Source organism: Camelus dromedarius, chromosome 36 (genome assembly GCF_036321535.1).
Source record: "Camelus dromedarius isolate mCamDro1 chromosome 36, mCamDro1.pat, whole genome shotgun sequence".
Lineage (NCBI taxonomy): Eukaryota > Metazoa > Chordata > Mammalia > Artiodactyla > Camelidae > Camelus > Camelus dromedarius.
In genome coordinates this window covers 12654738-13228320 of record NC_087471.1, presented here as the reverse complement: position 1 = coordinate 13228320, position 573583 = coordinate 12654738, and the positions used below count along the sequence as shown (strand labels likewise).

The 573583-nt window shown below is 50.2% G+C and overlaps 5 protein-coding genes, 3 long non-coding RNA genes, 1 other non-coding gene and 1 pseudogene across 17 annotated transcripts; 3 read left to right on the top strand and 7 right to left on the bottom strand.

Annotated features, from left to right (window-relative positions):
- Nucleotides 1–24702: 24702 nt before the first annotated feature.
- Nucleotides 24703–56492, top strand: ANXA10 (annexin A10). The gene is made up of 11 exons (XM_031442067.2): nt 24703–24778; nt 30102–30196; nt 40289–40402; nt 41778–41868; nt 43000–43079; nt 49185–49238; nt 49325–49418; nt 50075–50170; nt 52021–52079; nt 54359–54481; nt 56424–56492. The coding sequence occupies exons 1-11, from the start codon at nt 24739–24741 to the stop codon at nt 56490–56492; spliced, it is 915 nt and encodes a 304-aa protein (XP_031297927.2). The 5' UTR covers nt 24703–24738.
- Nucleotides 56493–58853: 2361 nt separating this feature from the next.
- Nucleotides 58854–81721, bottom strand: DDX60 (DExD/H-box helicase 60). The gene is given in 14 exon segments (XM_064482546.1): nt 58854–58966; nt 59492–59602; nt 59699–59841; nt 60677–60791; nt 63734–63830; nt 64890–65009; nt 65357–65379; nt 67895–67942; nt 67945–68009; nt 68464–68569; nt 72007–72162; nt 73151–73292; nt 77309–77467; nt 81707–81721. Coding segments are annotated over 14 exon segments (1386 nt in total). The 3' UTR covers nt 58854–58880.
- Nucleotides 81722–100180: 18459 nt separating this feature from the next.
- Nucleotides 100181–384037, top strand: PALLD (palladin, cytoskeletal associated protein). Of its 3 annotated transcripts, none has more exons than XM_064482515.1 (22): nt 100181–100402; nt 104398–105366; nt 219890–220068; nt 224534–224600; nt 225856–225961; nt 228300–228374; nt 230982–231123; nt 231616–231639; nt 241777–241896; nt 243629–243965; nt 352703–353254; nt 357474–357609; nt 360439–360537; nt 361269–361319; nt 362388–362609; nt 365686–365835; nt 373176–373270; nt 375855–375987; nt 378474–378681; nt 380239–380404; nt 380887–381020; nt 381175–382069. In XM_064482515.1, the coding sequence occupies exons 2-22, from the start codon at nt 104456–104458 to the stop codon at nt 381186–381188; spliced, it is 3921 nt and encodes a 1306-aa protein (XP_064338585.1). In that variant the 5' UTR covers nt 100181–100402; nt 104398–104455; the 3' UTR covers nt 381189–382069. The 3 variants fall into 3 exon arrangements, with proteins under 3 accessions (XP_064338585.1, XP_064338583.1, XP_064338584.1); XM_064482513.1 differs by lacking the exon at nt 381175–382069 and adding an exon at nt 382076–384037 and having other exon boundaries at nt 100182–100402; XM_064482514.1 differs by lacking the exons at nt 361269–361319; nt 381175–382069 and adding an exon at nt 382076–384037 and having other exon boundaries at nt 100183–100402.
- Nucleotides 337858–337930, bottom strand: TRNAC-ACA (transfer RNA cysteine (anticodon ACA)). Its single transcript has one exon. It is a non-coding gene; the product is annotated as a tRNA-Cys (tRNA).
- Nucleotides 366564–401128, bottom strand: LOC116149872 (uncharacterized). 3 transcript variants are annotated; one of them, XR_010379217.1, is made up of 3 exons: nt 400800–401128; nt 369445–369652; nt 366564–367444 (listed from the first exon to the last, which is right to left on the bottom strand). It is a non-coding gene; the product is annotated as an uncharacterized LOC116149872 (long non-coding RNA). The 3 variants fall into 3 exon arrangements; XR_004133446.2 differs by lacking the exon at nt 400800–401128 and adding an exon at nt 400610–400763 and having other exon boundaries at nt 366565–367444; XR_004133447.2 differs by lacking the exon at nt 400800–401128 and adding an exon at nt 372179–373181 and having other exon boundaries at nt 366565–367444.
- LOC105101620 (heterogeneous nuclear ribonucleoprotein A3-like) lies at nt 395634–396894 on the top strand (annotated as a pseudogene).
- Nucleotides 401129–403101: 1973 nt separating the features above from the next.
- On the bottom strand, nt 403102–420038 carry CBR4 (carbonyl reductase 4). The gene is made up of 5 exons (XM_010994815.3): nt 419769–420038; nt 417649–417769; nt 416240–416376; nt 413891–414025; nt 403102–405017 (listed from the first exon to the last, which is right to left on the bottom strand). Exons 1-5 carry the CDS (start codon nt 419908–419910, stop codon nt 404839–404841), a joined length of 714 nt encoding a protein of 237 aa, XP_010993117.2. The 5' UTR covers nt 419911–420038; the 3' UTR covers nt 403102–404838.
- Nucleotides 420039–433515: 13477 nt separating this feature from the next.
- LOC105101614 (uncharacterized) lies at nt 433516–453544 on the bottom strand. Of its 3 annotated transcripts, XR_010379216.1 has the most exons (4): nt 453473–453544; nt 442693–442884; nt 435709–436169; nt 433516–434981 (listed from the first exon to the last, which is right to left on the bottom strand). It is a non-coding gene; the product is annotated as an uncharacterized LOC105101614 (long non-coding RNA). The 3 variants fall into 3 exon arrangements; XR_010379215.1 differs by lacking the exon at nt 453473–453544 and adding an exon at nt 443539–443595 and having other exon boundaries at nt 433516–436169; XR_010379214.1 differs by lacking the exon at nt 453473–453544 and adding an exon at nt 443290–443453 and having other exon boundaries at nt 433516–436169.
- Nucleotides 453545–455932: 2388 nt separating this feature from the next.
- Nucleotides 455933–462299, bottom strand: LOC135320060 (uncharacterized). Of its 2 annotated transcripts, XR_010379213.1 has the most exons (3): nt 460327–462292; nt 459142–460227; nt 455933–458341 (listed from the first exon to the last, which is right to left on the bottom strand). It is a non-coding gene; the product is annotated as an uncharacterized LOC135320060 (long non-coding RNA). The 2 variants fall into 2 exon arrangements; XR_010379212.1 differs by lacking the exon at nt 455933–458341 and having other exon boundaries at nt 459092–460227; nt 460327–462299.
- A 1174-nt stretch (nt 462300–463473) lies between these two features.
- On the bottom strand, nt 463474–570604 carry SH3RF1 (SH3 domain containing ring finger 1). 2 transcript variants are annotated; one of them, XM_031442072.2, is made up of 12 exons: nt 570490–570604; nt 568466–568953; nt 504609–504884; nt 503729–503824; nt 493081–493368; nt 489537–489647; nt 482177–482313; nt 480768–480938; nt 477716–477972; nt 476430–476671; nt 471311–471597; nt 463474–465490 (listed from the first exon to the last, which is right to left on the bottom strand). In XM_031442072.2, exons 2-12 carry the CDS (start codon nt 568856–568858, stop codon nt 465322–465324), a joined length of 2427 nt encoding a protein of 808 aa, XP_031297932.2. In that variant the 5' UTR covers nt 568859–568953; nt 570490–570604; the 3' UTR covers nt 463474–465321. The 2 variants fall into 2 exon arrangements, with proteins under 2 accessions (XP_031297932.2, XP_031297933.2); XM_031442073.2 differs by having other exon boundaries at nt 568466–568948; nt 570490–570597.
- Nucleotides 570605–573583: the final 2979 nt, after the last annotated feature.

Sequence of the window (573583 nt, the reverse complement as noted above, 5' to 3'; positions counted from 1 at the left end):
CTATTGCTACAAAATGGAAGTGGCCAGTGCAAATTTCCAATTAGAGTGAGCCTTAAATGGACTTTAGAATATCAGTCTATGCCCAAAGGGCAGAGATAAAGATACCTTTTAAAATCACATTTTGTTCCTTTATTCATGACATGGATAACTATTGAGTATTCTATGTGGATTTACTTGAAAAATTGCTTTAGATTTCAATATCCATTCTCTCTGTCAATCTGTAAAATTGACAATGGCATTTTGAGTCGGACAAGTGTGGCATATGCAATAAAAATCTACTCTTATAACACGATTCAGGGAAGGTAATTTTTCATATTTTGTTTCAGAAAGAATCTTGAGGTATACAGAGTGAGGTTACAGAGATTGCTGGCTAGAATAACCAATAGTAACATTTTTAAAGTTCTAGAAAAAGAAAAAAATTTTTTAAAGTGCACAGATTCAGATGACAGAACTTTTAGTCTTTAAACTAACAAATAATCTGTGTGTGTGTTCCAGGGTAAAAGGACTAGAAAGGAAGGGCAGTGAAGGGTGAGGCCTAGATTTTTGGCTATCTGCTCAGGGGACTGTGGTGGCTCTGACTGACAAGGAAGGGCAGCTGTGTGGTGGTGTGAGGAAAATGTACATTCTTTTGGATCCATTTTCAGGCATCAAATGAAGGTGTCGAATCAACATTTGGGGCTCAGGGACAAGACAGAAAATGGAGACCCGTAAGTACATGGATGGTTTTAAAGCTCCGGGATTTAAATTTGATAATTCAGGGCAAATGTTGACACAGAAACAGAAAAGGACCAAAGACTAATCCCTGGAACATTTCCAAATGTGGGAAGAGGAGGGGATCACAGCACAGCAGACTGAGAGAGTGAAACCAGCACGGTCAGAGGGAAGCCAAGAGGACGGTCCTTCAGAGCCAGGATAAGGGAGAAGTGGCCACTAGATTTGCAAAATGACAGTTTGTTCATGACAAGAGCAGAGTTGGGGGGAGGCGGTGACTGAAAGGATAGGAGGTGAGTGGTCATGTGGAGGGTAGATGACTGGGCAAAGGAGCTGTCTCTCCACCAGGGAAAGGAAAGCGGGGGTGCAGCTGGTGGAGAGCATGGAGCCAAGGGAACCTGTCTTCTGGTTGGTAGTTGCTTTTTATTTTTTTTAACTGAAGTACAGTCAGTTACAGTGTATCAATTTCTGGTGCACAGCACAGTGTCCCAGTCATATATATATATATATATATATATATATATATATATTCATTCATGAATATATATATATATTCATTTTCATACTCTTTCATTAAAGGTCATTATAAGATATTGAATATAGTCCCCTCTGCTGTTGCTTTTTAAAATGAGAGTTGCTATAACGTGTTCTGGGGCTAATGGAAATATTAAAAGAGTAAGATGATGATTAGAAATGGGATAATTTCAAGATTAAGACCTCGTGTGAGTGAGAGAGAACGCAGAAGTCAAGGGCTTGGGCACAGGTGTGGAAAGGGCCTGCGTCAGGCGCAGGGGCCGTGGGTCTGGGGTGTGGATGAAAACACGATTATCTGTTTGCATTCATGGGTGTTTCCTCAACAGCAGAAGTCCTAGCAAGCAACAGTAAGAAGAGTGGAGAGGGCGGGGGTGTGAGGGTCCGTGAAGTGAAGATGTGGAATTGGCTTTCAAGAGAGGGGAAGGCTGAATGGATCTTCCGAGCAGATGGCCACACACCTGGTGTTCGCCGTCACACATTTAAACCACACCCCGTCAATCTGTGCTTCTAGCGGGCGCACGTTTCCCTTGTTCACTGTGACTCTGCGCAGGTGAGTTTCAACCACACACTTGTTAGGTTTAGGTCAACATAACAGCAACACAGGAGCCTTAAGTAAACGATCCACTTGCAGGACTTATTAGTGTGATGTGTAAGCCCTGCTTTTTCTAATGGCCCAACAGCTACTCACTTCTTCATTGTCAACGTCTGCAAAGTACACAAACCTGTATTTTAAGAACATCAACTTATGTACAGAGACCAAAGTGTCGTTCCCTGCAGTCTGGGACCTCATGCCCAGGACTTTGCAAAATTGGGAGTTCCAGACTTATAGATACTGACTGGTATATATAAAATAGATAAACAAGTTTATACTGTACAGCACAGGGAACTATATTCGATATCTTGTAGTCACTTACAGAAAAAAAAGAATACGAAAATGAATGTATGTATGTCCATGTATGACAGAAGTATTGTGCTGTACGCCAGAAATTAACACAACATTGTAAACTGACTATATTTCAATAAAAAAGGGAAAAAACCCCAGCTTCATTGAATTAAGATGAATTACTTCCCCTCAGTTGTTTATTGCTGTTTTAATTCAGTGAAAGTCAAAATTACAAACTTCATTATTTCCAAATATGATATTTAATTACTACTACATCTATATGTTTCTGCAGTGTCTGACTTTTGTCCCCTGGTCAGGTCTTTTCAAGGCACTTAGAGATAACCAAGAAAATGAAACACTGGTATAAATGTATAGGTCACTGATATCAGGTGACAGAAATCCTATTTATAGAGCTCCCTTCCCCCAGTAGTGTTTAATTTTAACTCTGACAACAAGATGTATGTAAGAAAATAATTAGAGCAAAATTAATAGTCATGAGAGAGGTCTTCTTTTTTGTGCATTTACTAGACATTGAGATGAATGATTATAATGATTGAACAGCAAGTCCTTCTAAACCAAATTTATTTGTCAACTAGTAAAGTGATAAACATGTTGATGATACATAACAATGTTCATATCACTCAGAGCTTCACAGAACTGAGTTATAGTCTTATAAAAAGTTTTTTCCTATTCCTACCAAAATACTTATCTGAATATGCTTCTCAAAGCTTACACCTATAAAAAAAAGTAAAACCAGAATGTAGGCTGTCACTCCCTCATTCTAGCCACCAGTAACATTCGTCCATGGGGAACTGAGAAAACAATTCATCTATCTCATTATATTACAATACATTTGAAAGATAGTTATGTTTTTGGCAAATTGTGCACTATTACTCTAAGGAAATCTTAATAAAAAAGAAACAATATTGAAAGGATCATGTTCACAGGATTTTTAATAATTAAATTTCAGCGAATAAAGGGAGAACTTCCAGTAATGGTGTCCAAGTAAAATGGTTGTATAGACTCAACCATTTGAGAGAAATAAAAATTATGATAGATAGCAGTTATTGAACTGGATAAAATAAAATGTCAATTATGTAAAGGCAGCAGAAATTACTCAGAATCAGACAGAGGCTATAGGCAATTTTGCTCTCAAGAAATAGCTCTTAAAAGAGTCAGAGATGTGAGTTGGGGCTTTCAGGCGTGAATTTGCAGCTTTGGGTTATGGGTCTTCTCAACCCCACAGCTACAGTGATGCAAACCAGCAGAGTGAACCATAGTGTTACATGGGCAAAGTATCAGAAATGAGAGCTTAGAATTGTAAGGGATGCTGGAAATTTAAAACAAAAATTAATAGCCATTCTAAGAAACAGCAAAGTGTTCTGCAAATCCAGGACAAGAGTCAACAGAAACCATTCTGAGTGGGCCCACACGTGAATTTAGGAGAAACAACTTCAAATCCCCTATTATAAATATTTGAACATAAGACAAAATAGAAGTTTGAATATCCATTAACATTAAATCCATAAAAAAAGACTTTACCAGGAACTCCAGACAGTTTCGGCTTCACTGATGAAATCAATCAAATATTAAAGAAAGAAATAATGCTAATACCACCCAAATGGTATTAGTATTACTCAAATTCTGTTCAAAACAGATAAAAAGAAATCCTCGACTCATTTTATGAGGCCAGTATTACTCTGATAACAATGCCAGGCAAAACATTATGAAAGAGAAAATACAAGTATCATAGTCTTCATGAATATTAGATGCAATTTTTTAAACAAAATACTAGCAAATTATATTCAGCAATATATTAGAAATACCATGTATAATGGCCAAGCAGAATTTTTTTCCAGGAATATATGTTAATTTAATATTCAAAATAAATGAATATAACTCACTATATTAATAAAATAAAGAAGACAATTCATTTGATTATCTTAATAATTTCAGAGAAAGAAATTTTAAAAATCCACTGATCATTCATGATTAAATAAAGAACCTATCAGTAATCTATGACTAGAAGGGGACTTTCCCAAAGTGAAAAGACATCTATTAAAGACCAACAGCTAATAGTACACTTACTAAGAAAACCTGAGTGCCTCCCTCCAGGACTCATGAGCGGCTAGGACACCAGCTCCTACATTTATTCTACACTGTACTAAGTTCCTAGCCAGTGAAATAAGGTAAGAAAAATAAATTTTAAAAAATTTATAAAAGCTATAAAAACTAACAAGTCAGCTTAGTAAGGTCACAGAATTAAATGTAAAAATACACAAATCCACAGAATACCTGTTTATTATTACTAAATAACTGCAAAATAAATAACAACTACAATATGATTTTCATGGAAAATGTGAGTTATTTCATATAAAATTAAAATAAATGCACTGAAAACAACAAACATTCATGAAGCAAAGTAAAGAAGACTTTTAAACAATTGAGAAATAAATCAAAAGATTATACATTTTTAGAGAACTCATGTTTCCTCCAAAGGAAAGTATAAATTCAATGCAATTTCAATCCAGCTGCTAGAAGCCTTTTTTGAAGAAATTGATGAGCTGTTTTAAAACTCATAAAAATAATGGAAATAACTTACCGGGCCAAAGCAATTAAAGGAGGAGGAAAGAGGAGTCGGTGGGGGGGGGGGGAGCTGGGGGAGGGTGAGGCCACAAGTAGAGTTGGAGGTATTTTTAAAATTCATTTCCTTAAACTGTATTAAAGTTAGATATTAAAATAAAATAGATGTGTGAAAGTGTGAAAATAACAGTGAATATGATTCCTCCAAAGACTTCCTCCTGGGGAATCAACTCCACTCTAAACATGTTATCTTAACATAAGACCAGATACACGATAGTGACAATACTCAGAGAACGGCAGAAGCGCACACAGAGCCCAGCCACCTGCAGTAGGAAGCCAGGGGCTCGAGCACCTCGCAGCGTCTGGCTGGCAGAAATGATAAAGCAGAAAAGAAATCATTACCCTTGTGGCTATCAGCCTACTTTCCAGGAGTCACCAGCTGTCGCAAAAGATTATACATCTTTCATAGGTCTGCTAATTTATCTTTCTTGAATCAACATGGGACCAGGCTAAGACTACGGGTTCTATTTGTTTTGCGCAATAATTCCACCTACTCACTAGGACTGATAGCCCCGTATAAATACTGTATCTCGAGACTTGCTGTATCCAGAACTGACCCTGTGTTTTCTTGCCTGAGAGACTGAGGTGAACGAGATATATTTAAATCTCAACAGTGAACTTCAATTCTTTCCACCTACATAGTGAAACAAGTCTGTCCAACTGATCACTTACTAAGGCCCCTCTGCTCTGAAGTTAACAACTACCATCAGAATGTTTTGTGGAGACTATGTAAGTATAATGGCTATTTCTGTAAAACTTTCTAGTTTTTTGAGATTTGAACCTTGTTTTTAACATTTCATTTATGGTACATGACATTTTCAACAGGATATATTGGTGTTTTAATTTATCTTCCTTAAAGTTTGAATTAGTACGTGTTCACTGTAACTATTAAACAAAGATATTATGATTAAATGTCAAATTGGTGCTAATTCTGAAATAATGTATTATTCTATAGAAGCAATTTAGTGACCCCAACTTTCATAAGTAACCTGACTCAGAATTCTAACTGAAGTCATAACAAGATTTTTTTATCTCCAAATTTATTTCTCCCTATAAGCAACTAAAAATAGTTTACTGTTCATTTCTGTTTTAAATCTGTGATCTTTTTGGAAAATACAGTTAATTTTTGAGTAATTATCTGTTGAATTTAATGGAAAACTCAATTTAGTCATTTTACCTTTTTCCTTGTCTGAGTCATTTTGATTCAACCGCTCTAATAGTCCACAATGTTTTGAAAAGCCAACATAGACTCTGAGTTACCTAAACAAACATTGTTTGAAACCATTTCACACAGTCTTGGAAATTATATATAAATGTGTTGTGTGTTGATGATTAGAAAAATCTGTATTATAAAAAATGCAAAAAACAACATAATTATTTGGTTAAATGTTGGCACAAAAATAACATTATTTACTTACTTACAAAGTATTAATTCCTAGAAAATTTTATTTACTTATATTGTTTTTCAAATTAAATACTGAATGAGGACCTAAAATGTGGTTACTTTCCATCACCGTCGGTTTAAGACTTTTAATTTAATCGTAATGATTTCAGGATCTCATTTACAGTTGAAATATTACTATTGTTTTATTAATTGTGTGGGAGTTACATTTCACTACAGAAAAAAAAGTTATTAGGTAATTTAAGCCAATTTTTCAAAACATGCCAATTTATCAAAAGAAACATTTATAGAACATTTAAATTACATTTCAGGGATTATTAAAACTTACCAATGATAAGGAGCTTTTTAAGAAATGAGATGATTTGCTATGTTTCTGGAGCAGATAAAATCAGAGATTAAAGAGTTGGATTTGAGCATGCCTAAAAATTCATTTTAAGTGTTTTGATCAGCTATTGCAGAGATAAATGTTCAGTTTTGTATTACCTCAGCAAGTTTTGATGATAAAATGTTTTCACATAATCGATGTTCCTGTATTTTAAAGTAGTTATTTATATTCTTAAGATACATGGCCCAATTGGTAAGAATTTGGTATAAAAGAGGCCAATATTTGAGGTCAAGTTCACTTGTTTAATCTCCATTTGGGTCTGGTGTCCTTTAGCAAAAGACAAGTTCTCCTGTAGGCCAGAAAGCGGAAGTTCATCACACCACAGTGCAGATGATCACGACTGGGTGCTTGTTGAAAACAGACCCCAGGCCCTCTACCCAGGTTCTGATTCAGTATATACGACACCTGAATCCACCTGCTTGGGGTAATTGTGTGACTGTTTTCAAGAGCCACCAACGTAATTCATTAGCGTCAGTTACAAAATAGAGAAAATTTAAGTATAAAGCAAGCAAGAGGTAAGAATCATAGAAAAGTGGTTACATTCCTGTAAGAAATAAGCTTACAATAGCCCTTAAAATGACTTTCTAGGATTATGGAGCTGGATGACTATCAATGACTACGCTAATTTAAGTGGACTAGTTACATTAGGAAGGTAATTGACCTTTGATGCACATAAAACATTTTACTTACGTGCTTGACTGTAAAACTGTCCATTGAAAGTAAAATTTAACTAAATGATTTTGGCAAGCCTGGACTGGTTTTGATTTATTAACTAGTTAGATAGGAAGATGTTATTAAAATATACCTCTTGGAATGGAGGAAATTTCACTGCAGTGTCTATAAAAAATACTTGCCAAGCCAGGTATCCATATATTATTACAATACAAGCTCTCATCCACTGAAATCTGCTGCCTCTTCTGAGTACGGTGCCCTGATTCTTCTACTGGAATTGTTGGCTGCTTTTGTCCTGCTTTGTCATCAGCTGATCCCTCTTTTTTGTATAGTAATGTTTTATTCACTGCAATTTCCTTTATTTCTTTACACTTCCTTTTTGCATCGAAGGAAACTTTAGTCATATTTCTCTTACTTTCCGTTTGACAACTGTCCTTTTTCTACCATATTTATTGACAAACAGCAAAGTGTGACTCATCAGAGTATCAGAAGCCATGTAACTTAATGAAGGCATGTTCCATGCCTGAACTAACGTTGTATGCTTCACACAGAGAAACAATTATTACTGAAATTACTAAGCACCAGGAGCTTTGCACACTTTGTCCAGTTTAACAGTCACAGCAAACCTTTTTACAAGAACACCACTTAGTGTGCAAAGCTTTTGACAGTCTTCTTGGGAGACACTCCAGATAATCTGCTCAGGAGTTCTGCAGACATTATTTTGGGTCTTCACGAGCTTCAAGGAAAGTACTATTGGCCCCATTTTTCATATGAATATAATGAGGCTTAGAGAAGTTAAATACTTTTTCCAGGAGTGAAAAGCCAAGTGCCGCTCTAGGATCTAACTCCAAAAACATTTCTACCATGAAAAAAAGAGACTAAACATGCCTCAGTAGGATTACCTACATAATTACTTATGTGATGAAGCAAAGAGCAAGTCCCTCGTGAGCCCAACGAAGAGACAGGAAATTAGCAGCAGCATCTTCACAAAGATGCTCTTCGCCTTAAACCTGCCCCACAAAGGGTCAAGAGCAGCAAAGCCCCACACAGCAAGGCAGGCACCGCCCACTGTGGGCACCAGGCGCCCTGCGTTCCAGCCCAGCGCCCGGGGGTGCAGCACCGCGGCCCAGCGGTGCAGGTAGCGAAGGTGCTCCGTGGATCAGAAGCAAGTTCCTGGCATTCAGCGCAGGACTGACTGCAGGCTGAGAAGTCCTCCCTGGGTGGGGGTGGTGGCAGGAGAAGCTGTTTATAAGGCAAGACTATTTGTAAAGCAGGTATTCCTACAGAAAGGGGTTCCTGGGAGAGAAATTCCAGCCAAGGAATTTGATTGTGTTTATCTGCAGCATGACTTACTGAGCAAATACTAACAAAAGGTTACTCATACCTTAGCTTGCTTTCCACTATCACAAAATGACGTCTAAACTTTACACACTGATTTCATGGAAGTTATGAATCATGCTGGCTATGGTCTCTGGTTTTACTGAAGCCTCTGTTGAACTAATACGTATTTGATTGGAAAATCAAACACCGTTTAACTTTTTCCTTGAAGAGATAGATAAGCATGTTGTTGAATTTTTTAAACTCCCTTTTGACAGCTCTAGATTGCTGTTAGCACCAGGGCTGGGCAAACAGAACTGTAGGACAGCAGTTTAACAAACCCTCAGGGTCAGCTTTACCCTCTGGGACTGAGGACAGTTCACTTAACATTTCTGCATCTCAGTTTTCCTACCCGGAAAATGGGTGTTACAATAGCTCCTGTGCTACAGGAGTCTGCGGAGAATTACGTGTCAGGTAGAGCACTAGAAAGGCCTGGAGCATAAACAGCACCTGGAAAGCTGAGCTAGCATTGACAGTTTTATTAAGTAGCAGTGCCAGACTTGAACCCAACTAATGCAAAGCCCTGGCTTTCCACAGCGCGAAGCAGGGTTTCTGGAGATGAGGTGGAGGGTGTATCTGCTACTAAAGGTGTTTGAACATATATGCAAACAAAAAAAGTTGTGTGATTATTCATAACATTTATGAATACATTGAGTAACATCCCAGGTTTCATGGGTGGAAACACAAATGTATTCTCTTAAAACTCAGCATAGTCTTTATCTGTAAACAGCTTCTACCATGCTAAAACATTTCACATTCCCACCTGCCTCACCAGTCATTGCCAAATTCTCTTTTTTATGGCAAAAGTCCCCAATCGGGTGGCTCACACCCTTCCCCTTAAATCTGGGTCCTGTAATGAGTGTATGGTACTCACTACACTCCCAAGTCTCTCTGGGTCCATCCTAACTGGGCTTTCGCCCAAACCCACCCCACCCAAAGTGCCCTTTGGAGGTGAGCAGCAGCCACCAGCGGTCCAGATTCCATGTCCAATTCTCATGCCTCACCTTGCTAGCTATATGAGCATGGTCTGACACAGTCTCCTTTGCCAGGAAAGCCCCAGGGCTAAATCCTCAAAACTTTGACACAACATTGTGAACTGACTATAGTTCAATTTAAAATACACATATACAAGCCAAAAGAAAAAAATTCTCAAAACTTTTCTCTCTCCTACTTATGGCCCCTCCTTTGGTCATTGCATCCAATATGATGGTTTTAATTTCAATGTATACACAGAATCTGAGTTTGTATCTTAACCCAGCATCTATGCCTGAACCCCAGAATCATATAACCAGATGCCTAGTCAGTGACTGAGAACTCCACCCTCTTTTTAGGTCAGAGGGGAAAAAAACTTAAAAATCAGAGTTACCCCTGACTCCACTTTGCCTCCTACTTACAAACAACCCATTAACAACACTTCTGGACCTTCCATTCACAATCTACTCATTACACCACCACCTCTGAGCACCCCACTACAGCTACCTAGTCCCCACCACCACCGTCATCATCACCACCACCGTCGTCATCACCACCACCACCACCACCACCATCACCACCATCACCACCACCATCATCACCACCACCACCACCATTTGCCAACTTCACACAACAGCCTCCTACCTGGGACCCTGCTTTTATCTTGCTCTAGTTTCTAGATCCTGGGGACACGACAGTGAGATGATTGTCAGAAAGATGCCTTCCATTGGTGTACTGATGCAGGTACAGGAACAATCACCATTGCAGAGACAGATAAAGTTATGGAATAGGAGGTAAAAACATTCAAGAGGAGATTGTGAGCAAGCTTTTGGTCTTGGTTTACAAGTCCTCAGAGTGTTCACTGCGATAGCAAGGACAAAATTAAGGCTAAAATTTGTAGAATAAATTCCATTTTCCAAAGTGCTCACAGGATACAGATCCCAGGGTCTGCAGAAGACAAGACACCTTTCTAACACACTTCTTGGATACAATGACTTGTTTTGAATGCTAGAGGTTTCCAGATGATCATAAAACTATCTGGAAAGATATTTTGACGTTATACTTCTATTAACATTAATACATTGTGCTTGCTTAAATAAGCCTTAGGTTAAACCCAGAACCCACTTCGAATTTAAACAGCACTGGGAATTGTAAAACCCTGGAAACAGGAAAAGTATGGTTAATAGTATTTTTATTTTATTTTTTGATTAATCCACCCACTTAACAAACAGTACAAGAGGAAAGTATATCATCAGAGCATCACCAATCACTTTCAAAAACTACACTTCTGTCAAGTCACAAGATTAGACATCAGAAATCATGTTTGAGCAGTGAGACTCACAGTTACTTTAATGAGTCATGTGTCCCTGGGGTTGGGTGGCATGGAGGCAGCAGAGAGACAGCACCCAAAGGGCATTACTTACTGAATGCCCATGGCTGGAGCACCACCTCCAGACCAACACCCAGCCCTCTTTCTGCCACAGATTTCTGCTATCGGCAGAAATTCCTTGTAATCAGAAGTACTCAGCATGATTCACCAAAAGGAAGGGATTATGGGAATTTTTTTAAAGTATTTCAGGCTTCATGCTGTCCATCTTCATGCCTCAGCCTCTTTGGAATTGTCTCCAAGAATTCATAAAACTCCACGTGTAGCTAGAGGACATGCTTTCTCATCCAAGAAGCAGAAAAGACTGCTTCTTAAGACACATCTTTTTGTTAGCATCCCATCCCACCACAGCCCCTGGTCATGAAAACATCTTTTCTCAATGACACTTTTGTGAATGTCCTTCAGACACTGGGAACTGTGCTAGAAGGATGCAGGGAAATAAAATGCTAATGGACCATGACATGTATCATATACAAAATATAAAAGTAATTCCAGGCTATTTGTACAGAAGATAATGTGTTTATATAGCCCTATTATGGGTACAGAGGGAATCAACTACACTTGCAGGCTACTGTGGATTGCCTTTTCATCTTATTTTGTGGCAATCTGTAACAAAGCACCAGGATATCGATATATTTTATCATCCTATCTCTCAATTACAACACTCATGCTATTTTATTTTTAAATCAGCAGAAATCGAAAGCATTGTAGAATGTTTTTCCATGTTATTAAAAGAAGCACTTTAACCCCAGCAACATGTTATTCTAAGTCATGTGTATTAGTAATGGTTTAAAAACAGAGGAATCAGACTGTATTTTATAGTTGGATGACTTGTGTTGTTACCACTACAGCAGCGATCATCCTGAATTATTGTTAAGTTGTTTAGAGATACTGAATATATGTACACATTCTTTGAAGCAACCCTTCACTTGCCAGCCTCAAAATGTCATTGTTCTAAAGGGTAAATAAAAAAGCAGACAAGGGCGCTGGAAGACAGAAGCACTGGCGCCTGGGGCCATGCACCTTCTGTGTACCGTCCCTCACCTGTTGTACTGATTCTGTGTTTAATTAAGCTGGTAGCTCGTATTTTAAAAAGCAAATATTCATAGTGAGTATGGGAGTCTTTTCAAAGCAAAAAGGGTCAGATTTGTGAACCCTCAGTGACACGTGCATTACTGGTTTTGAAGTGGGAATTTTTTGGTGCAACCAAGGTCATGACTGAACGTAATGCAACTTAATGGCTGACAGAAGCTCTGGGGGTGTCACTCCCCACAGTTCTTGTTTGTGTTATTCTGGACACTGTGCACGGTAGGATGACTGTGGATGGACATACCATGCCCTCCTTCAGGATACTCAATAACTTCTGATTTCCTGACACAGTGGACTTGGTCTTTTTCTTAGGTATAATGCTGGTTTGGAGTCAACTGACTGCTTCAGAGATGGAAATAGTTTTAGAAAATGTGACTTCAGGCATTTAGCAGATGGAAGTAAATGTTAAATAACAGACCTGTCAGGGAGGAAGAAATTTTCCTCGACCCTTCTAGGTTCTTCTGGCTGGTCTAAGAATTAAATTGACATGAGACAGACACACGGGAAAAAATCACACAAAAGTTTAATAACGTGTACACATGGAGGGACCCAGGAAACCAAGCCACTCGCCAAAATGGCCCAAACCCTTACCTTAAGTACCTTCTTCAGCTAAAGACAAAGGAGGATGGTGAGGTAGTGGTTTGGGACTTCAATGGGGTGGAAGGAAATTCACATGGAGATGGGAAAAACAAAATGTTTGCTGGGCCAGTTGAGACAGTGAGACATAGAGAGGAATTTTAACAAAAAGACTGCAAGGTTTCTTCCTATCTGCACACCTGGTTCATGTTATAGTGATCTGTGGGGATGGTTCTCTCTCTGAGTCTCCCTGTATCTGTCTCTCTCTGTCTCTCTGTCCCAATCTCTCTGTCTCTCTCTGCCTCTGTCTTTCTGTCTCTCCATCTCTGTCTATCTCTGTCTCTCTGTCTGTCTCTCTCTTATCATCTGTCTTCACATTGATACCTCCAATCTAATCCAGCCTCTGCTGGATTTTATCTTAGCCTTCCCCATTATGTAAAACTTCTTTTTTCACACAGTAAAGACCATGACTACCCACATCTAAAATACTCCTGTTGGGAACAGAACATCATGATTTTTTCCACATGATTTTTCTAGCATTTGAAAAGGAAGTAAAATGGTAGGTCAAAGAAACCATTCTTTTTGTCATTAACAACTGGAGAACATGCAGCTCACTAGATAACATTATCACTGATTTCTGTTAGTGAAAGCTCAAGAATTTTCAATCACCAGGAAGCTGGTTTTATTTGTGAAATAGATCACTGTGCTTTGAGAATGTGGTTATTACCCTCTCTAAAAATATCAAATTAGAGGAGAGTTGCTGAAATCACCATTCATCTAAGCACTGCAACATCATATTGTAGAAATTGTTCTGGTAAATCCATGAAGTGCAATTTTTCACACATTAAATGTCAATATAATCTCTATCTTAAGGGAGAAATTCAGGACTGCACGTGTTCCTTGAGTTTGAGCAAGAGACCCTATGTTGAATTTGCTTCTTCCTTAACCTTGAACAATTTCAAGTTATTGTATGTTTTATTTCCTCTAGATTATCTTATGTGCATTAAGATTTTTTCACCATTTTATGAGACATAAATGTGAAAGTAGCATTAATTTGTTGAAATATAAGAATACTAATCAACAAAGAGTTAAAAAAAAAAAAAAGAAGAAGAAGAAGAAGAGACTGAGAGGTAAGACATATGGGAGAAGCACTGAGTTTAAAGCTGGAGCACTGTTACTCTGGTCTGCCAGTGATTCAGCCAAGGGCGCTACATGGATATGGAGCGTCATTTTTATATGTGATGTAGAAATGGGAACACTCTCCTTGCCAGATGTAGCCCTGTTGATAACATCAAATTAAACAAAGAACATAAAGGCGCTGTTTAAGTTGCAAAGTAGCAGCTATGCAGAGAGTAAGAAGTATTGTGTCTCCTTCACCTCCAGAATACCATGGTTTGTAAAATCCATTTACACATTATTTTATTTGGGGCATGGGTATGTTTATTAAATTTAAATATGATTCCAGGTCTCCTTAAATAATACATTATGGATGAAAATTAATAGAGTGTTAGAAGATCTTGTTATCAACTAGACTATTTATAAGTAAGGTTGAGTAATATTTTTAGATCTGCCGCAGTGATATTTTTATCTTCAAAGATAAGAAAAGAGCAGAGACTTTAAGATAACTGCTGTCGAGCAGTACTCTATGAGAAGACAGATTACCAAATATGTAATATATGACTCTATTTGGAAAAACACCATTCATGTAAAGATATGAAAAGCACAAGAAGAGGGCTTGGCAGGTATTCCCTTTTGTCAGAGCAATTAAGTATTTAACAATAATTTGTAGACAGGAGATCACAAACGGTGTCTTAACGTTTTTGTCAGAGATGTCTTTATCTGCCAACTTGATGATACTGAGCGTACGCTCATCACCTAATGCTAAGAAATTCCTGCCCGAATCTCTTCCATATATGGAAGGGAGCCTTGCCAAGCAGGTAGGAACTCAGGCATTGGAATCAGACAAGTGCTGGGTCTGAATCTGGGCACCATCCCTCACTCACTATGTGACCTACGAACAGACACTGACCTCTCGAAACCTGTTTCTTCCTCTGGGCAACAGGACCAAGCTGGCTTGTTTGTATTTTGGCTGTTTGTTTACTTCCTGGGAGCTCAATCAGGTAGTGTAAATTCCATAACTCTCAGGACTTACTGGAAACTCAGAGGGGGTAGACCGCTCTTTTTGGATGGAGGTATTAACAGCATTGAACCACTTCTCTTCTTCACTTGACTTCCCTGCATTGATTCACTTTCATTGGGTTGGCATCATCCTGGTTATGCTCTGGAAAGGGTACGTGGATGGTATTTTTTTTCTTTTTCCCACCCTTGCTCTTAAGTTATAGTTTGGCTGGGTTTAAACCTTTGGAATTCTAGACTGTTTCCTCTTTTCCTCTGAATTCTGGAAAGCTTGATCAAATGTCTTCTAACATTGAATTTTGTGGAAGAGAATTCTAACTCCATTCTGATTACTTCCCTTGTAAGCAACCTGAATATGTATAAATGTTGTGTCTTAAGTGTTGATTTTGAGTTTTTCATTAATATTCCCTGATATGTGATGGTCCCTTATCATTTAACGATGAGATTCTTCCGTTGCCTGAATTTTTTCTGTTTTTCCTTCATTACTGTTTCTCTTCCATTGCTCCACTCTCTCCCAGATGCATGTACATTAAACATAATGTCCTAAGTTATGTCTCCATGTTTTATTGTTTCTTCCATCATTCAGAATCTCATCACTATGTCTTTTTGTGTTTATTCTGAAAGACTCTGGATAGAATTGAGTAGTAATAATCTCCTTACAAGCCTCATTACCCAGCATCGGTCACCTGAAATTCTTCTATGATCTTTTATACTATTAAACCGATTCCTTCTGGTAACTTCAGACTATAAAAGCCCTAAATCACTGCCCTGTATTTATCAAGACAGAATGTTACTTCAAATTTCCTCATTCCATTCCTGCTGGCTTCTGAAAATAACACCGAAACACTGATGATGAAGCCGACCTGAGCGGAGTCCTGCCTTGACAGTCGTAACAGCATCTCAGAGCAGAGAGGGAAGGCAGGCTATTTATGAGGTTTTGGGGGGTTTGGTTTAAGGTGGATCTTTTGATGAGGGGATGAGGGGCTTGACTGGGATTGAGCAAGTTTGTGACATAGTGTTTAGGACTGGAGGACATGTGGAGACAAGGGTTTCAAGGTGACTGTATTAATTTTCTCTCGCTACTGTAACTAATTACCACAGCATTAGTGGCTTAAAATAATGCAGATTATTCTCTCACACTTCTGGAGGTCAGGAATTGGGCAAAAGTGAAGGTGTCAGTCAGGCTGGTTCCTTTTGGAGGCTCCAGGGAAGAATGGTTCCTTCACCTCTTCTGGCTTCTAGAAGTCAGTCACCCACATCCCTTGGGCCCTGTGCCTTCCCTTCATCTTCACAGCCAGAAAGACAGCCTCATAGTCTCCTCATCATGTCTCCTTCTTCTGTAGTCATCTGCCCCTCTGTCTCCTACATAAGGTTGTGTGGGGTTGTGTTTATGACCCACCCAGATAACCCAGGATAATCTCTCCACTCAAAAGCCTTAACTTAGTCACCCTTGCAAAGTCCCTTTTGCCAGGTAATGTAACATTCACAGTCCCAGGGATTCGGAGGTGGGTATCGGGAGCCTTCATTTGATGCTGTCAGTTTTACTCTAGGTTGAGTGTTGTAGTCTTCCACGACGTGTTATTAAGATAAAGTTTACAGTATCTGTTATTAAGATAAAGTCATTTTCAATCACATCTTCCTACAAAGTTGTTTCTTAAAAACATAAAGTCCTGTTAGTGAAGACACTCTGGATCCTAATCATAAGAGTCCGTGTGGGTGAATCCAGGCCTCCTCTATCCTTTTCTTCATAGACATCCACCTACTATGCTGTAGACGTCACTGCAGCTAATTTAGTAGTTGGTTCATATTTATACACACTTCGGCACCAATCTGAAAATACAGCTAAGCCTGTCTTAATATCAGCAGCTGTGGTAGTCATCAGATCATCAGACTTGTTTTGATTTTATAGCAAATACATCTTCCCTCTACAAACATAACCCAGATGTCAGCCGAAGTCACAGTGTCCTTAAAGACGCAGATTAAAGTTCTTATCCCAGTGACTATTTCTCCCTGAAGATTCTTGTCTGAGGCTAGAGGAACACAGGGAATAAAACCCATGGTCTCTCACTCACTTCTAGCTGTGTTTCCATTTCTTTCACTTTGTTTGGGAAACATCCTGCCAGCCTCCATATGCTATCCCTTCTCAGTGGTTGGTGACCCTGTCCTGGGAACAACCCTGATTCCCTCCTTCCTTCAAAGTATCATCAACAAAAAGCCATCCCCACCAACACTGTGCCTGGCCCCGGCCCGTCCAGCCCCAGGTGTCCCCCATGGTCAGCACTGAGCTGGTGGAACTTGGGGATTTCACGCTGTGTTCCCAACACCCCCACCATGTATTGAGGATGGGGACCCAGTAGTGGACACTCAGAGGGACTGATCACACATACAAACTGGCCAGCCAGCCTCTAGCCCATTCAAGGACATGGTCTGGGTAGACCAGATGTCAGGCTGGGGCTGGATGTGCCAGTGGCCCTGCCAAGTGTAGAGCTGGGGTGTCTGCTGTGCCTGGTCCTGTCCCCCTCCACTGCTGTCCCCAGTAAGGGCATGGAAGACCCGCAATATGGGGGTTCATGGTAACAGAGGGGCTCACAGGGAGGTTCTGCCAAACCCTGAAATTAAACGTTAGACACTGTTCTTAAATGCATTTTGGTGATCCAGCCAATGGGAGTCTCTTTTTGGCTGTCTTTCTCAAATTTTCTCAGTCCCTGCTTCACACACACACAGCGCTTTCTTTGTTCTCTTAGAACTGGCTTAGGAGTAAGAGTTTAATGCTTTTAGAGTTTGGGTTTACCCATAAGATCCTTTGCAAATAGAATTGTGTTTGGTTTTTTTTTTTTGCAAGGATAAAAGCAAGGCCCCAGCAGTGCATGCTATTTTATTTTACATCAATTACAGCTGTAATGGAAAGGGCACCAGCCATGACGTTAAATTTGGATTGAGTGTCGACCTCATGACACATGACCTGCATGGCTTTCAGCAACTTCCTCAGCCTCAGCACCTCCTCATCTGTGAAACCAGCTTAACGTCAGCAGTCTCACAAGACTGCTGCGGTGATTACCCAGGAGATAATGGCCAGAGCACAGCCTGCCTGTTGAATAATGACTTTCTTAAACTGCCGGATAAATGGAGAGATCTCTGTGGTCCATATATTTTTATATTTAGTATCTTATAAACATTCTTAGAGCCCACAGTATATCTAAGGTGCTGCCCTAAATGCTTTAAAGAGCAAGAAAAAAATGTACCTGCCCTCCAGGAATTTAAAATTTAGAGGAAAAGGCAAATGCGAAAAAACGCAAGGCCACGTTTGACAGAGACGCACAGTAAGCAGAAAGTGATACTGGACAAAACCCGTCAAGTCTCCACAAGACGGGGAATTCGAGCCGGGTCCAGAGTCTGGGTCGGGGGTGAGAGCAGCTCTGCCTCACTGTCCACTCTGGTTACTTGTCGTCTCTCTTCCCAGACTGCCTCCTGGAATCCAAGTATTCTTCCTTTTTAATTTTTAATTTTTTTTACCCTTTTTAATTGAATAATAGTCATTTTACAATGTTGTGTCAAATTCTGGTGTAGAGCACACTTTTTCAGTTATATGTGAACATATATATATTCATTGTCACATTTTTTTTTTTGCTGTGAGCTTCCACAAGATCTTGTATATATTTCCCTGTGCTATACAGTATAATCTTGTTTATCTATTCTGCATTTTAAAATCCCAGTCAATCCCTTCCCATCCCCCGCCCCCTTGGCAACCACAAGTTTGTATTCTATGTCTGTGAGTCTGTTTCTGTTTTGTATTTATGCTTTTTTTTTTTTTTAAGATTCCACATATGAGTGATCTGATATGGTATTTTTCTTTCCCTTTCTGGCTGACTTCACTTAGAGTGACCCAAGTATTCTTCCTTGATTCATGAGAACAGGTCAGTCTCCAAAGCTGCACAACCACTCACATTAAGGTTCAATCCCGTCAAATCAAAGGAAGTCTAGTTGCTAAGACTCATCACTCTCAGAAACCAGGCAGAATGAGGACCGAGTATTCTCTGCTGTGCGGCTGGTGCTCTAGCAGGAGGTCCTACAGCTCTGGCCCAGGACACATCAGAGGCACCAGGGAGAGAGCGGACAGTTCCAGGAGAGGCATCGGGAAGGACTGCCTGCACGAGACAGCCCTGGGGCTGAAGGTCACAGTGCAACCTTGAATAGACGTTCACCAGAGTCCAGGTGGAGTCAGGAGATGGCGGTGTGAGTGGAGGTGGGGACAGGGAGGAGGTTCCAAAGAGACAGAACAGATGGGACAAGGCCTCAGAGGTCCCTCTTGGCTGGAGGACAGGGCTGTGTGCTGTCGTGTGGGAGTAGAGAGGTTCAGGAGAGAGAAAGTTAAGACACGAGCCACACAGACATCAAAGGACAGTCACGGAGAGCACTGTTCACACCGCGAAAATATCTGGACTGAATCCCAGGTCCTCCGTTCTCAGTCACAGGAGTGAGTGGCAGTGTGCACTGAAAATGTCCCCGTCAAGACTGACGAGCCAAGGCCTGAATGTCTCTCTACTCCCTGCTTTGCCCTGAATATGAGATTCCCACGCAGGTGTGTTTCAGTGTGTTCTGCTGCGTGGACAGCAGTGGGATGTCCTCAAGGCTGGCCCACCGGGGTGTGTTCATAACCTCGGTGGTCCCACGGCTGTCTCTTCCATGTGAAGACCATCCACCCCGGGAGCCAGAGAAGGAAACACACTGAGAAGCACTGCTCTGGGCATGGAGGGTTTTAGGCATAGAAAGACATGTGCCATGTCTCACCTTTGGAAGGGTCACCCTGGCTGTGAGAACAGGGAGGTGGGAAAGGCGTGTGTGAGGTAGTAGTGGCAGAGGCCGAAACAAGGGGACCACATGGAAGGCGCTGTGGGGAGAGGATGGGCAGGCCTAGATGGAAGGGCAGGAGAGAGGATGGGTTAACACGTCTGGCAACCATCCCTTAGAGCTGGCTGTGCTTAAGGCCCTGAAACCTGTTCAGAACAGCTGTTGTCAGACAGGAGTAGAGTTGGCTGGGGTGACTGAAGTCCTTCAGGAGGGTCGAGGGCACTAGGACCTGAGCCAAAGGAGAACCACAAACCGGTGCCCCAAGGTAAGAGCATGCCCCACAGAGAGGGAGGCCAAGACTTCAGCAGGGCTTCCTCTGAGGGCTCCCCAAATCCTACATTCACTAGAGATCGAACCATCTCAATCACACTGAGTTACCCGTTGAAACCTACATGCTTGCAGGCGCCAAACTGTCCGCTCGCGAGGCTGTTACTTCAAAGTCTACAGTCTTGAGCCTCTCAGGTTGTCCCTGAGTGTGACTCAAACACCAAAAGATGGGGAAAGGACTAAAATGCTGCATTAGAGTTGAATTTGGAGGAACAGGGGTATATGGACCCCAGCCCCAGATTGGCCACGAATAAGTGAAATGTGAGGCCTTTACTGATGTTCCTACTGGTATGAGACACTGAGGATAATTTTATTAACTTCATGAGCAACATGTATGTGATTTTTCTGTCTCTTTTCAGTTCCAGATAATAACTTTGAAATTTTTCTATTAGTTAAAGAAATCCATTCATTATTTACTCAAGGGGCAAATTCTAGAACCAATTTTAAATCTACGAAATACTTGTGATCTTCTGCACAGTGAGTTTATGAGACAGTTTATTCTGTCGTTCAAAAAGGGAGTATTTTTTATTCTTCTGTCAAAATCTAAATTCACAAATGACTAGAAACAAAGACTATACTTTGAGTCCTTGTGGTAAGAATTCAAGTTGAAACGACCGGCACTGGAACTGACTTTGCCTCAGACAAGTGATACTGCTTCTGAATCTGTCCATTTTCAAGGTAAAAAGAATCATTTTACCATATATACATGATTTTTCAAAATTTCCAGTTTGTGCTAAGACATGAAACAATTAGGAACGTGTACGTAAAAAAGGACTTGCTTTAAAGGGTGTGCCTGCTGAGAGACTCCTGACACAGCACCTCTCGCTCTCTGAAAAGGCTGAACGGCTGGACTAGGTTAACTGAGAACAGACCTCAAACACCAGTGAGTTAATTACATTCCACTGAAAGCAACCGGTATTCACTGAGAACACGCCACTTGCCGCAGTTCAGTTCTGCCTTTATCTGCGAGGGGCTCCTGAGAAGTCACCCCTCCAGCCTGTGACACCCTTTTTGTTTCTTCCTTTACATGGTGGAGACTGGCACTCAGGTCAGACGGTATCACTCTCCTGCTTAGAAACATGGTATGTCCCTTGGCCACCAGCTCACTCCTCACCTCCACCTCTGTGCCTCAGCTGAGTCGCTTCATGCGGGGCCCTCACCTGCTTACACGCGGGGTGGGAAGCTGTGCCAACAACTCAGGACCCCGTCTCCACCCCTACACCCTCCACTCCAGGCAAACCCCATTTGTCTGCGCTGTCTCTCTTCAGTTTTCCTAATACAAACAATAAGTATGACCCAAGTAGTGATTTCAGGAATCTGCTTAATTCATACATGTCCTATATTTGTTTAAAAACAAGTTTCATCATATTAATTATATGTAAAGCAGGGTCATTCAGCCAAAAATTTCATGAATGAATTTTTTAAAGAAATCATTTAATTTAAGTGACATCACCAGTAAATGAGAACATTGTAAAAAGAAGTCTCACTACACAGAAAATCACGTCTGGTTTTGATGTTCCTTCTGCAGACAAGGGATGTAAAATATAATTAGAAGGATACGAACTGCGGCCACAGAATAACTACTTGGTTCAGCAGCATATTACAAAACAGTAATATACTGACAGAGTCAAATTCCCCAGAACATAAGGTACTAGTGATAAATTAAAATGCAGTATGTGCCAGGGAGTTTGAGAAAGTTCTTAGCATAGACTGATGTCATCAGAGAGACTGGTGTCCAGTGGAAGGAACTCTTAGAATGTGGCTGAGCACAAATATTTGAAAAAAAACTAAACTGGAAAGGTCAGATTACCTTAAAATAGATTAATATAAATCTACAAGGATATCATGAGCACTTGAAGAAAGTTTTATAGCCCAAAGCAATTAATCAAACAATTTTTTTCAAACAATTGTTTAATTCAGGGGACAAAGTTAAAACTATTAGTTGAACTGTTTTGATAGCTTAGCTATCAGATCAGTCAAAACTGGTGGCAGACTGGTGGTTGTCAGGGGCTGGTGGGAGGTTGGGGTGGAATCCGGGGATGTCAATGAAGGGTACAAACTCCCAGTTGTGAGGTGAATGGTCCTGGGGTGTGACGTTCAGCACGGTGACTGCAGCCAACAATGCTGTGTTGTACACATGAAAGTCACTCAGAGTAGGTCTCAGATGTCCTCACAAAAACAAAAAAGGGAACTGTGTGAGGCGATGGGTGTGAACTAACCTTACCGTGGAGATCATTTCACAATATATACTATGTGTATCACATTATCACGTTGTGCACCATAAACTTACACAATGGTACACGTCAATTATATCCCAGGAAAACTGGAAAAATAAGATCATTAAAAGACAAAGGCAGCACTCCAACGAGAAAGTAAACAAAAGGAACACTAAGTATGTGCCTCATGTGGAATAATGTTGCTGACATGAACTTAACTGAAGCATAATAATTGACATAAAGTGAATATAATGATTTAATTAGCTATATAAATCGGCTTGAATGACAAACATTTACTAGAAAGTTGTGTTTTTTGGATTACTAAAAATTCCCAATTTTTTTTTTTTTTTACTTTTAGTGTTGAATTTCTTTCCAAAACATTTTTAATGTATGATTTTAAGGCCAGTTAATAAAGAGATCATTTTAGATGGCAAAGGAGATTAAGAGCTGTCAACGAGAAAAAAGAAAATATTTTTGCATATCATAAAAATACATTGCACTCATTGTATGAGGATTATGAAAAAACTGCAGACTTTTAAATTCCACCTACAGATTGTGTCTGATAAATCACTGTAGGCATTTCTAGCTTTCCTTATATATAACTTGCAGAGCTTTTTTTTTCTTCCTTTTTCTTTTTTTTTTTTTCACAAGACAGTTGCATTTTATAGCACTTACTCCAGTAGAAAATTCTGGGGGATCCTAGTCTGGGCAGTAATGAAATGTTTTGTTTTGTGGGGACACTTGTGCACTCAGTGCTGAAAATGGCCTAGATAATTACACATACTTAACACTATGTCCCAATTTTTTCAAACACATTTTCTTTTCTGTTTCAAAGCAGCCCTTTGGCTGAGAGCACTCAGCCAGATTAAGGTCACAAGGCAATAAATGGTACTGTCCCCACAAGACTTGTCCAAACAAGTCAAGTCTTCCAACTCCTGAAACAGGGGAAAGAAAGTATCTCTTCCCCATGCCTCAGAAAACCTTTAATTTTCCCGATGAAAAAACTGAGAACAAACTACACAGACAAAAAGGATTTGGTAAAAGGCAGCGAGAAATAGCAGAAAAGAAAAAAATAAGTTCACATTTAAAGGTACAGCACTTCTTTCTAAAGTTTAAATTTTAAATTCCTCCAGGATTAGAGTCAAAAGAAAATGACTGAGGTGAAGAGAACTCAGTCTGGGGATGTGCTTTAGAATCTGCTCTCTGCACTTAATTCAGAAAATAAAAGAAGAACCAAAGTCTGTTTTCCTCTGAGAGCCTCACCCAGGGGAGCTGGTGCGTGAATGAGAGAGAAAACTCACGTGTGTCCCCACCAGTAGCTTCGAGAGCTGAGGGTGGGCTCAAGGGAACGTGGGGCCTAGATCATTGCCAACAAGCTGGAGGTATCAGAAGCAAACTGGACATTCGTTTGCAAACGCAGGCACTGGCATAGTAAGATGTAGACAACTTCGTGTTTCTCATCAATCAAGTGGAATCCAAACTGAGTTCAATTCTTAGTTTTAACTCAAGTGAACAGTGTTTTAATCTCCCCAAAATCTTTTCATAACAATTTTGGTTTTGGCATATGCCTATTTCTTGGACTAGAAATTATGGTCCAGTCTTTTTCTCACTAATTAATGCATCAATGAGACAAGTGGAATTTTCCACTGTTACCAAATGGGCTCCAGGAAACTTCCTCTTCAGCCGAGATGTTACTGCTGCAGAACAGCTTGGAGAACTTCTGCGTTCTCAAGGCCCGGGAGACCCGTCTGCTATGGGAAGGCATTTTCCCGGTATTTCTGGGCACTGACAACAAACTGGAGAGCTCCTCATCTTTATAAACCTTGACTGGCAGCTCCCGGCTAAGTGCCACCCTACAGAGCCCAGTGCTGGTTGGTTCTGCTGGAATGAGAGACCGTGTGGACTCAAAGCCTAACTCACATGTTCTGCCTTTTTATTATTGGCAAGAAGGAGAATTCAAATGAGTGTCAGTCAGGGTTTTGTTTTCCTATGTAGCCTCAAGCTTCCGCAAAAAAATCTTCACCCTGTCTAAACCACCCGGATTTCTACAAACCCCATAACCCAAATTCAAATATTTCAATTTTATCTAATATGATTTTCGGGCCCCTAATACGTTTAAAAAAAAAAAAAGCCATGATGGGAAGTGCATCTTCTAATTCATGTCAGCAGCAGGAATCCCCACAGCACACTTCTTTTCAGTCCCTATAAATGGTCTAATTCCTGAGAAAATGCTCACTGTTTATTAAGAAGATGGGTATTTATTTGACTTTTACACTTTTCCATTGTTAGTCCTAGTTTCTCAGTTTCCTAGATGCATAAGAGATGCCAACATAGGAGAGGCCAATGGACTAAAAGGAATTCAACCAAGTCTGTTCTCTGCAATGAACATGCAATTAACACATCTGTTTAACGGAATTGTGTGTGTATCTTAGAGTCATTTAAAAACATAGAATATACTTTTGTTTTTATTTATCTGGAAAAAATTGTTGAACTCTGGTGTGAATTACTGCAGCCCCTCTCTCTGACTCCCCCTACCAGGTGCAGGGGACCATCTTCCCCGCCCCCAATTTCAATCCTGTGATGGACGCCCAGGTGCTGGAGGGAGCGCTCCAGGGATTTGGTAAGCCGGGAGGTTTCCAGTGCCTCTCACTGTCACCATCCCACTCTGCCTGTTCTAAGACTGTAACGTGGGAGTAAAGAGCTGATGTCTAACAGAGGCCAACACAGCTTAACATGAAAAGCTGGGCAAAGAAGCAGAATGAGAAAAATAACAGAAAAGGACGACAGTGGTGACGAGATTTCCCTATCGCAATTGCAAATCCGATCCCAACACGCTTTTGCCTTAAATTCTTAAACATCTCATCACTACTGAATGAAATCCCAATCCAAAACACTTGATCTGGGATAAACAGCCTTTTGGCTCTGGTTGTTTTCTAGCCTGTTTCCTTTGCTACTTCCTCGTGCAGCCAAATCAAAGTTCCTGCCGCTCCCCCAGGGAATCTGCTTCTCCACATCCCTGCAAACTGGCCCGGGGTCCCCCACCTGGAAGGCTGTTTTCTAATTCCACCTACTTGGCATCCAAGTTTTCCTCCTTCAAGAATCCATTCAAGTGAGCCTTCCTGCTAGAACCCTCCTTTGCCCTCCAAGCTCACAGCGCAAGCCCGGCACTCTGCTTCCAGACTCTCCCGGCCTTGACCCCACTGCCACTGGGCTCATCCTTCGTGCCTCTTACCACCTGGTCGGTGGACTCCCCCTGGGTGCAGGTGATTATGAGTGGATGAGATCAGAGTTTAGGAAGGAATACAGAGAGAAGGGGGACCTGCTGTGTTCTTCTAAAAACGATTTCATCCTTAAGGTGTGATGCGGAGTGTTAAAGATCCATTTATTTTTCTTAGTACAATCTGTTTTAAGAAAACTTCTGGTGAGTACGAAGATAAACACTGAAAACAGAAAGGAAACGTTTGCATAAAATATGTGAAGACTTTAGTTAAGAAAGCAAAGCTCCTCACTTTGAAGACAAGGTTGCCCTTACGACAGCTCTGCTCTGCTTGTGTGTGTGTGTGTCCACCAGGAGAACCCCAGAGAGAAAACAATAAATGACTTTGAACATGATCTGAAGTCGACTTAGGAGTCCACAATGATTCCACGCCTTTTAAAACATCAGTCATCACTAGAAATACAGAGACAACATAACGAAAAGTTAGATTAATTTTTTTCTTTAAGAGAGTAATTTTTGCTTTAAAACTATAGATGAGAGAAATCTATTCACTGAAAAAAATTTTTTCTTCACTTTAGTTTCAATTTTCTTGTCATTGAAATTTTGGCGTCATAATATTGACTCATTTTGACCCTGGGAATTTTCTGCTTGTCAGGGTCTGAGCTGAAGAATTTCAGGAGGTTTTCTGGTGTTGACGGCAGAATGTCAATTCCTGCATGCCAGGGCAAAATACAGCTCGAAATGCCTTAAAAGCCTGCCCACCCCCAGCAGAGTACAATTAAAGGAGAGAATTGCTAATGTTTCCCTTGGCCATTGTGGGTTTTCCCCAGCTTTGTGGAGACATAATTGAAAAATAACATTGTGTGAGTTTATGGTGCACAATGTGATGATTTGATACACACATGTTCTGCTGAATGATGAACACAGTAAGGTTAGTTCACAGGTCCTTCTTCGCACACAATGAACACTTCTGTTATTATGGTGAGACGTTCACCATGGACTCTCAGCAACCTTCAAGTGCTGTTTACTGCAGAACCTGCGCTGCCCCTCATACCCCAGGACGTATTCCTCTCATACCTGGAAGCTTGGACCCTTTGACTGTCAGGTCCCCATTTCCTCCACCCTTCCAGCCCCTCGCTATTTCTGTGAATTCAGCTTTTTGGGATTCCACGTATAAGTGAGATCACACAACATCTGTATTTCTCTGCCTTATTTCACTTAGCATAATACCTTCCAGATTCAACCATGTTGTCACAAACAGCAAGCTTTCCTCCTTTTATGGCTGAATGACATTCCCTTGTGTGTCTAGCACATTTCCTTTATTCACTGCTTTGTGGATGGACACCTAAGTGGTCTCCCGGTCTCAGCTATTGTGAACGGTGCTGTAAGGAACATGAGGGTGGAGATGGTGCTTCAAGATAGCGACTTCATTTCTTTGGATGAACACTCAAAACTGGAACTGCTGAATCCTATGGGGGCTCTATTTTAAGTTTTTTGAGGAACCTCCATAATGTGTTCCATAGAGGGTGCACCAATTTACATTCCCACCAGCAGGGCACATGGGTTCCCTCTTCTGCACATCCTCACCAGCACTGGTTCTCTCTTATCTTCTGGGTAATGGCCATTCTGACACGTGTGAGGTGGCACCTCCCTGTGGTTCTGAGTTGCATTTCCCTCATGATTAGTGATGCTGAACATCTTATCACGTACTTCTCGGCTATTTGTATTTATGCTTGGGAAAAATGTCTATTCAGGCCCTTTGCCCATTTTTCAATCAGACTGTTTCATGCTATTGAGTTGTTTGAGTTCCTGATATCAACTCCGTATCAGATTTCTCCCGTCTGCAGCCTGCTTCTTCACTCCTGCTGTGCCAAAGCTCTTGAGTGGGACGTCGCCCCACTTGTTGATTTCTGACTTGGCTACTGTGACTTACTTACAGAAATCAGAAAGCAGAAATATACTCACTCTGAAGCAAATAAAAATGAGAGGTTTTGACAAAACTCCTCTTAAGTTGTACAATTCACCAATGAGACGGGAAAGCATTGCCTCTCCGACGACCCCTCTGAGGGTACGGCCCCCTTTCCAGCTCCCACTGCGTACACTCAGGGGACAGCTGTGCTCATTTTGCCTCAGGTGACGTATATAATTTCCAGATCATCCCTGTGAGATTCTGGATAATGGAAACTGTTTTTAACCTACATGCCTAAATCAGGGCCAAACTGCATACAAGTCAAAACCAATCTTTCTGAAACTCGCAGTGCTATTTAGACTAGATTCCCTCACCTTGTTCCTGACCTTTCGCGCAAGTATGATTTTAGCCGTGGGGTGCGTGTAGATGTTCTTGATAAAAGTGGGGGGAAGTTCCCTTTTGTTTCCAGTTGCTGAGTTTTCCTTTATTTCCCCTAGAAGCCATAGTTCAGCATTTACTAACCCACATTTACGGTGACTTTGCAGACGCCCATTGTGAGTAATAAGAACCAGCTGCACATCATAAACACCTACAAAAGTGCCATGTTTCACTGCACCAGGCTTTCCTGTTAAATCATAAAATAAGAATTATCTAGAAACCTCATTGTCCTAATGCAACAGGACAAGAAAGAGAAAAAGATTCCATTATCCTAAAGAAGAAATAAAAATTATTGTATTTGTGGGGACATGATTATATACCTTAAAATCCAAGGTAGTCAAGTAAAAAATTATTAAAAGTCAAGAGAGTGCAATAATTTTTCTGGATACAAGATCAACATAAAATTCAGTATCATTTATTTTATGAAGCAATTATGTGTTAAGAAACAAAATAAAAATAACTAGAAATATCAATAAAAGTGCAAATATGAAGAATTTTAACAAAATAAAGTTTCTTGTCCTTTGCAAAAAGCTCTACAAATCTTGACTCTTTTAGAAAAGAAAAACACCTAAATAACTCAACAGATACGTCACGTTAGGGACAGAAAGACAATCTGTCTAAATTGACCCCTAAGTTTATGGTTATTTTAATTAAAATTTTTGAGCTCCACATGAAATTATTCTGAAATATCTCTAGAAGGATAAGTGAGCAAGAATTGCTATGAACTTTGAAAACTGAATTGTGATTCAGAAAGGCAGGTTGTGGATAATCTCAACAGAACAACAACAAACACCAGAAGACCCTATTAATTACGTAAGTGTGATGATGGCAGAAACGACAGTGGATATAACTAAAAACCTTCTATTTATTACTAAAAAGACGTTCATTTGGGGCAGCCCCTCCTGCAGGTAACAGACCCATCTAGAACCACTCAGGTCCTCTGGGTCCAGGGCTGACCTGGAGCCCAGGGCGCGGTGCCGTCTGTGCTCTCCACAGCGGCTGCCTTGCTTCTCACAAACTGTAAACCTCAGCCTTCGAAGCTGACTCTACGCCTCCCTCCCTCCCTCCGTTCTGCAGCTTCCAGACGGTTTCCCTCGGCTGCGTAAACACCTGCCTGCTGGTTCTCACAGGCACGGTCATCTGTGTAGTTCCAAGTCCCCTGCTCTCTCTCTCGCTGGGCATTTCAGCACCTGAGTCTTAGCTTTCCTGTGACCCTAACACACGTGTCCAGGATGCCTTCAGTTTCCAAAAAAGATAGTCTGCTTACCATCCTAGCCCTTCAACTCTGTCTCCTCATCTACACAAAACAGCTCCTTTTGTCAAAGAAAAACTGCGCCGCACAGAATTAAACAGGCAGGGAATGACTTAAAGACTTTGAGAGACTGAGCTCAACTCAGAAAAAGGAACAGTGTGAGCAGTGGGTGAGCAAGGGGGAAAGTTCTGGAGGACACTGGGGGTGTCGCCGGTCAAGGTGACGTGGACGTCCGTGCTTGCTAACAGGTACTTAGGGGAGGGAGGGTCTGGCCCTGCACAGAGCCCTGAGACAGGGGGTCTATCTTTATCGGTGATTATATTTCAAAGTAATTGACCCCAAGTCCTCAAGAAAGGCATTTCTGGGCTGTAAAACTGGCAGGTGGTTGAGAGAAGGTTTACATCTCAAAGGAGTAAAGAGAATTCACACTGCAAGGTTTCCAAAGTAAATGCTCCCTGAAAAAAAAAAAAAAAAAAAGAAAAACAAAAAACAAACAAAACCCAAGAGCCTGTCACCAGGAAAGCCTGTCTGCATGGTGGCCGGGCCACAGGAAGCGCTGAGGACTTCCTGGTCAGTCGGCCACGACCACAGTTACAGCTAGGTTCACCTGGATCACTTGTGCACTCAGCGGGAGCCTCTGTTCTGAGAGAGGCACCCCCACCCTCAGGAGGGGCACACCCCCATCCTTTCACAGCCCCCCTCCCTACTCTTCCTCCTCCTGGAGGGTGACCCACAGCAGGGATTTTTGTCTGAAAGTCCGCTCACTGAGTTGCATCCCTCTTGCTGTGAAGTGAGAAGGATGCTATGGCCACTGAGACACAAATCAGCTTGAAGCCCAGGGAAGCCTTAGTTGGTGGGGTGGGAAAGGTGGCTGCAGACAGGCTACATTCTTTCCCACCCTGTGTTTCTATTGGATCTTTTTAAAGGGGAAGTCTGTAGACACAAGGAGAGGTGGGAGGAAGCTTAGTCCAGCAGGGGCTGCCCTGCAATTTACCTTTTAGTTGGAACAGCTCCCTGCTTTACAGCATCACCGGGACCGCCCCCATGCTGGTTCTGATCCACAGAGGACGGGCTTTCCTGGCTACGGAGCAGCACCCCTACAACTTTCCTATTACGCTGTTTTCCAGACTGTGACAAGGACCTGCTGCTGGACATTCTGACGCAGCGCAGCGGCGCGCAGAGGCAGGTGATCGCCGAGGCCTACCAGGGCATGTGCGGCCGGGTAAGTGCCATGCCCCGCCCGCTTCCAGGCCAACTCCTGGGAGCAGGTGGCGCCACCCTCTCAGCCTCAGATCGCAAAGATGTCCATGGCACCATGTGTCAGAAACAGCTCCTGTGCCCCTAGCCTGTTAGGGAAGGTGGGAAAGTAGTGCACCCAAGTGTCTGCGTGTGACGCGTGGTCCACACTCAGAGATGCCACAGCCCTTTCTCAGAAGCCGTCCCGCTTCATAAAGTGACAGCTTGCACCCCCCAGCCGTCCAATTAGGCTAAAAAGGAGGATCTTTTCCTGCAGTTTCCCTCAGGTCCTCACCTCAACCACCGCGACCTCTCTACCAGCTTTCCTTCTCCCACACACAGTTCAAATAATCAGGGTGAAAACAGTTCCCGGCAATAAAACAATCCTGAGTGCTTTAAAGTCCTTTAAACAATCCTGAGTTTACACCCCAATTTCAAACCATCCAAGATTTCTCTCTTTTGACATGCGCTTAAACCACAGATTCAGAACAAAGACTCTCTGGGCCAAAATGACTGGAAACAGCAATCAATTTGTCAACCGAGCATTAGGACAAAACACTGTCAGAAAACATTCTCTACAGCATTGGTCTCACTGACACTTACACCATCTCTAAACCTCTGAGCAACCACAACACCCGAAATAAATGCAGCCCTCTGCTCCAGAGTGAACTGCTAACCACAGGCCCCACTACTGGAGAGACAAGCTGACCTCAGCCAGAGAAGGAAGCTGAGGCGCTTTTTCCTCCACGTAACGTAACATTGCTATGTCTTCTCACATTCCTAGGGCACCAGCGCTGGTTTTCTTTCGAAAGAGAACGTAAAACTATCAATGTAGCAACACTAGCTGTCTAATTCTGTTTTACTGTGCATACTGCTCTGAGAGGTCATTTTCAGTACTCTTTTTAACCCAAAGGATTACATACACCTGGGCTTTTTATAAATTAGGTTAACTCAGGTTAAAGCTTTACTTTATCAGTCTCCATAAAATTACCCTAAAACAGACGGAGACAATTTCAACACTAGGGAATCTGACGTCCAGGACACAATGGACCCTCCAGGGAAGCGGCCTTCATCACATGCTAGGGTCTGGGAGGTGGTCATTCCCCCCTTGAGGGTGACCCAGGCCTGGGAGAAGCCTGGGGAGGTCGGTGTTACCAAGTAGGGGTCCCTGTCCTCTGAAACATCCCTCCTCCCCAACTCAGTCCACGTGGCGCCCAGATTGACACAGAAACTCCCATCCCAGGATGCAGCCCCAGTCCCTGCCTTTCGGGTACCCTGACCCCCGCACAGAAGCCAGATGAGTCCGAATCTGAAGGCCCATGTCCCCACTTGAATCCCCAAGTGTTAATCTTGATTCCCCTCACAGACACCCATCTGTGCACGAATGAAACCCACATGCCCCGTGTGCCCCCAGTCCCCGGTCCATCTCCTCGGTGCACCTCCAGCACGCACCACTTCCCGCCCCATCCGCTGCCTCCCAGGGGAAGGGGTGCCTGGTAGTTCTGCCAACTCACCGCTGACACCCAGAGTCTGCCCGGTGCTCTGTGGTCTTCAGGGCCGGACCTGTGCACGCAGGCCACCCCAATGCACGCCCCCTGCACCATGGCCCCCGATGCTCACCTGTTACTCCGCATCCTCTCCCGCTGCCCCCTCTTCTCCCGCTGCCTCCTCCTCTCCTGACTCCCTGTGGACCCGTCACCCCCCAACCGCCGCCCTGGGCAGGTCCACTCAGGGGCACCCGCCCTGTAACCATGCTGACCTCCCTCCCTGCCAGGTGTGCAGGTTTGTCTTACCTCCTGCTCCTAGACCAGCACCTCCTGGAAGCAGGACCAGGTTACCCACTGCAATCTGTCCAGAGTCCAGCCCTGGTCTGACACGGAGAAGCACTGCATTTATAGAATTCTACTCTACCTTAAAAAAAAAAAAAGGAAAAAAATCCCTTTATTATCCACTTCATAGTTAAAATGAATATTCACAAATAGCCCAAATTTCCCTTTTCCCTCACTCCTTGCCCAGGCCGCTCCCAGGTCATCCTGCCTGACTCCTGAGGGCTCCTTGACCGCCCCACTGCTCATGTTCAGTTATTCCTTCCACCTGGGCAAGGTGTAGCTTCTGCTGCCCTTCCCTGTGTGTGGGAGCCTGCAGATTCCCTGCAGGTTGGTCACTGAGATCTTTCTCTCTTATGAACACGAACAGTCAAGATGAGACGGCATTATTTTCTATACTGCTGAGTAAGGGACAATTCCCAGCACGCGCCACAAATACGTTATTTAATAGTTTACGTGAGTGAAAAGTTGCTGAATCCCACCAGCAGCCTCCCTGAACTGAAGCTGGAATTGTCCCTAGACTCAGGGGAAAGCCCTCGGACCACCTGGGGCCGACACACTGACCAGGGGAAGGAACAAGGTGGTGCAGACCTCCCAGCCCAGCAGGACGGGCTGCAGAGGGGCTGTCGTACCCCTGCGCGGGGGATCAGGCTGACTCCTGGTCAGTGCCGGTGAGGCACAGACTCACACTGAAGCAACCCGTCTTCTCAGCTCCCATCTGGGCAGGCACGACCAGCTCAGAGCCACCCCAGCAGCTGCCGCTCATCAAGCCCTGGGTGCTGGCTACGTGATGGAGTGTCGAGGCCCACGCGCCCCAAATCCCACAGCACGAGGCCATCTGACCCTGAATCACGTCTTCCCAGCATCCCCTCAGTGTGGGCCGCTGTACAGTGAGCAACCCCAGGCTGACCCGGGCAGTGCCCGCTCTGCTGACCCCTCGTGACCGGCCAGGCTTGGTTCCGGGTCAGCTCTGGGGGGCTGGATCCAACTGCCCTGTTCAAGATGTCACCTGCCCAGGGCTCCTTCCAGGACCCGCTCCCCTTGCTTCTCTCCCTGACACCACTGCCGTCTCACAGCTCACATGATTCACTCACAGGTGATAACCATGATTCAATCCCACACCTCCTCCAGAACTCAGACCCCATAGGGGAGGGGTCTGTTCACTCACAGTCCCAGCACTCACAACTGGGGTGGGCACAGGGCTGGGTGTGGCAGGCTGAACTGTCCCCCAGAATGTACATGTTACCACCCTAACACCCAGTGGGACTGTGTTTGGAGGTGGGCCTTGATGGAAGTGATTAAAGTTCAGTGAGATCACAAGAGGGGGCCCTGATCCAGTAGGACCAGGGTCCTGCTAAGAACAGGATGAGAGCTCAGGGTGGGGAGGGGGGTATTTACAGAGGAGATCACGTGAGGACACAGGTAGGGGGCAGCCTCTTTACCCGGAAGAGATACCTCACTAGGAATCACCTGCCAGTAACTGATCTCGGGCTCCTGGTTCCAGGCTATGAGAAACCACGTTTCTGTTGTTCAGATCCCAGTCAGTCTGGGTGCTCTGGTTGGCGGTGCTCTGTGGTTGGTGGTATTTCCTAATCCGTGGTGCTCTGAGGTCCGTGGTGTTCTGCAGTCAGTGGTGCTCTGTGGTTGGCAGTGCTCTCTGATCGATGGTGCTCTGTGGTCGGTGGTGCTCTGTGGTTGGTGGTATTTTCTGATCCGTGGTGCTCTGAGGTCTGTGGTGTTCTGCAGTCGGTGGTGCTCTGCAGTCGGTGGTGCTCTGTGGTTGGTGGTGCTCTGTGGTTGGCAGTGCTCTCTGGTCGATGGTGCTCTGTGGTCGGTGGTGCTCTGTGGTTGGTGGTATTTTCTGATCCGTGGTGCTCTGAGGTCTGTGGTGTTCTGCAGTCAGTGGTGCTCTGTGGTTGGCAGTGCTCTGTGGTCCATGGTGCTCTGTGGTTGGCAGTGCTCTGTGGTCAGTGGTGCTCTCTGGTCAGTGTTCTGTGCTCAGTGGTGCTCTGTGGTCGACGGTTCTCTGTGGTCCGTGGTGCTCTGTGGTCAGTGGTGCTTTCTGGTCGGTGGTGCTGTCTGGTTGGTGTTCTGTGGTCAGCAGTGCTCTGTGGTTGGCGGAGCTCTGTGACAGGGGCCCAGCAGACCGACTCGGCCGGTACTCTGTAAAGAGATGTGAACATTGAGAAGTTCAAGCTCACTCTTCATACATTTTGTTCTCATAACACTTTTTTTTCCTATTACCTATCAGCTTCATGGTTAAAATTCGTGACCTTGAAACACGAGCACATCTAGGAGAGGCAGGCTAGGAACCGCCTTACCTAGTGAGACATGAAACTGCCATGTCGCTAGCACCAGGAAAAGACTTTTTCTCTTCTCTTCAGTCCTCACTTGTTTTGAAGTGAGGGGGTGGATGGTGTGTTCATGTCAACAGCTGAAATTAACTATAGTTTATCACAGGTCGATTTTATAAGCATGGATTAAATAATGTAAAATGGTACAACCACCTACCTTACCTTTCAAATGTAAAATGACTTAAATATACTCCTTTGGGTGAAACTGGGAACTTAACCACCAGGAAAAATAATTTATAATTTCAAAAAGATTTTCTATTGAATCACGCAAAGTTTTATAACTTCAGAAAGCCCCTGTGTCTGTTACAGCTTCAACAATTATTTCTCCTTGAAATAACATACAATCTATACCGGGGACAGAGGTAAGGAGGAGAAAGGAAATCAATTACTGCTGAAGCCAGGGCTCACCAGGCTTCAAACCCCTCTCTAAACCACTCCCATCTGCAATAACTAATGGTTCCCATTTCCCTTAAATCCTTATAATGCTTCTTAGGTTTTGACTAATCTTATGAAAGTCAATGAAATCTCCTTGTGGTACTTCTGAGCACGTCAGTCCTGAAGTACTAACACGCCTAGGAAGTGGCTGATTAGAGAATTACTTTATTCATTTGCTTGTAAAATTATCATGTCTCCAGCACCAGTAACAGATGAATGATAGTAACAATGTAATACATAGCATCTTTTCGTAATTGTTTTACATTTCATTTTCTTCTTCTTTGAAAATAACCCTTTATATTCTTTGTGTACTTTGCTTTCAGTACCTTGTCATTCACTTATTGATTTGTAGGGTTCTTTTTTAATATAATTTAGACATTAACCATTTCTTGCGTATAGAGTGAAAATGTTTTCTCCACATATATGGGTTCATTTCATACTACGCTGTACCATCAGCGTCAGGAGCCGTGAAGGATGTGAGACTTTGATACACTTACAAGACAGCTACGATGACAGTGGTTCTTGTGGAAAGCAGGAGACTCCGGGGCAAAGACAAGACAGTCTACCACTCAGTGACAGGGGCAGCCAGAGAGTCAGAGCTTTTGCACCTGTTTTCCAAGCCTCAACTCCACAGGTGGATGCAGAGATGACTGGATGACCTGCACGTGCAGTGGGTGGCTCTGCAGCAGAGAATCACAAGGTGGAAAACGTGACACAGACCATGGGCAGAGGGCAGTGCCCATGTGGAGGACCAGCCCTGCCTCTGACACTAGTCACTGGACAGATGTCCTGGGAAACATGCTGTTGGCGCCTCGCTCTGCATCACCTTCAGAAACGTGAGACCCACACAGAGTGTCTCCCAACATCACCCCTCATCCTGTGCCCCCTTCACTCCTGACAATCTTTCTTCTATGACTGCACCAATCCCTAAGCCCCTCCAAGTATTCCGACCCACAAAAGTTGAGGCCAAATCCATCAAATTGGCTCACACAGCACTGAATAGTTGAAGGACTCCAACAGTGACAGGGAAGTCAGCTTGCAGTACTCACTCCCCCAGGCCCCGCCCAGTGAGATGAGCAAATACCAAACCATCAGGGCTTGTCCTAGAAAGCTGGTGGATCTTCTCTCCTAAGACTAAAATGAGGAATTACATTGATTTTTCAAGTGTAAACTGCTTGCATTCCTGCAATAAATCCTCCTTGGTCATTATGTGCCATTCTTTTTAACAAATTTTAAGTATTGATGGATTTGATTTACAGATATTTGAAAATATATATACATATATATATATGTATAGGCATATAGGCATCTGTGTTCACAAGGGACATCCACATGCAATTTTCTTTGCTTGTGAAGTTTTTTTTTCTTTTTTTTTTTGGTGTCAGGACAATGCTAGCCACATAAAAAAAATGGAGGTCTTTCATCTGCTATCTTCTACAAGATTGTGTGTAACACTGACTTTACTTCTGCTTTAAATGTTTCATAGATTTTATCAAGTGATTCCATCTGGGTCTAGAGGTTAAAGAGGGTAGGTTAATTATGAATTCAATTTTTAAAATTAATATAAAGAAATTGAGGTTGAGTTTGAAATTCTGCTTGAGTTTACTTCTCGGTTGCTAATTTGCATCTGTCACGGAATCGAGCCATTCCAGCTGGAGTTTCAGACGCAGCAGCACACGTGCTCCCTTTGAGGTCTGCAGGAGCTGTGTGTGTCATGTTCGTGTCCAGTATTGCTATTTTGTGCTTTCTCTCTTTTTTCTCATCAGTCTGATTAGAATTTTGTTAACATTACTCATCTTCTCAGAAAATCAGGTTTTGATCAATTTTCTATTTCACTGATATCTGATCATACCACCCTCATTTCCTTCTTATACTGGGATTTAATTTACTCTTCTTATTCTAGTTTTTTGAGGTGGAAGATCATACCATTGATTTTTATGTTTCTCTTCTAATATACACATTTAAACTAAAATGTATCTTCAAGCAATGTTGTAGCTGCATCTCACAACAAATTTTGAGACTTGTATTTTCACCCTCATTAAATTAAAAGTATTTTTTAAATCCCTCGTGATTTATTCTTTGAGATTTGAATCATATAGAAGTGCATTTTTAAATTTCCAAATATTTGGGATTCATCCGATGTATTTTTATTATTAGTTTGAAGTTAGTTTTGTTGTAGCAAAAGGATAAATTCACAGAGAGGTGCATGACATGCCTTAATGAAGAAAACGTCTCAGTCACGTGCTGTTCCAACTCTGCAAGGTCCTCACTGTTGGCAAGAATGTCAATGCGTGCCTAGCCAGAGAGAGAGATTTTGAGGAATTAATCACAGAGTTTGGAGACTGACAAGCCCAAATCCACAAGTAGGCCACAGTTTGGAGACTCATAGAGGTTCCAAGGGCCATCTGCTGGCAGAATTGTGGAGGGAAAGTTTTTGCCTAATAAAGTCTTCAGCTGTTTGGATGAGGCCCACCTATATTGGGGAGGGTAGTTTGCTTTACTCAGGGTTAATCATCCAAAAAAAATACCTTCACAGAAATATTTAGAAGAATGTTTGACCAAGTGTCTGGGTACTTGACCCAGCCATTGACACAGAAATTAACCATCATGAATAGCTTCTGAATGCCCATCACAAGACTGTATGTCCTTCCTTGTCCGACCACGTCCCAAGTACCTAATCCTCTATGTCCATTCTGGTCTCTTATCTGAATCCTTCTAACCCTCTTGAACTACTGCTTTAAGATATTACACTGCAAAAAATGGCATTCAAATCCTTAGAAAGCACTGGCTCATGTTTTCACTGAGGTTACGTCCAGGTCTATGAGATGGGAATCCTGAAAACATAGATCTTGTGTTGTTTTCCTCCAGCACTCACCACCAGGTCTGGGAAACAGCAGAATACCTGTTGAATCATTGCCACCTTGCGTCCAAAAAGAGGTACTGACTCACCTGTGCAGGAGAACGCAGCTCAAGGGTCTGTGTCTGCTTTATTGGTGCAATTGCCCCAAGCCCGGAAGAGCCTCTGTCTTGTCATAGCAGCTCCAGGACTCTGCGGTAAAGGAAACAGGAATGGTCAGTGGTGAATGAGGAGGGAAGCAACTGGAACACGAGCTCCAGGAAGAGAAGACCATGTGCTTCCTGTACACACTGGATGCATCTGCACGACTCTGGACATCTATTAACCACTCATTAAATGAACTGCCTTGACCTGGCAAAAATTCCAGATTCTCTGTGTCACCAGCTGCCACTTCATGGATGAATGCTTGCATCTGCTAAAAAAGAAAACCCACAGTCTAGGAAAGGAGCTGTCAGATGATACTAAATGAAATGAAAATTGGGACTATTTTGTTTTTACTGGCATCTTTCACTTGAATTACATTACAGAACCACTTCAGAAATAAAACATTGCATATTTTTAAGCAAAACTGAGTGTACTCCAGTCTCTTCAGCAAATGGTGTTGGGAAAACTGGACAGCAGCATGTAAAACAATGAAGCTAGAACACCCCCTTACACCATACACAAAAATAAACTCAAAATGGATCAAAGACTTAAACATAAGACAAGATGCAATAAACCTCCTAGAGGAAAATATTGGCAAAATATTATCTGACATACATCTCAAAAATGTTCTCCTAGAACAGTCTACTCAAGCAACAGAAATAAAAGCAAGAATAAACAAATGAGACCTAATGAAACTTACAAGCTTCTGCACAGCAAAGGAAACCATAAGTAAAACAAAAAGACAACCTATGGAATGGGAGAAATTTTTGCAAATGAAACCAACAAAGGCTTAATCTCCAGAATATATAAGCAGCTCATACAACTTAACAAGAAAAAATAAACAACCCAATCCAAAAATGGGCAGAAGACCTAAACAAGCAATTCTCCAAGGAAGACATACAAATGATCAATAGGCACACGAAAAAATGCTCAATATCACTAATTATCAGAGAAATGCAAATCAGAACTACAATGAGATATCACCTCACACCAGTCAGAATGGCCATCATTCAAAAATCTACAAATGACAAATGCTGGAGAGGTTGTCGAGAAAAGGGAACCCTCTTACACTGCTGGTGGGAATGCAGTTTGGTGCAGCCACTGTGGAAAACAGTATGGAGATTCCTCAAAAGACTAGGAATAGACTTACCGTATGACCCAGGAATCCCGCTCCTGGGCATATATCCAGAAGGAACCCTACTTCAGGATGACACCTGCACCCCAATATTCATAGCAGCATTATTTACAATAACCAAGACATGGAAACAGCCTAAATGTCCATCAACAGATGACTGGATAAACAAGAGGTGGTATATTTATACAATGGAATACTAATCAGCCATAAAAACCAACAACATAACGCCATTTGCAGCAACATGGATGCTCCTGGAGAATGTCATTCTAAGTGAAGTAAGCCAGAAAGAGAAAGAAAAATACCGTATGAGATCACTCATATGTGGAATCGAAAAAAAAAAAAAGCATAAATACAAAACAGAAATAGACTCACAGACATAGAATACAAACTTGTGGTTGCCAAGGGGGCGGGGGGTGGGAAGAGATAGACTGGGATTTCAAAATTGTAGAATAGATAAACAAGATTATACTGTGTAACACAGGGAAATATATACAAGATCTTATGGTAGCTCACAGAGAAAAAAATGTGACAATGAATATATATATATATGTTCATGTAAAACTGAAAAATTGTGCTGAACACTGGAATTTGACACAACATTGTAAACTGATTATAAATCAATAAAAAATGTTAAAAAAAAAGTGTACTCTATACATTTGACGAGAAATGGTAAATTTTAAACATCTTTCAGATACCTCTGTAACCCTACAAAAACTAAATTTAGCATGTTTAGCCTGCTTTTACATGTGTATTTCAAGGACTAAAATCCAGCATGCTTCTTTTTCTTTTTAGGTGTTTAACTTTCAATATTTTCACTAAATGCATTAATGTGACTCTTTGAAGAAAGTTCTAAGATGACTTACTTCACTTATAGAAGCTTTTTGGCAGCAGTGTAGCCAGGAAGTCTTTGCTAAAAGCACTGCCACAATGATAAAATAAAATAAGATGCATACTTTCTTTGAGGACTAATGCTTCATTAATTCCACACAAGGAAACTAAGAATTCCCAACTCAAATGCTTTCAGGGTTTAACTTTTATTTATTTTCACAATGAGAGCAGAAGAGGGCCTGGGCTGGGATTGTGGGAATTAGTTCTATGTCTGTATGACTAGAGTCCATACAGATGACGTCTCATGCAGAGATGTGAGCAAATCTCACGTCCATCCTCTTGTGTGATCCACGTGTACATGTGTGAACAAAACCAGACTTGCTACTGTGCAAAATGACACAGAAAAGGAAATCTTACCAGAAAACTTTGTGCAATTAGCCCATTTCTCTTGCAAAATTGGTAAGTGATGTAATGAAAGTATTCGTTTTTCTCTCCACAGGATCTGCTTGGTGACCTGAAGGAGAAGCTTTCAGGTCACTTCAAGGACGTCATGGTCGGCCTCATGTACCCCCCACCGTCCTATGATGCCCACGAGCTCTGGCACGCCATGAAGGTAGAGGTCAGATGCAAAAATACACCTGCAACAGGTGCAGGCTGATGTCTCAGTAGAGCGGGACCTGCCCTGTGATGGTGCTACCTTTGATCACGGAGGGGAGGGGAGATCTGAGCAAAGAAGAAATGAAGAAAATGCTGGGGGTGGGGGTGGTTGTCAGGAAAGGGGCCTCCAGGGTCCAGGGTGGGAACTGCTGGTTCTCCTGCTGCACAAACTCAGACCCACTCTGGGCTCCCAGAAGGAAAGAGCAGGTAAGCTTCCTTATTTATTATTATTTATGCAGATCTGTCTCTCCAGGAGGGCTTCAAACACAAGGGGAGAAATGTTGTCAGTCATGTGAATCTCTTCACATCATTGCACACACACTGGGCTCATTAAGGACTGAGTTGGTAATACTGAGTCAGAGACAAAGTACAGGTGACATCTCTGTTTATCTCTGCCACCCTAAGATGGCACCCTTTACAAAAACTACTGCTCAAATGTAACACAATTTTACTTCTGAAGGATTAGAATAATTCTTTCTTACCAGAAATTCATTTCCATGAAATAAATGGACTGCAGATTTGTTAGAGATTTGTTGGCGAGGGCCGAGGGACAAGAGGCTTTTTCCATCTTTCCAAATGCTGACATTAAACACCTGCAGAGCTATTGAAATCGTTCCACTGCGTTGTCTGCCAATGACCAGATTACCAGTCTGTGAACAATGTGTGACAAGAAAAGGGAAAGGCAAAAAATTTAGGGAACCTGGATTCTGGCCATCACAGTTGTGGATCAGAGTTGGCATTGTATACAAGTCAAATGAATGTCAACTAATCATTTTTTTAAGTTGCATACGTCAATCCCTACATCTTGCAAAATTATGTGACTAAAAACTAGAAGAAGAAAGTCATGTTACTGTTTAGATGAGACTTTAATTTTACCAGTGTCTCATCGAACGGTAAGGATTTCTGAAGCTTTCTGAAAAAGCTCTATTGTTTTTAAAATCACTATCGGAGAAGAGTATGTGCCTATGGCAGGAAGAACCATAGAAAGTTCCCGGTCCAAATATGTAGGCAAATGGTATGAAATTCCACAGCTGGGGAGAGGCGGGGAGAGGTCTCTGAACCATGCCTGGGAAATCAGGAGACCCAAAATCAAATTCCAGCTTTTCCAAGAACTGATATTCTGGCAGGAAAAAAATCAGTAAGTCAGTGTCATGAGCATTGTTTAAACATCTTTTCCCACATTATTCAGAAATATTTATAGATAAATATTTGTGTTAATACCTTTTCCTCCACCTTCTCTCAGAACACCAGGGGTGCGGTACCCCTTCACTGCTGGGGGCACCGTCACCCCCAGCCCAGATGCCATGACACTCCTCTTGCTGTCTTCCTAGGGCGCAGGCACAGAGGAGAACTGCCTCATTGATATACTGGCTTCAAGAACAAACGGAGAAATCTTCCAGATGCGAGAAGCCTACTATATGCGTAAGGAAATACACGTGTTCATGTTTTATCCACAGATAAACTTTGTATTTTTCAAATAACACACAAAATATCCCAGTTTATGTATTTTAAAGAACTTTCTAAGACATGTGTGTGTGAAATATCACTCACTCCAGACCAGCTAGGTCACTAAGTAAAGCGGATGATTAGGGGACTCAAGTGAAACCACTGCCTAGACAGGCAAGTTAAGGGAACTTTCCAGGAAAGGTTTCTAGGCGGTGAGTGTTTCACTAGGACAGCAAGTGCCCAGCACAACGGCTGAGGGACAGCTTATCTCTTACCCCAGAGGGACCAGGTCTACAGACAGAATGAAGCCAAGTGTGGTGCTGGCTCAGCAAATTCCACAAAGATGGGCAGCAACTTCCCTTCAGGTAAACCTTACAGTGACTGTGCCCTGCCTCAAAATCAGACGTTTAACAGCTGGGAAGTAGAAAGGTTAACTATTTCCATTTTCAAAAAAGGTTTAATCCCTTAAGTTCCACTGCATCGTACGTGACCACTGAATATCAAGAAAACATTCCAGACAATCAGCTCGACTGAACTCAAACAAAAACAAGACTTTCCCAAGGAGAGTAAAGGACCCTTCACGGAATCTGTTAAGATGACACTAAGACTTGGGAAAGTGCAGGGCTGAGCAGCAGTCCAAGGAAAAGAATGCGTAATTCTGAATTTTAACAATTACAGAATGTCAAATGATTCTCAAGGTTTTTCCATTTTGGAATAAAGATAGAATTTTTTTAAAGAAAAGAGACCAGGGCCTGTGTTACCCTTTAGGTGTCAGATTTCTTGGGTGGACTGTTTTTTGTTTTCATTTCCTTGTCTCTCATTACAGTTTTTGGGTTTTTGTGTGTGTGGTGGGGGTAATTAGGTTTATTTATGTATTTACTGGGGATTGAACCCAGGACCTCACTCATGTTAAGCATGTGCTCCACCACTTGAGCTATACCGTCCCCTCAGGAACCACTGACAGTAAAAGACAAGGAAATGTCAGCAGATTGGCTGTATCTCCTCACTGTGCTCGCACAATGGGGACGCAGCACTGACTTTTTCCGGCGCGCTGGGATGTGGGTCTGCAATAAATCATCCCTTCAACATGGTCGTTTTCTTCCCCAGAATACAGCAGTGACCTTCAAGAGGACATTTACTCAGAGACCTCAGGACACTTCAGAGACACGCTCGTGAACTTGGTCCAGGTAGGGAATTCCAGAATTTACACCAATTTTGCACCATTTAAAAATAGATATACTTCTTTTTCACAACACAGGGCAGAAAACTCCACTTTACTCCAGTTCAACAGTAAATTCCATACACTAACAATTACTGAACGCCAGCTACATTCAAGGCACTATGACAGAAACGAGGGCTGAATACAGACAAGCAAATATAAGACACCATCTCTGCTCTCAAAACAATCTGCTATCAGTAAAATGATTCCAATTCGAGACAAGCACATAAATCACTATACAGCAAGAGGGAGTTAAGACTTAAAACATTACAGCTGCAGTTGGCAGAGTGAGAAAAGCATCTCTAAGGCCCCAGGACCCCAAATCCCAAACCCCAGGACCCTGGGATTCCGGGACCCCAGGACCCCAGACCCCAGACCCCAGGACCCCGGATCCCAGGACCCCAGACCCCAGGACCCTAGACCCCCAGACCGCAGCTAAGCGGTCAGAGTTACAGATGAAAGTATGAGACACGGGAAGCCAGGAGCCTCCCTTATGGCTTTACATTAAGAGAATCTAATTTATTAAAGATAAAACTAGCTTTCCCTTCTTATGATATCTTTATTGCTACCATTCCGTTCTTCTCCTTGAATTTGCATTGATCAGGTCAACTTGACGCACCTTCAGTATCTTCGGAAGTGATGGAGGAAATAGGGAGAGCACTTGGCAGGAGGAGGGGCCTGAGTTTTGGTGAGGAAAGCTGCAACAGCCCTCTGTCGTCACTCTGACGGTCTGACTGGCCGTCTTCCCGCAGGGAGAGCAGTGGATGGAATTCTTGATGCACCAGCTAAAGTTATAGAACAAAAGAAAACAAGGGAACATTCAGGTCAGGAAAAAATACAGAAAACTTCAGAGGAAAGCCAACAGCCCCATTACAAATCCATGTGCTGCATCTTAATATCAAACAAGTATTTATTTCCTTCGTATCTAAACAGTAACTTATTTCAATTGATTGAAGAAAATGTAAGTTTTCTAATAGGACAAAAAGCATATTTTGCGAGGACTAGTTTGCATTTCACTGGGACGACATCACAGTCCAGCCTCCCCTTCTACCGAATTCGGCTTCGTTTCTCCCCCCACCTAGGTGCAATATGCCTGCTGTTCTCCATCTCAGAGTCAGCCTCCCCAGGGAGCCCAGGGCTGCCCCTCCCTGCGCAGCTCAGGCAGGCTGCATGGCTCCCAACATCCCAGGTCTGCTGGAGGAGAGGCTATGGTGAAATCAGCCTGGTACAGTCACCTCCAGCCCCACTGGGTTCCACTCCCTTCTCCTTCCATTTGGTAAAAAGCCAATGATCAGCACTCAAAGAGCCTCTCAGAATCCCTGCACCTCTTTAACGCTGAGCTACAAACCACCTAAAACTAACTGACACCTAGAATCAGGATCACAGTGCATTTTTACACAGCATTCTTATATTTTAGGGAAAAGCATAGCTCTGAAAATTAAACATGGGAAAAAATAAATCACAAGGAGAAAAAAATCCATGAACAATATCTTCCCCTGATGTAATAGAGCAATCAGTCTTACAACTGCAGTTCCTTTTTCCTGAAATTAGACCATAATGCTTTACTTTTGATAGATTGTTTATGGGAGGGTGTGTATTTGTATAGATAATGTCATCTGTATAGACATACATTATTTTAAAATAATACACAACAACTTGTTTTATCACTGGATTTTACCTAATTTTGATCATGACTTTACAGGATAAAGTGTTACTTCTTAAGTTCAATTTCTGGAGTTGTGTGTTAAGTATGTGCATGTTTGTGCATGTGTGTGTTTAACCTGAAATAGCTTTTCAGTGCCGTGAAGCTGCCCTTTCAACACAGAACACCAGAAATGAGGGTGGACAGAGATCTAGACTTTATAAGGAGCCGAGGAAATTAACAAAGTTTACTTAAAGATCATGTATTTATAAAGATCATGTATTTATAAGATTTCACAGCATATTTCCCTTAAAATATAAAACACACTTTCTGAGTATAAAATAGTACATATTTCATAGAAATTATTTAACCCGTAAAAGAAAATGGAAGTAAACTTATAAGAACATATCTTAGTATAATCTCCTTTGATAATAATCTTTTTTGAAGATCAGAAGTTCCATATAATGCTTGGTACAATGTATAATTTCTCATAGATATTAAATATTTTGAAGATTTCCCACTGACTTCTGACTTCTGCATTAATGGCTCTTCATTTTAGAACTGCTGGTTTAGGATCTGGATCAGTGAATTTAGAAGACTGGAAAAAGATGTAAAGTGAATTAGGGAACTGAAGAGGTCCATCACTTCTCCAGACTACTACCTGTGGTGTGCACCATTTCAGAGAATCTGTCCAGAAATCTCAAAAAAAGGAAGTGGAATTCCTTACTACAGGGTTGTGAAACTTTAGAGTTGATGGTTCCAATCAGATAACTGAGGGCACTGTGCTGCCGGGCACCCAAGTCTACCCTCTCTTTGAGATCCTTCTTCTCTCTGCCCTAGTCCCTCCCTATAGATAGATGACGGCTCGGTGATAGGTAACAGATGATACATGACAGATAGAAAGAAGACAGACAGATAGACAGACAGACAGACAGACAGAAGGTAGGTAGGTAGGTAGATAGATACATAGATAGATGTAGACAGATACTCTGTAAAACAAACAGGTATATGTCCTTAAATCTTTTCCTCTTGGCTCTGTCATATGTCACTTGTATGTCCTTGGGGTTATCATTCAGCTTTCTCGAGATTCCAGAGATTTACTCTGTAAATTCAGGGATGCGGACCATTTCTCTGTCAGTTCCCCCCCAGTACATAGTTATACTCACATCCTCCTCCTCCCCCCTCTGCATATTCTTTCAGAATCAAAGGAAAGACTGTCCCCAGCTTTCTTCTTTTTGTCATCATGAACGTTCAGACACACCTCTTTTTGTGAATTCACAGAGGCTGAGGGGATTGGAAGCTTTAGGGTATTTATGAAATGTGAAGTGTTTAAATTAGTCTTATTTTCCAGGAAAGAGGAGGTTTTACTTAATCTATAAAGTGTTTTCCAACAGAGCTATTTCTAATGAGAAAATGAGTGAACTGGAATGCATTCTTGAAAACTAAGGCCCGCAGTCAAACCACACTTCCTGTGGGCTTTTATTCAACCAGATTCACAGGAGATCACATTGTCTGTCCATTAAGGAGAAGTCTGTCACTTAGAGATTAATTAATCCGTGTGTGCAGACCACACTGGGGATGACAAGTGTTCTCATAGAAACGACAGAGACTGTCCCCGCCTGGCTGTCAGGAGTCTCCCTCTGACCGTCCTAGATTTAGGCAGTGAGGCCTCCGAGTGTCACAGCCTTCTGTCTGTCCACCCGCAGGGGTCATCCGTAGTCACTTTATCTGCTCCACATGGTTTCAGATGCATCTTAATTCCATTAATTATTCCATTCACATTTTCATTTTGCCCCAGACACAAACTCTCATCTGTGCCATTTCTCCAGAATTCACATCAGTTACACAGACCATGCCGCTGTCTTAGGGTTTTCACATGACGGGATCAGCCTGACCCTGCCTTGGTGGAGAAAACAAAATCACAAGTTAACCGATTCACATTTTTTTTACAATTTACTGGTCTGCTCCAAGTGCTTTTGGCAATTAACAGCACAAAAAAGTAGAGATGGGCAGTATTTCACGTTAAACATCCAAAAAGCCTATCTTTCCCCAAAATTTCCGATACACAGAACTGCAGAAAATTCTTAAATATCTCACAAACTCTGCAGGGGTACATGTTGACTGAGCTATATAGCTTGACTGGAAATCACTAAAAATTCAATGATCCAGAAAATCTTCCTGTTTCTACTAACTCATCTTTAAAGTTACGACCTAAAACTTACATCTAAACTTACCATCTGAAAATTCCTTCTTTAACTTTCCTTCATTTAGTTTTGATTCAGTGGGCGTTTATCCAAAGGTGACAACATGCCAAGGGCAGTTCTGGATGACTGGGAGTCATCAGAAGAGACAACGGCCCCAGTCTTAAGAAGCCTGCATTCTAGCGGGGGGACATGAACAACTGAGGAGGAATCTAATAAAGGTGCATGGCAGAGAATGCTACAAGGTGACGGAGGGTACGGCAGGGCAGGCGCGGGGTCAGGAGGTCTTGGTCTGGGCCTCATGGGTCAGTTACAACGGCATACAGGCTGCTCAGGACAAATCCCACTGAGAAGAGACTTAAGCAGAGATGTGATTAAGCAGTGAGTCAGCAAATGAGCAGGTGTGGCAGGGCCTTCCAGCCAAGGGATGAGCTAGAGAAAAAGTGCAAGGCGAGGGGCCAGCGGCTGGGCCTGTGGGGGCCCATGCTCAGTACAGGTAGACGAGGGTGGGAGAGTAGCTGGTGGTGCAATTAGGTGGAATCTGCAGCCATCATGAGGACCTGGCTATCACGCTGTGTGAGCTGGGGAGCGAGGTCATCACTGGGCTTTGCGGAAAGGTGTGACGTGAGCTGATGCTTTAAAATATTCACAGGAGATGCCGCAATGAGGAAAAACTAGAGAGGGGGGTGGCTGCAGCAGGCCGTGTGGGGGCTGAATCAGCAGGAAAGCCGCTAGAATGTCCACTGGCCCCAAAGGCCAGCCCTGGTGGTGACAGGAAGCGTCTCCAGGTCGTGGGCAGCAGGGGTAAAAAAAACCCCTTAATAGTTAATCCAATACAGAAAATTGAACCAATACAATCACTGGAACAGTCAGCGTGAGAACATGTCCGATCTCATTTATGTGCCTGCTGAGCTGAATTGTCAACAGTGAGACTTCTGACTCTCCCCTCTCCTCCTCTCTAGGGGGATCCTTGGGGGACAGGGTGTGTGTGTGTGTGTGTGTGTCTCTGTGTGTGTGTGTGTGTCTCTGTGTGTGTGTGTCTGTGTGTGTGTGTCTCTGTGTGTGTGTGTGTCAGTGTCCTCAGAGCATCAAGATACTTTCTACACCCTTGCTCATCCTGGCCATGGAATGACAACCGTGTTGGCTGCCAAATGTGCAGCTGGTTAATTCGTAGTCCTTTATCCGCCTCCTTTTGGTCAGAACCAAGTAACCTCGTGGTCTGGCCTCACCTGTGGACTCACTGGAGCTGAAGAAGCCCCCTAACATCTAGCTGTGTCTCCCACACAATTCTAGCCAACGTGGTCCATCACATAGCCCTCAGCTGCTGGACCAGTCTGCCCACTGTGGTCAGGAACAACTCCGTCTGTCAAGCTCCCCACCAGCTGCTCAGCCAGCAGCCTCGTTACCCCAACAGTCTGGGCCGTGCGTGCTGCTTCTGGCTGAGATGACTCAGGAGGGCAGCATTCAGCGCTCCCTCGGCCGGTCTTGCTGTGTCACAGCTCATTTCCAGAGTCTAAAAAGACAACAGGAGGAGGGCCCACTGTGCTCTCAGGGTTCTTTCAACAAATTTGTTTTTAAAAAGCATTTCCTCCAGCTCTTGACCCAAAAGGAAGGCTAAATGAACTGTCTAATCATGTCTCTCTCACCTCTTTCTCCCAGCTTTGTCCTCATGCCTCAGGGGCCTGAGGGTCCTGCATGAGCGAGCCCTCCTTCTCTCCTCTTTGAAATGACATCTCTTAAGTCAACTTGGCCATGTTGGTCCTTCATATGATAAAGAAGCAGGAATGAAATAAATGTAAAAAACACTCTCACCCCCTAAAATCTGGATTTTATGATTATTTCACTGTTGCATGTATCTGATGTTACAAGTCAGAGGGGGAATATTAACCCACACTTTCTCCCTACACTCTCTCTCTAACCACGTTAAACCCCGTCTCTCCCACCTGGCCAGGCAGTGGACAGTACAGCATAGGGAGCTGGAAAAGTGAAAAACCTGTCACTGCCTTTAAAAGATGACCTGGGCTGCAAAGAAAAAATAAAACCCAAAGTACCCTCACTTTTTAAAGACCTGTATTTCATGAAGTATTCAAGAAACACAGGCTAACCTGACTGCTGATGGAACCTTCTTAGGAACTTTCAGGGTGTTTGCTTCAAAGGATTCTGCCCCGACAGTCCCACGTGGTTGTCAACTAGAGACTCTCATAGAGGGAACCCTGTGCTTGTTTCACAGGGAACCAGGGAGGAAGGATATGCCGACCCCGCCGTGGCTGCCCAGGACGCCGTGGTAAACAGAACCCGCTCTGCGAGTGACTGCCAGACCTCGTCCAGAGGGGCGGCGGGACGCCACCTCACGCTGTGCGCCCCTTCCAGGTGCTGTGGGAGGCCTGTCAGCAGAGGACCGGGGAGCACAAGACGCTGCTGCAAGTGATTCTGTGCACCAAGAGCTACCAACAGCTGTGGCTGGGTAACTGCGTCGGTCCCTTTCAACTGCCCCCTGAGTATAGCATAACAAGCGAGTAGGTAATGGGGAAAAAAGGAGGTTCTATGTATAAACAGAGGAAAGCCAGTCATCTCAGAGGTGCTTGCTTTGAGTTGTGTTTATACACACATGCCTCATCTAATAGCACTGCTAAGGAATGAAGTTTCCCTGTAATTGTATTTTTCCAATAATTGATTTATACGACCTTTAAACACTAAACCGTCTAAAGCCATCTCTGTTTTTGATGGAGAGCGACTCCCCTGTGTCAGCTATTTCCCCACTGGCTGTGCTGTACGTTGTCTTAGGAAGAACACGGCAAACACAGTGCAACCAGCCCTAAAAGCCAAGTCATGATCGCTGAGGTCGCGATTTACACGAAGCTGCCTTATTGGTCTTATAAGTGCTTTGTCTGACTTTCCCCAAACTGCTGTACCTTTCTGCTTCCCTTATTTTTAAAAATACTTTGTTTTCCTCTACTCTATATCACACACAAAAGTCTGTAGAAATTTTTAAAAGATGACCTACTCCAACCCAACCCCCCCATACCTTATCTGCCTTACCGTGTATGAACAATCTAATCAATGTTTGTATTTTAAATTCATATTACTTATAAAATCTCCTTTGATATCAATTTGTTGAAGTTTTCCAGGAATTTCAAAATATTTCTGGGCAAGACATAGTAGATGCTATAAATGAATGTTATGACGGCTACTTTCAAGAGCTGCTGGTGGCAATTGGTAAGTAGTAATTTATTTGGCAGAACACACATTGATTAGCGCTGACTGAATTAGAGATGCAAGCATAAGCTCTTGAGTCACTCAAAACTCCCCTGAATTTAATTATTTAGAAGGGATGTTAACTCTGTAGAGGAACAAATACATCAACTACACTCAACTGGGAGGCTGATAAATTTCCTGAACTAATGCCCTTTAACAGCTGGTCCAACTTTCATACTAGGAAACCTAGAATTCTCAGGTCGTTGGGATCTCACACCTTTAAATTCATTTATATCTACCAGCTTCCATTCCCCTGTCAAAGAGCAGATACATGCTAACAATACGGCTTCCTTTTCTCCAAGACAAAAAGTTTTTGGTCACCGTCTTCAATAAACTTGCCTGCAGGGGTGAGTCCTACCGTAAAAAACTTACTGCGTTGTTACTTAGCAGTGATTTCAGCAGGCTATTGTGAGAAAGGCAAACCTCCCATCCTTCCTAAGTGGGAAGATGGACCCTCCAAAGCAGGGAAGGCAGGGGCTGCGGTCCACAAATCCAGTGCCAAGCTCCGCCTCATGCTGGGGCTGACCGCACGCCTTGCGGGGGCTGTAGACTCAGGCTCTTTGTGCTGTCTCCCCAGAGTAGCCTTCACTTCGCCCGGATTAAGAACACTCATGTATTTTTTGCGTACATGAATATTGCGGCTTTCCATCCTTTAAACAGCATGGACAGATGTGGGCAGGCGGCAAGATGAGAGTACCTGTCCTTTAGCTCCTGAAGGAGTTCTAACCCAGGGTTCCATAAAGAGGGTTTGGTGGTCTCTGTGAACTCCCTAAAATAATGTACAAAACTAGTTGGCAGCCAAGATACGAGGAGAACCCACACCGTCTGACTCTCGAGACAGCCCCTTCTGTGCAGACCAGGGCCACGGACAGGGCAGTGGGCAAGAGAGAGGAGAGCTGGACGTCAGAAATACCAGAGCACTTCCATCCGCTTGCTCACTTGTTCATTCAGGAAACGTTTCCCACGGACCTGCTGTTTGGGTCACTGAAATGGAACAGGGGAAACAACAACAAACACGGGGGCCAGTCCATGTCCTCAGGGGGCCTCGAGGTGCCTTTGGGGCTCACGCCACCTACAGATCCCACCACACAGACATGGTCCCACCTCCTCCGGCATCCTCTGCACTGCAGGGACATCACTGTCGTGATGATTGTGTTCTGCCTGGAAGTTCCAGCCTCGCAAACATTACTTACTAACTCACGTACTTACTCGATAAACACTGGATGTCCCCAGTCACCAACTAACCCCATCAACCCTCGACCGGGCTCGAGCCGTCCTAACGCCGTGGTGGTTGGATTAGATGACTTCTGACATGGGCCAGACCGCTTATGGTCCATGCAGTTTCTCCTTGGGAGACCTCAGGTCTACTCACAAGTCCACAAGGGACTAAAAACACTGTCTGGGAAGACACACATTTGCCCGGGACTAAGACACATTGAAGTCCAAGATAATCTATGATAGTGGTGGTAACCTGGTCTCTTTGAAGCTCCTTTTAGTTTTCAGAGGAAGAGGACACCTTCACTGGGCTGCAGAAAGGAGCTGAGAGTTCCGAGAGGCAGAGCTGGACTGTGAAAACCTGACCGAATCCTTACAATGTGGTTGCTTTGTATTTTGATACGAGTTATGCTCTTACCACTGTTCTAAGTGTGGACATTTTGATTCAACGTACAGTAAGGGCTCCCACGAACAACTCACAGAATACCCCTCCTCCAGGATTGTAACCGGAAAAAAAAAGTGTCCTGTTTCTCAGATTTTGAAGAAAACAGGTACTGGCACTCTCCAACTTTCTTCTTCTCTCTGATTTTTCTTAGTTCTCTGTGTCCGAGACAAACCAGCCTATTTTGCATACAGACTATACAGTGCAATCCACGTAAGTACGACCCACGTATTTTAAACAGTTCTCCAGAAGTCGTGTCTACTTTCTCAAAGTACTAGTTTTACTTTAGTCATTTAAATGGGGACTCCCGTGTTTGAACTTGGATGCAAATATATTAATTCTAAAGAAAATACACTCAAGTGAAAAAATGACACCCATCAAATAAAAATAATGGTCTGCTTTCTGTACCCAACAGAGGTACCACAGAAGTGTGCTTCCTCAGGGCCTGTCTCCCCCACCTGCTTCAGTGTTTCTTAGCATCTGAAGGCACTCAAAACCAAACACTTCTATAGCTCTCCAAAGACCCCACCTCATACTCAGGCAATTTCGAAACACATGGTCTCCAGCAGAAACTGTCAAAATGTTACAGATTCTCAGTAAGAAGTAGCTACCTTCCTCAAGTTGAAAAACACAAAATATGAGCAGTTATTTTTAAAGTGTTATTTTAAAAAAATACTTAAAAAGCGACAGCTAGACAGCAGTAAACTCTAAGCTATTCTTGTAATTAAGTGAGACCGTTTCTAGTTTTGGGTGATAGTCAATCACACATCCTTTGGTGCCTGAGACCAGCATGCATCTCCCATAATGTGCAGCCAACATACTTCGAGAAAGAGAAGGTCTGATGAAAATCATCAAACATGTCACAGCCCTGAAAACTCAGTGAGAATCATTAAAAACAATTCAGGAGGACCGTCATTATATTAGAGTGCTTTATGCTCGAAGTAATTTTTAAAACCAACTTCTCAGAGAGCCACCAGGCTTGGATAACAAGCTAATTGTCAAGAATATTTTATATATATATATATTTTTTTTTTAAATTGATGTACAAGTAGTTTTTAAAATTTATGTACAAGTATTTTTGATTTATGGGCAAGAACCTGTCCTCAGAACAGAGGAAGAAGATCAGTGCTCACAGTCCTCTGCTTCTTCTTATTCTGTTTCCAAGGGAAAAGCTGATTTGATTAAATGCATTATTTAAAAGTGTACTGGGCAAGGTGGTTGGAGGACTTCAACCGTTTCCTTGTCCAGCAACAGAGTAAAGCTTCACTCGTGAAGGACCTTTGGAAAATAATCACATAACCAATTATGCCCACAGTTAGGGCCACTTACCCTGGTAATAGATAAAAACTGTCCTCCTGCTGCGCATCAATGCAGAAAGGCAGGTCTGTGTTCTCCCAAGTGGTCTGAAGGTACAGAGGCCTGTGTGCCCCAGGAATCAAAATGTCCACGTACCAGGACCAAGTATCAGTCGAGAGCTCTTTGCCAGCCCTGACCAAATACAATCTCTGTTTTCCTCTAGTGCACTCTTAGCAAATGATACACAACTTAAATACGGACACTTGGTGAGATCATTCATTTTAGTCACTTCCAATTATGGAAAGTTTGTTAGGTCTACACCCAAACATTCAGACATCAAAACTTAGCTTATGACAAATGAACCCATTTACAAAACAGAAACAGACTCAGAGACATAGAGAACAAACTTATGGTTATTGGGGGAAAGGGGTGGGAAGGGGTAAATTAGGAGTTTGGGATCAGCAGACACTAACTACTATATATAAAACAGACAAACAACAAGGTCCTACTATTTAGCACAAGGAGCTATATTCAATACCTTGTAACAACCTACAATGAAAAATAATATGAAAAGGAATATATGTATGTATATGTATGACTGAAACATTATGCTGTACACCAGAAATAGATGCAACACTGTAAACTGACTAGACCTCAATTAAAAAAAGAAAATTGTAAAAAAAAAAAAACAGCTTCCGGTTCCTACCGGGTGTCACCTTCACTCCCTATGAACAGTTTGCACTTGTTTGTGAAGCCGTGTTCTTTCCAGAGCTGGTACATAGACACTGATTTTTCAGTGTTTGTGGTTAAATCAGCAAACATTTCAAGTACCCAGAATTCTTATTTGTACAATTTTCAACACTAAGCCGACTACAAAATCAATATGCAACAACTGCTGTCTCACTTACACATCAGTGTCCCTGTGACAGAGCTGGGACCCATCCCCAAAGTCACAGGAAGAATCTGCACCTAGAAGGAACACACATCAGATTCGCGTGTTGTAAGGCAGAGGTGAGGAGACCCTGGGAAGGCTGACAAGGCTGTGAGGGGGAGGTCCCTGCAGATGAGGCCAGCACCACAGCTGTGGCCCTGGACAAGGACAGGAGCAAAGGCCACAGGAAAGGGGATGGGCCAATTTTAGACAGATTACAGTATGGTTTCCTCACTGTCTTTCTTGCCTTTGCTGCGTCTCTTAGGACTTTGGTTTCCATAATAAAACCGTGATCAGGATTATAATCGCCAGAAGTGAAATAGACCTGATGACCATAAGGAAACGGTACAAAGAGAGATACGGGAAGTCCCTCTTTCATGATATCAAAGTAAGTCTCCTGCACGTGGTTTATTTTCACCTATGTCTGACCCTTTCTGAAACTGAAATAAGAGCTTTAACTTAAATACCGTCGTGTTGGACTCTATCAAGTATTCTGGTGGGGACTGCCTACGTTAGTGCATGACCAGGTGAGGAAATCCCTTCGCCCCAGTGACCAAACTTTGTCCTCTTCGACGTGTTTTAAGCAAAAGTCACCGATGCGGTCATGTGAATACTCACCTCCAATCTTGTAATGCTGCTTTACGAGCTAAATTCCAAGTGTGATCATCATCAGGCTGGACGGGCTCTGCAGCAGGACCACACTCACTGTGAAGGGGCTTCTGAGAGCAGCCCTCCTTCTTGCTGTCGCAGACACAGGGCAGCCACTCAGATCCCCCATATCAGTGGTTTATAGCAATTCTGCACACACCTTGAAGGGCAAAGAAGCAACAACTCAGAAGAAAACAGCCCAGTTTCCTCATTCTGGCACATCTAAACTTTGCCCTGGATTTTGACAAATTTAGCAAAAAATGATCAGAAATATGGGGACCATCTATGTAATTCTGGGCACTCAACGGAAAACAAAAATGTTTGACCCCCTGTTCAAAAAAGTATGGAGACCTTCAAGACAGTCCCCATAGCACATGAAACCAGGCACGGGCCCTGGGACTGGACCTAAACTCACATTCTGCACGGAGCCAAGTCCGGTGACCCTGTCCACATTGTTTCCGTTAATTTTCACTTGCATAAAATGGCTTTTTAGTTTATTGAGAGAACCAGAAGAAACTCAGTAACCCAAGGACCAAGAGAACACAAAACCCAGAACCCCCTGCAGGCCCTCAGGCAGCTGAAGTAGTTCCCAAGAGGAAGAAATGATGGAGCAGGGAAGAGAAGCGTAACTCCTTTGTCTCTGAGAAAACTCTCCTTACATCCACTTCAGACCCTTAACTTTCAGGGATGATAAACACTTCTCATTGAGAAATCCATGTCAGAACTCATTTTCTAAATGAATAAACTAGGTCTAATACATATACAGTGATTAACCACAGCCACCTCAAAATCTACTAATATTTACATGTAACTAATGCAACTTTACTATGTGCATTTAAAGCAGGGAATTGTAATTACACGGCTTTGTGTAAGAGAACATTAATATGATAGTTGAATTCTAACAAAGATAGGTTTTATAATTCCTTTTATGTATTACTATTATTTTTGGAAAAACTTACAGATTATAGAAAATCATAAAAAGACTAAAATTTCCCTAATTCTCCACCACAGATAACCTGTAATAAAATTTTGTTGTAGGTGTTTTCTGTCCTTTTAAAATATATGTAAACGTTAATATGTTTTACTACTTAAGAAATATTTGTATTAAATCATGGTATCCCACTGTGTAAGTTGTAAAGTACATAAACTACCCCCATATGTTACATATTTTTACTTTTTCACTACTATATATAATATTATGGTGTATGTTTTAAAGCATAAATCTCGTGCTTATAAGTAACTGATAACTACTTCCTTAGGCTAGATTCCTTGAAGTGGAATTACCACATTAAAGAGTATAAACATTTTTAAGCCATTTGAGGCATACTGTCCAATCTGCCCTCCAGACACCACACAGACTATAACAATAGTATCAGGACACCTCTTTCCAAAGTTGAGGAGAAAATTTAATTCTGCTGTTAAGTTATTCTTCTTACAAATACACATCAGAGTTTAATCAACTTTATATAAACCCATTCCACTGACCGCAACTCTCATTGTTTTCCAATAACCTCCACTGGAACTAGTTCTCAGGACACATTAAATCATTAGGTGAAAAAACACACAGTTTCTGAAACACTGACAGCCTGTGGTCTCTCACACTGCAGCCTGGAGGAATGATGTTTCTTTTTAAAGACACTATGACACCATATTTCAAATGCATCATATTTTCTTCTTTTCAGAATTTCGCTTCTGGGCATTACGAGAAAGCTCTCCTAGCCCTCTGTGCTGGGGATGCCGAGGACTACTGAGCACAGGGAGGAGGATCCGGAGGACCACACTCCCACAGACACCAAAACGCAGACTGTGTGCCTGATCTGCACTGTTGGCAGCATTACAACAACACTATGGAATCATGTTTTCTTATCTTTAAAATTATTCTAAGCCAAAGAAAACCTATTGATAAAAATACATGAGACTGGATTTGCACATACTATCTAATCGTTAAACTGTATGTAATGGGATAATAAAAGGAATTATTGCATTGAAAAATGTTTTATTTAAATGGGAACCTTCAGTTTCCTATAACGACTGAGTCTTCTTACGGCGGTCCCAGCGTGCTGTGGGAGACCAAGGGGAACGCAGACACTTCAAGACTCAGCACAAATGCAGTAAAGCTAAGTGAACATCTAAAGCTCCTTTAAAGGAAAATAAAGACACAGAACAGAAAAGTACAGCCAGACATGTGCTCCTCAAGGTCAGGTGTGTAAGGGACTTAGATGTAAATCTAGGCGTGTGTGCACTTGTGGTGTGTGTGTGTGTCTGACAACCACTCTGGTAAAGGCAGCTTAACCTCCAGTTACTTCTTTTTTTGCGTTAGTGCCTAACCAGCCGCTGACCCCGGCCGTGTCAGAAAAGCCCTTGCACCTCGTTTTTCTCTTCATTCCTCAAGGTCAGCATCAAAGTCTCTTGGAAGTAGTATGTGCTTGTGCCATGGGCAGAGGTTGGCCCCTCCTGTGTCCTGTTGGTAAGTTAGGAGCAGCCAAGAAGAAACACTGGCCGAGGTCAGATCTGAGTGAGAACCCAGTTTAATGACACCATTTAGCTAGGAGTAAGAGCTAGGACAGAGACGGGAGAGCCCACAGCAGAGGACTCCCGGGACAAGCAGGGAAACACAGACGAGACCACAGGACGCAGCAGTTAAGGAAGTCAAGGGACATGAGGACACACAGGCGAGCGATCCAGACAGACCAGTGATGCTGGTGGGTGCGCCCTACTCAACATGGAGCACTTTCAATGGCTTGTAGCCCAGTCCCTGTAGACCCGTTTCTACTGGTCTCAGGAAGGAAAACGTGCCCAGGACCGGGTCTGGCTGGGGGAAGGTCGTGGGACACTGAGAGACATTTCAGAATAACCAGACTTCTGAAATTACCTTTGAGAGTTCAGCTCACTGCTACAGTGGATGATGTCACAGAATTGTAACTTGGGTTTCATTTCTGTCTAAAAAGATCATAGCATTTCAAGTTAAAAGGAGTCATCATTTGAGACGTTTATCATGGCTATCATACATGCTAAAGTTGTTGGATGAAAAATATCAGAATTCCGAATGAGAACTTAGATAATCAACTAAAACCTTTCCGCCAGGGGACATCTTTCTGTAAGTTGTTCGATACATGGTGAAATCTATCCTTTAGCTAAGTAGTACATTTTATTTCCTTGGTGCAGCATGAAAATCAAATCAGAAACAAATCCAGACTTAGGTAAGGAGAGACTTTACTCGAAAAGACCTCGCACTGAGTGGAGTTGTCTAGTGAAAGAGGGAAAACACACTGACTACGAGATCTGCAGGGTCGCCAAGGTGAGCCAGGAAAAGACCCTTGTTTTATGGGGATTAGTACAAAAGGCTGGAATCAATCCAGTGTGGTGAGGGTGGGGGTGTGAGGTGTGACTGCACAGTTAACCTCCTAGTCACAGTGACCTGGGATTGGGCACCATCGGGGACAGGTGACCTGGAAAAGCCTCCAGGCAGCTTTCAGGAAGGGTCTAGGGTGGATTACAGTTCAGGGACCTGTGGGACAGACAGGAGAAGGCTGATTAAAGTCTGGTCAAGCGAGCAGGATCTTGCCCAGCTGGTCAGCAGGGGAAATCAGTTCAGCTAGTCTTTTATGAGACAGAGAACGGGAACTTGGAGGGTGTGTTGAGGGTGGTGACAGGTAACAAGGGGTCATTTGCAAATCTTATCTTAGTCCTACAGGAAAGGGTAGTCCTCTGCAGTGACCCATGTCCTAGGACATGAAGGGTGGGGTTCTGGCCACCTCTGCTTCCTAGGTGCATGGTGTGCAGTTAAGTGGGACATTGTCGGGGCCTTCCTTCTTTCCCAAGTTTTCTGTTTAATGCTTCACTTAGTTGCTTAAAGGCCAACACAACGCTGTCACCTTCATTGTTGCATAATTCACTGAGTGAAATCCTGGCCAAGACCAAGGGTTTGAATCACTACTGATACTTGTATTTAATGCAACACAGCTGGTTCTAAGAACTTCTAGCGCAGGAATGTTTACCTTAGAGGCTGAGTGACAAGTGCAAAATCTTGGATTAGATTAAATGTGTCTCCTGTATTTAACCTAGAGAAAAAAGACAGGTAACACTTGAAGGAATAAATGTGTTTGGACGTGCTCTCAATCTACAGTTAATAGACACGATTAATGACCACAGAACTGCTGGCCTTCCCAGAGACTAAATAAAACCAGAGACAGAGAGATTTCAGGACACACCCCCACCCTTTGCATCCAGCACCTAAGCTCCACGTAGCCCTAAATCGACTGAACTAGTAAAGAGGCTCATCGTTTGGCAGAAAAAGTCCGATTTTTAGTCTCATATATAATAGCACATTATTATTACTCAGGTTATTCTCCATGTGTTAAAACTGTGCCAAACATGAGTGACGTCACTGAAAACAGCAGAGAAGGCAGGTCCAGGGGCCCATCCTTCCCCAGAAACATGAAAAAATCCACTAAAAATTGTCAGAACCAACTTTGTCAGAGGGAAACAGTCCAAGGCTTAACTCAGGGGAACAGGTCAGAAAGGCCGGGAAGTGCTGGGACACCAGTACTCTCCGGCTTCCCATCCTCCAGCCAGACCCCTGTGAGCCACCAGTGCAGCTATGAAGTTGTTCCTGTTACTTTTCAAACTAAGGTGACATAACTCGTACTGTGTCTATTCTGTAATTCTGCCAAGTGTCAACCAGGCAGCTTTTCAACAGGACACAAATAATTTACACCTTTCAGAACAAGCTTGGCGGGAGCCTCACTCTCGTGGTCCGTGGTCAGCACAGCACACAGGTGAAAATGGTCGAAATGAATCCCACCATCCCTAACTGAACATACGTGCTTCTCCAAATCATTGTACCTCTCCCTGTAGAGCACTGGGAAGGAGAGCAAGGGTTCCAGTAGGTGGACGTACAGGGGCTGGGAGAACGTCAAGGGAAAAGGTAAAACTCCTATGAATGTGCCAAACCTACCAAGTCTCACTTTGTAAGACTGCTTCGGTAGTGCGTAGTCTCTGTGCACACCGGTGCGGGGACCAGCGGGTCTCTGAGAGGCAGCATTCTTTGCCATCGTACTGTCTGCTTGTCTCCAGCACCGTTTTACTGACTGTGGCCACCTCAGAATTAAGACTGCATATTATTTAGGCAGAACATGGAACTATTTCCTGTGACATCAAATATTTTAAACAGAGAAAATCACATGTTTCTTAAAGTTTGTACTGAAGGGAACAAGCCCCAGAGCTAGGCTGCCTCAGATCAAATCCCGGCCTCCTTACACGGCTGGGTCTCTTGGATGAATCACATAATCTCTCTGTGCCTCATTTTCCACATTTTAAAATGCAAATAATAATAATAGCATTAGAAACCCTATCTAAGAGCAGTAATGAGAATTGCCAATCGTAAGTGCTGTTGGCCATTTAAAATAAATTGATGTACATGAAGCACTTAGAACAGTGCCTAGTAAAGAGGAGTCTTCCCTGTAACTGTGACTGCTAGTGGGCAAAAATCCAGCCCAATTTAAAAATGATGTGGGGCTTCCAGCTAATTAGGCTTTACTGTCTTTCTGAACATCTCCAACGTGGGACAGTGTAAGAAGCGTCAAGGTCCACGGCAGAGTGTGGCATTTTACACCATTTTAATTTTATTTCTCAGTAGAGGACAAAGAAAAAGACACAAATCAATCAGTTCTGGCCAACAGTTTTCGAGAAATGGGGGAAATTCCTGCTCAACTGTAGACCTGGCTGGGGGCGTCCTTGGTTTCCCTTCAAGAGTGTGTCCCTGTTCAGCACCAGCAAGGCGGCCCAGAGACTCTGATCCTGATCCCTGAATCCAGAGATAAGCTAGTAAATCCACCAGGAAGTTATGAAACTCTCCAGAACCCATACAGAGAGTGTGACTTCCCAACATTCAAACTAGAACAGCCTTCTCTCCAGACTGGAAGCCAATGCCTACTCGGTGAGATGCTGGGGGTTGCTTATGGAGGCCGACAGAGCCAGGAAGGGACAGCGGATCATGACCAGAAGATGCTCCCAGACTTCCGCTCTGATCTCTCCAGCAAGACAGTGGAGAGACAGTGGAAAGACAAAGATCCCCATTAAAAATGGACAGAAGGTCTGAACAGACCTTTTTTCCAAAGGAGACACACAGATGGTCAACAGGCACATGGAAAGATGCTCACTATCACTCACTGTTGAGAAATGCACATCAGGACCACAGTGAGGTACCACTCACACTTGTCAGAACGGCCATCATAAAGAAGACCACAAGTAACAAATGGTGGCGAGGATGTGGAAAGAAGGGAACCCACAATCCCTGTTGGTGGGAATATAAATCAGTGCAGCCACAGTGGAAAACAGTATGGAGGGTCCTCAAACAATTAAAATGAGAACTATCATATAATCCAGCAGTCCCACTCCTGGATGTTTATCCACAGAACACGAAAAAATACATGCACCCCCATGCTTCCTGCCACATTATGTACAACAGCCAAGAAATGAAGCAACCTAAGTGTCCACTGATGGGTGAGGGGGTAAAGACATGGTGGTGTGTATATACAGAATGCAATGTTATTCCACAAAAAAGCCACAGAAAAGAATGAAACCTTCCCATTTGTGATAACACGGATGGACCTCGAGGGTACTATGCTACATGGGATAAATCAGAGAGAGACAACGATCTCACTTACACGTGAATCTAAAAGCTTGACCTGTGAAAGAAAAGAGCTGAAAGATACAGAGAACACATAAGTAGTTGCAAAGGTGGAGGTGAGGTGGGAGAAACTGGTGAACTGTTTTTGTTGGTTTGTTTTAGTTTAAATTTTAAGTTAATTTAAAAATACCAAATGACAATAAGACACAGAAGCCTGGAAGGTCACACATAGTTTCCTATTACCTCTAATCCATCAGTCCAAGTTTACATAAATACTGGCAAATTCAGGAAATAAAAAATCTTGACACAAATTTTCTTTAACTTCCATCAATAATTCCTCTTGGTCTTTCTCTCAAAAGTGTCTTTCAAATCTCTACAGTTCCTCCAAGTCTGCTCCCCACCACACCGGCATCACACTGCAGCTGCAACACCTCAGTACTCTCCCCACTCCCTGCCGCCCCTGCGTCCTTCACCTCACCACCAAGAGACGAGTCTCAAGGATGAACTAGATCAGGCCACGTTCCCAGTCAAATGTCTCCACCATCCTCCCACTGCACGTGGGACAAAATATAGACCCCTGAACCAGGCGATGCTGTCAGGGCAGCTCCCAGCCCCGCCTGCCTCACCACTCCCTCCACACACCAGACTTGGCTGTGCTCTTAGAGCACAACTTTCTACCCAGAAGGCCCATGTCTATTGCTCCCTAGGATTAAAATGCTCTTGCCCCCTTTCCTTTTCCACTTGTGGAGCCGGGCTCAATGTCACTGCCCTAGAAGACGTCTCTGACTCCTGCAGAGCGATCCTCTTGCTGCCCTGCCATTGTCACCACCAAGACCAGCTGCCCCTTCTCTCCAGGATGCACCCACGAGGGCTGCAGAGTCCCGTGTATGCTTAATGGTCCAACTCTGACTCTGACTCACCTCTGGGCCCCCCAGCACCCACTGTGCCTGGCACTGCGGACATACTCCTTAAATGCTGGCTAACAAATAAATGTCCTCTGACCAAATAAAGCAAATTGAACCAGGTTTAGGGAAAATTCTCAGATGATCTTTTCACAGATCAAGTTATGACACCTGGCAACAAACTGGGAAAGACTTCCCATCAGAGCCAGATCATTTTAAAAAAACATCCCGCTGCCCATCTGGCTTTGCCCAAGTCAGACAACATGCCCCTCTGCTGAGCAGTGACCTTTTGCTTCACACAGGTGACACTTTTCCCCGACTGCCAGAACAGACATGAGCCTTCAAAGCCCGTCAGCTCTGCCCTGACCTAAAACTGGGGAACCAGGTCCCCAGCGTCACACCATTTCAGAGTTCAGAGATAAGAGCAGAACTCAAGGGATTAGATCGCAAAGACAACGTTGTTGGGGTTTTTTTTTTTTTTTTTGAACATGAACATTCGAGGCTTCAAGATGCAGTTTATACAAACCAAGCAAAAATAAACACAATAAATCAGACTCAAACCAAAGAAAAGCATCACCGTGTTTGGTCACTCCAAGTTTACAACACGAGAAAAGTTAAGTTAGACACAGGCTTATCACCATTTTCCACTTTAAATTGAAAATTCCTTGGAGCAAATGGGTCATTTTAAGTCCCTGGAAAAATATTCTTAAGGCTGCTATAAAAGTTTTCTAAAGACTAATTTGCCCTATTCTATATCCATTATTTTCCATTCCGCCCTTTCTGCCCAGGGAAACTTGACACACAGCGGCTCCTGCAAAGGGCTGCTCCGCCCTCTGGTTCCATCGGATCTGGCCAAAGGCGACTTTGGCAGGAGACCGGAAGAGAGGATGGGTCTTTCGGCCATGCTGTCCTCCTAACAGGCTACCATGAGCCCGGCAGGACCCAGGGCTCAGACCACTGCCTTCCCCAAGCAGCCAGTGCAGCCCCAGTCTCCCTGTGGGGCTCCGTGGTCGCCCCCCTGCTTGTCCTTCTAAGCCCCAGGCGGAGCTGCTCTCTCTGGATGACAGCATCCCCTGCACACCTGGGGAAAAGGCTGTTCTCAAGTTGTTCTATTTTGAGTGTCATTTGTTTTCTGTCGGGACCAGGACTGATGAAGTAACTTACATAACTGACATCACTGTCGGAGCCCCGTATCTTTGCTGCAAGGGTCCAAGATTGGAGTTTGAAATCTCTGTCCAGGAAAATCTATGCCCTGGTGGTTAACTCTGCTCCAAGTCACCAAAGACAAGGGTCTGCAGACCCGGCGCCCTTCCCTGAGTCCAAACAGGAAAACGGAGCCAAAAGGCTGAGCGTGACTCACCCGGGAAGCCGGGGACCTCCAACCCCAACTCCCACCAATGATAAACGCCCTCAGGTGGCCAAATGAGGAACTCAACCTGGAGAAATCATACCCCACCCACCTCATCAAATATCACGTATCTGATCCTCTTCACCCACGCCTGGCGATGAGGAGCCAGCAGCAGGATTTCAAAGCAGGCAGGCACGGTGACAAGTACCTGAAATAAACCACGTGCAGACAGACGTGGTGAGCCCTCGGGGCTGGCAGACCCCATTCCAAGAACACAAAAGAGCTGTAGCTCCTGAAGGCACCTGCTGCTTCTGAGAATGCTGCAGGAAAGCTGTGACAGATTACTTTAAGCCCTGTGAAATTGCCGTTTTTATAGGTCAAATGGGTTACGCAGCTTGAATTCTTATTTACGAGCATTCAAAGTGATAACAACAGAGTTCATTGTTGCAGGTTTATTTCCTCAAAATCTGATTCTGAGGTACAGTTTAAATTGAAAAATGTTCATTGAAGACTAGCAGCTTTGGCAGCTGGGAGGGGGCCGGGCAGAGGGAGGAGCTGAGCTGCAGGACACACCTGGTGATGCTCTGGCCCCCAGCTCAGATCCTGGCACGAACGGTGGTTGCTGGGGACACTCCACGTTCAGCCAAGACAGCTGGTGTTTACTCCCTGCCCTGCTCAGCTCCAGGTGCAGGCTGTGGAGGTAGGACTGGGGGGACTGACACTGGTACCACGCTCCCTGCCCTCGGCAGCACAGCCCGGTCTCCCACGCAGCATTCTGTGGTCACGGTTTCCCTTTGTGTTTGGTCTTAACTGCCTGTCTATGAGTTCAATGAGGAGGACCACTACCTGTGACCTATTTCACGCCCTGCAGTCTATCCATGACACAGCATTTTTGAAATTACCGTAAGTATCCTACGTGTCGAGGCAGGTCAAGAAAAAGCTACTGTGCTTGGAAAGCAGTGTTTGTTAATTTGTATAACACTGGGTTTTTCAGACCATTCTAAATCTACTTTATAAGCCAAGATGATGCCAATGAACTACAACTGAAATCTACAGTCAAAATATAAGTGTCCCTGAGAAAGGTGAGCTGTTTCTCACTCTCTGGAATGAAACAATGTTAAATTTTCTCTAAAGCCATGACATCTTCTGTAAATTCAAGAAAATTATTTCTACAGGCCTTGCCAACATAGTGAATCTCTAGTGAGAGAGACTTCTAAGTACCATCACATAATTCAGTAACAGACGCACTAATTAATACGCATCCTACCTGAGAGTTGAGGGCGTCGTGTCGATAGTCCCTTGTGAACACCCCACACAGAGCTTCTCCACTGGGCAGATTTTTGTTAAAACGGTTCTGAACCGTGGCTGCCACTTGGTTCACAAGGGCCTGATTGATAAGGAAAGCCTTCCATTAATCACATAATAAAGTCCAGGTGAAACCTCAGAGAACCACAGGGATTGTCTACAAACAAGCACTGTGGGGAGCGCAGGGAGGTCCACACCCCTCACAGCCTCTGCTCTGCGTCCACTAACCCATGTGCCACCTTCCTGCTGCTTGACTCACCTCACAGGAGTCTCAACCCAAATAAAATGGGAAAAAATGGTTTCATCAGAGGGAGAAATGGGAAACGCAGCCCACACATCAGACAAAGACAGCATAGAGAGAAGAGGTGAGTCTACTGGAGTGGGACGGCTGAGGGAGGGGTGGCCAGTGTGGCCTGGGGGTCCTTGTACCTTGGGGTCATCTCCCTGGACATCTATATTGCAAGGAGCAGAACACTGACCAGGCAGGTGGCCTCACCAGTGGAATCAGAGAGTGTGCACAGCCACACACAGCTATTCCACAATTCATACCAAAAAAAAAAAAATTTCACCGTGACTAAAGTGTAAACTTTAAGACATAAGCATGAAGATACTAGAAAGTGAAGACTTTCATCTATTTGAGCACACATGGAAATGCTAAAGACACTGGTAGATCTGACTGTACAAAGACATCAATATATTATCATTAATATGACCACAATATAGCAAAAAGACAAAATGACAAAAGCATATCTGTTACAATTTATAGAGAAGAAGTAATACATTTACCACGCAAAATTCTGACAAATCAACAAAAAGACAAAAAGGAAAACAGGCAGATACACCTACAAGTGAACTGGTGAATAAAGAAATCCCACTGCCCAGAAAGCACATGTAAAGAGCCCCAAACCACCAGGGATCCAGAAACACACGCTTCAGTATGAGACAGTAGTTTTCATTTATCAGAATGGAAAAACTTTTTAAAAGATCATAGGAACGCTGGGAAAAATAAGAGACAGTACATGTCCGCGTGCTGTCAGTGGGAACAACAATGGATGTGACTTTTAGAAGATTAACTTGGCAACATGCGTGAAGCTGACTTCATCAATTCCACTTCCAGGAAGCTCAGTTTCTCTTCACATATTTTACTAATTTCCCTGCTTTCACAACTATGAAAATGAAAAAGCTGCAAACAAAAATAAAGTACTATTTTCAACTAATTATGTTGTTCAATCGGGTTCAGACCCTGAGCACACGTCCCACAAGGCCACCTTTTCCTAGAAACTAAAACAGAGACTGAATTCATTTTAATCTGTAGAATTAGAGTTATCCCAACCAAATCTGCCTTTCTTAAGAGTAATCACATTAAAAACAAAGGGTCATAAATGAGGATATCTATACTTTTTGTAAACAAAACTTTCTTCTAAATGACAAAGATCAGACTTTTTGCTGTTTAAGTCCAACAGTAGGTGGTACCGGCCATAAAAAAAAAAAATGGCAAAACAATGTGGCCTGAGAAACAAGCCAGACACCAGTGCCCAAGAGCAGAGTGGACACAACCTGCCCGCCAGGGACAGAGGCGACCCTGAGTTCTTAGCCACACAACACTGCCCAGCAAAGAATGGTGCTTCCCTCCATACAAGCAAGATAATGAGGATCTCTAGATTTTTCTGAAAAAGACAAGACTTGAAATGCAACACAACTACATTTTTTTGACAGCATTCTCACTGATGCTTCTCACACACCCCCACCCCACACACACATGCACTTCTCCTTTTAGTTTGGAGCGGTAATTTAGGCTGATTACTTCCATTAAAGATGGAATCTTCAGTCAAGCTCTCTCTTGTCTGTAGCCTCATTCCTTACTCTCCTTAAAGGATGGAAGGGACAGAACACTCTTTCATCATCTACCTCGCAAAGCAAACATCAAGACGCCACAGAGAACGACAGCTTCTGGGTAGTGCTTCTGTCATGCGCTCTGTGAAGGAGGTTAATGAGGGGAAGGTGGAGGCAGAATCAGGAAGACACCCATCTAGGCCTTCTTGCGACACTTGATAGAAAAACCCTTACTCCAGACCACAGCCACAGAGCCAAGATCTTGTCAGCTCAGAAAACCTGTCACTGTGGAAAAATCCATTGACATAGGAAACCCCAACAACAAAGGTATGACTTGTTCCCAGCCCCAAAGAAAACTACAGTCCTCACTTAAAGAGGATAATTCAGTGGGTTGATTTTTCTACCCATATCTGCCAATATCAAATCAAACCACTTGGAAGGATGTTAGGATTAGTCTAAAAAGTCCCTCATATTTTTTTGGATCTTGGTCGCTGTTTTCATCAGAGGGCTGGTGAGTGCTGTGTATGAGCGAGCTTACCAAGTGCACTTCTAGATTTTTCTGACGGTAAGTTTTGTCCACGTGAAGGAAAGGCTGAGCGGGGGATAGACCAGGATGAGAGGAAGACACGGGATGAGCCAGGGAGAAGGGTCCCTAACTCAGTCTCACTGACATACTGGCTGCAGCAGTGTCACCAGCCTCCTGTGACAGCCCCTCCAACCTGAGCACCATGGCGGTGAACCACTATGCTTGTGACGAGCAGTCAACTGAGTGATGTGAAAGCTACTGAAACTGCTCAGAAGCCTTTGGCTTCAATATTTCTGAGGTCAAGGAACACACAGGTGTCAAACTGCAAGCTGTCTTTGCTTAAAAAAGCTTCTAACTTCTGTGGGGACAAATGCCATTATCCATGCACTTCCTCCTGAGAGAGCCGCGTGCCATGGACACGTGACCGTCAGCAACCAAGGGGGGCTCGTCCTTCACCTGCCTCACTGACATACCTTTAAACATCTAGTACACTGTTATTAATCAAGAAGTATAACTCTTGGCTCATAACACGACAACTTTTCATTATAAAATAACAGGAAGAGAGTGACACTGATCTTAATTTATTTCACCAGAGTTGCAGCACTGACCATTGAACTGACACTTTGTCCTGTCGTAGTCGTCACTGAGGGGTCTGCAGGATGCCAGTGCACAAGTTCATCAAATTCCTTCTGTCTGACCAGCAAAGCTACAGCAGGGTCATCACTATGAGATGAAAGGAATTACACGCTTATTTTAAACCACATGCCTCCAAACACAGCACAGATTTCATCTTTTTAACAATTTATTTTTAAAAATCACAGCCACCTTTCCTTTTGGTCATAGAATGTGGGTGGTAGGCTCCAAAGAGCAGTTCATTAGGGATTTAAGAACCCAGACTCCACTGTGTGTCTCTAACAGTGAGGTCAACATCAACAAATATTCATCGATTAATTCATTAATTAAAAACACACAGGTGGAATGATTTTACTCTAAGATTAAAACCATGTTGATTTTAACCTAGTTATGATCAAAAAAGCTTTGATATTAAACTCATGTGTTACAAACACATTACATCTAACATACCCTATTTATAAATAATGTCACATTTCATAGAGTCTTTAATGAGTAATTCATTCATTCCACCCAGGTATTTACTGAGGCTCTTTGAGCCCCATACCTCACCAGGAAAGGCAAATCTTTCAAAATGTCTCCAACAAACTTATCAACCACCTGGCATGACACTGGAATAAAACCCAAATTAGGCATCTTATCCTTGAAGGTATCTATACACAAGTAAAAAATTAAGACAAGGTCAAATGTGAAACTTTCATGCAGACATATTATACATCATTTTTTAAAATTTCACATTAAAGAAACATTTTTCATTGATCCTATTTACACTGATCAATTCCTGCCCATCCCATAAAGCTACTTCCCACATTAAAACACTCTGGAACACCGCAGTGGATGAGAAGGGCAGCACTCAGGCAGGTAGGTAGGTAGGTGGATGGACAGATAGAAAAACACCTGTTTCCTATTTTCAAATGTTTATTTCTTTTCTTATTTCCTATTATGGGACAAGGAATTTGAACATGGAAGTCTCACTCAGAAATCTCTTACATTGTACTTTCACGAACATAAAATGAAAAGGCAGTAGGGGAAGATACAGATGTCAGTGAAGTTACTGGGTTTCACTGGCGTCTTCCCTTACATCCTTCTGAATATTACAAACACGGATAAACACACACACACTAGTGTTCACACATGTCACATGCACACTGTATATATGACAGCTAGCTAATGAATGTCTTTTTATCCAGTATCTAGCTCCTAATTCCAGGTAGGCTGCCCATTACTCCCCTGATGCTCACTGTTCCGGTGTCTGCCTGATACCTTCCTATGAGCCCTACAACTCCACCTGGGCATCTTCCTCTTACAGCCGTGGATGCTGCCAGCGTCCTAAGGATTTCATGCCCCAAAGACTGGATGGAAGTTGCAGGGTAAATACCCTGGCTATCTTGCTCTTTGGGTGAGATATCTCCCAAGTGGTTTGCACACCATTCGAAAATTCCTAGTATAACTTACCTGCAGTTGCCCACATGGAAACCTACTCGTTAACACCCTGCATGGACTGTGTTTTCTCCCTGATGTTACCTAACACTCCGGTATTTGACTTTCCCGGGTCAACCACCTCCTCGAACTCAAGAGTCTTTGTCTGGGGGACTCATCCTGACATAAGGGCAGAGGATATATACTCCTCCCCTGTCCTCAGAAAACCATACTTGTAACTACATCCTGAATTCCCCTTAGCTTTCCTTCACATTCCTTCTGGGGTCATTTTATTCTCCCTGAAATTCATGATGCATAAATTACCTTCAGCCGTGACAGGATGATAGATAAATCTGTGTTTGTACTTTTGAAAATGTCCACATTACTCCTTCATTCTTAAATTACACGTTAAGAATTACATATAATTTCATTAAGTTCTGATTTCTATCACTATTACTGGGAAAGTCTATTATCAGACTAATTTTTTCCTTTGTAAGTAACTCTGATTCTTTTAAGATACTTACATTTACATTCTATGATTCTGTTGCATTGTGTCTAGCATGGGTATTTTTCTGAATGTGCATATGCAGGTATTAACTGACCCACTTGGGACCCACCGTACGCCCTCGATGTGCACATTCTTGTCTTTCATCATCCAGGCAAGTGCCCTGCCATCATCTCTTCAAATACTGCCTGTTCCACCTTGGCTCATTTTCTGCTTCTGAATCTCCAAATGAATAAAAGGTTACATATCTTCATGCTATCTTCCATGTCTTTTATTTCTTGTTTTATCTTTTTTATTTGAAATTACAGCTTCATTGAGGTTAAACTGACAAATATCACATATCTAAAGTGTACAATTTGATGTTTTGACATATGCATATATTTATGAAACCTTTGCCACAATCAAGAAAACAAATACAAACATTATCCTCAAAGGGTTTCTTGTGTGTCTTTGTAATCTCTCTCTTCCCTCCTTTCCTGACATCTAGACCCTGTCCAGAAATAAACCACTGATATGATTTCTGTAACTACAGATTAATTTGCATTTTCAAGAACTTTATATAAATGGAATAATCTATTCTCTGGCTTCTTCCACTCAGCATTATTATTTAGAAATTCACTCATGTAGTTATTAGGTCTGTATTCACTCCTTTTCATTGTTGTTATATTCCATTGCATGGTTATAGAAACATGATTCCAAGCTGATAATGTCTATCACAAAGAAAGCCACCATAAACAGTCATGCACAAGTCTTTGGACAAAATGTTTCCATTTCTATTAGGTAAAAGCCTAGTACTGTGTTATTCTGCATTCCACTAGTAGTGCTGCTTCACAGCTTGCCAACACTTGCTATGGTCAATCTTTTAGCTTAAGTGATTCTACTTTTAATATTTTCTCCTTTTGTCAATTTGATTACTACGTGCCTTGGTGTGCTCCTCTTTGGGCTGATCCTGTGTGGAACTCTCTGCACTTCCTGGACTTGGGTGACTGTTTCCTTTCCCAAGTTGGGGACGTTTTCAGTTGTTATCTCTTCAAAAATTTTCTCAGGTCCTTCCTCCCTCTCTTCTCTTTCCGGGACCCCTGTCATGCGAATATCAGTGTGCTTCATTCCATGAAGACATGGAAGACATACATGTATTTTATAATTTTTAATCTCTATTTCCTTTGTTTGTTTTGGTTATTTTCAAATGTTTTCCAGCTTTATTGGGCTATAACTGACATATAACATTGTGTAAATTTAAGGCATACACTGTGTCATCTCTACTTGTACGTGTAATTCTTGTGACCTATCCCTAGTTCACAAACTCTCTCTTTGGCAAAATCCCGTCAGCTTCAAACCTATCCACTGACGGTATTTTCATTTCCACAACTTCGGCTACTTTACGAAGTGAATGAAATGTTTTGTATCATGTTGTTATTTTCTTACGTTTCAAATTTCCTATTTTATTTCTTTAGACATCTTTAAACACACATATAGTACATTCTACTTTGGATGATTACAAATCCTGAAGGACTTGAAGAGTTCCATTTCTGTAACTTCCTGTTTCTCTTGGGACTTATTTCTTCTGCTGTTTTATAAATTTTTGTTTACACTCATATCTGACAGAGAATCCTGTAAAACCAGGGTTTATCATGTTGCTCTATGGAGAATGTGCCAGGTCCCTTTGATCACTTTAAGGTTATTTTCTGGCTTAGCGTCCTCCTGACCCTGATAAGAGAGTAAACCGAAACCCAGATTCCTGGGAGAGCAGACCTATAATTAGAAATTCTCAGAGTGACCTGCAGATCTGTCTCTTCCCTCATTTGTTGGCTCCTGAGATTTCCCTCCTATTGTTTTGAGCTCAGTTATGATTTTATAAAAAGATGTTTGGTGTCTTTTATCCAGCATTTCACTTACTAACACTTCCATACTGACAGAAATGGAAATCACATGTATTTCGCTTTTTTAAAAATTGACAACAACATTAGTTACAAGCAAAACATAAAACTTCAAAATTACAAAGTATTATTGCCCCAAGGATAAGACAATGTACGTAATTTATTGTGAAAATGCACAGCACCAGGAAAATACTTACACCTGCAACATTTAGTTAGCAACGTTCAAATGTTTCAAAACATTTTCAGAGGGATGAGGCTTTTCTTTCAAATTAAGTTAGAGATTTCTTACCTTTGATCAGTGATGGAGCCTTTCTAAGAAAAGGAAGTTTTGTTGTTCTCAGAGGAAATGGCTTTCCAACATCAAACTTTCAGACCAACTTTGATACGGTATCCCGGAGATGTTCATAATCCTTCATAATGACATTTCCCAAATTCAAACGGAGGCCTATGTAAGAGTCAAAGTGGTAAGAACTAAAAGTCATTCACACATACACAGACACACTTATTCTGACCAAAGTCACAGAGCTCTGAAATACTTGTCAAACAGTGACATTTTCAGTGAGTGCCACACTGAACCTAAAGGAAAATGATCCCTAGTGTTGCCTGTGAGACTGCAGACCTTAAAATTTATCTTGTTTCCCTATTTGATAACTAAGTATTTAAAATTATAACTATCTTAACTAACAATAACAGATGGTGAACACCTAACTATCTTCAAGGTAGTAAGAAATGTTATGTCACACATAGCTTTACAATCAATAAAACAGAACAAAAACTATGATTTTTCAGACATTAGAATGTTTGTGGAGAATTGCTAAATGTATCTGAAGCTAACTCATTCCAATGTTTGCACTATGTAGGAACCAAAACTTGGTGGTCAAAGAAGCTTCAATAATGCCCAATTATATTTCTCTTAAAATGTGTCATTTTTCTTCCACTATTAATAAACAGAAAATTTATTCTCATAAAATGATTCAAAGAAAGGAAAATTAATTACCTATAACAAACACACACACACACACACACACACATATATATATGTATATATATCAGCTTTATCTTTGGAAAAAATTTAAAATTCCCTAAATATCTGATAGTAGTAGGATGATTACATTAAATGTTATGAAAAAATGTTATGCATGTATTTAAATGGAAAATTCAACTGTTAATATTACCTAGAAATGCCAATTTCCCAAACGTATTTTTGTAACAATACTTGTAGAGTAATATTAAGTTAAAAATGTTTTAAAATACAACATTCACTCTGATTGCAACTAAGTAAAACTTATATACATATATAAACAAACAGTGGAAAGACAATGACTGCTATGTTATATGTTGAAAGTATACAAAAATGATTTTGAAGTTTTAAATCCTTTATAAGGTCTACCTCTGGATAAAAGTATAATTATTATAATATACTAAGGTGATACCTTGAACATTTTCTTCTTCATAGTAAAATGCTGTATTTTTCAACAAAAGCTCATCACTTAAGTTGGAAAGGTGAGTTAAATTCAGATTTCAAAATTCAAAAACATTTATATTACTTAGAATGAAACAGTCACACCAATTTTTCTGAAAATTGGAAATAAAACCAAATTATTGACAATTTCTACGTTAGCAATAAACTCTAACATGATCTCAAACACGCCAATTATCCAACTGAAAGGTAAGGTAAACAGGCTCCTCCCTTTTTTACTGATGTGAGCCCTTCTGAGCTGGTTAATGATGAGTGTTTATACCTTGCAAGATTAAAGCTAAAATAAAATCAAACTGAACAAAAAATGAATTCATAGTTCTGTATTCTGAATCACAGAAATCTGTATTTCATGCTTAATACATTTTTTTCTCCTACTGTAACCCACAGATCCAAGACTACCGAAATACTGCTTTCAAATGTGCATCTGTTCTTTACTTAGGCTTTAATGTTTTCCATTTTATTTCCAGGTCAAAAGAGCATTAAAGAAAAAGAAGCATTTGCTCATTCGGGGATCTAGAAGATGCTGAAACCTTCAAACTCAAAGATTCTCATTAGCTTACATCATTGTGCAGCCACCAAGTTAACAAAAGTGCATCTATGTCCCCGCCAGTCACAGGCAGGATGTCTCCCTGAGCATGCTTAGCACACAGCAAGGCAGACACGAGTTCAGTAACTTCAGTGAGTGAGTGGAGCCATCCTTTCATCAGTGTTAGAGTCTGGAGAGTTAGGTTCAGAGGGGGAAAAAGCAGGCTCTCTGCCCCACACTCCCTCACTGATAAAACACTCAGGCTCTCCTGTCATCTGGATCGATGTGGAACTGAATCCAGAGTAACCCAACAGAAGTGTAACACAGGCAAGCTGCAAATGTTAGTATAAATCTTCTGGATGTCACATTAAAAAAGAAACAAGCTGAAATTCATTTTATTTCATTCAACCCAACACATCCAAAATATTATCATTTCAATGCGTAATCAATATAAAAATATTAACAGAACAGCTTACATGTTTCTCACACTAAGTTTTTGAAATATGGTGTCTTTTAGACTTATCCACGTCTCAAGTGCCCACTGTCCACTTGGGGCTGCTGGCTACTGCGCTGGGCAGCTCAGCTCCAACCAGGTAACTCAAGATGGCTGCCCATGGTTCCTGATTAAACCATACATATCAAAGAAGCAGGGACCTCTCACCTTGACTGTAGTTTTTTCTACAAATAAAACACTGAGATTTCCTTAAAGCCATAGAGCAGTGATTCTCAAACTGCAGCATAAGCCTTGCCTGGAAAGGTTATTAAATACGACAGATTGCTGGGCACCATCCACAGAGATTGATCCCGTGGGTCTAGGTGGACCCAGGAATCTGCATTTCTATCAAGGTCCCAGGTGATGCTGATACCATTTGCCAGGGGACCTCACTTTGGGAACCACGCACATGAGGTCTGTCTCCACCCCCAGGCCACAGATCCTTCCCCATCACACCACTGAGTCAACAGTAATGTGTGAGAACAGGACACCAGAAGTCCCCCACGTTACTCACTCCATCCGACAGGCACCGCAGGTGGTCTCTAACTGTGAAGACTGGAGCAAACACGAAACACCCCCTGCAGTTTGCTGAGTTGCTCAGTTTCTCCAGAGGCCTCAGAATGTACCATTTACTGCCAAAATGTCTTAGGCTCCCTGAAGTTACGCTTCCAGGTGCCGGTGCTACCCACGTGAAGCTCAGAGAAGGGGGAGACCAGAGGAGGGCTGAGGGGTCATCAGCCACTCCCAACATGGGAGAGCAGAGGGCGGGGGGTGGCACAGGCTTGAGATGAAGCTGGACCTCAACATGGTCATTTGTTTGCTGCACTAAGGGGCCACTTGGCGTTCCTGAGCCCAGGTTTTCATTCATAAAATGAGGACATATGAGGAGTGTTGTCTGAATGAGGTAACAGAGGTCAAGGACACACTTAACACAGGCACGGAATAAACAGTGCTCTTCCCACACATCTGGCCATCCACGCCACCCTAGCTAAAGAACGATGTTTTCTACCAGCCAAGACCACTGAGCATGTCCTGCAGGGTTACCCAAGAACATCCCATCATTTAGAAAGACTCTGTACTATTCTTTTCATTTAATGCACACTGTGCATTAAAAAATTGTTTATGAAACTCGGATATGTGAAAATTGCACATACAGAGCACTCCTTTGCATCTGTAAATCAATATCACAAATAATATATACATACCATTCAGTAGTAGTACATGTAATTAAACCTACACAAAGTTGGCAAAAATTAAGTATTTCTCGAAAGTAAATTTACAACAAAACTCAAAGCACAACACTGTTGACGCTATATCGTATTATTTCAGTATCTGACGTACAGTATCCCTAGGCTCAGTGTATTGCCCTGGCATGACTTACACTAAGATACCTAAAGTAAATTAAATAGGAGCTAAAGACAGAATCTCCATCCCTTTAGTGAACCACAGTTTGCCTCTTCCTGATGGAATACCAAAAATGCTGAGGGAAGAGTTCTCCAGTGGGCTCTGGGACACAGGAATGTACTTTCACTGGACACCAGCAGAAGCACATGATCCTGTGTCCCCTGGGAGCGCTCACGGCTGCAGATCCAGGCCCACCCCTCTGCACCTGGACTGGAAGTGCTGCCCGCACATGCCAAAAGCTGCCACAGCAGACATCCCAGAGGCACCACCAGTGAAACCAGCCCAAACCGACAGACTCGGGTTTCCTGACTTCTTTATTTCTTAGGAGAAGCCATCCTTCTCAGACTGAGTGGAGTCTTCTCATTATCAGGTAATAAAGCATCCTGCAGTTCCTCCTTAACAATAATTTAAAAAATTCAGTATCTGTCTCTCCTGCAAAACATGGCTCTATGACAGCGCTGCGGGTGGGGGGACTAGGTTCTCAGTTTCCTCCCTGGGACTCACACAATGAGTGTGCGGTGGGTCAACACCTGTGGACTGGCTTCCTAACTGACTGGTTTTAAAGTATTCTCCCTGAGCACTTGGACTCTAAGTGTCAAGATCCGTAAAAAAGGTCTGCTAATCCCATTTCTGGGCATGGAGTCCCCAGATCAAAGGAAACACTCACACACGAAGAACCCGGGAGTAGCAGCACCTATAACACAACAAACGCCCTCTTCACTCCCAGACCGCGCTGTGCCCATCGAAAACAGCCAATAGCCATCACAGAACAAGCTAACCCAGAGTGAGGGAGAAACTGGGGAAACACGTGGAAAGAAAAAGGAATAGACCATACATTATATATATCTTCACCTATAACTATGTGTAGTCCCAACGTTAGAAGCAATTACACATAACAGAGAAAAAGCATTTACACCAAAAAGAATAAACCGAAATATCAACAGTGATCAGCACTGATTTGTGTGGGCTTCTGGGTAAGGCTTTCGTTTGCTGTTTTTTTAAGTCAACGTGTTTTTCCCTAAATATCCTCAATAATGGACGAAAATAATAAGCAATCAGACTGCTTTCCTCAATGGCTCTCAAGAACAGAACACGACGGTCACTGTTCTCTCCCGGTTGACATCACAAAACACTGGTTTTTGTTTTTTCTTTTTTTCTTTCTTTCTTTCTTTTTTTTTTTTTTTTTTTTTTTTTTGAGTGAAAGAAGATTTATTCCGAGACGCACACTCCAGGGACATAAAATGAGGGAAAGGTCACGGGTGGGGGTTCAGGCTGAAGCAGCAGCAGCAGACGCCCCCGCAGACAGGCGGGCTGCGCAGCGCAGAGGAGACAGCGCCACGAGCCCTGACCCTGGCCCCGGCCCTGGGCCTGGCCTGACCTGACCCCACCCCCCGACCCCGGCCCCAGCTCTGACCCTGGGCCTGACCCCAACCCTGACTCCGATCCCGATCCCGGCCCTGACCCCCGCCCCAGCCCTGACCCTGGGCCTGACCCGACCCCGGCCCTGACGCAGGCGGAGCAGAAGAGACGGTCCCCTCAGACTGGAGACGTCGCGCGGCCGGTCCTACCGCAAACACAGCTGCTGGAGTTCGGAAGGGACTGACCAGGCCACTGACCCTTTCAGGCGCCCGTGCTGATGTGGCTCCCACACACCAGAGACAAGGCCCCCTGGCCGAGCGTCCACTCACCATCTGTGAGGCGGTCTGAATGCCCTCGGTCCAGCGGGAAGCCACGACTCTGGCGTGGGCTCTCTGGGGAAGAGGCGCGCGGAGCAGGAGAACCGCAGCGAGACAGCGCAGCCTACACATGTCCTCCGCCTGCCCCAGGGCCTGGCCGCGGCGCTCCCCCTGCACGAGCCCCAGAGCACGTCAGGGACTGGCGGCCGCACGTCGCCTCGCAACTCTGCGTGGGGCTGCGTGGGGCTGCGTGACCCTGCGTGAGCCTGCGTGAGGCTGAAGGACGCTGCGTGAGGCTGCGTGACCCTGTGTGACGCTGCGCGACGCCCGGGCAGCCCACTAGCTGCTCCCCGCGTGCGGGCGGCCGTCACGCACTGACACCTCGGTTCTGAGCAGGCCGGTCTCCCCACGTCCCGGGGGCGGGCTGTCCTGGTGACGCGCCGCTGCCGAGCGGCGCGGGCTCAGGAGTCAGGACCCCTGACCCTCCCTGGAGGCTGTCCGCTCCCCCGGCCTCGTGTGTACAGCTGGCGCTGAACGCGGCGCGGCTGGGAAGGCGTCCCCGGCCGGGAGCAGGAAAGGAGGGGGCGGATGTAACCTGGCCACCTCCCGTGCCCGCGGGTGTCGCGGCCCCAGACGCAGAGGGTGCAGCGCCTCCCCGGAGCCAAACGGGCCTAAGGATGAGCCGCTCCAGAGAGACACTGGGTGTAGGTCACTTGGGTGGTCACCTGAGATGACCCGCTTAGCCCCGTGGGGATGCGCTACCAGGACACGACTCACACAAAGGACGCAAGAGAGGCACGGTGAGCCCCGCTCATTTCTGAAACTGCGGAAGAAAGAGACAAAACTTCGTTTTTTCTTAGAATTTTCCACGGCAGCAGGGGGACCCGTGTGTGAGCGCGTGTGCGCAGCGCAGGGACGGCTGCTCAGCGGGACAGCGAAGCCGCGCGGCCCCCGTCAGCCGGGGAAGGCTCGGCCCTTCCGTGTCTCCCCGGCGAGGATGGGAGGCAGGACTGCCCCTTCCAGGGCCGTGTGGGCCAGCGGAACCGGGACGAGACAGCCCTGGGTTCACGCCACACGGCATTTAACACTTCGTTTGAGGACTGCTCCCCGGACCCTCTGAACCTCAGCGTGCCCATCCGTGAAATAAGAATGACAGCGCCCCCTAAAATGCTACTGTGAGGATTTAAGGGCAGAAGGGGTGTGAGGAGCCCCGAACCTCGGAAGGCAGCCCGCTCTCACCAGTGCCAGCTCCTTTCTTCCTGGGAGGACTGGACAGATTTGACTAGACGTGGACTAAGGGAAACGTGCAGAGTAAAACACCAAATCGTGTCACAGCACAATCGATGAGTCTTAGAAACAAATTCTATCGCCTCCCCCACCCCTTGTTTGGAAGTTCATATAAATTAGAGAAATAAAGTCAATCAAATGAATTGGGGAAATGACAATCAATAAAATTTCAAACACAGAGAGCCATGGTGTTGTATTTCACAGTAAAATAATGATCGCACCTGTTGGGTGTTAGTTTTCTGAGCAGCGGGAGTCTGCGACCTGTTCTCTAAGACGTTGTGTACAAACTCAAAAACAACGAGCGTGAAGTGACACAAAGAACTCGTCAAATGTCACACTCTTCCGGCCATAGCTGCTTAAGCAGAGAAATCGTTTCACATGCCTGTCACAGAAAGAAATTGTAAAATGTCGTGATGTTTAGAAAAACATTTTCAATCATAAGTGATCTCACTGGAAGAAATACAGAGAACACATTTGATGACACAAAACTATAACTATTCCTATCTAAAACAATAAAATTTACAATGAGAAAATAGTAACTATTTCAGTGAAATTGTTAAAAGCTTCAATATGTAAGAAGTTCCTATAAATCAATAAGAAAACATCTAAGCCTTTAATATGAGCAGGTAATTCACCAAAGAAATACAAGTAATAATAAAAATGTTAACCTCTTAAGTAACAAAAAGAACAATTAGCATATTTTTACTTCCAAAGTTGCAAAGTATATCTTAATGATAATAGCACTGGAATCATATGACATATCATTTCTCTTATACTTTATTAATAAGAATATAAATAGGAACAGAGTTACTGCAAAGCTATTTAGCAAAACATAAGATTATCATTAAATATGTTGATACTTTTGATTGACTACTCAAGTTCTAGGTACCTAGGTTAGGTAAATACCACAAAATGTGTACCAAGATTTATGCATCAAAATGTTTGTCACAGAGTTCTTTTTTTTTTTATTGAAGTACAGTCAGTTACAATGTGTCAATTTCTGGTGTACAGTACAATGTCCCAGTTACGCACATACATACATATATTTGTAATAGTGGAGTTCTTTGTTAAAGCAAATTTTCAAACAATTTAAATGTTGGGCATTAGAGAAATATTATGCACCCAGTAAAAATAAAATTTATGAGGAATTTTTTGATAATCAGAAAAAGTGATCTATTAAAGTCTGTTGCTAATATGTTTCTCAATTTTGTCTTTAAAAAGGACAGTGCAAAAGTAAGTGAAATTCAGATAATGTCTGAGCTTAGTTACTACTGTTACCCTGACACTAACTTCCTGGCTGGACAGGTGCACCTGGTTACACCAGGTGCTAACATGAAGGGAGGCTGGGGGAGGGGTGCGTGGGGGCTCTGTACAACTTTTGCATCTTTTTTATAATTAAACAGTTCAAGTCAAGAGTTTTTTAAAAAGTTTCAGTGCCTCATCCATCATATTTTCCCATTTAAAATTTCCAAAAAGATGTCCCAATGCTGAAACTCTACATTCTTCCTATTTCTTAATCAGGGTTTTATAAGCATTCTCAATGTTTTTCTTACTGTGTAAAAGATAGGCAAGTCACATAAACTCCTAAATAAAATACCGCGTTACTTTCCAACTATAGATAATCATCTATTAAAGATATAGTTCTTACAATATATTTTTAAGTAAAAAAAAGTACATTAACGTAAATATACATCATCAACAGTGCTTTTCAAGTCTTCCAGACAGCACTATTCTGTCTTTGCCGAATTAATTTTTGTCTGGGAATTTGGTCCATTTTATTTTTTTAACAGCTTTATGAGGGTATAATTAACATGACAAAAAATTTGCTCACTTTAAGGGTACAAATCAATGGCTTTTGGTAAATTTACAGAGTTGCACAATCATCACCACAATGTAATTTTAGAACATTTTCAACATCTCAAAAAGAAACACTGTACTCGTGTAATGCACTGTATCTTATTGGGAATAATTTCAAACATACACACAGAGAAAAGCGTAACACTCCGCCCTCCCCTGTAACTACCATTATCAACACACACGGAGTCTTCCATCTGCATTTCACATGGTCCTGAGAATGAAACTGAAGGATCCCCTCCAGGGTGAGAGTTCAGTAAATTAGGAAATAAATCTCTCCATTTAAAAAAAAGTTTTTCTGAAGGATAGATGGGAAGGAAGTTTGTAGGGACATTTCAAACTCAGATTCAGAAATCGCTCTCACAGAATAAAGAGGGGTGAGTGGATTACAGGACCTCCTCTCAATACAGAAACAAGTCCCAGGGCTGTTTCTGCTCACAGGGGGCAACTCGAGTTGGAAATGGTTTAATGATTGGAGTTCTAATGAAAGCAAAATAAACTATCTTACACTTCGTGACAACCATCCGGATGTCCCCAATACCATGAGGGGTGTGACCCTAAACTTGAAAAGTGAAAAGTGTTAACTGAGTCAAAAATCATTCTGATGAAATAGAGTCATCCTCACATTCTAAATTCATTGTAAGCAGTGAAAATTAAACAGAAACTGGATTTATTTATAAAACTGGTGAGCATTTTTGACTCCCAAAAGTTCAGTACAGTAATCAGCAATTACACCGATACAGCAAAACAGTAAGATCACGGAATTAAAATTCTCAATAATTGAAAACTCTATTAATGATTTAATATTAAGAAATAAACATACTTTGTTTCTTTTCCTTCCTCCTCAACTCTCTCCATGGTTTTCTCATGAAAAGCTGCCGGGTTAACCATCATTTCACTCATCTGTGGCTGCAGAACCCCACACTGTGGGGGAGCGTATGTGGGCAGGGGGGTCAGAGGCCTCTCCTCAGACCCACTGTGTGTTGACAGAGAGCAGACTACTCACCTGTGACCCTGACCCTCCCTCACGGGGCTGCTGCAAACGGTAAATAAAATGATTCTGGAAGGACCACGCTAACTCCTGTCATGGCCACACGTGCCTCAAAAAGGGCTGCATTTGTACAGTTATAATCAGCATTATTGTTACTTTTCTATACCTCTCTGTATGACTGATGATAATTCCCAGAGAAGAGACAGAAATAGGACTGAGTTAAGTAATTTGGAAAATTCTGTGACATTCTAGAAGCCTGTCTCTGAGATGCAAATTACCTTCTGGAAAAACATCGGTAACACGGACCTTGGGATTTGAACATAAAAATAGAAGGAAATGAGGCGGAGAAATCCGGGACGTCTAAACAAGGTAAGATCAAGAAGAGGCAGAATTAGAAACATGACATGTAGGATCTGTGGAACTTGAATTTCTACCCTGAGGTGCAGGGTCTCCACTCCACCTTCATGCAAAAAGAAAAACGAAAACAGTTAAGAACAGACGAACGTGGCATTTCTGCAGTGAGCAGCTGATGACTGTCCTGTGTCAACTGTGTTTGGAACTTTCATGGGCCAAGAAATATCTTTTTTTTTTTTTTCCAAATTGAAAGTGCAACATTTTCACTTTTATTTCTGACTTTAGTTGATGTTATTTTCAGTTAATTTCTGCCTGTTGATGTGTGCAGTTTGGATTTCAACACGAGCCTCAGTAAATGCAGAATATGTTGTCTCCAGAACCCAAAGAGAACTAAAAGCTGTCAGACTTGCATCAATAGTTTGGACGCTGTGGGAACAACAGCTAGGTCTTGACGTTGTCAGCAGTGGAGCGGTCCTCAGTTCACCCAACAATCCTTGGGGATTTCACCCGCGTCGGGGTTAGGGACCACACTGTCTGTGGGGCAACGGCCTCCTCTGGACCAGGCACATTGCCAGCATCCATGTGTCCAGAACAAGCACTTACGTGAACACATGGAGCTGCTCAGAAGACGATGTTACCTGTGCAGTGTCACCCCTGGGCTCTGGAGGAAGGTGGGGGGATGGGGGTTGAGACCTCCCCTGCAGAGTGTGTGTCCCCTGGGGATCCTGGCAGAGGCACGTGGAGTCCCTCCAGAGACAAAGGCACACCTAGGCCACACAGAACAGATGTGCCATTTCTGTAACAATGACTTCCGAACGCGCTGGTGGTGGAGCGCTGGGTACCACGGTGTGGAGGGGCTGGAATCCACCGTGGGGGCTGTTCACTCTCCTCCAGTTGAGAACACACCAAAGTGGGTTGGTACCTAGAGAAGAAGTGAGGATAACCAGACCTTCGTTCATTAGGCCTTATGGTTAAATTCCTGAAAGTTATTTGTCAAGAGTGTAATAATTTAGGGGGAGGCTATAGCTCAGTGGTAGTGTGTGCTTAGCATGAAAGAGGTTGGGGTTCCATCCCCAGTACCTCTGTTAAAAAAAAAAAAAGAGAGTGTAACAATTTAATTTGATACTTTCATGTTTTGTTACTTTTCCTCTGATTAGGATGTGATGGTTGGTTCAGGAGCTCACCTAACATGTGGCATTGTAAGGAATTTCAAGACTTCTTACTTTTTTCAGATATAATAGATTTTTTAAAAAGCCAAGACAGCTGCATGCTTTCTTAAAATTACAATGCCATCACCTTTTATTATAGAGTTCTCTACTAAATTTGTTTTTGTTTCAATTATGTAATCGTAACCTCAATATTAAATTTACAAATCACAGATAAACGTGGGATTAATAAATTCATATGTGTACCTATGGAAAATGTGCTTACCTCTTTATCATGCAGAAACAAATAAAACATTCAAGCAAAAATCACAGACTCAGATATAAAATTAAGATGAGCACCCGGCTCTGTGATATTTCTGCCACAGGCTGTTCCAGCACCTGCTGTTCAGTCAATCAGAGGAAACCTCAGGGCTGAAGATAAGCCAGTTCTGTACGAATTCCTTCCCAAAATAGTGCTGAGCAAATAGCAAGGCTGGCACAGGGCAGACCTCAGGGTTCCTGCGGCAGAGCAACTGTCTCCCACGGTGGCCTTTTTTCAGCGTCTAAATCCCTCTTTGCTCCGACAGCCGGTTTCCCCCTGCGTCACACTCCTCCCTCCTCTCTGCTCTCCCAGGAGTGTTCCCGCATTGCCCTGGGGGGGGGCTCTGGGGCTGGGGGGCTGCTGTCCCTGCTTGTCCTGGAGCAGACCCTCCACATGCATGTGCACGTGTGATGTCCCCTCACCGAATGTCTCCGGGAGGTGGAGAAAACACAGACTTTAAGAGAAACAGAGGCTGTCGGTTTTGACTTAGGTCAGACAAGTCACCTCAGGTGAGGCATGGTGAGGCCAGAAGCAGTTCAAGAGCAGAGACAGGAAGGAGTCTGACAGCTTTGTGAGCCCAGCCCCCAGGGGAGAGGAGGCCCAGGGTCGGTCAACGCACCGCAAGAGAGGAACAGCGGTGGACACACCTTTACTGCGGTTTCTGTCAAAGGAAGCAGGGTGGCAGGGTAGGCAGGCCTGGGAACGGCTGATCTGATTCAGTTTGATAGGCTCTGGGGCACAGGGCAGCTCCTGGTTGTCCAGGACCTGGCCCCGGGCAGTTAGGGCAGGTGTACAGTGGCCTGGAGTGCGAGAGCCCCACATGGGAGGTGGTTGGGTTGTGGGCTTAAGGGAATGCACTAGAAAGGGAAACGAGCAGCTTCTAGATGGTGCCTCAAAACTGGGTCAAAGCCACCTGTTAAAAACGATCCCATGCTCACCAGAGCCAGCAGCTGCCGCAGCTGGTCCAGGGCCAGCCCTGCCCACCACACAGCCCCGCATAGCTGCGCCCCAGAGCGCCTGGTGCTGGTCTTCAGGTGGGGCTGTGCTTGTGAACCCACAGGGAATCTCCCCCAAAAGGCCTCTCCTTCAAGATGGGGAGGGATAGCTGGTCTACGTAGTATGTAGAAACAGACAGAGAATCAGGCAAAATGAGAAGACCCGGGAATACGTTCCAATCAAGAGAACAAGACAAAAACCTCAGAAGAACTGAATGAAATGGAGATAAGCACCCTAACTCATAAAGGGCTCAAAGTAACAGTCATGCAGGTGCTCGGAGAGCTCAGGGGAAGGGTGGATGAACACAGGGGGAGCGTCAACAAAGAGACAGAAAACATAAGAGAACACCAAACAATGGTTACGTGCTGAACTGAAAAATGCCTCTTAGAGGTTCAACAGCAGACTGAATGAGGGAGAAGGACAGACCAGTGAGCTGGAAGACAAAGCAATGGAGCTCACCCAGACAGAGGAGCAAAAAGAAATGAAAAAGAAATTGTAAAAAGTGAAGAGAACTTCAGGGGCCTCTGAGACAACATTGAGCAGGATGGTATCTGCATTACGGGGGTTCCAGCAGCAGAAGAGATTTTTTTTTAAAGGGCCGGGAAAAATTATTAGAGGAATTAGTGAATGACAGCTTCCCTAATCCAGGGAAGGAAACAGACATCCAGGTCCAGGAAGCCCAGAGAGTTCCGAAAAAGATGAATCCAGAGAGACCATGTCAAGACACATGGTAATTAAGATGGTAAAAGTTAACGATAAAGAGAGAATCCTAAATGCAGCAAGGGAAGAACAACTTGTTCAGACCAGGGAACCCCTGTAAGACTATCAGCGAAGCTTTCATTAGAACACTTCCAGGCCAGAAGAGAGTGTATAACACATTCAAAACGCAGAGAGAAGAAACCCTCCAGCGAAGAAGCCTCTGCCAGCAGGTTGTCCCTCAGCACTGAAGGGGAGACCCAGCAAGAGCTGAAGGAATTCACCACCACTAACCCGGCCCTAAGAGAAATATTGCGTGGACCCCATTAAGCTGAAAAGAAATGACACTAATGAATAATAAATGTTTTTCTCAGAGAACAAGGCACAGATGTTCCGCTTAGCACTTAACCTGCTTAACCCTGCGACCAGCAGAGGAAGGGAGGGAGCCACAGAAAGGGGAGGAACGTGCGGGGACCACTGGTCCCCGTGCTCCGGGCTCTTCCTGTGCCGCTGGCTCTTTCCTCTGTAGCAGGTTCTCAGGGGGTGTTGCCACCTCCTCTGTCCCTTCGGTTGTGGAGACCCTGAGACGGTGGTAACGTAACTGGAGTCACTCGGATTCTGCTGGGAGGGCTGCCTGAACACTGGTGACGGCTCCACTGTATCAAACTGCCTTTTTAACAGAGCATGGCTGGGGGCTAGCAGGTACACATCACGGTGTTTAAAACAGATAAACAACAAGGATCTACTGCACAGCACAGGGAACTATAGTCCCCTTCTTGTCATAACCTATAATGGAAAAGAATCCAAAAAGAAAATATCTATGTATATGTAACTGAATTGCTTTGCTGTACATCTGAAATTAGCATTGTAAATCGACTAGACTTCAATAAAAAATTTAACAAAAGAAAGAAAGAAAACATTCCTGTCATGTTTTCCTGTCATCCAGGCTGGAGGAATCCTGAATTTTAAAAATTATTTTTGACTCATAGGACCCTTTAAGAATCCATTGATGAACATGGATTTTCTCTTTAATAAAATAAGCATCCATACTTGAATGTGCACACACACACCCCAACACATGTGCACACACGCGCACACACATACTCAGGGTAGAACTTGTATGCAGTCTCTGCCTGGATATGGGCTAAAAAAATAAAAATTCAGTTAAAAAAAAAAGTGACTGCAGTGGGTTCAAGGAGTTAGTATTCGTGGGGGAGGGGTGTCAACTTTTCAGTCTATCGGCGTGTTTTCACTGGGCATTTGCTTTGCTCTTGGTGATGTGTTTCACCGTGTGGGGATGGAGGAGAAATGGACACACTGTCTACCCAGCCAATCACGCAGACCTTGGGAGGCAGTGTTAATGTCTCTGAAGTTACTAGAACTCCGGACATGTATCCGATTGCCGACCAGCATTTCCACTTGGGTGCATAGCAGACATCTCAAATTTAAGACGCCTCAAACTTGGTGCTTCCCCACCTTCCCCAGTGGGGAGATAAAAGGCAGCACCATCCTTCTAAGGAAGCAAACAACACGGAGGCTCAAGGTACCGCGGACAGGAGAGGAGAAACACAGTGAGTTTTTGTGCTTCTTGCTTCTCAGTGCTGTCCTGTGTTTAGACTCAGCTGAGTTGCACTTTCGCTGTTGATTGAAAATTCACAGTTACTCATTGAATCAGCTGGTACGTATGGAGTGTCTAATGTGTGCTAACTGCCTGCTTTCGGCACACAGAGCTGGGACATTATGAAGAAACAGCTAATAACGGATCACATTTATCAAAGTCTTACTCTATGCTGAGTGCAGTCCAGCTCCATTGCAGCTGTGATCGCGTTTACTTTTCACAAAAACCCTCTGAGAAAGCAAACGGTTACGACCACATAAGAGAACTGACTCTTCAAATGTCTTGGCTGGAGCCAGAGTCACAAAGGGAAAATCTAGATTTGCAGCCAACCCTGGAGCCCAGGTTCTGAATTACTGTGCCATAGGCTTTTTAAACTAAGAGACAGGGCATCCCAGTATTTCTAATTAGTGTGTAATAGATTAAATCTTAGCTGTGTAGATTCCTCTAAAATTGTGGCTTTGAATAATTTGGTTTTCCAACTACCAAAAAAAAATGAGATGTTTAAATTCTATATGTGTTACAAAGTACACTAAGTAAAACCACTTCTGTGTGTCTGTGGGACAATGCTGTTTAAGCTCTGACAAAGATGCATATTTTCTCTTTGCCAAATTAATTTTTAAGAATATAATGGGTTGTTTTGGATTATTAAGTTTTCAAAAATACAGAAAATAGTATGACCTCCGCCCGTATACTCAGCCCCCAGCCTCAATGATTATCAACACATAATGCCATTTAATGTTCATTCATAGACCAACAGTCCAAAGGGTGATGACTAAGATAACTTCTTCCAGGGAAGTGGCTATAGTCAATGTGTCAGGAAGTAATTTTACAGAAAATAAAGCCCTCAACTTAAAAAAGGGTAATTCTTAAGGAGACACCAAGCAGGGTATTAATGCTGCCTTTTTAAGAGGCTGAGTCTAGTATTTCTCAGACAAAATAAAGATTTACAAAGAGCAGTACCTTCTCCCAACATGAGCATAAACTCTAAAGTTCTTTAAAAACCTGAGAAAATTTTTAGTAAGAGATAAAACTAAAGCAAGTAACTAATCTAAAACCATGACAACCATATGCATGGCTCCAGCTGTCATGAAGGCTGTACCTCAAAATACAGTGAGTTTTAATTGATTTTTATTGCTATACTGTGCATTTGGAAGGTGGTTTTCAAACTCAGACAAAAAAAAAAAAATGCGGGGTTAATTCCAAAAGGGCAAAGATTTGTTGCAACTAAGTAAAAAATATGAATTACATTAAAAGATAACCTTGTTTACATTGTGTTTGTTTTGTTGCAGTCTAGTCAGTTCACAGTGTCGAGTCAATTTCTGGTGGACAGCACAATGACTCCATCATACATGTACACATCTGTTCCTTTCCATATTCTTTTTCATTATAGGTTGCTACAAGATATTGAATATAGTCCCCTGTGCTGTACAGTAGAAACTTGTTGTTTACGTATTTTATATATAGTAGTTAGTATCTGCAAATCTCAAATTCCCAATTTATCCCTTCCCACCTCCTTTCCCCTCTGGTAACCATAGGTTTGTTCTTTATGTCTGTGAGTCTGTTTCTGTTTTGTAAGTAACTTCACGTGTGTCTTTTTTCTTTTTAGGTGCCACGTTTAAGCAATATCATATGGTATTTGTCTTTCTCTAATTTAATTCGCTTAGAATGATAATCTCCAGGTCCATCCATGTTGCTGCAAATGGCATTATTTTATTCTTTTTATGGCTGAGTAGTATTCCATTGTATAAATACACCACATCTTTATACAGTCATAAAAGATAACTTTTGATGAAATATTGAATGTCTTCCACCTCAGAATTTATTTTAAAATCTGAAATTTAAAAGAAAACAAGATTTACTCATAGATCATTAGTGCATTTTTTCAGTTATAAGTCCCTTGCCTTTCATTACTGTTGTTGTTGGACAGTGGGCTCCCCTTTCACATGTAATCAAAGCCAAGTGGCCTCACCTGCGCCCTCTGCTCTCAACTGACCTGGGAGCAGTCCTGTGTTCAGGGTCCCCACTCCTCTTCCAGTTTTCTGACTCCTTATTCTATTTAAAAAGAGAAAATAAAAACAAAACGAAAAGATAAGTGACTCTTAATATGATGGGAGTAGGTCATGTTTTCTTTTAATTTATGTTGGAATTTTTTCTCATTAAATTAGAGAAGGTAATGAAACTTTTTGGTCTGTGTTTTGGGAAGGTTTTTTTGAAGTACAATTGACTTACAATATGACATTAGTTTTGTGTGTACAACACAGTAATTCAATATTTTTATACATTACAAAATGATGCCCATAATAAGTCCAGTTACCATCTGTCACCAAATATTTCATTACTTTTATGGCTGAGTAATATTCCATTATTCATACATAATGCACATTACTCAGCCATGAGATGTACACATACATACACACACACACACATATATATACACCATATATTCTTTGTCCGTTTATTTGTCAACCCTTATGTTGCTTCCGTATCTTGGCTACTGAAAATAATACTGCAGTGAACATAGGCATGCATATATCTTTTCAAATTTTTGTTTTCTTTAAATAAATACCCAGAAGTGCAAATGCTGGATCTTATACTAGTTCTGTTTTTCCTATTTTTAATTTTTTTAAGGATACCCATACTGTTTTCCACAGTGGCTGTATCAATTTACTAACAGTGCATGAGGGGTCCCTTTTATCCACAGCCTGGCCCACACTTGTCATCACTGGGCTTTTTGATGATGGCCATCCTCACAGGTGGGAGGTGATAACTCACTGTTGTTTTGGTTTGCATTTTCCTAATGATCAGTGATGTTGAGCATCTTTTCATGTGCCTGTTGGCCATCTGTATGTCTTCTTTGGGAAAATGTCTATTTAGTTACTCTGCCCATATTTTAAATTGGATTGTTTGGGGGAGGGGTTGGTATTGAGTTGTGTGAGTTCTTCATATACTTTGGATATTAATCCCTTATCAGATACATTATTTGCAGAAATCTTCTCCCATTCAGTAGATTGTCTTTTTGTTTTCCTGATAGTTTCCTTTGATGTGCAAAAGCCTTTTAGTTTGAGGTGGTCCCACTCGTTTATTTTTGCTTTTGTTTTCTTTGCCTGAGGAGACATCTCCAAAAACACATTGCTAAAATCCACATCAAAGAACACACTGTCTTTGTTTGCTTCTGGGAGTTTTATGGTTTCGTGTCTTACATTTAAGTCTTTAATCCATGTTGAGTACTCATTTCACACCAGGCAGTCTGCTGTGACTTTCACACAAAATCTCATTTTGGCATCACAACTGTCCTTCCTAAGAAGCTAGTGCATTTACTATTTTACAAGGAAAGCTGGGCTCGGAGAGGCAAAGCAGCACATCCCGTGCTAAATGGCAGAGCCAGGATTCGAACTTGAGAATACCTGATTCTCAGGCTATTATTCTGGATACAAACATATGTAATAAATACATCTCCATGCTTCAGAAATCTGATTGGTTTAGGAAACAATCTCGTCAGTGACACCTGTTGACAACTATAGAGAAAATATTTTTCCCACAGTCATCAAGTTGCTCCAGATAAGTGTGCTGAGTGACCATTTACATGGATGTCACTTCATAGATGTGGGGACACACAGCAGAAAATTTCACAGCTCTTTATCTTTTATTTCAAAAGTACTTATCTAGCTTTTGGCATTTCACTCAAAATTAACTTGGCCATTTTCCTGAAAAATACTGCATGATCCTCTAATCCTAAAAAAAGATTTATTTTGAACCACCAATACTTTTTTTAATAAACACGTAATTTAGTTATCATTAGGGAAAGGAGAGATGGCAATCCAATTATTTTTAATACTGTTGAATCTGAGTATATTACTAGACTGTGGTTCATAAACTATAAATGTCAAAGATTAAAAACTCCCCATTGTTGCTACTACTTGGGCCTTAGAATAGAAGAGACAATTATTAAATATGGCTAATATCTTTTATTTTGGCACCTCTAAGATGACTATACTTGATGTAAATGACATCCTTGGAATAAAAGAAGAAAAATAAGAAATGCATTTATTCCTATGACAAAGAGAATGAACAAAAATACCTATGGTCACAAACTTCATGGGCCAAGCAATCTAGTGGACAAGACAGACCTTAATCAAATAATTATACAAAAAAATTCAAATCATAAGTAGGACAAATGGTACAGAGATCAAGAGGGCTTCCCTAAAGATGTAACGCTTGGGCTGATGTCTGTGCTTGTGAAGAGATTAGCCATGTGGCCCCTGGATCCCTTCAGCCTTCTCAGTAAAAGTCAGGGTGTAAATGGGATTTTCCAGGAGAGACGTGCTCAATGGCGTGAATCCCTGTGACGGTACAGGAGGTCCACAAGTGACCTAAGGATGTTATGTCAGCAGAAACACCGCCAGCTTGGACTGAAAGGGGCAAAGAGAACTGAAAGAAGCTGTAGGACTCCCAAAACCCTGCAGGCAGAAGACAGTCTGCAGGAAACTACTCAGCTCAAGCTTGTGCCATGTTTCATGAAAAAGGAAGGGTGTCTCCAAGGGCAGAGCTGAGCCGAGCCGAGCCACAGAGGGTTGCTCTGAGCCTTGAATCTAATGGGGTTTGCCTTACTGGATTTTGAAATGTGTTGAGGCCAACCAGTGATGGATTTTTTTCCTTCCATTTTCTTCCTTTTTGAACAGGGATGTTTATAACTGGTACCCTACCCCTGTCCCACTGTTGTATTTCAGGAGCAGATAACTTGCTTTCTCTCTTCCAAGGCACACTGATGGAGAGAAATTCTGTCTCAGGATGGTTCATATGCAGTCTCACCAGACCTGCCGTAAATAATTTAGGTGATGGGATTTGGATCTTTTGAGCTGATAAGATTCAGATGAAATTTTGGACTTGAGGTGACCCAGTAGCAGGCTGAGGCTTTGGGACTCTTTGGAATGGGGTGACTACATTTTGCATATGAATTAGATGTGAGTCTCTGGGGGCAGAGAGTGGACTCTGGCAGACAAGGGAACACCCCCAAAGATGTCCACGTCCTAATCGCCAGAACCTGTAAATATCACCTTATATAGCCAAAAGAAATTTGCATAAATGATTGAGGATTTTGAGATGGGAGATTATTCTGGGTTACCCAGGCAGCCCCATGTAATCACAAGAATTCTTATAAAGGAGAGGCAGTGGGTCAGAGGGGAGAGAAGACACTGTGTGTTTGGCTTATAGATGGAGGCGCGACCTCAAGACAGGTGAAGCAGGCACTTCTACAAGCTGGAAAAGACGGGGAAACCGAGCTTCCCCAGTGAAGCCGCCAGATGTAACACAGCCCCGCCAGCGCCTTGATTTTAGACGTTTGACTTCCAGAATTCTAAAAGAACAAATTTGTGTGGTTTAAGCCAATGTGTTTGTGGTAATTTGTTACAGCAGAGCCAAGAATCCAGTACACCTGACATTCACCATCGATGCCATCAAAATAATCAAGTCACTTCCGTCTTTAGAACGAAGGTGAGAATGAGCCCCTGCCCTATTCATGTCTTTTCTTTCAGAACGGAATCCTGCAGGGCCACACACATCACCTCCATCTCCTCCCCCGGAAACTCCTAGAGATGCCCAAGCAGGTCCGCCTCTAGACCAGAGTCTGCGCTGCAGCCCGTCTGCCAGACGTCACCAGTGACGCTCTGCTGGCCGCCAAGGGCAAACAGTGGGTCCGCAGTGTTTGGCTCTTGACTGATCCACCTCTTGGCAATATTTGACATTTATGCCGTCTCTTCTTTGGGAAGGGCCTCTCCTTCCTGGATTTCAGCTACACTCTTCTCCTCCGAGTCTGCTTTTCTTCTTACATTCCTAGTTGGGGTTCACGGCGCCGACATGTACCTCCAGCTGCTCGTGTCAGGAACCTGGCAGCCACTGTTGGGGCCTGGGTCCCTCCGCCCCAGTGGGTGCCAGCTCGTGCACAGCCGATGCTGCACTCCGTCCTGGTCGCCTCGTCCCCTGCCGGGAATGGGCTTCCCGTGCTGTCGTCTGGTTTGTGGCCTGTTCTCTCCCCGCCTTCGTCCACTCTGCCGCCAGAGTGATTCCCTGCCGTATCAGCCTGCTTAGGTCACTCCCCGGTTTAAGCTCCATTAACATTTCTTCATTCCTCTCCTGTTAGGTCTGCCTGTTCAGATTTCATCTCCTTTTAGATCTCCCAAACGCCATAGCTCCACGGTGACACGCGAGTATTTTGATTCAGATGACCTCTCTCATACGAATTCCACCACAGATTAGCTCCAAGATAGTGGGTACGTTAGTGAACTAGCCTCAGCACTTCATCTGCGAAATCGGGACAATGGCCTATCTCACGGAGCTGTCCGAGCAGTAAACAGACTGGTTTTTGTAAAGAGGCCAAGTACAAAGCAGCAGGGTGCAGGGATGACGATGAGCATGAGGATGAAGATGAGGACGATACTGATGGGGGGGGAGAAAGGGAGGAGGGGGAAGAGACTGAGGAGGGGGAGGGGAAGGGGATGAGGAAGATGAGGGGAAGGGGAGGAGGGGGAGGAGGAGGGGGAAGGAACATGACAGGAAGGCACAGCACATTGAACATTTTGCCTTAATTTTCTTATTTTGATTGAAAATCTGAGTCATTCATATACACATTTTTTTTCATTTTGGATAATTTTTTTTTAAACCAAAGAGTGAAATTCAGTATCAAAATGGGGTAACAAACGCCCTCCTCTAGTGTTTGACCACCTAACTCTCTACAGGTGCCTGTTCCCTCGAACACCAACACGGCCAGGACTCTGATGGCTTTTGACAATTTGCTGGTGAGAAGAAATCAGGGGAAGATAGCATAATACCTTTTAGGGCAGTGATGTCAGCAACCTTTCTTTGAAAAGGTCATTCTGGATCAGACTCTTTTAGGTTTCGATTGTGTGATCATGCGTAAAAGATTCAATTTATAGATTGTAAGTAAACGTGGTGTTGACACAGGCATATGCTTTATGGATGGACAGTGATTACCCATCTGTGCTGTGAGGAGTCTGTCTGCTTAGCTTTTCTCAAGTCTGCTTGATAAGAAACCGCACGTCCAGCGAAGCTCCGGTCCGGGTTACAGGGGTCGGATCAGCACCCGGCTCTGTGATATTTCTGCCACAGGCTGTTCCAGCACCTGCTGATCAGAGGAAACCTCAGGGCTGAAAATCTGCCAGCTCGGTAGAAATTCCTTCCCAAAATAGCAATACTGCTGAGCAAATAGCAAGGCTGGCGTGGGGCAGACCTCAGGGTTCCTGCGGCAGAGCCACAGTCTCCCACGGGGGCCTTTTTTCAGCGTCTAAATCCCTCTTTGATCCGACAGCCGGTTTCCCCATTCATCACACTCCTCCCTCCTCTCTGCTCTCCTGGGAGTGTCCCTGCATCCGTCCTGGTGGGGGGGGGGGGGGTCCTCTGGGGCCGTGGGGCTGCTGTCCCCACTTGTCCCGGAGCAAACCCTCCACGTGCAAGTGCAGGGGTGATGTCACCTCGCCAAGTGTCTCCAGGAGGAGGAGAAAATGAAGCCTTTAAGAGAAACAGAGGCTGTCAGTTTTAATTTAGGCCACATACGTCTCAAAGCCATTTCTAAATATCGAATTACCTTGGTGGACTGGCCTCTCCCTTCTAATGGAGGAAAAAAAACCAAATGGCCTCATACAGTTTAGTGAAGTCTTTGCATTTCAAAAAAATATCCAGCCAATTCAATTGAAACCATCATGCAGAGATTCCTAAGTTTCATTTCAGTCACAGTCAAGCTGTAAAGCTGGTGGCTGCCTGCCTGTTTCCCTTTTCTCGGTGCTGATAGAAACACCAATAAAGCAGCTTCTAGGGCCACTTCTGAATCCCACGAGTTTACTAAGCCAGTCCGTAAGCCATTTTTCAGTCACTTTGGTTTTCTGCTATGATAATCGGTGTGGAACTGAACGTGTTCTTACGTAACGCTCTTCCTGTAACTGAGAGGATGTCCTCGGAGCTGACCTGGGATTGAGTGGGTCAGAGGATGTGCCATTTCGAAGTCAGCCAGGAGAGGACGGTTTATAAATGCAGAACCCGGCCCACTTTTGTGAACGAATCGGATGACAGCAAATAGTGGGCCAGGGCTGCCCCGCAGGAGAGGGCCTCTTGTTTCAGGTGTGTAAATCACTGAGGCTTATTTTTAATTCTCTGAATTGAAACCTACTGAATTCAGAATTTCCTGAATTAATTTTTTCACTATCTTTTATCCAAACAACCTCTCTAACAGATTCATCAGGTCAAGAGAGGATTTTAAAAAGCTAAAATGGCTTTTGGTACATTGCGGGGTTAACTTTTTTGGGGGGCGGGGTGTTTGTATATTTACTTACTTATTTATTTATTGTTTTTAATGGAGGCACCGGGGATTAAGCCCAGGACCTCGTGCATGCTGATCACCTGCTCTGCCACTGAGCTGTGCCCTCCCCGCTGTGGTTAACTTGTCTTCATTTTTTCTGATGGTCGGTATCATGCCAGCACATACAAATTCCAACTATAAAAAGGAAAACAAGGAATTGAGAGTGTCCTTTAATCTGACCTTCCGGGTAGAGTCACTAGGCCACAATGTGCTTGTTTCACTTAGTGGTATATTTGGAGTATCTCTTCTATTTCACTCCTTGGTGTATTAGGAGATACATTTTTAAAACTTATTAATGCGGTGAAGCCTGGGTAGTAAGAACAGTCATACCCACAATAATCTCTGATGTCATTTGTAAAAGTAACGGCACGTTTAAAAGTGGCCACGTTGGAGTCAGGTCTCACCCAATCCTGCTCGCACCCGTTCAGAGGGGGACCCCTGTCTCCCTCCAGGAGAACTTAAAGACGTTCTGTTCGTGTACAGAAGAGAGAGAGAAGTGACAGGCAGCGGTGTAGACGCTGAGGTGCCCTCACCCGTGTGATGCTGCCTGCACCGTTTTATCCTCATCCTGTCCCCGATGTGGCCTTCCTCACTCACTCCGCATCCTTTATTTGTCCAATCTGTGTGAACGTCATGATCTTTCCTTTTGCTGCAGGAGGTGATGTGGGAACCCAGCTCTTCACAAGTGATGAGGACCGGGTCCCTGACTGACCAGGGCCCCGGAGCCGATATCGTTACTGAAGGAGTAAGGTTCTCCCCACTCAGGAACGCGACCTGCCACGCCCTTCACTCCCTCACCCGTCCCTACCTTCATCCTTGCCGCGCAGGCAGGCACTCCCGCTGCCCGGAAGGGCTGCTCTGCCCCCAGCACTGTCCCTTTTCTCCCAGTCTTCCCGGACATTTCACCGTGCTAATTCCTCTAGACAAACCCATCAGTTCTTCTAGTGCCACTTAAAAAAAATTAAACCCTGTTTAATTGAGGTTATGTAAAATTTGCAGAACATTTTTATGGAGTGTTGTTTATATTACAAAGTCAGTTCCTCCCCCAGCTTCCCACGGGTCCCCTTGCTCCATTCCCTCCTTTCCTTCCGAGGAGGTTAAGACGTGCGTTTTACTGTCAGATCTCCTTGCGGCTTTACCTTGTCGCCCTCTGTGCTGCTACAGTGCGCACACTTCAATAGGCTTCATGTACCATGTTACGCAGAGCCCTTCTCTTCCTATCCCACTGAGGTCTATTTTAACTGAGAGTGGATGTTAAATTTTGTCCAAAGACTGATTAATAATCTGTAGAGACGGCCACACAGCTTTTTTCTTTTGACTTATCAATATGGAGAATTAAATATTAGATCTTTGGGTGTTAAGTAAACCAACCTTTCTGACTTGGATAAAACACTATTGTCCATGGTGTAGTCCTCTTTTAATATACAATATTCTTCTTTTAAATATTGACTTCTATTTACTAATAACTTTTCTGGATTTCATATTATTCCAAACACCAATTTGTACTTTTCTTTCTTTAGTCAGCTTGATACCCATGTTATTCTTTGTAAAGAAATGTCAAACTTATTTTGCTTAAATTCTATAAAACCTACTTTTGAAATGACTGGAACAACGCTGTTGGGTTATCTGCAGGGAGACGGGGCTGGTGCTCCTGGGGAAGATGCGGGTCCAGCCCAGGAGAGAGCAGGGTGCTCAGAGCCTGGAAGGGCAGAGGGGTGGGGCGCTGTGATGGACCAGGATGCTTGTGCAGAGTGGAACAGGGGCGCATCGGAGCAGGCTATAGACGCCTGGACGCTGAGCATGAAGCATCGCGGGCCGGGGAACTGAGGGAGAGGGGTGGAGCCATGGGGCAAATCTCACCACGAGTCTGGGTGTGAGCACACTAGTCTGTGGAGTAGAGGGGAGCCTCACCCACAGTCCCTGGAGCACCTGGTTCCTGAATCCAGGTGTAACACCGAGGAAGGGATGAAGCTGTAAGAAGAAAAAAAGATGGCTTGTGGTCCTGAGACGCCTCAAAGGTAGATACAATTTTATTCGAAAAGGCAAAGAAATGTGACTTTCCTTGAATAATATGAGCACCCAGCACACCATGTTGTTTAACAAATATTATAAGAATCTGAGAAACAAATTTCTTTCCTTAAAAGAGATTCAGTATTGTTCCAATCAGACCTGCCAATCACTGTCCCTGTGAGAGTTCTTACACCTGCAGCTTTTGACTTTATTTCTATAAAAAGGTGTGACTTTTCTCCGGTGACAAAGTAACATTAAACATATTACAACTTGGCTGTACTCCCTGGAAAGAGAGGAAATGTATTTTCATTTGTCTGGGAATGTCCCCACTACCTCAAGAAAGCGTGAGTCTAATTCATCAACAATGCGTTATGACGGCTGTTACTCTGTGCAGTGGACACCTGCCAGATTGCAGCCCCATCTCTCCTCTTCCCAGAAGCTGCAGGAATGTGGGTCTTCCTGGTAATGTCTCAGTAAGAGAAAAATATTAGCATTCGTGTGCATGTCATCAGCACACACTCCAGGTGGGGTTGGAAGATGGAGCCGGGGTGCATGAAAGCTATTGCCTGGGTGCAGTCTGGTGCAGAGGGGAAAGTACCTGGTGGTTCCTGCACAATCTACTATTAATACAGTAAAATCTTTTAAAACATTGAGATGAGGCTTGGGTCATATGGTTGGCATCTAGGAGGGGAAAGAGGGGAGGGGGAGGGGAGGGGAAAGGGGGGAGGGGAGAGAGAGTAAGGGGGAGGGGAGGGAAAAGAGGGGGAGGGGAGTAAAGAGGGGGAGGGGAGGGAAAAGGGGGAAAGAGGGGGAGGGGAGGGAAAAGGGGGAGGGGAGTAAAAAGGAGGAGGGGAGGGAAAAGGGAGAGGGTAAGGGGGAGGGGAAGGGGAGGGGAAAGAAGGGGAGGGGAGGGAAAAGGGGGAGGGAGGGGGAAGGGGGAGGGGAAGGGGAGGGGAAAGAGGGGGAGGGGAGGGGAAAGAGGGGGAGGGGAGGGGAAGGGGGAGAGGGGAGGGCACTGTTCCCACCTTCATCGCATGAGTGGCTCTGATGACCACTTGCCCACTTGATCTCAGCAGCTCTTTCTTTCACTGAGGTGACATCACAGAGAGGTTACACATTTTGGCTCCTATAATGTCCTCCACAATCATTTTGCCTAAGGACACAACAGAGGTCTTTGTTTCGTTTTTGATTATGATGTTCTTAAACACCAGAATTACAGCTATTAGTGTAACAGACACTCACAACAATACCAAGATGTATCAAGCATTCCTATTTTCTAGAACTGTCTCCAGACACAGTGGAAGCCTCTCTTCCCTTCTCCGGTCCCACTCCCAGAAGATTCTTTCCGGGCCTCGTCCTTTCCTCTTCTACGTCCATGCCCCTGGTGCTGGAGGCTGCTTCATACACTCCCCAGAGCAGACCTCCCACGCTCCCCAGGGCTGGCGGGTGGTCTGGACGTGGGCAGGGCCAGCTGGTCTAACCGCGGGTCGGGAGCTCCCGTCTCGGCGCCTGCTGTGCTCCCAGCAGCACCCGGAGCTGCCAATTACAGTCAGTTTCAGGCAGGGCCAGTGCCTCCAGTCCCAGCCTCTCCGTGACCCTAGGGGGTCACTGCTCCTCGTGCCCCCCCCGCCAGGGATTCACCTTTTCTAGTTTAATTAGACCACTCAGCTTTCTATTAACCATGTTCCAGCCATTTTGTCCAGTTCTAGAATCATCTACCATCTTCTTTCCCAATTTGTATCTTTTTGGGTTTTTACTATTGTCTTACAGGTTTTAGTGAGAAGACATGAATGTTACGGAAGGCGAGTTTGTGTGCCCACTGCACCGTGAGGACAAGCAAACCGAAACATTGGAGTTTGGATCAGAGAAAGTTTTATTGCAGGCCGAGCAAGGAGGCTGGGGTGGCTCATGCCCAAGAAAACCCCGAACTCCCAGAAGAGTTTCAGCAAAGCTTATTTAAAGGCCAGGTGAGGGAGGGGGTCGCAGGTGCATGGTTTGCTGGTGCACAGTTCTCCGATGTCCAGGTAACAGGGCGTCAACACTATCAACACTATCAACCCCCAGGCACCAGAAGGGCTGGGAGCCACGTGCTCTCGACCATCAAATAGTTCATTTCTTCGGTGGCTTTAGCATCTGAAAAACTCAGGAAATACACATGAGAGACTATGATCTGGGTTTTTCAGGAGGAGCTGCCGCAGAAGACATGGGGGAGGGGTCTGCTCCCAGAAGGTCTACGGGAACCTGCCTGGTTACAGAAACACCTGTGTTTTATTATCCAGAGGGGGTTTTCCCCGTTAGCCTTGGAACAGCCCACAAGTGTACCTTCAAGTGTGTTTTCAAGAAGGCCCAGTGTTGCCTGTAAGGAAAGGATGAGGTCAGACCTTCCTGTGTTCCGCCATCAAGAAAAAACTGCTTCAGACAAGAAGCTGGATTGATAACGGTATTATCAGTGTTGTCCGTGCGAAGGAGAACTAGGTACTTCACATCCAGATTAACTGAGCCAGGAGGTTTCGTGTGACTATTTTTTGCCCCTTATGTGCGGCTCTGCTCTCTGACCTTGGAACAGAAGAGCTGTTTCTTGTTATTTGGAAGTTCAAAATATTAGGGTATGTGACACCAAGGTGCTACAGAATAAGTAATGAAACGGTCGTGAGATGATTGTTACAACTTGAGAAGGTTCATACTCATCCTGAACAGGATTCGTTCAACATTTATTTCACCCACAGACATTTGCTGGGCACTGGGGGTGAGCTGGGCTTTGGGCTAAGATCTCAGTGTCACTGTGTGTGTGAGACTCAGTCCCTGGGTGTTTGTCTGTTTAACCCCATGGTGGACCATGTCCTCAATGCACACAAAGTCATATCATAATGTTTAATTAACAAATTGAAGTAAGATCAGTGGGACTCTCCACTCGATTTGACAGGTGGCTGAATTTTTAAATAGTTACTGGATACTTTGGGCTAATGCACCGCGTGACTGAGTCACGTGCATGGACAGAAGACTACAGTGAGAAGGGCATTCCTTGTGAGTCTCACTTTTTCTACTTGGCGTCACATGCCGCACTTTTACCTGACTGAGAGTATGTTTAAAAGACAGGTGGTGACCTCCAGGCACAAGGCAGGAGAGCAGAGGAGCACGCGTGAACCCCATGTCTATGCGACCCGTAGATACAGTTCCCTCTGCACTACGCGCCTTGAGTTTCTAAGAACCCAGCCCTCAGGCCGGGGCCGCTGGCATCCCTGGTCGTGGCCGGCTGCGGAAACATGAGCTCACTTTCCAAATATAGTTGAGCGGAGCAAGAGGACAGATGGGAGCCCGAGGCCACAGTCGCCTCAAAGTGACCACGGACTGAGCAGTGTTTCATGAATAGACAAGGAAGGCCAACCTCCACTCCCCCAGAAAAGAACAAACGCTCACCGCAAGTCCATCTCCTTTCTGGAGTCTTCCGACTAACCAAGGATTGGAAAGGTCTGTACAATGCGTCTTTAATATACTAGCTGGCAGGGCAACATTTTTAAAACTCTTCATAAAAAAAAACTAAAAATGTACTAGTAGTTTTCCAGAAGATGTAGCACTATTTAGAGGTCTTGATATTTCTCTTATTTGGAGAGGAAAGTAATGGGAGCTCTGTGGTCTGTCCAAAACCAGAACACAGAGGTTTTATCCGCAGGCTTTACTTCTACCTCTGCGGTCAGAGCTGCATTATCTATTATAACCTTAAACTAAGCTGGTGCTATTAATTCCAAAAGGATTAAGTGTACTGACAGAGCCAACATTTGTCGTGATTGTGTACGTGTTTTGTTTTATAGAAAATAAGAAGCAGTTAATCTGAACCCTGCCTGTACTTAAGCTAAACACTGATGGCTTAAAATGATACACTTCAGGTCTTAGTAACATTTTCAATTGTTAATTACACTTTCAAAGAACTTTTTGAATCAGTTGAGATAGTAACAGGAGACATTTTAAATCACATCTATGCATAAAATTTGCATATTTTTTAAAAGCTAAGCTTATTAAGGGAAACTACAGCCCAGTCAAACTGAAACACTACAGTATCATTTTGTATCATGACGTTGTAAGTTACACATGAAATTGTCTTGAGTCCAATAGATGAGGCTGATACAGAATGATGTCAGGCTCATGTTACACTTTTAACATTTGCTAAAAATACTGATTGCCTTCTAGTATGAATAATGTGGCCCCATCCGGAGCCCGCCGCCTGACGATTCAACACTAACCAAGTCCCACTGCGTCGTGAATGTGCAGAAATTAAATCCTCATCACAGGATAAACAGATAAGCCAATCTACTGTTTCCTCAAAGAAAGAATTTTTGAAATTTAGCAATCCAGATGTTTAAAATCAGAGTCTATTTGGCAAATTATTGTTAAGAGTAGACAAGTCCTAAGAGATTTATCAAGCCCACAAGTGCTCCAGGAGTAAATGTGTCCTCATGCCTCAAGTACAAGTCAGTCTCCGCGTCCTGGCGTCCGGGATGGGTGAGGGTCTCATGCGAGGGGCCCACGTCAGTTCTCTGGGCTTCTGTTTGTTGTTGAAAGTGAAATCTGAGATCACAGCAGATTCTCCCATAGAGCGGGGACCTGGGCACACTGGACAGTTACACTCACTCTGATTTACTGTAGAGTGGGGACCTGGGGCACACTGGACACTTACACTCACTCTGATTTACCGTAGAGCGGGGACCTGGGGCACACTGGACACTTACACTCACTCTGATTTACCGTAGAGCGGGGACCTGGGGCACACTGGACACTTACACTCACTCTGATTTACCGTAGAGCGGGGACCTGGGGCACACTGGACACTTACACTCACTCTGATTTACCGTAGAGCGGGGACCTGGGCACACTGGACACTTACACTCACTCTGATTTACCGTAGAGCGGGGACCTGGGGCACACTGGACACTTACACTCACTCTGATTTACCGTAGAGCGGGGACCTGGGGCACACTGGAGACTTACACTCACTCTGATTTACCGTAGAGCGGGGACCTGGGGCACACTGGACACTTACACTCACTCTGATTTACCGTAGAGCGGGGACCTGGGCACACTGGACACTTACACTCACTCTGATTTACCGTAGAGCGGGGACCTGGGGCACACTGGACACTTACACTCACTCTGATTTACCGTAGAGCGGGGACCTGGGGCACACTGGAGACTTACACTCACTCTGATTTACCGTAGAGCGGGGACCTGGGGCACACTGGACACTTACACTCACTCTGATTTACCGTAGAGCGGGGACCTGGGCACACTGGACAATTACACTCACTCTGATTTCCTTATCTCATTTTCAGAAAAGAAATTGTAGAGGGTGACGTTAGTCAGGTTTCAAAGTAAAGCTGACACGTTCTTAAAGAGAAGCCACCTGCAGTCTCCAGGCCCCGACAAGAGCCTGCACTTGGTCACTCAGGCATCCGGAGGCAACGGCTGTGCCCCGGGTAAATTCCAGCACAGGAAGCAGAGGCTGAGCAGAGCAGCTCTGATGCTAAGCTTTGTCTGTTAAAGTATTTGAGGGAATACAGACACATCTGGTGACTAGGCTTTGAATTTCGGCGAGTGATGTGATCGCCTGAGGAAGGAGAAGGGCAGAGGACACGGGTGATTCAATACGGCAGATCAGGAAGCGCCAGGAAGAGGGCGCCAGCGAGGACCCCAGACCCTCTCTCTATGGGCGCTCTCATGGCCGCTGTGGACAGTAGAGGAGCTAGCAGTTATGCCTCTGAGGTTGAGATAAAATACACTGTCTGGGAGTATTTACTTATTTATTTATTTATTTTTAATAATAATATTAAATTATATTTAATATTAAATAATAACAGTCGGCTTACAATGCTGTGTTACTTCTGGTGTACAGCATAGTGATTCAGTTGTACACAAACACATATAGATATATTTCTTTTCATATATAGGTTACTATAAAGTTTTGAATATAGTTCCCTGTGCTGCACAGAGCACCTTGTTGTTTATTTATATATAGTAGCTCGGGGAGTATTTAAAACTGTAGAATAAATATTCTGTGCCTTCCTGTAATGATGATTTAAAGATTTGGAAAGAAAGGAATACACATCTCTACTGAGACATAGATTATAAACTGGTTGTGCGTTTTTTGCCTCTAACAGGGTTTAATGAATTTATCTTATTGGACTTTTGTCATATAGGGCCCTTGATGAAGATAACACTACAAAAAAGAGAGAAAAGGGGAAAGAAGGAAGAAAAAAGAAAAGGAGGGAGGCAGGGAGGGATGAAGGATTAAAAAGTGATGATTAAAGAAGACAGTTTAGGTGATACAAACACAAGATATTCAACCCTATATGAAGTGTACAGTCTCTTTTCAAAGAACTACATATGAGGTGGAAGGCAGGAAGCTTTTACAGGATAAAGGACAAGGAAGAGAAAAGTAGGAACTATGATTGGCGGGGGCCACAGAGTCAATACTTGGAGTAAGCAGGGAGGCCGGTGGGCACTGGCGCTGCACCACTCAGTGGATGTATGTGTTTCTGGTCCAGGATGCCACTTACAGGGACACAAAATCATCTACGGTTTGGTTTGCTGACTTAGAAAGTTATTTCAACAGAAGGAAGAAATTAGGCCAGGAGTGCGTGTGATTCCAGAAGAAGGAAAAAAATGTTTGAAAGCTTTTTCAAGTTGAATTTTCATAGCTTAGGTTTATTTTAAAGTATTTTTAGTACCTGAATCTTTGTACCAACAGCTTTTATAACTTAAATTTTTTAAATTTATTTTTTAATTTTTTGTACAATTTTTAAAGGTTGTGCTCCATTTACCGTTATTACAAAGCATTAGCTCCATCCCGTGTTATACCGTTCATCCTTGAGCCGGTCTTACTCCCAGTGCTTTGTACATCCCACTGCCCCCCACTGGTAACCTCTGCTTTGTTCTCCGTGTCTGTGAGTCTGCTTCTTTTTTGTTATATTCAGTTTGTTGTGTTTTTTAGATTCCACATGTGAGTGATATCATACAGTATTTGCCTTCCTCTGTCTGATTTATTTCACTCAGTGTAGTGCCCTCCAAGTCCAGCCATGTGGCTGCAAATGGCAGAATTTCATTCTTTTTATGGCTGAGTAATATTCCATTTTGTGTATACACCAAGTCTTTTTCATCAGTCGTCTGTTGATGGGCATTTAGGTTGCATCCATGTCTTGACTATTGTAAATAGTGCTGCTGTGAACATTGGGGCGCATCTATCCTTATGAATTAAGAGTTTTCTCCAGATATATGCCCAGGATACTGGGCATATGTGCCAGGGATTGCTGGATTGCTCTAGTTTTAGTTTTTTGAGGACCCTCCATACTGCCCTCCATGTGGCTGCACTAATCACACTCCCACCCACAGTGGGGCAGCTCCTCCCCACACTCGTCCACGTTTACTGTGTGCTGGTTGTGGTCCTAAAGTAGCCATGCCTTTGTCATCTCCAGAGCTGGTTCCAGCCCCGGCCCCTGTGGGAAGCAGGAGAGTGCATGCACCTCCACAAGCATGTCGGAGACGTCCTCCCCGGACTCCTTCTATGACTCCCTGTCGGACGTGCAGGAGGACGACCGGGACGCAGCCTTCTTCCCCGGGCTGTCCGCCTTCCTCAGCCAGGAGGAGATCCACAGGAGCCTTGACCTGGCCCGGAGAGCTATCGCCAACTCGGAGGCTGAAGACTGCGCCTCGGAAACGGAGACCCCACAGGTTGTCAGCCGCTCCCCGGGAAGCCTGTGCGGGAGGCCGTCCCATCAGGAGGGCGGAGGATCCGGGGAGCCCACTGCCCCAGGAAGACCTCTGGACCCTAGGCCCACCCGGGGCCAGCCCCCACCAGCAGAGCGGGCCGGGCACGTCGCCTCCCCTGGGCCCCGCAGGAGGGCGGCCGCCTCACCCCTGCTGGCCAGCCCCAGCTACATCCGCAGCCTCCGGAGGGCCAGCAAGCACCGGGCCCAGCCCCCGGACCCCAGTGCCACGCCCAGGGCCCCGCACCCCGGCCGGGCCGGGCCCCAGAGCCAGCTGTGCGACAAGGCAGCTAGCTTCATCCAGGAGCTGACGTCCATTTTCAGAGAAGCCGCAAGGCCGAGGAACAGCAGCCCCAACGGGGAGTCATCCCCAGACAGCGGGTACCTGTCTCCTAAAAACCAGCCCTTGGCCCTGGAGAGCACCTCGGCCAGCCGGAGCCCCAACGGAGACGGGCAGGAGGAGGAAGCGGCCAGGCTCCCGGAGCCCAGGATGCGGACCAGCCCTCCCGCCCGGGATGCGGTCCAGCCCTGCGGCCGCTCGCCCCCGCCACCCCCCAGCGCTCGCAGCCTCCCCACAGCTCCGAGGTTCACCCAGAAGCTGCGGAGCCAGGAGGTGGCCGAAGGCAGTAGAGTCTACTTGGAGTGCAGGGTTGCAGGACACCCACCTCCCCGAGTCAGGTAAGAACCTTTCACTCTCAAGATCAGATGATTGGCGTCGACTTTTGGTTGGACTTGAATGTCACAGCAGAGGTGTCCATTAGGGAGCAAGGGCCCCTGTCCAGAGTGTGCAGCAGCCAGCACCACGGCACCAGCTTTGAGAAAGGAAAGAGCTTGCTTGCGGGGTCAAACATCAGGGAGACTGGAGGCATGGCTCCAACCCGTCTCCCGACCCAGGGTTCAGGGCGGAATTTACAGTATTAGCAGAACGTCCAGTCCGGAAGCTGACTTGCTGACCAGTCCATATGAGCTCCTGGGGCCGCTGGAAGCCAGGGTTTCCTTGTTGAAGGACTTCTTGCTTCTTAAAGGGCTCCAGTGGCAATGTTTCTGTTCTCGGAGTCCCGCAGCCGCAGAGGCTGGGCTCAGGGTCATCCCTGCATATGCACAGGGCTGTCGCTGTAAAATAACTCCAGGTTTTGCTCAATCCACCTGTTTGAGGAGGAAAACGAGCTTGAGCTGGTCAGAGTTCCACCTGCTTTTTCTCTGTGCGTTCCTCAGTCCTGAGGAAGCTGGGCACCCACAGCTGGCTGCTTCCTGCTGATCAGGAGCGAGGATTTTTACAAGAGGAATGAAATCATTTTGCCCATATTTGTAGATACTCGTGAGTCCCACCTTGAACTCTGAAGTCTCGGGCAGTCATCATGTGAGTGGAGGAGGCCTTTTTAAATACGCAGGCTAGACATTAAGTACCAAATGTGATGGGTGAAAGGGTTACCCCAAGATGCACAGCATGGTGCCTCCTTATTTTAACAGCCCTTCAAAAACAGACCTTATTCCTTTGGGGATCCATGAAATCATGCCATTTTTAACCTTTCAGTGATTGAATTTGGATTTATGTGGGTCTGGTCTGGACTCCTGGGTGGAAGCAGGCTCTCGAGATGTCCCCGCCCTCTCGTCCTGGCCAGGTGGAGTGTTAGCTGTCCTGTTCCCTTTTGAAGTGGCTTAAGGTCTCTGGGAGTGCTGTCGCCTCTTCTAGCTTTACTGCAGAGTGTGTAACAGAGGAATTCATAGGGTCCGTTCCACGTGGGGTGCAGGGTCCTCGGGGTGTTGGTTTTTCCACATTTGAGGAGGACCTTTGTTCCCGAGGGGCCTCCTCCCGGAAAAGCTTCGCTCCGTCCTACGAAGGTGACCACGAGCACCAGCCATCGTCTGCAGAGTCCCACAGCTCTGGGCCCACAGTCACGTCTGTTTACCCACCGTCCCCTGGCTCTGTCCCTCGGGTCTGCACCCCTTTTGTGGCTGGAGGTGGGCCGGCCTTAGGGTTGTCTCTGGCTCAGATCAGGCAACTTTGTCTTCCCTTCCTGGTGGTCCCATGCCTTTGTGAACTGGCAGCAAAAGTGTGTAACAGGTGGCAGGCTGCATCCCCCCAAAACAGGCCCCTCAGTGGAGGTAAGTGACAGCTCCTCCCAGCCCATGCTCCCCGACCCTCCGCCGTCCAGCCTCGTGGCCGCTGGGCGCTGATCATTCCCCGAGTCTTGAGCGTCAGCGTGAACCCCCACCTGTCTGCTCTCTCGAGATCCATGTCCAAATCCGAGGCAGATACAGGGACGGCAGGTCCATACTCGGAATGAGTGTTAGGGTCTTCTGTTCTGGCCGCCCTTTTTGCCACCTGATGGCCAAGTATGTCCTTTACTTACATAACTCAGTCTGGGCGGCTCGGCAACGTGCTAGGGTCCTTCTCCCACATCATGACTGCCTGATAAGCCGGCATCTTCTCTGACTGCTTAATTCTTTCCACCCTGACGTCAGTAGACCTCTCTCTCTCCACGTGGCCCCGTGTGCACCTGTGACAGACAAGGGAAACTTGGAATCAGTGTCGGTGGTTCCTTTCCCTCAGCTTCAAGGCGCAGGGCTCTGGGAGGGCTGCGAGCCCCGCCCTCTGGGCAGGCGCACCTGGAGGAAGGCGTCTGCTTCTCGGACCCCTGCTCAGTTTGAGGGAATGCCTCCGCCTTCAGCGTTGAATCCGGATTGTCAACTAGTAAGGCCTGGGATTTGCCCAGCACCACCCCCACCCTCATCAGCCAATATCTGCCCTTTCGTTCCAGGAAAGGTTGCACACGAACTGGGGTGAGCACCGTGTAGGCGGCCTAGGGTCAATTTTTCAGCCTCTTCTAAAAGGTCACAGGTTGTGGCCACAGCCCTGAGCAAACTGACCATCCTTGAGTTATATGTCCAGTTGTTTGGAAAAGTAACCTACCGGTCTTCTGGAGGAACCTAAATTCCGAGTTAGCCTCCAAGACTCACGCCCTGTCTTTTATGCACAAAATGTCTGGGAGACCAAGTGCTGGGCTGTTGTAAGTTCCTCCCTGATGGTGTGGAAGGCCTTACAGCATCCTGGAGTCCCGCTTGGTGGCTCACTGGTTTTCCCTTAGAGAGCCTCATTTAGGGGTTTGGCTATGAGTCCAAAGTCAGGACTCCCAATGGGACAAAACCCAGTTGTTCCTAAGAATCCTCTTCATTCCCTCTGGCGGGGGGTGCAGCCACCCTCACTAGTGCTTCCCTTTGGTCCTGCAGGAAGTGTCTTTGCCCTTTGATAACTCGAATCTTAAATTCCTGCAGCTGGTTGAGGAATTCGTGCTTTCCCCTCGGAGACTTGCTGTGATTGTAGTTTGGTCTCGAGCTTCCTCAGTCCTGCTCTCAGTGTGTGTCACCCACAGCCTGGAGGAAGTGAGACGCCCTCATCTAAATGGAGATGCCCTCAGTCCTTGCCTAAGGCTTCTCCGAAGGTGGTGGGTGCGTACTTAAATCCTCTGGGGGTCCCAGCCAGCAATATGGTTGTTTCACATCAGTCTCAGGGCCGTCCCTTCCAAAGGCAACCTAGGGGCTCAGGACTTAGAGGCAAGCAGTAAAAGGCATCTTTTAAGCCCACAACTTTAAACCAGCCCTAGTCTCCAGACAAAGCTGTAAGCAAAGTAGGATTTGGCACCACCGGGTGTATATCCTCTACAACTTGGTTAACAGCCCTCAGACCCTGTATAGAACAGTCGTCTCTGGTCTTGGGTTTTTGTGCTGATGGAATGGAGTGTTACATGGGGGCTGACAAGGTTGGGGTAACTGGCATTCAAGAAGGTGGCAGTGGGCTTTATACCTGCCTTCCAATGCCTCGTTAGTGGCTGCTGCTCTAAATTGGAGCCCAGGACCCTGGACAGTTTCACTGCCATTGGGCCAGCCATCGGGCTCTCCCAGGCCTCCTGTCAGCCCAAATGTCCGCCCTCATTTTGCAGAATGTCTTCAGGGACTTCTGGGTGGGGCCGGCGGCCCCCGTGGGCATGCTGCAGCTTGGAGGGTGGAAGCTTGGCCTGGGAGGGCATTTCATTCTGTCAGAGGGTCTTGCCCTCACGCGGGGCTGGAGCATTTAGGCATGTCCCCCCGGGCATTCGGAGCAGTGTTGGGGTGCCGCCTGTAAGCCTCAGGAACCCTCCCCAGGAGGGTGGATGAGTTCCCCCGGGCCGTCTTATTCAGGCTTTTTGGTTTGGGGCCCCCTTTTGAAGCCTTTCAGCCCAGCTCCACCCCAGGTCACCAGGCCCCCTCAAGGCTCAGCTTCAGGGAGGCCCTAGTTCTGATGGGATGATTTGATCTCAGCTTCCTAGTGGCCTTCTCTGATGCCATCCTGCATTCCTCCCAACGGGGGCATTCATGGGGTCCAAATGTCAGCCCAGTCAGGATGAGAGGGAAAATGCATATAAAGAGAGTCTCCATTTTCTTAGATTATCTCTGCAATAACACAGACCCATGGCTGACCCAGGGGGATGTAGGCCACATCCCCTGTCTGGCCTTGGTCATCTGAGCTGCTGGACCTGCCTTTACAGAAATGCCCCACTGTGGGCAGTGTCCCTGGGCCACATTGAGTGCCTGGTGGTGCAGGGAGGGGAGAGCATTGCTCTGGGACCATTTGGTGAGGGGGCGACGGAGCTGGGCCAGCGGCCAAGGAAGGCTGCTGGGACCCTGGGCACTGCCTACAGGAAGGCGCCCCATACATGCTCCAGTGATGACATTTCTACCCTCGGAGTCCTGCAAGGCTGCAGAGGCTGGGCTCAGGGTCGCCCCGTCCTGTACGTGTGCAGGGCTGTCACTGTAAGATAACTCCAGGTTTGCTCAATCCACCTGTTTAAGGAGGAGAAGTGGTTTAAGCCGGTCAGCGGTTGACATGCTGTTTCCTTTCCTGTACAATTAGCTCTCGGGAGCCTGAGCTGGTGTCTCCAAGGACCTGCGGGCAAAAGCCTCCCAGGATCACAGGTCCCAGCTGGGCCTGCTGTCCCCCGCAGTGAATCTGCTGTCCTGACCCAGGGCTGCTGACTGTGGGGGGATGCAGGACCAGGTGGGCATACGGGGGCACTAGCCTGGTGCTATATACAGGGGACCCCAGGCTGGAACAGACAGGGAAACTCAGGGTGCACACCCAGTGGACTCAAGTCCTATGAAGGCTGTGTGCATACTTTGAAGACGGGGTGCTGAAGGTGGTGGTAAGTGTGGCTAAAACCCAAAGGCGTCTGACAGCACAGAGACAAGAGGCAGGGCTGGGTGTGCGGGGCCCCTGGACGAGCCCGACGGGTGTCTGTCTGAGGCGCAGGCTCACTCAAGGTGAGCGCACCACCCCCCTCATGCACTGGAACTTTCTCCCCAAGACAGAAAGACCAAGCTGAGTGTGGACAGGCCTGTGGTTCCCGGGCCAGCAGAGCCGGGAGTGTGCAGTTAGAGGGGGTCACTACGCGCTGACGCCACTACGGCCATGGTCAGGCCTATGCGTTGCTCCCCCGTCACCACGGGGCTTGTGCCTGCTGTGCAGAGAGGTTAAGAGGGGAGATGGGGTCAGGATGCAGGGTTTCCCATCACAGCTCCATCTGTCACCAAACATGGCGCGAGATGGTGACTCAGTTTCTTCGTCTGTGAAATGGGGATTATAGCAGCACTATACCTACCCCACTCCAGTTCACGTCTAAGTAAAATCGCATGTGGAAGCGAGAAAACAGTGCCTTGCCCCTGGTGACCGCTGCTCTGTTACCTCCGACTGTTATTATTCCTCATTTCTTCACGTCATACGGCAAAACGAACATAACACCTCGAGTCGGGATTACACTGCGAAAAATAAGCCATTCACTCATTTTTTTGGAAGGCTGTGCTTCTATTAATGAAGAGTGTCTTACCTAAAATATGGAAATACAAAAAAGTCAATTCAAAATTATGAAAGTCGGCAAAAAGGTGAAATAAACAGCCCGGGCAACATGTTGCCAGTACTTTCTTGTGACTGTGGCGTCTCAGATCACACACGGTGACCCCCACCCTCCAGCCACAGACACACGCTTTGCTGGAGTTGCTTCCTGGGGCTGACAAACCACGGCTCACAAACATGAAGTGAGCGTCTGCATCACTGGCTGGAAGGTAGTGGAATTAGAGGCAGAAAATTATTTTTCAAACCAGTCTTTCAACTAACTCAAGTCAGTTGTTACAGTAAATTGACCATGTTTCTTTTAGAACCTGACAGCAGGGGGCAGTGAAAAACTTCCTAATGAGTTCATTTAATTAAACACATCATCTGAAATCCTGCGTTTTCGGATCTTTTCCATAAAGGATTTTCCTCATCATTTTGCCTGGGATAGAAGTGAAATCGAGCATTTCTTTTGGATTCTATTTAGATTTTTTTTTTGACCCACTAGCCCTGGGGACAAATAGTTCTTCATTTGAAATAGATCCACATGTCACTCAAAAGAGTTTCGCTGGTTCTCAACTGCAGCGGCTCCCTCATGTTTATTGCAAATGTGGTCTGCACACACACCCCCTCAAAACTACAAAAAGCGGCCCATCTCACGTCAAAGTGTTAATTCAGGTGAGCGGACCGTAACGGCTGTGTTGGAGTTCGTGTAACCATTTTCTAATTTGGGGGCAGTCAAGTTCATGTTCTGCCTCTTTTCTTTTTACTGGGGGAGGGGTCACCACTTTAGTTAGTAGCTACAGAATTACTAACTAGTATTCTCTTGTCATCCGCGTTCCACCAAAGCCCTGAGCAGTGTACCCTTGTCACAGCAAATCGTGCCCTTCTGGGATAATTCCATTTCTGATGAGAATGCACCATTGTTTAAAGTTAGCTGTCTATGTTTGCAAACTCTGAGGGTTTTCTTAGGGGAAGAGTGTAATGTACGTTGAGTTTTCTTGATCTCGGTCCCTGTGCCCCGCATTTGTAAATGCACCGAATGCCTAAGAACTCCGTGCTCCGCTCCCACAGTTACATAGAAGAACCAAAAGAGGAAGCCTCTTCGGGGAGCTTTGTACAAGGGAGAAACCCTTTAATGAAGAGTTCCCTGCACCAGGCATTCCAGAGCCTGGCTGCCCCAAATCAGTCTGCGGGGCTCAGAACCAGGAGCTGGGGCAGGACTGGGGATGAGGGGCACCTCCTTGGGCCCCAGGAGCAGGTGGCAGAACTGGTGGAGAGCAGGGGTGGGGGGAGCCTGGGACAAGCACCAGCAGAGGGGACACGCCGTGCTGGGAAGCGAGCAGCTGGGTGGGGCAGGAGGTGAGGAGGTGCGGGGACAGCCAGGCGCACGTAAAGGACTGCACCCCAGGAGAGCAGGAGGCAGGTACCAGAGTCCAGACGCAGGGACGGTGCCCGGGGAGCACGTCTACCTTCCTGATGTGAGCTACAGAAAAAGAGACCCAGATGGGACTAAGTGAGGCGCACACTTGGAATGGACGCAAGTGGGGTCCAGACAGGGACACGAGTGACCAGACTGAGACGTGGGCTTGGAGCTTCACATACGGCCCAGGTAGGACCGTGTGGCTGGGAACCAGGGCAGGGGGACTCACGGAGGCAGACAAAGGGAGAGCTGATGGAGACAGTGCAAGGCGTTTCTGCTCCGCACAGCCTCACCTCACCCCGCGAGTGTAACAGGCACAGATGCCATGTACAGCCACCAGCAGGACTGAACAAATCCTGTTTTCCCTCTCGCGTGCTTCCAACAAAACCCCAGCCAAAGAGAGGCAAGTGGGCAGAACCGAAGCCTCTGGACAATAATTGAAGTTATGTACAATTTAGATACAACGCAAATCACATGCATGTTATTTGTTAATAACTTGAATTATTACATCAAATCAAATCAAATCAAATCAAATCAAATCTGATGTTCCCTGCTTCCCCTGCTCTACTTGACAACAGGATTAAGACGTGTTTCCTCCCCTGCTCACCTTCTCTCTTCCCTCGACTCTCCATTTTCGTGAGTTAGCAAAAAATGCATGCGGAATTTTAGTTCAGAAGTATCTCTAGTATTATCAAAATGAGGCCTTAAATTTTCACTTTCTGCTTTAAAAATCTCTCATTATGGCAAAAGCAGATTTTTGAACAATTTAAATATAAGGAAACTAAGAGAACTAGGAAATTATTTCATCGTAACAGAAAAGTAATTCATTAGTCGTAGAGGCGGGAGCAGAGCTCAGGTTCCTGGTTCCGGGCACACACCACGAGGGCTCGTGGGACAGTCTGGCCTCTGTCCCTGCTGTTTGCTTGTTGTGTGGGGGTTTCTCACAGTTCCAGACAAGGGGAACCAGCGCCTCGAGAGTCCTCTGCTTTGGAATTCATACTCCAAGTATCCTTAAAGGAAATGGTGTCCTGATAATTTCCACAATATTTTTCAACGTTAAAAAACATCGCCGTTCCTGGGTTTTTTGTTTGTTTGTTTGTTTGTTTTTTTGCAGTAAGTTAATGCTGCCAGTTAAGTCAACCAGCATAAATCAGGAAATCTTTAAAGATGGGGGAGGTGGAGATTCTCTGTCAAATAACCACAAACAAAGCCAATTATTCCCAGTTTGTGAGCAGCAGTCCAAACCATCCTCATGTTCAAGTTACATTGTGAGGCAATTGTGTGCATTCTCCAGAGGGAAAAAAAAAAAAAACACTTGTAAACACCCGCTTACTGCAGTGAAAGTGGAATCCAGCAATAGTCCAGGCAGATTTAATCTTCTGGTACCATTACTCATACCTGGTCATAATCGTAAGAGGCCTATGGGTCATGACTGTTAGCCCAGTAAAGTTTCAATTAATATCTGTAATTAAAAGTACTTAAATTCTTTCATTTTATAATCAAAACCCAGCATCTACAATGCCTCCAATTAGTTTACAGTAATGAGACTTTGATCATCATCAAAAGCCAAAGCAAGAGGACCAGCCACACCAAGCCCACGCAGCACCATCTGTGGACACGTCTGTCTCCTTGAAAGGAGCCGCCATCTCGCTTTTCTCACAAAGTGGATCAGAGTGTGATGCGTTCCATTTATTGGCAGCTTTGGTTCAGGACAATGTGGTGAGTAGGCCTAGCCCAGGGGTACTGCTTCTGTGGAAGACCGTTGCCTGCAGGGAGACACCAGGCTGTACCCTGGGATGAACACAAGTGATGTGGCTGCACCACGCAGTGTGGCCGGGAGCCAGCAACCCGGGGACAGTGCTGTGACCACAGTGAGTGAAGGCTGTGCATCCCCTGACTTGGTGGAATCCCTAGCTGTCTCCTGGCGTCTCTGTGTGGACACCTAGCCTCTGTATTCGATGTGATGTGTCCACAGCTGAAGTCCTGCCTCTCCTGTCCTCCAGGCCTCTCTCCCTAACTCTCCCCTCACCAACAAGTGACGGTCCCCCTCCTTCCCCCTGTCCAAGAACAGAACCTTCCCCACACTCTTGTCACCCAGTCCACTCAGTGAAGCCAGTGGGCACTGCCTTCCACACCAAGTCCAACCACCTCCACTGGGGATGCTCTGCTCCAAGCCGCCACCATCTTCCTCCTGCGTGTCTGCACCCTCTTCCTCGCTGTCCCCTGTGTCCACCTTTGCCCATCACAGTCTACCTGGTACCTGGGGCGATTCTTTTTACTGAAGTCATGTTCACCCCACAGCACAGAGCTGCCCAGTGCCTCGTGGTCTCACTCAGTGAAACCTCAGCCCTTATAAACAGTGATAAGACCCCTTCCCACTGATGCCACCCCTGCTCCTCAGCCCTGCCTCATCCACTTCAGCCTCAGTGCAGCCCCTGCAGGACCCCGGGTGCCCAGGGCCCCTGCACCTGCCTCTCCCCCCACTGGGATGCTGTTCCTCCAGACACAGCAGGGCCAGACCCTCCACCTCTCTCCTGAACGTCCCCTGCAAAGTCGGCCTTCAGTAACTACCCGGAGAACAGCAGACCACCCCTCTCCTCCACGTCTGATTCGCTCTCCATTTTACTTGTTTCATTGTCTCCCTCAGTTACAAGGAAGCCCCTCGAGCACAGGGACATCCATATGATTCTTGCACTTGTGTCCGCTGAGAGTGATGCCTGCTGGCACGTAACAGGTGCTCAGGGGCATGCACGGAATAAACGAGTGAGCGAGCCCTGCTCCCAGGGGTGTGTGTCCCTGGAGGAGGGGCGTGGGGACAGGCGTGCGTGGATAAGCGTGTTCATTGCAGTGTTGATTCAGAAGGCTAGGAAGGACCCAAAACAGTCGTCTCTGTGAGAAGGTGATTCCATTTCTTTCGGGGGAACTTTCAGGGGTGGGGTTGCTGGAGCTTATGGTGGTTCTATTTTTCATTTCTCCACAGTTTTTCACGTCCCAAAGAATATGAGCGGGAAGGAGGGCCCCGAGGGCCTCAGCTGTGCTGGCAGCTTCACATTGTAGGGCGGGGAGCAGACATACGGGTGGAAATTATCTTTGCTTACTGAGCAATGCGGACTTTCTGTTTCACTCTGCAGCCCCAGTTCTGTCTTTGGTACTTTGAGCAGCAGTGTTTCTAATGAATGGCGTGACTCACCCATAAACACCATCCAGAAATCCTCCTGGTGCTAAGCAGTGAGAATTAGAGGTTGGCGCTTATCCATTTGCCTTCATGAGTTAGAAGTTGATTAATCTTCTGGGTTGTTTTAATTATGTTTCAGAACTTTTAAAAATGTTCTTATTTTGAATTCCTGGTGTTCTTCATAGAATACTGTATGCATTTGGTCTTGGGCCAAATATCTTTTGTGGCATAATCTACCAGGTTTAGTAGCTGTACAGGGTACACCAACGTGTATATGAGCCTCTCATTCGTAAGAAAAAAAGTCTATATTTAGACACAAACGCAAATACACACACATACACGGTACCAACCTAATTTTTCATTGAAGTACAGTCAGTTACAATGTGTTAATTTCTGGTACACAGCACAATGTCCCAGTCATGCATATACATACATATATTCATTTTCATATTCTTTTTCATTAAAGGTTATTACAAGAAATTGAATATAATTCCCTGTACTATACAGAAGAAACTTTTTTGTTTTTAATCTATTTTTATATATAGTGGCCAACATTTGCAAATCTTAAACTCCCAAATTTATCCCTTCCCACCCACTTCCCCGGTAACCATAAGATTGTTTACTATGTCTGCGAGTCTGTTTCTGTTTTGTAGATGAGTTCATAGTGTCCTGTTTTTCTGTGTGTGTGTGTGTTTTTAGGTTCCATATATAAGTGATCTCATATGGTATTTTTCTTTCTCTTTCTGGCTTACTTCACTTAGAACGACAATCTCCAGGTCCATCCATGTTGCTGCAAATGGCATTATTTTATTCTTTTTTAATGGCTGAGCGGGTACCTATGTAGACTTAGCCAAAACTCTGAAGATCAATGAGAGTCACACATCACCATCTCACCAAGCCAAATGCCTCCCCTCACGTCATCATATTTGGGTGAAAGGAGCAAGGAAAGGGGGGCAGAATCCAAGAGAAATGGCACCACTTAATTTTAGAGTTTCCTATTTTTTCATTCTTTTATCATTTTCTTTAATTCATTTAAATTTTCTTCTTTCTCCGTACATATGTCCTGAATTGGAAAACTAAGTCTTTCATATTTGACAGAGGACAGTAAATGTCCCCTTAGACATTAAATTTCCATTGAGCCAGAAACCAGAAGAGATGGAGCTACAGGGTGTCACCTTCACTTCCACTGAAATGAAGGTACAGCCGTGTGTCCGATTCTGCCTCAAGGATGCTTTCTGCGAGTTAACGAGTTAACGGGATGTGGCCTCTCCAGCTGTCTGTCCTCCCTCCTACCCCTCACATTCTTTCTCAACCCCCATTTCCCTTGGTATCTGCCCCCTTGTAATTCTCACTTGAAAAATTAGGCACATCTGTACAACACTTCCCAAGACCATCAGTAATGATGCTTCCACAGCCGAGTGCGTGCAGTGGGACCAGTATCAACCCAGAAAACACTGCCCCTGTTGCATGGTTTGAATGTGACAGAGTGACAGGAACTGCCTGTCACCTCTTCACGGTCAACAGGTGACCCACGATGCTGCAACGGACCCACTCCACTGCCCTGATGACCCTGCACACACAGACACCTCAAAGAACCAAGAAGCACACTTGATATTCAAGGCAAGTGCGGGCGTTGCTGTAGTCAGAAATGTGACGTGCCTCTAAGTCATGGGGACCTGGCTGTGAAGCAGCAGCAGCCGAACTGGACGGTAGCATCTGTCCTAAAAGTTCGATGCCGTCATGTCAGTGCCCAACTCAATGGGCAAGGAGATCAACCAGGAAACAGTCACCAACATAAATTCCCTGTGAAATAAACGTAGTCACAGAGCATCGGTTTAGAATTAAAAGGCTGCTGATGCATTTTACGTATGCAGGCATGTCGCTCGTGGGACGGATGACGGAAGTGCTCGGCGGCTGACGCAGATTCTGGAGCAGGAGCGTGGGTCTGGGGTCCCCTTGGCAAGTCGCTTCTCCTTCCTGCGCCTCAGTCTCCTTGTGGGTAAATGGGACTATTTTATGAGTGTTAAGTCACTCTGGGGTTATTATGAGCTTTGAGTCGATGAACACAGGGGGAAGAGTTTAGAAGTGTGCCAGACACATGGTAGCATCTCGGTAGATACCACAGCATTATTATGAAGTTATTTTTTATTATTATTATGAAGCCTTCACTGGTTTGTTTATTGTCATTGATTTGGTGCCAACTCCCCCTATGCTACCTTCTCAAAAATCGTTCAGTCCTTTTCATTCCTTTAAAATCTTCCTCCTAGAGGTCTCTTTCCTGCCAAGTAGTCACAGTGGTACAGGGCTTGTGGAAAGGTGGAATTCCAACCTTACAGGCTGAACAGACAGTTGTGGGGGACACGACATGTCTGGGAGGTGCTCCTGAGCCTGTGTGGACAGTGAGTCCCAAGCAGTGTCTGGAGCGCGGAACCCCCACCCACCCAGGCCTCCGGGACGGTGAAATCCTTTCCCCTGGTCTCTGCTGCCACTTTCCAGCGCTTCCTCCTCAGGTGACTGTTCCTTCACTGCTGCGGGACAGGACCCTGGCCAAGGAGGGTGCTTCCTTCCAACTTCCACCCTCCCTCCTGCAGTGATTGACTCCCCATCCTCTCTTCCTGAACGCCAGCCTTCTTGTGCGTCACAGTCCGCGTGGAACACCTTCCAAAAATCCCATCTCTTTGACTACTGTTTTCTTGCTGCTTTTAAAGCTGTTTAACAATTTTCCTGAGTTTACTTTGTGGGTCCTCGTTAAATATTTGCTAAAGCCGATTGAAAGTGGTTCCCCAACAATCGAGCCGCACCCTGTCCTTGGACTTCGATCATTTCAGCAGGAAGAAAACACTGAACACAATTGGAGTCACACGTGCAGGGTTGTGCCCCAGCTAGATACGCTGGCTTCATTTCTGAACTTTCTTCTGGCTAAGTGTTCTACCAGACAGCAAATCTCTCAAAAGGGAAGGAATGTGCTTCTGGGAAGTTTAATTTACTCTTATGCAAACTACTGAGAAACCATTGTGAAAGCATTTGACTCTGAACTTTCAGATGGTTTCACGGTCAGGAGTCTCAAATCCCTTCTGCAGAGCCGCTCAAAGCACCTCTGCGCAGTTTCTCCCTTTGCCTGGGGCAGATCTCCCGAGTCTGTTTAGCTGTGATTACAGCAGTTCACGAACTCTGCTCTGAGCCTGCATTCTTTGATGATTAGAACGCATCACTTTATAAACACAACTGCAGCAAATACAATGGTAAGTCTGAAACTAGACCCAGCTCACTGTGCTGGCCAGGATGCAAAACGCTGTACCAGCTGGTGTGTTCAGAGGACGTGTAGCAATAGAAATGATTCTTTCCTGTTTAATTTTAGTTTCTTGGAGCCAAGAAAGAGTGTCATATTTACCATCTACTGGAAAAGGAGTAAGCTGCCAGTCACTTGAGCATCGAGAGGGTAACACAATCAAAGGCGTCTCCTGGCAGAAGAATGCATGCTTGCAAGTGGAAAGTTGGTCATGAGTTCCAGCAGTGAGTCTGGGTCTGTGTACCAGCATGTGGTGAAGCAGGACGCAGAAACAAGTGTCCCATCACGGGTTATATAAGCCACATGTGGGCCAGAAGCCCTCTGCCCTCGGGAATGAGGTTCCCCCCAAGGTGACAGCTTTTAGCCTTGATCGCTGGAATTGGAGAAGTGTTTTCTAACGAGAAAATTGAAAATAAGGGTTTCCGAGTGCTGGAAGAGCATCTCTGAAGAAGGAGGAGGAGGAGAGAGGTGAGGGGGCGGAGACATTCACATTTGAAGATAATTGGTTCTTGTTTTAAAAGCCAGAAGGATCTTTAAGGTCATTTTTACCATCACAGAAGTTACCGAGGCCCAGTTGCCTGATCAGGGAATGTTGGCTTGTGCTCCTGCGTAGAGAGGGCAGTGGAGACATCGGCCGTGAAGTTGGGGCGGCGAGGTGGCAGATGCTTCTGCTTCAGTTTTGGATTTTGAATCACCATCGACAGAGATTAAGAATTCGCCACAGGATTACATGAATTTGGTCCTGATGAAGGAACCAACACGGACCCGCGGGCTTTCTGCAATGACAGCATTGAGAAGGGGTTCTTCACAGACACCGGGACTGGGTCAAGGGTCAGGCGTCTCTCACCCTGAGCAGGAGGCCCTGAAAGTTAACCCTGAGACCGACGGTGGTGAGGGACCAGCGCCTCGTGCGCCTGTGCGGAACTCCCCGCCTCCCAGGAGCAGGAAGCTGGTGCTGTGAGGCCACCTGCATTCTTCTCGGCCCTTTGCCTTTCCTTCTAAAGTCATTAGTTAAAGTAATTCCTCTTTCTTGTCCTCACAGAGCTCCCGAGGTTGAAGCCTCATGAGAGTCGTGTCGTTCTCCTAGTGATAATAATAAACAGAATAATATTAGCAGCCAGCCTTTCCTGAGTACTTAGCGTGTGCCAGGCACTTCCAAGAGCTTTTCACTTGGAAACTCGCTTGCTCCTATGAGGTGGATCCTACCGTATTTCTTGGAGTCTAAGACACATATTTTGTCGTGATCACACGTCCCTGTAATCAGAACGTATCTTGCAGCAAAGGGCACTGTATAACCACTGTCATGAGCGCTGCCCGTGCACACACATGAGGTCAGAGCTGTTTGTCTTGTCGTCGTAGTTGAGTTGTTTGCATCTCGTGGCTCCTCGGGGCTGTTTTTGTCTTCCTCACGGCTGATGAAATAATGGTGCTTTACAGAGTGACCTGCTAGAGTCAGTGAACTGTAATATTATTATCTTCATTTTCAGAACAAAGAACTGGGACATGAATAGTTCAGGGAAAGAGCCCAACTGTCCGCTACACTGTTCTGCCAGACAAAGCAGAGCGGGGCGCACGGCCCGACCTTCAGAATGGTGCCCAGCAGAGAGAGGTGCGCCCCAGTTTCCATCACAAACGCCCAGCGCAGGAGGCGCCGTTTCTCTAAAAGCAAAATGCCCGTGGCTGGCTTCTGCTGTCGCCGCAGACAAGGCGAGGACACCGGGAGAGGGAGTCTTGCACGGTGCCCTCTCCCAGCCCAACGTGGTGTGGACAGGAGGGGCCGCATCTTCCCGCCGATGCAGCTTGGGAGGGAGGGCCATGACCCGCCCGCAAATCCACTCAGACCCGTCCCTCCGGCCCACAGAGCAGGGGTCCCAGCAGGACACACAGCGATGCCTTGTCATCCATGTGGTCCTATTTAATTCTTCTGTCTAGTGGCCAGCATTTTAGTTAAGAATGTGTTGGCACACATTGGCCAGAATCCCCTCGGCTCCGAGAGCAGGGACCCTCACTGCCCGGGATAAGGGGCAGCACACCCCAGGAACAGTAGCCTGTGAGCTTGATTTCGGACCGACCTTTTCTTAAATTTATTATTATTATTATTATTATTATTATTATTATTATTATTATTATTATTATTATTATTATTATGGTTTTTGTTTGTTTGGGGGGGAGGAGGCAATTAGGTGTATTTATTACTTACTTACTTAATGGAGGTACTGGGGGTTGAACCCAGGACCTCGTGCCTGCTAAACACACTCTCTACCCCTGTGAGCTGCACCCTCCCCTCAGATAGACCTTTTCTAAAAAAGGCAAAGTAAGGTAACTTTTTACAGAATAAATCATTTTAAGTTTGAACAGCAGCTATTAAGAGGGAAATATCCTCACTGAGGAGATGAAATTGACTTCTGGGCAGTCAGCCTGCGGGACGAGGGTGCTGACAGCACTGACGTCCACGTGAACAACCAGACTGAGGCGGGTAAGCCCCAGCCCAGCACAGAGTCCCCCAGGGGCCACGTGGTGCGGGGACCCAGGGGGCAGGTGTTACCCGTGCAGCCGGACACTCTGGGAAAATGCACCTTACCTCAGGTTTGGGTCACTTCCGTTTACGGGAAGTGTGTGCTGCCCTGTTGCACACACTCCTTTCGCAGACGTCTGGACCAACACCCTTCTCTCCCAGGTCCTAGTATTTGAGAAAAAGTGTAGCTGGAGGAGACTGGAGCATCTGTTCTAAGGACCCCATTGGTTCTGCTGTCTGTTAAGGGAAGCCGGCAACATGCTGCCTCAGATCAGAGACGGCGTCATCTCAGTTTAAACAGCGGCTGTGCCCCAGAAAACAGCCCGCAGAACCGCTCTCATCCGAGAATTATGGTGTCTGGATCGTGTTTCTTTCCAGTTCCTAACAGGCCAATGCAGGTAGAAGGGTGAGTCCACCAACAAGGTGTGTCTCTCCTGCCCGGAATCAAAGTGACTTCACTGCCAGCGGATAATAGACACTGTGTGCCTGTAACACAGCTGCTGCCAATTGAAGAGTCACATCCTTCCCCAGCCCCTTTCATCTGTAACCTTCAAATCTTAACATGCATCCATCCAGAGTGCTTGGCACATGGCTGTAGCTCTCTGGAATTTAAAGGTGTGGCTTCTAACGAGGCCTGTCTCAGCTCAGAGTCCAGCTCCCTCCTCGCCGCCCCCTTACCCTGGGCTCTCCAGACCCGCTTTTCTCAAAGACAGACCCACTTTTGGCCACTGCCTTCCCGGTGCCCTGGGGTCTCAGTGGTCCCTGACCCCACCGGGTCCTCCTCCAGGGCCCAGCTGTCACACAGGTGTTTCTCTTCCCCTTCAGATGGTTTCCTGGCTTTCGGATTTTGACAAGTTAGAAAGAGATCAAACCCAGGCAAGACCTGTCTTTCATTACAGTTTGTTTGAAATGTTCCATTTTCTGGCAGCCATGGAATTAGAGTAAATTATGGCCCAAACTGAAGCAGGACTCGGGTCCACCTTCTCTTGCACCCATGTTGCAGATCAGCGTAGTCTTTCGTCCACTTGGCTGTGTGTGTCTGGGAGGCTGGCCGGCCCCTCGGGTGAATTTACAGAAACAGGACCTCATTTGCCTCCCAGCATTCAGACAGCGCCACACCTGCATTCAGCACCTCTACTCAACGCGCAGTGGTGGGTGACGGGTCTTAGAGACCAGCCGGGGCTCCGGCGTGGACGGTGGTCCTCGGACCCTCACCCGCACGGCTGCGGAGTCCACCGGACACAGGACCCGAGGCATGTAAGCAAGCTGGAAGTCAGGGTAAAACCTCACAGAGGCCGCTGAGGCACCGGCAGCTGCCCCAGGAGGAAAGGAGAGGAGGCAGAGCTGGGGAGAGGAGCGCGGGGACCGTCAGGGCAGCCCGACCCCTGGTGTGTCCAGGTCAGACCTGCAGGGACGTCACCTCCTCGCCGGCCAGGTGTGGCTTTGGTGGCTGCTCTGTCCCCACGACACTGACCACAGTCCTTCCCGAGGGACCGAGCAGTGCCCACAATTGGTCCTTGTGACCCGGAGCTGAGGGACACGGGGCCATGGAGACACACCCCCTGGGGTCCCTGCACCATTACAGAGTCTCTTCATGGTTCAGAGAAGAACCTGCCAGTATCCCTCTGGTGCAGGCTGCCGTGAGGTTGCACGGAGGCTGTGAAAATGCGAGTATTTAATCGTGAGGCTCCGTGAGCCTGCCCTGGCACCTTGGCCCCGTATCGCTGACTGGTTATCTCTCATGGGCCCCTGGGGACCCTCCTTCCCCACCCCACCCACTCTCCTGCCCCAGGATGTGAGCTGCGTGGACCACAACAGCCTCCTCCAGGCCCTGGCGGGGGCAGCCCCCGGGGGCCCTGGCAGAGGAAAGAGGAGGGGAGCCAAGGCCTCCCCCTCGTGGTTTGCCCCGGCTGCCTCCACCCAGGGAAGGTCTGGGTCAGCCTGACGGCCGGGCCCAGGAGCCGCCCTCCCTGCAGGCTGAGGGCCAGAGACCATCTGACGGGTCACCCCAGGGGTTTCCCGAGACCCCTCGCGTCTCCTCCCTCCTGTGTAACCCGGGATGTGGTGCATCCTGTCTCCTGAGCCAGGACCACACCGGTGTGTCCTCCTTTGTTAGAAGATGGCCCACGGTCCTTGTGACCCTGAGATGGCAGCGTGACCGGCTCCTGAAGCCCTCCACCCTGAAGTTGCTAAGGTGGAGTCTGGGTTCCTCGCGGGCAAGTCTCCCAGCTCTTTGCCCCTTTCACTTCTCACCGTTCTGGGCTTGTAAACGGCAGCTCCAGTTCTGATATTTGGCAAAAGAATCACGTTGACGTGAAGGCGCAGGACACATTCTCTGTCATTCGTGGAATTTCCTTATTCGTACGTTCTCGGTCAGTGAGGAAGATAATGAGTAACACCTGAGCATCACACACGTCCTGTCTCTGAGGACGTGACATCCGTCTGCCATCCGGTCCTCACAAGGGCTCCACGCGGAGGGCGCCGCGGTTACAGCATTGCCACTTCCTCGGGAGGAAACAGAGGCTCCCAGAGGTGAGGCGTCACCCCAGGACACGCGCCTGGTTAGCGGTGCTCTGGGATCACCGATGCCACTAGGTGGCTCTTTGGCAGCCTGGCTGATAGGTGGTGGCTTGTGTGTCTGAAGTGGTGTTTTGCGTACTTAGTGGTGTAGAGCAGACCACTCCACAACTTAGGTGCATAAAACGTTTACTATTTCCTTGCACTTACTAGTCCACTTGAAGAGCAGTCACCACAGGTGTGCTCTTAGCCATGATTTCTGTGTCTGTTATCCTGGACGAAGCGGATACCAGTGAGAGGGCAGGACATGGATACCACGGGGTGGTGGGGTGATGAGCGTGGGACGAAGAGGGTTTAGGTGAATGAATGGTGAGGAGCAGGTGCGGGGAACAAGGACCAGGCTCACCTTGGAGAACTGCGCCCTGCCCTTCTGACCTTGGCCCCTTCCTCCATCTGTGACCTGCAGCACAGCCCGAGTGCAGCCGTGGGGCCAGGAGGGCAGGACACCCCACAGCTACAAGGGGCCGGCCCCTCAGACTCTGGGGACCGGCGTCGCCGGGACGTGGATGGAAAGGCAGGGCTCGTTCTGCCTCCAGAAAATTAACCTGATAAGTTGCTGCAGTCAACTTGTGTCTGATTTACTAAAACCAGAGAACTATCATTTAATACGGAAAAAAGAAATTGAGACACTTCATGTTCAAAAACTACCTACGACGTCGCTGGTGGGAGGTCTCGGGGGACAGTCGAAGACAGTCACAAAACCAAAGGAAGCAGGTGCAACTTTAAGTCAACTAAGTGCAGGCTACACCACTGAGTGTTGGCACTTTTGGTTTTCAAAATAAAAGCCAGATTAAATAAATGAAAATAAATGCTTAAAGAAGTCCAAGCAAAACATATACCTTCTTCACCTAAAATATTGGCCCAAATCTTTACTTTTGTTTTAATAAAACCTGGCCTCCGTACAGTATGTGTGCTTTTCAAACTAGGTTCATGTTCCTCAACTGCTCTGGAAGGGACATTTAAAAAATACTTTATTTCACCAACCTGCTGTGGTCCTGGTTCTGTGTAAGAATAATTACACATTGAAAGAATTGGATGAAATCCCTGATCACAGTTTACTCTGCAGAGTTGTAGATGAATGTAATTTGACAGAGATTGGACGACAATAGCTAATTCATCCCCTGCAGTCGGCAACGGAGGAAGATCGCTCACTGAGATGTCAGAGACTGGCGGCCCCGAGTGTCACCGACAGTCTCCAGCTCTCCCTAAGTAAGCACTTCGTTGCAGGTCGGGCCCTGCCTTCCACTCTCCTGTGACTGCTGGTGTCTCCTGCAGGGTGGGCTGGAATGTGCTGTTCAGGTGACGGACATTTACAAACACGCCCCGAGGGTAAATTCTGTCCTGTGTCAGAGGTGCAAGGACTTGGTCCGTCACTCCAGGAAACCTAGACTTGCAGGAAGGAGGCAGACAATGTAGCTGTTTGTAATTGGGAGTCCTTGCCTCTCGAGATACAGACAGAATTGTCTCCTGCTGTTGCCAGTTGTACGGTTTGTGAAAGTTCAGAAGATGCCCTGGGACTTCCTCCATTTCTCTCCTCACCCCTGGGCTCCTGCTTCTGCCCCTGCTGCTTCTCTCTAAGTTGCACCAACTGATAGTTCAGCACCTCTGTAAGTTCCATTTTAAAACATTTTCATTCATGAGCCTGAATCTTCACAAAGAGTGACGTGAAGGGAAACAGACGAGAGAGGAGAGATCACAGGAACACCATAGTATCTGCAAACTCAGGGGGCAGAGAATCTGGGGACGGAACGTCACCCAGAGACATTCGTGTCCACCAGTAACCCCCCACGCTCACCATGCCGTCATGGGCTCCTAGCATACCTGCCTCGTCCTGGCGTCTCCCCACCCAGCCTCCATGTACCAACCTTCCCTTCTCTCCTGGGTAGTAATGGAAGCTCCAAATTATTTTTCCTCCAATAGATGGGGCAACATGCCCCTCCTTGGAAGAAAAAGAGATGATAAATGTGGAGAAAGGACAGAGACTGGAGGGAGAGTAAGAAAGCCAGGGTCCATCCAGGAGGATTCTGTAAGGAGAAAGCAGAGTTGAGTTGGGGAAAAAAATCACTGAGAGAAGTAATAGAAGAAAATCAGTCTTGGCTGAAGAAATGTAGGCGCCTTCAGACAGAATTTGGGCAGAATAAATCTTGAAAGACTTGCAGAGCTCTTGAGGGAGTTTCAAGATGAAGAGAAAATTCTGAAAGCATCTGAAGAATCAAAGCAAGTTACCCAAAGGACGAAGCAGGCTACACCTGATGTCTCAGCAGAAGCACTGACCCCTGAGGGCAGCGGTATTTCTGCACATGTTTAGAGCAAGGTTGGAGGGACTGTAATAAAGACTCACTTTTTCCTCCTGCCCTGCTGTTGTTTTAATTTTTACAGTCATCTCATTACTTTTATTATTAAATGATTTTAAAAGAAAACACTAACTGGCAGCAGTGAATAGAAATCATTGCTGGGGAAAGAGACTAAAAGCTGATAAATCAATTAGAAGTTTACTTCACGAGTTGCCGGCAAGAAACTGAGGGAGGAAAAAGCCAGAGAAACAGAGGAGAGGCCAGGTCCAAGGAGCATCTAGGTGACATTTTTGATGACTTGGTGATTTATTGGAATTAAGAATAAAACAGAAAGCTGCAATAAAGATAATTGTAGAATTCCTGGTCCAAACAGCAGAGTGACTGGTCACGCCATTTGGATAGGAAGGACCACAGGAGGGGCAGACTCACCGTGGCTGTAGGGGGAAAGGCAGTAACATGTTTACTTTGACTTGGAGCTGCTGGTAGAGTGTTGGCACGAGAGGTCCTGCCTGCTCTGACATGGAGGCTGGAGCTTGGAGGGTGTCAGGTGCAGAGACAGCTGGGCCTGGGGAGAGGGGACGGAGGCTGGTGTCGGGGCCCTGGGGGCAGCCATGCTCAGGGCAGAGGGGCCAGTGCCAGGGGTGGCCGGGGTCATCAATCCTGTGAGCTCGATGTCACATCTACAGGGGGGCGTGTTCAACAGGGTTGCCACATCAGGAGGAGTAGAGATGTGAGTTTTGGCCCCTGATGATGAGAAATTTGGGGTTGGTCATACTTGAATGGTCAGATGATCTTGTGTTATACACTGAGTGGTTGATCAGGCTGCTGGAGTACGGGCATCTCCTCATCACTGAGGCTCCTTCAACGTATAAAGAAAGACAAGGGTAGAAAGCTCCTTCCGGCTCGCACGTCCACCAGAATTCCAGGGGAGACCTGAAGTTGAAGCAAACCCTTCAGGGAGGGTTTCCGGGGCTTCCAGCTGAGGTCACTGCACATCCAAGGTGCTCAGGGCGAGGGGAGGATGGCATGGTGCCGGGGCCCGGGGACCAGAGCCTGCAGGAGAGGACGCGGAGTCTGAGCGTCCGAGGACGTGATGCTTCTTCCTACACTGACAGGCGAGTGAGTGTCCCTCATGGGGTTTCCCGCAGAGGAAAGCCTTAATCACTCCCACTCCCCAGACCTGTGACCTGTGAAAATTCACACGTGGAAGACTGAGACTTCCCTGATGCGTGTGTTGATGAAAGAGGACGGTGCATCTCAAACAGTGCGCAGTGGAGGTGGGTCCTTCACAGTTTTTAGCTTGTCGCATCTCCGCTGAACACATGTTCTCTCCTGAACTTCTCTGGTACGTGTGGCCAGCAGCACATCTGGTTCTGATCATTTACCGTCTTTGTGTTGCCTGCTTCTGACCACACACATTTACCTTGCCCTCCCGAGTGTGGGACACACAGTCGGTGCCTCAGCCTCCTTTTAACTCCCTGCCAGCCCTGGGAGGGGCCTAACACACAGCAGGGCCTTTCCTGCCGCCTGACCGTCGGTCATCACGTTACTCAGAGAGACTGCTGGGAATAGCTGTCATCGTACTTCCCTGTCTACGTGTTCAGGCCTGTGTTAAAAGCATGTTAATGTACATAAGAGCCTGTGGATTTCACAAGAATTTCTTAATTAGGAGAGAAAGTTTACTGCCATTTAACGGATGGGTAAACTGACGTTCGAGGCGTTCAGTGATTTTCTTTTCCTAAAGATTTGGTACTAAACTTAAATTCAGATTTCTTGAATCTTTTTTTAAATTGAACTATAGTCAGTTTATGGTGTTGTGTCAATTTCTGGTGCACAGCATCACGGATCACTCACACATACACATACATAGGTTCCTTTTCATATTCATTTTCATTACAGGTTACTATAATATATTGAATATAGTTCCCTGTGCTGTACAGTAGAACCTTGTTGTTTATCTATTTTATATATAGTAGTGTGTATCTGCAAATCTTGAACTACCAATTTATCTCTTCCCATCCCCTTTCCTCCTTGGAAACCATAAGTTTGTTTTCTATGTCTGTGTGTCTGTCTCTGTTTTGTAGATAAGTTCATTTGTGTCTTTTTTTTTTTTTAGACTCCACATATGAGTGCTATCATATGATATTTTTCTTTCTCTTTCTGACTTACTTCACTTAGTATAATGATCTCTAGGTCCATCCATGTTGCTACAAATAGCATGGTTTTATTCTTTTTTATGGCTGAGTAGTATTCCATCATATATATATTCTTCTTTATCCAGTATCTGTCATTGGACATTTTGGTTGTTTCCATGTCTTAGCTATTGTAAATAGTGCTGCTGTGAACTTTGGGGTGCATGTGTCTTTTCAAATTAGAGTTTTCTCAGGATATATGCCCAGGAGTGGGATTACTGGATCATAGGGTAAGTCTGTCTTCAGTTTTTTGAGGAATCTCCATGCTGTTTTCCATAGTGGCTGCACTGAACTACGTTCCCACCAGCAGTGCTGGGGCTCCCTGTTCTCCACATCAGATTTCTTGAGTCTTAATTGGGTTCTCCTTCTACTCTTCGAGCTGCTGTTTATTCTCTGTAATCATTGAGACTCAGGGAACTAAACCTGCATCTTGCTGTTGGTGGTTCCCAGGTGGTGGCGGTGTGGGAGTGTGTGTGTGGGGCCCTGCCAGGAGAGGGTGGAGATGGGCGTGGTCATCACAGGGACAGAAGATGTCTGTGGCATGTTTGCTAGTGTGTGTGAAGCACCTTGCAGTTCTGGATGCTGCACAGTGAGAACCACCATCTCGGTGCTGATTGTCCCAGTTTGAGGAGCACAACAAGGTCAGGCAAGCAAAGAGTGTTAAGTCACCCCTCAAATGTCTGCTACATAATCTCCCCTGATTTTATCTGTGCCAATAATCTATATGAATCGTCCAACCCCGTTAGCCATTCTTCTTAAAAAGATGGTAAATGTACGAAAGTCAGGGGTCCAGAGAGCAGAACTGCAGGACGTCAGTGAGTTGCAGGAGGTGACTGAGCGGAAGCAGGGACTCAGCACATCAGGCTCGTGTTCGTTCTGCAGAGACACACAGCCATTGCATCACCCCGTGAATAATCCCATGCTCGGCACGGTGTGTAATTTACGGGACTGAAAGGGCTCTAAGCGCCTCGGGCCCAGTGAGAGTCCTCACTTAAGCACCATCACTTGTCCATCCCTCCTGACTTGTCTCAAATAAAGGGAGAATTAGGTAGAGCTGCCCTGAACCTTTTCTGAAAGTTGGAAGCTTTCTGCTCCTCTTTCTTTGAGTATTAAGTTTAATCATAGAATTTCCCCAACGTAATGCCTCTCTCCTACTTCTGGGGATTTTCACAAAACACCCCTGCAAGTCCTCGGTTGCAGCAAACTCTGTGGCGAGTTGTCCCCGTTCAGACAAGGCCTCTTGGCGTTGAAGGCGTGAAACCACCCACCTTATTCCCTCTCCCATTTTCACCCCCCTGTGTCAGATTCTCAAATACTTAGCGTTGAAAGAGATTTCCTAGACTTTAGTGTCTACAAATTGTCCCGACGGCAGACACTTCTTAGCATGAGATGCCTTTGGGATGTTCGTGGGTGGAGAATGCAAAACTGAAGGAACATTTAAGGCACAAAAAAGCAGCCCTCGCCTACAGCCCTCAGTGTTAGCTGTGACAGCAGTAAATGTTTGGCTCAATCAATCCATGCAAATCTTTCCAGACACTGGAGCAGTTATTCCACATAATTGTCACTTAGCCCTGAGAATGTGCTCGTTCCTGTCTGCGCACCCTGTACATGGAGCAAATTGTTTAGCTCAGATGCTTCATAAACCAACACGTATTACTTGGTATTTCCAGTTAAGTTTCCGTGAAGAAACAGGGTAATTCTATCAACCAGCCATGAACAGAAGTACCTCCTGCTGAACCAGATTAATACTCAGGGCTCAGATCTCTGTTCACCCCAGACAGGCGTCCAGAAATTGTGATGACTGTCCAAACTCTCCAAACATCTTGAGTCTGCAGAACGTGGCTGGCAGTCTTGTGGGAACGAGCTTTCTTGCAAGAGCCCAGTATGTCTGCTTCAAGTCCTGGCTCAAAGTCAGACTGCGACGGCAGATGAAAATGACAGAGAACGTTGTCATCTCAGTATTTCCAAGCTTCGAAGTGGGCAAAGGTTCATGAGAAGGAAAAGCTTGTTTTCTTTAAAACCAGTGCAGCAGCATTTATACTTATTGCCACATTCACGTGTAACCTGTTACTACGGCCATCGGGGTCCCTCCCCCTGAAGGTAGGAATACCGTTCAAGACACTTTCCGTGAGAGATGCCTGGCTCCCTTCCACGTCTGAACACACAGGAGTGGCAAGACCAAGAGTAGCGGCGTTTGGTTTGAATTGTTCTAACGTGTAGACACATAAGTAAGCATGTAGTGAAGTATTTACTTAGACAAGTACGGTATTAAGTAAAATCAAGAATAAACGTGAGTTGAAATGAAACAGGGATGACTGCGGATAACGGACACAATTCTAGGACGTGCCTCCTGGTCGGAAGGACAGAGCCAGCTACCCCGAGTCCCCGCCCTCCTGTCCCCCTGGAATTCAGGGAAATGTGTTCCGGGGGTGAACACATCCCCCCGTAAAATGGGGAGGCGAGCATCAGACAGGCTCTGAAGATTCAACAGGGGGAGAAGTCGCTGAACAGATCACATCCCAAGTTCGGGTCAGATTTATTTTAAACTCCAATAAAAATACGAAGTCGAGTTGATGTCAGCTCTAGACGCTGGTTTCCAGTCGGCCCATGTTTCCGTCCTACCTGCCTGGTTCGGCTGTGGCCCGGCCTCACTCCGTATAACAGAGGCCGTCACACGAAGCTGAACGAAAATAAGCCTTGGTTTCCTTTGAATTTCAAATTACACTAGGAATGCTTTTGGAATAATTCCAGTCCTTTGGGGAAAAAAGCTTCCTGCCTCGAACGTCTCCCCACCGCCTCTGCAGCAGCTCCTGGGCTTCGGGGGCCACGATTTCATCTCCCGCTTCCAGGAAGGAGCCTCCCCTCCAGCCCCAGAAAGGGCTCCTCTCACAGGCTGTGAAAAACAGACATTTCCCACAGATCAGGGTGTATGTAGAGTGCACAATAAAGCTAGCTTCCAGAATTGCAATTTGGGATTCTTTTTGGGGGGGTTCATTTTTTAAATGTTCTGAGGCCCTTCTGCATGGGGAGTGGATTTTACTGGCATAATTTCTTTCATTTATTCCTCACCGCTGCTACGTGCTCCCATTTTGCAAATGAGGAAAACCCAGGCTCAGAGAAATAAGGAATTCCCCCCAACTTCTGTCAGCTAGAAAGTGATCAGATCTGTCGTCTCACTGCTCCAGTTCAAATTAGGCTTTGCTGGGAGACCTGGAGTTGCTCCTGAGCCTCTCACGCCCTCCGGTCCCCGCTGCTGGCGGGTCATGGTCACTCAGGCTGGAGACCAGCTGTGTCCTTCTGACTCCCCGTCGGGTCTCCTGAACTGAAGCGCAGCTGCACATACTCCGAGTCGTCAGACTCTTTATGAAGGAAACCACGTTGCACTCCAGGAGCCTCGGAGCCCACTGAAGCTAAAACAGCAATCGCTCGTGACGCTGCTGTGACCAGGCCCGTCCAGTCTGCGGGCTGGACCTCGAGCCCTCGTGAGGTCCCTTCCGCAGCTGGTCCAGCAGTTCCACGAAGTCAGGACGCCCCAGGCTGCTCCTCCCCAGCTCCTCCCATCGCTACACGTTCCCAGGCGGAGGCGCCCAAGATAGATGAGGGCGAGCTGAGAAGGCCAGAGGCTCCCTGTTCTCGGAGCGGGTGGTGAAGTTTGATCTGTGTCTGTGTGGTGATTTGCCTTTCTCCAGGCTCCCCTCTCTGCTCCGTGAACACAGACCTGCAGACGGCGTTCCTCCTGGGCTTAGAGTGGCGCCGATGGTGTCTCCGTCCTGGGTGGGCTTGCGGACGGAAGGGCCTTTCAGGGGGTGACAGTTCTGAGTTCTGGCTGAAGACACAGAATTATTTAAAGTGAGTCTCAGTCCTCCCCTAGTCTGTGCCTTTTAGGAGAAGAGTGTTGTATTTTCTGTCTTCTTGTCTCTCCTTGTACCTACACATGAGGGTGGAAAGGTGGCAAACCCTCCCTGGCTGAGACGCCCCATGGGAGCGGCAGGCCCTGCCATGTCCCTGCTGGGAGGATGGAGGCCGCTGCACCAGAGTAACGTCGAATCCACGGCCAGGAGCTGGAGTTCATGTTTGACTTTGCCCCCTGCCCACCCAGCCTGCCTCCTCCAGTGCACTTCTGTGAAAGGGCTGCAAGCGTCCTGGAATTTGCTGGTTTATCTGATCCTTCTTGGGGACCCCAGGTGTGTCAGGACCCCCTGGGGGCAGAGCAGGTCGCACAGTCTCCCCCCCGACGAGCGCAGTGCATGTCAGTGCAGTTTCTGCTTAGTGGGCCCTGAGGAACGCACACACCGCAGGGTGCGTGCAGACGCTGCCTCACTGCCATCGGGGGCGCAGAGCCGCGGCCCCTAGTCCAGCAGCTGAGGCCGGGACGCCTCCGTCCTTAGTCAGCGCGTCTGTCGTTTGGGGGTTTTTTCCCCCCTATTTTTGCTTTTCTCTCATCTGTGAACTGTTCAAACAACAACATTTCCGACAACAAAATCCCAAGTTCTGTCCTAGAAAAATGTTCTCTCTTCATCGTTTTACTAGTTGTGGTACAGATTTTGCTGTAAATGAGAAGCACCCAGGAACCGGGTTTTGTTTTGCTCTGTCCCACGTTTCCCCGGAGAGACAGTCTTTCAGGAAATACCAGCAGTTGGATTACCTGATGCATTTGCTGCAAAAATGTTGAAAAGTGCGCCTTCCTGAGGCAGACGCGTGTGGAGCAACCGCTGGTGTGACGTGCGTCAGGGAGGCTGGAATACAGCCCTGAAGAGAATGGCCAGAGTCTCGGCCTCGGGGCTGCCGGCTCCGCTGCGGGGGGACGGGGAGGGCGGTGGACGAGACACCCACCCCAGCGTCCCTCCCACCGCTCGGAGAATCGTCGCGCCCGCCCCTGAGCTCTTGCCTCCACCATCTCCCTGTGACACAGTGACAACGCTGTCCTCGGTCACACGGAGACACTGTGGCACGTCACCTCAGTCGTCTTCAGTCCCCGGGAACCAGCACCGCCTCGTCTGCTGTTCAAGGACAGTGAAGTGCGCAGGGCACCGAGAGCTCGGCCCAGCCCCGCACGCCCCCTGTGTGGCACCCGGAAAGTGGCCGAGCGCAGTCTGTGCTGGTCTCCCTGTGTCACGTGGAGGCGCCAGCATTGTCGAGAGAGTAAGTGGGTCCTGATTCACAGCAGGAGCTGTGTGGTCACATTTCTTCTCCGTCTTCATGCCCTCCTGTGTCCCTTGTCCAGGGCCCGGGCTTGAGTGTGACCAGACTGAAGGGGCAAGGTGTGCTCCTGGTGGGACATGACGTTTCATGGAGAAAACACGGTTTCTGCAAGGTTTCCTCCCGCCTCTGCGGCTGTCACAGGAGCAGGCCCTTCCAGCACCAGGAGGGGCACGAGGTGGGCCCACGTGGTGCCTTGCTCACCACCGACATGGCACCTCTGGCCCCCGTCTCGGGAACAGGAGCCCCGGCCTGAAGGGCGTCTCCCCATCCGGCAGAGCTGGGGACAGGCTGCCGGCCGCGCACACTCTGCTGGTCCCCGGGGTCCTCCAACCTTGCGGGCCGTGCAGACAAATCCTGAATCTGCAGGTGGGGCTTCACGGCTGACGCCCCCTCAAGACTTGTGCTCTCATGGGCCCATCAGGACCTCCGGGCCTCCCCCTCTCCCCCAGGGGGCCGCGGGCGGGGAGGAGCGAGTTCGTGTCTTCGGGCCCTGCGGGCACGGACACTGCTGTGTCCTGTGAACAGCCGCCGCTCGGCCGGCAGCGCCCACTGTTCCCCCACTGTTCCCGGGAACACCAGTCTCAGCTCTCAGCCACAGCAGATTCGGCTGTTTGCCTCGGACTCTGAAAGCGACGCGAACGGTGGTTTCCAGAAACAACCCGCAGCTCCGACTGGAACTGTTCCTCCCAGAGGCTGTTTCTGCTTCCCACCCTCTCTGGCTCCCAGATCTCGGGTTCCTGCCTGAGCGCCTCCCCACGGCCCGAGCCCGGCTGGAGGTGACGACTGCCCCTCCTTCCTGTGGACTGAACTCGGGATTGTCCGTTTCTCCGTCTCTCCTGCCTCCTTCCATGAATGTGGAGCAAACTGTGCACAAGCGAACTGCGCCGTCCTCTCCATTTAGTCTCAGCCTTTCGTGACTCCCGTCCCCAAATGTGCCCCAGACCCGTTCCATATGGACAGCGTCACACTGCTCTTTCCCGACCTCAAAGCCTGTGTTGTGACCAGCAGAATTCACTTACAATGACAAAACAACTGTGTTTACACAAAATGCATTTTCTATGGTCAAAATGTGGAAGTTTCTATTTATCGTACATGAGGACGATGGAGAAGGTGCGGGTTCCCTCACATAGCAATTTTAAATGAGCTGATTGCTTTAAATGAGTTAAAATAGGTGCTAGGAAGCTGCCGTTTTCAAACCCTTCGTTTTCCATATAACAGGAATAAAATGCTACTGAAATGCACGAGTCCGTTCTAGAAAAAGTGGCTTCTGTCGAGGATGAGCCCCTGGGGTGGCACGTTTGTGTGGCTGAGCACCAGACAGCTCTGTGTGTGCACAGGTGGGCGGGAACTGCTCTGGAGAGCGGGGTGCTGGCCTGACCGCGGAGAGACAACGACCACGACGACACGCGGGGTCCCCGCAGGAAGTCGGGAGGAAGGGGGGGAGGGTGGAGAGCAGCCCCGGGGACCGGGTGCTGGGAGTGCACCAGCAGACAGAAGAAATCCCCAGAGGCGGGACGGCAGAGGAAGGAGTTTCAGGAAGGGGGACGCCTGCTTTTCAGTTTGAATTTTTTATTGTCCCCACTCCCTAAACCTTCCTCGTCTCCCCAGATTATCAGTCAAGTCTCTTAGTCCCAAACACGTGGTGCACGTGGGACTCTGGAAATCGGAACAGGAGGCCGGGCTGGCTGGGTCCATGGAGAGGACACTAGAAACAGGCCCTCAGGATGCTGGGATTCGACTGGAGAGGAGCTTAGAGCCAGAAGTTACCAAGAGAATTCAAGCCCCTGCACACTCACAGAGGTTCCGTGGACGCGGGGATGGGAGGGCTGGTCCAGTGGGACCTAGCTCTGAGGCTGCCAGCTGCTCTGTGGTGGCCGTGGTCACCCCGCTCCACACAAACACCAGTTTGTCGCTGTCCTGCTCAAATGCAGTGGCTAAAATGGAGGGCAGATTCCCGGCGGTTCACCGCCAGCACCGAGAGGCATCCTTCTCACTTCCTGAAACGAACTCTGCTCCCATCGATGCTGTAGAAGCGTCGTCCGTTTGCACTGAGTGTTTCCGTCCATCATAGGCTCACCCCACGGTCCTACATTCTTCCACGTGAACAAGTGAGGGCCCCTCCTGCCCTCCCACATCTGCACTTAAGAATTTTTTTGGTTGTTTGTTTTTGTTTTGGGGGGTTTTTTAAATTCTTATGTCCTATCGAAGTGTAGTCGATTTAGTTAGTTAGTTTCAGGTGGACAGCAAAGCGATTCAGTTATACATACACATACATACATTTATTTTTTCAGTTTCTTTTCCATTTTGACTCATTACAAGATATTGAATATAGTTCCCTGTGCTGTACAGTATAAAGTTGTTGTTTATCTATTTTATACATAGTAGTTAGTATCTGCTAATCCCAAACTCCTCATTTATCCCTCCCCTGCCTTTTCCCCTCTGGTAACTATAGTTTATCAGATTTTTTTTTGAATAATCTAAACTTAAGACCTTGTATTTTTCCCCATTAAATTTCATCTTTTGGGTTTTCTTGGCTAGTATTCCAACCTGTTGAAATACTTCAGAGTTCTGATTCTGCCATCCCTCAGCCAGCCTCACCCGGCAAGGGGTTGTCAGGTGTCGGACGGGAGAGGAACAGGGCCCTCAAGCCCGGATCGTGGACCCACATTCACCACAAGCTGATGTCCACACTCTGGGACACTCACTGAACCCTCTGAGCCTCAGTTTCCCCATTCATGAAATAGAAAAACCAATCTCCAGTAAACTGACGTCAGATTATTATGAAACTCAAGTGGGATGTGTGTGTGTACGCACACTTGCAGAATCAGCTTCTTACGCTAAAATAACTCTCATGTAAATATAAGTGTTGCTGGCAAGCCCGGAAGCCCTGCATTCTGGGAGAACAAGGTCACACTGTGATGAGGCCGTGGTGGGGGGCCCAGAAATGTCTCCTTTGGACCAGCCCTCTGCACACAGTCACCCGGCACCCATTCCACCAGACCATCTGCTGTAGGCGCTCGACGTACAAAGACCAGCGAGACTCAAGGATCATACCTCAAGCGTGGATGGGAAGTTCTAAAAGATGAAAATGGAAGGGGGCGTTCAGGCACCAAGAGTCGGCGTTTCCTACTGTTGCTCTGATTCACGGAGGGAAAGGGCTATGTCTCAGCTCTTAATCAGGTTAAAAAAAAAAAAAAACAGAAGCGGGAGTTGGGGGGAGGGATCATTTCCCTCTGACTCAAGAAAAAAACAAAAAAACAGGGAAAAACTAATGCTCTCAGCCGATCCTGTTCCAGTCTGTCCTCTACTTGGCTTCCGGTGCTTCCAGAGAAAAGAGGCGATCTCTGAGGTGATTTTTGGAGACTGAGGTCTTCCCAGTGGAGTGTGGGATCGAAAGAGATTCACTGAGCTGAGTCTTAGGGCAGGCGGCTGTGTGGTTCCCGATGGAAACGGTCTGGGTGGGAGCTCGCATCACGGGGGGGACCCAGGGTGTGGTCCCAGGTGGGAGTCGCTGTAGGAGAGAGGAAACGCGCCAGAAGCCTAGGGTGGAAACTCCGTGGAGGAGAGGCCTACAAGGTAACACAGGACGACATCGCGAACTAAGGTCGTCACAGAACACTCTCTTCCACAACGGTTCCTTTTAAAGTTTCTTAAAAATCATTAACTTAAATACTTTTATTCTTAACGTTAACTATTTGAGTATAGTTTGTGGAAGGTGGTAAATAATGTGAAAGTTATTATTAAAGCTTGAGGAAAAAAAACTGTCTCAGAAAAAACCACCCACCGATGATTTAAACCACGTGATTGTCACCCGCTGTTTAATTAAACCGCCTCATACTGCGCTTTTCAAGTGACTTTTTTCTTTTACAAAGGTATTCCTGTAATAAATGGTAAGTTACTGCGAAGTCACACCATTTTTTAAAAAGTCGTGGTGGCAGCACCTGAGCCAGGCCGGCCTGTGGGGACCAGACGTGCCCCGGGGGGTGTGCGCACCGATTTTCAGCCGGCATCTCCACACACGTGTCCGTGCGCTCTTGGAATGCAGACTCGAGCTCACAGCTGAGGCACCTAAATGCTTGCCTGCTGATATGACGTCAAGTAGGTAAACAACGTCTTGTTGAAATCAACTGCTTGGTGAAACCGGTCTTTTCTCCCCTTCTCCTGTGGGTTTTTCCCAAACACCTGGGACCTCTGCATCTTGACACTTTTAATCCAGTCCAATCCCTCCCTCTTCAGACTTCACCCAACGATTTCCAAAAAAGGGGAGATGTCCTATTTCTAGGGAAAGTATGGCCCACAATTCATTTCCACATTCTGGTGAGAGAAGCAGAGCCAAACGTATCCATCAAATGGCTATTCAACTTCAGAGACAGTAACTCTTAGACATTTGTGGCCATTTGTTCAAGGGGAAAAAATGAGAGCTAGAATTCAAAAATACAACTCTCCAAGCCTCAGAAAACCAAGAGATTTTTAAAGATCTTATTTTATAGCCGCATTTGGCAAAAGACAAAGAAATCGTATCCCCAAAATGAAGAAGGTGGCAGAGACGCTGATTGTAGTTCGTGTTTGGAGAACTATGTTACCTAAGAACATTTCACACGTGTATTCCTCCCGACAACCTTGTGTAATCACTTCATAGTTAGAGAAAACAAATGTGAATAATGAAATAACTTACCTGTTACCCACAGAGGACACAGAACACAGGAGGGATTAAAACTCAGATTCGTTTCCCTGACACTGGCTCAGTTCCCTGGTACAAGACACCTGGTTCAACGCCCAGGACAGACGCAGGGCCAGGACCCCAGAGGGGCTGGGGAGGGGCGCAGGTCATAAAGGGAAGCAGGAGGCCAAGGCAGATCCTAACCTAAAAGGGGTGACTCTCCCTTGTCTGAGTCGGTGTCAAACCACAAAATTGTCATCAAAATAGAAAAGGAAGAAAAGGCGAAGGGCTAAGCACTCTGGTCACACGCTGGGCTCCCAAAGTCAAATCCTTGCTGTGCAAATTATTCTCACTTACAGGAGGCGGTCACTATTTAGTTCTGGCTGCTTGGAGGCTCACGTCAGGAATTCTTTGATTATTCATTTAGCCATTTTCCAGTTTGATATCCTGTCCCAAATTCATGTTCTTTCATTGAACTCTAATGTATCACTTATACGCCACCGTTACTTTGTTTCTAACCATGTGTCTTGTTACTAGTGCTGAAGTGCACATTTTTTTAAAATTGAAGTCTTGTTGATTTACAGTGTTGTGCTAGTTTCAGGTGTACAGCACAGTGATTCAGTTATACATATGTATTCTTTTTCATATTCTTTTTTATTATAGGTTATTACAAGCTATCAAATACAGTTCCCTGTGCTGCACAGTAGGGCCTTTTTGTTTATCTGTTTTGTATATAGTAGTTTGTATCTGCTAATCCCAGACTCCTAATTTACCCCTCCCCCTGCCCCCAGTAAATTGCACATTTTGAATTACTGGAGAACTTGCCAACACTGGTGTGCAGCTGCCACAAAGTCTTCAGGTGCTTCAGAAAGTTTTACATTTTATAAACTTAGTGACTGAAGTTTAGAGTTATCGCTGCACTGCAACTTGTGGCTTTATGACACAGTGCACATTTTTATGCCTCTCTTCTGTGGGCTGTTCACTCGGGGCCTGTGTCAGTAATTTAAAGAAACTCAAGGCTGAAATTAGGGAGCTGTTAGCTACCTTTTATTAACTTGCGTAAGAACTGGCACCAGGACCTCACTCCTAAGGACTCCATGGTTATTTCAAACTGTAAACTCAGGAGTCACAGATTTTTGTGTGTAAGTCATAGAATTCTCCAGTGCTTTGCACACTCGTTACTAAGAGAAATACCGCAGTGAAATCTCAGAAACAGTACCTGACTGAAGGACGACACGCTCTTCGAGGGAGGAGACACCCACAGCTGAAGACAAACATACCAAGCCTCTCAGGAGCCCGGACAGCAGTTCAGAATAACAATGGTGTTGCTCCATCTGGCACAGCTTTGTTTCCTTGTCTGTTAATTGGACCAGGAAGTCGCCATCCGTGTTTCGTAACTTGCTGAAAAGCGGCCAGTATGAATCATGGGCTGAGAGTAGCCCTTCCACGGAGAGCGGGCTGGTTTGGAGCAGGCAGCCAAGGACAGAGCTCTTTTAAACGAAGGAGAGTGAAACAGCAGTGTCCCCTTACGACCAGCGCTGGGAAGGGGCGATTTTAACGCGGTAGGGACGCTTCGAAGAGGAAGTGCACGGTGACATGTCCAACACGCAAATAACATTAAGCCGCTGGGAGTTTAATGTTAATCTCTTCACATTAAGAGATGGGAAACTGGGTTGGTTTGGTTTTTCAGGTTGGCAGGCAAGAGGCAGACGGATTTAAATGCGGATGAGTGTGAGCTTAGAGGTTGGAGGAAGTGTAATCCTGCAAGGGGCTGAGTCCCCAGACCCCAGCAGCTGTCTGAGCTCTCACTGTCCCTGGCCCTCACCCCTCAGAGTCTGCAGGTGCTCTGAGCACTCCCCGGCCAGCGAAGGTCAGTCCAGGTCAGCAGCTAAGTTTTCCTGTTTGGAACCCAATGACCAGCGTTTTCCTAACTGGTACAAAATCACAACACACTCTAGTAAGAAAGCTGTGGACATCTTAAGGGACGTTTGGAAAGCGAATGGTCGCTGTGATATTTAATATGCATTAGGCATCGTGCTAAAACGTTGCAAATTGTGTGGAATTTATTAAAGCTAGCATCCTTGGTCCGTTTTAAAGGTGTGAGAGCAGCCTCGGAGGTGTTCTGTTAGGTCAGTCAGCCAAGCTGGCCCCGTCTGACCGAGAGCCTGCCCTTTCCTGCCCCCAGATACGACCGAAGGAGGGGCCTGGAGGGCTGTGAGGAAGGTGGGTGGGGCTGGGTAAAGTCAAGGCCAGTAAAGTTACCGACTCCAACAGATGTTGCTCCCTGGATGGGGGTCCTCACTGCCAGGGACTCACAACCTAAAATACTGAAAATGCAGGTGTTCGGGGGACTGATAAGGAGTGTATCTGCAGTCAGTGCTTGGAGGAGAACCAGATGACCTGGGAGAACATTCTGGGCCTGGGTCGATGCTAGGAGCCAGGAGGGTGTCCGCCTGCAGCAGGACCCTGCTGTAACCATCAGGAGAAAAGGACCCGGTGAGTCAGGCTGATTTCCGGGGGACGAACCTTCAGCTCTGCTGTTAAAACTTTTCACTGGGTATGTTTATTCAACTGTTTCCACTTGGCCTGGCTTTGTGTTTGTTTTTTGTTTTCTGAATTGATGTGTAGTGGCTTCACAGTGTGTCCACTTCTGGGCACAGCCTCGTGTACCTGGTGTGGGTTTGGGTTTCCTCGTGTCTGTCGTAGACTCCGTGTGCAGGAAGGCCCTCCCGGGCGGGGGCTGGGAGGTGCGTTTCCCTCTGCCTGGATGTTCCCCTCTCCCTGCCCAGCGCCCAGCCGTGGAAAGGCCGCTGGGAAGAAGGGCACCCTCTACCTTTATTTGCTAAGCCAGGCGACCCTGAATCCTGGGAAGAATCTGTTGTGTGTATTTCTCCTTCTGGCACTTATGACGACGGTGATTTTTAAAACCGTTGATGTAACGTGTCTCCCGTGACTGCAGAGTCCGCGGGGCCCGGCCCGGCCCGCACACAGAGCACTGCCCCCAGGTCCCTGTTCAAAGCGAGAAACCCTCCAGATTGCAGATGAGGCCAACTGGCTCTGCTTTAGGGGACGGGACACAGCTGGTCACCGTCCGCTATGAAATACCTGGCGTGTGAACCAGAGATTGGGTCGCCCCTGGCACCTCGTCCCCGTTTGCTGCCTTCCTCCTCTCTACCAGCGAGGGTTGCTTCTGGAGCTGGTTCTCATCCCTCTCTCTCCAGGGCCTCCCTCTTACTGTTCACGTCACTGTCAGCGGGGACACCGTCCACCAGGCAGTGAGGGCAGTCCCCCCAGCTCAGCGTGGGGATGCTGTCCAGGTGCGGAACCGCAGCAGGAGACTCAGAGGCTCTGTGTCCCCCACCCTGCTGTCCCCGCAGACACGCAGGGCCCTTTGTCATGAGTGTGACCTGTATCTAGAATTTTTTAAAATAAAAATAACCATTATTATTTAGCAAGCCGTAACACAGACTTGAGGATCTGTTATTACAATTCTGCCCACACCCTCTTCTCCATGTTTGGGGTGGGGGTACAATAGACTGACATCTTCAAGGCTAAGCCCTTAGCTACTTTTTAAAGATTTGCATCAGGAGGCAACCTGAGAGCCCTCAGTATTCTACACGTAAAGAAAACGTGTTCATATTTTGCACTTATATTTTTCTGATGATTATCCTGATTTCATAAAGTACCAGAATTTCATCCTGGAGCTGCTCAAAATAAATCATCAGCTTGCAAGTTCTCTCAAGAGCACAGTGACAAGGACACGCCTGTCACAGGGGTTACCTGTTTATGCAGTAGGATGTCCATCAAGTAGAATGGAAGCAGCAGACTGGGAGGAAGTGCGTCCAGACGCACGGTTTGTGCCTCTAGGTAGCAGGACGTTGAGTGATTTTTCTGCATATGTTTCAGAATTTTTAAATGACAGGCGATGAGATACATTCATCGTGTGGGAAAACATAAACAATAGAAATGTTGAGTTTATTTGAAGGGAGCCTCGTCCTCTCCTAACGAGGTGTGAAGGATGAGGGTGTGCGCCTGAGTCTGCATGGTTAGGGGCCGCCCCGTTTTTCCTCAGTGAGCTGAGCTTGTTAGTAAGACCGGAATGACTTAGGCCGGTGGATGTAAGTCAGTGCAGGTCAGGAACACAGAGGAGAGAGTAAACCCCAAACTGCCCCAGGGCGTTGAGTCACAGGCTGCTGCCCTTCCCACCTTGGGGAGATGCCGGGTCGCACCCGGTGGGCAGTGGGCGGTGGGCAGGCTGGTCTGTGGGGCTGGAGCGCGAGCTGCCTGCTGTTGACCGCCTGCGGGGGTCACTTGCTTCTCCCTGGGTTTGCTCTGGACCCGCCCAGGCTCCGTCCTCGTGGTTCTGATGCTGGATCTGAGTGTTAGAAGGAGCAACCAATGTTCCATCAATCGTCCCTTTCTCTGCTTTCTGTTACACAGCAGAGCAGGGCGAGGCCCGTCACCCCAGAGCAAGCCGGCCAGCTGCTCCGTTTCTCAGCAGACCTGCCAAGAATAACACACAGGGGAACAAAACCCGACTCATCCTGAGGCAGCTGATTTCATCCCTCGTTATCCATCTGTGCTCAGCATCACGGCCTGTCTTGACGCCTTATTAGTCATTTATTCCAAAGCTTAGCTTTGCTCAGCATGGCCGTTAAGAGGTAGAGATCCAGCCAAGAAGACAGGACACACTCCAGGTGAAAACTGGTCAAGTGACGTAGGGCACTATCTAACCTCTTAAACCTTCATTTTCTCCTTGGTAAGATGTAGATGGAACACCCTTGAGATCAGGAACATAGTGAGAGAAAGCACTTCCACCTCTTGGCACACTCGCCCACGCTGATGTTGTCCTCATCAATAGTAGCTCATATTATAAGTGCCTCTTTTTTAGTAATTTTTTTGAAATACAGTCAGTTACAATGTGTCAGTTTCTAGTTACAGCATCATGTCCCAGTCATGCATACACATACATATATTCGTTTTCACATTCTTTTTCATTATAGGTTACTGCAAGATATTGAATATAGTTCCCTGTGCTGTCCAGAAGAAATTTGTTTTTTTGATCTATTTTTGTATATAGTGGTTAACCTTTGCAAATCTCAAACTCCCAGATTTATCCCTTCCCACCCCCTTTCCCTGGTAATCATAAGATTCTTTACTATGTCTGCGAGTGTCTTTTGTAGATGAGTTCACTGGTGTCCTCTTTTTTCTTTCTTTTTTGATTGCACACATGAGTGATCTCATGTGGTATTTTTCTTTCTCTTTCTGGCTTACTTCACTTAGAATAACGATCTCCAGGTCCATCCATGTTGCTGCAAATAGCATTATTTTATTCTTTTTTTTTTTTTTTAACTATTTTATTCTTTTTTATGGCTGAGTAGTATCCCATTGTGAAAATACACCACATCTTCATCCAGTCATCTGTGTATGGACATTTAGGTTGTTTATATTCTTGGCTACTGTATGTAGTGCTGCTATGAACACTGTCTTAAAGGAGGGAACTTCTCACTTAAAGAGAGGGACTTTCCTCTTCCAATATATCTTCCATTTCTGAAAAGTGGGCTTTCTGGAGGGAGGGTTCCCAGAGGGCAGTGGGCGGAGCACTGCAGGCTGCTTTCAGTGTGCACGGAGGAGCCCCTGGGTAGCCTGAGCTGGAAAAGCCAAGAATGCCCATCCTGAGCCCAGGCGTACGCGGTGTCCTGTGCGCCCTACGGGTCCTTTCTGACAGGAGCAGTGTTAGGGACACCAGTCTTCACGTCATCATGTCCTAATTCAGAGAAGTTCAACAGCAAGGACTCTGAGAAAACAGGAAATACGGAAATCAGTGCTGGAGAGAGAGTGGTGAGGGGCTGCCCTCATGCTCTCTCGCCCCTAAAGGACAGGGCGCCCCGCCCTCTCCCATGACCGCGGGGACAGCCTAGAGAAAGGGGCCACTTTGCTGGTGGGTCACAGCCTGGCTTTGGATGTGGGGGCAGCAGAACTGGTCCCCACTGCTGTGTGCTCAGTCTGTGCTGCCCGGAGAGCTGTGTCACCTGGAATGTTCCAGCAGACCCAAGTCCCTTCCGAAACACAGTCTCTCTGAAACTCGGGATTTGGGTTCTCCCTGTGGGTGCTGACTGAGAGCCCAGCCATTGAGTCACGTCGCCCGGTTCATCCTGAAACCGTCCAGCTCCGCGAGCACACGCAGCAGCCTGTCCTTCCCTCCTCCACCCCTTTGAGCCCGCCCCTTGGTGGGCATCCAGGCTCTGTCCTCTCTGCCTCCCTGGACAGACAGACATGGTTTCACCGGCAATGAGAAGCCCAGTCCCGTGAGGTCCTCACACTCAGCTCTGCTATGAAGTCAGCGCCTCCCCGGGCACTTCCGGCCTGAGTGGGCAGTGGGGCTGGCCACCTGCTCCACCATCTCCGCTGGTCCTCCTGCGGGGCGGGGCGGGGCAGGCGGGCGGGGCCTGGCTGACTCTGGCCCCTGACTGCTCTTTTTCTCACTGGGACTCGGGTGAGCTTTCCCGGCCCTTCTGCGGAGGCCCCTCCTCCAGCTCCAGACACCTGGCTGGTGTGTTCCCCTCCCACGGCTGCCTGCCCGGCCCCTGCAGCCTGCAGTTCAGACATGCATCACCAGCCCTGATGGACCAGGTCCCCTCTGACCCTCCCAGCTGCCCTGCTGAGCCCCGCAGCTCCCAGCTTCACGTCCCGCCTGCACACGCCTGGCTTCCCTGCCCCGCAGCTGGGAGTGAGGATGTATCCATGCTTCCCCAGCCCCCTCATCCACAGGACTTAGACCATAAAATGTTCCAGGACAGAAAGACCCCAGTCCACGTACACCTCCAGGCACAGGTCAGGCTCTGAGTCAAGGTGCACCTTGCAAAACCCTGGAGGCGACTCTGTCCCCATCACCAGAGGAGCTGAGCTGGGGCAGCTCCGCTCACCCCTTTCACGAAGGGGGACACACGCGGCCACAGTCCTGTTCCACTCAGCCTCCTGCCTGGGCTTTCCTATCTCCAGACTCTGATCACCACCCGGAGGGCCCGAGAGGCCTGAAGCTGGATTTTGCTTTTTGATTGACTGACTGAAGTGGGGTTGATTTTCAGTGTCATGTTAGTTTCAGGGCTACAGCAGAGTGATTCCACTGTGCATGTATGTTCCTCTTCAGATTCCAACAGCAGGTCCTACTGTGCAGCACAGTGAACTATGTTCAATGTCTTGTAATAACCTGTAATGGAAGGGAATCTGAAAAGGAAATTGAAGCTGGCTCTTCATGCTTTTCTTTGAAAACCCACATGTGTGGATCCATGTCACACGCACACGGGGACCTGTTGTCCGCCGCACTTGTGTTTCACTTGATGCCGAGGCCGGAAGCCCCCATCTTGCATCCTGTTACGTAAGTGAAGATGGAATTTCTCTGGAATGGTATTTACTATCGTGGTGCCAGGAGCTCATCAAAATCAGTGCCACGGAGGAAACACTGGAGGCAGCAGTGCTGGTCGGCGTGTGTGGGAAACCGCCCTGGGTGTGTCCTCGTTCTGTGTCTGTGAAACTGCAAGGTTCACATGTCCTGGGACCTTCCACACGGCCATTGAATCAGAGACGGAGAGGCTGCCCCCGGGTGGAGGGGCTTCCTGTGGGCTTTGATTTACTCTAAAATCGCTCCTCTGGTCCAGCACGTGCTAGAAAGCCCCCCTTTGACTCACCCTGAACCACAAATGCCAGTGACAGCAAAAGCAGACATGCTTTCTCCAGAAGGACACAGTAAAGTGCGAGAGAAACCCCGGATTTTTAGCCATAACGAGTTTTTCACACGCTTTGTAGTTTCCCACAAGGTACCTGCCTTCATGCTTTTTCATGCTTGACTCTTTAATCTCTAAAAACTCAAATTAATTTGACAAGTGAGCCCCACCAATGCCACAGCAAGATGACAAGAAAGCGGAGATGTTCGGGACAGTTTCCCTGAAAACAGAGGTCAGACGGGTTCAGAGCTTGGGGTGGTGACCCAACTATTCTGACAAAAGAGGCAAAAATGATGTGCTTTTGAACTGGGTCAACTATGGCCCCACCTTGACCCCGGATTTTGATCACTAGAAGATAGTATTATATCAAAATTCAAACAGAGCTGAAACGTTTTAAGAGAACGTGGTTAAACATGCACATTTCTAATGAAGGAGCTTTACTGTGGTGATACCTTGCAGGGAATTTTGAGTCGCTCAAAGGAAACAATATATGAACATTTTATCTGGTCCTTATTTTAAAAATAGTAGAGTCCATATGAATTTTAAATGGCACCTTTTACAAGTTTTAGCACACGTTTTGTGGACGTTCATACCTGATACCCCACACTAGAACATCAGGTGGGGTTTGGAGGAGCGTGGCTGTCCCTGCAGGGACGTCCAGACAGGCGTGCGCCGACATAGACCAGACGGCACTCTTTGTGGAGACCAGTACTAAGACGTGCAGCTGGCTTTGAAACAGGGTGGTTCAGGGACCCTAAATGACCTCTGAAAGGTCTCCTCTCATCCTCTGACGCCGTTCACTCACTCTCCGCCGTGACACTCGTCACCCAACACAATCCGGCGAGATGAGGTCCTTCCCAGCCAGTCTCCCTGCGGCTGGAAGACCGCGGAAGGTGCCAGATCTGCACCCCGTGTGCGTGCTGTGACCTGAAGCCACCAGCAGCGTCCAGGACCAGGCTCACAAATAATCCGAAACAGACACGTTTCTTCTGAAACTTTCTCTGAGAGGTTCTACTTACAGTGGAAGACACAGAGTACACTCATCAGCACAGAAAGTGCTCTCAGTGATCACCATAAATTACAAACACTAAGGCGATGTGAGTCGTAGCACCTTGCAGGTCGTAAGTGTTCTCATGACCCCGGTTTCTGTGGTCCAGCCATCGGGGGTGAGGGAAGAATCTCATTAAGCCATTCAGATGTCCATCCAGTCACCACTTACTGAGCATCTGCTAAGTCCAGGCAGGTCCTGAGCACCAGGTGCATCCGCATTGTGGGAGGGAGGCCCCGTCCCATCCTCAGGAAATTTACCCTTAGATACACTTTCACACAATTTGCCACTGGGATAGCCGTGCTCAAAAAGGAACAAGACTTTATTCTGCTGAAAAATGCATGCACACACACAGATATTCTCATCGTGGCTAGTTTTTGCGTCGGCTTGGCTGGGCTAAGGGAGGCCCAGAGAGGGGCAGAGCATCGTTTCTGGGTGTGGCCCCTGAAGGTGCTTCCAGGAGAGATGAGCGTTCAAGTCAGTGGGCTCGGTAGAGGACCCGCCTTCCCCAGTGTGGGCGGCAGCATCCAGTCTTGAGGCCCGCCCATACAGGACAGAAAGGCCGAGGAAGGATTCCCAAACCTCTCTCCTTCACTGGCAAGACACCCGTCTGTCCATCTACGCAGACCAGTCCATCTGAATTGGGATCCGCTTTGAGATTCAACACACGTACACTGAATGGTTTCAAGAGAAAAGTCGGTGGAAAGGGTCTGACCCCCCAGCCCCACCCTGACCCCGTCAGGGTCAACAGATGGCCCCACGTAAACCACAGTAATCACAGTATTTCACCGCCCAGCACTTCGACATCGCAGACCTTCTGTCCTCATAACAGCCGGGGTCTTGTTTTGTAGACGAAGGAACGGAGCCTGGGAGGGCTGAAGAGTGGCTCCTGGGCAGCGGAGACAAGAACAACAGGACCTCAGACCCCATACCTCCCACTCTGGGTCCCCCTCCCTGTGCCCGGGCCCCCGGGGCGTGCTGAGGACGGGGCATCTTCCCACAGCCACACACGTCTCTTCAGGGTCCTTTATGTATCTGGCACCGCGCAGGGCGATTTGACAGGTCACTTCTGAACTGACAGCATTCACATTAAATGCACAGATATGTGAGCAGTTCCACGTGGTGCCCACGCCGAGGGGGCGACAGGGCAGGGCTCCTTCCGAGGGCGGCAGCCCAGCAGAGGGGAAGGGGCGAGGAGGGCCCTAGACGGGGCTGCGCAGGGTGGGGCCGGGCCCACGTGGACCTACACTGCAGGGAGGGGTCGGCTCTTATTTTAGTTTCGCCAGGAAGCCCCTGGACGGCCCTAAGGGAGAAAGGTGAGCTGAGCTCTGCTCTCAGCAGAGGCCTGTGGCCCCGTCCTCGTGGAGGCAGAGCTGGGAGAGCTTCCTGACGGACTGGCTGTGGGGTCTGGCGGAGGCAGGGTCGCAGGGTCACAGGAAGGGCAGGGCCCTCAGCGCAGCGGCCGGCTGGAGGGCCTGGGGGCGGGAATGGGCCCACGGCAGGTGACAGGTTTCACAGGTTGGTGACCCAGGAGGGGCTGGGATCGGGGATCGGGGCTTCTGTTCAGATGGGATGTGGGAGCGTCCTGTCAGTCACCTGAGCAGAGACCTCGGGACAGTGGACGGAAGACCCTGCAGCTCAGGGTGAAGGTCGGAGCCAGAGGGGAGGCGGGAGGTGGGATGAGGGCATCTGAAGCTGTGGGACCACAGGCATCCACCTCCTAGGAGCTGAAACCCAGCAGCCCCAGAGGCCTCTGTCCTCGCAGGACGCACGGATCTCATGCCCAGATGTCGTGACACGCTGGACACCTTCCACCCCGTCCCCACCAGGCACACTGAGAAAGCCCAAACACTACATCTAAACCACTTGTTTGTTTTCTCCTCTTTATCACAGTGACTTTAATAAATGTGTCTGTTAAATGAGCATAGATTTTGAGCTGAGGTTTTAGCAAGTCCATTCTTCCTCAGTTAAAATGCTTGTGAGAAAGTGGTGGGTCCCCCGTGGACAGATTAATACGTGATGAATGTTTTGCCTCGTGTGACTGGATTTACAAACTAAGACCTCCCAGGAACCAGGCTGCTCCCCGGTTACCACATCTCTTTCCCAAGATGCTGATTTTCCACCCATGTCCTGGGGCAGCCAACGAATTGGGAGGCAGTTCTAAACGTGCCTTGAGAGGAGGCTGGGGTGGGCTTCACCAGGACCAGAGGGTAAAGCTGTGCTTCCCAGGATGGTGTCTGAGCCCACGCCCTTCAAAGGTGACTAGCAGGGTTCACTGTGGCCGAGACACCCGCGCCAGCATTCCTGGGCCTCTGGTCCAAATGTCAGTGCAGCCGTGGTTCTCCCTGCAGTGAGATTAGATAAGGCCTCACAGGTCGCAGCACAGCTGGTGTCCCGAGTGAGGTGGCCCGGCCCACCTCCGCCTGCTCTGCGTCTTAACTGTCTCCTCATAACTCTTCCTGTAGAAATTTCCTTGCTTGTTCGTCATTCGTTTGTCTTTTTGCTTTGCCGGGACCTGGGGAGTCTCCGTACATCACACTGTGTTGGACACAGATGGAAATACAATGAAATACACTGGTGGTCAAGAGCTCCTGAGAAAAGAAGGAATCTCAGTCCACACAGCGTGGCCAGATCTCAAACGCATCCCTCTACGTAAAAAAGCCGGATTCAAAAGGTTACAGACAAAACGATTCTGTTTTCCTGACTTTCTGGAACAGTCAGACATACGGGCAGAAGACTGGTCCCCGGTTTCCAGGGACTGTGAGGAGGAAGCTTTGGGGTGATGGGACTCTTCCGTCCTTCATTCTGGTAGTGGTTTTAGGACTGTACATGTTTGTCCAAATTCGAAGCACTGTCCACAGAAAAAGTGCATTTTACCACATGGAAATTGTTCCTCAAAAGTAAACATCTCAAACTTAAAGAAAAAAGATGAAATCTGAGATTGTGGACAGACCCAACAAGACGTTGTCTGCATGTGGCCCAAGAGGAATAGACAACGCCTACAACATCCGTGCTGAGGCTCATGACAGAGTCACAGAGGAGCTTGAAGTCTGGGGGGAACCTGAGGAATGGACGCGAATGGAAACACCAGGCTGGAGAGCCTTATCTAGTCCAGGCCCAGACCCGGCTCTCCGAGAGTCCCCGGGGATTAGGGAAGTGTTAACCCGGGGTCTGCACCTTCGGGTTTTTAGAGAAAATCACTCCCGATTAGAATCAGGTCTCCAGGTTGATCAGAAGCAGATCCAGTTTTGTTATCTGTGCTCCCCAAAGAAGCCACGTGTTTTCCTGAGGTCAGCCGTCTGTCTCCCAGGAGAAAGTTCCAGTCCTTCACTTTTTTCCAACCAGTGCCACCAACGTAACATCTATTCCTGTTCAAACTCACGTTCCTCGAACAAGTGTCTGCAGAGTGCTTCCTATACGCCAGTTGGACGTTGTCACGGGCTCTGAGGACGTGGGGGGACACTCAGAGCCCATGTCTGCTCTTTCCAAGCAAGTAACTGCCCACATGACATGCGCTACGAAGAGGAAAACCTGAGGGACAGGAGACCGCACACCCAGCTGAGACTGGAGGCCTCGCGGTGAGTCAGGGAGAGAAGCTGGAAGGCAGATGTTCAGGCCGAGAGGGTCACGTGTGTGACAGCAAGCGTGAGAAGGAACGCTGAGCGTTCATTCCACCAAACCAGTCCGCCTGCCCGAGGCAGGCCAGCTCCAGAGAGGGACAGGGTGAGACCGGAGAGGGTGGCGGCCTGTCCCAAGGTCACGGAAGGGCAAGGAGGCCCTGGGCCTCCAGCAGGAAAGTGCTTGGTCAGACGTGCGCTCTGAAAAGACTGCTCCTGGACGCGGGCTTCTCCTGTTTCAGAGCCTCTCGGGCTGTCACCTAACAGTGGATTTCACTTAGTCACTGTCACCCCGCTCCAGGGAAAAGCAGAAAAGCTCCTAGAAGAGACTCTGTCTTGAACTGAAAGGAGAAGCTGTCATAATCGAAAAGCTGACTCCTTGTCATATTTTCATGTGCTCCACGAAAGCTGGTAACTTTGAGGAAGTTCCGTCTTCTCAGTGGCGCCAGATCAGGCCGGTGTCTGCTGCAGGATCATGGTGACTGACGTTGCCGAGTGCTTTTTTCTCTCTTCCATGAAACACCTGTAGAACTTTTGGCCCGTCCTGTGACCAAATTCTGGGCACAGATCAGGTGTTGTGATGACAATAGTGTGAAACAGACCAGAGACGGTGTGAGAGCTCATCTCCTTGGCCGTCCGTCATCCAGCAGAAGATTTTCTCCGGGAGTGACTGAGGGTCGGGTACTAAGAAGTCGTAGATTTTTAGAGACACTGACCTCAGTTCACAGACTTTTCTAGGTTTAGACCTTGTTATAAAGAATAAAGTTCTTCCCGTTTTTATCAGGAGACACTTACCTAGAGTGACCAGTTCTACGTGCCTGTATTTTGGAAGTCATACTGATCCACGAGGCCATGGAAATATATATATAGAAGCTAACATTTGCTAATCTCAAACTCCCAAATTTGTCCCTTCCCACCCTCTTTCCCCCCAGTAACCATAAATTTATTTACTATGTCTGTGAGTCTGTTTCTGTTTTGTAGATGAGTTCATTTGTGTCTCTTTTTTTTTAGACTCTATATTTAAGTGATATCATATGGTATTTTTCTTTCTCTTTCTGGCTTACTTCACTTAGAATGACAATTTCTAGGTCCATCCATGTCACTGAAAGTGGCATTATTTTACTTTTTTTTTATGGCTGAGTAGTATTCCGTTGTATAAATATACCACATCTTCTTTATCCAGTCATCTGTCGATGGACATTTGGGTTGTATCCATGTCTTGGCTGTTGTAAATAGTGCTGCTATGAACATTGGGGTGCAGGTGTCTTTTCAAATTAGAGTTCTTTCCAGATATATGCCCAGGAGTGGGATTGCTGGATCATAGGAGAAGTGTGTTAGTTTTCTGAGGAATCTCCATACCATTTTCCATAATGGCTGCACCCAACTGCATTCCCACCAGCAGTGTAGGAGGGCTCCCTTTTATCCACACTCTCTCCAGCATTTATCGTTTGTGGACTTTTGAATGACGGCCATTCTGACTGGTGTGAGGTGATGCCTCATTGTAGTTTTGATTTGCATTTCTCAGATAATTAGGGATATTGAGCATTTTTTCATGCACCTATTGGCCATTTGTATGTCTTCATGGGAGAATTGCTTGTTTAGGTCTTCAGCTCATTATTGGATTGGGTTGTTTGGTTTTTTTTGTTATTAAGCTGTATGAGCTGTTTATATATTCTGGAAATTAAGCCCTTGAGAGTTGCATCGTTTGCAAATATTTTCTCCCATTCCGTAGGTTGTCTTTTTGTTTTACTTATGGTTTCCTTTACCGTGCAAAAGCTTTTAAGTTTAACCAGGTCTCATTTGTTAATTTTTGTTTTTATTTCCATTGCCTGGGTAGACTGCCCTAGGTGAACATTGGTAAAATTTATGTCAGAGAATGTTTTCAGCCCATGGAAATATAAACGTGTTCTGAGTGCTTGGCACAGCTCTTCCCTGGGGCACGGGGATGGCCGACCTCATTCTTTTCTTCTCACTTCAGTCTTAACCAGGTTGCAGGGGATGCTGATCAGAGGAGTCGTCCATAGATGCAAAGCTTGGGATGGTTCACGGGTGTGTTTGCCTTGGGCACAGGAGGAAGGGTCTCACAGACACCCAGTGCCCAACCGTCCCTTGAAAACATCTTATCGTAACTGGGAAAACGACTGCACAGCCCCCTCTCCAGCTGAGCTCGTTAGTGACTTCTGGCCCCGTCTGTTGTCCCTGCAGCTCTGATTTAGAAATAGGCACGTCTCAGTAGCACACCTGTGTCCTCATCTGTTTGAGCTCAAGACCTTATTTTTTTTAATGCCAGAAACTTCACCTGTCAGGTTGTCCACTGAGGTTCTTTTTAATGGTCTGAAAACATTTTCCTTTTAATTTTGAAAGATACTCAGAATGACAGTTGACATGCCTCAGTATTCCGGTGCAGAGCTTAAACTTCCACAATCCTTTCTGCTTCGGTGAGAAGTTTTATTGATTAATGGTTAGGAACCTATTACTTTATTCGTTTTTATTTCCATTAATAGTCACTAAGCAAACATACAGCAAAAAAATCATTGTGCTTTACTTACCTAGTGATGAACAAATTAGAGGTACATGACAGCTACGTCGCAGTGAGTCACCTTGGGGAATTCTACAGCAGAACACTGAAAAAGCTTCCTGCTTGTTACGATAAATAATCAATTCCTTTTTTCTCTTAGTATCTGCCACACTAAGATCATTACTAAAAATGATCTGTTAAAAGCATAACTAACCTGTTTCCACGTGACTCTGGTCTTGAATTCAGGGTCTAAACAGTCTTCCCACAGTCCCACAAAAACCCACTCACACTTAGTGTCAGCTAAAAATAAAGTAGGGTGTTTCTCAAAATACAAGAAAACCATCTGCCTTTGAATTTTTCTGTAATTCCTGCCTCACCTGGTATGTGCTTTGGTCTGCATCGTGTGTTTCAGCCTTGCACAGGTGCGTGCACTGTGCGTTTTCACACAGGTGGGTGATGGGGTGTGTGTGTATGTACCTGTCAAGTCCAAACTACTTCATTTGAAAACCTGGGAAAATTTTCCCGATGTAAATCTCCACTAAAAATAATAATAGTAAATAAAACGTGCATATTTTATACATACACAAAGGCACCATGGAATGCTTTCATCATGTTCTAATGGGTTCCCCGAGGTGGGGTGGGTAAATCATCCTTCTGTATTTCAGGCGCAATGTCCTTCTTAAGAAAGAATTTAGGTGTGATCTTTTTAGATGTGCATTCATGAAAGGGAGAAATCTAATTAAAAAAAGAAGAGGAAGAAGTCATCTCTTGGTTTACTTTTTGCCACAGCTGTTAGGATTCAGAGAGTGGCAAAGAAATGTCCAAAGTAGTTCCAGGGTTTGTCACCAAAGAAAAATCCCTTTTACCTTCATTGGCAAGCGTCTTATCAGCAAACACATCCAGCTGAACAATAAATGCTCTTATCTGCAGAGGCCAGGTTCAGGCTTATTGGAGAAGAGAGTTGGCAGCCGCCCTGTCCACATAGCAACCGGGCAAATATTGTTGCAGCCGCGGAGGGACCAGTGAGTGGCTGGCGGGGCTGGCGGGGCCGGCGGGTCTGTTCCGTACAAAGGGTGTTGGTGTGAACACCTCCCGCTCTCCTCGGCCTCTTGTCTGATCTTCACCACTTTAAGATATGATCTCATCTGCGGACTGTAAATTCCTGGGGACTTTTATGAAGGGAAACTATTACACGCTGCTGCAGCATGCTTCAAGAACAAGCCGGGCAGGCATGCAGTTTAATCACTGGCAGCGTGTACCTGTGTGGTGTCGTATGTTCTTCGTGGGTGTTTGTGAAAGTCAGGATGTCGCTCAGGGGCAGCTTTCATTACTCAGGAAAGATCGAGAACCGGTGACATGAAGCGGACCACCTGCTCCTGGTCCCTGATGGACAGACTGGCACCTTGCTCGTGTCCCAGGCGGTGGTGGTGGGGGGGCCCGCTGGAACTGGAGCCGGGTGTGCGGAGACCGCACCCCTCGCTGCCTCTGCTGCAGCCAAGCCTCTGGGTCGCAGAAGAGGAAAACTCATAAAGTGGTAAAGTGAGAGGGACTCGGAGAGGAGCCCCGGGGCTGGCTTCTCCCTGCGACTCCCAAGGAAATGCCCCGATTTGATCCCCGCCCTGCAACGTCAGCCCTGTTTCCTGTGTCTGTCCCCTGCTTGGGCTTTGCACCTTGTTTTGAATGCTGGCAAGCGCACGCCTCTCCCTCCTGCCTAAATGTGTGTCCTGCTGCTCGACAGGGAGTCGGGGCTTCAGGGCTTCATGTTACCTCCTTGTTACCTCCTGAGGCTGCACGAACTCGGTCATTTCCTGAGTGCAGAGTAAACACCTTACTCAGCATGGGAGCTTTAACGCGCGCTGGTCGCGGGGGGTTGCTAACAGGGAAAACCTTCCGTAAGTGCCTCTCTGTTTAGTAGATGGGTTTTAATTTCAAACCAAGCTGACGCGGTCTTTGCGAAGGCTGGGAGGCTGGGTTTCTGTGTGGAGCCAGGAGAAAAGCCCACAGTTGCAAACCTGTTCCGGCCACCCCAGAATTCTGTCGTAGAAGCACTCTGAAACGTGGCCATGCAGTGCTCCTCGGCTGGCAGAGGAATGCCTTTCAGGCGGGGTTGGGGGCTCTGCTCGGACTAAGTGAGCCAGTTAACAGGAGCGCCAGCGCTCCTTCAGGACAAAGCCCGGGGTGCTCTGTGGCCCTGAAGCTGGTCTTTAGCATTAGATGAAATTGCCAATTGACTTTTTCCATGTTTATCTTCTGAGATAGGAATAAAATTCAAGTGTGTTACCGTAGCAGCATCTGCAACATTTTATGAGACAAAAGATCCTTTTTTCCACACGAAGATCCAAGCCAGAAGCGTTATCCAAAGAAAAGCAAATCAGACTGGAGGGACATACTTTTTGCAGTCATGTTATGGAAATACTAAAGAGCCGATGTCCTGAGGTCAGACTGCAGGGCACAGCTGTTCACAGTCGCGTCTGTGCTGGGCTGACACTCTCCTTAATTCTGGAATATAGATCAGCACTTTCCCAACCACGTACCTAAAAATGGAAGAGTCTCCCCTATCACATTTTAGGGACAACAAGGAGGTGACTGTGATGTAGGCCTTCTGGAGCAGCCTTGAGCCTCTATGCCTGGGTCTGTGTTGTCATCCTGATTTTCATTCTCTGGAGCTGATTTTTTGTTCTTTTAAAATAATGGGGTTCTTGTTGGAAGGTGAAGCACAGACCATCCCCGTAGCCCCTGCCCCCTCTCCATCTTCCCTGCTCCTCCCGCATCACCACCACGTGTCCTCCCTTCCCTCGTTTGTTCTGTAGCACAGGCCCCGCATGTCCCAGCCGGGCCGCCCGCCAGGTGACGTCCTGCCAACTCCAAGTGGGAGGTTCTTCCCGGATCCACTCTGTGACTCAGAGCCGGTCTCCCTTCTCTCAGTCTATGCACAGTCTCCAAGTCATCCACCAAATTCATCCACTTGAATAGTTGGTTTGCTGCCCTAAGCATAAGCTTCATAATATCTATATAATTTCTCAACCGATCAATTCGTAGCATAAGGTCCATCTAAGGGGAAACTTTTACGGACAATCCTTGACTTCACTTACATTCCAGTTGTCCTTTAAGATGAAAGATGCTTGTCACAGACCCAGAATTTTGAAAACTACACGTGCCGCTCTGTTCTCTGTACTTTCCTTATCCGTGGACAAGTCAGCGTTTCCAGCAGCGCAGTGTTGCGGGGCAGACCGCGAGGACACACGCCGCGGACACGTCAGCCTTCAGAGCCTGCTTGCCAAGTGGACCGAAGGGGCTTCAGGTTTCCTCCGTGGGTTTTAAGCCTGGAGAGAAGCTGGTGTTCTCAACGAGTCTCCTGCCTCTCGAGAGACCTGCCAACACAGACAGGGGTGGAGACTCCCGTGGATCAGCGCTGTCGGGGCTGTGTGAGTACGTGGTTGGGAAATGATTGCTGAGGGAGAGCGTGAGTAAATGAGTTAATGGGCAGCGAGATTTGCAGTGTTTCATAAAACCTCCAGCACAGCACAGCCACTTTCAGGCCAGCATGACTCGCGGTCACCGCAAGGCAGAAGCCGCCCACGCGTCCACTGATGGATGAAGGGGTAGCTTCCCCGCTACCCGCTGCTCGGCCCCGGCCGCCTTCTCACCCTCCCGGAAGGACGTCCCCCACCTCCGTGTCTTCCCTGTGCCAGCAGAGCGGGCTTTGACACGTAAATCTGACCTTGACGCTGCCTGCTGTCACCCGTCTGAGGCCTTCACTGCCTTGGCAGGAAACCCGCGCTCCTTACGATGGGCTGCAGGGAAAGCCAGCTACAGCCCCCCTCTCCAGCCCCTCCAGCCCCGTTCCTCACCTCTCGCCCAGTGGTGGCTGGGCTCCGAGTGAAGTGACCTTCCCTCCCTTCTCAAGATTTCCAGGCACAGGGGGCTGGTGCAGCTCCTCCGCCTGAAATGCCCTCAGAAGCCTGCCACTCCTCACGCTCAGGGGTCTCAGCCCGACAGTCACCGTGTCAGGAGGCTTGCTCGGAACGCTCTAGCTGGAGCCCCCGCGCCACCCCCTTCCTTCTTGTCTCACTGCCTCCCTCTGCTAACTGCGTGTCACTCATCGCTCTCAGAAACGATTTGTTTTTTTCCCCGCGTATGAGTTTATCCGTCTCCGCCATCTAGTCCTTGAGCTCCTGTGTTCCTGGGGGTTTGTGTGTCTCTTCCAGTGCTGTACCCCAGTGCCTGCAGCGGCGCCTGAAATCCATGTGATGAGTGAATGGCTGGGAAGACTGGGGTCACGAGAGTGACTGTAACCCAAACACCCTGCTGACCTTCGTCAGTGGGAAAGACACCAGGTCAGTAACTGGTGTTTAGAAGGCTGGGTGCTGTGATGGACGGGTACAGAGAGGTCTCAGAGGACGTGGGACGTCGGTGGGGAACCACTGGAGAAAGTCCTGCTCACAGGAGGCCCTCCGCCTAAGGTCTGTTACTTTGTAGTCAGACAGAGACAAACACCACACGGTATCGCTTATGTGTGGAATCTAAGGGGAAAAATCCCAACCTCACAGGTACAGAGAACAGGTTGGTGGTTGTCGGAGGTGGGGGTTGGGGGAAGGAAGGAGAAATGGGTGGAAGGGATCAAAGGCACAGGCTTCCAGTTATAAGATACATTCTGGGATGTAAAGTGCACCATGTGCCCGTGGCTGTCGGGACTTTGCTGTAAATTTTAAAGTTGCTAAGACAGATCTTTAAATTTCTCATCAGAAGGGAAAAAAATTGTACTCAGGTGAGGTGATGGATGGCAACTGGACTTAATGCTGTGATCATGTCACAATATGCACAAACACCGAGTCATGGTGTTGGGTGCCTGAAACTAGTATAAAGGTGCTTGTCAATTACACCTCAGTTTAAAAGGTCACAAAGAAATCTTGAGGTTCCTTTAGCAGTTTCATTGCTGGTAGTGACGCAAGCACTGTGATTTTGAAACTGTTACTGTTACATCGTAGGAAAAGCAAATAATTGTGCCCTTTAAACCAAGATTTTCTGTGTAAGAGAAAATGTACACAGTCAGAGTTGTGTGAAAACTCCATACACTGAAGTTCCAACTAGAAAAAAAAAACCTCATCATATTCTTTCTCTTGTAAAATTGCCGTATTTCCTAGTTCTGCCCACTTCAAAGCCCTGGAAGCAACAGCAGCCCAGAAGCAGTAGGCACCCCGGGTATGTCAGGGTAAGGTTTCTAGACACCAGTTGCCAAAGGAGGAGTCCAGCCCTTTGGAGAAATGACTGCTTTTAGTTCTGGGGCAAGAACCGTGCAGGTCAGGCTTAGGACATCTTACTGCCAGAAAGGAGGGAAGCCGTCGAAGACCAAAGGCGTCCTCTGGAAAGGCCCCACTGCGCTAAGGTGGGACAACATGGGCGTAAAACACAACGACAACGACCCCATGGCTGAAACATATCAAATACGTACGAACGCACAGTCCTTGATGGAAAAGGGAGAGAGAGAGGAGGTGTGAGAACGCTCTTCTTAAAACGTGTGAAGTGGCGTCGGTCGTGGTGGTGGACTGTAAGCCCTGATGCGTGTCTCTGAACAAACGCTGGACCCCCGGTCACTATGCGCATTTGTCCTTGGACCAGAACCTCTTGCTCTTGGATATTTTAGTAGAAGGGAAAACTGTTTCTGGGAAACATTGCTCTTGTGTAAGGTTTATCCTTCGCTTGCCAAGAGAGCTGCATTTTTGGATGCTCTGTGCCCTGTCGACCTCCCCGACTCTGATTGGAACTGTCATGGCGCTTAATTAAGCATAATGCTGGCGTAAACGGCGCAGTCACGGAATGCGGGAGATAATAAATAGGGCATGTTGGGAGGCATCAGACGTTCACTGGCTAGTTTAAAATATGATTTTTCCCAAAGTCAGGCATTTTTTAAAAATTACTTTGAATCACCCGAGGCACCTCTTACCCCGGGACAGAGCAGTGGATAAATGGCTGGTTGTAAATAATTGTGTTTGGAAAGATGCTGGTGAAGTCCCATCTGCGTTTTGTCAGCCTCCTGCCGTAAACTCTTACAGTAGCTTTTTGCTGCTCTTCCTCCTTGCTGCTTTCAGCCTCCTCAAATCCGTCTTCAGACGGCTGTCTGGCCAGTGGTTGTACTAAGTGACCACTTCCTGCCTCCAGGGTACAAGGCATCGTATTGTCGTGAGATCGTTTATTGGCTACGTTGGTGTCCCCAGTGGACTATGTGGTCCTGGAGGGACAGAGCTGCCCTTTCATCCTGGACTCTCAGTTCCCGGGAGCACCTGACTCTTACGTGGGTCCTGAATTGCGGCCCCGTGATGGTCATTCCCCACCCTTCACACTAGCAATGCTCCCCTTCCTCTAAATGAGGAAGACGTGTTCAGTGCCGAACTGGAGTTGGAGGCTGGCAGCATTTGAAAGGAGGACTTACAGATTCAACAGAGAGCTCATAATACAATGGCTTTGTCAACAGATGCTCTGAAGAGTCAGGAAAGAAAAATGCTAAAATAAAAGATTAAAGCCAGGAAGATCCCTCAGGCCTAGGGGGTGTTTATCCCTCTCGACTCACTTAAAACTGAGAGATGAACGCTCGCTGTATGTGATTAACTGCCTTTTCCCAATTGTTTTACCTGCTATCATTTTAACATCTGGGATTAAAGGCTTACTCCGCCCTTGAGACACTGGTTAACGCCTCTTCATCAGGAGGACCGTAAGGCTGGTCTCTGCCCCTGGCTGGGTCTCTGCCGTGAGTTACCTGATGAGGACCTGTCATCAGGTGTGTTCAAGAAAAGGGTAGGTCACAGCAGGGCTCCCCCACTTTTTGTGCATGAGAATCACCATTAAGCTCGTTTAAACACGGGTGACGTGGGCTCCATCCCACCCATCCCCCACGTTTCTGGGTGACGAGATCTGGGATGAGGCTTAAGAATCTGCATTTCTAACAAGTTCCTGGCGATGCTTCTGCTGGTCCAGAGACCACACTCTGGACCCCGGGGCTCGATGCGCCCCTAACTGCTGCACCTGCGAGTCACCTGGGCACCCAGTAAACATTAGATTTGCTGCAGTGGGTCCATGCTGGGGGTTGAGGTTCTGTGTTTGTAAGAAGCACCCGAGGGCTGTCACTGCTGTCGGTCTGGGACGACTTTTACGTTCTCCTGTCCGACTGATTATTAGAATCATCTGAAAAGGGTTAGAAAATGATGCCGCCCGGATCCTGCCACAAGCTTCTGCTGTAATAGACCTGCACTGGGGCCCATAAATCTGCATTTTTAGTGAGAAACCCCAGAGGGCTCTATTAAGGTCCATCTTTGAAGGAAAACTGATCTAGAAAGAACAGAATCATTTTAATATTTTACATAATTGAAAGAAATATAAACATATTTTTATATATTTTATTTAAATATAACTGTCTTTTTACTTTTTATAAATATAATGATCTAAAATATACAGGCTACTTATAGAATATATAAGAAAATACTGTTATATTTCATTTTCCAAGATGCGCTTTTTTCATATTTTGAGATCTCTAGGATCAGAAGACCTCCAGCAACCAGCGGTGTTTACAGCAATAACTGGCAGCATTTTATTTCTCTCCAGTATGTAAAATGGTTAGTAGACAAATTATGGAGGTTCTTACTTTCTATGAAATTCAGTATATTAATCTGAGATGATTTGAAGAAAAACAAAAGGCCTCTTTCACGACACGTCAGTACTTTTTGGTACCGTTTAACTCAGACTTGCATTATGTGAAGTTTGGAAACGTGTCAGAAGCATTTGCGATTTCCCTTCTCTTTCCACGGAAGAGGGTGTTTGTTGAGGGAGGGACAGGAGTGGACGGGGGTGGGCAACGTGGGAAAAGAAAGAGGCAAAGTTGATGTTTACAGAAGGAGACACCCTCGGACGGCCTGGACCGAGACAGAGGAAGCGAGGGCTGGAAGCCGTGTGGAGCCTGGGGAGGGGCTTGAGCTGGGGGCGGAGCCGTGGGTGGAGGCCCGGTACTTCCTGGAGAAGCGTCTCCGAAGATCGCGACGCCGCTTTCCAAGCTCTTTGAACGTAACGTGTGCCTCCTTGGGGGCAGCACGGGCGGAGACACGGTGGCTGGAATAGTCGCCAACAACCTGTTAATTTGAAAACTAAAACTAATAATCCCCACGTGGTTTGGCATCATCTGAAACCACTGCGTGGAGACAACGTGTGAAATCCAGCCCTGGACCTCAACCCGGTAAATTGGACCCTCAAGGTTCTTTGGGTTCAACTTCAAGAGCCGTGAATAGGAGTAGGTTCTGACCCACCCCTGTGAGCATCCCCGCTGCCCCACCCACCGTGACGTTACGGGCCTGGCGACGCGCAAGGCCCCCACGCGGCTCTAACGCGGTCATGACGGCGGTCTCCTTACCGCGTCTTGGGTTCGACACACACGGTTATAGAGAAACGTGCGTGTGAATCCTCTTTCTTGGATCTCAACCAAAACTAATTATTTTGGTTTTTGTCATCTTTTCATTTAGGTTTCAACTGAATCCTTCATTAAAATATGTGTTCACACTCTTCATTTGCTTAATGAAAAGTGGGAAATACGAAAGTCACTTTTAAAGCATCTAAAGGGTGGTTTTGTCTTAAGCATGTCAGAGATGTGGTTTAAACGTCTTCTACTTTAATCTGGTTTGTTTCTGCGGTCCAAAAATGAGTCCACCTTAGGGCCATCCCTCCGTATCTCTGGATACAGGCACCCAAATGTGGACCATGTGTGATGGAAACGTCTCTGATGGCTGAGAACGCGGATAGACTTGAGAGGGATTGTTCGATGGAAAGTTGTATATTTTCATGCATTTATTTAACAACCGATTATTCTGAACCAGGTCCTGGGAGTACTTGGTATCCTAGTGAGCAAAATATCCCCTCTGCAAAGCGCCATGCACACCCACCGTGTGCACATGTGTGTGCACACAGAGAGTGCATTTATTTGGAATCTACTGGAGTCTTTTTTCCCTCTTTATCAGCCATTTTATATCAATTCTGATAAAACTACTAAGTTTTTATGATGAAAATTCTAATTAGCTCATAGGATAGAAATCCTAACTGACAAGAAGATAGACATATTTGTTTTTTTAAAAAATGTCTATTTGATCACAGAGGTAACAGCATCGCCAGTGTGTGGAGAAGCCCCTTGAAGATGTAAGGACCCCAGGACATACTGTCCATGATGCAGAGTGAATGTAACGTGCCACACTAGAAATTGACACGTTGTAACTGACTATACTTCAGTTTTAAAAAAATCTAAAAAATAAAATAGGAAAATAATGAGTTCACAACGCCATGAACACAATGCCACACTGCAGTTCTCCGGGTGGGTCCATGACCCGTTTGTGGTTCATTTCTCCCCACGCCCTGTGATGGGTGTGTGACTCTGCCAGCCCATGTGGCAGTGAGGACGGCAGGCGTGTGGCAACACTTGTAGGGGTGGGCCCCAGAGAGGGGACTGGAACCACCTGGGCTCCCTCCCTCCCTCCCTTCTCTCCTCCAACCCAGCACCTCCACCAGCTGCCAGGAAGCAGGGCCTGGAGCCATCCCGCGGTCGCCTGTGTGGTGGTGGCTGCCGGGAACCCCGCTTCGGTAGGAGGCCCAGCACAGGCGCCGTGCGTGCCCCAGGCATCTTAACCCTGAGGACTCGGGGCCAGTCTGAGGGCAACTTGTCATTTTCGGGTCGTCAGCCGAGGGGTACGTGGAGGTAGCTAATGAGAGCTCCCCTGCCCAGAGCACCTGGTGACAAGGACAAGTGCAGCCTCCTGGCCAGTGTCTGGGGAACACGGTGCTTCTCAACAGTTGGGGGGTTTTGCCCCAGAAAACGCTTGTCAGTGTCTGGAGAGACTGGTCGTCGGAACTGGGAGGTCAGAGGTACCGCTAAGCAACCCGTAATGCCCTGGGAAGCCCCCCACCAAAAAACAGAAGGATCCGCCCCCAGCGCCAGCAGTGTCCAGAACCTGGGGTGGAGAGATAAACAGCCTTCAAGTGACAGCAGCTGGAAAGGTCTTCGAGACCCTGGGAGTTTGGAAATTCCTGGAGTCACAAAAGTGCATCACAAAAGGAGAAAAGTCTTTGGAAGGTAGCGTCTGGTCAGATGAAACAATCTCTGCCTCTTATTTGCCTTGCTAGAACACACCCACTTTCCATGAGGAAAGGAACCAGCTCCCATGGTCCAGTAGCATCTCTGCTGGGCTGAAGGGGCAGATTTCCGGGGAAGGACTGTCCAGGAACGCTCAAGAGCACCAAGCAGTGGTACTGGGGTCGTCTCCGGACGGTTCTGCCGGGAACTCCCCTCTTTTCTGCTTGTTCCTCAAACCTCAGATTGCCTTGTGCATGGCTGAGGTTAACCCTCCCCTTCCCTCTGTACATCTCCCCTGGCGGGCCAGCTCTCCACCAGCCTGCGCAGGGCCAAGGGGACCACTGCCTCCCCACGTGCCCCACACGGGAGTCTGCTGTCCTGAGTCAGGCAACTCCACTGCCGTTCAGCAGCACAGAGTCCCCTCTGCCCCCAGGTGACTCATTAAAGGGGGTGGAGAGCAGGTAAAGGTGTGGGGAGAGTCAAAGAGGGTGGTGAGCCTGCAGGTGGGAGAGGAGGGGGGAAGGACCAGAGAGCACCATCTCAGGGAGTCCTGGACCTCTGTCTTTCTCCAGAACCACACTCATTTAGCCAGAAACTTGGCTGAGTCGTTCATAAGGTGAGCCTGGTCAGTCCTGGGGGTGGTCTGATGGCTCTGTGGCGGGTCCGTTCCCGTCGCGGGGACACCGTGAGTCTGTGCAGCTCTGAGTCGCTAGTTGTCTTTTTTCTCCCTGATCCCATTCCCGGTCTCCTGTCAGGCTTGCTGAGAGCCCTGGGGGTGGATTTGTGAGACCTCTCAAGCTGTGAAACTGGCTAGTTATTCCGAGACTCCTCAAAGGTGGAAGAGATACAGGACAAGAAAGCTGTGAGCTCACCTCGCCTCCCGGATGGCCGTTGCAGATATTTGTGGAGAAGAGGAACTAGTTTCAGATACTTTTCCAGCTGACTTTGGTTCATAATTCTTCTCCAGTTACTTCACTAAATTAGACAAATTTTAATGCAGAAAGAGCAAGATATTTTGATGAGTAGCCTTGTTCAGTCTCCATCAGAAGCCCCTCCAAGCAAAGCCCTTTTCCTTCAGCTGATTTCACCTTTCAAGGATCCCTTTCAACCTGAGATGAAGTTAATTTCTCAGTTGGGGAATCCTTCCTCTGTTCACTGACAGTGAGTTTTCATGCTTGGATCAAAACTTGAACTTCAGCAAGGGCTCCTGTGAAGCCCTAAATAAATAACAGGACCTTTCCAGAGTGAAGCCAGCCCTGGTCAAACACCCTGACTAGTTCTCCCCACCTCAGGGCGCGCACCCTTGTTACGGTGCTCTCCTGGGCCGCTGGGGTCACTCACAATGGGAGTATGTGGTAAGTTACACTCCGAGAAAACTGGTCATCCGGTCTGATCTGACGGGAACAGCCGAGTCCCGCAGTGGGCAGGGTTCTCACCAGCTCACGCCCTCAGGGCCCGTCAGATGTGCCCTACGGCCCTACGCCCCCATCTAGGTGAGACCCCAGGGAGGGCCCAGGTGCTTTCGGAAGCTCCAGGGTGAGATCACAGGTTGGCCCAGGTTGCTCTGAGTTAGAACTCTGTGTCACAGTTTTAAAGGCGATTGCTTGCTCACTTCCTCCTGGGAGCATGGGTTCTGTGGCCGCGCCATCTTCCCGGGGCTTGCCCAGTTCGCTGTCCCTGCCCCACCACTAGGACGGTGCTGAGACAGTCTCTTCTGAAGCCAGAAAGCTCAAGAGTGATGGTGACGGGTCGGAGTTGCTATTCAGGATTGACGCTGCGTGTGCAATGCAGGACGGAGCTGCTCTGGGAGCGAGCAAAGAGGAGAGGCCTGCTGGCCAGCTGCCCTGCAGCCCAGGTGTTAGCTGAGCCTCCCCTTGGCTCAGAGCGCCCACCTCCGGTGCCCGGCCTGGGTGACATAGCCCCTTGACGGTCTCCTGGAATCCCGACTGCTTTTTCTCCCAGCGTTTCTCCTAGGATTCTCTCCTTGGCTGCTGTTCCGCATACACGCCCACCGCCTTTCTTTGGCCCCACGTCAACCTGTGTGTAAACCCCAACCTTTCACTAGTTTACAAGGAAGTCCGTTCGCACCAGGTGCCACCTGAGGATAGAACTTCCTTAGTCCTCTGGGGCTGGCACACTTGGCTCCACGGTCTTCCCCAGGTGGACCAGAAGTCTTAACAACCTCCACACAGTCTTCACGTCAGCTGGTCTCTGGTGTATAGTTCAAGTTTTTCCAACAGATAACACTCCTCAGAGAAATTCCGAGGCCAAGGATGGCAGTAGTGACGTAACGCTAACCCATGTCATCTACTTAACAACCAAATATTAGTGCCTTCCAAGCATCAGGGCGAATGGCTTTGAATTATTTTCCCAGGAGGAGGGAGGAAGGACCCCCAGTGACCACCCCAGACCACCAGCACAGGACGTGCAGGGGACCGGCTGGGCTTACGGGACATATTTGTAACACATCGTAGTGTTAGTGACAATCGATCTGTCTAGGGACTAAGCACACCCAGCTTGAGTGAAGAAGGACAGCACGTCATGGAAACAGGAGTGGGGCGAGGTGGGTGGTCGAGAGCACGGTCTTTTCACCCAGAAGGGGGTCTGGAAAGTGAGCTCCTTCTATCACATCGTGGTCTGCACCCCTCCACACAACAGCCCTGGGGAGATTTCAGCAGTGCTCTGAGTTTGCGTCAGGGTGCAAAGAACACAGGGCCGTTTGCAGCAACGTGGATGGACCTGGAGGTCGTCATTCTAAGTGAAGTGAGCCAGAAAGAGAAAGAAAAATTTCATATGATATCACTTATATGTGGAATCTTGAAAAAAAAAAAAAAAAGACAAACAAACTTATTTGCAAAACAGAAACAGACTCACAGACACAGAGAACAAACTTGTGGTTACTAGAGGGGAAAGGGGGTGGGAAGGGATAAATTGGGAGCTCGAGATTTGCAGATACTATATATAAAATAGACGAACAACAAGGTCCTGCTTTAGAGCACAGGGAACTATATTCAATATCTTATAGTAACCTAAAATGAAAAAGAATAAAAAAGAATATGAAAATGAGTATATATGTATGTATGAAACGTTATACCATACATCAGAAATTGACACAACACTGCAACTTATTGTACATCAATAAAAATAAATAAAACAAAAAAATTTTTAATAAAATAAAATTTTAGAACACAGGGCTTCGGAGTCAGGTGATGAGTTCAAATCCCAGTGAGCCAGATACTCAGTATTTAATTCTAAGTGGGTCCTTATCCACTCTCAGCCTGGACTTCCCAGTTTGCAAAGAGGGAGATCATACTATCTCCCTACAAAGTCAGACTGAGAATTAGCAATACAGGTATGCAAGTGCAGCTTGGGGACACTTCGTTAGAGGGGGACAGTCCGTGGGAGGGAGTCACAATTTTTACAGGTCTAGATTCTTTCGCATCACCAGTACAAACAGCCTTTCACAAAAACTGACCTCCAACCCTGAGTATATACAACCTGGGAAATGCACTCCATCATGTCAGCTCTACACTTACGTACGATTATTTCCATTTCTGTATCATACTGATGTATCTTTTTAAACAGCATTTTAAGAAAATCCAAAGTATGGTATGATTTTTGGTGTAAAATTCCCGGCCTGAAATGGTATTACATCTTCACTCCTAAAAGAATATAATTAAAGCTTTCTTATGTTAATGACTGAACACGCCATTCTTAATTTAGCCCTAAAGCAGTGTTGAATGTTTCCTTCAGGGAATGAGAAGGGGAAAAGAGACAAATTTTAAAGTAATACAAATATCCTCCAAAAAAGTCATCTGTTGATTGGAGAAGTGATTTCCAAAATACAAATGAATGAAATAAGCCATGGAAATAACACTGTCTGTAATACTACCGTGGATGGTTATAGACCTGAAGAGGCTGTGAGGAGACGTTCCCAAACACCAAGGGAAATGAGTGTAGGAGAACTCAGATTTCAGGGAAATGCCGGCACCGTTCTAAACACAAGAGAAAATGCTCAGAACCTCAGTATCTGGAAGTGTTTTTATTTGGAGACCTCAAAACTGCTGAGTCATGCTGAGATGTGCATCAAAAACCAAGTGTTGGAAAAGAAGTACCCAGTTTAACAAACTGATCTGTTCCAAAATCCAGGGACTCCACTGCATGGAGATGGCCAGGTTGCAGCAAAAAAAAAAAAAAAAAAAAAAACCCAAAAAAAACAAGTTAAAATATCTTACTTGATTTTGCCATTGTTTTAGTGTTTTATCTTGGCTTACTCCTTAGACATCAACTCACGGTTGTAGAGGTAGCAGTTTGAGGTCATTTTTTGAAGTTCTTTTTTATCCAAATCAGAATGTGTCTTTTCTAACTTGGTCCAATCTGTCTCGAAGCCAATGGATAAAGTGTCTTGCTGGTGTAGTGCCCAACAGGACCAAACCTGAACAGGAATCTAGGTCATTGTCCTGACAGAGCTGAGCTTTAAAATTCAGAAGACACCCCATGTCTAGACCCAGCCAAACAGCCACGTGAATTAAGGCTTTACTGCTGAGGCTCACCGTGAAATGCAGTATCGCTGACCTTCCTTTGAAAGGAAGTCGACTAATGCGCACCTCACTGAGAGACTCGCTGAAGTGCAGCACACAGTGAAATGCCTGACTCCAAGCATCTTCTCTATGAAGTTTACTTTGTAGGCTCTGCTGGGTTTTAACAATCATGATGTACTTTTTTTTAATGTTTATGGTTAGTTTAATCCAATACCTTCATAAGGTTTTCCCTCTGCACTCTGATGAAGTCTCATCTCTTTTAACTAAGCTTTTTTCCAGCTACAGTTAAAGGTTCCTGGACTATTTCAAACCCAGTGGGCTCCTCCCTCCAGCTCCTCACTGGGTCTGTTCTGAGAAAACGGAGGCAGGGAGTTGGCTCAGGATATGCCCACTCAGCCAAGAAAAGGACACTGTTTAAGGGAGGCACTATCAGTCACCAGGCAAGAGAGAAAAAGAACATGATGCAGAGAAGCCCAGGGGTAATCAAAAGTTTAGGGGAAAATTTTTGGAAAAAAGGACACTAATGAGCTCATTTACAAAACAGAAACAGACTCGCAGACACCGTAAACAATCTTATGGTCACCGGGGAAAGAGGGTGAGAAGGGGTAACTTTGGGATTTTGAGGTTTGCAGATGTTAGCCACTGTATATAAAAATAGATAAAGAAAAAACCAACAAATTTCTCCTGTGTAGCACAGGAAACTCTATGCAATATCTTGTAATAACCTTTAGTGAAAAACAATATGAAAATGAGTATCTGTATGTATGTGCATGAAAGAAACATAAATTGGAATTTAAATGCACCATATATTACTTATCAGATTGGCAAGTACAGAAAGGTTAATACCGCCTGGTGCTGGTAAGAGTGTGGGAAAATGGGAGCTCTCATAAGCTCAGGGGCAGACCCAACATTTATGCCTGAAACTCACATAACCTTTAAGAAAAATAATACACCATTAAGTGCAACCTTGAATTTTTATTTAGAATGAGAAAAATTCCAATGAACTGTAAATTTTGTTAAGATGACCAATGCTACACACGTTGCAAAATCCAGAAACAACATTGGTTGAGCTTACCTCCTGGGGTACGACCGCCACCCGCTTTTGCCCACATTTTTATTGTGTGCTTTCTGATTGTCACTTCACGTGACAATTTTATAATAGTCTCTAGAGAGAGAATAGAAACGCAAGTGACAGTTGATCGTGATTTTTTTTCCACTTTTGACAGTTCAGGAGGGTTTCTTTCAGACCCACAATGTTTTGGAAATGCCATGTACGTTTTTATGATAGCTGTCAAATGTGGAAAGCTTTAAAAAGCTTCTTTCATGTATGTTATATTTCAAGGAACTCCAGATGTTGTCAGATACTGACTGCTCGTCAGGCTTAAAGCCCGAGTGGATGGCGCTTCTTTGATAGCCGATGTCCTTGTGGTGTCCCCATCGTGGTGTATCTGCATCCTGTGAGATCAACGACAAGCTGAGTCATTTTTAACGTAGTTATGTGATTTACTCCTCTTCATAAATTTGATTATCAAAGAAGCCAAGAGCCTATTTACTACTTTGACTTGAAATTTACTGTCTGTTTTCTTTCAATTGAAATATAGTCAGTGTACAATACTGTGTCAGTTTCTGGTGTCCAGCATAATGTTTCATTCATACGTATACATACATACACTCCTTTTTATATTCTTTTTCATTATAGGTTACTGCAAGATATTGAATAGAGGTCCCCGTGCTAAACTTGTTGTTTATCTATCTTATGTATAGTAGTTAGTATCTGCAAATCCCCAACTCCCAATTTACCCCTTCCCACCCCCTTCCCCCTGTAACCATAAGTTTGTTTTCTATGTTTGCGTGTCTGTTTCTGTTTTGCAAATAAGTTCATTTGTCTTTTTTTTAGAGTCCACATATGAGTGATATCATATGGTGTTTTTCTTTCTCTTTCTGGCTTACTTCACTTAGAACGACAATCTCCAGATCCATCCATGTTGCTGCAAATGGCATTATTTTATTCTTTTTTATGTCTGAGTTTACTGCGTCCTTTTAATGAATTACTGCTTTGGGATTAATTTGAACTTTGCTTCCACAATTCATTTCTTTATTCTGAAATAAATTCTGTTGATTTCAGCATGCAACTTTATTGCTTGGGTTTCCTATTCCACTACTTTTTAATCTGAATTTAACTTTATTTCTTTAATTAATAACTTTAAAGATGACCAAAAAAAGATTCAGCATATACTTCTATATTAGAAATCTGTATTTCTTACTTACTGATTGAAACTTTCTCCAAAGTCTTTACCAATTTCCAGTAAAATGGCATATTCCCACCTCAGTGTCCTCTCAGCCTGACCCCCCAGATGCCCAGCGGTCGCGCTAACTCCACCTGGCAGGTGAGGGTTGTGACAGCAGGAGTCGGAACACAGAGGCCGTCCTCACGACTGGTTACAGCTAAAATACTTACTTTGCCAATTTTACAAAAATATTAGAAACAGCTACATGTTTCAAGCTTCCAGGTCTTGAAAGAAGCCTGTGGAAGTGAGGGGGTCTGGAGCTGAAGATTAATGAGCTCACTGTAGATACAGTCACACTCTCAGAGGGCAGTTTGGCGGCATCTGCCAAAATTTAGAACCACATCTTCTTGGGGCCACATTTCCACTTCCAGTAGTTCACTCTGCAGATGAGCAGAACGTTATGGTACAAGAATGGAACAGAGGGAAAGTGGACACGCTCCGGCTACCGACAGAGGACCAGTAAAATCAGTTATGGGTACCTATACCATGATAAGACGAAATTGTATATACATACATGTATACGGACATATCAGTATAGACAGACAGATACACAGATGGATGGATGGATAAGTAAAAGAGAGATGGAGGGATGACAGATGGATGGATGGATAGAGAGATGGATGATGGGTGGATGGATATGTAAGAGAGAGAGAGATGGATGGATGGATGGATAGATAGACAGATAGACAGATAAGGTAGACACCCAAAAAAGTAAATTGTAACAGTGTATGTAGTTCAGCCTCAATGGAGTTTACATACAATCACATTTATGCAGAAAATTGCTGTGTGAGCACGAATCGCACTGTTCGTTGTGGCTTCTCCTGGGGGTTGGACTAAGAGGACAGAGGACGTCTACTTATAAGTATTTGTATATTTTTATACTATGTCCTCCCTTTTTAAAACAGAACATTTATTTTTATAATACAAATATTTAGAGTCGCTGTTCAATGCCTACGTCTGTGACTTCTCCTGCATAAATTACTACTTCCCCCCTTTAGATGCATCTTTTAAAAACATTAAATAAAAAGGCACCACCGAGGGGCCCCCTGCCTCGCCAACAGCCGACCCCACTTCTAACTGATCTCTCTTATTCGGGGTTTTGTTTCTGATGGGTCTGCATTCTTCTCAATGTTGCGACCAAACTGCAGGACAAAGGTAAACCCAGGATTCGCCAGGGTTTCTGGAATAATGCCTTAGTAGGACAAAATGCCATGATCAGAACTACCTAAAGTACTTTGTTCTGAAACTGGAATGGTTATTACATTGAGGGGTGGGCATTGTGGTCGAGCAGGGGATACAAGGAAGTCCCCACCTGTACGTGGGGACCCACGGGGAACAGGAGGCTGGAAGACTTCAAGTCCTCTCAGAGAGAGGAATGGGTGTATTCTGGAATATTTGCAAGAATGTCTTCCTTAACAAGAGAAAGGAACTCCAGAAAAAGGGTGTGACACCCGGGATGCAATGGCAGCTTTGCCTGGGGGTGGGCCGGCAGGCTTGCAGCAAGCGTCCTTCGCAGACTGTTCGCAATGACGCAAGGATATTGAGAAATCAACAATTTATCGCTCTTACCTTCTGTCCCATTGTTTTCCCTTCTGCAAGTCTGGATTTGCTTGGACCTTTTTTTTTTTTTTTTAATATTCTTAGCTCATTACAACAGAAATCCAGAAATTCAGCTTTTTGACAAATTAATTATTTAAAAAGAAAAAAGATCCAACACATAATATGTCTACAGCCTGACAGAATGAAGGGGACTGAATGGCTGGTCTCAGCGCAGAACTGTTTGGGCACAAGTGCCCCCAGGTCAGTGAGGCTGGTTGTTGGTCACTTTGGCTCAGAACGTCCCCAGGGCACTAGCTCAGGCCAGGCACTGTACAGAGCAGTGACCCTTTGCTTTTTTCTCTTTTTTTAATTGGAGTAGAGTTGATTTACAATGCTGTGTTAATTCCAGGTGCACAGCAAAGTGATTCAGTTATACACATAGACATTCTTTTTCAAATTCTTTTCCATTATAGTTTATTATTTCATTATAGCTCATTATTACTATGTTATGAATATAGCTCCCTGTGCTGTACAGTAGGTCCTTGTTGTTTATCTATTTTATATGTAGTGGTTTGTATCTACTAATCCCAGACTCCTAATTTATTCCTCCCCCCCTTTCCCCCTCTGGTAATCAGAAGTTTGTTTTCTATGTCTGTGATTCTGTTTCTGTTTTATAAATGAGTTCATTTGTGTCAGTTTTTAGATTCCATATATAAGTGATATCATATGGCATTTTTCTTTCTCTTTCTGGCTTACTTCACTTAGAATGATGATCTCCAAGTCTATCCAGGTTGCTGCAAATGGCAATACTTTATTCTTTTTTATGGCTGAGTAGTATTCCATTGTGTAAATATACCACATCTTCTTTATCCAGGCATCTGTGGATGGACACTTAGGTTGCTTCCCTGTCTTGGCTGTTGTGAATAGTGCTGCTATGAACATTGGGGTGCAAGTGTCTTTTCTTAGTATTTTCATTTTCTTCAGATAAATACCCAGGAGTGGGACTGCTAGATTCTACCATAAATCTACTTTTAGTTTTCTGAGGAGCCTCCATACTGTCCTCACAGTGGCTGCTCCAAACTGCATTCCCATCAGCAGTGCAGGAGGCTCTCTTTTCCCCACGCCCTCAACCACACTTGTTATTTCTTGTCTTTTTGTTGACGGCCATTCTGACAGGTGTGAGGTGATGTCTCACTGGGGTTTTGATTTGCATTTCCCTGATGTTGAGTGATGATGAGCATCTTTTCATGTGCCTGTAGGCATCTGCATTTCCTCTCTGGAAGAGTCTACTCAGGGCCTCTGCCCATGTTTTAATGGGGTTGTTTGGGGTTTTGTACTGTTGAGCATCTTGAGTTCTTTGTGTATGTTTGATATTAACCCCTTATCAGATGTGTCGTTTGTAAATATTTCCCCCCATTCTGTAGGAGGCCTGTTCATTTTGTTGATAGTTTCTTTTGCTCTGCGAACGCTTTTTGGCTTGATTTGGTCCCACTTGTCTGTTTTTGCTTTTGTTTCCCATGCCTGAGGAGACAGATCCAAATAGACGTTGCCAAGCCTGATGTCAAAGAGCATCCTGCCTGCTTCCTTCTAGGAGTTTCATGGTTTCAGGTCTTACATTTAAGTCTCAAATCCATTTCAAGTTTATTTTTTGCAGGATGTGAGACAGCGGTCTAGTCTGATTCCTTTATAGGCAGCCGTCCAGTGTCCCAGCACCACTTACTGAAGAGACAGTCTTTCCCCCATTGTATTTTCTTGCCTCTGTCATAGATTAATTGACCGTATGTGCATGAGTTTATTTCAAGGCTCTCTGTTCTGTTCCACTGACCTCTATGTGTACGTTTATGCCAGCACCACACTGTTCTGATTACTTTGTAGTGCGTCTGACATCAGGGAGCGTGATGCCTCCAGCTTTGATCTTCTTTCTTAAGATTGTTTGGCTATTCAGAGCCTTTCCACATTCCATACAAATTTTAGGATTATTTGTTCCGTTCTTTGAAAATTGCCGTGGGTATTTTGATGGGGGTTGCACTGAGTCTGTAGATTACCTTGAGTAGTGTGGTCGTTCTAACAATATAATTCTTCCACCCCATGACCATGGCTTACTTTCTGTCTCTTCGTGTCAGCTTCAGTGTCTTAAGTTCTGAGTACAAATCTTTTACCTCCTTTGTTAAGTTTATTCCCAGGTGTTGTATTCTTTTTGATGCAATTATAAATGGGATTGTATTCTGAATTTCTCTTTCTGATAGTTCATTATTAGTGTATAGAAATGCAACAATGTGGAATCTGAAAAAAAAAAAAAAGGAACACTATGAACTTATCCACAAAACAGAAACAGACTCGCAGGCAGAGTAAACAATCTCATGGTTACCGCAGGAAGGGGGTGGGAAGGAATAAACTCGGGAGTTTGCAAATGTTAGCCACTATATATAAAAATAGATTTTAGGAAATTTCTTCTGTGAAGCACAGGGAACTATATTCAATATCTTATAATAACCTTCAATGAAAAAGAATGTGAAAACAAATACATGTTTGTATATGCATGGCTGGGACATTCATGGTTACCTGGTTACCGAAAACAAATACATGTTTGTATATGCATGGCTGGGACATTGTGCTGCACACACTGACACATTGTGACTGTTCTTCAATTTAAAAAAAAAGAAAGAAAATTAAAAAAAAAGAAAAGCAGCAGATTGCTGCATGTTAAGTGCGTACCCTTCACCTGTACTCAATTCGTTTGTTCGTTGTCAGTTCTAATGGCTTTGGGTGGAGTCTTCAGGGCTTCCGTGTACAGCAGAGCAACATCTGTGAACAGTGACCGCTTACGCCTTCCCATCCAACTTGGGTGACTTTTACTGTGTTTGCTTTTCTTGTGTGATTGCTGACTTGGAGCAAGTGAGTTTGTGTGCACCCCTTTAAGAGCGGAGCCCTCTGGCTCTCCTGGTCATAAGCCCCACTGGTTTTCAAACCCAGTTAAAGGGGCCCTTCCTGTCCAGGGCTGGGTGCCCAACATGGAGCTCGACTCCCTTGCTCCTTAGGGAGGACTCCACGTTTGGGATGTCCCCCCTGCTTGTGGGTCGTGTTCCCGGGGTGTGGGTCCTGAGTGGCCCACATCTCCACCCCTCTGACCCATCTCCATGCGGTCTTCCCTTTTCATGCTTCATCGTGGAAGAGCCGCTGTCCTCGTCCACAGGTCGTTCCCAGAGTTGTTCTGTGTGCAGCTGTGGTTCTGCTGTGTCCGAGGACAGGAGGAGGGGAGCTCCGGGTCCTCCTCTGCCACCATCTTGATCCCACTTCTCTATTTCTGAGGGATTTAAGAGGACCCTTTTGGTTATAAGAAACACAAAATCAACTTAAGCTAACACAATAAAAGATAATTATTAGAGTCAGAGAGCCCAGGGACAGGGATGTAAGGGACCTAGAGGCAAAAGCTGCACCCCCAGGACTCTGCTCCTCTTTCTGCCTCCCCCACTTGCTGATGTCTCCGACCATCTCCTGGTCCACGGGGTGAGAACGCAGCCACCCGCGGCTCCCAGGTGTGCATGTGGTCAGTAAGAGGCAGTGCCTTCTCCGCAGGTCTCCCCCACAATTCCAGGGAGACTCTGGCTGGCCCACCTGGCCAGGTGCCCAACCAGAGCAGGATGGCATCCGAGCAGCACCTGTCAGCATGTGGTCTGGACGGAGAGACCCTCCAGGGGGTCTGCGTGCTGTGCAACAAAAGTGACCTGAAACCTCACGGAGACGCAAGTCGGAAGCACGCCCGCGGCCCTCACCTGACTAGTCTCCATCTCAGGCTGGCTTAGTCTCCTCTCAAACACTGTACCTAGCGTTCCTCGAACTGTTACAGTGTTCGCCTTCGTGAGACCGAGACGTCGTGACCTGTGCCGGTCGGCAGGATCCTGCCTCCCGCAGAAGCACAGACACCGAGACTTCTGGCGCACAGCGCCCGGGCTCGCTGAGGCTTCCTGAAGCCGCTCGGGGAGGGTGACGTCACCCAGCGCACGTCAGCGCTTCTTACAAACCCTCCCCCGGTGTCCCGCCCGCCCCCCGGCCCCTGCTCTCGCAGTCCTTCTCCCTCACCCAGGGCTGGCTCTGCGGTTTCCTGGAGTTTGCTTTATTCAGACTTACTCCTGTGCCCCAGCGTGTATGACTCACTCCGACACTTCTTGGTTTCTTTCATTTTTCCCGTGCCGCTACTCTGACCCATGTCACAGACACTAGAAGATGAGGGAAGGGAAAGCCTTACCGAGCGTCGTCTTTCCTGAGTCGTTGCAGTTCTGCACGAAGCAGGGGCCGTCCCCACAGGGCCCTGAGTTCCTCGGTCCTGTCCTGACGCCCACCCCACGTCCTTCCTGTCTTCTGCGGAGGCGAGTCCAGTTCCTTCCAAGGCACCGGGGAGCCGTGTCTCTGCACGAGCTGGGGGTCTAGCATGACCCCGAGGTTGAACACTCGGCAGCAGGAGGAGCTGTATCTCGTGGTGAGATGCGAATTAGCCAGAATCTTGTTCCCCCGTGAACAACAGAAAACCCAGTCGGCCGTGGCTTTAGTGACAGGGGGTGAGTCTCAATGCACAGTGGAGGTGGGTCCATCACAGTTTTTAGAGCTTTTGATTTTCATAAGAATTTCTTAATTAGGAGAGAAAGTTTACTACCATTTAATGGATGGATAAATTGACATTCGAGGCATTCAGTGATTTTTTTTTCCCTAAAGATTTGGTATTAAACTTAAATTCAGATTTCTTGGGTCTTTTTTTTAAGTTGAACTATAGTCAGTTTACAGTGTTGTGTCAATTTCTGGTGCACAGCATTACGGATCACTCACTCATACACATACAGATGTTCCTTTTCATATTCATTTTCATTACAGGTTACTGTAAGATATTGAATATAGTTCCCTGTGCAGTACAGTAGGACCTTGTTCTTTATCTGTTTTATATATAGTAGTTAGTAACTGCAAATCTTGAACTCCCAACTTATCTCTTCCCACCTCCTTTCCACCCTGGCAACCATAAATTTGCTTTCTATGTCTGTGAGTCTGTCTCTGTTTTGTAAATAAGTTCATTTGTGTCTTTTTTTTTTAGATTCCACATATGAGTGCTATCATATGGTATTTTTCTTTCTCTTTCTGACTTACTTCACTTAGTATGATAGTCTCTAGGTCCATCCATGTTGCGGCAAATGGCATTTTTTATTCCTTTTTATGGATGAAGCTCTCTGCGCTGTCTGCTCAGAACCACAGGCTCACTCCTTGGGGAAGTCCGTCTTGCTAGCTTAATGGCTGAAGTTTCCACTTCTCCAATGCCTGGTCCCTGCCAGCGTCCTTCAGTAACAAGTGACGAGTAATGCAAGTGCTCTGGAGAAGGCACAAGAGAAAAGCTGGTTTCTAGTGTCACTCTTTGAAGTGCATGGCATGCCTTTACATCTCTCGAATGCCTGTGTCTGTGGTCCTTGTGGGGTGACCTAGTCCTCTGACTGGGACTGGGGGCTTTCCTGGAACATGGGAGATTCAATGCCAAAACCAAGAAAGTCCTGGGCAAGCCCAGCCAAGGTGGTGGCCCTAGTTTACACCCAAGATGAACAGAGATGTTGCAGCATCACTGAGATCAAGGTCTTGAATGAGGCGGCAGGTGTTTTTGACGGCTGGGATGCTCAGGGAGCATCCACCGCAATTCTTTCCGAGCCCGCAGCCCGGCATCCTGCCCAGCCTCCTCTTCGCCTGTCCACAGGGCCTCTTCCTCCTCTTTGGATGTGTGTCCACCCTCTCCAGCCTTGACTGTGCTGCATCCTGAATCCCAGGCAACAGTGCCAGGAATGGAGGCAGGTTTTCGGTCTGGGTTGCCAGGGTCTGGTTGTGACACATACGTATTTGTGTTCGGGAGGAAAGTGATGGAGAGGACCCGTCCCTCCCTTGGCGGGTTTGAGGCGTGAGCGCAGCGCTGCATGTGTAGATGTGAAGTGATAAGAAATAACGAGCATCTGTTGTGACCCCGAGTCTCCCAGGAGAAGCCGAAGTGTCCCCGCTCCTGCTGGCTCCGGAGACTAGAATTCATTGTGGATAAAGGCGGGAGACTTGAACGAATCTGTCGGCAAAGGGCCAATAATTATTTTAAACCACGGGAGCAGCCCCACCTTAATACCAGGTGGATCCCACGGATCCCACTAAGTCGTGCCAGCCTTGTGCAGAAAAGCTGAGCCGTGCAGCGCAGAGCCAGCTGCACTGAAGACCCCACAGCGTGAGTCTTCTGGTTTGTAGCCGGGAATTCATTCAAAGATGGTGCCCGGCGTGGGCTAGCAGACTCTCCAGTCTCGTGAAGAAAATGAAAAGTGTCTATCTCTTGGTTTGGTTTTTGCCTCTTGTGGTCTGTCTGTTTTGTTTGTTTGTTTGTTTGTTTTGCCATCACATGGCCACCACATTGGTCTTCATTGTTTCTTTCTTAAAAGTCCTGGACTTTACTATTATTGCAAAAGACACTGTGGACTCTGTCACTCGTGTTTAAAAAGTAATACTAGCAGTAAGTTAGTGGGAAGCCCAGGGCAGGGATGGTGGTGCTGGAGGGGCACTGGGGAGGCAGGGCAGCTGCCCTGGGCTGGAGGGGGTTTCTGCCAGAGGTCTATTCTTCTCTGGAAACTGCTCATGTGTGTATCATACATGTTTGAAATAACTTTCTCCAATTTGGAAAACCATGAAGCCTCAATAAACAAATGGAACGTTGGCAAAGAGCAGCTTTACAGGCCCCACGCACGCCTTTACAAGCGCTTATTAAAGGGGCTCATGTTGCCTGTGTTTTTGGGGACAGAACCCTCGCGCTAAACCACCCTTCCAGATGTGGCCGGGCCCCTCCAGTCACTGGCTGGGGGAAATCGCTCACGTGTCATTATTTTTTCTGAGAGTTCGTAAGAAAAGGGCCTCATGCTGGGAAAGGAGCTGGGAGCACCACGAGATGAAGTCTATCCCCGTAACCATGCCCGCGTCTTCCACAAGCCCGTCCTCTCCTGCCCTGCAGTGACAGCCTTGAGGGCAGGGCCTTTCCCGGGAGCTGTCTGAATCCTCTGGAGCTGAACCCAGGAGGGGAAGGCTGCAGCAGCCATAGCAACAGGCTGCAAATGCGTAAGACCTGCGACGGGAAGAGGCTGAGGGACTGGGGTCACGTGATTAAAGGAGATGCTGAGAGAGAGAGAGAACTCGGGGCGGGGGTCAGACTTCTTGCAAGGCATCTTTTTATTTATTTTTTCTTAATTGAAGTGGAGTCGGTTTACAGCGTCGTGTTGGTTTCTGGTGCACAGCACAGTGACACAGTTATACATGTATATTCTTTTTCATAGTCTTTTTCGTTACAAGCTGTTACAAGGTATTGAACAGTTCCCTGTGCTGTGCAGTAGGGCCTTGTGTTTATCTGCTTTATATATGGTAGTGTGTATCTGCTCATCCCAAACTCCCAATTCTTTTGGGTGCTTTTGCCCTAATTCCTAGAGAGGATGCTAAATTCACACATACACACACACACACACACACACACGTACACACACAAACACACTTTTATAAAACATTACTTTTTTAACTTCATATAAAAATATGGAGAATAGATACATTCATGCTTCAGTTCTGCACACTTTCTGTCCAAACAACATGAAAATAGACACATGATTTTGATTCTCTTAAAGCCAAGCTGCGGCCTGTACCCCGAGGGCTGGGGCACCAGGCAAAAAGAACACGCTTCGTCTCCATTAAAATCTAGCCACACACAGTCTGGGGTCACGAAAACAGTCTCCTCACAGATTCAAAGGGAAGCAGCAGACGTGGGCTCCGAGGCCGGTGTCCGGCCCGTGCCCTTGGGTGGCAGCAGGAATTCCTGACGCTGCCTTTCAGCAGGGCACGGAGGCAGGGTCTGCGTCCTCCCCGGGTGAGGTCGTGCTTATGTTCAGTCTCCAGGGGATCAGGACCACACGTCGCTGGCCCCACCGGGTGGGGGGCCTGGACCTCGTCCCCAGGGAGACCCTCAGGGCCCCACCAGGTGGAGGGCCTGGACCTTGTGCCCAGGGAGGTCCTCAGGGCTCCACCGGGTGGGGGGCCTAGACCTCGTCCCCAGGGAGGTCCTCACGGCTGACGGCGGCGGCATCTCAAGGCCGGGGGCTTGTGACTCCTCTCGCTGTATCTGCGATGTGTCAGTCACCCAAGCCGTGAGCGTCAGACGTTCTGAACCCAGCAGGGACACGCGCTGAGGAGCCTACCAGCAGGAGACCCATTTGTGAATAATCCCTGCCTTGTGGTCAGACGGGGACAACTGCCTCAGCCAATTTACGAGGTCTCTGCCTTCAGACTGTGGACAAAAAGGCCTTGTTGCCGGCTGGGGAAAGCTATTTATGATGTGATTGTTAAAGAAGGAATGATAGTGTTACCATTTTTCACTCTTTTTTTTTTAAAACAGTCCTTGGTTTTCGAGGACCGCTACAGTATTTTTTGCCTATTCTTCGCATCCTCTTTTTGGCTGTGAATTTGAACTGGGCTGTATTTCAAGGTGTCAACCTGAATTTTGTGACCAAAAGTCTGTAACCATAGACACCCTGCCTCATGTGGTACGCTCCCCACTCTGTCTTCTTTCCAACTTATTTTATTTAAACTCATGGGGAGAAGGAATTCTGAGGCTGTGTAATTCTTTTGAGGTGGTTAAACCTTTTCTCATTTCAGACATTAACTGTAAAAAAAATGTACATTAGCTATTTTTTAAAGAATGAATCCTAGATTTAAAAAATATCCAAAAATTAATTCACAAAATTTAAAGAATATTTTGTTGATCTCGTTGTCTCTTCTTTTTTTTTTATTGAAGTGTAGTTGATTTACAATGTTAGCCTCAGGTGTACAAAAGTGATTCAGCTATACATATACATACATATATATTTTCTTTTCAGATTCTTTTCCATTATATGTTATTACAAGAGATTGAATATAGTTCCCTGTGCTCTATGGTAGGTCCTTGTTGTTTACCTATTTTATATACAGTGATGTGTGTCTGTAAATCCTCAACCCCTAATTTATTCCTCCCTGCCCTTTCCCCTTTGGTAACCATAGTTTGCTTTCTATGTCCATGAGTCTATTTTCAGTTTATAAATAAGATTTTTATCACTTTTTTCCCACATGTAAATGATACCATATGATATCTGTCTTTCTCTGTCTGTCTTTCTTCACTTAATATGATCATCTCCAGGTTCATCCATGTTACTACAAATGGCGTTATTTCATTCTTTTTTTATGGCTGAGTAGTATTCCATTGTATAAATATACCACAGCTTCTTTTCCAGTCACCTGTTGATGGACATTTAGGTTGCTTCCATGTCTTGGCTATTGTAAATAGTGCTGCTCTGAACATTGGGGTGCAGGTGCCTTTTCAAGTTAGAGTTTTCTCTGGACACATGCACCCTCTCTTCTTACCAAGAGAAAGGACTTGCTTTTCTTTCATTCCACAGACCCCACTGCAGCCACCAGAGCAGCGGGTTTGATACATATATCGTTTCATGAGAGGAGGAACAGATGGGGTTCATTTTAAGTGAGTTCCTAGGTTTCATCAGACCCTCTACTCTCTCCACCTGGTTTCTGTTTGGAGCCCATCAGGTATTTCCCACGAGGCAGGTGGGTCCCTATCCATTTGCACCAAAGTCACCTGAATGAGGAGGAGGTGGCTGGAAAGATTTGACAATTCCTGGGTCCCATCCCAAATCTACCAAATCAGAATCTCTGACAGTGGCTCCAAGAATCTGAATTTTTACCAAGCTTCCCGGGAGATTCTTAAGATGCTAAATCTGGAGAATGACTGCCTGGGATTCCCTAGTGAATCTGGAAGGGAGGCTGACAGCCTTGCAGGCGGCTTACCCCAAAACCACGACTCCCCCATCCTCAAGGGACAGAAACCCCGTCTCTTCTGTGTTCTCAGCTCTCTGACCATGGGCTGCAGCTGTCTGACTGAGTCCAGGCCTCCGCGGAGCTGTGGGCAGAAGTGAAAGACAGCAGACACATGCCTGCTGCCTCTCCCTTCTTCCTGGAGTAGGAACCGACACTCAAACGTCCACCTTAGAAATGAGGCCACGACAGTCATGATGCCAACATAGCATCCTAACTTTACGTCTCTCTTACGTGATAGAGGAATGAATATGTCTGTCTGGTTCCATCATAAGTCACCCACGTTTGTGTTTGGTGTTGTCTTCAGGTGGGAGGTGCTACGTGCAGGTGACCCTAATCCTAAATGATCTAGACCCCAAGAAACGCAGGCTCCTTCCCCTCCACAGCCCCAGAACCTGCCTGTTACCAATAAGCTGGTTTCTTAAAGCCAAGTGGTCCTCGTGAGGAATGAGGTTTGGAGAAAATTTCTCAGTCTGGACCTGCAGCCTTGGGGTCAGCAGAGCGGGGACGGGGCTCATCAGGGTGTGGGGGCCCGGCAGCCTCGTGTGATGGTCAGCACTCGAGAAAGAGGCAGCAGGGTGATTGCCGTGGAGCCAGACCGCCGTCTGAGTTCTGGCCCTGCCCCCATACCTCAGCAGGTGACCCAGTGCCTTTGGACCTCAGTGTCCTGCACACGTCAAACCACCCTTGCAAGGTCATACAAGGTCACTATGAGAACGAAGTGCTGCATATAAAGCCCGCCATGGCAATAATAATTTATCTCAATAGACGGTAACGCATGTGAGTGTTGGTTTTGGAAACGGCAGGAAGAAGGGAAGGCAGTCACTAGGGAGGGCAGCCATGGAGCCCCTCCACCACCCACCGCGAGCGACCTTCTTCCAGCCTGGGAGGTAAATGCTGTCAGGGGCTGGGGTTTGGAGGGAGAGAGAGATGTTTCAATAGGTTGTGTATTTTTCTTTTAGTTCTTTCTGGGTTATTTTTTTCAGTGGAGTGCTGGGGATGGAACCCAGGACCTTGTGCATGCTAAGCACGTGCTCTACCCCGGAGCTGCACCCTCCTCCCCAAAGTCAGCTTCTTAACAGATGTAAGGTTGTGTTACCTGTTTCATCTCGAATGAACGAGTTAAGTGGTTGAATTTATTAGCATAAGTTTGTATTGTTCATAATACACAGGACCTTCTCATTATTCACTTACTGTCTGTAGGATCAGTGGTGATGTCACTTTTTTTTGGTTGCATTTTTGTTGTTGGTTTTTTCGGGGGGGGCAGCTTATTAGGTTTACTTATTTACTTATTTTAATGGAGGCACCGAGGGCTGAACCCAGGACCTCGTGGGGGCTAGGCGTGCGCTCTGTCCCTGAGCTTCAGCCTCCCCTCGGAAGGGTTCTGAAGCCCCAGGACTGCAATGCGGAGTCATGGAAAGTCCTACATTGTTTCATTGTTTCGTTGTTCTTCAGGAAGGAAAGAGATTCTAAGGAGTGCAGGGGGCTTGCGGGGCGTGGGGATGGTGAGAGGCAGCGGCAGAAAGGAGGGAGCCCCCTAGCCAGTTTGATGAGGTCGTAGCATCTGCCTCACAGGATGTTGGTTCGGAGCAGTGAGTGAGATCATTGCGTCCCGAGCTGCGTGAGTCGAAAAGAGCCGCTCCGTGCATGGTTTTGTTGCACATCCAGACCCCAGGCGACACTCCTGGGGTAGCAGGAAGTCCCTAGTATGTCCACTGGTGCCGGTGACCCTCCCCCCCCCCCCAGCAGGACGGGAAAGGGAGACTTAGGGCACCCTCCTTTCCAAGGCTGCACCAGCCACGTCCTTACAGGACGTCCAGCAAATAACGTCAGTGCATCTCAAACATTTCGTCTCACGCCAGCGATGTCGCTTTTTAGCTCCTTTCATTGTGCAAAAAGAAAATTGACAGGCGGCCACATTTGAATATTGGGGGAGAGGCGGAAATGTCTTCTGAATACAGCGGGGGGTGGGCAGGGGCTGTCCTCCCCACACCGTGGTTGAGTCTCCAGGTAACATTAGGGGCGACGGATGCTACCTGCAGCCTCGGCCCAGCCCCGAGAGAGCTCTTCCCTGCGAGGAACACACGGGGAGATATGAACACGTGTTCACTCACAGGCTTCACTCCTGCTTACGCCTCAGTGGCACCACCTGCTAGGTCTTTGTAAATCGTTTTGTAAAATGTCCTTTACACGCTGGACACCCTCCTGCACTCAGCTTCTGGAAGGAATGCTGATGTTGATCACACCCTTAATTCAACACCCAACCTACCCGGATGGCCGGTGCCCTGAATGCGGTCCTCAGGGAAGTGGGAGCCCGGACGTGGCCAAGCCCTGACTGCCCTTCCCCTGGGAGCATGGGCTGGGGCCAGGGCCACGCTGGGTGGGAGCCTCGGGGGGAGCGTGGTCCTCACCCGGACACTACAGGCATCTTTGCCCCGTGGTGGGAAAGCAGGGTCCGGTTTCTAAGCAGACAGGTGACTGAAGGGCTAGGGAGAAGGGGTGCAGAGGCCAGGATGGGAAGGGGCCGAGAGGGACCAGGCTGGGATGAGGAAGGAGATGGGGCGGGGAGAAGCCCGCGTGGCCTGCCCGCCCTGGAGCACTGAAAGGGCTTTGCTATCAGCCCAGTCGCGATGACGGCCGGCCGCTTCCTTGTCATCACCGATTATGACCCAACCCCACCTAGGAGGCAGGATGGTGACCCCGGCTGTGTGGGCAGAGACAGACAGGAGGTCGTCTGGCTGGAGAGACTGGGGGCAGAGAGGATGGGTGGAGACTTTAGGGGCCTGATACCTCTCACCCTGCCTCAGGCACCTTCCGATAAGACATATCGGATCACTGGGGCCTGAACTGTCGGGACGGGAGTGACTAAGGAGTCTGTCTTCATAATTTATGACTAGCTCCAGGGTTACCTTATGCAAACCATGTTCTAGAGCTCTAATCAGGGTCAAACAGACATTTCTGAAACTCCTCTCTGCTAGTGGATTCCTTAGAAGAACAGAATCCAGAGTCTGGTCCCACCCCGGCCTCTCCTGCACGGCGCTCTCAACTGTAACCAAACTCAGTTGTAAACAAGACCAAGGGGTTTTGCAATGAAGAGGATTGTTGGGGTCCTAACCAAGGATGAACAGAGGTGACGAAGTCCTGCAGACCCGTCCACACACATCCCTGACTCCCAGTGAGAACATTCAGGGGGACAGGGGGAAACACACAGCTGCCCCGAAACAGGACAGAATCAGTGGAATCCAAGCCACAAACCACCCCAGCTAACCATGCAGTCAGCACACATGATTAATTATACTTCTGTTCTTTTTTGCGTTAATGGAGATTACAAAACAATTGTCCTCCAACCGGCAAAAAAAAAAAAAAAAAAATCAGGGAACCTAACCAGAAAGATGTCTAAATTACACTGCTCCAGGAAAAGAGTAAGCCTCAGAGTCATGGAGAGGCATTGTGTTATGCTGAGGTCAGATCTGTGTCTGCTGGGCAACTCTGGGGCCAAGTGGAGGTTGGCTTGGGGGAGGCAGCCTGGACAGCCTTGCCCCCCAGCAGTGCTACCTCCCCGCTCACCCAGCCTGGCTCCCACCCCAGGAAGAGAACATACGTGTCAGGAGAAAAGTCCAGACTTCACGTGCAGACCCCGCCTAGCTTCCCAGCTGCACTGTGGACACCTGCCTCCAAATCTCGGTCAGAATTAAATGATACACGTGTGAAGAGACCACAGGTAGTCAGGACTCCACCAGTGTTATTTCCCTCCCACCTCTTTTTTTTTATCAACTAATACAACGCTCCAGACCAGTGATTCTCAGACTAGAGGGTTTTTTATTCTTTAAAAACAAAAACAGAAACAGAAAGACTCACAGACATAGAAAACAAACTTGTGGCTACTGGGTGGGGGAAGGGGGTGGAGAGGGATAAACTGGGAGTTCAGGATTTGCAGATACCAACTACTATATATAAAATAGATAAACAGGTCCTACTCTACAGCACAGGGAACTATATTCAATTTCTTGTAATAACATATAATGGAAAAGAATCTGAAAAAAAATATGTTATGTATGTGTATAACTGAATCACTTTGCTGTACATCTGAAACTAACACTGTAAATCAACTACACTTCAATAAAATAAAAAAAAAATTTTTTTAAAAGGGAAAAAAAACCCAACCACCAGACACTGCCCCCACCCATACACAGGCCCTCGGTCAACAGACACGCAGCCCCACCCCCAGGTGGCTGACACCTGGCCTTCATCCCTCGCCCATCCCCAGGCCCTTCCTCCCCACACCCCAGCTCTGCATTCCTTTGCTGTAGACCCTGTGGGTATAAAAGGCGCAGACTCCACCCCGGATCACGAGGGGGCTTTCCTTTGCATGACCACAGCATAAGCATTTGTCCATCCCTGTGGGATTTTTATGAGGCTTCTCAGAATGTTCAGAATTCCAGTCTTGCTCAAGCAGGGTCTCCCTCGTCAGCATGGTTCAGATATGCAATCCTGGGACAACTCGGGAATTTCCGGTTAGAAGAAAACATAATCCTGAAGTACCTCGATGTGAAAGATTGCCATGTGTTTCCTCCGCTCCCCAGAAAAAGCCTGTGGACATGCCTATGTTTCCTTTAATGTGAGGCTGTGTTAAGCTGACTGTGACCTCCCTGTCCCCAGCCCCAGAAGGGAAGGGGCATCACTGGGCTGAACTGGGTCCTGACTTCAGGATCTTGTTAGCATCTTGTTACATGACCACTGTATGCTTCTTTCTTTACTTTAAATTGAAGTATAATCAGTTACAACGTGTCAGTGTCTGGAGTACAGCATAATGTCCCAGTCACACATATATGTACATATAGTTGTTGAGGACTGAATAAATAAGCCATAGAAAATAATAAAATAATGCCATTTGCAGCAATGTGGATGGACCACCATATGCTTTTAAATCTGAAAATAATTGACCGGACTCTCCTGACAGAGCATGCCTCCAGGGCCTAAGTTTGAAAATGACTCACAGGGACCCTGTGATGTTCTATCTGAGCTTTTGGAGGGAGGGGCCCTGGGGTAGGACCACACTCAAACTGTCCTCAAGAGATGAGGGCCTCTTTTATTTCAAAGTTTCCCCTGAAAAGTGGATTCCAATAAGAAGACCCTCCAGTGTTCAACAGTGTTAGTATTGAGAGCAAAACCTCTGATCACTTTACTTCTTATGATCTGAAGCTCTGCCTTCAAGGCCCTGGAACACAGCTCTGCTCACGTCAGGGCCTTTCTGTAGTTTACCTGAAAGCTGAATTGTCTGAGTACTTGTGTAAGAAATGATGAGGACATAAAATTTGGAGACGCTCACCCCATCTATGTGACGGGGAGCCCTGCTCTCCTAAACTCGGCATGACCAGGAGCGTCAAAGGGGATTCTGTGTCAGGCTGTCCAAGTGAGATGTCATTCGCACCACCAACACAATGGCCATTCTAAGCTGAATCTGAAAGCAGTTGTTTGAATTTACTCCATTGTAGAAATATTGGGGAACCCTGAAAATAAAAACACTGTAAATACAAGCCTAAAGGAAAAATACAAACATGTTTTGCTCATGAAACAGCGCATAGGTACTCAGGTAGGCAAAGCCTCAGGTAGAACACAATTCTGTCCCTGAAGATGAGGGATCAGCTGAAGAGCAGTTGCAGAAGCTACAGCCACTGTTTGGGGACAGGAGGTGCAGGACAGGGAGCAGGGTGCAGGCAGCACACGGCATCGCAGACTGAAATCCTGTCCATGAGAGACACACACGGATCAGAGTGGCTCAGGAGCCAGCGTGGAGGAGGAAGCAGAGACACGCCAGGCTGAGGGAACTGCAGACAGAGCAAGGCTGGGCCCTTACTGCCAGATAAGGCAGGATGCAAGCCAACATGTAAATACACCAAGGAGAAGGGCACTTTGTGATGCCGAGCTGACAAAACTCAAAATGAGGCTGTAACAACTACGAACACATACTCACCAAGTAACACAGCATGCACCTTATAAAGCAGACTTTGCAGAAGATGTGAAGAGAGATATATCTGAGAGAAAACTCTCTCAGTCTATTACAGATCAAGTCAAAATACCTGCAGTTCAGAGAAGACATAAATAACATCATTAATAAGATGTACATTATTCAAGTTTATCCTGAACATACAGGCAACCCTGTTCTCCCAGGTGACCAAGGAACAGACATAAAAATTGTCCATAAATCAGGCCACAAAGAACGTCAATCAATCCCTAAAGACAGAAATATTACAGATAATATTCTTTGATCACAATGCCATGACACAAAAAAGGTCAAAATCTCAATTATGAATGCCAATGAAAAAATTGTAAATAAAACATTAGCAAGTAACACCTATCAGAACATTAAATAATAATGACCATGACTCAGTGGAGTTTATTACAGGAATGCAAGAATAGTTCATTACTAGGAAATTCATTCTATTCCATCAAATTAATAGAGCTAAGGAGAAAAATCATATGATCATTTCTAAAGATACTAAAAATAAAAAAGCATTTGGACAAAAGCCATTTCAGACCCCTCCACCGTCCACAAGGTGAGCAGATTTGCTGAAGAGGGCTGCCTGGGTGTCTGAGAGCTGAGATCACGGTGACTACATCCTGAGCGATGCCACCCCCTCGTCCCCAACTATTCTCCCGCCTTTGCCTGGGCGTTGTCATCAGTGAAGTATTCCTCCTGATTCACAGAGGAAAGGTTGTTCTAAGCCCTTCCTGGAGAAGAGGAGGTGGTGAGGACCTGAAATGTGTGTTAGAGAGACTCCCCGCTTCCAGCATCACTGTGATGACTTCCGGGGGAACCCAAGCCCCTGACTGTTATTCAGTGACTCCAGTTATAAGGGTAGAGAAAAAAGAAAAGGACATATCCCCTACCAGAATATTTGAAAAGCAAACTCAACTCATCCTTTATTAACTTTACATTGGTTCCCAAAGAGAGAGAGAAATTACCTAAGGGAGAAAAAAATGGAATATTTCATGACCCATCACTTCCTCAGGATAATAAAATAAAGATGGGCACTAAGCTCAACGTTTTACTTTCATTCCAAAAAAAATTTTTTTTTGCACCATCCCTGTTTTGGACCTTTCAAGATGAATTTATTTCTGGAAGACACTTTCTGATACGGCTTCTAATTGACTTCAAGAGTCTGTCGTGCCACTAACTTTTTATATGCTACACCAAAGTTAATAGCTTCGTGGCCCCTTATGAATTTCTTCGTTAAATTTCCAAATGCAGTCCTGGTTTTCCGTTTCTCAGACTGACCAACAACCAGCAGTTCTGTGACTCAAAGATGGGGAACACTGCAAGTTGTGAAATAACCTTTTAAAATGTTTAAAACTGCGCCCCGTCTGCCAGTCAGGTCTAGCTGGCGAGTAAGCAGGTCTTTATTGAACAGTTGGTCCTGTCTCTCCTGTTTCCCCAGAATATCTGTGTTGTGGCTGAGTCACTCTGACACAATGCACAGAAAGACAGTAGGGCGACCAGACACACATCTCACAGTGAGTCCCAGCCTTGGGTCTGTTCCCTACATGTGGGTGGAGAGGCTTGATTAATGACAGACTTGTTCAACATACAAAAGAACAAAGCTCAGATTTATTCTTGGCATTCCTCTTCCTAGGGGCTTGGTGGGTGATGTGGTAATTAATTTATAGCTTTGCAGTGAGGCAACATCAGAGAAGCCATTTAATTCATGAGAAGGAAGGCAGATGGAGAGTGTCACTGAGGATACCCCCCGTGGGAGGGTAGGGAGGGAGATCAGGATGGAAGCTGATCTCTGTTAAAACCAATACAAACCCACTGCTAGCTACTACCCGGATTTCCTCCCAAGCTGTCTTGAGAGACGCGAGGTTGACTGAACCGGGTCTTAGGGAAAGGCTTCAGGAACCGAGGGGGCAACTTGCTTATTACCTGCTCCCGGGCGGCTGCTCCGTCGGCCTGCGGAAGAGCGCTGCTCTGTGTGCGCAGGGCCTGCAGTGACGGGGACGGAGCGCCTTCCCTTCCTCTCAGCCTCATTTCTGAAAGTTAGTGGCTCTGCTCTCTGGGACACCCCCTCCCCGTCTCCTGCAGCCGCCTGGACACACCCTCTCCCCCTCCCCTGGTCCCAGGACACATCCCCGCCTCCTCCCAAGCAGCCTCAGGACTTACCCCCTCCCCTTCCCTGACCCCCAGGACACACCCCCACCCCCTCCCCGGCCCCAGGACACGTCCTCACCCCCTCCCCAACAGCCCAGGGACACACCCCCTCCCTCCCCGGCCCCAGGACACACCCTCTCCCCCTCCCCGGCCCCAGGACACACCCCCTCCCCTCCCCAGCAGTCCGGGGACACACCCTCTCCTTCCGCGGCCGTAGGACATGTCCCCACCCCCTCCCCGGCCCCAGGACGCGTCCCCACCCCCTCCCCAGCAGCCCAGGGACACACCCCCTCTCCTCCCCAAAAGCTCTGGGACACATCCCCGCCCCCTCCACCGGCCCCAGGACACACCCCTCCCCTCCCCGGCCCCCCTCTGACACGCAGGCCCCCCTCCGCCGGAGAGGCCGCGGGGCCGGCGACGCCGAGACGTCTTCCCGCCGCCTGCGCGCCGGGCTGCTGGCGGCTGCGCTGCGCGCCCGCTTTCTCCGCGGCGTCCCGCCTCCTCCAGCGGATCCAGAGCCCGGCGTGGCGAGCGGGGAAGAGCTGAGCTCCCTCCGAAAGACCCCGGGAGGAGACGGCTTCGGGCCAGAGGGTGTTCGCCGCTCGGCTGGTGAGTGACGGCGTCCGAGCTGCGCGGGGCGCGGGGGCCACACTGCGCCGCGGTCCCCGCAGGGACGCAGGTGCCCGGGGCCAGGCGCGCTCTCGGCGGCGGCCCGAGGTGGTCCCCAGCTCTCCCCGCGCCGCTCTGGGGGGCGTGGGGGCTCCTGCTCCCGCAGCTTCTCGGCGGTTACGGCTGGGGGAGGGGAGGGGAGAGGAGAGAGGCACGAGGCTGAATTTCTCCTTTTTCTCCATTAAAAAGTGACACTTGGAGAGAAGCTTCCCTTGCAGGCGTCTCTGCGCCTGGAGCGGTTTGCACCGGGTGTGTCTGTAGTCCAGGTCCTTTGTCATCTGCCCCATCCCTGGCCGAAGTGGAAGGAGGCTTTCCCAGGGCGGCGGCCTCTGACAGCCTGGCTGCGCCCGCCGCTGAATGGAGCGGGGCTGCAAACACTCTAAGGGAGGGTTTCATGGTGTTTCCCGTGAGAAATCTGGGCGTTTCTACTCTTGTTGCTCTTCGGCTGCCTGAAAGTTGTTTGCTGGCACGTTTGTTTTCTTGGGTTTCCCTCGAGTGCAGTCCTTTGTCTGACGAGGTCAGAAGGGGCACTCCCGCTCGCCGGTCCTCCTGGAAGCCCTCTGGAGGGGCGGCCTTCAGCTGGCTGTGTTCTCGGGGAAGCAGGCGGCTGGCAGAATGCATTCCTGACGACTCGTCTGCCCTGGAAAGACCAAGCCGGAAAGCTGACATCCCCCGTTAGTTTCCATGGAAAGCGCTGCCGGCACAGTTCTGTAAATACTTCGTGTTGGTGAATTCTTGGAATTAGCTAGTCCAGAAGTAACCTGCATAGCTTTTAAAGAGGGGTTTCCCCCAATCCACCTGCACCGTGAGCATCAGGACCCTGACACCTGGGCTTCCCAGGGGTGTGGACGTCACCTCTCGCTTGGCAGGCAGGTAGGCAGTTGATGAAATGGGTGACGAGGCATGTGACAAGGGCCAGGAAGGAGGACCACCTGAGAAGGGGGCTGGAGTTGGTTTTCAACTTTGGATGAAGACGAGGATGATCCAGGCCCTGGGATGCAGCTTAGCATCCTGGTGGGTTATGTTGAGTCCTGTCCACGTGGTGGGAAGGACTTTGCATAGTCCTGCTCACACTTCCAGGTGGAGCTCAGTGGGACGCTTGTTTACTTCTGTGTGGATAGATCCCCGGGAAAGCTCTGCTGAACCCAGCGATTTCAAAACGTAGGTCCTAGCTCGTAATTGCCCACATAGTGGCAGTAGGTTGTTTCCAGTAATCCGAGAGCCTTCCATTTTCTCCAGCCATTGTTTTAGAGCTTCCGTGAAATATTATGAGCGTGCATTTGGGCTCTCCCCTCACCCCCACCTGAAACGGGCAGGAGTCCTTGGGCATCTGGTGAAGAGTGCTGCCAGACATGGTACCAGGCTGTAAAGTAGCACGTTCCTGAAAAGTCTGTGACCACTAGACTTGTGTGCCGCTCGCCAACTGTGTGATGTTTTCGCTGTTCCTCGGGGGACAAGACCTGCTTTCCCTACCACGGTGTTTTCATTTGTCGTTTGTGTGTTCGTTGTGTGGATTTGCTGGCCCTTGTTTTCTTCGCTTTCTGCTAGTGAAAACTCCACTGAGATAAAATCACAGACCACAGTTAGCAGCAACCATCCTCCCTGGAGTCAGAGTTAGACAAGTCAGCGGGCGTTTTCAGGCACATCTGTCTTGTCTCATAGAAGAGTCTGCCGTCTCTTTTCAAATTCCCACTTCAGCGGCTGCTGTAAGACGATGCCTACGTGCCCTTCGGAGTAGTGGTTTTACTCGGACCGCGTTTCCCCTTGAGCTTTTATCATCCTTTACCAACGCCTGTTGAACCTGTTTTCTCTGAGGTGCCTACAGGCCCACCCAGTACATCTACTGTCCAAAGTCTATAGACTCACTCTTTGAACAGCCCCTTTTGAAAAAACAGACACACAGACGCTCCAGTGGCACTTTCAAAACACAGCTCCGGGTCCTCTGATGTGCTGACAGGTGGCGGTCGCCCCAGCTCCGTCTGTGCCCAGGACAAGCTCGGTGTCTCCTAAATTAATCATGGAGTGAATAATTGATGTCTCACCCCTGGGCTGCTCTGCACCTCCAGCTATCAACTTAAAGGTGGGTCCCGATCAAGGTCGAGTTCACTTGGAACCACCTTCAAAGCCGATCATACGGTTTCACAGCTGGGACAGCTCCAGTTGGAGCACAGGCTGTGAGATGCGGGACAAGCCTGGAGCTTTCCTGGCGTCTGCAGGACGGGCTCCAGTGACCTTCCCATGTGCTGGTCAGCTCCCAGGACGGTGGGGCTGAGGATGCAGTGGGTTTCTGTGAATGTAATTAAACGCGTCTCTGCCAGCTGCCCGTGGTATTGGGCGAGTGTTTTCACAAGCAAGGCTGTTCCTCGCTTTATCTGCCCTCTGTGGTTTGCGGCGGTGTGTGCTGCTCCGCGGCCCTGCAGTTCTTTCCCGAATGGCTGAGCTATGATGTCATGTGCGAGCTCAGCCCGGCGGGCGGGTTTGCGGGGCTCTGGGCGCTGGGTAGCCGCCCCGTCGACTCCAGCACATTCCACCGCCCCAGACCAGAGCCACCAAGTGATTTGCGGTCAGGGTGATTTGGGGCTGCCTGGAGATGATTTACGGGGAGGGTTACGGGCACATGAAGTGTAGGGTAAAGAAAATATATTTTACTGCTTTATTGAGACCACATGGCTCCAACTTGAACTTTTTTTCCTGCATGGAAATTGTTGGCTGGACTGGCTCATAGGATTTTCCTTCTTCTTCTCTTTTTTATTGCTTAGAGCAAAGAGCTATACTCTCCTTTTGTTGTAGGCTTGACCTCACCATTCCTTCTGAAATTGAAAACATTTTTTATGCTTAAGAAAACAGGGAAAATGGGACTTCTCTGTTGTGTTCTTCAAGGGCCAAAGACCATTGTTGGGGGAGAGCCGCGGGGCTCTCCGCAGCGCGACAGGAGGCATGGGCAGCCGTCAGCTATGAAAGAGGCAAGAGCCAGTCGGCCCCAGGGGACAGGGTACCAGAGGCGGGACCATCAGCCTGGCCAGGATTTTGGCATCTCTGGGTGGGTGGAGACTGGTGGTGGTCCACCTGTGAGGCCTCAGTGTGCCCTGGGATTAACACTGGGGCAGGTGAAATGCAGTCAGCCCTTTCAGTGCACCAGTGGTGGTGGCCGGGCTCAGAGTCCAGCGAGGTTCAAATGCCAAGTCCCGCCTCTCCCCTGTGGACCACAGACTGGCAGGTGAAGCACCTCTTGCGGCTGAAGGAGTTCCCAGAGGTCTGTCCATTGTGAACTTGGAGTGTCTGTTATCACCTGAGTATTCCGGTCTCGGAGGTACAAGCTATAGCCGAACAGGCCACTAAAAGCCATTAAGTAGCATCTCCAAGGTCCACTTTGGTGCCCTGACACTGGCTGGAGAAGCTGCGGGGAAACTCGCCTGGGCACGCCCCCAGTCCCTGGGAAGCTGTTAGTCCGGGTCTGAGGGCCGTGACTGTGACATCCTGGAAGGCTGCTGGGGGGACCCCAACAAGTCCATGTGAGCCAGTCAGGAGTCCCACAGTTTGAGGCTGTGAACTAGGGCTTTCAAGGGAAGCACACCGCGATCAAATGGGCGTGGTTTACAAGAAAACCTTACAGCCGTGGAACTGACGAAGCGTCAAGAAGGCAGCATCCTCTGACGGAAACCGAACTGCCCTGGACTTGCGGCAGTGACCTCGAACGGGCTGGTCCACCGTGCGGCATGCTGACAAAGCCGCTGTTAACTCCAGGAATGTGACGTCGCACGGTCCTCAGAACAGCACACAGAGGGAAGAGGTGGCTTCCCTTCCACTGCACTTGCTCCAGGTCACACAGCCTGTGGCTCGTTGATTCCAGCCTCAGACACAGAGCTTCTCACTTCAGATCCCACATTCCCCCCATGGTCGCAGGCGGCCTGCACAGCTCTCAACCCCCACAGACCTCGCTTTCCTTATATGCAAAACTGAGACATTTGGCCCAGAAGAGAACAGTCCATTCCAGCTTAAAATTCTGTGTCTGATGAATCACTGCCTGGAAGGGACGTTAAGAAATCATTTAGTCATACTCCTCGGTTCCAGCAGGACTCTATCTAAACTATTTTGAGAAGAAAATGTCACCCTTTTTTACAGTCAGGGGCAGGGGGCGTGCAAGTGCATTCTGGGGTGAGAAAAGGCGAGGGAGGGGCCGCAGTCCACCCTCGAGGCTCAGGAGCTGCCTCACCGGACGTGGGTGTCCAGTCCCGGGATCCCTGGAGCAGGAGGGAAGGGTCCCAGGCACGCTTTGTGCTTGGGAGGGAGTTCTGGAAGGAGTGGTCCGAGGTGGTTAGTCTGCTGAGAGGGAAGAGCATGGAGTGACTCAGGACTGACCCTGAAGTGCAGGACAGGCTCCTGGAGGGAGAGATGTGGCGGCTGGTGGGTGGGGGGACACAGCAGAAGAATCTTCTTCACCCACTAAGTGCGACAGACAGAGAGCTCTGCTGTGCTAGCCCTGCGCTTGCCTGTGCGGCTGGGTGGGCGGCAGACGGGGATGCAGCACAGGCTCGTCCTGGGTTGGCGCCGGGGCCACAGGGTGAGAGCCCACCCCAGTGCCCCTCCCTTGGCTGCGGGACCACAGGGTGAGAGCCTGCCCCAGTGCCCCTCCCTGGGCTGCGGCCGAGTGGGCTCTGGTCGCCTCCCAAGGATGAGGGGCTTTCCGGCCTCAGACCGGATTAGAAGTTCAGTCTCACCCTCTCAAGTCCTTCTGCTAATGTGGTTGTTACTGTAACACCCTGATCCGTCTCCCATGCTCCGCACCGTCTCTCCCCCATGGAGTGCGTGTCAGGACAAAAGGAACAACTGTGAAGCTGGAAGGCTTGAGTAGTGATCGCATCTCAACGGCTTACGCGCTGAGCCTGGGTAAGGCATTTGCTACTCTGAGCCTCGATTTCTCATCTCTGAAATGGAGTAGTAAAAATAGCTCCCTCAAAGTTCAGGATCCCTGAGGGTCCGAGGGAGGAACGTGGGTGACCTGCTAGGAGGCCAGTCCAGTTTCAGGTCCTTCCTATAAACCCTGAGCCACTGAGGTTCTTTTTGTTCCACCCTCATTCTGTTCCCAGGCCCGGAGCAGAATTACAGTGGTTTTTCCATCCTTGCCATGTGTCAGGCATGTAATCATGTCCAATCCTCACAAAAATATTGGGTAGATCTGTGACCCCCGTTTCATCACCTGGCAATCACGTTCTAACGAGGATGAGTGTCTTGCCCAAGATCTCGAGGCTCAGAGGTAGCGGAGACAAGAGGGAAGCCCGGCCCACCTCCCCAGATCCTGAAGATCCAGGCCTTCCCTGCCGTGTTCGGCCCCGGCCCCCTGCGTGGCCGCAGGAGCGGCCGAGTCCACCCCGGGTCCAGGCTTACAGGGCCTCCTCTTTGCCGGGCACTGGACCACAGCCGTCCTGCCCACTCTCCTGGCTCCCAGCTGGCCTGTCGGCCTCCCGTGGGAACCCCACCTTCTCTCCACCTTCTGCTCAGAAGCAGATGCTGCCGGTAGGCAGGAGCCTGTCCTCCGCAGCTGGCCTGTCCCCCACAGCTGGCCTGTCCCCCACTGCGTGGCACCAGCCCTCCAGGCCCAGATCCGTGCCCACCACCCCACTGATCCTTTCCTGTTTTCACAACCTCGGAAGGCGAACTTGAACATGTAACAGGCACCCACCCTGTGACTCCGGAACCCGGCAGCATGTGGCTATTCGGGGCGTCTAGACCACGACCTTTATTTCACTGGTGCATAGACTGAGGTCAGGAGGAGATACCTGCTTGTCCTGGGTCACAGCTCTGGAGCAGAGCCGGGCCGATTCCAGACCCACGCACGTTGCCTTTCCGTCCAGTTGTCAAAACACTCTGAATCGGCATTTTATCACACCCACCTCCCCAGGCTGGTGTGGCCCCGGGCCAGGGTTCAGAGAGGAGTCTGTCCTTTGTCACAGGAGCCCACTGGGACCCTGAACAGCCACCACAAGCCCTGCTTCCCTTCCCTTAGCCCTCCTGCCGGGCTGCCTCCTCCGCAGGGTGGGGGCCTGGTCCCTGGCACCTCCGACCCCCGGGCCAGGAGAGCCCCCCCCCCCCCCGCTGTCCACGCAGGCCTGCTCCCCAGCAGCTTCATCGTCCTTGTTTCTGTCTGTTGAGCCATGTCCAGGGGCTCTGCCCCTCCAGCCGTGAAGCCCTGAGCTGGGAAGGGTGCGGTGAGGCAGTGCTCTCAGCCTCCCGGGTCCCGCTCCTGGCCGCGTGGCTGGCGTCCACACTCCTCTCTGAGCCCCAGCCGGATCGCGGTGGGCGTTCTGACCTTACCATCCCCTCCTGGCTGGACGTCGTGTAGCCGTGTTTGTGATAATGACCGTTTCCTCCGTGTATCATCCAGAACATCTCCTGTTGAACAATTTTCTCCTTTGTTCCCAAGCCCCTCCAGCCCGTCACCTCCACGGGTCCTCCGTCCAGCTCCTCCACCTCTTCCCCCTTAATTAACCCCAGGACTGTCTCCGGGACCCCCAGGGGCTTGGCCCTTTAAATGCACCTGGCTTCACCCAGGCAGGAGCAGACCCCTCAGATGGCTGGCCCCTCACGGCTCCTCTCCCTCTGACTCCAGGATTTGCAGAGCATCACGTCCACCTGGCCACTTGGGGCTCTCATACCGACCACTGGGCAGAGTGATGAAGTGAGAGCGGGCTGGCCAGCCTTCCAGGAGTTGTCCAGCTAAGGGCTGTCCCGCTGGTCAGTTCTTGCTAATCACAGACCTTTGTGTTTATGGATGACACTGACCTCCAGCTGCGTGCACAGCCCTGGTGAAGACAGTGTGTTGTCCCCTTGTACACACCAAGGGACGAAGGCTCAGTGAGGTCCAGTGACTCCCAAGGCCACATACCCACAGTTAGAACTCGAGTTTCCTGTCTTTAAATTCTTTACACTTTACCATCTTTCAGTGGGTTTAAAAGCTTAGAATTTCTAAAAATCCCAAGATTGAAGCATGGCGGGGAGGTCTTTCGTCAAAAATACAGATTCCGAGGCCCTGGCTCCAAGTCATGTTGATTTGTGAAGCCTGAGTGTAGCCTTGGAATCTGCATTTTTACAAGCATCCCCGAGGCTTCTGCAGCGTCAGGAGACCAGACTTGAAGAAACCCTCCCTTAAACTGCCCTTTCTGGAGCAGACTGTCTGAATGTAGGTGATCTGCTCTGCCCTATGACAAAGCTGGCGTGGAAACACCAGCCGCAGACCTCTCCTCGCCCAGACTGTGGCCTCGGAGGGATCCCTGCCCACCCGGGACGCCCACCCGGCCCTGGTTCCATCGTGTGTTTGGTCCCTCACTTTGCCTGTCTGATTTCTCTCTTTTGAGAACCCTGCCCAGCCCCCCACTCAGCCCTGGGGTGAGCTTTGGCCCCGGATTTTATCAGGGTTCACGGCTCCGGATCAGAAAGCCTGTCTCTCCGAAGCCTTTCAGGTGCAGTCGCACGATGGACCTGAACCCTGGTCACGAGAGGGCATCTGATCGCTCTCCCGCCAGCAGGCTCGTCTGGGGACCCGTCCAGCCCTGCGCCCCCGCCGGGCATCACTCAGACCACGCTGAGGACAGCTCCCCGCCAACTCCCTCAGGAAGAGACTTCTTGGTTCTGCCGTCCTGCGCTCAGCAAAGCTCACGCCACCTTGATCTTTGAAACCCTGGGGACCCCAGGGCAGGGGCAGCATGGTCAGCGTGAACCGGGGCCTCCCAGCAGACCAGGCATCGCACTGGCTCCTTCCCTGCCTTGTGTCCTGTGATGCTTCACTGACCAGAAGCACGTCCGGGTGGCCCCACGTGGTGCCCAGGCCCCCGTCTCCAGGCACTGAGCCCGTGCTCTCTGCTCACAGCACGGGCCCTTCTACATCCGCGTCCCTGGAGTCCGGCGGGCTCCACGTGTCTGTCAGAGGTCCCGCCGAGACTGCTCCATGCATCTGTCACTGACGGGGCAGTGCCGTCCTGGAGAGCCGTCTCTGGGGTCAAAGCCTTCCAACAGAGTGGCTGCAAGTTGACCGGGACCCCAGTGGCCTCCCAGGCTCGGGGGCGTGTTCCACTCGCCGCCCCTTCCGTAGTCCCTCTCCGAGTGCTGGTGTCCTCGGCACGACGGGCGCCCCCTCCTCGCGCTCCTGAAGAAACACGTCCAGGTTGTGACAGTGGCTGGAAACAGAAACACGCTTTGACAACACAGGGCGCGGTGTGGAGGCCCTGTTCTCCCCCACCGCGGTGGCGGTTGTATTGTGACATCTGGGAGAAAGATTTCCAAACAGAAGCCTCCAGAGTGACAGTCAGGTGTGTGCCTGGCCTTGTCCTGAGCAGGTGGGAGGGCTCGTTGAGGGGACAGCGGAGAACTTGGGGCTGCAGGAGGAGGGGTGCTTGGAACCCCGCCTGAGAGCCTTAGAATATTATCTGAAAGCTGCAGTTTTGCTGAAGTAAGCAGTCACCTTTTATGTTGTAACTTGGTAGTCAGGGAAGAGTGCTCATTGGAGGGTCTTGGAGCTTGGTGGCCAAGTCCTCCGCCGTCTCCTTAATCAGGTCAAGTTAAACTGAAAGGGGAAGGCCGTCTGGTTTGCTAACCACAGTGGAAGGATTGCTTCTGGGGGGAATTCATCCCCAGATTGTCTGACTTGAGGATAATACACAGGAAACAATTTGGTTTCTTTTTTTTTTCCCTTTTGGTTTTGATATTTAAGCTGCTAGGAGCTTGCAGCCCAGAAAGTGGCACTTGCGGTGTTAGCAGTGGTCGTGGTGCACTGGCTGCCGGTCCCTGCTCTAGATCTTGCTGTTCATCTGTGGGGGTGCACGGTGGGCCCCCAATCTCCAGGGCACGAGGCTGCTTGTTACCACCGACCTGAGTGTGTCCGGAGAACCCACCAGTGCAGTCTGAAACTCCGTCTGCTGAGAAAGCAGTTTCCCTCTGCACGAGTGCTCTGAGGAGGGCAGCCCACTGAGGGGTGTGCAAAGCAGCAGTGTGACGGCACGAGGCCACGCGCTCACACGTGTGGGCCCGGGTGACCTCACAGGCTGGGGCCGTGTGGCCAAGGCCTGCATCTGGGCTTCTCCTGAAGATCTGCACTCTAAGGGCAGCAGTGTCCCCTGAGGTCTGGTGGGCACCTCCCTCCCTCCTTCCACTTTCTCCTTTCATCTGCTGCTCCCGTGACAGAGGCACCATTTTATCCCCGTCGTCTGGGTCAGAGATGATGCTCCGAGCTTGCCCGAGTCTGTGGATGGCAGGACTGAGCCAGCGTGCTCCCCTGGGGGTGACACAGAGCCGTGCTTTCTGGAAGCCACTCTTCTTTCAGAGCCCTGCGGTGTCCCCAGAGGGTGCCCGGTTACATCAGGACAGCCCTTTGCTCTGGGAGACAGGCAGGGGTTCCCCAATGTGGGTGGAGCCCTGGTGGAGCCCCAAGTCTGCCCCGGGTTTAGCAGGTGGTGTCCTCAAATCCTCTCCACGAGCAAACAAGGGGGCTTCCAGGCTCCCTGTCTCCCTGGACCAGCCTGTTCTCTCCCATCACGCAGCAGGGCCTCTGGGCCACGGGGTGACTTGTCTTCTGTCTGATGGCCATGCAGGGCAAGGGCTACCGGACCCGGCCCTTGGTGGCAGGGACAGAGGGCACAGAGGGAACTTGGAAGGGGGCCTGGGGCGGGGACCTTGCTGCACGTGGTAACTCTTCCCCACCTCCAAATCTCTGTTGCTCTTTCTCAGAGGCAGTGTTTCCTTCATCTGAAGTAGGAGCCTCCCCTGCAGTGTGATAGGAGTGGCACCTGCATCAGGGGCAGACCTGTTTGTAACTGGGGCTCTTCCGCTGAATGGCAGTGACCCCAGCACTGAGCACCCGGCCTGTGGAGCGAAGTCCCCGTGGGGGTGAGGAGAGGACGCCTGCGGTGCGGGCGGCCCCCAGCCTGACCGGCATTCTCCGCACTGCCCTTGAACGCTACCCGTGTCCCTGTGCTTGGCCCCGCCCAGCTCCATGTTAGTAAGCTGTGCTCAGTGTGCAGACACAGAGACCTGTGTCCTCGGTTGCACCATCTGCAACCTTGCTCGTGAGGGAGGGCGGGGCAGAATCCTGGGTAAGAGTTTGATCCCTTTAAGCAAATGAGGGAGTTGGAATCCCTGCTGGGCCACCTCCTGTGTGACGGGCCCATCGCCTCACCTCCCACCACCTCTGTGTCCTCTTCTTTAAAATGGGTCTAACAGCTGCCTTCTCTCCTGGGGTCTTTGGGGAGCTGAATTAGTGACATGTGATGAACACGCAGAAAACACCTGCAGAGTCAACGCTCCTTAGATGTTAGGGCCATTATTGTTACTGTTTTTACTTTTGTAAAATTTTTTTGCATTTCTTGCTGAAATAGAGTTGATTTACAATGATTTAGGTGTACAGCAAAGTGATTCAGTTCTACATATGTACATACGTTCTTTTTCAGATTATTTTCCATTATAGGTTATTACAAGATTTTGAATACAGTTCTCTGTGCTCTACAGTAGGACCTTGTTGTTTATCTATCTATAGTGGTGTGTGTCTGTTAATCCCCAACTCCTAATTTATCCTTCCCCCCTCTTCCCCCTCAGTAACCATAAGTTTGTTTTCTACGTCTGTGAGTCTATTTCTCTTTTGTAAATAAGTTCATTTGTGTCAATTTTTTGTTTAGATTCCACATGTAAGTGATATCATGTGGCATTTTTCTTTCTCTTTCTGGCTTACTTCACTTAGAATGACAATCTCAAGGTCCATCCAGTTGCTGCAAATGGCATTATTTTACTCTTTTTCATGGCTGAGTAGTATTCCATTGTATAAATACAACACAGCTTCTTTATCCAGTCATCTGTCAATGGACATTTAGGTTGCTTATTACTATTACTATTACTATTACTATTACTATTACTATTACTATTACTATTATCTATTATCTTTGTGGCCTCTTGGAAGCGTTTTAAAATAACTGGCTCTGGCGAGCTGCACAGAGAGAGGGAGCCTTTCCCGGTGTGAGCAGGGCTGTCATGGGGCTGACCTTGACCCGTGAGCATGGCCCTCCAGCCAGCCCTGGCACGGGGCTGTGATGAGGATTATTGGAGTAACGTATGGCAAACTCTTACATTTAGCTCTTGGAAGAGGAAAAAGGCCCTGAACAGACACAAAGAGGTATTAAAAACTAGGAAGTGACTTCATGAGGACGCTGAGCCTTAAGTATTACCTGCTGCTCTGAGAAGGTTGGGGGCAACTTCATCACCAGGTGACAGAGGGGCTCAAGGGACAGGAAGGACTATGTGGCTTCACCTCAGCAGACCTGGGCCCGACTTGCCTGCACAGCATTCGGAGGAGGGCAGGCCAGGGCCCAGGGCAGGCGCCCGCTGTGACGCTGAGAGGCTCCCTTGTGGAGAGCTGGGGGGTCTGAGTCAGAGCCCCTCCCTCTGGTCCCAGCGCAGACCACATCAGAGCCACCGCGGTGGTCTCCATGCAGGACTCCGGCCCCGGGCTTTGTCCCAGACTTTGAGCAGCGTGTGCAGTGCTCGGGGCTCTGCATCTGAGACAGCAGCCTGTCCGTTCCTGCAGCTTCACCACCCACCCTGAAACACTCCTCTCCCGAAACAGTCCTAACACCAACCCGACATCCAACTAAAGTGGCCTCCAGGCCTCGATGGTGACTTGGTGTCCCCGAGCCTTCCAAGCATGAATCAAGACCTGGCCTGTGGCCACCACTTGGCTTAAACCTCTGCTTAAACCTCTGCTTTCCCCTCGAATCAGTGGCATAAGATTAATTTCCGTAGCTCTGAGCAATGACCATAGAAACAGCCACAGAATAAATGGCATCTTAGCCCCGATGCTTCCATTACGGAGTCTCAGAGGGTAGGGACACTGTGTAAGCCTCATCACTCAGGAATATAGCACCGCGTCCCGCGTAACAATACAATTTAAAAGCACAGCTAACGTCCCCACGTAATGGTGTAAATACGGTAGGATCTCAGTCCTCAAAACTACTAAAAAATGAAGATATTTAGGTTAATAGCACATAAAAGGGTACTTGTGCAGAAAGTATTGTGGAAACGTAGTCTGAGTCTCAATTTTCATAGCGAAAATCGTTTGGGAAAGAAAAAGCAACGCTGGCAGTCCCCCGCTCAAGGGCACGTGGTGTCACTCCTGTCTTGCTGACCCTCCTTTCCTCAGCCAGCTTCAGAGAGGCTCCCCTGTCAACATCGCAGGAGCCTTTACACCAAGAAGAAGGCCTGGGAGAGGGTGAAGGTTAGAATGAAAATACCCCCGCAGACACGGGGTAAATTCTTCACGAAGGCTTGGCTGACCGCGGACTGCAGTGCAAATGAGGTTCTCTGGCTTTCTTTTTACAGTGGAATGTGTTTATTCGCTTATTATTTTCAGAGTGCAGGATTGATCATTAAAATTTTACAGAAAAGGATGTTTCTAAGGCTGCTAACAAGACAAACCCCAACAGCAGACCCCAGTAATAATAAGCCTGCATGAGAGAGATCTTGCTGAACAGACAGGGGGGTGGGAGGGGGACATGCACCCAAAAGTATTTGCAGAAAAGCCCCACGGGTCTGCAGCGAGAGCCCCCAACATAACCGCCCAGTACCGTGCCCCTCCAGGGTGGAGAGCCCCCGCCCGCGCACTGAACGTTTGTCTTTGCGGCAGAATCGCCCATTTTCCTGGTTTATCCGAAGTGCACGCTTAGAACATGGCTGGGCCCTTCCTGTTTCTTCCCCCCCGCCCCGTCAGTCCGCTCAGGCCATTCTCTGGGGTTGCTCACGGCTTCTGAGGGTGACTTGACATGAAGTCTCTGCTGTTTGCTGGTTTGTCTGCTTTCTCTGGAGACCTAGTAACCTCCAGAGAGGTCCAGACACAGCTCTTGCCCAGCAGTCCCATAAGCGGCTTTTCCTCCCTTACCCACCAGAGCCCCCGGTGTTCCAGACAGAGAACCACACCCCACGGTTTGCAGCGGCCGCTGGGAAAATGCTCCCAGTTGGTAACAGCAGCTTCGACATTGAGACCTGTCTGTGTTCATTGGAAACAGCTATTTTGCCTCTTGAGGGACAAAAACTAGGACTCTGGCAGAATGGAGGGAGACAACGGGCCATTTCACACAGATGGACTCAAATTCTCCAGAGTCCTGAGCGAAAGCTTCTTTGGTCCTTCTGGGTATGAATTAACAGGAGAGGATGCCCTCAAGAAAGAGCGTGTAAATCATGCTTGCCCGGAAGGTGGGAGACTTGCCAGGTGGGTCCTAATACATCCAAGGAGGGGAGGAGCCCCTGGGAGAATCACTGCGGAACCCCTCGGGGTGAACCCTGCGCCAGGCAGCTGCTCCTGGGCCCCTCGTCCGTGTTCCCTTCGTGCTGGCGCCTGTCATTCTTCTCACACAGACTGGGGATAAACATGGTTGTGGCAGGGAGTGACCCTACTCGCCCACATCCACCCTCCTCTCGGACCTATCTGGAAATACCGTATGAGTGTGCGCGCTCGCGGCCCCCGCCTGCCCGCCCGCTGCCCTGGGAGCGAATCCGGTGTGAGTGGGTGCGTCACGCTCTCACGCCCGTGTCTGCACCTGCTCCGTCACCAGCCACCCCTTCTCCCGGCTGGATCTTCAAGATCCTCGCCAGGGCGTGGTCCTCTGGCCTCTGCGAGCATCGCTCCACAGTCAAAAGCGTCCTGTTCCTGGGACGCTGACTCAGCAGAGCCAAGCACTGTCCCGTAAACCGTTGCTTGGTCGTTAAGGAAACACAACAGAACTCAGCCCGAACGTGCCACATTCCACACACTCGTTTCTTCCGCCCCGCGATGCCCGCGCCCACTGGCTGAGCCCAGACGAGAGAGTCCCCGGGCTGCTGTGAACCTCCGTCACATCTCTTTGCCTCAGTGGGTCCAGTTCCAGGTGTGTCCCCTTAAGCGTAGGGGACCGCACGCTCACAGCAGTTTTCTCCAATCCAGCCCCTTCCGTTCTTGCTGGGACCACGTCTTCAGGAAGCGTGCGCCGGCCCTCCCTGCAGCGGGAAGCTCCCCGGGCCCACGAGAGTAAAGGCAGCTATTTCAAGCACATCAGCGTGCGAGGCAGGTGGAGGGGGGTGCTCTCCAAGGGAGCAGAGGTTTTGTCCACCTGGAGTCTGAGACTCTTCTTAATGTGCCTCCTGCCCCCACAGCGAACTGTTCCCTTAGCTTCTTAAGAGGCTGTAACAGCCCGCTAACTTTTTCTAGTCAAAGGCACCAGCCTCAACAAAGGGTGGACGTGCGCCGCCTTGTCGAATCATTCTAACAGCTGTACGGGGTAGAGACAAATAAAATATGGGTTAAAGGCCGTAGGAGTTAAATGGTGAAACGATAATGCAGGCCTCTTTCATAGGACAATTGCCCTAAAAAGTCTGTAGAATTCAGCTTTTTAAAATGCCGCATAGGTTGGGTATTCTAATAATATCATGGTTTTTTTTTTTTCTTGAGGTTGCCCTTTTTGTTCACTTTTAAAAAAAATCTTGTTCACTTTTAATAAGTTTAACCTGTGCAAAGAATATTGCTTAGAATATTTCTTGAAAGAAAAGAAATCACACAGGAAGCTCCAAAATGAAGAGTGAAAGTTCCCCATCTTCCCTGCGCCTCAGCCCCTCTGCTCAGTGTAACTGAAAAACTGGAAATTTCTTGTCTGATCCCCCAGAAGCCTGCTGTTCATTCCCTGCTGCTGTGGCTTTGCTGGACAGTGTGTTTTTGACAGCTGCTTCTAACAGTACTTTTAAAATCTGCGTTGTGTGGGCACTGTAACTGAGGTGCCCTTTCCTGTCTCAAGGACATTTAGGACAAGATAAATGTATTTCCCTGTTACTGGAGAAGAAACACTAAAATGAACATCTGTGTACATGTAGGTTTCATGTGTCCTGTGCCCTTGTGTGAGCCGAAATTTCCAGGCGTGAAACCACTGGGTCAGATGCCTACGTGTCTAAATGTTAGTGTTGCCAAATTCTCTTCTTAAAAGGTTACACCCACTCCTATTCTCACGTTAGTTCTGCTACAGTTTTTCAATAGAGGTGCTGGGGATTGGGGCCAGGGCCTCGCGCATGCTGAGCACAGGCTCTGCACTGAGCCATGCCACCCCCACCCCCGTTCCCATGGTAGTAACAGTAATTTTCAGTGTATGGGAGTGTTAGCTTATGTTTTAAATGTATGCGTTTGCTTTCAGATACTCAGCTCTCAATTGGAAAACCTCTGCCCCCAGCCTCTGCCACCCCCTCCACTTAGAAACCTGCCCCCCTGCACATATCGCAGGCATATAACGTTATGAGGAGCAACACCTCTTCCTTCACGTAAAGGGTGTACGTTCTGACGACGATCTTTGCTAAATAAAGATAACAGCGTCCCTACAAACAGCTTTCCAAAGATGAAGTGATGCAGTCCAGACTTGAAAACCAGATTCTGTCCCCTGGGGGGCGATGGGAGGCGGGGAATGCCATCCCGGGGTCACGATCTAATTAGCTAATTGCAGTTCAGAGATGGATGCAAGAAGGCATAGGGTTCAAGAGCGGAGGTAATTTTTCCTGAAGTTAGGAATAAATCTATAAATCCCGGTTCTATGAACTGCTGAAGAATTACTGTGCAGGGGTCGATAAATCACTCCTAAAGCTGTGTTAGAACCGTTCCGTCTCCTCGGTGTACTAGTTACAATTACGTTATTAGGCTCCAGAGTGTTGGGCAGACTCTTTTAGCTTTTAACGTTGCCATAAAGAACCTGGCAGCAGATTTAACATTTTCTTTGTAATGTCTAAGGTTAACTCTTTAGTCACTGGCCAGAAAACATCTTTCTCTTCCTACCAGAATTTTAGAGCTAGGAAATACCTAATCATAATGATGGAAGTCACAGTGATGCTTTACAGGAAGAAGAGATGAGGGGGAGGAGGAAGGTCTACCCCTCTCCTCAGTGACACGAGGGTAAGTTCAAAAGATGAGAGGTCCTGATTAAGAATGTCCGTATATTGTGTATATTGAGCAAAAAACACGCCTTTTGCCTCTTTTTCAGGAGAGGTGCTTTTGGACTGAAGTGCACAGTTTAAAATAGTTGTTCTGCATGACCACCCCAAGGCCTGGTTTTCTGTTAGTTTGGCTGTTTTCCCTCTGAGAACGGACAACACCTGATGGGACCCTCTGCATAGACACTGGAAGGTGGGGGGTGTGGCGGTGTTGAGGAGGGATAGCTTGTGAGGACCCACACAGCGGGCGGGACCCCGGCACTGAGACGCTTCTGCAGAGAATGCAGACATGCCTGCCGGTGTTCCAATCCCAAGCAGAAGTCAGGATTTGTCTTCATTTTTTGGGTGGTAGGATTCTTCTCCAAGGAGAGCATTGGAAAATAAGAATGATGTAAAAAATTGGGGGCAAGGGCAGGATATTCCAAAAAGTATCAATCCATTTGCAAAATAAAGTTTATGACAATCACCCTTTAGTTAAATGACAGAATTTTAAATAATCTCTTCCAAACCCTCAAAGGAGCTTTTGCAAAATTAAATCACACCTCATTGGATTTGAATTTGAGCATGTGATTTCCTGACGAATATTTTTAAAATGAGAGGCTCTACTTCAATGAAGTGAGGCTAACGTGAACTTCAGCAAAGAAAAAAAGGAAACTTTAGTACAAGTCAAATTAATAATGAATGTGACTACTGACTCTGCTTTAAGAAAAAGTGGAGGGGAAAAAAAGAAAAGAATGTGGCTAAATTTAGGAAGCATTTCTTTTAGAGGAAATGCCCTAGTGTCACCGTTGACCTGGGTTTTTGTACAAAGTGTGAAACAGTTCTTTAAAGTGTATCATGTGATGCAAACTGATCATAAACACGGAAACGTTGTAGCATTTTGTGTGCAGAAGGGAAGTTCCGTTGAACAGCCAGTGCACCCCAGATAGACCATCCTAGTTGAAAATCCCCTGGAAATCTTGTTATCTTGTTTAAATTAGGCTGATCTCGTAAATGCGCCATGATTAAGAGGATTGTGCTGTTCTTCAGTGTCCAGCGACCAGGCTTAGATCTTCTGTTCCATTTTCATTCATCAGCTGTCAATCGTTTCCTAAAAGAAAGGCTGTCACAGCCCCCGTCCTCATACTCTCCCAGCCAATCACCCATCTCGCCCTCGGATTCTGTCTACAAGATCCTGCCCACTGTTCTCCATCTTCAGCAGATCTCGTGACAAGGAACTCACTAACTCACTTCTATCCATTTTATCTTTGGGCACATGGAATAATTTTAGCCATAAGAAACCTCAGGGTTGTTTTTTTTTTTTTAAAGTTCTCTCAAAATTGACCAAACCTAGTACATGAGCAAGTGTTTTTAAGCCCAGCTTCAAATAACATGGAAAAACTGGACCAATGGAACATTAAGGTGAAGGGGAGACTGTGAGATCAGGCCAGAGAGAGCTGACGGTCACTCTCCCTTGTCACAGGCAATTCTTAGGAGCCCCAGTGAGGGGCGGCCAGGGCGGAGGTCGTGTGTTCTGGACACCCCACTACACACGTTGGACTCTGGGAGTTAGACCCCTCCCAAGGCAAATCGTGAGCAGCCTCTTCCTCCCCGCACAGCACAAACACGGAGCCGTTATCAGCAGTGACATTTTTTAGATACAAAAACACATGCTTTTATTTGCTGTGCAAGCAAAGGGCCTGTTAGCATTTCCTGTCACTAGTAAATACCGTATGCTAAAGCCTCCCCCCCCCACACACACTGCATAATGGTTTTAAAAGTTTTTTGTTTTGTTTTGTCTTCTGCCAAGTCTTTAACGGACTCTGAAGCCAGTTTCCACAAGCCCTGTGTTGTGCGACCCCGGGAGCTTGGGAGCCTGCGGGATGTAAGCGCTAAATGGTGGTGCGTGGCAGGTGGGGGCGCTGGCATCAGAAAGGCTGCTTTTTCATCATCAAAGTCCGTACTTTTCAAAGAAAAGGATTTAAGTGTGTGTCCGATCATAACATTAATTTTAACACTTAAAAAAAAGGCAGCCTGTTGGAATGAAATGCCAGCGGCAGGTAACTTGCTCTGAAAACCTGAGTCGCTGGAAAGCGCCACTGTGCACCTTGTTCAGTGGCCAAATGGCACGAGGTGTGACTCGCCCGGCTTCCTGCTCCCACGCCCGCCGCCCCGCCCGGCCCCAGGCAGCTCCAGGACCGGGCAGGGGACACAGCTTTCCTGGAAAATGGCTCGCTTTTCTGCAGATTCAAACGTATGTATTTGCTCCGGATTGTTGGGAGGAGGGGCAGACGCTGTTTTGAGAATAACTTGCGGGACTGGCATCGGAAAGGTCATCACAAAGCAGCATCTCCGGGTGTTTGAGACCGAGACTGTTCGCTGTCCCCGGAAATTGACTCCAGCGTGTCAAGACGGTTAATCCAGGTGTGTGTGTGTGTGAGAGTCTGGGGTGCGGTGCGGTTGTGTGTGTGGTTTTGTGTGTACATATGGTGTGTGTGTGTGGTTTTGTGTGTGTGTGTGTGTGGTTGTGTGCACACAGCGTGAGGAAAGGGCTGCTGTTTCACTGACAGGGTGGCAGGTGCAGGCCCCTGAGCGCTGCCCGCCGGCAGTAAACTTCCTTCTACACCTAACGTCTCAAGATGGAATGCTGTCTCCTTGGGAGGCCGCCCTCTGAACTGGCCGCTGGGAGGAAGACAAAATAAGAAAAGGGACGAGTAGGGGTTGGGGGCGGCTCTGATGTGGTGTCTGGGACCCTGTACCTTGCAAACCTGCGTCTGACAGGCTCGGGGCCGGACTGGTGTGCACGTGAACTTCGCACACGCTCGCTCTGCCCCTGAGTGTCGGTGGTCCCTGGGGACCGCAGCCGCCGCGTGGCGCTCGGGACTGGGCCAGCCAGGTGCACGTGGAGGAGGCCCCGAGTCCCCCAGCCTCTGCCTGATGCTGCTGCAGCTCCTCGGGGAGGGCAGGGGAGGACGTGGGAGCCCGAGAGGGAAGCCCTTTCCCCCTCAAGGTTCAGCTTTTCCCTGAAGGGGCCCCTCAGCAGCATCCAGGCAAGAAACCAAACTGAGGGGCTGGCGGATAAACCGGGAAAGTGGGAGATGGCCTTTGGAACTTGACTTTGGGAGGATGGGTTCCTGGAGTCCCCGCCCAGGCTCCCAAGGGCAGGTTTCATCCCATGGAGTCGAGGAGGCAGGGGACCTGCCACCCGTCCCCGCCGTGGCTTTGGTCCTTGTGTGTTTCCCAACCCTGATGTCGTCGCTGTGCTGAGTGGGCAGCTTCCAAAAGTGTCGAAAACCACAGGCTCTGACGGACCGCTCCCGCTTCTCCCCTCGGAATGTAGCCCGGTCACCAGCGTAGCCCATAATTACCTGCCGTCGCCTGGCAACCAAACCGCCGAAGGCGCGCCCTCACCGTTTCCAGCCCCGCCTCCTGCCCAGGCCCTTCCCCGGCGCCTTGAAGGCTTGCAGACGCTCAGCACACTCTTCCCGGGCAGGCAGCTCTGGAGTGACTGAGAGGCTGTGCGGGAGGACTTGTGTCCTTGCACGGACGGCGTGAGGGTTTGTGCCTGCGTAACAGGAGGGCTCTTCTCCTTCACGGGCTGGGAAATTCACTCTCGTCCACTCTCAGGGATGAAGCCCACTAAAGCCACACGTCCAGGTTGCTTTCGCGGGGATGTCTGCACATCCTGGTTTCCTGGCGCAGTCCCTGCATGTTACCGTCATTGTTAATGGAGCCTCACTCTCAGAAATGCCCCAGTGTGGAGTTCTGTGGTCACCTTGAGCGTTTTCCAAAGGGGGTGGGGAACCCAGTAACTTACTGTGTCATGGCCAAAAAAAAAAAAAAAAAAAAAAGGAAAGAAAAGAAAAATCTTAAGAGTTCACAGTCAAGGAGAGTTGAGAGGTTAGCGATCAGCATTTCACGTTGACTCCTAAGCAAACAGTGTTTAAACGTAGCCTGCTAAATCCAGCACGACTAGCATGTCTCAGCTCAGGTGCCGAGTGGGACTCCGACACCAGGTCTGGGGCCGCCGGGAGGGGAGGCATCTTTCCGACGTCCCGGCAGCACTAGAAGAGGCACTTGTGAAAAGTTAGCAGCCACTGCTTCAGTAAGTGTCTCTTCAGGTTAGCTAGGATCTCGGCACTCGTCCAGCCCGGGGGATGCTCCACACCACGCTCATCCTTCAGCAGGGTTCTCGGGACATGTGTTCTACGGTCAAGCAAGACTGAGAGCAATGCCCACCGCCAGCCCGTCTCGGAAATGCAGTGCACGCTGGTGCAGCCCAAGTTCCAGAGAGTTCTGCAGTGCAGGTGGGTGCTTGGCTTTGTTCAACCCGGCGCTTTGTAAACCCCTTTGGCCCTGGAACCCTTTTCAGTGGGATCTGCCCACTGGCTGTGAACAGTTTTCCGGGAAACGTTTGAGAAGATGCCGATCTGGTTTATCCCTCGCAAACGGGGAGGCTCAACCCCAGAGAGAGGACTGGTCTCCGGACCAGGCAGCACCGGGACCCGACTGCAGACGCCACGTCCTCATGCTCATCCTCCCTGCTGCACCCCAGATGTGGGAGCGGTTAGATGCACCCTAAGTGTTAACAGCTCCCGCAGCGCGCGGGCGTGGTGTAGGTTCCCCTGAGTGTTTTATCGTCATTTCTTAGGGACAGTGATTAAAGATCTGCGTGCTCCTCGCGTCCGGACGGGGGCTGCCTCCCTGGGCTGGAGCAGGACAAGGTCAGATGGTTTTGGAAGTTGGGTTGCGTCTGGGCTACTTTGCTCCCCACCATGTTCTGTCCCTGTCTTGGGAGATAAAGTGATGATTAGGGGTCAGACTGCTGGATGCGAGTCTGGTTTCGTTTCAGAATCTATTTGATCATTTCCTGGGCTTTGAATTTCAAAAAGCCAGTCTATTTATTGGTCTCTTCTGGGCCATAAGGTTACAGTACATCTGTTGTCCACACAAATTGAGCTATTGGCCCTCGAGCTAGGCGGTCATGAAATTATAGCCATAGTGAATTTAGCCAAGGACTAATTTCACTTTGGTCTGCCTATAAATCCACTCGACAGGATAAACATAGTGTGTCTTGCGGTTCATGTGAACACATGTAAAGAATTAAGAAATCTTTGGTGACAAGACAAAAAATTCTCTGTAAAACTTAATTGGTGTTTAATTGAGGATGTATGAAATGCGATATTTGCAGACGGCCTGACGGGAGCTTAGACATAAACAGGACTCATCTCGGGTGGAGGTTGCCAATTTCGTGTCGGGGGTTCTGCGGCTCCCAGCACAGCGCGGCCCTTCCTCCAGGAGGAGGGAGCACCTGGAAAATGTCACCACTGCTGAACCACTGATGTCCCAGGGACTTGTCCTTACCCTTTATTTCCGTTATAAAAGCACTGAAGAAACCAGTTCCTTTGTATTCTCCGAGCACCCACGTCGAGAAGCCTCAGGACTGCTTGCACTTGGGAAGGGGCGGCTGCAGGTTGCACTTGGGGAAAGGGGCGGCTGCGGGCTGGATTTGACATTGTGCCGTCCCTTTAGGATGACTTCCTCTGGGAAGTATGAATCGGTGGACTCAAGAACCGAAAGGGAAATCTTTGAACGTAACTCGGTTCCCCATGAGCCTAAGGAAACCGCCTCATGGGAGGATGAGAAAACTCAGCTGTGGCTAAAGTTTCAGTAAGACCTCACTGCTTCAGTTAACTGACTTCCGAGAGCTACCATTTTCCTTAGCACAGTTGGAGACTAGAAGCTAAGATTCACCAATGGATTCAGCTTTGTAAGTCAGGTCTGTGCGTTTTAAAAGCCACACATTTAAAGTACAGGGCACAGAAAATGTCCACGACACATGGTTGTGGTTCAAAGAAAGAAAGATACCAAAAGAAACTGTGAGTCCTAAAATATGCACTTCCTTTCAAGTGACAGTGTTGGAAGGGAGGTCACTCGTCGGCTGGCAACCTGAGTGGCGCTGTGTGTGTGTGTGTGTGTGTGTGTGTGTTTTGACATATAGTCAGTTTACAGTCTGTGCTAATTTCTGGTGCACGGCAAAGTGATGCAATCATATGTGCACATACATACTTTTCCATATTGTCTCTCATTGTAGGTTATTACGAGATATTGAACATAGTCCCCTGAGCTGTGCAGCCGTTAGTACCTGGGTTTTTAGCGTAAACTGCCCGTGTCCTGTGCTGGGAAGTAGATGCTCTACTTATCCGGTGGATTTACCAGTTTCCCTCATTTAGCAGTTGAATTTATTCTCATACAAGTTAACAGCATTCCCGGGACCTGGAGAACCAGAGCGTTCTCAGCTCTCCGGGACGCAGATCCCAGCTCCGGGACGCAGTGTTGAGCCCGGCTGCCAGGTGCCAGGGTCACAGGGGCAGGAGACCAGGAAGGCCGCATCCGGGAGCTACACTCTAGAACTGTCTCACGCTGCCCTGAATGGAAACCGTCGTGGCTTTCCCAGACGGCCACTTGCTCAGAAGCAGCTGTGCCCCCCGATGGCAGTTGTCTCCTGACCCCCGTGACCCCCAGGCAGCAGCCCCCAGCCCTGCAGCCGGCTGCGGCCGCCTTGCCCCCAGCATTCGGACCCAGACCAGGTCAGCAGTTGCACATAACCTCACCTCGAAAGGTAGAAAGTGAACAGTTAAATACTGCACTTTTCTGTGTGAAACACCTTCTTCAGTTTCAGTCCTGCCACATCCTGCTGGTGCCCAAATACGAACTCGAATTTCTGGCACTGCTTCATTTTTAGGCTGGAATGTTGAAAAATCCTGAGGGGAAGAAAAAGAGACCTTATGCAACCAAAAGAAATATATCTATAGTAAAACAATGTTGATTTCACAGTCCCAGCAGAGGGTAATATAAAGAAATGTGCTGTCCTGCAGAGCTTTAAATGCCACGGACTTTCCCCCTGTGTGTTATAATCCTCTATGAATAAAAAGGAAAAGTCTGACTCATGAAGTCCATCAACACTTTCCCCTCTCTCACAAATTTGTCTCCACCTAAGTATTCTGTTCAGAGTGAGCTGAATCTCTGCGTGTGAAGCTATAACCAGTCTTTAAAGATTTTTGAAGCAGTAGGTGCTTCCCTGTAGTGGAAGAACCTAATTTCATTAGATGAAGCGAAGTCAGCATTTCCTTATGGCTATCATTGGATTTTCTTCTCTGTTTCCTCCTCCTACGAGTCTCGTGAGATGGGAAACCCCGCGTCGCCGGCGTCTGCACCCCGGGCAGTCCGCAGTTGGGGTTTAAGTGCAGTGAGCCTGTCAGTGAATGAGTGGATGAATGTGACCACCTCTCCCAGCTCCTTTACGTTGTGTTCCTAACTAGTACAAGGCTGTCTTCACGGCCTGTTTATGGCCTCGAACTCTGACAACCAGTCTCTTACTCCTACGTAAGAAGCTCTTGATTCTTTTGATGGGGGTTTACCCCGCACCCCGGATTTTCCAGTTTGCTTCTCAACTGCCGCCCCGTGTCAGGCACACAGGTGCTTGGCGGCTCCACCAGATATGAAAGGAAGAACCAGTAAACTGTGTCACAGCTTGTTTATGTCCCCGGTGACAAGTCTGATGAAAGACGAGACTGAAAGTGTTGAGGGAGGTGAAAGTCTGACGTTGTCTGGGTTTAATTGTCTGGGTTCTTTTTCATTTCTGTCCATACGTGGCCATGCCTGAATTTTAGGTACAGTGACGCTGCTGCACAAGGTTGTCAGAAGAGAGGACGACTCCATATTTGCAAGGCAAATAGCGTGTAAGAGGCGTTCTGTAAACATTAATCCTCTGTCCCTTAATTTGAATTAAATAGGTCCTTAAGAACTCTGGCTGTTCCCAAATGCGTCTCATCTCTGCATTCCAGCTGTGAGAGTGTGATCATGTGTTCTAAGCATTTTATGGCAGCAAATTAGAACTGGGACGGAAGCTGAGATTCGTCAGAGGTGCACAGCGGGTATTTTGATTTTCCGGCCTAGTGTCCTGCCCACTGAGTAAACGGCTGCGGGGTATTTGAAACGGAATAAACAAAGGTGTCCAGGTGTCCTGAGGCGGAGTCCTACCTGAGTAGACTGTCCTCTGCGTGATGTGCTTTCACCGCCGTCTCAGCCAAGCCCTCCCTCTCCTCTTACCGCGGAACAGACAGACACAGCCTTCGGGAGCCGCAGCGGAGTGGAGTGTACTGTCTAGAAAGAGACTGGGTGGAGGATGGGCCTGCGTTTACTGGCAGACTCCCGCACGGGGTGCTTTGCAAAGCCTGCCGCTCCGAGGCCCTCGGTTTCCCCGGCGACGTTCTGACCAGTCGGTGACGTCCGCCCAGGACGAGGAGGGGATGGCGTGTCGCACGTGCCGGGCCCCCCCCGCACCTGTGCTGTGTCTGTTCCGTGGGCTTACGCTGCGGCTTGTCTTCAGCTGCTCTAGCAGCGAGAACTGAATGGAGGAAAAATTTCAGATCCATGTTGAGTCAACAGACCTGACTTTTATGTCTTCTTTAAAGAACACTAGATGTTTTGAGTCCCTTGCCCAGAAGCAGATGGAATTATGGCCTTTAAGAAATTTAAGGAAACAAAGTGACTTGAGCTCCTCCCAGCCACCTACCTCATGGCGTCAGAATGCCAGACCGCCGGAATTTCTCAGGTCAGGTGACAAGGTGATGTGTCTTTGCCCTGCTGCACAAAGGGTGGGCAGGGCTGGTTTCCCCGTCCGAGGTGTGCACCGAGAAGGTGACTCTGAGTTTCATGGGATGCCTTTTAAATGCGCTCAGTTTGAGTAGCTGAGAGTGGGTAAGTGTCCACCGACGTACATCCTAAAGCAGAAACTGCTCAGGGCATTGAACTGTCTGCCTGTTCCGTCCTCTCTTCATTGTAAGCTTATTCTTCTTTATTAGTTCAGTGCGTCAACGTTACTCAGGTGCAGTGAGGCCAACAGATCAGGAGGTGACCGCTACGGAAAAGACACTGTTCCTCACAGGTCCCAGGAGCAGGGAGCTTGCTGCACGTGGGGCGAGGGGATGCAGGGAAGCCCGGGTGGGTCTGGAGGCAGAGGGAGGAGGGAGATGTGGGCGGGGCCCTCACTGTGTGAGGCAGTGAGCACACCTGGACCCGCGGCCCTGACGTCAGCGGCCCTGGGACTCAGGGTGGTCCCAGTGGTCACTGCCTGGCCCTGAGAGATTAGGACAGGTGGGCCGTGGCCCCAAGTGTGAGGGCCTGTTGCAGGGCGCAAGGACTGGCTCTGGACCAATTAGTTTCACGGGAAAGGAGTGTGACAGGGTCACTTACTGTTTCTGGGAACCTACCTGCCCGGGGCGGGGGTGTCAGTGTCCCCAGGGTCAGCCAGGCCCAGACGTGACAGCGTCAGGAACCCAGGCGTGCTGAGTAGTTCCCTGTGCAGACTTGGGGCTGGAGCTCACAGCCCCGCTTCACTGCGTGTATCTGGTCACAGGGCCAGTCCTCCACCTGCAAAACTATCCTCATGGGGGAGAAACGCATGTGCAGAGCCAGTTTCCACAGAATGTGATGAGTTAAGGACACGGTGGGGATGGAGACCCGGTGCTAAATCCACCGACGGCTCAGGGCCCAGCGCAGATGTGTAACTGCACAAACGCCCGGCACCTAGTGTGTTTCAAAGAAGCAAAGCTTTTCATCGCTTGTGCCTTTCATCAAATAATTTTCTACAGGACTTCTTGAAATATTTTTAATGCAGTAACGAAATATGCCTTCTCATTTCTCCAAGAACCTCAGAATTATGAAACTGTATAGCGAGAAGGCCTCCTCTCCTCAGATGAAGAGCCTGGGCCAGGAAGACTGAGTGACTCTCCCGCGGTCACAGCTGAGCATCCTGCTGGGCCGCTGCTGGCTCCCGTGTGCAAAGTGGCTGCAGGCGCGGCTCCAGCACACGTCTGTCTGCGCTGCGCCGGGAACCACGCGGCCCTTTCTGCTGCCTCAGGGAGCTCCCCTCTAAGTGCCTGCAGTCTCTCCCCGCCTCCCCGGTCACCCCCTTTCCTACCCTTCTTGACAACAGAGACCTGGCCACCGTAACCACGGACTTGCCCCGACAGCGTCCAAGCAGTGCAACGACTCACGTTACGTGTTGCTCGAGCTGCCTGATTTGGACTGACTTAGCCTTGTCTCTGCGCTGTTCCTCCCACGTGCTACAGTCTGCGATGCTTCTACAATTTGATTCATGGAAAAGCATAAGTGTTTAAAAAGCAAAGAGCAGGTCATCCCTGGGGGCTGGCAGCACCGTGCGGCCCACCTTCACCCTTGTGGGGATCGTGAGGCGCCGTCTCGAGGACCAGATGCGCGTTTGGACTTCATCGGGAAACGCGTTTGCTGCTGGAGTCTCATATTAAATGTGGTTCCAGGGTTTTCTTAGGCTTCCTAGGATTGTCCCCAGGCTGGCACTTAGCATCATTGCTCAGATTATAGTTGGCCTTAATTCATTTTTTAAAAACTGCAGGATAAATATGCCAAAAAAGCATCATGGGATGTCGGCGGATGTCAATTGAGAAAGAATTGCAGGGTCAGAGAAGATGAATGAATGCTAGGTCAGACAAGTTAGAGAAAAAAACATTTTATTTTTTTCTGCAGGACTTCTCAGGGCCTTTAATTAAAAAAAAAGTGAATTGCATCAAGGAGTGATATATGTCCTAGGTAGCATCTTCCAAGTCTATTTGGATCCTTCACCATCTGGTTTTTCATGGGAAGCATATTCTAAAGTAGTGAGTGGCAGATAGTAAGTATCTGTAAGGCACCAACTAAGGGCAGTTCACTCTGGGCCAATTAAAGACCGTCTGTGTCCTGGATGGGGAAATAAGGCTTAGAGGCATCAGGCCTCAAATAATGGTATAAAGAAATGGCACAGGAGATAGGAAGTGCTCTGTCATGAGTTTCAGGTGAATGAAGCTAATGTTTTTGAGCACAGAGGAGAGAGGAACAAACAGAACACAGTTCCACGGGCACTTGTGTGCAAAGGGACAGAGACACAAAACTCATAAACTCCAGTTTCTGCGTTCGGGAAGCACATCCCCTCGATGGAGAGCCGGGGCCCTGGGGTCCACACGCGACAGACCAGAGCTCCCTCACCCGTGCGTGCACGTGACTCCCCGGGGATCGGAGCCGACGCGGTGGGTTTGGGATGAGGGTGGAGAGCCTGCATTTCTAACAAGCTCCTGTGAGGCTGAGGCTGCTGGTCCCAGGGTCACATCTTTCCTGCGAAGTCCAGGATGTGACTGCTGCAGGTTGGGGACCGGGCGGTCTGTCTCTGCGGCAGAGGCGGCCACAGACACTGTAAGTGGAAGGGTGTGCTTGTGCCCCCAAAACCTTCATTTATAGGCCCTGAAATCTGACCTCTGTATAATTTTCATGTGTTACAGAATATTACTCTTCTAATTTTTTCCTGTAACCTTTAAAAACATTAAAAAATATTGTCAGCTCAGGCCCACAGGGAAGCAGGTGGGCCTGCCGGCTGTGTGTGCAACTGGGAGCCGGAGTTCGCGGTGTCCCCGCCCTGGGAGGGCTGGCAGAGGTCCCCGAAGAGGGCGAGTCGCTGTCCTCTCCCTTACACCTTCCCCGCACTCTCCCCTGCTGCATGTTCCCTCGATAGTGGGTTCGTATCTTTTTAATGGAAGATTGTAACACTCTAAGTGGCAGTGCAGACAGACAGACCCCTCTGCTGGCCCTAGAGTTGTGCAGGTGTTGTTCTTTCCATGGCCTCCAGTTTGCAAGGCGATGCCCTCCGCTCAGAGGACGCCCGGCAGGTGTGTGTGTGCGGTTGAATTTAATCTGGTGAAGGAGCCCTGGCTTGGCTGTGGGAAGAGAGCAGGCAGGATGGGTCAGTGCAGGCGGCATTCTCTCCTCGGGGAGAATTCCTGGGATGGGGGGCAGGCAGGCAGAACGTGAGGGCCGTCGATGCAGCAGTAAACCCCCACAAGTGTTTGTACAGGAACACGATAGAGCATAAATCAGGGCCACGTTGTAGGAACCAGACCACACAGCCCTGATGCGTAGGGACTGGTTCCCATAGGGAGCCTTTCAGGAGCTTTGACCTGGACCAGAGTCCGGAGAGAATCCGGGTTGCTGGAGAGGAACTGATCCATTCAAAAATTTGGGAGCAAGTAAAACTTAAGCCACAGTCAGCTCTTGGGGGGAGGCTCTGGACCATGCAGAGGGATGAGCGGAGAAGGGACTGAAAGACAGCCTTGGCCAGAATGTTCTCCAAGACTTTGTGAAAACAAGGGAAACCACAGAATGTGCAGAATCAGGAAATACTGCCCTTCATTGTCTCAGAAGTGACGCACATTACACTGAGTAGATGCTCAGGTGGCTGGTGTTTCAAAAGTTTTTTAATTCCCAAAGTCATATCTGCTCTTTTCCAAGTGTCCCAAACTTATTCTTTAATACAGTTTCTGGATTACCACACTGAGTATTAGCAGACTGGTTTGTTTTATTAACCTTATTTTCAGACTAAATATAGACACATCCCTGTATCATGCTGCCTAAATGCAGACAAGGTTAGTCTTCGGTGCTGCATTTTCAAAAAAGGTTGCCAAGTCCAAAGAATTTTGTGGTGGATCAGACTCAGAGAAAACCTCTGAGTGCAGATTAAGGGCTAAATGGGCGGTTCTGTCCCAGAGGCGTCAGTCCTTTCAGGTGTCAGTGGCGCGTTCCTTTATACCGCTTTAAGATGAAATCACACCCAGGCAGGAGGGTGAGGGGTGCTGGGCCAGCTTCATATTTTTTTTGTAAAAATCCTGTTGAGAGTTTGAGGTGCTCGGGGCAGAAGGAAAGCGTGTGAGAAGGAACCTTGGGGTGGAGAGTCTGGCTGCCCGCCACCTCCCCTGCGAGGTATGATCCTCTGGGAAGGAGCGGGCTGACCAGCAGTGAGTTACAGCTGCCTCTCCGCGTCGGGGAGGCCGGGTGCACTGCTGGGGGAGTCTCTGAATATCAGAGACGTTGGAGGCCGTCAGTCTGCTCCCGCCCGGCTGACCCGATCAGCAAGCACACTGCCGCCGGCGGTCTCCACCCTGACGCTCCGTCTCCCTCAAGACATCAGGTGTTTTGAGCGTGATTCTTCTGTTACATTTATATTTCCATTTAGGTGAGAATAATAGATAAAACTGTAACAGATGCAGGAGGCAGTTATAATAAAACATTGATTTTATTTTATCTGTTTATTTTAATTTATTGAAGTATAGTCAGTTTACAAGTGGTGTCTGTCGATTTCTGGTGCACGGCAGCATGTCTCAGTCATACATATACATGTGTTCTTTTTCATATTTTTTCATTATAGGTTATTACAAGATATTGAATATAGTTCCCTCTGCTGTACAGTAGAAACTTATTGTTTATCTATTTTGCATATAGTGATTAGTATTTGCAAATATCGAACTCCTAAATATCCCTTCCCACCCTCTCCCCTCCAGTAACCGTAAGATTGTTTACTACGTCTGAGAGTCTGTTTCTTTTTTGAAAATGAGTTCATTACTGTCTCCTTGTTTTCTTTGTTTAGATTCCACATATGAGTGATCTCATATGGTATTTTTCTTTCTTTTTCTGGCTTACTTCACTTAGAATGGTGGTCTTTAGTTCCATCCATGTGGCTGCAAATGGCATTATTTCATTCTTTTTTATGGCTGAGTAGTATTCCATTGAATAAATATACTACAGCTTCTTTATCCAGTCATATGATAAAACATTTTTGTAGGACACTTTGGATTTCTGTCCCTTTCATTTTGTAACTGTCATGGTCTTTCCAAGTTTGGTGATGTCTGTTATCTCCAGGTTGATAAAATGTCCAAGATGCTTTAGGAAGCCTGTGGGAATTGTCTAGCCATTAATTTCAGGGTCTAAAAATGTGGGGGTTCCGTCAATAACACTGACACAGATCGTTTTTATCATAGAAGCCTCTTACTCCCCAGTGTCTCATCTTTCACTCCTGCTTTGTTATCTTACACGTCTCCCTTTCCTTCCTCTCTCCTGTGCTGCGACCCCCGGCGGCAGATGGTTCTGTGAGGGGAGAGAGCTTCACGACAGTCCCGACATCCAGATCCGCTGTGCAGGCGGCGACCTCCACACGCTGGTCATAGCCGAGGCCTTCGAGGACGACACCGGCCGCTACACCTGCCTGGCCACGAACCCCAGCGGCTCCGACACTACCTCCGCCGAGGTGTTCATTGAAGGTGCGTGGAGGTGCAGGGGGAGCGGGGGGCCGGCCCATCGCTCGGGAACCCGGGGCTCCCAGGGACCCGCTTCCCAGCCCAGATGGCATCTCCCTCATGAGCCAGACCTCATTTGTCCGGGAAGCTTTGTAAGTAAACTGACCAAGTCTGACACGTCCACATGCATCAAGAATGTCTAATATCAACATTTGTTCCTTTTAATTTAAAACATTTCAGCCACGTTAATTTAAACTGATTTATGATACTGTATTAAGTATCCAGCTTGCTTTGGGTTTCTCTGGTGGATGAAGAATGGGCAGATGTTGAAATACTACATCCATCAACCAAAGTTACACACTCAGTGATTTAGGAAACCATTCATGGAAATGTTAGATGATTGAATATATCTTATAGTCTCATTTTTTTTGCAATTCTAGCATTTTTCCTCTTTTGTTGTGACTCTGTGATTCCTGCTACATGGACCATGAACTTGCAATCACTAGGGGAAAAACCTTCTGGAATCAATGTTGCAAATCTTGAACTTCCAATTTATCCCTCCCCCCCTTCCCCCAAGGAACCACAAGAGGGTAGACTCAGAGCAGAATATTCCTGTTGTTCTAACACTTCGTTTTTTGACATGACTCAGCCCCCAGGGAACTGGAAAACTTGATACCAGAGTCTACTGCTTACATTATCACTGCATTTCCATCAGTACCGATAATTAAGTTACCAGTGTCTTAAGTACCACAGTGTTCCTTTGTCCCTAAAGCTAAAAATTGATGAGGACCCTATTAATCGCTTGCATTTCAAAGTAATAGTTAGAATGTAGAAAGAAAATGAAAATGCTTGAAGTCCCCATCCCCATCCCCTTCATCTTTTTACTGATTTTTTTTACCGTTTAATAGCACTGAATTTCTTTATGATTTAAAGTAGAAAAAGCAAGATGTGAAGCATTATTCATAGCCTTTGCAAGAACTGACAAGGAGAATTTAGTTTTAGTAGAACTGTTTACTGCGGACTAAAAGTACGTGCCTTTACTGTCAGTGAAATGGTCCCTGTGTTGTCTGTGAAAGCCTCTGTGAGCTCGTCGTGTTAATAAGAGTGAGCAAACCTTCCGTGTGACAGCTGGTTCTGGGGGCACTTAGAGTGCACACGTGTGCATGTGTGTCGTCCGAGCCCCGCTGGAAGCCTGCGACATGTTATCAGGGTCCCTTTTACCTACGGGGACACTGAGCCCCGAATGGTGGCAGGGACTCGTTCCAAGTCAGTCCAGGCTTTGAGCCAGACGGGCAGGCTCCCGGGCCTCTATTCTGCTGTGCACACGTGTTTCAAAGTGCTAAACAGGAAGAGTGCGGCAAAGCGAGTTTTAACATTTAACTCATATGTGAGCAGCAAGCATTAGTCACGTGCGGGCTGTGGGGCAAACTTCTTGAAGGAGTTTAGAATACAGTGCAGGAAAGTTATACTTACATTAAAAAAAAACCCCAAAACCTGTTTGCTAATGATGATCAGATTTGACTCCCAAAATCAAGTTCAGATAGAGCCACTTAAAGTTAAATGCTTTTATTTGCCTTCAGGGTTGCTAGAAACTCGGCAAACTTTCGTGTGGACCATTTCTGTACTGCAGATCTTACATCATGTCAGGGTTAAGTGATAGTCTGTCAGCTCGATTCAGCCAACATTGATCGAGGCCTTACTATGTGCCCGATGGTGTGGGTGCCATGTGGGTGCAGACGTGAGGAAGACAGTCCCTGCTGTCCAGGGAAGCCCCGGGGAGGGGAGGGTGTAGCTAGCTCAGTGGTAGAGCGTGTGCCTAGCGTTCACGAGGTCCTGGGTTCCATCCCCAGGACCTCTATCAAAAAAATAAATAAATAAACCTAATTACCTACCCCCCAAAAAAACCCAAATAAATAAAAACAAAAATATATTTTTAAAAAATTAATAAATAACTAAATGCTGTCAAGAGCCTCGCAGACTGCTGGGCACACCATTGGGCGGCTCCCTTCCTGGCCCCACCTTAATCCTTGGGGTGTGCTGTCGTGATGACTGAGCAGTGGCAGCTCCAGGAGGACAGTGCGGAGCAGGCCCGGGCGGGCGGTCACAGACAGAGACCAAGAGAGGATGGGGCAGGAGCGTCCCGGGAGACTGGATGATTACTGAAGGTTCAAACACGGGAAAGGCGGGGAGGGGGCTCACAGTCCCTTTGGATCTGTGTCCACAGCCCCCTTGGAGCCTCCCAGCACCCTGTGCCCCCACCCCGCCCAGAGCCCACCCCACTTTGTGCTGTCCCGTGTCACTCACCGTATGTCGTGTTTGTCTCCACCTGTGTCTCCCAGGAGCCGTGGCTCCCCAGGGGCAGGGAGGGGTGTGCATTCTCTGTGGGTCCCCCCCACCCCGTGGGATGTGCACCAGCAGCTTGTTCAACACTCTGGGCTGCGGCTGCAGGACACACTGTGGGTACAGCAGAAAATCGGGTTGGAAATCACGAAAGCCAGGAAATTGCAGACTTTTAATTTACTCAGAGGTCATCTAAGTGGGGTTTTTTGTTTGTTCTTTAAACGGGAAAGTTGTATTATAGGAAAATTAACCCGACATAGATGCAGACAAAGATGAGAGGAAGTTGGAGAGACTCGACAGGCCTGTTATGTTGTGATGGTCCGGACGAGGTGGTGGTTGCAGAAATGCACAGGAAGGACTGCAGACATCCCACACAGGACCGTCTCAACATCAGCAAAAGCTGGAACTCCACGGCAGCGTGTCGTTACAGACACTAGGCAGCCAGCCAAGGGAATTAAGTAGGTGTGTGTGAATTCTCAATGTATCAATAGGAACGAATTGCAAAGAAAGCATGTAGTGTGGGCCCGTTTGTACAAACATGGGCATAAATATACAGTCACACCCTCAGCCCCAGCCATCCGAGGTCAACTGCCGTCCGAAAATACTAAATAGAAAATCCCAGAAATAAACAATACATAAAGTTTAAAGTTGGCGCCGTCCTGAGCAGCGTGATGCAATCTGTCACCCGTGGCTCTGACCCGCCCGGGACGTGAACCAGCCCTCTGTCCCGCGTGCCCCGCCTGGTTGTCACCGGGCGGCATCTCGGGGGTCAGGCTGGCTGTCAGGTGCCCTGTGTTTCACTGAAAATGGCCCTGAAGCCCCAGAGGAGGGAGGCTGGCGGTTCGGATGCGCCTACGAGAAGCAGTGAGAGGCTTCCTCTCGGGGGAGGGGGGACGTTAGTGAGGAAAGTGAAGAACCAGGCGCTGCGGCGGCTCAGGTCACTGTGAGAACAGACCTTCTCTCCATGAAGTTGGGAAGAAGGAAAAAGAAATTTGTGATCGTTCTGGTGTCTCACCTCAAACTCTGCAAAAAATTACCACCGCAGGGCGTGGTGCGTGCTTAGTTAGGGCAGGAAAGGCGTTGAATTCATAAGTGAGGTATTTTGAGCGGGAGAGATCATGGTCACATGACTTTGTTAATTACGTTGTGTTTGTTCTTATTATTAGTTGTTGTTAAACTCTTACTGTGCCTAATTTATAAATTAAACTTTATCTTAAATACGTATGTATAAGAAAAGTACTATTCGTGGGGTTTGGTACTATCCAGGGTGTCAGGCATCCACCTGGGGTCAAACGGGAACCACTGTATGTTTGTTAATACATTCAGTTTATCTGAAAAGCGCGGCCAGACTGTTAGCATGTGCAGAGCAGCATCAGGGAAGGTCCTGCTGTCTTCAGCATCGTGTTCACAATTCTGTGCTCTTTGGGGTTTCTCTTCTGTACAAGCATTTGCTATTTTATACTAAAATATTTTTAAAGATAATTTAAATAACTCAAGCTAAATATGTCTCATAAAAGAAGAATCAAGAACATGCTTCTGACCTCACAGCTACTTCCAGTGTCGCCTAAAATCTCTTATGACAAAATACACGAGTGTTAAAGTGTACGTACAGTTTGCATTTGGACTAGAAATCCAATAAGGTGACCCCTAACTTAAAAACAGTAATGTAGCAAATGAATTAGGGAAGGTAGAATCCACAGTGAGAGACCATCTGATCCAGGAATGAAGCCACCGTCAGGTTCCGACTTGTCAAAGAGCCAGTGTATCCTGATCAGTGGATGATGGAGATACTGATAATCCACACCATGCAATTTCCTGGGAAGGAGTTGAAGCGTTGAGCCGTGGATTTTTACACACAGACACGCACACTTTTTTTTTTAATAGTTTATATGTCATTTAAATGTGTGGTGATGGCCAAAGTGATGAAAATGAAATTAATAATAAATCTGACGCTAAACACTTTGAAGAAAGCTTTTCTTGGTAGTTCTTTTTTAAAAATGATTGTCTGGAAACACAGTCCAAGTGAAAACGGTCTGAACCGTTATCTATCTCAAAATAAGACTTGGGACGTTTGTGTTTAAAAGTAAAGATCGTTGCCCTTTGAAGCAACTACAGATATTTCACATCTTTATTATTATTTTTAACTCAGGTGCCAGTTCAACAGACTCTGACAGTGAAAGTTCGGCTTTCAGAGCAAGACCTGGAGCCATGCCACAGTAAGTGCCTCCGACTGCGCCGGTGAGCAGCAGAGCGTGTCAGCAGAACCGCGGTGCATGACGCACTCGGGTTGTGTGCGGAAGGAAGAGGGCAGCTGATGTCAGTCAAAGGTCAAACACTTGACCTTGGAACACAGCTTTTAAGTTGGGGCTTTGAGCTTGGAAGTCTGCATGTCGTCATCAGTGTGACGCTGTCTGACCATGTGCCATGTTAGCTCCAAGGACAACTGACCGGTCATAAATGAGTGAGAAGAACAGTCACACTGAGAGCAAATTAATTAAACCATTACTAACATCGTGACAAGCCATTTATGCATACCAACCAGAAAATGCCCAGTCAGGCCAAAAATGGGTTTCCATCTAGGTAAAAAATTCTGTTTCCACTTAGATCGTGTCATGAAAGTCTCACAATTTAGTTCTTGCTACAGAGACATATGGATTGGTAGTGAAATGTTAGTATCTTAATTATTTTGCAGAAATAAAATAAAACCTAACAGATTTTTGTAGAAAATTCCATGAATATCGAGATTGTGCTAATAAATTTCTTTGATTGGCTGGTATACACATGACAGTCACCTCCACCTAGCATCGAATAATCACTGAACATGCATGTTGAAGGGACCCCAATGAGATGGTAAACCTCTCCGCCTCTGCTCTCAGATGAGGGTCTCCCGTTTAGTGCAGTTACGTGACTCACGTGAAATGACCTGGCCCTCAACTAAGCAAAGCCAGGCCTGGAAACCAACTTTCTTTAGCCTTTCTCCACACCTCACTGACTTTTGTGCACTAAGAAAAGATAAAAGATCCAAGACACTCTCAACTTTACCCAGTGAGGACCCAGAGCAGAGCACAGAGGTGGACTTACAACAGACAAGCAAAACTGTGAATTAAATATAGGCCCCAACCCTGAACAACTCGAGTATCTGCTGAGTCCCAGGGGCTGGACTTCTTCCAGGTGTTTCCTCGTCTGGGGCTTTAAGTTCAATACCTGAGGGTCTCTGATGGCAGCTGAGGTGCCGCGTTGCTCCCTGTGCGTTTTTCTCTTATCCGTGTGTGTGCGTGGTTAGCATCCGCGGTCTGTGCACACGCCCGCCACCGCTCTCCTAACCGCAGGCTGCGGGTTCCCGTCTCGGAGGCACGCACAGTCAGAGTGGATTGGGTTACCCCAGGAAACCGGGCTGTTCCGTGGAAATGTCTCGAGGAAAAATCCCGGCTTTGAAACTTCTGACTGTACACTTGGCTCCTTGTTTTCCAGAGCTCAGAAGAAAACCACGTCCGTTTCCTTGACTATCGGGTCCTCGTCCCCAAAGACGGGCGTGACCACAGCCGTGATTCAGCCGCTGTCTGTCCCGGTTCAGCAGGTACGTGTGCCCTGGACCACAGCCCGGGGTGGGGAGCTCATGAGCAGACTTCCCGGCTTAATGACAGAGCTTTGATTCTAGCGACTTCTCCCTTGAAATATTTTCTAAGTGGGAACACAACTGGGAGAAAAGAAAATGGTGGGTAAGTTTCTTCCTTTTAATCTGCTGAAAGTAATCTTGACTCAAAGACGCACCGAATGAATCAGCGCCTGCGTTTCCTCTGGGAACTTGTCTTTCTAGCAGCCAGTAATCTGATCAAGCGGCATCTGTTTGAGCCATTACGATTTGATCATCTCCACATATGTGCCCTCCTCTATTAGCCAAATTCATTAGCTCACGTACGGACAAAAAGTGTACACGTCCCCGAAGAGCAGAACGGCTAAGACGGGAAAAAATTCACACTCCTTCACTTCTCTATGCACTTTTATCTAGCTTTTATTTCATTGTCAGGCTGCCTTATCCAAGACAGGACAGCAGTACCAACTACTGGAAGGCAATTGTAGTTAAGTTTACTTTGCAAACACAAAACAACGTGAATTTTTTTTAAGTAAAAAATTAACGTCTAAATGCCTTGAAATCAAGTATGTTACTTTGCACTTGTGCTGTGATGCGTGTCTTCAAACACAACAGTCGCCTACGGCTCCCCCAGCACAATCGAAACGCAGACTCCGTCCTGACTCCTGCACTTGTCTGGGGAACATCAGTGTGCCATCTGGGTCCCGAGTCCCCGTCGTGTGGGACTTTTGCTCCATGACATGCAGAGGGCACAAACAGGAGACCATGAACTGAAAAGAATTACACAGAAATTGTATCTGAGACCATCAACTTGAAAAGAAGCAGCCAGTATAAACCACTCAGAGGTGACATGTGTGGTGGGTGTGGCCTTGAAACCCTTCAACCAGAGCAGAATTTACAGAAAGAGTGACCAGACTGGTGGACTGGTGCTGATGGGTAAGCACTGGGGAGTATTTAGCCACCACTCTGGCCTGTGCTGGGCACTGCCTGGCTCGTTCCCCCAGCGCAGACACTGAGCGTGGGAAACAGAAACGCCACACAGCACTTCCTGAGCTGACAGTGCAGGGAGGTGACACAGCAGCCCAGGGCGGAGGCCCACGTGCCTCTCAGGAGGTAGACACCCCAGGAATGTGAACGTCCCTGTGAAACTGGCTCGAGCTCGTCAGGAACAGTGAAGGGGAGGCCAGGGATCCCATTTGTCGGGACAGTGAAGCGCTCAGGGAGACCACTGGCTCCAGTGCTCCAGGCAGCGTGACAGCTGGTGGTGGCCCTGGGCCAGCTGCCCATGTGAGTTCCGGCTTCACCGCGGACTCCCTCAGGGCCTGGAGCAGGTGACACACTCTATCTGGGCCCAGTTTCTCCATCTGTGAAGCGGAGAGAACACCACCACGTGCCACACGGGGCGGTCACAAGGACCAGCGCGCTACCCTCCATGTGACACCCAGCACCTCGCCTGACGTGGAGTCTGTGTGATATGGGCTCGTCCATCCTTCAGACCTAAAAGACAGCGGGACCAGGCCCCCGACCCACAGGCCAGTGTGGAGTGTTACAGGCAGGGTGAGGAGGGCCCGGGGCCACCCTGCGTCCCCGCGGCGCCCTGCCGTCCACAGCCTCCCGCACCCGCGGGTTTGGTCCCCATGGGGCACTGGTCCCAGGACCCCCGCAGAAACCAAGGGACGACTGTATTCACACACACGCTGTAAGGTCACCATCATTTGGGTTAAGACGCTAACAGTTCTTACCTTGAAGCGAATAAATCCAGACTGCTTGAAAGCGAATGATCGTACACAGTGAAACACTCTCCGTGCGCTGCTCTGAAGTCCTGTTTCCCCAGCGAGGGGCCAGTGTCCCAGCACCTTAGTCTTCTGCATATCAAGAGAGAAAACTGTATTTCTTTTTCCCTCGTTTTCTGTAATCCATACATCAAAAAAGTCTTCAAGTTAAAAAACAATGAGAGGTCGATGTTTGATAATTCTCCTTACGCTCGATTACCAGTAAACATGTGCTTTTTAGTCGGTGAACCCAGACTGGTTAAAAACAAAACAGAATGGCTGTAGAGTTTTTACACAGACCCCTGTGGGACGTCCCCCACACAGAAACGCATTTAATAGCATTTAAAACTCATGGGTCCCTGCGGACCTGGGGGCTTTCTCCTTGGAGCAGATGTGAGGGAAGGGGAGGACAGAGCCGGTGCTGGGGAGGAGGCGCCGTGGTCCCACCCGCCAGTGTCCCTGGTGCCATCCCAGTACCGCAGGGTCGCTTGAGCCCCGATGTTCAGCCTTCTGTCTGTTTGGAGTTCCACCCCTGTGCCTCTGTCTTCCAGGCTCCCAGCCCCGCCTCGTGCCTCTGCCGGCCAGACGGACCCCCAGCCGCCAGCTTCCCTCCGGTTTTCACGAAGGTCTGACGTCCGCGAGCCTCATGCTCTGGGTTTGGTCTGGTCCTTATGTTGTACTCACAGGTGGTGTCTGTAGGTGTCTTTAACAATTAGAACAAGTGGACAGCAGGCTCATGGCCATGGTCACCTGGAGGCTAAATGGCCGTTCACTGAGCAGCTGCTGTGTGACTGGGATCTTGTGATGGGTCTGAGAAATGAAGGTGTGGTCACACTGGACCTGTTAGAGCGCCAAACAGAGTGGGAAAGCCAAGGCAGCTAGAGAGAAAAACAACACAAAATGCTGTATAGGACACTGGGGGAGCCAGCAGGCTTTACAGAAATGTTTCTAAAAACCAAGCTTCAGTTTGTCTGAGTTGGTGCTCTGCGCTGCCAAGCTGATAACCAGCGTTTTGTGCTTTTCACGAGCCTCCGGGTGGTCTTCTCCCTCCTCACACACGCCGGCACCTCTCCCCTGCTCTGCACGGTCCTTCCAGGGCTCTGCTTCTGGAGGAGAGGGTGGTGACAGCAGGTGGCCCAGGCTTTGCCCGTCCACAGGGCGCCTCCGTCTGTGTCACCCCATGACTCTGGGCAAGTCCCAGGTTTCATGCCACCAGAGGCAGAGCCTAGCACTGAGCGGGGGCTGCAGAGCTGGTGGGGACAGTGGGACGTGGGTCAGAGGGACACACGTGGGGCTGCAGGAGCTGCCTGCCCTGTGTGGTGTTTCTCCCCAAATAGACCCCCAAGGAATCACGGCACCAGGTGACCTGCCAGCATGAGATGCCCTTCAGACCCTGAAACATCCAGGGGCCCCAAGCTCTCCCAAGTGGACAACCCAGCCCGCAGAGGTGGCTCCCAGCCGCCCTCGGGCTCCACACTGGGTCCTGTGCCATGGCTTCCACCAGAGAACCACAGTTACGGTGGCTTCTGCTGAAATAAGAAGTCCACTCTGGGAGAAGCCAGATGGCGGTCCTGAGGTGACCATGGTGTTTAGTCTGCGTAAAGTCCTGGGCAGCAGCCCACTTCCTGCCTCCCTGGTTTCCCAGTGTTTGAACAAAATGCATAACCCTAGGAATAAGCAGAGTGCCCTTGGTGTCAGGAAGCTGTAACAGGGAGAACAGTGGTGCACCGTTTGTAATGGCCGGTTGTGGGGGGGGGGCTACTTCCTGCACCAGCCTGGAGGGTCAGAGAATCCAGCCATTCAAGCAGCACTGTCCTGCTGGCCCACTAAGCTAGCTCTTTCTGGACCAATCAGAAAGTAAAAGTCCGTTTAAAACCAGAGATGTTTTTACATTTAAAATTAAGGGTGGAGGTGGAGAGGGTACAGCTCAGTGGTAGAGCGTATGCTTAGCATGCACAAGGTCCTGGGTTCAGTCCCCAGCACCTCCTCTAAAATAAAATTTAAAAATAAACCTAATTTATCTTTAAAAATAAATAAATAAACCTAATTAACCCCCCCAGAAAACTAATAATAATAAGAAAAGTGGAGCGAGAACACACTCAGAAATAGCTAATAATCTTAACTTTTTATTTAAAAAAAGACCTTAACCACCACAATTCTTATCAAAAGCCTTCTCAGACTTGCGTTAGACTTTCCTGGTTCCGCCCACACTGTCAGCCTCGAGGATTTCCCTGGAGCTGCAGACACGCACTGCAGGCCAGTTGCTCCAGGATCTGTTTTCCCCAGCACAGCATTTGTTGTCTCTTCAGAAAATATAAAACAAAAAGCAAAAAGAGAAACAGAAAACACACACCCACAGACACACACACACAGACACACACACACAGACACACACACAGACACACACACACACACACACCCCCTAGTGTGAATCCACTTGCTCCTGGTCTACGCAGAGGTGCGCTGCTTTATCACGGCTGATTTATTGTAAAGTGGGTCCTACGTGTCCTTCAGCAGGTGCAGTGCTCTATAGTCAACGTGTAAAGTAAATTTTTTTTTAATTTTGAACAGTCAGAAAGTTGAAGCAGGCCTCTCACCGAGTGATTCTGGAGGAGAAGGGCAGAGAGGGGGTCTGTTACAGTTTTGAGGTTTAACAGCAAGTTTATGAGCTTCACCTCTTTGCGTCTTTGAAGCCGAGTTAATGTCTGGTCTGCTGGGCTGCATGGTCTGGAGTTGGAGTCGGGTGGGAGGGGTGCCACGTGGGAGGAGGAAGGGAAGCTCGGCAGGGATGCTCCTGGTTCGGTGTCTCACGCAGAAGCTCACCCCTTGTCCTCGGCAGCCTGACCTGGGAGGCGGTGGGCGGAGGGGGGACCACGTGGAAAGGTCGGAGCTCGGGAGACAAGTCTCCCTCCCTTCCTGTCCGGTTGTCCCAGGAACCCACCTTCAGATGGGGTGTAGTTGCTTTAAGACGTCTTCATTCCACCGGCTCCCTCCTCAACGTAGAGAACATTAAAATTCCATAAGCTCTAGGGCCCGTGCATTTGCAGGACGGGCCCAGCGTTTCTGCAGCCCTGGTCGGCCTCGCTAACTTCACTGCGTGGGTTACAGGCGTCTCTCCTGGCCCACGAGTTAGTGGTAGAACAAGTGTGCTTGTTCTTAGCGGTCGGGAGGTTTTGCCCTCTGCTGGGGCAGGTCGCACCGCAGTCTCACTGGAGCTTGTCCTTGGATTTCAGGAACTGCAGAACATCGCGGCGTCCGAGGGCCAGGTGGTGGTGCTGGAGTGCCGGGTCCGAGGCGCGCCCCCGCTGCAGGTCAGGTGGTTCCGACAAGGCAGTGAGATCCAGGACTCTCCAGACTTCCGCATCCTACAGAAAAGTAAGGAGAGGTGCCTGCTCCCCTGGCTCCCACCATGACCCTGCCTCCACTCCTGGAGAACCAAGTCACTCAGACGGATGGATCTCTGTTCTCAGAGCGGGGAGCACGTGCAGGGTCCCGGGCTCGCTGAGGCCCCCTTAGACCCTCTGATGGAAGTTGTATATTTATTCTTCCTTCAGAAAACCTGCACGTGGACAGGTGAATCCAAAGTTGGACCAGGATCTTAGGAGGCTTAGAGCCTCCTGTACGTCCTCTTGCAACCGCAGTTTAGCAACTTCCTAGTGTGGGTTGTTCCTGGAATTTGAGTTTATTTACAGGGATGTGAATTACTCTACCATCAGTCTGTCTCTTCTGTACAAAGGAGTTTGTCTGCAGCATTTCTGCAAGCAGGTCCCAGACTAAGTAACAGAAAAAGGTGGGTTTAGGTTGGGCAGTAATGGGACCCACCCTAACGCTCTGTTTTGGTCTCTTTTTTTCTCCTATGGAAAACAGAACCGAGATCCACAGCTGAGCCTGGTAAGAAGCGTTTTCTTTTTTTCTCTCTCTCTGATAATGTATCTCTTCGGTTTCAATAGTTCTTTGTTTCTGTTTTGAAGCCATAAGCAGAACAGTGTTTTTGCAGTTCCCTGGAAATGTGACACCCCTCACAGACAAGATCTTCTTTATTGCCGGGGCTGCGCACTGCATTTTACATCAACTTCTTTATTAGTAAAACATTACGTTCCATTCAGACCAGAAGGTCAAGCTTGGTGACTTAAGGCTTTTAAAAATACAGTCTTTTATGCTCAGAAAGCAAACTAAGCTAAAGATGAAAAAACATTCTGCTGAAATAACAGCAGAACAGAGCTGTCGGCTGCATCTTTCAAGACCCACCCACAATGAGACACCAGCCTGGAAATGCGTCTCCCAGGACAGCAGCCGGAAGATGTCAGCAGAGAGGACCACCAGGCGTGTCCCATTTATGTGCCCTCAGCTGTAAACTTCTACTTTGCGACCAGCAGGAAGAAAGGCATCTTGCCCTCGGCTCTCTCCAGATGTGGCCCCGGCCTCATCAGAGCCATGCTGTCCAGAAACACAGGTCCCGCTGCCTCCCCCTGCCCCACCCCCGCCTCAGACTTCTTGTGTATTTATGGCGCTTCATGGACTAAAACGATGTTTCTAAAAGAAACGACTTTTTGTCTAGGTATTTCACAGTACCGCCTCCTCAAAGATGACTTTCTCGGTGTTTTCCCATCAGCAGAGTCACCGGTTTCACTTCTTGCCAAAGGGTGGAGAGCGTGTGCCTCCGGTCCAGTCGGGCAGACCCAGCTGCAGGCTCTCAGGGGCCGGGACTGAGCTCCGGTCCAGTCGGGCAGACCCGGCCGCAGGCTCTCAGGGGCCGGAACCGAGCTCCGGTCCATCTTGGGGAGCTGGAAGTCTCCCCAGGGGCTCCTGCAGGTCCGAGGACTGTGGTCAGGCCTGGACCTCTCGATTCTGAGCACCAGGTCCTGGGCAGCAGGGCGACCCTGTTAGGACCCAAGGGTGAAGGGATGCTGAGCGTCCCTCGGGGACGCTGGAACTGATCCACCGCCTTCCTGCGGCCAGTTACAGCGGGAGCACCGTGCCCCACCTACCCGGCAGCGCATCAGATACAGCGCCTGCTTCCCACGCGTGGAAATGCACACCTGCACAGTCTGTCTGTGGCATGTCTGTGTGGAAGTGCACTGAGCTGGGTCCTGATACCTGGCCCTTCTGAGGCTCAGTCTACTGCCTGAGCTAACGTGGATGCCCAACAGGGAGTTAGGGTGCGTCTTTGACACCTAGTGTGTTAAATAGACTCAACAGATAGATAGACAGACAGATAGGAAGAAAAGTAGGAACCAAGTATCTCTTTGATCTACAAGAAAGTTTATGTGAACAGATGTATGGAGCAGGTTATCTCTTGATGCTTTGTGTACAAATGAAACTGAAATCTTGGGCCACAGACTCTCAGAGCATCGTCCCTCGTGGAAGGGACTGACTGCTTTTGACGCTACGTGTTGAATTCTGTTTGAATTTGTGCAGCTCCTTCTGCGTCGTGTTTCATCCGCTGTCGCCACCTACGTAGGTGATGACGGTTCATTAAATGTCTCCCCCATGACCTGTGTTGGAAGATCATAAACCAACCATCATCTGAGAAGTCAAAGCACGTTAGAAACTGCAGCGGTTAGTTTTTGACTGTATGTGTTGAAAACTGAAAACAGTCAGTGTGCCAACCACGAAGGAATAGATTGTGGTGAGGAGGGAGGCTAGAAACCCACCCCCCACACACACCACATGTTCTCTGGTCTCGGCCATGTTTGCTGTTTTGCTTCTAGAATACGGCTTTGATCAGGAATTATTTAATGAAACCAGTCCTCGGCAGCTTCCTGGGGTCATCTGACCTCTGGAACGTTCTTAAATGCCTTTGGGGCAATAATATGACAAAATCATGAAGAAACGAGTAAGAGATGGAAGGCCGTCCTTTAAACTGCGCATCCTAGCGATGTATAAACCAGTCCACCCTGGCCACGCTCGCCGGGTTTTCTTGTTTTTCTTTTCCCTTCAGTTAGAGCTGAAGGCGTTTAAGAAAACAGACCCTCCATTCCAGCCACAAGATGTCTTGGTGCAGCGACGTTTCCAGCAAACCTGTCAATACGAGGGAAAATGCATATATGGTCAGGGGCTGTTAAAAGCAAAACACAGCTAGTTTTGCCCGACCTCTGGTACTCTCCACAAACGGCTGGAAAGGCTCCTTTCTTTCCGGGAGGCGCGTTCAGACTCTCTGTTTCAGGGAGTCTGCACTTGGCGCCGTGTAGCGCTGAGTAAATCCACACACGGACGACCGTTCAGGTGACAGCTCCTCTCCTGTGGGTGTGATGAGTGTGACTCCAGCACAAGCAAACGCCAGAGCACGTTTGCCGGTAAACACGCTCGTGGCAAAGCCAGGTGTGAGTACGATTCCTTTACTAGTGGACGAATGTTTTCTAACACTGACCTTGAAGTTGCCCGTTGGTGTTGTCGGGGGAAAATAAAACGTGCCGTGAACCATTTCCGCTCCTTAAATGACCTGAGTGACTACTGCATCCCGTCAGTGGACCTCCAATCTGCTCAGCCTTATGAAGTGCACATAGGGCCTTCCCTCGGGGCTGCTTTAGCCGCTGGTACGTGGAAAAGAGAAAAACAGAGCTGCGGTCTGTCTAAGGCAGGAAATAAATGTCACAGGACTTGGTCGGTGACGTTCTCCAAATGCTGAAACACACGTAGCCTTTGAAATTCGGAAACGCATTCGAGCATTCGGATTTTACCGCCCTCTGTCCCCTTCCTCTGGCTACCCTCCCTCTCTGCCCGTCATTCTTTTTATCTATTTTTTTCTTCTCTTCACTCTGTGTCCTTTTTTCTTGTTCACATGTGAGATGTTCTAAAGCTCTGAAAATCAAATGGAAATTCCCTGGTGCCGAGACACGGCCCCACTGGGATTAGATATTCTGCAAAAGGAGGAAGTAGCAGGTTCCCTCCCGGGCATCTGTGCGACTGTGCCACGTTTTCCTGTGCCCTGAGCTGCGTCTGTCTCACGTGTTCACGCCCCCTCCGCCGTCTAGACAGAAGTCAGCTCGCGTCTCACGTCTTCTCAGACTCTTCTGTGAATACGCCGCTGGTCCGCTGACTCATGGCCAACATCCGTCTGTCGAGTGGCCTGCTCGGGCCTCCTTCTTTGACGTTCTGACCTCAGCCTGACTGGGTCCTTCAGAGACAGGCGGGGTGGGGGCACAGCTGGGAGACCTCAGGCCGGACTCAGCTGTCTGGGAACAGCCACAAACCGTATCGAGTTACTTCCATGGCCCTGCCGAATGGCATGCGAAATTAAAAAGGCAGACACGCGTCTTACTGGCTAGGGAACCATCCGTGTAAAAACGGTGCCTCTGACTTTCAGGTTGCACCTCTGCTGACCAGGGCCTCCTGGACCTTGGACACTGGACTCTGGTTTGATTCCATGAGTCATGAAGTGAAGCAAATGACGTTTTGTTAAATATACTCAGGTGCTGATTCGTCAGACGGCCACGGTGAGGGTGTTTGAGTGCGATTCCAGGTCAGGATGGTGGGTTAGACGACAGTGGGCCGCCTAAACCCTGCGGCTCCCAAACTGTATGGCCAGGCACCTGGCCGGCGAAGGGGCCAGCGGTGTCAGAAACTTTTGACAAACACGAGGAGACTTGACATCTGATAGATACTACTGTGGCCTGAGGCAGCTCGAGTCCCCGTGTTAGATCGCTCTGTGGCCTCAGCGGGAAGTGGGTATCTTTGCAAACCTGAGCTTTTGGTGTGTGTGATAAAAAGCACGTGTCATGCGAGCATCAGTGTGGAACCTGAGAGGAGGGAGGCAGTGTCCAGGCTGGTCCCGGGAAGGGTGTGCGGTGCCCAGCGATGCTCACGGCCCTGAGCGAGTCATCGGGGTGATTTAAGAATCAAATGTTGGTATTTTTCCTTCAATGTGTACGTATTTTTTAAGCATAACTAACTTGTTAGGATCTCAATATTATTAAGTTCTTGGAGATAACTGCTGAACAAATGAGGCTGTTCAGTCTAGCTTGGGGCTTAGGAACACAGTGAAAAATTCCTGAGACACTTAAGGTCTCATGAACCGAGAAAGTCAGGTGTGGTCTCTGGGGAGAAGGGACGGCTGGGGACACATCTGATGTGCACCCAAAATGAAAGTGGGCAACTCTTGGAATCCAAGAGCTGAGTGCCCCGCCCCACCCCATCCTGCACAGACCCCCGAGAGGGCTGGCCTGGCGGGCACTGAGGGGCTCCTTTCTGGGCAGCGTGAACGTCCCAAGAGAAAAGAAAGAGTCCATCCTTGACGAAGCAGCAGTTTCTCCAACATGGAGGCCCCGAGATGACCCCGGCGGGAAGGCGCAGGTGACCGGGGCTCTCTGCTGCCCAGAGCCCGCAGCACCAGTCAGACACGGAGAGGCTGGAGCCATGGGAAAGAGCCTCCCCCCGGGGGTGAGACAGAACACAAGAGATGCCCCCGAAGGCCGCTTGGAGGGGAGAGACCTGCACAAGGAAGGAGGTGTGAAAACAAGGCCACGCTTCCATCAGCCAGAGAAGAAAATCAGTGCACCGAGAAGTGAGAATGAAAAGTACGAGGAGGTGGGGGGAGGAGCATTCGGAGAACAAGGAGTTCCTGGAATGAAAGGGTTGGTGGCAGAAATAAAAGGTGAGGAAATAACCCACAAAGTCAGTCAGAAGGACAAAGAGAAGGGACATGAGAGAGATGAGGTCAGAACATCAGGCAGTGGACAGCCCGCCCAGGTGGGCCTCATGTGTGTAAGAGGGATTCCAGGGGAAGAGGGCAACGGGGAAAGACGGTCCATGAAGTGCTCGCACCAATTCCCCAGACTGAGGGGCCTGTGGAGTGCGCAGGGTGTGAAAACAAGCCCGCAGCACCGAGCGTCGCTGTGAAATTCTGAGCATCCGAGACAGGGAGACACTTCTCCCCGTGTCCAGGAGGAGACGCCCGGTCACATACAGACAGGCGAGGTCAGAGCCGCCTGGGGCTGCTCAGCAGGCGCGCTGGACACCGGGACGGAGCCAAGTCCTCATAGTTCTGGCGTAAAACGCCCTCCAGCTTAGAACTCTACAACCAGCCAAGCCTCCCCTTCGACGTGAAAAAGCGATCAAGGTGTTTCAGACTCGAAGGTCACAGAGACTCCCCTCCGTGACCTTTCTGTAGGATGTGCTCCCCTGCAGGAGACAGCTCACCTGGCCAGGGCGAGACGTGGGAACAGGAGGAAGAGCTCGGACGCAGGGAGAGGCAGGGGCATCACGGGGTGGGTACCATGGTGCCCGGGCTGGAGGCCCCGCCCGCCCGTGTGACCCGGGGGACGGGAGAGGCTTTCACCGCTGGGGCCTAGCAGCCCCCGCCCCACCTCCTGTCCTGCGGGCAGACGGCGGCTGGGAAGCCTGACCCCACGGGGCACCTCTGCCTGGCCCGGCCCCCCTCCCCTCCGTGCCCCGCCCCGGAGTCCGTCCGGAACACGCGTTTCGCTGCCCACAGAAGCACTCTTGGTTTGATCCGGTGCTGAGATCTGGAAGTTGGCCACGGTGAACTCAAAACCAGAAGGTGTGGAGACACCCCGGCCACCAGCCGTCCCTGCAGCGTCCGCTTCCGGCCCAGCTTCGCCCGCCCAGGTTCCCACCCAGGGGCTCGGGTTCCCAGGAGGCTTTGTGGGCCGGCGCCTGGGCCCCGAAGGGCCACTGCAAACACACGGGGAGCTGAACTTCTCTCTAGTGGTGCCAGGGCTGCCTTTTCTTTACACAAGACGTGTGCTTGTTAGTCAACTTTTAAAACTAAAGAACGTCTTTGAGGGGTCCACACGTATTTGGTAACATATAAAGAAATTCAGAGTGTGGATTGCCTCTGAGGGAGGGAAGACTCGCTGGGGAGGGCAGAGGGGGCGTTTCTGAAGTGTCAGCAACATTTTATTTCTTAGACTGATTGCTGGGGACACGGGTTTGCTTCGTTGTCACTCCATAAATTGCATTGTAAATATCCTTCTCTGTGTATGATACACTTTGCCATTTTTTAAATCCCTTATAAAAATTTATACAAGCATTTCAGTTCCCCACACTGAGTCTCATCTTGCTGATTTCAGCCCAGAGGCCTTTTTTATTCGTCATGTTAGCCAAACCATGTGGTTTGGAAGGTAAAAGCTGGATTTTTTTTAGCTAGGCTGGACCCCAGAAGTGGGGGAAAAAAGCTGTAAAGGAAGACATTTATGAAAACGTCCCAGAGGACCTAGTAATATTACCCTTTGCTGTTTCATCGTTTTATGTTTCTGCAAACAAAATGGTTTTGTTTGTACTTAACCAAGAGTTAAGTGTGTCCAAAAACTTGAATGAAGTTCAGGATTAACCTCTGACAGACAGTTATGTGATTAGTTTTTTTTAGGTAACTGCATAAAAGAGAATTTATTGTCAGCAAAAAATAGTTTCTGACTTAGTAATTTATTAAATGCCCTTCAATGACAACTGTCCACTTAGGAAAATTGGATTAAAATGGATCATAATTAGCGCTATTAGTAACTTTAAATTTTTCCGTTTTTTAAAATGGACAGTTTTTAATTCAAGTAACTTAGCCTCTGACTCCCTTTATTTGATGCAGGCAGTCATTTCCTGATTCCCGTCCTCCCCAGAATGTATTTTACAGATGTCTCAAAGGGCTTTGTTCAAATGAGACACTCCCAGACGAAGTTCAGTCCCACAGTGGGCTCGTCCCGTTTCTGCATGGCTGCTTCATCTGCGTGATGTCAGAAGCAGACAAACGGAGGGGCCCCCTCTCGATGCAACCTGAGCCCACTGTCGCTTTTGGGTGAAGTGCCCCAGAGGAGCAAAGCTGAACAGACTGGGGGGCTTGGGGCTAAAATTGTGTCCAGTCACGGAGACGTGTCAGCCTAGAAGAGCCCGGAAGCACACGCGGGGGGTTTTTTATTCCTTGTTTTCCTGTTTTGTATGTAAACTGTATGTTTAGTCGGTCCTCGCCTCTGGGTAGGAATATGCCCCAATGATGGGACAGAAGTGTTCCTGAAAGTTGGTAGAAAATGGATTTTGCTCAATCACATTGGAAACATGCGGTCTTTTCAGAAAGCCAGTGTTCCCTTTTTATCCCCTCAACCGAAGTCGTATCCATACATTTATTCAGAAGGGCTCACGGGGCACCTGCCGAGGGGGATGCTGAGCGCTCCGCCCGGACAGAACGTCCTTCTGCACCCGCCGGGGTCCGCACAGTGTCGGAACCGGACACACACGGAGCGCATCTCGTCAGTTGTTACGTTGTGACGCTGCCGCAAGGGTGTCCACAGTCCTGACACCACAGCTGGTGGTGGGTCTGACCAGATGTAGCCGAAAGGGTTCCTGGAAGGTGACATGAGGTGGAGATGTGGGGCTGAGCAGGAGGGCGCCCAGGGCTGCGGGGGGAGGACATAAAATCTCATCCTCAGAAGGCGCACCTATAGGAACAAGCTCAGGTTTTCTTAAAATGGTATAACTTTTTTTTTAATCACAAGACTGTAGGTGACATCAGAAGGCACTCTTGAGAGCTGGCAAGACCACCCCCAAGCCGCTTGCTGCCATCCCTGCTGGACGAGATGTTACCCTGATTTAAAATGTAGCTTTCAGGGCACAGGATTATACTGACTGGAAACAGAATGTTTATGGGGGAGGCCTTCTCAGGGATTGAGAACGACGGCATTTCTCTGTGCCTCCAGAAACCCCATCTTCCCAGGCTGAGGGACGACCGTCCTGGGAGCGCCAGCCCTGGGGGACAGAGCGGGGGTGAGGCGTGTCTGCTGGGGGCCCAGAGCCCTCGGTCTCAGCAGCACCCACTACGAGGGCCGCACCAGAGGACGGCCGGTACCGGGGTCCTTGCCCCGGACCTGCAGGTGGGCCATTCATTTCTCCTCATCTCAGCACGTCCACGTTACACGGTCCTCTCAACGGGGCGTACGTCCTTCCTGAGCATCTCATGTCTTAGAGGACACACAGCCCGCCTGCTCGTGCGGGTGAGTTTCCAGGGAGTGTCCTGGGTGGTGAGAGGATTACGGTGTCAGACCCAGGCAGCTCCTTGTCTCACATCCCAAGTCTGCCGTTACCTCGCTGCTCGTAGGGTTCCCTGTGTCCTGGCTGGGAAGCAGTGCAGAACAGCTGAGAGACCTTGTGCTCGAGGAAGCAAGAGTTTGTGGGGAGGGTGAGGGGCAGGGCATGACCTTCGGCATTCTGGCTTCCACATTAAGTAGCCTTGGCCTTGAGAGGCGCACTTTGGACCCTAAAGAAGCTCGGGATTTGGGCCAGTCCGTCCAGCGTCTCTGACAGCACTAACGCGGTGGGTTTTATTTCAGGACTCTTAATTCATTCCATAACTGCGTGTATTCCATTCACAAATTCCCAGTCTCTGTTCCCTTCCCGGGACGTCTCACTCGCCGAATGCTCCGTCTTACGTGAAGCTCCACTTGACTCATCCGGGCCCTCTCCATCCTCCTCCTCAGTGGGGAGCTGGGGACTGTGTGCCCCACAGGCCCCTCCTCATGCTGCTGCTCCTGTTTTCCTTCTGCTCAGTGAACCTTTTCATCAGTGACAATTGTGGACTTTTAAGCGTCTCCCAAGCCTTTTCCTGAAAACCCTTCTCTTAATGTGCCAGGCACCTCTAGCAGGTTCATTGATGCTTTTTGAGTCAGGAAGTGTGGTGAGTCCTCCAGGGCAGTGTTTTTAAACCGTGGATCGTGCCCCCTGGAAGTGGAGGAGGCAGGAGCTACAGAACAGCCCCAGCATGGAGTCCTGCATGGCCCACGCTCGTGTGAACAGCCCACAGAGCCTCTGTGGAAATCGGAAATACGTGGCTTTTCTTCACATTTACCAACACAATCATCTTTACTTTCCTGGTACAAGATCATTCAGTCATTCAGTTTAAAAATAGTTAATATGCTCCCAAAATAAGAAACACATCCAGACGTGATCAATGAATGACTTAAACAGAAGCAGCCGTCACACTTGAGACGGGTCTCCTCTTCCTGGAGGAGCCGTCGGTCACCGTTGACAGAGTGTCTACCAGGTTCCAGGCGGCGTCCTCTGCACGACGTGTGTCACAGCCCAGGAACAGGTGGTTGTGAGGAGGGTGGAGTCTGGGGCCGACATGGTTTGAGTTCTCGTTTTACACTTACTAGCCGTGTGACCTTGGATACATCACTTAGACGTACTGTGCGTCCGCTTTCTGTCTGTAAAATGAGTTACTCATGATAAACGTTACTCGCGAGGCTGACGTGGGGGTTAAATCTAGGTTAATCCATCTTCAGTGCTGGTCACGGTACCCGGAGCCCCATGAGGGCTCGTGGAGCTGTTGTCACGGTTGCCATCGCCACGCCTCACCATAACCCCGTGATGGCTGACTTACGAGTCCTGGTTCATACAAACCCTATAAGGTTCTGTAATGGGCTCCACGTTACAGGCGGGAGCGTTGACCTTCAGGGAGGCTGACCAGAGTCTCAAAGGCACCGTGTGGCGGGATCCTCCTCCAAGCCCTGGAAGCTGATCCCGGAGTCCGGCCTTCCTGTACTGCTGAGCACTGCCGCCCTGTGTGACAGTGGCTTCCAGATCATTGTCTGCAGCCAAATATTTACATGTCATGCTCCTTTCTCCCACTGTCGGCTTTTCAGAGACGCTTGATTTTCCCTGCAAGTTGCTTTTCAGCGTCATTTTCATTGAAAGACCTTCCATTACCGACAGCTAAAGTGGGCGGGAGCGGGACGGGCTGGCATCTCCCGCGCGCTGCGTGCAGAGGTGCACCCTCTGCAGACATCCCGTAGCGTCTTCACAGACACCCCCACGAGGTGCATGTCGTCCCCACCTTGCAGACGAGGACACTGAGGGCGGTCGAGGCTGAGCGTGTCCGCCCTCACAGGGAACGAGTCTGACTGCAAAGCGTTTACCGCTAAGCATTTGCCGCTAGGCTGAACTGCTGAGTTAGGTGTGAAGAGATTCTACTGTGAAGATGTCCCAAAGTGGCCCTGTGATCGTTGTTACCTGTTTGCTTGTTCAGAGAGGCAGAGGGCCCGCTTCTTCTGAGTGACTCTGACGAGTTGTCCCCCGCTTCCCTTCCAGAGGAGATCTGCACCCTGGTCATCGCAGAGACCTTCCCCGAAGACGCGGGCATCTTCACGTGCTCGGCCAGCAATGACTACGGGTCAGTCACCAGCACTGCCCAGCTGGTGGTCACCTCAGGTGCGTGGTGGGGGAGGGCTGACTCGGGGGGACAACACCTCCAGGAATGCTCACGGGTCCGGGACTCGCCCTAACCATCAGGGTCTCTTCACAAGGCTGGATGGGGGGGGTGAAGATGAGGACACAAAGGTGACGATGACGCAGCAGCAGGGCACGTGGGGCCGGGTTTCAGGCGTGCGTCCTGGGCTCGGGAGCAGTGGAGCTGGCGCCCCCGGTCCTCACTCTGCCCCAGAATCGCGCTCCTGTCAGTGGCGGGGCAGCAGCCGTCCTCAGCAGGGCCGACCGGAGGTCTGGAGACCCTGGGACACTCAGGCATTGTTTAACCCTTGGGAGAAGCTGTGTGATTCAGGGAAGCTGTGATGGTCTTAGAAATCAGACTTGGTTGAGGGTGGACCCCTGAAAAACTAAATGTGTTACATGGTGAAAGCCGACGTTCAAAACTGGACGTGTTTAGACAGAGAAGCTTACCGCTCAGAAAGCGATGTGAAGCAGCTCTTCCCCCCGGTTTCTGCTACCTTCAGCGACTCTTCTCTGCTGTTAACTTGATTCACTTTGTCTTCATGGCTGTGTCTCTGTTGTTTATCTTACAATGGTTTTTAAAACACCTCTTTGGCCAAGCCTGGCCTGTAGCCTGTGGTTGGGGCGGGGGGTCGGCGGCTCCTCCGTGAACGTGAATGAGGCGGGCGTGGAGGAGCCCGAGTTGCGCCCGGATTTCTCTAGGAGGGCGAGATCAGACCTTGCAGCCAGGGGGCAGCAGAGAGACAAGCGAGGCCCGTTTCGGGCTGTTGCAGGGAACTGTAAATCCTTTTCCATCTTCATTAAGAAAAGAACTGTGAAGTTCACCTTAACGGGGAACCACCGGATACGAACGAGGACTTGAGCATTGAGAGGAGGCTGGGGGTCGTGACTGGACCCCTGGAAGAGGGAGGGGCCCAGTGCTTTGGTTCTGAGCTGCAGACGGTCCCACCAAATGGCACAGCAAGAGAGCGATGCCTCAGTCCTGCGTCCACAGCTCTGGGCCTGGAGTCTGGGTGACGACGGCTGGCACGTGGTGCTTCCCATCTTCACCTGGCATGAATCTGCTCTAGCGTCATCAAGAGCTGTTTTTGAGCTCAGTTTACCTGGATGAGCACGCTCAGTGCATCCCAGGACTCTGCTGGGCACTGGACAGGGTGAGCAGTCCAGGGAGGACACACTCTCTCGTCTCAGACTGCTTCAGTCTGTTGAGGGTGACGCACAGACGTGCCTTCTGTGCTGAGTGACGCTGTGGCCATTATCTGAAGGGGGGGATCATCCGTATGATCCTGAGACGTTTCCCTCAGAGTGTCACTTAGCTTCACGATGAGGGAGGGAGGGAGGGGGTGCCCACTGCCCGGCACGTAGACCCTCCTCAGCCTGCGTGCGCCTCCGTGAAGCAGGCAGGGAGCTCAGTTGGATGCGGGGCTGAAATGGGCGTGGGTGAAGCAGCCTTAGTTAATGCTGTTGGTGTTCTCTTTGTCTTTTTCAACTAAGTTCTATCTTCAGCTCCTGTTTGACCTTGTTAATGAATTGGCAGCTGGTCTCCCTCCTGGGGCCACGGGAGGAATGAATCAGTGGTGGTGACAAGTCTGGGAGAGCCAGGCCCTCGGCCAGCTTTGGGCAGGGCCCAGGGTTCCCAGGTTGACCCGGACGGAGGGACAGGAGCTGCTGGGCTGGCAGCATCTCAGTCTCTCCCTTCTCTCCCCTTCCTCAGCCAACATGGAAAACTGCGGCTACGACTCTGCGGGAGAGGCCGGCAGTGACCACTTCCAGCACCTCCCACCCCCGCCTCCCGTCTGGGAGACGGGTCCCTTCGAGTTGGCCTCAAAGAAACCAGCTGAGCTCCAGCAGGTGAACAGCCCTGAGATAGGACTCAGCACAGCAGCCCTTCAGCCCAGCTCCCCCGACAGGGAAGCCCGCGGCGTCCACCCTGGCCACGGAGTGAACGGCCTGATCAACGGCAAGGCTGATGGCAGCGTGTCTCCACCAGCCCCAGCCGGGCTGCCGTCACCCGCGAAGGAGCCCCCGCCCGTGCTCGCCAGACCCAAACTGTGAGTACTTGTGCGTGGCTTTACAGTTCTCTCCGCTCCGGCACTAGACTGCCTCTCTGGTCAGGAAGGACGGTTGCCTGGACTCAACTATGTGGCAAGTTGTCACGGGCTGGTGTGACCTTGCCACCAGGTGGGGTCCTTCAAAATCATAACAGAGACCCCAAGATAAGAAGGTAAATGAGAAGTTTGGCAGTTTGGTTAAATCTGCTTTCTGTAAACACTATGGTTGGTTTCAGCTGTGACAATGTCTGTGCCCGGCGTGGCCCCCAGCGGACGTCGAGGCTGCAGCCACCCCCAGAGGCTGGGAAAGGGACCCACTTCCACCTCCCTGCTAAGCATTTCCAAATGATTTAAATGTGAGAATCAGTGAGGAAATCTGATGTAGACAAGCACGGGAGCCTGACAGCTGAGGGGGGAGACCTGCTGTGCAGACGCTGGGGTGGCGGGGAACCCGGCTGGGGCGGCTGGTCTGGTCACAGAGAAGAGCGTCCCTCACAGCCCAGCCCGCCTGGCTCTGGGGCTCTTCCGCGGGCGCCGCCTTCGCACTTGGCTTCCGTTGTCTCGTTAGGATGATGACTGTGTGTGTGCTGTTTCCCGTGGCCCCAGGCGGGGAGAGTGGTTGTGAATGGAGCGTGACAGTGCCAGGGAGGCCGAGATCAGGGAACTCACAAGGTTCCATGGTTGCAGAGCAGACCTTGAATTCCTGCCCCGATGGGGTCAGTCACATAAAAGGCGGATGTTCTCTGCGAGGTCACGTTTCCTAGAGAATGAACCCGCCGGGACCTGGGGTGCCCCTTGCATCCCCCGTGGTGTCTGCAGGTTTTGATCTGGGGCAGGAAGGGTGGCTCTCGGACAGGAGTTTGCTCTGCGTCCCTGGTTGGAGCAGCCTGCTTTCCTCAGCCTGCCCTCAGCTCATCTGCTGGATCGTAGACATTAGGATAGAGTCTTACACCCAGACATTGCCGTATTGTTTACTAGGCAATTTCATAAACAATATTAGACAAATCAAATAACGGATGAGCCAGACAAATGCCTTAAGGCAGATGGGCAGACAGTTTTATAAGAAATAAACTTCTGGGCAATCCTGGGCCACAGTTTCAAAAATCTCTCTTTCACTGCCCGGCGCTTCACCCTGTATCAGCCCAGGGAGGCTCCTCTTCCAGGCCGGCAGGTTACAGCAGCGAATGTTTCATACCCGAACCCCAGCCCCACCTCGAGGTGCCAGGCAGGTGAAATAAGGTCACAAAAGGCAGCCTTAAACGAGGTTTATACGCTTGTGGCTCCAACCCCTAGAATTCATTGCTCTGCTGACTGCTTTTGTCTGTGCTTCTTGAATGTGCATTTGCAGTGCTTTTGATGGAATGAGGGACCTGCCCTCCTGGGGCAGAGCGGGGGTGTCCCCTGGCCGCGCTCTGAGTGAGGCGTACCTGGCCCCTGAGTGGAGTCTGAGTCACGGGAGAGCAAACAGGAGGCGCTGTTCACAGGCACTGACAACCCCTCCTGGGAGCTCCCCAGCCCTGAGCTCTGCTTCAGGCGACGACATCCGTGTTGGGGGTGGGGGACGTCTGCAAAAGGCAGACGAAGCACTTCTGTGGTTGCTGAGAGGGAGCGTGGCTCAAGCACAGGGTCGAAGAGTGACGTCGTGTTTGCTTACTAGTCAGACTTCCAGTGCAAAGTCCAGGCCAGGGCAAGTGGACTTCAGTGCTTACGTTCCCTTCTCGAGGAAACGCAGGGAAACCTGGTAGCTTCGACGTGACCCTTGCTGGTCCCGGGTTTTGCTACGGCCTTCTTGTTTCAAGTCTTCCTGTGTTTAAATGTATCCTTAGAGCGTCACTTAATGATTTTCTTATTGTGTAATTCCCTGCCAGTTACTCCGTAGGAAATAATATGAGATGTGCATTTCAAAATATATGTGCATTTAAAATTTTCTTCAGTGTTAATACTTATTTGGGTTTTGTTTTAATTACAAAGCACATGCGTGCTTGATGTGACAATTCAAACAGTACAGAAGTGATGAAAGAAAAGAATCCTCTCATTCCCCGTCTCCAAGCCGCCCTCTTGCGGTAACCAGAGTCGTGGTTTGGAGTGAGGTCCTCCACCCCTCCTGTTACCACCGTCTCTTCTGAAAAGATTTGCTCATTGTTTTAAAAGTTGGCTCCATTGGTAGGAATGCTGTTGAGTGACATCTGCAAATGATGTGGAAGGGCACTGAAGTTGCTGATGACGTCCTTACGCACATCTGTTTATTTTCACACATTGGGAAAAATGAAGTTTTGTGTCTTACATTGGGCAGTGGAAAAACTGGGATTCACCCGAATCTTTTCTCATCAACCCAGGGTTTGACTCCTTTTCATAAAAGGAGAGGCTTCTGTTTGGGTGACTTTATGGCACTGCGTTCATCTAAATCATTTGCAAACAAATGGGGAATAATTAGGAGGGGCAAATAAATAGGAATGTAAGTATTTACTCTTGCAATAAGTTAACCTGAAAATGGTGTTTGATTTGTCAGAATCCTGAAAAAGTATCATTGTCCAAAGGCAAGCCTCTTCGCATTTTTTTCTCTTGAATCGTTCAGTCCTGATTGAGAAGGAAACAAATCAAAGACTAAAATGAAAAGACAGAAACGTCCTGAATTCTGTCCTCCAGCAAGGTCCAGCCGAGCCCCTGTGTTCTCCGGCAGAAACCCTCCCAGCAGTCTTGCCGCCGTCCCCCCCACCAGCCTCCAGCTGCGTCTGTGCACCTGCCCTGGGGCGGGTCAGGGTTGGGGATGCGTCCACTCCCGTTTCTGCGACCCTCGGTGCCTTTGGCTCCGCCGCTGCCCCTCAGGTGTGAGTTAATGCTTGAACATGAGCCGTTCAGTGAGTTCCAGGTGCTGTGGGCCCGAGATGCACGTAGATCCCACACGAGAGGACGCACGAGTGGGGTCGTGTGTGGGCTGTGGTGGCTGACACTGTCTTCCACTGCCGGGAGAAGCAGCAACACGCTGCCCACGTCATAGCTGTTATCAGAGAGAGAGAGAGGGAGGGGACGTAAACCTGACTTGTGAGCCATTTGTGGAGCATCCCTTGTTCAGAGGGCACCGAGTCAACCTGCGGCCACCCACTCTCTGCAAATGATGCCCAAGGATTCAAAACAAATGTACGACTCAGCTGGTTCCCAGGAAATAAAATCCCAGGGATCCTCATTCTTGCCAAAATGCAGTCCCTGGAAGGCACAGTGTGCATGGGGTCTCCAGGACTGAACCCTGGACGGACACCTTAGGAGCCAGACAGAGAAGATGGTTTGCGGAGTCCTGTTCTCCCACGGAGCTCCTCTCTGAAATTAGGCCAAACAGGGTGCAAATAGCAATGTGCTGTTTTCAAGCCCCATTTATTTCTTCTTCCTTTGCCTTGTGGAAGAAGCAAAATGAGGCGTCAAAGAGGGGACCCCGAGGGGGAGGCGGTGGGCAGGTCCCTGAACTGGACATAGGACGGTTTAGCGGAGAGAAGCCGGTGCCGGGGACGTGCCCTTGCCCTGGACCAGGAGAGGGAGGGCAGGATGCTCACATGCTCACCTCCTCGATCAGGGGCAGGCAAGGCTTGTCTTTAGCTGTCTATGCCCCTGGTCTCAGCACCTTCAGTTCCTCCAGCCCCCAAATAGAAGACGGAGGTGTCATGATTTCGTGTCTGAAAAGGGTGAAGTGACTTCAGGCTGAATCAGGCTGCTCAGAATAGCTGCGTCTCACTACCTTGGCCTCTCCTTTCCCCACTCCTTCCCTCGGTACCCGAGTGTCCCTGCAGTGCTGTCTCTGAGAGGGGCACGTCCCGTAACCTCGCTCCCACTAAGGTGACTCCTCAGTCCAATTCGGGACTGACAGCTACTTAAAAAATAAGCAGTGACGAGCCCCGTATGAGGCCAGAGAAGTGTGCCGAGAAGAGGGAGGTGAGGCACGCTGTGCTGCAGAGATGAGAGGCCAGAAGGTGGCAGCGGACCACCCTCCTCATCAGAGGAGCCAGGCTGGCTGCACCCGGGGGTTCCATGTGGCTCCCCCCCCATCCTAGGCATGAAGTGGGCACAGGGTGTCCCCTCGCGTGGAACGTCCACTCCCTGGAAAGTTCTGCCGGCTGCTGCCGGCTAAGTCCATCTTGTCTTCCCAGTCACAGCCTAATGTTGCCGCCCTGCCTGAGCCCACAGCCTAGAGAAGCTCCCCGGCCCCTCCCAGTGACGCCCCCACGCTCTCTGATGTCGGCCCGGCCTGGAATCGTTGCTGACAGGGTCTCATTCACATGCTTGTTGGTTTGTGGTGCTTTTCCACACGAGGGTGACGACAGACCTTGACTGTCTTCAGTGCTGTCCCCCAGCTCCAGGACCAGGGCCTGACAGCAGCCGTGCTCAGAAATAGTTCTGCATGGATGAAGCAAGAGCAGGTGGACAGAGAGCCCCCCGAGCTCAGAGCAGCCCCTCTGCTGTGCTGACCCCTGGCCCGGGTGTACCATGGCTCTGCTCCCCGCGACCCCGTCCCAGACGCCCCCACTTCACAGCGCCTTCCCAGACGTCATTCGTCTTTTAGCTGAATGACTATGAAGGCTTAAGGAAGAATCTCGCTGGATGGAGGCACGCTGGCAGAGCACCTCCAGGTTCCTTAATTTGCGAGCCTGTCAATTCCTCCCTCATTTCTTCTGTGTTCTCATTTTATTAACATCTTACTTGAAAACAGGAAAAATGAGACGTTTGGAAGAACAGGGGACATTTTCACTGCCAAGGACACCCTCACGCCGTCCGCTGGCCGGAGTGCAGTCAGACAGCAGTTTCAGGGTGTGCGTGCTTGCCACGGGAACACCCCGTCAGAGGTGGCTTCCAAGGGAGGGGGGCTGGGGGCCTCTGCATCCGCCTTCCCCGTCCCCTTTGTGTTGGGCGCGACTCAAGCCCCAGTGGGCGCTCGGTCGGCGTAACTGGAAAGGTGGACGTTGTCCACGCTCTAACCTCTGGGGCTTAGGGCTCAGGGTCTCACTGTGCTCCTGTTCGGTGTTAGGACACAAGCAGTCTCCGAGGTTGTAGTCTAGTGTGAGCCCTACCGGCGAGATCAAAACACACACGCATGCACACACGTACGCACACACACACGCGGCAAAGAGAAGGTAAGCGGAGCAGTCTGGGGCAGAATAGGCAACAAAGCTCAAAGGGACCCTCCTGGCGAGACCGCTCGCGGTCAGAGCCGCGCGTCCCGTGTCTTTATGTGGGGGTGTGGAGCCACCGAGCCAGCAGTGAGACTCCACACAGTCCAGACGCCTTCTTGCCCAGGGGAGTGTCTGGAAGATGAGCACTTCTGCTTTTGATTCTGAACTCATGGCAGGCGGCAGCTCCATTTCTGGTCGAATGATTTTCGTCGTCCTATGAGCCCTGTCAAGTAGCAATTCAGTCGCAGGGAAGGCACAGCGTACGGAACGAGAAGGGCTTTCAACATAGTATTAGGACAGGAAATGGGTTCTGTTATCGCAAAATCCCAGGCGGGCGCCCAGCAGTGCGTACAGGACTGCGGTCCTAACTCTGAGCACGGACGTGGCCTCTTGGTAAATACACGTGGTGATGACTTCGCGGGGTCGGTGTTGATGTTCAATCTCTTTGAGGCGACCCCTCCCTGTAGTGGAAAGTCCAACCACGGAACTTCCTGAAGTTTCAGACTTTCAACACTTTGATGTACCCTTCCGCGCAGTTTTTTCACATAAACGTTGGCGCTGACGCAGACTAGAAGCCTTGGATGTGAGGAGGTTGGGGCTCTGCTGTGCTGGTCTCTCGGTGAGTGTCATTTCTCGTTGCGTTTCCAGAAGAGGGTTGAGTCCTTGTTTTAGTGGCCGGTAGTCCGATTTGGTGTCTAAAATGCAGTGGAGACACTTGCAGATGCCCGCTGTCCATCTGAAGTCGTACTTGACCGTCCATAAGAAACACCGCCCGCACGTCTCGGCTACGAGCTGCCTCCCGTGAAAGGGCACACGGTCACGCCGTGTTTCCTCGCGCGTCCGCCGGTATCTCCCCCGAGTTTGTGTGAGGGGCCCTTTGGTGACTATGAAGTGAGCAGGAGGAGGCCGTCCCTGCTGGGGAGAGACCTCAGCTCAGAAGAGGTGGGGCCGTGTGTGAACTGTTCGCGCAGAGGTGATGCTGTGAATCTGCTGTCAAAGTGGTAACAACAGGTGTGAAGCCAAAAAATACCAGAAACAAAATGATACACACATGGCTTAATGCTAATTTCATGAAAATAATCAGTAAGAGATTTTAATCCACTAAGATGTGTATCCTGCAACTGAAGGAGGCACACCAGGGTGCCCCCGCGGCTCCCTGGGCGGTGGGATGCTGGGCGGACTGTGTTTTCTGGTTGACTTGCTTTTCCAGCTTGTCGACAGTGAGGTTTCTGACTTCGATGGTTACGAAGTGTGATGTTCAAAGGAGTAAGTCCTTTTGATCAGGCCTCTCCCTCCCTCCGTCCTCTGTTCAGCCTCAGCTTCGGGCTTCCTGGAAGGAGCTCCCAGCTCGGGGACCACAGTCGGTTCTGAGCACGGCCGGGGGTGGGACGCCCGAGCCCTGAAAGCTCTCGCCTCCCTTCTGGGAGCTCCTCTCATCTCCGAGAAGCCGGGGGCCTCGGGGTTCCATCTGGTTTTACAGCCCAGCCAGGAAAGCCCGCCCCAGAAAACACCCCGTTGTCCAAAGTGACTCTACTCCTCCGCACACACCGTCTTCTCCCCAAAGCCCCCGCTCCTCCTATGCACATCTCAGGGGCTGGGATGAAAGTCATAGGAGTAAGATGAGCTGTCATTTTAAAGCCAAAAATAAGCCAAATACTTCAGAGGCCAGCATTTGCTGTGTCGTCCATATGAGGACCTCCGGAAGTCGGATGAGACGTCCCCTTAGAAACGGTGGTGATGGGGGGAAAGTGGAGGAGGAAGGGAGTTCCGAGTCACATAGCAGAACCGTCAGTCAGTCCGTGGTGGGGGCGTCCACCGGCAGAGGAAGGGGAGGTCAAGGGGAGCGAGCAGGCTTCGGTGAGCGTGGTTTCAGGACTGTGTCAGTGTAGCCCAACTCTGAAAGGTGAGCGGACCACGGCGCCCCCAGCGTGCCAGCCCCACCGGCTCCAACGTGCTGGGGGGTCAGAGAGGGAAGCAGATGAAGCCTGATCAGGGCTTCAGGGGAAAAGGACTCAGGAAAATGGAAGTTACACCGAGAATGACAGCGACTCGGGGACATGAGGTGGGAAAACACGCAAAGGGAGCAGGAGTTGGGACCAGAGACACGACTCTGAACGTTCCAGGACTTTACAAAGAACAAACTTCCAAGCGACAGAGGGATTTCAGTTACGTCTGAGCCGGATGGTTTTAGTGGAGTTAAGGTCACAGGAGTGGAGGGAGTGGTCAGGGAGCCACAAAGTGGAGACGTCTCAGGGAACGTTTCCATGGACAGCGGCCAAGGGCGATGGCAGGAAATTAATGCAGAGGAGTGAAGCCATCAAGGGAAGGGAGGAAATGGCCACGGTCACTGGGGACGAGCAGGGAAGAGGGGGTGACAGCGGGTGGGACACCGAGACTTCAAGAGATCGGAGATGCCCGGTGATGACGGCGAATGGGTCCCAAAGTGGCTTTGGGAAGCCAGGACCACGCAGGGCCCTCCTTGTGCGCAGGAGAGCACGGTGAGTTTAGCAAGTCCACCAGGAAAGCAGGTTTCAGTCCAGACAGAAGCATTTCCCATCAAAATGTTTGAGGGATGTTGTGTAGAAATGAAGAACCCCACAGATAATCCCATAGACAAGGGACCGTGGTGGGACCGGGAGCAAGAGCTCTGAGGCGACAGCTTTGCATCTGACGAGGTAGGTGGGGCCGCACGGATGTCATAGCATCCTGAGGGTCACCTGCTGGTGTTTCACCAGGAGCCACCCAGGTCATTTGTAGTTGGAAGCAGATAGAGCCGTTTCCAGGGCAATTCGCACTTCTTTTCAGCCCCTCCTTATTTCATTCACACTTTCTCCCTGTGGTCCAGGCCGTCACTAGCCTCTCCCGTCCAGGGAGGACCTTGAGTTGGGTTTGTATTGAACAAGCCTGTTTCCCAGGCTTAGGTGTTCTAGAACACTCGTTCCCAGCTCACGAGCCTCCAGTCCGTGTGTACTGGGCTTCAGTTTGTGTCTGCAGTTTCCACTGCCAGAGCATTGCTTGCAGTCCGCTGCGGGCAGACATACATTAGGTTGCCAGCTTCCTACCACTGATTTACTTTTTCTGTGAATGTGTCAGTTTTTCATTCAAACGAATACAGTCACCTCGTGGTGAGAACATTAGTAGCAGGGAGGTTTGTTTGAGTTGGTTTCTCTCACGTGCGTGAAAGCGGACTGTTCGTTTTCTCAGCAAACCTAAGAAGGACCATTTCCTTACTTGCTGAAGTTATGACCACACAAGCCGTGGGGACAGCACCAGAATCAATGTCGGGTTTTGAAAACCTTTTCCATATGTGGCAAGGATTAGATATTGTTTCATCTGGTTTTCAGAATAATACGCATATTAAACTGATTGGATAAAATGTGTAGATTTTCATGAAACAAGTTGGCTGGTTGACCACAATGTGTAGACTGACACACACATTTGCTCCATTGTTCAAAGGGAAACTGTACATTAATTGCAATCAGAACCTTACTGTTTATAAAATAGATAAACAGCAATTTTGAACTGTGTAGCACAGGGAACTGTATTCAATGTCTTGTAGTCACCTATAATGAGAAAGAATATGAAGACGAATATGTGTGTGCATATGCATGACTGGGACACTGTGCTGTGCACCAGAGACTGACACATTGTAACTGACTGTACTTCAATTAAAAAAAAAAAGGACTTCCCTCTTCGCTGTGCAGGGGCTGCATCCTCTGACCTGTGGGTGTGGAGGTGCCCCCGAGGAGAGCACGGGCTCCCCCTTTTGTCAAGGACGTGAGGATGCTCGGGGAGATGCCTTGGTGAGTTTCTCGGTCTCCGTTCCCACGTTTGCTGGAGCTCCTGTCTCTGCCCCGGCTCAACTCAGAAACCTTGTCAGCGTGTTGCCTTGTGCCCTGTTTCACGGCGTCCTGTAGGTCTAGTGCTTTATTTCAGCCGAGCAGCATGTGTATCTGTGGTAGGTGGCGTTCGAGGGGCTCCAGCTGTGAGCCTCCTGATGGGAAGCTGGTGAAGCAGTGGGCTCGTGCACACAGTCTCCAGATGTGTGTGCTTCACCACGTGCGTCAGGAACCCAGAGCAGCAGCGCAGCTCCCTGGGGTTCCTTTTCCCCAGCGGAGTTTATAAATCGGTCACGTAGGGGTCATGATGTGCCTCGGCTGTAATTCCAGACTTTCTTCTCTCCTGGTAATTGCCATTAAATGTGAAGGTTGCGAAAGTTTTCTGGAAACACCACAAATATTTTCTTGTCCTTGTTTCTTTGTTGAAAACCAGCTGATATGCCATCTGGTTTCAGACATGTATCATTATGTGCAATAATGTTTGTAGCAAAAAAAAAAAAAAAAAAGAGCCATAAAATATGGTCTTAAGTTCAGTGCAGTGCAAAGTAAAAACGTCTTTTGTTCTCTGTAGTTTCTAAAATGGAGTCTGTAGCTTGGCTTCCCAACAGCTTTGGCCTCGGGGGTGAGTTCTTGCTCCAAGGATGGTGTTTTCTGTCGGAAGCTGCCCTCTCCCTCGAGCTGTGGCTTTCTGCGGAGTGTGTCCTCTGAATCAGATGTGAGATGGTCACGTCTCCTCTTACTCCGTCACAAGCAACCCTGTGCAGAGAGGAGGGGTGTCATGATGACGCTTTGCAGAGTCGCCTCGTGTTGGCTTTAAGCGTCCTCCCTTTAAAAGGCAGGATTGTATTGGGCTTTGTCGTGTTGTGAGCGTCTGACACCTAACAGCTGCCTTCCTGGAGAGAAACAGAATAAAGGATGTTTTACGTTCACCGAAGCCCGGCAGAGAGAGGTTTCAAAGAGTAGTTAGGTGGCTCCCGAACGTCCCGTTACTCGAAAAGCTGGCTTGTGCTGGGGACCATGGGCCCGGGTTCCCCTGGTGCCAGCCAGAGAGAAGTGTGCGGTGTTTGTTACTTTGCATGGTAACAAGGGACCAAAGCCCACTTTTACACAGCGGGGTCTTCCGTGCACTCTTGGTGCCGGTGGGATGCAGCCTGAGTAGACCAGGTCCCTCCTGCAGCTGGAATTAAGGTGGAAAGAGGAGGGTGTGTCTTTTCAACGCCATCTCTGCTCTGGGTCCTTTCAGTCCAGACGATGGAGGGCGCCACCAAGTGGGACTCAGAGCCCGGAGCCCCCTGGCCCGCCCCCTTCCTTCTGCACCTGACACGGCCCCCCTCCTCCCCAGAGACCTGCCCAGCCGAGGCCCCGGACCTACACGTCTGGATGTGGGTGGAATGAGTCCCTGCAAATTACACGTATGAGCTTGAGCGCACTGGGTGTCAGAACTGGGGACGGTGGGAGGTCAGGTGGCAGGACGTCGACAGACTGCTTGTTCTTTGGGGAGGCTAGACCCGTGTCCTGCCAGAGGCACTGCTGACAGACCAGCAGGAGACGCGTCCTCACTGCTGCTGAAGGATGGAGGTCCAGACTTACCTGTCCCGCTTCTGCTTTGAAACACTGGGGTCCTCAGAGCATCTTGTTCTAACAACCAGCTGTGATGTTGGAGGAAGCTGATTCTGAGTTGACCAAGGCCTGTCTGCATCTCCTCCTGTGTGAAGTAGACGCAGCCTCGGCTTGCTCCCGAGTCCCTGGCCTCGGAGAGCCCCTCCCGCACTAGGACGGGGACAGGGGTTTCTGAAGAGCTTGGGGCACGTGTCTGTCAGTTCTCCCGGAGCCCCTCTTCCCTTTTCCTCTCCTGTTACCGTGGAATTGATTGACTTAGCGTCAGTGTCAAGTAGTAAATAATTTGAGAATCAAACAGGAAATGATTTGGAGAAGGCTTCAGTCGCGATGGGCAGAGGAAATGTGTTCGGGCTCAGCCTGGAACAGCCTGACTGACGTTGAGGAGTCTGGTGGCTTTTCCTGGAAGAAGCCAGTCACTGCCACATCCTCGTCTGCGAGTTCAGGGTAGATTGGAAATGTTGTTTAAGGCCAAGGAACGTGACCAAAAGCTTCAGAAAAGCGTAGGGTGTTTAAAGTGGCTCCGAAAGGAGGCCTGAGCTCAAAGTGCAATTCTTCCCTTTTCTTGTCTTAAAGTGATTCCGGTCCTGGCCCAGCTGGGGTCATCAAAGCGTTAAAGGGATGCAGGACTGTTCATCAGAAACGTTAAAATACTGATGACAGGTTTGTCTTACATCATCTGACAGTTCATTCTCCACAACTCATGTTTTCTCCACCGAAACTGCTTCACACAAAAGGAGACCAAACTGGGACGTCACCGCGTAACCCGCAGCGCCGTTTTCCAGGTGTGGAGGTGTCCCTCACTCTTACAGGACGGCAGCGACACTGTGCCCGTTGGTCGTGGACGCTGGACACCCATGGTCAGAAGGGTGCTTAGCACCTCGTTAGACATGAATTCTTGATATTCTTAATTCAACACTTAAATACAGAATGTTCTCCTTCCTGATCTTAAAACTATAAATTTACCTCTTAGGAATGATTACTGTTTTCTCTTCCTTTTACGTTGACAGGGGCCGAAATTCAGCTAGCTTTTGTGAACTATTTGACTATTTCATTTTCTCTTTTTTTAGCAGCTTTATTGAGATAGGATTCGCATAGTATACACTTTACTCATTTAAAGTGCACAATCCTATGGTTTTTAGTGCAGGCACAGGCAGGCCCGGCCGTTCCCATGGTCCCCTTTCTTAGAACATTTGCATCACCATAGAAGAAACCCTGACTCACAGACAGAGAAAACAAATCTATGGTTACCAAAGGGAAAGGGAAATGGGGAGCGGTGGAAGAAATTAGGGAGTTTGGGATTAACAGAAACACACTACTGCACATGAAATAGGTAAGCAATGGGGACTTACTGTGTAACATATAAAGATGTGTCTGCATGCATGACTGAGTCACTGTGCTGCACACCTGGAACTAACACAATGTTGCAAATCAACTATGCTTCAATAAAGACAGAAAGAAACCAACACTGACCTTCAAGGTCATGCCCTTCCTTCGACCCCCGCCTCCCACCCCTAAGCAAGCACTAGTTTCTTTCTGTCTCTGCAGATTTGCCTTTTCTGGGGACTTGATGTAAATGCAATCAGACAATACGTGGCCTCTGTCTGGCTTCTCTCACCGAGCAGCATGTTTCCAGTGTTCATCCACGGTGTAGCCGGTGTCAGTATTCGTTCCTCTGTATGGCTGAATAGTAACATCTCATTGTGTGAACAATACACCGCGCTTTGCTTATCCGTTCAGCTGTTGACGGCCGTCTGTGTGTCTTCGTAGGAGAAATGCCTTTTCAAGTCCTTTGCCCCCCTTTTAATCAGCTGTTGCACTTAGGTGTTCGTCACATGTTCTGGGTGGTCAGCCCTGTCAGATCTGTGATCGCAAATATTTTTCTAATTTTGGGGCCTGTCTTTTCACTCTCTTGATAGTGTCCTTTGATGCAGAGAAGTTTTACCTTTTGAAGCAGCCCGGTTTACATATTTTTTTCCTTTTGTGGCTTGTGCTTTTGGTGTCATATCTAAGAAACCTTTGCCAAATCCAAAATGGTGAGGATTTACTTCAATGTTTCTTTCTCATTTTAGCTCTTAAATTTAGGTCTTTGATCCACTGTGGTTTGCTGTCTGTGTGTGGTGTGAGGTGAGGGGCTGAGAACGCCGTCTGCGGTCAGTAGGAGTGCCCTTGGGCCCTCTGCTGACACAGAGCTGCTGCGCAGCCTGCCGGCCCCGGTCACGCAGCCACGCCGGGCGCCCCCGCGCTGTTACCGTCGCAGCAGGCGGTGGGCAGAGGTGCTGCAGCCTGAGGGTGCACACAGTTGCCCGTCCTCTGTTGTCTCATCGGAACGTGCTTCCGGTGCAAACCTCTTTCAGCTCCGGGACCCACCTTGTCATGTCAGGTCCTGTCTGTCTTCCGTCACCACTGACCTTGATGACAGATAAGCTACTGCAGCGGTTTATAAAACTCAGCCTGAAGGAATGCAGTGTTCTTCAAAAGTGAACGTTCCAGAAAACTCACGCTATTCCTCTCAGCACCAAGGTTTAAAAGAGGAAAGAAGAGAGAGAGAAGGCGGCTGGACTGGTGAAGGGGTGGGTCACGTCGGAAATGTCCTGAAACGTCCACCCCTCGACGTCATCACTGAAGTTCTTCCCGGAGGTCAGGGTCATCTTCGTGGACCTCAGAGCTGGAGCCTGTTACCTGTCGAGGAGATGGTACAGTTTCACACGCAGGGCTGTATGCCCCCAGCCCGTGTCTTCCTCCCACACAGAGCGGGTTCCAGTATCCGTCCCCTTCTCTCTCAGACATCGGATCTCATCCACCCCACCCGAGGGGGCAGAGGGCAGGCGTGCTTACCACCAGCCCTCAGGGTCGCGGCCCGGAGACTAATTGACGAGGTGCTCACATCTCATGTAACTCAGGGATGGCTGGTGGCAAACGTATTTGGAGCCTGCTTTGAAAAAAAAATAAATCAACTTGCATGTGAGTCACAGTATTTTTGAGCACCAGATGGAGAAGACATACGCAGGGTGAGAAACCAGACAAAACACGCGGGCGACGTTCAGCCCGTCGGGAGGAAACTGTTGGCTCGATGGTAACGAGGACTTTGGGGAGATTCTCTGTCTGTGCGGCATGTTCACTGTCCTGGTGGGTCACGCAAGTGGCGGATGCCACCCTTTTTTCTAGACGGAATTCCTCCTGGCAGGGTGCTCTGTGGTAAGGTGGACGCCTGCCCTGACCTGTCCCTGTTCTCCTTGGTGACGTTCTGGGTCTCGGCACTAACGTGGGGGAGCCTAGGTCCTTGGGTTCCCCTTGATTCACAGGAGCCTGCTGTGGGGACTCTCTGTGTCCCGAGCCCATGGCTTCCCCGTGAGTGACACTGACCAGGACTGACTGAAAGAAGGACCCCCCCCCCAGCCCTGCTGCTTCAGAACACGGCCTGCTGGAAGTCCAGTGTCCCCCCTCAACCCCAAGGCCGGCGCGATGTTCTGGGGACACGGCAGCATCGTAAGTTCCAGGCACAGGAGGAGTCCGACCGCTCGCTCTCAGTTCTAAGCCACGTTTCCTTCCTCCTAGTCCTCGACCTGCAAGGCCCTTTCCTTTTGTGCTTTTCACTGATCTGTGGCCAGAGACTGCTGGGGAGAAGGAGAGCTTGCGGCCTTTTAGCGTCCGGATTTGGTATCAGTCACACATCGGGAGCCGTCTCCCATGACGACGATCTGACTCTGGGAAGACGACGCTTAGAGCCAGGACGTGACCGGGGGTGGGGGGGTTGCGTGTAGTCCGCAGCCACTGGTCACTTCAGTCTTGTTTCTTTAAGATACACCTCCCCCACGTGCCATTCCTGCTGCCCCCCGACGCGGCCCCATCCACGCTGTGGGCCCTGCGTCCAGCCCCCCGCCCCTCCTCCCTCACCCCGGCCGTTCACGCTGCCCCGGCTGACAGCAGGGCGCTCCCCCTTCTTTTCATCAGCTTGCCGTTCTGCTTTCACATGTGACGCTGAGACTGTTACACGTTGCAATTGGCAGGTGAATAAGTAAAATCTCTATTGAAAGAGTCATTTCAGTTATCAGGCTTTCCTGGAAAGTGAATAGAGGGCTTTCAAGCATGAAGTCCAGGCAGGGAAAATGTGCGTTTTGATGACAGGACCCCAGAAGCCGCCGGCCTGCCCTCCACCCATGTTAGCCGCATTGGCAGAAGCTAGCCCTTGCCCGGGACGCGGGGCAAGTGTCCCGCCCACCGTGGGAGCTTGTCTCGGGTCTGCATTCGTGCCAGGGGAACCACAGCCCCTCCCTTGTCCCTTTGCAGCACTGACCTCGGGGAAGCTTCCATCACCAGCAGGCGGCATCATCCTGCCTTGCTTCCTCCTAAGTGCCGCGTCAGAAGGGTGTGAGAAAACGGTCCAGGCTGCTCCCGAGACGTGGCTGCACTCCTGCGCCGGGAGCATCTGTGAGTGGTGCCGCCGGGAATAGGTGTCCATGGTCATCAGAGGGTCTCAGCCCCTGGGAGACACCCCAGGAGAGGTCTTAAAAGATGAATTATTGAAGAAAAACAGTCGGCAGTCTCTCCGGCACCCCTGGTCGGGCACCCCTGGTGGGGCATCCCTGCCCATCTGTTTCCTTTCTCCTAAAGCACCTTTGAAACCTGCTTCAGCCCTTCAGTCTCATTTGAAATTTTGAGATTGTTTCAGGAACACTTTGTAATTCTGAACTGTGGATACAGTAATGAAAAACTGCATTCAAAGTCTAATTCTAACCGTGGGGGTCTGTCCTTGTCAACTCTGACTTCTGTCTCCAAGAAGGGTCGTCATGCTGTGCGTTTGTTCCTGAGCTGGAACTGGCAGATACTGAGGCTCTCTGTCACCCCAGCAGGTGCGTTTGGGATAACTGAGCATGAGGGGACCGGAAAGGATTGTAAACGAGCTGGTGTCGGAGTTGTCGGGGTGGAAAGTTCTTCTGAAAGACAGAAAATGTTCATTTAAAAGAGTTCAAGAGTTGAAACCAAAAGAGCTGGTCAGGCTGTGCGGAGAGAGCTCTGCCAGCCGCCCTCTCCCCGCCAGCCTCCCCTCCCTCTGAACGGCCTTCCTGCCGCCAGCTGCTGAGGCCGATCCGAGGCTCCCCTTCCGACAGCCGTGACCTTGAGGGCAGGCAGTGGTAGCAACTGCAGATGAGTTTAAGGAAACGGGCGGAGTGTCACTGACATTTTTAAGGCATTCCGTGACATCTGTTCTCCATTTTGCTTTGCTGTTTAATTAGCTTCAGTCTCGCAGGATTGCAGAAAGCTTATTTACTCAAAATAGTATCTTGAAGGAAATGACCTTTATTTAATGGAGAGGAATGTTAAGTGTAACATGGGCTCCGCTAACCTCATCCCGAGTTTTAAATGTTTCCCGTTGGCTTCAGGGTCTGTGCGGCTCATGTCCACACAGATCAGACTCTGGGCGGCAGAGAAGAGGTCCCTGCCACTCAGTGCCACTGTCCTGTTTCTGAGATACCAAAAATCGAAGAAAGTTTGAAGAGAGGAGAGACACTTCAGAAAATGGTTCTTGTTTGTCTTCATGTCTGTTTTAAAGGTTGCCAGCTTCTGAGCTAGTGAGGACGTCAGGTTCTGGAGAAGACTCCTTCCCTGCGCCTGTGGTGGGCGTGTGGCCTTTGATAAGAAAAGTTGTCTCGTGTGGCATTTTTCTTTCTCTTTCTGACTTAACTTCACTTAGAATGACAATCTCCAGGTCCATCCATGTAGCTGCAAATGGCATTATTTTATTCTTTTTCATGGGTGAGTAATATTCCGTTATATATGTAATATTCTATTATATATAATATTGCATTATATATATAATATTTTGATCTGTATGTATATGTGTGTATATATGTATATATATGCACCAATACCACATCTTATTATCCAGTCATCTGTTGATGGACATTAGTTTGTTTCCATGTCCTGGCTGTTGTAAATACTGCTGCTGTGAACATTGGGGTGCAGGTGTCTTTTTGAATTGGAGTTTTCTCCATGTATCTTCCCAGGAGTGGGATTGCTGGGTCATAAGGTAAGTCAAGTTTTAGTTTTTTAAGGACCCTCCACAATGTCCTCCATAGTGGCTGCACCAATGCACCCTGTGAAAACCTGGAACATGGGTGCCTCTTCTGTTGAGGCTCAGTGGTCCCAAAAAGCTCAGATTGGACAAACCTTGGGGGGCAAACGGGAACTCTGTGCAGCAGAAGATGAGTAGGGATAAGAGACTTAGTCAACAGCTGACTGTTTTCCTGTTTGCCAGAGCACGTGGAAGCCAGGGCCCGAGACGGGGACGCCGTGGGGAGTGGCTGTGTGTCAGCAAGTGCTGGCCTGGCCCCCTAGAAAAGCCTCCAGGCCCCTCTCCCTCAGTGGGTCTGAGCAGCGGGTGGAACCCCGGGGCTCTCACGGCTGTTCCAGGGGAGCTGGAGAGCCGCGTGGTTGTGCTGGACCTGACTCTGCTGTCCGCGGAGTCCACGGGTTCATTACACATGGGTCATATGTGCCTGCCCTGTCAGCTTGGCCATCTCGCTTGTCCCCCTCCCCCTCGACGCCCCTACCTGGTGTCTCTCTTCATCTGAGCCTGGCTGCATCCACTTTCCCAGCTCCTGCTCTGGCTTACCCCTCAGAGGTGCCCTTAGCTCCCTGACCTCTGGCTCAGTACTGAGGCCATATCTGTCCTGGAGAAGGAAGAAGTCACCCGGGGGAGAATGTGTGTTGAAAGCATCGTGACAGCATCAAGATGTTCCATGTTGTAAATAGTTCATTCGTCCGGAGGACCACGTGCACGGTGGGTCGGGGACCAGCTCCGGGAACACACCTGGCCAGGCGTTCCTCCTCCGGTGCTGCTCAGATGCTCCAGACACTGATGCCCTGGGACAGTGTCTCCCAGCGACAGTCCAGGAAGACCAGGGAGAGGAGGTTTTGAACAGTCTTTAGTGATCGAAGGACCTGGTGGGCGCACAGGCGAACTGAAATGACTGACTTATTTGCGTTTAGCTGCAATCCTGCTGGCTCACCACGGCAACGTTCCACACGCTGATCGTCAGCTCAGGTTGGTAGTTACATCGTCCCTGTTTAGGACCAAATGAGCAATTTCAGTCATTGGTGTAATGTTGCTGGGTTTCCTTTGAACTGGAAAGCACGTGGAACAGCCTCACTCCTTCCTTCCTGTCCTCAGTCATCAGGTGCGCCCTCTGGGCTCCCCACCGTCGCTCCTGCGGTCTCTCCTCCCCTCTCTAGCTGCCTGACCAGCTCCCCCGTAAACCCCTCCAGGAGCACAGACTGGCTTGGGTCGCCCTCTGTCCCCCTCCCCTCGGCACCGTGGACTTCCTCCCTGAGGACCCTCACGTGCTTATCCCGACAGGATGACAGGGTCTCCGACGCCAGGCTGTGTCTGTCTTGCTCGCTTTGCTCCGGCCTGCCCCAGTGCCTGGCACACAATAAACACGAAATAAATGTCTATGGGTGTAATGGATGAATCATAGTCACTGCCACACCGAGTGCGTTTTCCACTTGGTGCCAGTCGCATCACTAGGCTGTCATATTCTGGAGGAAGAGCTCGTCTGCGGAGCCTCAGCCATTGCACGGTGTCTCAGACAGAAGTCTAACTTAGTTCAATTATATGTGAGATTTTTTTAAATGAGGACTTTATAGATTTGGGTAAAGACGTTAATAATGCTGTTTCCTGTCCTGACATGGTGAGAAGTCTCTCCTTTGCCCAGAATTCCACTCAGTTTGTCATGAAAGAGTCTGTTGTTTCATTCAACTCCTAGCAAGTGAGCAGTGCGTAGTCTTAGGTCTGCAAGGAGCTTCAGGTTAAACTGGGAGCTTTGGTTGCAGGAGCTGCCCCCACCCTGCCCCGCCTCTGCTGTACAGAAAGCTGGACCCAGGTTGCTGACGGGACCTTTGACTTGCAGCTCTGGTTTGTTTTCCGCTTGTTTTGTTTGCTCAGGCCCAGCTGGGGGCCCAAAAATCAAAGCTCGCGTCAGCTCGACCGCTGTAGCTCTGTTTTGCAGTCCTTTCGAAACCCCCTGCAGGAGACCTCCGCGTGTCTATGGACATTGCCTGGAGTCTCCAAAACACGCACGGCATAAACAGAGGGAATTCGGGAATTTCCAGGTGCGGCAGATGGGCTGTTGCTTCCTTTGAGAAAGATGGGGGGCGATACTAGTCTGGAAGCTCTGCGGTGGTCTCTGCCTGGCAAAGTGGTGGAGGGGGCAGCCAGATGTCACAAGCCAGCAAGGCCCCCACCACCCTGTGAAAGCCCTGGGCCCAGAGGACCACCCTGGAGGCAGTGGCCTCGGTCGGGTATTTGCCTACAACCAGCGGTCCCCTCCCAGCACGACCTGGGAAGACCACGCTGGGGGTGACAGTGGCTCTGATTAAAGTTGGAGAGCCCTGCACACCCAGGAAAAGAGGGTGCTGTGGGCTGGCGCCTAGAGACCCTGTCCTCTCTGCGTCCCTTTACTGCACTGGGTGCGCCTGTTCAGGGACCCGGGCCAGGGAGACCAGGGTGCCCCCATCATGGCACCCTCCTTCCTCTGCACCGCGTCCTGTCCACCCGTGGTCACCACCGTCTCGGGGTAACAGATATGCTCCCCAAATTCCTCACGGGTGTGGAACAGAACAAAACAGAGCCGAGACGGCCTGTGGGAGGCAGGACTCCGGCCTCATGGCCCCCCCAGGATGGAGATCATCTCACAGCCCTGTTTTGTTTTGGATTATGTTTCTATACAGTTGCATTCCTGTGTGTATGTTTTGATACTGTTTCCTTTTAAGAGCGTATTTTCTAATGTGTATTGAAAACAGAGTTCTCTCCTGCTAACTATTTGCATTTCTTCCTCATTCCAATATTGTCATAGTCAACTTTTTAAATTGAATACGCTCTCCTTTCAAAATCCCAAGTGATCGCTTCGGTTGTTGGCGGGAGCGTTATTGCGGTAAAAACTCCCCAGGCTGATTTGCATGTGATGCAAACAGTCCAAGGACCAGGGTACCTTCGGGGAGAGGCCAAGTCCTGTGTGCAAAAGAGGGGTTTGAGTGAAGGTTTCCCCCAATTAAATTTTTTCCTGCTCTCTGTGCTCCGGAATGTTGAGTCTGATCCCTAAGGTTCCTTCATTAAGTTTTATCACAACCACACTAAGGCCAGGGAGTCATGGTGTCACTGAGTCCAGACTCGTTCTGTCGGCCGCAGGACAGGCCGGTAAATCGGGAGACCAGGTGTTGGGGCAGGAATCACGACTTTACTCAGAAAGCCAGCAGACCGGGAAGACAGGGGACCATCCTCCTAGAGTCAGAACTCGGGCTCCTTCCTTGTTCTTGCAGCTGTTCGCGTGGGGCAGGCCGTGGTGTCCCTGTGAACCTCCATCGTGACACATGTTACTCTCTGTTCTGCAGCTTTTTATCTCTGTGTGAACAGGAAAGTGTTAGCCCCTTAAAGAGCAGAGCCTTGCGAAGGGACTGCCCTTGCATTTCAGGCTCTAGGCTGCATTCTTTCACAGAAGCTGCAGAACCAGCCCAGGAACTAGGGCCCAGGGTGAGAGCCAGGGACCAGGTCTCATCTGGAGTCAGATTTGTTCTTTTGTGTCACAGTGGGTCCAAAATAAAACCAGGTTTGTGTCCCCAGCTCGTTCCTGCCAGTAAACGTCCCTGTTCTCATCACACTTCTCCCCTCTTTTGCCAGCTTGCATCTAGTCTTCTACTCTGACGCGGCTCCCTGCTTTTCTTTCTCTCCCCCTTGAAGTACAAAGTTTGCACAGGCGAATTCTAAAACGCCTGCTTGGGTGATCAGGTTACCCTAATCACACCCTCCCTCCAGCGAGAGGAAGGGCTTGAAACTCCAGCATTTACAGTCAAACCTGAGACAGAAAACCCCGTGGCAGAGTTGGAGCCTAGGGGCAGCGCCGTGCCTTAGTCCTCGCTCGGAGCGCGTCTCACTAGATACTTGAGTGAGTAACAAGTTTTTCTCCATCTCCAGTCGGTTTATGCGTCTTGCAGCAATTCTTGTCCCAGGGCAGAAAGACACAGTGAACCTACGGATCCCATGAAAGTGATTATTTTAGTGGCTTAGACATGAAATCCAGAATTAATAAACGATGGCCCATCGTGACAATGGAATATTATTCAGTGCTAAAAAGAAATGAGCTGTTGAGCCATGAAAGAACCTGGCAGAACTCAGGCACCTTATTACATGCTAATATTAAGGTTTGTTGGATTATATAAGCGATTAGCTAATCGTAAGTGTGTTGAGTGTTGAGTGGCTGTAAATTACCACGTGGGGACATCATGCAGGGATGGCTTTGGGGTCGTACGCCCCAAGTTCCACCCTGGCTTCTCCTGGTGGCGGCTGTGTGTGGCCTAGAGCACAATACTTAATGTCTTCAAACCTGGCTTTCCTTAGTACAGCCGTTAATGAACAGGTCACCAAGCCACTGTTCACTTCAGGGTGGAGGCAGTAGCAGCCCGGTTCACGGGGGAGGGGGAGGACGGGGATCCTGGCTCAGCCTGGAAGGAGGGCACGTTCTGAGGGGCTGGGGAGCGGCTGGCACACAGCCTGCGCTGTCTGCAGACACCGTCCCTCTCTGGTGGTGCCCCCGTGGTCGGAGAGCAGCGGGGCAGGGGGTGGGGACAGGACCCGGGGACTCTGCTCTCAGCGGGCTCCTCGATGGTGCTCGGAGGTGAACCCAGAGCTGAGTCAGGGCTGGAGTGTTCCCAGCTGGACCCTGAGCCCCCGCGTCCCTGACAGCCCAGCCGAGTGCAGGAATTTACAAAGTCAGCCTCAGACCGAGCGGCCCGATGCTTGGGTTCCATGCTGGAGTTGTTGTCGGGCCTTTTGCGGTGAACTAACCAGCTCCTGCTCCCGTGCTTCTGCCTGGAAGGGAGGCGTCCTCCCCGTCCAGGTGGCACAGGTCTGCCGTGCGGTTCTGGGCTCTGAGATCAGGTGGGGCTGTGGTGCCGTTCCTGTCGCCCGCCTTCACCTGATGTGAAGGCCTGTTCAGACACTCGCACAGCATCCCTGATGGCGGTCAGTGACCGTGTCGGCATCACACCTGGATGCTGTGACAATGTGGTGATTTTGTGTGTGTGTCTGTGTGGCCATTTATGTCTGTTGGTGACGTTCACAACCCAGGGCTGGTTCTTAATGACCAGAGAACCTGCTTAAACTCCTAGTGCATTTTGGTGGTTATGGCTGTCAGCGTCCAGACTCTTTTAGGACTCGTAGTTAGTAGCTACAGAACGAGGCTCAGGAGGAGTTTAGAGCGGGAGGGGAGGAAGTGGAAGAAGAGGGAAGGGGAAAGAGGAGGAGGCAGCCAAACCTGGGACTGAGGCTTCTGCTGGGGACAAAAACCCCAAAGCATGTCTATAGTGTGTTCGCTCAGTGAGAAAAGCGAGCAGGTAGCGAGAGGTTTGACTAACGGTCAACACTGAGAATCTTCTCATCACATCCTCGGAGGACGTACGGCTTCTGCCTGATGACAAAGCTCAGCTGAGGGTTCTTCAGACTTCCCATTTTGGTGTCAGCAACCAGGCCCCCAAGTTGTCGTCCATTTTAAGTGGAAGGAGGGCGTCGGGCGTGTCCGTATAATTAATTCTGAGCATCTGAAAGTGCATTTTGCCCCAAATTCGGATACCTCAACATTTCTACCAGTAACCTCCTCTCTCCCTCCCTCCCTCCCTCGCTCCCCCCTCCCCCCTCATATCCATCTCCCCTCCCCCTCCTTCCCCTGCCTCTCTCCTGCTGTCCCCCCTCCCCCATATCTATCTCCCTCCTCCCTTACTGCTCTTCCCCTCGCCCTCCTCCTTCTCTCTCCCCCTCTCACTCCCCTTCTTTTCCCCTCCCCCTCTTTCCCCTCCCCCGTATCCATCTCCCCCCATTGCTGTTCTTCCCCCTCCCTCCTCCTCCTCCTCTTTCTCTCTCCCTCTCCCCGCCTTCTTCCCCCTCTCCCTCCCTCCCTCCCCTTCCCCCTCCTCCTTCTCTCTCTCCCCCTCCCCCTTCTGTTCCTGTGTTTCCTTCCTTTCCACTTGGGAGGGATTGGGGAGCCATGAACTCACACGAGCGTTCAGGATGCCCCCAGGAACCCTGGCTCCTAGGTTTTCTGTCCTCTCCCATGTCTACTCATTGCTGGCCGGTGTCACCCTATGTCACCAGCAGCCTAGTGCAAGTGACAATGCACCACTTCCAAGGCTGACTTGGACAGGGTGTCGTGGCTTCCTGCCTGGCCCCTCAGTACCCAGCTCTGTCTTTCAAGGATGCTCACCAGACCTGTGCTGAGGCCATGTGTACAGGCTTGTGGGCCTCCCACCACAACCCAGGATGGATCTGCTGGCCATGGGAGCGAGCCATCTTGGCAGTGGCCCCTCCAGCCACAGTCCAGCCGGGTGACCACAGCCCCGCTAGCATCATGACTGCAGCCTCGTGAAATGGGACCCACCAGCAGGACTGCTGCCAGGCCCTGGCCCCGCGGGAACCATGAGGTAATCAGTGTTTGTGGTTGCTTTAAGCCAGTGAGTTTTGGGGAAGCGTGGTGTGCAGCCAGTACATCCTACACAGTACGCACGCTCTAGTGAACCATCATGCAGATACTGGACAGGACAACAACTCAGAAACTTAGGGACTAGAGAGTCCAAAGTTTTTTTTTTGTTTAATAAGAATTTGACCTTCCTTGAGGCTTGGAGCCTGGAGGAGCTGCCCCAGTGTAGACACAAGGAGGTCCCGGTGGCTCTCTTCCCAGTGGTTTAGGGGAAGCTGAGAAGTAGACCAGAACTCAAAAGAAGTCACCGCTGATCCACGTCTGGGAACCGCATCGACCCCTAGCGCTTGTGGGCCGGTGACCAGCGTGGCCCCGGTCAGTGTTTCTGACATGCCTGCCATCCTTGCTCAGCGAAGACTGCGTGAGCACACTTCTTGGTTCACTTCCTCAGGTCCGACGGCCTCTTCCCTAGGCCCAAAGTGACGATGGGTTTTACGCTCACTCAGATGCGTTGAATGCAAATTCCTCCGTGTTTTGCAATAAAAATAAAATTACTATTAATGTCTTCCAGAACAAATCTGAGATAAGATCGTAATTGTGGTTTTCCAAATCCTGTTAAATTATGCTGACTGTTATTTTCCATTCTGATGCCTCTTCAGTTTATTACATGGTGATGATTTTTACATGGAAACAGGCTGAAGAAAAATAATTGTGCGATTTTAGATGGAATCAAAACCCAGACTATCTTGGCGTACATACCCCTGTGTCAGCTGTGCCCCATCCCTCTGTTGGGCGTGGGGCTCCGGGTCGTCCGTCCCTCGCCCAGGAGCTCCGCACAGATGTCCCGTGAGCCTGTGGCCCTCGACTCACGGCTCCCGTGGCATCAGCGCCCCCTGCATGAGGGAGGGAACCGTGACAGACAGGGCTCTGCCCTCAGGAAGCGTGTGCTCCTGTCTGGGGGACGGTCGGCAGGTTAATAATTACTGAACAGTGTATTCTGAGCATCGACGAGTACCAAGAAGAAAGAGGCAGGTAACAGGGGAGAGAGATAAGGACATTGAGATGGAGAGGTTTCCTTGAGAACGAGGATCAGGGACGTGACATTTGAGCAGAGGCTTCAGGGACAGAAAAGAAGCAAACCCTGCAAAGATCTCGGGGGAGAATGTTCGCAGCAGAGAAGGACGCAGGTTAAAGGCCCGGGTGAGAAGCAGCTGGAGGTGGGGGGGCCGGGGGGCTTAGGGAGAGGCGGACCAGGGTGCGCGCGTCCCGTCAGAGCTGCTGAGACGTGGGGACTGGGTGTGGCAGGAGGGGCTTGTCCTTAGTGAGAGAAGCTCTCGGAATCGTGGAGACGAACACGTGTGACCATGTGAGGGAGGGAGTGGGCTGCAGGAGGGCCGGCACAGAGACACGGACACGGCTCACGAGGGGTCTGTCTGCTTCATAGACAACAGAGCAGCGACGGAATGCCTGGCCAGACTGCTTCTTCATCGCTGTCTTATCTGCGAGGTCAGAGGTTTCAGAGCGTCTGTGTTTCCAACTCAAAGAAATGTCCTGGGGAAAAGTCTGAAGGGCCCACCTGCCGGTGAGGGGCCGTCCCAGCGCGGGTGGCTGGGCTGTGACGTCCTCACCGCCCAGGGCTGCGTCGGCATCAGTGGCATCAGGTCCCTGTGTGGTGATTTAGGATAATAACAGACACTTGGAGAAACTCCCTGCATGTTTTGTTACGAGAACAGCTTCACTCCTTGGTTTACTTGTAGCCACGTTGGTGGTTCACACGAGCACCGTTTTCATCTTCTCATGGAAGGAAGTCAGTCTCGGGACGATGCGGTGGGTCCTACTCAGACCTCCACGCCCCGGCGCCCTCCCTGGCGGCGGGTGGAACCCACCGCCTCGGGCCCGTCTGGCCGCTGTCGGCCGTGATGACCGGCAGACACCCAAGAACGTCGGCAAGAATGACCGGGTTATCTCACTGCTTTAGAACTTAGAAAGCCTTTTCACAAAAATTTATTTTAAAATTTATGGACCGTTTAAAATGCTCTCTTTCACATTAAATCAGTCACTGGTTTTGAGCTTGGCCTGGCTCTCCCGATGACGCCTTCCTGTCTTCATCTTGTTTTGAAAAGTGTTTGCAACTCATGTTTTCAGGCTCAAGAGCTGCTGCTTTGGGGAGGGTCTGAATGAGCCTCGGGGTGTCGTTCGGATGCTGGCCAGACAGGCACCTCTGAAGCTGCTCCCGGACGCTGTGCCGTGCAGACCCGGAGTAGATGGGGGCCCGGCGTCCCGGCCCTGGTCTTCCTCCCGGGACCCCTCTTTCTCCAGGCGACCCCAGGCCGGGCAGCCATGGGGGGAGCCCCCTCCGGGTGCGTGTTCCCCCCCACGCCCCACAGACACGTCATGCATCAGGCGTGGAAGCTCTGCAGTGTGAATCATGCAGACGCGGTGAACCAGAAACCTCTCCCTGTGGACTTGAACTTGTTGGTATTTCAGTCTGCTTGGAAACGGCATGAGAAACATTAAGCCCAGCTTTCTGAGGTCAGTCCAAAGCATTTTTTTTTTAGATGAGAGAAAAGAAATGTTATGTCTCCTAAGGAAACTTGTAACCACCAACAATCAATTTAAAAGGATTTAAAATGGTTCTTCCCCCTCCCACATCCCCTCCTTGTGCATAGTTTCAATCCCTAGTTTCTGTCACCAAAAATAAATGCAGGACCGCGGATCCGCGGGCTAAGCCTCTACAGATGCGTTTCTTGGATTCAGAGTGTAAAACTGTCGGCTGGATTACGCGGACCCACCAGCCTCATCCCTAGGGCGTGGGGCTCTGGGTCGTCCATCCCTTGCCAGGTCGAGTTCATAAACCGCACCATGGTGCATGTGGAGGTAAACACCTTTATTTACAGCACGTGAACACAATGTGCTCTGCGTGTGACCTCTGCTCACTTGTTCCAGGTAACTGACTCTCTGCTGCAAACGTAGGCTTTTCCAGGTTGGTTCCGTCTCTTGGGTAAATGCTCAATCTCAAAGGACCCCACCCACCCTGTGCGGCTGGGGGACGTGGCAGCCGCGGGGGAGATGATGCCTCACTCTGGAGCATGCTGGGAAGCTCTTTGCTGCCCCACGACCAGGGCTGCACACCCCCTGCTCAGCCGTTGGAGCCGGGAGAAGGCTCTTCTGTGTCCCCCCTCGGGCACCTGGCTCCTCGGGAAACTGAACCTAGAACACACAGGCGTCACTTTTCTTACAATGTTAAATGATTTCCTTGCTACCCGCCGAGTCTGCGCTTCCTGAGATGCCCGACTGGCTCCGCGTGGATGGGGCTGCAGGGCTCACTGGGTAGGGGGAGGTGGTGCACGCGGTGTCACGCGTAGGACACCTGGGACGCGTTTCCACACTCATTGTCCTCCCAACCAGAGGGCAGATGGGAAGTCCGGGGTCAGAAGGGTGGCCCTGAGCTGGACCTGAAACCCTCTGCGGGTCCTCCCTCTTGTCCTTGAGCTCATCTGCCCCAGAGCCCTGTGCAGACGGAGAAGTGTCCTCCCTCTTTCACAGGAAGAGCTTTGGGGCGCAGGCGTTGTGGACCTGGCTTCCCCACGGAGTCTTCCGGAGACTCTGCCTTGGCTCTCAGCGGCAGCTGGCCTCCCGCCGGAAGGTCCCCGGGCTGTGCTCCCCCACAGGGACGCCTGGCGTCCCCGCCTTGTCCGTCTGTGTGACGCTGAGATTCATTCTTCCTGGTTGAGATCATGGTCACGGATTCTCGTGAAGCACAGGGTCACGTGTGGCCCCGTTCTCGTGGGGAGCCTGGGGAGCAGCCTGAGGAGGTAAACACCCTGCCCTCACGTCCGCAGGGGACACAGCTTTCTCTCTGTTTCTCCCGTTGTCCTGGACCTGCGAAGGTCACACCTCTAGACAGTCTTTGCTAAGGAGCCGTGGTTAGACTTCATAACTTTGTTGCTCTCTAGCCCGGTCTCCGAACTTTCCCTGTGGCTTTTGTTTTTTGAAAAAGAGAGAAGGGCAGGCTGTTTTTGAAGGGTCCTTAAAGACTTATTTCATAATAATTGTAAACACCGTGAGATCATTTAGGACTTAACATTCTGATTCTTTAAATTGCTTCCTGTTACAAATGCTAAGATTTATTGAGCATTTACACGTTTTGAACTTAAGACAGAAAAATGACTTTCTTCACGCAGAGATTTTGATGCACATTTAATCTCAGCTTGAAATCCGTTACTACATTGACTCAATTTGAACAGTTACTCCAGTGTCTTTCCGTGGAATTTAGACCCAGTGTGCAGACTCTGTGGGGAACCCGTCACCTGCAGGCGCTTACGTGGGGGCCTCCATCCTGCTGTCATCTCGTTCTGCAAAGCAGACGATTCACCTCCTTTTCACCCGCGAGGAAACTGAGGTTCAGGGCCATTGCGCGGCCCCGGCCACGCATGGGGAAGGGGAGGGAGGGAGGTGGGAAGGCCGTCTGACTCCAGAATGTCCGAATAGTTTGAGGTGGATGGAGGACATTTTAATCGAATCACATGCTGACAGAAGCTGCTGGGGGACGGCGGACGAGTGAACGATGGGGGAGTGAGGGCCCGGCTGCCCTGCCTGGACCGAGAGCATCGTGATTTAGCGTGAGACTGGCTCTTTCTCTCCTCTTCCTGCAGCTAATTTATCAGTGTTACAGACACTATTCAAGATAAAACACGTGTTACCAATCTGTCAGCTCCAGGCCATAGGCCTCCCTCTGTACCTTGGCTCTTAGGACCATTTTATACGTTTTCTCTGGATTAAAAATGCCCCTCAGCATGGGTTCCCCGTGCTGGGAAGCTGATGTCCACACGTCGGGGAGGGAGACCCCTCCGGGCTTTCGACGCCTGCGTGCCCTGAATCCAGGCCCCTTTCTCTCCAGCCTGCCCCTGAGCCCCCACATCTCTCCCATCCTCCAGCTTAGGAACCACCCCGTTCTGCCACATCTTCCCACGGCCCTCCCCACGGCGGAGCAGACGCAGAGCTTCTGAGTTCACACGCAGCCAAGCTTTCCCGTCTGACAGCTCTTCCTCATTTGAAGCAACAGTTCATACACTGTTCGTGATGGAGTCCAATGTAACTGGGAAGAAGACTGTCCTTCCTGGCGGGCGGCTCCCTCCTGGTCCTCGGTTACAGAAACAGGCCTGGGAGTCAGAAAACACTGGTTTGAATTCCATGTCCAGTGCTTAACGCCTGAGTAATTTCAGTCATCTGAACACGAGGACACAGGGCAATGAGCCACGAGATGCTGTGTGTAGAACCCGCAGACGGTGTCTGACCCGGAGGGTGCTCGGTGATGGGAGCCATGGGACAGGTGGAGAGGGAGGGGAGGTGGACTTCAGGAACCAGAGCCCCCAGTGGCCTGAGCACGGCCCCGGAAGGGAGATGCGGAACATCTGGGCTGGGGCAGGGGAGGCGCTCAGTTCAGTTCACATAAGGATGGCTCCTGGGGCCATGGGGTGACCCGGAGTGAAGGCCCCATCATCTCAAATAGCACCTAGTCAATGACCGGCCTCGGGGTGATGAGGCCGCCAGCTCAGTGCGGGGCAGCTGACACTGCAGGAGCCGGTCCAGTCTGCACCACAGACCTCAATCTCCTTCCCGGAGAACAGGCATAACCAGAGGCCAGGAAATGGCTGTAACTGACAAATCCGTCGCCTCCAGTTCCCTGGAAATGAGGGAGACCCTGAGCTGCAGGCTCTGTCAGGAGGAGAGTCAGGGTCTGGAAATGCAGCCGGTGGGGGAAGCCGCTCAGCTGGCTTCCTGGGACTGTGAGCCAGATGCACGGCTGAATCACTGACGGGGGTGTGGGTGGTCTGGGTGTGGGGCGGGGTGGGGGACAGGAGGGCGGCTCTTTTCTTGGCGTTGGCCAGAGGGGATGGACGTGCTTGGACGGTTTTGATGATCAGCTCTGTGACGATTTCCTGGGGGCTCCCTGCTCTCTCACGGGGCATCCCCATGTGGACTCAGTCCCTCTCTGTAGGGACCTCACACATTCTAGTTGGCAGGGTGGGGACCATATCAGAAGGACAGTTTTCTCCCCACCCAGCGACAGATGTGAGAAGTGGGAGTGAGGCACCAGGGTCACCCTGTAATCGTGACTGCGATGGGTCCTGCTGAGACACCAGACACCGGGAACCAACCCTCAGGCGTTTCCTCTGCCTTCTTCGTCCTGAATTCCCAGGTGTCTTGGTGGATGTCAGAGCTCTGTCTGTGGAACACAACCCTCGGTGTGGCTTATTCACAAAATTCACACTTGGAAGCAGTCTCAGAGGTTACCCCTTCCCCATCACAGACATCCCTGGGGTGCCCTTGGCAGGTGGTCCCCACCCCCGTTGTGCTTGGGCATGTCTGGAGCCTGGGGGCCACTTCCTGAGGGAGCCCCGGTGTTTCTCGCGCGTCAGCAGTGGCTGGGAGGCAGCGTGATGGGGGCTGAGGGGAGACGGCTGGACTTGGAGGCAGGGAAGTTGGTTTGGCCCTTGTTTTCCTAGTGACCAGATGAAGGGTCTTGGGGACACATCACTGGGACCCAGAATGAGTCCCTTTCGTTGGCGACAAGGCTGCTGGAGTGCTCTCAGTCTCCCCTCGCTGTGACATGGTGATTTAAAATCGCTTTTCCTACGTCCGGCCAAAACCGGCCTCCCTCTAACGTGCAGCTTTGGTGTCAGTCCTGATAGCGGATGAGGCTTCTCTCTCATTGCCGGGCCAGCTCATCTGGATTTGAGTGTGGCCGTGACCCCCATCGGCTCTCCCTTCCTCAGGACAAGCATCCCGAGGTCTCACACATCTTCCTTCTGTGACTTGACTTTCCCGCATCCTCTGCATTCTGACAGCTCTCTTCTGGACAAGCTCCATTTCAGCTCTTTAAATTGTGGTCCGCGGAACGGGGTGTGGTCTGGGGAGCTGATGTGATGGGCGAGAGAAGGGCTGGGGCTGTAGCCTGGACCCGTGCTGCCTGCAGGTGAGTCTGCACTTACTTCCAGTGTCTCAGCCGCCGAGGCACTGCAGGCTCCCAGTAAAGTGAAAAACTGAAACGGCTCCCAAAGTTGCAGCCCCCAGAGAGAACGTGGTTAACTTGTCTTCTGTCACTTCATGCAAATTATTTCTTACAAAAAACATCGACATGGGTGGTTTACCCTACACGCTGGTGTTATGGTGTCACCTCCCTTCCGAACACCCTTTGCCCACAGCCGCAGGCCTCAGTCCACGGCTGGCTTCCATCCTGTGGCAGCCCAGCTGTTACCCGTCCCCACCGAGGTTCAAACTTCCATTCCCGGGATCTTTCCCATCCCCTCATTTGTCCTTTCAGAAAGCTCCTACTCACCCTCCAAAACACGTCAAATATTACCTCCTCCGCGAAGCTGGCCTGACTTCCTCTCCCATCCCCATCCCGTCAGAACTCTCCTTGTCCGTGTCTCTGCTGATCTTTGACACCGATCATTCGCAACACACGAGACTAGGTAGCTGGAGGTGCCCGACGGCGGTGGCGTCCTGCCCCAGGAAACGCACATCAGGGGACAGCCTAGTGCCAAACTGCAGCATCAGAAACCCCTGCCCAAAAAGGAGGCACTGAGACGCTCCCATACCGGCGGGGCTCCTCTCTGATGCTCACGTTACTCACCCTGGACCTGGGACTCTGTGCTAAGGTGGGACAGGTTGGATGTTGGAGTAAAAGTCGAGGTTAAGAATGGAAGAAAGCGTTCAATAGACTCAGGACACGGAGTTTCAGAAGTTTCTTCCAGACGTTTACACACGTGTGTGCTCATGATTCACGTGCATACGTTCTGTTTATTAACATTGTTTTCATTAGGAACGTGTAACATAGACTCAGTTTGTTTTTGGAGAGTGCAGACTAAACTAATGTAAAAATAAATGCAGCCAAGGCCGCGGGTTTGAATGGTGTGTGTTTTGAGTGAATGTGCAGTGTAACTTTTCCAGGGAATAGAATCCATTTTAACCCAATTATTTTTTTAAAAAGCTTTTTTATTTTTTTTTGCTTATGTAAGTCAGATGTTCAAGCACACTTAGTCCAGGAAGCATGTGGGTGTGCACGTGACTGCCCATGAGCCGGCACGAATCCAGCGACGTCGGTATAAACGGTCCTCGCGGCGACAGTGCATGATGGGCTTTGTCCGTGTGAAATGCTGTCTTCGGGGGTGGCGGGGGAGCCCTGGGGATTGCAGCCCTGACCCTTTACAAAGGTTAAGGCTGAGCGTGGAGTCTGGGGAGGCCCCCGGGGCTGAGAGGCCCCCGGGCTGGTCTCCACGCCGCTGCCTGGAGCTCAGGTGGGCCGGGGTCCCCTTTGAACGCCCGCCCTGCCTGCTCCAACCCTGCTCGGACCCCTCCCGGGCCCCCAGCCAGCTCCCGCTCCAGACTGTCTGCAGAGCCTAGGGGACCCAAAAGGAAGCCTTTCTGTCTGCTTTTCTCAAGAAGGTTAAACCTGCAAATCTTGGCCTGATGTGCTGTCCGACGGGGCTCCCTCCGTCCGCAGTGACTCACAAAGCCAGGGGGGCAGGAAAGTCGGGGAAGGGGCTCTGAGAGCGCTGAGGGGGGCAGTGTTCCCATGAGTGGGTGGTTATTCTCATCTCAGAGCCTGATCTGGAGCCCTGCTGGCTTTCCGTTATCTGCAGACAGAGACCATGAACAGTCTGTGAGCGTCCTTCGCCTCCCACATGAGGCCCCGCACACGTTTCCTTCTACGTGCAGGGCTCTCTGGGACGTCTTGCAGACACAGGCGGGCTGCTGCTCCCTCTGTGGTCTGTGGGAGACGGGGTGGGGGCCGGGGAGGGTCGAGGGCCACCAGCCCCAGCGGTTGGCTCCTTCCATCACCGCGGCCAGTACTCCTGAGCCGTGGTTTAGAGTCAGGGAATGTTCAGACTTGGGTGCCCGCGAACTTAGTTCAAGGATTTGGGACAGTTTCGGATGTTCAAAGAGGGACGTCTGTGCCCCGTCAGGCAGGGCCGCGTCCCCCCGATCAGAACGCAGAGCTGGGCTGCCCCCGGACCCTCCGAGCGGACCCCGTGCAGGTTGGGTCCTCAGCTCGGCCCCAGCCTTCCCGGGAGAAGGTTTTCGTGGAGCACAAGGTCTTCTCCCTGCTCGTCTGACTTCTCTTTGGGCTGGGGGAGATCTTTCTGCTCTTCACCCCAGCCCTAATCAGGGGTCCCCCCGACTGTCCACAAACGCGTCCCAAGTCCCACTGCAGCCCTGTTTTCTGTAAACTTAGATGCAACCCGTTAACACGCTCCTACGGACCACGACGACGTAGTCTCTGAAGCCAGTAATGCAGATGGATAACCCGCTGAGTCCTTACCTCGGAAACGCCTGTTTCATTCCATGGAAAGAGGCGGTTAGCACACCCCTCGGGGATGCCTTTGTGCGGCTCCCCAGACAGAAGTATGGAAAGTGCAGGAAATGTGGAAATGCGTGTCTCTCCCACTGCAGAGGTGTTCGAGCCCAGCGCTCCGAGTGTGACCCTAAACATCATGGCACAGTTTATGGGCAGAGTGAGGATGTGAAGGGCTGTCCTCTCGGCCTGAACTTCAGACACGTGTTTGCTCAACAAGCCTCTGTGCAGCCATTTGCCTTCAAGGTGACCCAACCGTCTCTTCCCAGAGAACATGGGGCACCACACACCCCATCCCACATGACAGACACCACCTCATCCTCCAGGAGTGGTCCGCAGTGGCCAGGCACCCGTGCGGTGCAGCCGGGTCGTTCCTGACTCTGGGGGCACACGCGTGTGAGGCCCCGCCTACACCACCTCACCCCCAGACACACCCAGCCAGATTCCTCACCTTCTGCTTCCATCACCCCACTCTCCTCCCCTCGGCCAGCTCCCCTGGCGTGTGTCCCCTTGGCAGCCTCTGCCCATATAGGACTGTCTTTGGATGTTTTTTAAATTTTTATTTTACTTTTTTAATTGAAATATGGCTGATTTACAGAGTTGTGTTAGTCTCTGGTGTGCAGCATAGTGATTCAGTTATACACACACACACGCATGTTCCTTTCCATGTTCTTTGTCATCACAGGTCACTACAAGACACTAAATGTAGCTCCCTGTGCTGCACGGTAGGACCCTGTTGTTTATCTCTCTTATACACAGCCGTGTGTGTCTGCAAATCCTAAACTCCCAGTTAAAGTCTGGTGTCGTCCATCCCCAGACCCACGCCCGGCGCCCTGGGAGCGGGGAAGGCAGGCGAGGCAGCCCTCATGGTCACTCCGCCTGCCAGTCAGTGAAGCCCCAGAGTGGCGTTTTGTCTAGAGGGAGGGGGCAGGAGGGGACTGTTCACTGTAAACAGAGACGTTTCCCACCGACAGCCAGCCCGTTTCGCCGACAGCAGAAGCGCCGGCGCGGCGTGCTCCATCCTTCTGTGCTCGGCTGCGTGGAACCTCTTCTCCTGGACGGTGCTGTCGCTGACACCTAGTGAGTGTCCAGCACACAGCCCTGGCCTGTGGTCAGCCCCCCGCACTCCCATCCCACCGCTAACGGGGCAGAGACGAGGGCAGGCGTGCACTGCGGTGGGGACCAGGGCTGGGGGCTGAACCCCGGCTCCCGCCACCGCGCACCGCTGGGCAGGGCCGTCCCACCCCAGCGACACCTGCCATCTCCCACTCCTGCAAGTCTCACATCGGCTCTGCCTTTGTTTCCTCTTGATGACACAGCCCTCCTTACGTGGATGTGGCAAGCCTCCCGCCCGGCAGAGCGGGGTTGCGGGTGGTGAGAGTCCTTCCCGGAAAGCAGGCGGAGCCGCAGACAGGAGGGGGCGACACCGGAGGCTGGCTCCCAGGAGGTGACGCGGAGCTGGGTATGAAGCCTGAAGACAGAGTCCCAGTGGTCTGGGCGATGCACACGCAGCTCAGCCTGGCCTCCCTGCAGCCCCACGCGTCCTCCTGTTGAGACCCGCTGAACCCCCACCCCGGGGAGGCCTCGAATCACGCGTCCTGTCCCGCCGTCCCTGTGTTTCCCGGGCTCAGTCCTCCAGGTCCCGTTAACTGTACGGGATGAATGAACACGGGAATTCACAGAAGTCGAATAAGGACCGTACCAACAACACAGGAAGGAGGGGAGCAGCTGGCAGGAGAGCCTGGGGGCCGGGGGCGTGTGTGCTCCTGGGTGGGGGGTCCTCCGCTGCCAGAGGGCACGTGGGCTCCTGTTCTTCCTCGATGGTCGTGTTTCTGAAGGACGCTTGCCGTCTCCCAGGGCTCCATGCTGCCTGGTCTCTTCTGCCTGTGACCAGGAGTGCAGGCTGAGAGGATCATGTGACAACAGCAGTGCGGGCGGGGCAGGGCTCAGCGGTGCCGTGCGTGCTTGGCATGCAGTGGGCCCTGGGTTCAACCCTGGGTACCTCCACTGACAATAAATAGAACAAAAATCAGCCTAATCATAAATTAGCCTTAAAATGAACCTAATTACTTCCCCTCCAACAAAATAAAATAGAAACAAATTTTTTAAAAAATAAAACAAGGTAGCGGTGACCATAACAGCAGTAATAGAAGGGAGAGGGCAGCACAGGGCGGGAGACTGAGAGGACCAGGACGCCCCGCACAGCACGGAGAATACGCCAGGATTTCACAGCACCTGAAAATGTCCGTGTTGTACACCTGTGACTTGTATGCTGTGCTGCGTCAGCTATGCTTCAGTTTAAAAAATGTTCTTACAAAAAAAAGAAGAGAGGATGGCAGTGACAAATGTGACTGGAAGTGTGAGGTGCACACCCCGCTGGCCTCATCTCTGAGAGCCCTCGTGTACGGAGAAGCCGGAGATGGCGCACCCCAGGGGACCCCCCCGGCAGACACTTCTAGCAGGTTCCTATCACAGGGAGCCCCCGACATGGGCTGGGCTGCAGTGGGGTCTTCTTCAACCACATGTCTCTGTTTAGCCCCTAAAATTTGCACTTGGTGAGTTTAAAAATCCACTTCTGATCCTGGTGCCCTGCTGTCCGCACACCAGGCGCCACCTCTCAGGGCTGGACAGACGTTTCTCCCTTGTTGTCACAAACTGTCACTTGGGGCCACCGCGTTCTGAGTGGGGGAGTGAGGCAGACACGGCGTGTCGGGGTTGGGGGTGGCATTGGCCGTGACCATGGGGGATTCATGCTCACCTTTGCCCCTTGGCCCTCTTCTTGTGACGGTCCCTGCGGAGCCCCACCCGCCGCCCGCCCCCACGCAGGTCGGGGAGGTCACAGGCCCACGCCCGCATCAGATGGCGATTACGGGGCTGCCCTCCCACTTCGGAAATGGCCCTGAAATGCTCGGCGCTGGACCAAGTCTATTTAACATCATCTCAATTTCCTTTTCCTCAGCGCCGTGGAGCCTTGGGAATAAAAGCTGGAAACGCGCCTCTCATAAACGAGGTCACATTTTATGTGTCCTTCCTCTCAAGCCACTATTTTCTTAACTTTTTTTTAGGATTAAAAAAAATCTGTTTAAAAAGTTAATTTTTTATTGAAGTAGAGTTGGTTTCCAGTGTTGTGTTAGTTTCACGTGCACGGCAAAGCAATTCAGTTGTACATACAGATTCTTTTTCAGATTCTTTTCCATTATAGGTTATTGCAGGATGTTGAATGTAGCTCCCTGTGCTGCACAGCAGGACCTTGTTTATCTATTTTATATGTAGTAGATCTCAGACTCGCCGTTTACCCCTCCCCCCGTCCTTTTCCTCCCCCGGTAACCATAGGTTTTCTACCTGTGAGTCTGTTTCTGGTTTGTAGATAAAGTTTATTTGTGTCTTTTTAAAAAAAAATCTTTTTATTGTAAAAATAAAACACAGATACAGAAAACCACACAAAACAAATATATATATGGCTTAATGATTATAAAAGCAGTCACATCTAATTTGAACACGTATTTAATTCCTAGACGGTGGGTGACTAACACGGGCACCCTGGTCTCACCTCTCAGGTCGAGAGCTCTTGGCCTGTACTCACCCACCTCCCCGCCCCTGCAGAGCAGCCGCCTTGCTCTGACTCACAGCGTTCACGTCCTGGTGGAGTGTTCTCTACTCAGACAACTGCTGGCGCTGTTTAGATTTCGATGGCGCAAGGTAGGTAGCGCGTGTGTGATGGCTGCAGCCACGTGAGTGCCGACCATCAGCGCTTTCGAGGCTGCAGACACACCCATCCTTCTCCAAGGTGTCTTCCCACCCCGGGGAGCCCCCCACCCACCGCCTCCCGCTCCTCCCCGAAAACCGCCATGCACTCAGCTGTGGTCTAGAGATCCGTGTAAATGCAGTAACACAGTGTGTGCTCTTTTCTCGTCTGGCTCCTCTCACTCAGCATAATTATTTTAAAACTCACTCATATCGCATATACAACAGCTCATTTCCTTTTACTGACGAATTGGATTTTGTATATATACTTATATATGTAGTGGAACGTACCTACACACACACATGTGATACAGCTCTACGTGTCATATACTTGTGTGTGTGTGTGTATCACAATGTGTTCATGCATGCAGGTGTTGATAGACATTTAAATTGTTTCCAGTTTTTTTATTGTTAAAGCAGAATTGCTTGTGCACGAATCTTGGACAAAAGCCTAGGAGGGGAGCAGCTAGGTTATGTGACAGGTGAACGTTTAACTTTTTGCAAAACTACGCAGTTGTCCCTCAAAATGGCACATAGTTTTATTTTCCCACGACTGGTAAGAGTTCCACTCCCACATCCTGGCCAGAGTTTGGTATCATCAGTTTTTCCTAATTCTAACCATTTTGATGGGCGTGCAGTGGTGCTTCACTGTGGGTTTGGTTTGCACCCCCTAGTGACTAGTGATTAGAGCATCTTCGCACATGTGTATCTGCTGTCTGTGCATCTTCCTTAGTGAAGTATCTGCTCATTTGCTAACTGGATTGTTTTCTTGTTACTGAGTTTCTTGTTGTATGATGTGTATATTCTAGACGCAAGTCCTTTATCAGATATGTGCTCTGCAAAGTGTTTTCTCCTCGCCTGTGGATTGTCTTTTAATCCTCTCAACAGTGACAGCTGAAGCTTTTAATCTGGATGAAATTGAATTTATCAGCTTCTTTCGTGGATCACGCTTTTGGTGTTGTATCTAAGAAAATCTTGCCTGATCCAAGCTCACAAAGATTTTCTTTTACGTGTTCTCCCAGGTGTACATGTTACAGTTTTGTGGGGTGAGTTTAGACCTGCGAGCTATGGTTTGAGGTGTAGACTGAAGTTCTTTTTTATCTCTTGCGCATGGATACCCAGCACCGTCTGTTGAAAAGACTACCCTCTCTCCCCTAAGTTGCCTTCCCAACTGTCGAAAATCAGTTGTCCACAGGTGCATGGGTGTGTTCCCGGCCCTCCTGCCCCGTCGGTCTTTTTCTGTAGGCCATCCACTGCTTTGATGGCTGACGCTTCAGCACATCTGAAGTCCTGCCACCTTGTCTGCTTCGCAGCTGCTTTGGCTGCTCGAGGTGCTTTGCATTCCCATGTGAATTTTAGAGTCAGCTTGTCCATCTCTATCAGAAAGCCTGCTGGGACTTGAATTGAGATTGTGCTGAGTGTACGGATCGATTTGAGGAGAATCGACGTCTTTCGGACACTGAGTCCTCTGACTTAGGAGCCACGTGCCGCTCCCCAGGTACCAGGGCGCCTTTCATGCCTCTGAGCTGTGCCTGTGGTTTTCAGGGTACAGGTCCTGCACGTCTTTTGTGAGATTTATTCCTAAGTGGTTTATGTTTCCGTGAGTCGTGAAGAGTGTTTTACAGGGGAAAAGGGAGGAGCCCGCATTGGAACCCAGGCAGACTGGCTCTGACACTCGCTGAGAGTGAGTATGTTGACCCTGGAGGCCTGATCATTAACCTTACAGACGCCTGTGGGATCGTGCAGTGATCCAGCAAGGAGAATGGGGTCGTTTCAGGGTTTTGTTGATCTAAGAGGGTTAAGCACCGGACGTCAGACCGTACCTTCTCTTCCTGAGTCACCTGCTGTGTGTAGACCTCAGCTGGATGACCCACCAGAGTCGTGTATGCAGAGCAGTGTAGCCCTGACCCCAGATGACCTCTGGGGTTAACGAGCACCGCGGCTTTCCCTCCTGCCTGGAAGTAAAGGAGCCCGTCGCCATGTTGTTCCCCCTCGTGTGCTGCATTACAAACCTGAAGTCGCCACCCCTTTTCCTTCGGGAGCTGCTCGTTCCAAACTCTCCAGCATAAAGAATGTTCGGGAGAAAACATCCCTTTGTCTTGGTCAGGGAACCTCTCCCGGCTTTACAGTTTGGAAGGACGCACTGCACTTCAGTGTCTGATCCACGCACCCCGCTTCTCGTGTCTCCTGGATTCTGGGCTGGCCACGGACACGTGTGATGAGGTTTTGTGATTTCTCCGGTGTCTCAGGCAGCACACAGGGGCACTCTTGCCGCCCCGTCGTATTTTCTGTTTCCCACCCACTCGTCGGAGCCTCCACGTTTGTGGGAGCTGCGGCCACATCTGTAACCCAGGACTTGGAGTCACACGCTTCCCGTGACGTCCGCCGTGTCATGACTTGACTCTTGGGAGATTAGTTTCCTCTTTTAATACCTTTATCACTTTCCCTTTGAACTTCTTCTACAGTTCTTTAATTTGGTGTGAATTCTGCTCTGCCTCCTTTTCTTCGTTTCTGTGAACTCTCAGCGTGGTTCCGTGAGCCTGTCTGTCCAGTGTCCCCTCCCCGGCTGTGCAGAGCAGAGCCTTCTTGTGCCCACTGTCTCCAGACACCGCAGGTGGGCACTGGCGGGAAGATGCAGTCTGGGGTCTGCCAACTGGCCCTCTGAAGACCTTCACCCAGCTCTCCTGTTCTTCGCTGCCCTTTCGGAATACCAGAGACTAAATATTGCAACTGTTTAGCTATTTCTTGTTAGGGTTTCTGTTACTTGAATGTCAGTATCTGTCTTACTGTTCCGGGGTTTTCCCACACACGTTGTCCACTGGCCCTCCCACCGGACCGCGCCCTTCCCCTCCTGTAGGGGTTGTTGTGCAGGGACTGGCCGTGGACAACCGGCTGGTCAGCTCTGAGAATCTCCCACGGGCCAGTGCCGGAGATCACGTGTGTGACGTGTACCCACACACGTGTGCGTGTACACACACATATATGCACGTGTACTGCTCCAAAAAGAGCCGTAGACAAGAGTCTGCAGTTGAAAACATTCAGAAGTGTAAATGTCCGCATGATGAAACTCACCCAGAAAAGCAGCCGCAGACTCTTGCTGGCTTGCCTTTGGCTCCTGCGACGGCCCCGGTGCTGGGTGCGGTCTCGGGCAGGTGGCTGTTGTTTTCATTTTCCTCCCAGTGGGTATTGCTCTTACCCCTCCCCCCACGGCGAGCTCTGTTTTTAGGGAGGAACTTCCGATGAATGCTGAGTGCAGGGATCCTTATCTTTTGGGGCTAAGGAATCTGCAGAAATTTGGTGAAATCGGTGGGTCCTTTCCCCTGAAATGCGCGTGTGCACGTGGCACAGCTCTTTTCGTGGCTGGGGGGCGTGGGCCGGGTACGGCAGCGGGATGGGGTCTCTGCAGGTTCTGGTGCTTTCAGCTCCCTGGTCACATCTCAGGTCACCTCACGGAGCAGAGGCTGCTGTTCAGGGCCCGACTCCCTAAAGTTACCACCCTCCTGTTTTAGAATGCAGATTCCTTCAAAACAGGATAACTGAAAACAATGTGCGAATCAGATAAGAGTATGTGCACATGATACCTGGTGAGCTGGGGGAAACCACGGGAGCTCACCTGGGAATGGCGCCAAGTGGAAGAAGTCGGTGCTCGGCAGCCCTCTCTACCCATCCCTGGGTCTCTCTTCTGAGCGGGGCGTTTGTTTCCCACCGCCCCCCACCCCATGTCGGGGTCCCTTAGGTCCACCCGAGTCCTCGCCACACCAGGAACGCTTCCCTCCCCCTTTCACTCAAACCTCCTGGGCGTCAAACTTTCCCACAAACGTCATCCAGAGAGAGGAGGGGAATCCCTTACACCCCGGGAACTCTGGGGACAGAACTGAAGGTGGTGTCGCAATCACAGAGTCCTATCCCACAATGCACCTGTTTTAGGGGAGGTTGGGTGTGTGTTCCCAGCAGAAAAAAACCTATTTAATCTTGTTATTCTCAAATTTATACTCGGCTGGGAGGCTGTTTTTAAATGCACAGGCTAGTTCTGGAATACGTGTGTGTGATTTGTAAGTCAATAAATACATAGAGTGGAGACCAGCACTGTAACAATGCACTGGGCCACTCACTGACTCCGCCTTCCTGCCCCTCCCGCCCTCGCGTGTTGGGTCAGAGGAAGGCACAGGTGTTCAGAGAGGCTGCGGGTCAGAACCCGGCCCACTCACCAGCGTGCACCTTGGGTGAGAGGTCTGTGAACCTTTCTCTGAGATCCGCTTCCCGGTCTGTAAAAAGTGAGCGGCAAAGCACTGAAGTCGCAGTATCGTCAAAGGGGTGACCGAGGGACGTGTGGGGTGGAACCTGGTTCCCTGCAGGGACATACCTGACCTGCCCCTCCGCACCAGCAGGCCTTGCTCTGCGGTCCTGCTCTTCCTGGGCACTGGGTCAAATTCCAGGAGACCCACAGCTTTCCGGGAGCTTTTAGACAGTTTTCTCATCAGAAACTGGAGCACCTCATTCGCGTGATTAGAATCCTGTCTCTTGCAATCTTGTCGCAGGTAAGGCCGTCCTGCCTGAGCACCTGCAGGCGGGAGGCAGGGGCTTTGCCTCCCCCAGGCTCTCCCCTCTCCCTTCCCCTGGGTGCGAGTGGTCCCTCTCCCCTGGGCCACCTTCTCGGGGGGCCTCCTTCACTGAGGGGGTTCCTCTCCTGGAGACCCAGGCAGGCCCCCTCCCAGGCCCTCGTGACCTGAGGGGACCTCACCCACGCTGGGCCAGGAGTCTGCAGCCTGAAACCCTGGGGGGCTTCCTCCAGCCCTCCCCAGGGTGGGGGTCTGAGGACACCCCTCTGGCCTCCAGCCCGGCCCCTTTCTTAGCTGGAGGGGTAGTCGTGGGGAGGGAAGCAGATTTCTGGGCTTTCTGTCCCTTTTTGGTCCCTGGGCATGGGGCTTAGCACTTCCCAGAGGGCATGTGGCGACCCTGGTGCCTATTCTGTTGTTCAGAGCCTGCAAGGCCCCAGTCCAGACTGAGGCCAGATATCTGCCATTTCACCTCCTGTGACAGGCGTGAGGGCACGTGACCCCGTGTAGCAGGTAGTAAACGCGCAGTAAACGCCACCGTCTGTCTTAGCAGCCGCTGGAGAAGTCAGTTTTTCCTGGGGTCTCGTGAAGGCTCACGTAGCAGCATCCTAGCTGCAGGAGTGAAGTCTGTGGGCCTGATCTTTGTAGCCTCTGTTTATTGTGCAATCAGTTTAAAGGTCCTCAAGGGGCAGTTACTTTTTTAGCTTATTTTTTGTTGAGATGGGTAGGTAATTAGATTGATTGACTGACTAATTCTTAGAGGAGGGTCTGGCGATTGAACCCAGGACCTCATGCGTGCTAAGCATGCGCTCTACCACCTGAGCTACACACTCCCTTCTTAAGTGGCAATTTTTAAATGAAATCAAAGCATAGAGAAAAGACTAGAAAAATCAAGAATGCATGTCTCAAAATAGGTATTGTGTTGGGAAATTCTTGGGTTTTTTTAAGTATAATTTCATTTTTTTTTCTTTTCTAAAAATTGTTTTATTTTTGTAAAAAATTTTTAGTGAAGTGTAGTTGATTTACCACATTAGTTTCAGGTGTACAGCAAAGTGATTCAGTTATACATAAACATACATATATATGTATTCTTTTTCACTTTCTTTTCCATATAGGTTATTACAAGGTATGGAATATAGTTCCTTGTGCTACAAAGTAGGACCTTGTTGTTCATCTATTTTATGTATAGTAAGTAGTGTGTGACTGTTCATTCCCAACCTTTCCTTCCAAAGGCAAAAGGGTGGGAAATTCTTGTTTTAAAACAAATAAGTAGGTATGTTTTGTGTGTGGTTAAAAATGTATTTATTATTGGTTACTGTCAAGAAACTGGGGAGCCGCCAGGCCCGGGGAGCCGCTAGGCCCCAGCAGCCGTCCGAGTCTTCCTCTGTGGCGGTGACCCTGTGCATGGACGTGAGCTGCTGAGCCGGTGTGTGTGGCTGAGTGAGCTCTCGGGAATGGGCGGCACTTGGCCTGCACAGTCGCTGCGGTGGGTGCGGTCAGTCTGCCGACAGCGCTGGGCTGTTTCGCGCTTTCCCCAACGGCTTCTGGGGCCGCGCGTAGCCCGAGGCCCGGGAGGGGCAGAGCTCGCGCTCTGCGCGCTGAGGTCTCCTCCCGGATGGGGGAGGGCGTCGCTGCACGTGTGAGGCTGCACATGTGATGGGGCGCGGCTGTCTGCTTGTCCTTCACGGCTTTGGCAGGAGTCCTGATGTCACGTTAGACACACGATTTGCACTATTCGTGGTTATCAAGACACACGCCAGGCCGGACGGATTCCATGGGCCTGAACTGTGGCTTCTGCTCAGTAAACATCTGTGGACTCAGTGAGTCGAGATTCCATCTACGCAGTGAAAACCACTGGTGGCTGATGGGTTTCCAGCGGCTTATCTCCTGTGTATGTTAAAGAATGCAATCTGGACCTTGAAGAGAAGTTTCAAAACTATCGAATGCCTGGAAATGAGATCACAGAATTTCTCGTAAAAATGCAGTTTGGCCGAGTGGAGAGGACACCCTGTCACCTTGGGTGGGACAGGAACTCTGTTACAGAAAACAGGCTACCTTCCCCATCGAGGGACTCGAGGAGCAGAGTCTGCCTTGTTCTGCATGAGCCTCTCTAGTGGACATGCTGGCCCGGCTAGATGGGGTCACCTCGAGGAGGAACTTTGCTTCCCAAGAAACCCACTAGGATGTGTCTTCTCTCTCCTCACAGACAGGTGACTCAGGAAATTACTGAATCCAGGCTCATTCTACTTACCACACAGAATCCAGAGATGAGGTGTTGGGGCAGGAATCATGGCTTTATTTGGAAAGCCAGCAGACAGAGACGATGGGGGACTGAAGTCCCGGAGAACCATCTTCCCCGAGTCAGGATTCAGGCTCCTTTTATACTAAAGGGGAAGGGGTGGGGGGCGTTTGGTTGTTGCAAACTTCTTGACGTCAGAATCCTTTGTTCTTGCAACCGTCCATGTGGGTCAGATCGTGGTGCCCCTGTAAACCTCCGGCAAGACAAATGTTATTTTCTATTCTGCAACTTGTTGTCTATATACGAATAGAAAAGTGTTAATGTCCTTTAAAGTTAGATCCTGGAGAACGGGCTCTCGTGTGTGTTTCAGGCTCTAGGCAACATTCTTTTATAAAAGGTACAGAACCAACAAGACTCAGCCCAGAAACAGAGCCCAGGGTTAGAGCCAAAAGGAACAGGCCTCACATGGAGTCAGAGTTGTTCTTTCCTGTTACTAGGAGAGTACGATGTCAGTTTGCTTGTGGTTTTAACCTGGTCAAATCTGTGAAGATTTTTAACATTTTCTCTGAGAAATTACTTATCTTGACAAAGCCATCGTTGGATGAGCACAGAAAAATGAAGTAATCAAATGACTTTCAGGTGTTTTGGAAGGACGTGTGCTTGTTTTGAAATCCCCGTCTCTACACCCCACTGATCCTGTCTTACCAAGTACTATGTAGCAAATGTGTGACTCAGCCGAGAGTTCAGTACTTGCAGACCAGCAGAGAACGGAACAGGATACACAGCACCACTCATCTGTCTATGCAGCGTCACCCTTTCCAGGGGTTGTTGAATTCCTCGCTAAGGACTTTATCAGACCCCCCTGAGTTCTGTTGCTGTGAGAGAACTTCACAACCAAGGAGTGATGGGCATTTTCACCCTGGAAGAGAGTGGGTGCCTTAAGGAAAAGAAACCAGAGGTGTGAGAACTGGGTGGGTGTGTCTCAGCTTGACCCTGAAGAGAGGGCTCGGTGTAGGCGCCAGATACAGACAGACCTGCCAGTTTCCATGTGAGGGAACCCACTCCTCCTGTTACACACAGGGAAAAAGTTCATCAAATAAAATGCTACCGAGTCCAAACTTGTCCTGCTCACCTCACGACAGGGCAGTAAATTGGGAGAGGAGGTGTTGGGGCAAGGAAACACGGCTTTATTCGGAAAGACAGCAGAAGATGGGGGACTAGCGTCCTAGAGAAACATCTTCCCCAAGTCAGAATTCAGACTCCTTTTTTTCTTCTTGTTTTTTCCTTAATTTATTTTGTAAATATATATATATTTTTTTAATTGAAGTATAGTCAGTTTGCAATGTTGTGTCAATTTCTGGTGTATACCATAATGCTTCAGTCATACATGAACATTCATATATATTCATTTTCATATTCTCGTTCACCATAAGTTACATAAGTTACTACAAGATATTGAATACAGTTCTCCAGGCTCCTTTTATACTAAAAAGGTGAGGGGGGTGTTTGGTTGTTGCAAACTTCTTGGTGTTGGAATCCTTTGTTCTTGCAGCTGTCCAGGTAGCTGAGGTCTTGGTGTCCCTGTAAACCTCCAAGACAAATTTTATTCCCTGTTCTGCAACTTTTTATCTCTGTACAAATGGGGAAGTGTTCTACCCGTAAAGGTCAGAGCATGGAGAACGGGCTCTCCTGTATGTTTCAGGCTCCAGGAATCATCCTTTAAAAAAGGTGCAGAACCAGCATGACTGAGCACAAGGTTAGAGCCAAAGGACCAGATCTAATATGGAGTGAGATTTTTTCCTTCCCTGTTACAAAATCAGACCAAATTAACAATCGGACACACGGCCAAAATCTAGACATAGCTGCCATTGGATCTGTGTCTTGTGGCTACTGTTTCGCTGACAGCTGTATTCACGTATGTCCCGCCTCCACACCCACACAGGCGTGCCTCCAACCACAGAGCGTGGTCCCCTGTGTGTTAATCCCACCGTCAGTAAATCCCTCATGGAACTTTGCAACGTGTTGAATTAGACAAGGAACTTCCCTTCTGATTCCAATCTGTCTGCCCATTTTTCTTGAGTTCAATCTCATAAAATCAGGACCAAAGACACTTTGGTAAAGGGTGCAGGTTCAGAGTCGTACAGACAAACCCACCATATTTCTGTGAGAAGGCTGCCTGGTCACCCGCTGGGTCACGGCCCTAGTAGAGTCAGAGGTCAAGTGTCTGCAAATCAAGGTGATGTGGGCTGTGTTCTGGAATAATCTCTATTGTTAATGGATTTTGATGGTAGACTCCTAAATGTCTTCTTCCCAGACAGGGAAACTTTCCTTGTCTAAACTGCCCCGGGTGAAAGGTAGGGCTGCTAATTGCTACACTTCTCTGAATTAAGATGCCATTCGAAGAAATTTAAGTTACATTTAAAGGAATGACAGCTTGAAAATGAAGCTTTTCCTTTTTGGAAAGTTGGCTTAGAACTTACAAATTTGCAGTGCCACCTTCTGAACTGCCAAAATTCAGTAAGGCGGTAAGAATCACCCATTTCTTAAAAGAATATTAGAAACAAAAGCTTCTCATGAGTAGAACTAAAGCGTTTGCTACCATTTTCATGTAGCTTCTGCTACGGTATCTACCTGCAGATAGTCGTGAAGACATGAGGAAACTGAGAAGCACAAAGAGGATATTACAAGTGTCCCATAACCTACGTCTATAGAGGTGATCCCTGAAGTTTTTATATGCGTGAAAATACGTATTTTAAGGGTGGGACCATACTGTATACACTGCTAAATCACACGTTGCAAATGTCTGCTGAAATGTCTTAAACTTTTAAAACATGTATATATTCTGATTTATTTACTGCAACTATAATACTTAGATTACTCCTTGCCGTTCATTGTTTAAACTTGAAATAAACTGGCCCATTTGTTAAACCGTGAGGGAAGTCACAGTAAGTTCCTTGTGCAGCTAAATTGTTCATCAGAAAATGCAGAAGGAGGAAGAACAGAGAACACTCGCTCTTTGCTTAAATCAGGGGAGTTAGCTGATTGAAGGCTAACCAAAGCCTCTTAACGTCAAAAAACTTCTAACACAAATCTGTGAACCATGCTATCCACCCACCTTAAATTTATAAGCAAATTCCTGCTCCCTGTGCTCGCCTGTCTTTTATTCAGATGATGAATTTGGGAATAGTGTTTGGAATTCAAGGAAGACTGAAGCACGTTGTAATTCAGTGTAGTTCCCTGTTCTTCCTAAGTAACCACTATTTTGTGTCTCTGGAAAAAGCACACATGAATTAAAAACCAGCATGAATTTCTTCCTTGCCCGATATACAAAACATAATCCCTGATGGATTAAGCAAGACATAAAAGGAAAAGTCTGATAAATTTAAATTCATTAAAATAAGAAAATTTCTGACCATCAAAAGGCACCGGGAGGAGAGTAAGAGGACGAGCTGCAGGGCGGAGAGCATTGCCAGCTCCCGCAGAGCCCTGGGCCTCTGCAGAGCACACAGACCACAAAGCAAAGGGCTCCTGCAAAGAAGCAAAGAAACCCCTGCAAATCGGTAAGAAAGAGGCAAATCTTAAACAAATAGGTGAGGAGGGAGGGCACAGCTCAGTGGCCGAGTGTGTCCTTCGCATGCACAAGGTCCTGGGGTCACTCCCCAGTGCTTCCATTAAAGAAATAACAATAAACCTAATTACCTCTCCCCCACCACCAAAAAAAATACAATAAAGTAAAAGGATTGTCTCATTCACTATAAAACTAAAAAAAAAAAAGTAGGTGAAACGCTTGAGCAGCCAGTTCACCAAAGAGGGAATTCAGATTGCCAGTGAGCATGAAAAGTTACTCATCCCCATGAGTAATAAGGAAAATATGAATTAAAACAACAAGGAGATACCATCACCCTCCCACCTGGTTGGCAGGACGATTTAAAGGCTCACGATCGCCAGTTCTGGCGAGGACTGAAGAGGCAGGCTATTCCGTGCGCTGCGGGTGGGAGTCCCGAGGGTGAAACCACGTTGGCAGAGAGCGCGGCATCCTCTGAGAACCCAGTGTCACACAGGCCCCGTGACCTGGCAGCCCCACTCCCGGGTGTGTTCCTCGGAGAAGTGCTCACTGACGCCCGCACCTGGACAGGCACCAGAGCACACACGGAGGTGGCCCGCACCAGCGCCGAGCCGGAAGCATCTCACAGGTCCATCGACGGGAGAGCACGTGTGGGAATCGGGGTCCGGCCACTTGGCTACGTGTCATTCAGCAGCTAGAATGAGTGACAGTCGCTGGACGTGACAGGGATGGGTCTCAGCCACGGATGCAGAACAGGGGAAGCAAGACAGAGGGCGCCTAGGGCACAGCTCCCCTAAATTCTGCCGGGGCCAGGGGCATGCTGTTCAGAGGTGCACTCGGGAGCTAGGGAACCCCTGCGGGGCCTGTCCTGCTCCGGCTCTGACCTGGGCGGTGGTAACGGGAGGGTTGGCCTTGTAACTCTGGATTGAGCTATAAATGGTTTGTTGAAAAATACATTTCTTTCATTATCTGGAAGACACAAGGAGAGAGACAGCTGCCCCCAAGCCTCTCAGGTGAAGTAGGCCGCACCGAGCCCTTGCACCCCGAGGAAAGCGACCCGGGTTCCACACCTGTCGTGGGGTCGAGAGGCGCCCGCTGTCCCTCCCGCAGGCCCTCTGCGGCCACCCCGTGAGCCCCACCCTCTGCGAGATGTGCCCTTTGTGCGGGTGGTGCCTCTCCTTCGAGTGGAGGCAGGAGCAGCCCCGGCGGGTCGTGGGGATGCCCGGCGCTGCCTTTGTCTTGCGGATTTGCAGGAGTTCTACCCGCAAAAGCAGCAGCGACGCAATCGAGGTCCGTGGCCGCCAGCCAGCAGCCTCGGCACGACCCCTGCGTCGCCTCATCCGCTCACCTTTGGGAAGTGTTTGACGGCTCACGAAGTGGGGAGTTCACGGGGGAACCCCTTGTCCGTGTAGTAAACATTGCCTGGTCCAAATTCCAGGTTCTCATGTAGCAAGAGTTCATTGTGCAGGCAACACAAACAGCAGAAGCTACTCAACGGTGAGGGTCCATGAGGAGGGGGTCCGACCCGTGAACCCAGAGACCAGCCAGCCCTCTCCTCCCGCGACACCAGCTTCCTCACATGGGGGTCAGAGTTGTTCCAGGAGGTTTTCAGGTTTCCTTTTTGCATCAATCACGGGCTATGGCTGGGGGCTCACAGATCAGCTTCAGGACTTGTGTTGTGGGAGCGATGTGGGGCCTCTGCTGACCTTGGCCGGGTGGGAGGGGCCTCCGCTGACCTTGGCCAGGTGGGAGGGGCCTCCGCTGACCTTGGCCGGGTGGGAGGGCTTTGGCACTGGGTGGACGGCGCGTGCGGGCCACGGGCCGCTGGTTTGGAGCTGTTTCTCCCAAGGCTGCAGGGTGCCCAGGAGTGCGGTGGGGACACGTCCCTGCTGGGGATGCACTGTCACCCTCTCCTCCATTTACAGTATTGAATGCGCTCAGCTTCTTGATTGTTCCTCAGTGCGCAGGGGATTGTCAGTGACACACAGATCTCTCCTGAGATCACGCCCCAGATGGCACCAGGCGGAAAATTCACCCTTGCAGATCTTAGGTTTCCGATAAAAGTGCAGAAGGAAGTAGGTTGCCTCGTAGTGAAGAAAACGGGAAATATGTTAACTTAGAAACGAACGCACCATATTGACAGCTCAGGAGTGAAGTGCTTGGGACGTTTCCCCTTGATTTGTCCAAAAGTCGGTGTGACCCAGAAACCAGCTGGTCCGTCTCCTGACTGCTGCTGTCTGGACACAAGCTGAGATTCCGCAAATGTATGGTTTTCAAGACAATATTTGGAATTTCAAGACCGTGATCTTTCAGTTTATAGCAGCGTTAAAAAATTCTCCAGTGGTGATGAAGGCCCTCCTTGTGAGATTCCACGGCTCTGGTTGCGTGCGGTCATTCTGGTCCACAGTGATGACAGACGTGGCCTGGAGCCACGTGACCAGGTGTTCCCACTTTATGGGGGGCAGCAGGGGTTAAACAGTGACAACCCCTGACTTCCGAGGTTCTTACCTGCACCTCTCCTCTTACTAAATAGGCACATAGCTTAGCTCCCTGCTGGCTGTGACAGGTAAACACTCTGTTGTGTGCTCCCCGACATCAGGTCCGTGTGTGTCCCAAGGTGAGCTCTCTTTTCACGGTGAGAGTGATGTATCCAGGGTGATGATGTGGGGAAGATGTGCATCTTCTCCGGGAAGGAGAAGGGCCTGGAGCGGCTCCTGTTGTCTGTGGAGCTTCCCAGGTGGGAACATTGGCCAGAACTTTGAGGCGGGAGGCTGACCTCACCGTGCTGCGCATACAGGGTGAGTGCTCGGGGCCGGCGCACCCGCCCTGGGGTGTCACACACAGGTGGCCTCTCCCTCCAACAGGGAGAGGTGGGAGGTAGCTCTGCACCCAGGGAGGGGAGGCTTGAGGATGGGAACCATCTGCAAGGAAGCATGGACGAGCCGGGAAAGCAGAACTATCCAGGGAATGTTCATGGGGGTGCTGGTCGGTCTGGCCGGTGCTGGGACTTGCCTGCGTCCCCGGCTGCTGTTGGGAGCTGACGCCCCCGGGTCTGCAGGCTCTTGCACAACTGCGTGCCTCTGTGCGTGGTGTTTCCGCAGCTCGGGGTGCTTTCCCCCACTGCCCCCTGAACTCCTGCTGACTCATCCCCGGGCGGCTGGAAAGGGGCCTCGTGACCCCGGAAGCCGCCCCTACCATCAGGTCACCGTCCCCGCCGTGGCCTTACCTGCCACCCCTCCTGGGAAGTCACAGCATTTCGTGCTCATAATTATAGGTCTGGTGTGTCTCTGGCTCCTGCTGCAACGTGCGATCTCCGGAGTCAGGGATTTTACCTCCTCTGCTGTGTATGCGTCTCCTGCACCCGCCCAGGGCCCAGCACAGCCGAGCAGGTTCCCAGCAACATTAGCTGTGGCCCTTAGAGAGCCAGGCTCCTCGACGGAAAGACAGACTCGGGCTGCAGGGCACTTACCACCCTTTGCTCCTGAGTGAAAATCCAGGGTAGGGGGCTCCCTCTGACTGGGAGGACTGGGCATTTAGCATGAGGGGCTTTACCAGCCAGCGGTGAGATCTGAGGAATAAAGAAGGAGCAATAAGATATTTGTTTGTTCTCATTTTCCTGGAGCTCACAACTCATTTGAGTTGACAGATGCGTGTGTGTGTTCACATGCACATACATGTGTGTGCACACACACATCCATCCCTGCAGACATGCACGGTTCACTTATTCTTTTTTTCCAGAACAGTTAACCTTTTTATTGACGTGCAGCTGATTCACCATGTTGCGTGATGTTGTGTTAGTTTCTGGTGTGCAGCACAGGGACTCTGGTACATACTTACACACATTTGCATGTATTTACATATATATTCTTTTTTCGTCCTTTTTTCATTACAGGCTATTACAAGCTATTGAATATAGCGCCCTGTGTTGTACAGTAGGTCCTTGCTGTTTATCTGTTTTATATACAGTAGTGAGTATCTGCAAATCCCAAACATCTAATTTATCTCTCCCCTCTTCCCTTTCAGTTACTGTAAGTTTGCTTTCTATGTCTATGAGTCTGTTTCTGTTTTGTAAATAAGTTCGTTTGTCTTTTTTTTTTTAGATTCCACCTGTGAGTGATCTCATACGGTATTTTTCTTTCTCTTTCTGGCTTACTTCACTTAGAATGACATTCTCCAGGTCCATCCATGTTGCTTCAAATGGCATTATTGTTTTCTTTTTATGGCTGAGTAGTATTCCATTGTATAAATACACCACATCTTCTTTATCCAGTCATCTGCTAATGGACATTTGGATTCTTTCCATGTCTTGGCTGTTGTAAATAGTGCTGCTGTGAACATTGGGGTGCAGGTGTCTTTTTAAATTAGAATTTTCATCTTTTCTGGATATATGCCCAGGAGTGGGATTGCTGGACCATATGGTTTAAGTCTCTTGTTAGTTTCTCAGGGACCCTCCACACTTCTCTCCGGAGTGGCCGCGCGGTTTTGCTGACTCTCACCCGTGCAGGTTGAACAAGCCCCTGAGCCGTGCGGGGCCCTGGGCATCAGGACTCCCCACCGAGGCACCTGACTTCCACATGGAACCACCACGCAGTGCGTGACGTGACCCAGAAACAAAGTAAGGGGTAACATTCCCAGGAGCAGAGGGAAGCGGACGAGCTCTCGGGAGGGAAGAGCGAATGAGTCCGAGTTAGAAGTTACAAAATGACATGGGTTCACCCAGGGCAGTGAGGAGACCGAAGGTTCACAGTGAGACTTGGGGGCCGGTACGGAGCCTGGGTACCAAAATGTTGCTTTGCACTGTGAGAATTTGAGAGCCACAAAGACTTCAGCAGTGAGTGATTTTCGATTGAATCAAATTCAGCAAACCCTCCTAGGCTTCAACTGTATAGAAGGTGCCAGCCCAGGGGCTGTGACACATTCCGAGATTTTTTTTTAAGGAAAGCTTTAGCTTTTCAAGAGCTTTCAGTCCAGTGAGGAAAACAGAACATTCTGTAATAAGACCTGACTGTGCTCTACTGCGGTACGTCCCTGAGACTAGAGGAGAAAATACACTAATTCCTTCTGGGCTGATCAGAGAGGACTTCATGGAGGAGGTGTGGTTTTGAGCCGGGCGTTGAATGTCCATCCAATAGGTGCGTGGGAGGAAGCACCGGAGGAGGTTAGTGTAAAGAAGGTTGGAGGGTTGGAAGCACTTGCAACGAACGGGGAGCGCCTCAGGGCTTTGGACAAGGAGTTTCTTTGTAATGTGTCTCATTTCTTTAAACACAATATTATTTTTATATATCCTACATCGAATATGTCCAATGTAGAAGGGTTTGTGGGTCTATATCTTCTGTTATTTCTACTGGTTCTCACTCCTGATACCTAGTTTCCATGGCCCTATGGGATTTTATTTACGCACCGTTTGTTGCTGTAAGCTGCTGGTCTTCCTTGGGGAGCAATTTGCAAGAATTCCTGGAGGCCTGTGATGAAGGTGGCTTCTTCCAGAGTCTCCCTGGCCAGGCGTCCAAGGAAATCACCACCAGTCTGGGGCTGTTGCAAACTGAATTCAAGGCCTGGGGGTTGCTTTTTGTTTTCTTCTTTTTTCTCCCAATCATCCTGATGGCGGCACTCTGGGCTGTAAATCTGCAGAGAAGGTCACTTGTGGCTTCCACTTCTCTGAACTGCTTTTCTCGCCTGCTTTTCTGAAACTGAGGGGACATCCTTCACGGTGACCTGGCCGCACACGTGCAGCGGCTGGTTTAACGTCCGGGCCACGCTTACACCCAGGGCCTTGCGCTGAGGGGTCTCAGCTTTCGGAGAAGGGCCGTGTTTATCCAGCCTTTCACCGTAAACCATCCTGCAGCTTCTCCTCCCGTCTCTGGTTTCCACGAGGCTGTGGAAACGGGCGCACATTCTCTAGCTGCTGGAAGATTCCCTCAGGGTAGGAGCTCAGCTCACCACTCTGCGTTCCCACCTTGGTAAATCCTTGCTTCTTGATGAGGTTTCTGTGGGTTAGAAAAGGACCTTTATGATTTATCACACATTTTATTGTTTTCAGTGACAGATCAGGCCTATCGTGTGGAACAGAGGTTTTAAAATAAGATTTGTGCTTTAGGGCACCAGCTGCGCAGAGGGTGTATTGGAGAAGAAAGTTAGAGGTGATTGTAACAGGACAGGTGCAGAGTGATGGGAGTCTGAGCTTGGAGTTGATCCAGGGGAGGAGAAGGGCCGTGTGGGGCTTGTGCTCGACGTGCTGGCACCATCATGCAAGGCTGGAAGGGCGCTTCTGGAATGAGAAGACCGGTTGAGACTGAAGGCACGTTCTCGCCACCACCTGCACACAGTGGGGTGTGAGAAACCCCCCAGTGAGAGCCCGTGGACCAGAGCGGGAGAGACAGACACCAGAGCCGTGCCTGCATTTGAGGATCAGACGCAGGGACAAGGAAGGCCGGTGGGCAAAGCTGGGGAGTGGCCAGAGAGCCAGACAGGAGCCTGGAAGAGCAGCCTGGTGGCCATGTGCCCGGGAAGGGCAGGGCTGGAGGCTGGGGGCTGGGAGTGAGGGGAAGGGGCTCTCGGGTCTGGTGTTTTGGTGACTCCTAAGGGCATCTCCAGGCCAGTGTGAGGACAAAGCCGGACTGTGAAGGGTTGAGAAGGAAACAGAAGAGGAGATGGTGAAGACGGCAGGCATGGAGGCCCTGATGTTACAGCGTTCGGTGACGAAAGGAGGGAGACAAAGTGGAGCCTTGGTGCTCAAGGAAGGGCGTCGAGAGGGTCTTAGGTCTGGAGAAGTTTGCCAGGGGCCCGGGGACAGGAGGAGGAGAGCCAAGGACTGGAAGCTGGGGACAGCACACGTCCGGTAGTGGGGTGTGGGCCCTGGAGAAGCCTGGAGGGAGTGGATCTGGGACTCACGTCGGGGCTTGGAGAGTATTTCAAGACAATGGCAGCATGCCCCCCGCCCCCCGCTCCCCTGGAGTCAGAGGCTGAGGACAGACCCTGCATGATCGCAGGTCAGACGACCATGATCTCAGGGGCAGAAGAGGTGGTGAGAGACGAGGACAGGTCTGGGGGCTCCAGGAGGGTGGGAAAGGCAGTGACCCTTATTACGGGGAAACTTTCAGGGAGTCAACTTTGTGCCCCCCGCCCCATCCAAAAAGTAAGAGTAACCAAAAGAGAAAGAACTGCCCGGATTTGAGGCTCAGCTACTGTGAGAAGGAACGTGACCCCAGCGCGCTCTGCACGTGTCCCCTCAGACCTTCTGCTTGTCTTCCAGTTCTCATGGCTCTGCGGGGCCCTTGCCTCCACCCGCGGCCCTGGTCTGTCTCCTGGGCTTGTGGCTGTGTCTGCTTGGAGGCAGAGATAAGCACCTGGGTCCTCTGTTGTCATCGGTAGATGGGTTTTTTAACCAGTGGGTTTTCAGAAAAAGTTCACCGCACAGAAGAGAAGCAGGATGTGGAGAATGCGTTTAGTCTGCTGTCTGGGTGGGAGGCGGCCGCCCGAAAACCCGAGAGACGCGGGCATAGAGGTGACAGTTCCCCAATCGCTCCTGAAGTGCTCCTGTGAGCACAGAAAGGCAAGTGCCGAGGAGCTGCTCTGGGAGGTTTATTGCACGACATTGAACAGGCCAGAGGTTTGAAGAGGGACACCAGAGTGTGGAAAAGCAGCGAGTGTCCGCACGAGGAGGAGGGTGCGCGTGAGGAGAAAGGGGCCTGACGACGGATAAGACACACACTGTCAGGCCTTCCTGGACCTCTCTCGTTCTTGGACTGTTGGTGCAGAGCCGGGACTTCGGCTCAGATAAACCAACCTCAGACTGTGGCCCGAAGCCAGTTACCAGCCAAGCAAGGGTTGCTTCTGACCATCTTGTCCAAACCTAGCCTCCCTGGGAACGTGGCAGGGCTGCCCTGCCCCAGGGAGCAGTGGCCTTGTTGAGGGTCCCGATGGTGGGCAGCTGCAGCTGGCTTGCCAGGACCCAGCGCCAGCAGGAGTGTGGCCCCTGGGCGGGTGTGATCAGTCCCAGGCCTTCGCACAGAGGGCCAAGCGCGTGGATAGACCGATGGGGTAGGGGGCAGCGTCTGTGAAACAGGGCTTGACAGGGATTCTGGCAGGGCCGTGTCCGGGTGGCAGCCTGAGTCACGGCCAGACGTCGGGAGAACAGAAGTCCAGACGCCTCCATGATGGATTCAGGCCCCAGCTCTCGTCCACCGCCTGCTGGTTTGGAGACTTGTTCCACTTCGGGGGAGACAGCTGCCGGCCGCTCTCCCGCCTGTCGTGCTGGAAAGTGAGGAGTTGTGTTCGGAGCGCTGGGCAGCCGCCGTCAGGCCTCTGTGCTGGTACTTGGCGACAGTCATACCTGCGCCTGTGCCGTGGAGGGTGGGGGGTGTGTCTTTGCACATCTGAAACAAGTGAGGGGACACGTGGCAACTGTCTTTCTTCTTCCACCGAAACCTGCAGCCCAGACCTGGGCGTGGGAACTAGGGCCTGCCGAGAGCCGCCGGGCTCCCGCCCCTCCCCTCACAGCGCCAGTGCCAGGCCTCGGAAGGAATGCTGGGCCCGGCGGGGGGTGGGGGGAGCCTCCCCAGCACGGCCGGCCGCGGAGGGAATGCTGTCCGGAAAGGCTCATTGTCCCCAGAGCTCGTTAAGTGTGGGTTTCTTTTCTTTTGAAAGAGGTAATCATTTTGGAGAAAAAGATAATAAATTGGAATCTATTTTCTGCCTCGTGTTTGAAGGTCCAAATGATGCATTTTTTTCCTCAAGATGATGATGACTCCAAGATTCCAGCCCGTGGAAAGGGGTGGTGTGAAAATGTGTCGGTTTTACTGGGGTCATAAACTCTGTCTTCTCCTCCCAAGTCACTGCTCCGCTTCCCGCGTCTGGCTTCCAGCACTGTCCTAGGCACAGGGACCTCCAAGAAGGTCTTCTTGGAGAGCCCTCCCCTGCCTCAGGGCAAGGCAGTTACGGTCTACTTAGAATGAAGAAGTTAATGGCATAATCAGATACATTCTTAACTGGTGAACCTGCTATTATAACATTTGACTCCTCGGGGCAAAACCCGCATCGTCCTCTCGGCTTGCTAAAGCTGCTGTTAGGATGGAACGCCTTCACGCCAGCCGAGGCCCCTGTCTCCGAGCCCCGCCTCGCCGTGGAGCCCGCGGCGTCCCTGGTGGTGTCCGGACCCCGTGGAGATGAGGGGTCCGGGAGGCCCGGGGATGCGGCCCAGAGGGAACCAGCTACGGGCAGTCCTCGATTCGGTCAGAAGAGTGTGGGACGAGGCAACCACAGAAAAATGTATTTAGAATCTGTCAATAATCAGTGTCGCCAGCATTTCTGAGATGTTGCAAACCATCCTCAGAAAGGACGTGATCCCGGGAGTGCTGAGAGAAGTTGGGTGGGAGTCAGGCTGCGTTTGGGTGTGAGGACCACAGATTAAAAACTTAAGAACCAATAGCCTTTCTCCTTCTAAAAGTTTAGGGGTTTAGGTTCAGGGAAATTATTTGAAATTATTTCAATCTAAAAGTTCTGAATTTTTTTTTCACTAAGAACTCATATTTCAGATTCCTCAGCTGATTTACCAAATTCGTCTACCAGCGGAGCAGGGGCAGCGGGGGTGGGACTCGATTACGTAATAGCCCAGAAGGTCAGGCTTGAGCAAATAGACCGTTTCTGCCGGGCTTCAGGGGAATGTGGAATTATACCCGCACTGGGAACTCTGATTTTAAATGATGTCTGCATTTCAGAGACGTGGGAAGTAAGGTTTATAGGGACCAGTGACCCAGCTGCTTTGCAGCAAAGCTGGAGAGATAACAGGTCTGGGCGAGTTTACTGAGGCCAGTGCCTCTCTCGCTGCTTCCCGGGACGCAGGGCTGCGAGTGGGCAGAGCTGGGTTCCCAAACCATGGTCGAGTGTTCTCTGTTTAAATGTTCTCCCATACAGCAATGCATTTCTTAATCTTTCAGTAACGACTGCCGCCTTTCCTCTCAACAAGATGAATGTACACATGGAAATATTAATTTAAAAAACTCAGAAGCAGGCTTTCACAGATTTCTTTTTCCTGGATGAGTTCTTGTGACAGATTTGCTCTGGCAGGCATACGATCCCACTTTCTTTCAGTAGAATTGGGGTATTTCTGTGGTAGAATTTGGTGTAACAGTGTCACGACTTTCATGTGCTCTAAACTCTGGACAAGTCTGGACTCACAAAGTCATGTTCAGGGCACGTCCGACTCCTTGTGGTTGCAACCAATGGCGATGGCTGCAAGTCTGTGTCTAATCCAGACTCTGCCCGCCTCCCAGGAGGATGAGACCGAGACCCACAGAACTCCCCCCAGCCAGTCTGAGGCCACCCTGAACAGAAGGGGGAATGCGCTTTGGGAATTCCGTGAAGCTGCCTGCTGTTTCCACACCGGTCACCATGGTGACCAGCATAAGCAGGGCTGTGTGGTAACTGGCCGGGAGGCCGTGTGCTTCCTGTGGAATTGGATCCCCTCCTTGTGATGCTCAGGGATCAGGATGGTGAGCGCGAGGGCTGGTTGCAGCATCCAGTCCGCTGCCTGACAAAAGCTGGGCTCCAGTGATCAGCACAACCGACAAAGGGAAGGACAGGCTATTTTCGGTGCTAAATGTGAAATCATCTTAAGTGATAGGATATCCTGTATGTTTATATTACTTGCCTTTGGAAACAAGCTCTGATTCCCTTTCTGAGCAAGTGTGGGGAGCCACTGTCTCATCACCCTGGCTCCTTCGTCTGGGAAAAGAGCTCCGTGTTAATTTCTCAGTCGGGCTGGAGAGGCGCTAATTACAACAGGGCAAAGCCCTTGAAAACTGCTGTGTTCAGCGTATTGTTTCAGGTTTCCTTTTGGAGTGTGGGATGATGTGTTTATTTGACATAATAAATACCACCATCTGCTGTGTTCCAGGAACCAAAAGGCTGTGTGCTCGCCCAAGGAATTTCTCTGTTGTTTACATGTGAGGAAGCCCTGCTGTGTTTTATGGGATGGGCCCCAGCAGCTCCTTTCTTAAATAGGGAATTCGGAGAGCTGTGCATTCCCTGCCCATGTCTGAGCCCAGAAACCGGAAAATGCCCTTCTGCACCCAAAATGCTGGCTGTTTTCAGCCCCAGAGAGCAGAGCAGATGCTGGTGACTGGAAGGCCTGTGCCCTTTACCGAGGGACACAGTGCCCCCCAGGCCCATCTGGGCTGGTGCTCCATGTTCCTGAAGACATTAGATGGGCGCGTGCGGTGGGCACCAGAGACTGGAGAAAGTTGAAAACCAAACCAAACCACTCTACCTCCCAGCCGAGCGGGAGAGCCAGGAGTCGCCGGGAGAGCCTGGAGTTGTTTGGGGGTTTTGTTCTTTTCAGGTCTGGGCCCTGCCCCAGGAGGAGGGCGTTTTGTGAAACACGGGCTTTGCGGTGACTCTGAGTGTGCGCAACAGCACGCCTTTCCAAACAGCTGCGAGCTGTCCGACCCCTTCTGATTTCCAAAAGGCGCTCCTTAAATGGGCATAAGTGATGGGTGATCGGCGAGTGAAGGCAAGGAGGCTGAGTCAGAGTGACCTGCCGGAGCCAGCCTGGCGTGCACGTCTGTGTGTGTGTGTGTGTGTGTGTGCGCGCGCGCGCTCGCCCTGGGAGGGGGAGCCGTGGGCGGCGGTGAAGGGAGGCTGCAAGCTTAGCAGAATCTTTGACCAAGACAAAGAGCAGCGCCAGCAACCAAATAAGGAAGTCGCTGCTGCAGGCTTTCAGAGAAGCAAGTCAGAGATCTCGGGCCGCCTGGCAGAGTGGAAATAAGCAAAGGAAAATGTCAACGGAGTTTGGTTTCACTTCTTGCACAAAATACAGAGAGGGAGCAGCATCTCTGGTCCCTCAGCAGGGGTGAGAATGGCATGTTGTGTCTGTCCCCTTGGCAGACCAGCGTCGGAAGTCACGTTTAGAGAGGCTTTGAGCAGCTGAAATAATCGGCACTCTCTGGGTGAAGGTGGAGAAATGTGAGCTGTGCATCAAAGCCCTGGGCACCCCTTTTACGCGTACTTGGTGCAGCTTTTAGCTGAAGATGAAGTGAGAGCTTCCCAGAAGTCACAAGATGTCTTGACGGCCATTTTCACACGTGCCCTGAACACTGAGCCGTAGTTGTGTCCTCTGGGAGAAAGCGAACCTCTTAGCAAATGAGTGCAGCTCCGTTAGACATGTCTGATTGGAGCGTGTTGCTCGTTCCTGACGAAGACGTCAGAGAAGGAGATTATGTAGAGAAACTGTCAGAGCGTTTAATCTTCTCGATCTCGTCCCCCAAACTCTCCAAAGTGGGGAATATTTGTTCCTTAGTAACTCAGATTAACATTGACTTGATTTTGATCCTTTTTTGCAGTGTGAGTGAGGAGGACAGAGGTTTGGGAGAATTTCAGGAATCTCCTGAACAGAGTGTGAAAGGCCTTTTTGTGCCACAAAACCAACATGGAAGAACGACTTCTGTTCCCCAAGCAATGGACGTATTTACTTTCAAAGCTAGGAAGAGACAGACACAGGGCGTTGATCCTGGGTCCCCAATAACTTGAATTGTTGGTACCTTTAAGGTAGGTGGGGACTGAATCCCTCTTCTGCTCTCACCCCAGATACACACCTGGAGCCCACGCTGGGTTCTGAACCTTCCAGAACACTGCCTCCTGTTAAACAGAAGAGACTGAGGAGAGAGCTGGCCAGAGGGCAAGGGATGAGGACCCCAGAGCCCAGGAGACTGACCACTGGGTCCAGCTGGTCTCAGAAAGACCCGCCCCACACTCAGGTCTCAACCCTGTTTAGTGAGCCGCCTTTCCTACCCTCTTCAGGAGGATGTCAGCCTTGTGAAAAAAAATGTTTACTGTCACTAACAAAGAATTGAATTTTTTAAAGAAAGCAATTTAACAATAAATTTAAGAATTATACAAACAGTATTTGACCTCAAAAATACTTTTCAGGGTTTGCCTTGAGGAAATAATTCAAAAGAGGAATAAATGGACAAGCCTGAAAACACCCAGTGTAGGAGCTTTGTTTTTTTTCCTTTTACAATTTCAAAAGAAAGAGACTGCAGCCAAGAACACAGAACGTTGCCTCTCGTCTCAGCTGCTGGAATGCTGTGCAGCCGCCGAGCCTGACGGTGAGTGAGGCGAGGGTGGCGAGAACGTTTGTCGTGAATGACGTGATGATGCTGAAGAGTTTACAGAATTGCACCCTGTTCCTGCAGCCGTGTTTTGGAGACAAGAAAAGGACACACCGAAAATACTAGTGTCAGCGTGTCATGAACGTGGACACTTTTTTTCTTGCCTTTATTAGTTGTGTGTTTTCACAATGAACACCTTTCAAATTAACAACAACTAAGAAGTGGTTTCCAGAGCAAGAAAGAACCGAGGCTTCCGGGTTTGTCTGCAGACGTTCTCTGCGGGGAACACAAGTCACAGAGTTCTGTTTGTGCCCTTCGGGGTGCTGTACTAGACTCCGGGATTTTGAGAACTATGATTTCTACTCGCCGATAATCTGTCAGTTGTTTGCAAAAACAAAGCAAAACGAAGCTAGCTGCAGTTCTCCAAGAGAAGAACAAGTGGAATGTGACTGCAGAGACCCGGGTCATTTCTCTGTGATCTGGGCGCCGGGGGCGGGGGGGACCAGCAGCTTCGAGTTAAGAGGAGAAGCTCTCAGGACCCCCACCCAGGAACTGCCCACGGCACCGAACAGCCTCTGCTCACACACCTCTGCTCTCGGCCCAAGCAGGTCGCTCGGTCTTTCGGTTTGGTGACCCCTCTGCTACTGAAAGCAGCTGTGAAGGCTTCCCGGGGCTCCAGAGAGTCAGCGGACGGGAGTTACTACGGGTGCAGGGAAGAGCCGACCGAGACAGAGCCATGCACAGATTGCTCACACGCCCTGGCCTCAGAGAGCAGAGAGGCCAAGAAAGAGACACGTCCGCGTGGGGCTTCCTGTGATGACTGAGCACATCTCGTTAATAGTGATAGACGTTGGCTGTGACCTCACCCGCCCCCGACAGCGCAGACCCGAACTCTGAGACGCGGGACTGGAAGCGACCTGTGCGAGGTCCCTCAGGGTGGAGCCAGCTCCTCGGGGGAATGTGTTTCAGTCCCCAGTGGCTGTTCCTCTGTCAAGGCTTCCCTTGCCCCCATCCCTTCTTGCCCTCTTTGGGGTGACTTAAACAGCACCTCTGCCAACTTTGTTTTGATAGACTGAGAGGTTAAAGGAGCTTTAATCTGTGTCTGTGACTCAGCCGAGGTGATGCCTTAGCAGTTGGCTTTGTCTCACTTCTTACTTGGACATCAGCTCCCTGATGCTCCGCGCGGCCCTGGTTCTCAGGAGTAGCAGTGGGAACCACTGCTCGCGATGGCAGCGGTGCCTGGTGCCCGCTGCCCAGTGACGGATGGCATCCCCCGCACCCTCACTGCGCCCCCTGGTGTGGGCAGTACTGCTGTTCCCATTTCACAGAGGAGGAAACTGAGGCTCAGAGAGATCATGCAACTTGCCCAAAGACGTCCCTCGCCGGCGACAAAGTCGGGTTCAGAGCCGGAGCATGAGCTCCTCAGCGTGAAAGCACGTCACTTGCACAGGTGTGCAGTGACAGCTTTGTGGGACACACCTCAGTGCCACAAGTGGACGACAGTTCTCGTGTGAGTGTCCAAGGGGATGAAAAAGAACTTCCACTTTAATTGAGAAAATAAAATGATGGTTTCAGGAAGCCAGGTTTCTAAGGGGCAGTTTCCCAGTTGAATATGGGGAGGCTAATTACAGAAACAGCTCCAAAAATTACCTGCAAAAAGAAAAATCTGGGAGACATACGTATATATCTCAAAGCATTAAATCTGTGATTGGGGAAGGACTCTGAGACTGCTACACATATGTGTTAAGCAAGGGTCTCAGTTAAAATAGTGGGGGAGAGCACGTCTCTGTGTTTCCTGGGATTACGGGTCCTTCCACGTCAGGAGGAGCAGAGGAGTGGCGGGTCAAATGTTCTGCTTGTCCACGTCCTCCAGGTGCAAACACGGCAGACACAGAGCTGCACCCATGAGCATCCACTCTGCAACTTACAGGACGGGGTGGGTGTCTGGAGGGCAGGCTCTGGCCTCTGCAGGGGCTTTAAGTCTCTGGCTGTCTGAGGCAGTTAGTGGAATCTCCATACGAAGAAACAGTCTGAAGGAATTACCAGCACTCATTCCATCCCCTCCCCAAACTAGTGGGAGATGGACCACGTGGCTTCATCTCAGATTAAACTTGTGTATTTGAGCCAAATGGTGCTGCACTTGGCCCTGCAGATGGAAGCCCCATAGTCGACCCTCTGCCACACGTCGTCTGGTGAAAGCGTTGAGTACATACTTGTTTGCACCTTAAACCCTTGGGGTCGTGGATCCCCGTTAGTAAACTGTTTTGTACACACAGGCAGACCTCGTTTCATTGTGCTGCTCAGATGCTGTATTTTTCACAAATGGAAGGTTTGTGGCAACCCTCCTGTGTCAGATGATGGTTAGCATTTTTTAGCAATTGAGTATTTTTTAAGTAAGATTGTTTTTTAGACATAATGGTGTTGCACACTTATTAGACTGCAGTATAGTGTAAACGTCACTTTTATAAGCACTGGAAACCAAATAGGTCACGTGGCTCACTTTGTTGTGACAGTCACTTTATTGCAGTGTTTGGAATGGAACCCGCAGTTTCTCCGAGGTCTGCCCATGTATACGTGTCTGTCCGTGAGTGTATGTATATTTACACGTGTGTATCTGCAAAATACATGCATGTATTATGTGTTATTGCATATATTGAAATATACACAAAGGTACAGAAATGTAAAGGATAAGAGATACGCAAGGAGAGGTTTTAGTATTTTTCCTCACTTCTCAGTGGATTATCGTTGAAGACCCTTACCCTGTGTAGTAACCCAACACCCACTGCAGGAGTCGCTCAAAAAGCCTGCACCCGGGCCAGAGCAGGCTGCCCTGGGCCCTGATCCCAGAGCCGTCCTGCTGAAGAGAACGTTGGTGATCACACCTTCCAGCCCCACCACTGAGTAGATGAGGAGACCATGAGATTCAGAGACTTTTGCCTAAAGACCTCATTTGCTAAGAGCCCACATCACACACGCACCAATGGTAGCTGGGTGAGGTGATGGTGTGCTAATTCGCGTGACCATGGTCGTCACTGATCCCACAGGGGGCCCTACATCACGTTGTGCCCTGAAGCACGTACAATGTTTCATTTGTCAATCACGGTTTCATACAGCTAAGGTCAAAATAAATCAGTCTAGAAAATACAGTCTGAGTAGGTACGTGGTAACAGTGAGCCAAGCTTGGAATTGTCTTACGCGATAGAGGGGTCTTGGGTAACAGAAGTGGCCTCTCGTGGCCACAAACAAGGTGGAGTTGGAAAGAGACTCTCAGGAATTTTAAAACTGAAAAGCAGAGCATTCGGGAGACGCGGTGGAAACCCCGGGTCAGTAGAAGGCCCGGGAGACGTGGCGTCCGCGTGAGCTGGGGGGACCACGCGTGGGTCAGGAGCCCCTCCATGTGCCGCCCTCAGCCTGGCCTCCAGTCCTCCAGACACCAAGTCCCGCTTCCGCGTGCGTCAGGGTTTCCGCCAGGCCTGTCACGGGCGTCCCAGTGAGCTGACAATTGTGTGCACACCTGCGTGCCACTAACTCTTTCAGGGGACAGTTTTGTTTTCCCAGATGTGCATCTGGTTCACGAGGGAGTCGTGAGTAATCAGCTCATAAAAGAAATGTCCAAATGAATGGGCCCCTGCAAAGCACCTGCTGTTAACAGCGGGTTCTGTCCCCTCCTCGCTTGGGTGACAAAGAGCTGGAGAATGCAGAGCCCTGTGTGACACCCACTGCCTCAGGTTCATGCAGAATATGACCCTGAGGGCAGAACCAGCAGGCAGACTTGCTTTATGGCCAGTGTCCGGGGCGCAGGCAGACACCCGCCACCTACGGGGAGGGCTGAGCTGGGGTTTTCACGGGCCCCAGACACACCTACCTTTGTGAGACCCCTTCTCCGTGAAAAAATTAGAATTCTGTTTTATAACATCATTGGAACGAAGATGGATGTCGCCCAGGATGTCACCGTTACGAGTTACTTCTATTCATTTTTTTCCCTTCTGAGTTTAAAAATATTTAAAATTTAACAATTGTGCCAAAACTGTCCCTACTGGGTGAGCTGGCCCCCGCCCAAGGTGATGGACAGAGACACGTCATAATCACGGCCACCCTGGTTGTGATGCAGAACCAGCCTCCTCGAACTTTTCCTCTATTTCTCTTTTTAAAAATTAATTAATTTATTTTTATTGAAGTGTAGTTGGTTTACAATGTTGTGTTCATTTCTGGTGGACAGCACAGTGATTCAGTCATACACACACACACTCCTTTTCACATACTTTTTCGTTATAGGCTGTAACGAGGTATTGAATGTAGTTCCCTGTGCTGTGCAGTAAGGCCTTACTGTTCATCTGTTTTACGCGTAGCAGTGTGTGTCTGCAAATCCCCAACTTCTCTTTCTCCCGACACTTCTGTCTAGCGAGGCTCGAGGATGGGCGAGCCCTTTTCCCCTAAGTGCCACCTCTTGGCCCAGCCCGCACGCTCTGCTGGGTGGCTCACTCAGCCCTAGTCTAGTGACCACAAGGCAGGTGACCCCATCCAACATTCACCCCTGTGATGCCGGAAGGAAATGGAGCCTCTTTGAGAGGAGAACTGTCAGGCTGGTTCAGCCACTGCTGGGACACAGGCTTTGTTCAGTGTCACGCAGCGAATGAGGGGACAGTGACAGCAAGGTTAGGCCAGGCTCCTGCCCCGCCGCCCACAAGGAAGGTGGAGTCTCGCGCTGCCGCCCCTGCTGACCAGCTGAGAGCAACACGGCCACACAGGTACAGACCCATCGCTGAGAAACCCAGCCCCAGGGAGGCTGTGTTCCGAGTGAGGTCATGCCCTGCGGAGGGCTCAGCGCGAAGAGGCAGGACTGAGGTTAGACTTCGCTGGAGGTTGCCCTGCTCCTTTTCTCCTTGCATTGAAAACTGCACTTCCTGAATCTCACTTTGTCAACTTTGCTCAGAAATTATGACTTTAACGCCGGGGCCCTGAACCCTGGCTTCGCTCAGCGCCACCTTCTTCCGGCCCCTCGCGGGCCGCCCTTCACCCACATCGCTGCACCTGCAGTTTGACCCGCCAAGTCTCTTGCTGTCATCCCAGAAAGTGGCCAGACTGCCTCAGAATCGGTTCACTCTTTGTAAGGTCACCATAAACAAAGAGACAGATGCAGCACACTGAGGTGAGAATAATGACCTCAGCTCCTTGGAACGAGGGAAATATTCCCTTTAAAAAATTGAAGTACAGTTGATTTGCAATATTGTGTTAGTTTCAGGTGTACAGCAAAGTGACTTGGTTATAAGTGTATATGTATGTGTCTATTTTTCATTCTTTTCTATTGTAGTTTATTACAGGAAATTCAATATAGTTCCCTGTGCTCTCCAGTCGGACCTTGTTGTTTATCTGTTTTGTATATAGTAGTGTGTGTCTGCTAATCCCAAACTCCTAATTTATGCCTCCCCCCTCAGCTCCCCCAGGGGTAACCATAAGTCTGTTTTCTTTATCTGTGAGTCTGTTTCTGTATTGTAAGTTCATTTGTGTCATTTTTTTTTTAGATTCCACATTAATTTGTCTTCCTCTGTCTGACTTATTTCACTTAATACTAATTAAGTATTAAGGATCATCTCCGGGTCCATCCATGTAGCTGCAAATGGCAAGTTTTCATTCTTGTTTATTCATTGTGTAAATATACCACAGCTTCTTTATCCAGTCCTCTGTGGATGGACACTAAGGTTGCTTCCATGTCTTGGCTGTTGTAAATAGTGCTGCTCTGAACTCTGGGGTGCATTTTTCTATTTGAATTAGAGTTTTCTCTGGGTACATGCCCAGGAGTGGGAGTGCTGGGTCACAGGGTGAGTCTAGTTTTAGTTTTTTAAGGCCCCTCTGTACTGCTCTCCGGGTGGCTGCTCCAGTTCACACTCCCACCTACTTAACAATGGGAATGTTCTTTACATCTAATGGGATCTTAGGTAACAGTTTTGATTTTTTTCTCTTGAAATCTAGTACTTTGCTGTATCAGGGATGTTGGGGTTTGATTCACTTAATAGCCCGTAACAGGCAGTGTCAGTATTTTTTTGGGTGGGGGTAGGTAATTAAGTTTACTTATTTATTTATTCTCAGAGGAGGTACTGGGGACTGAACCCAGGACCTCCTGCATGCTAAACACGTGCTCTACCATTTGAGCTACACCCTCCCACCCAGTATCAATATTATTAAGTCAATTTTTTAAACAATTAAGTACATGAACTATATATCAGATAAATTAATTTCTTTAATTACTGATTTTTTTAATTTTTATGTTTTATTTATCTTTTGTGGGGTGGGGGGTAATTAGGTCTTTTTTTATTCTTTTAATGGAGGAACTGGGGATTGAACCCAGACCTCCTGTGTGCTAAGCACGCCCTCTACCACGGAGCTGTACCCTCCCCCCAGTTACTGATGTGACCAAATATTTCCTCTGTGTATCTCAGGATTTACAGTCAGGGGATTTTCCAGTATAAAATGCATCCATTAAATTTCTGTTTTTAAAAGAAGTTTAACTGGAATATTTGACTTCCTCTCGTCCTCACTCTCTCCTCATTCCCTTTCTGTTCCAGAGTCTAGTTTGCATGTTTCACTGTGGCAAAGATCTACCCCTTAGAATAATCTCTTAGTCGCTGGATACCTTTGCTGGAAAACCGTTCCTTGCAGCACCCTAGCAAATCCCAATGTATTTCCCTGAGGAAAAAAATCAAGTGCTTCAGATAACATAATCCCGTTAATTTGAACTGGAGGATTAGTTTATTCACTCAAGGGGGTGCACACTTGGGTTAGGAGGTGAAGGGTTTGGTGGAGGGAAGGTTTCAGGGTTAGGGAAGAAGGTGCGATTCCCTCCCCGTAAGCAGGGTCCCCGGTCTGTACCCTGTGGGAGTCTGTGGTCCCCTCTGCACTGACATCACTGTTCTGAGAAAGCCCAGCAGCACTGTTACAGGTTGTCCGACATACTGAAGTTCCAGGAGCAACAGTGGAGTGATGGCTTGTCCACATGTGTTTTTTTTGGAAGCGTCCAAAGGAATCTGCACAAAAAGCAACAGGAGAATCCTTATTAGGGTATCCTCAGAGGTCATAGTACTAAGAGAAATCTCACCCTAACTTCATGAACTGCCATTGGGGTGAACAGAAAATGTGACCCTATATCATGTGTCTGTTGTCGGCCACTACACTTATAGGGCACGGCTTAAGGTTTCTCTGATGCAGGATGGAATCAAACTAACCAGCCAACTGATAGCAGTATTTCACCATTTAGTCACAGAATCACAGAAAAAGGCACATTCCTGCTTTTAACTCTGCCTTTTCAGCAATCCACATGGACTCTGTGAATGATTCCATCGGAGCCAGCATAACTCATTTGCTTTGGAAAAGGATGCTCGGTAATGAGTCAGATTCTTCTGTGGAGGAAGCAGGACTTGTTTAGAGCTGCCTTAACTATTTCAGGTCAAGCAGACGTTGCTGTGCATGATGAAACTTGGCGAGAATAAATTAATGATTTACTCATGAGGACCTTAGTGTCCTGGGGTTGCTCGTGGACTTTCCATACGTGCGTACTTTTCACTCCCAAGTTAGAGTCCCTGGAGTCTGGGTTCTGGAGTTACTCACTGATGCTGCTGCTTCTCCACTGCCAGCTGTGTGTCCTTGGGCAGGTTCCCTAACCTCTCTGTGCTCACTGTCCCCCTCCACAACAGTAATAGCCATCCTTCCCATGGGTTGTGCAGGCAGATGAAATGGAGGGTGTGTGTGAAATGACCAGTATCGTGTCAACACAAGGCAAAGTGCCGGTTATTACTTTTTGCTCTGTCCCTAACTAAATTCTGTGTCTTGTAAAAAAGAAAAAATTCCTGCGATCCCATGAGGATATAAACATATACGTGAAAGGGGGGAAAAAGCCACCCCACCCGCCACATCGTGAACTCGGTGTCAGCATCTTGTTTATCTTCTCAAGGGCAGTCCAAGGGCAATGCCTTTCCCGCCACTGTACTTGTGAGTTCAAGGTCATGGGGACAGCCTGCGATGGAGCCCAGCTGCCTGGCTCCCGAGCCGGTGCCTTTCAGCATCCTCCTCCACCCCGTCTCCCCAGGCCCTGCTGGTCTGAGTCTGTGACTCCCCAGAGTCGTGGCAGGTTCCAGACCTATTTTGCTCTCACAAACTCCACCTGCTCTTCTGCTTCCAAGTTCATGACCTTTCCTTACATTCCAGGACTGCAGCCCTCCTGGTGGCCGTGTTCCTCTCACTCAGTGTTTCAGGTCCACTGGGTTGGAGTCACGTTTGCACAAACAGCCCCATTACTTTTCCCTTAGCCTTCCTCCCTGCCCTTAAGAAAAAAGTACAAACCAAAGAACCAGAAAGTTATCCTGGCTGGTGGACTAATTTGTGTTTATGCTGAAAGTATGAATTGTCCTTGGAGCCCTTCCCTCCCCTCCTCCCCGCATAGTCTGTCCTCATGGTCCAATAACGCATCGGGCTTAGCCTCTTGGAAGACCTATGCCTTTACTGTAAAGATTTCTCACTTTCGTTAAAATAATCTGGTAGCTGTTGATACAGAAATAGACGTGTTTCTTATAAAATGCTGCAATTCACTGCAAAGAGTCAAGATTCAAGGAGGTCAGGGGCTCATTTTAAATGTGAATAGGATGAAGGTTGATCCTCAGAGTTTTACTCTCAGAAACATTTTCTTCAGAATAATACTAGTCGGAACCAATACCGGGCAGAACCGATCACAGCTCTACTGTTTTCCTAGTCCTGTTCTTGTTTGCTGAATGTGGTTGGAATGCCTTGCAAAATAATCTCTACAACTGAAGACATGGGCCATGCAGCCAGGATTTTGTACCTTTTAAAGACACAGCAAGAGCTAAGTCAGCAGGTTTTTAAAAGTAGCATCAAAGCACCGGAAGTGAGTGGAGACAGACCTGTGGCTGAGCTGCTCAAGACATCGGTCCTGGGCACCATCCATCACTCAAGGAAACAACACATGGCAAAGCTTCCAGCCCAGAGGCCAGGGATCTTCCGAGAAAATCTCAAGGTTTTGGCATTTTGCATTAACATATTATTTTCAGCAAAATGCCTGGTACATGCTAACATTCTTTTACGGCTATATGTGAGTAAAAGGAAGGGAAATACAGATTTGGGCTTTAATTTACATGTTAGAAAAGACGCGCGGTGGCAGTTCTTCTAGGGGACACTTGGTGAAAAGTCGCTGATTTGACTTGCCAGTTGTGTCCACTTTATAAAATATCACGGGAGTGGGGTTAGAGCTCAGCGGTAGAGCATGTGCTTAGCATGCTCGAGGTCCTGGGTTCAATCCCAGCACCTCCATTAAAGAAAGTTCTGATCGTAGCTGGCAGCAGTCACAGCCTCATGGCTACGTTTGTAGAACATCTGCGAGTCAGGTTCATGGCCAAGATTTCATCTGTTCAGTGAACACCAGTTCTTTTTAGTCATCTTTGGCTGTTTTAGTTTTTAACCACCTATATTTCACTTTTTTTCACAAGAATATGAAAAGGAGAAAAAAAGGAATTATTGAAGGATTAACTTCACCCCCTCCACGTTCCTTCCCAAACAGAAAGTTGAGCAAATTACTTCATCTCAAATTAAATTTGCATGTTCAAAGCCGCAGGTCTTTGAGCCAAAGTGTGCCCAGATGACCCTGGAGACAGGAACCCTAAAGCAGATGCTCCTCAGGGGGCAGGGGTCCCAGCGTGCAGCCCCTGGGAGTGACCGTGGGGGCGTATCTGTTCTCCACCCCTTTCATGTAGTCTTGGAACCACAGAGCTCTAAGTTTTAGCTAAGGAAGAATGAGGAGACAAGCTAAGGATTGCTGGTCAGAATCTTCAGTGTGCCCAAGAGGGCGAGTGTCCTTTGTCAGGCTAGGCAGGAATTCCTATCAGTACTGATAACAGTTTTCACAAATCTGGGGCTTGCCAAAGTGGTCGTTCAGAGGTATCCACGCCTCCCCAACTCCATGCATCAGAACAGAGAATGTTGGAAGCATCAAATATTCAGTCTTCTGCATCAGTTCCTACATCCTGCTGGACATGAGCTCTGAGGAGTGGAAACTGGTCCTCACTTCTGGGCTCCCAAGTAGGAATAAGGTAGGGATGGCAGGTCTAAGGGGCCAGCCCTCCTTTGCTGCCTCTTGGGAGTAAATGAATCGGTTATGTTTTCGGCTCAGTGAGCATCTCAGTCTGGTCCACCCCACCCCCTCCCGCACTGGGTAAACGCTCCGGTGCTGGTACTTGCACTTACCCACTCTGTTCTCTCTGTGCTTGTGTGGAGAACAGACTCCTAAATCATAAACCCACAACAATGAAGAGCCACAGCTTTAAAAGTCATCCAATTAATCCCAATATCATGAAAAATTAAAAAGCCCCAGACTTTCACAGTTGATGGCACAGCCCATTAAGTCCCAACTCCCCTCTCAGATCGTCACCTGCAGCCTTTGGGAAAACCCTGGGAGGCACCAGCGATGTCATTCCTGCAGCCCCCATGGCCATTGGACAGAGGAATGAGCACACCAGAAACTCAATGAAGGCAAAGTTAAACAGTGACCTGCTGAGACTTCCACCTGTCTCGCTCTCAGAAGCTGAAAAGGGAATAATGCCTTATACTAGTCCCAGAAAGATGACTACAGCATATTGTAGGTTAAAAAAGAAGTGGGTTATAGGCCTGCTTTCAGTCTGCATTCTGGACTGCTAATATGAAGCACACAGCCAAAACATGGGTGAGACCCCGTGGGCAAACGATGGTCTCGCCCCTGTGCTGACTGTGTGTTTACACGCACACACGGAAAGTCTGCAAGAGCACCCTGTAGGCTGTGAACAGCGTTAATCTCTGAGGGCTGAGTTACAGGGAAACAGCCACTTCAGGTTTACTGTTGAGTATTTTACAGACATCATTTTTGATTTAAAGTCGTTAAAGATGTTTCAGGGAGAGAGAGAGAGAAGCGGAGTGCCTGTCTCAGGGCTGTGAACGCAGAAGCCCTGGTGTCGGATACTAGCAATGAAGACAGGGAAGCACCACCAGACCAACCATCTAACATGGTCCACTGGCTCCCAGACCTAATGGCATTCGTCACCCTGGACTTGGGGACCATTTTACAGAAAAGGCCACAGCGAAGGGTGTTCAGTACATGTGAACTGTTAGCATTCATTCACTCATCTTCGTGACAGTCTGTCGTGTGTACAGGGAATTTGGCCTTGACAGTCAAGGAGCACACACTCTGTAGGAGGAACAGGCAAGAAAGAACTGGGGACCCAACTGTCGCAGGATTTGCACAGAGCCAACGGTGACCCGACCTGAGATGTGAAAGAAGCTGCTGATCTGAAAAAAGGGCCGAGGCCACAGTAAGTCACACACTTTACGTTCGAAGTTAACTACTGAGTTCATTTCCTCCTTGAAAACAGTTCTACAGAAATCCCAGGCAGCAGGTTAAAACAAGTGACTCAGGGCCTGGTGTAGTTTATGACAGAACGCAGGAGGGACCGCGTTCCTGGGAGGTTGCCGAACCGGAACGCATTACACCTCTTACCCTAAGGGCTCCTGAATTTAGTTATCCATTGACACGGGAACAGAGTACACGAATGAATGGAAATCTGGGGATTGTCCTTATTAATGGAAACCTAGAAATTACGCTCTCTCTTCTCTTAAAATAGAAGCATTCCACACGCTTACTTGTGCCTTCGGATTTAAATGCTGCACAATCTCTGTCGGTACCTGCTACCCGCAGGCCTAGCTGAGGCTGAGCGCACAGGAACTGGGCGGCCCCCCGCCCCCAGCCCCCGCCCGCAGCCTCTTCCTCGGGGCTGCCCCCGCCCTCCGCCCGGTTTCACTCGTCCCCCTGGAATGCTGCCCTGAAGCAGAGGTCCTGGGCGCTCCTTCCTAGTCTGTAAAGGAGAAAACTCGAAACCGGGGGCAAATCACCGAACAGGCAGCCAACATTCCTACTAGCTTAGAAAAAAAGTTAAAAGTTAAGTTCTTTCCCGTTATCCATTCTTCCTGGAAATTCCGGGAAAACCCATTGGTCCCTGAGCTGCCCGGGGCAGGGGCTGCGACCCCGGAGGCCGGGGCGGGGCGGGTCGCGGGACTAACCCGCTGGCGGCAGCCCGCCCCTCTCCTCCTCCCTCCCTGATCTCCCTCCCCCTCCCCTTCCCCTACCCCTCCCTTCCCCTTTCCCCACCCCTCCCCTCCCCTTCCCCCACCCCTCCCCTCCCCTTCCCCCACCCCTCTCCTCCCCATCCCCAGCCCCTTTCCCGGCCCGCCCCCTCCCCAGCTCCTTTCCCGGCCCGCCCCCTCCCCAGCCCCGCCCTCCGCGCCCCCGCCCCCGCCCCCGCGGCCCGCGGCCTCTTAATGCCCAGGCGCGCGGGAGGGGCGTCCGGCCTCCGCAGTCGCCCAGCCACCGAGCGGGGTGCACGGCCTGCGGTCCTCGGCGGGTCCAGCCGGCGCGCCGAGGGTCCGGGAGCGGCTTGGACGGCAGGTAGGGCGGCGTGGGGCCGGGGCGCAGGCCCGCGTTTCCGCCCCGCCGGGGCCCCTGGTGGAGCCCTCCTGGCCCTGCCGTCGGAGCGCGGCGCGCGGGGCTCAGCTCCAGGGAGAGCCGACTTCGGCGCCTCGGAGCGGGTCGGGGCTGGAGAGGCTGGGCGGCCGCGGACGAGCCCGCCTTCCCCGGCCGGCGGCCGCGCTGGGGTAGGGGTGGGGGGCTGCGTGGGAGGGTGGAGGGGTGGCGGGGATGACCTCATCGTGCCGCCGGCGGAGGGTGGGTGTCCGTCCATCCTGGGCCCGCAGCGCTGCGCCCCCGCCTGTCCGCCCGTGGGCCTCCTCTCCGGGCCGCTCGTTCGGGGAGGCCGTGCGCTCGGAGCCCAGAGCGCGAAACCGGGCGACCCGGGGCCTGGGTCGGGTTCCCATTTGGGGCGGCGAGCGTGGTGCCCTGCGGTCCCGAGGGCCCACGGCGGGGCGGAGCGGACAGACCCCCGCTTGGGGGGCTGGAAGACTAGGGAGCTGTGCTCGGAAAGCCGCCGCCGGGCGCAGCAGTGGTCCCCCGACCTCGGAAGCTGCCCACTTCGGCCTTGGAGGACATTTTCTCGGTTGACGTTGAAGGCCACCATCTAAGGAAGAAATGCGCGGGGATGGCCCGGGGAGTTGGGGGCGGGTTGCTTCTGAGCTGGCGTGCAAACGCAGCTTTTTGCAATCTTCTCACCCCCACCCACCGAGAGAGGGTTTTCTTTCCCTCTAGCCTTGTCCGACTTTGAGCGATAAGAGGTTAAAGTGCATTTTTTTCCCCGTGTTCTGCCCGTGTGGGTTGCTGTCGGTGAGAGTGTGAAGTGGCGGACAAATTGAAAAGGTCCTGCCTGAGAAGGGAGGCAGCTGTTAAGCGGGCGGTGCCGCCTCCGACGGTGAATATGTCCCAGACAGGGGAGCTGTGTGATCGAGGGTTTCCTGCTAATTCCTAAGCTATGAATTTTTCTCTTTAGTTTATATTAAAAAGGATTTATTTGGTACTTATTCTACTTTTTGTCTTTAGGGTCAGGGGTGGGATGGGGTACTCAGTGCCCTCACCACATTCAGTAATAAGCAAGGCAGGTACAGCCAATAACGTAGGCTGCCAGCTCCTAGCCGCTCCTGCTGTGTGGACACTGGGCGCTCTGAGTGCAGAGCAGGGGTAGGTGGTTGAAAATAACAGCTTTGTTTTCCGTGGCTATGAAACCCATGACTCGTAACACCTGACAGCCAGCACGGTTCAGTGGCCTACCTGCTTGAAATGGTGTATTATCTGCGCACACCTGTGTGTCCAGGTGAGGGTACTGACTTGAGAAACAGTAAGTAGGTGTCCTAGTTAAGAGGAGCCCTGGGGTGCTTCGTTACAGCCTGTGTGTGTGTGTGTGTGTGTGGCGGGGCGTGAGGCGGGGGACTCTGGTTTTCAGTTGGCTCTTTAAACTTTTCAGGATGATGGTAAACCTTGAATGCCACTTGCATTCCATTGTGGTTGATCCTAAGCACTGTGCTGTCTTCTCAAGAGCTGTAGTGTTTTACTGCTTTTGAGAATAGTTGCTTCTTTCCTCCCAAAATATTTCCCCTAGATTATAGTAAATCTTATACTTTGCTACATTAAAAGCATATGAAGTAGGAAGCATTTCCTGGAAATTATCAAGGAACATTAGCACTGCTCAAGGTGATAAAGATATTCTTTCAAGAGGAAGTTACTGATTTGTTCACATAACTATTGATTGTCCAGACAGTTGTTCGTTTTCTTCCCCTGCTTTCCAGATTTCTGTCACAATCATTGGGAGCTGTAAAAACCTGTATTAGACCTTGTCTTTTCTGTGTGCGTTTCCACGTCAATAAATATCCGGGTGTACTTTTTCAGCACTAATTTCAGAAGATGCAGATAAATATTAGGTGATGGAATTCACTATACATCTCCGATTGCCTACTGTTTATTATCTGGCGAGAGAATTCTCTTTTTCAAGTAAATGAAGGAGACGGACGCTGAGTATTCACTTAACGTGTGGTTTGCTGCCAAGCACTGCTCTCCCCTCTGAAAGTGTGCTAGCTTTCTCACACGTTAGCTCGTCCCGGTCATGGTCTTCTGAGACACAGGGGAGGTGGGGCTCTTCCAGATTTTAAAGGTGTCTTACCCAGAATCGTCCCATCCAGGGGTGGAGTGAGGCACCCGGTTCTGCCTCTCACTGTCTCCCGGGGTGCTGGCTCTAGAAAATGCCGGGGAGTTTGCAGGCATTCAAGGGAAGCTCTGTCTTGGGTGTGGTCAGAGGATGTCCGATTAGAGGAGGTGGATGAGAAAGGCTTCACCCAAGGAGATTTTATGAATGGAGAGCAGGAGCCCATGCTTGCAGGAAGGGTGTGGAGGTTAAGGGGAAGTGAGGAGGGCCTGGGGTGTCAGGAGGGAGAAACGCCATCAGAGACCAATGCCCCCAGCCCCATTGACCAAGGAAGGCCCGTTTCTTCCAGAGCAGTGACTCCTGGCTGCTTCCTGGCAGTGCGCTTCAGCCAGGGTCACACCACCATCCAGTCGCAGTTGGTCACGTGAGCCTCCGTTACTTGTGTACTTTGGACAAGGAGGACCAGGGACAACTGGGAACGTGGGTGGTTCGTTCAGGGCAGTTCTGAGTCTCAAAGGCTCCCTGCTGCTGGGAGCAAAGACGGTGCTTTTCAGTTTGGCTTGGACTTTTGGAAGGCGGAGAGGCTTATGTGATGGAAAAGATTTCCTCCTGAGGGAGAAGCTGCCATTTGCAGACAGAACGTGTCAGCCAGAAGGAATGAGCAGATAACCACTTTTTTCCTTCTTTGGCAAAACTTTGCAATTTTTTTCCATATAGAAGCGTTAAAGGCGGATGCATAAGAAAACGCACAAAACCAAGTGAAAGGAACAGGCGCTGATGTTCTACCAACGGGCAGGGCAGGAAGAAGGGACCTCTGTTAAGTAACTGTCACTAACAGGGCCCCAGGGGGCACTCCTGCCATGGTGGAACAGGGATCAGGTGCCCATGCACGTGGGAAGGAGGTACCCTGGACCTCGTGCATGGACGGGCACCACCCTCCTCTTGGAGACGTGTGTGCTGCCTCCATGAGCCCCTCAGACCCACTGGGAATCAGCACTCTCCATGCTCGGGTGGGGGACTCTGGATGTGCACCTGTCAGTCCATGGCTCTGTGAAACGGTGTCACCCGTGGTAGTAGGGTTCCCAGGACAGCCCAGGAGTTGTAGCTGAAACGTTCTGCCCTGTTAATAGTTCCCTAGGGCAGAGCCGTTAGGTAACGACATGCTGTGTGTGGGGAAATGCACTCAGAGCTCCAGCTTGATGTTTGGTTTTTAACAGCTTTTAATCCCAGCAACGGTGGCAAAAAAAAAAGGACCCCACCTTCTCTTTTTCCATTTAGACCCCAAAGGGAAGATGCAGGCACACAGAGACAGGAGTCCTTCACACTCCCCTGTGCTATCGGAGAGCTGGGGGTTGGGGGGTGGCCAGCAGCAGCCACACCAAACCAGGAACAGGGCAGAGGTGGGGCCACTGCCCCACCAGCCGGGCCAGGGGCCTGCTCTGGGTGGCCGGCGGGCCTGGACTGCCTGGCTGACATTACGTCCTTACCGAACGTCATCTCTACTCAAGGACCCAGACACCAGCTCTACGAAGTTGTACGTCCAGTGTTTTTTAAGTCAGGGTTAGTTTTAAGTGGAATCTTTAGTAATAGGAGGAAAGCAGATTTTCGGGTGTTTTATTTTCCTTTTTTTGATGCCAGTGCAGTAAATTTTCAGAGAGGTAACTTTTGGGGACTGGATAGACATAAACTCGGGTGCTGATGAATCGTTGCAGTCATCTGAGTAACCGTAGGATAAATACATAGGATAGAAAACCATGGGATAAATAGCACTTAGCCCATACCGGGAGATGTGCTACAGTGTTTAGCACACTCTCCGCCCTGCAGTCCTCCCTGCGGCCCCACGTGGTAGGTACCATCAGTGCTGCCACCTCCCTGGTAATGAGAGTGAGGCTTGGCGAGGGTGAGCGGTTTGCCCAGGGCCGCAGGGATCTGACATGGCGGGGCCGGGCGAGGACGCTGGAACCACTCCCGAGCCCTGGGCCCTGGCTGGACTCGGAGAATGAGGTCGTGACCCCAGTGGACGAGTATGCAGAAATCTTCGCCCTCCCTTAGCCTGTGTCCTTGTGAGAGGAGACGAACTGTAAACAGAATAATAAACAAAATGTCCAGCACGTGGACCGAGCCGTGTGCTCAGGGAGCGTGAAGCTGGGCAGGAGGAGGAGCGATGAGGCCGGGGTCGCAGTTCCCTGAGACAGAAAACGGGCCACGAGTGGGCAGAGCGGGGCCGGCGCCGCCTCCATCGCTTCTTGGGCAAGCCGCTTTCTTTCGAAGCACAATTGTTCAGTGGATGCGTCTTCACTGGCCACTGCAGACACTCCAGCAGTTGGCGGGCTAGGTGTCCACGGACACAGATGAAGGTCAGGACAGACGGAGGGGCGGGCTGGGGTCTGAGCGCAGCAGAGGACAAAGGAGGCCGAGTCTGCGGGCCAGGGTGCATGCGGGGCTGCTGGAGGTCAGGGCCCTGCTGCTGTCCCCGTGTCCCCCGTGAAGCAGGAAGCAGGCCATGGGCTGAGAGAGAGGGGCCGGCGTTTGAGGAGAGAAGGTGTGACCCTCACCTGGGAGAGGAGACACCTGCACCTGGTGCTGCCTGAGGTTGAGTTCTGACCTCGCCCCCCAGTGCGGGAGCCCAGAATCCTGCCCTCGGTCTGCTTCCCCAGGACACTGTCCTGTGTGTCTTACCCGGGGCAGAGCCTGCTCTCTGACGATGGCAGGTGCTTGCTGAGTGATGATGACAGTGACCCTCCTATGCACGGACCCGGAAACTTCGTTGAACTATTCTGCGCTGGTCGTCACGTCCATGTCTCCCCACCCTGAGAAGCCCTGGCACATGCAGCCCCTCACACGGCAGCCCCTTCTGCTGCTGCTGGTCTCGCTGCGTTCGTCTCCTGTCTCCAGTGTTGAGACGGAGTCCTAGGCGCTGGAGGGCCTCCCCGCCGCGGGCACTAGTGTCCCTCCCCAGCAGCCGCCCGAGTTGGACCTCCTGCCTGCAGAGGAGGCTTCCTGGTTGAGGGCACAAGGCGCCTTCTCCTCCTGGCTGACCGCTGCTGGGGCACGTGGGGGCCATCAGCACGTGGGGCGGTTAGAATAATGCAGGAACCAGACGGCGCTGATCTCGGCTCAGCTGGTGGAGGAGGAGCCAACAGAGGTGGTCGGGTTCCAGGGGTCAGAAGGGGGACTCGGCCCTTGGCGGTGATGGTGAAGGAGGGGGTGTCCCCAGGGTCCTACCAGGCTGCAGACGGGATCAGAGCTGGAGTGGCCCCGAGGAGGGGGCAGCTGGGTTTTGGACACACCATGGGGAGGTGTCCAGCACACAAGGGGACACCTGCATCTGAGGTTCTGGGAGGTCCAAGCAGGAGACAGTGACTCGGGAGTTGTCACCACAGGCAGCAGTTGAAGCCTTGGGAGAAGGTGACTTTGCCCCCGAGGAGACTGGGGAGTGAAGGAGTGTTTGAAGGTGGCTTAAGGAGCCTGTCATTTTGACTAAGTTACAGTCTGAAAACCTGCCCAGTGACAGAAGATTGAAGTAAAGCACATCCCATAAAGCCACAGAGGACGTAATTCAGAACTGGATAAAACCCAGTTGGAGAAATTGGTGGCTTTTCTTGGTAAAGCCTCTTTTCCCACCTGTCTTCATAACCCTCAGTGGATATATCTGTGCAGAAGGTGCACGTGGCTTTGTAGAGAGACCTGTTTTAGGCAACTACCAAGAAAGAAAATGAACTCAGACGCACTCCAGCCTTCCCCACGTCCACAGCGTCGTGTCACGTAGCAGGCTGGGCACGCACTGTCCACACCAGCAGCTACAGATCTGTCCAGGAGGTGACCGCAGGGTCCCCCAGGGCCGGGGTGAGGGGCTGGACGTCACCTCTCCAGAGGGGAGCTCTTACTTGCACAAGGGACTGGTACCTGAGACTGTGGATCTCTTGGGAGGCAGACGCGTCGTGGGGGTGAGACGGAGGCCGTGCTCCTTCCTGCACAGCCAGCAGCGCTGGTCCGTCTGTAGGCGCACAGGAGGGCCCCGTCCACCCTCAGTTCGGTTTCTGCTCTTCCAGCACGTCTCAGCGGCTGCAGTGGGTGCTCAGAACCCCCCACCATGTGAGGCTGCTGCACTTGTCTCTGCCCAGGTCGGCGTCCTTGCTTCAGGGCACAGATGAGTAAGGCTTACTTGGAGTTATTTTATATTTGAAGGTTTAGAGAAGCCCTAGGGTGTGAGACCAGGCTCTTGGTCAGTGCAGGACACTTGCGGGTCCCAGTAGGGAGCTGGGCAGGGCGGGTGCCCTGACCTCCGCGGACAGACTGTCAGTACAGGGTGGGGAGGGGCAGTTACGGGGGGGGAGGGGCAGTTACGGGGGGGAGGGGCAGTTATGGGGGGTGGGCAGGGTCTCCTGGCTCCTGCTGGTTTTCCTTTGCAGCACTCGGTGCATCCTCTCCGAGTGCAGGGTGATGTTACCCTTGCAAATGTGCACACACACACCCCCTCCCCCAGACCAGACAACCACGGGCCTTTCCCATGGCTTCAGCACAGACAGAAAATCTGGCCAAGTCGTTGAGAACGTGGGCTCCAGGTTCCAGAGGAAAGCGTGTAAAATCCTGGAACTTGGCTCCATGGGGCAGTGACCCCAGTGGGAGGGTCTGGCTGGGTAGCCGGGGCCGCCTGCCTGGCGGGGCCGTGGGCACAGTCACGCGCTGCAGGGCGCTCGCTGTGTGCAGGCCGCTCCGTCCCCGCCGTCCATGTGTGCCTGAGGCCAGGGCTCCCGCACCTCCGCTCGGAGCTCTCTCCACCTGTGCGTGTTTTCTTTGGTCACCCTCTCCTTTTCGTTTTGTCTACTTACTAAGCCAAATGCCAATCCTAAAATGAAAGAGGATGATCCAGCTGGAGTCCTGGACATCGGCTGAGTGTCCTTGCCTGCCAGGAGCTTCAGCGTCCGCGGCGTTCTCCTTAAAAGTCTGTGACGAGGGTGTGTGGCAGTCACGCTGACAGTGAGTCGTATCGTAGCCTGTGTGGTGCAGGGGTGCTTGTTCACCGTGTGTGAAGTGAGCAGAGTGATTACGTGCAGTCAGTCGCACAGCCACACTGGTGATTCGCACCTGAGCAGCAGAGGGTGTGACAAAGACTGATCGTCTGGGAACGAGGTTTGGTCGCACGGGCAGCTCTGTTCCGAACCTTGGGTTTGAGTCTCTTTTGTGAAATGGCTTTTGGGTTCTGTTCTGACTTTGAGATCGTCAGTTCATGTTTTTGTCACTGTCATTAAGTCTGGTTTCAAGTACAGCATCCCTTCTGCAGTTGTCACTAAAAAAAAAAAAGAAAGAAAGAAAAGAAAAGACTTTTATTGGCAACAGGTATCAACTGAAATTCTGATTCGGGGAAGTCTGAGGGCAGTGTAGCTCCCGGATGGGAGGCTGTGGGTTTATGAAACCGCAGGGTCTGACTGGACCTGTGGGCCGTCTGGCGAGGCTGACCACCCAACTCCGCTCCCAGCGTTGGCCTGCCCCCCCGGGGACCCACGGGTTGGTGTAGGTCTCTCGGGTTGGCGATGGGGTCAGGTCTTGCCAGCCTGTCACTGTCCGCCGCCTTCCTTCATTTTCTGAACCAGCAGAGGAAAGGCCATCCTCCCAAGACCGCCTTCCGGTGGCTGGTGCTTCTGGCCCAGGCTGCGCACGGCCGCTGTCCCCCCAGGTCTCTGCTGGCCTGCCGTGCTGTCCGGGGCTGAGCTGAAGGTCCGGGCAGAGAGGGCGGCCCACCCGGCTCTGCTCCCCCGGGAGGTGGTTTCAGCACTCGGGCGGTTGCTGAGTCTTGGAGAAGTAAACGATGGATCTCAGACTGCAAGTGCCACGTTCTAGCTCAGATGATAAGCTTGTGCATCATCAGCAAACCTGTACCAGGAGTGAAAGCTCATGGAAATCCCAAGTGTCCATTACCCACAAAATGATGATGGGGGTGTGGTTGGCGGCCGTGTGATGTGCCAGGGTGCACGCACACGGGGAGCTGCGCCGTGCCCTCCAGTGGAGCTCCGCTCCCGAGGGTGCCCCCGCGGCTTTGCCGGGCGGGAGTTTACCGTTGGTGCAAAAATAAAGGACTTGCTGCCAGCACTTTTGGAATGTTTCGCGCTCACCTCTGTTTCAGGACATCGTCCCCTTTGGCTACAGTATAGTTTGAGCGACACAGGATCGTTCATGAGCTGGTGTCACCCTCAGCTGGGTCACAGGAGAAAGTCTGCAGAGGTCGCTGCGCCCACCTGCCCAGCGGTTGACCGCGCCCGTCCAGCTCAAGCAAGGGGGAGTCCACCTGGACTGAAAGCACGTTTCAGGGTTAGGTCTGGTTTTCAGCGAACTGACACTGGAGACCTGTGGCGGGCAGGGTGAACGTGGTGCCTGCGTGCCGCGAGGGCCGGGTTGGCGGGAGGCTGTCTGTGCTCCAGCCTGCAGCCGTCCTAACAGGCAGGAGGGGTGCTGGGTGGGGCGTCTCCCTGTCGGGCCTGGTTTCCCAGCGTTTGCCGTTTCACCACCGAGGAGGTCGTCCCTTGATCCCGAGCCCCTCCCTGTCAGATGTCGGAGGACTCGGCCGAGGTTGGGACATGGGACTCACCTCATGCAGAGGCTTCTGGGGACAGACAGATGAGATGATGTCCCCCGGGGCAGCTGGCCCAGCCGGGCACCTGAGCCACCTCCTGGCTGGACGTGGTGTTCCTGCCAGACCTGCACCCTCCGTGTGCCAAGCTCGGTTCCTCCCCTGTGGCCTCGGGGGTGGTGGTAGCTGATGGCCCGACCAGCGGGGCATCTGATGTGGACGGACCAGAGGGGCCGACATGGGCACAGAGGAGGCATCGTCCTGGAGGGGACGGTGGCCCTGGCTGTGCAGACCGGGGAGCTCTGCTTTCCGGCTTCTTGTTTTGTTGTGTCTCAAGCCATGGTTCCTCCAGAAAACCAGGCCCAGGGCACCTTCAGAAATTACCTGTCAGGCTCCAACACGCCTGGAAGTGGAGGCTGCGGCTGGCTGGCCCCTCCTGTGCCCTCGTCCAGGTGAATTGCTTTTCCGTTTAGTCAATAAATATTTCATAGCACTGTTAATTTTCAAAGTGTTTTACGTACATTCTTTACTGACTCTTTCAACAGCCCTGTGAGGCCCCTGTCTGTCCTTGTAAACATTATTTCTCTCTCAATATATATACTACATCCTTTTTCCGGAAGGAAGAAAGCGCACCTGGACGAGGTGAGGGGCCTCCCAGGTGGCCGGAGCTCAGCTGACCCGAGCTTTTCTTGCTCTGGGCTTAACTCCCCTTAAAACCGGGTGCCCCCACCCTGTGGGGCCCATGATGCCCCGTGTTCTTTAACCTGTGAAAATTTAGTTTTTTCTAAGATTTATTAGAATATATGAAGGAGAGAAGGTTGGGCCTCAGGAAGTTGAACTGTGACATCCCACAGCCTGTCTTCTCTGCCAGCTTCCTGATAAAGGATGATTTCCGAATGTTGAAAAGTTACAGGTGGAGTAGGACACACTTGGGAACCTCTCCTTGTGCTTCAGAAAGTGGGCTGACAATCACTCATTGGCTCAGCAGACACTCAGGCTGGCCCTCGCTGACTCAGAGGACAGGCACGCGTCCCTGAATGAGTGGGGGGGTGGGGGGAGGCCTGCGGTGGGAGCAGACGGTTGCAAAGACCCCGGGGGAGGGGTGGCCGGCCCTCCAGGGGGCAGGGGGAGCTGGGGGAGGCTGTGAGCAGGGCCTGACAGAGAAGTCAGTTGGAGGAGAGCTGGGGGAGGAGCCACCAGGCCACTCGTCCAGGGGACAGAAGGACACGTGTATGCAGGATGGTGGGCGTCCAGCTTCATGGCCAGAGAGGGGCCCGCAGGAAGCGGGTGAGGAAGGCCTGGCCAGGCGGTCACACCCAGAGAGTCTTGGAAAAGGTGCGAATAGCTCTTTGTCTGAGGGATTCGTTCACAGGCTGATGAGAATATTTTAATACTTGCTGCTGAAGACAGAACTCGAAACTGCAGACTTTCTAAAAGAGTCTGGATCTCAGAGCTGCCCCGTCTTCCACTCTGGCTTTAAAAGCTTCTTAACTGAGTTGAGTGGAAGATTCAGTTGGAAAAAGATTGGAGCAGCGCCCTCTGTTCCTTTTCCAGCTGAAGACAAGGCCCTAAGCTGTTCTCCAGGGTACTCGGGCCGCACTCATTAGATGTGAAATTCACACACCCTTTGACCCGACATTTTCTAGAGGTTTTTCCCACAGAAAACTCAAAATAAGGCTGCAGCCTGTGCACTCTGTAAACAGGCGTGTTACATGTGTTGTGTGCAGGCGCCTGCACCCAGAGGTGCGGGGACGCTAACGGTGCTTCTCGGGGGGGTGCTGGGCGGGACTCTGAGGCTGGGGGGCTGGGGGGCTCTGAGGCTGGGGGGCTCTGAGGCTGGGGGGGCTGGGGAAGAACCTTCACTCTTCCTTTACTGACCGGGGCTTGTACTTCCTGAGACCTGGGTTTTCAGTGATGAATACTTACTCCTTTTGAAAACAAGTGGAAGAAAACCAAGTCCCAGGACTGTTGCGAGTGGCGCTGACTTGGGACCCCGATCTCTTTCCCGGTCACTGTCACTCCCCGTAGCAGAGCTGCCCCGAACGTTAAGAGCAGAAACACCGTCTCAGCTGCTCATCCTGTGGGTGAGGGAGCTGAGCAGAGAGGCCCCCAGACTGTGCCGGGGGGAGAAGGGAGCCCCCCAAGAGTGAGGGGGGGCCGCGCTGAAGGAGCTTTGGGATATAAATTGTCCATCCAGGATCCGCCCTGCCGCTGCGAGAGGCCACTTTGTCTGAGGGCCCAGCCAAGCGGGTTCTGAGCCTGAAACGAGAGCCGGATGTTTGTAGAGGTCGGAGGCTGGACATGCTCATCCTTGTGGTCAGACTGGAAGCAGGGCTGTTGAGCAGGGACAGTGCTCGCTGCCTTCCAGCCCAGCAAGGATGCCGTGCAGCTTGGGAACAGCTGCTCTGTGTCTCTGTCTGTCTCTCTGCCTGTCTTTCTTAAAAGGCTTCTCACCCCATAACCGGCCATAAGATGTTTTGCAGAAAATGTAACCACACTCCGGATATGGAAGGAGACAGTACTGACAACAGAACATCAGGGCAGTTGTCAAACTTAGAACTATGTTCGTTTGCATTCTGAGCTCTGCTAGAGCTCACACTGTCACGCCGACAGTGCTTTTACTCTGTGCCCTAAATAGTGGGAAGGAAAGTCTGGGATGCGCAAATGGATTTCACACTGAAGTACCCTGCGTGAGTAGTTGTCTGATGTTGTGAAATGTCCTGAATCCTAGTCTTGAGCAAAGAAATCAAAGATTCAGTGTTGTGAGTGTGTTTCATTTTTGGACTTCATCAGTGTGGAAGCTTCTGGGAGCTCTGAATCCAGGAAAGAAGTCGTGTGAAGTCGCCCATCCCGCGCCCTGGTCCGCAGTCTGGTTCACGTCTGAGTTCACTGAGACACGTTCTCCTCCTGCGTGCAGCGCGGACCACCCCGCACGGGGGGAGAGACGGGAGGCGGTTTTGCAGCCCTCCCTGCAGGTGTGAGGGGCTTCTCTTCAACGCATAATGTGTGGGTTCAGTCCCCCGCATCTGCACCCGGGAGTGGGGAGCAGCATGTCGCCACGTCGCAGAGCACCAACCTCTGTGTGCATCTGTCCTCGGCAGCTGGGAGCGTCCGGGGTGTGAGCTGCCCTGGCCTCCGCCGCCCTGCGCGGCTCCCGTGACGTGCCTGAGACCCTGTGTTGCTCGCTCTTTGAGGAGGTAGATGAGGTGTGTTCACGGTAGAAGCTCCGGTGGAGAAGAGGACACATTTACGGTCTCTGTCCTGCTCAGACAGACTTAGGTATGGCAGGGACGGGGACAGGGAGGGACTGTCCCGGAACCTGACGGTTTCTGTGGTCATGACAGATCAGTTGACAAGCCCGTGGAGAACTGGTGTCTGCTTTTAAACGTCTGCCTTAAATTCTCCACTGGACTCCGAGGCCTGAGAAGGAATTTTGGTGCAAACTAACTTACTGTTCACATTTCCTGAATATGGAAGGAAAGTGGACGGAAGCTACAATTTGACGTCATATTTTACATCCATGACCTCACTTAAACCTGACAGGAAGGGTTATTATCCCTGTTTTAAAGAGGACGCTGAAGCCTGCAGTTAAGTCAGCGACAGTAGTGAGATTCAGACCACGTGTGGCTGGCGCGTCCATGTGCACGTCGTCCCCATGTAGCTGGCGTGTCCCGGTGCATGTCATCCCCATGTAGCTGGCGTGTCCCGGTGCACACAGGAAGACGAGGATGCAGACCCCTCAGCTCCATCCCCTCTTCACCCCCCCAAAAAAAAAGAGACCCAGAGTGTGTGCAGCCCTGCTCCTCATGCACCTAGGAATGGATTTGCTGACACCTGATACTGTAAGATACAAGGCGTGGACTCCCACCCAGGTGTCCAGTGTGCTTGTTTAATACACTGCGTCATCCTCCTCCGACTTGAGGATTGTAAGAAATGGAGGGTCTGACTTGAGGCAGAAAGCATCCTGTCTGACCACAGAGCTGGAAACCTCGTTTGCCAGGTCCCCGAAACTGCAGGGATCTGCCGGAACCTGCGTGGGGGGCGCTTGTGAGGCCGGCCTGGCTCCTGGGCCAGGGTGAGGGGGGCGAGACTTTGCCCCCCTGCCCACCAGGAATTCTGAAGATAAGAGGGAGACGTCTCTCTGACTGTAAGCCGTCTGCACCTCTAAACCCCGGACAAACGTCCTCTAAACGAGGACAGTTGTCCCCACTCCAGGCCTGTTTGAAAAGCCTGGAAAACTCAGTCCACGGCTGGAAATGTTGGGCTCCTTCCGTGCCTGGTGTGGAATCTGAGGGTGTCACTTCTGTCATTTACAACACGCTCTCCTGGTCCAGCCGGGGCAGCAGAGTGTTGCGCACAGCAGACCACCTCCTCCAGTCCAGCCCAGCCCCCCGGTGCCTGGGCACCTGCCCGCATCGCCAAGGCCCGCATCTCTCCCCTTGTCCTGTCTCAGCTCTGTCCTCTCTGCCCTCCGTCCCCGGCGTCTCTTCCCTCTGGTCATAGCAGCATTATTCTCTACTGCAGGGGCCACTGACCCCTCTGTCCCCAGAGCACACCTTTCCCTTCCATTCCCATAAATCAGAACTGACCTACGTTCGGAAAACAGAAGACAGAGCCACGGAAAAACTCTGTTTGATAAGTTAGTAGGCCAGTTGTCCAGTCTCTTGAATTAAATTGAAAAAAATCTCTGTGATTTTTCGTGTCCTTCCCAAAGCTGTTTCTACTGAAAGACTTGTACCTTAGCACTTAAGTAATGTATCAAAAACCTTTAATGTTAGAAGTTTAGAAAAAAACAAAAAACTGTAGCTTCTTTGTCCCCGTTGGATAAGCACATAGGGACATTAATGGAAACCCTAAATAGTAGCCCAGTCCAGCACAGTCCTGTCTCCTGGGACTGGGGCAGGTTCTCCAGGGAATTGCACTTGCTGTTCAGGGCAGAGAACAGGAGCCTGGAACTCGAGGTCCTGTGATGTTTTCCGCCAGAACTGAGCCCCTGCTGAGGGCGGGGCTGGTTGGGAAACCAGTGTCCTCCTGAGTGAGTCGGATGCAGGAGCTTCCAGCTGGGCTGGGAACCCGGGGGCCCAAGGATGTAGCCCCCCGACCCCCTGCCATCTGGGCAGGAGGGCCACAGGGATTTACACGAGACGTGTGGCGCTGCCCAGACGTAAACCAGACTGCCTCGCGAGGGGGTCCAGGCTGTGCCCAGAGAGAGGCATGTGGCTGTAGCGCAGGCCAGCACACACTTCTGTCAGGGCCACCCCGTGCCTGCTGGTGAAGGCGAGTGTGTGTCTGCTCTTTTTTTTTTTTTTAATAATTGAAGTTCAGTTGCTCTGCAGTGTTGGTTAGTTTCTGGTGCTCGTCCGTGTCTGTTCTGCCGTTACCAGGCCCAGGGCCCCGCGTGGTGCAGGAGGAGCTTGGCGGGAGGCCGGGTGGGGCGGGAAGGACGGGCCCACGGTCAGCGGTGCGGGCGGGAGCTGGTATCTCTCGTTGGACTGGACGTGAGCGACGTGTGGCATTATCTTGCTTTCGGGTGAGCGGCAGCCCAGCTCGGTATCCGTGTGTACGCCTTGTGAGGGGGTCACCACAGTGAGTCTGGTCGCCCACATCTGTCACCACACACAGTTACAAAACTGTGTTTTCTTGTGTGAGAACGTCTAAGACCCAGTCTCAGCGACGTCCACGTGTACGGCACGGTGGTACTAACCACAGTCCCAGTGCTGTGCGGTGCACCCCCGTCTTTCTCACTTTATGGCTGGAAGTTTGTGGCTTCCGACGAAATGAATGAAGGGGGTCAAGAGGTGTGAGCTTGACTTTTGGGCTGTTTGGCCTTGAGCTTGATAGATTTATTCTGCTTTGTGGATTTTTAAAATGAATTAAGTGCCCCCCACGTCTCCGAATTTCCTGTGCTGCTTCCTGGATGTGGGTATCAGGAAGTCTACGTTCTGTACTTAGAATATTTACAACTGACCCATTGATACTAATGGATAGAGAACTTTGAGCTGGAATTGTTGCCAGAAGATCGGCCTTGTCTCTAACGAACCAAATTGAAACTCAGAGGCAGGGTCTGAGAGCAGAGAAGAAAAGAGGCAACTCTATTACTTTGCTGGACAAAGGGGACTCACTGCAGGCTGGTGCCTCCGGAGCTGTGAGCCCACCTTGGGGACGGGCAGGGTGATGATTTAGCCGTAGCTCCAACAATAGACGACCAACAGAATCGTTTTCTGTCACGAGATTCAGAGTGGTGTCGGGGTGCCTCCGGGCGACCAGTTCTGGTTGTCACTGTTTGGACCTCTTTATCTCGTAAGTGCCCCAGGCGTGGTCTTCTTGGTAATTCAGGCTGTTTTGTAAGGCTGCAGTTCCATGACCTTCTCCCTGGACGACGACTCCGAGACCAAGAATGACTGTTACTTTCGATTTACTGAAATAAAGCAGAAACAGTCGAACGAACAGCTTCATTTTAACAGCAGGCCTGGAGCTGTGAGTAGTAACGGTCAGTCAGCTCAGCTGACCGTCTTAAGGGCAAGCGTAAGAGTAAGCCATGTGTTCGCCCAAGTGCAGCCATTTTATTAATTCTCCTTCAGAATCACTTTTAAGTTGATTTGGTAATATTGATCATTTACTCATTGTTAAACTGTAGAAAAGATGCCACTTGCTTTTTAGGATTCATAAAAATTAGTTTTCATAATTCTAGTCTTTGGGGGAAAAGAGAAGAGACCACACCGCTGTGTGGACGAGAACAGTCCACCCCAGCAACGGATTAGTGGTGGGACAGGTGGCGGAGGGACAGCAGCTGGGACGGGACTTGGCACACGCGCCCCTCATTGTCACCTCTCTTATGAGCACAAGTGCTCACTTTTCTCACGTGTGTGCAGAGGTTTTTTTCCAGTAGAAAATTTGGCCTTAAAGTCTGGTACCGGTTGTCACTGACCGGGGACGAAGTCAAGACAGGGCCACCCTGGGGCCTCCCCACCACCCCAAGATGTCCCTGGACCCGCCCTCGTTTCTCTGTCTGCCATCACCTGCCTCCGGAGGTGAGGAGCCCTAGGGTCCGGGTGAGAGGAGCTGTCAGAGTCCTTGAGACCAGACGAAGGACGCCTGGGGAGGGATGGTGTGGGCAGGGTGCCGGGCGCATGAGGGCAGGACGCTGAGAGCCCCCCCCCCCCATGTCAGAGGCACAAGGAGGGTGGCCCTCTCCCTTCCCGAGGTTCGGGGTGGATTCAGGAGGCCTCATGCCGAGGGCAGGGCAGGTGGCCCAGGCGGAGAAACTGGGGGTTTGTCCTGAAAGCAGGCCGTAGTGACTGGGGGCTGGAGGTCAGAGAGCCACACGATTAGATGTGCAGCTAAAACCCCCTGGGCTGCAGGGAGAGGACGCTGTGTGGGAGGTGGTCGAGGGGCAAGGGGCGGGGACTGCTGGGGTGGGCCAGGCAGGGCGACTCCCCAGGCAGGTGTGAGGACGGCACCTGAGATCCTGGGCGGGGGGAGTGGGGAGGCGGCAGCAGCTCCCGGCACAGCTGTGTGTGCCCCACCCCATCCTTCACAGCAGACCTGTTACATCGGTTCTCCTGCCCTCCCCTTCACGGGTGAGACACTGAGGAGCAGAAACATGACGTGGTCCAAGTCTGTGTAGCTCAGGGTGCTGGAGAGAACACATGTATGTCTGCGTGCACACACGGGCCGCATGCAGTCTCTGTGGGGGTACAGGTGCATGGGGGGATGAGCAGGGGAGCGCAGGCCTGAAGCAGGTCAGTGTCTGGCATTCGTTTAGAATTCAGTGAATGTCAGCGCCTCCTGCCTCTCCTGGCACACTGGTTCAGTCGCGAGCTGTGTGCCAAGCATTGGGTAATAAATACACTGAGGAATGACACAGATGGGGACACTGCCCGGAGAACCAGTGCAGGACATGGGCAGAGCCTGAACAAGCAGCCATCCTGCTGGGACCGGCTGTCCAGGGTGGATGGCGGTCTGGGACCCTGAGATGGAAACGCTGGAGTTGCAGCCCTTGTTTAGGCCTTGGATGCATGTGTGGGCGGGGCCGGGGGGGACATGCTGTTGCGTGAGCCAGAAGGATGTTTCCCAGATGTTCCCTGAGGGTGCACAGGCAGCCCCAGTGAGTTAGGTCACGAGTGGGCCTGGTGCCAGTTTTGTAGGTGGGGAAGCTGGAGGCCGCAGAGGGGACGGCACGGTGGTGTCGTGGTCCAGGGGAGCACGGGTGTCGGGGCCGGCTGCCCATCTCGCAAGTGCGGGTCAGGTCCCAGCCCCGCACTCTGCTGTATGTAGCGAGACGCAGAGAGCAAGGGGCCCGCCAGCTGAACGTGTCCCACGAGAGCTGGTGTTTAAGGTGCGTCTTCCCCGTGTCTACCGTGGCAGTTCCCCAGGTGGGAGGGAGGCAGCCCGGGTACCTGGAGCTGCACGGGTGCTGAGCACACCTGGGCCCGGACACGAAGCTGTGCTCTGTTTACCTCTTTCTCGGGAGCTGCTCCCGCGCCGGCACCCAGGCTCCCTTCTGTCCCCAGAGACGGTCTCTGAGGAGTCACGGCATCATTCAGTGATTGAAACGTATCTTTACAGTGTATTTGGGATAATGTTGAAAGGAATGTTCTGAGCTCAGCAAAACGGGTGATTAACGTGTAACTGTTAGGTGTGTTGTAAGATGAAGACTTTAAATTGCAGTTGGTGATTTTTTTTTTTTTTTTTTTTTTTTTTTTGCTTTACTAAGGCATTCTGCCCACTCATCTCGCACCCTCTGCACCAGCGATGCACACGTTTGGTTAGTTTTCTACATCATTTATCTCTGCAGTGTGCAACCTCGGCATTACGTGGTACCGTGTCTGTAGGTTCCATTTTCCCTAGGACTGTCGGTCTGCCTGTTGTGGGAGAGACCTGTGTCCAGTTCACGTATTTCCTGGACCGTGGGGTCCACGTTTGGACACTAAACTATATGGTTATCCTGAATGTTAATGGCTAACACTTACTGAAGGTCTGCTTGGAATTTGCTCTAAACATTCCATATGTAATAACTCATTTGACCTTCGCAGCCCAGGAGAGAAATGTCATTAGAACCCCGTGTAAGGATGGGGACACAGATCCAGGACACTGCATCAATGATTTACCCAGGCAGTCCAACTCCAGGGCCCTGCTCCTGAGAAACACACATCACCTTTAGTCCTCAAGTCAGTAGGAAGTCTGCGGGGAAAGCTCCCCGGAGACAGAACGCACTTTGAGTTCTTAAATGGAATTGCTTTCCCAGTGCCCGGCCGGTAATGGAGACAGTGAGGACCCTCTGGATCCTGAGCAGAGGAGATTTGGGTATATTTTTCTTTCCTTTGGAAACATTCAAGTCAGGAGAGAAAAGCTCAATGCCAAGCTGGACGTGGAAGTACCAGCCTGGACCTGTCAGAACCAACCTCCAGGCCCATCTCCCCACAGCCTCCTCTGAAAGCCATCCTGCCTGCATGTTTCCACGAGTGCCTGGCGGATGAGATTTTGTTAGAACCACAGTGCAAAGTGAGGAGGGACTGTCGACACTGGCCCCCGGCTTGTTCCCCGGACCCTCCCTTCTCAGGATTGCATGCTTCTAAATTAATCACTGTAGCACAGAGTGTTAGCTTTGTCAGCACCATCACATCATAGTAGACTTGAGACTCAGAACCTCTTTTGAGCCCTTTCTCATTTCTGATGAAGATATTCTTTATGTCAAGATGAAAAGAAGTCAGATAGCAGGTGGAATTAGCAAACTGATGGATAGCCCTGCTTATATTTATGAAAAGGTAACTGTTTAAGGAAGAGGTTTGGCTGCATCAATTTACACGTACATCTTAGCTTCATAAATCTTACCTTTTGTAACAAGACGTCTAGATCAGCTAACTTTTTTTTTGCAAGCAAGTGTATTATATAGCATTTTAAAATATTCCCAGTTTTACTAAGATATGATAGACATAACACTGTGTTAGTTTTAGGTGCACAGCGTGATGGTTTAATACACGTATATAATGTGAGGTGATCTCCACGGTAAGTTTCACATCCATCACCTCACATGTTACACATTTTCTTCCTTGTGATGAAAGCTTTTAAGGGGTACTCCTCGCAGCTTTCAGGTGCGCAACACAGCATCATTAACTGTGGTCACTATCCCATCTGTGTGCATTACACCTTCATGCCTTATTTATCTTATAACCAGAAGTTTCTACCCTGTGAACACCTTGACCCATTTCCCATACCCCCTCCCCTGGCAGTCTGTTCTCTGTTTCCATGAGATTTTTTTTTTTTTTATATTGAGTTCTAGTCAGTTTACAATGTTGTGTCAATTTCTGGCATACAGCACAATCTTTCAGTCATACATGAACATACATATATTCATTCTCATACTTTTTCACCATAAGCTACTACAAGATCTTGAATATAGTTCCCTGTGCTGTACAGTAGAAACTTGTTTATCTATTCTGCATATACCTGTCAGTATCTAAAAACCTCGAACTCCCAGTCTGTCCGTTCCCACCTGCCTCCCCCCAGCAACCACAAGTTTGTATTCTATGTCTATGAGTCTGTTTCTGTTTTATATTTAAGTTCATTTGCCTTTTTTTTTTAGTTTCCACGTATGAGTGATTTCATATGGTATTTTCCTTTCTCTTTCTGGCTTGCTTCACTTAGAATGACATTCCCATGACGTGTTTTTTGTCTGATAACACACAGTATTTGTCTTCCTCTGTCTGATGTATTTCACTAAGCATAGTATCCTCCAGGTCCATCCATGTTGCTGCAAATGGCAACTTTTCATTCTTTTTCATGGCTGAGAAGTATTCCACTGTATGTATATGTATGTGTGTATATGTATGTATGTATGTATGTATATATACCACATCTTCTTTATCCATTAATGGACATTTAGGTTGTTTCTGTGTCTTGGCTGTTATAACAGTGCTGCAGTAAGCACGAGGGTGCAGATAACTCTTAAAGATAGTAAATTTTCCTTTGCATAAATACCCAGGAGTAGGACTGCTGGATCATATGGCAGTTCTATTTTTAATTTTTTGAGGCCCCTCCGTACTGTTCTCCATAGTGTCTGTACCAGTTTAGACTCCCCCAGCAGCGTATGTGGGCTCCCCTTCTGCACATCCTCTCCAGCACGTGTTATTTGTGGTCTTTTTGATGACGGCCATCCTGGGAGGTGGGAGGCGATACCCCATTCTGATTTTGATTTGCATTTCCCCGATGGTTAGAAATGTTGGCCATCTTTTCATGTGCCTGTTGGCTGTTTGAATGTCTTCTTTGGAAAAATGACTGTTTAATTACTCTACCATTTTTAATTGGACTGTTTGGTTTTTTGCAGTTTGGATATTAACCCCTTACCAGATACATGATTTACAAACATTTTCTTTCATTCCGTAAGTTACACTTTCATCTTGTTGATGGTTTCCTTTGCTGCAGAAGCTTTTTAGTTCGATGTAGTCCCACCGGTTTGTTTTTGCTGTTGGTGCCAGGTTAACATGTTAATATGGTCGTGTCTCAGAGCAGAGAGGTTAACCTGAAGTTGTCCAGCAAATCAGACGGAACACTGAGGGATGTTTCAGGGGAGAGAAAAGAGGTCTCTCTTAGCTTCTTAACTTCCATGTCATTATCTTAAGATCAATCAGATGTGAGAATCTTTGGTGAGACCCAGTACTGGAATTGTAATAAATCAAGAATCTGAGGATTTCTGATTTCTTCTCTCTGTTCACCGTACACATGCATCTATCAGAAAGTGTGTAGAAAGCAGAAATTGGGGAACAGTAAATGTGCTTTCTTAAAGGTGTATCTCCTCAGCGCTCCCCTCCCAGTGCTGCTGTGGGGAGGGTAAAATCCGTGGTGGAAGTGGTCCCGTCTCCCGACGTCCAGCCCTTCTGATGGACCAGCGCTCCGTGGGTAACTGCTCACGGAGAATTAAACTCGGGTTGTTTAGAGCACAGAGGCAGATTTGAAGAAGTCCTCCTGATAAGGAAGAGTGATGTAATGCTCGTGGCGGGGGGCCGGTCCCTCCCTGAGTGTCGTGTTTACATTAGCCAAATTCCAGGGCGAACTGTGCTCCCAAGCGTGAGGCCTGCTAACTGTATTTAGCCAGCCTGCGTCAGGAGCACCAGGAGGCAGTTTTTCCAAGGGGCACACTCCCCAGCGTGTGGTAAGACGTTCTTCCGGGCGTCTTGTTTTCGTAAAGTTTGATCGAGCATGGATACTACTTTCATTAACATTTTACCTTTTGCTCAGAGGGTAGAGAAGGTACACGTAGCCACGTCTGTCACTTGGAGGTTTTCTCTGAGAGAGAGATTTTCGGGTCAACAGGTGGAATTAATGCCGTGGCTGAGAGGACCGTATTGACTCTTCAGGAGGACCTGAGCGGGGAGACTCGCGGGGGGGTCTCGCGGAAGCCAGGCGGCCTTGAGAGCCCTGCGACGCCTGCTGCCAGCGGTGCTCAGTCTGGATCCTCCCCGGCCCCCGAAGCTGACTCCACGTTCAAGAAGCCTCTGCATTTTAAGACAGTAGGCTGTATCTGTACGTTTTGGATTTAGATGTTCATTTAAACATGTTCACAAACTGGAGGGAAAAGTCAAATTTGTGGCCTTACTTAAACCTGACAGCTCGGCTCTGTGACTCAGTCATGCCCTCTCTTGGTGACGTGTGACCCCGCTTTTGCTTTTGCTCTGTTACCTGGTCCAGGGTTCCCTTAGTGTTTCACCCCCGAGCCTGTGGCCTTGAGCCCCACAGCTCCTTCCCACGATGGGCTGGGCCCACGCTCCCTGCGGCTGGCGGGTCCCCCCGTCACCATGGCCCCGCAGTGTGGCCTTAGCAGGGGATGGCCGCTCACAGAGGTGACGGGGGCCCCACCGTCCCGCCGAGGGCCCCAAACAGACGAGCCTCATCGTTAGAGGAGCGGGCAGGCCGAGGAACAAAATAATTTCTTTTTTTTATTTTTAATGTGTTTTTAATGAAGTATTTTTATTTTGTGTGGGGGAGGTAGTTAGATTTATTTATATGTTTGTTGTTTTTTTTTTTGAGTGAAGGGGATAATTAGGTTTATTTTTTTATTTATTTTAATGGAGGGACTGGGGATTGAGCCCAGGACCTCGTGCCTTGTAAGCACACGCTCTACCACTGAGCTATACTCTCCTGCAGAAGTCCGCAAACAAGTTAGACAGGGAGTGAGGAGTCGGAGGACGCTCTGTTGCCGTCAGTGACAGCTCCGCCTGCACTGCCCAGGGTCTAGGTGCCGCAGAGGCCAAGCCCTCAGACCCCAGGGCCCTGCGGTGTGAGCCCCAGTCAATGGTATGGCCCCGATGGGATCTGAGTGGATGGAGAGACAGTCCCCTTGTGAGCAGGTGTGGGGAACGTTTAAACCCAGGCGTCCAGGAGCAAAGTCCAGGAGTTGGATGCAGACTACAGATGAGGGCCGCGCACAGGTTTAACACATTCGTGGGTGTTCTTATTTCAACGTGTCATATATACATTACTGGTGAGGTCATGTTCACACTCTGAACAGAATCTTCGGAGCCGAGTGTGGGTTTACACTCACAGCACATCTCACGCCGGACCAGCCACGTGTGACGGGGGCCACCGTGTTTGGTTGGCGCCTTACCATCAAATCATTGTAGCAGGACAAGGTTAAATATTCTAAATCCCCATCTTTTCACACCTGGAAGCTGCTGCTGACCTTACAGAGCAGGTGACAGCCCGTCCCAGCAGTGGAGAGGTGTGCTGAGTGCCTTCTGTGCGTCAGAGCCCCTGCATCCCGACCCGCAGCCGTGTGCACCGAGGGGACAAGACCCCTCCCTCCGGCCCTGGCCCCCCAGGGCAGGGGGCAGCATTCAGGCAGAAAGTGTAGGAAGACACGTCAGCACGGTGACTTGGGCGGTGAGGCACTGGAGAAAGTAGCACAGGGCAGTGAGTGGAGGGGTGGGAACACGCTCCGTGTCCACGCAGGTCACAGACGGGTCACCTGTGTCCTGCCGCGTGGTTTTGGTTCGGCCTCATGCACGTACTTTCTCTAATTATCCAAGTGACCGAAGAGATTCTCATTTTTCTTTGAAAGAAGATTTCTTTGTTCAGGGGCACCAACGCCCAAAGAATTGGAAGCAACTGAAGAAGTTGGTTTCTGTGGACTTCGGATCGTATTTTGGCACCAGGCCCCGGATGACGGCACCCCCCCCCCCCAGGACGCAGCTGCTGACACAGCTGGAATCCGAGGGATGGCCTGAATCCCGCAGTGAGACGGATAATTTGGGAAAGATTTTGTTTGTTTTAACTGAGGCAAACAAATTAAAATTTTTTATCTGTTCCTTTTCCATATCTGCTTAAGTAAACTTTGAAACTAATTACTTCCAAAGAATTTGGTCTGCATTCTGGGTCTGACCAGGGAGGGCAGCCCGAGTGAGGCAGTGCGGGCGAGGAGCTGGTCAACGTGTCGAACGTGAAGGTTCGTTTCTCGGGTCCTGCAGACCCGCCTCTTCTCTGGATCTGGTCCTGGGCGCTGGGGGTGGAAACTGGGGTGAGCAGAAGCGACTTTCTCGTGGTGTCCTTTTCGTATTTTGCATTTTGAGGGGCAACAGTTTTCAATCTTAAAAAGTCCAAGTTACCCTTTTTTTTTTTTTTTTTTTTACTGTGTGGATCTCACATTTGGAGTCTTACCTAAGAAATCTTTGCCTAAAAGTAGGGTCACAAAGATTTTCCTATGTTTTCTTGAAATTTTATAGTTTTAGGTTCATATTTAAGTCGAAGATTCATCTGAGTTAATTTTTGTGTAAAGTGTGAATTGCGGGTCAAGAATTTTTCTCCTTTTTTTAATTGCATTCAAGTCAATTTACAGAGCTGTGTTAGTTTCTGGTGTACAGTAAGCGTCATGTTTCAGAGAGAGAGTCATTCTTTTTTACATATGGAAACCAAGTAGGATTTTTGTTTTGCATTTGTTTATCATGTGCACTTGAAGAAACAGGATTTAATTTTGAGAGATAAAAAGAAATACTGTGTACTGTCTGTGGTTCTTCGTTATGAGTTCAGTTTTGTTGAGACCACTGTGTCGGGTTTCGGAACCTGTCACTGGGCTTTACTTCTCAGGGCCGCAGAAGTGAGGTTCTGTTGGTTAAAAAGACGAGGTTGATGCCTTGTTTTTGCACCAGGTTCCTAATCCAAACTTGATGGCAGCATTCTGTAGGGGACGAGACAGTAGAAGTGTTGCAAGCCATTTGCGGGTAAATGTAAAGTATTTAGATCAGCTGGATTAAAAGGGGCGATGAAGGCAGACTGTCCTCAGGGCAGGGTGGGGGCAGCAACCCATCACCAGAACTGACAGGATGTGGGAGGACCTGGGTTTGGCAGAGTCCCTTAGGGAGAGTGTGACGCAGAGCTGCCCTTCTGCAGCCCTCAGGTGAGGGTGGCACGTGTTGAATTCTCAGTAGAGGGGCCTCCGGTTGCCTTACCTGAGGGAGCGGGTCTCCTCAGCACCTTTGTGTTGTTGCAGAGAGTCGCTCTGAGGCCACCCCCGCCGCCTCTGCCCCTTCCCCGAGTTGGGGTGAGCCCTTTAGGTAGAACCGAGCAAATGATGACTGTTGGCTTGAGGATGCACTGATTCATTAGCAAGGGAGCCCGTGTGTCCAAGGTTCCTTCAGACCATTAACATGTGTGAATGATGGGTGTATATTGGGGGTGGGGGGTGCTGTCCCTCCTCCCTGTTCAAGTTTGGGACCATTTGAGTGACGAACTGAGGGGTGAGGGAGACCCAAGCCTCAGATCTGTGCTGGGACCTGAGGACACAGGTGTGTCTCTGGTCCCCGGGGACTGGCTCATACTTCACCCAACTTGAGCGGCTCACCTGCCTGTTCACAGGTGGCATCATCCCGTCCCACGGGCAGACTCCACCTCTCAGGAGGGAGCGGAGGGCACTCCGCCTGCCAGCGGCAGGTGCAGAGTGGGAAGGGGAGGGAGGGACTGGTCTGGGCAGCCCAGACCCACCTCGCTCACCTGCCGAACATGGGGGCGAGGATGCAGGCAGGAGGGCTCCCCCGGAAACAGGATGGAGTGCCCTCTCCTTCTGTGTCCCAGTGGTCTAGTGATACTTCATAGTAATGGGGTTCTTTTTAAATTTTACTTTTAATTGAAGTGTAGTTAATTTGCAATGTTAGTTTCAGGTGTACAGCAAAGCAATTCAGTTATACATGTTGCATACATTTTTTTTTCAGATTCTTTTCCATTATAGGTTATTACAAAATACTGAATGTAGTTCCCTGTGCTGTACAGTAGGTCCTTGTTTATCCATTTTATATCTAGTAGTGTGTACCTGTTAATCCCAAACCCTTAATTTATTCCTCCCCCTTTCCCCATTGGTAACCATAAGTTTGTTTTCTATGTCTGTGAGTCTGTTTCTGTTTGTAAATGAAATTTGTATCATATTTTCTTAGATTCCACATATAGGTGATATCATGTGATATTTGGCTTTCTCTGTCAGGCTTAGTTCACTTAATATGGCAATCTCTAGGTCCATCCATGTTGCTGCAAGTGGCATTATTTTATTTTTCATGGCCGAGTAGTATTCCATTGTATGAATACACCACAGCTTCTGTATCCAGGCATCTGTGGATGGGCGTGTGGGCTGCTTCTGCATCCTGGCTGTTGTAAGCAGTGCTGCTGTGAACACTGGGGTGCAGGCGTCTTTGCCAATTAGAGTTTTCTCTGGATCTATGCCCAGGAGTGGGATTGCTGGATCATATGGTAAGTCTATTTTTAGTTTTTTAAGGAACCTCCACACTGTCCTCCATAGTGGCTGCACCAATTTACATTCCCCCAAACAGTGCAGGAGGGTTCCTTTTTCCCCACACCCTCCCCAGCATTTGTCATTTGTGGACTTTAGAACAATGGCCACTCTGACTGGTGTGAGGTGATTCCTCAGTGTAGTTTTGATCTGCATTTCTCTGACAATTAGCAATGTTGAGCATCTTTTCATGTGCCTGTTTTTTCACCCAGATGTCTTCTCTGGAGAGATGTCTGTTTAGGTCTTCTGCCCATTTTTTGATTGAGTTGCTTGGTTTTTTGATATTAAGGTGTATGAGCTGCTTGTATATTTTGGAAATTAGTCCTTTGTCGGTAACATCACTTGCAAATATTTTCTCCCATTCTGTGGGTTATCTTTTCATTTTGTTGATGGTATCCTTAGCTGTGCAGAAGCTTCTAATTAGGTCCCATTTGTTTATTTTTGCTTTTATTTCCATTACTCTGAGCTGGTGTGAAAAAAAAATCTTGCTGTGATTTATGTCTTAGAGTGTCTGCCTGTGTTTTCCTCTGGGAGTTTTATGGGAACTCGTCTTGCATTTAGGTCTTTAATCCACTTTGAGTTTATTTTTGTACGTGGTGTTAGGGAATGTTCTGATTTCAGTCTTTTACAGGCAGCTGTCCAGTTTCCTAGCACAACTTGTTGAAGAGACTGTCTTTTCTCCGCTGTGTATTCTTGTCTCCTTTGTCATAGGTCAGTTGACCGTAAGTGTGTGGGTTTATTTTGGGGCTCTCTGTCCTGTCCCGTTGACCTGTGTGTCTGTTTCTGTGCCAGTCCTGTGCTGTTTTCATTACTGTAGCTTTGTAGCATTGTCTGAAGTCAGGGAGTGTGCTTCCCCAGCTCCATTCTTCTTTCTGAAGATTGTTTTGGCTGTTCAGGGTGTTTTGTGTTTCCATACAAATTAAAAAATTTTTTTGTTCCACTTCAGTGAAAAATGTCCTTGGGAATTTGATAGGGATTGCATTTCATCTGTAGATTGCCTTGGGTAGTGTGACCATTTTAACCACATTGAGTTTTCCCATCTAAGAACACAGTGTATCTTTCCATCTATCTATGTCGTCTTCAGTTTCATTCATCAGTATCTTAGTTTTCAGAGAACAGGTCCTTTCTTTGCATTATGTAGGTTTATTCCTAGGTATTTTGTTCTTTTTGATGCGATGGTAAATGGAATTGCTTCCTGAATTTCTTTTAGTAACAGTTTTTAAAAGATGATAGCATGTTGCTAAAGTTGGGTCTCTTGGGTCATTATCACGCATCGTAAGTGTAATGTCTTCTGGCCTATTTTGACATTTTTGTAAATTCTGCAGCTCTTTACTGTCATGACGCATTTTATAGATGAACAGATGTGCACAGCAAGAAAAACACCACTAGTAAATTCATTCATGTTTCTGTGTTTACAACCGTTACGTTCATCCGAGTTTATTCAGAAGGCATTAACAACAAAAATACATACTGATCTTGGGTCCCTAGTGTGATCTGCTTGTGCTTCTAAGATTACAGACACTTTTTTTTTTTTAAACTGGTAGCTGCAGTCAGGATAGAAGATTGTACTTAAAAGATCAGATTAGGAAGAAAAGTGTAATTAAATATTTTATGCATCATTGTTACTCGAGAGTCTAGTCTTCAGACAGTAATGTTATATTTAAACCTGAAAACGTGCGTGATGCTGGTAGTGCTCTACCTGCACAGATGGTAGGTGGGGTGCTGTGTTCCTGGGGCACAGAACCCCGGACACGCAGCTCTGCGCTGTTCCTGAGCAGGGCTCACTCCTCGCTCGTCAGGGAAGAGGTCGCCCTTGATGGAGTGGGACTGAACTGGGCCATGTCTCCTTTGTTTTTTGGAATGTTTTTCTATATTCTTGTTTGGTTGGGTTTAATTGTTAGTGACAGAAGTTCATACCTTGGCGTCTTCACCCGAGGCCGAGAGGGAGAAAACCCGGTTACTGTCTCAGTCCACACCCCCGTCCCCGGACAAGGGCACCAGGTCCTCCATCTGTACGCTCCTGGGCACGTCAGCACCGGAGAGTTGCTCGCTCAGGTGGCTTTCCCCGTCATGTATTTTGCACTTTAGAAAGAATAGCACATTCGGGTGTATATACTGTTTCCCTAAATGAAGGGCCATCCAACGTGTAAAACGTTACAGTACAATCATAGCCCCATCGTGGGCGCGGACTCCGTCATCTGCGCGTTTTGGACAAGATTATTGATAAACTAGAGTCAGGTAAGTGCCACGCGGCAGCTGCACCGTTTTCTTCTCTCAGAAGGTGTCTCAAGATGCTGCAGGGATCTTGCTGTGTCAGAGATGGTGCTAAATGCCTGTTACAGAAAACCCCGTGGGCAGGATACCAGGTGAATGAATCCGGGCTGCGCACAGTCACAGGGAGCCCCGGGGGAACTTCGAGCAGCCGTGATAAACTTCCCTTTTCTCTTAAGCGTAATTACAGTAAATAATTGGGGTTTTATTTAAGGATTATTTGAGTGGTTTTAGTTGTTTCTCTGGGAGGGAGCTTCATTTGTTGGAGTTCTTCCCCGGACACGTTCGGATAAAAGTCATTTCCTGCTGGGGTGGGGGTTGGACCGGCCTCTCGAGGGGAAGGTCCAGGGGCACCGTCAGCTCCCTGTGCCCCCCACCACGGCTTCTCAGGAGTGTTGGGGCAGCTGGTCTCAGGAGGGAGGGTCAGAGCCACAGAAAATTGGCGATTCTTTCCATGGACAGGAGGCTCCTGATTCCTGCTGCCAAGCCACATTCTCCTGAGCTTGCCAACGTGCGTTTTTTTAGTTTTTTCAGGAATGTGTCCCCTGTTGGATGAGGGGTTGGGACTGGAGCCTGGCAATCAGGCGAGGCTTTGTCCATGCCGTGAACCTTCGGCCGTTAGCATTTAAACTAGTGATAAAGTATGATAACTCAGTCAGTCTGAGGACCCAGGTCCCGCTGCTCATTCCTTTTATTGATGTTCCCTTGGAGGCTGGAATCCGTATAGTGTTGTTGGCAGGTTGTTATTTATTCAGAAATGCTGTTTAGTTCTGCAGTGATGGGCCTGTGGAAAGTCATCTGTATTAGTCACTGTTCTTCATCAGCACATGAAGAGACAGGTTTTTAAAAATTCCTGCATCCTTAGTGATGCAGGCTCTCAAGAGATGCAGTAACATGACAAATTAGCAATATTCAGATGTCCAATCTCGAAAGACCAGAGAGTACATCTTATAGTTGGAGGAACTTCACAGCATATTTAAAGGGACGATTTAAAAATAGTCCAGCTTTGGTTCACAAATCAGAAGGCAGACCTCTCGTAGTCAAGGCCACAGGGATCACTGGTGGTGCAGCCACTGACATGGAGAACCCCAACCAGCCAAAAAAGAGCTGTCTTAAGGGCTCCATTCCCACTGCTGACATCATTCTTCTCGTGCTTCCTTATTTTTCCTGCGACGGGCATCTTCTTCAGACAGCAGTGAAGGCAGGACTCAGAGCGTGCAGGCCCTCTGCGCCGTGGGCCTCCCGGCAGGATGTGTCGCTGCTGTGCTGCATGTCTCTTGAATCGTCTCAGAAATTTGGATTCACTTCTTTTCCCAAAATCAAATTATTTAATATCACCAATAATTTTTTAATTGAAATGCAGTCAGTTTATCATGTGTCAATTTCTGGTGTAGGGGGTGGGAAGGGATAAATTGGGAGTTGGAGATTTGCAAATAGTAACTGCCAGGTATAAAACAGATAAACAACAAGTTTCTTCCGTGGAGCACAGGGGTTCACTCTCATCTTGTAAAATGTGCCCGAGAACCTTCATCCGTCTGTCCCGCCTTCCTGTGCTGCGCTGGGACTTTGTGTGCAGATGTAAGCAGATGCTGTCAGGTTGGTGGAGACGGAGCAGAGGCTGGTGGATGATGCAAATACAGAAACGAGAAATTCCGAGACCAGGTTAATTTGTTTCAGAATTAACGCCTTCAAGGTGTTTCATATATTCTTACAGTTTCTCCCGTGAAGCAATTTGATGAGGTCATGGTGGTTTCTTTCGAAAGGCAGGACGCTTGGCCCTTGGTAATAATTTGTTAGACGCTCAAGTCCGCAAAGCAGCTGAAATGAAGATGACACGGTGGCTCAAACCTGTGCGACACCAGATGGAAATTCGAGGAGACGTTGACCACATGAAATCTTAAAATGTGCCAAACACTTTATTCCACTGTAAGACTGAGCGTTAAGCATCCGTCCGTCCTTCCCCCAGCTCTTCGGCATCTCCAGGAAGGTCCTGGAGCCCCTCAGCCCCTGTGCCCCAGGAAGCTTCTCCCTGGTGTTTCTGTTAGAAATAAGATCACCAATTTTGCCTCAAGCGTTGACCAGGAAGGTTGGAGGGCAGATTTCTCTTCAAAAATGTTCTTTGACTTAATAGCACACATTTTCGGTAGGGACGATCCATTCATTCCCATTAGCCCCGTTTTTATAAGAATCAACAGCCAGTCCCTCACTGCCCTTTTCCCTGGCCTGTGCCGCGGCGAGAGAAACGGGAAGGGTTGGGGCATCTCAGTGGCTGTAGGGGATGCTTGAGAACCCGGCTTCGCTCTCCTCCTCCTCCTCTACCCTGAGGAGTGGCCCAGCCTCGGCACCCACGTCCACGGCATTGACACCCTAATCACGGGCCATTCCCGGCTGTGGTGCCCTCTCTGCTGTGGACCACGTCCTGCCTCCTTCACACAGTTTGTGGCCCTGTAACCCCGAGAGCTGGAGCTGCGTGGACCTCCCCTGTGGGGACCCTCTGCGTCTAGGAGGCCAGCTGCAGCATCCCCTGCTGAGGACCAGACCCTGTCTGACAGCATCTCTCAGCCCCTCCATTCCTGGCACCGCAGAGAGACCAGCCATCGATCCTGTGATGTCTGGAGATGCTCCTGGGGTTGGGGGTGGTCAGTAGTCACTGCCCCCTCAGGTGCCTGGCGTGAGCTCAGGCGGAGACCCGCCTTCTGTGTGATTGATGTGAGGGTCTCTGTTGTTCTGGTTCGGAATCCGATGCAGCCCTTCCTCTCAGCAGGAAGGACGCCTCCCAGCAGAGACTCGGGTCACGTGCTGGTCTCAGGTCAAGTCCACCTGGATCCCCGTGTCACTAACTGTGCTGCATCCTGACTCTGTCTGGAGTCAGTGTGATTTGCAAAAGCTCAGGGTGCGTTAGATCAAAGAATGAGGCTTTTGTAAAACAAAACAAAACAAAAAAAAAAACCTACATCACTTAGCAGTGCATGTTAAACACACACTTGCAAGCAGCGGTCAGTTTTAATTTGACTTCAGCATTGTCTTCTTTATGGACTTTGTAGAAACTCCAAATGTTTCTCCCTGCTGTCTCCCCCAGCCTTAGGGGAACTGTATTTACATTCATGGTTATTTTTGCACTTAGAACTTCCCCTAAACGCAGTGCAGAGCAGTCTCACTTGGCCCCTGTTGACTCATTTGTACCGTGTGAAAGGTGGTTCTCCAGACCGTGGTCTGTACGCCTTTTACCGAGGAGCAGTGAGAAGTTGTGAACTGTCAGCCCCTCACCATGTGGGCGTAGTTTCTGTGACCTGAAGACACACACGGAAGCACAAGCAGCAGAAAAGGCAGTTGAACTACTGATGTAATAAATTTATCGAGGGAACTCAATCAGCCCGCCCTGAACGGAACCCTGGCGGGAGTTTTGTGTTGCGTCTGTTTCATAAGCTCTGAGGGTTAGTGTGCTGAGCTCTCGTAACACAATACTGAGCCGATCCCAGCCAGAGAGGACTCCGTTGTGGGAGCACCCAGCCGCGTATCGCTAACTCACTGATCTGCCTTCCCTGGAAGATTCTTGGACTTGCCCAGCTGAGGGTGGGGCCAGGGTTGTGGGACTGCCTCCCTGAACAAGCTCCGTGAGCCCAGCAAGGGACACCAGTTGTCGCCAAGAATCGCCAAGTTGTCCTTGTCTGGGACGTGTGCCCTGTGTCGTGTTGCGTGGCTTTCGTGAGGACGCCGCCACCCACGGCCCTGCCTTCAGCGCACCCGTGCGCCACGGGGCCCGGTTCTGAGGGCGCGGAGCATCGTTCGTGCTTCTGCCTTTTTGCGCAAAGAAGTGCTAGAAAGTAGGTAACCCCACGGCATGTTTATTCTGAAAGCACGAGTGCTCTCTGGCTTCTTGGTCCCGAGAGTCCCTCCAGACACTTGCGGTTGCCCTGTCGGGGTTAGTGCGAGCACTTGCGGTCACACCCTGCTCCCGCGGGCCGTGCCGGGGGTCTCCAGGGCGCTGGAAAGTTGTTCTCCAGAAGTAGACTTTCACATCATTTATTTTGAGCTCGGGCTGTGTTCCCCAGAGAAAAAGTGATCTGTGGTAATAATAACTCGCATTTTAATAGAGCCTTCTGTGGGCTGAGCACTCTGAACAGGATGGTGTATGTAGTTCCGGGCCTTCGAGCTATATGCTCCCAACGTCCCGGCTCCGCCTTGACCTCTCCGACCTCCCTGACCCACGGGGAACTTTTCAGCCAACCTCCAGGACTTTTGTCGTGTGACAGCGCAGTCCAGGCGAGCGGGGTGTCTGCCCCACGCCTCCCTCCCAGGTGGCTTTGTGAGAGGGCAGCCCCATCTCCAGGCCCCCCTCTGCAGCTCCGCAGGGGGACAGGTGACGGAGGCCTGGCAGGAAGGAGCTGCTCTCCGCTGCTGTTTAAGGTCCGCTCTGCACGGGAGCCGGGGTGGGGGTGGCTGTGCTTTCTGTGGGACGTTTACCCAGCTCGTCCTGGGGACCCGGCACCCTGCCCCTCCAGTCCTCACGGGGCCACCAGCAGCCCGCTGCTGCCAGGCTGGCCTCTGCTCCGGCCCCACCCTGCCACCTAGCTGGCTGGTTTCTCCAAGGCTGCTTTGAATGGCAGGAAAGGTGACTGGACTGGAAAGTCAAACGGTTTCTACAGCTCTGTTTATCCCTTTCACATCTGAATCTTCCTCTCCCAGGTGTCTATAAAACTGTTCTTGCTGAAATCTGTGCCCAGACCACTGGGGACAGGGAAGGGGGTCCCCTGCCTTAGCTGCCATGATCTTCTCGAAAGAACCAAGGTTGAAGTCAGATATCATAAATCTATGCTTAAACGTGTAGAGAGTGAAAGCCTGGACTGATGGCTTAGGTCCCCCAGGCCTGGCTGCTGTGGCCCAAGGAGGCGTGAGAGTGGACTGTCCCCAGGGGGGCAGCATGACCGCAGACTTTAAAAATGCCGTTGAAGGTCAGGGTCCTTTGTGCCTACCGGCCTGGTTCTGCAGGTACTGGCTGTGTGACCTGGGGCAAGTTCCCTTCTGTGAAGGGACCGTGACAGGTGCGTCAGTCTCGCCAGCTCATTTCCTGAAGTACTGAAACCGGGAGAATGAAGGAGGGGTGAGAGTAGGGAGGGTCTTGGACTTTCTGAATTGGGGACATGGAGAGGCTGGGGAAGGAAGCAGCTGGGAGGGGCTGGTGGGGGCCACGTCAACAAGGTGACCTCGTTGTCCTGCCTAAGGCCAGACGCTGCACCTGACCTTTCAGGCTGTACGCCGTTGCCGAGATGTTCAGGTCAGCTTCACGCCCTTCCTTCATTTCAGAGAAAGGGCGGCGGAAAAAATGGGGAAACCAAATACTCAACCTTTATAAACACTAAGTGCTTTATTCCCGTTACATGAGTTTCAGGTGCAAAGCGTTGGAGGCCTTCGTGCACACTGCAGCGGGATCCCCACCACCCAGCTAGTTACTACCCTCACCACCCAGCTGACCCCTTCACCCGTTTCCCTCACCCCAGAGCCCCTCCCCTCTAGTAACCGGTAGTGCAGTCTGTGTGTTTGGTTTCGTTTGATCCTTTGGTTTGGTTTTGTTGGATTCCACATAGGAGTAAAATCTCATGGTATTTGTCCTTCTCTGCCTGAGCACACTACCCTACAGGTTCCTCCATGTCCTCACAAATGGCAGGATTTCTTTTTGTTTTTACGGCTGAATGATAACTCCATTGTATTGAGCACATCTGTGTCCGTTCATCTGCTGCTAGACACTTGGGTTGATTCTGTGTCTTGGCTGTTGTAAATGCGCTGCCGTGAACATGGGGGTGCTGACACCTTTCCAATTTAGGGTTTTCATTTTCTTCAGATAAACAATCAGAAGTGGAATTGCTGGATCATAGGGTGGCTCTGTTTTTAATTTTTTGAGGAAACTTCACATTGTTTTCCACAGTGGCTGCACCAGTTTATACTCCACAAGCAGTGTACAAGGATTCCCTTTTCTCTGCATCCTTGCCAGTGTGTGTCATTGTGGTCTTTTTGCTGATGGCCATCCCAGCAGGTGTGAGGTGGTGCCTCACTGTGGTTTTGATTTGCATTTCCTGATGACGAGTGAGGTTGAGTGTCCTTTCATGTGTCTGCTGGCATCTGCATGCCGTCTTTGGGAAAATGTCTACTCAGAGCTTCTGCCTCTGTTTTAATTGGTGGTTTTTTTCTTGTTGAGTTGTCTGAGTTCTGTATATATTTTGGCGTTAACTCCCCATGGGATAGATGATTTGCAAATGCCTTCCACACTCAGCAGGCTGCCTTTTCGTTTTGATGATGGTTCCTTGATGACCACTGTTGGTTTTTCTTGCTTCCTTCGCTCTGGAGCTGATGCAAGAGAATGTCTCTAAGACCCATGTCGGTGCAGCAGGTACCCTGGAGTGATCTTCCCTTTCTGGGACCTTTCATTCCCTTTGCTTTTTTATCTCTGGGAAAGTCGAATTTTCTAACAGTAACACAGTGAGGTCTGAGAAGGGGACCGGAACTGCGCCTTTCACCACCTCAGAATCCAGGTGTTAGACCCATGTAACTCAGGTATTTTTTTAAATCTTAGGATTTGCACAGAAATCAAGTCAGACACTTTAGGGTTCAGCGTAACTGCTGTGCCCCCCCACCCCGGTTCCCTGCGTGTTACCTTCCTCACCCCCTCCCCAAATGGGGAAACCGCAGCTCCTAGCTCTGTTCTTCTGAAAAGTATACCGGTAACAAAACGCTAGAATGCCCACTCATTTCCTAAACGGTCACTTACACCAGAAGTGGAGGCGGGTGATAAATTCGGAGTTTGGGACTGGCAGATACAAACCACTGTGTGCAGAACAGATGAACAGCAAGATCCCATGTGGAGCACAGGGAACTGTATCTCAATAGCTTGTGGAACCTGTAATGGAAAAGAATATATATCAAGACAGATTTGTATGACTGAATCGCTATGCTGCACACCAGAAACTAATACAGCACCGCAAACCGGCTATACTTCAGCTGAAAAATAAAAATGAGTAAAAGCAGCACGTCGGCAGTTTTAAGCCCTCTTGGGTTAGCACACGTGGTGGGTTTTAATGCCCAGACGAGTCGGCTTGACTCCATGGAGAAGGTCAGGGCCAGAACAGTGGTGGTCTGAGCGTTCCTGTCCTGGTTCTTGGAGACTGGCCCCTCAGGGCCCCTGACCCCCAGGGGCAGAGGAGGCCCCACACAGATGCAGGGCAGGAGGTGACGTCTGTGGCACCCTTGCCAGAGCCACTCCATGCAGCTGTCGCCGACGCCAGGCCAAGCTTCAAATACCTTGAAGGACAGCTGAGGCTCTGGCCTCGTGAGCCCGGGCTGGCCCGGAGGCTGCACAGATCACTCTCCATCCTGGTGCACAGAATGCTGGGATAAACGTGCCAGGAATAGGGAGCATTTTGCTATGGGTGGGAAACGAGAAGGAGGAAAGGCAGGGAGGTCAGAAAGGGGCACTTGGGGATGGATGCGGAGTTTAGAGCTGGAGAGCGGTTTCTGTGAGCTCTGCTCGTGGGCCAGGTCTGAGTGCAGGAAGCACATGTGCTGGGCCATCTGCTCAGACCACACCGAGGGCTCGCACGTCAGTGTCTGGTAAGTCCGAGCAGTGGCACAGCTGCTTTCAAAGCACTCGCGTTCAGCCCGTGGGGCCTCACTGTTGGAATGGTGGGTGCTGTGCGCAGATCAGGCGTTTATGCACAACCATCTTCTCCCTGTGCTGTTCACTTGCCAGCAAAGCCTCTCCTGCTGTCTTTTCGGGATGTAAATGCAGTCCCTTCAGTGGGTAATTACAGCAGGGAATGAAGGCTGGGGAGGAATTTGGAGTTCTTGAGCTAATGTCTAATGATACTTGATGACAGTTTGATAACATCTAAATCTTTCTCTTTTTTTTAAACTTTTTATCAGCAGCTTCAATTCCTTTTATTGCTTTGAGTTTGAAGATTAACTCTCTATGAATAAGGACGTCGTGGGGGTTTTCTTGTTAGTTTTAAAAGACTTGAGGTTAGGAGCGTAGCTTTGCCTCTTTCTGGATTGTTCCCAGAGTGCCACCTTCCACCGTGGGTCACTCTCTCATGTGAATGAAGGGAAACATCTTGGGTGTAAAATTCAGCTGGACAGGAAAGCTTTTGAATGAAGTAAGAGTAAGATTTTAGCTAACTGCTAGCTGCTTACTAACTTATTTGTCAAAAATTAAAATTCAGACCTTTTCTTGGTGGAAAGTACTGAGGGAATTAAAACTGCATTATTGTAAAGTTAGTAATGTTACTGCTTATTGAACATGTGCATGTGGTAGGTGTTTGCGTGTGTTTGAGATTTGGCACCAAATGTCAGTACGCATAAAGATTTATACACATAATTGGCAGTTCAGAGTTTACTACCAAAATTCGGGGTAAATTTCGCACATGTTCTTCAGGGAATAAAGGCAGAAACTGAAGTGGGTCTCCCCCCAAAGTCAGCTGTAGTTAGTGAGCTCAGAGTTGACAGCTATGAAGTAAGCAAGCTGGATTGACCCAAATCTGCCAGAAAAATAACTTAAATCGAGTGTTCCTTTCTTTTAACTTTCTCATTGTGATAGAATTTTTCCAAAAACTGGCCGCAGATGAGAGGATGGAGAACTCATGTCAGAAGTATTTTTCTCCTAGTGTTTCTAGTTCTGGTAAAACTAAATACGGCTCCTGGAGGCCAGGCGGACTCTCCGTCCCCAGAAATTGTAAACCCGTGTGGCTCTCCGGGGTCAGCGTTGAATCAGACGTTGGGTCAGGGCACTCGGGTCTCCCGCGTGGGGCTGGGGGCGCGGGGAGGGGAGGGCTTCGCAACCCGCGCCGTCGGTCCCTGCTGAAGGTGTCCGTTTTCTCCCCGCAGGGACGCCCTGAGGATCCAGCAGCTGCAGCACCAGATCCGCCTGGAGCGCGAGGCCCGCGCGCGCCCCTCGCCGCCCGCGTCCCCGGAGCCCGCGTCCCCGGGGCCGGCGCGCCCGGAGCCCATGAGCGCGCTCGCCGCCCGCCCCGCGCCCGCCATGCAGGCCTCCGGCTCCTTCAGCTACGCGCGCCCCAAGCAGTTCATCGCGGCGCAGAGCCTGGGCCCCGGCGCGCCCCACCCCGGCCCCGGCGCCCCCGGGCCCCCCGCCGGCCGTGCGCCGCTGCCCGAGCCCGAGCACCCGTGGGGCGCGCTCCCGCCGCCGCCCCCGCCACTCAGCCCTCCGCCGGGCAGCCCTGGGTCCGACGTCTTCCCGCCACCGCCGCCGCCACCGCCCCCCGGCCCCGGGCCCCGCGCCTCTGCCCGCCCCGGCCCGAGCCCCGCGCCCGCCGCGCTGCTCCGCGCCCTGCTGCCCTCGCCGCCCGCCACCGGCACCCCCTCCGTCACCACCTCCGTCTCTCCGCTCGGCCTGCCCCGGGCTGCCCCGGCCGCGGCCGCGTGAGTGTCTGTCCCGCCCCGTCCGGTCCCTGCACCCCCGCATCGGCGCAGAGTGGTCCTCGGGATGGAGAGGGGGCCGCGGGGCTGAGAGCGCACCCCAGGAGGGACACGGACGGGGTGTGAAATCTCCCCCTTACAGGAATCACGAAGTCTGCTCGACACCTGCAAGTCACACACTTTAGCTCGAATGTGTAGTGATTGACTGGAAGGGGACAAGTGGCTTCACGTTGGTGCAGAGAAGTGAGGCCCTGTGCCCACTTCCCCAGCCGTGTCCCCAGCCAGCATGGTGCAGTTAGCCCTGTCCCCAGCCGTGCTGTCTGCAGGGATTGAGGGTCCCATGTCCCAGTCCAAGTCTTTCATTACGTCACAGCGATGACGCGGCAGTTCTCCACAACCTTCACGTAGAAACTCTAGAAGTACGGTGACATCCGCAGGAAAGCCTCAGGAAACCTTAATACAGGGGTTTGGCACGTTCTGTTGAAGTGTAAAAGATTCCGAGCTAGCGCGTGCCCATGTCCCTGAAGGGATGAGAAATAAGCGCTGGCAGAGGTCAGCCAGTTCCCTTATCTCAGCCCTTCCTGTTGAAACCCGGCCCCAGAGCTTGCCAGAATCCCAATATTGTTCAGAGAGAAAAGAAGGAAACCCGGAGGAGGGCTGAGTACTGGGAGGAAAGTGAGAAGACCTTGGCACTCCGGATACTTTCATTCCTGCGAGTTTCCCGGTCGGGGGTGTGCCCCGCCTTCGAGAATAGGGGGGCACTGGATCATGACCTGGTGTGTCCTGGAGCCTGGGTTAGCAGTGTCCTGTTTTATCAGGCACTTTCTGAGTGTTGATGGCATGAATTCTGTTTCAAGTCTGGCTTCTTCTCTGATCTTTTACTGGAGAAAGCTCAGTCAAAGGAAAACATAAAGAAGTCACTTAAGGAAGGGGAGTCTGGGTAACAGTGATGTCACAACGGGCTTTGGTTAGAAGTTGCCTGAGGAAGCCTGGTCTCCTCTTCTGAGCTTTATTTGGTGGGGAGGAGATGAGCATTATCTTGCTACAAAGAAGCCAACTGTTAGGTTCAGAAAGTGGGAGTGTGTTTAGCAATACTTTGTGTCCTCTCTTGCTATGAACGGCAGGGAATCTTGCTTCTCGGGAAGATGCGTACTCAATAAACCATCGTGCTAATAGTCCTCATTTGGAATCTGGTCAGACATGAGTCAGCCTGAGGCCGGGGGGATGTACCTACTATCTTCTTAAATAGAAAGGGTAGTTTAATCTGCTCTTTGCCTTTGAAATTCTTTTAAGCAGTTTTAAGGGCTTTATCTTAAGAAATAGAATCACTTGCTTCTTATCCGTATGTATGACAGTGACTTAAGTTATGGAGTCAGAACATTTTATGATTGTTACCCCAGAAGCGGCCAGTTGCTCCTGCCGTTTCTTAGAACTTGGTGGCAGTGGGGCTGATTTTGTGTCCGCGCCCAGAGATGGTTAGGCCCCGTGACGCCAGAGTCCAGTGGCAGCTCCAGCCCAGAGGCCACTCATCTACGGTCACCCACACACACTTGAAGCATTCATTCCATTGGTTTGATACGTTTAATTTTGGAAATACTTTTCCTCTAGCATACTGTGGGATCACTCATTTGTGTCCTGAATTAAAAATGAAAAAGTAGCTGTTTATCCATCATGATAATTCAGATAATTTGCCAGAGACTGAGTGTCCTTTTCAGGGTTGCCGTGACCAGCTGGCATCCTTGAACTTGTAGAAACTGCCAAACTGTTGTCAGGGGAATCTTTTCAATAACTTACTCATATATCGGGCACATGTGGTGACGGCAAACTCAGTTTCACTTGCACGTTAGTTATTTCCTAGTAGGATGGTTTTTTTTTGTATGTCACGTGCCAGTAAGTGGACTGACTTCATGTGACTCAATGAAGTAGAAATACATTAGTCGGGCTTTTTCTCGTCTGTGTAAGTCTTAAATCTGAGTTTCATATACCTCCATTTTCTTAATCATCAGATGCAGAAGTGGCTGTTGTATCGTTTGTAGGTTTGCATTGTCCTGTTTTTATCTGTAGAGGAGTAGGTGTGTGTGGAGGTGAGGCTCTGTTTCTCACGTCTGGGCGGCAGGGGGCAGGGGCCGGGGACGCAGTGATGACCCTCACGGTTGGGAAGGAGCAGGGCAGCAGCCTGTCCCCACGGCAGTGCCCTTGGAGGTTGACGAGGTTCAGGAGCCTCTGCCCACCCAGGTCCCCTGGGGCCTTTCTTTCTTCCCCCGGGCTGGTGGGGTCACCAGCAGAGAACTGACGAGGAGGGATACCTACGTGCTGATGATTCTGCTGACTCTGCAACTGTGTGGAATTTAGTTTCCGTTCGATTTCGCTGAATGTGGGATGAGGAGGAGGAAATGGACTCTTGGGTTAGAAAATTACCTGCTCGCCAGACAGACCCACCACCTCCTACGTCACGTCGTGCCCTGAGCTGCGTCTCTGAGATGTGCTGACCATGTCCACCTGGGACAGTCCATCAAGGGGTGCTTTCAGGCTCACTCAGTAGCCAAGGGAAGAAGAGACTTCCTGAGATTTGGAATCGTTCATTCTGGAAGATTCAACCTTCCAGACGCCAGTGTGCATGTTTGGGCTGTTTTTACCCCCAGACACCAGAACGTTATTTAAAACAGTCGGTGGCATCACGTTAAAGCCGGAGTGGACGGGTGGTGTTGCTTCTGCACAGTTGAGCAGAGCGTGTCCCTGCACAGGGCGAGTGTGGTCGTCCAGTGGTCCCCGTGTGCTGGGGAGGGTTCTCTGATGAGTTCTGGTTGGGGTAACAGTTTACTTGGAGTGTGCATTTTATTTCTGTAATTGTACAAAGCATCATGCAGGGAAGGCATCTCTTTGTCACCAGTTACTCTGTTCCTCAGAAGTAGGTGCCACTTGGGGGATCACACCCCGGCTGCTCCACGTCAGACAACAAGCGTGGGACTCATTTTATAGAAAAGCATCAGTTGCCAGAAATTTGCCTCAAAAGCTTGTGACCCCTCTCTGCCCTGGTGCTGCCTTTACAAATGCTCCATCTTGGTTTCGCTCCGACCTCACACGCACACCCTTACTTCATGCCCGCAAAGAGGTCTCAGGCCTGGATGCGTTGGCACTTTGGCAGCAAAGTAACCTTTTCCCCTGAGAAACGGCTCATAAAATAGAGTACAGAGAAGGAAGTGCGTGCAGGTGTTGGTAGAATGTACAGGATAGCAGTAAAGTGAAGGTCTCACCTGTTTCTAGTGTGTCTCAAGCTCCCTGTGTGACCCTCCCACACCACCCCGGCATGCATGTCCCCCCTACTCCCCCCCACCCCAGGGAACCACCACCGTAAATTTCTGAGTCAGGCACCCTCTTACTTAATCTTTACACTTTACGTGTGTGAATTTTCCTGCGTTTGTTTCTCAAACTTTCATCTGCATCAGAATCACCTGGTCGGCTTGTTCCATGCACATCGCTGAACTCCCACCCAGAGTTTCTGATTCAGTGGGTCGGGCGGGGGGACAGAAATCTGCATTTCTCAGTTTCTGGGGCGATGTGGCGGGTCCAGGGACCCCTTTGCCGTGGGAGGCTTGCACTTTGCCTGTTTGTTAATGGGAGTGCACTGTGTGTGGCCTTCCTAACTTGCTTTTTTTTAACCTTGACATGACGTCGTTGACAGGCAGCTTTGGTCCTTCATTTCCCTGTGGTCTGGGGGCTCCGTTTCTCTTTCACGTGGACGCACGCAGCCCCGTGAGGGAGAGGAGGGAAAGTGGGAAGGAAGTCACTCGGGTCCCCCGTCCACCTCCAGACCCCTGTCCACCTCCAGCCCTGGCCCCAGATCAGTATGGGGTACTGAGGGGAGGCGCAGGCTGCACCTGTGCCGGGTGGGCGGGGCGCCGATGCTGGGCAAACTGACGCCCAAGGACCAGGGGGACAGTCGAGGAATCCGTCCTCCCGGACACCCTCTCGGGGTCTCAGGCAGCGGCCCAGGGTCGCGCACCTGACCCGGGCGGAAACCCAGGTCGTTACACGTGCGCCTCGTTCTCACTTTACATCACTGCCCCCGCCGGGGCCCCCAACTCAGCCCAGGCGCGCCCCGCGGCATGGACTTTACGTGTCACTGGGGCCCAGGACCGCTCTCGGGGGTGGGCGGCGCGGTGTCACGAGGTCCCGGCGGGCCTGGGGCGCCCACGACTGACCTGCGTGCTCCGTCCCGCAGGGGCTACCCCAAGAAGGCCGGCAGGCCCGCCAGGGTCGCCTCGGACGAGGAGATCCAGGGCTCCAAGGATGCTGTCATTCAGGACCTGGAACGGAAGCTCCGCTTCAAGGAGGACCTGCTGAACAACGGGCAGCCGGTACGGGGGCGGGGCTGCGGTGTGGGGGTGGGGCTGTTGGTCCTGGGGGGGCGGGGCTGCGGTGTGGGGGTGGGGCTGTTGGTCCTGGGGGGGCGGGGTTGCGCTGTGGGGGTGGGGCTGTTGGTTCTGGGGGGGCAGGCAGACGGTACCGGGGGCGGGGCTGCCGGTGGAGCCTGAACCTGGGGAGGGGGAGGGGACGTCCTCTCTGCCTGCATTCACCGCCCTCCCCCCCCCACCCCTATTGATGGACCACTCTTGGAGTAAAAGTTGTGAGTTGGGAGATGAGCGAGGAGGAAGCGCTGAGGCCGAGGCTGGGCGTGGAGCATGCGAGGAACTGCTCCTTACGGGGAAAAGGAACAGATCCCGCGGGAGGGGTGGGCGGGAGGGAGCACAGGAAGCGGTGGACTGGACTGGGGACCGAGAGCAGAATTTGGATGCTGCACTGGGCACCGCTTCTGCACAGAAAGCATCTTTATTTCGGGGCCAGTGCTGAAGTGCAGCCTCTTAGGAGGTGCCGGTTCCGTGATCTGGACGGGAGAGGCTGCTGCCGAACAGCCAGATTCAAGGAGAAAATGATAATCTGTTTCAAGGCTGCAGACGTGTAAAGTAGATAAGGAGGTCAAGTTAAAGTGAGGTGCGTGAGGTGCTTCCTCGTCGGTGGTTCTGCTTGTGTTTTGGTTTTACTGGCTCGTCACAGCCGAAGGAGCCAGGAAAGGCGCGCCTAGTGAATACGATTTCTCCGGTAGGGAAGGGGGCCTTTTGTGCTTCATATGGGAAAACTTCTCTGTGTATAAAATCTCCCTCTGAAGCTTTTCGCAGAAGGGCAGGTCTCTCTGCTTCTTGTTTTCTAGGGATTTTAAGTGTCAGGGGTTGACAGATGGCAGTGAGCACAGACCACGCGTGACGCAAAGGCGGGGCGCAGAGGGGACGCTCCGTTTAATTACGCGGCACCCTCACTTGAGCTCCGGAGGTTGAAAATGCTAATGAGATCTTGTGTTAGTTACTCCTTTCACTGGGAAGAGAAGATTTCACAAAGGGGAGATACCTTCTGCCTGAAATAAGCGATTGCATGTACAAATGTACATACTCTGGAAGTTTTCCCTGGCTCTGTCAAGCAGAGCTTTTGAAAGATTAAAACAAATACTTATGGGAACTTTTTCAAGCCAGGTAAATGCATCTCTCCAGCTTTTTCTCCTTGATTAAGTAAGTATTCCTTGTGGACTAAGACTTCTGTAAGCTATTCTGTTATACTATGTGTATTTATATTTATGTTATATATATATCACATTTTTTAATATAAATACATATTTGCATTTGTCTTTTTTAGTGGTGGATGGCATTTCCAGTAACTTCCATAGATTTCCACACTTGAGAGTTTAGAAAGACAAGAAAAGTGAGGTTTCCTGTTTTAGAAAATGAGACCGTCAGACAGCTTTTTCCTGATGTTACATATCATTCTGTACTTACTCTGGCTTCTTATACGGAGCCTGTAAATCTACACGGCATAGTGGTTTACACACAGAGCTAGGAAGCAGATTTGGCCTCTGAGGGTAGCAGTTGCGTTCTGGGGACATCCTGGACATGGGATTGATGTTTCTGCATCGGACGAGCAGGGTGGCCGTCCCTCCCGCCCTCTTTGCTGGTGCATGAGTATAGTTCTCTGTGAAAATTTGGAAGGTTTTGAGGAGAGCAGGTATTTAAAACTCTGAAAGTTAAATTCATGGTTTTTTTTTAACACGCGAGAAAATGAATTGAAATAATAACCTGCTGGACTGAGGCACCCACATCCACCTGTCCTCATCCTCAGCCCTTCTTTACCGAGGGGAGTAACTGGACTGGGGTTCGTTTGTCGCTGGCACGCTTCTTGTTTTTCTCCTGGGATTCAGCTGGGACTGCAACCAGCAATGACTGGAAGTTGGGAATTTTCCCAGCGTATTTTCCTGATTAGAGAGTTTCCAAAAGAATCTGTCTGTATTCAGAAGTTTGGACGCTTATCTGAAGCAACATCTGTTTTGTTTTGCCTTTTTTTTTTAAATTCTGCCTTACCAGTTATTCTCTGTTTTGAATCAAACGCTTATTTTTTAAATGCTCCCAGTGGGCCCGTGGTCATTTCAGAGCCCGCCCTCAGGAGCAGCAGTCAGCCCCGCAGACAGAACACAAACGTGGCCACTTCCTCAGCGTTTGAGGGCCAAGCGCCAGTCGCCACATGCAGAAGTTATACGGCCTCCTTCACAGGCAGCCCGCCCCGAGTCGGGTCATGAGCGGAGGGTCTCAGCTGAGCAGGCGGCCTTCATGGATTATTGTGTTTACCTTTGCCTACGGCCCCTCCAGTCCCCTAGCCCCTGGGAGGTGCGCTCAAACGGGGCGACCCCCCCAGAGCAAAGAGGACCATCTCCGCCTGCTGGTCTAAAACTCTCTTATCAGGCTCGGACCTGACGAGGCTCTTCTGAAGCCTGTGGATGGCTATGAAAATAACATTCCCTTTAAAAAATTGTTTTTGCTGTTTAAGTCTTTTTTCTCTGTGTTTATCGTTAGGGGTAAGTACACGACACGTGTCTGTCTTTACGGAAGTTACCTTTGGTCTGTGCCCGTCAGTGAGTGGTGCTCACGTGGGTCACCCGGCCCCCGGCCCTGGGTCTGCTGGCAGGACCGGAGGGCAGCAGGAGGAGGCGAACCAGGGAAGGAAGGGCTGCTGGGTGTGCAGGCGTCCGGAGGGGGAGAGGGAGCCGTCACAGAGAACCTCGCACCGTGTGGTTGTCGTCCTTTCTCTGGGCTGCTGTGTAGTCGTGAGATCTCTGATTCCGCGTCTTCTGTCCTTGCTCCTCCCAGAGGCTGACCTACGAGGAAAGGATGGCCCGCCGCCTGCTGGGGGCCGGCAGCGCCACCGTCCTCAGCGCTCCGGAGCCAGAAGAGGAGGCGGCCAGCCAGGTACGCTGCACCCCAGGCTTTTTCGGAAAGCAGATGGTCCTGTCCCCTCTGCCCACGCTCCTGGGGACACAGCCCTGGGGCCAGCTAGCTCCGTGGAAGGCCGAGGGTGGGTCAGAGAGCGGGGCGTGGGTGGCACCGGTCACCTCCCAGCTGTTCATCGCGTGATTCATGGGGTCACTTCGCTTGTGACACCTGGTCCTTTCATCTTCCTACTGACCCATTTCCCTCCTTTCAAGTGTCTTTCCATTTTTCCTGTCCTGTGCTTCAGTGCAGAATGGGTTTGTGTGAAGGAACAGGTCTTCACTGAAATTGTCTGGAATAGCTAGTATTTCCCATGTCGTCCAGGTGACTGTGCAGAAAAGCCTCTATATTCCTCCACGTGTGTAGTTACAAATCACAGATCAGCAGGAAACCTAAAATGCTGTTTTGTTCCCCTGCTGACACCGAGCAGAGTCACCTTGTGGCTTTGACGTGAGCTGTTGTGTAATCTCCACTGCTCCTGCTTGGAGTCCCCAGATGTCGTTCTAAGAGGAAAGAGAGCTTTTTAACACAGGCTTAAAGGATCAAGTGAACTCTGCCTCGGGTCTGTTGAGAAGGGGCCCAGCCTTCCAAATCTGAGCGTTTTCCTGTTAAACACAGCCACCATGGACACTTCCCTTAGAGACTAGGAATCTTGCTAGGTTCTCGCTGTTCTGTTCTAATTCTTCACCTGTTCCCTTCTGTCGTTGCAGGACCCCGGGTCCCCTCACGCTTCTGTAGGGAGTCCTCTGGACGGTCAGAAGGTCGCGCCTCCACCTTCCTTCTGTCCCGGTCTTTCCCTGTGTCTGTTCTCGCCGCTTCTCCCTCTTTGCCTGCTTCCGCGCTTACCGCCACGTGGTAGTTATGCAGGCTCTGAGCCACATCTGTTACGTTTACTGCCTGGGGGACAGAAGCACCACAGTGTGGTTTTCATGTCATTTATTTACAAGCTTGAATTGGAGCCTGTCATTCGTAGATACTCTGAGTTTTAAATCATGGAAAGTTTCGCATTTGATAAATCTTCCTAGGGGAAAAAGAGCTAATTCTTAAACTGATTAATTTCATAGTTATGAGACAAAAAAGCTTGTTTTTTTCTGCCGTTTTATTCATATTGTTGTATTTTTTCCCTAAAGCCAGCAGACTGGTTTTTAAAGGCTGAGTGGCTTCTGAGAAAACCTCGTTAAAACTATCTTTTATTTACTGTTCAGCAGAAACTGTTTCACCACGGGCTGCCCTGTCTCCCCTGGACTTTGTAAGCAGACCTTCAGGGCCCACCTTACTCGGCTGTGGGTGTGACCGGCTCTTTGCTGCTGTGTTTTTTAACCAAACCTTTGACAGTCGACCCACTTTTTCTGTGAAAGGGTGGAGAGTAGGGGTCCTCGCTGCAGAGAGGAGGCAGAGGCTTGGGGGGCGTTGGGAGGAGGGGAGCTGCCGCCACTTCTCTGTTACTCGTCTGATGGGACAGGCCGCACCGCGGTCCCCCTCTCCCCCGACAGAAGGGCCCATGTGCCGTTGTGTGCACTTTTGGGAACAGTTTTTGGGGTTACTGCTGCCTTTTCCTTTCTTCTCACCGCCCCAAGGGGAACAAGACAGAAATTCATCTTCATAGTTGGTTTTTTTCTGGACCGTAAGACTTGAGGACAATTTGCAGCATCAGATACACTAACTTCCAGGTGTTCTGTTTCGCATGGAGTTGAGCTGGGCCTGCACTTGTTTGTTTCCACGGTGCAGACGTCACTGTCCTGGGGGCCTGCCTCCGGGGACCAGGCTCAGGGGCACTTGGTACCGTGAGGGACGGGGGTGGTGACGCGCCCCTTCTCTGTCCGACGCAGGAGTACAAGGTGTCCAGCTGCGAGCAGAGGCTCATCAGTGAGATCGAGTACCGGCTGGAGAGGTGCCCCGTGGAGGACCCAGAAGAGGAGGCCCCCTGGGGGGACGTGGCCACGGAGGATGGCGTGGCCCCGCTCTTCCAGGTGAAGCTGAGACACTACAAGATCTTTGAGGGGATGCCGGTGACCTTCACGTGCAAGGTGACCGGGAGCCCAAAACCGAAGGTGAGCTGACGCGCAGCCTCCCAACTGTCTTGTTTCCGGGGGGAGGGGGGAGCTGGGCTTCCGGGGCCCAGCACGTGTGGCAGCAGGAGTGCAGAACCCTCCTCGGGAAGCCGAGCAAGGTCAGGGCTGTGTCACGAGGTGTCAGAAACCAGCAAGGGTGGAGGGATAGGCTGGGACAGGACGGAAAAGAAAAGGGAATAGAATAGATTGGGAACAGGAATGGAACGGAATAGAACAGGAGAACAGTAACTGTCAGGTGACTGACAAGGAGCTTTTCACACGCCCATCATTCACTCAAGGTGTCATCCTTGTCACACCCAGATCCACGTGAGCAGCTCCACCACCTCCCCCAGGCCAGGGAGCTGTGAGCGGCCAGGCTGGGACTGGAACCCTGTGCCTGCACTGCACAGAGGAGCAGTGCTGCCGCTGCTGAGGGGAACGCCAGACCTTTAGTCTCCAAGACAAGGGTTTCCTGTGTTTGCAGAGGCGGGGGTGGGGGGGATCCAGGTGCGGGAGGGTGACTGGAGGACCCTCTGGTCCTCGGACGAGGCGTGCCCTGCAGGCATGTCGGGGTGCTGGGTGGAGGGGCCCTGTCTTCAGACAGAGACCAGAGTCACCGCTCGCTGGCCCCACAGAGCAGCAGGGTGGACGATGCTTTTCCCTAGAGCTCAAGAGAACGGAAGCGACACCGTGAGAGATGGAAACTCCAGGTTTACACCATCACAGGACACAGCTAATAGCCGAGACATTAATACAGAGTTTAGTCCAGGATGGTAAAAATTCTAAGGTTTCTTGCAGAAGCCAGCAAAAAATTGCCCCTGGAGCATTCCCCACTGGGGCCTGTCCTCCGCCCACAGGGTCGGAGGGAGGAGAGGTGTGTCCCCAGGGAAAACTCAGATGGTGGCGGAAATGATGGCAACAGTTTCAAGAGGAAGAGAAACGTTATGATGGGACAGGAGCGTGTGAAGGAAGCACACAGGGGCGAGGAACGCAGCCCCTGCGGGAAGGGCGTCGCTGGGGCTTGGGGGGCGTCAGGAGCCCCGTTGGGGGGGCCGCTGCGCCCATGACTCCCACGTGCTCTGTCTGTGGCTCCAACCTTTGTTTTGTTTTTGCGGCAAGTAAGTTTTACCACCGAACTCTTCCCCTAAAACCAAATTCCAACCCCATGGAAAGAGAGAGAGACCAAAATAGAGCAGCCATAGGTGTTCAGACCCGTCTTCCCCCCAGTAAAGCGAGGCTTGGAGCATAACCCGGAGTTAGAGGAGGCTGCTGGTGTCTGGACGCGCCCGCGGGGGCCTGTTCACAGATGGGGCAGGCGCCCACACGGGGACCAACTCTCAGCTAAGGAATGGACCTCGGTGGGAACCTGCCTGCCCAGAATCCTCACAGAAAGGCCCACGTTCTCTGTAAGCCTTACTCAGGACAGGATCAGCGGTCCGGTTCTAGGGTCGCTGATTCCTGCTGGGCGGGCGGCAGCCTTCACAAGGCTGTGGGTCCCAGGCTGGTTTTCCAGGATGTCGTATCGGCAGGTTTGCTTCTTCCCTCCTTTCCGTCCTCCTCTTTTCCTGGCCGCCTGCCTTTTTCTGCCCTCCCTGGTTTAGTGCAAACTGTTTCTCCTGCACATGCTCAAGAAGCTACCTTGGGATTGTTAGAGTCTGGAATAGTCATCGTGGTTAAAAATACACATCTTTTTTTAGCTTGTTTTTAAAGAATTTCTTGTTCTGCCCTTGACGTCTTGTTCCACGGAGACTTGAGAAGATCGGAAGGAATCTGGTTCCCCTCGTTTTCATTTCTCGTACCTCCCTGTCCATCCGCAGACTCTGTAAAACGTCGGCACTGCCTCCTAATTTTCACTTGAAAGTTGAACTCCAAGAGTACTAGAGGTGCAGATTAAGAGAAGACATGGTTCTGAGGAGTGGCCTAGGGGCAGGAGTGCAGAAGGGAGAAGCTGCAGGCTCGTCACGGCTTCTCTGTTGCATCGGAAATAATCCAGCCGCTCAGAGTGTGATAGTTACAAAGTATCACACTTTACAGAACGTCACTCTAGAGCCAAAAGTCACTCGTCTGTTGGGTGGTTAATTTTTTAGGTTCTGGACATGAATGCTGTAGTTTCTGTAAATGTGGAGCTGACTGAAAACTAAGGGCAGGAAGAGCTATGGTGGCAGGTCCCGGTCGTGTGTGTTTTGTCTGTGCTATTTCTAGGCTTTGACAGGGAGCGGACCTTGCACGCCAGCTGTGGTCTCAGCTTGTGTCTTGATCTACACGCAGGAAGTTCTTAAAAACCTGTAGGCTCTGAGCTGAGTTCCTTCTGTTGGGAACCAGTGAGAAGTGCTTTTAGTCGCAAGGGACAGAACTGACCACAGTGAAGCTGGGTGTATTTCCCTCCCGAGGTGGGAGAGGAGGTGCAGAAGCCTTCCCGGAGAGACAGGGCTGCCGGCTCTGTGACCTTCACCCACCGCGCAGTTCAAGGCCAGGTCGGCAGCAACCGCTAAGCCGTGAGAGGCCCAGGGACCTGGGGCCTTGTCCACAGGTGAGGGAGGGACACTGGGCCACTTGGAATTTTTTTTGTTTAATCATGATTTATTTTTATTTTTCACATTTAATTTTCTATCACTCCAAGGTAAGATATTATTTGAAAATTATTATGTTTAAGTACTTCTGTGTTTCCTTTGACACAGTGGGGAGAGCTGACCGGCCGTAACCTTTGCTCCTGGGCCCGGAAGTAAAGCAGCAGTGTCTGACCCCCCCCCCCACACACACACACCATGTCCTGCGTGTCTGACAGTTCGGAGGAGAGACTGGCGTTTGGGGCCTGGTTTCATTGTCTAAAATAACCTTTTTACCTTGACCTCACAAGTAACACGTTTTCATTAGGGACACGGGAGACCAGCAGCAGCAGGAGAACTGCGGTGATGTCAACAGCCTCCTGATGAGCGTCTTTTTAGACACCAGAAGAGGATGAGTAGCTTGTGAAGCGCAGCAGGACACGGCCTGGGGTCAGCTCCCCGGCTGGCCGCTCAGAACCAGCATGTGGCCCCAGGGCCCCGCCCTGACCGGCGTCTGCTTCCTCCCTCAGATCTACTGGTTCAAGGATGGGAAGCAGATCTCCCCCAGGAACCAGCACTACAGCCTGCAGAGCGACCCCGACGGCACCTGCTCGCTGCGTGCCGCTGCTGCCACGCTGGAGGACGACGGCAACTACACGGTCCTGGCCGCCAACCCGCAGGTGGGGGGCGTGCAGGGCAGGGGGTGGTGGGGAGCGGTGCTTGCGGGGGTCCTGCTGCTCTGGCTTGAACTGCCCCCCAGCTCGGTTCCCAGGGCGGAGACGGTGTGTTCTGTTAGGTTAGCGTCTGTCTCCGTGAGCAGCACGGGTGCACAAGAGCGTGCTCTGTGTGAGTGTCGCCAAGGGGCGGCTGCGGACACTAGCCTGTGGGTGGTGGGGCTGCCGCTCTGGGGGACGAGGGCTGGCCTGAGACAAGAGAGGGCGGTAAACATACCTACACTGTGTAATTCCAGATCGGCTGAGTCCTACGGAGAAAGGAATGAGTGGGACGTAAAAGCTGTAGTAGAAAAACTCACAAACTACAGCCCTTAAATACACACTCCTAGTTCCGTGGGATTTCAGCGGCGTGGAAGTGTAGATGAGTCATAACTTCAGTAGGGCCTGTGTGTAGCATTCAGGACTCTTGTTTGTTTACATCCAAATGTTTTGTCTCATTTTCAACCAGAGATTTACGGTCAAAAAATCAAGTGAACGCTTAGAATTGAACAGGCGGCTCCTGGACGCCGTGTTCCCAGTTCAAGCCGCAGATTTTTTTTTATTGAGGATCTCGTAGCTTTTCTGTGCTTTGCTGTGTACGGGGGACACACCAAAGTGAGTGAGAAGTGATTTTGTGCGTTAATGGCTCGCCATGTGGCAGGGTACTGTGCGAAGCCTGCAGAGGTCATGTAAGTAACACTTTTCAGAAAAGGAAAGCCAAGCTAACGATTTTATTATTCACGAGTGAAGATTGTTCAGGAGTCATCATTTTAAAAATCTCCAATCTATTTATCATTCCATATTTTAAAATTTCTTTTGAAGGAAATACTGTGTTAGAAAATGATACAGGTAATTTTAGCAAAGCTTACAAACTTGCAGAAGTTTGTACAGTGTTTATCCTAAGGTCACATGGTCACGTAAAGTTACGTTTCTGCAAAGACACTAAGATGAGATGGAAACAGCCTTACCCACGAGTCGGGTCGTGGTCCAGCACCGCAGACCACTGACGGGGAACAGTTTCCACGCTGATGCTCCTTCAGTCAGTGAATACAGGACCGTCATCTTGAAAAAGTCAAAATCACTACCTTTGCTAAAAAGTTACATTTTAATATGAGTATTTGTGCTCATGTTTGGTGTATCTGAGGGAACAAATGTGGAACGTTCTCTTTTTATTGTATTTTTAGTGTGTGTCCTTGACTATTATTGACACATTCCAATTTTCAGTTTTCTGCCTTTTAAGAACACAGTGGGGACCTCAGCAAGCTCGCGCTCTGGGGAGGCCGGGTAGGGCGGAGCTGGGACTCACCGTGTCCTCACCGGCTCGGCCGTCCCGGAGCCCGCGGTTCATGGCGAGGCGTTTTCCCGGTGGATGCTGGGAACTGTCGCAGGAGCAGGTGGTTTGTGGGACAGGAGGACGCACGTTTTGAGTCTGAGTCTCGTTTCTTCCCGATGATGCACTTCACACGTGGGAAGGTTCTGACGGGGGCGGACCAGGCAGGTGGCCGTGTGCAGCAGGGGCGATGGTCTCTGCGTGTTTACACCCTGCACCAGCCAGGGGAAGGAGGGCTGAGGATGCCTGTGCCAAGAGCAGAGGAGGGGACAAATCAAAAGACAGAAGTGACCTAGCAGAGCCCAGGATTGTGGGCGGTGGTGACGATACAGAAGAGCGGACACGCGGTTCAGGGCTCAGAGTGCCAGCCGGGCATTGGGTGGGTGGGAGCTGGCAGTCCAGCCCTGCTGCTTGGGACCTGCATGGCCCTGAGCAGGCCCTTACCTCTGCACCTGCTTCTCCCCCAGCAGTGAGAGGAGTCACGTGGACCAGTGATGTGTGGGGTCCACCTGGCAGGTGACGTGCTCTCAGTGGGTGGTAGTTGCTGTCGCTGTTTTAATTTGCAGACGCTGGTAGCCCTGTTTCCGGGCAGCACCTGGGCTGGGGGGAGCCATGGGCTCCCCGCCCCGTGGGGTGTCCCCACTCCCTGCATCATCAGACTGCATGTCAGCTGGGGCTGGAATTTCTCTGCAGCGTGTTGCTGGTGTGTGGTGCTCGGGACACCCTGGCCGTGGGAGAGGGGTGGACACAGGTGTTCATGGCTGTGTCCGCCGGCATGGGTGGGGGGCTCTGAGCCGGAGGCCCCCCCCCGCCCCACCCTGCTAGCACAGCAGGAGCCACTCGGGAAGCACACGCGGGGCCAGGGGAGGCCCTGACAGCAGGCGCTGCCCTCACACCAGGCCCGTGAGTGCTGCCGCGTTGCCATGGTTCCCCCTCGTGGGTCTTGGCCTCTTCTGTATGAAGAGAAGACAAAGAACTGAGCCGTGGACGGTTTATGTCAGGCTCCCTCGAGCCCAGCTGGTCTCACAGAACCTCTGTCCCCACTGTGGCTTAGGAGACGGTGGGGCGACTGCTCTGGGTCCAACAACCCCCAGGGCCGCGGGAGCCAGCGCAGGTCCTGATGGCGAGAATCCCACTGTCTTGGGGTCAGGATCCCCATTATAGGGGTGAGGCTGAACGTCTGCTTTCCTCCCTGGATGGCTCGAAGTTGAGCCTAGGAAGGGAGACCCCATCAAGAGTGAGGACAGCCCAGGGAGGGTGTTGGGGGCCCACCGGACACTGAGGAGAGAGCCTGGGGTGCAGGGGCTGTTCCAAGCTCCTGGGTGTGACCTGGTTGGTGTCAGTTCAGGAGTGAAGCCCCTCCTCCCTGCTGGGTCCTCAGGAGCAGGACGTCCACGCGTTCTGGGTGTGGGTTTCACAAGGCAGCACCCAGAAGCTGAAGCGAACTTCCTGTATGTTCGGAGAACCAGGTGGCAGTCAGACTGTGGCCAGCGGCAGAGCGTTTCCGACCTGAGTCTGGTGTCGGTCATCACTTGAAGGTGTGGGAACGCAGCGGCCTTCGTAATCTCAGCTTCACAGACAGCTGTTGTATACGAGAGGATTTTGCCTTGTAATCTGAACTGAGACACGGTTTACAAGCAGCATCCTGTAGGTAGGCACTGGAAACAATCTGAGAAGTAAAAGCCGGGTTTTCCAAGACACGGGACTCCGGGAAGCGTTCGCGGCATCACCGCGGGTTCCTCCCCGCCTCCTTGGTGCCCTGTGGTCCCTTCATCGTGTTTCACATTACAGAAGGATTTGGGTTTGAAAGGGAACATCTCTGTGTTTGGAGATGCTGTGGCCTCTGCGGTGTGAAGGGACCGAGGGAAAGAGAAAAGGGCCGAGTGGGAAAGAGCTTGGTCATGAAACACAGACGCCCGGCTCTGCAGCGGGACAGAACTACCGAGCGCGGCCGGGAGGAGGGGGAGGGCGAGGAGGGAGGGAAACGCCACGGCCAGCAGATTGCTTTATGGCCTCTGTTTCCACCTGGGTCCGTCTTCGGGGACTAAGAGACATGTTCGATCGTGCTGACTGCGTCCAGTTCCAACTTGGGACGGAGCAGGTGGCTCTGAGCCAGCCTCGGGCTGAGGTCCATCCCCTGCCTGAGGTCCCGGGAGCCGCACCGTTTGGTGCCATCACCCATGAGTGCGCAGCACCGCACACAGCCCCAGCCCGGCTCTGAGACACGGTTGAGTCTCAACACTCACGCTTTTGTTTGTTGTGCTGTGTTGCTGGGCGGCCCATCTTGTGCTCAGGCGTGGGAGGGCTGGGGTGCATCTGATGTGTCCCCAAGCTGCACCGTGTGGACGCGTGCCAGCTTTCCTGAAGATCCATGCGCCACAAGGGAGGTTCCGTGAACGGGGGAGTCCATGCTCTCCTTCGCGTAAATCACCGGCCTGGAGCACTTGCTTTGACCTGGGTATTCAGCACAGAACCTGTCACTGGTGTTAGAGCCTTAACTGCATGGACTTGTTTGGAGGAGAAAACGGGGCGGGGGGTGGGCAGGGCAGCTGGGTTAAACTGCAGAAGCCGGATCGTTGGTGGGGGGTTGGTCCGGTGTTGCCAGGTTGCCAGCCCCGCTAGGCTCCACGGTCAACACTCACATCTGTTCCTGCTTCGTGTGTCAATAATAAAGCAGGAAGAGATGCGACAGTGAAAAGCATTTAACAGCGTCCGTGTGCCCGGAGCCTGCAGTTAGGACGACAACCAGGTTAACCGGCACATTTGCACGGTTAAAACCACGGGAGCCTCATTCCGCGTGGTCCTCGGACCTCAGAAAACGTTAGACTGAAAAATCTGAACTTCCAGTGGTGCACCTTAGAGGTAGCTTTTCAAAACCGCGTCACTCAATTCTGGACTAAAAAAATGTCAGAATTGTCCCCCTTGTTTGAGTGGGTGTTTTTAAACATTCCTTTTCACTTACTGATTGGCCGTGTGTGTAACCAGTACCAGCGTGTTATCAGACTGACAGTTCCGCCCCCTGAGTTCCAGGCTTTCCCCTTTCTGCTCAGCAGTGAAGGGTGGTGTAGGAAGAAAAGGTGACAAATGAGAGCGTATCCCTTTTTCTTAAATCAGGGAAGTTAAGGAAACATCCTGTGACCGTGTTTGTCTGTGTGGGTCTGAGCAGCAGCAGTGAGAAGTCTTGGAAGCACGGTAGAAATGCGTGTTTACGGAGAAGTATGCCAACCGTGGACCCTGGTTTGGGGGCAGGGTCTGTCCCAAGCACAGACAGACGGTGGTTGGGTCGCCTTCCCTCTACTGCAGATGCAGCCGCCACGTAGCGGGCACGTGGGATGTACCTGCGTACGTGGCACGTCCCAGCACCACCTGAGTCCACATGTCCCACCGCCTGTGCTGAGCGTGTTGCTTTTCCACTGGAGTAAATTACACCCTAATACCAAAAGGGGGAGGGAGGGGGAAAAACTCCACTACATGTGAAAACAATTGCATTGAACAAAACAGCTCCTATCCGTCTGGCGGTTGTTATACCCACATCCAGTGCTATGAAAATGGAACATTCTGAGCATCTGTTCTGTGCACAGTACCAAGCACTTCACCTGTTTGGTCGTCCTGAGAGCCTCTCCCTGCAGGGTGGCGGGTGGGGTCCTGTTCCTCTGAAGGAGTTGGGGACCTGCCTGCCATCACTCCATCCTGGGGGACAGAGCCCAGGCTGATTCCAGGGCTTGGGAGCCAGGGGCAGGTGTCTGGGGCCCATCCCAGGATTGAGCAGTGGGGGGCGCTGGTCAGAAGAGGCCTTTGAAGGAGTCAAAGTAAGAGCAGACCAAGTGAAATGTCTACTTGGCAGATGGCCCTGGAGCCAGCCGAGCGCGGGCCCCTAAGGAGCATCTTGCCATGTGCCCCCGAGGTCCCAGACCCGCAGAAACGCGGTACCAGCACTGGGAGGGTTAACAGTGGTGGTGACATCACAGAACCCTTGTGAGATACGGTGCCCCCCCCCCCTTTAAAGAGAAAGACACGAACAAATTGGGGGATTGACCCAAAGTTTTAGGGAAAAAAATCAAAACCTGAATCCAGGTTAGAGAAATTTTTTTCTTTTTTAGCAAATAGCTGCTTCCCCAAAATCAGGGTTAAAGGTTGAATTTAACACACATCTTTTTTTAACCATATGAATTACTAGTTAACATTAACTTCCTTTGTGGACCCTTTGGGTTTTACACCACAAGGAAAAATCTACCCAACCATGTACGTCTATTTTAATCTCTCCAAATGAAAGCTGTGTGCTGAAGCCCTGCCCCGAATCACCAGTGCCGTCGGAACTGCTGGTGCAAAACGACACAGACCGCTCACTCCTTGTCCTCCAGCTCCAAGGAGAGTCACGGATCTCACACTGCGTCTCTTAAAGGAGCCGTTAGACGTGAGCTGTGTGATTTCCAAGGGGGTCTTCTAAGCAAGTCACGCCTAGGTTTTCTAGCGGGTGGAGATTTGGGGGGTCTTTGATGAAGTTATTTTCAGATTTCAAGCCAGTTTAGGGAACCCCACGTGTTTGCCAAGATCAGCGTGAATTTCTGTCGTGTGGTGCATCAACTATGACCCAGGTTGGAGGTAGTTCCCCTCGTGAGGTGACACCTGGACGTTTTCAGGAAAGGCAGGCTTGGACCTAATGGAGGACGTCCGGTGTGCAGCTCACGGGACTGCCTGTGTGTTCACAACCTCCTCTCCCTGCGGGTCATTCCTCGCTCTTCTCCCGTCTGTGCCGCATTCCCGTGTGGCTCTGCCTTTTCTGGGTGACTGTGGCCTAGACTCTGGGCTTTGGGGGTACCTGGAGGGCCCCTGCCCTCCCTGAATTCTGCTGGGGAGTCTCTCTCCATGATCCCTCAGCCCAGTCCTATCTGTATTGGCCACTGGGAATGACCGCGGGGTCAGCAGTCAGTGCCTCCTTGACCTTGGGTGCCCGCGAGGCCGCCCATACCTGGCGCTCACCTGGGACAGGTGTCAGTGGTCCGTCTGCCACGTCATTGGCCGTGGTGGGAATCCAGGCTTCCATCTGCTCGGTGTCCGGCCGTGGGAGGAGTGGACAGAGGAGAGAATCTTCCACTTGGCTGCCCTGCAGTGACGGGGTGGAGAAAGCCGGGGACCCACAGCCCCTGGGCACATCGTCTGGGTGCTCCAGGCGCTGCTGTCTCTGCCCCTGAGTGAGCGCTGATCAGGCTTTCAGCGGACAAATTTAAGGGAGAAGGTGCAGGATGCAGCCACGTTCTGTGGTGACTCAGTACAGAATCGCTGGGTTTACACATGCCGCTGACGTCATCCTGTTACTTCAGACGAGTGCGGGTGTGTTCAGGGTGGGGTGGCCACAGATGAGTCAGGGTACTTCAGATAAAAATTTAAGAGGGAGATAAAATACAGCTTTTCGTTGGATGGGCCCTTGTCACGTGCCCTCTGTTTCAGGCATTGCACGGCGTCTGGTTTTTGAACCTCGCGTGTGTGCGTGGTCACTGAGCGCCCCCTCACCCCGGCCTGCTGCGTACGTAACGCCCTTTTTTCCTGCCAGCAGCTCTGTTAATGTATGGCTTTTGGAAGGGGCACCACTAACATTTTTTAAAATGACAACTGAAAGGAAAACTAAGGTCATGTGGCTTCAAGCAGCAGCTGTTTGACAGGAAAGTGGAGTCACCACAGGACTCCCACGACCCACGCCCGGGCCGGCGGGCCGCAGCAGGTCACAGCGCATTCGTCAAGGGCTGTCACCTTAACCTCCCCCCCAGGCTTGCTGAGAGCTCGGGGCGGCCTCGTCTCCCGAGCTCTTCACCCAGGGCTCTGCGGAGGAGCTGGGCTGGGAGGGAGGATTCTGAGACGGGCTGGTGTCCTTCCTCGGACGGATGTTGATCTGGTCCAGGAACCAAGTCTCAGGAGCACAGGACGGACGAGGGAAGGTGCTCAGGGGCCGGTCATCACATCTGTCCCTCTGTCCCCACAGGGCCGCGTCAGCTGCACCGGGCGGCTGATGGTGCAGGCGGTGAACCAGAGAGGCCGCAGCCCCCGCCCGTCCTCGGGCCACCCGCATGGCAGAAGGTACTTCTCGCATCTGTTACTGTGGTTTTATCATGACAGCGAATCCACACTGTCAGGACCTGGGCGACAGCAGGAGGGAGCGTGCCCGGGGACATGTGGGAACAGGCTGGGAGGGGTGTGCTGGCTGCGGTCCTCATTGGGGTACACGCTGTCCGGAGGGCTGTGCCCTCAGACCCTCAGGTGAGGGGTCACCCCCGCCCAGACCACACACCCACCCCCGTAGCCTGTGGGCTGGCCCCTCGCTTTCTCCAGATGAGCTAGTTTGTGAAGGTCCCTTGTCCAGTCACTTGGCCCCAGCAGTTTATTTCAGACCATGACTTCGTGGGTCAGGCCTGTCGTGTGTGGGTGCACCCCATGTCTGGCCACCCCGAGTCGATGTGAGGACGGGAGCAGGGGTGTCATTTCTCGGGAGCTCACTGGGCTCCAGAAGGAGCTGCTGGGTATGGGGCGGACACGGGGCACTGCAGAGCGTGTCCTGCCCTCGTGGGCCTGTGTCCTCGGCCAGAGGTCAGCGTCCAGGGAGCAGCTCTGAGCACGGAGCCCTCGCAGAGTTAGCACCGGCGCTGGGGGTGGGCCCCTTGGCGTCCAGCCTGCGCGCACGCTCGCACGGGCCCGCTCGTCCTGCTGCGTTGCCTCCTGTGTTTCTCGGGGTCTTCAGTACATTCACTCATCTCGTGGGTCCCCATGTCCTAGAAGAGCCCATGCACAGACTCCGTCTGTGCTGCAGACACAGTGAACTGTGAGAGGGAGGTCAGTTACTGGGCTGGCACCCTTGTCAGTCACTTGCTTTGCTCTTCCTTTTCCTGGTTAAGTGTTTCTCACCCGTCCTCCATGATCATCAACTGAGTTTGTGTTCACCCTGCTCCTGAGCCTTCCCTGAAATCACTTTAAGTTAAATTGCTCTTAAAGGGGCCTCTGGCAACATGTGCAAAAGCCAGAGAGATGCATGGAATCTGGGAGATGCACAATTTTAAAGCAAAAAAAAAAAAAAAAAATAGTGTCTTCAGGGGATTAATTTCCAAAACATACAAGTAGCTCATTCAGCTCAATGTCAAAAAAACAAAACCCAATCCAAAAATGGACAGGAGACCTAAACAGACATTTCTCCAGTGGAGACACACAGATGGCCCATGGGCACGTGAAAAAATGCTCAGTATCACTACTTATTAGAGAAATGCAAATCAAAGCTACAATGAGGTTTCGCCTCACACCAGCCAGTATGGCCATCACTCAAAAGTCCACAAACGATAAATGCCAGAGAGGGTGTGGAGAAAAGGGAACCCTCCCACACTGCTGGTGGGAGTGAAAATTGGTGCAGCCACTGTGGAGGCTCCTTAAAAAACTAAAAATAGACTTATCATATGATCCAGTGACCCCACTCCTGGGCATAGATCCAGAGGGAACCTTAATTCAAAGATAAATGCTCCCCAATGTTCATAGCAGCACCGTATACAGTAGCCAAGACAGGGAAGAACCTAAAATGTCCATCAGCAGATGACTGGATAAAGATGTGGTGTGTATATATAATAGAATATTACTCAGCCGTAAAAAGAAATAAAATAGTGTCATTTGCTGCAACACGGATGGACCTAGAACCGATCATACCATAAGTCAGAGAAAGACAAATATGGTATCATTTATATGTGGGATCTAAAACAATGATACAAATGAACTTATTTATGCAATAGAAATAGACTTGCAGATATGGAAGACAAACCAAGGAGGAGAGGTGGGAGGTATAAAGTAGGAATTGGGGATTAGCAGATACAAATTCCTGTGTGTAAAATAAATACATAACAAGGACCTTGTCTAGCACAGGAAACTATATTCAATATCCTGTAATAACCTATAATGGACAAGAATCTGAAAAAGAATATATGTATGTATATACACGCCCAGGTGTGTGTGTGTATATATGTAAAACTAGATCACTTTGCTGTGCACCTGAAACATTATAAATCAACTCTACTTCAATTTTAAAAAATAAAAATAGTGTCTTTAGGTACATGGATAACTGATGCAGAAGAAAACCTGCCTAAAAATATAATCTGTTTTCCTGGTTAGTATGAAAAGGAACTTGTATTCAATATTTTTTTGCAAAATAAAAAGAACTTTTAATTTCCTACAAATTTACAGTCACAGTGGAAAGTTAACAGTAACTTGTGTTGAAAAACTTTGGTAATAAATGAGCAATAGCTGGTACTTCTCATACAGCTTTAAAAATATGTATTTAGGGAAAAAACAGGTTAATACAAGCACCCCGTTTCCCCTGCTTCCTCTTTGGTGGTGTCTATACAGCTGTGAGGGTCAGGGCAGCGGGTTTAAGGTCTGCAGCTAGACGACGAAGTTTATTATAATAAACTTGCATATGAAGCAAGGTTTTGCTTTACTGGCTTTTTTTTATGTTGTAAACCTTGGGACTAGGAACCAGGTAAGCAGGTAAGGGAGTTACGTGGTTACCCCGTGTATTGTAGAAACCGGAGGACCAAGAACACCTGCTGCCTGCCCACCTGCCCCCGCACCTCCTATCCTTCTGTCCCCAGCCCCCATCTGTCTGTCTGCTGACTGTCTGTCTTGTCCTAAGGCCTCGGTCCCGGTCCAGGGACAGTGCGGACGAGAGCGAGCCGATTCAGGAGCGCTTCTTCAGGCCTCACTTCCTGCAGGCCCCTGGGGACCTGACCGTCCAGGAGGGGAGGCTGTGCAGGATGGACTGCAAGGTGAGGCTGGCGCCCCGTCCCTTCCCCTCCTCACCGCTGGCCCTTAGCTCCTTTTGGGAAAAGTCTGTGAAGCGAAACTCCTTTAAAACCTCCAGCAGCAGAGGAAAAGTGAGGGCAACGCACTCAATGTTTGTATAGACATAGTTTCGAGTCATTCTTTTCCTGTAACATTTTTGTTTCCTGTGTTTTCCCTGGAACCCTACACCCCTTGCCCCAGAAAGTCCTGGGAGGTTGTGGCCCTGCAAGGTTTCCTTTTTGTTGAAGTAATAACTGCGCTGAAGCTGTCCCATGTCCTGATCCTTAATTAGTCGAAAGTCACCCTGTTCTCATACAAGTGTTGTATCCACGTGCCTGCTCCCTCGGTTCTCCCGTCTCCTGCTCCTGCGAGAAGTCAGAGTGGCCCCTTCTTTACAGCAGGGCTTCCAGGCGGGTCTCAGCAGGTGCACAGGCCTGGAATCGCATAGGAGACTTACTGACCTTAAGTTAAAATTTTAGCTCTTAAATCGGGTGAGGTTCTAGACGGTTCCTTGGGCTCCCCCTGCTGGCTCTCTCTGGGATTGCAGGACACAGGTGTAGGGCACTTGCAGGATCAGCTCTGGGTTTGTGCAGATACATGAAAAAGTCAGTGTAGTCTTAACAAAGGTGTTTTACTTTCCAGCAGAGCTCTGTGCAGTGAAGGCACACAGACTGAGTGTCAGTGTCTGTGTATTTATGCACATGTATTTATTTTGGGTCTGTAATTTAAGAACTCATGCAGACCACCTGTAAAGAGTGCGTCTAGGCGACGGCTGTTTAGAGGTTCACCGCACTGCTGGCTCTGCTTCTCATCATTTTTACGAAAGAAATTATAGCCCTTTATTTTACTGCGAGTGACACAGCTGTCCTTGACATGCCTGTCTTTAAAAGTATATCAGAAACAAAGTAATCTCTGATTTTGCCAATAAAATGTGGAAATCTTGTCACCTGGACAGATGGCATGTTACCCGGTTCAGGGGAAAAAAAGCCCAGCGTCTCTATGCTTTCAGTGGGAAAAAATTGTGAAAATACGCCACGAAGGCAGCAGCTAGGTTCCCCACACAGAGCCCCCCGGTCACCCCTGTGCCCCTTCCCGGACACTGACTGGCTGCCCTCGACTTGGTTCTCAGTCCTGAGGGAGAGTCCCCTCTCTCTCTTACAGCAGTGGGCTCCTCCCTCCTCCTCTTTCCATGGCAGCCAGGAGCACCCACCTGTCCAGGTTGCGGCCTGCTCATGGCGATCTTAAATTCCTGAGCTCAGGCTTGCTTTCCCGGGCTTAGGAAGGACAGACGCATCGGCCTGTCCCTTCACCTGACCGGGCAGAGCTCTGTCTGCTGGCCTGGAGCCGGCGGTTCAGGTAGGCTGAGACCACGTGGGCGTCTCCCTCCTCCATGCACCGTGTCCTCAGCCGGTACAGGGCCCCATGCGTCTGGGGTCTGAGTGGGACGGGGTGCAGCCTGAGCAGGGCTGTCTACCCACCCCCAGCTGCACGCCTCGGGTGACCCCTGGACAGGCAGAGCAGGAGCTGGTTGGTGGGGGGGGGGGGGAGGTGGACAGATGGGAGAACCGGGCTCCAGGCCCTCCTTTCAGCAGTGCTGTAAGTTGACCTAATTTTCCTCCCTGACTTCTTCATCCCTCTGCTGTCTGTGTGGGGGAGGCAGCTGGAGGGCAGAATCAGTGAGTGTCACACAGCAGGGCTGGAATCTCGAGCTCTCCAGCTGGTTCTTCTAAAGAACTGGGTTACAGTTCCCAATGGCATCTTTCTGAATTTGGGGTGGGGGTGAAAAGGCCTTCTTCACTTGCTCAGTGCAGGGCCCAGCCGTCAAGAGCAGGCAGGTGGTGGCCGTCCTCACCCTGCACAGCACAACATGCAGTTAGCAGCTGAACATGTTGCTTTGGTCGCTGTCTGGTCACACAGCTGTCCTGGTCTGGGGGGTTCGTGACATGTCCACGTGATGCGGATTTGCTGAGATGGCTTTCTGTGGGATTTCGTATTTCGCCTGTTCCTTAGCTTCAGGGGTTGTACAGTAATGACCGTCCTGAGGGTTGATGGACACGGTTAAGTAGCATCGCCGCTGCGGTGGCAGGTCTTGGCTTTGGTGCCAGGACTGATCCTTTCTCTGCCAGCAGAGGATGGGTTCCTGCTGTTACGGGCGGACATCTTTTCGGAGGCCTTGGAGCCCTGTGCTGGCGTCATCCCGTGGTCTCTGTAACCCCGGGTGAGGGAGGACGAGGGCAGAAATGTATTCAGTCTCCGTTTCACTTTCTCTGGGTTGCTGTGTAAGAAGCATTCTGAAGTAAGCCTGTGTGTGCTGAGAAGCCACTGAAAGGTTTTAAGCAAAAGAGAAACAGGACGTGATGTTAAAAGCCCCATCTTAGATGGAGGGAGGGGTCTGTGCTGGTGTCTTAGCTGCTGGCGCCCTCACTCTGTTCTCATGCCACAAGTCACACGTGTGTGCTTCCCGGCTCAGGTCAGCGGGCTGCCGACCCCGGACCTCACCTGGCAGCTGGACGGGAGGCCCGTCCGCCCGGACAGCGCCCACAGGATGCTGGTGCGGGAGAACGGGGTGCACTCGCTGGTCATAGAGCCCGTCACCGCCCGCGACGCCGGCATCTACACGTGCGTGGCCACCAACCGGGCAGGACAGAACGCCTTCAGCCTGGAGCTCGTGGTCGCTGGTAGGTCCGCGGGTCGCGTCTCTTCTGGAGGGACCGTCCGGGTCAGAAACAAACTAACCCGTGTGGGACGTACCTCACCATGGAGAACACCGCCTGGGCCGTCCCCATAGTTAGGACAGTAGGCAAGACCTGGCAGGTAGAACCGCAGACTTTGTCTTCAGCGTAGCCATGGCGGTGTCTCCCCTTCCCTGCTCAGCCTGAGCAGTTTTTCTGGGTGACTCTCCTTCTCATGACTCCCAGTGTTCACAGGGAGGGCACAGCAGCCCGGCTCGGGAACCACACTTGGTGGATGAGAACTTCCTGGCACACGAAGTCCTGCCCGTGTACCGAGGTTGTCAGGTGACGTGCAGGGACACCAGAATCCGCAAGTCTGAAATGTTCTCATCCACCCCCGTGTCCTAGACAGACTGAGCTCAGATCTGCTCTTGATTGTACGAGAACACTTCACAAGACTTACCTACCAGAATAAAGCCCCACCCCTGGGGAAGGAGGCTGCGTTTAGGGAAAGGCTGGTAGGGAGTCTGCACCCTGTCCCCTGCAGCGCTGGTCTCCTGGCCGTGCCCTGGGCAGAGCCTTTATGTCTTGGCTCGTCCACGTCCCCACGTGTCAGACGGGGACCATCACAGCTGGTGTCGCAGGACTCAGTCATTTCCTAAGAACTGAGTCCCGTGACCTCTGCATCCCCCAGGCCCCAGTCGGGACCTGCTTTTCCTCCTGGGTGGCTGCCGGGATGTGGGGCCCAGTTTACACGTCTTATGCTCTTTTGAAGACTGGGGCCCAGAAAGAATACTCAGTGAGGTCTGTTTCCAAGAGCCCCAGAATCGCCCAGGCCGGGTAACCACGTCTGAGATTCAAGGTCTCAGTCTCAGGACTTTAAAGTTTCAAGTAGGACTTTTTTTTCTTTAACCTCTGTTGCTGTATTTGTCACAGCAGAAGGCGGAGGAGGCCGCACCCTCAGATTCTTTGTTGGCAGCTCAGAAAGTGATGACTAAGTCTTGTTCTTTCCCTGAAATTGTCTCCACCGCAGATCCAAGAAATACTTTCCCACCAACAGCAATACCCAGTGTTACTAACAGAACAGCCCAGGTTTTTTTCAGACTGAGTAATGAGGTTGTCTTTCTAAGAGCTTCCTTCACAGGATGCAGTTTGAGGGATATACGGTCCCGGCTGCCTCATCCCCTATCAAATCCTGGGGTGTCTCCCTTCAGCCAGGACTCAGAACCCTTCTGAATCACTGCAGCTGGGCGGGAGCCTAGTGGATCCGACTCCTGAATCCTCATCATCCGCGTCCCTGAGTGGCAGGGCTGGGTTGGGACGGGGACTGTAATTACCCTTGAGCCTTCCCAGAGGCCGGCGTGACCAGACGTCAGACGGGCCCGTGAGCAGGTGGCCAGCGGACCCTGTGGAACACAGGGACCCGTCTCGGGAGAGGAGTGACTTGGCGAGAGGTGGAAGACGGTGTCAGAGCATCAGCAGTGGCTTGAGCTCTGTTCCCGAGCTCTCCATGGGGCCCCTCGCCCGGGTCCTGGGTGGATAACCTGTCTCGTGCTTTCGTAGCCAAGGAGGCGTACAAGGCCCCTGTGTTCCTGGAGAAGCTGCAGAACACGGGGGTGGCTGACGGGTACCCAGTGCGGCTGGAGTGCCACGTGTCCGGGGCGCCGCCCCCGCAGATATTCTGGAAGAAGGAGAACGAGTCGCTGACGCACAGCACGGACCGCGTGAGGTGAGCCTCGCCCCCACCCCCCGGGGGCTCCGGTGTCAGCTCTTCTTTGAGACGGGAAGCTGCAGTGTTGGGGGGGGGGGGTCGGTTGCAGAGCTCTGGGGAGGGTCCCCTGCTAGGATTTAAGTCCCCAGACGCGTTCAGTCCCCTGGCGCCCCTCTCGCCTCCCCTGTTAACGATGACAGACTGGCGGCCTCTCCAGGACAGGGTGGACCCTGGGATCCCGGCTTGCATATTTCTGTTTCCAGTGATTTAATAATTAAAAACGATGGTTTGGGGTTGGGGGTTGGATATATAGCTCACTGGTACAGCACATGCTTAGCGTACACAAAGTCCTGGGTTCAATCTCCAGCTCCTCTGTTAAAACAAATAAATATAAATAGACCTAATTGCCTCTCTCCACCAAAGAAAAACAAAATGATGCTTTGAGTCCAAAACTGCTCTTTAAAATCATGGCATTCTCTCGCCGTCGCCCCCACCTCCAGCATGCACCAGGACCCCCATGGCTACGTCTGCCTGCTCATCCAGGGAGCCACCAAGGACGACGCGGGCTGGTACACGGTGTCAGCCAAGAACGAGGCGGGGATTGTGTCCTGCACAGCCCGGCTGGACGTGTACAGTGAGTGCCCCCCCACCCCAGCGCCGCCTCCACTCACTCATGAGAAAGTAGGCGTCGGCCCCGCCAATCACATCCCTTTTAGACCATCTTAGAAACAACTGTAGTGTTTCATTTGCCGGAAGTTTCACGTTGCTGTTTCTCTTTCTGTTTGTAGTTTCTCAACATTAATAGCGAGCCGCGCCAGGAGCACAGAGCCCAAGTATCACGTAGAACTTTCCATTTTTAGCAAAACGCGCATGTTGGTCTCTCACCTTGGCCCCTCCGCTGCGGCTTCCTTACCTGAGCCTCCTTAGACGTTAACATGCGGCGAAGGCGTAACCCCATCCTTGTCCCTCTGCTCCTGTGCCCGTGACTGACCGCCTTTAACGTTCCCTCCCCAGTTATGATCATGCCACGGCGTCTGAACTCGCTCTAAACGTATGGTCCTGGAATGCGTACTTTTTGTAGCTTAGCGCTTTTCGTTAATTCATCTTAAGCAGCTGAGCAGTAGGTCTGAGTGTCACGTCTGTCTGTTAGTGCTCATGCATACGAGATCTAGAGAAAACCGTTCCTCGTGCGTTTCCACGCCAGCCCAACAGCATCACGTGGTCTCGTGACTAAAGAAAGCCACTAGGGAAAATCAAGAGCCGATTTCCAAGATGAGAAATAACCATGCGACTCTTTGAGAATTGCCTGGCCTCGGCCTTCCCCCACTGCCCAGTTCCTTTCCCCCGGTTCCTGTCGGAACATCCGTCCAGAATGCCTGACCACTCTAGTTACTGTGGCATTTACACATTTAGCGCTTTTAAGTTTGTTTGTTTTTTTTTAAGGAGAGAAGTGAGGGTTAGGGAGCTTAGCAGCCGGTTCGGAGGATTCCCTGTGCTGCAGCTAGCACTGCCTCAGTAAAGAGGAACCCCACTTAGTCTGTGCAACTGCGCTGCTGCAGCCCCCTGCCCGCGCACACGGGTGAGACACAAGGCGCTTCCTAGGTCAGAACTCCTCCCGCGCCATCCCAGCAGACCTCCCGCCTGGTCCCCGCAACTCTCAGTGTCACCGTCTCGCCTTGTGTCTTGCAGCCCAGTGGCAGCAGCCGGCGCAGAGCACCAAGCCCAAGCGGGTGCGGCCCTCGGCCAGCCGCTACGCCGCCCTTTCGGACCAGGGCCTGGACATCAGGGCTGCCTTCCAGCCCGAAGCCAGCCCGTCGCACCTGGCGCTGAGCCCCGGCCTGGTGGAGAGCGAGGACCTGTAGCCCAGCCGTCCCGCCCCACCCCTCTGCCGCCCCGTCGGAGGCAGACACACCCTGAACTGTAAGAACTAGAGACACCAAAGCCGTGCTTCCCTTCCTGGGGCGGCAGTGTGAGCAGACCGCCCCTGCACCGAGGACTCCATCACCAGCCAGCTTCAAAACCCTGGGAATGGCAGTGATGAAAGTGCTCGAGAAGAGGTAACTGCCACCACCCGTGTCACCCACAGTGCCTTGGACTCTGGCGTAGGTGCCACCAGACCCCCGTCACGTGCCGGGCTCTGCCGGGCAGGGAGCGAGGGTGCAGGGAGCGGGCGGAGACACAGGTCGGCGCCTGGTCCTGTAGATGGTCGTCTCCCAGAGCGTCCAGGAGGGACGACTGCCTCCGATTTTACTTACCTGGGGAGTCTTCTCACAAGGTTGACGCCTTGGTTCCTAACCTTTTCTTCTTAACGTGTAGTGTTTTCTTTTCATGTTGCCTGGGTAGGAAGCTCACCCAGAAACCCTGTGAAAAGGCTGATTTAAGTACAGATAGTCTGGAGTTCCCTGAACAAAGCAGAGCTGCGTCACAGTCCATTCCACAGAGGGCCAGGGCGCCCTGAGGGCCAGGGGGCGGGGCCTGGGCTGAGGAGCGGGAGGGACAGCCCGCCAGGCTGTTCGCACAGATGGCAGGAGGGGGCAGGAGGCGGGAAAGGCCAAGCTTTTCTTTGGTTTTCTCCAAAATTCATCTAATCTAAGACAGAGGTGAGAATCACTGCCTTTCACAAGTCGGGGACCTAAGGGTCAGCGGGAGGACACCTGTGCTCCGGACACCGCGGTGTCTGAGCTCGGAGCGGCGCTGAAGATTTAGGTGCACAGAGCAAGTTGCATGTGGACCGAGGCTGCGAGATTGTCACAGAGACAGCCCGTGGGCTCTAGTCTGCTGGGGGGATCGGAGACTGAGGGAAACAAAACAGGTCGGTGCCAGGATGCATTTTCTCGAAGGCTCTGAGATACGTGGCTGGAGACTGAGTTCACGCCCCTGCTGCCAGGAGACCTTTCTGGCCTAAGAAGGTGCTGGGTTCCGAGTCGCTTGTTAAGGCGTCTTGGCAAAGACTGATCTCTGAATGCCTGTGGTTCGGCACCAGCTCAGTGGCGTGGATCTGACCAGACTTGATGGCTTTAAGTCGGAACCAATAAACTTTGAAAGGGAGAAAAAAACAATGTGGCCTGATACTGTAAAACGTGAGGTGTTAACGGTACTTTGCTATGAGAAGAACACACTGTACTCCTGCAGAACACATGTATCTTTCATTATTTATAAGAAAAAAATGGTGAACTCTTAGCTCAGTTACTCAGTTCAGTACGTAGTATTTTTTAAATAATTTTGTATCTGTACCACCCATATAGCTCATGCTTCTGCTTCACGTGTGCAGCTTCCTGCTTCCTCGTAAGGACACCAGCCAGCCGAGTCTTCAGTGACCGGCTTGGGCACCGGGGCCATACACGCTCCGTGCAGAGCAGTCCAGGCATCTGACCACGCGGACGTACACTGCTCACGTGGGTTTACGATACCGGGCAGTCTCTCGTGGACCTTTCTCCACGGTAGAATCATGACTTACATCGTATCTTACTTGCCAAATTTTTCTGAATGTGACTTTTTGCTAATTTGCTGGGTTTGGGGTTAAGTAGCATTTTTGCCACCTTTCATGTTGTATTTATAAAAAAAAAATAAGTACTATCTTACTTCTTTGGGTTGTTGTGCTGGTGTAATGTGGACTTAACATCAATAAATATTTAACAAATAACACCTGCAGTTCCGTGGAGCAAAATACTGAGTCGTTTTTGTTTTCTATGGCTGCTGTAATAAATCGGTACCAACCAACCCCCGAGCCCCTGTGGTTGGGTGGAAGCCGCTCCTCAAGGCTGGGGGCCCAGGGCTCACGTGGTCCGCAGCGACGGGCCCTCCGTCCCCACAGGCCACCTGCCATCCTGGCCGCCACATCCCCTGCACCATCGACACCAGCAGTGAGAACGGTTCTCCCTCGGGACAGAGCCTTCCCACACTTGGACTCTTGTCACAAGGACCCTCGTCCCTTTTAAGGCCTCGCCTGACTTGGGATCTGCAAAGTCCCTTCCACTGGGTGCCAGAGGGTGTGTACACCAGGAGGCGGGCATGCTGGGAGCAGTCTCGGAACGCCACCTGCCTCACCAGCTTGCTGGACGTGTAAGTAACCGTGGTTCCTGGGATCTGGCCACGGGAGGGTGTTCTGTGACCAAACACCATATCCCCTCTTACAAATGAGGTGTATGGGGTCCAGCCCACGATGTCAGTGCGAGGCCCTGAACACAGACACGCCAAATCCACCACTACACACAGTCCGATCTCACAGTGAGCCGGCAGCCAGCTGAGGGGCTCCTCCATGCCAGGTCAATGAGGAAAAACAACACGGGTGGGAGAGCCTGCGGCCCAGCCTCGCCGTAAACCCCACCCCAGCACAGTGCCCCTGTCACAAGGAGGGGACTCACACCCTGGGCTTCGCCCTGAGGAGTGAGGGGTTTGAACCCCACATCAGGACCCCAGCTTTAAAGACTTGCCCCAGAGGCCAGTCCCCAACACATGCAGCTTTGAAAGCCAATGGGGTTTCTAGCCACAAGACCCACAGGGCTGTGCACTGAGAAATGGTCCTTACGGGGCCCCGGCGGACCCACCCGCCCCACAGCCCAGCACAGAAGCAGCAACTGAAAGGCTCATTTGCTTGTGGTGAAGCCTTACGTCCTGCCTGGGGAACCGACATCTAGCCTAATGTGCATCTCAGGGCCGCCTGTAATCCCCTCCAGAAGCCTTCACACTGCCTCACTCCAGGTCACCAGTGTCACCCGGAGAGTAGCCTGTGCATTGGTCTGGGGCCCAGGTGTTTGCAGCTGCAGCCCAAGGGACACACCTTAATGGCCTGGCACTGGTGGCCAGCAGAGCATATATTTGTAAGATGCATAACACTGTAACGGAGTAACAGTTCTTCACTGGCTACCCCGGGCACAGCACACAGACCGCAGGCTGAAGCAGCCCAGGCTGTGTGAGGGGGACAGCTGTCTTCACAGCTGTGGCCTCGGGCCAGGCTTCTCCGTAACATGCGTCTAGGGCCCCAACCATGGTCTCCGGAGGGAGGCCGGCGGGCAGTAGCTGGTGGCTCCCTCTGCCCTGTCCCAGGTCACTGGTGTCTCAGGAGCTGGGCACATGTGCTGCGTCCAGCGCAGCTTGGGACCGTGTCTGAGGACGGGCGACGGAAGCCTTAAGAAACAAAGAGACAACGTGAAGAGCAAAGATGGGACCAGGGGCCTCAAGATCTCGTGGCTCCCGAGCCCCAAAACTCTGGTCGACATCATGTGTATTAGGAGTACACAGAGCAGAAAAAAACGCTATCAAAGGGGGGAGGCTTTAGACATTCCATGCGGTACGCACTAAGTTCTGCTTGCTGTTTAACTGATTAATTTCAGGCCCATCCCTTCCAGGAACAGTCACCCGCCTTGGGGCATGCAAAATTTCTGAGTCTACCCTGTCATTGCCTCCGGGACATCTCAAGATAGCAGATACTCCCCCTGGGCTTACCCGCATGCTTTCATGCCAGAACCAAGTTTTGCTAATGGATGATCTGGCTTTCCAGGACCATCCATTGACCCTAAGGAAATATCCGCCCTTCTTCGTGACCTTATGGTCAATCTCAGGATTGCCCGCCACACATTTTCTTTAGCATAATACGTGTTACAGGTCATCTGCTGCACAAAACATTAAAACAAAGCAAGCGTGTGCGTTTTAAGCAAGCAAGTGTGAATATAATATTTTAAGCTCATGGAAATTTACGTGCGGCTCCTTTTCCAGCTGCTCGTTTCCCAGTGGCTTGTTTCCCAGCACACGTCTGGCACCACCAGGGGACACGTCCCTTGATGGCCTCACCTTGGTGGTCGACAGGCCTGTATTCACAGACTCAACAGGACAGCCACAAAGAGCTCTTAACTGGCTGTGAACCCAGGGCGCAGGGCAGAGGCAGCAGACGGCAGTGCCCTGGGCCAGTCTGCCCCCGACGAGGGTTTTCTGTGCACATGGATGGCTGTGGCCTGAGACCCTGCCTTCCCAGCAGCCTGGATCTCGCTGCTGACTGAGATGCTCCCCTCTGGGACGCCGAGGGTCTCGGCACACACTCCACTCCTCGGAGCCACCAAGAGTGAGGAAGGCTGCCGGCCAGCCATGGAGGTTTGACACAGCGCAGAACTACGGCAGGGCTGAACCGTGTCTGTTATCTCCTGTGAGAGGCCGCTCCTTCCAGACGGGGAGAGGTGAGTACTTTATCTAAGACACAGAAACCAACATAGAGTCAAGGAAAGTGGAGAAACAGGAATACGTTCCAAACAAAAAAATAAAATCTCGGGGAAAAAAAGATCCTCATGAAACAGAGGTAAGTGATTATTAACCTGGTGAAGTGTTCAAACTAATGACCCTCAAAAGGCTCCCATCTTGGGGAGCCATGAATGAGCAAAGTGAGAGTTTCCGCAAAGAGAAAGTGTCAGAAAGTACCAAGGGGAAGTCACAGGACTGAAGACGCAGCTGAACCGAGAGACACGACGGATGAAGCAGAAGGAAGGACTGGCGACCTCGACCGGGCGGAGAACTCATCCAACTAACAACAAAGAGGAAAGAGAACGGAAAAGAGTGAGGACGGCATAGGGGACGACACACCATGGACCAACACGTGCACCGTAGGGAGAAAAAGAAGAAAGAGGAGAGAGACAAAGTTTATTTGAAGCAATAATGGCGAAAATGTCCCTCATCTGGAGGAGGAAACAGACATCCCGGTCCAGGAAGCACAGAGTCCCAAATACAATGAACTCAAAGAGCCCACATCAAGAAATGTTATAAATAAAATGCCAAAAATGGAGCTACCACATGACCCAGCAATCCCACTCCTGGGCATATATCCAGAGGGAACTCTAATTTGAAAAGATACCTGCACCCCAATGTTCACAGCAGCACTATTTACAATAGCCAAAACATGGAAACAGCCTAAATGTCCATCAACAGGTGACTGGATAAAGAAGATGTGGTGTATTTATACAGTGGAATACTACTCTGCCATAAAAAATAATGCCATTTGCAGCAACACGGATGGACCTAGAGATCTTCACTCTAAATGAAGTAAGTCAGAAAGAGAAAGAAAAATACCATATGATATCACTCATATGTGGAATCTAAAAGAAAAAAGAAAGGACACTATGAACTCATCTACAAAATAGATACAGACTTGCAGACAGTAAACAATCTTATGGTTACCAAGGAAAGGGGGTGGAAGGGATAAGTTTGGGAGTTTGAGATTTGCAAGAATTAACCACTATATATAAAAATAAATTTTTTAAAAAAATTTCTCTGTGTAGTACAGGGAACTATGTTCAATAACTTGCAATAACCTTTAATGAAAAAGAATATGAAAATGGATCTATGTCTGTATGTGCATGACTGGGACATTGTGCTGGACACCAGGAATTGACACACTGTAACCGACAATACTTCAATAAAAAAAAAAAACTTAAAGACAGATTATCTTAAAAGCAACAACAGAAAAACAACTTGTTATTTACCAGGGAACCCCCATAAGACTATTAACCTGTTTTTCAGCAGAAACTTTGTAGGCCAGAAGGGGGTGGCATGATATATAAAAAGTGCTGAAAGAAATGTAAAAACTCCAACTAGCAGTCCTCTACCTGGCCAAGTTGTCATTCAGAATTAAAGGAGAGACAAAGAGGCTTCCAGACAAGCAAAAGCTAACAGACTTATCACAAAATCAGCCTTACAAGAAATGTTAAAGGGACATTAGGTGAAAAGAAAGGGTGCTGATTAGTAACAAAGAAACCTGCAAGTCAATCTCACTGATAAAAGTAAGTATATAGTAAAGGTGGTGGGTTAATCACTTATAAAGCTAGTAGGAAAGTTAAAAGACAAAAGGAATAAAAATAACTAATTACAAAACTTAGCCAAGACAAAAGGCTTTAAATTGTGACATCAAAAACATAAAATGGGTGGGAAAGAGTGAAAAATACTCAGCTTTAAAGTGCATTTAAACGTAAGGTGTTATCAAGTTAAAATAGAATTATGCTTCTCTCTGACCTCTGTCTGCCTGGGCCCGGGACACCAGCGGCAGGGACTCGGCTCTGTTGTACTGTATCTCACTGCAGGAACACAGTTCTATCTTACTGCTTCCTGCGGGAGAGGGTGCACGAGGGTGTGAGTACCAACACTGAAGGATGGCGGGCCCTCTCGGAGCCTGGCTAGCTCGCCATCTTAAACCAACAGTCAACACCTCACCTGTGGATAAACTGGAGTGGACAACTTTGGGCTGACTACACAGCCCTCCCACGAACCTCCTTTCTTGGTGGCATCCATCCAAGAGCCACAAACGAGGTGGCGCAGCAGATGCCTCCCGCTCACTGGCACTGACTCAGGGCCGGGACCGCGGTCACCTGGTCACGTGACTCGGACTAGGCAGGCAGCGTCTGTTTCCTGGACACCTGCCTTGGGACAAGCAGTTCCCAAGTCAGCCTGGGTGTCCTCCAGAAAGGAGGCAGTCCAGACGCAGATACGGCAGCCAGCCGTCCCCGCACCACGAAGGAGTTAAACGAGGTGCTGTACAGAGATCAGTGCGAACTGGAGAGGACACGCCCCGTGGCGGTCACCGGCCGGCTGCCCGCAGGACAGCGATTCTCGCCCTGCATGACCAGCACGGCCACGTTGTCTTCACGTGGGATCCCTCCTGTCTCGTGGAGCAAACCACGTGACCAAGGCGGGGCTGATCACCATCCAGCTTCTGGACGGGATGATGGCCTGGGGTCCTGAGACCATAGCAAGCATGTGGTCTCAGTGAACCCCAGATTTTTAAAAAACACCCCTCTTTCCCGAAGGAACAAGAGTGAAGGTAGCGTTGGGATGTGTTCACTGCTGTGCTGGAGTCAAACTTAAAGATCAACCAGCACCAGGAAGGCAGAGGGAAGAGATGGGGAAAACCAGAGCCTTGTGACCACATCTGAGAAATTACGGTCAGCTTTCTATGAAGCCTCACCCACCTCTGGACTTCTCAGTTAAATGAGCTCCTCAAGTGTCTTTAGTTTTCTGAAAGCTAGAGGCATTTTTATTTTGCGATTATCAGAATGGAAGAACACCTTTTTTTTTTCTCAAAGATTTGCTGGGAGGAGACAAGAATTCCCACAGCCCTGGAAGCAGCCTAATGTGGGAGTGTTCTCAGGTCTGGCAGCATCCCCACGCTGCTTCTATTTCACAGAACCTCTTTTCTCTCTTGCAGGTGAGCAGAGAAGTCAGGCCTCTGGTCACTCAGGCTTCACCCACGGAGGGGACACTTCTCTCGTTTGGTCACCAACACAACAAAAAGGCTTTGTTCTTTTCTCTGCTTTTATCAGACAGTTTAAATTCATATCCATATCACATATAAGATGGTTTTTCTGTATTTCTGTATTTTTTTCCTTAAATTTTTAATTAAAAAAATTTCAAATCCACAGAAATGTTAAAGGTGACAACACAGAACACCCCTAAATACCCAGAATGCTGACCAGTTGTGACTGTTTTCCCACATTTGCTCTTTCTCCGCCCCTCGCGCACACGCGTGTGGATTCGCGTACACCCACACACACGCACAGGCTCGGTTTTGGTTGTCTGCTGCTGGGATGTGCACGCCCCAAAACTGAGGGGCTTAAAGCACAACTGATTATCTTTCATGGTTCTGTGGGTTGATGGGGCTCGATGGGTGGTTTTTGTTTGGGGTCTTTCATGGGCTGAGGTCAGGGTTTCATTTACCAAACCCTCAAGATGGTCCACTCACTCAGCCATAAAAAAGAATAAAACAATGCCATTTGCAGCCACATGGATGGACCTGGAGATCGTCATTCTAAGTGAAGAGCCTCTGGCCAGGCTCACCAGGAAGAAAAAGGAGCGCACAAATAAACAAAATAAGAAATAAAACTGCAGAGATCACGACCAATGCCACAGAAACATAAAGAATCATAAGAGAATACCATGAACACCAATACCACGTATGGCACTAAACTGGACAACTTGGGAAAAATGGACAAGTTTCTGGAAACATACAGTCCACCGAAACTGAATCAAGAAGAAATAGATCCCATAAACCAATCACTAGAAGTGAAATAGAATTAGCAACAAAAAGCTCCCTGCACATAGAAGTCCAGGACCAGATGGCTTCACTGGGGAATTCACCAAACATACCAAGAAGAGCTCATATGGATCCTTCTCAAACTTTTCCAAAAGACAGATGAGGAGGGAACACTCCCAAACTCATTCTATGAAGCCACCATCACCCTGATACCAAAGCCAGACAAAGACACTACCAAAAAAGAGAATTACAGGCCAGTATTTTTGATGAACATAGATGCAAAAATCTGCAACAATGTGTATATTCATGTATGACTGAAAAATTGTGCTGTACACCAGAAATTGACACAACATTGTAAACTGACTATAACTCAATTTAAAAAGATAAAATAAAATCACATGTAAAAAAAAATCCTCAACGAAATATTAGCAAACAGAATCCAACAACACACAGAAAAGATTATACACCAAGTTGGGTTCATCATAGGGCACAAGGATGGTTCAACATACGTAAATCAATCAACATGATACAACACATCCACAAGAGAAAGGGGAAAAGTTACACGATCATCTCCATAGATGCAGAAAAGGCATTTGATAAAATTCAACACCCATTTATGATTAAAAAAAACACTCTTACCAAACTGGGTATAGAGGGAACATATCTCAACATAATAAAAGCTATTTATGACAAACCCGCAGCCAGCATAATAATCAATGGTGACAAGCTGAAAGCCTTTTCTCTAAAATCTGGAACGAGACATGGATGTCCACTCTTACCATTTCTATTCAATATAGTATTCGAAGTCCCAGCCATAGTCCTTAGACAATAAATAAATAGGATCCAAATTGGAAGAGAAGAGGTAAAATTGTCATTATATGTGGATGACATGATACTATATATAGAAAACCCTAAAGGCCCCACACAAAAACTACTAGAGCTGAAAAAGAATTCAGCAAGGTAGCAGGATACAAGATTAACATACAGAAATCAATGGCATTCCTTTACACTGTACAATGAAATATCAGAAAAGGAAAGTAAAGAAACAATCCCTTTTAAAATTGCATCCAAAAAAATAAAATACTTAGGAATAAATCTGATCAAGGAAGTGAAAGACTTATGTGGAGAACTACAAAACGCTGTCTGAGGAAATTAAAGATGACTTAAAGAAATGGAAAGATATCCCATGCTCTTGCATTGGAAGAATTAATATTGTTAAAATGGCCATACTATCCAGAGCAATCTACAGATTTAATGCCATCCTTATTCAAATTACCCAGGGCATTTTTCACAGAACTAGAACAAATAATCCTAAAAGTTACATGGAATCACAAAAGACCCAGAGTTGCCAAAGCATTACTGCAGAAAAAGAACAAAGCTAGAGGACTAACCCTCCCAGACTTCAAATAATACAACAGAGCTACAGTAATCAAAACAGTGTGGTATTGGCATAAAAACATACATATCAATCAATGAAACAGACTAGAGAGCCCAGAAACAAATCCACAAACTTTTGGTCAAATAATCTTTGACAAAGGAGGCAAGAACATACAATGGAGTAAACACAATCTTTTCAGCAAATGGTGTTGGGAAAACTGGACAGCAGCATGTAAATCAATGAAGCTAGAACACTCCCTTACACCATACACAAAAATAAACTCAAAATGGCTTAAAAGACTTAAACATAAGACAAGACACTATGAACCTCTTAGAAGAAAACACAGGCAAACCATTATCTGACATAAATCTTAGCAATGTTCTCCAAGGGCAATCTACCCAGGCAATAGAAATAAAAGCAAAAATAAACAAATGTGAGCTAACTAAACTTACAAGTTTTTGCACAGCAAAGGAAACCATAAGCAAAACAAAAAGACAACCTACAAAATGGGAGAAAATATTTGCAAAACATGAGACTGACAAGGGCTTAATTTCAAGAATATATAAGCAGCTCATACAACTTAATAAAAAAGAACAAACAACCCAATCCAAAAATGGGCAGAAGACCTAAACAAGCAATTCTCCAGTGAAGACATACACATGGCCAACAGGCACATAAAAAAATGCAGTATTGCTAATTATCAGAGAAATGCAAATCAAAACTACAATGAGGTATCACCTCACATCAGTCAGGATGGCCATCATTCAAAAGTCCACAATGATAAATGCTGGAGAGGGTGTGGATAAAAGGGAACCCTCCTACACTGCTGGTGGGAATGTAGTTCTGTGCAGCCACTGTGGAAAACAGTATGGAGATTCCTCAAAAGACCAAAATAGAGCTACCATACAATCCAGCAATCCCCCTCCTGGGCATATATCCAGAGAAAACTAAAGTTTGAAAAGACACTTGCACCCTAGTGTTCACAGCAGCACTATTTACAACAGCCAAGACATGGAAGCAACCTAAATGTCTATTGACAGATGATTGGATAAAGAAGATGTGGTATATTTATACAATGGAATACTACTCAGCCATAAAAAGGAATAAAATAACGCCACTTGTGGCAACATTGATGAACCTAGAGATCATCACACTAAGTGAAGCAAGCCAGAAAAGAAAAAGAAAAATACCATATAATATCACTCATATGTAGAATCTTAAAAAAAAAAAAAAAAAAAAGAAGGACAAATGAACTTATTTACAAAACAGAAACAGACTCACAGATATAGAGAACAAACTTGTGGTTACCAGGAGGGGAGGAGGGTGGGAAGGGATAAACTGGGAGTTCGGGATTTGCAGATACTAACTACCACATATAAAATAGATAAACAAGTTCATACTGTACAGCACAGGGAGCTGTATTCAATATCTTGTAAATTATGGTGAAAAAGAATATGAAAACAAATATATGTATGCTCCTATTTGACTGCAGTACTGTGCTGTACACCAGAAACTGACACAACATTGTAAACTGACTGTACTTCAATATATAGTCAAAAAAAAAAAAGCTAAAGCTCTAAACTGTTCTCAGAAACAATGAACAGTACATATATGTAAATTTAAAAAAAAAAAACTGCTCCTCAGAAATTAAAAAAAAAAAAAAATGAAGGGCATATGGCCTGGGATGAGAGGTGAAAAAAATACAGTCCAGCTGAAGCAGAGAGGCAGGAGGGAGAGTCAGGGTAGGCAGAAGCTAGCCATCTTTGGATTTGTAGGCCATTTAAAGTACCAAGATCTTTGTCCTAACATCACCAGGAAGCCATTGAAATATTTTAAGCTGTAGGTTGAGTAATAGGATCAATTCTAGGGAAATCAGAGAAAATGAAATCTGGCCTTCCAGTGTCCTTTCCACACTGCAGCCAGTTAAGGGGTGTTTGTAATCACTCACGTAAAAGGTGACAGTAGCCCTGGCCAGTGAGGGTGGTCACAGTGGCAGTGCAGAAAAGTGTCCAGGTGTGATAGACATTTACAAGTTAGTGGTAACAAAGAAATCTAAGGACAGACTGCATTTTCAGTCGAGGAGAGTCATGCTCTCTTTGACAGGAGCGATTAGATGCAGGCTGGCACTGTTTGCTGGGACAGGAAACCCCTTAGGAGAACCAGTGTTTGAAGAGATGGGAAGAGAGGGGAGGGAGGGAGAGGAAAAGAGGGAGAGAGATCGAGGTGGGGTTTGAAGGTGACACACTTGAGGTAACTTGGAGAATTTATCTGCAAAAATACCGAAGTAGAAAGAACAGAAAAGATGCACTGCATTAAGAACTTTACAATTTCCTCATCTGGCCGTTCATACCTCAGACAACAACGCAACCCTTTTAACCCAACTGTTGAAATAAAGAACAGTTCTTGTATTCTTTAAAAAAATGTTGTTAAAAATTACTACCCAAAGAAATCCACAGATTCAGTGTAATTCCTATTAAAATTTTAATGGCATTTTTTCACCCAAACAAAACAAACAATCCTAAAATTGATATGGAACCACAAAAGACCCTCAATAGCCAGTCGATCTTGAAAAAGAATGTACCTCCAAGCACCACACTCCCTTATTACAAACTATATTGCAAAAGTTATAGTCATCAAAACAGTACGTTATTGGCATAAAAACCTACACTTGGTGCAATAGTACAGAATACAGAGCCCACTAAAACACCCCCAAAGATATACAGTTAATTCACAAGTCAAAAAATATACCATGAAGAAAGGACAGTCTCTTCAATAAATGGAAAAATTGGACAGCCACATGCAAAAGAATGAAACTAGACCACTCACAAAAACCCCAAATGGATTAAAGACTTGAAAATAAGAACTGAAATAATAAAACTCCTCGTAGAAAATATAAGCGGTTAACCCCTTGATGTTGGTCTTGGCGATGACTTCTTGGATTTGGCAACAAAAGCAAAAATACACAAGTGGGACTATATCAAACTAAAAAGCTTCTGCACAGTTAAGGAAACCATCATCAAAGTGAAAAAGCAAACTACCAAATGAGGTAAAATACGTGCAAATCTTCTGATAAAAGGTTAATACCCCAAAACTATTTAAAAAAAAAAACATACAGTTCAACGGCAAAAAACCCAAACAACTTGATTGAAAAATAGGCAGAGGATCTGAGTAGACATTTTTCCAAAGAAGACATACAGCTGGTCAACAGGCACATGGAAAAACACTCACACCATAACTAATCATCAGAGAGATGCAAATCAAAACCACCGTGAGACATCACCTGACACCTGTCAGAATGGCTGGCATAAAAAAAAAAAAGTGTTGGGAAGGACGTGGAGAAAATGGAGCCCTTGCACACTGTTGGTGGAAATGTTAATAGGTGCAGCCCCTGTGGAAACTGTGAGGGTTCCCCTCAAACACTTAAAACAGAACCACCATGTGATGCAGCAACTGCACTCCTGGGTATTTACTGAAAGAAAATGAAAGCACTAACTAGAAAAGACGCATGCTCACTGCAGCGTTATGTACAACAGCCAAGATGCGGAAGCAACCTCAGTGTCCACTGATGGACGTAACAGAGAAAGAAAATGTGATACATACACACGTACATACGTGTATATACAACTAAATCACACACGCAGACACAAAATGCCAATGAAATACTGCTCAACCATTAAGAAAAGGAAATTCTGCCACTTGCTACATCAGTGGACCTTGAGGGCATTATGCTGAGTGAAGTAAGTCAGACAGAGAAAGACAAATACTGTATGATCTTGCGTGTATGTTGAATCTAAAACAAAACAGGCCTCTTCCTCTGGGCCCCATATTGAACTCGAGTTGGAAGAGGCGAGTCTGGTCTCAAAATGGAGGTAAAACAGCTGCCCAGTTGCCCCCAGCCCAACTCCGGTCATCACTACTGCCAGGGGGAGGGCCACGATCCAAAGGAACCACAGCAGTTGAGAAAACTATTGGTGGCCTGAGCTTTGAAACTACAGATGATAGCTTAAGAGAACATTCTCAGAACTGGGCACTCCTACAGATCGTGTGGCGATGAGACCCCAAACAGAATGTTCCAGGGGCTTTGGTCTTGTGACTGACTCTTGTGCTGAGAGGTGGATGCAGTGATGTGTGCTCGACCTCACAAGGTTGATGCGCATGTGGTGGAGCCAGCAGCTGTTTCTAGAGAGGACTCTGTAAAACCTGCTGACCATTTAACAGTGAGGAAAACTTCTGTTTTAAAGAAGATACAGAAGAATGTAATTTGAGGGACTACATGAGGAGTATGCAAGACTGAAACCACAGAAGTTATGGAAGACAGGCAGAGTGGGAAAGAGGGGATTTGCTTTTGTAACTTTTGATGATCATGATACAGTTGATAAACTTGTTGTTCAGAAATACCACACTATTAATGGGCATAACTGTGAAGTGAAAAAGGCCCTTTCTGAACAAGAAATGTAGTCTGCTAGGTCACAAAGTGGTCATGGAGGTGGATCTGGCAACTTTATGGGTCGTGGAGGAAACTCTGGAGGTGCTGGAGGTCACTCTGGCCATGGTGGGAACTCTGGTGGAAGGGGAGGCTCTGGTGGTGGAGGTGGAGGCAGCAGAGGTGGCTACGGAGGAGGTGATGGTGGATGTAATGGGTTTGGAGGTGGCAGTGGTCCCGGTCAGAGTAGCAGAGGAGGCTATGGTGGTGGTGGACCAGGATGTGGAAGCCAAGGTGGAAGATATAATGGTTACAATGGAGGAGGTTCTGGAGGCGTTGACTATGGTTGTGGTGGGAGCTATAATGCTTCTGGACAACAGCAATCAAATTATGGACCCATGAAGGGGGGCAGTCCTTATGGTGGTGGTTATCAATCCAGTGGTGGAAGTGGTGCATGTGGTAGCAGAAGGTTCTAACAACTCAGCAGAAAAGGGCTACAGCTCTTAGCAGGAAAGCTGCAGGTTGCTTCGTCCCCAGTGCATTAGAGGAACTGTAAAAACCTGCCACAGGAGGAGTAATGATCCACAGTCAGAAGACTTACTGCAGCTTAAACAGGACACCCTTCTTGTTCAGGACTGTCACAGTGTCACAGCCACAGTCTGCAAAAAGTGCAGCTATAGATTGACGCGATGTAGTGTCAGTTAGAGGTACACTCCTGTGGTCGTTTACCTGGTATAGCTTTGTCTTTTCATTACATCAGGTACATTGCCCTATAAATTGTGCTTGTGGTACCAGGAATAAAAAATAAAGGAATTTTTTTTCTAGTTTTTGAAGTGAAAAAAAAAGTGAATGAAGGACCACAAAAGGCAAAATACACTTCTTTCTTATGGGTGAGTTGTATTTCATTAAATATGTATGCTGCAAATTCTTTATCTGTTCATCTGTTGATGTGCATCTAGGGTGCTTCCATATCTTGGCAATTATAAGTAATACTGCTGTTAATAGCAGGGTGTATGTATCTTTTCAAATTAATTCTTGTTTTGTGGTTGGCTTTATTCCTTTGATAACTACATAAGTTTAAAAAGCTAAAGCTCTAAACGTTCTTAGAAACAATGAACAGTACATATATGTAAATTTAAAAAATATGTATAGTATTGTTGCAGGAAAGTGTGTGACAGCTCAGTGTTACAGGTCAGTTGTGACAGCAACCTGGATCCGGCTGAGAGACCAAGCAGCACTAGGAGAGTTGGAGAACTCAGGTTTACTACGCCAGCGGGCCCAGAGGTATTAACACTCCGAGCTCTGGACCCCGTCTGTAGGTTCACACAGGCTTTTACAGGCTGCCAGTTTACACTTTGCAACATCATATGCAAATAAGTAATAACAAAAGTTGACTAATTAGGAACAAACTTTGTAGAAATCGACCAATCAGGAGTGAGGGAAATAGGCCAATCAGGAATGAAGGAAATGGACCAATTAAGAGTAAGGGAAATGGGCCAATCAGGAGTGAGGAAAACAGACCAATCAGGAGGGAGCTCCATACAAATGAAGCACTACAAATGGACCAATCAGGAGTTAGCTCAGGGAACCAATAGAATCTTAAGGGTAAGTTCCACTTTCCTAGAAGTAAGCCATCTCAGAGTTTAAAAAGTGAAATAATGCCGCTGGGCCAGGGAACCGAATGGTGCTGGCAGGAGAGTAATGGCCCTGCCTAGGGATCCTGCTGTCTTTTTCATGGGGCTTCCCACCTCAGTATATTGTGTATATGTATTTACATGCAATATATTGTATATGGGCAGTCAAATTGTAACAATTCTACCCAATCAAACTGAATAAAAAAAGGAAAAAAGGAATTTTTAACTTTCCAATATTTGTGTAGCTCAGTTTTTCCACATTTTAGTACAGAAACTAACAAAATGCAGTTTTGAAGGTGTTTCCTTGTGAGTTAACAAGCAAAGATTACAGTTAATTACTACAAAATAGTATGAATTTTGCTGAAGTTTAACTGTAAAGAAACACCTGCTGAGGGGAATCTATTCTCGTTTCCAAACCATGGAATGAATGGGCTCTGACACGTGGAGATGATAGATATTTGTATGTTTGCAATGTGTCTTTTAGATAATAGAACTGGTATTAAATGAGCATATTTTTTAATTTAACAGCATTAAGATTTACCTTCAAATGAAAAATCTCAAGATTTCTGTTTGGTTTTGTGCATTTTCTTTCAAAATGTAATCACATGGTTTCAGTGCAGGAGCTCTGCTGAGAGACCCGGATGTGTTTAGAACATCTCCCTTCTATACTCACTTCAGTCACCTGGAAACCGTCTACCTGGGTGTGAAGACTGTCTACTGCACTCTGTTTGAATTCTGGAAGGGGGTAGTGAATGTCTTCCCTTTCCTCCTACCTGAAGAAACATTCTTAAAATCTTTAAGACACAGGACCACAAGCTTGCTGTATCTGAGCAAATAAGTGGCTTTTTTTTTTCCTTTTTAAAGCCCAAAAGGCCCACAAATCTTCAGTTGTTTTCCTTGGTTTAATATCTTTCTGATACAAGCTCTCAGACCAAGAGAATAAAAGTTAGGCATTGTTGAACCCTTTAAAAAAAAAAAAGCAAAAAACCCCCAGCTCATTGCTCCAGAGAGCAGATCGGTTGGTGCCAGAGGCAAGAGTAGGGTGTGGCGGTGAGCTAGTGAAAGTGCTCAGTAGGTACCAACTTACAGTCACCAGATGCGGAAGATCTGGGGTGTGATGTACAGCACGGTGACTGCCGTTAATCCTGCACTGCATGTTTTAATATCTACTTGTTTAGCAGCTTTCAAAGTTCTCATCACAAGGAAAAAATTGTGTAACTGCATGGTGATGGATGTTAACTTACTGTAGTGGCCTTGTAATACATACGAGTATCTATCACATCTTTTTTAAAAAAAAAACCACAAAATACTTAAGAATAAAATTAACAAATAGATGAAAGATGTGTATGCTGAAACCACAAAACTTGCTTAAAAACATCTAAATAAACAAGGAAGGCTGGTTCTGCTACACACACGTCTCCTGGCAGAGCAGCCAGACCTGACTTGGGTAAGTAGGTTGCAGAGAACACGTGTGCTCACCTTTACACGTTGTCTACCCATTTTCCCAGCCGTGTACCGATCTATACTCCCGGCAGCAACGCTACACGTAAGAGACCCTATTGACCGACATCCTTCACAACCTTGCAACTGAGATTGTGGTCCGCACACCAGGAGCATCAAACTAGCAACCCGTTAGCCACGCGGCACCCCAGGCCCCTCCATATCGCCTCCAGGACAAGCCGCAGCTGTGAAAGGTCTTTACGTGGTTCTCCTTAAAGCTTGAGGGGCCCTGCTCTGTCGTCCCCCCCCCCCGGAATGACCAGATTCGGCAGTTTGTGCCACTCGAATGTCAGATGGAGCCTCGTGGTGGTCCTGATTTGCACACCCCTCATTAGTTTGAATATACGTTCCACATACGTTGGCTGTGTTTTTCCTCGGCTGTAAAACGCCTGTTCTGTACCTTTGCCCATTTTCCTACCGCGTTATTACTGACTTAATACTCATTACACACTCTTGATACTGTTAGCTATCTGCTGCATAAACCTGTTTGTAATCAGCCTTTTTTGCTATTTTTAAGGTGTTTTCTGGGAAACAGGTGTTGGTTTTAACAGTTAAACCCATACTTTCTTTTTACGTTTAAGAATGCACATCCCAGAGTTTGAACAACGTCCACTTCTAGACAGTCGGCCGGTGAACAGCGCGGCTTTGAACCCCGCAGGCCCGCGTACACACGCGCGTTTCAGCAGCGAACAGTGCACAGGTCACTCCACGCGGCCCACGGTTGGTTAAAGCCGCGGATTCGGAGGAACGGGGGATGCAGACTTACGTGGGTTGACCCTCTCCCCCTGTGTTCAAGGGTCAACTGTATTTTCCACTGAGCGTTTTGACCTTTATATCACTTTTCCACCCCGAACGTATGTGTGTGTGTAACGTGAAGACCTAATTTTTCTCCCACGGGTTTGCCTTTTGCTCACCCCAACCCCCTGCCAATTCACAAAAATCACTCTGGGGTAAGTGACCCAAGATCTCCCCGTCACCAGTGCGCCCAGGGACACGAGCACCCCGTGACTCGCAGCGTCCGGCAGCGCTGAGGGCCAGGACCCCTTCCTGCAGCAAAGGCGGCTGTCGCGGCGCCCGGACGGGCCCTCCTGCCTCCCGCCGGTGCCCGGACGCCGCCAGGCCCGCCCCAGGCCCCTTCCTCCCGGCAGGCAGCCAGGAGACGCCGGCCTCTGGTCCCCTCCCTGAGAACGCACTGCCCGCAGCAGCGCGCACGGGGCTCCGCAATCGTCCTCATCAGCCCCTCCCTCTGAAACCTCCGCCCGGCACGCGCGTCACCCCTTACCTGGCGTTTCCGCGCGCCCCCTGCCCAGACTGCACCTCCTTCCTCACTCGGCTCCTCTTTACTGAAGGTCTCTTCTTGGGTGTCTCCAGGGCTCGACCTCAGCCGGTTTAAACCTACTCTCACGACCTCCCCGCTCCCTCCCCGACACCCTCTGAGCACGCACCGCCACGGCGGCGTGAATCACACGCACCTGTTCGCTGCATCCAACCCGCGAGCACGCACCGCTGACTCCACCTTCTCAGTCTCCCTTCCGACCACCTACCTTCGTTTCTCTTCCCTCCACCCTGGACTCGGCCTTCCGCGCCTCTCGCTGGGCTTCCCGCGAGGGAGGTCCTCCTGCACGCGCCCCGCCCTGACCTCTCCCCACACGCAGGCCAGAGCCATCTTTTCAAAATGCATCGCATCTCCCTCGTCCTTGAAACGCTCCCGTGACCCACAAAGACCCAGGCTCACAGCACACCCCTCCCCTCTGCTCTGCCCTCCTGGTGACACCCCCTCAAGCCTAATTCACCAGGCCGCCGCCCCCCCCCCCATTTCTGTACCGCAGTTCCGGCTGAGTGAAGGCTCCCCTTCTGGTGCAACACCCCCTCCGAGAAGCCACTCCTGACCTCCCTGAAGAGGCCAAATCCCCCAGCACGAGGTTCAACGGTAACAAGAGCTTCTCTCTCTTGCTGGGTTCGCCTCAGCTGTGACTTTCCATTTGGTGATGCTTTACGGTCTGCTGCCCAAGACCCCACCCCAACTGGTCTGTGGGCTCCAGGGAACCAGGGTTCCTTTTTCCCACCACCGTACCTCCCGTGACCAGCTGTGTCTGGTACCCAGTAGGTACGAGTAGATTCTTATTTAAAGAAGTAATGAACTATGAACCACTGAAAGCTTTTCCTAGAAGCATCTCCATCTGTTTTCACCCTGCCCTGCCCATAACAAAATTCCCAGGGACAGGGCTCCTGGCAGGTGTTTAAAATTTCGGGAAAAAAAATTCTCCAGGCGATGCTGACACCGCCCCCATTTGGTTTGTTAGTCCAAGGATTCCAAATGAAATTGGTGGTAATTACTCAAAGTTAGTCACGTTGCCTAAGAGAAAACAGTTGCTTGGCTTTGTATTTCAAATTCAGTTATACATTGAAAGCAAGCCTCAAAGTCATAGGTAAATGGCCAAAAATGGGAGTGAGTCACAGAGATCTGATCAAAAAAGAATATTCCAGGATATGGGCTGAGAGAACAGTCATATTTCGACACCCACCCCCCACGACAGCACAAGTAAGGACCAGTGACGCTGAATCAACACGTCCATAGGATTTATCAGTGCATTTCGGGAGCGATCCCCATGCTCTGAGATGAGCAGGAAGGAGGAGGCATCAAAAGACGTGCAAGAGACTTAGCAGGTGTTCAGCCAACATTTACAGAGTGACTTAAGTACCTAAAGTGGCTTCTACCTTCAGGAGCTAACCATGGAGTTGAAAGATACAATTACAATAAAGAAACTTAAAAACTATTAAATACTTTAAGTATGTTTGTCAAGTGAGGGCAGACGTTCGACTTTTCAATTTACATATATTTCCACTTTGAAAGCTTAGAAAACTGTTTCAGCATGGTAAGGCATAACTCTTGAATACCCAGTCATCTCCCTTTATTCTAGATAACAGAAGCATTTACATTAAATCATCTTTGCACAAATTATTGCCCCCATATCTATAATATACAATTTTCTGAGAAAGCAGTTTAAAACCCTCTTATAAACTGAATATGAAAAAAGTATGTAAAGAAGCACAAATTTTAAAACCTTCCATGCAAAAATGTTAACACATTGGCTTTAACCAGAAACCATTTCCCAAAGGGTACTCAGTACAGGGGGATTGTTGGCTCACGAGAGTCAGATAACAGCTGAGGGTGAGTGTTGCTAATTCACTGAAGTTCTAGAATCTCTGAAAATGAAAGGCAGCTGTGGATGACACAGTGGATGTCAGCAAGTGGATGACAGCATGTGGTGCCCAGTCCTCCGGGGCCAGTGGGAGGGTGGAGACCTCCCTGCAGGGGACGGGTGGCGCCGTAGCCCACAAGTGTGACGTGGGCCCGGGGAAGGGCCGGGCCGGCTACAAAGGGCTATGTCTTAACGTGTAAATACACACACTGAAGGCTCAAATCTGTAACCTCCATCTCAGCAGAACACCCCACTGCCTTCCTGACCCCAGATGTCGGAGAAAGGAAAGGGCCAGGATGAAGGCCTGCAGGGAGGCAATGCCAGGGACACGGCTCCTCTGTCCGCACGACCTCCAACCTCCGGCTCAGCAGGAGCTCCCAGGCTCACGGCTACCCCAACTGCCACCCCCCACCCCGCACATTCTGTGTGTTACCAGGTCTGCACTCGGCAGACAATCTGATTGATGATACTAACTCACAGTTCCCTGGCATTCTCACATCCTCAACAGACTTCTCCAAGTAAAGACGACTATTTCAAAGATAAATTTAAAATAATTTTTTAAGAATCCTCATTTAGAACACAGACTTTACTATTTTTTATTTTTATTACTCTGCATTTATTTAATATATCCAGTTCATACTTTTGCACTTTCAATGTAAAAGTAAATCATTTTGCAAGAAATAATGTTCAGCTCCAATAAAACTATGAAAAGATTACTTTTTAAAATGCAGTAAATTTTTAAAACACTTAAAAATGATAGATAATAAAAATCAACCTGACTCCAGTGACATTTAAAATTATCACGCTCTTCCCCACAAGAGTTCAATGAACGCAAAAGACATCTGATATTTTCATTCAGTTTGTGTCTTTATCTCGAATCTCAGACAAATACTTTAAGACTAATGACTTACCTTTAAAGACATTTAAATTCACTTTTAGTGCATATTTTATTAAGTCATTTAGGATTGTTCATAAGTAATTAAGTATTTTTCTAAAATTTCTGCTAAGAATCATTATTATGTTCGTTAATGCAAAACACTCTAATTTTCCAACAAGTATCATGACTTCTTAATGCTGTTTTTAAGTAGCCTGCTAAACTGAGCGTTTTGTGGACTTAAAAACACAGAGGACACCTCTTCTACTTTCCAGGTCGATGAGATCTGTGCGGCTCAGACCTGCACCAGAATCAGACCATCCAGGGTTAGTCCTGCTCACCTTCGAGAACTCCTCCAGGATGGGTCAACTGGACCACACTGGTATTTACAGATTACTGTGCCTCGCAGCTCAGAGGAGGAGTAATCCCACTCAGAGAAACCAGGCTCTACACTCACGTCTGTATCTGTTTTCTTCAACCGGTGCAACAACTGCTTGTCCAAGCACATGTGAAATGAGTACAGTTTTTTTTAGTGGAGGTACTGGGGATCGAACCTAGGACCTCATGCATGCTGAGCACACGCTCTACCACTGAGCTGTACCCTCCCTAACCCCAATAGTGTTTAACATTAGCAGGGTTGCTAACATACTGACAACTAACCAATGCCCTGTAAATTACTTTTTATTTTTAGTGGAAGTACTAGGGATTGAACTCAGGATCTTGTGCATGCTAAGCATACGCTCTACCACTGAGCTATACCCTCCCACTCATTTTTAAATTTAATTTTTTTCCCTGTAAATTACTTTTACTCTTTGGCAATAGCCCACAAGGTTAACTTCTAGAGGATTCAGCCCAATACAATGAAATAACTAATGACAATTAGACTATATAATTTTTCCAGATTTGTGACAAAATATATAAATTAAGATACTACCCGTTTATATCACTTGAAAACTGTCTGTACAGTTGGCCCTCCAAATCCAGGAGCTCCACACTCAGGGATTCAACCAACCATGGATAGAAAATATTAGAAAGTTCAGAACGTTCCAAATGGCAACTAGTTACACAGCATTTACACTGTATGTCAATTACTCAGCATTTACGTGGTGTTAGATATTATACGTAATCTAAAGATGATTTAAAGTATACGTAGGTCATATGCAAATACCACGTATGCCATTTTATACGAGGAGGGGGAACATCTGAAGACCTGGGGTTCCCACGGACACCGAGGGGTGACAGCACACTAAAGCCGCTGCAGCCTGTAAGGTGCCATCAGTCAGAACGCACAACGCCACGCTCTGTTCTCGCAGACTGCTCGTGTAAAGCTGGACATCAGCACGCGGGGATCAGCAGGTCTGATCAGCAGACGGAGGCGTGACTGTCTCATCACAGCCAAGCAGAGTGCGCCCGACTCCACCCGGTGGGCGTCAGCTACATGGTGAGCTGGAGCCCCCCGTCCACCACCAGCACGTGCCCGGTGACGTACGGAGACTCCAGAAGGAACACGACCGCTCGGGCCACGTCCTCAGGTTCTCCAAACCTCTCGAGAGGGATGCTTTTCTTTAAGTGTTCTTCTTTCAAGTCTTTCGTCATATCCGTGTGCACAAACCCTGAAAGAGAAACGTTTGCTCGAGTAGGTGAAAATGACATTGCTCAGTTTCATAGGAAAAAAGAATTTGCTGCTGAAAATTTGAGACTATTAATAAACCTTGTTTAGGAAATTACAGAGTTGTGCTCACAATCAAGTAACCAAGTCCTCACCTTTTACTCAATTTAGCTCAGGGAACATTCAGTGAACACTAAAGCACTCGGCCCCCAAGTATCCAGGCCACCTCGTAACACAATGTAAGTGGGTAGACGCAAACAGGAACATACACCCTACGGCGGAAACCCTCACTTGCACCCCGAATTACAACAGAAGGCACTCTGGTGAGTGCCCTCATGGAGGCAAACACAGAGGAACAACAGAAAGGATGAACTTCCCTCTGTTAGGGGCTGGGGAGGGTTGCGGCGCAGAGGGAAGGCAGGCTTCACAAACAGTTCTGACAAAGATTGGTTCCACCTGCCACAGCTGAGATGGCAGATGACTGTATTTCCAATATCCGTCTAAGAAAAAACCTTCTGGGATGATCCAACCCTGATGCAAGCATGCACAGAAAATTAGAATATTAACATGGCCGTGGTGTGTGCACCCGATTCTAAAAGATTCACACTACAGACATATATGCCAGAGGAACTGCAGATTTTATTAAGCAAATCTTGTGAGGTCAGTCTGAGACACAGGAATACTTACCTATAAAATACTTAACTTAGTAATCAGTATTCTGTACAACCCTCAATCATTTAGACTTTTTTTAAAAAGGCAAACAATTAATCCTCATGAAATTAATAATTAGAAAAAAAAATTTTAATGTTAAGGTCATGGAAAATACATGAACTAAAAGTTAGACACGACCTGTAATGTGAAAGCTAAATGTGCGATCTCAAATATACAGCTTTCAAATTGGCTTGTGTTATAATTGAATCATTTATGGCTCAAACTGTAAACCCACCTAAATACACTTCCATTTGAAGTTCCATGACACACACCCGAGTAAGGGTCAGCATAGGCCTGGTTGGTTATGCAACACTGTGTAATCTTTAAAGTTTTCTTTGCCTTAGGTTTTTACTTAGACATAATCCAAAGAGCTTCTCAAAAGCCTGTGAGAAATCATAGGTTTTCCATCATGAAGCCTATGACAGTGACAGCCTGACTGTTGGGGAAAAACTGTGAACAAGCTGCATGTCTTTCCTAAAGAGCTGGTTAAATAAATCGTGGCCCATCCACACCACAGAACAACAGGCAGGTATGAAGGATGCTGCTGCAGAAAGACCCATTTAAAAGGGACAACCAACATTTGCATATTTAAAAAAGCAGGTTATAGATGAATTCAAAGTAGGTTACAAATGAATGATACCACTTTTACAAGGAGGCAGAAAAAAAAGAATATATGCTAATGATTGAAAAAATACCTACCAAAGTGTTAACGGCGATGAGAAACAGATACTGGAAAGACAAGTGCTCACGTTTGCTTTGCTCTCTTCTCTGTGCTCGTCTGCAGTTTCCACATTGTCTAAAACAGCTACTAGCTTTGCGTTCAGATAAAAAGTAATTGAAAGAAGACTGACAGCACTGAGCTCAGACCGTCTGTGACGGGGGCCTGGAACAGCCAGTCTCGTCCACCTGTGTGCTTCCTGTGAGGTTACACTGTGCAATACGTGTCATCTGCTGTAAAACGGTGCCACTTGTATTTTCAAAGTCAGCAAATGGCCTTCACCCCCTTCACCGTGGGGACAGCGAGGTGACCAGAAGGAGGGCGAGGACGAAAGGAAGGAGCAGCGGCTGGCGGAGCGATGCTGCGACCGTGAGCAGCCCCGCAGAGCCATGTGGGCACAAGTGACGCTCCACCCACTGAAGTCACCCACGGCCCTGGCAACCCCGCCACCTGGACGAGCGACCACAGGGCCTCGGGACACCCAGGTTCTGGACACAACTTCCAAAGGGGCCTCAGAAAGTGCATCAGGAGGAAAAGTCACCTCACAGGTTAGCAACGCCGAGTGAGTAAATCACGAATCTCAACACTTAAACATTCACGCTGTCTTCTCAAAGAGTTCAGAATAGAATTACTTTAAGGTCCTTTTCAATTCTAGCCAAACTGGCATAAGATATTTCCCCACTAACTCTCAACCCTCAGCAGAAAATCAGTGATGCTCTTTAACCTTACAAAACAAAATGAAACCTCAGTAAACTTCGGTAAAAACATTCTGCCATTCTGCCAGAAAGACCTCTGACTCTGGGTTAGCAAATCCCAGGCGCAACTTCTAACCGGCCCTGGTGACTTTCCTCGCAGGCAGCACTCTGTGGGAAGGAGACCCCTGGGCTAGGACATGTCCCGCTGGGTCCCGCCTCTGCTCTGCCGACACTTGCCAGCAAAGACCTGGCCAGTCACACGCCATCTACGCTCTACGGCTGGAGTCAGCGAGTAGACTGGAGGGGACAGACTTCAGCTCCGCAAAACCAGGACTCAAAGATGAACAGGTGTCAGTGTGGTCCGACTCCTTGCTGCACCTGATGTTCAGCAGAGGGAGCCCCCCCTGCCCGGGCCCTCAGTTCTCACTGCCCCGAAACACTCTCTGCAGCTTCTCCAAATTCACATGTACCTTCCCTCAACTCAACAGAAATCAAATTAAAAACATGAAGTGATGAATTAGTCCAGGCTTTACCAAATTTCAGCATCACTGCACGCGACAGCCCCTGACCAACACAGGTGACACTCAACAGTGAAAGGCTGTAAGTCTTCCTGCTAAAATCTGGAACAAGACAAGGAAGCCACTCTCACCACTTCTGTTCCACATAGTATTGAGTGTTGTCCCACAGCAGTCGGACCAGAAAAAGAAAAGGGATCCAAGCCAGATGAGAAGAGGTAAACCTGTCACTATGTGCAGATGACATGTTACTATATATAGAAAAACCAAAAGGCTCCACACAAAAACCACTGGAGCTGATAAAAGAATTCGGCAAGGCAGCAGGTACAGGAGCAACATTCAGAATCAGCGGCATTTCTTTACACTAACAATGAAAGCTCAGAAAAATAAAGACACAATCCCTTTTAAAATCACATCCAAAAAAATAAAATACTTAGGAATAAACCTAACCAAGGAGGTAAAAGACTTATACGCAGAGAACTACATAAAGATCACTGATTAAGGAGATTAAAGATGACTTAAAGAAATGGAAAGATATCCCATGCTCTTGGATTGAAAGAATTAATTTTGTTAAAATGGCCATACTACCCAGAGCAATCTACAGACTTAGCACCATCCCTATTCAAATTACCCAGGACATTTTCACAGAACTAGAACAAAGAATCCTAAAATTTATATGGAACCACAAAAGATCTAGAATAGCCAAAGCAATACTGAAGAAAAAGAATGAAGCTGAAGGAATAACCCTTCCAGACTTCAGACGACACTACAGAGCTACAGTAATCAAAACAGCATAGATGGTTTACAAAAACAGACACACAGATCAGTGGAACAGGATAGAAAGTCCAGAAATAAACCCACACACTTGCGGTCAATTAATCTTCAACAAAGGAGACAAGAATACACAAGGGAGAAGAGACCATCTCTTCAGCAAGTAGTGCTGGGATAACGGGACGGCAGCATGTGACTCAGTGAAGTTAGAACATTCCCTCACTCCACACACAAACTCAAAATAGCTTAAAGACTTAAACGTAAGTCAAGACATTATAAACCTCCTGGAAGAAAACATAAGCATAACATTCTCTGACACACATCTCAACAATGTTTTCCTAGGGCAGTCTACCCAGGCGATAGACATAAAAGCAAAAATAAACACATGTGACATAATTAAACTTACAAGCTTTTGCACAGCAAACTATAAACAAAATGAAAAGAAACTTATGGAATGGGAGAAGATATTTACAAACAAGGCAACTGACAAGGGCTTAAGTCCCAAAATATACAAACAGCTCATAAAACTCAGTAACAAAAAACAAACAACCCAATCCAAAAATGGGCAAAAAACCTAAACAAATATTTCACCAGTGAAGACAAACAGATGGCCAACAGGCACGTGAAAAAAATGCTCAATATCACTAATTATCAGAGAAACGCAAATCAAAACTGCAATGAGGGATCACCTCACACCAGTCAGAATGGCCATCATTCAAAAAAAATCTATTTTAATTAACACACAAAAATAAATAATACTAAAGCTTAGCAACTAATTTGTCTTCAAAAAGTTAATAATATTAGGCAGCAAATGATACCTAATTTATTATTTCACTTGTTCTTGTTGTTCCTATTATGATTTGCTTTTTAACTATTTTTCCTTAATTGGAAACTCCTTTTGAAGGTGACCAGGAAAACTCACTTTGAAAAGAAACATATTAATTCTGATGTTTCTCAACTCCGTTAAAAGATGTGATGAAGAATCTGGTTGAAATTACTACGGAGAATAAGGTTAGTAAATGACGCACAGAATCGATTTAAAGCTACCACCGCACTTGGACTTTCATGATGTGCATTCATACGACACTTACAGCAGAGCCAGGGTAACACGTCATACTGTAGCCAGGGTTAGTATGATCAAGGTCACCCTGATGAACGCCCACATTCTCAGCAACAGGTTTCTGCCTGTAGTGCACACTGCACTGCAAAGTAAGCCCCTCAGGAAAGGCCGTACACACACCGCCCTCACTCATACAACCTCCCTTTGTGGACAGACTGGATTCACACTATTTGGCCTGCTGTCTTGACAACGACTTCACGCTGACGGAATTAAGCCTTCCTGCTCCAGCATCTCCACTGCGTTGCACGCGTACCTAGTTTACATTCGTCAGGCGGCAGTGTAATTAGCTGTTCACGTGCTGTCTTTCCCACTGTGCTCGCTCCTTGGGGAAGAAATACCTCATTCAGGTTTGTAATTCTGGAACGCAGCCAGCCCGCACATGCAGGAGACACTCGGGAAGTCTGCTGAGCGAGTCTCCATGAGTAAGGAGCACTTGCATTAAGTTAAACCCTCCAGCTTTTAGACCATCGTGACCTAGAATTAACTCTTCATTACTCACGCTGCTGCAGTCCGGAGGGAGGGGCGCGCACACACACACACATGCCATCCCTAACCACAAACCACACACTTTACACGTCAGACTCGGCTCACAGCGAAGTCAGGCAGGCTGCACAAAGCATGCATGGAGAAGGCAGTGCCAAGACCATGGTGCAGCTTCTGGATTATCTTTTTCTCCTTTTCTCCCCCCAAAAACGAATGTATCTAAACCTAGGCATTCATCAAGTGGTTGTGGATCCGGAGTGCTAGAATTCAGCAAGTCTCTGGGACTCAGCAGTGCACCGGGACGAAGGCCCACAAGAAAGCAGGGGGCCACCGGGACGTCTGACGGCCCCTGATTCCTGCTGCTTCGACATCAGTGCCAGACGAAACCCCAACTCCAGGGTCCACGCTGGTGCCGAGTGCCGTGAAGGGTCGACGTCAGCCCCTCCTTACTGACCCCAGGGGACCCATCCCCGCACCACAGTTGCTGGGACAAGGGTCCCATGATCACGGGCAGGGGTACAGGAGGACACTCATTTTATTCAAAAATCCAGTAACCCAGCCTCCCATCACACCAGCTCACGAGAGAGAACGCAGACCTGGGTTTAGCACCTTTGTTCTGGCCTCTTAACTAATCATGGCAATTTTATCAATGAGTAATTTGGCAAAAGAAAAGCAACGTAAAGGTAAAAGCTATAAAACTGGAAGATTCCAGATATTTTAGGCAGACCGTATTAGCGAAAAGACAGAGAGACCTAAAGCTCGTCATGATATACCAGAAATCCAACAGGCTGTATTTTCACGCTTTGCTCGGCGGGAAATCAAAAGGTAACGCTTTTAGGAAGTGTCGCCATCAGCAAGCTGCGGACCTTCGACAGATCACTGTCTCCGGGTCCTGGTCTGCCCGCTGGAAAAATGACTGCAGCACAGGGTCGCTAAGACCCCGTCCACGTTATGCTTTTCCACAGTTAGTGCAGAATTTAAAAAGAAAGGTCGTAAGTAAAACCTAAGGGGCGAGGAACTTTTTCCTCATCACCAGTTCATGACTCGATTCTTTTCGCAATCGTTTTGGAAGCATTCTACCCAGACAGCCATCTGTGAGTACCACTTACAGGCCAATTAATGGCTTCCTTCTCCATAAATCAAAAATCATAAATATTTTAATAAGAAGTCCTAGATAAACATATAAACATGTGTATGTCTTTAACAAGTACAACCAGAACTGGACTTGTGTGTCTTTGATCTTTAAATATGCATTTGGGGAAGGAAAGTCTCGGCATCTTTACTACTGTCACGTCGCTGGCCTTGGTCAGCCACCTGTCCCACCTGCCTCGTGCTGCACGGCCCTGGCTCGCGGGGCTACAGGTCGTCATACAGCCCTGGACGGTCAGTGCCGCCCAACTCCTGCCAGAACCAACAGCCTGCTATCAACCTGCTCAACTTTTGGAAAAAACTTACAATTAAATGTCAGCCATGGACAGGTCTTTTCTTTCTTTTCTTGGTTTGTTATTTGCAAACTTTACAAACATGTACACGGTTCTAATTTCCAGATAAGTGATTTCTGATGTCACTGCTGGGACCTGAGATTGTGTCTGGAACACTAAACTGCCATGTTTTCTTAAAACTGGCGTCTACTTTGTCTGCTTGTAATCGTGGAATCCCAGACAGTCGAGGCAGCAACCCAACCTCCGTTTTGTTCCTAACTGGACGAGCACTAACTTTGCATGTGCTCAGCTGGCTTGTACCCTCTGGGAGGCTACCTGCTTGTTGCTGACCAGTGTTAGCATGTGTCTGGCCTCCTCTGACAGGACAGCCACAGGACGGTTACGGAGATGCTGCATCTCATGTGGGAGCACGTGATGTGTTTCCATGTCGGTACTCTGAAGCAACTCCACCTGCCGCTGTCCTGTGGACTTGGCACACCCCCAGCGCTGTCTTCTGGGGCCCATGAGCTCGCTGTTCCACTTACTCAGGGAGCTGCGGAACGTCAGCAGATCAGAGAGGGAGCCTGCGTGTAAGACAGTGCTCCCCTCTCAACCTGGGCCTGGGAGCAGCTTAACCTTTTCGAGCTGAGCTTCAGCAGAGGTCTCCCTCCCACCCCGGTCCAGGGGAGGCTGGTTCTGCGGCTTTGCCCTGAAGGATGACGTCCACACACACTCAGCCCCTCCCTCTGCCCTGCAGATTACTTGGTGTACTGCGGAAAGTCCCACTTAAAACGGGACTCTGATCATTTGCAGAATGCTGTGTGTTCACAGGTGCAGAGGGCTGCCACGTGGTGGAACAGTCTTGTGTAACAACTGAGGTGACCAACCAGAAAACCAACAAACCGGCTGCAGGCTGTACATTCGAATTTATTTTAAGAGCCTTCGCATGACCATTGGAGGCTTTCTTTAGCCTGGAGCAGCCTGGACTGTAATCTCGATCACTACGTTTCAGTCCTCCCCAATGGCTTGTAACTCACAAACCAAGCTCACTGGCTTTGCGTCCCATTTAACCCCTCAAGATTTTCAAGTCCTGTGGACACCCAGTCGGCACAGTAGCAGGAACAGGTGCACCTTAAAAAACGTCCCCCTTGTGTCTGCAGGAGGCTCTGACTTCTGTGGTTCTGAGCCCAGGTCAGACCTGCTTTGTCTCACGGGTGAGCGGCACCTCAGCTGGGCTGGTTTTCCCACACGTTTAACCGGAACACAAGTGTTCCTGACAGATTTCCCACAGGAGGCTGTGTGCTTCCCACTGAGACGTCTATTCTTTTGAAAACTCATTAAACGTCCTCCTCTCCCGTGGTCGGTCACTCCAGAAGACATTCTAACATGAACGCCGGGTAGCGCCTGGGGCACAGTGAAGTCAATGAAAAGCATCTCGTCCGTTGTGAGAACACACACTATGTGACCTCTGGTGGCCCCTTCTCTGTGGCAGTACTGACCCTCTGGAGCACAGCCGGACCCACTTCGCTGCACTTTGCTGGTCCTGCGTTTTTTACAAGTGGAAGGTCTGTGGCAGCCCTGCCCTGAGCAGGTCTACCGGCGCCATTTTCCCAACAGCATTCGCTCCCTTGTGTCTCTGGGTCACACTGTGACTTCTTCATTATTACTGTGTTGGTCATGGTGTCTATGATCAGTGATCTTTGACGTCACTGCTGCATCTCACTGAAGGCTCCGGTGACGGCTAGCATTTTTTTTTAGCAATAAAGTACTTTTAATTAAGGCATGAACACTGTTTTTTAAGGTACAGTGCCACTGGACACTTACTAGACTACAGTAGAGTGCAAACGTACCTTTTACATGCACCGGAAACCAAAAGGTTCAGGAAAGAGATGCATTACTCGGAAAATTTTGCTTTGATACAGTGATGAAGTCTAAACTAATGAACAAGTACTGTGTCCCAGCGAGCAGCAAACTGATGAAAGATCCCGAGAAGGGGAGAAAGGCAGTGACAGTGGAAACAGTTGTCCAAAGGTCTACAATCTGGACTTTCTCAACTACTGGATGCGTGTTACCAACACTCCCCACCCACCCCACTTACTGAAATTCTTACATTCAGCTCCTGAGAGTTCTTCACTGAGAGGTGACTTCTGAATGAGCAGCATTTCACGTGGTTTTAGTTCAGGAACATTGTTCAGCGAAGACGCAGGGTACCCGGCACTGTCCCAGCCCCTCCCTGAGCTGGGGCACAGCCTCCGCAGCCACGCCGTCCTGGGCTGCACCACTCCAGAGCTGAGTGACACTGCAGGTCCCGTGTCCCTGCCCCACAACCCTCTGAGAGGTGCCTGACGATGCTGAAGTACTCACAGACACGAGAGGAGTCTGCTGTCACGGTATAAAGCCAGAGATGCACATAAATTAAAAGAAACAAGAAGTCGTCACTGACCTGGAGCAACTACATTCACTCTGATCTTCTTTCTGGCTACTTCTTTAGCGAGAGCCCGTGAAAATCCAACCAACCCTCCTTTAGTGGCGCTGTACACAGACTGGCCAGCGTTGCCTTTCAAACCAATGACGCTTCCTAGAAAAAGAAAGGAAAGCAAATCCAAACCAATTAATGGGGCTATGATTCCGAATTTCCAGATAATCTACAGTAAACAAACGAGCTACAAACCATTTTCCCTTGTCCTCTGCTAAAATGAGAAATTCTAACCATTGCCATTTGAGTAGTAAGATTTGGGGTCTGAGTCCGCTTCAGACACACAGAGAAAACATATCCAAAAGAAGCGTGTGTGAAACCGCGAAGCCAGGCGGGGGCTTGAGAGCCGCTCTAGCAAGTAAGAGGAACCTACTCCCCTCTCTGAGGAAGACAATGAAAACTCTGCACTATTTATAAAAGCCTCCAGTAGGACGAGGTCAAAACCAGAAAAGAAAGTCAGATAAAGGCTGATTCATGATTCTGTAACACAGACATAAGGAGGTGCTTAATCCCGCCTAAAGAACCAGTCCATCTGAAGACAAACCTTACTGAATCCCAATTACTATCGATCTAAACTACCAAACCTCCCACTGTAAACTGTAAAACTGCAACTGAGCTACCTTCAGTGATGTATTAACTTGGGCCGCCTACTACAAAGATTCCTGGCTGGCCTCATCTATACAAATATGAAAGAATAAACTACAATTCAAATATCAACTATAAGCAAATAAATTCCTGCAGAACAGAATTCGGGGAAGTTATTTTCCTCCACAAGTGACCTATAATTATGATATAAAAATTAATCTAGAATCTCACAAAATTATTGCAAAAATAATTTTACTTTAGAAAGAGAAGACATTCCGAGTATTTTTTATATTATAATCAGCAAGTCCAATATGAAATATTTAACCACACAAGATGTCACCAGCCAGTTAATGACATAGGAACAGAGGTGTGGAGCACAGAAAGAGGAAAGAGACGTCAGACAGAGGAAACGCAGGTGGACAGAGAAACACGAGAGACACAAAAAGAAAGAAAAATACAGGCCTGAGGAATGGCCAGGTAGGAAGCTGGGGCAGTGTGGGGCACGCCACACACAACTGTCCACCTAGTCAAAGTGATAACTTCCAAAATATCAATGACCTTTCTAGCAGTTTAAAGGAATCCCTTCTGTAATGAGATTCTCCGACTTGATTTTCAATCGTCTATTTTATTTACTTTCGGCACAATTCTCACAGCTTGCATGTATACAAAGGACTGACGTGGGTTTTTCACATGTATCTAAAAAGGGGCTATTTTAGAGTTAAACACATGCCACTCTATCAGGTGACATACACAGGCCAGCTGCCAGCTTACAAGAACCCCAAGTCATTGCCAGGCTGTGACATTAGCAGCCAAAGGTCAACTCATTCAACCATCTTTTGCAAGAAAACTCATCTCTTGCATTTTTAAGGGTAAATGTCAAAAATGCTCTAATTCTTATTAGCAAGGTATTCTTTCCGAGTCTCATTTTCAAAAAAGAAAATGCTGTATCCTGGCTTGGAAAGACACCCCCTGTATTACGGAGGATAGTCGTTGACTTCAACAGAGTAGCTTCCCCCTTGTGTGGCCTTCTAAAGTATCACCACTTAAAAGGCAGGCAGCACGCTGCTATCTTCCAGGCACCAAACTGCAGTGAAACTGCAGGTAATTTTGCGTGTTAAGGTCTACAGGCTCATACTCCACGGTCTGTGTGCCCCACAGGCCAGATGAACTGCAGACCAAGAGCTACTCACATCCATCCTGAAGAACTGAAAAGCTTGCTCTCTCATGAAGACTTCCTCTCAGGCCCCGGTGCTGGGTTTATCAGTGACCCCTGCAGCCGCTGAAGAAATCATTCTTCAGCCCCCACTGTCTACAAGCTTCCAACTCCTTGGACATATTTTGAAAATCCAGTTTCACATAAAAATCAGCGTATTCAATTTCTCTTAAAAAATCAAAACAGCTGGCCAACCTGGACCATATCTGTGCACAGCAGCAACCTGCTGGACGGGTCCGCCACACGGCCTCAGGACACCAAAGCCGGGCGCCTCTGGCCACGTGTCACCTGACTGGCTGTCAATTCCCTGATACCTGGCGGTGTCACTCACATGACACCTGCCCAACCACAGGAAGGATGTGGACTGGTGACTCCTGTGTTACCCATTAGTCAGTTAACCATAGATAATGAAGACACATCCCACCCAAGTTACACAAGTAAATAAATTCCACATTAGCTGACTAAGCATCTGTATGGTACCACAAGATAATGACAAACTCACGCAGGTGAAGACTCACCGACATTCACGATGGACCCTCTCTGCTGTTTAATCATGGTCTTCACGGCAGCTTTACAGGTCAGCATGGAGCCCAAGAGGTTGGTGTGCAGCTGAGACAGCATATCTTCAGTGTTTGTCCTTACTAAGAGGCTATCCCTGCCAAAAAAAACCCCAAAAAGCAAAAAATTTAAAAATGGGATTAAGCAAAACAAACTAAAGGGGGGAGGGTACAGCTCAGTGGTGGAGCACATGCCTAGCATGCACGGGGTCCTGGGGTCAGTCCCAGCGCTGCCATTAAACAAGTATTACCCTACCTCCCCAGAAAAAAAGCAACAACAAAAATACAACAAAAAGAAAGAGGTGACATCACCACTGACTCTACAGACAGTAAGTGAATAATGAGAAGATCCTGTATTACAAACTAACTTATGCTAATAAATTCAACCACTTAGATGAAATAGACAAACTCCCTGAAAGACATAAACGACCAAGTTCATTCGAGATGAAGCAGGTAACACAACCCTCCATCTGTTAAGAAGCTGACTCTGGTGGGGGGGAGGGTGCAGCTCTGCACTGGAGTGCATGCTCACCATGCACAAGGTCCTGGGTTCCATCCCCAATACCTCTGTTAGAAAAGTAAATTAAAAAAAAAAAAAGTCTCCCCTCCACAAAATAAAATTAAAAAAAAAAAAAAGCAGTGGCACTTAGCTGCTTTAAAAAAAAAGAAGTTAACCTTGAATTTAAAAAAAAAATTTAAAAATCAAGAAACATATGCCCTTTTCCCTGCAAGCACAGTATCAGAAGTGCTTACTGTGAGCTGGGACACCTAGAGAACCCGTGTTAAACACAGCCTTGGAGGCACTGAACTCACCACTGACAGGCCAGAAAGGGTCCATCTGGAGGACTGGACACCCCTTCAGGTGGAGCCACAAGTACCCCTAACTGCTAAAAGCACTCCACAAAGCCAAAACAGCTCCAGTGAACTGAGACTGCCACACTGGGTCGTGCTTAGAAAAAAAAGTTTTACACCACTCCAAATATTGCCCTAAATTTATTTAAAAAAAAAATACCCACTCTTGATTCCATTAGTATTAACTGAGAAAACATGGGTGACAGAAATGAGGACAGAAATCAGCAATCTTGGTTGCCTACAGGAAGTTCTAACTGGGAAGAAACAGAGGGAGCTTTCTGGAGCTCGGGAAAAGTTCTGCAGCTAAATATGTACGTTGACCATGATATTAAAATCAAACTGCACCCTGATCCTAATCTCCATATAAAAGAAAAGAATGAAAAGAGTGTGTGGGTTGACAGACCAGGTTTTAAAAGTTTTTCTTCCAATTAGAAGTAAAACTAGTTAATATGTTAACTTTCAAAGATGTATGAGGGGAAAATAAAGACATTAGACATGTACTTAAATTTGTGACCAACCTGTTAATTCCAGCTGCATTGACCAGGAAATTAACGTGACCTAGAGTTTTCTCTATCTCTTCAAATGTACGTTGGACATCATGCTCTTTGGAGACATCACAGCTAAATGCCAAATGATCTCCTGCACAAGATTAGATTCGAAGTACTAATGAGTTCTAACTTGAATTTTAAAGCTATTCAAACACGTTTGTTAAGCATCTGCTATGAACTAGATCAGTTCAATCTGGAACCTAGAGATGAAAGATGATGATGATGGTACGGACTCCTGACTTCAAGGAGCTCAGTGTAATAAACTGGACCAGTGTGAGAAAGGAACAAGAAATAAAGCAATCCAACAGAATGTAAATCCTGAAACTTGTTTTAACCAACAAAAAGTGAGGGGAGGACCTTTTTTATGTAATACTCTGAGTCATCTAATAATATTTATAGTTTTGACACTGACCCCCATGCCACCCAGTGTCAATGGTTTTCTGCTCCTTTTTTCATAACTTAGTGTCTAACTCAGCTAGGTTTTTGTTGAATTGGTTTCCTGGCCCTGAGATAAACTCTAGGATTTTTTTGTTTGTGTGTCTGAACTGTGGTATGTATATTATAATGACTATTATTCAAGCCTGACCATTAGGAGACATGAGACAAAGGAGGAAGCTGTAAAAACAAAATGCTAAAACTACAAACCATGAAAAAAACAACTTGTTTTACTAAAAACTGTTTTTTTTTAATGTCCACTTTTTTGAAATGTTTAAATACCCAAAAAACTACACTTCAAAGAAAGTGTACATTCTCTACTCACATTCTCTACTTAATATATTTTTTTAATACTCTAAAATGGAAATTTAAAAAAAAAAACAATTGTTTTATCTTCTGGCTAACCTTGCCTAATACATTAACATTAAAATCACCTCCTCAAAAGAAAAAAGCCACATGATATCACTTACATGTGGAACCTTAAAAAAAAAAAGACAAATGAACTTATTATTTATAACTTAGATGACTGATTTCTTGAATATGTGTAAGCACACGTGCTTGTCCTTTATGATTGGATTACCGCATTCTGTTGATTCTTATTTTGTGGCTGGCTTTATTCCTTAGATAACTATGTTAAGTTTAAAAAGCTAAAGCTCTAATCTGTTCTTAGAAACAATGATCATATACGTAAAGTAAAAAAAATTCATGCAGTATATTGTATTTATTTACATGCAATATAATGTATATGTGCAAACTGCAGTCATTCTACCTAATAAACCTGAGAAAGAAAAAAAAATTAACTCCTCAAACCCCTGAGACAGTAAAGTCATGCAAGAAGTGACACTGTTGGGGTGAAAACCAATCACTCTTGGACCACGTAATACAAGGGAATTCAAGGCCCCCAAGCACCTCCTCACTCTTGGCTTCCACCTGAAGCGGTGCTGGGCCCCAGACCCCAGACACCCACCCAACAGTTCTCATCTGGCCCACCACTGCGACGGCCCGGCGTCACCCACAGGGCCACCACGTCTCCACCTCCGTCCGGGCGACGGGAGGCAGCACACCCGAGCGGCACGGAGCACCCCGGGCGCCTCCCGGGCCTGGAGCCCGCGTACTTTCCTCCGGAGGCGCCACCGCGCCCCGCGCGCGCGCACACGCGCGCGCGCACACACACACACACACACACACACACACACACACACACACACTCGGGGCCGCGGGCGCCCCAGCCACCCTCCTCGCTGAGCGCAGCCGCGCGCGGCCTCAAACGTCCCGTCCTCCCTGCCCCGAGGTCACTAACAACAGGAACAGATGGTGTTCATGTGCAGCAGCAGGGAACCTGGTCGGACGAAGCTCAAGGCCTCTGCCAGAGTCACCGGGACAACGTGGTGACGTAAGCGCTTCGCACGCACGGGAGCGGATCGGATGCCGCCTGCGCGTGCGCACACCGCCATCGCACAAGGACACTTGCGCGCGGGCCGAGCAGCCTCGCGAGACCACAGTGCACCTGCGCCATGCGCCGTGCGCCGACGTTTGTCCCACAAGGTGGACCTGGCCGCTTCCTGGAGGGGCCGTTGGCGGCCGCCCCTCGGACCAGCACCGGCCGCGGCCCACACTCGCCGCGAGGGGGCGGGGCGTCCCCGGTTGGTACCCACCGCCCAGGTCCCCGGCCGCGGCTCTGGCCCCCTGCAGGTTCCGGGCGACGATGGCCAGTCGGTAGCCTCTCTGGGCCATCAGGCGGGCCACCGCCCTGCCGATGCCTCGGGAGCCTCCGAACACGGCGCACACCTTGTCCATCTGGGACGGGGAGCGTGCAAGGGGCGGCCCTTTCCAGCGGCCTCGCGCTTTCACACCACCGCGGCTCCAAGCAGCCGCAGCGCCGCCGCGGACTGCCGCGAGGGCGGACAAAGGCGCTCAGTATCGCGTCGGCGAGTCTACGTCAGCGCGCGCGGGGCTCTGGGCGCCCCGCCCTCCGCGGACGCGAGCACCCGCCTGAGAGACCCGATGTGACAGTTGGGCCGGAAGGGGCTGCGCTGCATGCTGGGACTTGTGGTCTCGGCGCGGGCGGAAGCGGCGTGGGCGCGGTGCCCGCCGGGTGAGCACCTTGAGGCCGTGAGGGCGCCCCTGTAGCCTGGGCCACGGGCGTCCTGCTGGACCCTGCCAGGCGGGACACGTCAATCACCGCATTTGTATCCAGCGTACTCTCCAAACTGTCTACCTGAGACCCGAGGTACCCCCCCGTGAGGGAGGGGGACCAGATAAGGCTGACCGGGCCCGTCCTACCTGCCCCTCTCCGCGCCCCCGGGCCCACCGTTCACCTCGAAGGCTGCCTTTGCAGAGGCAGGTGCTCCGTCAAGAACAGAAGGAGCTCGAGGATGGCAGCTGAGCGACGAGCCTTGCCGGATCCACAGCACGAACGTTGCCGGCTGCTGCAGACACACAGATAGGCTCCTGCAGTTCTGAAAAAGGATGTGCTGCGTGCCCTCGGAGTCAACAAGCCGAAGGTCAGCGCTTGTGACAAGTCTGCTTGATACCATATCATTATGTTAAATGTTTCAGAAAAGTGTAAATCGTAGACCACCTGGGGAAACAGGGCAACTACACCTGAAACAGAATTAACAGCTCGGAGGACAGGGAGGTCAAGGAAGAATGAAGAAATGCAAAGAGAAACTGGATTGCAGACTGAAAGAAGGCAGGGGAAGAGCCACGGGAAAAAAACGAAACACATAAGCAAATTGAACATCATTTCTGTCCCACCTAGATCCAAAAGGGATTTAAAATGGCTGCAAAAATACATGGTAAAATCTTACACCCCTTTGGATGGCTACTGTTAAAAGAACAATAAGGGTTGACAAGGATGTGGGGAAACTAGAATCCTTGTGCACTGTTGGTGGGAATATAAACTGGTACAGTAGCTCTGGAAACAGTATGGTGGTTCCTCAAAAATATTACCGTACAATCCAGGAATTCCACTCCTGGGTATATGCTTAAAAGGACTGAAAGCAGGTTCTCAAAATAGTATTTGTAAAAAAAGTATTTGTAAATCCATGTTTATAACAGCATTATTCATAATAGCTAGAACGTGGAAGCAACCCAAGGGACCATTGATGGGTGATAGATAAGCAAAATGTAGTACACACACACACACACACACACACACACACACACACACACACACACACACGAATACTACTCAGCCTTAAAAAGGAGATTCTGCATTGTGCTGCAACATGGATGAACCTTGCAGAAGTTACGCTAAATGAAATAAGCCCAGTCACGAAATGACAAATACTGTATGATTCCACCTATGTGAGGTACTCAGAGTGGTCGGTCATACAGACTTAATACAGACAAAATGGAATGGTGATTGCCAGAGGCTGGGGAGGAGGACGAATGCAGAGTTTAAAGGGGCTAATGTTTCAGTTTTGCAAGAGAAGAAGTATTCAAGAGAGGCATGGTGATGATGGATTTTACGATAGGAGTGTTAATTCTCCTGAGCTGCAGGCTTAAAAATGGTTAAGATTAGCTATACACCAGAAATTGACACAACAGAATTCACGCAACACTGTAAACTGACTATACTGCAATTTTTTTTTTAAAAAAAGGAAAATTGATTAGGATAGTAAATTCTATGTGTATTTTACCACGATTTCTAAAATTGGGGAAAAAACAATGCCAGCAATATATGTAATAACATTGACAACAAGAATGCAGTTTAAGGTTTCTAAATGGAGTTGTTTTTGTCCCTAAAGTAGATAGCAATACTGTCAAAATACTGTGACTTAAGAGCACTTTAAATATTTCTACTCTGAGAAGTTATACCAGGTTGTTTTTAATTTTTAGAAATTGCTTTATGCTTTTTATTTGCTTTTGTCTTTTAATTATATAAAACATTTGCATGGTTCCTAAGTATAAACAAGAAAGTAGATATGTTCAGTGAAGCATAGCTTTCACCCTTGTCTCTGTTTCCTGTTCTCTTCCCATCCCTATAAAATGTCATTTTGGTTAATTATTTATTTATCCTTCCAGTCTTTCTTTTAAAAAATACTGGAAAATGCACATGTCTTTCCTGCTTCACCCTCTTTGTTATACAAAGTTTGGACACTATTTAAATATTGTTCCACACCTTGCTCTTTTCAGGATAATAATAAATCTTGGATATCACCCCATGGCTGTGTATAGAGACCCTCCTGGTTCCCTTCCCCTGCTGGACCGTCCTCCTACTGGGGGTTGTGATTAGCGGAATCCTAGAGATGACCCTCCTCCTCCAGCCCAGCTATTCAATCCAACAATCACCTAGGAACCACTGGAGGAATTTGAAGATGTAACTAAATCCCAATTCAATTAATTTTAAAATGCATAGATTATCCGGATGAGCCTGTTCTAATCAGGCGATGCCATTAAGGCAGGGCATTTTCTCTGGTGGCAGAGAAGGAAGTCAAAGACGTTGAGGCATGAGGGGGACCCAGGGTCTGAGCTGTGTTCCTGCTGGCCTCAAGGAAGAAAGCCGACAGCTACGCTGTGAACAGCTAATTGGAGGCTGAGAGCAAGCCCCAGCTTAAAATCAGCAAGAGAACAAGGACTCCAGTTCCACAGAGGCAAGGAAGTGGTTTCTGCCAACAGTGAGATTGGCAGAGGACCCAATCCTTGGATGAGAATTCAGCACCAGACACACACAGAAACCAAGCGACACACGAGGATTCCTGACCCACAGGGACTGTCAGATTAACAAATGTGTGATCTCTTAAAAAAAAAAAGTGGGTAAATTTTAAAAGGCAAAGGGCACCACCCTCACCCGTCCAGGCAAGAACAATGACATAGGGTCAGTGGACAAGTTATAAAAATCAAGCTATGTTACAAGAATCTGTTTAGTACTAAAGAAGAGATGTATATATGATTCCGAGTTTCCTAGTGGCCAAAGCAAATAAGGAAACGATTAATTACATGTAGTAATTCTATAAGAAATGAGTATACTGGTTGTACCACAAAGAGGTCTGAGTTCTGATTCCTCCTCCTGGACCCTCATAAAAGTCGCACTGAGCATTAGAGTGGGCTTTACTCCTCATGAAAAAACATTGTAAGGCTGTTTTATAGCATCTAGAGGACACAACACCAAAACGGACTTCAACAGAAGGGAACGCAATAGGAATTTAAACAATACAAGCAAACAGGTGCGAGATTGGGTCTTTGTATATTTGAAACAATGATGAGATATGCCTGATTGCAGGAAAGTTGGGATGGTGCTGGATTACAGAGACTTTAAAACCAGATGCAGGCATTAAATAGGAAGGGACTGCAGCCCCAGAAATCACAAGATAAAAGCTGAATTTAAGAACACGCTTTAGTAGTGACATCAGATGGGTTAGACCACATTGTCTAAGCCACTCTGCCTCTATACACACATGTGCAATCTTAGAAAACCTGTTTTAGACAAGTTACCAATCTATGGGTCCGTCTAAATGCCGCTCATATCCCTGGCATCCAGCACCGTAGGGCAAACCAGAAAAGTTCCTTCCTCGTAAAGATTTCTGTCAGTTTCAGTAGGAAAAGGGTCATATTTCTTCTCCGCATTGTTTTAGCAAAAATCACAGTTTTTAGATCTATTGCATCTACCACAAAGATTACGAACATAGGATGTGAGGTGACAACCAAATTCTCAAAGCCTTCCAGTGTTCCTCAGTGCGTGTACACACTCATGGGAGTGGGAGCTTTTCTTTTGCCACCTGCTTCAACTGAAACCCCAGGACAGTTCCTCCGCCTCTTAGTGCAATGCCGCCTCTGTCCCAGGGGAGGCGCTCATGCAGCATATCCACCATCGGCCGGGAGGGCTGCGGCAGGGAAAGGTCCTCCCTGACCCCTTGAGAGTAGAGTGAGGTTCAGGATGTATTTTTTAAAATTATTTTATTTTGGCAGGGGTGGGGTAGGTAATTAGGTTTGTTTATTTTTTTAGAGGAGGTGCTGGGGATTGAACCCTGGACCTCGTGCATGCTAGGCACGCACTCTACCCTCCCCTCCGGGGAGTGAGGGTCTGTAAATTAAACCGGGTCTCCTTCCGCAGCTGGACAGGGAAGAAAGCCACCAGGATGAGACACCTTCATCTAGACTGTTGTCATCACCCCACTTGTCACTTTTGTAATAACATACTGACCATATTTTATGCTTTAAACCAACATAAGAATGTATATTCTCTTGACTCCAATAATTGGAGACACCCGAGAAAATTCCTTGTGTATAATGACTATTTTACACATTTTTAAAATATACATAATTTGCATTATTTCCTCTTGTTACAAAAGGAATGCCTTTTCATTGCAAAAAGAATTTTAGAAAAAAATAGTTTTTTAAAGTAAGTAAAAATTAATTGGAAGTACTGCGCACACTTCACACGGGTGAATTATATCGTGTGTGAGTTACATCTCAATAAAGCTGTTATTTAAAAAATTCATTGAAAGCCCACTGTCCGGAATATGAAGCTTGAAACTGTAGCTGATTGTAAGTGGGTTTCTTTCATGGGTATTTTTACTGTAAGTCAAGATTTATAGTAATCTATTTATAGATTCCTAAGCTATGTAAGTTTATTTGTAAGAAATTCATAGTTAACGACTTGATATCTGGGGGAGCCCTCTTTACATGACAACACTGCACTAAGCGTCTCCAACCAGCCGCTCCCCAGCTTCTCCCAGGCCGTCAGCAGCGGCGGGACCGGCAGCGCCGGACGCGCGCGCACAGCCTGGCTCCCGGCTCAGCCCGCGCGCTGTCAGGGAGGAGGGTCAGCGGGCGGCCTCGGCGAGGCCGCAGATACGACTTTCGTGATTAAAAGCCGAGCTGGTTTTCTCTTGACATTCTTCTGTCCAATCTGCCGCGTCATCCAAGCTGCAAGGAGTGTGCTTGCATCACTCGCAAAGGCTTATCTTATTTCTGAGGGAAAGGAGTGCGTCCTGCGGGCACTTGTGCTGAACTGCAGTCGCCCCGGAGACGTGTGACCCTGCGCCCGTGGACACTGCCGCTCTGGGCAAACACTTGAGTTGCTCCCCCTCCCGCACGCCCTCCGCCACCAGCCGGTCCCAAGCCCCGCTGAGCTTGAGCCCTCTCCTGGGCCCCGCAGCCGGACCTGCGTCCAGGCCCCGGGCCGGAACGACCCGTACGCCCTCCAGCCTGTCCCCGCGCCCCCGCCAGAGGGCGCCGTCGGAAGTCGAGCCCGACCTCTCCCTCCGCGAGCGAGGCTCTCTGTGCAGCAGCTCCTCCCAGCGCAGGGCAGAGCCGAGTCCCCCCCCCCCCCTCCCCCCGACCCGGCCGCCGCGCAGCCTCCTGTCCCCTCGCCCGCCTGCTCTGCCCATCACGCCTTCCTAGCGGACAAGGTGCCGCAGCTCCATGGAGACACGTCCGCCCCCCACCTCCTTGCTTTCCCAGACGCCGTCGGCACCACCCCGGTGCTCACACTTCTGGTGACCATGTGGCTCAAGCATCTCTCACGGGACGCCTGTCATGACACAGCGGGGCCCGCTGACATCCTCCTTCATCCCTCTCCTTAACCTGCATGTGTCTTTAAGTCTGTGCTGCCTGGAGGGATCCCGACCTCGGAATTCAGGGAATTGTAGGAAGACAGTGAATAGACTTGCAGGGGTCTGTGTCCATCACAAGCCACATATGAAATCTTGCCTCCGTTTAAAATGAGTAGTTCCCGGGGAGAGGGACCGCTTCTCTCATCAGGCTCTCGAGGGGAAGTTTCACCTGCTCGGGCGAAGAACCCTCTGCACTCAGCTGTGAGCTCTTTGCAGACACGATCACATTGAGTTTGGTTTCCCTGTCAGTAGCACAATTCCTAGGGCTCGTGAACACTAGGGGTATTAGCTAATGGAGGAATAAACAAGGGAGTGAAATAACTCACTTAAAAAGAATTTATTGCTGTGGGCCAGAACCAGAGTTAGATGTAGCTATGGTTAAAACAGACCTGGTGGCTGCTTTCACTGGGGAAACACTCTGGCAAGGAAGACGGGCATTAAACCACGAATCATGCAATTGCTATTTCATTGCAACAGTGGGAAGGCATGCAAAGGGGAGTCCAGGCTGCTGGGGAGGGGGGGCTTGGACCCAGTGTTGGGGGTCTGAGCCCAGAGAAGTCTCCTCTGAGGACACATGTTCATAAAGTGAAAGAATAAAGACGAAGAAATGTGACAAAGTGCTTAACTATAGCTACCACCCATCAGTGTGCTGCGGGGTCAACGAAGAGGCAGCTTTGTTTCTACCTGGAGGATACAAATCCTAGTCTCAGAGTTCCCTGTAATGGATGGAGGAGGTCGTTACTGAAGGCAGAGTTGGTATTTCTCCTCCATGAGATCACTTAGCTCAGCCGTTTCACCCAGAAGTACCACGAGACAGTATAATGTCTGAAGTTTCATGAAATTCGTTTTTCTTTAATCTGCTCCGAGTTTTCTGATGGTGTAAGGCCAGCTCTGGATACTTAAGATTAAGCCCCCAGGGCCAGGCCACACGAACGGAGCTCAGTGTCCCAGAAGGAGCTCCGAGGCCGGCCTCAGTCCTCTGACCCCTCCGCCTGGAGGCTGGTTCTTCCTCCGCCCTCGGGCTGGAGACTCAGCTCACCTGCCTAGTTTCCCAGACTCCCCTGAGCTTCCCTGCCTGGTCCCCGCTCCTCAGGCTGACAGGTCTGTGGCTCGCTCCCCCTCCCTGGTGGACTCCGGCTGGCAGCCCTGACTCGCGGGGACTCCACGTGCTCCGGGACAGGCAGACTCCACCCTGTGCATCCACACCCGCAATGGGCTTAAGTCACGCCTCCTGCATTTCCGGGTTGCGCCATGTGACTGCGGACCTCTTTGAATGGTCCCGGCCTGTGGTCCCTCATCCGCAGGCGTCAGGGACCACCCTGGGCACTTACCTCGCAGACACACAACTCTGAACTCAAACCGGCCTCCAACGTGGAGGGGCGCATGGACTGAACTGTGTCCCTGGGTTCAGATGCTGACGCCCTGGCCTTCCACGGGGCTGTCTTCGGAGCAGGGCCTTTTGGGAGGTAACCAGGGTGAAAACAGGCCACCAGGGCTGCCGGAGTCCGTGGGGGCCGCGGCAAGAGAACATCGCAGACCAGGTGTCTTGTAAACCACAGAGAGGTGTTTCTCACAGCTCTGTAGGCCAGCGAGATCCAGGCAGATTCAGTGTCCGCTGAGAATCCACTTCCAGTTCACAGACAGTCGTGGGGGCAGGAGGCTGTCTGTCGTCTCTTGTGTCAGGGCACTAATCCCACCCCCAGGGGCTCTGCTCTCCAGACCTGAGCATCTCCAGAGGCCCCTCCTCACAACATCCCTCGGGGGGTTGAGATTTCTCCACATGAATGTGGAGGGGACAGACTTCAGTCTACAGCAAGGGTGTGGCCCTCATCCCACAGGACTGGCGTCCTTTTAGAAGAAGGAGAGACGCCAGCCTCCTGTCAGTCTCTCCCTCCTTCCCCTGGGCACACAGGGTGGAAAGGCCGTGTGACACAGAGAGGAGGCCGCCGTCCCCAAGCCCAGGGAAGGCACCTGGATCTCATGCCCCTAGGCTCCAGAACTCCGAGGAAATACATTTCTGTGGTTTAAGCCCCCAAATCTGTGGGATCCTGTCCCGGCAGCCCCAGCTGACCATACAGCAGGACCATTCACGCTGTCCTTTCCTACGACCGAGCCACAAGGATGCTGTCTGCTGGATGACGTCACACAGGCTGCAGGCCATGTGCGTGCACGCAGGGGACTAGGGCTTTGCGGAGACCCGTCCCCGAGACGGGATTCTCCACCGTGGTGCTGACGTCATGGCGGGGTAACTCCCCGTACCAGTCCACCCCAGGCATCGCAGAGTGCTGGGCTGGATGCCGGTAGCACACACACCCCCAGTTGTGACAACCAGTGACATCTCCGGACGTGGCCAAATACGTACACAAAAACCTATGTTCACAGCAGCTCAATTTGTAATTGCGAACACCTGGAAGCAACCCACACGTCTTTCTGAGAGTGAGCGGTTACCAGACTCTGGAACTTCCATGGGATGGACCCCAGGATGCTGGGCTGAGTGAAAAGGCCATTCTCACATGTAGACACACACACACGTGCACCAGCGCCTGTGCAAACTGGCAGAAACCAAGTAAGGCTCCCAGCGCATGAAGCGCCCACCGGCTTGGCGCTGGGCTGTGGCTCCCTGAGGTGTCACAGTCGGGGTAACATGGGGGAGGAGGGCATGGGAGCCTCTGCGTTAGTTTCCGTACTTTCTGTGAACCTACAATGATTTCAAAATAAAAGCTTCTTAAAAAATCAGTCGTAATAAAAAGAAAAAGAGACAATTGACTGACTCTCTGGATATTTTTCCTGAATGGACTCTACAGTCATCTTCCTTACAATTTCTCATTCGGGTTAAGCTGGACAGAAACTTTGCCTTATTAAAGTCGAGGTGGCACAACCACAGAAAGGGGGGGGGAGTTTGGGGGGCGAGTTCGGGGTGCAGAGGAGGAAGCAGAGAACAATCTGTCAACACATCTCCTCCGGACTTGACAATGAAAACATCTTCAGAATTTTAGTTAGAAACGAACTTGAGAGTCTGGTTCAAGCAGAGCAATGGGTCAAAAAATAAGATAAAATGTAAACAGAGTGCAGATGGGAATTGTTAAGTCAATGCCATTGTTTTGAGAAATTCTCAATCCAGTTACCCTTGATGGGGCAACGAAGGACTCTGACATCTGCCACACAATCATTTTTTCCCACCTCTCTTGAGAAAACAAAGATGAAATTACCACACGGTGACTATTAAGCAAGTTACACGAAAGCCGTATGTGCTTTTTCCAGAAAAATAAGTTGTACAACCTCACAGCAAGCAGACAAGAGATGCTCACAAAATTCTGCACAAACTCTTCCAGGGGAGGGAGGCACTCGGTTGCTGTAGACAAGGCGGTGACTTAAGTGCCCGCTACCCTCGGCACCATGGCCACCCCTCATTTCTGCCTGGAGCGGGCAGTAAAGCTGTCAGAAGTTTTCCCTCTCAAAGTTGTCATCTGGTTATTCCTGGGAGTGGCCGTAGATTAGGGACAAAAATCTCAAGAGCAGAACAGGGAGTCCGGATGGCTAGAACTTTTCAAAATAAAATCACTCTCAGCCAAGTGGCGGAAGCAGGTGTGGGAGCATCTTGGGCGGAGCATAGAGGACCCTGGAGGAGTGCGGTTTCCCTCCCCTGGCGTCCTGGGCTCAGATCCTGGCTTCTTCAAAGCCCGGAAGTTAGCCCTGCAGCGAAAGGGCTCCTCTGATTCTGCAAAGTCCTCGTATATTCATGAACCTTCACTTTTTTTTTTTTTAAGCTTTACCTGCAGTCTCTGGTAGTTTGTAAACATGTATAGACTTGAAGTATTGTGGGAACAAGCTGCACCAGCTGAGAGTAACAAGCATCTCTCTGAACGTAGCACAGCAACGCCAGACGCACAGGAAAACGGCGACACACACTGGCTGCTGAACCAACACCCAAGTAAATGAAATTGAGGGGAAACTTCTAATTTCCACTCTAATTTTAAAATATCAGCTGGGGAAGGGCTGTGTCGTCAAATTCAAATTTCAATAGTAATTTTCAGAAAATCAAAGAAATAAAATGTGAAACTGTAGAAGAACCATCCCAGTTATTTGAAATCATTTATTAGGATTAAACCTTCCGGGAAAAAGAAAGAGCCACTGGGTGGTTTTGTTTACCTGGCATCAAATCTGTGCATCTTTAAAAAAGGCAAAAAACTGAATCATGCATCAATATAAGACCCCAAGGTATCCAACTGTTCGGAGCAGTGGACCGGGGAGACATGTTGTACAAACCGGTCCACCCCTTTATCCTGACGGTGGCCACAGAAACTGTCAAAGCTGTTTTTTTCTCCTCCGATTCCTTCCTCTTCTGCCGTGAGTCACGTCCCGCGGTAACTCCTGGCTGACTTGAAAGGTCTTCTGGGACATCGACTCCCAGGACTCAATTTTCTCGGTCAGATTGTGGCAAATAAATCTCGTTGTATATCTCCGCGCGTAACAGCAGTGCAAACGCTTTCCTGGCTCTGCCGTCGCCTGCTGCGTTTAACGCTGCAGCTGCGACTTGACGGTCCCTCCACCAGATGTGGACCAGGGGACCGCCCTCCCAACCCCGCCCCAGCTCCCAGGAACAACTGAGCAGAAAGGTGGTAAATCACCATCATAATTGTCTGGAGAGACCCAGTCAGCTGGGTTAATGAGACGGGAAGGAGGTTGCTGGGGAAGAGGAATGACATTTTAACGAGACAACTCACATCAAGCTGTAATTTATCCTTCACAACACATTTAATTTTTCGGGGGAGTTATCAGAAGCAGAACCGTCATTTTGAAGACGCCAAGCCCTGCGTAACCCTTTTCAATCACTTCACTAAAGCCACAGAAGCCTACAAAACATTCTTTAAATATGTGCAAATCCGTGCTCGCGAGATGCAGTGTAGCGACCTCGTTTTCCGGTGGCTCTGCCGCGTTTGAGGTGTAAAATATTCCCTTTGAAACGGCAGTGCCAGTGCGATCCTGGCCTCTCGTCCTGCAAGGCCTGCGGTGCCCCCTCTCCTGATCGGGAGCTTGGACAAGAGCTCTCTGTTTCCCATCTCCACACCCAATAAATCTTCCCAAACTGGACAGACGGCCAGCAGCTGGGTCTGCTCAGGGCTGGCTCAGATGCAGAAATAAAGCTGAGGTTCCCTGGGGGCTGTGGTTCTGGGTCTCTGCAGGGACATGGGGATGGACCGCCGTGCTGGCTGCATGGGGACACAGAAGGAGCCCCAGATGAGGGCACGGCCAGTAGGACCCCATAGAAACAGGGACACACAGTGTCCTAATTTCCTCTTTCTAATTGTTGGCTGAAATGCCTTACACTCACTCTGTTTGAACTTGAACTGTTTAGAGCTGAAGCCCAAGCTGGTCTCCCCGCCGCTGCCCACTCTTTGCACGCCCTCACCAACCTTTCTTCTTTGTCCCCATTTACCCTATCCTGGTCTCTTTCTTCTTTTCTTCATTCTTCCCTCCCCCTCCTCCCTTCCCTCCCCCTCCCTCCCCCTCCCTCTTTCCCCTTCCTCCTCTCCTCCTTCCTCCTCCCTCTCTCTTCCCCCTCCCCCTCCCCTCCCTCACTCCTCCCCCTCCCTCCCCCGTGGGTCTCCCAGCTCTGCAGACACCCTTGTCTTGCTCTCACATTGCCTCCTGGGCCTTGATTTCGATGTCATTCAAAAACAGATATTCACATGGGCCTTGATAGTCGGAATCTGGCTGCTACTAAGGCCCACCTTTCTGCTGTGCCCACGAGGAGGCTGAAAGGACTGACTGTCAGGGTATTTGCCCAAGACCCCGCATCGCCCGACAGCCTCTGCATGAAGAATCAGTGAGCCCGGGATGGGGCAGCCATTAATCTGGGATGTGTGCTCAGCACACCTGCTCCCTGAGGGGGAAGCAGAATATTTGCTCACGATTGTGGCCAAGAAAATAAATAAATCAAATAGCACAGAAGTAGACGTTCCTCCCTCTCTGCAGGGACCACTGTCTCCCCCTTCCCGACCCTGGGAACAGGGGCGCAGAGATGAACGGCCAGCCGGGGTGGGACCTGAACCATGGAGTGGTCACCATGACTCTGTGTGCCCTGGGCTCACGGGACAGAGCTTGGGGCGGCAGGGGTGGGGGTGGGGTAGGTTTATACATCCGTGGGATAATCCTACACGTACTGCGCTGACATTTAAGTCATTTCTCGGGTGGTGGGAGGGACTGTGACTGGGAAGGCGTTTCCTTCCACAGTGATGGCAGCGTCCATCTGTACCTAGACCAGCTGGCGGACGGCACAGCAAGTGTCCTGGGCGCCACTGAACTGGGCGCTTTTAAACGGCTGATGGTTGATGTTCTGTTATGTGAATTTTACATCCAGATTAAAAAAAATCAGTTGTCAGTACCTTGGAGACCTTTCCACGCGACTTTAACTCCACTTGTGGACAGCCAGCTTGTTTCTGAGTCTCTGTGACTGTAAATCGTGCTTCAGAACAACCTCCCTGCACTCCCTTGACTGCACAGGCACTTCTAAGGGAGGCCTGGAGCGAAGTTACCGAGGGTAGGTGCGCCCACTCTGATGGCGATGCCCAACCTCCCTTCAAGAGGATGCACACTGGGGACTGAAGGTCACCCAGGAAGCTGGCTTCTATCCTGCAAAGTTCTCTCTCCTGGGGAGGCCGGAGGCTGTGAGTGGTCTCTAGCCACGTGTGAAAACCCGAAATACCACGCGTGGAAACTGGGCCTGTGGGGCGCTTTCTCCGCAGTGTAGCTGATGTCGGGTCCCAGTGAAATAAAAGATGGAACAGGCACACCCGCTCCATGCCCGGCTCTACTCCATCCTGAAGCTGGGCACCAGGCCGGCCTCGGGGGTCCTGCGGGGGCCGGACCTTGGCCTCCCAGCTCAGAGGACCCCCTGCCTTCTGACCCCACAACCACGCCCTCCCGGTCCCACACCTGGGGACCACCTTCACTGATTTCCAAGAAAGAAAACAAAATCCGCTCCCCCACGTGGGGTCCATTCTAGCCTCTCCCGAAGCCCCGGCCTGGTCCTCTGGAGACAAGGCGGCCCGCTCGGCCTCTGCAACCGGGCCCTGGCTCTGGTCCTCCTGGGGGCTTATGGAGACAATTTCCCCAAAGATGGGGCTCGCCCTACGACAAATCGTCATACCAGCTGGTCCAGCAGACCACGCTCTGAACCTCGCTCCAGGATACGTCTGGTGTTCGACCCGGATGAGGAATGAACCATCTCCTTGTGGGGAGGCTGTCACCCCCCAGGTCCTCCCTCCCAGCTCTGCACACTCCGCACCCCCTGTGCCCTCGTCAGGCCACCCTCTGTCAGGCCCAGGATGCCCACCGGCCTAACACGGGCAGGTCCGGGGAGAGCATCGCTCTCCCACCTGGCCCGCCCCCCTCACCCCCACTTCCTCCAGACGCAGAGACACCGCTCCTCCCTGGACCGTCACGCCTCCCTCTTCCCCGGAGCTGCCCTCAAGGCCTGCTCACCGGCTCTCTCTGTCCCGAGCACGACGCAGGAAAAGGGACAGTGAGGTGTCTCCCCTCCCTCAACTCCAGCCCCTTCCTTCCTGCCTTTCCTCAGTCAGAAGGGAGTTTATTTTAGGATTTTTTTTTTTTTTGACAGAAAACACCTCAGGAATTACATCTGGAGCAGAATCTTACAAAGGTGATGTCTTCCAAGAATCCAATTACTCAGATTCTCTCTGACGTGAAGTCTTTAACTCCCAAGGGTTTGGGTTCAGCCTGCAGGGGCAAGCATCCCGCAACGGAGAGGCTGGAGGGGTGACCGGGTTCCCAGGGGACGGGAGACACCTTTTACGTCTCAATCCCCAGAAGCACCGAGGCTGCCTCTAATTTTCTGCGAGCTAATTGTTCCGAGGCCCTGAGGGACCCTCCACACCACTTCTGCAGAGACTTCATTCCCTGGCAAGAATAGCCTTTTATTTTAACTTTTTTCTGGTGAGCTTAACCCATTTAATCCCACCTAATTCTTTAATGAAGCTCTGTTTTCCACATGGACTGTCACATTCGTAAATCATTTTCGCTTCTATTCCGGAAGCATTGAAAAGATGGTCAGGTTTGCTTAACTTGAGCTGTGCCTACACTATGTCAAAAACAAAAACAAAAACAAGAAACGCAAACAAAAGCAGTTAATCAATTCGATCGTCAATGGGTTAAGCTGCTTGCTTTGCTGAACTAGCTAGTGAGTTAGTCAAAATGATTTAAGGGAATTAAGTGGATTCCCTTAAAACGATCAACTCTTACAGACAGCTTGATTCCAGGAACTCTCCCTGGTAATTTTGGTGCTCCCTCCCTTTCTCCTCTGAACTTTGGGGGATTCTGCAAAGTCTGGTGATGTCACGTGGCTGAGTCGTGCAGAAACAGTGTAAGGCACGTCATCCAGGACCCAGCACCCGTCGGGGAAGCGCTGATAACCTGGTGCTGCAGGCATGGAATGCGGGCTATAAATAACCAGAATCCTGAGAATTTTCAGTTCTTCCTGTGGGGAGTTCAGCAGACTCATATCTACAGATTTCAAAGGGACTCAATTTAGTTTTTTAGAAAGTGCAAAGGGGCATACATGGACCCTCCTTGTGGTCTCAGAGGGCTTCCTGGCGGTAAACCCCCAAACGAAAAGTTTGCTCTCAACTGCCACTCTGGGCAATGGCTGGACTCAGACGGGGGCCCTGTATCAGCCAGGAGCCAGGCTTTTTCCTTAACTTTGAAAAGATTATATTCCGAGCGCATCTTGGAAGGCAGAGCTGTGTTCTAGGTGATTTTTCTTCCATCCCCCTCCAGCTCCCCTCTCTGCCGCTCAGCTCACGTGCCTGCAGCTTGCAGGGCACCTGACTGGGGCCAGCGCCTGCACTGGATGCTCCCTGCCTCCGTCTTTGCAAGCCTAGGTCTCCAGACCCCGAACCATGCAGACCTCAAACTCACGTCCACACATGCACATACACACATACGCATGCACTCCTCACTGTAACTTAAAGATGTTGGCCCCTTCTTCAAAGCCTCCTGAGAATTTCTCCCCTTTATGGTGGATTTTCAAATACAATGATCAGAGCAGTCGAGGAGGGAGAGACATGAAGGTCTATCAGTTGTGATGAGGTACGAGCCTTCAGAGCCCCTGCTGAGAGCAATCGTCTGTCTAGGTCTCAGTTTCCCGCCCGCAAAATGAAGGCAGCTGATAAAAAAGAATGAAATCATGCCATTTGCAGCAACAGGGATGGACTCAGAGAGGATCACACTCAGTGAAGTAACTCAGACAGAGAAGGCCAAATATGTGACAGCACTCATATGTGGAATCTAAAAAACAAGAAGACGTAAATGAGCTTATTTACAAAACAGAAACAGACTCAGACACAGAAAACAGACTTATGGTTACCAAAGGAGGAAAGGTGGGGAGGGATAAATTGGGAGTTTGGGATTAGCAGATACAAACTACTACATACAAAATAGATAAAAAACAAGGTCCTGCTGTGCAGCACAGGGACCTATATTCAATATCTTGTAATGGCCTATAACGGAAAAGAATCTGAAAAAGAATATTTATCTATGTGTAATTGAATCAGTATACTGCACACCGGGAACTAACACAATGCTGTAAATCAACTATGCTTCCATAAAAACAAATTAATAAGAAATAAAGTAAAATGAGGGAGGCTGTGTTTGCCACAGGTTGAGAAGCACGGGTAGGGTCCCGTTTTCAAGCCTCTTTAAGCATCAGCGTGCGGTGGTGCTGGCAAAGAACAAAGTATCCTGCTGCTCCGGGCAGAATAATTAAAGCAAAATCTCCTGAGTCCCACCTCTGTGCCCGCCTGTCACACTGATCACGGGAGATTCCCGAGAAAAGAGTCACCGTGTCATCTGTCTACGGTCGCCCTGCGCAGTCCAGCGGGACTCCCACATTTCGCCCTCGGCTCTGGGGCCCTGTTCACATTCATTAGGGGGAGGAAACAGTCTTTCATTCAGATAAGCAACGTGACTGCTTCAGGATGAGGTCTGTAGTTCCTGGAGTGCTGGGATGTGTTACCGTTAATAAGACGAAGGAAGCTGTCTTTCTGCGGATGGAGGATGGGGGCGGGCGTGCAGCTCAGCCTCTCCCCGCAGAGGCGGTGACTGAAGGGGTGGCAGTGGCTCCCGGGGCCGAGATGGGACTGGCACCACACTGGAGACCAGGTCAGAGGTGCTTCCCCCACTGCCGTCCTCGCAGACCTGGGGGCCCATAGAGCAGACATTAGTGGCAGCAGCTCTTTGCGGAAAACCGCCCTCAGCAGTCTTGTCGCTTCAGCAACGTTGTCACCACATTTAAACCAGGCACCCCCACGCTCTACTCAGCTGGGCACAAACACACCTCTCAGGCCCTTTGATCACACAATACCTTGCCTCATCTGTTGGTTCTTTCCATGGATCAAAGAAGAAGGAATGGAGAGTACGTACTTAACAGATGACCACGTCGCTTCCACGCTTCCCCTTCGTGGTCTTGCGGACAGACTGCATGAACGAAAGGGCATCTGAGCAAAGATTACAAGACGTCGACAAGTCTGCATGTGGTGGGGGGTGGCGACGGGCCTAACCCCCATCTCCACGATTACCTGAGGTTGCCTCCCATTTTCCCTTTAAAACCCTTCATGGTCAAGCAGACCCTTCGGGATGGTTTCTGGGGACACACATCTGCCTTCTCCCCAGATGGCCAGCATTCTGATTAAAAGCAACTTTCCTTTCCACCAACACTTGCCTCTCAGGAGTTGACTTTCGAGCGGCCGGCCCCGAGTCAGAAAGTCAGACCACGAGGTAGTCACTCAGAGAGGACTTACCTGGAGGTGCAAGGACCCCCCCAGATATACGGTGGGGGGCAGGGTTGCGGCTTACATCTGTGTTCAAAACAGATTACAGGATGAGCTATAATTCGGTTATAGTTATGTATTACACAATCCTTATTAAACATAATAAACTATAATAGATTATGAGCACTAACGGTGGCACACGACGAGCGTTTAGAACTTTGGTCTTTATACCCAGAGGCTGCATCAGATTCCGAACGGAGCCAACACAGCCAGGAAGGTTTAATACTTCACATTCGACAGAAGCAGATCCGGGTCCCATTCGCAGTGGGCAATCCAGTTTTCCGGCCTTCGTTTCGTCAAATCCTTTCAATCCATCGTTCCCTGGCTCCATCAGCCCCACAGGCTCCCTCCGCTTCCTGCTCTATTCTAGGGGGCGGGCTCGGCTCCAGGGTAAGTGGTCTCTCTCACCCTGAGGGAACTCGCTCATCCGCCTGCTCCCCAATCTCTTCTTCTTGTGAATCTCTCTCTTTCCATCATTCTTTCCTTAAATGTTTAGATTTAAAGTCTTTTGCCATTTTTTCGTACTTTTCGCCCAGCTTTATGAAGTTACCAGCTATAAACAAGAAAGGACATTAATAAGGTACAGGAAGTCAGAAGCCACGTTTTGCCCCCTTCTGCTCGCCACAGAAAACGCCAGAAACAACATCAGATAAAAAGCCGTCGGGGGGCTCTGTACCCAGAGCCAGCGGGGGGAAGCCGTCCTGCGTGCTTACACTCGGTGGTGCTGGTTTTGGCAAAGGACAGCCGATGACGACATCCTTGTGGCACCGGAGGACAGCTTTTCATTTAGTGAAGACCAGCTGGGGTGTGTGGATTTGAAATCATGTTTCAACGAGCTGATTCTTCTCAGTATTGCAGGGAAGTGCTTTTCTATTAGAAAAAAGGCCAGCTTTGGAGCAGAAGGAGGAGTCTGCCTGCTGGCCAGGACGGACGCGCCGCCCTGTGTCTCTGGCAGTGCTGCTGTTAGCGCCAGCCTGGAGGCGCTTGTCGATCGTGTCCCCCTTGTGACAGCGGATTCATCCTCGTCTACAGGACACTGAGAAGTATCCTACACGAACCCAGTGTCCACCTCCTGCTCAGCCAACAAGGCCAGCCGGCCGGTCACACAACAGCGTCCCTGGGAGCCCACCCACGTGGGGCGGGCACGTCTCAGCGGCGGGGGATGGGCTGAAAGCTGGAGTTGCTGTGTTTTGGTAAAGAGACTCCCAAAGCACGTCTGCAGGGTGGCCACCCAATTCTGGAAACACAGATGAATACCTGATACAAGGTTTAATACTCCATGATGAAATAATTTCACTGGTGTTTCCAGACCTGGTGCCACCACGTCCCAAAAGGGGTGGAGCCCACTGCACAGGAGAGAGCAGAGCCAGACCCCGCGCTGCGCCATCGCCCTGGACGTCCGGGCATCGGGCCAACCGGTCACAGATGCCCACGTGAGTCAGATAAATAGGTTCATGCGTAATAAAGAGATCACCGCCTCTGCCTTCTAGCTGAGCCCGCACCCTGCAGTCACGGAGGACGCTGAGCGAGCCGATTAGCAGCGTTCATTGCTCTCCCCCGTCCCACGAGAGTGCTTCATGCTAGATCCCGAGTAATCCAAATCCCAGCGCTCAGCATTCCGCCGTCTCTCCCCAGCCCGTGCGTGCCCCCGACTCCCCCGCCCCGCCCCGCCGTTAGACGGTCAGCAGCTGCAGCATCCTGCTCTGGGGAAGCCTGTGGTCTTGACGCGGGAAGCCCCATAAAAAGACCCGCAGGACCCCCAGGCAGGGCCACTACTCTCCTGCCAACACCATCTGGTTCCCTGGCCCACAGACTCTATCTCACTTTTTGCCTCTGAACCGGCTTACTTACCCCTAAAATTCTATTGGTTCCCTGAGCTCACTTCTGACTGGTTATTTCCTTCACTCCTGATTGGTTATTTCTCTTCCTCCTGATTGGCCCATTTCCCTAACTTCTGATTGGTCCATTTGTAGTACTTTATTTGCATGGAGCTCACTCCTGATTGGTTATTTCTCTCCCTCTTGATTGGTCCATTTCTACAAAGTTTGTTCCTAATTAGTCAACTTTTGTTATAACTTATTTGCATATGATGTTGCTAAGTGTAAACTGGCAGCCTATAAAAGCCTGTGTAAAGCTATGTATGGGTTTTAGAGTGTGGAGTGTTAACTCCTCTGTGCCTGCTGGCGTAATAAACCTGAGTTCTCCAACTCTCTTGAGTGCTGCTTGGTTTCTCCCCTGGATCCAGGTTGCTGTCACAGCTGAGCTGTAACACGTTTTTTCTGCAACAGTCTCTCTAGCAAGGAGGCTGCAGTGTCTCTGGACTTCTTCTGTGTCAGCTGTGTGTGTGTGTGAGAAAGAGAGAGTGGGCGAGAGACAGATACAGACACAGAGAGGGAGAGAGACAGAGACAGAGAGAGACAGAGAGGCAGGGAGAGACATACACACACACACACAAAACACACAGAGACAGAGAGAGAGGAGCTGTAACATGCCTACAGCCTGGCCTCCACATCCTGTTTGCTGTATTCTATTAGGAGCAACAAGCTAAAGGCAGTGAATTAGGAGAATTAGACCTTACCTTTTGATGGGGAAAGAGTCAAAGAGTTTGTGGGTATGTTTTCAAATCACTGTAGACGTTTCTGGCCTTTGCACAAGAAGAAGCACAAGCAGAGGCACCTGAGTGGCTCAACTGTGTGATCAAAACCCAGGCTCCTTCGCCTCCTTTCTTCTTAGCATCTTTAAGGAGTTGGCTTCTCATGTTATGTTCACACAATGGCTGCTGCCTCTCCAGCCATCACATCTGTCATCCAGGCAGGATGAAGGCTGAATGCGGTTTGTCTCCCATGCCCAACTCCCTGCTTGAGCGGGAAAGCAAAAGCTTTCTCATAAGCCGTTCAGCTGACTTCCTCTTAGATTTAATGGCCCCAGATTGTGTGGCATGGCTGCCAGGAGCTCAGCTGGGCTGGGAGAGAGCACTGAGCAGTCAGGGGTTAAAGAGCAGCCGAAGAAAGCCACAAGGAGTAACAGTGAAGCCTCCAATCACCCAGTGCAATGACACCAGCGCAAGGCGATGTGCAGAAAGCACCTACCACACTCAGGAGGCTGGAGTTAAGGACTTGGGGAACGGGGCAGGGAGGGGGCCAGGTGCAGGAGAAGGGCCAGATATGCAGAAGTGCTGAGTCCTGGAGAGGAAGCGTCTTCAAGGTTCCCCCTGGAGGAGACCTAGGAATTGAGGCACCAGGCTCCCTGAGAGCCTGCAGCCCCGCCGTGCACCAAGCTCTGGGAGGCTCCCACCCGAGGTCTCCCAGGGAAAGCCTTTCAAATGGCCTTGTTGTGCCAGAGAAACCGCAGGCAGGTTTTCAACCAGGAGCCGGACTCCTCAGGCCCCACCTCGCTACTGCAGAGGCTGGAAAGCTGAGAATTTTTTTCTCTAACCTCTACAATAAAAGAAGACAGGGGTACAGGGGCCGGAATGTATGTTGAGGGAACAGAGCAACATTACCTGTCAAACAGCGTAAATTCCCAGAAAGGATGCTCGACTTCATGATAGATATGTGGACGTTTATGATGCAACTGTGAATTTTTAAACATATTCTAATGTGTATATGTAATAGACATCAAGGAAAAGAAAGAGAGAAAATGTGAGTATGAGAAGAGAAAGCCAGGGAAAAACCGGGGAAGGAGGAAATGAGAGGAATGGGCAGGGACAAAGATGGCTCCTCTGAAGCCCAGGAGGATGGGAGGGAGGGACCCCAGGAGGATGGGAGAGGAGGGGAGGGACCCCAGGACAACAGGAGGGGAGGGAAGGTACCCCAGGAGGACAGGAAGGGAGATCGGGGGCCCCACAGGACAGAGGGGAGGCTGGGGACCCCAGGAGGATGGGAAGGGAAGTTTGGGACCCCACAGGACAGGAGGGGAGGTCAGGGACACTGCAGGATAGAAGCAAGGTCAGGGACCTGAGGTTCAGTTTCTCAGCCCCAGGTCAGGTTGGTGTTGGTTTCATTGGATGTGCAATGGGTGTCAGGCCTATGTGCCCTGTCCCTCTGCCTTGTCTCACTGCATCATGAATTTGTTTTTGCCTGTTTTGGGCAGTAGTAGATAACCCCTCTGTTAGCAAAAAAGACGGATAATCCAGAATGAATCCTGCAGTTTTCCAGACCCTTCCTCAAGCAGAAGGTTCTGGAAATGAACGCACCCTACCCCCCATGTTTCAGAACCACCCCCTCTGTGAGACTTTCAGCTGCCGAGGATTGACTGTGCTCATGTTAAAAAAGAAAATTCTTCCTGCTAAATTCATTTCTTTAACACTTAATTTTTTTCTGCCAAAGTCGGATGAATTAGCAGTGACTTGGCAGCCAATTAAAATTCACAGTAATTTTGTGACCCTTGGGTCAGAAACAGCTTTCCTACGACCCGTAGGAGGGGTGTCTCTGGGGTTTGTTGGGCGTGAGAGAATTTCACACCCTGCCTGGGGTGCTGACCCCTGAGCGGGGTGACGGCAGCATCTGAGCAGCCAGGTGGCCCTGAGTTCCCCTCCAGGCAATTTCTCAGCACGAGCGAGAGGCTCTGAGGCCACAGCCGCCCAGCAGGGATGCTCAGCCGCTGGTCGCTGTCCATGTGGATCAGGAAGAGACGCGGGAGAGGGTGAGAGCAGGGCTGGACCACTCTCCCGGGCGGGGGGAAGGGCGCTGTCACTGGGGTGTCACTCATGTGACAAACACTCTCACAGTGCAGTCAGTCTTCTTCCCATGGGCCAGCGACAGGACCGTTCGGCTCAGTGTCCGTCAGAGACTCTCTCCGGATGTAAAACTCACTTAGAATTTCCCCATTCCGGCAGGATTAGAAAGCTCTCAAATTCCTGGTCGTGGACAATCCTTTTTTGTTGAGGGTCATTCCACAGAGAAAAAACACTCTTCAGCCTTAAGTCATTAAAAGGACTGGACTCAGGCAGAAGGGCCCTTCATGTCTCTGTGCTACAGAAGAGCGAACGCTTTCCAGCTCGGAGCATCAGGGACAATGACATGTCACTGACGCTGTGCGTCAGAGGGACAGAAGAGAAAGACTGTACAAAAAGAAACGCAAGCAGGGCCAGCAGCCGGAGGGCAGAGGTGGAGAGACTTCTATCCACCGCATCCTCACAGGCGCTAAATCTGGACCAGGGAAACAGGGATTTTAACCAGCTGCCAAGCATTGGGGTCATGTGTGGCACAGAAAACAAACTTGTGTTTTCTCCTTGTCAGTTTTAAACAGAGGGGCTGTCACTCGAGCCAGTGTAGCTACTACGCGCACAGCAGGGGGACCCAGCGCTGCCGGCATCCTGTCTCAGCACGATGTCATCGGGCCGTCCCTCCACCATGCTCCACCAGCCTGCCCATGACACTTGTTGTCCGGGTGCCAGCAGCTCCCGGGCTCCGCCGCAGCCCTCTGTCCCAGGAAAGGGGACCTGGGTGACACTGCTCTTCCAGGAGGCAGCCGCTGAGAGCGCATCTCCCTGGCCCGCTGTCTGGCCCCCTCAATTACATGGGTCACATGCAATCTTCCCAGTTACTGGTCTGGGGCCGATTTCCTTCAAGTCAATTTAACAAAAGAATATTAAATAAAATATTATGACTGGGTGCTGGTCTCTGTGTCCAGACCACGTTTCTGGGTAGGATCTCAGAAGAGCTGTCCGACCCTTGGCAACCTGGCAAGAGTGGCCGAAGCCCCAGAGAGCCCGCAGGTGTCTAGGGAAGAGGGCATATTAATTCACCCCACGAGTATTTACCGACGCCACCCCTTTCCTAGTCTCAAGGGACTGACATTCTAGCAGGGGAGATGCATAACAATCTGTCATCGAACGAACAATGAGCTGAGCCGCTCCCAGCACCTGCTCTAGAGAGCAGGACCCCAGCCAGCGGGATGAGAACGGGCTCCCTCAGCCAGGTGGTCGGCGCAGGTCCCAGGCCGACTCTGAGGCCAGAACAAGCGTCTAGAGGAGCCGGCAGGACTCGGAGCAGGAGCGGATCCCAGGCGGGCGCCCTGGGGGGCGGCACTGGGTCTCACTCCATCTGTGGTGGGAGCCAAGGGCGGATGTCCCGCCGGGTCATGGTGGGGCCCTGGCCGCAGAGCAGGGACGAAGGGCCAGGCCACTCTGATCACTCTGCACAGGAGGGCCCATCCCGTCAGCTCACCTGGAATCCGTGAGCTTGGTGTGCGCCTGACAGGCTGGTTTTCAATCGCATGTTAGGTCATTACATCCTTAGAACAGGGGCTGCCCTGAGCCGTCCTGAAGAATTCACTCTGATCCAGTGACCGTGAAAGCACCCGCTTTGAACACAACAACAGGCCTGGGAGAAACAGACCAGCAGGTCTGGAATCCGAGGCTGCAAAACAAGATTCCACTGATTAGTGGTCCTTCCTTCCCACCCGTGCTCACGGCCGCATCTCCAGCACCCAGCACAGAGGCAGACACGTAGCTATTTGCTGAAAGCATTCATATGTTAGCCCAGTAAAAGCTCAAGAAATACAATCAAACCTCAGGAGTACAGTGCCCCAACCAGCTCACAAAGCAGCCCTGGACACGAGCCTTGGCATCTGAAGGCCATCCTGGTAGAAGGGTGGGATGGGCCCACACCCACTCCAACCTCAGTGTGCCGGCATCCAGCATCCGGGGCTGCTCAAAGTGTCCTGAGCTGCCTGACCACGCGGACGGTTCCATCTCCGGCCCGGCCCCCGGCCCTCCACGCCCTCACCCTCCAGAGAGACCCGGCAGACAGCGTCTCACTGACCCAAAGGGCCCTGTGGGCAGCAGCCCCCTGCTTCCCAGTGGCCTTCTCCTCTGCCTCCTCCCCACTCTGCCCCCTGAAACAGGGGAGTCTCTTGTGGGAGCGATTGAGCCCTAAATCACTATTTTTATTTCTTGGAGCAAACTTAAGGCTGAGAACGGTTCTGGAATGACCGCCCTGGGGACAAAAGCCCATCTGGAAGGATGAAGAATGTGAAACGGATCCTTCCGCGATCCCCACAAGAACAATTACCGTATCTTCCTTTCCGAGAATTCCTGCCAATTCTTTATGGGGTCACCAGAAAGTTACATCGTAAGTGGAAACTGCATGGACTTATCTGGGGGGTGGCCCCCTGGTGGGAGGAAACCACGGAAACAGTGACAGCCGGCAGACAGGATGTGTGCACGCTGGGTCCTTCACGTCAGGAGGCGGAGTGGGGTCATTCGTCCATCCCCAGTTATCTTTTAAGTGACTACTGCGTGCCGGGCACCGAAGGCACTGGGGGGAGCCGTGAGCCACCCAGCACTGCCCTCCTGGGGTTGATGGTTTCCTGGCCTTGGAAGACAGGCCATAAAGGCTCACGAAATACAGTGTCCAAGGTTAGCGTGTGACTTTCAGTCCTGCTTACAACACAGTGTGAAGAGAAAGTGCTTTTCCTCCATTATAGCCGAGAGTGGGATGGGCTCGTGGTCACAGTGTGAAAACCCCGGGAGTAACGGGACTTGGCCTTTCTGTGCCCTCCGTCTCTTCCCCAGCTGCAGAGCTCAGCTGCGAGGTGTCCGGCAAGGGGCCCGTCCTGCTGATGCTGTCACCGTGGGGACGACGCGTGTGGACGTGAACCACCAGGTTCTAACTCAACCGTGGCGACTTGATTAGGTGGTGAGCACGCGTGATCACAGAATCACCGAGCGGCTGTCACTCCCCACCTCACGGCTGGACACGACCCGGCTCCAGGGAAAAGTGTCCATCGTGTCATCTCCTTTAGCGTCAGTAGCTCTTACATTTCAGCGTCAGAAGGATCCTCAATGAGTCTGTAACCGAGAGGTCCCAGCTTCTCCCCTAGAAACCCAGACTGAGGTCTGGGGAAGGGTCCAGGAAGGCGCATTTTACCACCGTCCCCGCTGATTCTGCTGCAGGGGGCACCATCCTTGGAGACCCACTGCCCCCAGACCTCCAGCCCCTCCCCCAGATCCCAAGCGTCTTGGCCGGGAGCTCCCCTTGGAAGGGATGGTGGTTGGAGCAGTCCGTTACTGGTTAAGTTTCTTCCTTTCTCTCATACTTTCAGCAAATACCATTTAGCAACGGATAAGTCTCAGGACCGGAGGTCCGCCTTACCGGAGGTAAGGACGTGTGTGCGCCAGCCACGGGCCCTGGAGGCAGAAGACCTCAGGACGACAGCGGGCTTGGCTGTGCTGAGCCCGCCTGACTGCGTCTGCTGCTCAAACACCCGAGCTTCTTTCTTCATCTCCTTCAAGTCTCTACTGGGCAACTCCTTTCATGGAAACCTCACTGGATCACCCTACATTAAACTCACACGAACCCAGGAACTCCTGGGTTCCCCAGAGTGCCCCCCAGCCCCGGAATAGCAGATCTCTGCTTCTAGCTGCTCCCCTCCCTCTGGCACCGGACCCCTGACCCACCACGGGTCCTGCTCCAAGGCGTACCCAGAGCCCTCTGCTCCTCCAAGCCCCAATGCTGTGCCTGGAGTGGCAGCTGCCCCCTCCCCATGGCACCCCAGCTTCTGCCCCAGCCCCCCTCAGATTGCTCTCCACACAGCACCAGAGCCACCCTGTTCAAATCAAAGTCTGACCCGGTCACGTCTCTGCTCCAAGCCGGCTCTCTGCATCACTCCAAATGACAGCCCGAGCCCTGGTGAGAGCCCACTATGTCCCGGCTGCCCCTCCCTCCCCCAGCACAGCCGGGCAGTCCCACGGGGGCACCTGTGAGCTTCGCTTCTTGGAATCCTCTCCCTCGCTGTGTCCCCACCGCCTGCTTCCTCATCTCCCCCGTCTCTAACCAGCTGTCGCTCCTCAGTGGCCTCCTGTCTAGTCTCTGGACACCCCTCCTTTTCCCCATCACTCCCCCTCTTTGCACTGGCATCTCTCTATCTTTCGATTTTCACCTTGTTTCTTGTCCCTCTGCCTCCTGGAACGCAGCTCCATGGAGGAGGCTGCTCTGCCGCATCCCTGGGGCCTGCAAAGCTGCTTAATCCATGAGTTGAGTTAAAGAGTGAACAAAAATAAATAAAATTATAATCCCTCCACACTATCTCCTCTCTGATCTATTTTCTCTGTAGGATTGACCTTCACCACCCCCGCCCCACAGTATCGTGCACAGTTTACATACTCACTTCGCTGGCGGCCCGCCTTTCCTGACTAGACCTTACGAGCCAGGACTTCCACCACACTCACACTCGCATCCTTATTGCCGAGAAGGGCACTTGGGTCTTACACTTAATAAACACCCACTGAGTGAGTGATCTCTCGTGCAGAGTTAGTGTTTGCGCAGAGTACCAGGTGGACGCTTAGCAAGACCGGGGGAGTTAAAGTGTGGTCATTTACACACTCGTGTGAGCAGGACCGGGGTCAGAATTTGGGTCTGTGCTGGCACAGTGCACCGCCCATCTGCACAAGGAGGCCTGGGAGCAGAGGCCGGGTGGGGCCGAGCAGGACGGCTCTCTGGGCTGCAGACCCTCCTGTCCTCTGCCCTGGCCCCTGCTATCTGTCATAAACAACAGCCAGAGCCTGTCTGTGCGCCTCTTCCCTAGGGAGTATGGGTCTGGGGTCCCCACCTTCCTCACTACGGTCCCTCTTGCATGGCCTGGTGAGCTGACTGCCTGCGGATTCTTTTTAAATTAAGTAAATAACTTAAATGATTGAAGTTGAGTTGATTTACAATGTTGCATTAGTTTCAGCTTACTGCAAAGTGATTCAGTCATGAGTGTTTTTCTTCAGATTCTTCCATGATAGGTTATTACAAGGTATTGAATACAGTTCCTGTGCTCTACAGGGGGACCCTGTTATTTATCTGTTTTATATACAGTAGTGAGTGTCTGCAAATCCTAAACTCCGAATTTATCCATTCCCTACTTTCCCCTTTGGTGACCATAACTTTGTTTTCTATGTCTGAGAGTCTATTTCTGGTTTGTAAATAAGTTCATTTGTGTCATTTCTTTAAGAGTCTACATGTAAGTGACATCATGTAAGTGACAAAACTTGTCTTTGTCTGATTCACTTGGTATGATAATCTCTAGGTCCTTCCATGTTGCTGCACATGGCAAAAATCCCATTCTTTTTTATGGCTGAGTAGTATTCCATTGTAAAATATACCACAACCTCTTTATCCAGTCATCTGTCAATGGACATTTAGGTTGTTTCCGTGTCTTGACTACTGTAAATAGTGCTGCTGTGAACATTGGGGTGCAGGTGTCTTTTCTAATTAGAATTTTCTCCAGATCTATGCCCAGGAGTGGGATTTCTAGATTTCATTTATTCTTTTGTTTTCTCCACTGGGTTGTAAGGTTTGTACAGGCAGGGGTCATTTCTGTCTTGTTCACTGCTGTACTTTGAGCCTGACACAGAGTTGGGTTCACAGTCGGTACCCAATGAAGGATGGTTAGTTTAATGATGGAGGGAAAGGAAGACTCAGGCAAACAAAATGGGTGAAGAGGACTCAGGGGATCAGAGAGGGCAAGTGTGCTGTGCACCCGGGACCGAGGTTTCTGTGAGGCATCACATACAGAAATGTACAAGCAGATACAGAAGACTATGGCAAACACGGGGGGTCCTGGGTAGAAAGCTGATCTTTGGTAAGCTGGGGGAACCACTGAATTATTTTGAGCAGAATGGCCCAGGATGCTTCTTTTGGAGGATAATCTGGCGCTGGAAGCAGGTTGAAAGGAGGAGGAGGAGAAAAGGCAAAACAGGCTGCAGTGGCCGCACCAGACAGTGAGAAACACCCAATCTGAACAGCGGCTGAGGGACTGGAAAGGAGCAAAGAGAAGTGAGAAACACTTTGAGGGGAGAACCCGGATGTGGAGGACAAAGGCGGCACCTGAGGCCGGGTCACATGGCTGCAAGAACGGCAATGACTTCCATGGAAAAACAGAGAAACTGCAAAGATGGTGCAATTAGTCAGGAAGAGCATGAGCTTCCTCCAGAACTTTGGAGCTTGAAACATGCCCCGGACAGCCTGGTGGAAATGAATCGAACAGGAAATCCAGGACTAGCATCGAGAAGCACTGTCTCCCTGTGAAGCCTGGATCCTGCAGTGGCCATAAGAAGAGGCAGGTGAACCCTGGCTTTCCAGGACTTCAGCTGATGTGGACATGGAAAGTTTTTGAACATCGTTTAAAGAGTTGTTTAATTTTCCGAAAATATTTAGTGACCTTTTTATTAAATGGGGCAACACTGCGAGCAGCTCGGTGTATTCTTTTACCCCTGGAACTCCTGGACTCAGGGGGGTCCTGCCTTTGGGATGGGCGCTGTCGTGCAGACATCCGACAAGCTGGTGGGAGAACGTACATGATGGAAGTCTGAGAGGATCCGTACCAAGGCGAGTGCTTCACCCCTGCGCTTCGCTGCTCTGCGCAGATCCACGCAGTCCATCCCCTGGAGGCTCAGAGGAAGCTGATGTGTGAAACCAGCAACCTACTAGAATTGAACTTACTTACTACACTTTGCCATCTACCAAAAGCAGATATGCAGGGGTTTTAATTCCACCTGCAATCTTAAAAAATGTTCAGTACAGATGGGGCAAAATGTTAGTATTGGTTAAATCTGGATGGTGGGTACTTGGTGACCTATTATGTTATTTTCTGCACTCTGTAAGCTTGAAACACAGTAGCTTATAATTAAAAAAACAAACTTCAAAAAACAGATGTGCAAAACACGACTGAGATTCTGAGGGTCAGGCAAGTCTGGGAAGATGACCTTCAAGAAGCAATGGAGTGACCCCACTTTCCAAAGTTCCAGTCTCCTCCAAGAACAAAAGGCCATGGTGGTGACTGGAATGTTCGAGGTCATGGGACAGAGGGGGAGGTAGGCATTCTCTCTGCAGGATGTGGGTCCCGTGTGTCTATAACAGTCCTCGCAAGGCCACCGCCAGCCTGGGAAGCCGCAGGCCCACCAGACGCGCTCCCGTGTCGACGATGAAGTGTAACCCAGCACGGTGACAGAGGAATCTCCTCCACATCCAGCCCACCTCGTGCCTCTGAGCCTGGCTTGGTTCCGAGGACGGGGCCACCATGTCACTTACCCCATGGTGCCTTTCCGAGCAAACACACCACAGCTGTGCATCTTGGGCACCACCATCTCCTTCAGGGCTGTGGGACCGAGGGAGGTGGGAAAGAGTCCCCAGTGACAGTCCCTCCCGGCTCCCCAGAGCTTTCCAGTTTCCTGTCCCCTCCTTCGGACAAGCCAACGAGAGCCTCCTTCTGAGAGCTCATGACAGTCTGTTTACGACTTATGCTCTGGGAAACCCAGCATTTCCCAAAGCTGACGGACATCTCCTCTGCCCCCTGCCACATCCTGCACTCAGACCCATGTTGGAAACACAGTGTCAGCCACCACACAGCAATGCTGCGCTGCACCAGCTCTCAAGACTAGATACACGGGCAATCCCGCTGAAAGGACAGGGCCTGGGAACCTGTGGGCTTTAGACTCTGCAAGGAGACGGGGAAAGACGGGACGCTGCCCTGCAGCCAGACCCGAAGTGGAAATCCTCCCAATAAAGCACCTTTCAACAAACCGAAGCAAACCCGCCTCTGATGTTCGAGCCTCTGAAATCGGTCAGCAGCCAGTCCACGGCGCAGGCCCTTGGGAATGGCTCCCACCCACTTCTCTGTGGGAGAAATGAGCCCACTCTCCCTGGGGCTGTGCTGTCTGAGGGCCCCCGACAGTTCCCCCTTCGTCAGGAGCACCCCCTCCTCCCGCTGCATCATCAGGGACAGTCTGCGAGAGTCCTTCCCGTGCCTGCGGGTCCCCATTCCACCCCACCGCCTGTCCCTGCCACCCTCACCACGCGGTGCCAGCCCTGAGACAGACTGGGCCAATGTGCCAATGAGTTCACGGTACCAAGCTGCCAGGACTTTTGGAACAAATAAGACTGAACATTCGGCTCTCGAAGCACCCCAAAGCCAGACCTCCTAACGTCCTTCCATCAAAGCATAGGAGTCCCAGGCTTTACTGTGGGGGAAGACTCGACCAGAGAGAGATTTTTAAGGTCGTACTGCAACCAAAAAGAAATGGACACGTTTCTAGAAACACACAGCCTGCCAAAGGTGAGTCAAGAAGAAGCAGATAATTTGAATAAATCAATCACTAGAAGTGAAACAGAATCTGTAATAATAAAAAAAATCCCTGCAAACAAAAGTCCAGGACCAATGGCTTTGCTGGGGAAGTCCACCAAGAGTACAAAGATCCTCAAACTCTTCCGACAGATTAAAGAGGAGGAAACACTCCCAAATTCATTCTATGAAGCCACCATCATCCTGATACCAAAACCAGACAAAGATACTACCAGAAAAAATATAATAGGCCGACATCTTTGATGAACACAGATGCAAAAATTCTCAACAAAATATTAGCAAACTACATTCAACAACACATGAAAAGGATCATACATTGTGATCAAGTTGGATTCATTCCAGAGTCACAAGGACGGTTCAACATACGCAAATCAACAATGTGATACACCACACCCACAAGAGAAAGGACAAAAAAATGACACAATCATCTCAATAGACAAGACACCATAACTTCTTAGAAGAAAACACAGGCAAAACTCTCTCACTTAAATCTCAGCGCCGCTGCCCCAGGTCAGTCTCCCACGGCAAAAGAAATGAAAGCAAAAATAAACAAATGGGACCCAGTTAAACTTAGAAGCTTTTGCACAGCAAAGGAAACCATCCAAAAAAACAAAAAGGCAACCTATGGAATGGGAGAAAGTATTTGCAAATGATGCGACCGACAAGGGCTTAATTTCCATAGGTTTGAAGCGCAAGGGCACATCGGACCCCCCCCCCCCCGCCCCCGACCCGCAAGGTGCCGACCACGAGGCTGCCTCGCAGGCTGAGGATGCGCCTGCCTGCTGGGGCGTGGTTCGGGGCACCTGCCCCAGACACACACGAGTACTCTGAACTTCCAGGAACCCGCCCTCATCGGCGTGCTCCTCTGGCCTCCCTGAACGCTTTGGGGACACATTCGGCAGGGAGAAACCACCGGTCTCTTCTGCGGGTCACGGAGACACGAACACTGCCCGCCAACGTCATCCTAACAGTGGTAGTCCCCACGGTGTGTCCTGATGAGAGATGATGCAAGTAGTGCAGCCTCTGCTTCTTTATTCCGCCCCCCTCACCTGTCACCTTGGAAGCAGAAAACTACAACGTAACCGCGCTACACCCGTCCCGTCCTGCGGCGCCCCCCCGCGGGACCCGCCCCTGCCGGCAGGGGCCTCCGCCCGCCCCGTGCTCCGCTGGCGCCTGGCTCCCGAGCTAGGCCTCCGTGTGGGTGAGAGGCCCAGCCCGCCGTTCCCCAAGTGCCCTGGAGCAAAACGTCCTTGTTTTCTTTCTCTGGGAAACTGCAGCGCGGCCCCGCCCCACCAGGGAAGCCGGGCTCCCAGGCCTGCGTGGCCGGAATGGTTCCTGCGTCACTGACATCAAAGCGTGGCCGACGCCGCAGGTGAAATGAGGCCGCTCTCCCGGCCGCACTGGAAGCTGGCGCGGCCCACGGGTCCCACAGGGCCAGTCAGAGGTGGCCGGCCGTCTGCTTTGGTTGTTTTGGGGAACAGCTTGATGGCTGGTGTGGCGGCCAGAAAAACACGCAGCCCCTGGGGCCACAGCCTTGGCTCCGTCCTGAATCCTTGAGCGAGGAGCCCCCATCAACCCGCCCGCAGCAGCTCCACTCCCACCCACACTCCTGAGCAAACTTTGTCTTCCTTGGGTCAGCCACAAAGCATCTCTGCATTTTTTTTTATATTAAAAAAACTTTTAAAATGCTCACATGTGCATTAGAGCTGGTCGTATTACCTTTGTAATGTCTGATATTTTCGTAAAAAGTAGAACCTTAAACTTGAAAGTTATAAACAAAAATCAACAAGTGGGAATACCTCAAACGAAAAGGTTCTGCCCAGCAAAGGGAACCATCAACACGATGAAAAGGCAGCCTACTTAGTGGGAGAGAACACCTGCAGATTTTACATCTGTAAGATGAGGGAGATAAGGGGTTACTATCCAAGATGTATAAAGAACTCATACAACTGAACAGCAAAAACAAACAACCCAAGGAATACACGGGCAGAAAATCTGAACAGACATTTTTCCAAAGAAGACACACAGATGGCCAACAGGCACAGGAAAAGATGGCCAGTATTACTGATCGGCAGGGAAACGCAAGTCAAAGCAATAAGGAGGTATCCCCTCCCGTCTGCCAGATGGTTATCATCAAAAAGATAAGAAGTAGCTAGGGCTGGCAGAGGTGTGGAGAAAAGGGAGCCTCCTACACTGCTGGTGAGAACGTAAATTGTTGCAGCCACTGTGGACAACAGTATGCAGGTTCCTTCAAACACTAAAAATAAAACTACCATGTGACCCAGGAATTCCACACCTAGGTATTTATTTGGAAGAAATAAAAACTCTAATTTGAAAAGACACATGCACCCCAGTGTTCACAGCAGCACTATTTACAATAGCCAAGACATGGGAACAACCTAAGTGTCCATCCACAGATGATTGGATAAAGATGTGGTGTATTTATACAATGGAATACTACTCAGCCATAAAAAGGAATGAAATGCCATTTGCAGCACCATGGGTGGACCTGGAGATTATTATACTAAGTGAAGTAAGTCAGAGAAAGACAAATATCATATGATCTCACTTACATGTGGAATCTAAAAACAAACAAACAAAACCGTCAGCTCTTGGATACAGAGAACAGATTGGTGGTGCCAACAGTGTGGAGGGGCAGTGGACAGGGGGTCAAACTTCCAGTTATAAAATATGTAAGTCCTGAGATGTGATGCACTGCGTGAGGACTGTTTTAATGATCCTTACATATTCAAAAGTGGTTCAGAGAGAGGATCTTAAAAGTTCTTATCCCAAGACAAAAATTCCACCGTGTGGGAAAGGATGTTAACTAGACAATGTGGTGACGAGGTCACAACACACACGAGTTACTAGGTCACACACCTGACACGAATATGGTGTCCTGTGCCAACTGTATCTCACTAAAGAAAAAGGTTAGAAGTTCACTTACTCTTAATCTAATCTAAGCTTAGCTTGGGGCCCCAACACAGTGCCCCGTGTGCTGGCTGCGACCTCTCCCCTGAACAGCTTCAGGGATAGGTACCTGTGACCTCTACCCCACCCCCAGGCTCCTCCAGCTCTGGATGGAGGAGGCAGAAGCCCTCCTGCTGTTGAGGATGCCCTGAGTTCGCTGGATCGGCCTCAGTTTTGCCTCTCGACACCTGTGGGCTAAACCGCACCTTCTCCAGGTGCAGGCTGTTTGGGTAGCCGGTGACCACACCCTGGCCCTCCCTCCGAGGTCCCTCCTCCTCCCAGGCGCTGAGCTGCCCGCTGCCCGAGGTTCCCTGAGCATCTCTGATAGGCCGGCCCCTGGAGGACCGTGGTGCTGGGGGGTCTGGCTTGGGGCTCAGCTGTGGCTGCTGCGTGCGGGGCAGACGGCTTTGTTCTGAGCACTATGCGTCCATTCACGCAGTCCAGGGTTTAATGAGCTGTCCTGGGAACCACATTAAACGATGGCTTGTTTCTTCACAGCAACGACATATTTGAGTGGTTGGGTTTTGAAAACCTGAACACAGAGCTGCCATTTACTTACAGATAGACTCTGTCTTGTGATTCGGGCTGTCTGATCTGGACTTTCAGAGAGCTTTTGTGATTCTGATTTTGCCCCTGAATGTATTAGCGTCCCCTCTACTTCTGTGTCACCTGCAGATAAAATAAGCCACTGATTGAAAAAAAAATCTCCTGTCACACAAAAATGCAGAGTGGCGAGGTATGCCTGTAACAGCCTTCTTTCAGATGGAAAAGGACCCATTAATTAGCAGCCGGTCAGTCTGATCCTTCCGGCATCTATAAACCTGCCCAGTCACCCGCCCCTCCCCCAGTGAGCCATTCTTCACGGCCAGCATCATCCAAGCCCCTGTCCCATTTGGAGCAATTACCTACCTTGTGAGTCTTTCAGGAGACAAGACCACCTCTGGGAGAGAAAGGGGGAAGATGCCGGCTGCTGGTTTCCCAGAGTCCTTTGCAGCGCATGTCCAGCCACTTGACCTGGGCGTCAGGCTCAACTTTGATTCGGGAGCCAGAGAGGGCAGGGCAGCTGCCCACCTGACCCAGGAGAGCAGGGTGGGTCAAGGACCCAGGCCGTGGCCCTGAGGCCAGGAGCCAACCTAGGAGGCCTTGTGCGCCGAGGGTTTAAGGAGAATCTGCCTCCCGTGGGTAGCGGGTGGGGGTTGTCACAGTGGGGGGCTTTGTCCCCACCGGGGCCCCGTGGGGCTGGAATGACCTGTGCTTGGTGAGGGCCTCACCACCACGCCTGGCCCCAGAGAGTCATTGCTTCTGGAACTTCTATTTTTTATTTAAATTTAATTTTTTAATTGAAGTACAGTTGATTTACAATATTGTGTTAGTTTCAGGTGTACAGCAAAGTGATTCAGTTATGTGTGTGTATGTGTGTGTGTGTATTCCTTTTCATATTTTTCATTATAGGCCATTGCAAGATATTGAATATAGCTCCCTGTGCTGTATAGTAGGATCTTGTTGTTTATCTATTTTATATATAGTAGTTAGTGTCTGCTAATCCCGAACTCCCAATTTATCCCTCCCCACCCTGTTCCCCATTGGTAACCATAAGTTTGTTTTCTGTCTGTGAGTCTTTTTCTGTTTTGTAAATAAACATTCCTTTATATATATATATTTTTTAAAGATTCCACATGAGTGGTATCAAATGGTATTTCTTTTTCTTTCTGGCTTACTGCACTTAGAATGACGATCTCCAGGTCCATCCATGTTGCTGCAAATGGCATTATCTTATTCTTTTTTATGGCTGAGTAATGTTGCATTGTATAAATATACCACAGCTTCTTTATCCAGTCATCTGTCAATGGACATTTAGGCTGTTTCCATGTCTTGGCTATTGTAAATAGTGCTGCTATGAACATTGGGGTGCAAATGTCTTTTCAAATTATATTTTTCTCCAGATACATGCCTAGGAGTGGGATTCCTGAGTCATATGGTAAGTCAATTTTTAGTTTTTTGAGGAATCTCCATACTGTTTTCCACAGTGGCTGCACCAAACTGCATTCCCATCAGAAGTGTAGGAGGGTTCCCTTTTCTCCACACCCTCTCCAGCATTTGTCACTTGTGGACTTTTGATGATGGCCATTCTGGCTGATGTGAAGTTATACCTCATTGTAATTTTGATTTGCATTTCTCTGGTAATTAGTGATACTGAGCATTTTTCATGTGCCTGTTGGCCACCTGTATGTCTCCATTGGAGAACTGTCTGTTTAGGTCTCCTGCCCATTTTTTGAACTTCTACAAAGGACTCTGTTCTCGCTGGTGGAGCAGTGGGGGCAGAGGACAGGAAACGCAGGGACAGAGTCAATCCCTACTCTGCTCCTTTCTACCGAGAAGACACCCCAATCCCTCAGCTGCATGCCCACTGCCCCCACACACCCTATGCCCAGGAGCTGCGGGGGGATTGGGGATTCAATTCCAACTCCCTGGGTCGGTTTGGCTGGGACCCCCCTTCACTGAGATGAAGGTGACCTGAGGGCCAGTGAGAGGAGAGATGTGATGAGCTCTGGGGCCCATCCTGCCTCCTCCTGACGCCCTCGGCCAGGCCGGCTCAGGGCTTTGTCCACAGCACGTGACTTGCCACTTCTAGGCCCCACTCGGCCACTAGCAACTCTCTGCCCCAGTAACTTAGTGACACGGGACCCAGCCCCCTGGCCCTATCCCCGCACCCACAGGGCCAGAGGCTCACGGTCAGGGATGGGGGGCAGGGTGTCTCAGGAGCACTGATGCTTGGATTCCTCCCTGTGACAGGCACTTGGACTCTGGCTCCGTGGGGACGGAGCAGGTCCTGTTACTCTCACGAGAAGTCTTCAGACCCCAAAGATGCAGCCTTTGGTACCGACAACCCTGCACCTCCTCTCATCCTTGTCTGCAAGAAGTCCAATAAAAGCTACAGCAAATCTAAATGTTTTCCTTCTCCCAAAGGTTCGCAGCGGAATCCACCCCGTCTAGAAGAACACACCTTAACTCCCATTGTCAGAGACACACAGGACGCACCCCCACCCCCAAGTGTGAGCAAAATAGCAGACAAGCGTCACCAGGCCTTGGAAGAGGTGGTCAGCGCACAGGAGGTCAGCCTGCTTCCAGAGCCAGGCCCGTTCAGAGAGCACGGCCCAGAGCCAGGGAGCCGCTCGAATTCCTGAGGAGTCATCACAGAAGCAGGCGCTCCAGGCCCCCCTCAGCCCCCGCCACTTTCCCCCCAGACCCCGGCATCACCGCCGGCCTGTCTGGCCTCCCCTCCCCACCATCCCCACCATCCCCACCTCGGGGCCCAGGGCCCGTGACATCTGACTGCCCCTCCCCGTTTCCACGTCAGGGTTCTGTGCGAGCCCGTTAGCCCAGGGCAGGAGGACGGGGGCCTGTAAAGCACCGGAGGGTCTCCCACTGCATCTGGCGACCACGCCCCAGGCCCGTTTTTGCCGTCTGAGGCCCAGGGACCCACTGTCCGGACTGGGTCTGTGAGGATCAGCGGGATGGTCTGGGTCCCAGGACATCTCCTTCCCTTGAAGGAGAAACACGCAGTTCTGGGTACTTCTCCTCCATTCTGTCCCGTCACGAAGGAAACACATCTTCACGTCACCCCGTGTCCTTGATCGTGAGTTAACAGACAGAATCCACAATAACGTGTTTCTTCCGTGGCCACACACCCAGAGGGAGAGGTGTAACAAGAAGCTGAGAACAGGATTACGGACAGACAGAAATCCCACGAAGGGAACACCTGGCCATGGAGCAGGTCCAACAGCAAGTGGGATGCTTGCAGGTGTTCACAGAGGCAAGTCCAAACTGCTACTTGTACCAGGGACATGGGCTCTCTGCAATTATACAAACAGCAAGGTGGACAGTGGGGTTGGTGACTGTTTCATAAACACTCTGTTCTTTCTTTGCACACAACACAAAAAAAAAATGGAAACTGTCATGTTTGCATATCAGATTTTGGGCTTTGTTCAGTGAGATTTCTGTACGATTTTAAAGACACACTTTTTGTATGTCAATCCCTGTACGCCAGCAGAATTACACATCACTGCACAACTAATTATAGCAAGAACACAGGAATTTATTTCAGCTCGACTTTATCATGTCTACAAGGTCTTTGCGTTCTTTTCTCAAAGAGAAATTGCTTTTCTTTTTTTTATTTTTAAACAGAGGGAGGAAGAGGGTCAGGATGGCTGCCAAGAACTTCTTGGTTTGGTTCCAAAGCCTTGTGAGCAGAAGGTCCCAGGAGGTCACATGTAGCATCCCACTCAGGGGCTCCGTGAGATGGGAGACCGGGGAGCACCGAGCGCCTCCTCGGCACCCCGTCCACTGCCATGGCTCCCGCTTGGCCTCTCCTACTGGAAGCGCCCTCCTGGCTGCTGTGACCGGGACATGTCCTGACCCTCCTCCCGCCCTCATCACCAGAGGGAAGCACGGTCCCTGTGAGCCTTCCCAAACCACTGCCCTCGGTCCTGGCTGGTCCTGCCCACCCAGCCCTCTCCTTGAAGGAGGTCAAAGTCATCCGGCTGGTGGCTTTCTCACTGTCACCCTACTTGAACTTAAATGTCCTGTTTTCAGCAAGAAATTTAGTTTAAACGCCTGCCATCATTTCCAACTTAGCATTTCCAACTCAACATTTCCAAAATAAAACTTCCCATCAAGACCTGGAACCGCTTGCCTCCCCGAGTTCTGCACCCCCAAGAGGCTCCATTCCTGCCAGGGTCACCCCGACACAGATCTTACACGTGGTTTTTGTCCTGTCCCCTCCATCTCTGTATTTTTTTTCTTTTTGTAAATTGAAGTATAGTCAGCATCTCCATATTCTTCAGCCATTAGTTCCGATGGGCGCTTTCTCCTGTCTCTTCCACCGGGCGTCCCTCTTCACCCCCTCTGCCCCCCGCCCGGCTCCCACTCCAATCTCACACACGACTGCCAGGGGGTGGGGGCTCCTCTCCACGCCCTCCGCACCAGAAAGCCCCCAGCGGGATCGAGGCGAGCCTCCTGCTTGCCTTTCCCGACTTGCCGGCACCTGGCCCTGGGCTCCCAGCAAATCCCACGTTTCCTGCGTGAGCCCGGGGCTCCGTCTCCTGGAGAGGAGCTGCCTCGCGTCTCCCGCTGCGCCGTGGTGCCGTGGTCCTGGCCTTCCTCGGACATGTGGTGGGAATGCCTCCAACCTCGAGGCCCGGATCCCAGCCCCTTTCATCTGAGACTCACGCCTGCCCGCAGCCTCCCTCTCCTCCCCGCGCACGTTGTGCTCATCGTCTCCGCCTCACAGTTACTACTACAGGGAGGCCCTGTTTCCCAACGTTCCTCGTACCCGTCAGCGCGTTTCCCCTCACCCAGACCGCGCTCTCCTGGAGGCAGGGCAGAGGCTTGTGTTTCTTTCTTCCAATTACCCCTCTTACTTGTTTTCCCTGATCCCGTGTTTCACCTGTTTTCACTTTTACCATTTTTATTGTGTATGTCCTGGTAAGCGATCTCCAAACCTTTGCAGGAGGAAAGAATAACTTCTTCTGTGTCTTTCACCACACCTGTCACTGTGCTGGCTAAACACACAGCGGCCTGGGAGACCCACGCTGTGAGCGGGAAGCTGTCACTGAGATCCAGGAGGGCGTAAGTGTCTTCGCCTCAGGCAACTAACAGGTGTATCTCACCCCTTAAGAACCCGAGTTTCAGTGGCATCATTTAAGCCTCCTTCCCCACTCTGGTCCAGCTGTGCTTTTATTATATCCCAGGACTCTGGCAATGACTTAATACAACGGGCTGAAAAGAGAAAAGACAGCAAAAAACTCAGTGGCTCTTCGGATGGAAATTTAAGGACAGTTGTTCAGACCAGCTATGGTGGGACACCTGTTAACGGGGCATTCCTCCTCACACCAAGCTCCATGACCCCACACCTACAGTGAGGGGGGACCCCACACCCACACCGAGGGAGACCCCACACCCACACCAAGGGAGACCCCACACCCACACCGAGGGGGCCCCACACCCACACCGAGGGGACCCCACACCCACAGTGAGGGAGACCCCACACCCACACCGAGGGGGCCCCACACCCACACCGAGGGAGACCCCACACCCACACCGAGGGGACCCCACACCCACACCGAGGGAGACCCCACACCCACACCGAGGGGGCCCCACACCCACACCGAGGGAGACCCCACACCCACACCGAGGGGGCCCCACACCCACACCGAGGGAGACCCCACACCCACACCGAGGGGGCCCCACACCCACAGTGAGGGGGCCCCACACCCACACCGAGGGGGCCCCACACCCACAGTGAGGGGACCCCACACCCACACCGAGGGGGCCCCACACCCACACCGAGGGAGACCCCACACCCACAGTGAGGGGACCCCACACCCACACCGAGGGGGCCCCACACCCACACCGAGGGAGACCCCACACCCACAGTGAGGGGACCCCACACCCACAGTGAGGGGACCCCACACCCACACCGAGGGGGGAAGGAGTACGGCAGGCAGAGATGGAGACGGTGAGACAGGAGAAGTAATACAAAAGAGGATTTTCTTTTTTAAGGAAAGATAAAAACGCACTCCCTGGCATAGGAGTAGTTTGGGATCAAAGGCTGAGTCTGACTGAAAGCTCTGCATCTGCTCCCGTCGTGCCTCAGGCCCCAGGCGCCGGCTGGTGGGGAGGCCGCTGCAGCTCTGCTGACGTGGGGCGCTTCCACCGCGACACCCTCTCCTGGGAGCACCCCTCACTCCGGCAAGATTACAGGGCCGATGACAGCAGGCCAGGCGCCCACATCTGTCTCAGCGGGTGAACAAATCACAGGCTAGAGCATTTCGGCTCAAAGGGGAGAAACCCGAGCCCAGCTTTGATCCCGGCAGCCGGCACCACATCAGAGCAGGCCCACAACTGCTACCCCCGCGGGAACGGCGGTGCCGGGCGTGGCGAGGCTGCCGAGCGGGCGCCGGGGCCGCGTCTTCCCTCCCAGCTGCCTCTAGGGAGTTTACTGAGCGTGCTCTTGGGACCGCAGTTAGAAGGAAAAGGATGTTTTTGCTTTACGTCTTGGAGCACCCTGGAGCACTTAGAAAAAGGGAAAAGGTAATTTCATTAAGCTTTCAGTTTTTGTCCACAGAAGACGGGGACCGGTGTTGGAAAGATAGGGTTCTGGCCTTCGAGGAACAGACCTGCTTGGGGGTCGGGGAGGAAGCCTGGAGGTCATCTCTCATTGACTTAGAGGCTAGAATTCTGTTTCTTGCTCTATAAACCCCAACCCCAACCTGCTGAGAAGATGTTCACGAGTTCACAGAAGGCAGAGCCTCTGACCATCGCCTCGACCATGACTGACGGCCCATCGTGGACTCTGGGTCACAAGACGTGGCTTGGAAGACGGGGCTCCTGACCTTGGAGGCATCACAGACCCCACCTGCAGGGAAGCAGCGTCCCCGCCAATCGCCAAAGCCTTCAGTAGGTCCCCCGGCCCCTGCTGGGGTCGAGTCTCACGCCATCCAACTCTTCGAGGGCCAGGGAGGAAGAGCCAAGTTGAAGGAACCATCTCTGTGGCTCAAAGTGACGAAGACGTCACACATCTCGGGAGGGTTTCTAATCCAGTCCGCGCCTAACGTGCTGGTGCCGCGTGCGAGAAGCTGGACACAGTGTGGCAGGTTTTCTCCCTGTTTTTGGAATGGTCATTTAAAAATAGAGTTTTGTTCTCTTAAACTGCACGAATGTGATAGCCATTAGCTACATACGAGCATCGTATTTAAACTTACCTGAATTAAGATGCAATCGGATAAGAGATTCAGTTCCTCGTTGACAACAGCCACACGTGACGAGTGGTCCCCACATCGGACGGCCCGGACGTAAAGCATCTCCATCACTTCCCAGGGCAGAGGCTCTGACAGACAGCACTGCACCAGGAGATCAGCGTCGCTGAAGTGGAGCCCCTTCACCCGGCAGTTGTCCTGGGATGCAACATTCAGGGTTGCCTGCAGGTGGGTGAGAGCCGCCAAAAGATCAAGCTAGCAAAGAACACTGCATCTCTACTGGATCACAGTATCCCGTTCTTTCTGGTACGCTGTCTGAAAACCTGAAAAAGGACGAAGTCAACGTTTACAGCTTCAGGACGTGGGAAAATGTGATGGCGACTAAGGTCCGTGCTGCCTCAGGGACTCTGGTTTCCTCCCCTGCACAGCCGTGAATTCCAGGAATTCCACGCTCCAGTTAGAATGTGTGATTGTGACAAATAAACCATGTCGGAGGAAAAGGAGAAAAATGAAAATAATATTTGACGTTTTATTTCTCCCTGCGCTGCCCCATATTCAGAGCACCCAGACGCTCACAGAGCACTTCAGAGGTCACTGTGCAGCTGTCATCTGGAGAGGCCAGCTCTCCGTCGGGTCTTGGGATCTCTCGGCCTGCTGGTGTGGCGGGCTGGTTTCCTTCCACAGTGGGTCTTCTGGAGACCCCGCCTTCACAATTAATTGAACTCCTTGGAAGGTGACCTTGAGATGGAGCAGTGCGGCAGTCGGACCCTGCTGGACTGCCAGTTAAGACTGGTATCAGGGTGGTTCTGGGTAGGAGGTCAGACTACAGAGGCTTTAAACTCGAGGTTTACTCCCACACAGGTCCTATCGAGATGAGTAGTTCAGGCTGGCATGAAGGCTGCAAGCTTATCAGGGTCTCAAGGTCCCTGTTTCTTTCTCTGGTACCATGTTAAAATGTGGCTCCGTCTTATAGGTCACTTATGGCCCAAGATAGCTGCTGGAAGACCAGCCATTGTGTCTACATCGCAGGCTGCAAGAAGGAAAAAGAAAACGGCCAGAAGGTATGTGCCTCTTCTAAGCTTAGAAGTCTTCCAGAAGCTCTCTGGGACACTTCGCTTCTGCCTCAGCGACAACTCTGACATGGCTACGTCTGAGGGTACCTGGACCACAGGGCTTCTTAACCGGGAGCATTGCCCGGGTATCCGTGAAGAAGGGAGAAGAGGACAGAGGATACTGGGAGGCAACTGGCAGCTTCTGTCACACATCCTTGGTCAACTCGACTTTGGGGTTTTTGTTCTTATTTTTGTAGGAACTCTTTACTTACAAAGCAAAGGCTCCTTGTCTGCCACGGGTGTTCCAAATTTTTTCTTCTACTATTTCCTTTTGACTTTGAAGTCTTTTGTCATGTAGGTTTGTTTTTTGTAGTTGAGTGTATCAGTGTTTTGCCTTTTAAGGCTTTGGGTTCTGAGTCCTGTTTAGGAAGGTCTCACTTGGAGGTGTCCCCTGGTTTCTTCTAGTACTTTTATAAGGGTTTCAGACCTGGAAAGATTCAACTCAAGGTCAAAGCCTTCCGGAGCCAAGTTTCTTATCTGAGTTGTAACAGCAGGGGCGGCTGGCTCACCAATCACGCGGCTACCTTTGGAGACTTACCGACACACCAAGGTAGTAGGACCCTGCAGTGACAGTATGGGACGGAGGCTTGAGGGTCCCTGCATATCACTGCCAACGGCAGGTCTCGTCTAGGTGGCTCCTGACCAGTCCCGGGTCACTGCAGTGCAGTGAGAACCGGCCTTGAGTGAGATCAGGGTGCTGCTTTCAGGATGGAAACCTAAAGAGCCAGGTCAGAAAGTCAGTCAACGTTGGTGAAAGGAAAGACGAAAGAAAGGAATGAAAGAAACATCCCTTGGGAGACAGCGAGAGGGCTCTGGGCTGTCACAGCTCACAGCCCTCCTACAGCCCCGGCCCGACCCCCCGGGAGAATTACTTACCCCCAGGAGCGGAGCCCGGAGCTCACAGGGGTCAGGGAAGGGCAACCCCGCTTGGCCGGGACACCGGCGACGCTCACGTAAGACCGCATCTGTTGTGGTGGGAGGGCAGCAAAGTCATTTTCTTGGAAAGGAGTAATTTGAATAAGATGCTACCTCAACAAGAACACAGTTTAACAGTTCAAACAATTTTTAAAGATTTCACATGGATACACAACACGCTGCATACCCTGGTCGAACATCTAGTAAAAGCACTTTCCAAACTTGAACTCCTAACGGCATGTAGAGCTCTGGGCTGAAATATTCACCTGAGCTTCTAGAGACATGAAAACATGGTCCTGTTCTCATTGGGAGCAGAAAATTACACGCACCACAGATGGAACCACCACCTCAACGTGTCCCTCCGAGATGCAGGCAGACCGGCAAAGGCCACATGCGTGCACTACGAGAGACTGAAGTGAGCTGCCTGACACCAGGGGTGAGAACCAGGCAGCTGCGGACACGGCACTTTCCCAAACACACACACCGGCCGCCTCTCCGCCTTCGCCCGGCGAGGAGACAGGGCAGGAACGGGAGCAAACTCGGTGACCACCGACTTGCCCAGCTGGTTACAAAGGTAGCCTCTGGCAAAGCTACGACACAGCCTAGACGGATTTCTGATTTTTAATTCCGACAAGTGATTTGATAGTAGCTAAAAGTTAAGTTAGGAAAGTACTTTCTTTAACCTGACAGACACAGTCTTGTTAAACTTACGACTTCTCGCCTTTCCGTGTTAGATTAAAACCACCATGAGTCTGAAGGTTAAGTTTCCAAGCCTCACCAGATCTACAGGCCACCGCTCAGCTGGTACAGGTCTGGGACTCCTTCTGTGGCCAAGAGAAGACTTCCAGAGTCCCCACACGGCTCAGTGGCCACGAAGCGGGGGTGGAGCCGAGTAGGACCCAGACCCCGGGGAGACGCCACAAACTCTTTTAAGAAGACCTTGAACTTCTTGGGGAAACCTTATTAACAAATGCGGTTTGCTGGCTGGAGAGGGAACAGGTACCATTACCACCAAGCCGAGGAGTGTGCACACCGTCTGTCTGAGGAACGTGCAAAGAACCTCTGTGAAGGAGAAACCAAGCCAACGGTGTGGGAAAAAACTGTAAGGATTGACACAATGGATGCGTAAAGGTTGAACATCAAATTTTAATCTTGAACCTTTTCTCCAGTCTTCAAATTATTAACATGAAAAGCAATGATAAACTGCGATTTTATCATTACCCGATCGAAGCATAACAGGCCCTTGTTACAAAATCTCCATCTACTGTGTCAAAAAAACCAACAGAAAACCCACACATCATATTACTTAGGTGATCTATTAACATGGAATTTTAACCAACTTTGTACCAGGAAACTATTAACAGAGGTGCTTCAATCACGTAGCTTAAAATATGGAGAAAAGACAGGTAAAAAAATGATCTTGACCAGTAGTAGTCTGTTTACTTTTTAAAATTTTTATAAAATACACTAATTTCCCAAAATAAAGAATATCATGACACATTGGTGTCAACTTACACAGTTGAAAGCTGATGCCAGCTTTTCTCCTAACTAAAGTTCATTTCACCAAAACTTCATATATTACATGAATATCCAAGTATTTTTTTTTAAAATTCAATACACAGGAACATAATGTACAGTGTTTTATAAAAAAAAAAGGTTAATTTAGGAATGATTTCATTTCCACCACATAATATATCTTTTTAAGACCATGCCCCCTCTTGCTACTGCAAAAGACTCTGCTGTTCATGTTTCTATTTCCCAGTTGTAATTGTGAAAAGTCAAAAATGAAACAGCTGTTCGTTGGTGTTTTCACAAGTGAACTGTGGCCACGACCCCCTTCCCTGCCAGGCCGGCTTCCCTGGGGTTGTTCTGAGGGTGGCCCTGACCCTCGCCTGCGGGACAAGGGCCAAAGGCCGAGGGTGTCAGACAGGCTGGAAGAAAACGGCTGGACCAACCCCGTCCCAAGTCCCGCAGGGTGCAGGCCCTGCCAGGGGTGGCGTCGGGCGGGAGGTGCTGCTGGACTGCAGCCCTGCGCGGGCAGCTCTGCGCACGCGCCTCCGCGGACATCACGCCGCGGCCTCTGCATGGTGGGTCCAGCACCAGTCGAGGGATGTGGGCGAGAGCCACACGGACACCTGTCAGGGCCACCCAGCGCCCCTCGGCCCCGACTCCAGCACCACCGCACACGTGCTGCTGCGTCCGGCACGCAGGTCCCGGGGGGAAGGCGCGGTGACATCTCAGAGCCGCCCTCAGACAGCGGACCACCTCGATTCCTACAGCGTCCAATCAGAGTTGAGCAGCTTCTGTTACAAAACTCAGTCTGTCTGCGAATACGTTTTGTTCAAGGGCTGTGCTTCATTCTTCCTCATTCCAGGAAATCGGAAACCCACCCGATGAAATGGAGGCCTGCGTCTCGGGGGTGGTCCCTGACCCAACCAAGGAGACGGGGGCGCCCACGTCCCCTCAAGTCCCCACCTCGCCATCCCGGGCCCCCAGTGACACAGCTGCGCTCCTAGGTGTGGCTTCCCGGAGCGGACACCAGACAGAACCGGCGCTTCTGCCTCAAAGGAGCAGAGCGGCCACCCTGTGGCGGGAGGGGTCCCGTGGCGCCGAGAAGGACGCCCTGTTCCCGACAGGAGACGGCCGCTCCTCCCCGGCTACCGCTTCATAAATTAATAATTTCTTAAAATCATCAAAGAATTTATCTATTACAAGAAAACTTCAAGTTTAAGAAAAGCAAATAAATTAGTTAAACCTTGTAAACAACGGTCCATTTTAACCATAGCGCTTTTTACAAAAGGTTTCTCTGTGGAGCCGAGCAGACAGGACCAGGCACACCTTACACCGGGACCCAGGGGACAGACCTGCGCACCCCCCTCCCACGTCACCGTGCTGGGGACGTGCGGTCCCTCGCTCGTGTCCTGCTGGGGTGGCCCGGCGCTGGGGGGACGGGTCCAGGCTCCCCAGTGTGTCCTCAGATGTTCTCCACGAAGCTCCCGGGGAACAGGCCTGTCTTCCCGTTCCGCTGCAACGTGCCCTTGAACCAGCCATCCTCCCGTTTCTTGTGCACAAACACGATATCTCCCTCTTTAAGTTCAAGTTCAGCCTCGCTCTGAGGAGGGTAGGAGACCACCACGCGGTGCCTGCGAGTGAGCAGGGGAGAGGGGGAGAGGTGAGTCCCGGCCGTCTAGGGTCGGGGGGCCAAGACGGCGCACGGGCCTCAGACACCACAGAACAGGTCAGGGCACCAGTCTGCCGACAGTGCTGGGCACACCTGTTCCCTGCTGAACAGAGCCCAGGTATTAAGTTTGGACGGGCGGATAGCCCAGCACTGGAGGCCCAGGTGGGAGACCCATTCCTGTGCTCTCCCAGCCACTGACCCTGGCCACAGAGAGAAGGCTTGCCCCATTTCCCAGGAGGGGACCACCCCTGTCCTTCCTGCTCTGAGGAGAAGGGAGAGCGTTTATGTGACTTGGGAGGAGTGGCTGGAGGTGGGTTCAGTCCTCACTGGACTGTCCGCCTCCAGGCTCAGTGGGCTCTGCCCTGCCTCGACTTTCCCGCTGGAAGGTGTGTGCAGGGTCACGGGAGCCAGGGCTGCCCTCTGGAAGTGGATCCGGATGTCTGTCTCTCTGTGTCCCTTACTTGGGGTTTGACATGGATGAGGGCAAATCTAAGGACGTTCTGCCCTAAACACCCTGGGTTCTCTCTGGGACAGGTTGTCCCATGGTTGACAGGTGGAGGGGAGGGCGGTGGCCCCCAATTCAATCCACCACCACCAGCAACTGATGTTCTGATCTGCATTCGCCTGGCATCTGTGTCTGCCCACCGGTTCTCAACTCAGTGGGCAAAGGTCTAATCGTCACTTAAAGGTTCCAGAAGTCTTGACAGTTCAATGTCACATCCCCTCGCTTCCATGTATCTCACTGTCCCTCTGCAAAGTGACGGTTAACAGGCACAGAAGCAGAGGGAGGTGAGTCCTTTCTCACACGCCTTGTGGTCCCCACTGGCCACATTCAGGGCGACCTGTGTGACCAACAGAGTCCCGTGAAGATGGCGGCGGGTGGCTCCACTCTGATTTCTCCGGGACCACTCACTCAGCTCCGGCCAGAGCAGGCAACCAGGCCACACCTGAGGACCTCCCCACGACATGCCTGACACACGTCAGAACGGCAGGTGAGGCTCTGCAATCCCCCTCTGCCCCCTTGATTAGCAGGACAAACCACCTCATCACCGACTCATCGGAAGGAAGGAGTCCAGGTAAGATTTCTCAAGTCTGCTGCCAACAGGCTGAAAATCCATGGAAAAGCCAACGTAAGGTTTATAAGGTTATAACCCTCGCCCTGGGGTGCAAAGCCCTCACTGTCTGGCCTCAACCTGCCTTTACAGCCACAGCTACGATCATGTCCATGAACGTGCCCAACACGTCCCCACACCTGGGCACGTCCCCCAGGTGTGGCCTTTCCTCCCCAACCGCCCTCACGCACACGGCCCCACCGGGGCCCCCTGGGACCACCTCTCTGCCTGACCCGCCGCCGGGCCTCTCAAAGCCTTGCTCTCACTTGTCCCAAGGCTGGACCAGGCTCCAGGGGCCTCCTGCCCACTTCTCAGGCCCCTGCATGTCTACATTGTGCCGCCGCCTTCTGCACCCGACTCACTGATTCTCCCAGAACACAAGCTCCCTGAGGGGCGAGAGGATGGAAAACTCCCCTACTTGGCCTCTCACCCCTTTGCAGAGGACACGTGGTCATTCTCAGTAAGTCGAGTGACAGAAAGAGATGGCCTGGTGGCACAGCAAAACTCTTTTTTAAAACCGTTCACAGCGCCTTGAAGAGGAGTGAAGTTCTGACACAGACTACGACGTGGATGAACCTTAAAAACACTGTGCTCACTGAAATAAGCCCCACACAGAAGGACACGTATCACACACTTTCACCTCCGAGGTGGGCGGAACAGTCACACTCGCAGAGACAGAAAGCAGGGTGGTGGCTGTCAGGGCCGGAGGGGAGGGACCAGGGAGTCAGTGTTCAATGGGAGGGGGAGATGCTCGCACAACAGTGGGAGAGCACCGCCCGCTCCTGAGTTACACACCGGGAAAAGTCACTTCATAGTATTTTACCACAACTTAAAAAATAAGATAAATGAGTAAGTGAAGGGAAGAAAATAAATGGAATGATTAAAAGAGAGAACGAGGGAAGGAAAGAAGGAAGGGAGGAGGGAGGGAGGAAGGAAAACCAGCCATTGCAGCAGCACGGACGGACCTAGAGGTCGTCGTTCTAAGTGAGTCAAAGAAACAAAAATACCATATGATGTCGCTTCTATGTGGAGGCTTAACAACATGACACCAGTGAACTTATTTACAAAACAGAAACAGATTCACAGACACAGAGAACAAACATATGTTGACCAGAGGGGGAGGGGTGGGAAGGGATAAACTGGGAGTTCAGATCAGCTGACACTGAGCACTACATATAAAATAGGTAAACAGCCAGCCCTGCTGCAGAGCACAGGGAGCTACAGTCAATATTTTGCAGTGACCTATAATGAGAAGGCATGAAAATAAACATATGTATGTATACATATGACTGGGACATTGTGCTGTGCACCAGAAATTGGCATATTGTAAACTGATTCTACTTCAATTAGAAAAAAAGAATAAAGAAAAACAGCAAAAAAAGAAATAGCAATAAACGGATAGAAAACCTAAAAAAATCCCAAACCACCCGAAGCTGAGTGGTAACCTGGTGCTGGGACCTGTCCCTCTGACCAGAGCCCTGGGGGTCAGCGTGGGGCGGGCAGAGGGGCTCACAGACCGGCCCAGGGTGGGCCTTGCACCCTGTTGACACTGACTCAACTTTTGGTGATAACGACTGGGTGCAATTCGAGAAAACAGAAGCCTCACAGACACCCCGGTGCCAAGCCCCCTGCGCAGGCTGCGCCATCCGGGCTTCCGTCTGGATGGGCCCCGGCATCTTTACCAGGACACGTTCTCTGCTTCTTGGATTCTTCTGGCCTCTCCCATGCTCCCTGCGGTTCATACACCCCTGTTTCTAATCCCCTCTGGTTTAGCCCAAGGCGAACCCCCCGGTCCTCTGAGGGGCACTTTTCCTGCTTCCGGCAGCTGCCACAACCTGGTACCCACTTCAGCATTTCACTGGCTGAACCGCCGCGGCTCACCCTGCAATCTGCCTCAAGCCCACTGCTTCACCGGGGGCCTCGCTGGCCCGGACTCGACCCAATCATGTGTTTAAGCCCGGCTGCCTTTGTGTCCATCTCTGCCCCTTTCCTGTGTTTCCAAGTGTTGTAGCTGAAGACCCGACCAGAGACCACAGCTCAGGAGATGGGCTCAGAGGTAGGTGCTCACCCAACCCCCAAGCTTTAAAACATGCACGGAGACGACCTGCTCTGTCTCCTCAAGCCCGTTATCTGTAAGTTTTTTCAGTGGGGAAAAAACTGTCATAGGAACTTTCTTTTGCCGTCCCTTCTGAAATTTTTTATTTCCACTTTCACTTTGCAACTTCCTACTTATTTTTTCTCGATCCCTCCAAAACAGAGCCCCGCGTGTTTGCTCTCTCAGCCCCGTGGTGGCCAGTGACACCCACCTCCAGGAACAGCCTCCTGTCTTCTCTTCCCCAGTCTGCCTAAAAACACAACGGAACCCTCCTGGGCCTCAGAGAACCGTCCCCGCTCACACCACGACCTGTCAGCACGCCTGCGGGTTCCTGCTTCCTGACCGGGAGATGCTCACGTGTCACGTCCCAGAACGCTCGCTCCCCTGCCCACGTGGGCCGCCCGAGTCACGTTCAGATTTGTCGGACGGGGTCATGGTGTGAGAGGAGACTTTAAGTCTGTTCTCATTCTAACCCGCAGACGAATCCTTTCCTCTGCTGCACCGATGCGACACGCTGAAAAATCTCTCCCTGAAGTTCTACCCCAGGCCTCTGCATGTGCCAGGACAGGGGCCGTGATGTTTGTCCTGAAATGCTTCCTGAATTAGGCTGATGCGAAAGCTAATCTTTCTTTTATTTTGAACATTAAGTGCTTTTTATTATGTTGAAATTTTAAAACAGGTAATCCCTCAATGATTTCCTCGGCAGCTTTTGAGCAACCCTAACATTTCACTCCCAGCAGAGACCAGAATGTTCTCCACGCACTGTCCCTGTTGCTTCTGGAGTCGGGCAGACTAAGAATCCAAGTTAAATACACACCATCGCCATCCCTGGATGAAGAAGGCCACAGGGCCGAGGAAAGTCGGCCAGGCTGGCCATCGTATTCAATGTGCCATTAAAGATGTGGGTTATAAAGAGATCAACTCTCCAAAGACCCTTTTCCTACTCGTAAAGGTGGGAATGGTTCTGCAACACACCAGCCAGCAGACCCTGGGTGCCGGCCCCCCGACTGCCGTTCAGCTCTCCAGGCCCCCTGTCTGATGAGCATGGGCACCCTGGACCGCCGACACCTGTCTGCGCCGTGGTCGCTCCTTTCAGATGCTCTAAGTAGCAGGAGCTCCTCTAAGAGGAAGGGGCTGAAGGCAGTAGCCACGGAGCCAGGGCACACTGGCCTCTGAGAAAGGACCGTGCCATGGGGAGGGAGGCAGGACGTGGGCCTGGGCTTGGGTGGGTGGCGAGGGTGAGGGTCTGGCAAAGTGCACCATCACAGAGAACAGTCACACCAACACCACAAATGACAGGGATGGGGAGGGAGACACCAGGCACGGAGGGAAGACTGGGGGAGAGACGGCCGCCTTCGTGACCAAAAGAAGGTAAAACGTCACTGGACAGGCTCCAGGCTCAGAGGCGCTGTCCCTGGAAAGCAGGGACAAACCGCAGGAGAAAGGGTGACTCTCAGAATAAAGGGTTCCGTGAACTGGGGACAAAGCTTCCAAGCTCGGCAGAGAGCACCACAGATGGGGGACGGACGGGTGATCTTATCCGCGGGGCAGGAAGCCTGTGGAACTACAGAAAATTATTCCACCTCACCATAAGGATGCAGAGTAAATGGTGTACTTTGTGCTCAATGCACATGGATTGTCTGACTGACTATCTTCCAGGTGATTTTCTGGTAGTAAAGGATGCCCCCCAAATTGTATGAAAGACGGTCTCAGATTTTGGTGGGGACAAAGATTCACCGGAAAGGCAGGCTGAAGGTAAATTTAAGGCATTTTGAAGTATGATGCTTTACAGGAAAGATTTCACATCACTAACGTAGAAAATGCTGCTCCAAAGGCAACACCCCTAGAAATCAGAAATGCGCTGTTTGCGGAATGCGGGTGCAGAGGGGATAAAACTCACAGAAACATACGGCACCTTTAAAAACAAATGTTTCTGTATCTGCACGCGGGACAAGAGTCCACTATTTTTGGTGCACTTCATGGTGTCTTCCCGGGCAACCAACAGTGTTTCATTGTTAATTCACACAGTCTTAGCAGGTTTTTTGTTTCACTAAGCATATTTTCTTCCCTAACCCTCTCCTGGGCCCCGGTGGCTGCACCAGACAGCACAGCTCCCATCTGCACTCAGGACCCAAGGGCATGGCCGCGGAGATGGGGTCACTGTTCTGCGTGTGAGTGAACCAGGTCGCTAGGGCAGGAGGGGAGTCAGGCTCAGAGAACTCGGGAAGCATCAGAAGGGAACTCTTGGTGGGCAGGATTCCCCAGATGCTTTACAAGGAGCAGGCACTGATGTGAACCTTCAATAAAAAGGGCCAAAGATAAAACAAGGGCGGGACTGCTGGCAATGGGCTGGAAGTGAGAAGGAAGCAGGGGCGCCAGGGCTGTGGTGACTGACAGCCTCACCGGGACGGAGTGTGGGGAGAGAGGGAAAGGGGCTGAGAAACACGGAGGGGACAGAAGAGGGGGCGCAGGTCCCGGCAAAGGGGAGGGACAGGTGGGCGGTCATCACCGTCCAGCTGGGGACACGGGTCCCCGGGTGTGGGACAGGTGTGCCAGCACCGGGCAGCAGACTCACCTTTCGCAGACCACGGGCCGCGCCTCACCGGCCGCGGGGACCAGGGAGGAGCAGGGCTGCCGGGGCGGCGGGGCCACCGGGGCGGCCGAGTCCAGGGAGCCGGCCCTGCGCTGGAGGCCGGGGTCCAGGGCCGGGCCGTCTGCATCACAGGGCCCGGGGCAGGCACAGGGGGAGCCCGGCTCGGCCCCTGGCTCTGAGTCCAGGGTGGGCGAGGCCGGAGGGGACCCCCGTGGCCTGCGCTTGGTGGAGGCCCCGGAAAGCAACTTCAACAGCCCCTTCTTCTCTTTCTGGAAAAAAAAAATGACCAAAAAAAAAATGCGTTAGTTGGAGACCTGGTTCTGCTGTACAGCTTCCAGTTTCGATCTGATGTTTCCAAACCCCTTCTGCGGGCGCTGGGCCCTTGGGGTCCAGCCCCAGAGTCAGGTGGTGCTACCCTGACCTCCCCTCCCTCCCCTCCTGCCCGCATGTCTGTGCTGGGCCTGACAGTCCTGCTCATCACCACCCTCCATGGAGGCAGGATGTAAACAGAAGCCTCACCAATCCACAGCTCAGGATCGGTGACGGCAAAGCAGACACTTGGGGACATGACGGAGATTTCAGGTGACGGGGTTCATCTCCTGAAACACCCTGCTCTAAGCTCTTGCTGAATTAAACACGACCCTGCCCGCATCTGACCTACAGCCACGGGCCTGACGCCTCGGCTGCCTCATGGCGACGTGCTGACCACGGTTAAGGCTAAACCTCTTTCCCACAGCACCACCTCGATGAAATCCAACAAACCAGCGACGGCGGGCGTCCAGCCGGCTCTGCTGTGCACGTTGCCCCTCGGCTAAAAAGCCAAAAACGACTCCACAAAATTCGAGGAAAAAAAAGCTTCAGGATAACAGAAAACATTCAGAATTTCCCCAGCAGTCTCACTCCACAGAAGCCGTCTCCTGGCTCCGGCCTCCTTTGACACGTTCCCTTTGCTCTGCCAGGAGAACCAGGCCGAGGGCAAGCTCTGCTCTGAGCCCAGACCCCACGATCAGCGTCCCTTCTGAGGCCCAAGCACAGCTAACAGTTATTTCACTTTACTAAGACAGCACCTACGTCATCAAGTCCTGTGAACGCAAACGCGGCCTGAAAACAAAGCTCCTCAGAGAAATACTTCTTTAGAGCTCTCTCCAGGCAACCTGGAGTTGTTCAGGTCCACTGACAGGGAAGCAGAACTGCGGGGGGTCAGCGAGGAGACAGAACACTGAGGACTTGCTGCTGGATACTGAGTGAGGTCAGACTCAGCAGGAAGCCCTCGGGGAACCCACAACGACACGGTTCCATGAGAGACAGACGGGCAGAAAGAGGGAGGGCCCAAAGTAAGGATCTATCAGAGGACAAGCCTCCAGGGGCCACACCCTCGGCCCCAGGCACCCGGTGCTCCGCCAGCACCAGTGGCCCACGGGGCAGGGATGGGGGCCTGTGCTGAACCACTTCTGTTTGTCCCAGGCCGCAGACGAGCAAAGACAGTGTCCTGGGCCCCTCCCTGCCGGCCTGAGTGGGGTCCTCCTGCCTCTCTCATCAGGGCCTGGGTCAGCTCACCCCCACTCACTTAACTCCAGGGCCCACCATGCACAATGCAGTCAACAACCCCACGGATCTGGCCCAGGGCCCAAGCCCACCGACGTCCGCACAGCACCCAGGCCCAGAGTGGAGCCGGGCACCTGAGGACGACGTGGGTGAGGCAGCAGAGGAGGGAGGGCGGGCAGTCAGCCGGGCCGGGGCTGCGGAAATAACAGAGGACACGCTGCCCCCCGTGCAGGGGTGACGCCTCCACCCCAGGGCCGGTGAGCGGGGCGGACACACCTGCAGCCCGGCTGCCCCGACTCTGAGGGAGCCTGGGTCTTGGGGCCGAAAAACGAGCTGGCAGCAGTAATGTCCTGTCTCTGACGTCTGCAGGGAGCCATTGGCCACAGCACCCAGGGATTCCTGCTGAGATGTAAGGGATGTGACTCCCTGGGCCCCACAGATCGACCGAGGACACAAGTCTGTTATAAACTCAGTCTCAGGAAACCACCACTGAAGATGCTGCTTAAAAGCCCAGTTGTGGCTCAGGAAACAGAGAGCCAGGCGGCGCTCAGGGACCCGCCTCCGAAGTGACTAAGAAGAAAGATGACTCGGTTCACCTAAAGTGATCACACACACCAAGTGCAGCTTTAGTGACTTTCAGGGGACGAGTTCCTATCAGCAGCCAATGTGACCACTCGGGAGTGGAGGCGAGGGCTCGTGCTGCAGACCGGGCAGGGGCCGGGGTGGGCAGGGGCCAGAGTGGGCAGGGGACGAGGCCGGGCAGGGGCCGGGCCGGGCAGGGGACAGGGTGGGCAGGGGACGGGCTGGACAGGGGATGGGGCAGGCAGGGGACAGGGTGTGCAGGGGACGGGGTGGGCAAGGGACGAGGCCCCAGCACAGAGAGACATGGCCCCAGTCCCAGGAGGTGGGCTTGGAACGTCACATTTCAACGGTCCCACCTCAGTGGGACAATGAGCCTTTTGAGAGAGGTTTGCGAACTCCGACACATCGTCTAAGGGCACCTTTGTTTCCTCAAAATCCAACAGCAGAAATGAAAACTACGAATTAATAAAGCTACACTTCAGCAAAGCGACTTTTTAAATGTAACGTCAACGTGCATGAAAAAGGGCACATCTTTTAACATGAACCTTAATTCTTCTCCTGCGGGTTTTCCAGGAAATTATTAGCTGAAATGATGTTTCTGCACCCACAATTTTCTCTTAAAAGATTTCACCTCATACAAAAACCTTTTCTCGCATACAAAAAAGGGACTATTTGGGTCAGAAAATGATCACCAGATAATCAGAAGGAGTAATTTTCACGTATAAAAATAATTGCTGAGCATTAAGTTAATAACCTTGGGTCATGGAGCAGCGGCCGAGAGCGCCTTTCCAAGCAGATATGAATGCTCACGAGGAGCCACGTCTGGGCCGAGCCTCCCCCCGCCCCCAGGTGCACAGAGGACGCAGCAGGTCTCCCCGGCCTTGGGATCAAAACCCTGCTCCCAGCAGTCAGAGCCGCTGCTGGCGGGGAAGGGCCTCGGAACCGGACTCAGCGCCGCCTGAGGATAAACACACATTCACCAGGTGTGGAACAGGAACCAGCAGTGCCCCAGGCTCTGGGACCACAGCAGTGAGCGCCCGGCGGGAGGTTCACAGCCCCGACAGAGAGGCTGTAGGACAGGCGTTCACAGAAAACAAAGCGGGGCCCGGGAGAGAACGCGGGGTGCTGTGGCAGACGGGCGGGGCCCACAGGAGGATCCTAAGGACACGCGTGGAGAGGGGGAGGCCACGAGAAATTCTCTGATGGTTCGAGAATCTTGAACAAAACGCTTTTACAAGTGTCCCCACTTCACCCCTCGGGCATACCCGATGAAGCAGGAGTCGGGGTCATCCCCAGTGCCTGAACCTCCCAGGCTCGCGCACAGTCCCCGCTGTCAGGGTCCGGGGGTCGGGTGTGACCCGAGCCTGCGCCCTCCTCTTCGGTGAGCTCTGACACAAGGAATAGCTGAGTGGAGCCTTTAAAAAACAGGCGCTAACCGTGAACCACCTCAAGGGGCCACGTAGAAAGGAGATCACCGGTTTCTACGCAGCCCTGGAAACACAGAGCAAGGGTCTGGCGTCCCAGGGGTCAGAGCTGACCGCAGACTGCATGGAGCCAGGGCGCTCATGGTCCACGGGGCGTGCCCTTGTCAAGGGCGGGGACCCAGCGGGATAACCCATACGGTCCTTGTCAGCTGCTGCTGGAACCAATCACCACAAACCTCCTGGAAAAACCACCTTCTAGAAATTCAAGATGTTGGCGGAGCCGGCTCCTCCCAGGGGCTCCAGGGAGGAGTGCTTCCAGATGGTCCAAATTCTGGGAGCCGCTGACCCTTCCTGGCTTGTGGCCCCTTCCTCACGACACTCTGTCCTCTGCTTCTGACGCCACACCTCCTCCCTCCCTCTCAGGAACACCCCTGTGATGACACCGCACCCACCAGGGTAACCCACGCATCTTTAAACCTACAGTCACATCCTTAAAATCCCTTCTGCAACTAAGGACACCTATCCTCAAATTTCAGGGACCAGGACACAGACGTGGCTGGGCAGCCATTCCGCTGAAAGCACAGGTGTGTCTCAGCCCGAGATGCAGGGACTTCTTTCCCAGTCCGTTCTCGGTGACTAAGGCCCTGACACACTGTCCTGGAACTTCAGAATCTAAACGACAAAATAATTCTCCTGAAGGTACTGATGACGTTGACCATGTCAGTGTGAGCACGAGTTTAAGGTAGTTAATTATAAACACCGAACAGATACCATCTCTGTGAAAAGTGCTCATGTTAACTCAACAATTAAATATTAACTTTTCAGCAGGTTGTAAAGTTTATTTCCTTACAAACCCCAGCTCCACAGGCTTACCTAACCATTTCAACAGAGCGACACGCATGACCCTGGAACCGGGCGGTTGCCGCAGGGCTTCCCAGGGCTGGGCGAGAGCTTTCAGGGAAAGGCCCGGAACACTGAGGAACAGCCAGGATCGCAGCACAACCACCCAGAGTCTGCTTTCACTCTTCCCTTCTGTGTACTTTAAATCACCATCAACTTCCTTCCAACCACCGTCTCCAAACCCAAGCAGAGGTGACTCTTCCAAACATAGATGCCCACTTACATTTTCTTTGAAATCCAGGCCCAAATGAGAGGTTTTTAAAAGCTCTATCAAATCAGAAAATAATTTCCCCCCTATATTTCAAGTCAAGAGAAAAAACTCTTTGTGCAGATTAGAATCAAACACAGCGCAGGAAAAATGAGGCCACAAATGACCCTTGTGGTCAACACGCTGAGCTCCTCGTCCGGGGAGCGCACTTCTGCAGCATTTAACAGGAAGCAAAGCTGACGGGCCGGGAAGCGCTGAGGACAGCGGGGCGGTGGGAGAGCAAGCACGGGGGGAGGAAGCCCAGAGCCCGAGCTGGAGGGGCTCAGTGAGGGTCCTGACACCCCACGCCGGGCGTCCAAACGCAGAGAAGGGCAGACCCAGCGCCTGGCAGGCCCCGGGGAAGCAGAAGGAGGGAGGGAGGGAGGGAAGCGGCAGGGCTCACCTTGCCGTCCTTGTCTGGCTTGACTGCCGAGCTGCCGTCAGGAGAGGTGGGAAGGCCGGGGAGGGCGGTCTCCAGGGAGGCGGCGGGGATGTTCGGTGGGGCCAGCGCGGCGCCCACCCAGCCCAGGCCTCCGGGGCCCACCATTGCCATGGGGGCTGGGGGATGGTGGGGCAGCCCCACGGCGCTCTGAGCCTGGATGGGGGTCACCGCTGCCATGGGCCGCTCCTGGCCGTGCGCCGAGGCTGGTGGGTGACAAGAGAGGAGCAGAACGTGACTGTCAGACGGACGCTACTGCCAAGGTGAGCCACTGTGGCGCGTCCGACCCCAAAGGGCGGCCAGGGCATCACCATGGTCACAATAGTGCTGCCGGCCCAGCAGCACGGAGGCCTGGCGGGGCCGACCCCACTCCTCCAGACCCAGGCTGGCCCTTGACGGCTGAGCGCCCGTGAGCTCAGCTCCAACCCGGCCCATGGAGACAGGAGCCTTTCCACAGCTCCGCACGCAGGGCCAGCCAGCGATGCTCCACAGGGTCGCCTGAGGCTGCCCCCGTCCTTTCACTTTTATTATTATCATTCTTCTTCTCCCTTTTCTCATCAACCATCTTCCTTCTTTTGTTTTTTCTGATGGAACTTATTAACACATTGACCCCCACCACGGTTACCCAAGACTCTCGGTAGGTGTTCAACGCCACAGAAAGAAGAAACGTGTGACTAAGTTCATCGAAAATAACCAGCACCCGGCCCCGCGATCTCAGGACCCCGACCCCAGATGCCCCGCCATCTCAGGACCCCGACCCCAGATGCCCCGCCATCTCAGGACCCCGACCCCAGACGCCCCGCCATCTCAGGAACCCGACACCAGACGCCCTGTGATCTCAGGACACTGACCCTAGACGCCCCGCGATCTCAGGACCCCGACCCCAGATGCCCCGCGATCTCAGGACCCCGACCCCAGATGCCCCACCATCTCAGGAACCCGACCCCAGATGCCCCACCATCTCAGGAACCCGACCCCAGATGCCCCGTGACCACGGGACGCCGACCCCAGACGCCCTGCGTTCCAGTACTGCTGACGCTCTCAGACTTTCCACCTGCAGGGCAGGCTTGCATTAGTTGCTTAGACAAACTCCGCAGAGGTAAGTGGCCCTAAGTGGACCGCTTCTGCTTCTGGTTCCTGACATCATTCACTATTTTCATATTCCAGCTGCTTCTCTCAGCCTCTGTTATAAAAGGCCTGGTACTGCTTGGGACCCCTTTCCCCATCCCCTGGTCCGGTCCCCTCCGTACCTGTCCTCACCACACTGCGGGCCTGGCTGACGGTCATCTGTCCAGACATGTGCATCAGGACCTTGGCCGGGGGACTTGTCTGGAGGTGGGCTGCGGACACCACGGCTGTGGGGACCACCCCGGGACCGCCGGCCACGCCGTTCCCCTGCAGCTGCTGGGCAGGCCCTCCTGCGGTGGATGGGCTGCCCGTGGTCACCCCCCGACCGGCCTGCCCAGCAGCCACTGGGACTTTACCTTGGGAAGCACTGGTCACGGTCCTGCCAAGACAGAAGCCCAAGCCATCAGCAAAATGGGAGACAGAGCAATTAAATACAAGAAAAAAATGACTGAACATTTTAAAAAATGAGTGGGATCGTCTGACAAGGGGTAAGGCAAAGAGAAAGATGAACAAGCTCAGGGTAATAGCAGCCCCCAGGCGGAGGCCGGTCTGGAGATGTGTTCTGGGTCACAGAACCCCCACGCACGCTCTACTCAGGGGCACACAGCTGCAGGCCCAGGTCCACACCGAGCAGAGCATCCCCACTGCCTCCAAGGCCCCGACTGCTCGCTGCCCCCGCTGGACCACAGCACCCACGTCCACAGCCATGTGCAGCCCCCACCCTCCCCCCGGACACCCCCTCCGGCTGCTCCCGACCTGCCTTCATCTCATTTGTGCCTCAATCCCCCTTCCAAGAAGCCTTTAAGGCTCAGGCCCGAGACCTGGGGTTCTGGTCTGTCTCAGGTGGGTGTCTTCCTTCCGTGACCCCTGATTCCAAGGTGGGATGAGCTGTTTTGTAGTAAATTCCTTATTGAATGCTCCTGACTCGGTAGAAGCCCCTTAGCAGCAGGGCCCTGTGGAATGGGCGTGGCTACCGGGGTCCAGCCTGCTCCAGGCAAACATGTGCCGGTTAGATTTAATAATTAGGTTCAGTGCAGTTTCTTTTCACATTCTTTTCCATCAGAGTTTATTACAAGGTACTGAATATGTTCTCTGTGCTCTGCAGTAGGACCTCGTTGTTGGGTTTTTCTTCACATTCTTTTCCATCACAGTTTATCACAAGATAATGAAGCAGTGTAGCTTCACGTAAAGCATTTTTTTTTTTATATTCTAAATTTATTTAAACAATTCTTGGGGGGTACAGCTCAGTGGTAGAGCGTGTGCTTGCATGCATGAGGTGCTGGGTTCAATCCTCAACACCTCCATTAAAAATAAAAATAAACAGGTGGGAAGGAACAGACTGGGAATTCAAAATTTGTAGACACTGACAGGCATATGCAGAATAGATAAACAAGATTATACTGTACAACACAGGGGAATATATACAAGGTCTTGTGGTAGCTCACAGCAGAAAAAAATGTGACAATGAATATATGTATGTTCATGTATAACTGAAAAATTGTGCTCTGCACTGGAATTTGACACAACGTTGTAAAATGACTATAACTCAACAAAAAATGTTTAAAAATAAAAAAGTTTAAAAATAAAAATAAACAAATAAATGAATGAATAAATAAATAAACTTATTCCCCCCACAAAAACAAAACCAAAACCCAAAAACCAAACAAAAATTCCACACGCAGTACGTCCTAGCACGCAGGACGCTTCGCTAACCTGACCTCCTCCTCCTTCACCCTGAGGAACAAGAGAACTCGCTGTAAGTAAGCGCTTCTCCAGGGACCTTCAGCCGTTTGTGCTGGAACCCTGTGAAATGTCTTCCTTCACTCACTTGCTTTCCTGCTGTTGCTTGGCTTGTTTTATTTCCCTTAGTTTTGGTTTTTCGTTTGTTTTGTTCCCACCCGGGAAGGCCTATCGGTCGTCTTCCGGATCGTGAGTGTGGATTTTCACACAAACCCAAAGAAGGTTTACGCTGATTAAAAACCTGCAAGTCAGATTGAAGCCAACATGCTGCCGCCGTCTGTCATGACGGTGACTCCCATTCGAGTCGGCTGTGGGCCAGCCTGTGAACCGAGGCCAACGGCTGACAACACATCAGCTCACAAAGCCGTTCATGTGAAATCAGGAGCTTTGAGCGATGACGTAACACAGGTAAACCCAGACCATTTCTCAAGAGCCTGGTGGCCAAAAACGGGCACCTGCTCAAGCTGATGTCACCACAGGTCACTTCATCCTGTTCAGGAGCTATGTTCTGAACACCCATAACGTGGGCTCTGTCAATAAAAAACACGTGTCTGTACACCCAAAGCCCTTACTTCGGAGTATCCGTAACAAGGTTCCCCGACCTCAGGGACACTCTGGGCCAAACAACCCCTTTCTGTGGAGGCTGCACTGAGCGCTGTGGGGTGATCTGCGGGGTGCCCTGCAGTGTGCTTGGCTGCTATGTCCTGGGTCGCAGTGGGTCCCCCTCCCCACATAGTGACAATAACGTGCCCAGATGTTGCCAAATTCCCCTGGGGAGCAAAATCCCCCTCAAGTGAGAGGGGTGAAGGGTCTCTGCCCCGTTTAAGGAATTTTATTTCTGACTGAGAATCCGAGGTCATCGCCAAGCTACTGGCGTAACTGCAGAGCCAGTGCCTGGGTTTCTGCAGCTGTTCCCTGGGTGAACTCAGACAAGCCACCTGGTCTCCCCACCCCGACTTCTCAGCTGTGCAGTGGAGGGCTTAACAGCTGTGCATCAGTGCACTGTTTACGGACCTGGACTTGATACGCACGATGCACTTGGATATCCGCCCGCCTGGCATTTCACAAGTGTTATACACACACGTAGGTATTCATAACATCACCTCCGTTTATATCCAACACTGCCTTTTTTATTTTCTAGCAGAAGAATATTGAAAACAGTGTACTTGAGTCTCTCACATGGAACTTCAGCAAACAACATAAAAGCCAGTACGTTTATTGGGAGAAACCTACCGTTTCAGAACATCGAGGTAAGTAAGCTGAGGATTTTAGAGTTAGAAGGAATTTCAGCAAGAAAAGAAAGGGTTTTTTTAAGTGCTGGTGCGGTAACACGCAATTATAACATGAGAAGGAATCCTGGACAGGCTGAAAACCATAGCAAAGAACAAAGCTTCTCTGTTTAGAACTTAGTAAACCATTGACTCAAAACCACACCTGGTGACGGGGGCCACATAGTTGCCGGGGAACACCCCCGTCTTGCTCGTGTGCATGGACGTGCCTTTGAACCAGCCGTCCTGGCAGCGCTCGAACACCAGGAACATCTCCCCCTTCCTCAGCTCCAGCTCGTCCTCCTTCCGGGGGGTGTACGGGTACACAGCCACATACCTGCGGGACAGAGGACCGCCTGAGTGTGAGCCGGGCAATGGGCAAACCCTGAGGAGCTCAAAGCTCTTCTTCGGTACAAAGACTTGAATGTTTTGTACGAATGTAAGCAGGATGTATGATCCTTTCCCCTGTGAGAGGCAGTGGTGCCGCTGGCCACGGAACAAACCGGCCACTGAACCACCACCTGCGTCCAAAATGCAGAGGCCCCGATTCAGAGCTGCCCACCTGGTCCTCCTGGGGGAGGTGGCCATCCTGCCACACAGGGCCCGCGGTGTGAAGGAAGTAACGTGGCTTCCAGACTGCAGGCCTGCTGCAGGGCGAGGTGCCCGCTGGGACAACTGAGCCTGCAGATGGCCCGTAAGACTGGGGAGCAGCCCCGACCAGAACATACGGTCCGAGACTCCACTGGGAAGCCAGCCCCTGGCCCTCCCCCGGTGCTGCACCTGCTCCCACGTGCTCAGCCAGGGAGGATATGAGCTGGGAAGCATCAAAGGGAAGGAAAGACCAGCCCATAGAGAGCACCACACGGCCCCTCGGCACAAGGTGACAGGGCCGCCAACCCATGGGGACCGGCGGGCAATCCGGCCCAACCATCTCCAGGTCAATCACACAGGGTGGGAACCTGCAAACCCAGCTGTGGGTGGGAGACCCCGGACAGGCCAGCCGGACGGCTCTGGAGACACTGCTGGGGACCTGCGGCTTGTCACACGCACGTCCGCCAGGTCGGGCCTGTGCGGGGACCTCCCCCTCCGCCCCTGGTTCCCTCGTATCCGCCAGGGATGAGGCTGAGGACAGACCCTGGGCAGGACAGGTGGCTCGTCCTGAGACCGTTTCGTTTCCATTTCCCAATTACACACACGACTAAGTAGACGTGTGCGGGACGCAGGTCACGAGCAGACAGCCTGGCCCCATCTCCCATCAGACAGGCGTACTCCTTCTCAACAGACACACATGGACGTATCTAAAATAAACAACAGGACCTACCGTACAGCACAGGGAACTGTGCTCAATTTCTGGTAATGAGCCGTAATGCAAAAGAAACTGAAAATATACATACATGTCTATGTATCACTGAATCGCTTTGCTGTACACCTGAAACTAACACTGAAAACCGACTACACTTCAATAAAAATGGGAATTAAAAAAAGAAAAAGAAAAAGAAAGGTGCCCTCTACTCCTCTGTCTGGGCTCCGTCTGACATGAACACTCCAGCATCCACAAACGACGCCCGCACTTACACGCTGGGGCGAGTCTGAGGCCGGAGGTGCGCGGTCTGGTCAGTGGGTCCGGCTGCCGGCCTGGTGCCCGTCCCAACAGCAGCACCTGCGGGGGTGGCCGCCTGGAGAGGGGGCGGGGGGAGGGGAGGATTCACGGTCTGGAGGAAGAGAGAGGAGAAAGTGTTACTGGCATCTTTTACAGCAAGTGGGAAAGAAGAGGAATCAGAAATCCCCGAGAAAAGACAGTGGAATCCACGCAGGGCAGAGCCAGCCGCCCTGTGCAGAAGCCTCCCCTTAAGATCCCTCTCTTGTTCTCCTTTAAGGTCTTAGAGCCACAGCGACCCTTTCATCAAACAGGTAAGAAATCACACTTGGGAGGAGGGCAAGGAAAAAACGAAACGACTGCAGGTAGTTTTATGATTAATGGCGCTTTTTAGTACGAACCACGACAAGGGTCTCAGTGCCTTTCGGGGGGCAGCTGTGACGTCACCCCGCCTGCTGGGAATTAATTTGTGATTGTTTCTGCAACCCGAACCTTATACACTGCAGAAAACAATTCAGCTGCATTGTATCTCAAACCATCTCTGCAGAGGAGAATTTCCTTTGATGCCTAGTCTCTCCAAACCGCAAACAGCAGCAAGCCATGCTCACTGGGCTGCCGCTGCCACTTCGGTTCATTCTTCTCTTAGCTTTGCCAGGTTTTGAAATTTTAGTGCTATCGAGGCTGGAGATCTTAACAAGTACACCAGGGACTAGCGGCTGGGCCCCCTCTGGGCACAGACAAGTCGGGCTCTGCCACAGGGTTCCCAGCCTTCGCAAAATCAATGGAGCAATTGTTACCTTCTGAGCTATAAACCCCGGCTAATTCCTTAGGGTCCGGAACTGAAACTCCTGGGAAGACTGGCCCCACCTCCCCTCCCCACATCTGTGAACCACTCGGTGTAAAGCCTGAATCAAAGGGGACAAGGAGGCGAGACCATGCACCCAGGACAGTGGACGTGGCGTCAAGGAGGAAACACCCCCTGGTTTCTAAACATAGCTACAACACTTCGTTTCTGTTTTTCCGGAATTAAAATCTGAATCTCAGCAACTTCACCGGCCTGTCGGTGCAGAGCTCAGGAGCACAGCAACGGCAGCAGAAGAGGGCTCCAGACGCGCTGCAACTGTCGCACACGCTCTGTTTGCTTTCTCGACTCTGGAGCTGGACTTTCCCGCACAGCAGCTGCAGCCGCTGCAGGGCTCCAGGTGCAGTACAATGAGGTGCAGGGCGCTCCTGAGGGGGAGGCGGGGGGCGGCGAGGTGGGAACAGTCACAACACGCGGCCAGGCTGTGAGCCGGGGCAGCTCTGGGAGGGAGCGCACGGGCCTGGAGTCCCCACGACCTTGACCGGGAGAGGGCCAGGCACTCAGGCCGCTGGTCTCCAGGGATAGAGCAGAGAGAAATAAAGATAATCCTGGTGGAATGCTCAGGGCACGTGACCCGGGCTGTTCCCGGAGAGGACACCCAGGGCCGGCGGGGAGGCTGAAATCACCACTCGACTGTCTCCACTGCGTCTCCCCAGGCCTCACCTCACAGCGGTGCGGCCGAGGAGGGCAGGGGACACACGAGACACAAGGACCCCGCGCCACCCACCCCCAGAAATCACGCAGAACAGAGCCGAGGCCCCGCCCCACTCTCCGAGCTGAGGTCCGCTGGCAAAGGGAGGAAATGAAAACTGTCTGCTGCACCGTGATGTCCCTAAAGCAGAAGCTGTGCCAGACTGGCCCTGAGCAGAAAAAGGCAAAGAAAAGAATCTATGGACCTGATCAAAACACAGGCCACACTGTGTCAACAACTTCAGCAAAAAGGTCACCTCTTACAGCTACAAACATACCACGAAGCAATGTTCGGTGCACATGACTTCTACAGGAGTAAGTCAGCAGGCATTTGAGATCTGGTGCAAAAGAGGATGTTTTGAAAGATCCCAAGGTTGCGCCTGACAGAAAACGCAGCTCTCTGGTGGGGCCCGTCTCGTGGGCAGACTTGTCCCTGAGGCTGGGTTGCGAATCTCTGGGGAAACGTGCACGTGTGTGTGTGTGTGTGTGTGTGTGTTAGCAGGTGGATAAATGCATGGAGACTAAAGATTAAAATCAGATTCCTCAACGTGGCCGCCCGTAGGGCTGGTCAAGCGACAGGTCTGGTGAGCCCAGGGCTGGGACAGGCCAGGAGGCCCCATGGGCTGCTGTGTGAACAACCTACACTGAGACCATCTGACGACGTGGACGCTCGGGAGGACCCCCGGGTGTGGTCCTGTGGGGCCCCAGGCATCTGCAGGGAAGCCACAGCCTCTCATGGCCAGGGCCACCTGGAGCCACCGGTCACTTCTCGGTCGGGCACTGGAGCCCAGCACACGCCCCCCCACCCGAAGCCAAGGTGTTGCTGGAGCTGCCGGCAGCAGAGGTCACACGGTCGCAACAATCTGTTCACTTGACGTTGTCCGGAACCAGAACGTTCACTGGACCTGCAGGCTGAGCGGGCAGGGCTGGGACAGCAGGTCCCGGTGGCTGTGACCCAGGGAAGTGGACGTCTGTCCACCAGTCACTGAAACGAGCTTCTGCAGATCCAGACCTTCGCTCACCAGCAAGTGGCAATGTTCACAGGTGACAACGACAATTTCTGACTAATGCTTTGCTTACAACTAGGACCCAGGGGTCTGCTGAAGGGAAGTGGTCCCCAACCTGCCGATCTTGAAGGAAGAGGCAGCTGGACACCATGGGGGCAGCACTGGCTTTGGGGTCAGAAACGCAGATTCCAACTCCGGCTCGGCCTTTCAGGGCTGCTCTCGAGGTCCCTCCAAGAAAGAAGTTTCCTCTCTGAGTAGCTGGGTCCAGGCCACCAACAACGCACATGCCCTAGTGGTCAGTGTGGGTCAAAGTTCAAGGACGTGGTGGGACCCCCTCCTCTCCGTTTCCTGCAACCAGCCGAGAAGTGCCCAGGTGACAAGATCCAGAAGGTCCCACCCCGGCTGAGGGCTGCGGGCGGCTGCCTGGAGGATGCTCTGCCTGGAGCCTGTGGTCCTGCCAGGAAGGGGCCCTTTCCTTTCCGCCTGTCCTGCATGTGTGCGTCTCCCCCACGTGCCCCAGGGCAGAACAGGGAGGCCAGGACAGCCTCTGGGTCCTCTGAGCAAGCCCCACTCCACACCCCCGGAGCCAGCATCATTTCCTTCTCAACGTCTCATTTTCAGCAGACGCACATGCAGGCCTGAGCCCCAGCCTCTCTTATCCATCCTGTGAACTGAACTCAGACGCAAGGACACTGGCCGGTGAGGGGCTGCTGGTCTCGCCCTCTGGGGCCAGCGGGGCCACCAACCCTAACGAGCAGCACCAGTGTGGGCACACAGCCGCGTCTGCGTGATGACTGGGGTGTTTTGCCTCTTTTCAGTGATGAGCAGGAAGCAGAAATACAGAAGCACTGACATGAGTGATTGAAAAAAACACGGGCGGCAGAATTCAATAAAAGTAAGAAGGTGGAAAGCACTGAGTTTTTCGTCTCAGCTGGACACTCACTGGAATTAAAGCAGTTGATTCTGGGAACAGCTATGAAGAAACGAAAAGACTTAGAGTGTATTTACACACGCCAGAAAGAGATGCTCAGACAATGATGTCTAGAGGGAAGACGTAATTAAGAATTTGGTCGTTTAAAAAAGCCTCTCTGGGAATGGAATGTCTCTCACGAACGGCAGGTGAACTGTTCCACCTCTGACTTGAGAAGAGACACCTACACAAGCTCCCTGACTCAGCAGGAACTACGTAAGGCCTGCGCCCCGGGGACCGAGCTGTGAGACGGAGTTACAGCCAGAGACGCCCCGGGGCCTTTCCTGCATCGCGAAGCGGAGCAGCTCAGTCACAGTCGTTAGGGTTCCTGAGACTGCGGTCGGAAACCGCCTCACCGTCTTCGTTCTGCCGTCACCTGGCCCTGCGGACAGGCGGTGACAGGCCTCGGCGAGGGTTTCACGAGTGAGAAAACATTGTGCTTCCCCCACCCCGAGAACAGGACGGTACCGATGGAGAGAGCTGGGTTCCTGACATGAGAGCGTCCTCCTCCGTGGGCGCTGTGAGAGTTTGATCCCAGCCTTCGCCCTGAGCTCCTGCCAACTCTGGGGCTATGCGTCCACCTCACAAACCCCCAGGCCTGGCAGGCCCGTGCCCAACAATGGACTAACTACGTGCTGGCTGCTTTGAGAACCTGACATTCTTAATTTTGCTTAAGTACACACACACACACACACACACTGCACACACGTGTGCACGCGCGCACTGCACACATGTGCACACACGTGTGCGTGCGCACACATACGCACACATGCATGCACACACACACGAACGCACACACACAATACACACACACACACTACACACACGCACGCACACGCACGCACATTTTTGTCTTAGTGATGGTCACACATTTTTGGAACGCAATCTGATTTTCAGTTGGCCGCAGGCTGCATCTGGCCTTCACTGACCTGGCTGCCCCGTGACCTCTGGTACCCAAACACCTCTCCCTCTCAGGGACAACTTGCCACCTGTCTCCGAGTCCTCCTGCCATCGGCAGAAGACGTAGGACGAAGACCTCACGCCCTCCCTCGCAGGATCAGCCAGGAAGACGCACTGCTGTGAACGGTCGGAGTGAGGTACAAAGCCAGCTTTGCTCCTAATGTTGCCTAGCGGACGTTTTAACTGTTCCTTGTGACACGCACAGGACAGCAAGCTCGTAACTCCGTTCCGCACAAAAGATTAAAAACTCTCACTTCATAAAAAAGGTGGTAGAAATAAGGATCACTTCTGATTCCACTGGTGGCACCAAAGACCCAAAATACACGCCAGGAAAAGCAGGGCTCCCTTTCCGCCACACTGCCCACCCTGATGTGCCAGAGCTCGAAGCCTGGGGGAAGGTTTCAAATTTTAAATAGGGTGCTTGCCAGGCTAACGGAGATGCAGAGGTTCCTGGGATCTTTCCACTTAAACCGAACATATTAAACCCAAGGCATTTCTGCCAGCCGACCAGGGACTCCGGGACGCAGACATCTCCCGGGAGGGCAGGCGACAGGTCTGCTTCTAATTAGGTTTTCATTCAACGGAACTGGCACAGGAGACCCAGTGAAATAAACCACCCTCTTGCTGCACATGCAGGCTTTCTTATATAATCCCAGGACCCAATGGTGGAAGGTGAATTACTTATGGTGCATGCATGCTCTCCTGTGACCCGTCCCATCCACATGCCCTAGAGTGTGCCCACAGCTAAGTGCGATCAGCCATTTACTGTATTGCACGGTTTTCAGCCCATGAGCACGGAAACGCAGCCAGCTCTGTGCCTTTCCCACTAACGAATGTTTCTAAGATCAGAAAAGTCGGTCTTTTTTCCCTTAAGAAATCAAGTTAGGATTTTTCCATGCAAAGTATCCACCTGGAAATGAAAGTACCATTGGGCTGTGAGTGTACAGGGAAAGGAAGGAAGGGAGGGAGGGAAGAAGAAAGGAAGGAAGGAAGGGAGGGAAGAAGGGAGGAAAAGAGGGAGGGAAGAAGGAAGGGAGGGAGGGAAGGAGGGAGGAAGGAAGGGAGGGAAGAAGGGAGGAAGGAAGGAATGAAGGAATGAAGGAATGAAGGAAGAGAGGGAGGGAGGGAAGAAGGAAGAAAGGGAGGAAAGGAGGGAGGGAGGAAGGGAGGGAAGAAGGAAGGGAGGGAAGAAGGGAGGAAGGGACGGAAGGAGAGGGGAAGGAAGGAAAGAAGGGAGGGAGGAAGGAAGGAGACAGTCTTCTCTGCAGATAAGCAGGCAGGAAGATTAGGGAAACTGCTCTGGTCAAAATAGCCACGGCGAACGGAACCTTCCAGTAAAGGTCACCTGACTGTACCTTCTCCCCCAGAGGCACCTGTGTGACTTGTCCTGCACCAAACAGCTGTTCTACCGAGGAAGCTGTCACTGTTCTGTAAACATTTTTATAAAAAAAAAACCCCAAACTTTAACCTCTAAGCAGAATTTACAAACTTCCATTTAAACCTAAGAACACACTTAACTTTGAAAAGCTCTCCAGAGTCTACACCAAGCTCGGGGCTAACCCTGCGTTAACGTATATCCCACCTTGTTTCAAAGCCAGTTTTCAATTATTTATAAACTGTATCAAGACAAAATAAATAGAAAATTTTAAAAATGAGGAAAATGTGACTGGATGGAGCCAACATCTTGACTAACACTCGGAGAGGTCCTTGCTGGAGGGGGACGAATGCTGGGCTGGAAGGGCTCCAGCAGAGGTGACGTATATAAAACCCACAAGCTACAAAACAAGCCAGCGCGCAGAGGCCTCCCCACGCCGGGTACAGACAGCAGAGGGGAGCGTCACGACGGCCAGACCCCAGGCTGTCTGCGGGGGAACCGGCAGACACACCACACCTGCTGCAGCCTCCCCCCCTCCCCCCGAGGTGCGCACATCACCGCTGGTCACCACCGGCTTCCAGCAGATATGACTCGTCTTGGTTTAGAGGCGGGGGCACAGCGGCTCAAGAGTGAGTGACGTTCACGGCCACACAACAGAAGAGGGGCTGAGCTGGGCTTCCAACCACGTCTGCGCCCCCGTCACCCTGTCTTCTCTGACAGCATCGCCAGCAGGTGGGGTTCTGTAAAGCCACCTACAGGGGTGGGGCCCACTGGCAGAGGGACTCAGCGCTCTGTCCTCTCCCCGTCCGGCTGGGCACGGGAACAAGCAGCCCGAGGGTACAAGGCTCGGGCCAGAGAGAGGCTGGCTCCTCACAGGTCACGCGCAAGTCCAGGAAACAGGGTTTGGCCACACCTCTGTCTCCCACTCCCAGGGCTGCACCTGCCTGCTTCTTCCCTTCCACCGTGTTCTCAGAGTTCTTCTTTGTCTCAGTCTCCTGGGCTGCCCTCTCCCTTCCCACGAATTTCCCCGTCAGGATGTTTTACAGCCACCAGCGTTGAGACTCTGTCTGCAGGCGCCAGGAGTCTGCGGGCCTGCAGGCAGCCCGGCTTCGCGGACCGAGAGCCGAGCAGAAGCCGAGAGGAACTGGACACGGAGCCCGGGATCCGTGTGCCGCGGGACCCAGAGCGAGCCACGCAGCCCCTGGGTCCCAGTGCCCTCGGGACTTTGATAAACGTGTCCTCGTAAGGAATGAGGCCGGTCTAGAAGGCCCACGGAAGCAACGGTTGAGCTGTTAGGAAATCAGGCTGAACCTGAACGAAAGGTAGAGTTGCTCCCCAGGGCCCCCCAGTGACCTCACTGGTAAAAGACAAGTGCTGACTTCCCGCTGAGACTAACAGAGCAGAGGATGAGACAGAGCCCCGCGCGGGGCCCCGGAAGACGTCACTGTGCCCGCGGGCTGAGGCCTGTACTCACCCCGAGGGCAGCCGGGTAGGGGCCCTCCGACGGGAATGTGAACGCGGGGCTGGCCGTCACCGGGCTGCTCGGGGGCGGGGTCACAATCAGCCCAGTGGTGCTTATGTGAACCTGCCAAGGAAACGGAGACGGGTTACCAGCTGAACATACGAAATCCGTGGCTTCTCTTACTGGGGACGCAGGGTGCCTTTCAGGCTACTGAGCCCCAGTTTACTGGGGACCTAACTCGTGTCAGACACTGGGAGCCGCTGGATAAACACTGGTCACGACAGCGTCTCACGTCCAGAACTCCCCACGGCCGCTGCCTCACGTGGGTGCTGCCCGGAGCCTACCCGGCCTCTTGGGTGGTCACCGCTGGGAGATGGCCCCCGACACGGCCCCGAGGGTCCTGGGCAGGTGGGCGGTGCTGAATACTCACCTGTCGACACCATGTTAGAGCCGTGGGAAACCCTAAGGTGCTGTGCTGATTTCAGTGTCACCTTGCATGACCTGTCTGAGGGGAAGTGGGGGGGACACATAATGACAACGCGGCTGCCCAGACGTGCCGCGAGCAGGAAGTTACTCACAAAACCTCTGAAAGAACGATGTCGAGCCAAAGTTGCTATTTCCAAAGGTGTCTCATCCCCGACACCACCCGAGACTGATTCACGAGAAAGAAACCGGTTATCCAGTCATGTCACTGCTTGCGTTCGGTTCCCAGATCAATGTCACCCCCGCGGCTCACCAGGGGTGACTGCGGGACGTGGGGGGTGGGAGGTCTGGCACAAACAGGGTGTCTGACTCCACTATTACAGGAATGTGGCCGCGCCCTCGTTTCCCCAGGAAACAATCACACACCAGCGGCTTTCCTAACAAAAATTCACTAATCCCAAACAGTCTCCTCAACTCTGATAATTAGGAACAAGATCATCAGCACAAAGAAAGTCTCGGAGATTAGCTCTCTAGGGCCTGAAGAAAACTCCTCTTCCTGCTGGGCAGCACCGGCGGGCCTGGCTCCATCGGCATCACGGCACACGGCCCGTTTTCACAAGCCAGCCCGAGGAACGTGGAGCCCACATCCTCTCAGAGCCACACCTGCCCCGTGAGCCCGCAGCCCGAGCGGACCCAGGCCACAGCCCTGCAGCAGAGGCGCTGGGGCGGCCGCTCCCCGCCCTGCTCTGCTTCCCTTTCCGAGGCTGGTCCCAGGCTCAGCAGCTGCTGCTCTCAGCAGAAGCTTATCTTCCTTTTCAAGAAAACCCCATGGTAAACGTTGCTAGATCCCAAAATGGAAAATACGGTCCAGTGACCCCGCTTCCCGTTAGGGAACAGGCATCTTCCCAGCACCCAGCCAGCCGGCACTTGGACGTCTTCCGTCCGCACATGCGACGGTCACCTCCCGTCCGGCCGGCTCCAGCATGCACCATGTCTATTTCCTGTTCTCCTCCCCGCACACCTTTCAGGTGACTCACTCCTTCAACAGATTCTTGTGGTGCTCACTGCACGTCTGACTCTTGAGAACATCGGTGAACAAACAAAGCTTGCTGCCCCTCCCACTCGTGTGTGTGTGTATCTATGGGTGCATGTGTGTATCCATGTGTGGATCTGTGTCTGTGTATCCATGTGTCTATCCGTGTGTCTGCGTCCATGTGTCTCTCTGTGTGTACCCACGTGTTCACGTGTGTATCTGTGTTTATCCGTGTCCATGTATCTGTGTCTGTGTGTATCCACATGTATCCGTGTGAGCATGTGGGACCCCTACATCCCCAGAGGACCAGGCACCACGGCCTGACCACCTACAAACACGGAAGCCACAATCCCCCCGAGGAAGCACACGGTGCAGCTGGGTCTGCAGGTCTGGGTCGGAGAGCAGGTCCTTTCCACGTCAAGTGGCGAGACACGAGGAACAGCCCTGCACCCCACGCGTTCACTCCACCGCCCAGAACAGGCTTGAGTTCAACTGTGCAAGCCGACCGAGAGCTGCATGTGAGCTTGTTTCTTTTTTCTTTTTTAAGGGAAAACAATTCATTGTTATGTGTTTTTAAAAACCATGCTGTGGAGCAGAATGTAAAACTGCATGATTTTTAAATGAACCCCAAGACCTGAAGGCAGCCCCCTGGCTTGGCCAGGCTGTGGGCCAGGCTCTGCAGCCTCTGGGGAGGGGCACCTCTGCTGGCAGGCCTGGCTCTGTCTGCGCCCGGAACTCAGGCCTCACCAACACCTGGGGACACGGCGTCCAGGAGGGTCTCTGACAGGGCACACAACACGTTTGCCAAGTGAATCTTGAACGTTCCTAATCACCTCCTGCCTTATTAACTCACGAAAGACGTAGCTATTTCTTAAGGCAGACTTCTCCGAAGTCCTGACGAACCAACGAGCTTTGAAAAGTGCTAGGCCAACTTCTAATTCTTTTTTAATACACTTTCATCTTTCTTTAAATGATCAACTGCCTTTTTTTTTAATGGAGATCCTGGGGACTGAACCCCGGACCTCGTGCATGCTGAGCACATGCTCCACCCCTGAGCTCCTCCCTCCCCCACCCCCACCTCCATTTAAACTGAGTATTTCTTCCTGTCTCTTTCCTGTAACTCTGGCCGGAAGGCTAAATGCCAGCGGAAGTTAGGCAGATGCGGGCAGCTGTGAACTGCAGGTTCCGACCACAGCTCGGTCCCTTTGGACGGAGGTGAAGTCTTAGCAGGTGGGAAGGCTCTGGAAAGCCGAGGTGGCCGAGGACGCCACCAGCTTCACTTAGGTGGTCTTGTCATTTCTGCTCCCCCTTTTGGAAGTGGCCACAGGGTCCTGGGTGGACACCCTCGAGCTGCCTGACCCCTGCCAGGGATGCACTATCCTCAGCAGATGACCTGGGCGGGTCCTGGGGTGGGGCGGGGGGTACCCGAGATGGGAGTACCTGAGACGGGGGTACCTGAGATGGGGCGTACCTGAGATGGGGGTACCTGAGATGCGGTGTACCTGAGATGGGGGTACCTGAGATGGGGCGTACCTGAGATGGGGTGTACCTGAGATGGTGCGTACCTGAGATGGGGCGTACCTGAGATGGGGTGTACCTGAGACAGGGGTACCTGAGATGGGGCGTACCTGAGATGGGGGTACCTGAGATGCGGTGTACCTGAGATGGGGGTACCTGAGATGGGGCATACCTGAGATGGGGCGTACCTGAGATGGGGGTACTTGAGATGGGGCGTACCTGAGATGGGGCATACCTGAGATGGGGCATACCTGAGACAGGGCGTGCCTGAGACGGGGCGTACCTGAGATGGGGTGTACCTGAGACAAGGGGTACCTGAGATAGGGTATACCTGAGACGGGGTACCTGAGACGGGGCATACCTGAAACGGGGCATACCTGAGACGGGGCGTACCTGAGATGGGGCTTACCTGAGATGGGGCATACCTGAGACAGGGGTACCTGAGACGAGGCATACCTGAGACGGGGGTACCTGAGACGGGGGTACCTGAGACGGGGCGTACCTGAGATGGGGCGTACCTGAGATGGGGCGTACCTGAGACGGGGTGTACCTGAGACAGGGGGTACCTGAGATGGGGTGTACCTGAGATGGGGCGCTGCACGAGAGCCCAGCCAGCTCGCCGATGCGTGCGGCAGCTGCAGGGTTGCTGGAGCTGATGAGGACCGGGGGGCTGATGTCCATGGAGTGGCGCTGCTGCCCGGCGTGCGTGGACTTGCCCGCCGTGGTCAGCGACGTGAACGAGTGGCGCTTCCGTGTGTTCTTCTTAGCGTCTGGCTGCTTTGGGGCGGTGGCTGAGGGACCCTCTCCGGCCCCCGTGCCCGGCCCGGGGGGCTGGTCCCATTCGATCAGCTGCTTGGCCGCCGAGTTAAACTGCGAACCGACAGAGAAGGAGTGAGAGGGTAGTGGGCGTCCGCTCTCAGAGCGCTGAGCCCAAAGCCGGGCGGCGCCGCGTCCCCGTCTGCACATGCAGGTGCCACTCCTCCCACGGTGGTGTCCCCCTCCACCCAGGCGGCCCTGCGCCCACACCACAGACACGTGTTAAATCAGGGCAGACTGCTCCAGGGCCGCACCGACAAGGTCAAGAACATTCCCCTCAAGAATCGTCAGAACGGCTCGTGTCAAACTTTGCCAGGAGCCAACGGAGACGTGCTTCCGCCCACTGCCGAGACACAGAGTGAGGGGAAGGGGGCGCTGCCTGCCGGGGGCCTCCGCTCAGAGCACCGCGGGGCCTGCAGGGCCCATCTGGGTGGGTCCAGGGAACAAATCCACGCAGAGTGCCTCACGTTCTTGCGCAGGAACCACCTCTGCCCCCCAGGCCCCACAGAGCCTCACACCCACACTGGGGGCACTCCTGATAGATCCTTGTCGTGTCTGTGCCATTATTTTCTTGTGCTCACATTCTGAATTATGATGGGGTGAGACATGAAATCTAAGTCCTGCTGGCAAGTCAGCCTGGTCTGTCTGAAAAGTCGTTGGAGTGTAAAGTTAGGGCACAGGGGTTTGGCAAAAGCTGTGCACACAAGACGGGGAAGCAACCTCAATGTCCACTGACAGATGACTGGGTAAAAAGCTGTGGTATATCTGTACAATGGAATACTACTCAGCCATTAAAAAATTAAATGATGCCATTTGCAGCCACATGGATGGACCTGGAGACCATCATTCTAAGTGAAGTAAGGCAGAGAAATAAAAAAACCATATAATATCACTTATATGTGGAATCCTTAAAAAAAAGACACAAATGAACTTATTTACAAGAGAAATAGACTCACAGACAGAAAACAAACTCATGGTTACCAGGGAGGAAAGGGGGTGGGAAGGGATAAACTGGGAGTTCGAGATTTCCAGATACTAAGCACTATATATAAAATACATCAGCAGATTTCTACTACACAGCACAGGGAACTATATTCAGTATCCTGTAGTAACCTCTAATGAAAAAGAACATGAAAAGGAATGTATATGTGTACGTATGACTGAAACACGACGCTGCACACCAGAAATGGACACGACACTGTAAACCGACTTCAGTTAAACAAAAAAGCAGCAGCAGCTTGCCTGGGACTGGGAACCAGCAAGAAAGGGGAGAGAGCCGGCTTCTGTTTTCCCTGAGACAAAGCAGGGCGTTTCCACACAGCCTCCCTGACACGCAGCCGCACAGGGACTCACCTGGATGTTCCAACAATGGGACACACTGAGCACAGGCAGCCTCTTGGGAAACACGGAGGAGACAAGCAGTAAGCCCCCCAAGGGGAGCGTGGGGGACGCCAAGGATGGCAGAGCGCTCCCCACGCCAGCACTCGCCTCTGCCACCAGCGCTCCCCCCACACATCCCGGTCAGACCAGGCCTCCTCGCCCCGCGGACGCCGACGTCGCCTGGGAGAAGGGCGATCCCCGCGGCGACACTTCAGGACGAGGAAGGGCTCTGGCACAAGGGGCTCAGGAAGCTTGCTGGCGGTGGCCCCGTGGCTGGTGCTTCCAGACGACAGTGAAGTGACGAGCGAGGCCCTGGGGCCCCCCGGGGACGCCACCTGGCCTGCTGGTCTCTACTCGTAAGTAAGTGCTGCTTTCAAACACGCGCCTACCCCTCCCACAGATTCCAAGGATCTTCCCATGCGAGAACTTTCGATACTTACGGGCGTGACGCCCCAGGAACATCCAGCAACACCCCAGTGCAGCCAGGGCCGCGGCTCTGCCGTGAGAGACACAGATGTGACTGCCCTCCACGGGTGGCCAGGCGGTGCACCATCACGGCCCGTGGCCGGGAGACCCAGAGTTCACAGATCCTGCCTGCGCCCGGCCACCCCGCCTTCTGAGGGGTCCCAGGAGAATCGAATGCCCAAGGTGGCAATGCCACGTTTTGTTTTCATGGCGGGAGTGGCCCAGGCCTTGGGACAGAGCTCAGGAAACCGCGGCAGACCGTGTGGTGCTGGGGTCCTTCTCCCTGCGCAGGCTGGGGACGAGGGGCCTGGAACAGAGCTGATGGAACAGCTCCTCCGTCCCTCACCTCACACAGAGCACCCAGCCAGATGGCAAGCCAGCTCCCGCGATGCCAGGGGACTGGTCTGGGCTGCCCCCTTCCGGGGCAAGCGCACCTGGACCCCAGGGCCCAGACCCTCAAAGGCACGACCTTGCCAGAGCACTGGACTAGGACCATCAGCTCGGCCCTAGTGGGTACTGAATAAGAACCAAGGAAGGAGGTGAGACATCCTCCCCGTGGAGGCCAAAAATACGAGGAGAAAACTGTTTCATTGACTTGCCATTAGGAGAAAATGAACGCTGGGGTCAAACCACAGGCTCCTTAGCAGCGTCTGCCTTGAAATGGTCTGAAACGTTACGGCCGTCACGCTCCCACCAGCCCACCCGGGTACAGTGACCGCCGTGCTCACAGCGCAGGGTTCCACACGCTGAGCTCCGTGCAACACCTGACAAGTCAAGCAGGGCTCCCTGTGTTTCCTGCAGTTTTTCTCAACAGGAAGCTACTCTCCTCGTGCCCTTTTCCGTTCTTAAATGTTCCATGGAAGTAAGTGTACACTGGGCACCTGTTATGTGCAGCCGTCATGCCACGTGCTGGGGCTCTTCGATGCAGAGAAACCGTCCCCGACCCGGAGGAGCTCAGACAGACGTGCGTCAGGCAAGAACTCCCCGTGATCGCCCACGTCCGGCTTCCGGCACTCCGTGTGATTTCTGAGGCTGATCCACGTTGCTTCTTGAATTGGCCATTCTCCTCTGTACATTTCCGTGTGACCCAGCCCCAGTGGGGCGGGTGGGCAGGAGCGGAGGGAGAGCCCCCACCCCCAGCATGAGATGTGAGCAGAGGCTGCTTGGGGAGGGCGAGCAGGAGGGAGGCTCCAGCCCAAAGGTTAAGGCCGGGGGGCAGCCACAGCGGCACCTCTGGACCAGCGGAGTCTGATCGCCGTGCGCAGGAGACAGCCCGGGGGCTGACCTAGGACTGGGCCGGATCGGTCCCCTACGCTCACTGGATCCACCAGGACCCGAGGTTTCCTGTGTGTTTCTTTCTACCGGGTACTTGCTCACCAAATGCACACAAGTGAGAAACGTCTGTAAACCCAAAGGACGCATTCCAGCGCCACACTTTATGGTCGAGGACCTCACTGCCAGATGTGGGAATGCAACACAAGAAATACACATGCATCTCAGGAGGTTAAGAACACGGAGTTGCCATTAAATTCTATGTAAAAATGTGCTGATGGCACAGGACACACTGCCAGAAATTCCACGTTGATGTGTAATCAGTTAATAAACTGGTGAATGAGAATTCCCCCCCACCCTGGAGCCCAGAGTGTGTGTGTGTGTTGGGGGTGGTGGGTACTGGGGGGGATCAGAATGGGAGAAGGACACACGGGGACTCTGCAAGTGTGCCCAGGACACCACCCTTCCTGCCTGCAGAGAAACGTCCTCTCCGCACACGTGACGCCTGTCACCAGGGGCGACCGCTCCACCCCCACTTCCCAACACTCTTCCTGTGACACGTCTGCTTCACTGCAGGGAGCAGGTTCTGTGGGTTTAGTAACCCAGATGCTTCTCACTGCCACGTCACAGACGCACACGTGCGACGCTAGCAGCCCCTTTCAGGACACGAGGCCGGACTCAATTCTTGCTTAATTAAAATGAACACACTCGGCTTCTTAAAAAGCCTTACTATCAAATTTAGGATGTAAATAGTTATATAATAAAAATGTCAAATAATAAAACCTCAGCCTTTCAAATACTGGTTTTAACTGCAGTTTCTCAGTTGCCTTATAAAAGGCAACCTCTGGTGAAACTGCTGAATTTCAATACTTGAAACTGCTAAATAGTTCATCACTTCTGGATATTACCCTCTGAGGTGTCAGAGCCTGAAAAGTGGTCATTGTTCTAGATGAAAAATCAGAGCGTCCTGGACACTGCATAAGCGCAGCCTGGTGGTAACAGGGAGTCTGCAGCCACCCCAGGAAGGCTCCATCTTCCCACGCGCTCTGGGGCTCCGGCGGCCAGGGTCTGGGCCTGCACGGGATGCTGGACAAAGATCCCATTCGCTTCTCAACAGCTGGCTCTGTGTCCCTAAACAAGATGCTTAACTTGTTCAAAAAATAGAAAAATAATGAACTAAATTATGGTTTCGCTCCGAGAATGTGAATTACGCAGTGATAAAAACGGATGTTTAGCTGAACTCTAGTAAGGCAGAGAAAGGTGGACTCGTGCGTGTTGTCTCCTTAGAGCACGGGGAAAAGAAGGAAGGGTATTTACCACAATGAAACGGGGTGGGACCAAGGGTTATTGGTTTCCTTTCCAGCTCTTCTGGGATGTGATTATATCACACAAATAAAATCATTAAAAATGCTCTGTGTGTCAGATGTCTCTCCGGGGAACCAGGGAAACACTGAATTGTGCAGACACGTAATTATCGTCTGTGAAAACGGCACAAGGCAAGTGCCAAGGAGGTTACGCACGAGGAGAGGACCATTTGGTTTTGCTTCTGCAAAGGAGGATCAGGCGAGAGAGGCTTCCTGGGCAGGGACAGTGTTCACAGAGGAGGGTGAGCTGCCTGCCCCAGACACGGGAGCGTGGGAACACCCGTGGTGAGCTGTGCGGGGAGCAATTCCAGGACACACCTTCAGGGCGCCCCGGCAGGGGGACGCCTTTGCGGATTCCCCGGGGGGAGTCCCTGTGGATGTCAGACACAATTGGTCACGCCCCTCGGCCTGTGTGGAGGCGCCACAGGACACCTGCACTTTTATGTTCTGTAACACCACCCCGAGCACTGGAAACTGCCCGTTCACGCAGCGAGCACTCGATAAGCATTAACCCATCTCAGGTTTTTCCTGACGGAAAACAAAGGAAACTCTTAAATTAGCAAGGCTGCCGTGGAGTCAATGGAGTGTAATAAAGTCCCTTCCCTCATTCCAGGCCCCCTTTGTGCCCAGGTACGGTCAGGCCGCCCCGCGCAGTCTGCGGGAATGGTGCCTCCCCGAGCCAGGGGACACCCTTACCTCCTGTCTCTGCAGCAAAACCAAAGGCAACAATGACTCACGCCCAGGTGACGATGCTCAGAAACCACGGAAGCCCGCTCGGGGGACAGAGCCCATGGCGCTGGGGAACCGCAGTCACGGCAGAGCCGCTGCACACAGCCAGCCAGAGAGCGAGCTGGGGTGAGTCTGCCCCTGGGTCCCCAACAGTTAACAGACCTCAAAATGACCGAGAAAGCGTGGGAACCAATGGCCTTCCTGACTGTCCCACAATTTCCCCACGTGTATTTCATACGAGTTACTGTGGAACGGAAGGGGGACGTGAGGCCAAGCACATGGCAGTTCTCTCTCCAGCTTCCCTCCCATTTTCCCACATTTCTTGTTTACAAAAATGACTTCAAATCAACTGAACGTTTCACTTTTTCATTCGAAAGAAAACTGAAATACAAATGACAGAATCTGTTCCTGTGCTGTTCAACCAGCTCCCTCTGATTACGAGACTGAAGGCGGTTATCTGACCCTTGCCCTCAGGATCCTGCAGGACAGAGACTCTAAGTGGAGCAGTGAACGCTGCTATCCTGAGCCCCTCCAAGGGTCACCTGGCAACTTCAAACCACGCGCCCAAACCTCCACTCGTAATTCCATGCAGCACAGACGGGCTCTCCCAGGGCCCCGACCCCGCAGCAGCAGAAGCCGTCACCCCCCTCAAGGCCACCCGTGCTCCCAGAGGCCCACGCATGTGACTTCGGCTGACAACACAGTTCTACTCCCTGGCCACAGAAGTATCTCTCAAAGTTTGTCTACGGGCTGGTTGTAAACGCTGCGAACAAAACACCCTTCCACCTCACAGATGGGCAGTTCACTGTGTGCAATTTGTTTTTTAATGACTATCCTGACAAGCTGGGCCACCCCACCTCTGCTCTAAGCAGACCAAAGGAATAACCTCACACGGGCGGGAGTCCATCTCCCACAGGGAGCCTGTCTGCACTGCCGATGATCGGTCGGGCATCCCCATCTGACCCGGAGCCTGGCTACCATGACTGCGGTCCAGAGAAACCCTAACCCATGCAGAGCCAAGTACTCGCCCAGCCTCATTTAAAAAAAAAATCTCCGTAAGATCACTCGAGAGACCTGGGCTTTGAGGACGGTGACATCCTGACGTGACACTGAGAGACGGTAACACACGTGCCTCAGCAGGGATGATGGCAGTTCCAGCAAGGAGATGTGGTAGGTGACAACGTCTAAAGCCAGTCATTCTTGCTGCCGCTTCAAAAGGTCCTTGGGTTGCTCATGTATTCATTCAACCAACATGCACTGAGGGCTGAGCATGGGCAGGGGCTGGGCAGGGACCTTGGGGACGGGGTGACCCAGACCCCAGGACACTGGCCCAGGGCTCGTGTTCTACTCGGGCGTGGACGCCGGGAGACGGTCACCACCCCCAGACGACACGCTGCAGCATAAAACATGCTACGAACCAACAGTAACGGCTCCGTGGGGACACACTGTCACCGCTCACCCTGGGGGCCGGCACCCTGCACACCGGGCCCTGGAGGAGCTCCCCCCGGGCGCGGCGCAGAGTCGGGGGGTGTCCCACTATTTCACAAGTGAGGAGACAAGTCACTCCAACAGCCAGTGGTCCAGCCAAGCCTGGAACCCAGCCACCTGGGTTCAGAGTCCAAGTCTTTCCCCAGGATCGCAGCACCTGCTGTGTGAGGTGCAGCAGGAAGGGGAGGGGCCGCGGGGGTGAGGCGGGGAGGACGGGCCTGTCCCAGACGACCCGACCCGTCCTGTCAGAGCCGAGACCTAACCCTCTTCCCTGCGGCCGTAACTAAAGAGGAGGCGGCTGTCCCCAGGCCAAGCCCCCCCCCCCACACGTGTGCAATTATTTTCTATTACATCCACAGCAAAACTGCTGAGTAACTCTTTCTGTTGTTGAAAAAACTGGGTAAGTGATGCTTTAAATGAATGACTGGGAATCAAAATATTGTATGACAAGTTTAACAAAAAGACATAATTCATCATAAGCCTACAGGACACAATAATGTTTGCAAACCGTCCAAAATTACGTATTTAGTGCTTACTTCACTCAGAGCGTTCCCTTGCTAAGAATCACGGCATTTTTGTCCAAATGACCACGAACAGTGAGTGAGTCAGCTCCGAATTAACAAGGCTGTGAAAGCTCCCATCCTGTTCTTCAGAAGACTGGTGTTTTTGAACGAAGAGAGAAGCAAGCAACTGGTTTCTTTTTAAAACCTCACAATTCCGTCCTTGGCAGATACGCCCTTTCATGCACATCCTGCCACGGTGTCTCTGAGAAGCCCCGGGGTTTCCCCAGGACACGTCTGCCCCTCACCGCTTCCCAGCGTGCTCAGGTCTGGGGGGTCTCGTCCGAACAGAACAGAAGGCACAGCCTCTGTGGCTCTGATCAGAGACTCGCCAGAACGGAGTGTGTCTGTGATCAGGACAAGAGAACCCCAATCTTCACGGCCGGACATGGACTGGGGGACAGAAATCCAGGACACTCACAAGGCCATCTTCTCCCTGCTCACCCCCATGTGACTCTCCTCCTCTGCTCAAACCCTGAACACTTGAGTCCTTTAATCAGAGGTCATCGGTCAGCAGGCTACCGTTTCCCCATGCCCTCCACACAGGTGGGCACAGTCCTGGGGCTGCAGGAGGAGGGGGAGAGGGAGGACACCCCACCCTAGCAGCCCCCTCCCGCCCTTTGTCCCCCACCCAGTTCTCCCCTCGCCCACCACTAACACTCAGCCCCTAGCTCCATGGCTGGACCTCGACCCCTGATGCCTTGCTTCAGGCCCACAGTCGCAGCCCCGGCCCGTCCAGCTTAGTCTCGGCCAGAGGCAAGTTCCTCGGGCATTTCCACTAACAAGCCAGGAGCAGGTGTCGGGGGTCCCATGTCTGCAGACAGGCCTGTGACAAGCCAAAGGGCCGCCCCCGGGACTGAGCTCACTTCCTTGTGAGACGTGGTGCTGAGACCCTCCTGTTGGACCATCACTGCCCTCCAGGCCCTGGCCTGAGCTGAGCTCCAAGCCTCGGGGCCCAGGACCCAGCAGAGCCAGGCGCTCTGACGTGCCGTGCCACCTCCACCGTCTCGGAGCTCTGGGTGACCGAGTGGGGCAGCCCTCGAATAAAGCCACAGCTCCTAACACTGGTGGAGACGTGACTGCGTGGCTCCAAGAGGGAGGAAGTGGCTCACAGCTGGATCAAGTTCGTGACACAGTCTGTTTTTAGTGGGGCCGGTCTGGGCCCTGGAACGTTTCCCAGAAAGTCATTACTCGGGAAAGGGACCCACTTTTGATTCCCGGGGGGAGCTGGCCTCGGTCCATGAGAGACCGCCTGGTGAGACAGTGTAGATGCCACTTGGATGGCCAGATTTTGGTAGGTCACTACTGGAACCTGCCTGCCCCTTCCTCCCCTCAAGGCTGAGCCCACGCTGATCCCCAGGGGACCCGCTCCTTCCGGAAACTTCCATCTGACGGCCTGACATCAGAGAGAAGCTCAGAGTCTCCCAGGGACTTCGTTCACTTGGTCTTAACGGGCGGAACTGTGGCTCCAACGAGGAAAACGCTCCGTGAAAGAGAAGAGGCCAGAGGGTGGCAGGACCTCCCCTCGTGGCAGGGGCTGATCTTCCCAGCTGACGTCGGAGGAAAGGACCCTGATGACTGGACGTTAGTCCGAGGGACCCTCGGTGGCTCCGCACTGGGGTGGGGTGGGGGGATGTCTGTGCTCCACCTGTCTGGTGACAACGGCACATGGCCCTTCCCTGTGTGGCCCACAGGGCACGCTGGCCTGGGGACTGACGAAACCTAACAGGCAAAGACAGGCTTTCCTCATGAAGCCTGCGCCACCCATGCTCCTCACAGAGAGCGCCCACAGGCTCGGAAACGCGGCTCATTTCCACGGCCCACAGGGGGAACATGAGCGTCACGGACAGGAAGGACTACCTGAGACGTGAGCATTTTTTTTCTGCTGTTTGCTTTCAAAGGAGGAAAAAATTTTTCAATAAACAGGAACACCTGAAGGTTATGGAGAAAATTCAAGGCTCGTACGTGGTCTGAAGCACGTTTCATGGATACACGGCAGCACCGCTGGTTTTTATGGAAACATGGCAAACGCACTGTCTACGGGGAGACTGAACGCTGGCTGCGATGCCTTCGGTCTCCCTTCCTGGGATCGTGTCAGGACAAGGGCCTCAGATAAAAGACGGGGACGTAAGTGACACGGTTCTTCCTTTTTCACATGCTTACAGCACATGCTCGGACATCAACAACAACAGTTACTTTCAATTCTCTAAACAGTCCGCGCTGTCTCTCCCTTGAGAACTCACTTCTTCCTAGAAGCCATTGGTGACCTCAGCTAACCCTGCAGGGCTGTTTGGGCTGGGGTTTCATTCCTTGAAAATGCCTTCTATTTGGTTTTCGGCATGAAATTCTTACGACTAAAGGACATGGAAGTTTACAAGACATGATGTGAACGAAGCCCTATGTAAACTGTAACCTCCTACTTCAGTTTTAACTTGTGTTGTTCTCTAAAATAATACAACTGTGTGACTTTATCCAAATTCCCAAGAAGACTGCGCTGCGTCAGGCTGGCCACAACCGTTGTGAGCAAAGCTGGTTAAAGGGGGAGGCGGCTAAGTCCTGCTGGGGGGTGGGGTGGAGGCGGTTCCTCGAGTGTGTTTCCTGGAGGCTCCGGTGCTATAACCACCGCTCAGGTTCTGAGAGGCGGCAGGTGCAGAAGGAATGAGTCAACAAACAGACACGCTCCTCTCTCATCTCCGTCGGGAACGTCACCAGCGTCCTGACCCCAAAGCTGCCAAAGGGAACAGAAGAGCTGCAGGCAGCGCAGGTGCGGACGGGCGCACGCGGGCACATTTACGAGACTCGCAGACGCTCTCAGCGGAGGACGAGCACAGAGGTCCAAGCGTTCCATGTTCCACTGTCCCCGAGTCGGCAGGAACGGGAGGGCAGGATGAGGGAGTCCCATCCAGCCGTCTGGAACGGGGCACCTGCTGCTTTGTGCTGTCTGGCCTTTTTTTTTTGTTTAATAGACTAAGCTTTTGTCTTTGTTTTCCTTCCTCACTTAATTGAGGCATCATTGATAGACAACACTGTATTGCTTTAAGATACAACAATGATACAGGACGCGATCCCAGGACTGCTGAACACTCCAACTGCACCGTCAAGGTTGACTGGCCACACAGAACACCAACGTGATGGAAGCTTCTAGGGTCCACTTACCTCGACGTAGGAGATTGGAAATATCCCTATCCTGTCTGCCAGCATGCCCTCCGCCCAGTTCACGTCCACTCTGCGGATCACAGTCAGGACGTCATCCTGAAGAAAGAAGGAGCATCAGTCCACCTGACCCCAGGGGCTTCCCCAGCGTCCCTCGTCACAGAGGGACTCGGGCCGCGGGAGGACACGGAGCTCCCGGACGTGAAGGCGGGGTGCTGGCGAAGTGCCTGGTCACCATCAGTCAGCCTGGCGTCCTCTCAGGCCAGGCAGCTGGACGACCACGAACCCCTCCACGCGAGGGGCCGCCTGCTTCGTTCGTTCAGACCCTCAAATCCCCCCTGGCCCCCGGAACTTCTATTTTGGGTGGATTCTCTGATCCTCTCCCTTCTCCCTGATAATACACCAAACACTCATTTCAGTGCATAGCCTACTGCTTTTCTTTACTGAAAAACACAACATTCTGCTTAAAATTCCAAAGCATTTTATCAATTCAGTGGATAGAGTCTGGTGTGTTTTTCAGCAGAGAAATTTACATATAAAATAAAGAAGTAATGATGTTTCATTTTGTAATTCATAATTCGGGGAATTAAAATCCCTGAGTGGCACACATGTGCCCTGAAACGTAGCTGAGAATTACACGGAGGCTCTAAATCCGAAAATGATACCACACAGAGCACCAGTCAAAATTACCTTCCACAGAGATCAGTCCCTGCACAGAATCACGGTCTTCGTGACTCTGAGAAGACGGCTCCCTGGTGTTTTAAGAAGCACAGGGACAGAGTTCACATAAAACCACTGAATCTCTTTGCAAAAGGAAACGAGAGTGCTGGCCCACGTATTCAGGTCCCGAGAAGAGCCGGCCAACAACCCCATCTAACTTTACCTTTGCAAACGGAAGGCAATCTTTGTCCGCTTCCTTGTCTTTTACTTCGAAGTCATAAAGTGCTTTGCACTGAGGCGGGGGCTGAGGTAACGGTTTGATAATCTGCACAAAATTGGTGGGGAAAAAGCCGTGGACCCCATTGACTTCCCCGTGGTACCAATTTTCATCCACTTGTCTCCGCAAGATGATGATGTCGCCTTTACTGAACTTCAGGTCCCCAGGCTCCTTCCCTTCGTAGTTGTACAACGCTTTGGCACACGGTAGCTGAGGTGTCCCCTTGAGGAAAGAAAAGAGTCTTCATGAAAGAATGGCCCAAAATGTCTCAAAGTTCAACTCTATTATTTCATCTATATTATCATCACTGTTACCACAAATCCATGCTTTGCCCTAGGAAGAAAGTATCACATAAACAACTATCTGTGAAATGACTGGATAAAGAAGCTGTGGTATATCTTTACAATGGATTACTACTCAGCCATGAAAAGGGATGAAATAATGCCATCTGCAGCGACATGGATGCACCTGGAGATTGTCATTCTAAGGGAAGTAAGCCAGAAAGAGAAAGAAAAATACCATATGATATACTTACACGTGGAATCTTAAAAAGGCACAAATGAACTTATTTACAAAACAGAAACAGACTCACAGACTTACGGCTCCTTGGGGGAAAGAGGGTGGGAAGGGATAAACTGAGAGTTTGAGATTCACATATAGAATAGATAAACATATAGATCTACATATAGACTATATTAACAACAAGTTTATACTGCACAGCACAGGGAACTATGCTGAATAACTTGTAGTACCCTAGAATGAAAAAGAATGTGAAAAGGGACATACGTATGTGCATGTATGACTGAAACATGATGCTGGACACCAGAAACTGACACATTGTAAACTGACTACATTTCAAATAAACAAACAAACAGACAGACTGTGCGTGCGTTGCCAGAAAGAGCAAACAAAACCAACATCACGTGAGAGTAAGGCAGCAGAGCACCCACGCCCGCTGAGACAGTGTCCTGTCCGCAGCCTAACTCCATGGGGCTCTCAGCACACGGAAACGCCAAGCCAGCCTCCCAGGCGTAAAATTCAAAAACTAAAAAACTTAATTTCTGATATTAGTGACTCTACTCAACAGGATAAGTGACAAGCAGCAAGAAGAGAAACTTACAGAGAAGCGCAGTTCATTAGCTCACTAACTGCTCTTAAGTCTGGTTGACCGGAATCAGAGCTACACTTTTGGGTAAAACGTTTCCCACTGCTTCTGACTGGGGGTGGGGTGGGGGCAGAAGACCTCGGCCCCTCGGGACCTCGAGTGTGCACGGGGCTACCCTGTGCCAGTGCGTGCGGGACGGTCCCCGGTCCCCACTGCCGCCGCTTGGAGCTTCTACCCCGTAACCACCGGCATGCAGACCTCACAGCCTGAACGCCATGGCCCGACGCTGCCCCTCCCTGCTCCGGGAGCACCAAGGCTGACGTGCCAACAGACGAGGTCTTCAGTGTCACTGATCACATTATGGTTTTAAATGGCAGCTTTAAAATGTGTGTGTGGCCCCAGGCAAACTAATCACCAAACAGACCAAACGGGAAACTTCCCGATGGCCTGCGGGTGCCCGTCCTGGTGCACCAGCTGTCACTTTAAGGCGACCTCTGGCCTCTCTGGGTCACGGCTGCCTACTATGTCCAGAGGATAAACGGCAAACCAAACACACCCAGACTTTTGCTGAACAACATTCCCGGGCTCCAGCTTTTCACAGACTGACTCATTTATCCACCGCCCGGGGAACACTGGCCGAGCTCTGCCTTTTCACCCGACGGAGCACCAGTGCTGCATCCTGCGGAGGACGGGGCACAGACATTCTCCTGGAGGGACGGGTGTCAGACGGCACGACACCACAATGCAGGGACCGCAGGGCCGCAGGGCAGGAGCCGTGCAGGGCAGCAGAGGGCCGGGGCCTAGGGGCGAGGGGGTGGGAAAACGAAACACCTCCAGGGGGAGCACCACACGGCCAGGTCTTCAAGGAGACAGGGCTTTGCAGGCAGAGCTGGAGCAGAGGAAAGAGAAAGGCGGGCGCTCCTGGGGATGCAGGGCAGAGGGACCGGCTTTGCAGAGCGTGCGATGCTGCGGAGGAAGCCGGGCGGGCGGGGGCCATGTGCGGGGGGCCTGAAAGGCAGGCTGAAGGGTCTCCATGCTGTGTCCTTTGGCTGATGATGAGCTCCCCGGGTCAGCAGCTCAGGGCGGCCCAGGAGCCACGCAGGCAGGCGCACTGGGTCGGAGGGTGGAAGCGCACCGTGTGAAGCACAGGCCTGAACGGGCTGAACTTAGGTTTCGTCTTTGTAACGGAGTAGAGCAAGGGGACAACTCCCACGGCTCCCCGCCCCCCCCACACGCAGACCAGTTCTGCACCCTGATGGCCACAGAATGTAGTAATGCAGGTTTTAAAAATTAGTTTAGTTTCTAGACAGAGATTGACAGCCTGGCTATCTTGTCAGCCAAATGTTTTTTGCTCAGTATTTCTGTTTGGCTTAAGAGGAAGAGCCAGTTCCTGGCTCTCAAATGACAGCGGCTCGTCCAGTGTGTGGTTACTGGGAGCTGCTCCAGGGGAAGTCAGGACCAGAGCCTTCCAGAAGTCCTGCAGCCTTCAAGAGCCCTCTGCCCTCTGGACCCTGCCTGAAGACCCTGCCTCTTGTGACAGGACCCCTGCTACCCTTGACCTAGCCTCAGAAACAACTCCCTCTGGTTTCCCCAGAAGGGGGCGCCCAGCAGGACGCCGGTGCAGCACAGTCCTGGGAGCTGGGGTCACCGTCTAGGCCAGGCCCAGCCTTGGGAAGGATGCCTGTGGCTGTCCACCTGCACAGAAGCGCCTCACCGCAGTGCCCACTGTACCGTGTATTTCCTGAAATCTGCTGATCACAGGTTAACAGTATTTCACAAGGCTTTTCTGAGGAAACAAGTCAGTAAACAAGCAATAAACATTACTATGAGAGACAGACGGAGCACATGCAGGAGAGACAGAGAGATGATGGAGAGATGACGGAGAGATGGAGAGATGGAGGGGTGGAGGGGTGGTGGGGGGATGGAGAGATGGAGGCAGAGCCGGAGGACTGACAAGCACGGCCGTGAAGCAACATTTGGAACACAGCCAATGGGACCTCGATCACGCAGCCCTGGAGCCGGGGCCCCAGCCCGGCCGCTCACCTGCTGTGTGATCCTGAGCAGGTGAACCTCTCTGAGCCTGATTTCATCCCGTGGGGCGCAGTGAGGACTGAGTGAAGGGATGTGTGTAAACCACCGAAAAACGGCCAGCAGGGAGGCAGGGCTGCGCGTTTGCACGACCATCGCTGATGTCGCCGCCCGGCAGAAAGCCTGTTCCCCGAGAAAACAGGGCTCCTGCAAACGTCTGTCTCTGCAGCCGGACACTCCTCCTGCTCACAGGGTGGTTGCGCTTCTAACGCACGCTCCCTGTGCGAGGTTTGAGGGCCGCTCCCCCAAGGAAGGGATCGGGGCTCCTAGGTGGCCTTCCTGAAGCACACACTTGCTTTCTAGCGGAACCCACTCGTCTTCTGGTTGAACAGAAGAAATTACAGACCCACTGACACGCACCGATTGACGGGGCAGCATTTCCTGCGCGGCTGTAGTTCATCTGGACAGAGCTGATGTAAGGCCCTAGGCACCCACATGAATTAACTGGAAATCCTATTACAAACTCGGTGACAAATAACTCTGTTTGCCAGTGTGGTGCTCTTCTCCACCTCAGTTAGCTCTGTTTGGCCCCCTCTGTCCAAATCCAGGCCAAACGTATGCCCCAGGACATAGACTCGGCACTCAGAACCGCCCTGGGCCGCTCCGAGAAGAGACGTGTGAGGCTGCTTTGTGACACGCTGGGCTGGGGTTTGCTACCTCACGGGTCACTTCCACACACAGGCGGCCTCACGGACTGACTCACATTTCCACCACAGCAAATCCACTAAGTGCTGCTAAAATCATCCCGCACTCTCAACACAGTGAGGGCAAGGACAAAACTTCAGGTGACGGTGACGTGTCTCGCAGCCAGCCACGACACCTCCCCGCGACTACCACCGAAGCTTCCCCAGTCCCCCCGACACGCCAATGAGGTTGCTTCCGGGAGCAGAGCCACAGAGCAGGAGCCCCAGGGCGGCCACCCCACCCCCAGCGACAGCCGTGCACGTGGCGCGTCCCTCTGCCTCATGCTTTTTCAATTAAATCCTAAGAGGCGAAAAGGCCAGTTGGTTTCAAACGTTTCCCAAGAAGGCTTCTCGTATTAAATGAAACGAATTCCGCTCTGATTTCAAACCAAGCAAAGTTCACTGATTTTTAAAAGACTTACTTCCCACAGACTGTGGATGGTTAAGGATAAATGGTTACACAACAGACCAGGTTTTCCTCCTGCAACACCTGAGGGATGAAGCCCAAACAAGCCTACGACTGACCTCACGGGCAAGTGCATCCGGAGCCCAGGCCCTCCCGGGTCACCTCCCGGGAAAGGCCTGGGAGTCGGGCACCCTGCCCTCCGTGCCCCGGACCGGCTTTCCAAACGGCTGCCTTTCCCCTGTCTCCGCCATCCGGCCGCGGCCCTGGCATCCACAGGGCTTACGTTTCACTTGGCTCCACATGAAAGGGAGGCTTCAAAGGACAGCAGGCCAGGGGGACGGTGATGCGGCGGCTGTCACCCGAGCCGCCCTGACCACAGAGCTCGGCACTCCAGGCACGTGGGGTTTTATCCCAAATCTTAATCGAAAATACATTTCCCTAAGCAGTGACTCTTCTGCTTGTACAGAAAAGGGTAACCATGAGTGGGCCAGTTTTACTTTGCAAATAATGTCTGCTTCCACGTTACACACACGGGTGTTTACAGGACATTAAAATCCTCATGAGGCCAGCACACCAACACTTCTGATCTGATGTTTTACACCCCGTTTCTGTGCCATCAAGCGCATTCCAATGTATCTGACAAAGCGCTGCTGGATGATGTAGCTGAGATCCCAGCACATAAATAAAACATTCACCGCCAATTTATTTTACAGACTGTAAATGCCAATGCCCAGATACACATGCAAGACAGCCTCTCTGAATTCAAACTCCTTCATGCACTTCTTACTGCTTCATAAAGTAAAAAAGATTCAATGACCTACTAAAAAGAATGTTCAGAAAATACTCCTGCCCCAGGACCGGCAATAAAATGTATACAATTTAATAATTTAGTTGTGTCTCAGCTGGCATGAACTCTGGCAGATTGCAAGCTGAGTGTCAAACCCTTCCAGGAAGAAGGGGGCACAGAGAGGGAACCGAGGCGAGGGGCAAGGCACACAGACAAACAGGCAGCAGGATGGCCCCGGAAGGGGCTTTACAATGCTCCTTGCGCAGCAAGACACCGGGCGGCTTTCCCGACAAAGTGAAACGTCTATCAGGATATAATCACAGCATTTCATAAAACATGGATCCTTTAATAGTTAGGGGGTCTTAAGTCCTGATCTCAGAGTCTGGGGGTGGGGTCACCTCTCCTGCTGTTTCCCACCTGGGTTCACCCAGCTGCTAAGGCCCCAAGGCAGCCCCACCACGATGCCTCTGTGCCCCCCCATGCTTCCACAGCCAATGCATCTGCAAGCCTGCGGGCTCCACCTTCAAAACACATCCCATGTCAGTCCACCTGGTACCACATGCACTGTCACCAGCCAAGGCCACCCTCTCTAATGGCCACTCTCCAGACTGGAGTCTCCCGTCCACGCTGTCCTGCCTGTTAACCTCCAAGTGGTTCTCCCTGTGCTGAAGATAAACTGTCAACCCTTCTCACACCCCCGAGGCTTTCCAACACTAGCCCTGCTCCCCTTCCGCCTCCCCCGCACCTTCCTCCTCCACCTGCACCACTGCCCCAGGCTCTCCTGCCCCAGGACAGTTCTGGAAATGGAACATCGCCCAGGTCTCTGCCAGGCACAGCAGGGGGTCTCCCTGACCTCCCCCCACAGCCTCCAAACCAGCCCCCTACTGTCCCCCCCCCACTCTTCCACCTGCCCCCACCCCTGGCATTCATCACACCAGACGTTGCCCTCCTCAGTCACTTGTTGGCTTGAAAGCTCTGAAACACCGCGAGTTGCCCTGATCAAGCCCATGTCCGTGCCCAACAAGCCACAGGCACTCAGTGTGCGTTGTTGTGTTTTATAAGTGAAATGATTGTGTCCTCCCCAAAATTCACACGCTAAAGCCCCAACCTGCACCGCGATGGTCCCGGGGAGGGGCCTTTGGGAGGTGATGGGAGTGGGATGAGGTCACGAGGGCGGGGTTCTCGTGATGGACTTAGTGCCCTGATTAGAGGAGCCGCCAGTGAGCCCGTCTGCTCCTCCCTTGCCCCATGCCTGTGCATTGGGAAGTCGTGGGAGCACGTGCTCGAGGTCGGTGTCTGCAGCCCGGGAAGACTGTGCCCACCAAGGACGGAACCTGCCAGAACCTCGGTCTTACTTCCCAGCCTCCAGATTCGCTTAGAGTAGCCCGAACGCACAAACACACTGGTCAAGCGAATGAACAGGTCACCAGAAAGTGACCTGGACGGGCGGCTCTGAGACACCCCAAGGCCCTGCAACTGTCTGTCCTTCAGGGTGGCCCCGTCCGCACCAATAACTTGAGTGAAGGTACTCAGGGCACGAATGTGCCGGGACACAAGCCCACAAACGTGCTGGACGACAGAAACATGACTGGGAGGTTTTCACCGATGATCAGCATGGACCAAACAAAGCCCGTCCTCACTAGGGTGGACGCAAACCCGGGTACTTCATGGTTTAAAGCCTCTTGCACGGGTACAGGAAACCACAGTGCACCTGCCGTGACAGCAGACTGAGCAAAACACATGCAAGGCCCTGCTGTCAACAAGCTCGGGAGCCGCCGCCGGTGACGTGGATACCACGGGCACGTGGGTCTGCAGGACGAAGCGCTGCGACAGACGCTCCATGACTGCCGTCACTGACACGCGGAGAGCCAGTCCGCCCGTGCGTCCAGCTTACGAGGGACACTGGTGACACGGTCTCTGAGTGCAGAAGGTGAGTGCCCTGGAAATTGCGCAGGAAGGACTGCAAAGATTCGGGAAGAAACCACCAGGAAGGAGGCTGAGCGCAGGAGCAGCGTCAAGCATTTTCGGCGCGGGTGCACGAGCCACACGCAGCACAGCCCACAAGGCCGAGTCATGGCCACTCCCCCCACCCTGGACATGCTGACCACACTCACCCTGGTGAGGGGCATCTGATCCCGAAGCTCGCATGGGCGCTCAGGCCTTGGCTCCCGCACGTGGGGGCCTCAGGAGTTACATTTTAGCAACAGTGAACCTGACCCCTGTTTTGAGGTGTAGAATCCTGGGGTGCTGGGGCTGGAAGGCACCTGAAGGGTGATTCAGCCCAACTCCGCGTATCGGGACGAAAGGTGAGCCCAGCCTCAAAATCATGCAGCGCTTAGCGGCACCGCCAGGACCCGAAGACCTGAGAAGACGTTACTTTTGGGGGCAGAAGGGCTCTGGCAAACGAGACGGAGTGGAGAGCCTCACCCTGGGCTGGCTAAGTGGGCCGACTTTGGTCACAGGGTGACCGGACGGAGGCAGAGGCAGAACGGGGCCAGTGCGGATGCCGATGCAGAGGCTGCACCGTCAGGCCCCGAGCAGACGGTGGACGACCCTGGCCAAGGGCCTGTGGCCTCCAGACGCGGGAAGGGGCAGGAGGCCCTCCCAGAGCATCCAAGGGCACTGGGCTCGGGGTCGGCACAGGGGACTCCCGGGGTCTCTGACCTCCAGGACTGTAAGATAACACGTGTGTTGCTTTAAGTCACTACGGGTGTGGTCGTCCTTTAAGGAGCAGGACAAAACTGTCACCATGTGAAATCAACAGCCAACACACTAATCTGGGGTCCAAGGCCCCAGGGACAGATCCCCCCTCCCCCACATCTGTCTCTGCGGAACTCCGGGGCGACGGGGGTGGAGTAGGGTGCAGCCGGGCGCCCCGAGACCAGCCGCTGAGGGCCTGGTGCATGGACGGCCCCGCACTGACACTGAGCAAGGCCGTCCTCCGTTTACTTTAGCTCATTCTTCAAACCACATTTGCCTCCACGTGAAATAAAATTCACCTTGAAAACGTGGTAGAGCGTTCTCCTTGAAAGAAACAGGTGGACTTTCCAAAAGGCATCGTGTCTGAATCCTGTATATTTTTTTTCTAAAACATATTCTGCCCACTACACCATCCCAGAAGCCTCGGTGTCCCTGGGAGGTGACAGTGGGAACGCACACTCCTTCGATTTCCAGTCTGCAAGGGCGTCTTAGAGGGGATGTGGCCGTGTCAGGCCTTAGATGGATGCAGAAAGGCCGTCCACACGTGGACACAGCCTCTGAATGGCCAGCCAAGGAGCCATGGACATCCTGCACAACCGGGGAAGGTTACCAGCAGGGAGGGGACATGAACCCCCTGGGACGCCCGTCACCACCGCCGGGAGGGAGGGCAGGGCGCTCAGTGTGTCAATGACAATGTGGGTCCAGCCCACCCTGCCCTCCCCACCCTGATGGTTGTGTTTCTATTTAGTTGGTTCAGACTTCGGTTGTGGCCCACCTAAGTGAGTGAGATTCAGTAACACCCCCCCAGACACACGGTGAGATGCTAAAACAACACTAACTCCCACCAGATCCGTGTGCACGTGAAGCGGACGCCGACCCGTTCAGGCTATGTCTTTGTCCATTTTAGCATGACCACGCCCCCACCCCTCCAAAAGCAACTTCAACCCAACACCTGCAGGCACTTCTAGTCCCCAACTTTTAAAATCTAATCTAAACAAACAAGCACTTTAAACAAACCCTCCAGCATCCCAGGCTCCCACCGGCGGGAGGAAGTCTCAGCTGGCCGTGACCCCGGCTGGGCTCTCGTCTCACGCTTGCTCCAGGGAATGGACGACGCTGTAATCTTTTCCGGGTGACGTCAGTCAGATCTGAAAGGAGCCCAGCCCAGGTGCTCAGGGAACGCGCACCCTGTCTGGGCCGAGCCGGGGAGTCTCTCTCCACACTTGTCGGGGACCACAGTCCTGTAACTGCTACGCCAGGAAGGGGGTTCGGACACCATCCACCCCACTCCTCTTGTTTTATGGAAGGAACAGAAGTGCAGTATCTTTTCTCTCCCATTGCAGCTAAGCCCTAAACCCCTGCTACCTGGAGCCCTCGCGGGTGGGCCAGGCGCCCCGCGCTGCCCCAGGTAAGGGCCGGAACAGGGCCGGGGCTGAAAGTCACAGCCTTTCTGTGAAATTCATCCCCTTCCTTTCCTCCCAGGGTTCGCTGGTACCCCATCTCCTTCCCTCCTCTCCCCATCTCTGTCCCATGTCCAGAATTTTGTTTTTAGCAATCGCTTTGGAAAAACCTTTTAAAAGAGGACTCTAGAAGATTCATTAATAAGATCTTTTAGGTACCAAAGAAATTAAAATAAGGGTGAGATCTGAGGCACCCTGATACGTGAGTGTTAACGTCCCCCCACCCCAGCCCTCTCCCAACTACACATGGAAATTTCATGGACATTTAACTATATATATGCTGTCCAGTTTTTATTTTTTGTTTTTGTTTTTTGTGCTAGGACCACCTCACATGAGACCTACCCCCTTAACAGATCTGTAAGTGCACCCTCAGGCCCGGTAACCAGAGGCACCGTCCGCTGGGCAGAAACCGAGGACAGCCATCCTGCATCATTGACGCTCTCTGTCCTAGGACCTGCGTCCTTGCTCACCCTGCCCTTTGAACCTCGGTCCTCTTACTCCCATCCTTCCAAGACCGTGGTGCCGGAGAACAGGGGACAGGGACCGGCAGGAGGTCCCAGGACCCGGGGGACCTCAGGGTCACCCAGCTGGTCCCTCCTACAAGTGGCCTCAAGGCTCGAGGGAGTCCATCTCCCCCTTCATTTCACCAACGGACAGCCACCCTTCCCGACCACATTTTTCAAACTAAGAATGAAGTTGTGTGGTCTGACCAGAACAGTCCTCGCCTCTGCTCCCACGGCTCCCCAAATCCCCTGACTGGGCCTCGCTTCTCTTTACGGTTCTCACACCCCACAGCGTGTCCGCCGGCACAGCGATACTCTGCTGGGCGGCCCTTGCTGCTGAGGGCCGTGTCTCACCTACGCAGTGACGAGGCGGCGTACTTCTCTCATTTACTGCTGCCTCCCCAGCGCCCAGAGAGCTGCGCCTGGCAGAGCCTAAGTATTCAAGTCATTTTTGTTGAGTGAATGAATGGAGTTTTTGCGGCTTATGTGGGAGAAGGAAATGGAACATTTGAAATGGAGACAATTCTGGAAAACCTAAATGTGTGGTTACCAAACTTACACTGCATCTCCTCGAGCGCATGCTATCCGCTTACTATCTTAAAGTTTTTTGTGTTTCACTCTATAAGGGAAAAGAAAGATAACACATTATGATGGCTGATTGGTCAGATGCAGCTGATTTCTGTATTCAAACCAGGTAAGACAGTGGGCATTTACAAAACAGAGTGACCCAGAAAATCACTCACTGAGCAGGTGCCTGTTCACGAGGAGGAGCGGAACAGGACCCACGTGGGGGATAAAGACCCAAAACAGACTGCCTTCCAAAGCAGTCTTATCTCCTAACACCACCTTGAAAGTTCAAAAGCCCCCACCAGCGTTGTGCCGGAGGCCCTGGGAGAATGGAAGCTAACGTACGTACAAACCGACCTCCACCAGCTGAAAATAAGACACTTCATTGGTCTCCCCCCCAGGTTCATTTGGGGATTTTCAGGTGCAGTCTTGCACTCAAGTGACTTACAGAGGAAAGGGGTCTCCCTAACACAAGCGACTGGCTTGGTTCCCCGTCAAGGACCCCACTCCTTCCAGGGCAGGACAGAGAGGCGGCAGCGGTCCAGACGTCAGACGTCCCCTCTGCTTCCCCAAAGAGACCACACCAAGGCGTGGGTTAGCCGGCCAGGCGAAGGGGACAGGTGGCTCTTAGTCGTGTTTCTCAAAACATTTTAATACCTGCTGAAATTTTTTTTAAAGTCAACAAGAAACAAGTGAGCAAGGACATGACCACTGGAAGCCTTTGCCAAGGAAAGAAGTTACGTACAAAGGGACGGCTCACTCCCAGGACATCAGGACATTTACGAGACAAATCAGAGCTGACATGCTCTCCATCAGCCCGGCTCACGGGGACGTCTGTTTGTTTAGTAATAGCTCCTGTCACACTTTCTGCCCAAATCTGTGACCTGGGGTCGGGGGTGAGGGGCTGAGAGCCTGAGCACGGTCCTCAAAGATTCAGGAAACCCACTTGCAGACACACGACACGAGGCACCCTGTCGGCAGGCGCCCAGGACCCACACCCCTGCCCTTGAAACCCACTTGCCGGAGCTGAAGCTGCCCTACCGGACCCCTGCATCCTCCCAGCATACTGGGCCCCTGCATCTTCCCAGCAAAGTGGAAGCCCGCATCTTCCCATCACATCGGACCCCGGCATCTTCCCAGCACACCGGGCCCTGCATCTTCCCAGCAAAGCGTCTGCTGAAGGCATGGTAGTAATACTCTTTAGTCACCCTAAGTTATAAGCTGTTTCCAGCTCCACCAGCAATCCCAGGGGACATCACACACACACATACCAACACAGGTCTGACCTTCCAGGCTTGAGGATCCTGGAAAACGAGGTGGTGGAGCCTGGAGTGGCGTGGGACCAGCAAGGCTGGGAGGTCAGCCCTGGGCTTCACTCCATCACCAGCTGCTCCGCCTCCCCGAGCCTCACGTGAGAGGAGCTAGTCTCCTTCTGAAAGATTCACTGAAACTGAGCAATGCAATGGTGTCCTAAAGACAGCGAGAGCTCACGACCCTCAGCATCAGTCCACGGCAACCAGGCATCACCCACGAGCCACTATCCCCGGACTGTGAGCAGACAGGACTCCTAACCACCCAATCACCCGAGGGGCGAGACTGGGTTATTTTTCACATGCAGGGTTCATGTGAAATATGCCAAGACAAATTCTGCGCCCAGCCACTCCAACCACACAACCCTCCCCTCCTGTCCCGGCCTCCCCGGAGACCCCAGGTTCCTCCCCCCAGACAGCCACGGGGGCCGAGCAATGGGGCCCCAGAAACCCAGGCGCTGAACCAAGCCTGTTCCCCCAGCAGCAGGACCCTGGGGCGGCCACACCGCGGTCTCGGCAACCGCCTCTGAACACCCTTCCCGGATTCACAGCACACAAAGTAACGAAAACGTCATTGTAACCATTATAATTCCCTGAAAACCTGATGGGAAGAAGAGCCACATCTAACAACACTGACATACCCAAAATCTTTACAGCTTTCCTGGCTTATTTAATCATTTCCACCCGCCTGCCGCAGCTCAGTAAGTTCTCCATGGAAAGCTCTGCGCAGGAGCAGCCAAAACCGGCCAAACAATCTCTCCCACCCTCCCTGCGCCAGTTTTCTGGGTGTGTGTCAAGCTTTCAGCAACAAGTGAACACATGCTCTTTTCTCCTCCAATGTTTTGGTGGCTGCGTCACCAGGGAAATAGTTTATCAACGCATCGCTGGTAACCAACTTTCTCAATGGAATTACATAGCCAGCGTGACATTTCAACAAGTGAGGTATAGTGGAAAAGCAGAAAGAAATTTACACACACACAGAATTTCTGGGAATACAACGAAATGGCCTCATTCTAGCAAAGATGGCTTTGGCGTAAACAGTTATTCTGAAGAGACTCTTACCGGCTCAAGTAGAAGTTTTTGCAAGTGTCTAGGCGGAAGCACTCTGGTTTTCACAATCCTATTTCTGACGAACATTCAAGTGCCCCCAGGATAGTGGCCACTGATCCCAATAATGAACCCAACGCCCTCCCCCAGCCACTTACATCCATCCGCCCAGGAAGGATGCTCTGCCGTCAGCCGGCTGCGTCGTGGGGCAGCACGGCCTCAGTCCCAGACCATTAGTGCACTCCCTCCCCGAGCTGAAAATAAAAGCCGCATCTCCCTGCACGCTCAGAGGGAGTGGGCACGGGGAGGAGGGGGGGATAAGCTCTGGATCCCCCACTACCACCAAGCCTAGTTGGCTGTGTGCTCCTGGGCAAACAGCTCAGCTTCTCTGAGCTTCGTGTCTGTGTCGTGGCTGAAGGGAGAACAAGTGTACAGACATCCGAGGCTGCAGTGCTTCCCCAGCTACACTCGGGTTAAAGTTCTAAGTCTCAGCAGGAACCCCACGTCAGCCTCCAACAGAAGAACATGGGGACCCCTCTCCCTAGGGGTACGTGGGGGACAATTTCTCCTTTCACACAAATCAGCGGCTGCAGCCACCCCAGGGCAGCAGCGTCCTGCTCCAGTAAACACAGCCAGCAAGTCTGTGAGCTGGGACTGTCACTCCAGAACGGTTCCCGCTGGGACAGACAGACTGTGCCCAGTCACCCAGGATGCTCAGACAGCCGTGCAGCTGAGCAGTCATCCCAGGGCAGGCCTGCCTGGGAGCACGTCCCTCGGTGGACGTGGTGAGGAGGCAGGGGCTCCACACGGTCCACCCACCACCTGATGCGGAGGCCCGGGGTCCGGGAACTGGACCCGAGGACAAGGTCTCTATTCAGAGCCCAAGACACACTCGCTTGCTGGCCCCAGAGGACAGGGCGCCAGCCTGGGGAACAGCCGAGCAGAAGTCGGACTCGCAACCTGACGAGTCTTTCCCAGGTTTACGTACCTCTCATATTACGGGGTTTTTCTGCCTCTTCCTCCCTGGACATTTGGTAAAATCTTCTTTTCTCAGCCGTGCTAAGGCAGCCTAAGTGGTGGGGCTTTTGTTCACATTTGGGCCAGAGGTGTAGAGAGCCATCCTGGCAGCTGGCATGTGAGCGGCTGAAAAACTGTCCCCAGAGAACCTCCAAAATATTAAAAGAGAGACAGACAGACAGGGACAGACACACATACCCAGAGACTATGAAGCCAAGACAGTTTTCCATCTAAACATTTTTCTGTACAGTTCAAAATGACTGAGTACGTATTTTAACCTTTTTGTTGTGAAATAAAGCCCCCACAGCAACACACACAGAACAAGACGTGCAGGTCAGTCACCACGGAGGGAAGCACTCCCCTAACCGCTGCCAGGTCCCGAGATGGAGCCTGTCAGAACTGGACGCCTCCCGGCAACCAGCCCCTTCCTTTCCCAAAGGCACAGTCAGCCTGCCTCTTTCGTGTCTGTTGTTTTTGTTCTTTTTCTGTATATATGTGTGTGTGTGTGTATATATATATATATTTACTGAAGTATAGTCAGTTTATAACATGTCAATTTTTAGCCCATAGCATAGTAGTTCAGTCATCCATGTACATATATATATATTCATTTTCATATTCTTTTTCACCATTGGTTACTACAAGATATTGAATATAGTTCATAGCAGCACTATTTACAATAGCCAAGACATGGAAGCAACACAAATGTCCAACGACAGGACTGGATAAAGAAGCTGTGGTATATTTATATAACGGAATACTACTCTGCCATAAAAAAGAATGAAATAATGCCATTTGCAGCAACATAGATGGACCTGGAGAATGTCATTCTAAGTGAAGTAAGCTAGAAAGAGAAAGAAAAATACCATATGATATCACTCATATGTGGAATCTAAAAAAAAAGCCAAATGAACTTATAAAACAGAAACAGACTCACAGAAAACAAACATACCATCATTCTGCCTCTTAACCTAACTCCGCATTCTTAGACACAACGGTTCCGCGGTCCTTTTTTAAACGTCGCTTAAGGGAGTCACAGTCTGTGTTCTTGTGTGTCCAGCTTCTCCTGCTCCACATCATGTGTGTGAAATTTATCCGTGTCGTTACAAGTACTTGTCCGTTTATTCCTTTACATCAATGCATATTCCACTGGACGAACGTACACCCTGTCCGTCTAATCTTGGGGAACACCTGAGTTCCCTCCAGGTTTTAGTTACTATGAATGTGCTGTTATGAACATTCCTGAACACGTCTTCTGTACACACTTCTGCTAAGTGTCTACTAAGGAGAGATCGCTGGAGTGCAGGGTATATGCACACCATGCATGTCTGTAGATCACACCAGCCTCCTAAAGTGGCTGGACCAATTCACCTTCCTCACTGGGAGAGCCAGAAAGCACCAGCTGCCCCAAGTCCCTGCCATACTTGGCAGAGTGCAGTGGCATCTCATGGTGGTGGTACCTCCCATTTCCCTATAAAAAACTATGTTGAACACCTTTTCAAAAGCCTGTGATATTTTAACTCTGTATATTTTCATCCCAGCAAGACACTTTCTATTCTACATAATCTCTCCATAGTCATATTTGTGGTTGTAGCATTTCTAACCACCTGGGATAATTTTTCTCTTCCCTAAATAACACCATCTAATAATATATTCTTAGGCTAAAATCTGTTGGTGACAAAATCTTTCAACTTTTGCTTGTCTGAGATGTCTTTATCTCACCCACCCTGCTGGAGGGTGTTTTTGTTGGGCAGAGAACTCTCGGTTGGCGGTTACTTTGTTTCCACACTTTGGAGACATCATCCCATTGCCTTCTGACTTCCACTGTCTCTGCTAGGAAGTCAGCAGTCAATCTCAGCGTAGCTCCTTGGAAAGGAATTTGTCTTTTTTCCTCTGGTTGCTTCTAATTTCTTCCCTGTTTTTGCTTCCATCAGTTTTACAGCATGACTAGGTAGGAGCTGTGTTTTGTTCATCCTTCCTGGTGATTACAGGATTTCTGGAGTTTGCAGACAGAGGTTACCTATCATTTAGAAAGTTCTGAGTGATTTCCTATTCAAATACTCCTGTGTTCCATGTGAGCTCTCACCTGCTTCCAAGACTTCAGTTATAAGCAGACTAAAAGTTCTCACCACGTTCTGTAACCTCTCTGTATTTCTCATCCTTTTGCTCTCGGGGTTTTATTTTGCATGTTTCTTTCACCTGTTTTTCAGGTTGCTAAATCTGCCCTTGGTTATACCTAATCTGTTGTTAAATCTAATCTCTGCATTGTCAATTTGATTATTGTAATTTGCAGTTTCAGAACTTTCATTTGGTTCTTATTTATACTTCCCAGTTCTCTTGAATTCTTGTCTTTCTTCAAAAATAGTAAACAGAGGGGAGGGTATAGCTCAGTGGTACAGTGCATGCTTAGCATGCATGAGGTCCAGTGTTCAAACCCCTGCACCTCCATTAACAACAACAATAAAAACCTAATTGCTTAACCCCCCCCAAAAAAAACCAAATAATAACTGTCTTAAAAACCAGACCAAAACCAAAAAAAAATTTTTTTTAAATAGTAAACATAATAATTTTAAAGTCTGTTTCTCATACACCAAACTGTGAAACTTCTATGCATTTTTCCATCACTATCGTTTTTCTGGGTTTTGGTAACGTTGTCTTTCCTCCTCCAGCGTTTGCTCATTTTTGATTGTCAGACGTCATTTTTGGTAAATCCTTAGCAGAAGTAATTTGAGGGCTAGGATAAGGTCACACTCCCTTAGAAAGGATTTAAGCTTGTTCCTGCCAGACGGCTGCAAGACTAGTACTCTGCAGCCTCCAGGGAATGAGATGATCAGAAGCGGGGCCTCCACTCTCCTCAATCCAGGCCCCATCAGTCTTCACCATCTTATAAACCTCTCCAATGCCTCAAACTAGAATATTATTTAAATTTAAAGATTTAATTTTTTTAGAAGCAGTTTTAGATTCACATCAAAATCAAGAGGAAAATACAAAGACTTTCCAGATGCCCTCTACCCCTGCACGTGCACAGCCTCCTGCAGTCAACATCCCACCAGGTGGTACATTTGTCACAACCAAGGAACCTGTGTTGACACATCATAAAGGCGCAAAGTCCATAGTCTACATTAGGCTGACTCTTGGTGATGTCCATCCTATGGGTTTGGACAGAGGTACAATGACCTGTATGCATCGTGACAGTGCCACACAGTGTCCCCACAGCCCTAAAACGCCTCTGAGCTCCGCCTGTTCCTCCCCTAGTCCTCACCCCCGGCAACAATGGTTTTGTACTCTCTCTACAGTTTTGTGTTCTCTAGAATGTCACAGCTGAAATCATACAGTAAGCAGCTTTTTCAGATTGGCTTCTTGAACTTAGCAAGATGCATTTAAGATTCCTCTCTGCCTTTTCATGGCTTGAGAGTCTGTTCCTTTTAAGTGCTGAACAGTATTTCAATACCTAGGTGTACCAGAGTTTATTTCCCCATTCACCTACTGAAAGCCATCCTGTTGCTCCAGGAAGAAATTTTTTTACATTTTAACTTGCTTTCCAGTCTTCCTTAGCAGAAGGAAGATAACCTAGTCCACCACCCTCGACCCGTGTTTTATTTTAACACGCTGATCATTTGCTGTATCTCCTCAAGTCAATCCATATATTAACCCATGAATTCGTCTACCAATTGCTTTACTTTTGTCCAACAAGACACGTTATTCTCAACTATTTAAAGTCCTTTACATCATTTTGGTTATTTCATTTTTAAAATACTGGAAAAGAAACAAAGTAAACAAAAGTCAAGTTAAAGAAGACACAGAGGGAAGGCCAAGTGAATACACAAAGGTGGCATCTCTAAGCCAAAAAGGCAGGTCCTTGGAAGAAACCAACCCTGCCCACACCTTGATCTTGGACTTTCAGTCTCAGAACTATAGGGACGTAAATTTTTGCTGTTGAAATAAAAAATACAAAAAAGATAAAAAGAAAAGAAAAAGATGAAATCATCTGTAATCCTATCATTTTTATTTTTAATTTTACAACAGCCCTCCCCAGAATAATGGTGTTTGTGTTACGTTTTATAAAACAAACCAAATCTGAATAGCATAATAATCCTTTAAATATAAATAAAATTATTCTTATTTTCTATTAAAATCATAAACAGACCTGGTACTCTTTCCATGAGTAAACGATGTAATTTTCCTAGCACTTTTTTTTTAGAAAACTATTCTATCTTTTCACAACATGAATAAAAGTTAACTCTTGACTACAGGACACTGGGGAAGAGGAAATATAAAAAGCTCCAACAGTTTGCTCTACAAGAAAACTATGTTGATATGCCTGTTCGAATTCCTAAATAAAAAGTGACATCTCAAAATGAGAAAGTTCTCTTTTGAAAGGAAAACAGAAATGTTCCATAGTAGTGGTTTAGAAAAATCAGTTGGTCCAAAGTTATGGCATCTAATAAGATTTCCACCCTTTCTAGCAATATTCTTGAGCTGGACCTCATGGAAAGGCCCTCTGTCTCCACCTTTCCTTTGCTCCCTATAATCAGAAGCTGTCAGCCGCAAATGAATACTATATACACCACATCCCTAGTCATATTAATACTAGCGTTCTCCTTCTGTGATGCATATAACCTATGCACAGAGGAATGTTAGATCACCAAGTTCTTAACTTCTTTCATGCTGTAGGTTTCCATAGGGCTGGTCAATACAAACATGTATTTAAAATTACACACCTTGGAAAATGTCCAAGAATATATATGTATTTGGTTTTGCTCAGACATTTTGTATTATATTCAGCATAATATATATTTATGTACCAACATATGCATCCTGATTTGCATAATATTTGGAAAGAAATTGGCGTTATTAGAAATAGTGCATCCCCTGAGGTCCTGGGTTCAACCCCCAGAACCTCCATTAAAATGCGTAAGTAAATAAATAAACCTAATTACCTCCCCCCAAACAAACAAAAAGAACCCCAAAATAAGTAAATAAATAAATTTTTTAAAAAAAGAAATAATGCATTCCCTATGGATATAAAATTTAAAATTGGCCTTTTACAGATCATCCAACTTGTCTTTATAATATATATAAATATACTAAGCAAAATGAATATTAGGAACGGAAGAATTAATACCGTCAAAACGTCAACACAACCAAAAGCCACCTATGGATTCAATGCAATCTCCATCAGCACTCCAACGCCATTTTTTACAAAGGTAGCAAAAACATTCCTAAAATTTACATGGGAATCACAAAAGACCCCCAAAGCCAAAGAAACTCTGAGAAAGAATAAAGCAGGAGTCATCACACGTCCTGACTTCAAGTTATACTGCAAAGCCATAGTCATCAAAATAACGTGGTGCTGGCGTGAAAACAGACAAACAGCCCAAGGGAGCAGAACCGACAGCCCAGAAATGAACCCCGTCGTGCACGTTGACTAATATTTGACAAACGAGCCAAGAATGCTCAACAGGGAACAGATAATCTCTTCAATAAATGGTGCTGGAATAATCAGATATTCACACACATGGACCTGTTCTCTTACACCACTTACAAAAATTGGCTGAAAATGGATTAAAGATGTGCATGGAGGACACGCAACCACGAAACTCCTGGAAGAAAACACAAGCTCCCTAACATGGGTCTTGGTGCCTTTTTGGATGCAACGCCCACAGCACAAGGAACGAAACAAACAGTACGACGAAGGTATTTCCATTTCTTCAAAACCACGCGCATTTACTTGGTGAACCGCACGGCTCTATTTGGACAAGACAAGTGAGTGATAAACACAAGCCGGCAGAGGAATGGAGCAGTGGAAGGACCCACGAGAAACCTCACTGGGCCTGAAGACGTCCTGACTCTTGGACCAGGAGGAGGTCACGGTTGTGCGTGTAAGGGTCATAACGCAGACACCAGCCAGTCTCTCGTGGGCCTCAGACACCACCGCCATCTGACACACGGGCACTTCCGTCTGCCGCCAGCTCTCCTCTCTGTCCCTGTCGCCATTTTTAATTTCCTTTTACAGGAAAGAAAGCCCCACCTCTACTCGCTATGCTCTCCCTAATCACATATTAGGATTTGTGATTCAGATCCCAGAACAGACGGGGGAGGAAGACACTTCAGGTCCCAGCTGGAATTGCGGTAGTAACTCAAAGGAGTCGGCTGAGAAGTTTCTAGAGTTTGGGGGCCAGAAGCACTGAGAGGCTGCAGCCCTTCCAAACTGAAAGGTCGGCAGGAAGAGACAGGGGTCTTCGGGGTGCCCAGCAGCCAGGCAGACACGGTGGCCGTTAGAGGAAGACACTGCAGGACCCCAACACACAGAAACGGAGATGGCGAACTGTCACCACATCCCTAAAAAGATTCCCTATGACATGGTTTAAAACATGTGACCAGTGTTTTTGAAATAAACGTTTTTTTTTTTTACGTTTACTGAACAGCAACAGAACAATGGAATTTGGAATTAAAGTTTTACTGGGAAAATAATATACTTTTTTTCTACCCCCTCGCAATCCAACTGCCAGAATTGGCTTTATCAATCAACAAATACCAGTGCTGACCAACTCCACAGGGAGTTTGCTGATGCAAAAACCAGGAAACAGTTTATCTCCACTGGGAAGATCGTGAGGAAGGGGTTAGAGGCCGGTTGGGCAGGGAGGATTGGAAAGAAAAAAATACTCGCTAAACCAAAGACACACAGGCACACGTGGGAATTATTCTACTTTCAGCAAGTTCTGAAAGCAGCAGCAAAACCAGGGAACTGTAAACAGAATCCTTTCACTCCGATGTTCAGAAAGGCTGAAAGAGGCAGGCTTCCCGCCCCGTGTCGCTGAACCCATTCACCTCAATCCGAAAGGCGCCCTGACGACAAGGCTGCCGTCCCTCAGTGTTCTGGGTGCTCATTCCTCACTCGAGGCCTCAATTCTGTATTCATAACACCAACGTCATCGCCACGGGAACGTCCTGTGACGTCACAGAGAAAACACTGTGACTTCCCCCGAAGCGCCCACGTCCGAGTCAAACCATACGCTCATGTTACTCCTTCCAGGGTAAACAAGAGGTAAAAGTTCTGGGGGTGAGGTCTTAAAATCTATGGTCCCCACCAAGGCCAGGAGAAGCCAGCAGCTCAGGACAGTGGACAAAACTGTAAGCAGCAGAGAGGGTGTCCTGGTTTCAGACTGGGCTCCCGGCTCTGAGGTACAGGCATCAGGCACAGTGTCCAACGTTCCCCAGCCTCCATTTACCCATCTGTAAAATGGCAAAGCACTTCATGTGGTTGTTCCGAGAATTAAATGAAACGATGGAAGCGGAACAGTCAGCACTGGGCCCACCTGGCAAAAGCTCACTGAGGGCAGAGGCCACCTTGAGCCCCCACAGCGTTCGGTGACGTCCGACCTCGGGACACAGAGGGAGCTGTGGCTTCGGTCCTTCGGGAGGTTGTGCCGAGGCCTGGGCGCCAGGGCGGTGGGGACAGCTCCCCCCGCTCCCCCTGCAGGAGGCCGGCCCCTGGTCTGAAACCAGCCTTGGTTCTGGGCCCTGTTTTCTCTTGGGCCCACACAGCCAGGCAAACAGAGCCCACGTGAAACCTCAAACAGCAGGCCTCTTTGTGGACGGGATTGCAGTCCCCTCTGAGGGAGGGGACGTGGTTCTTTCCAAAGGGTCATTTAAAACGAATAGAAGTCTTCAGCCTGAGGCCGGCCTCTAACCATTACTTGGGTTTAAGGCACACTGACAACTGTCTGAGCCTCTGAAAGCACAACGACAGGAAATACCTGCCTTCAGAAACCAGGCTGCCAGCAATCCCAGGCCTGCAGGAGTGCCTATTTCTAAAGAAGAAACCCCAGAATTTTGCCCAGCACCCTCACGACAAGCGGAGACGGCCCCGGAGGGATGAGAGCCCAGGCCCGGAGCCCCCGCCACGTCCCGCCGTCAGACCGCAGCCCGCGCCTAAGGTGAAGCGCTCGGAGTTTACGACTAGAAACACGGGGCGGTCTTCGGTACAAAGAACCTCGAAAGGCACAACTGTGTGCTTTCTGAGCAGGGAAGAGAAAAAGCCCAGAGGAGGAAGACAAGGCATTTTATCCCTAGAGGGCGAGGTACGGTCTCCCGGCCACTGTTCGAGGCGGAGGCACTCAGGGACAGCGCTCACGGTCAGACAAGCGCGGCGATCCCGCCGGAGGCCGACGCCGCTCGGGAACGCGGGGCCCGGGAGCTCCGCAGGGAGGGCGCTGCTTGTCTGGGTCTGACCCGACGGCCACCAGCACGCCTCACGGACTGCAGGTGGCTCACTCTGCAAGCAGCCCACACGGCAGCACCGCCGCTGGTGCACCAGGGCCTCCACGGGGCAGGAGCTCAAAACCCACAACATGCTGCTGCGGGCAGGTCCCCCCCCAGTAAAGACACGCCGCGGCCGTTTTGTGATGGCTCAGCCGTCTCCACCAGAAGGAAGGGTCACCTCCTGTCAGCATGTGGCTCACAGCTGAAGGAGCCCACTTGGTGGACAGTGCGCCTGGAACAGCGTCTGGCACAGAAAAGTATCTGCTGAGTGAATGGCTGAAGAGTCCTCTTTTTTCCTTCACTCTAGTCAAGAGAAACCCCTTCTGATGTGCTCCCCAAGCCCCCCATGAGGAGCGGGGGTCACACTCAGGAGACGCGACAGAGGAAAGGACGCAGACCTGGGGCCACTCAGACGGGGCTGGTGACCTGAGCACGTGCTACCTGCAAAATAGGAAGCAAGGGTGTTTTTATCCCATCAGATGACAGAGAAGACATGGCTGGTACGGTCCTGGCACAGAGATGAAACCAAAGGCCTTCGTGTCTCTCCCTCATTCTGTCCGACTAGCCTCCAATTCAAACCCTGAGGAAACAAAGTCAAGGGACAAGTAAGACATCGCAGGGGGCGACCAGGTGGGGTGAAGGAAGCCAGGACAGACCCTGTCGGATGTGCTCCAAGAAGCCTGTGACACTGCCCCCTGAGTCTCTGTATCTGGAGCTCACACAACCCAGCACAGCTCCCAGCAAGTAACTGCACTGCATCACCCGATCTCACCAAAGCTCCATCCTCCTCAAAGTCAAAACAGCCTGTTTGTACAATAAAACATTGTCTCCTGCCTTCAACAACCCTCAGACACAAAACTTTCCCCAAGTCAGCCTCAGCGCTCCACGTGCGCTAACAGCAGACCGAGTGTGAAGCCGGAACAGACCCCACTCCTAATTCACGCAGGCACCCACCTCCCCCTGAGCAGGGCCTGGGCCCCACGGGTCTTGTTTCTGTGATGCTGAGAAGCTGATCTGCTGGGGGAGAGACCTTTAGAAGAGGGCTGGACCCCTTCCTCTGGGTCAGTTAGTCATTGGAGAACGCAGGAAAGCCAGGAATCCCACATAAAAATGGAAATTCACTCCCGACACGGGGTCCCCTGATGGGCCATCAGAATGAGGGAGTCAGAGAACCTGCTTCACCAAATGCATCATTTACGTTCCAGTAAAGCCAGCGATTGAAATTGCCGACATCTTTTTTGAAACCAGATTCAGCCTTAGGACACAGTTATTTCTTTGTTGGCAAGAGCCACAAGCCGATGCCAGTCCATCCAGTCCTTCCACTCTCTATGCGAGGGAACCAGAGGGCACGAGTCGGGTCGGAACTACACCACGTGGCCGGCTCTGGAGAAACAGAGGTGACTGCCAGATTCCTATCACAAAACCCGTCTGCCCTCTGGTAATCACACTGATGGGGCAGTAACGCGCATGGCAACTCACCCATGTGCTGTCTCTTTTATATTAGTGACTCTGATTTTGTAAAAATAAGATCGAATCACCCCAAAATGCAGGCCAATTTCCAGGCATGTCAGCTACACTGTTCTGAACGGAGGGGCACAGGGTGGCCCTGAGCACCTCTTTCTTGGGTTATTTTTAAACCCTGTGAGCTCACAAAAGCATTGACAAGTACTCACCTGTCAGAAAGAACTTCCAGCATATTTTTTCACTTAGGAACTTAGCCAGGTGCTCTTCCAGGAGCCCAGTGACACCCTGAACAGGACGAAATTCCTCTCTTTCCCCTCCTTGAAATTTGCCAACGCACTCCACTGACACTCAGTGAAATTTCTCTGACTCAAGGAAAGGACTATTTGAAGAATTTCTTAACCAAACACACACACACACACACACACACACACACACACACACACACACACACGCACGCGGGGAAACCCAGACCCTGACTTGGGAAAGCAAACCAAATCAAACCAAAGGAGTTCTCAGATCTGCTTTGGCAAAGAAGCCCCTGAAAACACCACCCCAGCCCAGTGGGACCTTTGACAGCTGGTCCTTCCCCTCGGCCCCAGCATGAGAACAATAAATACATTTTCACGTCATGTTTCTAAACGGGATTAAACGTGCTAAGACCGTGGACGCAGCAAACGCAGCAGCCGGAGAGGCTCAGCACCCGAGGCCTTGGGACTCGCAACAGCGGTGCTGAGGAGCAGAGCTGAGCATCGAGCCCCTGCAGAGGCCGCCGGGGCACCGCGGCCACACCCAGGACACGCGGCCGCCATAGTGACCCCACACTTCCCGTTACCCGAAAATGACGCCGTCCAGAGCGCATGCTTAGCGCACACGAGGTGCTGGGTTCAGCCCCCAGTGTCTCCTCTCTACATAAACAAATAAACAAACAAACCGACAAACCTAGTTACCCCCACCAAAAAGATCCCTTAAAAAAAAAGAAAGAAAAAGAAAATGATACCCTTGTGCGTCGTACACGATTCCGGCCACAGGGGGCGCTTGAGGGTCTGCTGGATTCACGACCTCTTACAGTAACTTCGCGACCGGCCCTCACCCAGGGTCCTGCCAACGCTGCCTGAAAGTCTAATGTCCAAAAGGCTGCCCCTAAGATTAGTCAGATTAAATCAATCAAATCAAATCAGTCAAGTCCCGAGACGTCCAGGTCAAGCACCTGCCGTGGGCAGTGAAGACATGCTATCCGGAGAACCCGACGCCAGCTCTCAGGACATGCTGGGGGCGCTGAGGGGCCAACCTTCAGTGGAAAACACGGCAGGCCCCGGATGCACAGGAAACCCCGGGTCAGGACCAGTGTCACTGTACAGAACCCAACAGACGGCGCAGGGACACAGCGGGTGGGCAGGAACCCGAAAAGACGTGGCACCTCCCGGCTTCTGGATATTACCCCCAAATTCCTACCGTTTGAAACAAGGCACCCTGTACTCAAGCCTTTTAGGACTGGCTACGGGCCCTGAATCAACACGAGCCCGGGCAGGCCTGGCAGTTCGGGCTCCGTCCGCACACGTGGTCAGCAGCCGCTTGGCCCCAGGGGCTGGCGGGCAGGCGCTCGGCTGGGAGCGGTCCCAGCAGCCCACCCCCAGAGGACCCTGGCCTGGAAAGCTCTCTCTTCCCCTGCCGCTCATCGACTGTCAGGAACCACGAACACATACTGAGGACACCGGACAGGACTGTTTACACAGGTGCCACTTTGCAAAGGGCACTCACTCCTGGAGCAGCCCTCCCTGCAGGCGATGACACCCATGGGGGGTGGGGAGGGTGCTGCCCCGGAGACAGAGGGGGCCCGGGGAGCCAAATCAACCGGAGTGTCACCTCTGGCCTGCGGGCAGGCTGTCCCGGGCCAAAGAGGGGGCACACACCACAGCAGGGGAACTTGACCTAGACATGCGAACATCCAGCTCAGACGTGCTTATCCAAGGCATCCAGTGTGGGTTTTTTCCTACAAGGAAGCCACATTCCTTCACTGACCTCCTCCACCCAAGCCTCGCTGTCTGACCCCAAGTAGGAGCAGTTTCTGTCCAGAGTTTAAATGACCTCTGCCCCCCCATGTCTTCCCCCGGAATTCCATCCATCCTCTGTTGCCCAAGGAGCCCCTGGGAACGCTCCGCTCCCTGTCTGCATCATTCCGAAAGAAACTCTCACCCGAGAGAGTCATCACCAGGGCCGGGAAAGATGAGAAAGAAACCTTAGTAACAGGAAGCTGCGCTTCTTTTTAGGAAGACAGTTTCCTACACGACCCGTGTACATGCGCACACATGTGCACACGCCGCGTACCTTATATTTTCACAAAACTTGCAAAACATTGCTACCAAGTCAAACATTTCTTCCCCAGTGATTCAGTAAACAACTATTTTTCATTCCTGTTAAATCAAGCACACACAACCTGGAGGGCCAGGACGAGCCTAGTCATCTTGGCTGCACCAGCTCCACCCGACCCTGCCATGCCCAGGACGAACAAGGCGACGGCCAGCGGGCCTGCGGCCGCCCCTGCTCCCCGCCCTCTCCGCACTCAGGCCCGGAGCCCAGGAAGCCCCCGACGATAGCTGAAAGGCATGCCCCCGCCATTGGAGGGAGTAAGCCAGGAAGCAGGCCGTGGGTCCCACCCACGCACAAAGCCCCAGGCACGAACGCAGGTATCAGAACTTCCTCAAGACTCTGGTTTCTGTGTCAGGACAATAAGAAAGGGTCGAAGAGAACAACAGAAACGAGGGAAAAGATGAAAAACAGTCCAAACAAAATAAAAACGAGGCCGTCTGTTCCAGAAGAGGCGCGCGGTCTCTGTCTTAGTCCTTCAGTTCTCAAACAAGAAACCACCTCCTCCAGGAAGCGCTCCCTGATGTGCGGTCTGTGTGAGGGGCGGCCACCCGAGCTCCTCTGCTGCGCCCCCCTGTCTACAGCATGTGGCCCTGCACTGCCCTGTCACCGCGCAGTCACGGGCCACCTTCCCCACCAGAACCGAAGCTGCGTGAGGACCGACACCCCCAAAGCCTGAAAGTCCAGTATTTTCAGCGTCAAGTGGCACTGGCCTGTGCTGAGAGCCGCACAGTGACCAGAAAAATTCAGTCCTATGTGTTCGAACCCTTTTCTGTCACTGACTCACACTGTGGTGTGAGGTACTCGAATTTCCTTACCTGAAAAGACGGATGAGATCCCAACAGACACAGCCAGGCTGGCAGCGTTCAGGGCGCTCAGTGCATCAGCGTGGTCCTTTCTCCACGGCCGTCTGAGGGCCCCCCACCTCCCTGCAGGCTCCCCGCCACCCCAGAGTCTCTCTGCCTTTTCTCTCTCTCTCTGGTCCCCCCTCAACCCGTGTCTGCCTCCCTGTTTATCACCATCTTCCTCCACAAAGGACCACCTGCACCTGAAAACTGCAAACCTCACCTACTAATTTACACAAGACAAAACTTCTATGTGACCACTCGCTCACTCACCCTCTAGACAGGTCCAACCTGTGATTGTGTGTGATGTGAGGCAAATGATGACACAAACGCTATTTCCATAAGTTGTAATGAGACGTTATGCGGACTTCAGTGCGTTATTCCCAAAAAAGGTGTGAGTCTAATGGGGTGCTTAAAATTTTATTAAAAAACCTATTGAAATAGAACTGCATTTACCTAAGTAGTTTACGAAAGCCAGCTCTTTTCATAATAACACGCACGACTTTGCATAGTTATTTTCTGATGCTGCCTCAATGCTGTGCTCTCAAAAAAAATCCCGCTTTCATCAAAACAATTATTGTCACAAGACAATGTAAATAAGAACAAAAGACAAAAAACACTTATATTCTTAAACCCAAAGTCCCATAAAAAGTCTCTGCTAACCTAAAAAATACAACAAACTGGTGAGTACAACAAAAAAGCAGCAGACTCACAGATACAGAGAACAAACCAGTGGTTACTAGTGGGGAGAGGGGAGGGGGAGGGGAAGGGGTGGGATGAGGGAGGGGTGGGGCAGGGTGGGGCGGGGTGGGGGAGGGGGAGTAAGGGGCACAAACAATTAGGTATAAAGTTACAAGGATACAATGTACAGCACGGGGGACACAGCCAGTGTTTTATAATAACCATAAGTGGAGTGTAACCTTTAAAAATTGTGAATCACTATATTGCACACCTGTAACTTATATAATACTTTACAGCAACTCTACTTCAATTAAAACTAACAACATATTTTTTTCCAAAAATATTTCAATCTATGCATTGCTTTAAAAAAAGAAGCCTCCACTATTGTCCACTAGTGAGCAGGGGCAGCATTTCAACCTGTTCTCTGAGGACCAGACCCAAGGCGGCCGTCCTACCATCTTCAGAGGAGGGGGCAGAGGAGGGTGGGTACTGCCCTGTGGAGGAGACAGTCACCCTGATGTGCACAAAGCCCCTGTGTGCACCCCCAGCATGTGTCACAGGTCACAGGGGACAGCTCTGCGGACAGTGGCAGCCTGGACAACGAAGGACAACCGTATGTGTGTGGCTGGTGGCTAAGAGCATTCAGAAAGTTTATTTCGGTGGGTATCAGGGAATCTCTCAGACAGATGCCAAGGAAAACATGCCGACCTCACCCAAAGCCAGGGCTGGGACGGCCCCACCGCACACAGACGGGGCTTTGCAAAGTGGCATGAACTGAAGTTTTACATCCTCATGCCAAAAACATAAGGCAAAATGCCAAGCCCAGTTTTGGATGCTTCTTCCCAAATGGGGCTAACTGACCTTTCCACCTTTCACACCACGGCTCAGCCTTCTGTGAATAGTGCTGACGAGAAGTAAATGTTTCTGTGACATCTCAGTGGTCTAGTTTCTAAAGTAGCCTCTGAAATACTTAATCATCACTGAAGAAAAAGTAAAAATTTCTAGTTGGAAGCAACAGAACGACACAATAGCTTCAAGTACTCACTTTAATATTTGAGCAGATCTTTTTCATCATTTCCTTCTATTTTTTTTTTAAATAGACTTTATTTTTCAGAGCAGTTTTAGGTTCTCAGAAAAAACTGAGCGCAAGTGTAAGAGACACAACCCTCCCCACACATGCCCAGCCCCCGCTACTGACACCCCGCCCCCCGGAGGCGCACTTCTGTCACAATCAATGGACCCACACTAACACATCTCCGTCACCCACAGTCCCAGGTTGATGCTGGGGTTCACTCGTGACGTACAGTCCATGGTCCTGACAAGAGACATCCGTCGTTACAGAATCACACAGAGAACAGGCTGACTGCTCCAAAATTCCTCCACCCCCCACCGTAACTCCTGGCAACCACCGATCCTCTCACCGTCTCCATAGTCTTGCCTTTTCCAGAATGTCATATGGTTGGAATCAAACAACATGCAGCTCTTTCAGACTGGCTTCTTTCACTTAGTCATATGCATTTTAAAGTTCCCCCAAAAGACATTTCTTTTTAGTGCTGAGTGACATCCCTCTGTCAGGGTGGACCACAGTTTACCCATGCACCTACTGAAGGGCATGTCGGTTGCTTCCAAGTTTTGGCAATTATGAACAAAGCTGCTGTGAACATCGGGGGGAACATATGTTTTGACTCACTCAGAGCACGACTGCTGGACTGCATGCTAACAGGATGTTTAGTTTTCTGTTGTTTTTTTTCCTTAATTGAAGTATAGTTGGTTACAACATGTCAATCTCTGGTGTACAGCATAATGTTTCAGTCATACATATACATGCATATATTCCTTTTCACAGTCTTTTTTTCCTTATAGGTTACTGCAAGATACTGAATATAGTTCCCTGTGCTCTACAGAAGAAATTTTTTTTTATCTATTTTATATATAGTAGTTGCTATTTATATATCTCAAACTCCCAATTTATCCCTTTCTACCTTCTTTCCCTGGTAACCGTAAGTTTGTTTACTATGTCTGCAAGTCTGTTTCTGTTTCTGTTCATTAGTGTCTTCTTCTTCTTTTTTTAGATTCCACATATAAGCGATATTTTACGGTATTTTTCTTTCTCTTTCTGGCTTACTTCACTTAGATTGATGATCTTCAGACCCATCCATGTTGCTACAAATGGTATTATTTCATTCTTTTTTTATGGCCGAGTAGTATTCCATTGTATAGATACACCACAACTTCTTTATCCAGTCATCTGTCGATGGACATTTGGGTTGTTTCCGTGTTTTGGCTGTTGGATATAGTGCTGCTATGAACACTGGGGGGCATGTGTCTCTCCAAATTAGAGTTCCCTCTGGACACATGCCCAGGAGTGGGATTGCTGGATCATGGGGTAAGTCTGTTAATATGTTTAGTTTTGTAAGCAACTGCTAAACAGTCCTCCAAAGTGGCTGTACCATTCCACACCTCACCAGCAACGAATGGGGGTTCCTGCGGCTCCAGGTCCTCACGAGCACATGGGGTTATCAGTGCTCCAGACTGTGGCTGCCCTCACAGGTGCGTAGTGGTGCCTCCCTGTCGTCTTGGTCTGCACCCCTCCGACACCATATGATGTGGGCCATTCTTCATATGCTTATTTGCCGTGTGTGAATCGCATTAATTCACTTTTGAATGCTGAACCAGGCAGACTTGCACACCTGGGGTGAATCCCACTTGATCACGGTGCATAGTTCTCAAACACACTGTTGCATTCGGCCTGCTAATGCTCTGATAAGGATTTTTACATCTATGTTCACGACAGACATTGGTCTGCAGTTTTCCTGTCCTGCGATGTCCCCGCCTGAGCTGGGCGTTAGGGTAGTTCTGGCCGTGCTGGGAGGAGTCAGCAGCTATTCTCTCTGTTTCTATTCTCTGAAAAGGGCTGTGGGGAGTTGATGCTTCTTCATTGAGTGCATGGCAGCATTCACCAGTGAACCCACCCGAGCCTGTGCTTTCTGTTTTGGAAGATTATTGATTAAATTTCTTTAACAGGTTCAGCCCTGTTCAGACTGCTTATTCAGTGACACCACTTCTTGTTTATTATGGAAGTCGCATTTTATTTCTCTTGGAAACACCAAATTCAGAGGTTTATTACTGAATATGTGGGGTAATCATTTGTTTCCTGATACAGTCAAGTAATGTAGTGTTTGTGGGACACGCTAGCTGTTTGTCTAAATCATTATCTCTAAGGCAGGCAAATAATTAAAGAATCTCTAAAAACCCCATGTTCTGTATAAGGTTTAGGAAAATTGGAAATTATACTGTTTAAGATTAAGAGGTTTAAGCATTTTAAAAATGAGTTTAGCATTCATTTCTACCATTCCTGAATTAAAGATATCCAACTTTTTAAATTTTTAAATTAATTTTTTAATTTTTAGCTGCTTTCTATCAGTTTTTAAAATATTGCATTTTTAGTTAAATTTTTCTGTAACTTTATTTATTTTATCGTTGTGAGTGTAAATAAGATGTATGAACCACCATGTCTGTTCAGAAGCAGGAAATGCCTTCTCATGTCTTCGTATCAGACTCATGTTACACTCTAATAGGTGAAGGCTTCCTCGTGGGGGCAGGTCGTCTGAAAATCACATCGACAGGTAAAGCGGTGTCGCTGCTAGTTACTCCAGCAAAACCTCTTCCTCTAGCCTCCTAGCTGTACACACGCACGTGCGCACACAAACAGCAGACAACAAACGATTACTTGGGTGTACCTAACTCTTCTACAAAGTTAAAAGTAAACTAATTAAATCAAGTTAGAAATAAAGTTTTAAAATGTTAGAATAAAACGTTACTAAAAGCCATCTTGGAATGCTGTCGCCATGTAACGAAGCTGGAACAGGCGGGGAGACCGTGTCAGGCACATGGCGGGGCCACCATGGGTGTCGCAGCCCCCGGCAGGCTCCCCGCTGAGTGGAGCCTACGGGGTGGCCCCAGCGGACAGAACACGGAGCAGAGAACTGCCCGGCTGAGCCCAGCCAACCCAAGAATCAGGAGAAACAATGAACCACTGTTGGAAGACACCGGATTTAGCGGTGACTTGTCACACAGCAATTAACAGCAACACAACCGTTGGGAAGCGTAGGAGGACGTCTTCCCACCCTGGGCTAACACAGATTTCTCACACGTCCCGCCAAATTCCCCATTCTTCCATCCCTTTTTGTATTTTCTATGAATTGCCAATTCAAAAGTTATTTTTAGAAAACTAGTTAATGGTTTTCAGGATTTTCTGTGCTATTTAGGTGTTTGGTAAATGAAATGACACTTGGTGTTTCAGTTTTCAATGTTATTTCTGATAATAAAGTAAAATCTCATTTAGTGCCCTGTAGGGCAGACTTCCCACGGTCTTCAGTGATACAGCTGGTTCCGAGCTTAAATCTGCCCGATGTTACTTCTCACACGGTCAGGAAAGGCCTGGTTGCCCACCGTGAGCTGGGCGGGCGGACAGGACCAAGGCAGCTGTAGGAAGAACTGACCAGCCTGGGGAGAAGTCTCGAAGGCAGCAAACACCAAAGCCAATGGCACAAAGCTGCCGTCAGGCACGTCTGTCACCAGGTGGTGAAGCGGAGAGACGGGAACCAGGGTGGGTACCAGCTGACAAAGTCAGGACGTCGTCAGCAACAGGGCCGGGACCCGGGTCAGCGCCCAGGGGTGGCTGGGAGGAAAGACGCAGTAGAGACAGAGAGGGGGCCACACCTGGACGGCGTGCACAGGCACCGAACCAGGAGTTCCCGTTAAAACAACCAGGATAACACGAGAAGCCCCGAGTCCAGGCTGGATGAACGTCAGATGGGGCTGGTGGCGGGGGGGGTAAACCTGGCCTGACCCGGGGCGGAGGGGGCTGGCCGTTACTGCTCAGCGCAGAGGACGGAGAGCTCTGCGGATGGATGCACACACTGCGACGTGCTGAACGCCTGAGAACCGGACGCTTAGAGGGGTCACTTTTACATATTTTTTCCCATGATACAAAGAAATTTTCCAAAAATCAGGGTGCACTTAAGGAAAGATTTATTAAAAATTGAAAAAAAAAAGATAAATACTCACCCGCGAGGACAGGCCTCCTCCATCCCCACCCGGTGTCAGGCAGAGGGGCCCTTGCTTTACTGTCAAGTTTTCCTCCTGAAGGAAACTATTTCAGTGCCATCAAGCACTGTCTGCTAAAAGGCCACTGTGCCCTCCTCTGACGTCCCTCCCCAGACACCTGAGGGACGTGGGCAAGGGCGGGCGATTGCTCTCCTCTGTGCTCTGCTTCCTGGGGCTCCCTGGGCCAGAGGCCGGGGACCAGCTGCTCCGACGACTCAGAGCCCTGCCCGCAAGCTCCCGCCATGGAAATGGGGGCGGGAGGGGGTTAGACGTTCTGAAGGTGAGACTGTTTCTTCGCTGGTGCCCTGCTGTTTTCTCTTGTGAAGCAAACACCAGACTCAGTATTTACCTGCAACCCTGTGCAAAATCCTTGGATTCATTTCTATGTCATGCTTTTCATCCCCAGATTTTTATTTTGTCTCAGTGGCTAAGATAATATCTAGACAGTTTTTTTTTTTAAATTCACAGTCAACACCCATGCAATCAATTCAAATGAGCCCGCAACCTGAATTAAGGGAAAGACACAAAAGAGGAAAGAAAGAAAATAGGAACCTTTCATTAATACTTCAAAGAGATGCTGGGGGAGGGTAGAGCACAGAGCAGAGTGCACGCCTAGCACAAATGAGGTCCTGGGTTCGATCCCCAGCACCTCCATTAAATACACAAATTAACCTAACTCCCACCCCCACAAAAAAAAAATACTGAAATGACTTCAACGCAAAGTGCCTCGTCTGTCTGTAAGCACGCCTCCCGTCTCACTGCCTGCCCACGGTTGGAGAAAAGTAACGAGGACAGGAAATCGTCTGTGTTCCAAAATGTGCATAACTTTGGCTGTTTTCATGACGAAATTGAAATTGACACAATTTCCTCTCTCTGCGATGGGCTCCTTGTAACTGGAATTGGCAGGAAGACACCAAGCGTGGCAGAGCCGGCTGCCTCTTCGCGTGAAGACTGATGAGGACTCCATCTCATTCTGAACACGTGTCATTTCATGAGTTCTGCGATTAAATATTTCCACTCGCTCTCCTCAGTCAGAGAGGAATGAGCCAAATAAACTTCTGTTTGGTCCTCTCTTCCACAAGATAAATTTCCCTTTTTCTGGCACTCGTGGCGTGCACATTTCGGCAAGATGGATTGGGGAATGGGGACACTGCCTTGTTCCCAGGGCAGCCACTGTCTGGCCTTTGGCGATTTTAACAACTCGAGGTCTGGCCCGCCATCCTGCCATGGGGGCACCCGGGCCCCAGCCCTGGGTGATCTACTGCACTGGACCCCTCGGCCAGACAGCCCAAGAGGGGCTCTGAGCTCACCATCCGCACACACTGGGACCACACCAATGCCTCCCACCGCTACTGGTGGGTGATGCCCATGGGAATGTGACGTGATGTAAAAAGGCAGCCAGAGTAAGAATCCGCAGTCCATGCACCTGACGAGATGGGCATCGTTGTCAAGAACAACATCACTGCAGAGGTTTTGATTATCGTGAAAATTAATGTGACTGGAGGTCAGTGGCAAGGAAAATGTGCCTCCGAGGCAGAAGCTGAGCAGACAGACAATTCTGGTTGAGTTAAAAGTTCGGTTACAATTCAAACGTCACGTGTCAAAATGGTTTAAACACAACTTAACTTTAATTCCAAAAGGCCCTAGTGGTGAATCAGTCTGTTCAACTTGCTGACACCAAGCACCCCGTGCCCTCTGGTGAGCAGAGTGGCCCCCACAGCCACAACAGGACAGGCAAGGCAAGCAACGATTTATTCCTTTTGTCATTTCTCTTCCAAGCAGAAGGTTCCTGGCACTCTCCGCTTCGGACGGTGTTTATAAACAGAACTCTCAAAAGCCTCTGAACACCAAAAAGTAGGGTTTTCCAACAAAGTGTGACAGTGAACCAGCTGAGTCCCCATCCTGCAGACTTGGATCTGGAAGCCCTTTAAGACCTCATTTCCACACACACACACACACACACACACACACACACACACTCAGAAACTGCCCAAATGGCTGGGTTTGAGCTCCATCAAAGAAAAATAATGTATAACTTAAGATTTACCATAATCCATTATACTAACCACTCTGTTCTGGGAAACTTTAGAAAACATTAACATTGGAAAAGGAGCTTCAGTCAAACAGATGCAAAAGACTAAAATCTTGACGACAGCGTTTCATTCTAACATGTAAACACTGCACTCTTGGTGACAATTATGTCTTATAATAAAAGAATGGAGGGGCTTAGACTTAGGGTGACCATTCTGAAATGTACAGAAATACGAAATTGCTCTGTTGTGCACCTGGAACTAACACAGTGTTGTAGGTCAATTATGCTTCAAAACCACAGAAACAAACTCAAAAGGAGAGGTCAGATGTGTGGGGAGGGGAACCGCGTGAAGGTGGTCAGAAGTACAAATGTCCTGTTATGAGGTACAGAAGTGCAGGGAGGCAGTTACTACAGGATGGATATAATTACCCTTGCTGAGTGTTAGACATGAGAGTCGTTAAGACAGTAAATTCTAAGAGTTCTCAGCACAAGGAAAAAAATTTTTTTCCTATTTCTTTAATTTGTAGCTTGTATGAAATGGATGCTCACTAAACTCAATGTGATAATCATTTCATGATGGATGTAAATCAAATCATGATGCTGCACACAGACTTATACAGGGCTGCATGTCAACTACATCTCAGTGAAACTGGAATGAATAAATATTTTTTAAAAGAACACAGCTGCTAAATCCAAGACGACAGCACTTCAGCTTTGCCTCCCTAAAACGTGCCACGAATTTTATGTTTCATCCTTTGCAGAATCTCTGGCATCCTACAGTTCTGAAAGCTCTTCATTAGAGGGACCCTGAGTCTTTGCACAGCAGATGCACTGAAATGCTGAGCTCAAGTTTAACCTTAGTTATCACAACATCATGAACTCTACGATCTGTCCTTCTAAAAGTGAGCCTTCGTCCCCTCCCCCGTGCAAAGAACACCCCACGAGCTTCTCCCTGTAATGTCGAAGTGTAGATGTCTCCTGTGTGATAAACATATTCAGTTCGTTTGCTGGTTTCTTTTTTTAAGGTTGACTTGTTTCCCTCCTGGGCAAAACCTTCTCAACATAAAATCAGCAATGTGGCGACTGTCACACGCTTTTAAACTACCAGCCAGCGCTTGTTCTGTACACTCGGACACCTTCCTAACAGGGGTTTAAGATAATAGGATTTAACCCCAAATTAACAACACAGTTATTTAAATACCAGAACAATTAAAAGTCGGCTTCAATCCACGTGGAACTGCGATCTGAGGATAAGCTTCAGTTTACTGCTTCCCCGTTAATCTCGCACCTTCTATATCGCACTTTACAACCAGAAGTGAGCGAGAACTCGACCTTCACAGCACTACTTTGTGACACTTTTGCAGTCACCTGGCATTTTCGGTTGAGCTCCAAATCCGTAAACCAAAAGGAGTCTGCTTTCCACCTCAGTTATCCCGTCCATGTATCGAGTGTTTTCCTGGCCACCCACACATCCCCATTCCACAGCACTGACAGGTGAAATAAACAGGATGCCGCAACAGGGAAATCCTGACGAAGCTTGATTAAAAAAAATAAGCAGGAGAGAACAGAATATGAAGGTGAATTAAGTAGAATAAATGAGATGATAAATCATGGCTCATGCCGACTTCATGTAACCACCCCGCCCCCCTCAACGGGAGGCACAGAACTGGCACATGCCAGCAGCAAGTATCTTCAGGCCAGAAACCTCCTCGATAAATGACCATGACACACCATCAACTTAATAGGAAACCACAGTAGGTAACGACACTGTATCTTTCTAACTATGTCTGTTCAGTGCAGCAAAACCATCACAAAGGTAAGTAAAGTCTTGCGATAACTGCAACTGAGTGACCAGCTGAATGAGCTAAACGCACACCGGTTACCCCAACTGTAAGTTTAAGCCGTGCTCCCTCAACTGCCAGACTGGCTTAAAAACACCTGAAAAAGAACTGATGGTTCAATTCATTCCAATGACAACATATTAACAAGAATAGGAAAGAATTAAAAACCACTAGACCATAACATCAGTCAATAACTGATTTTCAAAAAACTTTCCTTAAACACTAAACAGACTTGAAATGGCAAATGAAAAACAAACAACTGCTCCCTGTTTCACATCGTTTTAAAATTTTTTCTATTTTGGGGGGACAGTAATTAGATTTATTTATTTATTTTGATGGAAGCACTGGGGATTGAACCCAGGACCTCGTGCATGCGAAGCACGCGCTCTACCCTCCCTCCCTCACATCTTTTTAAAAAGCTCCTCTTGAACACATTGTGTCTGTCACCAAATACTCCATCTTTCACTGACAGGTACACGGCACAACGGTTCACAGAGACCACCGATGGCTACAAAAATAAGTGGTTTTCTTAACAGGTGTCAAGTTGGAAGTTATGCCTTACAATTAGCAATGGAGCCGGCAGCAACATAATGTTTCTTTTAAAACCTGGATTGGCATTTTATATTCTGAAACAGCATCTGGCAGGCGTGGCTGGGATCCCCGGGGGTTCCCGCTTGTACGCATCATCCATCTCACTGTGCGGCACGTGGGTCTAGATGACTCTGCCTTTCTCCAGTGGAGGACTGGAGACACCTTGGGAGCGGGGACTATGTCCCCCAGGTGGCAGATCGGGACCAGGGAGGTAAACCCGGCCGCTGGTAAGAGGAATGTCAAAGGGCCCTGGGGGACCTCCCCGCAGGGAAGCATGCCACCCCGGATTCCTGGGCAGAATCTCCTGCATCCCAACATGCTTCAATTCAGGAAACTCATGAGGAAAACTTAAAAAAACAATGCCCCATGAGTGAATGAAGGGGACTTCCTAGATCCTGGAGTCACCAAGTGATCCTGAATCCCAGAAGCCTGACGGGAACCTCATGAAGGGTTTTACTTCCTAGGAAAGCAACAGAATGTGTTTTCAGCCCTTATCCTTCTTCAGGTCGTTTCACTGTGTCTCTTTCACACTGTTTCCAGGAGCAGTAAGCAGATCATCACGGAATACTCCTCCTTTAAGGACGAAACGTCTGCACTGGCTGTAAAACCAGGTGACCTTCAAACACAGGCGGTCATCCGCAGCAGAGCGCAGTGCACGTGTGTGTTAGCTTCCTGTGCTGCCGTAACTGCACGGGTTAGACGCACCCAGATTCATCACCGTACAGCTCTGAGGGCAGAAGTCCCCCATGGGTCTCACTGGGCAGGACCACAGGCCTCTCTGAAGGCTCCAGAGAAGACCCCGACCTCTCGCCTTTGCCCCTGTGTGGAGGTCGCCCGCAATCCTTGGCTCAGGGGTCCTTCCTCCACCTCCCAGTGGCAGCGGCGGCTTAGTCCTGCTCACGTGGCATCACACCGACCTTTCTGCTTCTCTCCACCACTCGTAAGGGCCCCTGGGCCACACGGGACCCATCCAGACACTCCCCGGTCGTGTCCCCATCGCAAGGCCAGCTGGTCAGCAACCTCGACCCCATCTGCGACCCTGATTCCCCTTTGCCATGTTGTCACCGGCAGATGTAGCCCGTGTCCAGGTTCTTGTCGCATTCCAGGAGAATTCAGAGATGGGACACGGAGGTCAATAAAGTAAAGTGAGGGTTTACTGAGCAATGGACAGCACCCTCTCAAGGCGGGAGCGGCAGGCTCAGGGGAGCAGCTGCCCTGAGTTTCTTTGGCACATTGGTTGCACACGGTGTAGAATGAATGGGTGGGATATTCACAGGGGAGGGAGGGGCTTGGGGTCGTATTCCCTGATTTCCATCCCAGCTCCACCTTCCCGTGGGGAGGAGGGATTTTTGTCCTTATTTAGTCGGGATCAGAAGTGTCCTGGTGTCGGTCCATGATGGGGTTTTATTGAGCTGCACGGCTGGTTTTATTGAAATGCGGGCATAATGAGCAAAAGGTTACATTTGGACACTGGAGATTCCTGCCCTTTCCCACCTTTCTTTGTCGGTCTCCAGGCCACTCATCACCCCAAAAGGTGTGACCACTTAGCCCAGAGGTTCCTGCTTTTCTCTCTCTGCCCAGGGACCCCGGTGCTCACGTGACTTAGGGTTTCCTGCGTTTGGCCCGCGCCCCTCCTTCCTGCCCAGTTCCTGCCTTGTGGCCTGCGTGCCCCTTTCTGTGCTCACATGCAGCTCTCTGCCTGCTCTGACAATGCGATAACTATTCACAGGGTTTAGGCCTAGGAGGGGACATCGCTCTGCCTCACACAATTTGTGATCATCTGTTACTACACATACCGTTTTATTTCTCATATAAATACAGACACACACACACACACACACACACACACACACACACACACAGAGTCTTTGGATTTCCCTGCTCTAATGTATAAGCTCTAGATTTACCTCTGGTGAATAACGGCACAAACATCTCTTAGAACTCTGTTGTGCTGACATTTTATTTTTTTTAAAATCTGTTCTTGGAAGAGATTCCAGATGGTTCCCAGAGTACAAACCAGAAAATGTCTTACTTTGATTAAAAAATAATAATGAAAGCACGACAGCCCAGCAAGGGGCTCCTGCAGGCTCCCCGAGAGTCTGCCGCCCACCAGGAGCACGTCTCAGGGCTCTTTCCAGAAGAGACCCGACGGCTCCTGCAGGTGTAACTCATTCCGCTGCAGGCAGGCTGACCTACGGCTGCACTTCCATTAAGTTAATTTTACTTTATCTCAAAAGAGTGAGTTTCTCCAGAAACTCTCAAGGTCTCTGTTCAGTTAACCGAAGATAGCTGAGCTCTGTCTCCAGCCACTGCTTTCCAACAGAAATAAATCATGACATTTTAACTCCAACCTCAGCTGTGGGAAAATGGACTCAACTTTACAATTCTTCTTTTTTCTATTAAGTGAAAAGACTTGCATAGAATAATTAAAATATTTAAATTTAATTAAGAACAGTTTTCTCAAACTCATCTCCATGCTGTAATACTTCTGTTGGCCACTTTCTTTAAATAATGATCAGAGGAACAATTTCTGAATCTTCAAAAGGGCAATTTAAATAATAATTTCTTCTAAAACACATGACTTGCTTGTCCGCCAAACAGACCGTGTTCCTTGGAACACTTGGAAATATAAATTCCTGTATCTCAAAAAACAAAAAACCCTCTTCTGTGGACACATGGATTTGGGAAAGGATGTTTACTCTCCTGTTTGAGAGGGTTATCGGTGCACATCAACTGTTTAAAGGCTGACAAGTCCCACAGCACTAAGAGCGCTTACTGTCCAACCTCCCCGTCTTCAGAGTTTTCCTAACACCCGCATGAACGCCCGGGGATGCGGCAGGAGAGCGAGACAGGAAAGCGGAGCACCCAGGGCAGTAGCGCCACAAAGTGGGAACAAAACCACCCCTGCTGAGCCCACCAGAGTTGATGAGATATATTCGCCAATATCAAATGTAGAATTGAGGCCAAACTGCAACCGGGATTAAGATTTACTTGAAACAACACAAATATGAGAATGAACTGTGGCCTCTAATTGTGTTCATATGGATGGGTCACCGAAAAGAAACAACGTTTAACTCAATACGACTTCAGATGACCCAAGTCTAAACTAAGCATACCATGTTTACAAACAGCCGAACTGTACCTCGAGATGCTGGCCTTCGAATGGAGCCATGAACATTCCCTTCACTCTGTATAAGCAACAGACTCACACAAGGCGTTCCAAAGGTTTCTTCCTTCATCCGCTGAGTTAATCGAAAAGAACATTCAATTAAGATAAAGCGAGGTTAATTTTGAATGGATGGGAAAATTTCTTTTAAATGGTTCTCACCCTGGTTTTCAATAAAATTCTAGAAATAGTTCAATCTAAACTAAAAATCTCACCCTGAATCTTAAACAGTAACCATTCAAATACCACTAACCCAACCCTTTAAAAAACTCTGTGAACATGAGATCTGCTTCTTCAAGTTCATAGTCACTGAGCAGAGAAGTACACCAGGCTCACAGGTCTACAGGCAGGGCCCCGGTCAGTGAGCGTCCCGCCGAGGCGCTGGCGCGCAGCACAGAGAGCGCGGCCCCAGCCCTGCACACACCTGCGCCCGGGGCGGGCCGCCTGCTCAGGGCCACTGCCTCGTTAACACGCGGGACGGGGAGTCGCGCCCTGAGAACAGCGCCTCCCGTCATCACGTTACCGTTGTTGTCACTACACTCTGAGCATGTTTGTTGCCCCAAATCTGTTCTTCGTAAATACAAGGGAAGATACATCCCTCCTCCACTCAAGACGCCAAATGGCCAAGATGGGTTTCTCCCCGAAGCCGTGACAGGACACTCACTCCTCCACCAACGACCCGTAACCACCAACCACCGCTTCTATTTGCATCGGTCCTCAACAGTCACTGCCTTTTTCCACGTCTGCCTGGACCATCTCTCGTCAGTCACTGCCTCCTTCGGCCCTGTTCACCAAGCACCTACAACCTGCCAGGCACTGTGTGACACGAGAAACAGAGAGCTACTTAAGCATCAGGTCCTACCTTTAGAACCTATTCATCTAGAAGGAGAAAAAGTGAAAAAAAACTTTTTTCTAAAGTTTTTAAAATTCTAGAATGAATTGGGAGTTTGGGATTTGCAGATACACACTACTCTATGCAAAACAGATAAAGCAGCAGGGTTCTCCTGTGCAGCAGAGGGAACCATATTCAATACCTTGTAATAACCTATAATGAAAAGAACATGAAAAAGAATACCTACATATGTATGACTGAATCACTACGCTGTACACCAGAAATTAACACAACACTGCAAAGCAACTCTACTTCAATTTTTAAAAAAATTCTGGAATGTAAATATATCTAAGACATGGTACTGGCAAAGGAAGGGCTGCCTGCCTTGCTGAGGGTGAGGGCAGGGGGACGAGGGTGGCGGGCACAGAGGCAGATATGCAGGACCAGCTCTGCATCCCTGTCCTAAACGCCGGCGGCCAGGGCCGGGGTGGGGGCACTGGTGAGGACCAGCGGGGTTGGGGAGTATGCGGCGGCAGCCCCCGGGCTCTGTGGGCTGTGCCAGAATCGCGGGGCTCTGGCCTCTGCTTGGCAGAGGGCCCTGAGGAGGCTGAAGCAGGGAGCCAGGGTTCAGATCCACTTTGGGGGAAAGACCACCGTGGCAACGTGGAGAGTAAAGGGAGAAGAAGCTGGAAAAGACCAGGAGACCTGGTCATCCAGCACCAAGGTCTCCCCACCCTGCTCCCCCAAACTGGGCAGGGCCCAGCAGCATCTGCACAGAGAACTGTGAGCAGAAGGGAAATGCATCCCTTTACAGGGGGAAGCCCTGGGAGCCAGAGCCTGGCGGGTGGGTCCCCAGGGTGGGAGCAGCAGCTGAGACGGAGCCCCCAAGGGCCAAGGGACCCACACTGGGCACCAGGCCCAGATGAGCAGTGAGTGTGGGTGGGGAGTCCCCCAGACCGCAGGCTCGACTACCAGCACACCACGGTTCAGCCCGCTCTCAGCAGCACATTTCCTCACCAGGGAGGGACCAGAAACTGGTTACTCGACCTCCCTGTGTCTGCTTCTTTGTCTGGAAAGCCAGGAAGGCAACAGTGACCACCTCGCGGTGCTGCTGCGGGAATCACACAGGCCCACACGCGTGATGACCCAGAACACAGCCCGGCACGGTCAGAACCACTGTCCACCTCAGGCCCGCACATCTGAAGACCCAGAACACGGCCCAGCATGGTCAGAACCACTGTCCACCCTGGGCCAGCACACCCCAGCTGACTCGCGTCACCACCGTGGTCACGGGTCTGTACAACACGAGGGAGGGATGGGTAAGAACATCTACTGTTCCAGTAATGAGACGTTAACTATGTAGACTCAAAAGATAACAAATAATTGACTGACCATATGGAGGTTTCTCAAAAAAGTGAAGTAGAATTACCATAACCCAGCAGTTCCACTCCTGGGTATAGGCCCGAAAAAAATGAAAAACTAGTTACAAAGATACACACACCCCATGTTCACAGCAGCATTATTTACAGAAGCCAAGACATGGAAACAACCTAGATGTCCACTGACAGATGACTGGATAAAGAAGCTGTGGTGTATATACACAATGGAATATTACTCAGTCATGAAAAAGAATGAAACAATGGATGGACTTACGCTGAGTGAAGTAAGTTAAAGAAAGACAGATATTATATGATATTACTTATATGTGGAATATAATCATTATAATGAACTAGTGAATATAACAAAAAAGGGAGATTCACAGATGCAGAGAACAAGCTAGTGGTGCTCAGTGGGGAGGGGGGGGGCAATACAGGGGCAGGGGATTAAGAGGTGCAAACTCTTAGGTAGAAGAGAGAATACAGCTCAGTGGCAGAGTGCCTGGTTAGCATGTATGAGGTCCTGGGTTCAATCCCTAGTACCTCCATTAGAATAAACAATAAATCTAAATTAAACCTAATTACCTCCCCCTTAAAAATAATTTTTTAAATAAATAAAAAACTCTATTACATATAAAATAAGCTACAAGGATATACTGTACAACATGGGAAACACAGTCAATATTTTAAACCAATAAATGGAGTGTCACCTTTAAAAACTGGATCACTGAATTGTATACCTGTGACTTACATGCTACTGTACGCCAACTATACCCCAATTTTTAAAATTAAATAGATAAACTGAACTCAAAGGAAAAAATTTGAATAGTAAGTCACAACCTCCCCTGGTATAAAATCATGAAAGAAGAGAAAACGGAAGAGAGACGAGTGTGTGTAACCAGCCCATCGCTCCCGCCTCCCCTCCGCCAGGAAGAGGCATGTGAACAAACAGTCCACACACGCACCGTCTCGAAAAGCAGACTTCATCCGCCAGCCAGCTAGGAACAGACTCCCCCGAAGGAGCCAGAGCGGGCTGCCAACTAGCTGAGGGACACACACGGTGACTACTGTCTGTCTCCTGGGGAGCCAGGCCCGATGCTGCGCAGGTGGGAGCAGAGTGACATGACGGGGAGCCAGCCTGGACGTCCCCAGGCACACAGCAAGGGCAGTGGGTCAGGGGGTGTCGGCTCACAATCAGAGGGCACCATCACCCAAAGACGGCGCCTCTCACCGGTGCCTTTCATTGACTCGGCTGGGCAGGGGCGGGGATGGGGAAGATGTGGTCGGACGTGGGGAGGGCAGAGCCCGGTGGGTGTACAGGGAAAGCAGGCCAGACACCACTCAGAAGAGGCTGGAATACATCCTCTTCCACAAACATGCCCTTGGGCAGACAGGCAGTGAACTTCAGCCCTGGTTCTAGCTGGGATTGCGGGCCTTATCTCGTGGGGGTTCTGTTTGTGTTTTAAAAGCTCAGCCCAGGCAGTAAAGGCCTGCCTGCGGGCAGGCGGAGAAGGGCTGGGTCGTATCTGAAAGGGAAATGTGCCCTGGCCCAGGCCCACCTCCAACCTGGGGGCGCTGAGAAAGCCGGCAGGCCCTGGGGGGTGGGGGTGGGGGTGGGGCAAGTCCACTTCCAGAAAGGCACTGAAACCAAAAGCTGAACCTGGCTACCTTCCTAAAGTGAAAACCCAAAAGCCCAGGCTGGGACCCTGGAGTGTCGTTTGGCGGGCTGGACTGGGGAGCCTGGTCACCGCAACACTGCAGGCCCAGAGACGTGGGGACAGCCCCCTCCACGGGCCCTCAGCAACCAGCAGAGTCAACTGGCTTCTCTGCCCTGATGGCCGGTCCCTAAATTTGTGACCAGGTAGCTAAAACCGCAGAATGCACAATGTCAAAACCTGTTCAAAAATATGAGATAAAGTTTCAGTTCAATCATACTTGCAATAAAATTTTGACGATTTTATATATAAACAATAAAGCTTATATGCCAAAAATACTATAAATAGGGTCCTTTGGTGGGAAAGAAGGGATCTGATTCATAATCAGATATTTTTCTATTTGAACTAGAAAACTTTAGGAGTAAAAATTATAATGATAAATGACCCTGCCACTCTCCCCAGAGGGGAAATACTCTGCCCAAAACCCTGTCCCTCATTAATCCAACTGTGATTCAATCACACACACACTCCTCCCCACACGGCCCCTCGCTTGTGCAGTGGCCACGTGCTACCAAATACATCATCTCTTCTCGTCAAGCAGTATTTTCAGGTTGAAATACCACTTCCAAAAGTTTCCTCTTTTCTGAAGGAAAGACAGATCTGAAACATTAGAGCCGGTGTCTTGACAGCTAAGATGATGTGTTCAAGCCTGGGAAAGGCTTTTCCTCAAACATTAGCACAAGAAGTTGCTCAACACACAGTCCCTAGCCCCAGCCCCAGGCAACCAACACCAGAGTGTCTGGGGTCACAGGTGCAGGTGGTCCAGTGAAGCAGCACGTGGAGAAGAACTCATTTCCACCAGAGCTGTCCAGCCTTCCCCTCCATGGCTGGTTTTGTTTTGTTTTTTCCATCTGACACTTTTTAAACAATCCCTAGTTGGATTAGCGCTGTTTAAGGAAAATGTCTGAAACGTCATTATCCCAGCGACTACAGGGTAAACAGTACCAGCAAAAGGCAAGGCCCAGCAGACCGAGTGGGGAGAGGAAAGGCCCTGGGCTCCAAGGAGCCATTTAAAGTTGGACCTGGACAGGCTGATCAGTCTAGGCTAATTCCCTCATCTGCATCTTTACCGCTGTTTTGAGCACCCCCCTGACGATTAATTTTATTATCTACATTCTCTAGTTACTTTACTCAGCTGCAAAGTGAGAGGATGCCTGAAATTTAAACCAGCCTCAGCGGCCCCTGCACCACGCTGCCAGTGAGCCTTGCTTTCATTGCCCATTTGAACTTTTTGGAAGCAGAACTGACTTCTGATCCTTCATTTCATCATTTTCCAAACGATGACTGAGAACCTTCAGGAAATTCCAGCCCGACCACACACATAATCTGTTGCACCAACTACAGTAAACTCATATTTTCAAATTGTACAGATTCAGATTCTCACTTAAATAACTGCAGGGGAGGTGAGCGAGCCCGGCGTGGCGAGAGTCAATACGTGAAGCCCGTCTCTAGGGCAACAGACTTGAGGAATCAGTGAGGCCCTGAAACGCATTCCTGCCCATCTCTGATTCAGCAGCAGGCTGCTACACGCTCCCCTGTGCCCTGGCCGCCCCTTTGTCTGGTCTCGGAATTACACGGAGTGACTTTCTGGTGGGTGCTCTGCTTTTTTTTTTTTTTTAAAGACACTCTATTTCCATGTTTCAGGCTGTTTCCTGTAACTTTCACTATCAAACCACCGCGTGCAGCTGCTCCACCCAAAACACACGGGGGCCTCAGCACCATGTAAAAATCCTCCCACACGAACTGAGGGCTGCGAGTGTTCAGCGGCTTAATTAGAACTCTGCAGACCCCTCCCCACGCTGGCCCAGCGCTGATTCAGTAAGTACTTCCTGCTGCTTTTGTAAAAGCTCTTCCTGGCTTTTTTTTTTAAGCCACTACAGAGATGATCGCTTTTCTACCCAGTTCTGGAGTTTCACAATTTTTTTTTGTGTGTGTGTGGACTCAAGAATTCACTATACTCCCAATGCCAGAATGTCAGTCAATCTGAATTCTCCCAGATTGTAGGTTAATCATTTGAATTCATCTAACTGTAACCAGAATGACTTGAAGGGGAAAGACAAAGAAAGTCCAGAGTCCTAACTTGCCAAGATGCACATGGGAATATTTGAGATAAACTGAGATGAGAAGGTTGTCCGATAAAATAACACGTGGGATGGAATAATGATTTTTTTTTTAAGTTGCACCAAGACACAAAGGAGACCTCAATGCTAAATAAACTTTTCTAAACTTAGTCAGTGGTTTTCAGTTCTATTGTTATAAACTGTTCATTCCTTTGAAATCTTTAAATTGTACCATTATTTAACATTTTATGAATAAGAAACAAAAAGGATAGTAAATAGAGCTGTGGGAAAAAAAGGTACTGAAATTGTAACAAACCAAAAATGCAAGTTACACAGTTTTTAGCAAAGGTTACGCAAATCACACGTTTATACGGATCACTCAACACACACAGAGGTAAATACACTACGGAAACATGCCCACATTCCGTGCGCAGATATTACAGCATAATTACAGCATGAATGGCATCCAACATCCGTTTAAAAGAACACATTTACCTTTTCCTCTGTTACAAACCAAATTCCTAAACTGGCTTACATTTTTAGAAAAACTTGCTTAAAGTGCTTCCTGTAGTAAGAGGAGCGGTTGCGTTCCAAAGATGAAAGGAAGAATAAACGTCTGAAACACCAGCTCCTGGCGAGGAGCCCCCCAGGAGGAGAGGGTGAGGCTGTCCCCTCTGCACAGGCCTGCCTGGAGGTGAGTCTGTGTCCACGGGTGACCTGTGAACAGACGCCTCCCTGCCCAATGATTCACCTACTCAAATGTCAGGCGCGTTTCAAATCTCCACCTAACTCATCCCCCTGCCCTACGTCTCTGCACTTTGACAGCCACTGACGAAGTAATCTGGGTTCTTGCACAGGCCCACCAAACACAGTCAGCAAACAGAAAGTCCATCGGCCTGACACCACCAGCCGCCTAACCCCCAGGTCCCGCTCTCCCAGGAGAAAACCCACGTGGACAAGCGCACACGATCCAGCCATACACAGCGCAGCACGGCCGGACGCGCGGCCAGCGCAGCTGGCAGGAGGCGAGGTCGCTGCGGCAGGTCGGGGATAAAGACCGCAGCCCTGTAACTGCAGGGCAGCCTATACAACGAAAATGTAGCTCATGAATCATCTTCAACGTCACCAGAAGCCACAGGGAGGGCGACAGGGCAGTGCTCGCACGAGGCACCCTCCACAGCCCACCCACGAGCCGGCCCCTGCGAGAGAAGCGGCCCCGCAGGGAGGCGACCTCTGGTTCACGCCCCTGGGCCAACACCGACTGTTCCAGTCGAAGAGGAAACCACAGCTTTGTCAGGGGTGTCACGTCCAGTGTGGCGTGGCCGCTCAAGACCCCCATGGGCCAAAAAACGACTTCAGAAGCCCAGGTGGCCCTGCTCTGGGCCCCTCCACCCGGCCACCACCCGCCACCCGGGTGTCCCCTGCGGACGGTATGTTGTTCGGCAAGTTGCTACTTAACTCAAGTTTCCCTGTGACACTCAGATCATCTCATCAAGTTCAGAACAGGACTCAGCTGTAGTTTACACCAAATCGGAGCAAGAGAAAAAGATTTCAGAGAGCTCCCTAAAAATAAGATTTGGTGGCGGGAGTTGAGGGGGCAGAGAACTTAAGTTGTGCCCAGTACATCTGAAACTCTGCACCCAGGCGTGTGGTGCAGGCGTGGCCCCTCTCTCCTGCAACCTATCACTTCGTTCTGCTCCACGGACCCTGACAGGTCATGTTTAATGGCCAAAAAATGCATGATGGGCCTAAAGGAGAAAGCAGAAGCCAGGCAGGCCTTAGGGCGCGATTCCCCTCTTAGGCATGCCGCAGTCTCACACGCGTAATTAGACGGATTGCCGCCCCATCTTCCCTGACGCATCTGCACACGCAATTAATTAGATCTGATTTTAAAAGCTCTGTTTGGAATCCTTTGTTCCCCACTTCCTGCAAATCAAATTACCAAGGAACAAATTCAATTTTTTCAACTTGTATTTTAAGAGACACACACACTGCCATTGTTAACAGGGCCTAACCCACTAATGGGAGTCATTTAACTAGCAGTTACGCCACTGTGAACCTAAAAGCCAATTCCAACTTTTTTCATCTACAAAATCATCCCTGGTAAGTGCGACCTTCCTGCAGGGCTGCTGGTGGACATAAGACTCTTAGCTCCTATTGAGAAAGGGAGCTGGAAGAAGACAAAGTCCTATTTGGCAGGAAAATTCGAGAAAGGATGGAGAAAGCCTCCGCTCACCACGTGCCTCATTCTCCACTGGTTCTTCCCCCACAAATCAGACGCAGTTGGGGAACTCACAAAGGACGTGAAGGGCTACCCAACAGAGGAAGGCACGATGGGCTGAGAAACGGGAGAGGGGGTGACGGCGGGCAAGGGCTCAGACACTGAAGTCGGGGCCGGGCCGGGAGGGCAGAGGGACAGGAGAGGCAAATGGGGAGTGAGAAGGGGAGAAGAAGAAGGGGTTTGCAATTTGCAGACACACTACTGTGCATAAAGCAGATGGACACAAGGCCCTACTGCACAGCGCAGGGAACTGTACTCAACACCCTGCAACAGCCTGTAACGAAAAAGAATATGAAAAGGAATATATATGTATAACTGAGTCACTGTGCTGCTGTGCACCAGAAATTAACACAACGTTGTAAACTGACTATACACCAGTAAAAAAAAAAAAAAGAAAGAAATGGGTTTGGGGTGCGCAGCAGGTGGACAGAGGAGGCAGTCAGACCAGATGGGGGATCTCCTCCGAAGTCGACGTCTGTGGCGGGGATGAGTGAGTGGCAGGCAGCGTCACAGCAGCCCTGGCAGTGTGCCGTCTGGGGACAGTGACCATCAGTGACAGCTGAGCACAGCCACGGCGCTGCACGCCGCCCAGCCACGCAGGCCAGGCCTGGAGGGGGAGGCACAGCTCGCCTGATTTGGGCTGAGGTCCTGGGATCTGTAGGCTGGGGAAGGCAGCGCCCTGACACCAACGGTGATCCCCAGGGGGCAAGGCAGAGAGGAGAGGACCACTGTCCCGAGATCTGAGTCCTAGGAGGTGTCAGGACCTTCCTGCAGGTAATGGAAACCCTGGAGCTCACAGGGAGAGCAAACAGGAGGGGGAGACAGCCGAGGGCAGCCGTCTCCCAGTGCAGGGCTCAGAGCAGCTCACCCTGAAACAGGGAAGAACGCATCTGACTCAGTCTCAGGTCCGCTCCTCTGGCGCTAATCCTTTGCTCAGTCCTGCTGGTTCTGCACCTTTTGTAAAGGAACGCTGCCTGGAGCCTGACATACACAGGAGAGCCCGTTCTCAGGCTCTGACCTTTACGGGTAGAACACTTCCCCATTCACACAGAGGTAAAAAGTTGCAGAGCAGAGAGTAACATTTGTCCCGTTGGAGGTTTACAGGAACACCATGACCTGCCCCACATGGACAGCTGCAAGAACAAAAGGATTCCGACACCAAGAAGTTTGCAACAACCAAACATGTCCCTCCCCTTTCAGTATAAAAGGAGCCTGAATCCTGACTCGGGGAAGACGTTTCTCCAGGACATTAGTCCCCCATCTTCTCATCTGCTGGCCTTCCAGATAGAGTCATTATTCTTTGCCCCAACACCTTATCTCCAGATTCACAGGCCTGTCGTGCGGCCAGCAGAACGAGTCTGGACTCAGTAACAACCTGGTGGAGACTGGGACCCTCCCGATGTGGACAACCAGAGTCCCCCAGCGTGAGCCACACTGTGACTACAGTGGCCTTGAAGAACCTCCCCGGTCATTCTGGGCGGCTCCCCACTAGGCAGCAGTGGGGACCTGTCCACACCCTCGGGAAAAGCAGATCCAGCACCAGCCTGCAGGGAAGCGGGGATTATCTGTGAGTGAGAAGCACAAAGACCCAGCCCCTGTTGGACGCGCAGAGGTAGCGAAGGGAGAAGCTGATTTTCCACGAGTGGGGCCACCCGCATCCGGGAGCAGGAGAGGCACGTGTGCTTTCAGCAGGGCCCGGGGTGCAGGGAGACGCCCAAGGCGACCACGGGCACCGGTGCCCACGGGAGATGCGCCACTGAGTCCTGCACAGAACAAATACAGCCGAGCCCCGATTCAGAAAAGGAAGGCCATTTCTGACCTCAGCCAAGAGCGACCTGAGCCTGGTCACCCAGCAGAACCGACCCCCCTTCACCAGCAAGGGAAGATACAGACCCTGAGAGGCCAATCTGAGTCATCCCGCAGCTTGAGAGGCAAGTCCCAGAGTCACGACACAGCCGCGATTACAAGGCATTTCCACCCACTCCTTAAACAGCTCTCGGTGCAGAAGACACTGTCACGTCTCCTCCCAGGGATGTGTTAAGCACAGGATTTGCAGAAACCTATGAAAAAGGCGGCGTTCCTCCTCGTGCTCGCATCACTGGTGTGCGGGGAGCCCCGTCACCTGTGAGGCTGTGCCCCCACTTCCGAAAGCTAAAAACAGAGGTGCTGCTCACATCGGAAATCACGCAGCTCATCTCCTGGGTTGAACAAAAGGGCTTGTGGCAGGCTTCTTTTTTAAACCACTCCACATTTATCTTCACAAAAACAAACAATACAAAGTGAACAGCCAAATAAGCAAGCGTGACGCATCCCTCGTCTACAGAAATTCTGGTTCCAGCGCAAACATCTGAGTGAGTCATCGTCACGCTCCCATTTGCCGCATTTTTTTCAGCATGAGGTTTGCAGGGCAACGAAGCCCAGCGGACCACCGGCAAACCCTCCCTGGCTTGATAATTTAACAAACTCTTACCGAGGGCCTCCTGCGTACCAGGCAATGCTCCAGCCCGGCGGGGACACAGACAGACGTGCGTCTAGTGATGTCCCGGCCTCAGAGAGCTCACTGCCTACTTAAGAGACAGAGGAAACAAGTAACCACGATGTTACACAGTCGTAAGTGACACGCAGGGAGGTCCTTCCGAGGAAGAGATCAAACTGCAGCAAGGACGCAGGCGGGTGGAGATGCGGGAGCAGGGGCCCTTCCTTCCCGGCCGGGCGGAGAGCAGGTGCCAAGGCCGCGGCCTCGGTGCTTGAACAAACATCAGGAGAGCATGTGTGGTTGGAGCTTCAGAGGTAACGTGCGGAAAGGGGAGGCTCAGGTGTCCAGCTTCCGTCCGAGCCCCGTGCAGTTCTGAACAAGGGCCCGGGGACCCTGGGGGACACGTGGGGCGGGGGGCTAGTCAGGAGACCACCCCGAGACGCTGGAGCTTATCCTGGCTCTAAGTGCTTCCACCCCTCCGACCTCGCGGGGTGGGTGGGGAGCTACTTCTTAAACTCAAGTCTTTCCAGAGAAAGAGACACAGAGACGCCTGTCCCTCGATGGCACCCATTCCGCGGTGACTGCTTAGCTTGGATAACTGACAACTGTTGTTCCCAATCATCTCAGTCAGGCAGCCTGAAACAGCGCAGGAAACGAGATCCCCCTCCCCTCGCTGTCACTACATGAAAGTCACGTGGGAGTGAACGGTTCTTTTGTCCCTAAACAGGCTGCTCGTCTGCTATAGTACATTCACGGTTCACAAAGCCTCTGGGCCGGCTCTCGCCCTCAGAAGCTTTTCACAGACAGGTAGACCGAAGCCCTGCTCTGCGGCCGTGAGCACTGGAAGGCCCCGGGAGGGCCCACGGCCTCCTTTCAGGAAAGCACCTGGTATCGGCATCGCAGTGTGACCTCACCTGCCAGGAATGCGTCAGTGGCAGGGGACAAAGGTGGCCACCTCCTTCCATAAGGAAACACCACCTGTTCAGAAAACTGCTTCATTGCTCCTTAGTGAGTCGGAGCCTCCGAGAATCGGCTCCAGCCTTTGCCGTCCGTCTACGTCATGAACAGGGCTCTGTGTGTGATGTCACTCTTGGCTCAAACCTTAAAGAAAAGCCCAGCATGTGCAGTAATCAAAACGACACACGATTGTCCAGACCTCCTCTGACCAAGCACACTGCCCAGTCGGAGGCCACGACCCGCAGACTGCAGGTCCACAGCGGCAGGATGCTGCTTTCCGGCCTGGAGACTCAGGAAGGCAGGCAATCAAACTGGAATTTCGGGCTGTGCTCAGTCCATGACAGGAAGCTCTGCGCTGTCACAGCTGAGGGCATGTGGGGTTTCCAGCTTATGAGACGCAGCACAGCTGCCTTTTTCAGAGAGTGACACTGAGGGGAAACAAGGGTTTTGGGGAACAGGACAAATCCATGTGGGGCAGGCCTGGACACAACCAACGGGACACAGAGTTACCGAAACACTGCTTCCCTCTTTCCAGATCACAAACATCTTGCTACACACGCCCCCAAGTCAGGTCATCAAGAACGCACTTTCTGGAATCCCATTTACGTTACCCCAAAGGGTCCACTATTAAAAATGATTCTAGACCATTTAAAGGTGGTGTCGCCATCGAACGAAGGCCGCTGTGTCCGTCCACAGCAGCTGAGAGCTGTGACCTACCCGCTCCCAGCTCTGCAGGTCGCACAGCCTGGTGCAGACATGCCAAGAGCTGGCGCGCTGAGCCCTGGTCAGGCGACACTCACCTGGCTGGGGAAGCTGATGTGACGTATCAACCGAAGGCCAGTCTGGACCTCAATCTGTCTTTAACTCACCTCTTCTGATCTTTGAGCTGCCAGTGTGTCTGGTCAACATCCAAGAAATGGTGACACACCCCCCCCACCGGGACACAGAAAAGAAATGTGGACTAAATGAGCTAAGTAACACCTGCCTCCACACCTTCCAAATTCCAGTATTCACCACTGAATGTGAGGCACGTGGACTAAACCCACGCTGGCCAACACTCCCAGTTACAGAAGGGTCGGGCGGATCACAGCAGGACCGCAGCTAAACCAGGCAGGACACCCCCTGCCCAGACCTCGAGCAGCTGCCACCTGGAAGGAGAAAAAAGCCACCAGCAGGGGCTGAGAAACTTCCCTATCAGGTTAACGTGAAAGATAAACTCGCCTCTCAGCCCAGGAAGTAAAGAAAGGGAGGATCCCAAGGAAGAACCTTAAACAAACCCAGCAGGACACGCGCACTTACGTGACAGACGTTCCTTCACTGCCACCCGGAAACGCAGCGCGGGCCCTTCCTGACGCGCCGGGCCACCGCTCTCACCTGGGGTGAAGTCTGCTCACGTGTGGGCACCACACGGCTCAGCCTCCTGACAGAAGTAGTAACAACGCAAGGCGTCCCCATGCATCGCAGTCACACACCCGATACGTGGGCAACCGCAGGGAGTCAGCAGCCGAACCAGAGAGCCCGGGGTCCCGGGCAGGGCCTGAGAACTGGGGAGAGTCCCTCGGGGCTAATTTACTCTTCAAACTGCCCTGCTCTCTCCCCTTTCTGCTTCACTTTCAGGAATTCTAACTTAATCCTGAGCGCGCACGTGGCCCCTCGCTGGATTGAGGACGTGGGGTGTTATCGCCAACCGTCTCATCCCCTGCACTTCCCGCCAGTCACAGGATTACCTGCCACGGGGGTGACTCGGGGTCTCGATCATCTGATCAACACCAGGCCTTTACTCCAGGTGACACTTCCATTGCAAAGGCAGACTTGCAAGCAGAGCGGTCATGAGGTGCCCAGTAACGATCAGCGTGACCACGGGTTCCTCGCAGACCCGGGCTGCCGCCCTGTGTCAGAAGGATGGCGTGCCTGGGGGACAGGAGGTGACAGAGCCCATGCTGAAGCTTTCGTAAGACTTTTGATTCGATTTGGCAGAACATTCCTTCCAATAAACTGGGAAAACACGACTTGCAGACCACCACGGTGGGTGCCCCCCAAGTGTTCTGAGGGCCACCCTCCAGAGAGGATCCGGTTACAGTCACGCTTCACGAGGGCTTACTCAGCCTTCGGTGACCCTGTCACAGCCGACTTAAATACCGGAGAAGGACTGTGACAAGGGCAGCAGGCGTGCAGGGGGGTTAGACATGCTCTCTCACGAAGACAAAGGGTCCAAACGGACCTTGGGTCCTGGATCGGGAACTGCCAATCCTGTCTGGATGCACTGACTGACCTGAACACCTGCTGCTTCTTCAACTGGAAGGGACAGAAAAGAGGCATCAAACACGAAGGTGCCTGCTCTCAAGTATCTCACAGCTTGGTACGGGAGACAAAACTAAAACACGATTAACCAGAGAACAGTCAAATACCAAATCAGAGCACTGGATGCTCAAAATCAACGTAATAAGTAAGTCAGGTATGTGCTCAAGACCCAGGGTCCCTGTAACGACAAACGCCTGTTACAGACACAGCACGTGGGACCCCGGTTTTCGGCTCCTGGCACCACCGTGAGGTGGCTTCACTGGGAAGGCAGCAAACGGTGTCAAGTAAGACACAGGAGGAAACCAAGCTGACACAAGCAGAAGGGATAACCTGAGGGTCCAGGCACAGTGTGAGTCAGCAAGGCAGTGAGTTACTTTTAAAGACACACAGGGAGCAGTGCTGGCAGGAGGTCACGTGGTCCGCTTCCCAGCAGGAGGCTCTGTTCCACTCAGAACCCCTCTTCTGCAGGAGGAGCTGGCAGGCCTCCAAGGAGAGCGACTGAGATGACGCAAACATGAGGAGATGTCCTAAGAGGACCCGCACAGGAAGCGCGGTATTTGGGCCAGATAAGGGATGTCGAGGGAGTAGGCGGCTGCGGGGTCAGAGGGGGCGCTCCCTTCCCATTAGGGACATGAGGGACGGGACCGGAGGAATGTGATCACACCGCAAGTGCAGGGGTGCCATTCGATGCAAGAAAAAAAAAAAAGAACCTCCTGGCTGTGAAGACTTTAAGGCACTGGAATAAGAAACCAACAAGCTTTCGAAATGTTCTTTTCAAGAGACTTTTTAACATACAGTAGATGGCCAGCTTTGTAAAATGTTCACTCGGTGTCCTTTGTTACCCTGCAAAAGCAGGAAGTGAATATTTTCACTATAAATAGAAGCTCCACTGAAAACACACACTTCATGGAAGCCGGAGCACAGCCAGGCTCTCCACTGCGCCTTCAAAAGTTATCGGAAAGTGACCTGTCACAGGAACGCACTCAGCCAGTGAGGGGTCTGGTCACGGAAAACAGCAATCAGCTGCTCTAGACAGGAGACGGGAAAGTCATCAAAACAGGGCCAAACCAACCGTGGTATCGACATGAGACACATCGCCCTGGCGCTCTGGAAGGAGGGGCGGGGCAGGGTGCGAGTGGAAAACAAAAACCCACTGCGAGGAATAAAACACATGCACACATCCTACGTGCAACGTCCTTCAAAGGACCCGTGCGAGGGCGTCTTGACCTTTCCTAAGACTAATTTTTAAAAGTTAGCACTGCCCTACAAAGGGCACCTTGTCTCCCTTACAGGAGCCTCAGGGAGCCAAGACTGCAACACGACACCGAAGAACAAAGTCAGAAGGTAAAATGTTTTACATTATTTCAGCTATTATTTTCTCCATGTCGTCAAAAAGAGAGATAAGACCGGGTGGGAGGGAGAGAACGCAGTCAGCGACGGTCAATACGTCGGGGACTCCACGGCCGGGCTCAGGCCACCGGAGGCAGAGCAGGAGCGGAGGGGAGACCAGGCTGTTCCTGCCTCCTTTCACAGACCAGGCCTGGGGTCACACCCCTGTCACTGGCAGAATCAGGACAAACCCCAGATTCAGTGCCATTTGCCATCACTAACTTGTGAGCAGTGTGTGAGTCTGAAGCTGAAACCGGCTGTTTAAAGCAGAACAAAGTGTCATGACATGATGCTGATCACCAGTGTCAATTACCCATATCACCCGACCTCGCAGGTGTGCACGTGCCCTCTCTCACACACACACAGATCTGACGGCACAACTGAACAGACAACGGCACCAGAAGCTCTCATTTCTGGAAAGACAGAACCAGGAGGCACTGACATCACTGAGCACGTTCGAGGTGCCAGGTCCTTCTCTCAGCTAAGCCTGGGGGCAGACCCTCCCTCACCGGCTCACAGACGAAGAAGTCAGGCTAAGGAAGGAAGGCGCCAGGAGCCCCACGGGAAGGACCAGAGGAGGGTCTGTCTGGGGAAAAACCCTGGGCCTTCTCCACCCCCTCACACTCTGTCTCCAGCAAAAACCTCCAGTATACAGACGGAGCATTCAGAGGAAGAAATCCATTCCCCGTGTTCCCCTGGACGCTCTGAAGGAGCCTCTGTTTGCCCCGGCATCCTCCCTGCACTGGGTGAAGCCCCCACCCGGTCCCAGCTAGCTCCCGCTGCCCCAGGCGGCCGGCTGACTCCTGCTGACTCTGCAAACCCTCTTCCCTCCCAAGCCAGAGCGCCACTGTGCAGAGGGTCAAGTCCACAGCTGCCCCTCTGCCCTCCCACGTCCAGGCCTGTCTGACCCAGACGCCCAGCTAGTCCATCCTACTCTCAGCAGAGACACCGTGCCCTTCAGCTGTCAGTCGGGATGGGAAAGCCCTGCCCTTCTGTGAGCTCAGACCACCCCCCAACCCCGCAAAGAGCAGCACATTGAGATGTGTGCACACTCAAACCCCAGCCGCCGGGACCTCAGGCAGTGTGCCAACTCCACGCACACACGACACTCGGGCAGGACAGAGCTAGGTCGTTCCCCGCAGAGAAGGCCCAGCAAGCAAACAGCCCGGCTGAGAGCTTGACCCCAAGTCAGGTGGCCCAACTGCCCTCTCTCTGCTCAGCCTCACTTTCCAACGCCAGGCCACGCGACCATCTGTCTGAGGGTCCCCGTGGCAGGTGCAGGCGTGCCTCCGGGGGACACTGAGGCAGACGGCGGAGTCTGTGCATGACTGTGAGAGGCTGTCTCATCTCACTGCACCCAGGCGGTACCAGACTCCAACCCTGCACTCCCTATCAAGGTTGGCCTTTGCTTGGCCAGTTATCTCAGAACTCCCAGGGCTGCACAGGAGCTCAGGGACAGAAATCCCTCGTTTTATAAAAGACGGAACGCTGGACTCCCCGTGGAACAGAAACCACCGGCTTGAAGTCACAAAGCCAAGATGGAAGCCGTCTCCAGCATTCTGCTGAGGTGGCCCTCCACGTCACACTTCATACACCGAGACCCACAGCTGTTCTGAGGCCGGAGCTGGACTTCCCCGGACTATGCGAACGTCTCTCACAGTCACGTGATGACAGCTGTCAACCAACACTTCAGTTTCAGCAAAATAACTACCTTTGTACAACAGCGCTTACGTTTCCAGTATCTTCTAGCGTTTTGGACTTGCCTTATAAAAATAAGTAGAAAAGAGAAAAATGAAAGTGCTAATACTAGTGTACAGTATTAAATACCAGGAAATACAAAATACTGAGCAAAAGTCACCGAGCCCACCAGAAACAGCAAACACACTCAGCCTCAGAGACCAGATCTCGTACGTTGTGCTCAACTGTGAGGGAGAAGAAGTTAAAACAAATGAAATGCTGAAAATAATTCATCAGGAGTGTGTTTAAAAGACAAATTCAGCCAGGAGGGGAAAATGAGATACTGGCTCACATACGGCCACGCTGAGCTGAGCAAATGAACATTTAGGGCTTGAAGTTTAATTTTATTACGTTTATTGTCTAATCCACGTGTTTAATCACATGGTGGGGAGGGCGCAGCTCAGGGGTGGAGCCCGAGCTTCGCAGGTGCAAGGTCCTGGGCTAGAGTGAGCCTTGACCCAACCACTGGTGTGCTGGTAAGAAGAGGGAGCTTGGACACAGACTCACAGGAAGGAAGGCCCGTGAGGATGCGTGGCGGCGGGAGGGCTGAGAGCAGCAGGGCCTAGGGCAGCGGTCAGAGGCCTGAGAGAGCACTCGGCTCTGCCCACACCTTGACTTCAGACTCTGGCCCAGGACCCTGAGGGAACAAGCTTCTGGGCTCCACCCAGCTGGAGCTACTCTGTGACAGCAGCCACGGAAACCAGGAAACACTCCCCCGGCGTCTCCTGAGCGCGCACTGTGCTCCAGAGCCCAGGATGAGCCCAGCCCAGCATCCCCCGGCCCGGCCCAAAGCCGCACCAGCACACAGCCTGGGGCCTGGCAGGGCCCCTGAGCTTCCATGCTGGGGAGACAGAGCCCCACAGCCCGAGGCCAGGCCAACCCCGACCTCCACACCCTCCCCTCCCACAGCCCCTGCACGGGGGCCCATTTGCCCCTTTTTGTATCAGAACAAAACGTGTGTCCAGGACGGTGAGGTGGAAAGAATCCCACTAGTTCAAGAAAAGCTTCCCAGGACGCAGTGGTGGAGGACCCGGGAGGAGGTGGGTCCCCACGCGGAGGGTGGTAAAGGTGTCCCCCCTCCGCCCCCACCAGCAGGGGCCTGGCATGCGTTACTGGGCCCCCAGCCACCCTGCGCACGCCCACAAAACGAGGCTGCCTTCCCGCACGTCAGTGAGAACGGGCATGGGGAGCTCGGGGAGGGGGGCCATTTAACAGAAAACCTCAGGCTACAGAATAGCACATACAACGTGCTCCGATTCCCATTCAACGGTTTTAATCTGGAAAAAAACACCAACAGCACCCCAAGAAAACTGCTGCTCAGTCATCATCCCTGGAGATTAGGAACAGAGAGATCAGAAGCCTTGATTTTTCCCTTTCCTCCTTCTCTACCATAAATTTCTTACTGTGAGTACGTATTACCTTTAATTTTTAAAACGGAGTAAAAAGCACTATCTAGTCATTAAAAAAGAACGAACGTGGTAATTCAGTGGGCTGTACACTCACGATTCGTGCACTTTTCTGTATGTGTTTTATACCTCAATAAACGGGTGTTTTTTTCCTTAAATGAGGTATGTGTACGTGTCCAGACATGAAAAGACTCCCCAGGTATATTAAGGTCATCAGATGTGCAGAGTATGGAATCCCACTGACATAAAGACCGCACACACGCACAATCGGACAGGAAGAGACGTGGACGGACACACCTCGCGCTTCTACAGTGCTGAATTTTTTTTACAACCAGAATATGTTTAGGAACTCACCTTCAAATTTACATTCTCTTTAATTTTTTAAGTAACAACAGTCCTCAACCCCAGCGGGCTGTTTGAGGTTTACATGGTAATGGTTAAGTGACACTCATGTGACATAAGAAAGTCATTCAGCATCTCCGGGTTGTGCTGAGGGTGGGCTCTCGTCCCAGCCCTGAGTCGGGAACAAGGTGACCTCAGGGGTGGTTGGACACGAGGACTGAGCAGTGGTCAAGGACGAAACGATGAAGAAAGAAGAGGAGGCCAACAAAGCCTGCAGCACCGAGCTTGGCAATAAACAGACTTCTATTTTAACTCTGCCGCTGGAAACAGCAAAACGGCCCCCTCCTCCCAACCCCCCTCAACTTGCTTGGGTCCCAGGTGGGTGGTCCCGCCCTGTGCGGTGACCGGAAGCCCAGCTCTGGTGGAACGGGCCCGAGACTCTCATCCCTCCTCCACCCTCCAACCACACCCCCACCAGGGGCCACACGGCACGGCCGGTCAGGGGACTCCTGGATCTCATCCCGCTTTTTTTTTTTTGCTATCAACTGCCTTGCTGGCCGCTCCTGTGTGCTGCCCCCCGACCCAAACATCCACTCTCCCTTGACAGCCGCACAGGAGAGGGCCTGAGTCCCCGCATGGCCCCCACCTGCCCTGGGTCCCCACGCAGACCTCTACCCAGCCCGCAGCACAACCCCTGCTCCTTCCCTTGGGGGGACACCTGGGCCCCACTGAGTCTGGGAAGGACCCTCGCTGGGCTCCACCCACAGGAGAGCTCGGAACAGACGCTTCAGGCCCCACAGTTGTGTCAACACGGCCCCCGTGCCTGTGTGAGGAGCCTCGGGGAGGGCCGGACCCAACGTCTCAAGTCACTCAGCCTGACCACCGCAGGCCCGCTGCACCAGCCCCTCGGGGACCGAGGCCACCAGAGCCCGTCCTGCCGGAGCACATCTCGGGGGGCAGTCGGGCTGCTGGGGCCACCCTAAGAAAAGGCCGCAGACTGAGCCCAAGGTATGCCGGGGCTGGTGCCCCCAAGGCCTCCCTCCCTGGCTGGCAGATGCCATCTTCTCCCCGTGTGCTCTCATGGTCCTTCTCTGTGCATCTGTGTCCCCACCTCTCCCTGTGAGGACGGCAGTCAGACAGTGGATCTGGGCCCACCCTCGTGAGCTCATTTCACCTGAACCACCTTTCGAAGGTCCTACTATCCCCAAACCCAGTGAGGTCCTGGGGGCAGGACTTCAACCACGGATCTGGGGGACACACTCAGCCCCTCATAGTCAGCGCTCACAGACAGGATGGAGGCGTGACTGTGGAGAAGCAGAAGCACGCCCAGCACCTGCAGGAGAAACGACTTCACCTGTGTCCCCATTCCTAGAACACCCCGCCCTTCCCTGGTCTCAGTCCTGAGATGCCAAGGTCCAGCCCACTTCTGTGCTGAGGCCTGATGCATGTCTCCGTCCCAGGACCACTTCTCTCTGGTCCCACACGCAGAGCACTGACCAGTGTGCCCCACAAGTCCTGGGTGGCTGCTGGTGCCCGACCCATCATTGCACAGGAGGCCTCCTCTCGGTCACTCCCCATCCTCACTGCCATCCAGGGGCTCCACCCGCCCTGCTGGAGGTCAGGGCCTCGGACACTCTGTTGCTTTCCCGCCCAGCCCCTCAATGCATCAGCACCACTGCAGCTCAGACACCTCTGCTTCCAGAAGCTTCTGAAGACCCGCCCGACCTCCTTCCCGCCACGTGCACGCACACCCCGACCTGGACCCTCCCTTGTCCTCACCCCAGCCCCTGCCCTGACACCTAGCACCTTTAATGACCCACCGGCCCTGCCACCGTGTTATCCAGGCATGTCCCCCACATGGCTGACACACAAGTTCACAAGTGGAATCTGCAGCTGGTTTGCCCGTCACTATCCGTCCGGCAGCCAGGGCCGCGCCGGGCCCCTAAGAAGTGCTCGATGACAGCCGTCGGCCAACGGGAGAGCATGCGGGTGCGAGGCGCTGCGCCAGCCATCCCCAAGCGGTGCCTGCTGAGCGCGCTCACGCGAAGGCGGCGGTGGCGAGGAACGACTGAAGAGCACCCCCCGCAGACAGCCGTGTGCACACACACACACACTAGATCCTGGACGACGGAACCACACCTAGAAAGCAGGCGCTTAATGATCCCACCAGATCATGACGCTGCAGGAACCACTCACACATGTCCCTGCGTGATTCTGCACGTGTGTATAAACCCGCCTTCTGCAGGCGCTTCTCAGCCCACAGACACGGCCGCATGCGGCCACCGCTCCCTGCACCTCCTCCCGCGGCTCAGTCTGGCCCCAGACCAGCAGGGATCCTTTACGTGGAGCAAAGAACGGACGGCTTTCCACAGTGATGCCAACCCAAGACTTCTTCATTTCCTCATCCGTGTGAGGCAGGAAACACTAAAATTCTGGGAACAAGATGTGTGTCACACATTGGAAATGTTCCTATCTGCTGATAACACCCAGTTTCCCTCAGCAACACACGTGAGGAAGCCACATAGCGAAGATCTGACGGAACATGCCCCCAGAGCCCGCAGCAGCGCCCCCGAGATCCGTGCCAGCTTCCCGCCACATGCAGGGGCAGCGCTCGCATGCGGGTCACCGGGTCGGCGGGAACAGCTGAAGGAGGAGGCCGCACGGCTGGGGTCCACGATGTCACTCTCCTCTGGGGACGCCCCAGGGACCAGCTTACAACCGCCACACACCTCACTCTTAAAAGGCACGTTTTCTGAAATCCGCTCATTTTTCAGGTGCTTGGACTGTTTGTGCAGCCCTGGTTGTTCCGAATATTTGAAAGTAAAAGGTACCAGAAGCTGCTAATGAGAAGTCCTTTTACTTAGACTCAGGGAGGGAGACAAGTTCTTTTTATACTCAATGCAGCATCTGCATCAGCCCACGCTACCCAGCAGCCTGCGTGCTGTTTGTCTCCACTCCCCCCCCCCCCCCCCCCCCCCCCGAGGCAGCAGACATTGGCTCCCTTTGCATCAGCCTCATTGCTTTACCCAGGTTATCAGGCTCAAGCTCAGGTGAGCTTCCTGACAAGTCACTTTTTTATGCTAAAGAGGAAACATAAAGCAAATGAGGGAAATCCTATCAGCCAGGAAATCAGCACCGCCCGCCGCCAAGACCTCAGAGCAATTCACCCAAGGGAAGTGAAGCTTCGATTGGCGCAACGAGCTGCTCAAATAAGGAGCATTCCAAGCATCACGCCTGAATTTCCATGTCAGAAAGAAAAGGTAAAATTCAAAGGACATTAAGCTGAATGCCTGCGCCCTCTTCTTAAATTCCTCTTCTTCAGAAACCAAACACTCACCGCATTCCTCACGACAGGTAAGGCGACGTGTCAACAACTAAGGCACTGCTGCCCACAGCCGGGAGCAGCACTTGTCCAGCCCAATTCGCAAGGAAACAAGACCCCTCCAAGGATGTCAGCCTACTCCCTCATCACGCGAAGCAGAGCCGGGTCGGGCGTCTCAGAAATGATCAGCTCAAGATCGCTGGTTCTGAGGGTGAAGCCCATGCAGACTAACCAAGTGAACTCCCCCGAGAAAGTAAACACAAGAGAAGCCCTAGAGGCAGGCCAGTTCCACAGCGTGGGGCTTCAAGGTGCAAAGAAAACCTCCGGAACTCAACAAGTTCCCTCTATCTTAAAAAAGAAAAAAAAATAGATACGAATCAACTGACAGCCTGGGGATAAAACTGTTTTCCAGGGACTAAAGCACTTAACATACTTTACAGCTGGTGACGCAAACACTTATTTGTAAAAGAGGAGCTTGGAAAGGAAGCAAGGCAATGACTAGAAGGCAGTTACCCTGCTTGGCTCCCTGGTAATCTGTGAATTTACACCATTTAGTGCCATCTCCGTGGGTTATTCCTGTATCACAGGAAAGAAGTCAGTTTTGAGCGTTCACCACAAATACTTGAGAAAAATCTTCTCATCCAGATTAACTGCTCTTTAAAAATGGATTTAATCAGTTTTGCCAATTGCCAAAGTTGTTTCTTCCAGCAAACATGGGATCTTTTTCATCACCTAATGTCCATAACTACTTTTATTTTTGCAAAAATTAGAACAGTATGTCTTCCTGGGGTGCCATCACCCACAACATCATTTAGGTTTATTCACAACACCTTACCTTCTAGAAATTTAAGTTGGGGTAACTGTCCAAATATTTAGCCTCACTCAGAATTATTTCTGCCCGAAGCCAAAACCTGAGAGAAATCTTTGTGATGGAAATGTTTCATTTCACCGCCTGTGAGACCCGACATAAAGCAAGCCCGATTCTCTGCTGTTTTCGCACAGCGCTCAATGATATTTTGTTGCTACAGCAACAAAACTCTGCTACCTGTGGCCATGATTTGTTAAGAGCTCCTCCAACCAGAAAATTCTGGGCTGTGCATTCATAAAACCCACAGAAGGGCTCCAAGCAACACAGAAATTAAAGCTTGATTTCCTATGCATGATTTACCCACACACATACTCATAACACGGATACATGTAAATGGACACATACACACACAGTTATGACTCTGCCGACTCCATCAAAAAGGTAAAACCATGCCAGATTTCCATTTTAAAGTGTGCATTTAAAAAACTGCAGTGTTTTAGATTCACTGAATAACTGCTACCATTTCCCCAAATTTATCTTAAAAGGCAACAGAGACCAACCATCTGAGGAGAACGTTAAGAACAAGAAAACTGATTATTTATATCCGATCTCATTTCAAAAAGAAAACAGAATTTCCTGAGGCAGAATTTCCTATCTGTTCCAGTCAGCGTGGCTCCCTGAGCCACCAGCTGACTGAGACAACACCAAGCTAAAGAGTAAAGAATGAGCGTGGTCACCGGTCCCACCACACGCCCCCGCGGGCTACTCACCCTCGCCGGAGGGCTCCAGGCTTGCACCCGAGGCTGCGGTCCACCCTGGGAGCTCTGGAGATCTTTCGAGCCACAACTGGCCCCAGAGCTGCTCTGAGCCCTTGCCGTGTTTGCGCAGTTGGTGCCCCCGCCGGCCGCCGGGCCGGCCTTGCAAGGCCTCTGCTTGATGCCGTCCAGAAGTCTGACCAGCAGGATGTTGCTGGGAAGCTCCTCTACGCCCGCACCCACCAGAGTCCGGCACTCGGGACATCGGAGTTCGTTCCGGGAACCCACGATCCCCAGCAGACACCGCTTGCAGAACGTGTGCTGGCACGGCAGGACCTTGGCAGAAGCATCGAGCCGCTCCAGACACACGGGGCACTCCAGAAGGTCCAGCAGGGCCGACTCATCCATCTTTACCTACTTCTCCAGGGGAGAAGCTCCAGCCACGGGCACGGTCGTGTGCATCCCTGAGAGTGCCTCATGTAACACCCATGTCAGACGCTGCTCTGCGTCACCGGGGCCGGGGAAGAGAAGACAGAAAAGTAGTATTACCATCCGGGGAGAGGCTCCCAGAAGAGCCAGCAACCAAAACGTGCTCAACAGCGCTTCCTCTTCAGAGCGGAGCCTCGCGCCGGAATATGGTGCCTGAACTCCAAAGTCAACAGCTCAAAACAAAATAGGCTTCCAAGCCATTAAGAACGAATCCCTAAGGATACCTAGGAGTTCGCTGGGCAGAAACAGCCATCAGGTAAATATAGGATTCTTGCAGTAAACAGGATTTAGGAAATGCAGGAAGACCGTACTTTTGCCAGCATGCAAAGTGGTATCTGGTGCCTTGCCAAAGTCCTCGACTCACAGGAAGAGCTGAACGGTGACAAGTTAACATTTCCTCTACCTGAAATCCCTTTTAAAGCCAACAAAGCTCCCACTACGGAAGCCACTTCAGTGGTTAAGGAGCCAACCTCATGTGATCCACTTGTGGCAAATGACCCCAATATTAAATACATATGCTTCTTCACTGGTCTTAAAAACAGAAATTTTTAATCTCGCCCAACCAAGACCGAGATGAAGGTCGACAATGCTAAAGGATACACTGAAGACCAGCCTGAAAGCAGCTCAAATAAAAAAGCACCCTTCAGGGCAGCGATTGACAAACTCTGAAACGATGTGCGAACAGCCTGTGCTAATCCCATTCAGAAAATCTGGCAAAATTATCTCCCAAAGAATTTGAGAATGGAATGCTGGACTGAGAACCCTGAGCACAATTAGAAAATGGGGCCATTCAGGAAAAAGCGTTTAGACCAGAGCCTGCACCAGCTCTCCCCACCCTCCAGTTAAACGAAGACGTGCCCAGGAGAAGCGGGCGATGGTGTGGACGCGGGCAGGAACAGCTGCCCCTGATGCTGGGGCGTGGGGCGTGGGCCGGGCCGCCCCTCTGCGCGGCAGGTACTGCGGGCCCGGGCAGGGCTGCCGGTGCGGACTCGCCGGGGGCCAGGGCCAGGGACCGCCCTCCTAGACTCCCGGCCAGGTGCCAGGTGCGGCCCTTGCAGACACCCTGGGGCGAGGTGCCAGGGCCAAGTGCCAGAGGCCGCCCCCGGATACACCCCGGGGCGGGTGCGGGAGCCGCCCGCGGAGACACCCCTGGGCCAGGTGCCGGGGGCGGCCCGCGCAGACGCTCCCCGGGGCTGGTGCAGGGGCCGCCCGCATAGACACCCGGGCTTGGTGCCGGGGGCTGCCCGCGAAGACCCCTGGCCCGGGCTGGCGGGAGGGTGGGCAGGGCCGGGCCAGGTAGGGGGGAAGTCCATCCGCCTCCTCGCCTCCCCCCCGGGCCGGCCGGGCACGAGCCCCAGGCCCGCGGGAAGTTTCAGGGGCTCAGCAACGCCCGCAGCCGAGCGTGGCGAGTCCGCCCGCCGTGCGCCCGAGGCGCGCGCCGCCGCAGTGACCCGGGCCGGGCCGCCGGCTCCAACGCCGTCCGCGGGGCGCGGGGGCCCAGGGCTCTGGGCGGGGGGCTCGGGGCCCGGGGCCCGGGGACGAGGTCCTACCTCCGCGCGGCGGCCTCTTTGTCCGGACGCCCCGCGCTCTCCCGCTCGCCGGTCTCGGACGCCGCGGCCGCTCTGGGCTCCGCTCGCCGCCCGCGCGCTCCCGCCGCCACCGCCGCCGCCGCCGCCGCCTGCCGGGCCCGGGGAGGGGAATGGACAAGCAGGGAGGGGAGGGGCGACCGGGGAAGGGGAGGGACGAGCGGGGAGGGGGAGGGACGAGCGGGGAGAGGGAGGGACGAGCGGGGAGAGGGAGGGACGAGCGGGAAGGGGAGGGGCAAGTGGGGAGAGGCGGGGCAGGGGAGAGGAGGGGCGAGCTGGGAGGGGCGGGGCAGGGGAGGGGCGTGGCAGGGAGGGGAGGGGAGGGTCAGGGGGAGGGGAGGCACAAAGGGAGGAGGGAAGGGGAGGGGCAGGGGGAGGAGGGGAGGGGAAGGGGAGGGAAGGCGCAGGGGGAGGGGGCGCAGGGGAAGGGGAGGGGCGGGGGAGGGGAGGGGCGGGGGAGAGGAGGGCCGGGGGAGGAGGAGGCGGAGGGAGAGAGGAGAGGAGGCGCAGGGGAGGCCTGCACGCTGCAGCACCGCCCCGGGGCCGCCCCCCACCCCCCGCCTCCGGCTCCGGGGCGCTGGCCGGGGTCCTAGAGGAGGTCCGGAGAGGAGGGGAGGGAGGGGCGGCCTCCCCCGAGGACCCAGGAGGCCGCCGCGGAGCCCGGAGGGCGGTGGGGGACGGAGGAAGAGCCGGCCGCGCTGCGCCCTGCGGAACAGGAGGGGCGCCGCCCCGTCCCCCGGACACAAACCCGAGCGCCAGCGTCGGGACCCGGCCTGGGATCCGGAAGGCGGGACGGGCGGGAGGTCAGCCTGGCCCGGCGACCCCGCGGCCTCTCCCCGAGCACCAGCCCCGCGGGCTCCGATCGGGTGTCCCCCGGCTCACACCTGTAAACCGAAAGGTCCCTGGGAAAAACACATTGTCCACGGATTTGAGAGTTTGTTTCTCAGGCTCAGTTTAGAAGGAAAACGAATCAAAATGTTGTCGTTGATCTCAAAATTGTCATTTTATTTGCATTTACCGTCTACTTAACAAAAAGTTATCCCAAAGACCCGTCCTCAAAGGTGTGCAGAAAATAAGGAGACTTGGTGACAGATACCCCTCTGCAAGAAACCCCTGCCCGGCCACTCACCGGCCTGACACCTTGAAGGGAGTCCAGTGACCCTCCAGTCCCCAGCCAGGGCCATGGCTAAACCGTTCAGGACAATGAGAATCACCGGGTAAGGAAAGGCTGCAACAGGTCCCGGTTCTTGCCCCTCTGTATGCAGTCACCGTGGTGCAGGTCTGACACGCAGTGATTCAGTCTCGCTGCAACCCTGTATGTCTCCCCTCCTCAGCTTTGCTTGGATGGATTAATATGGGGACAGTCAGACTGCAGCAACAGAAACCATAGCCCACTCCCCTCCATGAGAAGTGAGCAAACACAGGTGCACTTGAGCTGAGAAAGAAAAGGGGAGAAATGATCGAAACAGCATTTTTCAGCCGGTAATCTGCAAACACACACCCTGAAAGTGACTGCTTAGCCCATATGCTTCGGCTTCTGGAACTGCGCAGATGAAGGGGAGGCTGATCGGAAGGGTACAGTCAGTAAACAGATAAATACATGCCGTTTACAGTTATTAAAACCAAAACTCAAATTAAGTTCACGTCATCCCCAGGTCACACGAGCAGTCATGTTCGACCAGGACAACCTCAGGTCTGGATTCCAAGTCCAGTTTTCTTCCCACCATCCCCAGGACCTCTGGTTCGCAGGTCACCTCAGGCAAACCTGAGTGCACTGTTTCCTTTCAAGGGAAAATGGACACAGAGATCAGGTAATGACTCTGGAGACCAAGGAACAATTTTTTTTTATTTTCTTCTTATTTGGGTGCTTGTCTGTTTGTATTTGGAGAACAGTGCACGAGGCCCTGGGTGGTGCATCTATTAAAACTCCTGGCCAGAAAATCAGTATTCACACCCATTAGCAAAGAACTGGAGGCCGTGTCGGGGGCTGCAGGCATGGAAGACGTTTCCAAGTCCCAGGGGTGCTCCCTGGGACGTTGCTCAGCTCTTCCAGCATCCCCGGGGCTCATTCACTCTATTTTTTAGAGCACAACTCTTCTATTAGCCTTAATTACTTCAGCTGTAAAGTGAAGTTTTAAGCAAGTTACTTGAACACCTTGAGCCACCTTCCCTCTGTCAAATGTACCTCGAACAAATCGTACCCCTCTTAGACTGCTGTTGGAGGGTTTCTACAAGACGGCACGCTGGTTCTTTGTAACCGTTGTGTCTCTGTTGGAGTAAGGTACCTTCATTATCATTATCAGCCAAGAATTACCCAGGAAGAGTTATACTGGGAAAAATCCTTTCCTGCTAGGGTCTTAAGTCTGCAACAACACTAAGAATTGCCAAATCCTATCCAGAGGATACTACAAGTGAAGGGTGAGCTGGGGAAAGAAAAGTGTGTTCCTCTTACCATTTCTGGGAACTAAACACGAAGGAACAAAGGTAAGCTTGACATACGCACAGCCCCTGTGACTTTGAGCAGAAGCATGGAACATAAACACACCCTGTCCATAATAATGATAGGTTGGATTCATACTGTTCTTTCCCTCCCAGGACTTCAAAGTGCTTACTTAACTGTCATCCCATCTACCTTCTCGGCACCCCTCTGAAGTGCTGAAGACACATACAATCATCCCCACGTTGCAGGCAGGAAAGGCTGAGGTGGCAAGGAGTTAGGACACACATCAGACTTTCCTGTTCCCAGTGCAGGGTGCTCTTTGGGAAGCCCTGGCACATGCTTACACACGCGTATACACGCGTGTGTCTGATCATCCTCTTCCTGCAAAACTAACCCCTCCCCTCACCATCATACCCTGTGGATGCAGATGTGAACTGGTGCAGCCACTGTGGAAAACAGCAGGGCGATTTTCTCAGAAAAACTAAAAGTAGAACTACTACGTGACCCAGCAATTCCACTCCTGGGTATATATCCCGAAAGAAAAAAGAAAACTAATTTGAAAGGATACACGCAGCCTCATGTTCGTAGTAGCACTGTTTACAATAGCCAAGATGTGGA

Excerpts from the sequence above, each read along its gene's own strand:
- ANXA10 (XM_031442067.2), top strand. The coding sequence starts at position 24,739 with ATGGACGCCCAGGTGCTGGAGGGAGCGCTCCAGGGATTTG. Across the intron at positions 30,197-40,288 it reads ACCAGGGCATGTGCGGCCGG|GATCTGCTTGGTGACCTGAA; the intron begins GTAAGTGCCATG and ends TTCTCTCCACAG. Across the intron at positions 43,080-49,184 it reads CGCTCGTGAACTTGGTCCAG|GGAACCAGGGAGGAAGGATA; the intron begins GTAGGGAATTCC and ends CTTGTTTCACAG.
- SH3RF1 (XM_031442072.2), bottom strand. The coding sequence starts at position 568,858 with ATGGATGAGTCGGCCCTGCTGGACCTTCTGGAGTGCCCCGTGTGTCTG. Across the intron at positions 480,939-482,176 it reads CCTCAGACTCGCCCCAGCGT|GTATGTGGCTGTGTACCCGT; the intron begins GTAAGTGCGGGC and ends TCTGTCCCGCAG. Across the intron at positions 477,973-480,767 it reads TATGTGGCCCCCGTCACCAG|GACCGTGACCAGTGCTTCCC; the intron begins GTGTGGTTTTGA and ends CTGTCTTGGCAG.
- PALLD (XM_064482513.1), top strand. The coding sequence starts at position 104,456 with ATGTCGGAGACGTCCTCCCCGGACTCCTTCTATGACTCCCTGTCGGAC. Across the intron at positions 378,682-380,238 it reads CCTGGAGCTCGTGGTCGCTG|CCAAGGAGGCGTACAAGGCC; the intron begins GTAGGTCCGCGG and ends GTGCTTTCGTAG. Across the intron at positions 381,021-382,075 it reads AGCCCGGCTGGACGTGTACA|CCCAGTGGCAGCAGCCGGCG; the intron begins GTGAGTGCCCCC and ends TGTGTCTTGCAG.
- CBR4 (XM_010994815.3), bottom strand. The coding sequence starts at position 419,910 with ATGGACAAGGTGTGCGCCGTGTTCGGAGGCTCCCGAGGCATCGGCAGG. Across the intron at positions 417,770-419,768 it reads CGCGGCCGGGGACCTGGGCG|GAGATCATTTGGCATTTAGC; the intron begins GTGGGTACCAAC and ends AATCTTGTGCAG. Across the intron at positions 414,026-416,239 it reads AGGGTCCATCGTGAATGTCG|GAAGCGTCATTGGTTTGAAA; the intron begins GTGAGTCTTCAC and ends TTCTTTTTCTAG.